Source organism: Passer montanus, unplaced genomic scaffold (genome assembly GCF_014805655.1).
Source record: "Passer montanus isolate IOZ18808 unplaced genomic scaffold, ASM1480565v1 scaffold11, whole genome shotgun sequence".
NCBI lineage: Eukaryota > Metazoa > Chordata > Aves > Passeriformes > Passeridae > Passer > Passer montanus.
In genome coordinates, this window is record NW_024357613.1 from 18,646,069 (window position 1) to 19,222,784 (window position 576,716).

Below are 576,716 nucleotides of genomic sequence, written 5' to 3' on the forward strand. Positions count from 1 at the left end.
AGTTGTAACTAGACCACCATTGAACAGGAGTTAGGTGATATAAAGCTTATACAAATAATTTCTGCATTACAGTTATTGAAATACCAAGGTGTCCAAGATTTGTATTATGTTTAGATCAGTCAAGAAGGATGCTAAGGCTTATATCTGGATTCAGGGGTCTAAGCTTCCTCATTTGGGCTCAAAAATTATACATTTTGTAAAACATGCTCTGAGACTTCTTACCATATGGAATGAGATCCTTAAAACATATGCAGTTTCTGCTGTATATAGTGAGAGGTTTTTGGTGCACTATCTGATCTGAAAAGTTAGAGCTGCATAGCCAGCCTTGCCATCTGCCTCCTTCTGCATCAGCCTCTTGAAAAACGGCCAGTTCTGTTTGACTGATGTATCACAGCGCAGAATGATAGAATCATAGAAACATTAAGGATGGAAAAGACCTCCAAGATCATCAAGTCCAACCTTGACTGAACACCACCTTGGTCAACTAAACCACAGCACTAAGGGAGATGTCTATCTGTTTCTTGAACACTCCAGAGATGGAGACTCCACTGGTCAGCTCAGTCCAATGCTTAACCATCCTTTCTGTGAAGAAATTCTTCTTGATGTCCAACCTAAACCTTCCTGATGAAAGGGAATCTACTTCCTCATCCTGTCACTGGTTGCCTGGGAGAAGACACTGACCCCCACCTGGCTACAGCTTCCTTTCAGGGAGTTGTAGAGAGGGATGAGATCTCCCTCAAGCTTCATTTTCTCCAGGCTAAACAACCCCAGCTCCCTCAGATGCTCCTCACAGGACTTACTCTCTATGCTCTTCACCAGCCTTGTTGCCCCTCTCTGGACATGATCCAGCATCTCAACGTCCTTCCTAAATTGAGGGGCACAGAACTAGACACTGCATTCAAGGTGTAGCCTCACCAGTGCTGGGAAGAATCACAGCCCTGGTCCTGCTGGCCCCTGTTGCTGACAAAGGCCAGGATGCCATTGGCCTTCCTGGGCACCTGTGCACACCCTGGCTCATGTTCAGCTGCTGCCACCAGCACCCTCAAGTCCCTTTCTGCTGGGCAGTTTTCCAGCCACTCTGCCCCCAGCCTGTAGCATTGCAGGGCATTGTTGTGACCCAAGTGCAGGACTTGGCACTTGGTCTTGCTGAACCTCACAGCGTTGGCCTCTGCCCATGGATCCAGCCTGTCTGCAGAGCCTTCCTGCCCTCCAGCAGATCAACACTCCCGCCCAACTTGGTGTTGTCTGCAAACTTAGTCAGGGTGACAGTACTACATCATCCAGGTGCCTTCAGACCAGTTACTGGACCTGGTACCAGGCTGCTGGCTAGTTATTTCTTACTTGTTTAAAGATTTAGACCCTGAGGCATTAGATTAGAGAAGTCTTCACTCAGCATGAGATGCTCACTCAAAGCAGGCAAAGTCAGGCTCCCTTTTGTGACTTAAATACCTTATGGCCTGGAGAAAAGATTGTCAAACTGAAAGAGTTTCTGAGGATTGGTCCTAAGGTTGATCCCAAGTACTTTTCTCTTAACAGATGGATGCTGATCTTCCTCTTCCAGTTCTCTGGGTTAAGCTCTCACTGACACGTCTCTATTCTTATCTTTTCTCTTCCTAAGCAGATTGATGGTCATGTTTTCTTCCTCTCTAAGATCTCTCCAGCTAGTAGGCTGCAGCATATTCACTTTTGTACAGCAGGAACCAAAATAGTTTTTGAAACTTTTTTTCTAGAATTATGACATCTGAAGATTTGAGATATCCTTCCATCTATGTCCCCCACAGCTATGCTGTAGATGAGATTTTTGAAGATCTGGTTTTGATTATATGCATGGAAAAGGATTATTCTTTTCAATACAAAGAATAATCATATTCTGCTTGTGATTTATGATGAAACTGACTCCGTTTTTATGGGTTTGGTTCATTGTTGTTTTTTTTTTTTAATCTAAAATACTTTGGAACTTTTTTATCTTGAGATAATTTTTTGTTATACAGCAAGAACACCAAGCACAAGATATAATGATTTGAAGTCAGCATTTCCTTTGGGTGCTGAGCATTGAAACTTAACTTATTTACCATTATTTCTCTTTCTACAACCAGACAAAAATTCTTGTAGAACAGAAGAATTGTAATAGTATTCTGACAAGTCCAATTTATATTGTACATTGTTGGGAAAAATCCCCTAAGAAAATGCAGAATTGCTAGAAGCCTGCTAATATGATTTAGAAACTTTTTGCAGAAGCTACATACAACATGCTATTAAAATTGCAAATGCATATTAAATATTTGTGTTTTGTAGAAAGTTGTATAAATATTCAAATTTAAGAGAAACAATATGGAACAAAATGCACTAGAAAACTTATATGTAGACAAAGGTTTATTTACACCATACAACATTTTAAATATTTTATACACAGCTGCAGCAGAGAAAGCTATTCTGAGCTTTCCAGAGAAAACTGCAATAATAAAGATGTGAAATATATTATTCATATAAAAGTGAGATTATTACTTTATTGCATTTAAAGCAATGAAGAATGTAGCTCAACAGACATTCATTTAATGACAAAAACTTTGCTTTTATATTATAAAGTAAAAAGTGTAGTAATGGCCAAACAGACTGTTATAAACTTTAAAAACTGCATAAATATATACATTGTGCTTCATGGTGAAGTTTTTTGAAAACTAAACCAAATGAAGCTGTTACAACATGAATCGTTGCTTGAGGTTTATCTATAAAGATTACCTTACAAATCCATTCCACGGGTACTTACAACACACGATGGTAAGAATTGTACACCTGGTTCTCCACTAGCCGCACTAGTGGGAATAAACTGTACGAAAAAAACCACTGACATTTGGCACAGGAAGAGCCTGACATAAAGGAGTTGCAATGTTCAGACAGGAGTGTCAGGATAGTCAGGATTCCCAAAGTCTTTTTATTGTCAGTGCAATGAATTATTTTTACTTTGTTTCTGTTTTGTTCAGTTCGTTTTTGTTAAACTTCTGTTTGAAAGTCACCTTCTTGCACATCTAAAGGCAAGTTCAGACACTTCTCCCATTCTGCTGGTCTGAGTTCTAAAGCATCTTTTGCCTCTGTGTCTAATACATTTATCGTTGTATAGTGTTGGTAGTCACCTGTGGTTTTGAAACTGTCCCATGGAGCCTTGCTCGGTCCTGAGTTCTCCTGAAGACCAAAGAAAGAAGAATTAAAATCAAGGATGAAATAATGCAGTTTCCATTTATAAGGCTGATTGCTGACGTGCTCTCATGAGACACAGAAGCTGGAGAGGGGAAGTGGCTTTGCAGGGAGCCAGGCTGGCGGGCGCTCGGCACCGCTGCGACTCTTTCTCTGTGAACAATCAACACTTTGGCAGGCTCCTCACCTGAGCTGCCAGCTAAGCCCTTTCTTTCACAAGAACCAATGTGTGAGGAATGGGCTGAGAGATCCAGTACCAATAGACATCTTTCTAAGAGTGGGAGAAAAGTGGGAGAAGAGAAAGGAAGGTAACAGAGAAGAGATTGTTGCTTGAAATATGGAGTGGTTTGAAACAGAGACTGCCAGCTGGATTTTAAATTGTGGCAGGTGTGTGGCAGAATGACAGAAACCTTGAAAATGCTGTGAGAGCCACCTTGCCTTGCAGGTGGATGAGCTCACATATATTAGAATTAACAGACTGAAAGGTGGTTATTTTCTACAGAATGATTTTTTATTTTTTAAGGCTATGTTTTATAAGATAAAAGACTTTATGGACCAATTTAATTAGTGATTTCTGCTGTAACATGATGTCTGGGATTTAGCTGCTAAAATCCAATATTTTTGCACCATCTAAGATGCCTTTGGACTTTCTGTTTAATCTCCAACTGTCTTTCACAAGAGGTGCAGATCTCCTTTAAGCCCTGTATCATCGCTGCCTGTACTGTGCTGTAAACCAAGACCTCTGTCTAAAATACCCTGAGATGCCTATATTTAGGTACCTGGATCACTCTCTGACTGTCTCACAAACAGACCATTCCTCTAGGCAGCTTTTATTAGCAGACCTTTCAAAAGCACAGCATCAATGTGAAGCAGAGTAAACACAACTCTTCCACTGAGATTCCCTTTGAGATTTTGAATTAATTCAAGCTTCATGTGAATAACAAATCTCAAGTAGGGAGACAAATGAAAATGTTACATGTCAGCTGATCTCAAAAGGGGGAGTGAGTGAGAACTTGATACAAAATAACACATATCACAGATAAAGGTTCATCAAAGAATCAGGGCTAAATTTCTGCTGGATTAAGATGATGTAAAAGATGTAAATCCATTGGCCTCACATCTGCTTAATACCTCTTCTTCATGTCTGAAAGCAGCTCTTCTGAAAAAGTTATAGAATACAATGATTCTAGCTCCGTTCCATTTAATATACAAGTTTCACATTATAAAATTATATAAAAATTATTACTAATCAAAATATTACTGATAAAAATATGTCAGATGAAATGAGCTGTTTTAATTAGGTAGAATCAACTATTTCCTTACTCTCATTACCAGATATAGTCAGAGTGCTATGCATGTGTATATGAGTGTGTGTGTATAAATTTGAATTATGATGATAGCAGCCTCAACTTAGGATGATTTAATTTTTGCTTTTCCCATGGTAAATATTTATAAATCTATTTTGGAAAAGACATGGCATTACAGACATCTTGTGTGCTTTCTGGACAATTGCACATACAGGTAAACCCATCTGGACTTGTTTGTAGCATCTAATTTATTATGTCCTTGCCTAGCTAGAGGAAAAGCCTTATTGGTCAAATGATATCAGTGAGCCGCTTTCTCTCTATAAAGGCCCTTAGACACAGCAGGCACATACAGATTTGAAATGCATTCCCTACAGTTCAATTACTTGTCATCTATAGTGATGTTAGTAAATTAGTTATGGTCTAATTGTAGAATGTAATGAGTCTTGTCATAGGTTGGATTACTGAAAATAGCTTTGGTTCTCATTTCTGAGGTTCCTAAATGTGAGGTCTTCTTGGGAAATGTACTGGAATCAAAAGGTTCTTGTTTCACTGTTGTTTAGGATCCACCATATTTTAAATATAATAGAAGGACACTTACCATACTGCCTGATTTTGGTACATCCCGAAATCTGTCCAGAGTCTGAAATTTCTGATTTAACTCTTGAAACAATTCCATATGCCTCTTTCTTGTATGCATGACCTTCTGCAAAATGGAATATACTTGCTTATATATATAATTGAATCTGGTTGTTTTGTTTTGGTTTTTATTTTTTTTTTTAGAGAAGCATTACTTTTTTCTATATAATAAAGTAAATTGAATTTGCAGGGCCAGCTTTTCCCTACGGATTTGATCAGTGGAAGTCAATGAAGTCAATTGCCCTAGACATTCTCTCTGGTGTGCTTAATGCTCCTCCTGTGTACAAGAGATTGTTTTAACCCTACATTTACTGAGTTGCTGAAATTAGGGGCCATTAATGTTAGCTTGGAAGTATGTTGAAAGTAATGGCAATTTCTCAGAAGAGTATTTCTCTTGCATATCAAGAATATTTTCTAGAACTTCTGTTTTCAGCATGGGTGCTTAAATTTTAATTTCTATAGGAAAGCAACAGCACTTTTTAATGGTCCCTGTTGGAATAATTTTTATGAGAATGCTGAACTCAGAAATCTTGGATCAAAATGGAAAACACCCAAATGTTATGTCTTTTTAATTAGACATTCTTGAATGTCTTTCAATCTTGTCATTCAAATCATCATAAAATGCAGTTGAAATTGCATTCATATGAAGAAAAGTAGGCACATTTTTTCAATTTTACTTGCTTTCTTATTTCATGGACAAAGAAATTGGAGACTGTCCTCCCTCTTGCCCATGGCGAGGGCACTCTCCCACAAAAACTCGTTATATGGCATTCCTGTGGGAGAGGGGTGACCCCAAAGAGCCCCCACAATGCACACCTCAGTGCACAGGCCTCAGCCATGTGCAGCTGGGCAGCTGCTTGGAAAGTGAAGCCTATTTTCAAGCCTAGATTGTAAACTGTGCTCATCAGAGCTATTTTCAAAGGATTTCATGCTCAGTTATGGATTCAGAGCAGCCTCTGGAGCCAAGCTGAAGGCTGCTTACTATTTGACCATTCTCACAGTTCTGTGGTCTGGATGGTCTGGGGATGGGAGGGTCTGAGGATGCTGCACCTCAGTCCAGCAGTGGGATGGGCTTGACTTTGCTTTTCTTAAGCTTTGTAACTGCTTGAAGGTGAATTACAGCCAGGGCAGCAGCCAGGAATGCTGACAGACGAGGTGTAGGACACAGGCCTTTGTGCAAGTCCTGATTTTGTGTCCAGCCTGATTTTCCCTGGAGTTGTGAGTGAAACCCTGAAAACTTATCGATGTGGTGCCTGGCTGTGACCCTTTACATCAAGTAACACCCCTGCCAAACCTAGGTTAGTACCTTTTAAAATGGAGTGGCAACAGCTGACTCAGTATTCCTTTATCAATGCCAACTTTATCTTTCATTTGCATCATGTCTTTAGAGATTTCTTGAAACGTGGCTGCTCTTTTGGCCAGGAATTTCTACTGCTATGCTCTAATACTTTTACTAACCTTTACTAATACAGCCACACAATAGCTTGAGAAGTTGTTAACTTCTGAGGAAAGGAGTTTGGCAATATGTCTCACAAAGAGACACGAGACATCAGCAATTAAAGACCTATTAGCTTGAGTTGTGGGGTGAATAAGGGAAAACCTTTTGCAGTACTCGGTAATAAACTCCTTGCAAAAGGTAATTTAACTAGACATAGCTATCTACTGAAGTGACTTCCTAGGGATTCTTTTCAGATATTGCTGCCATGGTAGACAGGATTATACAGCAATTTTCATATACATAAAATTTTTTAAAAAAAGGTTTTACCTCAAATATTATTATTGGTTTAAAGAAGGAGACATGGTCTTGGGAATAAAACCATTTTGGTGGGTTAAAACACTAGCTCTAAAAAGCAGGAAATAATACAAGGCTGTGAAACAAGTATCTCCATTTGGAAACTTTTTAGTAGAAAGCTGGGAATATAGAGAATGCTAATTTCTTATATCTTTTCCTTAATCATGGACCCAAGATGTCATTAAATAGCAAACATGAATAATGCAAATGTCTTACTCAGTTCATTACATTATTCCTGAGGAGAAGCAGGTGGGAGGAGAAATAAAATACTTGCACCGGGAAGTCTGCCAGAAAAAAAATCTTTACATTTTATTCTTAATAGCAGCATGACTGGTATGAACATGTACCCATGGATCTTTTGGTTACTTGGTGTTTTCCTGGCTTCCATTCCATAATTCCTACCCACTGACGCCCACTCCCTCCCTATTGCTTACAAAGAACAATCTGAACTGAAGGTACAGCAACTTAAATTTCCAACTTTAACTCTCAATTTCTAGACTTTTAAATTTTTTTTTTGTTAGAAAGCACCATCTTATCTTCTTAGAGAAAATATGCTTGGTTGAGTAACTTTCTCTTTTATGAGAAAACAGCCTGCAAAGTATTTGTAGGATGTTATTCTGTTTTCTCTATTAAATGGGCAATGTGGACAACACCCCTTCATTAATCTTAGAAATACTAAGTTTTAACAATACAAGATCTTGACCACTAATGCTAGGATGACTATAGTAGCATCAGGATCTGAAAAGGATGGAAAATGAACTTGTGCTGCCCTTTTTTCTTTAGGTGCAGCTGTGCAGTTGCCCATTGATGCTGCATCCCTGCCAGAAGCACCAGAGTCAGCCACCAGGCTGCAGATACACATCTTCTTGTGGTGTCTCCTGAAGGTTCCATAAGTCTTGTGCCCTAAAGGGAGTCAAGCTGAATTGACACCCCTTCCACATTTCTACCCCCACTCTTAAGTCAGATAGAGTGTGTGTTTTGAAGAGTCTATGCCTTACTCTGAAGATCACCTACTCACAGAAAAGGATTCAGAATGTGGATGGCTGTCAGCAAGATGGGGAGAACTTAGAACATAACTCTGTTACCAGCTCCCTTTTTTATTTATGATAGGGCTTTAGCTGAACTCTAACTGAAGACAAATATACTCATGAATATTTAATGACACCCCACCTGCAGTACTGTATGCAGCTTTGGGGTTCCCAGCATAAGGTCCATGTTGGAGTGAGTGCAGTGGAGGGTGACAAGGATGATCAGAGGGCTGGAGGACCTCTCCTGTGAATTCAGACTGAGAGAATTGGGGCTGTTTATCTCTAACAGAGATGAGAAGGCCTCGGGGAGATCATACAGGAACCTTGCAGGACCTAAGAGGGGCCTGCAAGAGCACTGGAGAGGGACTTTTTACAAGAACATACAGTGACAGGACAAGTGGTGATGGCTTTAAGCTGAAAGAGGGTAGGTTTAGATTAGATATAGAAAAAGACTTTTATGATGAAGGTGATGAGACACTGGAACCGGTAGCCAGGGAATTTGTAGATGCCCTATTACTGGAAGTGGTAAAGGCCGGGTTGGATGAGGCTCAGCCTGGTCTAGGGGAAGGTGTTTCTGTCAGTGGCTTGGGCTTGGCTCTAGATGACTTTTAAGGCCCCTTTCAACCTAAGCTACTCAGTGATTCTATGATCTGTGGTCAGTCTCACAAATAACAATATCATCATTATCATCATCACCACTAGCTGGTAATTTAATTTGCCTTGGAGATTTTCTACATTGTTGCAGTTAAAAATGTTCCCTCTCAAATCTTGTACATAGCAGCTAAGTTGAAAGAACAGATGGGGGAATGCCTTCCCAGCCCTCTAATGGAAACATGCTGCTGTTTCAAGATGTTATAGTTATGATCAGTTGCCAAACTTGGGAACAGGAAATAATTTTTACCTGCAGGCATATTTTTTTTACCTTAGCCTTAAAGATATGTCTTCAGGTTAGTAAGAGAATGATTTTAAACTTTTGTGAGTTATAGTAGTATTGCAATAAATAGCTATGGCAGATGAAATTCTGAAAGAATGCAGCTCCAGCAACCAGTGATCAATTTAGTATTATTGTTGGTGCAAGTCTACTGATCTGTGGAAAGGAAAGAAGACAGTCTAGTATTCACACTTGTTCTGTGTATCCTTGCTCTCCCTCAGAGCTAGAGATGACTGAGATCCTGGCGATCAGGGTAATAAGGCATTTTCTGAATTATTTGGCATAAATATTGTTAACAGAGCAGATTCAATGAATGGCTGATGGAAATGAGAGTGGGGTGACTGGCAAAATCCAAAAGTCAGAGTTTCTCATAGAATGTAAAGGTAATTGTGATCTTGAATCTTAAAATGCATGCCAATAGTACTGTTTAGCTCTCCTGTATGTTTTTGTAACTGCCAGCATTCACCTATTATAAAGTCCTCCTGGGAATTTCTACAGCATCTGTATTTCTGTTCAACATAATTAGAATGAATTTTATTTGATATGACAGCTAACTGTTAGTGCTGAGACTTAATGAAAAAGCTACCTGTCCAGCTGTAGAGAAAAAATGACAGGAGTTGGAGGGCACTTAGCTGGGGTTAGCACAGCTTGTGACAGCAAGGATCCAAAATGTCCAGACCAATAATTTTGCTCATGTTTTGGACACCAGACTGCATGAATAAGTCCAAACTTATCTTTATTAATAGCAAGAAAAGAGCTGTAAAATTGCTTTATGTTGACTGTTCATTTAGCAAACTTCAAAGTTCAACTAGATTAGTCACTGTTTTACAAAATCTAACTGTGGACAGTATATTATGTAGCAGAAATATTTCCTGCTGACAGACTAAACCCCGTTTGTTAGACTTTTTTTCTCCCTACATGAAAAGATAATTTAAGAATATAGCGGCAAGCTATTTAAAAAGGGAAAACAAGATGCAGGTGCCCAGTTTTGATGGCCCCCTCTCTAACCACCTTGAGATCTATGGTAAGTGCATGCCAGTTTTGATGCCATCCTTTTCTCTCTCCCTTTCTTTTGACCGAAACACATTTTCTATAACAGAACCCACACAGACATAGGACTTTCATTATTTATAACCCATTGCAAAGGCCCTTAAAACTACATTTGTATTTCTGCATGTACAACAGAGACAGAGGGTATTTTGTGATATTATATAGTCTTAGTCTAGTTGTATTTACATTGCATAGCAGATGGCTTTGTGCTTCTTCTGTGGTTCTTGGAGAAAAATGGCCTTTCTCATTCTTTTTTAATGTATTTTTATTATTTTTATTGTTTTCCTTTCAAATTATTTATATTAAGGTGAATGTTCCATTGGAAGCCACAAGTAAAATCTTTCTTCTTTTTTTTTTTTTTTTTTTTTAAGTATGAAATCATAAGTAAGTATATAGTAATACGTCAAAGGTCAAACATGTCCAAGACTATTCTCTGGCAACATCTAACATGGAATCATGGAATGGTCTCCATGAATAAATGCTAAACTCTGTTAAATTCTCTTAGTCTAAAAGCAAATTGTCTATTGTTTATGGTACCCAGATTGAAATGAGTTCTTTAATGATACTCAAGAACTTCTTGGAGAGACAAGGGTGGTCCAGATAAAAATAGTGAAGGTTTTTCTAAAAACCAATCTATTTAAAAGCTGTCATTTTTGGCACCAAGGAATATTCCCTCAAATGTGTAATTTATTAAGATAGACATAGCTGGAGTATTTGTCTTGAATGTATATGCAGACGTGTGAAAAGTTGAGGGTGTAAAGACTGCAGAGAGAGTGTTAAAAGGAAAAGGACAGAGGTAGGCAAACTTGTCCCACCCTTGTCCACACTGCATACTTAACATTTGTTATCTTCAGAACCACACCCATGTAATTTTATTATTTGGAACCCTCAGAAATATGGAAGGGCATTGTCTCAGAGAGTGCCAACTGGCACTGGTCACAGACAAAGCGAGAAAGTGTTAAACATTTAAGTAGTATGTTCAATCTCTTTGGCTTGATCTTACCTCCACACTGTATTCCATTTTGCAGTCAAGCTGCTTTGGGGTATCCAAAGAGCAGCATTTTGTCCACACATTATCTCAATAATTTTGGCTTTTTTATTTTATTTTACCTTAGACAGCCATGCTATGTGTAAGGATACAGAAAAGTCCACAGACTTAATCAGAAAAATAATAAAGTTGGGGGATGAGATGGGGTTAGTCTGCATCAATACTTCTAAAGCACAGTAGCAACCAGCACAGTATTGCTGATGCTCTCAGTTCCTCAATAGTCACTCCCAGTGGCCCCATCCTTTCCTTTTCACAAAAATGTATTTTCCTTCATTTTAATAGTAATTCTAAAAATACTAGGCCATGGAACATGAATATTGCAAGCAAGTTAAGAAAAAGGTGTAAATAAACAACACACAGATGGGAGGAGTGGCTGATACCCCAAAGGTCTGTGCAGCCCTTCAGAAGGCCCAGGACATGTTGGAGAGAGAGGTAGGCAGAGAACTGTCTGAAACTCAACAGAGGAAAGTGCAGGATCCTGCACCTGGAGAAGAATAATACCCTGCGCCAGGACAGGCTGGGCACTGACCTGCTCGAAAGCTCTGCAGAGAGGAACCTGGGTGTCCATGGACAACATAGAAGAAGAGCCATGGATAATAAGTTCTCCATGAGCCAGCAGTGCCCTTGTGGCCAAGAAGGCCAATGGTGTCCTGGGGTGCATTAGGAAGAGCATTGCCCGCAGGTTGAGGGATGTGATCCTGCCTCTCTACTCAGCCCTGGGAGGCCACATTTGATGTTCTGAGTCCAGTTCTGGGCTCCTCAGTAGAAGAGGGACATGGAGCTCCTGGAGCAGGTCCAGGGGAGGATGATTAACAAAGATGATTAAGGGATTGGAGCATCTAGCTTTTGAGGAAAGATTGAGGAAATTTGGCCTGATCAGCCTTGAAAACAGACAACTGAGAGTAGACCTCATTACTGTCCATCAGTATCTAAAAAGTAGTGTTGAGGAGGTTTCCAGGCTCTTCCCAGTGGTGCCAAGCAACAGGTCAAAAGGTAAAGGGCAGAAACTGATGTACAGGAAGTTCCACCTGAATATGAGAAAGAATTTCTTTGTTGTGCAGGTGACTCTGCACTGGCACAGACTGCCCAGAGAGGGTGTAGAGTGTCCCTCACTGGAGCTATCCAAGAATCATCTGGGCACAATCTTGTGCCGTGTGCTCTAGGATGACCCTGCTAGAGCAGTGAGGTTGGACCACATGACCCATTCTGTGGTCCCTTCCAACATGACTCATTCTGTGAGTCTGTGAAACCATGTGAGTCAAGACAAAATATGTAATGAGGAATCCTGTTTCTTGAGAGCAGAATGTGTACTGCATTGTTGGTGTTTATTTGGTGTTGGATTATGTTCCTGAGCGACAGGAAGAATCTGTTGCCACACAGAATGCTCTCATTGTAATATCTCTACATTTCAATGACAAAACTACTAAAGTTTAGAATTCTTTATATCACTACAGTTATAAAACTTCTGATTCAATTTAATTTTAGAGTTGCTTGCTCATCAGAATTTTGTTGTTGTTTCATGTATTTCTTCTTCCTTTCTATGCATTTAACCTAAAACCTATTTAGGGTAATTGCAAACGGGAGTTTTTGAGTTATGGTTGATATGTGCTGATCATAGGCTTTCAAATTTTAGCCCACAATCTGTAGGTTCTACACGAATATAATTGTTCCGTTTCTTTGGAGACACACAAAATGTATTATATCAAAATACTTCTATGCATGAATAGACCTATGTGAAAACTTCAAATTATGAACAGCCCCTTGAAAACTAACTGCTGTATTCCTTCTGGTAGAAATCAGAGAAAAAAACTTCAAACAAATCTCTAAGAGACTTAATCGTATTGACTGAGAACAAAATGGTCATTAATGAACACAACTAAACCTTCTCACTTGACAGGATCTAAGTCAGAAATTATGCATGTACAACCTAAAGAACCTTACATGAACTTTATTTTTTATATACCATGTGATCCATAAGCTTTGACACCTGCAGCACTACATCATTCAAAATTTGGCACATTCATAATCACTACTTAGATGTGAAAGTCATATTTCAGTAAAGTAGTATTGAAGAAAGATAAAAGAATTTATTGAAAATATCTTGAGCAAAGCAAACTTCTGCTGTGATTTAGCCTGTCCTATAAAAGTGTCACGCTTTTCCAGTAAGTAGCTAGCCAGCCAAAAAGAAAGGGGAAAAAAATCAAAAAAACAAAACCCAGATGAAAATGAAAAGGCAAAGAATTTAAAAACTGAAATCATGATGGTTAATATTGCAATATGACAGTCTGATCTCAGAATATTTTGCAAACAAGTTGCACCAAAGTAGTTTTAATGAATTGTTCATCATGTTCTGTACAGTATCAATTGAACAACCCTATTGCATTTACTATGCCAGAAGGTAAAATCTGCTAAAATGAACACTTCACATTTACTTTTAGGAAAATACTTTTAATATTCAGGAATAATTCAGTAAAACTTACTTCAAAGTCAAGGTCCGAATAACGTGATTTTCTTCTCTATTAAGCAGTAAAAAAAAAGAAAAAAGAGGTTTTATTAACAAGGGGACTATTCAAATCATATTAATGAGTCTAAATAACATTCTTTTTTTCCTATTAGGTATATATTTGGTATTTTGTAAGAAAGAGGTTTTTATCTTGATAATTTAAGAGTAATCTGTGTCTTTGCATAGTTCATTAGACCAGTATCATTATTTTTTCTCTGAAGTAAACAAGAATTCATTTCAGTGGGATGCATAATGTGCATGTTATTTGCATGCAATTGAACCTGTTGGTGTATAAAATATTTATATACTTTCTGTGGTATTTGAAAATTATCATCATATTTATACATTTTTACACAGGTACCTATATATATCTATGATTTAGATTTTTTACAGGTTTACAGAAATTGATTATTTCCTACATCAGGCTTACATTGGTACAACTCCATTGATTTTAATGGAATAAATGACAGCAAAATCAAGCCGAAGCCATAGCTTCAGCTTGTTTGTTTGCAATGGCAATCTGAATGGAGAAAGCGATGACTTTGTTTTAAACTTATGACAAATCTGATTCAAAGCATCTGATATAAAGCAAGAATGAATTACTAGTGAAGTAATCACTTGTATAAAATGCAACAGAATATGATTGCTTAGACATGTTACAAATAATTTAGCATAGAAGTTTTTAGATCCAAAAAGAAATCAATTATAAAGTAAAATTATGTCAAAAAGAAGCAGAAATATTATACAGAAGGGATAGAAATATATATTTTTTCTTTTAAAGTTGGAAATTAAATGGCTTGCAATAGATTAAAGAGATGTAGAAAGAACAAGCTAGGTTGTGAGAGCTGAAAAGAATGCAAAAAATTTGAGAATGAAAAAAAATATACATTCATCTTCAGGAAGGAGGGTTAAAGAAGAAAAAGTACTGCAAAGCCCAAAAAGGCTTCCTGCTGAAGCTTAACCCTAATGTTTATGATAGGGTATGATGGCTTTAAGTCATGGTGAAGGAATCTTTTCACACTGCATTTAATTTCTTCAGTGAAGAGGAATCCAACTCACTAAGTCAAGAGGAAGAATGTTTCTGATTTTGATTTTATTTGGTTTAACAAACCTGCAGGTTTTAGTAAGCTGCTTTGTTTTGCTGAAATTGAAAGGAATGATTTTACAAGTCTTCCAGCTGTAAAAAGAGGAAGATGTTTGGTATCTGAGCCCTTGATTATACCACTTTGTGACATGTTGTCTGGTTTTGTAGTAAAATTTTAATGCTCCAATCCACAATAATATAAGGAATATTACTGCAACACTGTCGACACTCTGATGCCTAAAGGGTTCTGAGGCTCTATAAAAGAACAGTCTAAGTTAAAACAACCAACAAAACAAGCTTTGGATAAGCTATCTTTAATCATCAAGGCCTGATTTAAAGAGAATCTATGCATTTGTGATAAGGAATGATCTACTTTTAAGGTACAATTAGACCACATCTACCACTGAAAAAGCTCAGTGGCTACAAAATAAGAAACATGTCCAACAGATAATGCAGTGAAATTTACAGTGAAGTAACTTTGAAAAATGTTTGAAAAAGCTATTTTTAAGTTAGAGTTCAGTAACAAACCTGATACCATTGAATCCTAAGTAAAAATATAGCAAATTTAGGAAAAAAAAGTTCAATTATCTAGGTTCTGTGATTTATAAAATTGAAACATTTGTATATTGCTTTGTGTGCTTGACTTCAGTGAAAATATTCCTGGCATAGCTGGATTATTAGGTTTTGTACCCAAACAACTCTATCACTCACATGGTGAAAATACATATCTAACAGACTGCAAAATATTCAGTTGTGCTACTGTCAGAGAGGCAAGTATTGCAATTCTGCTGTTAGTTCACACCAGTTATGACCAAACAGGTCATATACCTCAGGTTGTTCTCAGTGAGGATTTTTCTAGGGCTCAACAAGAACCTATCACAAAAACATTTATTTTAAGCCTATATAGTAAGGAACATCTGTTCTGTGCTTCTGCTTCACGTTTTTTTTTTTGCATGACTGCATACAATGAAATACAACACAAGTGCTGCCTGAGCATAAAACATAAAATGCGTGTAATTGCCACAGGAGCAGCAAAGTTCTGCAAGTTTTGAAAACCAAAGGATGCTGATTATGAATGTGATCCTGAACCATGGAAAGTTATTTGCAGTATTGTCACTAGGTAAAAGACCAGGTCCTCCTGGCTGCTATGTCAGTGTCCTGAAATGACAGTAGCATTATTTTTTGAGAGGGGGAACGTATTCAGAAGCATGAAGTCATTGGGAAACTTACAAGGATGAAGGAGTTTCCTTCAGTCTCAACTGGAAGTTGAAATTTTACCCAGTGGTTCTAGTTTCTGTATGATGTATAACAGCCATGAAAATATTACATTAATTGTGATGGCATATATTCTTCTTATATGAAGTTTGTTATGTTTCCTTTGGCTGAGGAAAAATGGAGTTTTCTACACATACCTAAATGCTTTCAGAAATCAACCATCTAGCTAATTCTACACAATAAACTGACAAAAGTCAACTGAATGGAGTAAGGGGGGGAAATATCCTTGTGTTAAATGAGCTGCTGAGCTGGTCACACCAAAATGTTTCCTTTCAAAAAACTGCTCCCATTATGCACCTGCAAAACTGATAATTATTTTAGCAACACAAAAATTACACTGGAAGTTGGTGGGTTTTTCCCAAGGATCAGTTGGAGATTCACTTGAGTACTAATGTTAAAAGAATACAAATAACAAAAAACCTATAAAAGATATTATCTATGGTTTGCCTCATTTAGTATTTTGTATTTGACCAGGTTCTGCTATGATGTTTCAGGAATGATATAGAGAAGGGCAAGTATAAAATCATATTTCTACCACAATACCTTCTGTAAGTCTTCAGTAATTTCAGAATCTCCTTGGGAGGAGCTTATTCTGAAATCTAAAATGTGCTGGGGTAGTGAATTCCACAATTTAAACACATAAAACATAACAAAGGAAATTATGCTGTTTATCCATTTGACATTTCATTTGAGGCTCCTCTTTTTGATATTATAGGAGATATGAATAATAGTTTCCTATTTGCTCCTCACTCATCTGTTCTCCAAGCTGAAGAGCCCGAGATACTGGAGAATACAAGGGTCAGTAATAAAGGGAGTGTGTAGCATCCCCAGGTATAAAAACCCTGAAGATCCATGCAATTAGTCAGTGGCTGGGAGTTAGCTGGTATAATTCTGAAAAAAATGAGGGGTATGGGTAGGCTTCAACCCATGTACAATTACCAATGCTACAAAATTGGGATCAATTTAAGCAGGCAAGGGTGTGATAGACCTCTTTGTCAGTGACAGGTCTGCATTGCTGCTCTACACTGTAAGAAGCGAAATAAAGCCCATAAACTGGAGAAATTTCAGAGAGTAGCAGCAAAAAGTTCTTTTCAGAGGAAGGGATAAAAGAGTGATGCAGATTTGTGTAACTTTGTCACTGAAAGAAGCTTGTACCGAAACTTTAGAAGGATATAAACACTGATAAACAAAACTGGTATGGGAAAAACCTGCAAAAAATCAGAATTGGTATTGGGAAAAATGTAAGTTTATGCAACTATGCAATAATTGCTGAGAAAGCCCTTCACTGTAGTCTTGAAAGTGAAGTTTGACTATGTTTTAGAGAAATATATTGTAGAGTGTCCTTGCATTGATAGAAAAGATGACCTGACAAGAATTTTTCCATCTCTGATTTCTATGGCTCTTTAATCTTAATTGATAAAACCCATTTTATGTAGGAAAAAACCCTTACCCTTCATGCCAGAACCAAAATAAAACTCTGTGAAAAGAGATTTGTGGTAGTAATTTATTTTAAATCAATTTTACTTTGTGCTAATCATGTATAGCTTCTCTGTGTAATTCCAGAACAACTTTAAACTCTGCTGAGGGACAAAAATAGAATTTTGAAGAATAATTTCCATACACCAGTACACACTAATCCGCTGGCACCAGGAAAGAGCTGCTCCTACTAAAAGACTAATAAAATCCCTCTCCATGTCTGTAAAATGACAAATGCCTGGTTTTCTCCTTATTCTACTCTGCATTACACCACTATCTGATTAATTACATCAGATACTCCTAAAGATATATTTCATTGTGCAAAGCATAATTGAAACCAGAGATACCATATTATAGAGAGGGCTATAACCATGCTGCCATTAATATAAAGTCTTATTATCAGCAGTTTATAATTTGCTCTGAGATGAGATTTGACACACAAGATCTTAGCCTGAGGAGGATTTTTTCCCAGAACAAATTTAAAGAAAAATCTTATTTGGCCCTCAGAGATATAAAGGTGGAACATGGAGAGATGTTTTTAATTTTAAATGCCTTTTGTGCATATATAACTGAAAAACACTCTAGTTTTTGAAAAGAAGATTGTTGGCTACTAGTTCATAACATGAGCTAGACATAAAGGCAGCAAATGTTCATGAAAAAAAGAATTTAACGTGGGAATTTTAAGTCTTTAAAACACGCTAGCAAATTTAGTACGCCAATACACAGCATAAACATAACTTCAAAGATCTCACTTTAAAAGTATTCTGACAAATTATTGTGGCCTGCTGCTCCCTATTTTTATAGGCCAGCCTGCATATTTATTTATTCCATCAACTAAGAACACTTGCTTTGTGTTTCTGAATGCTTTGAGGGAAAAGGTAGCACTTGTTAAATAGGCAATGATAATATAAAGTCTGCAATATATGCTGCATTTTACAAGACTGACTAAAACTTCAGTTTTTCACATTTTCAGTTACTACAATAAACTCTGTCTGATTCTACCCTCACTTCTGTAAGATACCCTGAAAATAAGCTGCATCAATTTCTGAAGTCAGAGGACTCTGGGACCTACTCACTCAAGTGAAAGAAAGAGAGGGTTGCTATAGGGCTAGACTTCATTTTACTGAGAGTTACAAAATTGGCAAGAGCCATCTCCACAGCTTATTGAAGAATGAAATGAGGAATGGGAGGGATAGAAATCTGAGATACAGAATGCCTGAAAATAAATGCAATGTGGAAACATGATAAAGAAGAAGTTCCTGTGGTGCTCATCTCTCTATTTTTGTTCTCTCTTTTTTTTTACTTCTCATGTCATAAATCAAAATGACTTCACAACATTTTGCTTTTTTTTTCTGCTTGATGCTCTGGTGCTTTATTGATGAGATTGACTACTTTAACTTTGTATTTTCCCCCATCTTTTCCTAGTTTGGGGATTTCATTATTATTATTTTAGACCTTGTTCCTTCCCTGCTGTTTTTATCTCATTCTTCCTAATACCTTCATTTTGTTTTTTCTCCATTTTGGCCATGTTTCCCACCTTTTTTTAAATGTCTTTTTCTGCTCTTTATCTAGCTTTAATTTTTCTTTGCTCACTATCTTAAACATATCCCTTTATTTTCTCATCTGTAACAGTATTTTCTTCAAGTCCCCTGTCAGTGATTTGGCCAAGGACCTACAGAATTGACTGTCTTTGAATGTATTAAGAACTCTCATAAATGAATACAGAAGGATTATTTTGGTCACACAATCAGCTTACTACACATAAAGATCTCACAGCAGAATCTGACAGAGAAAAATAAAGAAGATAAGAGTCTGGAAAGAGAATTCCAGTTCTTTACATGACAAATAATTTGTGAAGTCCTTCCTTCCTGTTCTTATAAAGCACGTGACATTTCCCCACCCTCCCCCGCTTAAAAAGTTTCTATTGCCTGTATTTGAATGCTCTTAATTTTATAATTTTTATAGTCTTTGTCTTCTTTCAGCTCTTTTCCATTTCTGCTCACATTACATCAACGATAGTTCCCTTCAAAGAACTATTCGTTCTTCTTCCACAAAGCTAAGTCTTCACAGGTATCTACTTCTCCATACATTTTTTTGCCCAATAAAAAGACATTAATTATTTTCCTGGAGATATGTTTCCCAGATCAGCTTCTTCCTCTACATTTAAACCTCCTAACTTTCCTCTGCATCTAAGTGTCTGGGAATGCAATATTTCACTTCAAAGTAATTTCATTTTAATGAGCACAACACTCAGTGTACATTTTCAAAACAAAAACCATTCCAAAAGACTGTATTGAGTGTTCTCTTCATTAAAATCAAAACACTTTGAACTGAAGGAGCATACTACAAACCACTTTGATGCCAAGGTAGCAAAGCCAGTTTTAATCCATGCATATAAGGAATGTTCAGGAGATTAACCAGATGTTTGATTAGTCCTCCTCAGAAACTCTGTGTTGTGCTAATATGCCTGCCTGTGCCTATAATCACATAAGTACTGTTGGGTGCATACCAAATAAAATAAAAATCACCAATTTGCACATTGCGAATCTGCACATTCTTAAATTTATACTTATCTGGGCAATACGTGTATGTAAATATTATGGCATTTTCAAACTATCTTTTGCAAACTAAAATTCTTCCAGACATAGTAAACCATTTAATTGTCCACATCTAAGCATTTCCTTCAGAAAAGAAAAATAGATATAAAAGTTTTAGAAGAAAGTTTGTGACAAACAGTAGGATGCGTGTGACAAAATTTAGGACACCAACATTTTTGATGCTTGTGTTTGATCTACTCATTCTGGCTTTCTCTATGGAATCTGAAAAGAGACACATGCACATAATTTACTTCATCCTGGAGCAGATGTCTGAAAACAGCCTAAAAATGGCTATTTGTCTCAACTGACTCTATAGGGGAACCAGATGGGAAGAGCTCTTTATCCGTTTCAGAAGGGGAATATCTACATTTAGATATTTAATGGTAGGGGTGGTGGATCCTCCCTTCAGAGTTAGAAGTCAGGGTATATGTTTTTTGTGCTGATATTGTAGATATGTTCCGACTACAAGCTGATAGGAGGGGGAAGCTTTCTGCTGCTCAGGATTTCCTCCTTTAGAGCTGGTCTAGTCATGCTCTGTCAGGAAAGAGGTGGACAGTGTGATCTTAAATGTCCTGCTGCAGGTTTTGCTGCTCCATAATGTCTGACAAAACCCTGTCTTTTGAAAAGTCTTGCAACCTTCCAAAAAACAAATCCCTTGCCCTCCCATTTTCACTTTGTTTAAGGCAGCCACAAAAGTTAATCCAGGTGGTCAGTTCCAGCCAATAACATTTTGCTTCTTACACAACTGAATAGTAAAAACAATCATGTTTTTCTGGCTGGATCTGCTTATCAGGATCTGCTTGAGACTCTGGTTTTCTTCTACATACAATTTTCTTTCATGTTCCTATCTTCAGTTCAGTGCAGCACATCCTTATCTTCAGTTCAGTGCAGGACATCCTCATGAAGTAATGTCAGGAATCACAAAGGTAGACACAAAAGCCAAAACGGTTTCCTTCATTTCTGACCTGCCCTAATATCTGTGCTTTTTCCCTAATACATGGGATTATGCTGGATTTCATGCGGTTTACAAACATAACTTGCTTTCTGGACCAAAATACAGCCTGCTAAACTTAGTATGCTTCCCAAGTTAGAAGAGACTACATATTTACTATCTTGTAATATTTTACTGCATTTTCTACTATATACTTATTAGTCCCTCCTGAACATAAAAATGATATACAGACTGGTGACTGAGATTCCATGTCTACATCGCATCTTAGAGGTAAAGTTAAAATATGATACACATACAGTTAGAAAAATAACTTCAAAGGAGCAGTACATTATACTGATCGATTTTCAGCCTATATCCCAGTGGTGTCAGGAACTATAATTTTGTGTACGATGAACTATTATCACAATTTTTACACAATTTTTACAACTTAACTAACATCTCCTTTTTGTAACTATTATCACAATTTTTACAACTTAACTAACATCTCCTTTTTCTTTTTTTTTTTTTTTTTAAGGTGTCCTACATGAACTTTGTTACCAATGGAAGAAATGAGGGATCACCAGCAGATTATTTATAGCGGAGGTTTGGTGGCATATATGTCCATCTCCTCAAAGAATTATGAATCTTCCTCACATATCCATATGTCTAATATTAACTAGACTGGATTTAAGCCTCTATATCTGACAAAAATGATCTGAAAGATGGCATTGTAGATAGGCAGGAAAGGATACTGCTGTAAGGTGACCTTAGCTATTCTGCTTCTGGGGTTGCATTAAATTTGAGAACTTCTGTGCACCACCTAAGATCTATTAACTAATATACCTGAACTGAGGGCAGTAATTTCTTTAACAATGCAGACTTGCTTTGAAAGAGCCTATCTATCTGAACACTGAAAGGGCAAGCACTTGAACTATCTTTTAGAAATAATTTTGAAAATTTGTTCATGATTATACATATTCACTTTAACAACAACCAAAATATGGATAATTTTTGATTCCTTGCAGATCCACACACTTAATTTTCTATTAATTTTTAAGTTAAATCAAGTCTTCTAAAAACTTATGGTAGTACACACACAATATAAACAGCACGAAAAATATTTTACTTTTAAAGCCTGTAAAGATATCTCTTAAAAAAATCTAAATTCTCATCTTCTGCCCAAACTCTTCATAAAACTTCATAAAACTTCAACTCCATTTTAAAAGAAGCATCCATAAGTATTCACCATTTATAAAGTATCAGCTACAGTTGCATCTAAAAATTGAAAGATAAGGCTGAGTCTCTTCTTCCCTACATAGGCGGGTCTAAACACTGTACAGTAACAGCTAATGGCTTCAAGTTTGCACATAAAGTAGAATTTTTCTCCATGTGTAACTTCTTTTAGAGAATGAGGGAGTACCATGTTTTTCTCATTTGTATTTCTCTGTCCCACAAAATGCCATGTTTCACAACATTTGACATGCTGGTGAAATGTATTCCCATTTCTTAAGGAGGTCCAAGTATGAAATTAACTCCAGCTCACTCCTGGCTTTCACAGATAAAAGCTTAATAAGAATGGCAGTATTTGATGCTTAGGTCTTAACCATTTATTTCAATAGTTTTCACTTTGAAAATGCTTAAATCCCAGAGACAGATTGTAGTAATAACTGAAAGCCTTTTAAAGGCTTTTCAGTTCACTTTTGCAATCTGACTGGAATCTGTGATACTCCACACGAAGCCCACCTGCACCTATTGCACACATCAGTTGTACCAATGCCTGCATGCACATGCAAAACAAAACTAAATCAGGAACTGGTGAACTATTGGATGGAAGAATCCAAGATTTACACCAATGAGAGCAGAATCAGACCTATCATATCTGAGACAGATATGATTGTCAGCAATAAAATGGCAAATATTTTCAACTGCATGTGCTTGCAGGTAGGGCCAATGATTAACACTTGTATCTTGCAGGAATAGTTTTTCTTCTCATAGCAACACAGAATTTTCCAGTGGACTTTACCTGGTAGGTCACGAAATCCTCGGCAGTCGTGTGGAATGTTAAATCTCCAGAACTATATTGTTTCATACAGACTGGCTCTGAAACTTTAGTCTTGTTTTCTAGGTATAAACACTTCTGATAATAAGAGAAATATGAACAGCAGTGTATGATCCCAAACAATAATTTATACTGAATTAAAACATTAGCTTCACCCCGTGGACACAAGACACAATTTATTGTCTTATCATAAAATTAGAACAACAGAGCATGCAATTTGTTTATGCACCACTGACCTCTAAAGAGCTCATTGATATTGTGGATCCAGTTTCACTTCTTGATAATCCTGCATTGTCATCCAGCTCTGAGGCAATGAAATTCTTCACTGCTGTGCGGGGCTCAAATGGCAAACTCTGCATATGTTCCTGGGTGGGAAGATGCTGGTCTAAATTGATATTAAATTGGTCCATTACAGAGGGATTCATATTGAACTCGGGATTAACTTTGTAGTGCAACAGCCTTTCATGAGGCAAGGTATCCATGCCTATATTCATTTTGCTTTCATCTTTCAGTGATGGCTGGGTATTCACTGAGCCCCGGGGCATGACTATATAGTCGCTCTCTATCATCCGTTCTTGAGGATGGACTATGTCCATATCTGCACCTCTCAAATTATCATCAGTGCATAAATACACAGTCCTCCGCAGCTCACTGTTGTCTTTTTTCAAGCACTGATTGGCCAGTTCACTCATACTCATAGGCATGTGGAGACCTGTTGGCTGCTGGATGATGACTTTGGAGATGATGTTTCCAGGCAAGGTTGAATAGCTCATTCCTTCTGGGTTTGGTCCCTTTTCCTCCTCTTCATCATTTAGTGAAATTCTAGAAAGTGTTCCTGTTATAGTGGCTGCTCTGCAAGGTCCAATGTCTTTATGCAGAACTGTGGGCCAGAGAACAGGATTCTTACAGCATGAAACCATATCAACCATATAACACTGCTTTTTCTTGTGGCTTTATCTAGCAGTGCTTCCTTTACCAGTGCATCTTCTAAATTATTTTCTTTCCACTTATTATTTCCAAGCTTTTCTAAGGTTTTGGGTTTTTTGTTCTCTTAATTTCCTGTGTATAACTGACAGTGATCTCTGACTAGCTCCAGTCATTTATATGAATTAAAACACTTCATTTGTTCCTACTGACTTCTACAGATTTGAGGTGACTTACAGCTTAAGCACAAGCCTGCCATGTGGAACTCATTAAAGGTTTTCCAAAAAAATACACTATGACATCCCTACTGCTGTTATTAACTCCATATAACCTTCTGGAAAATGTCAAACAGATTGTAAGGCAGAATCATTTTGTCAATCGATTGTAATGACCTACCATAAGATTATAACTACGAGCATGTGTTCCTAAACTCCTAAATGTTTCTTTTCACTGACTTTTAAAAACTCTTCTCTGTTAAATTATGTTTTAAATAAAAGTGACAAAAGAATCACCACATTGGGAAGAAATTCCATTGGTATCAGAAAGAATATTTTACTGCATCTGGAAAGGTTATAAAGAATATAAACATGTTTTATAGCAGAGTCATAATCCACTTCTGTTCTAGGCCTAGATCTTCCTGGTCAAACTTGTAGCAACATTCACCGATTTTTTTCAGGGTGAGGTTTACATGTAAAAGTTACTAATCCTGTTAAAAAAGTCAAAATTTTCAGAAGCATTGACGAATGGCTTCAAAAGCAAAGTATCTATTCAACCACAATTACTCATCTTACCAAAAAAAAAAAAAAAAAAAAAGTCTATAATCAAAAATCTATAATGAAAGAAGAAGGGTAGAAAACAATTAAAGTAGCCAATTACTGGGCTTATTCCAGCTGGCTGCAGGAATTTTCTGGTCCTGGTTGAAAATATTTTCATTCACACCAGTGCTATTTTATACAACAAAACCCAGCTCATGGGCTGAGACAGAAAGACAGCTTCAAGTATCTAGGTATTACATTTGCATCTCTTCTGGTTGCCCAAGGGCTCTGATGACCCAGATCCCCCAGTACCTGCCTGTCAGTTCACTGCCTTTTTCCACAGCAAGCAGCTCATAAGACATCTGACTCTCCTTCCTCACACTAAACTAACACATTTTTTTCCATTATGAAAAAATTAACTTGTCTTCTAATCAATTGTGCACAAATACCTGAACTCAGTGTCTGCTTCATTGTTTCCACTGACACTTGTTCAGCTATTTCAAACAGTGAGCTATCCTTAAATTTTTCATTATCAGAAAGTGAGTTCAAATGCTTATCAGGTAAAGCCTGATCATAACATCATTCAGAGTCAATCTCCTTTAGGACACCTCTGACAAGGCCCTCTGTACTGCAGAGCTATGTTATCACAGAAATGGGAACTACATGGATCGATGATGGATTTTTGTCTGCATTGGATGGTGGTGACACACAGGCATTTGTGTTACAGTGCCCTATCCTGATTCCTACAAAATACATGTGCATATTAAAAATGAGCAGTAGGGAAGAACTAAGTCTACATAGCAAGAAACTCAATTGGCAGTTTTTTAAAGGTGGGTGACTGGAAACTCAAACTTCACCTTAATGAGATCAGCTTTCTTGGCTCCACATTTAGCCAGTGAAGAGAGAGTGTCCTTCAGGTGGCTGATGCAGAACAGCTAAATCAGGCTTCTGCTCTGACTCACCCCATAGAGAGGACACACTCTCTCCTTCTCTTTCCTTTTATTGAAAACTGAGGGTGTTTAGGCAAGACTGTTTCCCTAGGAAAAACTGTCCTTTGGAAATATGTCCTAGATGAAAAAATTTCTGTAGCGTTTAAATAGTAATTTATTTTATAGCACACTATTTAAACAAGGTTGGTAAATAAATAGCTCAAAATGTGTTGTCTTTAACAATGTCTGAAACAAACACAGACAACTGATTAAAGATCACAATACTGAAATATCTTTAAAAACCCTGCAAATTTTCTTATTAAAGTGGAATAAAACTTAATTTTCTTAAATTATTGTTGATTTCATGTGGAGTCCTAAAAACATACTCTCTTTAACATGAATGCAAATTGATGCATCCTTCATATACACAGCAGTCAAGATACACTATTTTTTTTGTTGTTAAAGTAAAATGATGTTTTCACATTTGCTTGTGTACCAGAGAAGGAAAGCTTAATGCATTAAAAATTATCTTCTTGCCACAACTATTTGCTTTCTAATAGACAGCCAAACCTTTGACTACCTTCCAAATGTTTAATTCTAGTTAATGGCCTTAGTAACACAATTAAATAATGTATTCACAAAGTGACATAATTTTCACATTTTGTTTTGTTTAAATTAATAAACATTTCCTAAAAACTGCTAAACCCCAATATTTTTCTGATTTTCACTTCACAAGAAACTTGTACAAGACTAGTTTTTGTTGGCTAAACACCCTCTCAATGTTCTTACCTGACCGACAAGCAATGTCTACATCCTTCTCAAAATCAGTCTGTAACAAGAAACAGTGAATCAGAACAGCCATTAATAATTCCAAAATAAACCACAATACCTTTTTTCCAACTAGCACTTCCAAAATGTCCTATTTACAGGGCCATAGTCTGTTAAAAGTGGTTTCTTGTTGCTGAGAAGGTGAAGTGCATTGTTTTACAACAGCAGAGCTTTACAAAGTTTCCTAAAGTAAAACTGGGTGGTTTTCAAAGTATGCTGCCTGACCAGAAAAAAATAAAATAGAATAGGTGGAAGTAGAGTATATAATTTTAAAAAAAATGATACAGTGTATAGTTTTTAAGGTATATGGAAGAATAACTTCTACATCTCACCAAAGGATCTTCTTTAAAGAAGATTTTCATGGTAATATTATGAAAAGAGGTATGAAAAATAGCCTGAAATACAAATTACTATGAATAAGTATAATTCAAATAGTCCATCCTGTTTGAAACTTCATTAATGTGTGTAAATGTTGTGCTTATGTTATGAAAAATGCTGTAATTTCTTTCTATTATTGTAGTCATATTAAATTTTTGTACTGCCTGAAAACAACTATAATTTATTTCATTATGCAAAAATTAATTGTGAGAATAAGAAAGAATTTTAACAGTTGGAAATCAAAGCACACTTCTCCTAGTTAAACAAAATTATTTATTCTGTTAGAGAATTTATTTACTTTGTATTTTTATTTTCATAAGAAGTTTATTCCATGTTAAATGTTCAGTAAAACTGATCTCTTTCTTGCTTGTGAGGTCCAAACATTAAATTCTTTTTTCTGAGTCGTCATTTTGAAGGGCATCTGCTTGCTGTACCTTGCATTCTTGCTGAGCCTTGTATGTCTTTAGGACCTGATTCTGACCCCATTACCATCAATGACAAACTGTTCAAAGTGAAGAGACCACTATGTTGTCTTAATACATTATCTAATAATATTAGCAAAATTCACTATCTCTTAATTTAACACACTAAATAGATTCCCCCTCTAGAATGTCTAGCACTTTCTCCTTATCTTGTTTGAGAACATTTTTCAAGACCTCATGAAGGGAAATAGATCAGTACTCTTTACACCAACACTAGAAAAAGTCACAATAAAATTAAATTGTTTTTTATTCTCTTATATAAGATTCTTTTGTCCTAAAAAACACTGGTAGAAAATACTAACTCACTATGCTCCACTAAATAATCACATCAACAATTTTTAAAACTAGCTAAGATATTTAAGCAAACAGATGAAAACTTAAACAGTCTTCCACTTAGGTGTTAATGTTTCAGCTATGCAAACCTGTCACATATAATAAGTAAGTTTTTCTTTCTGTTAGAAACACTAAATTCATAGGCAAAGAAGAAAATAAAAGCTAACCATGATTTGAGCATGTCCATTAGGAAAAGAACTTGAAGAATCTGCATTGATTGGATCCTGGCAATTTCTTAGCCGACATCTGAAAGCATCTTGAACCTGTGAAAAAAATATCTTATACTGATTCTTGTGTAACATCATAGACTCCTAGCAGAGATTAAATGAAATCATATGGAATATGATGCATGACTTTTCTTTAGCCCACTTCATAAATCAGAAGCAATAAATATAAATGCCTATTTCTGTCATTTCATACATTTGTTATTCTTTGTGACTGCTATAAATTTGTCAGTTTATCACACCGAGACCACAGAATTAGTTTTATGTATGGCCAGAATTAGCTACTAGACAGTGATTATATAGTATTTAAGCCACATTTGTCTTGGTGATAGTATTTGGCTTTTTCTTATTCACTTTGGTAGACATCTGACAACAAGATTAATAGATATACTGCTAACCCTTGCAAGAAAAAGTGTATCTTCTTCTTGATAAATGTATGATTCTTGAAAGACAATTCTTTACAGTTATTGTAATCAGACAGTTATTGAAATCGGTTCTTAACAATTATTGTAATCTCCTAACAGTACTTTAAAGCATAAGTCTATTTGAAAGATATTACTGACTCCAATAATAATCTTTAGCTCCATGTACAGGGAATCTAATGCATCTCTTCTAGGAATAAAATCCTCCAGATTCTCTTCAATGAGAGCACAGAAAGAAAAGTGGACTTTTTGCACATACACAGATTTCCTGAAAGTACAAAATCAAGATGTGATTCAGGAAACAGGAACTTGGTTGGGCGATCCAAATTCTCGTTCAAATATAAAAGTACTATGAATGAAATGCCTCAAAAAACTACATTCCATTTATTATCCGTATTACTTGATGTCTTATTCAGAATAATTAAAAGGGATAAAACTGTCTTCTACTCATGGACATTTTGTGAACAGCAGAAGAGGATAATTCATAAATTGTTGCTGGTGAGAAGCTGTCCCCTTTAAATGTACCATATTCTAATGTGAGTTGTTTAGAAACTATCACAAAAGCAAAAATGAAATTAAAAACATTCTAAATAGAAAGCAATTTTTAAAGGCCTCAACCCTTAAATTAATAGAAGTGCTTTGCAGTCTTGATAAGTGACTGTTGCAGGTGGAAGGAGCCAAAAATAGGGCAGAAAGAAGAATGAAGCAAGGTGGGAAGGTTTGGATTGATTTCAAAACACCAAGACTTACCACATGTTGTAACTTAAAGTGTGCTGTATTGAAATTCAGATTGTGATTTTAGGTCACTACACTTACTTTGGTTTTCCATGTTTTTGATGTTAATTTAATTTGGCATCTCCCAGTTGCTGCAAATTTAATCCAAGTCTTTTCTCACTTTATCAATGCTGAAGTTAGGTCACACTTCAGAGTTTTATACTCTTGGATAAACATTGACACAGTGATTTGACAAAAAATATAATAAAAAAATGCTTCATTCAAAGCATCCCCAGCTGTGCTGAATCTCATCTCCAGGTACATGAACCCAAAGCATTGTTACTTCAGAACACACTGTTTGTCTCACTGCACTCTGTACAATGGGCCTCCTAAGTTTTGGGACTCTTTGTTCATGGAGGTTCTCTAGTTCTAATAGGTCTAGAGATCTCAAGAATCTCATTTCATACTTTCAGTGCCTTCTACATTAAAGCAGTGAATCTTGATTTTAGGATCCTCTTAAATGTGCATATTTCTTACAGTGCTTCTGAGGTGCAAGCAGCGTATGATCTGAACATGTTAACAGAATGTAAAATGTAGCATTATCCAGGATACTGACATATGTTTCAATTTCTAGATGTCCTCACTCAAGCCAGAATCAAAATGGTTGAACTTTCTAAATACCAGCTTACTCTTCTAGACTGTTTGTTCAAAATTGTTGTTTGAGTATGTAAAGACTGTGCTGTCTTTACATTTTACTTTGAAACATAATCTTGTTTCCCCCCCTGCCTTTTAACATCAAGTTACAAGATTTTCTTAGAGCTGGGCAGAGAAGGAGAGACAGATGTGATGAACGTGCGGATACCAGGGAAGTAGTTTCCTTAGCAACAGTAACCAGCTCCAAGCTTTTATAACTTACCCTTGCCCTACTCATGTACTTTTTATTTTTCTCCTGCAATTCTGAAATGTGGGCTCTAGACGCCAACGATGAATTTAATCCAAATGCTCTCTACTCTGCAGAGCACAGCTAAAGAAAAAATTACATGTGGGTTCCTCCCATCACCAGCATTAACATAAGTTACTAAGTGTGATTCAAATCAGCTTCAAAGCATCTTGTGTTCAAGCAGATCAGGAAAACTGTTTTGCTGAGATAGATAAGCTTCAACGCTGATCCCTTGTATCATTCTGTGACACATCCATCACCATCTTCCAATGTCCTATTAGGTGTTTAAACAGCAAGGTGAGGGGGAAAATAGAACAACTCTAGGCTCTCTGGGTTAAGAAGGCAAATAAAGCATTACTATCTAACTACTTTGCATTTTTCTTCCAAAATTTCCAAATAGCCTGTGATAGGTCTTATGTTTAAAAAGTATCATATTCTTTTTAGAAGTTAGGAAATAGAAGTATAGAAAGTTTTAATGTCTTTCCAGAAGACACTGAATTGATGATGGACAGAAATAGATGACACATCACTTAGTCCTTTTCAAGTTGTATATCTCAGCTGGTGAAAATCCCTGGCTTCCTAATGCAGCTCCTGTTACAAAAGGTCTTCAATACAGTGTGTTAGAGAAAGTAACAAATATTTCCATAATTTATCTTTATATCAATACAACTAAGAGATAAAAAAGGGGCTTTTATATATAATTGTAGAAGTCTGTCTCTTTTTGTGATGTAATGACAATAAAGGCATAGTAAAGCATGGCTGTCCTCTTTGTTTGAATTTTATGGAGATATATTCCTCCCCAAATTTTTTCCCCCCTGACAGTCAGAATTATTGTTTTGCCTGTGCTGGCATGCTATAAATATTAGATCAATCTTATAGGCTATAACTGAGATAGCTTTCTAGCTGTCATCAAGAGTGACAAATATTCTGGCAGGATTTCCTTGAGAGGCACTGGCAGAGCTAAATGCTTTTGCAGACAACCAAAAGTACCAGACTATTCTTTCAGCTGGGAGGCATCATGTGCAGTGCAACGATGGCATTGCCCACTCTCTTGGCCTGTACACACCTGAGGGTCTCTGGAACTGGAAATCCAGGCCAAGAGTCAGACTGAAACATAACTTACTGGACTTTCATCTCTTTCTGTGCAGTAGACACCTATGACTTTACTGCTACAAACTGAACCAAATAAGTTTGAAATCAAAATTAATTCAATTACATCAACTTTTACTTCTTTTTGCTTCTTAAGAAAATTTCTATGTATGTTCTTTTCCCATATGAAAAGTAGTGCCTTAATTAATTCCTCAAGTGTTTTGACCAGTTTACAATTGTGTTCTGTCAAATAGAGTTAAATCAGCAATATACCTAGGCTTCTTTGTCTTCACCAACACCACTATCATCATTTTGGTTAGAGATAATCTGCTAACTAGTGAATAAGCTGTCTCTGTACATTTACTTCTGCCTAAGTTGTCATGGCTGAAGAAGAAACATTCTCCTCCATTTTGATAAGGCAGCACCTTATCAAATCTTGATGTTTTCTGGGCCTCCCTGGGAAGTCTTCTCATGAGATAAATTTTTAAAAACACCAGGTAAATAGATTATTTTTCTGCTTTATAAAATGCCTTTCTTCTGGAATTTCCATGTTAGAACTGTGATGTGTAACTGCTCAGACTGACTTGCTGGAGCAACTTCTGTGAGTTGTTAAACAGAGTAATGATTCTTTGCAGTTATTTTATATATATATATGTGTGTGTGTGTGTGTGTGTGTGTGTTTTGCTAAACAAGCAGTGGACGAAATAAACTATAACTAGCTGATTTCTGACACATAAACCTAAAGAAAAGATTCCTCTAGAATCACACTTATAATCCAATATTTTTGCATATTGCTTACAGTGAGCTAAAAGTGGTTCCAGTCAAGGTATCCTACGAATTTGGAAACTGAGTTACATATAGAAAATACTAATTCCATCTCAATCATCACAGTCTAAGCTGTGAGTATGGTCAGACAAGAGCGTTTCTATGAAATGTTCAGCATTAGTGAAGCATTCCGTGGGAATGAAGAATTTGCAGCAAACAGCTGTCAATAGAATAGGAAATCCATCTTTAATTCAAGGCTTAGGGCATTGTTGGAAGATATCTGTTGATTTTAATCTTTCATCAACAGTCAAAATACATTTTTTTCCAAATAAGCTTCTGCATTGCTGCACTGATGCACGTTTAACTGCTGCTTTATTATTTTTTTAAATTTTATTTTATACTGTGCTTTGCTAAGTTATATTAAGAATTTCTCATAGATTTTGGTATTTTTTTGATGAAATCAATGACTGATAACCAGATGTATGTTTCAGCCTCTGTGGATCCTTACAGAAGACACAAGAAAATGGAACTACAAGAGAAGGAAATGGAATTAGAACATCAGGACAAGAAATGAATCAGGGAATTCAGACTGGACTTTAGAAAAAGGTTCTTTGCCCTGAGTGTGGTCAGTCACTGGAACATACTTGGTCATGGCTCCAAGCCATGGTCAGAGTTCAAGGAGTATCTGGACAACTCTAAGTCATATGGTTTAGTTTTAGGTAGTTTTGTGAGGAGCAGGGAGTTGGACTCAGTGATCCTTATGGGTCTCTTCCTACTGACAGTATTCTGTGACTCTGTGAAAGACAGTGTTCATACTGCTTTAGTTTTGAATGTTTCACATGCAACCTTGAGTAAAAGGTATATATTTTAAAATAAAAATGATTCCCTAGGACAGTAATTGGGAGGTTGTATGCCCTTTCTAGGCTAATTAATAAATCCCAGTGAATACAAAAATTTCACAGAGAGGAAAACCAGTATGAAACCACTATCCTACTGAAAATAGATGTAGTGTTTTACCATTATACTAAAAGAACACGTGAAATGAGTGCTTTCAGATTTACAGATGAGACTACCCTCTTTCCCAGATGTAAATAATATTTGGAAAGAAACTGCTAAAGAAAATAAGGGGATTGCAAGACAGTTCTACATAAAATAGATTTTTCTTGAGTATTGTCTCTTATTCTGCTCATATTTTTGTCCTGAACAAAAGGAAAAGTCAAAGGAAGAAAAAAGAAAAGGTATTAAATGAGGTAAGCCCCTTCCAGTATGAGAGTTGATAAACCAAGAAATACAAAAGTTCACTGCTCCTAACAGAGTGATTAAAGTGAGAAAGAATCAGCACAATGTAAGGTGCTAATTTTCGCAATACACTGATTTTTTCTTTTAAAATTGAAAAATTCATTATTTGGCAAGATAATCACATATGCATACTGTGAAGGACAGTGATATAAATCCATGCAAAGTGGCACAATGCTGAAAGAATTGAATAAATTATGTCACTCATAATTATTTTTCATTAATGTACTGAATTTCAGTGTTTAAAGGGTGTCAAGAGGTGAAATGCAAAATCCCTGTGTGAGATTCCTCACTCAGCATTGACAATAAACCTTTCTTGAAACATCTTCCTTGGTTATTTTTTAGTCCTGAGGTTTTGAAATAACTCTTGTCCATCCCAGGGAAATATGCTGGAAATTATAATCTGATTTACTGGTGTGGTAAACATCCTGAAGCTGATAAATGGCTAGGACATAGGTATGCCCATGGACCAGGAACTACTCTCCAGTCCAGAGAGCTGGACTGCTGGACTCCATCTGCTCATTTTTGATGGAGGGCCCTATTACCACAGACCTGCCAAGAAAGCTTTACGCTACTGCTCTCAAACCCATCTCAATAAAATGTGGGGTTAGTTAGCAGGTTAGGCAGGTTAGAGAAGTTGTCACCAGAGCCAGATTAAAGGGCACTTGTGTAGGAGCTTTGCCGTCAGATTTCAGTAGTGATGAATCCTGTGGCAGGTGGCACTGAGCTGTGAAGGGCAGGCCAGGGTACTGCTATCCTTGCTGTTCTCACAGCACTCATCTGTCTTCATCCTTGCTGTCTCCATAACTTTAGCATGTACCTGAGCTTGTAGATCTGAGATGGTAGATCTTCTCCAACATAACACATCACCTCCTTGTGCCCTCTTTCAGGGACAATATAAGCTGAAAAAGTGTTGCATTTGATCCTGTTTTACAGTGAAAAAAATCTATAGCTTTTGGTCTTCAGAAGGGCATTCATGTTTGTCTTTGCCTGTACTCGTTGGGAAACACTAACGCTTAGACATCAACTGTACTTGGGATTGATTAAAGACCACCTTGAATTAAGTTGGTAAAATTTTATACTGATATTTTGCACTTAGAAAATTAAATTATCTTCCCCCTCTTTCTCTTTTTCTCTTTTTCTCTTTCACTTGTTCCTATGCATCTCACCATAAATTATTTTTCTCTTTCCATGAAATATATTTCTGCAAAGCAAGCTGTATATAAAATCAAAGAGCAGTTGAGGGATTAACCAGAGCACAGCCCTTTGGAAAACTGGGAAGCCATTTCTCACCTCCCTTCGGAGAATACAATGGACCATGACAATAACAAAGCCTTGTAATGAATCAAATACTGCAAAAAGTATCTGAAATAATATTGATCTTTTGTCTGTCATGGCCAGAACTGCAGACATCCAAGTCAGTGCTAGAAGTGGCAACACCACACAGGAGCTCCAAAGGGATGCCCTATGGAAAAAAAGAGAAAAGCAGCATATTGAAAAAAATATTCAAAGCCCACCATTAAATAAAACATATTTAAGGATGTCACTTTATCAATTTAACTTGAAAATCATAGACAAGAATTTAACAGTTGTACTTTACTTTCTAAAGAATATCCTATATTCAGTTAATAAACACATTTCCAATTTTAAAAAAAAAGTATTTAAATGTGCTTAGCACTTTATACAGTGTTAGCAAACACAGTTGTCATCATCAAACTATTGTCTCACATGCACTGTATAAGATTTGTAACAAGAAGATGTAAATGATCAGGACTAACATGGCATTACTGGCGGTGGTGGCTGACAAAGCTGTTGTTGAAACTACTCCACACTTGGCACATTTGAGCGTCAAACCGCTATGAGGCTCACTCATCTGACTGCAAACAAACAGAACACCCACAAAAAGAACAAAATATTGAATTGTCACCAAAAAACGTTGCTACTGAAATTTAGCTTTTAAATATGACGTCATGCAGAAAAAGTAAGTAGACTTATTCAAGATGAATGCTCTATATTGTTGCAAAACTGTATTTTGTACTTTACATTACTGTTAGCTTTACATGTTAATGTTACGGGGCTTAATTTCATGCAAACTCTATTTCTTCCACTTAGTCTAAAAAAGGCCCCAAATGTGATCAAAAACTGCTCAGTACACTGAAGTAAACATAAGCACGTGCTAGGATAGACACACAAAGTGAAATCCCTCTATTCAGACCTGATAAAAGACCGTAGCATCCAAACGTGCTTGAGAAAGAAGACAGGTCACTTAAAAGAGAAGTGTGAAAGATGGACCATTGCAGAACATTAACAGGGAAAGAAACCTGCAAAATTTATTCAAGCCTCAAATCAGTACATCCATACTGCATAGACAGATTTTTACTAGTGACCTGCACGGCCCACTAATATCTGGAATGATTTTATTCATGTCATATGAAGGTCTGAATACAGGGTTTGAAACATATGGAATCTGATGAAATAAGTATCAGTTGGTACTAAAAAAGGTGACCTGTTTTTCCTTTTAATAAAACACAGTACACAAGCATTAAGCTCAAAGCATTTTGTATAGACAATTGTACCTCTGAACCTATCAGAAGAGTTAAAGGACAAAACCTGAAATTTAAGTTCTCCATAAAGCATGCAATCAGCTTCTCAAATCAACTAAATAAATATTTTTCCTATTCCTTCTCTTTCTGCTATCAGAAATGGGAGTAATCGTAGCTGAATAAGATGTGACATAGCTGACAGGAAGGATGTTTTACTTATTCCCAGCTGGAAAGTGGTCAACATGGTGAATATAAATAACATTTTGGGGTTTTTCCCAGATATTTCAACCAAATGAACTCTTTGCTACTGCCAAACACAGCACTCACAAGACTTTTAACATACTGTCCAAAACAACATTAAACTCCAGTGTTTTCCACTTTGAAAAACCAAATGAAGATTTTCCATTAAAAAGTGCAAAGTATTTTTCCCATAAAAAGGCAGTTTCTTCTGTAAGAAACCAGTGAGAACCAAGATCTTTTATAAGATGATTTTGGGGTGAGAAAATAACTCAGTGAATTTACATCAACTGGTACCAATTAAAAAAATAGATTAAAGAATGGACTAGAAAAATGCCTTGGGTAAGTCTAAACTAAGTTTGTAAAACTGCTTTATGTCTTTGCCTAGCAGTGCTTCAGCATTATTAGACTGAAGTATTCTCTTTACCTCTACAAAACTGCTCTGGATCTTGCAAATAATAATAGAACTTATTGTGTGTATAAACCAAATGTAAATTTTCAGCCTGGGCATTTGCATATGCTTCCTCTTTTACCAGTAAAAGGACTGAGGTTGTGACTGAGATCCATCAGCATATTTTTTCCCACTTGTTGATTCTCCATAGGCTTATTAAGGTGATAAAAAGCATTTTGAGTTAGTATGTTTTGCCCCATTCACTTGTTTTAAATCCTAGGACTGAACTTTTGACAAAGGTAAGTTTAATATTTGTCAGGAAGAATAAAGTTGTCTTCTTGAGAATGGCTGGCAAGATACTTGAGGAATGAGTGACAATCACCTTGCCAGAGGAGATCAAATGATGAACAAATTCCTATGCCCCAAGGATAGACTCAAGAGATGTCATCTGCCAAGTAGTATCAAAAAATGCTGCTGCTAAGCCACCATCTCATAATAACACACAAGTTGTTTCTCATTAAGGTATCTACATATTTTCCCAAAATAGTTGGGTTAACAGAACAATCTGTGATTCTTTATCCATTTATTTTAAAGATAGATTATTTTGAAATAAAATATTTATTTACTACTTAAGTTGTACAATTAGAAAACAAGTTATTTGTTTCATCAAGAAAATAAAGTATAAGCAAATAGATTTCTATAGCCTACAACAGAGTAGCTGAGGAAGAAAAAAAAGCAAACCAGTTAAATCTAAGTTTGAATATCCTTACAAAATTTACAAAGCCAAACCTGTGGCTGTCCCAGCTCCTTATATCACTGAAATTAGAGCATAGGTGAATTTGAATTGGTGATTACTAAGTCATTGCTAATTTTGAAATAATTTGGGTAGGTTTATAATATTCTAGATTTCACTAATTACACAGTTCAGAATGTTGATGGAGCAATGTAGACAAAAGTAAGGTTATGAAATGAATACTTTCTAATGAAAACAGAGGGAAACAGAAGAAATAAAAATACAGGGTTTGGTACATGTTTGTCAAAATGATGGTGGAAGAACTGAAAACTGAAACACTTGACTGCATTAATATGAAATGCAAATCACACCAGCTAAAGTATTTATTATAAATGTACACATCAAACTTATTAGGAATGCTACTGTTAGTTACAGGTAAAAATGTAATTTTAAAATAATTAAAAGTGAATCTGCAATAACTTTGCCCATAGCAGTAATACACAGAAAAATGAAAATACTATCATTTATCATTGTTAGAAACACAGATATTGGTGGAGTTAAACCACAACCTGGCCCAAAATACAATACTAGAAAATACAACTGTAAAAAAATCATTATTCAAAGTTTAAATGCACTTTCATAAGCATTGGGAAGTTGATGATGCAGTTGTGAAATATTTTTCGCCAATATGCAATGAATCTAGGTTTGCTGCTGCAGTCACCCACAGCAGAACAGTTTCTGATACCACCACTGTAATAATCTTTTCTTCTTTTGATAATAAACAGAATTTTTGCATAAATACAAGTAAATAATCAATGAGACACATTTTTTTTCTTTTTTAACAATTAAATTACGAGGATTGTTTTACTTTGATGTTCTTTTACACTAATTTAGAAAATACACCTATGTAGATGTTATGTGGATGCAAGAACAAAGGCAAATTCTTAATGTAGTCAAAATGGCAGAATAACATTGACCTAGGTAAGGGGTATATTGCTGTAAAATACATTTTATAACTATTAGCACAAATGAACAATACTTCTTGCCATAGTAATTAAATTTGAAAGCTAGACAAAAATAGTCAGTTCCTTCAGTACACACAGTTCACAAAACTGTTATCCTAACTGCAACAGCTTTACACAGGTAACCATCTTGTGAAACCTCTGCTCAGATTTGCAAATCCTCATTCTTATTAACTTAATACTGTTGTACATGTGCTTTGTTATATTTAGTTTTTTTCAGTTGCATTCCCTCAGGATAATGCAACAGCAGCTTTTGAGATTAATGGAATCTGTTAGAAACACTGTTACATTGATATAAAAGTTCACAGCACAATCAAAAGAATTTTTGTTGAATATCTGTAATTAAAAACTAGTGATAAAATTTTAATATGCTTTAAAATAACCCAGTTGTTGCTTACCCTGCTCTGTGTTTGAGTTTTTTATCTAGGATTCCATCTCTGGAAACAAGTTTATTAAATACCAAAATGCCAATCACCATGTTGACCTGTCAAACAGAAAACAAACAGTTGATCTTCCAGTGCCTAAAGTAAAATATTGTATCCTGGCTGTATTGTATTACAGGCCAGCAAAATGCCTCCTCTTACATTTTTGAGCATTCCTTCAAAACTGTGTAGCAACGTCCCTGAACAGATCAAAAGGCTGTGACAAAAAGGTGGCGCATACACACACACTCTGCAACAGGCTCGTTTTGGGAACTTGAATTATGCCTCGTATCAAGCTATATATGTGTACATGTTTGATGAAGCTTGAGTAATATAAATTGAATATTTTTGTCAGTTTTAATTGCACCAATATAGATCCTATTCCAGGAAAACTACTGCAATTTGAGTTTTCTGCACAGGCAAGAGCTAGTCAGAGCATAGTTCCTTTTTAAACATTTATGGCCCATGTGGGTGTTCCCACTTATGCAGAACCTGCCTGTGGTTTTCTGTATCTTTCTGCACCTAAATCACTGCCTATGTCATTCACCAAAATGTCAGTTTTGAGCCTCGTTTGGCTGCAATTTACTATTTTTGTGGACCAGATAAATTCCTGGGATGTCTGTTTAGCCCCACAAAGTAAATGGTGTTATGATCACATACATGGGTTGAAGATCTAAAAATTGGGAAAACCTAAAAAAAAATTCAAATGTTTTAGCTGTTGAACTTTGGCACTTAATGGACATATTAATGGCATTTAATGGACAACTTAATGACTGTTATTACCCATTTGTATTATTGAACTGAACTCTATTAACCTGTCTCTGCATGGCCCTACAAATAGGTAAAACCAACTTTTGATTCTATTAAAAGAATGTTCCTTTTTTTTATTTATTAAAGAAGGAAAATCCTTTTTTCTTTTCAAACTGGTTTTTCAAAACCTGTGCCAAAATATCTAATTGTTGCTAGTTTGCTCTGCCAATTCTTTTTCAACTTTATTTTCAGCATTAACATTTTTCAGCTGGTGTTATATAATTCTTTGGCTTCCAACACTTAGGCTCAAGTGGCTGCATGGAACAGCTCCTTTCCACAGCTACCAGCTAATGGCAGGGCAAACTGCGACTGTGAACTTCCAACATCTCCGAACAAAGACTTGCCAATTAAACAGAGAACATACAGTTACTTCCATGTGAAAATTATAACTGGCTTTTTGTAAACATCCTTGGCTCCTCTACCATGACAGGGACTGTGAGTTGTACAAAAGGATCCTGGCTTGACTCCAGGCAACGATGACACAAACTCTATGGGAGTAGTAAACATCCATTTCAGGAAAATTCACGTAGTTGAATAGCTTTATCTTTGATGACTAATAAGACTGATTCTCTTTTACAAGAGAAAACCAGAAATAACCAGTGCTGATAGAGTTATCACAGCACAAAATTTCTGGAGTGGGAAGAATAATTAGATTCAAAATCTGTAAGGGAAAAATGCTAAATAAATTGTTGTAAAAAAATCCATACAGACTGCAGAGCAGATGTCTGATAGCCGATGGCACAGGTAGGGATGTAATTCATCTTACCCTGAAGTAGACAGCTGAAATACTTCTGATAGTTTGATCTCTAAAAGTATGTATTTTTCTTCACTGACAATGAAATATGACTGGGATAACTGACTTAGATGCAGAAATCTACATTGCAGATAGCTACAATTAGGCAGAAATGATTCCTACACCTAAATGCATGTCCAGAGATGTGGAAGATCAATACACAAAGAGTAACATTTCCAAGCTATGACAATTTTTTCTTTGCCTTCAAAAACAGTAGCCATGGAGAACATGCTGGCAGGTTCCACTCCTTCTGTTGCTTTTGCTGGCACAGCAATCCACTGCCAAGCAGCACTCTATCAAGACTGTCACTGAGTTTCACAAGGCAGTGACAATTGCGTAGATGCTACTGATAATAACTCAGTGATGCCTGTAACAAGTTTTCTGTGCCACTAATCAGTACATTATTCTTTCACAGCTTACCGTGTAAACATGGAGAGATAATTGGTTTAAAGGACTGATATAATCAAATGAATCATGTATTCAAAATACTGAAGGCATGTTAAACAGCAATGATCCCAGTATTTACAGCAATATGCAATGTTGCTGTATATCTAAGCTTTTATAATGGACATAGCACTTTCTATCATTTCATACAAAAATAGTGGGAATTATATCAATGTTTACCAAGACAACAGCAGCTGCAGGTCCAACGAAAGCATAAAGTAGCCCTCCTTCCAGAGACAGCCAGCAGCTGGAAAGAACATTAGAGAAGAACTAACACAAATTAAAAATAAGTATAACATACTGTCAAGAGAGCATTAATAATTAATACAGCATATTTTTCTGATGTATGAGGTTCATATGCACACACAAAAAAGAACTGCTTTGTTGATATGAAGAAGTAGAGATAGTGAAAGATTGAAGTGAAAGATATTTCTATTACCAGTGGTTAACATTTCAAAATCTTTAACATTAGTTATACATAAACTGAAATGGCCAAAGTGTATAAAGACCACAACAGAAAGTAAATTTGCAAATATTTATTGAATCTCCTCTAATCATATAGGATGAGTTAACTGAACAGGCCTTGCCAAATAGACATCAAGAAACATTTCTAGCTTACCATATCTGATAGTTCTATAGTTAAAAATTATTAAAGAGTCAAGCACCCATAACATGGAACTTCAGAAAAAAAACAGGTTTCTGCATATCCTGTACTTAATAATTGCTATTAGAACTACATCTTAAAGACAATAACTCCATTAGAGAAAAATCATCTATGATATATGATCTGTTCAGTATTCCCTCTAATATTTTGCAAACAATTTAAATGTACATGTTAAAGTATCTGAAAACTGTGTTTTCTGGAGACCTCCTAATCTCAAAGAATTTGTCATTCTGCATCAGGGCTTTCACTGAAAACCATCAGATTTCCAAACACAGAGCACTTACAGAATAAAATTCTAAATATTTTATATACTATGATGTAAAGCTTTTCATATCTGCAGAAGAGGAGCTTCACACACTGAAGTAAATGCAGCTGTGCTATTTTCCCAGTGATTACACATTCAAAGAACAGCATGTTTATTTGAATGCATGATCACACCTACATATAAGGAAATTCCAGCATATACATTCAAATAATTTACTTGGATTTCATATCCAGAAACATTCACATCAGAATCACGCATATCTTCTTTATTTTCCAGTAACGCTTTTGTACTTTCCAAAACCAAGTAAAAGAAATGCAAGCACACCATAATATTAATGGTCTGTTAGGGCTGGTATTCTCACTGCCAGGAACAAAAGCGTTTTCCATTGCAATGAAGCCATGTGAAAACTGTCACATGAATGCAACAGCACCAGTGTGCTAAATTCTGGAATGATAAAAGGATGCAAATGGTTCCTATCTGCTTCACAGTTAAAAAGGTAGTACATGCCAAGCTATTTTACATCCTGCTTCAAAAACCACCTACAACACTAATGTTCAATTTATTTTTGCAATGTCAAAGAAAAATGTTTTCAAAATTTTCTGCAGTTTTTCCTACTATTTTTTCAAAAGATAGGTTATTATTGTCAGTCTGGGAACACAGACTTCTGAGAGAGGGAAATGTATTCATAGTGCACTTCCTTACCAGTATGAACTTTTAAACTTAGTGGAGATGACCACTTAGAGTATTTAGGACTTGTAATTAAAATTTTCATGTTTATGAGAGACAGAAACAGCAGTTCATAAAAATAGTTGATGTATTGTAGTTTGAAAATAACTTCAGTTATCTGTGCTGAAAAAAGAGTCAAGAACAGTTTTTCCTAAATAAAAAATATATGTTTCTACCACAAAACACTTTGAGACAAAGGAAAAATATTTCCTTCTCTTTTCCATGTTATGAAGTAAAATGGCTGTTCAAAAGCGATTTCCACTTAGAGTCAGAGCTGGGAAAAAATGTAGAGGTTGTCCTTTTTTTCACTTAACCTCATTTTTACACAAACTGAATTTTCAACAGTCTGGATTTTCACCAGTGTGTGATATCATTACTTCAATATATTCAACATTTCCTAGCTGATGACTGAAATGAAATTTTCCTCCATCTTCTGTTGAAGACTGACTGCAGATAGATTTTCAGGTGGCTTCATACACCATGAGACAATTCTTGTTGATTTTTTGCTAGTTTTTTCTTCTCCTTTTTCTTTGCTCTGATAGTTTTTTCCCCTTGTGTTTTATAGTTGTTTTTATTTTGCTCTCATGTTCTCTTCTTTCTCCCTGATGTGCACATAGCAGAAAGCCATATAAATTGATTAGTGTTAAGAGCAGCCACTGGTGGCTTTATGGGACCATGTTAAATGATAATAAAATTCTGCTGAGTGATGAAGCATCTGTACACTTGCTCCTGTGTCCTGTACATTTTGTGAGATGTTTGATACTCTCCAGGAGACTGGTTCCTTCTCTTAAGAGAGCATGGCAAGAGTATGTATATAACAGAATTTTAATATTTGCTGTTACAATAAATTCCTGGAATTTATCTGCACTGTATATTAACATGAGCAGTTCATGCAGGTTTATTAACTGTAAATTTTGATAGTGATGCTTTCCTAGCTCTGATTGTCTGAAAAGAGATAGCAACAATATTTAGTAGATAAATGGATGGAAAAAGCTATTAAGCTTTCAGACACATGAATCTTTTCCAGATAACCTGAAACTTGTCTCTGTGGGTTTTTAAATTATTTTTAGGAAATCCCTTCAGCCTCTATCCTTATATCTCCATCACTACAAGAGTCCAGGTGAAATATTTTTCTTCTGTAGTTTAAAAAATACAGAAATATAACTGTCTAATAATTAGGACTCAGATAAAAAGACGGAAATCAGAGACTGAGGATCACAGAAATGGCTCCATTGTGAACAATTCAAGCACTCTCATAATACATATACATGGAGAACTGAGAGGTGCTGCAAAGATTCTTGGACCTTCTCCTTTTCCATGAATCTCTTCATGTGTGGGACTGTGGAACTGGAATAAATTCCTTAATTTTCACTTTTAATGTTCTCAAAATGAGCATCTTCAAGAACATGAATAGTTTGCAACGGGGTGTGTTTCTGATAGCAGCATGTGTTGCTATCAATATAATTGACTGCAACCAATTAGGCAAAATATAGTGTAAACAATTAAAAAACTTACACAAGTGCTTTAGTTATGGTAGGAGGAGCAGGACAGGAGCTCTGCTTTTATACTGCCCAACAGCTGTCATGAGACACAGTTCTTTGCTGCCTTCTGGAGTGGGACAGCATATCAGCTGGTGACGGAGGAGGAATCTCCATTCCTTGTTTTCACTCTTTTCCTTATGTAATTCTGATGTCAATTGCCAAGAAAATATATTTGCAAATAAGATGAGAAAGCTGAATTGTGGATCTATTTGTCCCTTGTAAGCCTTCATTTGGTCTTTTCTCCCATAGTACAATGTCAGCTGGATTTGGATCCTGGGAGAAGAGCTGTTACATGTACAGGGACCTGCTCTTTTTTATTTTCCAGGTTGCTCTTAATGAATGATTTGTTGCTTTGTCTGAATATTTCAGAATATCCTCTTTTAAAAATGCATTCAGCCCAGGAAGGAAGCAGGAAGAAATGTTAACTAAAGCAAGTACTCACACATGAATGATTTCAGTAGAGCAAATGTAATGGGATTAATCCTGCAAGGGACAGAGCTACATCCCCAATAGGGGTCTGGACATCCTTGTTTAGTGATTTGTAATTCTCACAGCCTAAATGTTTTCCAGTTGTGGCTCAAGGACTAAATAATATAAAAAAAAATCCAGCAATATGAGTACACAGTTAAAAAAGAATTCACAGGAGTAGGTTCTCAATATAGCACTCAAAAGGGGACTAAGACCACTGTTGCCCTTGCCAGCTCGAAGTGTAATTAAGCATTTCAGTTACATAACACATTCCTCATTAAAAAACTCAAGATGCACGTTGTCACAGTTTATAACTATAGAGCTTTGTGGCTGAAGCCAGAACTCAGGAGGAGGTTTGGTTTTGTATTCTTACTCACCCAGATCTGGAGTGCCAAGATGGTGAGACATACAGGGAAGGGAGGGGGAATCCTGATCTCACTCAATGATGATGCTAAGCAGAACAATTAAATATTCATTGAAGTGAGGACTTGACCTAACTCATCCACATTGCTGATGAATGCCCTCATTACCAGTCTACACAGTCATATTTCCTCTTTCTGTCCAGATGTATACTCAATTTCTTAGGCAACGTGAGGAGAGCTCCAAACAGGCTGACCAAAGGAAGCACACTCTTGCATACATAATGGTGGTTCCATTAGGAGTTCCATAAAGGAGTGCTCCACTGGCTGGAGGAAGGCTCAGCTCTTTCTTCATCAGAAGATTGAAGGGCAGCCTCTCTGAGGAGTTAATTTTCCGAAGTGCTAAATACATACTGGAGCCAGCCAGATGGCTAAACTGGTACTGTACTAGTTGAATGTAAATGAAGCACACAAATTTCCTCTTTTCTGTCTCTCAAACACAGCACAGTCCAGGAGATGGGCTGGATCAGAGTGTCCAGGAGAGGGGGGGTGGATGGGAGAACTGTTTTGAGATGTTTGAAGGGCTTTGGCTCCAAGCTGCTCAGGGGCATAAAACTCAAGGTACCTGCTTGGTGTGCAGAAACCTGGGTGCCCAAAGACACTCTTTCCAGTCCAGTTTTGGATATGTTTAAAGGTTGGCAGAGGCTACCCAGCACATTTAAAATTCTCTTTTGTAAATCTATATAAATGTTAGGTGTCTATGTGGATCTAATGCTCAGTGTTTCTTACAAGCTTGCTATTTCAAAATCTCAAATGAAATCTAGGATTCCTGGTGCTTTGCTGAGCTCAGTCCAAGACTGGCATGCTGTTTTCTCTTTGTTCTTATGTGGATCCCTCTCAGGGCAATTCCAGGTGTGAATGGATACCTGTAGAACCTTAGAGTGTGCTATGCAGTTCCTGATGGGTATGACTATCTTGGTAACTAAAAACATAGTTTATCATTTCAGATTGACTTACTAGTGTGCTGTTCCATATCCTTTTGTCTTGGTAAAGCCTATTGATATTGCAACCACTAATGCTGGCAGTCCTGAAAAAAAAGCAAAACAAAACAAAACAATAATAATCAGCAGATGCTGAATAAAATATTGCTGTTCTGCCTTGACAAAAAATGACAGGGCAAGCTAATGCAAAACGGGCAATTTTACATGGAATTAATTATTTAATGAAGCACATTGCTGTTGTAGGATTTGTTTTTCTGAAGCACTGGCAGGGAGGAGGACACTGTTTTCTGCCCACGGTGTACTGCTTTGATGCAGCTAAATTACTGGTACATTTGACAGGTCTTAACTAGAAAGGGGTTTCATGAATATTCAGAGAATGTTTCTATCTTGTTTTATTTTGATTTCTTGATATTACACTACCTTGCTGAAAATCTTCTAAAATTTTGTTAAAACATATTTAGAAAAGAATGCTACAATATACATCAGCATACCTTGAGCTTGACATACAGTGGAGAGGCTTCTAACCCAGTTTTCTTTTAGTTACACACTGTCTACAATCTTTCAGTTTTACTGAAGAAAATTATTATATTCTTGACATTGCCACTACATTAAATGTTTCATTCCAATGATTCTTAGGAAATTAATTTTACTGACTTACCCCATCCAAGGCACAGGAAACGCTTCCTTATGAGTCGTGTCCTAATTTTTCCAGTAACAGCCATATATGACTGCCACGCTTCTGTCAAAACCCAACAGAATGAAGCTAAGAAGAAGAAGTGTAAAAATGCGGTGGTTGTGGTGCAGATGCCCTGCAGGGAGCAAAGAGAAGCTCATGCTGAATACTTAGGGACACTCATTTCTGTTTTCAATTCAAAGAGTTGTCATATTCTATCATCTTGACCTTTATTCTTAGCATCAACTCTCCCTTTTCTCCCTTTTTGATGTGTTGCCACAAAGAGCAAGAGAAAGAGACAGAAATGTTGATGGGGATTAGGCAGAAGAGGTTTTGATTTGTTTTCCTAAACACTGAGTGTTCTGAGCAGGGACAAAAACACAAAATAAATCATGCCAGCAGATTTTTCTCTACACATTTACTTTGACCAGGGACCATCATAAAGCCATTCCGGTAAGCCAGTTAGAAAATTACTGATTATAAAATCACATAGAGCTGAACAAAGAAAATGTGGGGGTATAAATGCTCCTAATTACCAGTTACATTTTATTTCCCTCCATGAAGAAAGACCCTGATTATAAAATTTAAAGTTGTTTTTTTTTATTTTTTAAATTCAAATTTTATAGAATGTTAACCTCTTGGAATATACTGCTTTAGATATTTTTTAGGCAGATTTAAGTATCATAACCTTAACAATTGCCCTGGATATTGTTTTTATGGGTATCAGTCATTTGTCATCTGAAAAGTATTTTGAGCACTTGCAATTGGCTTTCTTTTGTTACTGTAGCCCTTAATTAAACTTGACATTGTAGCTTGCGTAAATGAGCTTCTTGGCATAAATGATCTGTGCTCCACTGTGTTGCTTAAAATGCCAGCAGCAGGCTATAAAATGCAGTCTGAATTGTACCCCAGAACCAAGACCACACCAGAAATGCTGAGAATATCACTAGCACAATTTATCCTTAGCACAATTTAAAGAGCCAAAATTATGTTAAGATTAAAAGGAAAAACAGTTCACATCCCCAACATCAATGAGGTAAATTAATGAAAAAAGGAAACATGTAGACATTACTTTATGATTATTTCTTTATGCATCATACACATCTAATGCCTCCCTTACGCTTAGCCTTGTACTAAGGCTAGTCAAGAGCTTTTACTAAAATCCCAGTTGAGCAAATTCTTTAGGGAGAGAATATGCACATTCCTACTTATATATAGATGCTTGCATATATTGCTGATTCAAGGCTGACAGGAAGGATATGACATATATGACACACATGTATTACACCATCCATGCTTTTTAGTTCTTTTTACATTCTTAATTACTTTCCAATATTGGAAGTTTTGGGTTGAATTTTCTGTGATGTTAATTTTTCCAGATTCTTATCTGAAATCAGTTGTGATGGTTAACTCCAATAGCTGTCTTAAATAAATAGCTGATATCAGCTGACATTAGCATTAGCTGACATCAGCCTCTGAACTTTCAAAAAATTATGCACTTCAAGAGTAAAAATGTAATGCTTTCTTGCTTTGAATTTACAGATGTGACAAACACTTTGTCTTCAAACCCTGAGTCAAATTGCCTATTTAAATCTAGAGGAAAGGGGTTTTGTATAATTATATATAAGAAAACTGTTGTTAATTAAAAAAAAACAAACAACAAAACAAAACAAAACAACAACAACAACAAAAAAAAAAAAAAAAAAAAAAACAAAAAACCAAAAAAAAAAAAAATCTGGAAAAAAAAAAAAAACCAAAAAACCAACAAGTAATATAATCTGGAAAAAAACAACAGATCCTGAAAAGGCAGCAGGTATTCCATCCTAGGCTTTGGCATTAATTCTTATGTTTAGATGTCCCTATGGTATATGGATTCATAAAATCTATCCAGTTGAAGTCTGACTAATATCTGTATTTCCTGTAAATGAAAAAAATACCCCAAACGCCACTTATTTAAAATGAAAGTTCTGCAGTGAAACACACAATAAATACAGTAGAAAATTAATAAATGTCCTTTCTTTAAAGAGCTGGTTCATATGTTATGAATTCCTACTATGCAATTTTAATTTGCTTTCCTATCAATGTTTTTGCAAAAGCTAGAGAGTTCTCTTAGAGCAGGAATTTGACAACAAAATTACTTTTGAGGAAAAGTACAGAATCTTTTATGGAGGAACTGCCCAGGTAAAAGCACACCCTGAAAAAAAAAAAAGGTGAATATACTATTTCCCTTATAAATAACGCAAATACAAACAATCCTGATATTTTTGGTAAAAACACTGCTAACTTTTATGGTTGACTTGAGTGTCCACTGTGGGATTTAATTAATAATTTATCCTCTATTTTGAAAAAAAGAGAAGGTGATGATAATCTGAGACAAATGTGGACATCGCTACTGTAGAAGAAAGAACTGTGATGAAAATGTTAATGATAATGCTGAGCAGAAAATGAGAAGACAGAACCAAGTTTTATGAGAAGTGATCTGTGCTCTAGCTGGAATATATGAGTGCTGATTACATCTAACTCTTCTGAGCAGCAGACAGGTCTTTAATGAACAACAATGAACAAGTCTGTCCCACTGATATAACAGTGTATTTGCATCACATGCCATCAGAAATATGCAAATCAGCCTGCAAACATCACCAAACAACTGCTGTGGGATTGTGATGACAGGTTCATGTGCAGGCAGTGCTTGCAGTGAACTCAGCTTCCCTCCCTGCAAGAGGAGCAGTCCTGGCAAACAGAACTGCCCCCTCCCAGGCACAGCCACCGGCTCAGCACAGTTGTCCAATACTCCACTGGAAATCTGGCTTTTATGTACTTCCTTATTCTTCCCCTCTGATAAATAAATGAGGAAACAATGTGGTTCTGCCTGGGAAAGCAATGCATCTGGGAAGTCAATTTCCAAATAGAAACAAAAATTCATTTTCACCAAAGGTTGTTATTAAATGAGCCATTGAATATGTCTGATTTTAGAAAGTATACATTAGCATTTTTTCTTTCTCACCAAGTTATGGACTAGTGCCAATTTCTCTCCTCTTCTTCCTTGGCCAAGGACCACCACCTCCCCTCACCTTCCTGCACATGCAGCAGCAGCACTCAAACCTTGTGGCCCATCACTCACAAAGCTGCAGTGTGTCAGCCTGCCTGTACCAACAGATTGTGGTACACATCTTCCCCATTGCTTTAGGAGGAGATGTTTCTCATTTCCTTCTAATTCTAGTTTATTAAAACTCACTGAATTAATTACCTGTGCTGAGGATCTGTCAACCTGCAGCAAAATTAATTTGAATTTAATTTATTCATTATTTCTTCACGCTTCTGAAATTAAGTAAACTTTTACTCTAACCCTCCCATTCCTCCCATTGCTTTTGTTCTTGGCACCTCATATTTACTTATAAGAGAGGGGAAGGAGCTTTTCTGTCCTCAGAATACATAGTTTCATGGACTTTAATTGAGTCTCAGGTGTTAAGCTACATGGAATATCTAAGACCATTCATCCATTTTTAATAAACAATATACTATTGAAAGCAAGAACACACATCAGGCATACAATTATTTCCTTCTCTCATACTTGTAAGACACCTACTTCAAATGAGTGTACTGAAGCACAGATGAGAAAACCAAAAACCAATGGAAATTGAAAGCTACATTTTCTAATGATTAATATTTTTATATAATAATGAGTGAAATAGAGAATACATCAATTTTTATGACCTGAAAAAGTAGGTCATAAATGTACCTCAAAATAAGAATTTATCAACATTCTTTGAGCATATGGCTGTTGTGTTTTGGGTTTTTTTAAAAGAACAATGGTATTTTTAAATAGGAAAATATGTGGTTTTTTTTTTTTTTTTTTAATAGCAGTGTCTTCTGCTATAGACCTTTCACACAAAGGCAAAGAGGTTAAAGTAAGAACATCTGATTTGTTTTCTGGCCTTGAAACTGGCTTTTTTTCCCTCAACAAACTTGTTGACTCTCTCTGGATTCTGATAAACAGTATAAAAATCAAAGCTATTTGAAGATGAACATGAAAAATGAAATCGATATTGGTGGTAGCAAAATGAACATGGCTAAAATTCACTCAGATTATTTAAGAAGCAGAAACAAGAGGTAATAGAAAAGCATTTGAAAAATAAAATTTCTTTGAGATTGGAATCTTGCTTTTGACTTCTCTCTGCAGAGATAAGCCTAAGGAGATAAATTAAATGGGTGCTATTCTTATGATGTTCTGATCATGCACTGAGTTCACAAAAAGCACCTAAAGACCAGAATAATTAATAAATGAAACAAAGAGCAAACAAAACAAAGATAATGCAAGGGACACAGTAAAAATCAGAAAAGTAATTCTGTGACAAAATTTGTATATTTTATTTTCTTTTAGTCAGTCTTAAGCCATCTACTCTCAAACAGTGTATCTTTCCCTTTTTTACATCAAAAATGTAAATTCATGAAATAAGATACTGCTTATTATTCTGAATTTGATTTTTTTATTATCACCTATTTTTAGACTGATTTGGGCAATACAGTGTCTTTGTCTCAGGTGTAGCAGACTGCCAAAATAGAGGGACACACTGTATTGGTCCGATTATATTGAATGATAGATTAAATACCGATTTATAGAGTAAAGTGACGTTAAAATAGATGGACATTCAGAGACTGTGGGACAAAGAAGTAAGAACTTTCTTTTCAGGAGTGGTTTTCTGGAAGAGAGACATATTTGCAATGAGAAAAAATATGGCAAGAGAGGCTGTTTCTTCAGTTGCAAACATACTTGAAACTCTTAGGATCTTAAATGTCTGAGAAATCATAGCTGAAGTGTTTCAGGTTTCTCTTCCAGGATCATTAATGTTGCTGACACCATAAAGCTTTGAAGATTCCATTTAAAAATCCCATGTTCCTTTCTTTTGACAGACTGTGCTACTAGCACCACTTGTTCAAGCAAAGAACTCAGGAAATTTGATATACTGATATTGAAAATAGCAATATAGTAGAGATAATTGTTCAGAAATAATGTCATTTGTGTTTTCAACCAACATCTATGAAACTGTTTCTTTTAATTAACACAAAGGAAAACTTAGGGATCTTCTAAAAGTGTTTCCTGGTGTCATTAGCAGTTAAAGACTCAAGTGGTTTAACTTCACTACATTTTGTTCTGATATCTGACATGATAGCCCAGAATAATTATTACTTGGCTTGCATTTGTGTGATGAGATATGCACAGTTAATTATTATACAGAAGGATTCTATGTGCAGTACAAGACAACATGAATGGGAGCCTTTACTTGGATTTTTAAAGCAAGCTGTTTTTGCAGTGCAACAGCAGTAATCTTTAAGCAATTAGGTGATCTGCCTTACAAAGACAATGAGTGATAACTAAGGACACTCAATTTTTTTGTCCTTCTACTCAATCATTTTGTTTACCCACAACAAGAAAGATGCCTTTCTAGGTTCTGATAAATAGCATATAAGCTGGCTGCAAATGACCCAGCTCTTTCTGCAGTTCCTTTGATTTATTTTACAATTATGCTCCCATCTTTATCAACAGCATGGCAATCTCACAGCAAATGTTTTCAATATCAAATTTTATTTTTCTTTTCTTTTTGGTATCATATGCAAATTATCACAATAGTTGCTAAACTTTGGGACCATTTCATGTGCCCAGTCCTAGGGTGCAATATAATTTGTTCAGCTCCTTTGATTTAAGGTTTTTCTTCTCTTCTGGAATATGCCCTTTTATCTGACAATACAACCAGAGTATCTTGCTGCAACAGTATGAGTGTAACTGGAAGTAAACATACATGTCAAATTGTAATTTTTCTCTGCATTTGTGCTTTCCACATACACTTTTGATATCCTTTTTACTATTTTCTCCTAAATTTTATTCAGATTTTACTAAGAAATTCAGTTCCTGCTCCTCTTTTACCAAGATGTACCTTGAAAGTATTTCTAAAAATCACCCCTCTATGAGTAAAGAATTTACAATCACTTTTCACACTTACTTATGAAGACTAGTCAGAATGTCTGCTATTTTTCCCAAGTGCAGAGTTCAATAGAAGTGCTGTTTATATGTGATCCACTAGAAGTCTACGGAGCCTTCTTTTTAACTTCTGCCCTTTGGAGTTACTTTTCTTCAAAGTTCTCCCTTGATAGCTGTCACCTCTACCACTCGTATCAACACCCTCTGCATTTAAATTTTGCGCAGCATAGTTGTAGTGCAGCATGTTATGTCTATGGAGAACTGCTGGGTTTTATTCAAAATAATTCCTCTGCTAGCCATTATTCTTCTCCAGTTTTTATAATACAAATACTATAAAATAATTCTATCAACTGGATGTGAAGAGACAGTCTCCAGTCTTTTGGGGTGAAAAAGAATTTATTAAAGTTTCTAGCTGTATGTGTAAACCTTTCTCACTGCGTCATGTGGCAGAATGTTTACACTAGTAACTGCAAAGATATCCTTTATGCACAGGATGTGCATAAATTGTTAGTAAATTCCTTGGCATAGTTTTGACCTGGGCCAAAAATTGTTCTCCCAGCCCTGGCCCACACAGTGACTGAAAGAGAGCCTGGGCCAGGAACCCTTCCTGATGGTCAGCTTGGACTCAATGTCCCCCTGGCCTGGAGGGCTCAAGTGTAAGGGATGGAAGCTGTCTTGTGCTAATTTGCCAAGCTACAGAAATATTTGTGTCTCATTTTGGTGACTAGGAGGGACAGAGACAAGATGTCCTGCTGGATAATTCATATTATGCTGGGCTATGACTAATTTACAAGACAGTAAAATTCATTCCATGTTGTTTGCAGCATTCTCTAGAGATTGTCAGTACAAAGCTCAGGCTTGTATTGTGTAACTCAGAATTGCTTTCTTGGTGACATGCCTACAGTAAATTGAAAACCAGGTGGAAGACAATTCTCATACAATTTCCTTACATTCATACTCATTTTAGTCCTCTGCCTGGTTTGGATTGTTATTGCCAGGTTATATTTAAGCAAATGAGTTCTGCACAAGCAGTATCACAGAACAGGTTACTCAGAGGCAATTTAATTTCTTCGATTACAAAACCTGGCAACACAATCTCTTCCCCTTCTGCCTTTGTGCTGCGGAGATGTGTATTTTTCTGGGCAGGCAGGAAATTAAGGAATAGGATCCTCTACTTGTTTGCAGTCAGTGGAAAGACTCCCACTAATTTAAGTGGGCTTTATACTGGGTGTTACACCTATAGAATAAGGGATGAAATGTGCTTGAGCAGAGGCTTGTGAGCTCGCTTCTTATCTTAAGTGCTTTAAATGTTTACAAAGTATTGGATGAGCATTTTTTTTTGGTAAGTGAATATGGCCTACTTCACATCATGAATGCTTTGTGTTGGCTTTGATGTTAAACACAAAGTAAACGTCAGCTCTGCCAGGACAAAATACTCAATATTTTAACTGTGACCTCAAATAAGTGTGTTTTGAAGTTTGTGAAGCTCAGAACAAGAGGTTTACAGAAAGATAGAAAATAAGAAGCCCTTTAAAACTCTAAAGCATAAAATAAATTTATATTTTGTTTTCAATTCTTTCCTGTCTAATTAGTCGCAAATTGCTACCGCAGTCCTGTAACAATGATGCTTCCAGAGATGCCTAATAATGATGCTTCCTTTTCTAATTGTCTTTTTTTTTTTTTTATGGTGGTGTTTTTTTTTTTTGTTTGTTTGTTGTTTGTTTTTAAAGACTATTTTGAACTCAAAGTGATGATGCTGAGGTTGGGTAAAAAAAGTGGAAATCACTGGTGTGCTTTCTTGAAACAACTTCATTACTGAGCTATTGAGGAATGAGAATTAAAGAAATTAAATTGAAATTTATGGTATCTTAAAAAATTGCTCTATAAAAATAGCTTTGTGAGGTTTTGCATTACTAAGTCTGAAAGAATTATTATTCAAAGAAGGATAAAATGTAGATTTGTGGATAAAATATGGATTTGTTTTTTCAATTGATGGGCAAGAAAAATCAACCTGGTCTCTGAAAACCATTGAAAAATTAAGTACTTGTATATCATTGTGGGTAACAGCAATATAGAAGCAGAACTGAAGTTGCAGTGTGAATAGAAGGAACTGGATTCATACGGATTCATGCACAGTTTGGCCTGAAAAGTCTCTGCAACTAGGAAACTAGTGACTCAGAAGAGAAAAGAGAATGCATGCTGGCTGTCAGAATGCTTCTACTGGGCTGTCAGAAAGACTTCTACTTACTTGGGAACTATGCAAATTAATGTATAGGTTATGGATCAGTAATAAAAAAGCTTCATTGATGTTATCACACTTTTGTTTTCAGGACAGTTGTTTCTCAGGAACTGTTTTTAGGCTCTGAAAATTCCATATTTCTTTAATTTTAAAATATGGAATGTGTAGTGTGCTCTCTTAAATGAAGAGAAATGCTCTTGGCAGATTTGAAGAGATAATAATGAGACAACTACGTTAACAGTGAAGAAAAATCTGTTTCACTGTAACATACAATGTGCTATGTAATCATTTCAGCTTACTAGGTAAAGATATTCAGCTTTTTAAACCCCTCTTTGGGTTTTTGCAAGTTATATTAAGAAATAATAAATATTTGTTTGCTTTAGCTTTATGGCTATCCCTGTTTGGAGATTAGAGAATACAAGAGCCAGTAGTCAATTAGCGTGATGAGCAACCCATATTCCAAAGGTCCTGGGTCTTCCCAACTTTAATTTATTTAAAATATCATGATGGGGGCTGTGTGAGTAGCTAGAGGCAATGAGCCAGGATTGGTGATGAAGAGGTGGCTGAGCTAAGCACAAGGGTTATACATGAGTCAGCAATGTCAGCAAAGAAAAGAGTGGTTCAGAGCACAGTTGAGAGGGATCTCCCTACAGAGTTCTGAGAAAAAGAGGAGGAGGTGTCCAGGCAGACAAAGGCAAGAAATTTGAGGAGCTTCCTTGAAGAGATGGCATAACATAAGAGGGCAGTGGAATGGATACTGATATGTGAGACTTCAGATTCCTACAGGAGAATCCAAATGCAGCCAGTGCAAACTGATATCCTGGTGAAGCAAATTACCAAGAAAAGTCGCCATTAGGTAGGCAGAAAATACTGCCTTGTGTTGCCCCCCAGTGCAACACATTCTTGTAAAAGAAATGTTGTTATCACTTGCGTATCTCTACTTTTAAATCAGATCATCTGTTTGCTCTATTTTAGATTTTGATGTTATTTGCTAACAATAAAATTGCTGTAATTTTAGGGAGTTTCCTCGGCAATCAAAATGATGCCTAGAATGAGAAGTTCAACAACAAAGCCTGCAGTTGTCTTTCAGTTAGTCTGACTGTGATGATTATAATCCTGCCATATGAAAACAGTCCATCTTCCTGTCTGGGATACTGGTGTCAGCAAAGATTCCTTCTCTGCATATTTGTAAGAGTTTCATCCCTTTACATGATTGACTGAAACCAATTGGAGCAATAGCTTTGCAATGCTGTTACAACAGTGGCATTGGTCACCTACCTTCATTCTTTTTCTGTTTTTTTTCTTTTGGTTTTTTTTTTGTGTTCTTTTTGTTTGTTTGTTTTTGCCCCTAAGAACATTCATCCTCAATTTCAGGCATGCCCAGTTTTCTTCCAAGGACAATGTCTTTTAGGATGCTTGTATTCCACAGTAAGAAATAGTATTTTTGAAAGAAGCATTTAAAGTCCAAAAAAGAAAGAATTCAGGAAATGGAGACAGTATCTACACTATTATGGCAATCCAAAGTCTTCTTTGGATTACTTACTTGGATAAATTCTGTTTATTTTTCTAAAATAATAGATAAAGCAAAAATTTAAAAGATATGATATGGTTGCATCTATTTGTACTTGATAACAAAATGGGTAAGAAAGCATTCACTCGTTCTGCAGGCAGCTGGAATGGTACAGAAAATGTCTATGTTAGTAAATTTCTTTCTACTCCAAAATAAGGTGGCCATATCCAAGCTGCTCTCTTGCCAGTTCCAACTATCCCAAGCTTGGGGAATTGACTGGGATAATGCTAGATAGTGTGGGACAAAATCATGCCAGGAGGCATGCTAATTATTCCAAAGTATGGATGACTTCATGCCAGTGCTTGGGGTCATGCCCACCTACAGAGGCATGTAGAACAGTTTGACTTTGTCCTCTTACCCAGTAAAACATGCAGTGGGCTGGAGCAAATGTGGTGGGCTGACCTGGGCCAGCAGCTAAGCACCTACCCAGTCATTTGATCACTCCCCCAGCAACATGGGGAAGAGAATCAGAACAGCAAAAGTGAGAAAAACCTGTGGGTCGAGATAAAGATGGTTTAATAAGTGAAGGGGAAAAAAAGCCTGCACCAAGTGATGCAAAAGCAGTCACTCACCACCTCCCACCAGCAGACTGTTGCCCAGCCAGTCTCCAAGCAACAGCCACCTTTAGAAGACCAGTGCTGGTTGTATTGCTGAGCATGCTATGATACAGTAAGGCATAACCCTTGGTCCTGTGGGGTCAGATGTCCTGGTTCTGTTCCCTCCTTTCAAATTCTTGTCCACCTCAGCCAACTCACTGCCAGGGCAGCTGGGAAACAGGAAAGGTCTTGATGCTGTGTAACCACTGCTCAGCAACAGCTAAAACATCAGTGTGTTAGCAACACTCTTTTTATTCAGAAATCCAAACCACAATACCATACAGGATTCTGTGAGGAAATTCAGCTCCATCTCAGCCAAACCCAGTACAGAAACCTAAAAAAGAACCCAAATGCAGTGCGTATGTGCATGTGCCCCCACACACCCTTATGAGCAAAGGGCAACACATGCTTTTGAATGTGTTCATAGAATGTGTAGACATATACATACAAACAGGCACTTAAAAAAAAATAACACAAATGCTTCTGAAAGTTGTTAATAGGATACATATATGTATATATGTAGTTCAACAATTGCTATTGTTTCTTTTAATTGAAAACCCAATTTTAATAATTTTTTCAGAAACATATATTCTTTCCCTGTAGCTTTAAAATCACAGCACATTATCACACTAGAGAAACAAGTGGAGGTAGAGTGACCTTTGGATGGATAATGCATTGCAAAACAATATTTTCAGCGGACAGAAGACTGAGGAGACTGCTTTACAGCTCTGTATCAGATCCTGTCAACCTGTGTATGTGAGAGTGAATGCAGAGTGAGGGGAAAGAACAGAATCTCCATTTTGGGGAACTGGCAGTGTCAATACACACTTATTATACAATAGCAGCATGAATCATATTAATTCCTCTTATGGTAATGATATTAATTTCTAATGCCTTTAATGCATAGCTATGGGTTGTTTTGGAGACCATCCATTTTTTGTTCATGCAGAGATACATATAATGGCAATGAAGCTGCCACATCCTCAGGATTAAATTGCATCTGGAAGAAAGAAATTCCTAATAGAGGGTTTTATTTAATACAAAACATAGCTAAAAATAGGTTATAAATTTAGAGTCCCTCTAAATATAGAAGAGGGAAAACATTGAATAATCAAGTGTTTCTAATGATATTAATGAAATCAGGGATTTTCACATTGATGGAAAATTGTAGAGCTATGAATACCTATGCACACTGAGAAAATCAAAGGAGGCAGTTTCTTGTCATTTTTTACCATGGCTACTGGAATAAAATTAGATAATTAATAGAAGTTGAAAGATAAAAGCAATAGTATCCACAACCAGAGAGGAGAGACTGTGACCACACATGTATTTGGAACTTTGATAAAGAATGGGAAGGTGAAAAATAGGTTGAAAAGTCAGCTAATATTTTGACATTAGCTTCTATTCATTGCTTGCACAAGAAAGAAAAATGTCAAGAATCTTTTTTCTTATAAAAAGTGAAACCATTTATGCTGTTAATACCTTAGCATTGTCTTCCAGAAAGGAGGAAATTCTGTGTGGCATCACATTCATTCAATTCTCTTTATCTGCTATGTTAAACCAGTAGGATAAAAGATTTAATATTTATGAAAAAGCAGTGGGGAAACTTTCACAGTGATTCCTTTAGCATGATTTTAAAAATTTGTAACATTGTGATTATTAAAGAAGAACATTATGACAATCTGGTTGTTTTTAAGGAACAAAGAATTAAATGGTTTTGTAGAACACTTATGTGCAGCAGAAGTTGTAACTAATCAAAGCTCCTCTATCATATTACTTCAAGCCAGGTTTCTTGAATAAGGGAAATAGCAGTCTTTTTATTGGCTCTGGCTTTCATGCCTGTATTCCACTTCCCTCTGCTTCTTCTCACAGAGCCACAGAAAAGGCTTAGCTGGGTTAGTCTGTACCTATGATGTAAGGTAATATGTCAGCGCAATCTGGAGGAGGAATCTGGGCCATCATTACTTTCAGGATAGCACTGGCTCCTCATAGATACCAGCAGGAAGAAAGTTCTTTCTCCTATATGTTCTAAATACATTCTCCCTATAGAAGTCACTGTGAGGAGCCTTGTGAGGACCCAAAGCTCTCTGCAAGGACTCATATCTACTGGTTTCACTTTTGTTTAACTCCCAGGGAGTCTAAGAACATGAGCTTCCTGCTGGGAACAAAAGAGGTTTCCAAATGAGGAAGGAAAAATTTTGTGGAGAGAGTGCATAGAGATTTGAGCAAGATGATCTACAGAGAACTAGTGCCTAGCAACATGATAGCTTTCTTCAGGACAGGGCATTATCTGTGCTCTTAGATAATGCTTTCCAAGGAATTTGAAGAGCTTGCCATTAAAGATGCCTACTGCAATAAAAGACTGTCAGTGTCTCCATATTTCAGGAAGCAGGAGGAAACCAGTAAGTACAGGATCAATTTAATAAAAATTAAATCCAGTATAAATTTCTGAGCAGTGGACATCTAAGCAGTGACAATAGGAAGCAGGCAGTGTACAAATTCCCCATTATGAACATTTGTTTAAAAGGTATTTTGTTCTTGTATCACATGAAAGAAGATGGCCTGAGATTCCCACAGTTATTTGAGTTATTTAATCTCCTGCTCCATTCAGCAGAATAGTGGCCACTTACACACACAGAGAAGATATTAATGTTTTATAAGAAGGTGATTTGTAGTCTCTAATAATGTGTATAAGATCACTGTGTGAATGAACATATGTATTACCAGAGAGGATGGACTTACACAAGCCTACACTTTTATTTCTTTCACTTCAGTGTTGTGAACTGTATATGCTCTGTGCCCGAGTCAGGCTGCAGTCTCCTTGAGAGAGGAGGCCCTGGTGCTCTCCTTCTGTGTTGGTGCAGGACCCAGCACTCCAGGACACCTGATAAACATCATTGCCAATAACATAATCACTCAGGGCAATGCCTTGACAGAAGTTTAGTTCTAGTAGTGTCTTTACCTCAGGGTATTTAATTTACCTTTTGACATAAATGCATCAGTGAAAGTCAGGTAGGAAAAGAGCAAGTGCATTTCTTGAACTCCAGTTTTACATATTAGTCAAAGGGCAAACAGAATTGCTCAGTTCACAAAACTGCCAATTTGTCTCCACTCCACATATCTGAAGGACTGATTTTGCAGTGTTACTTACCCAAATCTATCACTGCTTAATAAATTACTCATGTGTGTCTGGCTGCCTCTTGTCATTGATTTTAGTTCTAGTCAGCTTTAAGTGTGCTGCTATTTCCTCATTCTTTCCTTCATTAATATTACCTTCTCAATTCATGCTAGCAATGTAGTTTCTAAAGATAAATTGTTTTCAGCCCTCAAAGGTGGCAATGCTGTGACGGCTTTATGGTAAGTGCTTGCTACTAATTACTTTAGAACTACTGTTGAATAAACTTCATCCAGATAAAGTGGCTATTTAGTGGCTTTTATTTTTTCCTCTCCGGTAAATAACTTTGCTAATTTTAGCAATTAAACTATTTTTTAAACGATTTTTTTACAATTTTATTCCACATTTAGTTGGCCAATTGTAAGACAGCTTGCTGTCTATATGTGGTACGAAAGGACTGATTGATATTATTGACATTCTCTTTTAAAAAAAACCCAACTTTTCTGGTAAGAACACCCATTTTAATTATTCAATTGATCTCAGTAAACTGCCACCAATACATTTCAAAACTTCCTGTTAGAGTTTCTTATTCTAAATAAAAAACTATCTAATATTAAATTTTCAATTAAATAAATTGCAGAGTTTATAGTATTTGTAAGAAAATTGCTGGTGCTTAAAAATATAAGCACATTCTGATGAAGCTGAAATGATGACACTTTGGCTTGTATCACAGCACTCTGGGTTTTGCATGAAGCATAACAGCCAACAGGATGCAGCCGATCATCTGCAATTTTGTCTGAGTGTTGGATACACATGAATCAGTCTCATCTGTGGTGCTTTTTAAAATTTACTTCCAGTTATTGTGAATGACTGTAAAGACAAACAACTCTACTCAGGATACAAATAATGTAATTTGCATTCAAATAAAATTTTAAGTGTTAGAACTAGGATGCTCAACCTATTATTTTATTTTTATGTCATTGATACACAACAAAAATTGAAATGTGGAATCGTTGCTTTAGGATTTGAAGGTAGCCAAAGTGATAAATGAGTTTAAAGTGGATTAGAGAATAGCCTGACTGATGGATGCTTTGGATGGAGTCCTGGCTCAGAAAATCTTTAAATTGCTGACTGCAAAAGTCATGAAGTGATATCAGAGATAGGATCATTCACGCTCAGTTTCTGTAGTCTTTCCTGTATGTCTGGTTAATGCAGACAGCACAGTGCATAAGGCAGATCACCGAGCTGAGCTGATACTGCTGTTCTTACATTCAAAAGCTGGCAGGTAGCAAAATTATACCAGACAATTTTAAAAACCAGGTCACTTCACGAGGCATAAGTATTCTTCCAGTGTGAAGAAAATCCCTTTCATCTCCACAGTGAAAATAAGCACTCCTCTGCTCTCTGTTTCACCAAGGTCCAGATCCTCAGTAAAATGCTTCTGCAGGTAGCCCAGACCAGCACCAGCCACTTTTACCCCAATACAGCACAGGACTATCATCCCACATCATTACAGCCAGCACTCTTCAGTTTAAGCTTTTTTTCCTCCAATAAAAAACATATGTTTCAGACCTACTATTCTTACATGAAACTTTCATTTATTACAGCTAAATAGGATTTTCAAAAACAAAGTTCCTGCACTTTGATAAAGATATCTTTTTCTCTGTGAATTTACCAGCCTTTTGAGGCAGTAATTTTAGCAGTTCTCGGGGTATAGTCCTATTTCCTGCTTGTTTGTGGGCATTTTTCATACAACAGCAGAAGGGACAGGCGAGAATATAGTGAGCCAGATATATAAACCTGCCAAATAAGGAGAGCTTAGGTATAAAGTGTAATATCAGAAAGCACTTGTTAATGTACTGAGAATGTGTAAATCTGCTACTACAGTAAGTGAAACTGCTAGCTGGTTGGATGACCTTGGAAAACTATTTTATTTTCCTGCCTGTATTTGTCTCCCTCAGCTAAAAAACAGTGATGATGACACACACACCACCCTCTTCAAACACAAACTCAAAAATTTTTATGTCTGTGCATGTTTGGAATAATTGGATTGCAAGTTGAATGTATCTTCCTTTTTTCCTAGTAATTTTTTCTCAAAGAACAGGAAATAAGTTTAGGGGATCTTTGAAATATCTGTTAAGCTAAAGGTCAAATACAAAGCAAACAAGTGTCTATTCTTCCAAACTCAGCAGGTGTTCGTTTGTATGTGGACATTGTGTTTATCTTTCTATCACTATTTGTCACTCAACAGAATAATGCAAGAAGGGGAAGAGAGACAGAGATTGAAAAAAAAAATCGAAATAGGTTAAAAAATGTTGCCATAGAGACCGATTCAGACACCATAAAAATAGCTTCATGTATTGTTTATATTGTCCTTTTGCCTTCTGCTATTCTGACTGAAGTAGATCACCTCAGGAAGATGCCCAGAGTCATAAAAAGGCAAAGTAAGAAGACAATGAAGGATCTCAGAGTTTATTTTGAATTTGTATGGCTATCTGAAAATTTGGGTTCAATTACTTGATTCAAAGCCTAGTAACAGAAGACAGGCCAAGAAATTTTGCTTTTTATAGCTATTTTGTTTTATAGGAGCTTCCTGAAAATTCTATAAATTCTCTTCTTTTAAAATGAAAAACTGTATGTGCTTATATTTTGGGGTTTGGTTTACTTTTTTGAGTTGAAAATATAAGGACCAAGTGAGCCTTGCACTTGTTTAGTTTATCCCAGCCATTGGACTGTTTCACCTTGTTGTAACCCCATTTTCTAGCTCCTGTTTTGAAATTGATATGACAGGCATATTTATACATCGCTTTCTCCAGAGGTGAAGGATCTGAGAAATGTGCTATGATGTGTTAACAAAGCCACTAGAATTAATGGAATTATATCTGCCAAAACATGGTCATAAATTTTGAAGAAGTAATCTTCCTAGGGCAACTGAAATTGAATGGGCCAGATCTTTGCTCTCTCTGTGCCTTTTTGTACTGGCAAAGGGATTGTTCACCATAGGAAATTCCAAAGCCATAATACTGGCAGATATTTCATCCCCTTTGCCTGTGGGGTTGGAGTCTGGTGATGGGAGGTTTTCAAGGCTCATCTGACCCTCACAGCTGGGCCTGGGTTAGAACTCCTGCCAGGTACAGATGGGTTTGAGTGCAAAGCTCCCCCTGATCCACAGCTGTTGTCCATACTGTCTGCCCAAGAGATTTGTTTTGACTGTTATTTCTGGTGTTGGAAAATTTCAGTTTGACCACTAGAAAGGAGTTGTGTCTTTATTTCTACACATTAAACAATGGGCTAGACAGTGATCTGTGCAATTTTTTAGAGGAGAGGACTTCAACATGCAGAAGGATGAAGACAGTAATCAGAAAGAATGTCCACATTTGAGAATTTTTCCAGCTGAAGCTCATATATTAGGCATCTTTGTTATATGTGGCCACCTACAGTGACACAAGAAGTGGAAAGAGCCCTGCTGTCCAAAGGAGGAATATTGAAAAAGAAACCTTGCAACACCAGTGTAAGGGTAAATTAAGGAAAAAGAGGAAACTTCTGAAAGAAACTCAACTCCATCTCCTTGCAGTAATGAAGCCAAGATTACAAATGTCTGAGTGATAAAGGCTACTGCAAGGGCCTTGCTTTGTCGAGAGACTTCAGCAGCATCAGGGGCTTGTAACATAATTGCCAATATCAGGCAAACATTCTGATCTATGACACAGGTGACATTGCTAAAGGCCCTGTATGTCCCTTCCCAGAGAGTCAATGTAGGAAAAGGACACAACAAAATACAAGGGACTTAAAAAAAAATGTAAAAAAACTGGATAATGCCAAATATATTGGAGGCTTCCAGGAGTAAGAGAGAGGAAAAAAAGAAAGAGGTTTTAGCTACTGCAGTTCAGTCTTGCTGAACCCTGCAAAAACAGAATGTTAAAAGCAGACACTAATAAAAGACAAGATAGCTGATAGCATCAGAGATGCTAGTTTGCCAGCACAGCTTTATTTAGAGCCAGATCTCACACCAGGAAAAGTGAGGTCTCACAAAGCCTTAAAAAATAGCAACACAGTTTACATGTTAGCAGCAAAAGAGGGATTTTATCAGGCAATATTGAGGAAAAGAGAAAGTCACAACTGTGAAGAATTAACCAAAGCCCATCAGGGAAGTTGTGCATTTATAAGGACACGCAGACAAAACCATTTGCTGTCTGTAACTCACTGGGCATTAAATTGAATGTCAGTGACCAGTGTTCTCACAGTCAGATGTTAGTGTAGGTTCCTGGTAAATCCACCCAGCTAAAGAATTGCTGTACACCTGCAGGAGAGCCCTTATCAGGAGGCTGTGTATCTAATGGGTGTTGGTCACAGACTTTCACCACCTGAGCACCTCTAGAACCATCATTCAGACTGTCCAATTGCAGTGCTTGTCCACTCTCTGTAAGCAGAACCAGTTGTGGCTCAGACACAGCTTCATCTATAGTTCTCAATATCCAAATATATGACCAGAATATGTGCATTTACAGCAGAGATGTTAAAAAATATGGTACATTAGTAAACACAATTTGAGATCCAAAAAATGGGTATGTCTCTGACTGGAAATATGAATTGGGAAATTCATAAACGTGACATAAATAAATAGGAAATTCAGATAATTTTAGAAAAACCTTTACTATCAAGTTTGTTTCTAATATAAGAAAGTACATGGTTATGATGTATAAAGGGAGAAACTTTTAAAAACTGTTTTTAATTTTTATATTTATAGAGTCACACACATGGCTTAAAAAAGTTACAGAAAAAGATTCAAAAAACCATTCTAAGACTATATGTTTTACAGAGTTTTTCTATAACAAGAGCAATGTTGTTTACAGCATCTTGTAATCAACATGCCATAGACAAAGTAGTTGGAAGAAGACCAATGAAGTCATTGCCATGTGAAAAGTCTTTACAGAAAAGGACTGATGGAAGTGGAAATGGAGATATTAGCAGTTTGGGTTTTTTCCTATCACATTATAATGAAAAAAAAATTTGAACGCTCAGTGGAATTCTCTGGTTTAATATCTTTGCATCACATTCTGCACCAGACTTCAAGATTTTCACTGATTTTTTTAGCATTGAATGCAAAGGCAAAAACATTTATGCAATGGTCTCTATCCACAGCTTACATTAAGCAGCTACCAACACAAGGAGAAAAGGCTTTAAAGAAAGATTTCAGGTCTGCATTGACCTTCTCTTGGAAACAATCCCAGTATCTGACAGCTAATTTCAGCAAATTAAGAGATGAATAACTAATGGACTAGACTTGCGAGAAACCTGCCAAATTCTGCCAAAGAGGGAAGTATTATTGAAGTCAGCATTTAACAAACTTACTATTGTTTTGGAAAGATTGAGTTGATTGCACACAACTGATGGCCAAATATTGAAGAGACAGCACTATCTAATCCATATTGTACTTCAGGAAGAGATCTCTTCCAAAATTTGAGAGACACCTGGATCAAGCAAAGTCAGCACACTAAGAACAGTATGGTAGCTTGTTCTGACAATTGGAGAATAAGGTGATGGAAATAAGCAAACAAAAAAACATACCTTGTCAGATTCTAGAAAATTGTCTGGCAAGGGGCATGGAGAAATTTAGTGCTGTTACTTTAGGCTCTACTTTTGGACTTTTTTTTGTTTGGGGTTTTGTTTGTTTTGGTGTGTTTTTCCTACAAAGAATATAGGAAAATTCCTGTAGCAGTGACTTTGCTAGATATACCAACTTAATTACAGTTTCAAGAACTTCATCACATGCACACAAATCAAGTCAATCAATATTTCCAAAATGCAGACCATGACTAGACTAACAAGCTAAGGAGGGATAGGCTATGGGTTCCAGTACCTGGCGCAGTATCCATACTGCTGGGATGCTGGTATGATCTTTGCCATGGTAATACCACTCTGTGTGATATTTATCACACTTCACTGGACAACACAGGCCAAAAGGCTCCATGGATACACCTTGCTTCTTCTGGAATGCAAGAGCTTTTATGGCAAGAACCAGAGAAGAGTTCCTGGCTCATTTTATTGATTGCAGATGTATAGACAAAGCCAAAGTCTCTGAAATCCTTGTTACAAAACATGGATCTTTTATCTTTCTGAAAATATTTGATTAATGCATCTCCTACTGCCTCAAGGCTTAATTTAGAAGCCAACATTTTCAGAAAGTTTTCTATCATTTCTTTTTGCTCAAACATGCCCTGGGTACTTATTATATGAAATATTACTGGTAGCCCCTCTCTCCCCCTACATTTGCGAAGTAAGAAAAATAATATTTCTTTCCAAAAGTACCGTAAGGACAGATGCAGAGATGAATGTGAAACTCCCAGACAATGAATTATGAGTACTACATAATTTTCTTTAAGTCAGAGGATTTTATGGAATTTTAAGACAAAACCTAAACTAATGCTTTTATTAATTCTCAGTAGTATCTTCATGAAAAATGTTATGAAAACAGACAGCTTGCTTTGTCCTCTTCCAGACAAATGTTGTCAGGAAATAATTTATATTTCACTTACATACTAGTTACAATAGATAGTTTTTGTAATAAAAGACTTACATTCTTTTCAGTTTTTCCAGATCCAACAATAGTAACATTTGTACTTCTTCCCTTACCTTGACTTTGTATTACCCACCTGTGGCTCAACTACTGCTGTAATCTTTTCAAAGTTTCTACTACTTGAGCTTCTCTGGTCATTGCATGTCTTTGCACTTATCCTTCCTCTTGATGAATAGGCACTAGATGCCTCTGTATTTATATACCTATATATATTTCTTAACTCTTGCTAATATGACTTAGAAGTGGGAATGCTATTCTCATTTTGTGGCACTTAGACCCCCTATGAACAGCAATAAATGGTTATGTGGAGTCTTTGGCAGTAAACAGTCAAGCCTTCTATTTAATTCTTCTAAATTACTTAAATTTTTCATAGTGTAGCACTTTTGGCTAAAATGTTTTGGATGTCCACAGTGCATGTGGCAGATCCTCATTTTTTAAACAAGACCTTCCTCTCATCCCTGCCCTATTGTGTGAGATTACTACAGAATTAAATAGGGATTTGGAATATAGCAAACTTCACAGTCCGGATTCTTTCCGTTTATTGCCCTTCTTAACTGCTGGTGCTATTCAAGATGTATTACTGTACTAGTGAAGAACAATTAAACTGGAATATTATGAAAAGCACTTTCACCTTTCCTATTAAAATATTAGGGATAAATTATTCTTTTTAGTCATTGCAGATGAAACAAAAAATTAAGGAAAGTAGGAAAAATTTAATTCATCTACTAGGAAAAAGCTTATAGTCATGTATTTGCAATTACATTCCACAGGCAACAGCAGAAGCATCAATATTAAAAGATAAATATTGTTTGTACAGGTGATGACTCAACACTAGTAAAGTAATTTTAAATGCAAAACGATGGATAATATGGTGTCAAACAAAAATCAGAACTGCTATTAAAGCCTTATGTAAAGTGTTGTGTGTAAAATGGTCTTAAATTCTGCAGTGTTCTCATTGTTTGAAAACTGTTCTCTGTATTTGAAATGGATGGCCAGTAACAGTAGCAGCTCACAACAAACAAGAGAGTAAGCAAGTCAAAGTAGAGATGAGAAGACCAAGTCTGCATCTATAGGCTGAACTTTTCATTGGTGCATCTCTAGATGCCTAAGCGCCTGCAATAATTTGGTCTTCCTTTGGAAAACCCCTCCTTTATTACACATGTAAATCCCCTTCTTTCTAGAGAGTGTGTGTGTAAGGGTGTGGGTGTTACTTTGTGTTTGCTACAAACTCATTTCTCATACTGGTGGATGGATGATGGTTGCATCAGATGGCTGTTACAGAAGAAAAACGGGAACACTGTTTCTTCCTCTTCTACATTAGTTTGTTTTGCTGGTCTAGCGACTTCACATTTCAAATTCTATTGTTCTCTGCTGATACAAAAGTTTACTGTACAGCAATGGAAAGCATCCTATTTATTACAAACAAAGGGCAAGATGGCTTACTCAACACTAAAATGTACACCAGTCAAAGTCACTGGCTGTTATTGTTATTGTTACTGGCTATTTATGCAAACATAGTTTCACTACTGCTTCACTTCATATTTGTATCTCTTATGTCTAGAATTTTATATTCTCTATTCTCCACTGCATAAAGAAAACTACAGGCTTACATTGAAGACAATAAAAATTGATGTCTGCCTTTGCACAATTTTGATACTTGTATATTCCCAAGGGTTTAACAACAATTTAAGTGCACAAGCACTAATATAATTCTATGTGCCTGTTACGTCAACATTAACTTTTTAATTGAGCTTATGGGGTTTTTTTTCTCTTTTTAAAATTATTTTTCCTTTAATCTTTCTAGGTTTTATTTAACCATTGTTGTTCTATTCTTTCCTTAATTTCTGTTACAGCTATCAATCTCCTCTGAATAGACTCTTCAGTACTGACATTCTCCTTTTCTCCTCTATTGTCCTTTTAGCCTCATTTGCTCTGGCATACTCCTCTGTCATAAAAAAACCCAAAAAAACCAACAAAACACCAGCCTTAGTATTCCTTATGGAAACCTCTGATTCTTAATCAGAGAAGGACACAGCAAAAAAAGGGGCAGAATTATCTAAAGCTCCATTCTGGAAAGATGGATTTGCAATTTAATGTCCAATACAAAAACCCCTTATATTTTACCACAGAGATGTGACCATAATCAATTCAGTCTTGTAATCATTAAAGAAGGACAATACCCTGTCATTCCAGAATTCTGACCCAAAAAGCCCGAGGTTTGCAAATTCTGCTGCTAGCTCCTACTCGTTCTATGTGTGTTACTGCATTTTCGCCACAAACCAGATTTCATGAATGGTGGATAACACATCATTGCACTGGGTGCTCTAGCAGCTAGTCAATGCGTTGGTACTCATTCTCTATTAATGGTGCACCCACTTTACATCATCTTCTCCACTTTCATTTGAAATGCTTGAGCGTCTCTCCTGCAGTCTCACTGAATAGATCTGTCCACTCCCTCAACAAATCAGAGGGCTAGGCAGTCAGCAGCCATATGAAATTCAACAAGGGAAAGTGCCAGATTCTGCACCTGGGCTGTGGCAACTCAGGATGTACAGACAGACTGGGGAATGAGATGCTGGAAAGCAGTGCCACAGAAAGAGGCCTGGCAGTCCCGGTCAGGGGCAAGTTGAACATGAGTCAGCAGTGCCCTGGCAGCCAGGAGGGCCAACCCTGTCCTGGGGGCATCAGGCACAGCATCACCAGCCAGGCAAGGGAGGGGATTGTCCTGCTCTGCTGTGCACTGGGGTGGCCTCACCTCAAATGCTCAGGGCAATTTTGGGTGGCACATCCTAAGAAAGACATTAAGCTGTTAAAGAGTGTCCAAAGGAGGTCAATGAAGATAGTGAAGGGCCTTGAGGAGGCTGTATGAGGAGTGGCTGAGGTCACTTGGTCTGTTCAGCCTGGAGAAGAGGAGACTGAGGGGAGATCTCATTGCAGTAACAACTTCCTTGTGAGGGGAAGAGGAGGGGCAGGCACTGATCTCTGCTCTTTGGTGACCAATGTCAAGATCCAATGGAATGGCCTCAAGTTTTATCAGGAGAGGTTTATGTTGGATTTTAGAGAAAGGTTCTTCACCCAGAGGGCAGCTGGATGCTGAACAGGCTCCCAAGGGAAGTGATCACAGCACCAGCCTGACAGAGTTCAAGATGCATTTTGACAACGGTCTCGGGCATGGCAAATTGAACATGAGTCAGCAGTGCCCTGGCAGCCAGGAGGGCCAACCCTGTTGGACATGGTGTGACTCCTGGGGGCTTCCCTGTGCGAGGCCAGAAGCTAGAGTCAATGATCCTTGTGTGTCCCTTACAACTCAGTGTATTCTGTGATTCTGTCGCCCTGGGATCGTGCCATATTAAACTTCTTTCAATTATTATGATAATCTTGCTGTTCGGGTAGGAATTTAGGACACTTCTGTTCATCTGGTTTTGGTTGTCTGGCTTGCCTTGTGGCTTAAATGCCAATATATGTCATGTGCTTACATTGATTAAAAACAGGAAGAAAGTATAATGGAGCCCTGACCTTGCTTCATAGTTAGACAACTTGCATAAGGTAGTAGAAAACTTTGCAGATATAAATGGACTTCTTTCAAATCAATTAATTAGACAGTTCTGAGGTTAAGTTGCTCCTTACTATATTTGTGCAGTTTAATTGATAAATCTATAGAAATATGAGAATCAGATTTTAATGGTTTTTCAAAAAGTTGTCCTTGTCGAACTCTTTCGTGATACAGAAATAAAATTAAATATTTAAAGTCCTTCCTGGTCTTAAAAATGTAATACAAGTATGGCTTATTTCTTTAAAATGTTCAAAAAAGTTTCCTTATTGATCAGTTGGGTTTTTTTTATACAACAGTCTGCACAACATTTTGTAATCAGGTCTTCAGGAAATGATGTAAATCATATTCTATATGATAAATAGGTAAATGAGAAGACAAAAAATTCAATGAATCATACCATACTCTCTGCACAGCAACTCAGCCAAGCATATGTGAACAGGCAGAAACCTCTTGCTTTACTTTCTATAAAGAAGGTGGTGGAAGAGTGTTTGGACTTGTACAAGAAGGATAAATAATATTTCACATGTCAAATTCTGGGTTTTGTGCTATAAGGTCCTTCATCTAGTCCTACCATTCAACTGATGACTCTAAGAAGTACCTAACATTACAGAACTTCAGGGGCAGCTATGATCAGGTCATTAAAACATTAACTGATTATGTCTTTTGCAAGTGTAAAGAACAAAATTTTGCTGCCTCCCTCACTCTGAAAAAGCTCACATTCACCCTTCAGATTTTAAAAATAGTGAGCTATGAAGCTTACTTTTCCCTCACCAGATAAAACCTGAGGTGGTAAGACCAGTCTGGCAGATTGTTTTACATCTTAACTTTCAAAAGTGTACAAGTTTTTACTTTTATGTTACTTATGTGAGTGATGCACATTTTGTAATGACAGAGATACAAAGGATATTACTTGCACAGCATGTGTGGGCAAAAAGAGAGAAAACTGCAAGTGTGATTCTTGAAATGGAAAAACTTGCACAATATTGTCAAGATAAGGACAAAGACAGTTATAAGCAGGGATCTGTAAGTATGAGAGAGAACACAATATTCCCAGTATTGGCAGATGTTTCTCTCTGAGTTGCTGTCATTAGTCTGTAAGTATGTGAAAATAAACTATCATCCTCTACTTTGGAAAGGATGAGTTTGGTATATGAAAAAAACCACAGCCAAGCTGATAGTGGGATCTCATAATTAAGCTATATAATATATAATAAATTAATTTTGAAGAAAAAAATAACCTTAAGGCTTTAAGAAATAGTCAGTGCCTGGTGTTTGTTCAAGAGATTTGCTACACAGTTTACTCTGCAAGCCTCAATATGCTTCTGTTGCAGTAAGTCTTCTTTGCCAGTTGATCAAGGAGAAAACTGAGAGAGAGAGAGTGGCTGTAAAAAATTTGCCAGCAGTTGATGGAGTGTAATTGAGTGTAGCTGATAGAGTACCAGTAGCTTGCTATGCATTCTTCTCTTAAAACAAGACACTGCTAACGATTCAGGCATAACAGGGAGGAGTTTCTAAACTTCATTTACCAGCAGACAGCCAGTAGCTTTAAAAAGCTAGTGTTCCTAGGTACTCTAGTGCTAGAATGGGGAATTTTATTGCATTTGGGTCTGAGGAGGTTCCCTATTCCCTGGAGGCTCTGTGGGGCAGGCTCTCTCAGACAAACTGCCCTTCCTCTGCCAGTATTGTGGCCTTATCCACAGTCTGCAGCTACGTGTCTTCAGGGAATATTTCATACCTGAGTCTTTTCTTAGTGGGGAAGACTGAAAATGAGTATTTTTGGAATGAAACTTGAAAAGCTACTTTATTGCAGCAGAGTAGCAGGATATATGCTAGCAATAAATCTGTAAATCACTAAATAGGCGTTTCCACAAGGCTTTGTATGGTGACTCTACTCATCAGGGCAAGTCACTAAATGAGTTTCCTGTTTGACTTGACAAAGGATGAAGGTGGGGAAAAAAGCTGAGTGAAAGAAACTAGTGATGTACTAAAGTCATGTTTGTTGCATCATGTTCCAATTGTGTTTGATAGGATAGAAAAGGAAGGTATCTCCTGCCATTGTAACGTAGACTTAGACAAACTGAGAAACCTTGCTGCCTATACAGAGGTGGATAATGACAACTGTCATTGCACAAGTGCATTCTGAAATATTATGATATCTGGCTGTGACCTTGTTATGTTCAGGCCTTCCATTTTTCTCAGTTAGTCAGGTAAAAATTAATAACTGCTCTCCATTATTGTGTTAGCCTATATGCTAGAAGGGATGCATGCAAATAAATGCAGAAGTGGAAGCTTAATCAATTGCTGGAGACTCGGTAAAGCTTTAAAGATATGTGGAAGATACTGGAGACTGTCCTGAAAGGAACATGTCGCCATCGATCTGATTTAGTCATAAACAGTTGTGAAGATTTGCAGTAAAGCAATATTCTTCTTACAATTTCAGTAGTTCATGCTCAGACTTGTCTTCAAGATATTTTAGAATAAACTTGACATTTATGGAAAATATTCTGGCAGTAACTGAATAATTTTGATTTTGAGAAACAGATCCTTTCAGAGTTTCCCCCTTTAAATGTCAGAATGCTTTAATCTTCATTATTTTTATACCTGGAAAGAATATTGGTAACCTCAAAGAACACCATGATTGATATTTTTACTGATCAACTGAGAGTGCAGGAAAACTTGAAATCGGTGTAGAAATATAAAACAGGAGATATAACACTGTGCAACCTACAAGATGGTTTTCTAGTTTTGCTTTTCTCCCACAAACTTTAATGACTTAAAACAAATTTTTAGTGAAACTTTTCTTGTTAATTGCTCTTGCAAGAGGATGACTGTTTCACTCTGTTGTGACTCCTGGGAGACTGTGATACTAACTGAGCCTTGATGGCTCACCTTGGCAGGGAACTTGTTAGTTCTCCCAAAGGAGGTAGGAAAAACAATTTTTCTCAGATATCTGAGAATGCAGCCAAAAAAAGGGAGATGGAATGAGCTGCAGTTCATTGTTCATTTCTGATTAATTTTGTGCTAATACAGATTTCCAGTAATGGATGAATTCTCATCCAGAAAAGCCCGTGTTGAGACCTTAAAGACCTTCTGTTCATAAATTATCGCCGCCTTTAATTTTTTAAATTTATTTTTTAAAGACTTTAAATTATATTTTCCAAATAGATTAGTTGCCTTCTCTAAGACTTTAACTCTGCACTTTACATCAATACTAAGAGACACCAAAAAGTCAATAATTACCATAAAGTGTACTATCATTTGTTCAAAATTCATCCTCAAAATAAGATACAAGAATGGTCCTACACATTAATGAATTGTGTGCTGTTTGTACCTGCATGCTTCCGCTGCTCTGTTTGTCACTATATTTTCAAAATATGACCAGTGGTTTAATCTTATGGCCAGCACAATACCCTGACAATGGATGCCCTCTACATCCTTATGTAATTACACACTTTGTAAATATTTCCCCACATTCTTTCACAAAAGGTGGAAAACCAGTGTGTGTTTTGTCTCTGTTTCAGGACCCTGTCTTGCTTTAAGCACCACAGACTGGTCTGGCCTCAGCCCATGTATCTGTTTTGAAGTCAGTTAAGTGAGCTTATTCCACATAAGTGGAAACTCTAGCACTGGTGACTAGATTCCACTGGTGACTAGACTTCTGTGAATATTTAGTATTTATTATTATTATTTATATTTATTTAGTAGCCTTTACTTTATTATGCATGTAATTAGTAAACCTCAGATGTTCCAGGATGGGTCTTCATGTGTGCTGACAGTGTAGAGAGCACAATTCAGGAACAGATGCAACAGGTGCACACAGACAGGAGTCTTTTCCCTGTAATGAGTTTGGTGCTGGTCTACACATGGGTGTTGTTGGAACATCCTGTGAAATGGTGTATCAGAAACAGGGCTGCTATGGTCCAACCTGGAGCCCTGGTCACTACAGGACAGGACAAAGGGAGGAAGGGAGAAAAATATAATCTCAGCTGGTCCAGCTGTTGGCCTTGAGATTGCTCTTATGCTACTGAAATTATACCACACTGGGCTGAGAAGATCATATTGAAATGATCCTACAAGGGGTGCTAGACATAGCCTTCTGGCCATTTCAGCTCTGCAGCTTGATGATAGAGAACTGTACTATTTCAGATAAAACGCCAAAAAAAACCAAACAAAAACCCCAGCATGAGCAGCCACATTTAGTTACTAATCTAAAATTGTTAAACCAGAAGCAAAATATGTAGACTGATGGGATGTTCCTTGTCAGATGAAATGATATAAGCCAAGTTTGACACTACAGAAATTAGCCCAATGCTGGCAAAGTAAATGGAATTTAGCCTGCTTATTCCAATAATCTACTTGGCTCAGTGCCTTGTGGTCTTGCCTCATGAGGCACTCACGGCACAAAAATGCTCCATTTTAAAGAACAACGATCAAACATACAAAAGTAGATGTGTATTGCTGAAAATATGTTGTCACCAAAAGGTGCAAAAAACAGAAAAAATTTACATTGGTTAGTAGTTGGTGAGATCAAACAGAAAGAGTCAAGGCAATGAAAAGATTTCAGTGGCTTAAAAAAACTGTTGTCATAGGATAACAGTTTTCCACTGGTAGATTCTGAGGAAATTTACCTTCAAAATACGAAATATTAAACAGCAGCAAAATACTTAAACTATCAAATAATCAATTAAAGTAATTAATCAATTAAAAGAGAAAGATAATAAATTATTGGTGGTGGATTGGTGGAGTTACCAATTAAATGAAAAATAAATGGTTAGGCTGAAAATCATGTTTTGCCTAATTAGAACTCAAGACTTGCACACAGTCGTGACAAGACAAGATGAGAGCCAGGGACAGAAATAAACCTGTGTGTCTTGCTCCCCCCACAAGGTGGGAGGACTGAGCTGAACTTGGAAAGGGCTCTCTGGGATTTTAGAGCAAGTAAAAGTGCTAAGCTCAGTGGTGACCTGCAAACCTCTCCTCAGTGCTTCCTCATTTTCCAGTTTAGAAATTGATGACTCAGCACACTGATATCTGTGCACACAGTTTTTCAGGACTCCCAACAATTTACACACTTTGAGCAGTGGAGTCTAGCCATCTTATGTAAGGGCACAGATGGCATTAGCTTCTATGGCTTTTCTGACTAAGAACTTCCATATTACTGAATTGACACCTAAATTCTTGCTGCAGATCTGGGCCTGAAATAACATAGCTGGCTCAAACCCTGCTTTGTAGTTACAAAAGATATGGGATTTTAGACAGTCATTAAATTAACTCAGTACAAATTAATGTGCATAACATGAGAAAACAGAATGCACGTGACATTTTATTTGTGTATGTCTGTTGCTCTAAAACATAGTTATTTTAAATTCTTATGCAAGACAGAACTATTAAGAAGTCATATTTTTTTAAGAGTAAAATAGTTAGAGTTCACTTATGTACAACTATATTTCTACTATATAAAGGGGATATTTATACATGGCAAACAATCTGGCAGAAATTTAAATAAAAATAATATTTTGGGTTTTTGATAACTGAGATAACTTGTTCTAACGTAATGTACACAAAACCAGCTTAAAATACACTTTTAAAAACTTTACAGAGATCTTTCCCCAATGTCTTCACACACTCAAGAACAAAACTGTGAGTAAGGTTCATAATAAAGTTCAGAGTCAGCAAAAACTTAGACTCTCTAGAGTCTATTCTCTGTGCTGCTACTGCATTAACAATGGTATGCTCATTTAGCATTTAACAGACGATTGTACTTGACATTATGTACGAAAAGCTCTAATCCTGAAAGCTTGAGTAATCTAAAACCCATCCCTGACAAGATTTCACTGCTGGAAGCCTAATTTCAAAATGTCAGCCAAGGCTGAGGAACCATATATTGCATGCTCATTAAATGTAATAAATCCATTACAAACTTTTCAAAATCTGCTATAATCTTGCCTGCAACCCTGGAATGGGTGTGAGACTGCACAAGAATGAAAAAATGTTGCCTTTCATGCTATGTAATATATGAAAATAAGGCTAAATAAGGCTAACAGATTTCATTTGCTTAATTGTATAGACTGAAGCCAAGATTTATCTTCTGCAAATTAAATGATACTTCTTAACTATTTATGTGACTGAAATCTATAAAAGCTCTGGCTTAAAGCAAAACTGTGAAAGTTCACATTTTAAACATATATTTCTTTATCTCAGAGTATATCATCACAAGAGAAAGACAGTAATGACAAAAATTTAGAAAGAATCTGAATGTCAACAGCTTTATCAGCTTGATTTCTTTTTCATTTAATGAAACTCGACACTGTGGTTAAGAATGTAAACAAAATCCATCATATATGTTAAATGTACCATTTCAACAGTCATATTTTGTTACCAAGTGTGTACAGAAACCAGTGTTAGGAAATAACTGGTGGGCACACAGACCAGCCGGCGTGAAGAGCGGGATACATACAGTTAGTTCCTCCATGTGCCAGGGAGCAGTGCTGTGCACCAATGCCAAGGCATCCCTGGATGCAGAACTCCATCACTGGGGCCAGTGGGGCTGTGTACCAACCTTGGACCAAGGACCAGCCTAACTGCTGCTGAAGGAGGGTAGCTGGTGTGTATTTAGGTAAGATTGAAAACTCTCTAAATATGATTAAATCCAATCAACGAACAGCACATTCCTGTTATGGAAAGATAATTAATATCAACACTTCCATGCATAAACGCTTGGTATGTTATAATCCTTGTTTAAGAAGGTGTTACTGACAGGCAGTTTGGTTTCACACAAGATCAGAAGAGAAAAACAGTTTTAAAAATTTAAATTATCTCAAGTTAGCATTTGAATTCCACAGATGCTGCTTTGTATAAATTAGCCCTGAGTTTTACCTTCCACTGGTTTCAGAAAAGCAGGAGACTCCTAACTATATTTTAACATGAATACCTGTAGTAAAAAACTTGACAGTGGGAAAATTTGAATTTATCCCTTTAGCAAGAGCATAGCTTCAAGGGAGAAAAAAAAAACAGTGGTGAGTTTCTTTTGTTGGGAGGTTTGGTCTGTCACTGTAGAATTCGTGTGTTCTCAGAACACAGAAAAGGATGAGCCCTTCAGAGCTGGTGCTTGGGGAAAAATCTGGTTTCTGTATCATACATGGGTTTGGAGGCAAGCAAAATGCTGAGCAGTTCAACTCCACAGAAGGGTACATTTTGAAACAAGTCTGACATTGTAACCTGAAAATCATGATATATAAAGAAAATATATTCTTAAAAAAAATTAATTAAAGTTTTCTGGACTTAATTTCCAAATACAGTGTAGTAAACTCAAGTGTTTCAGTCCTTCCAGAAAGGACAAAGTCATGGAGCTACTAGAGTTGGCACAGAATTTTCACTAACTTAATTTAGTTTATACTACTGAAGTTCAAATGATATTTCACACATATCACTGTGGATGTACCCCGTGGAATGTGCTTAATATTTAAAATACAAACAATTTTAAAGCCCCTTGTCTATGCATCTGTGGTATCTTTTGCTACTATAAGTTAAGCTGCCACAATGTAAGTGGATTTCAAGACTAGTGTGCTTGCCATGTTAGTATTTTTAAGAAAAGAGTAAGTTATGAATACTATCTTATTAAGAAAACCCAAGTTAAATGCTAAACACCATACCAAACTCTCTAGTTAGATTATAAATAAATACATTCTTTCTACCCTAAAGACAGATAAGGTACTGAAAACCAGGATAAAGTCCTCCATGTTACAAGAACTAGTGCTGATACATGGTAAGATCAGTAATAGAAAAGCTACAAACTGAAGTCAGTTCAATAGCAGATTGCAAATCTATACTAATGTTTCTCCTGTGAGATGGAGGAATCTAGAAGCATAAAGAAAGCGGCACAGTCACTTAAGAGAGGCCAACTTGTCATTTCTTTTGTGAAAGGATTGGAACACCCACTGTTCCCTGGGAGCCTTTAGGCAAATCAGCCCCACAGCTGCTTAAAAATGTGAATATGGCAGCCTTGTCAGTATTGTGATTGCTCACAGAAAAATTTAATAGAAAGAGTGATAAATTCATCTGGATATAATGTCATGACGACTTAACATAAGACATGACTTGATTCTCAGATCACTGAAAAGCAACTGCATCTCTGTGCCAAGCAAGATCAATAAAAGCTGCTTGCCCACAGATCTGCAACATGTTCACAGGTTCTTATAGCCACAAAAATTGCTGATACTTCTAACAAAAACTAAAATTCCATGAATGTGAGACAAATGATACAGGAAAACATACGATGTACAGAGCCAGGTGTCAAATATGTAGAAAAATATCAAGTGTGCTGTTAAGAGTAAAAACTTCACCTGCCACTGTCACCCTCTTTAAAAGTCTAAACTTTATTTTTAACTCTGAAATATTTCTGAACTAAGGAAGGCTTATTATAAATTGAATTTTTTTATTTGGTTGATACTAGCCTCATATGAGATTGAAGGAATATATAAATAATATTATGGATTCATATACATTAGAGTATTGTAATATTAAACATTTTTTTGCTTTGATTTCAAAAGAAAAGAGCCATTTTAATTATTTTCAAGCATATCTTCAAACAAAGGAAAAAAGCAAAATAAAGCACATTACTTTTTGATTCAATAGTAGGTTCCCCATATCCCTGTTTTCAGATATTTTTGTGAATTGGTTATATGTATCTGGCACACTGTCTTTGTTTACATCACTTGCTCATATTGGAAATGCATTTTGACTTCAGGGTTCCGTGCCCGCTTGATCTAGTCACTAATGAATTGCTGTCTACTCTCATAGACACTTGTACATCCCATCATAAACAAACAAAGTTGTGTATTTAAAAAAAATAAATATATGACAGATTCCTATTTTGAAAATCCTTCACATTATCAGTGTACACAGACACACGTGTATACACATAGACATGCACAAAGAAAATTCCATAGAATTTAATGGAGTTTTTGTTTTTTAGAATTGATTCCAAAGTGCTCTGGAATTCTGTATTTTCAAGAAATGCACTGAACAGTCTCTAAAAATCTAAAACAATTATACAATATTTTTTAAAAAAATAATAATGGAAATATGAAATATTTACCCTTTTGAAAGAAACGCACAAAATTTTCAAAAGGGTGTTAAGTACGTGGACTGTGAATTACTGCTCAGGAAAAATGACTGAAAAACGAATTGGTTCACATAGCTGTGTGGTAATGTTACTTTAGCTTTTTTTACCCTGCCACAATTGTTCCAACAAAAGACCTATCTTAAATGAAGTTTTTACACAAGTCCCAGAGCTTTGGTGGGACAAGTATTCGCTTCAGAATTATGGTTTGATTCAGTTGCAGGTGCTATTGACTATCACATTCTATTGATTCAATGTCCTGCTTACTACAGCTTTGTACAAATGGTTAGATCTTCTAATTTCAAATCCACTGTAGCTCAGGATACAGAAAACTGTCCCATTAGAAAAGATGGCTTAAAAAGAATTAAAAAACAATAGGGTTTGCTATATGCATTGCAAAGAAGAGCATCCCACAGGAAAAAAGTTAATACTATGCAAATATAAATTTTGCTTCTGTGTTGGATCTGCCACAATTAGGTTTTTCTGAAGGTTTTAATTTGTAAAAGTATAGCAAATATATTGTATGCTGTTATTTTGGCAGGCATAGTCAATGCAAAATAGTGTTCCTTGAATGGGTCCTATCTGGAACACCTCGATCCTGTCCCAGCAATATTTGTGATACTCCTGGGCCTTTTGCCACTCTTGCTCCAACATACTGCTAAATAAATAGCCATAATTTCTAAAGCACTGCAGGGTTTTTAAGTTAAATTTCAAACTCTGCAGGATTTCATGCTACACAGCCCCCATTATAATCTGGGGGCATTGTGCAATTTAGAAAGCACTATATGGAAAATCTGCCCCTAAATGAGAGCCATAAATCCCATATTTGGAATTAGAGAAACTAAGGAAACAGCACCTCTTGTATTACTCCTTGACAAGCAGCTAGAAGAAATGAAGAAGGATATATTTGCTAGAGTATTCAAGATACTTTGTGCTGAACTCTTGAAACAAAGCAATTTTAAACTAACTGCTTAACTAGCCAGCAGAGGCTTTATGTCCTGTTTGCATTTTAAAAGGAATGCAAAGTAGTTGAATAGGACTTCAGGGCTGATTTTCACCATTTTTTCACCTTACCTAGTGATTCATGTGAGCTGATGTGAGCTGATTGTGATGTTTTTCAAGTAGTTCTGCTGTTACACTGTTCCTGACATTTTGCAAGGCTTTACTGACTGCAGGATAAGTTAACATCCAGTCCTGTTCAATATTCTTCAACCAGCCCATAGTTTAACATTGATTTTAAAAGGTAGACAGAGAAACATGGAAGTGACATCATGTTCTGAGCATCAATCTAATGTTCTCAATCTCTGATAACACAGAGATAAAAAAAGGCCTAAGATCAGCCTGGAAAGTGGGTGTTTAATAAACAATTTCTTTCTTTATTTAGTGACTTAAGTTTTGTCTCTTTAAAAAGTTTCATTCTGTTAATAGGTTAAAACAACACCCCACAGTTTTGTAAAAGTAGATTTGATTTTTAGAAGGTAGTATTAGCCATAAATTAAGTGAAGAATACCTGGCCTACTTTAGAACATAACAGAGTACTTGAAGATATGAGTACAGCAAGGGAGACAGAGATGGTCAGCTTACTAAAGAAAAAAATGCTATACACTCTGATTTCCTATAATACCATAAAGCCACACAGGAACAGGACAGTTACACGCCAGAATGGATGGTTCCTGAAGGGACTTCAGAACAGGCTCTTACATCATTAGGTTATTTTGTACCTGTGCATGAAGCAGTTTCTCAGTCCTACTCTGTGCCACGGGGCTGCAAGAGTGTCAGTGATGCATTAGATTGCTGTCTGGCTTAGGACATAAACTCTAGCCAGGGCTACTTAATTTTGAGTGGAAGCCTCCTTAACTGATTCCACAATATGCAAAATCTACTATATATGACATTGCACACTACAATTCTATATTAAGTATAAATAGTAATATAATTTCTGCTCCCCACAGCTTTTAAACTATAGCTCAATAAGAGAAAGAAGAACAAAATATTTCTTGTGAGAAGCACTGCAATGGAGAACTCCTTTCACACAAGATGTGTCCCACTGGCACATCATAAGAGTCTTACTGAGATATCACATCTCACAAGCACACTTTGTCTCTCATTTTTCTATCTATGAGGCAGAGCTACTGTATTCAGTTTTTATAACCAAGCTTAAAATGCTCAACTTATCCTCACTGAGAAAGGGAATTTGATAATTTGAAGGCAACAACAGAAGAAGATAGCCATTACTCTAAAGAGATTATCTGTTGAGAAAATTGACAGTCAAGTGAAAAAATGGACAAGAAATTTAGAGGATAAAGTGAATAGAAAGATCTCTGCCTCTTAACTTAGAAAATTAAAGAGAGGCAGAAAAAGGGGGTGGAAAGAGAACAGAGAAGGAACTTTCCTTCTTCTAACATGTAAATCCTTAAGGAAGTTGTTTCTGTCAGTGTCCAGGTTGGAGCAGTCCTGGACTCCAACAGTCCAGGAATGTGATGAGCTCCTCTATAAGAAATGATCTGGAAACAAAACATGCCCAGTTGGACAGAGCCATTAAGACTTGAATACTGTAGCTGGATGCTGTTTCTCTTTCTTAGGAGTTTCAGTTCCTTACCACCATCAGAAAAATTTTCTCCAGTGAAATACCAATACTTAAGAAAACCTTTATGATCAGAAGGTAAAGCTGGTACGCTGTAAGTTGTCTTTCTATTTGAAAATGGAGAAGCCCTGTGCAGAACTTCATGAATTCCCAAATATTGGCTTTGATCCTAATGCTGGATGACAAAGAACTGGCATGAGCAACAGAATGGATGAGAAAAGTCAGACCAAAAGCATAAGATCACAAGTCATAAAAGCAAGGCAAGCAATTAATGAAGAAACAAGATAACAGAACTGAAGGGAAGAAAATAAAAAGAAACTACAACTGATGAAATCAGAGACTATGCAATGATATTTTTTCTTTCTTAGTTTTAATTTGAAAGCAGACTATTTTTTCCACATGCAGGCCTGAAATCTCCAGTTATTATGAACAGTCCTTGCAAGGAATCAATAAGAATGGAAATGCAGCCTTTAAAACTATGCTCCAGAGGAGGGGCAATGTAAAGTGGTGCTTGGCCCCTACCAAGACAGTCTGGCTGAAAAATTCTCTCTCCTTCTGTCAGTCAGTGAAAGACATTACACACTTACTCCTGCCCAAAAACCAAAAAAACATAAAATTGTTACAGTTTGACCTCTGAGATTATCAAGTCCAATTGTCAGTGTAGTACCACCACCATATTCATCAGTTACCTGCATTTTTCACACTAGGAAACAAACTAACTAGGAAATAAAATAATTTTACTGTGACTCCCTTCTCCCCAGAGTCAGAGGTACCACAGTTCTGTTTTCACAAGAAGGATTTTTCTGTGATGCTCAGGAGGAGAGGAATGGGTGGCTGTCTCATCTACTGAGCATGTTGGTCAGCTCTTCTCCACTCAAACCCTCTATGGCCTGGAAGGCACTGCATACAACTAAAGACACAGTAACTGTGTTGCTAGTAACACATTATCTTAGTTTCTAGTATTTTTCTTCCTAATTAGAAGTCATTAGCATATATAAATATTCTTTTTCTGAAATGCTTAGAGCTCTGTTCCAATTTAGATTCTGTAATTCTGAAAGGTAAATAACCATAAAAATATTAAGCAAAATGCAACATATCCCATAAAGCTCAAAGAAACATAGATGTTTACCATACAGCTTCAGATGGATAGCAAACACTTCTGTATTGTTTTGAGTGTGTGTGACTTCAAATTGTTCCTAAGTAGCAAAATTATCATTGACTGAGCCAAGGCATTTTATTATATACAAATTATGTCTTATTAAAGAATACATTAGTAGCCTTTTAAAGGAAATATAATATATTCATTTCTTTTAAGTCATTAACCGCATGGCTAACCACACGATTAACCCCTGGCTCTATGTCTCACTGAGTCTTGTATTAAAAATTTCATGTATATGGGATGCAAATAGTTCTCATCTAAAACAATATGTACTAACAGACTATCTGCAGAAAAAAAATAGTGCCTCAGCGGGAGGAGATGAATTTTTATCTGGCACAGACCTATCCATGTGGAATGCACTAAAATCAGAGAACATCTAAGAGCAGGGATTATCTTAGGGAAAGTAAGAAATGCACTTAACTCATTGTGGCCACACGTGGCCTTCTAACTTGTCATTCCTAACTTTCAACTTGTAAATCCCTAAAGAGGTATTTTCTGTCAGATTCCAGTCTGGAGCAACAGACAAACCCTACAATAGTCCATGAACATGGTGGGCTCCTCTGTGAGAAATGCCCAGCTGGCCAGAGCCATTACAGATTTGAGTACCATAGTTAGATGCTGCCTCTCTTTCTTATGAGTTCCTGTGCTTTACTGTCATCACAAAATTGTTCAATAGTGACATTGAAATGCTGAAAAATCTTACATGATCAGAAGGTAAAGATGGTGTCCTGTAAGCTTTATTTGAAAGTGGAAAAGGCCTGTGTAGAAACCCCTGAATTACAAAATGTTAGCTTTTATCACAATACTGTCATTTGCATGCATCAGTTTATAGAGTAGATGTTGTGACCTTTCCTCTCTGCTATGCGTTTCACTGGTATATCAGCTTTTGAGGCCTAAATATTTAACTACTATAATCTGCTCTACATGTGGAGTACTCAGTGGGTGACACTTCCAGACCAGTTGGAAGCCTCTGCTAATGCAAAAAAAAAAAAAAATTAATTCTTTGGTTCCACTCATGTGTGACTGTAATCAATAGGAGCAAAGTTTGTTCCCTTCACAGCACTAGTGCTTCTAGTACAGCTTTTCCCTGTAGGTGACCCTACCCTCCCTCCCTCCCTGCTGGGGGGAAACGGAGAATCTTTTTTGCTCCATTTTATCTGTCAGAGTTTCACATCCAGCCTTCTTCATAACATCCACTGTTTCTATGTACCCATCAACATTTCTGTGGTCAAAATCCTCATTAATGGAGAGAAAATAGTCTTAGTATAGCTGAATGGGTCCTCTGTTTCTAAAGGAAAGCTGGCAGATCTCAGTGTGCTGACATCAAGAAAGGAGTGCAAGGCTGATACATTTACTCAAGCTTTTTCCTGTGGGAGGAGCAAATACGAAAAAAGTTGAGGTTCTGACCAGAGGGAAAAATAAAATAAAAATGTTTATATCCATTAATAAATCAAATGGAAAATTTGTTGATGTTGGAAATACTCTCAGAGCCTTAATGATAGGTTTATTTTTATCAACAACAACAATAATTAATAATTAATGCTTTATGTCTCTTGGATCTATCTTGGCAACTAAAATTAGCAAGTATAAAATGTTACATTTTAGATTATATTCTTAGCAGGGATCTCTCCTACAAAATCTTGCAAACTATATCCACGTCTATCACACTCTGGATGATATGATATAGCCAAATTACCTCTGGAAAATTTATTTGTATTCTCTCTGGTCCTCTGCAGGGAGTTCCCTTACTGATGCTCTGTGACCTGCACAGATCAGATAACTCTGCCTGCAGAGCCAACAGCTAAAATCAGTGCCATCCTCTGAACATGAAGCAGCATCTCTAAGACAAGTGGTACATACATGTTTAGAGCAGTCTGGCTAATGTTTTATTATAGATCTATTGTCATATTTGAAAAGCTACATAAAACAAAGGCCTCTCACAGACCATGGTGAAAGAATCAGACTGCCACAGGGGAGCATTGTACATATGAGCCTAACAGGAAGTTTGGAGAAGAAGGAAACTAGGGACTGCACTGGAGGGCTACTTGTTTTGTGCATTCATAATCATCCACTCCTTATTCCCTAGTTTTCAACACCATTTAGACAAATTCCTTCCAGAAGTTTAAGCTTTTGTAGCGCACTAGCAGATTTCTGTCCATCAGTTTCTAAGGGAGACAACAGAATCCAAGTGCCCTAAACCAGCTCTTCTAGATGACACATGATGAGAGGTTTAAATATAGAGAACAGAAGGACAATGAGCCGAGATTAGAAAAGTCCATCTGAGTTATTATTATTTAACACTAGGAGAGTGTCACTGACAGATACCAAGGTCCAGTTGCACTGAGTGTAGCATACACATATTTTAAATGGCAATTCTGTAAAGTGCTCCTTTGACAAAAAAAAAATAAAAATCCTGATTTGTTTCTTTGGCTCTCTTTGCTCATCATATCTACCCACTGAAATATTGAAACTTCAATGAACTGAGATCTCCAGAGGCTCCAACACATAATGAAGTCATCATGGCATAACAAGTGTCTTATGAGCTGTATCAATAACTTGTGTGCATGCTCCTAGCCATGGCAACTGCAAGGCAACACAACTTGGCTTAGTTCTGATTCATTTCAGGCTTTGCATTTGCTGCTGGAAAAATGTGTGCACTGGGATTAATGCCATAACTCAAAGTTTTGAACACTTCCTACTTGCAATTAGCAGGAAATTTCCTATAGTTAAAAAGATACGTTTGATTGTTTAGTGCCAAATGTTTAACAAGGACAGATACATTCTTTAGGTATTAATGGATTATGATTGAGTCTTCTCATTAATGTTTAAAAAACTCCCTAGAATATGTTTTTATTAGTGTTTGTTAGGTATTATTGCTGAATCGTCTTTCCAAAAGGAAGAATCCTTTAGAAGTGAATGGAAGCAAACACTTAATGAGACATCTATGTATTTGTTTCTGCAGTGATTTTATCAGCTGCAGTTTCTGAATAACTACAAGAGACAAACTGAGTCTAACTGAGTTCTTGTCCATCATTAATGCTGTCTTGATACTGAGGTCTAACAATTACTCCTTGCAAAACAATTTTTCTTCCACTGCAATACAATTGCAATGCCTTGTCGGATCATTCAGTTCAGTAAAATGTTATTACTATTCTATATATACTTTAAAAGATAAGCAGTGTCAAAATTAAGGTTTTATAGCAATAATTTAATTGCTAACACTCAAGCATGAATTCTGATTGATTTGACATAAGAAGATATACAGTAAAAGACAGAGACTTAAAAGCCCTCTTAAATATAAGAAGTGTAATATCTAAATGCAAATAACAACAGCTTTACAATTAATCCCATCCTTTTAAATCCCAAGTTTCAACAGCTGTACATTCTGACACATGAGGTTTTGTTGTCCTCTATGGCTCAGCTAAGCTTGTTAAGGAAGCCATTCTCTTTCTAATCTTTCACCTAACTTTAACTGGTATTAAAAGAATAAAGCATCCATTTAGATTTCTAGCTTAAAGAAATTATTTAGCAAATATGTGTTAGGTTGCAAATGCAATTTTTCATGAAATGGAAAGCACAGAGCACAAATTATATGCCACACCACTAATTAGAGACAGATATGTAATCACTTACTAATGGAACAACATTTTGTGCCAACCTTATTCATACTTCCTTCCAACTGCTGGACTCCTTGTGCCAGATATATTTCCATTTTCTTCAGGAGAGAGAGATACTAACATGTTTTCCATCCTGTTTTTAAACCCAGAAGTCTACTGCATACTGAATTTTTTTGACATTACAGGAATTCTCTCAGTTTTAACAGCTTGAGGCCTTTTTATTACAAACATGTACACTTCCCTGCAGGGTTCTGGAAATCTCACAATTACATTCATTAAAAATGTCCACGATTATAGCCAAATGCATGTTTTGTAGATTTACCTTTACAATTTCCTTTCAACAATTATTCTGAGCATAACTTTCTATTAAATTCCACAAAATACCTACTTATTCATCCAAAATGTCAGTTTGATATGAATTTTGACAAAACCATTAGAAGAGAAAAATACCAGAGCACATTTACTGTCAAATTTGTCAGTACCAGGCTTAATGTCTATGGTATGACTCACTGAGATTCAACAAAATAAGCATGTACGTCCATGAAAACAAGTATAAAAAGGTCATGTTTTAGCAGCAATCTAAAATTAGAAGCATTACATGCCTTTTACATTAGCATCAAGAAGATCTCTAAATACATAATTTTGGGTCCCTGGTCATACTTAGGAGTGCCTTTATTTGACAAGCTGAGCATCCCTCCCATGACAAAATCCTACTGTAATTCAGAGAGTCTACCAGCACTGGTATTTCTCATGTCATAAATATGCTCAGATCACACTTGCTGACTTAATTGACTTGGGCACACAGTGACCACCATTTCTTTCTCAGAAAGAAAAAGCAGGAGATGTCAGAATTTGTGTGATCATCCTTGTCTTTCCATCTTATTGTTACCCTCAGTCTAGAACAGAGATTTGCATACTGCTTGTCCCACTTCCCATGAAATTTCACTTAACACCTTAAAGAAAAAATAGAAAGTGGAAATGAGAATGAAACTCTAATCAGACCAGTCAGAGAATAGAACAATCCAATAGTCATTTTCTGATCAAATTCTCTCACTGGTGTGCTTGCAAGATATAGGGCCTGAAAACTGTGACCTAGGAAAATAAAAGGGAAAAAATGCAAAACTGAACAAAGGAACTTCATAGTGCATGTCAAGGTTAAAGCATACCATATGTTCCTAAAAATATGCAGACCCAACAGGGAATTGTAACGATGTGTAAATAAAAATCAGTATAATAGGTGGACAATCTTTTGCAACTTTACACTATCATTTGTTAAATGATAGTCCTTTAAAAAGACTTTGTTTTCTATTGTTTCAATCTGTTATACAGAAGAAGTAATGATGTAATAATTACTGTTGTAGGGCCGAAGATTTATGTTGCATATATCTCAGAGCTGTGATTTTTGATGTATTATTTTACCAGGTATCTATTAAAAAAAACCAAAAACTTACTGTGTTTCTGTATTTGTTTATGTTTATGTGACAAAGGGTTTCTATGCCTAGATTCTTAGAAAGGGTAATTCACATATGAAAATCGATCAGAAGTTCAACTTTTGTATTACAATGAAAATAACCAAGTAACTTGGTTTTGATGTTGCTGTTGTTATCATACTTAATTAAACCCTTTATTCTTGTGATGTTAATTGCCATGGCAACTCCATTATAAAATAATTTTTACTATTGCTTAGAATTGTCTATTGTTTCCTCTTTCTTAAAAGTAAGATCATGTAAGTGAAAGACATGAACATTTAACTGTTTGTAGATTGTTCTCTTTCCCATTGACTACCTTTCTATTTCTACTGAAATTCAAAAAATAGGCAAAAGAGAGGTGTGAAAAAGGTGTGAAGCCCAAAAATAGTTGCTTGAGTCATCAACAGATTGTCTGAAATAGTTCAGAAATGTGTTTGTTAGAGAATGATCTATTTTCCTTAGAGCTGTGGGGGTGAATTCTAGAACAGAAAAAAACTACTCTAAACAGTTTGTGAAGATCAAGGAGGAAAAACCACACAATTCTGGGAAGAGTAGGATAGGAGAGAGTTACCTCAGGGAAGTCTGAGCTAGCAGCATCTCAGAGCAACCTATCAGTGCCTCTAGAAAGGTCATTGACAAGATGAAGCCAGTTCTTCACAGTGATGGGTAGTGGGATGACAATGGGCATAAAGGAACAGGAGGAGGTGCATCCCAGGTACATGGAAACACATTTTGACTGTGAGGACAGTCAAGCTGTGGATCAAGCTTCCCAAGGAAGATGTGATGTTACCATGACTGGAGGTTTTCAAGACTTTACTATTACATAAAGTCCTGAGCAACCGTTTTGACCTAACAGCTGACCCTGCCTTAAGAAATAAGTTGGATACATTTTCCAACCTTAGCAATTCTAAGAGATTTTTAAAAGCTTCTGGGGATAGGAGACAAAGAACACATGCTCCTAAAATCTAACCAATTTCTTCCCTGTAACCTGCTTACAATCAAAATGTCTGTTTTGTTTAGATATAGCAAAGTGAATGATAAAGTTGATGTATTTTGAGAAACAGTTTGACAGGCACTTTTGAGAAGAATGTTACCTTCTCCTCCGAGGCAGGTAACAGTAACATGAATGACAATGTTTAGTGATCTTGGGTAAGAAAGATCTGCTCCCAGAGGTTTTCTTGAGAATCTAAAAGCAGGTAGTTAATTCAGCTGATGTTAACAGGTTTTGTCAGAATTTGGCATGGTAAAACAGCATTGCTTAAACAGACCTACTACTGTAATAGTTATTCAGCTAAATTGGCTTTTCTCCCTTTGGTTGTTTCTGAGTTTTGAAACACACAGCAGACAGATGTGTGTGGTGCAGTGCACTCTGGCTCCTGACCTATTTACTGGTCTGTTTCTGGGATGGATGACCCATACCAGAGACACTCTGGGTCAGCTGTTCAAAAAGCTATTACATGCATAAAAAAAGATGACAATCAGCAGAGTAGGTGTTAATTTGGAAGTCAGATACTGATAAAAATGGAAGGATATATTTTCCCAGGCTTCAGCTTCTTAAATGGAGGGTATTCCCTTGAAGTTCTACAGAAAGACTTGAAATATGGAGTGCTACTGCTTGACATACTGAATTCCCTACTTTCTCATTGATTTTCTAAAACAACCTTAATGCTGTGTTAGCATCATTTCTCTGTTCATTCCATCTGCTCTGAGGTCTCCCCCGCTGTTTCCTAGGAGATATATTGCCACGATGCCTGCATCTGTAAGTCAGTGGCAGATACAGGGCAAGAGCCACGTGGTTAAAGGCAGCATTAGTATCACCTGAACATTTGCAGGTTTCTCAGGGGATCCCACCACCCACCGTCTCTCAAAACCTGAGGGAGCTCTAGGTCTGCAGTCAGCTACTTCAGAGTGCTATGAGAATGGGATGCTTGGCTTCTCAGCTTCTTTCCACTTCTACTTGTTTCTTTCAACATAACACCTCTATTAAAAAAATCCTAAAAGTGGGTTATTTTTGTCCAGTCAGTCTATTTAGTGAACATTCTAATCTTATTATCTACACATTTTCATGAGGTTTTGCTTGTTTACAATGTCAGGCTACTGACAATTTATGTTATGGTGATCTGGACAGGCCTTTTTCATACCCTCTAAAGTATGGTCTAAGAGATGAACTTCAAAATACAATAGTAAGCATAAAAAACTGGATATTGCAATTAAACATGAATGACACAGAATATCAGGGTTACTGAATCTTGCCTTAACATCTTCCCCATTCTTTCCATAGTACACACACAGAAATCTGACTATGGCTAAAAAAATGCACTGAGTCTTACAGCATTTTTAAAAGCATGTTTCAAAAATATTTTAAAATATTACACTTTTTCACAAGTGACCCAAACATCAACAATGAACCCTTATTTATAGCCAGTATCAGATTGCATAGAAAATAGTTAACTTTTTCTCATATGTATAAGGAATTCTATTGGTTTTTTTTTCAAAATGTATTTAGCTTTGTTTACTTCACAGGAAAAATAAATATACAGGAATTGTTTATACCAAAAAGCAAATGTGTTTTTGTTTAGGCAAAACTGTGAACAAACCAAGATATTTTCTGAATGTATACAAAAGAAAAGAGAATTTATGAAAAAATCCACATAATACTGATCAATAACTTATGAGGATAGAGAATCTATTCATTACATGAGATCAGAAGCCTAGTAAAAGTTTATAGCTTAAATGTTAAAGGCCCACATATAGAAGAAATACAGCCATTTTTCTAGATGGCAAGAAGAACATTAGGAAACATAAGATAGCAAGAGTTATGATACAGTGAAAGCTACAAATCACAGATAGGTATTTCCTAAAAATACCTGTCAGTCTCTTCAAAGTAAATATTTTTACTTTGAAGTAAGTGTAATCTATAAAGTAATGCTTCTGTAGATGTTAGGGACATCTCTCAGGTTTTGTGAAATAACAGATATTTGAGCAATTAGGTTATAAATGAGAAGTTTTACCCTTCCTTAATTAGGGAGACCTAATTTCAGAGTTAAAACTAAATTCAGTTGTTAAAGTGTAGCAACTGCATATTGTCAAGTTTAAATATGATTATGTGGCTAACAATTAACAGTGGAAAGAAAAGGAGACAGGAAAAAATACTAAAGTAAATTAATATGCTTCTCATGCACAGTATAACACCAACTATATTTAAACAAGATACATAATTAGTTTCATAATATTTTTGTAATTTCAGCCTTCAGTGACCTGTATTTCAAAACAGGGTCTGACAGAACAGAAATCTTTTACACAGTCTGAAACATTAAGAAAGCTTTAAAGTTCTGTGTTTTCAAAGGTTTAAGGAAACATAATGAAAAAACCAGAACATTTCTCAGCTGTATCCTTCAACAAAGTGCACAACATGTTTTGCTAAGAAGGAACAAAGGGGCAAAGCTTTTCTATTGACAAAAGGCGTTTTGCTATCCCAATCCAAAACTTACAAGGGAAACCCTACTCCCCTCCATGACGTCCCTCATGAACTACTCTAAAACAAGCTGAAATGACCCATGACCTAGACCTCTGCTCTCCTGTTGGTATCCTCAGGTTACTTAAACTGGACAGAAAAAACCCCACTTTTAAACAAGTAATATGTGAAATGGAAAATCTTTTGGAGTTTGAAAGAATATAAATCCATTCTACATGTCCTAAGTAAATATTTTGTCCATTTCTGACCATGGGAGGTGATCTTTTTTAGTGAAAAAAATGACAGAACTTAGTTGAACCAAAGAGAAAGCAATTTTCAAACTCATTTAGCTTTCATTAAAATAAGCTTTTGCAAAAACATCGATTAAATACTCAGCTTTCAAAAAGCAGAGTCACACCTAACCTTCTAGAATATCTATGATTTTTTAAAACCAGAAAGAAAACAACAAAAAAACCTGTGCTTATCTAGACCAAGACACTCAGTGTTTTTTTCTATGTCATAGATGTCAATGGGTGCAATTACAGCAAGGTACAGAAATTTCTTGGAGATTGAATAGCACTGAAGTTAATAAAAGTAGTTTGTGAAATGTTTAATACAGATAAAGGAAGGCACAAACTGCAAACAAATCAACAATATGCTGCTTGCTATAATACATCTTTGGTATGCTTAATTTACAAACTGTTCAACTTTAAACTGGAATTCAGCTTTGATGACATTTATGAGGACCTACTCAAAAAGGGAATATACACAAATATAGAACTCCAGACAATTTAAATTCAGAGCAAAACTAAAGCACAGAAAAAAGGGATATGCTTCAGCACTGTGAATATTAACATCATCATGTGGATGTTAACTAGCTGCTCCAATAATATAAGAATAGTGTAAACAGAAGAATGAGAATGGAACACAGTAAATAAACTCAAACTTGGCATATTATGTTTCTCAAATGTTCTCCAATACATTAAGAAAGAAAAGAAGAGCTCCTCTTCTTGCCATAAAATACTACTTCAGCATTTATTCATCAAACAATTTTGCTGACTCAGATATTATATTGTCTTAATAAAATATTCCCAAGATTTGTCCCAAAATTTTCAAACACTAAAACCTCATAAACAATAAAACCTTCAGTAAATAATAAAATCTCAGAAAAAGAAATCTAAGTTATTTTTAATTTTAAATCACAGGTCAGGACCTGAATCTCTTTCTAAAGTTTTCATATACAGATTTAATTTTCCAGCTCAGCAAAATGAAAACATAATTTTTCCTGCTGTTACCAGTACCGTAATCTAGATGTATGGACTAAAAATCAAACACTTATTGGGATCATATATGATCTTGAAAAACAAAAAATTTGAACTTGAATTCAAACACATCTGATGCCTATACACATCCCTACTTATAAACACAGTGAAGTCATTCCCAGATATGATTGCTTTTATTTAAATAAATCTTCACTAAACAGTGGTGTTAGCTGGCCATTTTTGTTGATGGTGCATTCACAGGCCAGCCCCTTGGAGCCACAATATATTCATGTATCAGTCGACACTGTGATAAAAATAGTTTTGGTTTGTAATAAGGGATGTCTTGCTGCACACAACAGATGTATTTTGCCTTTGATCCATTAGAGGTGCTCCCTGGCTAAAAATTCCTGGTTGGTAGATGAATCAAAAGCAAGATATGGACTCAAAAAAAAAAAAAAAAAAGACAATTGTGGAAAGGAGTGTTATTTTACAGTAATTTTTCAGACTGCATATTAAAAATATAAACCTTGCGATGTGTTTTTTTCTGTCAATTATTTCCTTTGATATCTGCATTTTTGGATCAGTTGGTCTCAGTGTATCACTGAGACTCAGTGTATCACTCAGAAATATCTCAGTGTATTTTGAGAAGTTCAGGAAGCAGAAGTGAGGGAGTTAAAAAGAGATTAATAGAAGGTAACTGGACTAAGGGGGTGTTTTAGTTCAGAGTTCCCTGAGTCATGTATCAGAGAAAGGCTGCCAGGATACCTAGGAAATGTTTTCTCCAACACAGTTGTTCTGATGCCCTCAAACTCTGATTCTACAGTGGTAATGTACACAGGAACTTGAAGCTACTGAACAATATCTATTCTTGAAATGCATAATAAAATAGTATATATGACTATGTATTAAATTCCAGGGAGGATTAATTCTGTACTCTGAAGTTGTTAGCACATTGCTTTTTCCCCCGTGAGAGTTACATGGGTTTCATCTGGAAATCCATGTTTTGTTTATTTGTACCTCTACATACTATCAAAACTTTAAAAGCATATTAATATCTTGACTTCAATAACTCTGTTACTGTAGGTGCTGGAAATGACTGTGCTTGGTTTGGACATGTTTTTCAAAGTACAGCTATGTGACTTGCATTGAATTTATGAGAATTCTGGCAGCTAAACTGCTAAGCAGTTATTTGAAAAGAAGTGATGATTAATTACAGGTGTGTTGTAGAAACATCAGTTCCTATAGCAGATGATGAACATTATTTCATTTGATATCAGAAAAATTAAGATGAGCAGTGCATTAAGCAATTTAACATGGTAGGAAAAAGAACTACTTTACAAGCACTTGCTCACTCCAAAACTTCACAGCATTCTATCACATATTGCCCAGTTAACCAACTACACACTCTGTTCTTCTATTCCAAGCAATCCTGTAGTTATGGTTGATTTCAAGCAACCACTTATTGACACTTGTGAAAGCTGCCTAGCATCACCCAGGCACTGGGTGACTCCTCAGAACACTGGCAAGCCTGCTGTTCTACAGGAAAGGCACAAATGACAATGATGTTCAGGGAACAGATTGTTAAATCAGCAATACATCACTAAGTAAGGTATGTAGGGTCATTACTTTCTCATAGCTACATCAGTCAGAGATCTAACTGTTCTATGGCTTATTATGATGTCTGTTTCTGCACATTTTCAAGAATCGTACTCCAACTTCTAAGCAATTTCTACTTGCCTTTTGAGTACCAGTGTGTTAATAAAAAGACAAAAACACTGTAGCGCAATCCTATTACAACTATTATAATGAACCAGAATTTGTGCTTTTGATGTTGAGCCTTTGAACTTTTTTGCTTTGAAATTTAGTTATAAAACACACAAGTCTACCACAGAGAACACAGCTTATCTAGAGGGAACAATACCAAAAGGGATTTTTGGAAGGGAAATAAAGACTATGCAAGACGGTAAATATTTTCCCTTGTCTCTTAATATTTTACCAAAACCACTAAGTCCTATGAGTATAAGACTAAATGGCTGTAATTATTTTAAGCTAAAAACAAATAAAACAATGATATTAATCTTTAAGGGAAAATGTAATACAATCCTTCTCATACCTTGTTGTGTGTCTGAGTTTGTCCAACCAAGATAAGGATATTTGATGAGATAATCGACAGGCAGAAATTGATTAGAATTATGGACCTCTCAGATCTGATGTACCTGTTAAAAAAAGAAAAAAAAAAAGAGAAGAGTACAAATTTTATAAAAGGAAAACAACTACTAAGTCACACAAAGCTTTGACTTATTTCTTGCATTAAATATTGGAGATACTCTGAAAGAGAGGTGTTCCCTTTCATGTGCTCAGAAAGAATATTAGAGAGCTATAACAATACAAACATGAAAACTACTATATTTTCATAGATATTGCACAATTTCCTTGTAGCATCTCGATGTATTCTACCAATGATTCTCTTGAAAACAGCTGGCAACATGGTTCTAACACCATACTGACAATAATGGGCTTACATGCATTCATGTCAGGAACTTCTTATGCTCTCTGCTTGTCCCTGGGAATATCCACAGCTGGCACAGACCACTCATAATTACTAACTTCAGCAAAAATATGGTGATTTATATAAACAGAAGATTTGATCCACGATGCATAAATAAGATGCAGGTTGGTGGATGACACTATGGCAGTGAATTTTGAAACACGTTATTGAGACAAGGATAACATTAATCTTGATGTTCCAATAGTACTGTAATACCCTCATAGGACTGAATGCCAAAAAATATCCAAATGTGTAAAGAAAGATTAAATTATAGCAGTGAACATCACAGTCACCCTTGCACACTTATCATATTCATTTTACAAATATGTTTAAGATGAAAAAGTCAAAAATCTTATCGCATATTTGATTTCAAAATGCAAGTGTTGTCATTTTTCTGTATACAGCCTTTTTATATGTTAGAGGACAAAAAGAGAGAAGTATCTTTCTGACCTGATTTTTAGAACTGTTAACAGTAAATGCTGACTACTAAAATAAATGAAAGTTAAGGGTGGTCAGTTCCTCTGAAGACCATGCCATATCTTTATATATTCTATGACCAATACTATATGCTTTTCACTAGAGTTCAGTTAATATTGCTGTCTCCTCCTGAGATGTACACCCACAGCTGACTCTGAGGAAGTAATAAAAAAGGCTGTTGAACGCACAAGAAATGCTGAGCTTTGGACATGAAATTAATTATAGTCCTTTTTACTTGCATATGTAGAGACATTTTACATATTACATTTTTTTAGTTAGACAGAGCAACCCTAATACCACAATACACATTCTTCCTTAAAATATAGCAACATTCTTAAGACTGGTTCTATGTATTTGCAAACAAATACAAGAAGTCCAGTGCCTTTGCTCACAGAGAGGGCACACTGCTACTTTCTAACTTGTTAACCATTGATTCACCTGGGCCAATTCCCAACACTGAGTGCCCATGGATTACAAAGGACCTCAGTGGTTGAGTAAATACAGTGCAACAGGAGCTCACAGCATTGACTTAAGCCATCACACATATTTTATCTCCACTTGCAATTCCACAGAATCAGAGATTCATAGAATTGCTTGGGTTGGAAGACAGCTTAAAACCATCTGTCATGGGCATGGACACATTCCACTGGAATAGGTTGCTCAAAACCCAATCCAAACTGGCTTTCAACACTTCCAGGGATGAGGCATCCACAACGTCTATGGACAACCTCACTACCCTCACAGTAAAGAATTTCTTCCTTGTATCTAATTTAAATAATGGAGTAGACCAGTTACACTGAGCATGACAGTATTTCTATCCAAGTGCTAAATATATTAGGAAGTACAAAAATAACACTATAATTCTTCAGATGGGAATTATATCCTGAAATACTCTCATTCTTAGTTTTGACAGACAAGAACTGATAATTTTTATAGTCTTTTATCATAACTTATATAACTGGATATTCTTAATAATTATATATATATTTCTAATCCTGAGTCTCTGTGGTACACAAGAGTGATAGAGATATGGGTGTAAAATTATCAAGCTGCTTCTAAAAGCAAAATTCTATTGGTTGATTTTATATCACTCTAGAATTTATATCACTCTATTGTTTCATCCCCTTGTTTCTTATTACTTTCATAAGAACCTATTTTACTTTAAGTATTGAAAAAAGTTAAATGAGAATCCATGTTCACTCTGTAAAAACATTTATTACTTTGCATGACTTTTCATCTTATTTTTCTGTTTCTTCTGCACTAAGACACTATGCTGTTCCTTATTACTTCTCAGATTAATTTACTCCCTAAGCATTTATTGCACTTTTAAGTCAATGTAGTATTTTAAAATTGTATTTTCAGGACGGAAAGAAAATCTATCACTGGGACGTAACACCACACTATTTAAGACTATTTAATTTTGTGGTATTTATTCAAACTTATAACTGATGTGAACAAACTCAAAATCAGCTGATTGAACCTCCCTAAATGTGCCACTTCTATATTATTTTGTTTGTAAGTTTTGTTTAAAAATGTAAATGAGAGAAAAGCAGCTAAAGGTGTAGGCCAGGAACCTCATATGAAATATATCATACATAAGAATTCTGCATCTAGCACTATGGATACCCCACCAAAAGAGGAACACCATTCCCACTGAAGTGGAGGAAGAGAAGAGTGGGCTATACCATCATCAGCAGGCCAAACCAGTAAAACTGATCAATCTCATCAACAAATCATCAAAGCATGCACTACATTTTCCTCTTTTTTCCCCTCACTTTCTAAACAATAAATGTGGGCTGTAATGCTCTCTTTAAACTGCAATTCAAATAAATATAACAGTGTATTTATATTTAGGTTTCTCAACCCTTCACATACCTCCATAATGCTGCATAGACAACTGCTAGAGTGATCAAGGCCAAGCAGGAAAGTCCACTGCCTACTATTAAGGTCACTGAGGGTGTACCAGATGATTCCATGATCTGTAAGTTACAACAGGCAACCATGAAGAAAAAACATCCTCAGCACATCAACCAACAAGTCAAATTAAAAAAAAAAGCTAAAAGAACAAAATTAAAAGCAGACAAACTATTGCATACTGTTTCAATAGTATTAGTTATGAAGAAGAAATCAACTTAATTCCAAAATGATCCCTACATAACTCTGAGATCTGCTTAATACATTCCTCAGAGGCCTCTGAGCTTTAAAATGCCTTGTGATACCTGCATGATACTTTGAAAAATAAACTAGTAATATTACAGTGCAACAGGAGACTATGATGTTAGCATAAGTTTAAATGACTCTCCAGTTAACATCAATAAAAAGATATACTTCTCTTCAGACGTAGCAATATTTATAATTGTGCATTAAACATACAGCTTGGTTTCTAATATATTGAAGACCATCCAGTAATTTGTCCCATAATTTGATTCATGCTTGTTGCAGAATGACCAAACTTTCTGACTTTTAATAACTTTGACTTCAATCCACTGTTCTCACATGCTTAATTTCCTTGGGCCTATGATTGCCTAGAAGGAATGGCAGAATATCTATGGCAACAGTATCATAAGGCTTCACGAAAAAAGCTACAAATTCAGAATTATTTCATTTTTACTCTGTGTGTTAATAAAAAAATGAAAATAAATTAGTGACCTTGAAAACAAACTAGCTTTCCCTGCTCTGAGAGAAAATATTATCCTCAGATATCAGGTCAGTTTTTTCCTCTGTATATATATGTGTGCTCATATTCTGAAATAGACATGGGTTTTTCTAATAAATATGGAAAAAAATTAGATATAAAAGTTTTAAAGGATATCATGTCTGGTTTACCTAAATGCTTTTTAAGCTTCAGGTATATATTTTTAAATTACATTTATTAAGATATCTCTTGTCACCCAAATAGATTATAAGACAGATGTACTTTTTAGGCCAGATCTCAGGCAGAAACTAGTATTTTATTTCTACCACTTTTTTTCCAAATGGATTTACTTTGCTATTAAAAGGAGTCTGTTCATATGTTTCCAAAACCAGGAAAATGAAATCATGCTTTAGCAAGATAACTTCACATATATTTGCTTTCCAGCTATTTTTACATTCAGTAATATTGGGAGTGTCTGCTCATACACTTAATGTCCCCTCTTTTCATGAAAACTTGATTATTTTTCTTACATCATATCAACAGACTACATAGAAAATCTGTGCTGAAAATGTCCAATGCAGATCTGCAATCTGTTTAGCTACAGTATCTCGGGTTTTCCTACCAAGAGCAATAATAGAGACCTGTACATTCCCTTAATCGTTCAATACAAAAGTTTTCTACACATTTGCACCACAATTACCAGGCTTTCTCTAAAAAATTTATAGAGTTCAAGAGCATGCAAATTTCACTAGGATTTAGTTGTATCACAGAATCTGGAATTCATTTATCTGAGACACTGAAGACACCAGGGGACTAACATTTGACTACCTGCAATATTAAACAATTCCTCAATGCAACGTCTGCAATATACCTGAGAGGAAAGCTGGACCAGCTCCCCCCTCCCCCCGCAGTCCCCCCCGCATTCCCTTTTACATTAAAACTGGATTTTTTTTTTTTCCCTCCCCTCTTTGTTACTTACTATTTCTCTAGGTTGCTGAGCCAAAATGGCGAAGGTAGAGAGACGATCACATAAGCATTTCGTATGGGATGCATCGGTAAGCACAGTTTTACATCCCTGGGTGGACCAGGTTCCCAAAGAGTCGTTCCTGCAAAGGAGAGAGAGAGGAGGGGGTGGGGGAAACGGGGGTAATTACGCCTGTCGGCCGGTTCCGTGAGGAGACAATGCCGCGGGACCGCGAGGAGCGCGCCGCGGAGTTGGCCGGCGGCGGGGACTTGTTGTGGGGCAGGGCGGGCGCGGAGCTGTCCGGGCGGCGGTGCTGAGCTGAGCGTCCGGGCGCTGCTGCGCGGAGCCCCGCCAGCCGCGGCAGCAGCCGCCCCCTGCGCTGCCAGCCACCTCCGAGCCTCACCAGAGCACTGCGAAAAACTCATCGGGGGAAGAGGGGGAGGCTTTGTTTCTCTCGCTCTCTTTTTTTTTTTTCCCCCTCTCTTTTTTTTTTTTTTTTTTTTTCTTTTTCTTTTCCTACCGGCTCTGTTTCTGGCCTTTTGTGAGAAATGTGATGTTCTGTAGTTGCGGTGTCTTTTTTGGTCCCTTTCTTTCTCCCCCCCCCCCCCCCCCCCCCCTTTCGTGTGTGTGGCTAGGTTAAAAGCATGTGGTTCTCAAACGTCTGCCTGGGTTATGCCAGTTGGACCGGGAGATGCCGGATCTTCTGTTCTGACTGCTATTTTTGCTGAGGATTTGGGATTTTTTTTCTTTTTGGTTGTTGTTTTTAGCAAGCAGCCTTAGAAATTTCACCCTGGAAACGGCAGCATCAGATGCCTCCAACTCTTGCCTTAGCTCCAGCAGAGGGGTGGATTTCAGTACAGCAGCACACATCACCAAAGAGACACACGAGTTCACCCTCCAGACATCACTCAGCCAACTCGCCTTTCCCCAGCTCCCTCCCCCTTCTCGAGTCTTTTTCTTGGGGTGGCAGCACCAAGCTAACCCCAAGCCAAAGCAATCGTTTGGTGGCACCTTTCACCAACCACCCCTAAACAAAACATGATGATTAACACAGCCCCCGAATTCAATTAGACATTCAGTATGCTAATGCGAGGTCTGAAACCCACCCCAGCAGAACAATAAAAATGGTATCAACCCACGTTTTCTTTGTGCAAGCAAGGAGAAGGAGAGGGAGAGACAAAAAATCATCTCTCCTGTTTCCTGAACTGCAGTGGGGAGGGCGAAATATTTTCTACAGGAAAAAGGGGTTGGTTTCAACTGAAACAAACATATTATCTTTACATGTGTTACATTTAGAGAGCAACTGGGTTTCTTTCATCTTTTTTCCCCTCCTTTCATGTCCAAGGAGCAACTGCAGTGACTCTGCTGCCAGCAGCAGCATGTGTGCTGTCAATTCCTGTCCATTTCACCTCAGGTCACTAAATAACTTAAAAAAAAAAAAAGAAAAATGAAGGTCGAAGAAAGCAGGAGGGGGAATAAAAATTTCCAGTCCCTGTGACCACCCTTGTTTCACCTCTTCTGCCTTGACAACACACCTCTGTAAGTCATTCTACATGCCAGGGCCCTCATGCAAAGGCAATTTGTTATCCCAAAGCCTGCTCTCAGAGTGCAGTTCACCCCAGGCCATCTCAGCATTTTGTGCCACTAGTTTTTGAACACACCAGATGTAACCCTTACACACTATTGTCTTCGAAATAGAATCCTGTAATAAACAAAACAAACAGTGACTGAGGGAAACAATTGAGAGAAAATCACCAATTCTTCAAGCCACTAAAGCAGTTTATTAGCTTTCCCTTGCAAATTGTGTTTTTCAGAGAGCCACAGCCTAAATCAACATCCACTTTGAAAAATAGAGTTACATATTTTAAACTCAAAAGCATTATCTTCTGGATAACTTAAACAATTTATTTTATTAGCTTTCTTGTCTCCTCTCTTATTGTGGCACACAGTTAAGGCCAAATGAAATGTGTTTATCTTTGCTGTTTGTATACTAAGGATTGATAGCTTAAGAGAAATTGACATATTCAAAAACAAAATGTTGGTATTGTTCATCCTGAGAATAAGATTTAATAAATTGAATTCGCCCTGTGCTGAAAAGCATTGGATGCACAATATATCCAGTTAGCACTAAATCCTTGCAGACAGTGTCCAATGCACAAGAGTTAAAGAAGTTCTAATTATAAAATCACAGACAGCAGTTTAGTTTAAAACAAAGAATCTGTTATAATTATAATTAGATTTAAACTACTATAAATCATGGGCAGGACAACAGATTTACACTGGTTCATTCAGTTCTTCAAGTCACTTGCACAACTAGAAATTTCCAGTCATAGAACAACTGAACCACAATTCAATACATACTTTGAAAAAATATTTCAATACTACTGAAAATTTTGTAGAATTTCCAAAAGCAGTCTGAAAGGAACAAAGCAGTCTAATTGGATTCCAAAATAAGGCATCATGACAGGAGCCAAACCAGTCTAATATGGACACTTTTTACATTTCATTGTTCATATTTTTCAGTGATGCACTTCAATTTCTTGCTTAACAGCATTATGTTTTATATGTTGCAGATCAAAATTCATTAAATAAGTTACTTTTCTCTCTTCTAATCAGTGCAGTTAGAAAGAAAAAAAAAGCCTCATTAATAAATATATTTGTAGTCTGTTGAAATTGCGGCTAACAGAAGCTGCACAGAATGTTACACTAAGTCCATGAAAGAGACTGAGCAATGAGAAGGACCAGAAGAAAAATATAACTGCAACTTATTGCATGAGGCTTATGCCAGCAGAACAGCAAAAGCATGATTACTAATTCCCTCAGAGATGCTGGTAATTTTGACTTGTTGACATAAAGTAACAAGTGGTTTTAGGTATAAATAAATAAAGAATGGAAATACGGAATAAAAATGGATATATTGCATTTAGTATATCTCAATGCAACACATTTTATGAAGTACTCCATCTATGATCTGTCCCTATTGTAATGCAACTCTTCTGGTCTAACCAGAATCTATCTCATACTTAGGAGCTCCACTCCTTTTCAGTATGATTTTCTCTGACTATGTGTCTAACATCTAGGGTTATCGTATGAATATGCAAAAGGGCACCTATTATTCCTGTGGATCTTTCTTGTTATGCAGAAAGTTATAAAGGAGTGACAGGTACTATTAACACATGTTCTATTTATATCAAGGGAAATTATTGAATTGAAAATATCTAGCAAATATAGATGTAGGTTCATGCCCATTATTGGCAATTTTTGTGCTCCTCTACTGAGTTACAGATGATTTAATCAACCTGGCAGAAGTCCCATGATAGAAGCAAAGGAATTCCCAAGAAGCACAGATTCACCATTGCAGATCTTGTGTCATCCTGCAGTTGAGGCAGGGAAAAAGGCAAAGGAATCGGAGAAAAAAAGGGGGGAAAAGTCTAAATAGGATGCAATTTGAGCCTAAGGATTTATGGCTAATATGTCATATGGACCAAGAACACCCTCAGCTCCAATACTTATGTGTAAGTGTGCCCTTCTCCAAGGAGTCTTGCAGCTAGTAGAATATGGGAGTGTCTTTTCAGTACCCTTTCAGAGTTTAAGCTGAACTTCCGAGTTCTATGCAACAGAAATGATGGCGAAATGATATACAGAAAATTATTTTAATAGTGTATTAGAGGAAAGGAAAAAAAAGTGAGTTTTACTCACATAATGAATTACACAATATTGCATAACTATGCTCAGCAGTGAAAAAATCCTATATTACTATCTCAGACGTCCAAATGGAAATGTCGTTTTACTTTACTTATCTGACAATGGCAATCAGGCCACATTTTATATTCTAGAAACTGTTTCTTGTATTTTGCAGTATTTGTCCTGGTCTCATGACACGGTTATTAACCACTTACTATTTTTTATATAATTAATAATAGACATCTTTTACTAATTGTATTGGTTTGTTTACTTTAACTTCCTGATATATGAAAAAATCAATTTTGACTTTGTTATCAGACACACTCACTTAATAAAGGACTTCACCTCATACCATACGCTGTCTACTTTATTAGTGTATTTTGAAGAAATATTTTTTAATTGAAATATTTTAACTTTTTAATGGAGATTCTGTGACACAAAGGAGCTAACAACACCTAAGCAAACACTTTTCCCCAGACTAGCAACTAGTGATCCGAGTAGTTGCCTGGATATTGACCATCATAAACAAAGAATTAACACCTTGCTATACATCTACGATAATAGCCTGCTCTAGTAATTTCTTTGCTAATTGGCAACTGGTTAAATTAGAATAAGAAAGCTTTTTGTTATATTACTTCGCAGCAAGAAGCTGTTATCTAAGTATTTAATTACAGCTTTGTAGAAAGTAAACTACAGAGAATTTAAGAAATTATAATATTATTTCTACTGAGATTATTTTAATTCTTCTTAATTCTTGTGTGCTTACATTTCTATAATTTTATTTTTCTGTTCAACTAGATGCTGTTTTTCCTTTGGGACAGAATTTGGTATCCCATCTCCATTCTCAGTAAAGAATGACATATAATGATAAGAAGCACATGGAAAATGCAAACATCAGAATTTTTTAGCTAGCAAAAGGCAAGAAAAAACTTGTGGCCTTTATGAATAGCAGGTCATAAATATCACTGTGCCTGTTCAGAAGTTCTAGCTGGCACATTAGTGAAGATGAAGTCCTTCCCACACCTGCTGGCTTCTTTACATCTGGACCTAAAATCCCAGGGAAGTCATAGAGAAGGCTAAATGGCAGGAGTCGCCTTTCATTTGTGCATGTCCATACATCTGAGATATGGCCTAACTCCAGCATGCACAATTTCTTCTGTGATCAGTCTTATTCCTATCAGCACTATATGGCAACACCTGGTTTATCACCACAGTCTTTCCTAAAGTAAAAAAATAATGTAATGGAAAAAGAGAAAAAAATAAGACAAAGAATATATGGATATGAACAGACTTTCCTTAATAAAAAAAGTATTGTTTACCCTGAAATTGTTAATATGATTAACATTGGGTCATTATGACTTAGGACTTTCTTTACCCTCACAGAACTTAAAAAAAAAAAAAAGGGCATGCAATTGTGAAAATGAAAAAAAAATAAAACAGAAAAAACCAATTGCCTTAAGACTACATGTCTAAAATACTGCAAAAGTCTCAAAAAGGACGTCTGCATTTGTATGGTATCAGAAGAAAACTCGGAGATTAATATCTTGCAATTGGATTTCCAACCAGAATACTATAGGGAGTTCATTTTCCTAAAGACTAAGGCCACTTTTCCAATTCAGACATTGAATTGTTTCATTTTCCTCAAAGACATACTTGTGACCATCTTTTTTGTCAAAGAAAACAGAAATCTTTGAAAATTTAATTTTCTCGCTGCTCTTTATATCAAAAGTAAATCCTATATAAATAATTGTTTTGTAAAACAAACATGCATCTGGGCTGAAAACCAAGTTTTATTTTAATATGATTTAAACTGGAGACATTAAACCATAAAAAGTAGGATTTGTAACAGAGACACTGTAGTTATAAGCATACATTGTTAGATTAACTTTCTAATAATGTATAACTTAAAGGAAATTCCATGGGAAGGATCAAAAATTGGCTTGGCTATCTGTTTGGCTGCAATAAATAAATGATTCATCAAAAGGAGAATTATGGAAGTGAGTATTAATGCTTGTGGTAATATTTTATTAATTTCTATATTTCCCTGTCCATACAGTTTAGGGCATGATCTAGCACACAGTATGTTTGAACTGTGCTGTAATCAATGCCCTTCTAATAGCACACTGCAAGTGTATCAATGTGTAAAATGAAAAGAAATTCTAAATAAATTAAATGACAAAACTAGGATGAAACAAATACTAGAAGTTTCCTGCCTCCTATTGCATAGTTCTTGATTAGTGGTACTGTGTACTACAGCTATTACACAGATTTATCATTATTTGAGTTACGGGATTCATGTTTTTGAACAACATTGGATAATCTACAATCCTTCAGCTCTATTTCTGTTCTTAACAAGCCTAGTGGATTGCATTTGAACAAGTCCATTCCTCTCACTTTGCCAAAATTATAGAGAAAATCTCCTAAGAAGACGAGTATTGGTGCATCAAGAACTTGGAGGAAAATCAATCACTTTCTGTAGCTTTATCTCTGTCTGACTCTGTCGATGGTCTCACAGAAAGTATGATTGAAGTACTGTGTCCACAATGCCAAAGGATGTTGGTGTCTATTTAGAATTTTTGAGAACTATGTTTTCTTTCCTCCTGGACCTCCAGAATGACTGGTGCAGACAAGAGGCCCTATACCTTCCCAGGTTATCTTGCTCCTTCCTATCTTGTCCAGGAAATCTTGTTGAGTTCTTAGAAACTGCGTGAAACAAAGTTCTTGTCAAACTAAAACAGATTTATTGTGTCAAGTTGACAAATCATACTATTTGTGGATCTGTGTTCATGAAAGTTCTTATTAAACTTCATGATCTGACTTAGTGTTTTACAGGTAAACCACATTATTTTTGAATCTGTGCTCATGGAAGTTCATATTGATCTGGACCAGATTTATAGAGTTGAACTCATAAACAACAAAACTGATGAATCTTCAATTGAGAGTGATACCCACAGTACTGGTGCATCTGAGATCTCATTGAATTCAATCAGACTTAGATTACTGAATTGGTTATAATCAGAAATAAAGCCGAGCTGAACTCAGCCCCTTTGATTTCTGAGGACTAGCTGCAAAGTAAAAGGGTTTATTTTTTTCCCAATTTCTACACTCTTAATGCAACACAGTCCTCACAAAATTAGTAAAAGCTTTCATGTTCTTTTGTTTAGAGTACAGATATGTATGTAGTTTATGGTGAACGATGGAGAAATTGTCATGAGGTGCTTTCCAACTGATCAACCTAAAAAATCTTTTGTACTGTACTATTATTCACATGGACTCCTAGCAAAAAGGAACCTTGTAAATTGTCTATGGCCAGAGTCTGGGAAAGGTTGGGGTCTCAAAAGTCTATCTTGGAAATTAAGAATGTCAAAGCTTAGTATCTATTTTTAATGTTTCTTCCAAAAGACAAGCAATAAAACACAGTATCATTAGTTCAAGTTTCAAGGCCAGCATGACCAGCAGTGAGAGGAACAGGTGTGAAACAACTGAGGGAAAGAGAATGGGCTTCCATCAGTGTTACTGTTACAACATGGGCAGAGAAAACTAAAACCATTACATGTCCAACCTCCTCAAAGCATGCTTTGGATCAGGCTTCAGAGATACTGGCCATAATGTTGGGAAAAAGTTAAGATACATAATAATAGTGGCAGAAGCAAATATGTTAAGTGGTCAGCCACTGAAATGATGCTCATTGCTGTGGTGATGGATGTGAGAGCTGAGCTTTTCTTTGGGGCTAGATGTTTACATACTACCTTTCAAAATCTTGAGTTAGGTTCACCTCAAAGACGGACAGTGGAGAGTCTCCCTTTTATCTCACAGCTCAATGGTTCTGAGAAGATGTGAGTTCAATTTCATGCTGTTTTTGAGGGGTGTTGAAAAGACAAGGATTTTCAGCAGATGACCTAATTACAGCATATTCTGGAGTAAGAGTACCCTCACGCCTTCTTGTTGAAGTAGAATTGTGCATTGGGCCAGAAAATAAAGCAAAGCATGGACTTTGTAGCCATAGTAGAAGGAGACAGGGTTTGGCATCTGTATTCCAGTTCCTGCCACATTCAGTGTTACTTACTCTGCAGATTACGCATTCAAATTTCAGTATTACATGTTCTCTGAAGATCCTCAAGTTTCATATTTGTTCCTTCATATCTTAGATGTATGACTAAGAACCCTCATTGCTGTCAGCATCTCCTCCCCTGTATCTTGTGATACCACCTGCTGCTCTTACACAATCCTACTGCATATCCTACAACTGTTATCCATGGGTTCTTTGAAGAACATGCTGTGGGCTATGGCAATTTGAGATAAATTATTGACCTAATGTACAATTTTAAAGAAAGAAGTGAAGACCTTTTTCTGTCTCCTTACACTTTGCAAACAAACTCAACTTAAGCCAAATTGAGATAAAACAAACAACCAATCAAAAAATAGGACACAGTTACAGATGTTTGTAAGCCAAAAAAAAAAAAAAGGAAACTGACATTTACTCTACTGACATGGAGATTATGTTTCCCCTTTTATCCAGCCGTTAGTCTGCAAGATTTCTTAAGAATTCACTTTACAAAGAGTTCTATTTTCTCAACATGTTAGGCCTCAGGTTATGTCCTTTTTCTTGTGTAAGACACTCGCTTTTTATAACCAATCCTTTTTGTAAGTCCTTCCCAGAAGCCTAAACAGATCTAATCTGTTTTTCTTCAAATGCATTGATTTCTTTCTTATTTTGGAGATTATCTGACCACCCCTTTTAATTAAAATAAGTATTCTTTTTCTTCCTTAGAGATGACTCTTTTTGAGATCAGATGTTATCTTTTGTACCTGACTGGCCAATTAACAACTGCTTCAATAACAGTAATCCTTATCTCCCTATTCTGTCTTTGGTGAGTCAGCATGCATCCTGGCTGAATCCACACCAAATCTTTTACTGGTTATCAGGCTGCACATTAAAACATATTTGATACAAATACCTCAGTAGGAAAAAGGCATATAGCTTGCTATTGGATCTTCACTGAGATTGGACACATAGTAATAAGCCAGTGATAAGGGGTTGTAAAGATTGATGCTTTACATCTTCTGTTATATATTTTCTCTTCTGCAAAAACCTTAACTACAGAATGTAAAACAGAGCAGTCTTTCCCTTTCAGTTTAGTTATAATAGGAAAGAATAAGATTACTGGTGAATAGAAGGAATTAGACTAACCTCCTTACTCCAAAATGCCCTACAGCCTAATGATTTCATTCTTACAGCATGGAGATTTCATTCTTACAGCACAGAGACTCATTCCTCTCAAAATGGTTCTGAATCTTGCAATGATGAGACACCTCCCCCCCACCCCCCCCACCCTTGCCACCCTTGAGTCTCTCCCATCTTGGGTGAGCTTTCTAAACACTGGACTACCAGACAAAAGGTATAGGGTTTCATACATGTGCTTTCCATGTTTTATGCATCAGCCAATTCACTATTAATAAAGGCCATGGTCAAGACTGAGAGAGATAACCTGCTTAAGTACCTGATGAGAGTTGATGCTAAGGCTCTTCTGAGCATGTTAGAAGAAAGACTTGATAGTCAAAACAGCTTAACATAAAACACAAGAGATCTCTAGATTTAAGTTTCTCCAGAGTTGTACAATGACTGGAGAGGAAGTCTGGAAAAGCCCATTAAGGATTGAGTAGTGGGTATCTCCCTATCTCATATAATAACTGAAACTTAATTAAAATGGGGCAATGAAACACGTCTGAGTGAGCAGTTGAGATGCGCTGACTTCGTATATGCCCAGCTGTGAGCAAATGCAATGCAATATAGCTAAACACAAAGCTTTTTCATAAATTTTATGATCTGGTTAAAAACTGAGACTAAATAATGCAGATGTTGCTAAGCTGGTAGATGTAAGATGTATATTGAAAACTCTCTAATTCACAGAGCTAATTTCTATATCTCTATAAAGCAATGTGTCTTTTTTTTGTCTTAACAATTTTCAGTTTTATTTTAAGATGTGGGAAAATCACTGTTGTTAGAGTCAAACGAAGTCAAGTACAGATTTAGGAAATGGAGGTTCTCTTGTTAATAGAAAAATAAAATGCAAGAGACACCTCCTTAGTGAATTTTTTTATCCTCTTCTAAGTTAGTCTTAGCACTGATGTTCTTGTCTTTTGGTCAGGTTTATTACCTTGGAACTTATTAATGTGTCTGCTCAGCTTCCAAATTCAAAATGGTTTGTATGTACCCTATTTGGACTCCACCCATGTGAGATAAAGCTCGTCTGAATCTTCCTGAGTGTGTGTATGTACCAACCAACAGCCCAGAAAGGTAAATTACAGCTAACCAATGTTTCTAATACCTCTTCACACTGGTGTAATGATAGAATTGCCAAAAAAAAACCAGCTGATGATGGTAATCTCTGGAGATAATACCCGAAGTGGTACACTGTGGTTTTGGCTAGGAGTGCATGGAAGAAGGATACGTGCATCACACTGCACAAAACATGAAAACCGATGCTCTGGAAAGAGTGATGGTCTGCACTGTGCCACGTCTGAACAGCAAGCTTTATGTACTAGGGATTGTGACCACTCAAGATTAAAAGGGCATGTGTTGCAGAAGAGGCCACTGTGGTCCTCAAGGCCCCCAAGTGGATTCTGTGGACACGCTTCAAATCTGCACATGTACAATATGTTTGATGCATTCACAATGCAACAGATAATTTGCATTTGTAATAACAATATATCTGGAAGTCTCATAATCATTTACTGCACTGAATAATACAGAATTTAAGTCCTCTTACTCCTCTGATAAATCCATTTCAGCTAGTCACATGCCAGCTAGAATGTTTAGACAAATGTGACTGCTGGCATTAAAAACTGAATAAATTGTTTAAGAGATTGGACAAGTCCTTTTTTTCCACAGTCTAAAAAAAGGGAATAGAGGAGGTGTTGAGGAGTATGTGCCTTAAGTAGGTGCCAAGAAAGTGCCTGAACAAATGAGTAAAGATTACTAGCCAATCCACTTTTATCTCCTGAGAAATTTTTTGTTTGTGTGTGTCTTCCTGATGGGAAGCAGCACCAATACTCTACAGGTACAAGATGTGTACCAATGGGGTTATCTTCTATCCACTGACAAAGCTGGTACAGTCTTCAGCCTTCAGATATGGTAGAAAAGGACTGAAAAAACTGACCCACAATAATCAGTGTTAGCACACTAATGGTTATGTAGCTTTCATCTGAAAGCCTTGAAACAGACAGTGTCATACTAAATCTCAATATAAGGCAGAGATCAGCACTAAGACTGCAGGCCAAAACCAAAATGTGAAGGTAAATTTCTTATACATTCAAAATAAATACAACCAAATACAGTGCTATACTTATTTTCTTCTATCTTCACACAGAGGTAGAGATGCTTGCAGCACTTTTGATGTTTATAAACTATATCATTTAGGATATTAAAAATATATGTATCTAAAACATATACAATAAAATTATTCAGTTAATGTTGCAGCTTTTTGCTCACATTGGTGGGAAAGGCATATCTCATCATGTCTGTCTCTCTGGGGTGTGCCACACAGAGGTGGCATGCTTTAGCTGAAAATTCCAAATCTGAAATGCTTTCCCTTCAGTCAGACATAATATTGTAAAGAGAAACTGCTAGAGAGCCTTTTAACATTTTGAAGTAATTTACATTCTGTTATGTTCTCAAACTACTTGATGTTTTAAAAGTGCAATAAAAAAGAATACAATTAATTTGGATTACACTACTTGATCTGAATTACACACAGACTACATAGTACATGAAACTTATTAGCTAGAATATATCTCCTAGAAATTACATAATGACAGCAGTTGCAATTATTGTCTGTGCATGTAGTATTCAGGAAATGTCATGAATCCACCTCATCTCTGTGCATGCTGTATATTGATTGGACCTGTCAACTTCAATGGAATATCCTCAGTATAACTCACATCAGAACCTGGCACTATATTTTGATCTCTCAGACAGCTAAATGATATCTAAAATTACATATAAGCAAACATCTTTCTATTGACTATGCATTGCAGAAAACTCATGCGTATATTTTAATTCAAAGATGCTGGAGCATGTCAAGTGCATGATGTGTTCTTCAGTTATATTAGTTTTCAGCAGGGGTTTGGAAATAGCAAAACAGAAAATACGACTACACCACTCTAAAAAAGTCTGCGGTATGCCCACATTTTGAATGCAGTACACAGTTCTGATCTCTTCCTCACTCTAACAGATCTAGTGGAACTAGAGGGATCTCTGGAGAACATGAGACAGCTTCTATAAGGTAAGCCCCTCCAAACTGGGTAGAAAGTGGTTGAGGGAGCTCTCATAATATTTGTAAGAGTGCCATGGTAAAAGTGAACCAGAAATGATTGTTATTCCTTGTAATATATGATCTAAAGGCATTAAATGAAGTTATTAGGTTGTATATTTAAAACAAACAATAGGAGGCCCTTGTTTTTTTTCTCACAGGGCATAGTTAAATGATGGAAGTTGTCACCACAGGAGGTTATAAATGACAGAAGATTATGTGGACTGAAAGAGCAATTAGATAAACTCACAGACAAAAAAAATCTTTTAAGGCTACAGCACACAAAGATAAAAAACCTGACTGTACATGCTAAATGTGTCAGAATTTAGGATGCATACCAGGGAATAGCTACTAAATAAGTACCTTGCTATTAAGTACTCTTCCAGGCATTTGTTAACAGGCTCTGTAGCAGGCAGGATGCTGGGGCTAGACTAATCTTTTTCTTGTTCAGCCCAGATTATACTCAAATTATTATTCCTGATTTAAAGGATTTGCTTTCAAATGAATCACATTTCAGTTTGCTGCTTGTTTCTCATTGCATGTATTCGTTGAGGTAAGCATATCCACTGCTGGTACAAATGGCACTGGAGCACAGTGGGGCTTCCCAAATCAGGGGAATATCAGAGGAGCTAAGAGAGCTGCCAGGAGCCCACAGCTTGTGTGGCGGTGGCTGACAAGACCTGGGTAGGGCCAGAAGCAACAGTGAGCAAGCTCCCCCCAAAAAAGAATCCCTCAGGGAGCACTACCACTCAGGGCATGGCATGGCAATTGATGCAGGGTATGCAGGAAGGGCACAGAAGCCCTGCAAGCTCAACCAGGAAACAGTGGCATCCACCTGGCAGAAAGCTACAGCCTCTCTAAGCTCTGCACCCAGCATGACTGATGCACCTGCCCACGGTGCTCCAGGAAACATGCTGATGCTCAGGAGTCAGCTTCAGGGTGTGCTCTGCAGAAGGGAAGAGTGAGCACACCCCTTGGGGAGGAGCACCCAGGTAGGGGAACTCCTTTGATTATTGACAGAGCATGAAAGACAGAGAGACACCACTGGAATTTCACCCTACTTTCCCTGTTACAGGCCTGACAGGCAGACAGGATGCACAATATGGAGGATTCCCTGTCCACTTTCGCCCTGGAGAACACAGTTACTTAATGTCTAGAACAGCAGGCACATTTTCTCTGACTTTTCAGGTGCCCTAGCCTAATAGTGTGAGGCTTTGCGAGTGGACCTGAACAACAGGAAGGACAATGATTCATCTAGCTTAGAAGTGTCACCAAAGTCCTGAAGGGAAAAGAAGCCCAGGAAGACCAGACATTCTTCAAGAAGGAAATCTTAAAGATGAAGGAGCAGGCCATTACCAGATGCTAAAAGACAAACTGGAGCAAAAGACTGCTCTGTTTGAACAGAGAGCTTTGGCTGGAACTCAGGGTAAAAAAAGAAGTGTATCACCTTTGAAAGAAGGGGCGGGTGACTCAGGAAGACTACAAGGATGCCGTAAGGTTATACAAAGAGAAAATTAAAATGGTCAAAACCCAAGTAGAACTTAATCTGGCTAATGTTGCAAAAGACAACTAAAAACACATCAGCAACAGATGGAATCTACTAAAGGGTACTGAGGGAGCTGGTGAAAGTGTTCACCAATATATTTATCACCAATTTATTTATCATCAGTTTATACCAATATTTTATCACTGATTATTTACCAGCACTCCTGACTAACCAGGGCGGTGTCAACTGACTGGAAGTTGGCAAATGTGGCTTCCAGCTACAAGGTGGACCAGTAGGAGGATACAGAGAACCACAGGCCTGTTAGTGTGGTCTTGATGCTGGGGAAGGTCATAGATCATGCTAAGGGCCATCACATAGCCGGTACAGGGCAAACAGGGGATGAGGTCCAGCCAACAGGGGTTTAGGAACGTCAGGTCCTGCCTAACCACCCTGTGACCTGCCTGGTGGATAAAGGAAAGGCTAGAGATGCAGTTTTCCTGGACATTAGTAAAGCCTTTGACAATGTCTCCCACAGGATTGTCTTCAAGAAATTAACTACTTACAGCTTGGATGGATGGACTGTTCACTACATAAAAACTGGATGGCTGGGCTCAAAGAGTGGAGGTCAATGGATCAAATCCTGTTTGCAGATGGTCACTAGTGGAGTTTCTCAGCTGTAAGTACTGGGGCTGGTTCTATTTAAAATCTTTAACAATGTTCTGGGTGAGGGAACTGAACTCAATTAGCTCACAGATGACACCAGTTTGGGTGGGAGTGTTGATCTGCTGGCGGGTGGGAAGACTGTACAGAGAGATCTTGACAGACTGAATCGATGGGCTGAGAATGACAGCATGAGGTTCAACAAGGCAAAGTCCCAAATCCTGCACTTCAGTTACAACAAAGCAGCGCTATAAGTTTGGGGTAGAGTGGCTGGAAAGCTGCTCAGCAGAAGAGGAGCTGGGGCTGCTGCTTGACAGCAGCTGAACATGAGCCAACAGAGTGCCTGGATGGTCAAGAAGGCCAAAGGCATCCTGGCCTGTATGAGCAATAGTGTGGCCAGCAGGATCAGAGAAGTGATTGTCCCTCTGTACTTGGCACTAGTGAGGCCAGACGTCAAATCTTGTGTCCAGTTCTGGGCCTCTCACTATCAGAAGGACATTGAGGTCATGGAGTGAGTCCACAGAAGGGCAACAAGGCTGGTGATGAGTCTGGAGCACAAGTCCTGTGAGGAGTGGCTGAGGAAGCTGTGGTTGTTTAGCCTGGAAAAAGGAGCTGGTCTTTACAACCCCCCGAAAGAAGGTGCAGTGAAGTGGGAGTCAGTTTCTTTTCTCCGGTAACAAGTGACAGGACAGGAGGAAATTGAGTGAAGTTGCATCAACGGAGGTTCAGAGGGTGCAGTGAAGAGGGAGTCAGTTTCTTTTCCCAGTAACAAGTGACAGGACAGGAGGAAATTGAGTGAAGTTGCATCAGGGGAGGTTCAGATTTGACATTAGGAAAGGTTAGGCTAGTCAAGCAATGCAACAGGATGCCAACAAACTGATGGACTCACTCCTCCTGGAGTTACTTAAGAGACTTGCAGACGTGGCATTTAGGGACATGGTATAGTGCTGGACTTGGCAGTGATGGCTTGATAATTGAATCTGATGATTTTAGAGGTCTTTTCCAACTTTACTAATTCTGTGATTCCATGATTCTATAGGCATATTAAACCCAAAACACAGTGCTGAGACAGCAGTATCTTAGCTGTATCTCAATATAAAGTGAGGTGCTACGACATCCTAAACTTAAAAATTTAATTTCTTGGCACCACATAAGTGGACATTGAACATAATTTAATCTTTATTGCTTTGAATTAATGTTTTTGCTCATATGAGAGAGAATATCTTATGTTCTTAAATTTATAGTGTAGACTTGGGATTTTACAAGTATATTCACAATCTGAAATGTATTACAGTATTCTATTGAGATATGTATTTGTGTGTGTTTATATATATATATATATATATATTTATAAGAATGTATTACAGTATTCTATTGAAATATGTATTTGTGTGTGTTTTTATATATATATATATATTTATAAGAAATACATAATAGATGCTGCTGTAGAGATATTTGTTATTGTATCTTGTCTGATTTCAATATATTTCCTAAAGTCTACTTTTTCTATTGATGGCTTCAAACTTTTTATTCTGTGCACAAGCTTAACTGTTAAGCACACATAATAGATACTGCTGTAGAGCAGCATCTTGTTATTGTATCTTGTCTGATTTCAATATATTTCCTAAAGTCTACTTTTTCTATTGATGGCTTCAAACTTTTTATTCTGTGCACAAGCTTAACTGTTAAGCACTTATAAAAATATTTGCTACTTTTCTTCACAGCATTGCCTTTTCCTCTATAAAATTTTACTTTCTGACCCTTAGAATGGTCAAGTTTTAATCCCAAGCCAGTAGCATCTACTCTGTATTTAAAAATGTCACTGCTTTTAAGTCCAATACCTACTAGTCCTTCAGGGCTAGAGGCAATAACTTGTAAAGGGAAAAATCCTCAGCTTTGCAATTGGACTCACAGACCTTGCTTCTAACCCTGAAGTCCTGTCAGCTATCAAACTTTGAAGTCATGACATTTTAAAGAAAATGTACAGAGGAGTTATTTTATAGGAACAGAAAACCACTTTTAATTTACCTCAAAAAATTTTTATTGCTCTTTCTTGCCCTATGCTTTCAATGAGTAAGAGATCTAGTTTTACAGGTGGGTGCATATGAAAATAGCACTAGTAAATGCTTTAAAGAGTAACTCATTCTAAAGGTTATATGCTAGAAACAAATATGCAAACATGTTAGCACTTTTGGAAAAATGGAGGAATAAAACACTCACTCAAGGTCAGAAACACAGAAACAATGACCCCAGCTTTAATTTTTCTTGTGTTTTAATATCTAATATCTTTTTGTCTTTCAGGCCATCTAACGTTAAAACTAATTAAAATTATTGCAACATTAGTTGAATTAAACCATCCTTCATTTTCAGTGGTATCTTAATTAATACTAATATGTAGTTCAATGCAAACTGTAATTTCCTGCAGATTTCTGTGGAAGAATTATAAGAATACTAGTACTAGTACTTCTTGCTGAGATTTAAAAAAAAAATCTGCTTCAGAAAAATATTAATTCAATCACTTTAAAATGTCAAATATTTGACAGCTCCAATTTTCTGTTTCACAAATTTCCAGTTTTTAACTCAGCTGACTATAAAAAAAATCAAAATGAATAGATTATAAACAGAATTAATTCCACTTCTACTGAACTTACTGTCTTCAAAGTCTGGTCTGTTTTTAATTTTGTCAGTTTTAACTCTGGAATAACTTTCTTTGAGTAAAATTCAAATTTTTAGTGTAGGAAATTAAATTCAAAATGCCATAATCCATTGTTTCTCTGAGATCATGGATCAGCATAATATTTAAATTTGTCTATAACTTCATATACCAGTGATTTCAGCAGATTTCCTCATATAGTCAAAGGTATTAATATGCTCAAGGTTCATGTGAAATCACAGCCATTTCCATTTAGAATCACAAGATATCAGTAAGTTAAAATTCAAAAGTAATGATCAGTGGTCACATATTCTAGATGGCAAAATACTATACTGCTGTACTTGATAATCAGAGCAGATAATTCTTGAATTTTAATCCTTATGGCCTTTAAAAATGTAAATTCAAATAAATGATCTTTATAGTAATACTATAATTTCTATTAATAATATACATTATTATTCATGATTAAACCCAGAGTGCAGCAAATACTGTAAACAGATTTATATTAATTCAATAGCTTTTGGAAACGATTTTCAGAATTAGCAATCAATTCCAACTTGATTGCAAATAATAATGAAAATTACAGAAACATGCCTCTCTATCAAAACATGTTTTAAAGACCCCTCTGTACATGTAATGTAATTCTTCTGCCTCATCAGCCCCTCCTATCCGATTTCTAAAAGAAAAATGACTGATAATACACTCCAACCTTGTCATTTCCATGATCTAGAATTATTTGTCTTGATGTTTCTCAAATGCTTCTGTTCCTAAGATAAGTCATTTGACGTCCAGAGTACCCATACAAGATTGTTAGTATGACTTGTGCTGAACATCCAGGAAAATACACCCCACCTTATTTATTTGTTGACAATATCAATAGGCAATTTAATATTTGATCATAGTTGCAAAAAATCTTTCTTTGTTAAGCAAAGTTCATGTTAACATTGTCTCACTTAATGGTCAGTCATTACTGTTCAATGTCATCAGGAAATGTACATTTACTGGGAGAGATGCTGGTACAAGTCCTGGCAGAAGTCAGTACATGGCAAGAGATATTATACTGCTCTACTTTCTACCTGGATACTGTAGTTCTTCCATGAGTGACATCATGTGAAACTCATGTAAATTTCCACTGCTGACATGAAACATGACATGATTTGAGTGGAGAGAGTGTCATGAAGTACCTATCAGAAAAATGCACACTTACATCTGATGAAAAAGTATTATTGATGCAGCGGCCCTTGTGCTGCTTATAGTGTTAAGTGAGAACTGTGGCATGAAAGGCAGGCCTTATTGACAGAGTACAGCTAGGGATAAATGGATGGCAGTGCAATTCAAGAAAGACCATGGCCTGGAGCAGCTCTGAGGAAAAGAAACACTGCACTACTTGTGATGGGTGTCAGGAAGAAGCAAAACTTATTGCATAATGCCTCTGTGCATATTCTGTCCAAGAAATTCTTTTATGTCTGTACATAGCAGATGGCACTTTAATTAAAAGTTCTGTAAACTTTCCTAAAACATCTTTGTAATTTCTGTGTTCAGCATGTTTATGTACCTCCCCCAGCAAATTAACAGGTTTTCAAATATCTTATCCTCATTTAACAGTGATGTATGTGAACCGTTTCACAATGAAGGACCAATCCAGCACTACCTGCATGATGTTAATATAAGTTTTGCACAAGCCTTTTACACCACCAAGTGTGGTGTATATGAAAGGTGATCGCAAAAGTGAAGAATGGGATAAGAACATGAGGGAAAATGGTCTTGGATATGAGGAATAAATATTTAAGAATTTTTGACAGATGAATAGCAATTAAATGATTGGTTAATGCCAATTTACTGTGGTAATAGCATTAGAAGTTAATTAGAAAAACACAGCAAAATTATATGAATGGATGATCTGTCGAATCATGAAAAACAGGTATGTTTGTAAGAACAGTGTTTTTCTCAAAACAATTTCTGATTTATAAGTCAATCAACTTTGTAAAAATTACTTTAGAGATAAACATAAAGACTAAAAAACAAGCTGCACCATTAGATTTCATGAATGCTTCAAAAATAGTCTGCCATTACATTTTTTTTTTCTCTTGAAATTAATTTGTTTACATAGTATTTTTGTTCCTTTGAAATGAGAAGGGAAACCTTGATATGCAGGAAACATCACCGTTCATATAACTGAGAATCTAAGCATTCACACCGTTGGCTATGCAATGTCTATGCAATCTGGTTCTAATGCTACCATGTATACAATGAAACGGTGTTTTTGAAATCTGAAATGCAAACAACAACAGCAACCTTATTGTTTGCTAATTCTGTGGATTGTTTCACAGAATTTTTATAAGAATTTAAGTGAGTATGTCCTAGTGTAGTTAGCACACAGTCTGCTTCTTTATCTGTACTCATGTTTAGAGATTTCCTGTGGAATTGCTGCCAGAACCTGCAAAGGTCACGCTAAGGTTTTGTGAAGGTCTTTCTGGGTATGTTGCTTCTGTGCCCGTGAGGCAACTTATCAAACATAGACAAAAATGCATGTAATGTAAACACTGCTTTCTGTGACAAGTCATCATATTAATGAAAGGAAGAGGCCTCCAGCTATGATGTGACTCCTGCATTTTTTGTTTTACCACCTTTGGGTCCTTTCACAAATGCACACCATACACTATATGCAGAGAACCAGAATAATTGTTTTAACTGTTCATTTTTTCTTTTGGGTAAATGAAAGGAGGTTGCTTCATGAAAGAAAAGACAGTATATAAAAATACCAAAGCTTTATTTTAGAAAAGCAAATTCTTCACTAACTCCCAAGGGAATTGTGTGGAAAGCTCATGCACACACAAACAGAATGTATATATATTTATGACTCTAGCTATGAAGTTACAGCAACACACTGTATTTCATTTTGTATTCACTATCAACCCAAATTGCTTCTCTTTCCAGCTAATCTTTCATCTCTGCAGTTCCTCTTTGGAACCTCATTAGATTAACAGGTCACTAAAACATTGTTTGATCATATTTCTCAACCACTTTTTTTCAGCTCATGACTCAACTCTGCAACATATGAAAGCCACATCATTTTTGCATTCATTTCCTGTAACATATTTTAAAAATTTAGAGCTAAGAAAAGATCTCTTTCTTCCCACCTTCTCTTCTGTGTCACAAGGTAGTAGGTATTTTAGTTCAAGACTAACATGAAAAATAGCTAATTACACAGATTTCAAATTCATCTGACTGAAAGATGTGCAAAATCCAACAGATAGGAATATGCAGAATATCTGGAGGATATGCAGAAGAAATTAACTCTTGAAAGACAAGCATGAACTGTATTACTGGAATCTTATGATGCTCAAATAGACCTATGTCAATAGCTGGCATTTGGCTATACATTATTGACAAACTTTGTGATCTGATGTTTGATCTTACTATTGTCTATTCTGCTTAGTGTCCCAAGAAATGTGAGACATTAAATACTTCTCTTCCTTTGCAAGTCAAATGAAAATAGAAACATATATGTGTATAGAGAATATTTTGATTGTTTAATCCTCTACTGAAACCAAGCATCAGGGCAATGTCCAATTTAACACACAATGCTTGATGAAAAGGCAAAACAAATGGAGAGAGCACAGAAGAGAGTAACAAAGAAGAAAAAAGACCCAGAAAACATGACCTATGAGAAAAACCTGTAACAACTGGCATATTCAATTGGGAAAAAAGAAAACCTGAGAGCAAACATGACAACAGTTTTCTCACGTACAAGAGTTTGCCAGGAAGAGAAAGTACTGTCCTGCTCTTTTCTGCCAGACAGGGAAAAGGCGCTTAGACTCAAGTAGGAGTTCCTAAGGAAAACTACCCAGCTGTAGACACAATGAAACCTTGATCATACTGCCTTGGGGAGCTGTGGAATTGCCATCATCTCAAGTTTTTAAGCCTACAAAGCATTCTGCTGGGAATGGGTCAGAGGTGAAGGTAAATGATTTCTCAAGTAACCTCCTTCAATGTGTGCTATGAGCCAGTGATTTCTTCTAAAGGGAGCTGCACTCCTGAAAGTGCTGAAGTGCCTTCCACTACCAATGACTGTAAGACTGTGCTGTAGCTGGTACATTTGAGCACAAACTTGGGAACTGGACAAGGTAAAACTTGGCATTCTATCCTCATGGCTTAGAAAGCTGTACAGATTTTTTTTTTTAATTGTTGTATGCTTGTCTCAGAATTTGCACAGATGTGACCTATTAGATTTCAGAACTGAGCTGAGCTGTTTTACAAATGCAAATGTAAGATCCAAAACCAGCTGAAGTAAGCAGAAGAGTTTCAGCTGGCTTTGATGGCTTTGGAGCAGGTTTGCAGTGCGTGTGTGTTCAAGGTCATATACGGGCTTCTGTGTTGTGTGTGCTGGGGAGAGGAGGAAGGAAACATTTGTACAGCCACTTGCCCTGACTTTGAAGTGTTGGCTTTGTGTAATTGACTCAGGGGTGTATTTAAACTGCCTCATTTAGGAATTGAAATTACTGTGGCATTCTGGCTCAGAACAGAAAAAGTGAAACAGCCTAATTTCTGGGGTGGACAGGTTCCCCATTTGCCAGTTAAGAGACTTAATCTCTACACTTATATGAAACACTTATTATAATCTGAATACATACTTTACAATCAAATTGAACATATTTTTAAGCATTGGGCTTATCTAAAGTGTCTGAACAGTTCTTCAACAGGAATATAATATGGAACATAAAACTGAGTATCATGACTCACAAAAAGGGAAGTTTAAACATTTAAAAGGTCATATTTCATTTTTAGATGACGCAGAAACTATTTTATACACTCGTAACAATCAATTGGAAACACCTGAAATTTTTTAGTAATTTGTGAAGCTAATTAGTTGACACACTGAGAAATCCAAGTTATAAAGCATACCGTAGTCAAATCAATGATAATAAGAAGTATTTTTTCAGTTTTTAATGTTCTATACAGGAACAAAATAATATTGCAGAAAATTGATTTTCTGTGGAGAATTTCCCTTGTTAAGCATTGTATTAATCATATTGAAAAACAATGAGATTTGTAAAATGGACTAATACCAAACAGTATTAGCAAAGTTCTTTCTGCCACAAAGATAAACTCAGTCTGTGAAACTGAATCATGAAGTAGGTCAATGACCAAAAGCCTAATTTTCTTACAATGACCTCCTGTAAGGAACAATGTTCTCTGTGCAGTTATTTAGAGTTGACAAGCCATATCACCTCTGGGAAGGTAGATAAGGCTCTATATTGCACATTTTATAATTCTGAAAAAACCTTTTTGGTTTTTTCTTCATTCACTGACCTCTGCAAGCAGCTCCTTTTGTGTTAAATAGAAACTTTGTGGACCAAAGAAGACATATGCTAATACTGTAGTATATTACATATAAACAGTTAAAAAATCAAAGCTAAAGTGACTGGCAATGGGAAAGGACACTTCTATAAAGTTGTATTTTCTTAACAAATGTCAGAGCCCTAATTTTGCCAACAGGCTTTGGTTATTCTGATGGATTTATAACTGTGTTTTTCTACAAACTTCCTCTGTGACCTTTTTCCTCCCAACACTTCCCAGAGGCTTGGCTTCCTGTGCTCAAGGTCACTTCTGTTCTGCCAGAGCTGTGTTTCTTTCTGACTGCTGCAAAAACACCTCTGCCATAAGACAGAAGGTGTGAAAAGCAGGACCTCCCAGGACACGCTTCCCCTGTGCTGAAGCCCAGGCCCCTGCCCTTGGTTCATGTCTATGCTATGCTGTTGTTATGATGTTGTTATGCTTGGCCTTGCACCATGCCAGTCCTGACCTCGCCTTGCTGACTTGACTTCCCAGCTTGATCTCAGACCTGTCACACCCCTGCAAGCTGTCTGGTGGTGAGTGGGTCATGGCTGAACCTGCACCTCTCATCAGTGGTTTTGCTGCCAGCCCCACCTTCCCTCATGGACCTACCCATGAGGTCAAGGTGCTGTGCCATAATCCAAGTACATGTAGACAAGAAACATGTATAATAAGAAATTGAATTTTTTCTGATTTTTTGTCTTAATCCATTGAGGGCAATAAAAAAGCTTCACCACCTTTCTGAAGAGACTGGGATCCTTATTAATCGGCTTTAGCAAAAACTGTATTATCCAGTACAATGACCAATGTTATGCAGATTAATACAATACATTGAACAAGGAAGAACCTTGAGATGTCTCTTCCTGTGGTATTGCAAGAATGGATTAAAAATGTCCATTATTTAATTATACTAATCACAGCTTTTTTTTTTTTCCCTTTTCTATACCACAGGAAACATTCAAGTTCTGTGTGATTTCTTCATACTTTCTTTGAAATCTTGGCCAGGCAGCAGGATAGGATGTTGTCACTCAAGGCTGTTTAAAAAAAAATCCTTACAGATTTGCATACTAACAGCACAATGATAATTTCCCAATGCATCCTATTCTGTAAGCTTACACCGGTGTAATTGAAAAAGTTTAATTTGTACTAGTAAGATTTATTTTTCTTCATTTAAGAAGAATTTTCTCTATCACTCATATTCACATCTATCCTGAACTCTGGTTTAAGGCAGGTCCATAAAACACAGGGCTCTATCATGATCCTATATACAATGAATCCCACAGACAGTTTCAGCATTAATAAAAAAATAACTACTTAATACAGGTGAGATGAACATCAGAAAATTTCTCTTTTCTCCCTTCTAAAACATGGTGGGGTGCAGTGTAGATACTAGGCATTCCTGGCTTAGCCTGTTGAGAATGATTTGAGAACACTCAGCAACCTCAGTTTGCTGTGGCAGACCTAAGGATTTTTGGTTGAGATGGGCCCTGGATGATCCAGGACTACTGAGTAGGCACTGTGTATTTATTTTGTGCTGATCTCCTTAGCACAGGAGGAAAATCAGGTACAGAAAGTCGTAAGTTTGGTGGGTGTAAAGGATGTGCCCTGATATACTTGCACGGGCATTAGTACAAGGGAAAAAAAAAGTTTTAAAACATCAATGTGTATTATGGAGGGGAGAGAAATTTCTCATCATTTTGCTCTGTGAGGAAACTGAGTTACTTGTATTTCACCCTCTAGGATGGTGAGACTTGCAGCACCAGGCTGCAAGTAGAGCCCCAGGCACATTTCAGGCTGAAATGAACGACAGACAGAACACAAGAATTATGGAACCAGTAAGTAAAGTAGATTATGTCTGTCTGTAGAAAAGCAGGTATGCCCCATTCTTGCAATGTAAAATAGTCTTGGACTGTGGCCTGCTTTCAGGGCTATGTCAGAAGCGCTGATGTAGAGGACACCCAGGATGCGAACATGATGCTAACGTGCCCAGAATCCAGAATTTTCCCCTCGTTCTGTTTTCTTGGTAATCAATTTGGCTACAGGAACAGAATTTATGTAATTTGATTCCTCTACTCCTACAAAAGCTAATTTTTTTTTTTTCAGAATGATTCAACTTCAACAAAAGTAAATGTGGTTGTGGTTGAAACTTTTCTTTGAGAAGGAAGCTCCAGGCATTCAGAAGGAAAATGAGGATAGAATTATAGCTTCAAAAGCAAATACTCTTGAAGGCCATCACAGAGTTCATCATATAAAAGGCCATCATAAAAAGCCATAATATAATAGATGTGTGCCTCATTGATCCTCCTTAATGAAAGCAACTTGACAATTGTCCATAAACATGTAATGTCATCTACAACTGTAAAGTATTGAATTAAGCTTCATTGAGATGTCTGATTCTCCATGTCTATTTCTACTCATGTACCCAATACTGAAAAGAAAAATATTCCAGGTACCCTTCTTCAGTATTCCATACTGTCTCATGTAGTCACCTCTCTGACCCCTGCATTGCCTATTATGAGGTGACAGTTTCCCCCGTTCTCTGTTGATTTGGGTTTGGTCCTTTTTTTTGTTTTGTTTTCTCCTGTTGTTTTTGGGTTTGGTGTAGGGGTTTTTGTGTGTGTGTGTGTTTTTGGTTTGTTTTTTTTTTTTTGATAAATGAATTTCAATGTTTCTAACTTTTGCCTAAATTCTCATGTATGAGGCACTTGTTCTGGTTTTGCTCAATTAGAACAAAACTGGTGAAGAATATTTCAAGTCTGCTTTGGAGTTCCTCCTAGCAGATAAAAAATGAAAAATGGTTTGCTGACAAACTGTGCCAAGGGTTTTTCTTTTCTTTCTTTCTCTGTAAGTTTACTGCAACATTTGATATTACACACCGTGAAATTTTGTTTTCTACTCCTGAAACATGTCTGGTAATTACTTGTATTATACTTGAATGCTTCTAATGGATTTAACACCCTACATATAACTTATAATCATCCATGTGGAGTCACACTTGAGGCATTCCCAGGGTTCAGTGATCAGCTCTTTGTTATCTATTATCAATGTGTAACCACCAGATATTTATTAGGCATTATACCAATTACATCATGGGAAAATGCTTTCACTTTTGGGCATACACTTATATGGATTGATTGATTCTTCTGCTGCTGTTGTAAATACTTGAAGGTAAGCTGGGAGGGCTTTCTAGTATGTGTGACAAATTGCTTTGATTTTCTTAGTAACAAAGTAACATGCTCTCAGATGCTCTCTATTTTTCTGGCTAGGATTTGGTGCTTTTTCTCTTCAAAATAGTAGGTGATCATGTCCTCATTACTCTTCATATTTTCCCTATACCTTGTACTCAAACTGATGGTTAAACTAAACAGTGTTTCAAACCCAAGGAAATATTCACTGTCAGGTCTTCTCAGAGAAACAGTTATCAATTTGATAGATCAGAAATCATGAGGCCAACAGGACTAGGGAATGATTGCTCTTATTGTTCTCCACAACTGCCTGAAAGGAGGCATCCCGTCTCTTTCGCCAAGTAACAAGTGACAGGGCCAGAGGAAATAGGCTCAATTGCATTAGGAGAAGTTTCCATTGGATACTAGGAAAAAATTCTTCACAGAAAGGATTGCCAGCCATAGGCATGGGCTACCAAGGGAAGTGGTTAAGTCAGTATCCCTGAGGTATTTAAAAGATGTGTAGATGTGGCACTTAGGGACATGGTTTAGTGTTACATTAATGATTGGACCCAATGATCTTAGAGGTCTTTTGCAATCTAAGTGATTCTATGATTCTATGTGATCTGTTAATATCCTTCCTAACTTTGTTTCAGGAAAACTTATTCACACTCATGTTAGTCACTGTAAAAAATTGTATAGGACCCTAAAATTAATGTTAAGTTTTATTTCTCTTATAATGAGATCATTTATTTGAGAATCTCATTTTTTTCCTACTAATTCTCTTGAACTGATAGTTGTTCTATTTGCCTTCTGATGGGCACTTGTTCTTTTAGGATCAGTTTAGTTTCAGATCACAATACATTACCAAGCTTTCATCATTACAGGCACCAGCGATTCCTTGAGAATCTAAGAAGAATTTTTTCTAGTTAGCCTCCAACCTGTAATAGCTGTCTTTGACATAACTAGATATCCAGTTCTTTTTAAGAGGTGCTTTGAAGTGTTATTTTTTTGGTTCTACTTAATTCTATACAAATGAGATTGTCTTACCTCCTGTGGCTTGATCAGTTCCACAAAAATTTCTCTGCAGGTGTCACACAGGTTTCTCTCCTCAAGGCCCTGATTTTTAATCTGTACCTCGTTCTCTTTAATAATCTGATCTGTCAGTGTTGGCCTAAATTTCATTTGTATGGTGATGACAGACAGATTGATGTTATAAAATTAGCCCTCAATATTCCTTCTCATCTGTGTTGCCTGCATGACAAGCTGATTACAAGGTTGGACATTTAGAAATTTTGTACAATTTAATGCCTCAGAAATATATGATAGCTAGGGGAAGTAGACATCATTTAAAATCCTAATTCTTGTCTAAATCTGTCATTGTGGGCTCACTATAAAGAATTGAGCAACAGTAAGGACCAAGAATCAGATCTTAGCACTAAAATCATGCGTCTTTTTATACATCACCAAGTGGTGGCAAGTGTGTAGCTCTAGAGCTCCAATCCAACATGATACTCACCCAATAACAATAATCAGAATAGCCACTGGCAGTTTTGAACTGAAGAAACTGAAATTAAATTCAAGAACTATTTTGGCACATTTTTCAGAGTATCTTTTAATTTTATATAATTAGAGATAGAGACTCTTTTGGGTCATGTGTTTTAGAACTTATTTGGAGAGATTCAGTGTTCTTAGAATGATTTTTACACAAGAATTAGATTAGTATTAGTAGATGGCATCAAACTCAGATGCAATTCCAGTGGACATACAATGAAGAGTGTCTCCAAAATATAGTTTCCAGCAGAGCTCTTTGAACAGGTTGCAGTAAAATCTGAAGCCAGGTTAATGTTTTCTGGTTTGGTGTTTTATCTGAATATGAAACACAAGGCAGAACTGTTGAGTTTTGCTTGCTCATAAAATAGTCACTTAGTTTTAAAAAAAAAGCAGTGCCTACTTTTTCAAATAATTCACAGTTAAAAGAATTGAACCAGCCAAAATCTGAGGAATTTTAGTCTAAAATTTGAAAATCAGTGTTTCTGTCAATAGGGTCTGAAATGTAAGGCAGATTGAAAGTTTGCATAAAATTACACAGTCTTCATTTTCAGCTTTCTATCTCTTTACATGTGAAATAAATTTCTAAAAGCCCCCAAACAAATCCATAAAAATAATCTCTTATCTCTAGATGAAAGGAGGTCAGCTGATTATAGGTTCTCATCTCACATGTCAGAATAAGAATAGTATGTTCAGATGGTCTGCTATGAATAAATGCAACATGTATTTTTCATGTAACAAGTTTTTGTCATTCTCACGTAAGGCTTACTGAATATGTAAGGTTCTCCCTGCGGATTTCTAGACAAGAAATTTTTAGGTATATTAAATGATTTCCTCTTTGTCAGCATGATACAGGAATTCTTTTCCTTTCTTTTCCTGAAGCATGGGTATTTAAGACCTAAAATTCCTGACTATTAACCAAAACTGGCCCAAAATTCTCTAGCTATGACATTATTGATTTTCCTTCAACTCTATAATTTTGCATAGAAAAATGAATTTAAACAATATTCCAAAATGAAAACTTCTGTCAACATGTCTTATGAGCAAGTATTTTTATTGTGAGTAGCTGTTTCTTCTGCTGTGCATTTGATTAATTTTGTTCCGGTTCCTAATGCTTCTCTTTGTAACTGGGAATAGGGAAAAATGTCTGGAAAACAAAGGGACAAAAAAATCCTAAAATACCTATACTGCTTGCATGTAATTTCTCACATCCCATTGCCCACTGCATTGATTTTCTCTGTGTTAAAAGCAGACTTTCCTGTTCAAACAGAGCTGATGGTGGCAGAGAGCCAACTTGCAGCTGGGCTGGGGACTCCCACAGGCAGGTCAGTGGAGTAGGAGAGTTTAAAACAAATACATCACTGCACTGCCCTTCTTTTCCTGGTGACAACAATGGCAATGGGATCTCATAAGGAAGATTCTCTGGGTCAAATCCACAGCTATAATGTGATCCTTAACTGTAAGACTTTGGATTAAAGCCAACAGACAAAGTGAATAATGTGGTTATTGACTGAAACTAGACTATTCAGAAAAGAGAAGAGGAACAAAGAAAGTTGGGAACTAATTAATTTTATCTGCTTACAGATGTCATGCAAAAAGAGAGCTATCTCCACTTCCAGGATAAACTGTGAGCATTTTGGAGGCACATTTGGTGTGAAGAAATGTCACTGGGCACTGAGTACATGCAAAAGTATTGGTTCTATGTAGCCAACCTAGACCATAAACTTATCATGAAAACTGTACAAACATTCATATGCATGGATATTCTTGGAATTTATTGATAACAGGATCCTGTACCATCTTTGGCATTACAACAAATATCTTTACACCAAGTTTTCTCATCCACAGTCTTAAATCAGTCTTAGGCAGTTCAGAGCTACATGGAATTTAGGTTTGAAAGGGAGGGCAGACAGCTGAGAAAGGGGTTTTACCCCATTCTCTAGATGAAAATATTTCACTACATTTGTGTCCCTTATTAAGACAAAAAGTCTGAACTTTTGCTGTTTATGTTAACATATTCTTTTAAAGGCAGTGGAGAGTGATTGAAGAATCACTCTTCCAACTATGTCTGGTTAAGAGAAGACACAGAAATCCATTTTTAGGCAGAGACAAATAAAACTCAATACCAGGATACCTGCATCTCCTCAATTTTGTTTCTAGTTGCTTAGCTGTTAAACCTAATGCCTTTTCAATATTATTCGTAATATACTGAGCCAGTTTCACTGGTGTGCTTTGCTTTGCTTGTTTGTACCTCTTCAGATATGCACAGCAGGCATGAACTGAGTTTATTCAGCTGATTAAGGTGATTGGCATCGATGGAGCACTGTGAGACAGAATGTACCAGTAAGTGTGCCCCTTCTTTAAAAAATCAATGTCAAGTGTTGAGATCCCTTCTACTGCTTTAGCAGACTAAGGAGGAATACATTGTTTTTTTATTTTAAATATAAAGAAGGTCACATACTTGTTCACATTTTTCTGTGACAATGGTAATATGCTTGTAGTTGAGTGAAATTTTGGTCAATTTGACACATTCACGGGGAATGTCATGTGCATATATGACAAACTCATATGCCAACACATCAATTCAACAAAGTGTGCATTCAGATTTCACTCCTGTTCCTTCACATTTCTGAGCATTCATATGGCATTATAGAAGTGCTATGCATAAATTTTTGTTTGCATGGAATGCTGCTCCACACTCTACTTTGCAAATGCCCAGAAAATTCTGGGTCAGTGGTTTTACACAAAAAAAAAAAGCATAAGAGGGCTGAGCATCCAGCAGATTGTATCTGAATAGTGGAGAAACTGTCTTCTTTGACTTTATATTTGTTTTATGTATATACACTGGTGCACTGTGTAGTAGTCGTTCATAACTCAGGATAGGTGGACAGCAAAAATCATGCATATACATGACTAAACCTTGCGTTGCAAAGCCTTAAAAGAAAAGCTTCAATATACATTCTTGCTGTTGTGCAAGATAAAAGGAAGAACTGGGGAAAGACCTAGCTCTCCAAATGCTGATCAGCTCCTGCCTCTGGCTTTCTCAGCCTACCACAAGAGACCATCACATGGTTCTGTCAATGGTAACTACAGATGAGTTTTGCTGGGCCATATATAGAAAAACTTAAAAACCTGCAGGTAGTCTGAGGTCTATACGTATTGTGTGATAGAAAATGAAGAAAGTGTCCCTTTCAAAAAGATATTAGAGAACTCAGCTTTTCTCAAAAATTCTTTGACATTCACAATAGTTAAACAGAATGGTTTTACCATGACTGTGAAAAATTCAAGAGCATCAGATACTGAACATGAGTTTATATTTATGCAGTTTGTTCAGATCAGGTTTCTTTTAAAATGAAGGATTTAAAATGAAACTAAATTTCAATTCTAGTCATGTATCTGTAATGTAATTCACAATTATTTCAGCAGTTTTAAAAGGTCTTCACTTTGGAAAGTTTAGAATTTGGATCTAGAGTACACAGCAATTTAAAGTTATTGGAGCGCTTCAGAAATTGGAACTGTAATTTGGAAGAATGAAGGTCTCCTAAAAACATGAAGCACACTAATAATTTTAAATTATTTTCTCATTTGCAAGCTGAGAATCCCTACCATTTAAAAGAAAGACATGTTTTACAAAAAGTGAACTGCTGCAATAATTTCAAATCAGTGAGTATGGTGTAGAGACATCCTGAGGCACTGAAGTGCTCCACTTTTTTTACAGAAGACTTTCAATCTTTTAAAAAAAAGCAAGTCTAAGATTTTCTTCTTGGCAAAACCAAAGACACGGTGAAGCTGTTTGAGATAAGCAACATCCATAATACAAAGGAAGGAGTAAACATTTCAGATGGACACAAAAACCATGTGGGCATCTGTGAATACAGCTGATAGCTCAGTTTTCCTTATAGGTGTGTTCATTTATCATCATTTGTATTATATATAAAACCAGCAGATCAGCCTACTTTTTTATCCTCCACTCAATGTTCTTCCCTCTGTGTTAAACTGTCACTATTTCCCTAGTTTTGGAAACCATACATATATGACCTCATAACCTCTAATCTCTTCTTATGCAAACCCAATTATCATCCTCCCTGTTCCCTGACTAGGTTTTACAACATAGATTCCTTGATGATTTTTAAACTTCACTTTCAGTCCTCACGCTGCTCGGAACATTTCTTTTACAGGTTCTTTATGATCTATCATGTGATTTTGATTATAGCTTTCTGAGGTTTTCTTTCCTTCCACTCTGTGATCTCAATATTATTGATCTTTCTTGAGGATCTCAAAAAGAAGGTCAATATCTACAGCTTTTTCATCTCTTTTGAGCCTCAGCACCTAACTGTTCTTTAGGCAGTTTCTTTGGAGTTCCTGTTTTCTTTGCCCCATCAATTATGAAAATTTTGAAAGCTCTCCTCTCTTCTGCCGTATCTGCATATGAGTAGCTCTGAACATCACATTCATTCAGGTCACACTGACTTTGCAACTTTTTCATCTAAGTTTCTTTTCCCTTCACTTGTTGTGAGAGAAATATTTGGAAAAAATAACAGGGACAAAGCAGGTAAAGTAGGCCAGAGAACAAAATCGACCTGAAGAAACTGATCACTGAGGGGAGCTAGTTTGTAACTAATTCAATACATTTCTGTTAAAATGAATGAACACATCACCAAAGTCACTAAAAATGAGGGAAAACTAGAGAGGTGTACAACTGTGTATCTGAAAATAATTTTGCAAGTGAGATCAACATTATTTTTATGTCAGAGGTGATAAAGCTTTGGTACAGAAAAGAGAAGTCATTTTCCCAGCATCATTGAGTACTACTGGGAATCTAAATTGTGTTCCCAGCCAACTGACCTCTTTGCTTGGCAACTCTGCTACCAGTGCAATCTATCCATATCACCTGCAAAAGTACAAGCTTCAGAGGAAGCAGAGACAAGAATAAAACACCATGAACAAGTATTTACTGCATTCAATAGTGAATTCCTGAGATACTGAAGAACACCAAAGAGAAAGACCAAAACTGGAATGGTAATGCTGGCTGCAGTTTTCATGTTGCTGGAGAAAACAGATTCAGAAAAGCACTGGAGTATATTAATGAAGAACCTGATAGGCACAATGAACTTTTCACTTTTGGAAAACTGTATAGCTCACTAACAAAGCTACCTTTAAGACAAAAACCACTAGATTTCCCTTATGTGTATGTTACACTTTCAAAATGGAAAAGGCTTAAGATTAGGCCAAAGTTTATAACTGTATTCTGTTTTTCTTCTTTTTCTAATTCCACTTGCTAACTGAATATCTCTAATTCCAGTTTTTACCAACAATGGCTAACTTGCACTCGTTTTCTCTCCCTCTGCCATTCATTTGATTAACACTTCTTTTCCAGGCCTGTCCTTTCTACATATTTCCTCTCTAAGAAGCTGCTGAAGCCTTCACTTCTACCCCACCAATCTGGAAATGTCTCTTCATGTACTTTGAGTCATCTTAATTTCAAAGCTTTTCTCCTGTCTGTGACCCTTTGTACAACCTATACAAAGAATAAAAGTACATACTTGGAACATCTCTTGAATATATTACCAAAGAAACTCTTGGTGCTTGAACAAGAAAAATAGTTCTTCCAAAATCTTACAGTGCAAGAGAGAAAAAAACCCACTATCAATGGTTCAATGTCTTAAAGTAATTCAATTGATACAGTTTTAACTTTGCTTACAACATGTTAATTTAGGTGTCTAGCCAGCAGAGTCTGTTTTCCACAGAAGTTCACACTTTGTTTGAATATTTTCTTTTCCTGAATACTTTCCAGTTAATTACAGTATAAGACACTTCTCCCACAGAGACAGGTTCTCAGCCTTGCCTCTAGCACACATTGCAGTGTATCTTGTCAGCATTATGTTTGTTGTTTTCCATGCTGTGCCTGGAGCCAGTCCAGCCTATTGTCTTTCTCTGAGTCTGCTTTCAGCCTCACCCACCCTCTCTGTTCCTTTTGTCCTGTCTGTCTGCCACTGTGAGTTGTGCTTTTATTTCTACTGACCTAAATACTGATGACTCACCTTTTCCCCCTGAGTTGTTTCCCCTTAGTTCCCATACAAAAACACCCTTGCTTTCTTTATAATGCATGCTATTTCTATGTGCTTAAGATGCCTAAGATCTTTCTAAGAAGCACAACATGTATTACAAATCCAGTACTAATTCAATAGAACAATAATAATACAATAGAAGTAGTTAAAGATGTAGATAGAGTTTTGTCAAAGTTACAGTATAATTTCAATAAATTTTAAAAGTACAGGGAGTTTGACTACGAAGACAAAACGCAGGCCTGACCTCTCTGAAGTCAGTGATAGTAACATCAATATACCACAATCAGATCTTTGACCACCAGATTAGCCCTACAACAAATTAGGTACTCAGGCCTTCTTTACAAAGTCCATTTCTGTTGGCTTTTGAGTGACCTGAAACTTGTACTTCACTGTGTTGGAGATGCTGATTACTACTTTTGTGTTTCTACCCATTTGTCTAGTATTTTCTAAACAAAATTCTGAAGGAATAAACTAAGAATAATTTAATTTTCCTCATTTTTAGTACATATCTACACTATGGATTTTCAAGAATTCTTTTGACTTAAACTTCTGAAATGCAAAACAAATTCTGCCTATCTCAAAGTTGTTGTACACTGAACTTACAAATGTATTGTAATACAAGGCAAGAAGAGCTGAACAAGACTGAACAGCAGTCAGCAGCAACTTTTCCATTTGTGTCTATAAACACCCATTTATACATGTTGGTATAATGAAAACGTGCTGAAGTATGAACAGTTTAGCACACATAAAAATAAGTTAATTTTTAAAATACATTCTTTTGATTATATACATATATATATATATATATTCCTTTTTTCATTAAGACTCCAGCTAGCTTTTGTTTAAAGATAACTCAACCTCATTTTAAGTATCAAACCTGGCTACAGAAGCACACAGGAGATCCTATTGAGCCACGGCCTAATCAAGGAGAATTCTATTTACATAAGTCATTTTCTGTATGCATTTTGCCACCATTTTGCTACTTAAGTGAATAAATGTATTTTAATTTTAAAAAAATGATTATTTAAAAAAATCTCCAAGAATTGCTTGTTGACTGAGAAAAGTGTTATTCTTCTAGACATTTTGTGTCAGAGAAGTAGGTAATGAATCTCTTTGATCTATCTTTGGACCACTCCAGATAACTGCAAGCAGGTTGAGTCAGATGTCAGACAGATCAATAGCTTAGAGGTGATGGAGTCATTGGCAAGCTCAGCACTAGCAGAAGGAAAGAAATGGTCACAGGGAATGTTTATGGTGAAATAGAAGCAATTTTAAAGTAACATAACAAAGGAAAATTAGAACTGCTCTTAAGGATAGATTCTATAGAACTATAATGTACAGTGTCTCTCCAATGTAAGCTATGTTCCCACTAAAGATGCACATTGATTTATATAAAACAGGGTTGTAAGTGAGGAACAGAAACAGGTGATCAAAGTAAAAATATAAAACTGAGAGTATTTCGAAAAAAAATGAGAAGTTCACATGCTGTTCACCATCTTTTATTACAAGTCCTTATATCTTTGTATTAACTATATTGAAGTTTCCTGAATCATCTCCAGCTAAAGTATACTTTCTTAATAGTGAGCTGATCAAAATTATACCTAATAAAGTAAAAGTCTTAGACCACCAAATGCTATGCAAACACCCAATTAACTTGAAGTAGACTTTTCTCATGTGGCCACTACTGTACTATCTGCAGTTTTGTGAAACAATTAGAGAGATAGGTTGATTAATGATGCTTGGAGATATGAACTTAGATTAATATGAACTTTTTTCCCTTTCTTTTTATGTTGTAGTGCCTGTGAAAATATCCTGAAACTATTTGCAAATGCAGGTTGAATTTGCTGGGCAGATGTGTCTGGAAGAAGTATTGCAGAGAAAACTCACAAAAATTGTAGTTGAAGAGATGTAGTTCTCTTTTTTCCTATCCCCTGGGTTAAAGCACTGCCATAAGGCACAGAAAGCCTTGGGTCCCCTTCCTCCGTATTTCTGGAGGAATCTGAATGCCCTACTTCTCAACGGAGTGTCATACTCTTCTGAAAGAGAATTTTGGTGCAAAACCTTAGTGCCTCAGGCTGAAGCAAAAGACATTAACAGTCAATGTAACAGAACAGGCATGTTTCACCAGCACTTTTACCTAGAAGTTAGCAGGCAGGTAATTTCCCATCTTAAAGGAAGGAGGTTTATAATCTATTCTCCTGTGAATCTCTAATTATAGGTATGAAACAGAGCTGTACCAATACTGACACTGAGATCATCTTCTCACTTTCATTAATTCAGCTCAGTAAGAGTTGTTTATAGTTTCAAACACATCCTTTTGCCCTTACCATTTACATAACTAGCTCTCTTCCCTTTCTCCATCCTCAAGACATATTCATGGTCCCAATTCAATTCCCCATTTTGTAATTGTGATGTAGAGCTTTTGGGAAGCAGATTGCTGGGTTAGATCACCCACAAAGTGTGGTTAACTTAAATCCAAAGGTACTTGTTACTTCCCAGCAGCATGCTTCCCTTCATGGTACTCCATTTCCAGACTTTTTTGTTGTTGTTTCAAACCATGGTGAGACTTGTGAGCTTTCTTCCTCCACTAGAAAGATAGTGTGAAACAGAGTGAAACAACATAACTAAATAATCATGGCCTGATAGCTTGACATTGCAGTTCAACACTTCTAAATAGACAAGCACTGATACACAACAATTTTGTGATACATCTACGGAACATTAAGATGCATTTATCAGTAAGTTGTAATTGGGTATCATTTCACCATGACTGGCTGCAATTTCATCCACTAAAAAAGAGGCTCTTTCACCTCTGTGAGTTTGCAGAATTCAAACTCAGTACAGCAGAATCCAACTTTCTGACAGTGATGTACACTCTACAGAGGACACAAAGGGTTCCTTCATATAAAAGCAAAAAGAGCAAACTATTTCAATTTTGTCAACAGGGAAACAGCACAGTTTAAAGATATCTATATCTAAAAATGCAAACTTGTACAGCTACACACAAGCAGTATTTTGGCCTTCTGTGATCTGTTTTGTAACAGGAAGAGAGCCTTTTATGAACATAACCTATCTTTAATTATAGACACTGCTACTGCACTTTATGTAAATTTTCTTGCATTCAGACTTTTTTCTTCTGTTCTCAGAATATGTTTACTGTATCCTTCTTACCTTTAAGACCACACTTAATCTACTAGTGATAAACACACTGTGACCCAAATTAAACATTTGATCTCTCTGATGTCCGTATGCAGGGCTACCTAAGAATCAATTAACAGAAATTTTCAGTCTGAAATAATTTTTCTGCTCCTATACAGCTGGAAGATCTTTGTCATCTCCTTCTACAAGAGCTACTGATTACTAACTTAGTTAGTAACCTACATGCGGTTTGAGGGAGAACACAACAATAGAAGTGTTGTAAGCATTCTGCCTGCTCCTTGTACTTTGAACAGCAAGGAAATGCTTTTTTGCTGAAAAGTACCATAAACAGTTCTGCAGCAACAAATGAATATATTTGTTAACCCCTCATTTTTTTCAATAATCTAGTTATTTAAAAAATTACATAAATGTTGTATCAATTTCTGCATTGATACTTTGACAAATTTTTACTAGGAGATGTATTGTAGAGATTGACAGAATTCAGCAGGATTTGTCTTGATTTTAGGTTATCCTTCAATAACTTTGGGACAATTTAAACTAGCATCATCTAAGTTTAACATGATTTCAGGGGAATTCACCATATTCTCCAGCAAAAACCCAACATTTACAATTGAGGCAATTCCAGAGATGTGTGCATTTAGTGGAACTGTGATGACAAATTTAACAGCAGAATGTCTTACCTGCCCATGTCATTGTGCCCAAGAGTTACTTTCCCCCTATAATAATTACACTCATAATCAGAGGAGCTAGTTAGGCATTTCTTAGGCTACTTCATACCATGCTGTCCATTGTGGGGGCAACTCCAAAATGTGTCACTTCCTGAAATGCATAGGTATGAATAGCAGGAGTCCAGTTGCTGTTACATGTTTTGGGGAGATAAAATTTAGAGCAATCTCTTCTTGAGGTCATTGGATACCCTTAAAAAACAGAGTGGTTTCCATGCATCCCTGAGCATAAGGCAAACAACTTTGCCTGGATGTGGCATGGAAATAAGTGTACTTCAGTACTGCAGTGGTTTGGAGCCAAACACAGTATCTACACTTGAAAAGCTGAAGTTGCTCTTCAGCATTTTAAAAATGCAAATGGTTGCTACTCAGGGCAAACCACATGAGATTCACTCCACCTGCTTTGCACAGATCTGACTGTACAATGCAGCTGGGCTTACAGATGTTCTTCATTGCTGAGACAATGCAGCACAGCCAGAGCATACCAGTGAACATAACTCTGAAGGTACAATTAGCATAAATAGTTCATTTGGGTTAAGAAAGTATTTTTTATGCTTGATAGTAATTTTTTTCTTATAAGAATGGACAATAATGGGGCACAACCCTTGCCTCACTCAGTTTTTTTAAGTCTGGAAAAACTATGAGGACTCCTAACAACAAAACCTGCTTCACTATCACCAAGAATGCAAGAGGCATTTGCTAAATTGGTTGTACAGATAGGGCTAAGTGGTTAAAATATTGCTGACTAGCTTCCTTCCTTCCAAATTAAAACTACCATTGCTCTCAACAATTAAATTATCAAAGAGTCAGCTTTTTAAAAGTAAGTGTCATTATTACCATAGTGGGAGCCCGCCATTAGAGTCTGTTTATTTGTTTGTTATTATCACAAAGTAATTTTGAAGTGAAAGAAAAATGACCAAATACTGTAGACAGGTATCACTTGAAATTAGTCTTTTACAACACTTGTAATAAAATGACTCTACACAGTAGAGTAGAAAAATGTCTAATTTAGCTCAGCATCCTTTCTGATGTGGAAGACAGAAACAAGGCAAGCCTATGGTGATATGTCTGTGGACATCCTTTGAGATGTCAGGGACTTGGGGACTTCATGACCTGGAGGTTCCTTTTGAATCCACTGAACTTAATAGCATTTATAGACCTGACATCAGTGAACATGCCTAGGAGGTTTTGCAATTAATTTAGATTTTTGGCTTCTAGAACATCCAGCACATTCAGCTTCACAATTTAATTACATACTAAGTGAAAAAGTGCTTTGTTTATTTTAAACCTCTTATCTGATAATTTCATTAAGTGCCTACTCATCTTCCATTATTGTGTTTTCTGCCTTTGCAGTATTTCTAGTTATTCACAGTGCTTCAGAGCCACTGCCACCATCTCATTTGGTTAATTGACAACATAACCTTAATGTCATATTCTTACCATTCAGGCATTAAAGCTCATTTCATAGAGACCCTATGGTACATTTTGAATCAAACTTAACCCACTCTATGTTATATTTTAAGGTAAGAGGGAACCCCACTATTACATTACAATTATTATTCACTCATAAAATTTCTTACATATTTATTATAAAGAAAGTTGCAATTAAATTCTTGCATCTTACTGCTTAGGCACCCAACATATTAAAAAAATTACTGATACCACTGGTGTTTTGCTACCTTTTTAATGTAATATTTGTCATTGGATTTTTTTTTGGGTAGTTCTTCACTGCTATTCTTTTTTCCCTAGGACAACTTTACCTTCACTTTTCAGGTATGTAACATTATTAAATATATGCTGTTCTATATCTAAAAAAAAATAATAAATTTTAAACTTTCCTATAATTTAATTTGCAGTTCAAGTAGCCTAACCTATTCAGATTTAAGAAAAAGTCCATGTCTTTTAGTTGGTTTTAATATAAATGTCTTCCCAGTCTCTGTATCTTCATACAGCAAATGTGTATGATTGTCTACATGTGCTACAGTTTCCTATGTCCTGTAAAGGAAACTCAGAATATTTTAAGTCTTTTTACAGAGGAAATCTCACCTCTTTACATTTAGATAGCATTTTACTTTTGGGTCTTATCTTTTACTCTTTTTTATTTCTAGTGTCCTACACATCACAGTTACTACAGTGAAGATAATGTCTAAATGCTTTGGATGCTCCAGATATTTTCATTTAGCACAGAAGTCAGTCATCAGTAAAAACTCAAACCTGTCTGTGTGCATTACACCAACTGCTATTTACCTAAAAATGTTCCACTCTTCTTATCAGTGAAAGCAAATCCATTCTGAAGGTGTTTGTGTGTTCCCCATCTCTTTCAAAATATTTTCAGAACAGTGGTCAGAAGCAAATGGGATATAATAATGTCTTCAAACAGTTTTGGGAAGAAAGGCATTAAATTTATCTTCAGCAGCACAAAAAATGCTTTATGACAAAGTAATTTTTTTTTTTTTTGGGAAGACTATCTCTTGAAACAGAAAAATTATTCTGTGATTTTCTTACACTGATATGGATTTAAAAGAAACAAATTAATTTTTTTTCTTTCTGTATGCAAGATTTTACTTTTTTATAAGAAATAAATCTACTTCTTTTAATCATATTGAGATGCTCAAAACGTCCAGTGCTCTGTTGGGAGGCTTCATTATTACACATTTGATAGGTGGAAGTGTTAAGCATGTAGAACAAGCAAGAAAAATAATTTTCCAAAACTTTAAAACATCCTCCTAGGAGACCACTCCTAAGAATGTTGTAAGGAAGAGGCAATATATGCATTCAATTTATGCTGAGTTTGTTTATTAAAGGATTGATTCAGATCCAATGGATTCTGACTGAGTAGAAACACAAAGGCTCTAAGTAAACTTCCCATGCAACTCAACCACTTATAGCCAGAAAGAGGGCTGCTAGACACAGTGTGACTGACTTTGAGGAAGAAAGTGTATATTAGGAAGAAATTAATATTCTTAGGGCTTCTTCTACTACAAGAAGATATTCAGATAATTGTCTTCTTTTCTCCTTGTACATTTGGTTGCAATTCCTCAATTTCAATAATTTTCACCAATGGGCTTCCTTCAATCATATAAAAGTGTCATGGAAAATATTTACTTCTGAAAGATAATTGGGCTTTTTTAGCTGAAAGTTAAAACTAGAGTATTTTTGTTTATTTAAAATTTACATGGAACCATATCTGTTTATAATCCTAAAGCCACAGACTTGAGAAAAGATGGCAATTGTCTCTTGTACTCATACATTAGGTTCCTAGCTATTGCCACTTGCAACTATACTACAATAATTACAAGAGAAATAAGAGATACAAGAAAGATTAATATGAACTCCAGTATTAATAAAAACCCCTCAGAAATAATATATGTTCTTGAATTACTGCTTTTGACCAATCTGTATCTAGCAGTTAAAGTAAGGCCAATATAATAAAATTTTAGAGATGCATGATGGACAAGAATGAGATGGTATATGTGGACATTTAGCTTCCTCTTTCATTTTTGCAGTTCACAATTTTTATTTTAAGAATCCAAATGTCCACTAGATAGTGCATGTGATTCAAAAAAAGCAGTGAAGAGTCATGTCCTGTGAAGCACCAGATCATAAATGATACTTAGGAGTGTCAGATGAGAAAACATGGTTGTTTTCAGAGTTCATGAAAGTTGTTTTCCTTTTAGATAGTACCATTAAACTGACTGAATAAGATGGATAGAAACATCTCTACACTTACAGGCCAGTAATGTGTCAATTTTTCTTTTACCTTTAGTGTTTTTTTTCTTTAATAAAGTGACAGCTTACTGGTCTTTATGATGTGGATTTTATAAAGCACTTTTATAAAGCATCCATTTTTTTTTATATTTATGAAGCAGATACATTTATGGAACTTAGTGACAGCATAATATCAGTTACCACATCTTTTACAAAGTTAAGAAAGCTCTCAAAAAAAAGTGCTGTCATTTAGTGTGTCAGGCAGAGCAAACAAGCAATATCAACCTGGTGACCTTAGCTGTGGTGTGTTAGACTGAAGTACGGAAGGCAAAGTTTTGTAGTGATGCTATTTTTTCAGTAAATATGCCATTATTATTTAAGGCCACAAGGTTTGTGTTAACCTGACAGTGTGAGGACCCAGGACAGGTCTCCCTGTACTGACTTCTTTCAGTTGTCAAAGAAGTTTTATAGCAACCTAAATTTGCTTTTACTTAGTTTACAGCAAATGCAAGTAATTATTTTGTGCGTGAACTGAACTTCCTGTGGAGACACAAGATAGTTCCAGAGTTCCCAACAAATACAAACTGCAGTTAATATAACCAGAAAACACAATCACAACAAACCACAGTCAATTAGTGCTCACTACATGCTAGTGGCTTTGAAATCAAGTAAATCCAGCAGTGGAGGTTGCAGAGGTAACTGATTGATTGGGAACCCAAGAAAAAAAGGGCATGTGAGCAGACTGTGTTAAGACACGTATAAAAATAACAGCAAGCATACTCAACATCAAGGAAGCAGCAGCTTCCTCCCTGCACATTGCACTTCTCCTGTTGATGCCCAGAATGCTGATATCTCACTGTAACCCTTCCCCCTGCTCTGCCTGAGGAATACAGACAGCATCAGCTTAGGACACAGGAATATTGTACAGGGAGTACAATACCAGAGGAAAGGTGCAGATAGTATGAATTTTTGTATAACAATTTTGTCTGTATTACTAATGAAGTTTTTCTGCATTAATTTGGTTTGTGATTGTTAGTAGCATTGTAGCTGAACTAATGACAGATTTTTTGTCTTTTGATAAGCCTGTAGAAATTTCAATTAGATTAACCCCTTTTACATATGTTTGTTCCCTTTTGTCTCCAACAAGATTTTGAGTGTTAAAATAGATACCAACATGAGAAAGGAAGATGTTTCAAAACTTTCTCCTAGTATTATCCACAGAGTAAATTTCAGATTATTAGTAGTACTTGCAGGGGAGAGAGATGATTCTAAGTAGCTGGCTGAATGTAATGCATACTTCTGAGTCAGTCACACAGTATAATCCTGCAGAAAATGCAGATGAGAGGAGGCTCATCATTTGGATGGATGAACCTTGATTAATTTTTTTTTTTTGCAGCTATATTATATTTCCTTCTGAGAATGGGGCAGAACAGCTGGAAGAAATGCCGCTGCTTGCTTTGTCTTAGCCATCAAAATGGCAAGAGAAGAAGGATCACTTATTGTCCAGCAGCATTTGAGCATACACAGCTATATCTTCTGATTTATCTGTGTATGCCCAAATGCCAAAAAGTGTGACAGAAAGTGTGAAAGTCAGACAACAGACTGCCTGGAACAAGATTTAAGGAATCTTTAAGGAATCTTTAAAATACAAGAGCACACACACAGACTCTGAGCTGACATTTTAGAAAGAACTTCTCTAGGGATCCAGCAGGAACTACAGTTTGCTGTAATGCAGCATTTGCCTTTTTAAAAATTTATTTATTTATTATTTCTTGCATTACTTAATATCAGACAGGTTATTCCTCTTTTACTTTACTCCTCTTGGTGATGGGAGATATTTAAATTTATTTAATCACAGTATTCATACTTGATTCATAGTTGCATCTGCCTTTTTGAGATCCCATGTTTTCTAAGAACAGTAAAACAGTCCCTACAATAATAAAACGTACCAGGCAATGTCCACTCAAGGGATGCTTTCATCACTGGAAAATATACAAAATGTGGTAAGTTTGTCCTAAGTTTGTTCTATCATCTTTTAGTTTGAAGACTCTTCAGTGAACCAGCTGAACTCTGATCTCTTTTAGATGCTGCTTGTACCTTACTCGTCTTAGCTTCCTTATTTACCCTTTCCTGCGCATGCATCTCATTTAACAATATGTCTTCCATTCTAGTTGCACCACCTGAATTGAAGCTTGTTTTCATGCACATTTGGAGAAACAATTGTTACCATCCCATAAAATCATAGTTATAGGTACCAATGGTAATATATTATGGAATTTTCTGAATTTACCTTCTTTTTTATAAATACCGATATCTTCCAACATATCAGCGTTTCAGAATCTTACCTCAAGGGGAACAGGCTTTCATATTTCTAAGATGAATAGTATTTTTCAGTTTTACTTAATTTGTAATTTCTCACATTCCTATTAATCTTTTTTCTTTAATTATCTGCACACTCCTTCAAATTTAATATCATCTTCAGATTTCATTAGTGTGCTCTTTTCTTTTTCTTTCAGACTACTAATGTAGACATTAAACAAATATAACTCTTGCTAACAAATGCCAACTTTTAGATTACTTTTCCTAATATGCTGCTGTTTAATATTTCTGGTTTATGTACTCATTTAGGCAGTTTACAGCCCGCATGGTTATGATCTTATTGAAGGCAGTACTGAATCAAATTTTAAAAGTGGAAATTCTGAAGATGCCATATCAAATGCCTCACTAGAATCCAAATGTGTATGATCTACTTCATTGCCCATTAATTTTGTAATTGCATCAAAATAAGAAATGATGTTTGACTGATGAATTCTAATTTCTCACTGCCTACTGTTTATGGCCCAGCTATTAATGATGGAATATTTATTTCATTGCTTTATGAGGCACTCAGATAATATTTATGGCATCATAGTTGTCAGTATCAATCTTTTCTTTTCAGGAAATATGAACATTTATTTTTCTCAATCTATTCCGTACGTTTTCCTTCATCTATAAGTTTTTAGAAATGAACATTTGCAGGCTTACTGAGGTTAGTAATTCTTTTGCTCTAAAAGAAAGCATGTCCTTGCTTGTGCTTGGAGTATATCATCAACATCTTCATGAACAGAGCTTTTAGAGGGCCTTCTTCCACAGATATGTGGGATGCCGGGTCAGCTGTGATACACTGAACATTATTCCATGGGTATTGGGTCCTGTTTACAGATATATCAACACTCTCTTGAGAATAAATATGCCAATTTTCACCCTTAATTGCCACATAATCTCTAAAATGTGACGTCTCTTCCAGAACATGAGTGTAAACAAGCATTGGACCGTGCTGCTGAGAAAGGCTGTGAAGTTTCCAGCCTTGTGACTATTCAGAACTTGACTGGACCTGAGCAACCCACTTTAAGTGAACCCGTTCAAGCAGGGGATTGAACTAGATGACCTACTGAGGTCTTCTTCAATTAACATGATTCTGTGATTTTATTAATTTAATCACATGAAGGCTTAATTTTCACTCTCAAATATTAATGAACTTCCTGCAGTCATTCATTCTCATGTCAGTGTTACTTGTGCACACAATGCTTTCCTCTTCTGGTGTTTAGTCCCCATTATAAATAAAAATATTGTATATATAGATTTCAGCATTAGCATAATGAATCACAGCATATATTTTCTGTGATAACAGGTTTTTAAAAAGGTGCTTTTTTTTTTTAAGGTATTATTAATTTTGACTTCTTTCTAATGCCTTTTTCCCCTCAATATTTTTCTTTTAAAAACACTCTGCTAATCACTTTCAGTCACTGTTATTTGACTCACCATCTAGTCTAAAATGAATACAATATAAATGTAAGTATACATCATTCAAATGTAAATTGAAACTTGATGATATTTTCTATTCTCATCTAATTTTGTGCATCATTATCCACTTAGCCATCTAGTGTGTGCATAAATAAGATTTGAATATGTCAATTGTTTCTAAAACATATATTGAACTATATTACACATTTTGGGAGCATGACTTTGAATCAACAGCTGGCTCAAATACATTTTTAGGGTGTAAGAACACCCACATTCTGGCATATTAGGTCAGTTCTCAAATGAATATCTATCTAATGATCAGGCATGATTTGATCCACAAATCAAAATGATGAGCTAGAAGAAAATTCTTTCAATACTGAACCCTGCCCTAAAGTGAAAGGCAGCTGGTCTTGTTTCCCAAGCTGATTATAACTGTAGACATTATACCTGTAAGGCAACAAACTCTCTTATTCAAGAGAAAAAAAGTAAGACTTCTTTTCACTGCAGCTTTTGTAATTAGATTTTATAATCTTAGTAAGTTCTACTGTCTTATGCTGTTGTTCCTAGCTAGATTGTACCACCAGATAGTGCAAAATTGTGCCAAATCTTTTAACTGGAACTGACATTGAACTAACTCCCTACTTAATACCTTGACCCCTTCCTTAATGACTGCTATTTCTTCCTATTAACAGCTCTCAAAATCTAGACTACATTGCAATTAGAAAACTTCTCAAATAGAAGAAATTGGTTATCTCTGCCCTTTTTAATTTGTAATTAGCAGGCTGACATCTCCTCACACTTCTTAACTGAAAATATATTGTGTAAATATAGGTCTCCATTCCTTTTCTTCTTTGTGTAAGTATAGAACGAAACAGTTGAAAACTGTTGGGCTTGAGATTTGTGTATTGCAAGCATGTCCAGTTGATTGGAGACACTTGCCCAAATTTAAATTGGAGAACAATGTAGCACTGTTAGCTCCATACCATGTACTCTGAAAGAAATCCAGGCTTGCTGAAGCATACATCAATTTATCTTTGAATTTTGATACCCTATTACTTGTTTCAAGAACAGCTACTTCCATCTTTCTATGTTTACCATATTTTCCAAATACGTCTGTAGTTGTTTCCTTCATTTTGTAACACATTTATGAGATGTTCAATGTTTAAAAGTAACTTTGCAATGTATGTTAGAAAATATTTATTGCTAATCTTTTACTACTGACATCCAATTTGTGCCTGCAAGCATTTTTGTGTCATGATTCTGCGCAACTCGTAAGCACAAACCATTAAATAAATACATATAATTGCTATAATTAACATAAAATTGCTCTAAATACTTTTCTAACCAGCCAGGTAGTTATATAGCTCAGGTAGAGATTTGCAGACTGTTTAAAACTCAGCCACATAACTATGGCTAAAAGAATATTTTAAAACAGCCCCAACTTTACCTATGTAGAGAATCTCTTTGTTTGATGTTCAGACATGCATCAAAGCTGTTTTGATTGGACATACAAACTAAAAGCTAGTCCTAAGAACTACCAAAATGTTTGCTAGAATATTTAAAGAATAAAATGTGCTTTGGTTACATACATTAGTGGCCAAATACTACTTGAAACAGAATTACAAGTCCATTACACTTCCATCATGATTCACTTGATTCAGGGGAATATCACTAGAATTAGTTATAAAAAGAAAAAGCATTAAAAGTATTGTAGTGACACAGAATCCCTGTAGCATGCCTTAAGGACTATGACAGCAGAACTATAGCTGAATATTTTCCCCAGTGCAATAATTAATTAACTGAATTCTACTGAGTCCTGTCTGTTTTTGGAATTTTCATATGCCTTTTACTTAACAAGAACATAAATACTTATGATACTATAATCTGCAGAAATTTTAAGATCATTAGAAATTTATTTCCAAATTAAAAGAAAATAACCACTTTCTCTATTAGAATATTCATCAGATGCTCTATTAGGGACAAGAAGTCACTGAACTTCCAGACTGAGCAAAGTTGTCATGCTAGAAACAGACCTGAAACTCTACATTATTCTACAAATTTCTTTTACTTCTTTTTCACTGCTGTGCATTTTACTATAGATGTAACTAACAGAAGTGCTTCTCAATATAGACATTGTCAATACCTGCCTGTGGAAAAAAAATATGCTCCTTCAAAAGCATAAGGAGGCTTTAAAGAATGAAGCAGAATTATGCCCGAAGATGGGCAGAATTGTTTATTATTAAAAAACAAACCTATTTTTTTTCAGGTAAACCTTCTATTACTCAACAATTCCCCTTCTTAATTTATAATTAAACATAATTTCATTAAATCTGGGCAAAAGTACCAGTGCCAAGAGTTTTTTTTTACTTCTGTGGTGAAAATTTCTGAAAAATATATATTGTGAGGTACATTTCAAGGCAATATTTCACATTGAAGTGTAATATTTCAAAGCAATTTCTGTATGAAGTACAAAATAAATTAGGAAAGCAAATTACTAAATGAATGTGCAAATAACAAAGTTCAGCTTAAAAGTAACTGATCTTTTTTAAATGAGACAAAACTAAGTTCAGAACTATGAACCGACATTGTAGCACATAACAATTAAAAAACATTCCCAACACTTCATCTCTGCTCTGCAGCTTTCAAAATACCTGAAGCGCCCAAGAAGTGCATTCTTACAGTGACTTAAGCCATATTTAGTACTCTCTGCAACAAAAATTAGCTACCTTAAGGCCCAGAAGTTAAAAAAGAAGTTCTGAGAGAGATTCTGGACATCCAACTTCTGAGAAAAATCCAGGTTGAGTCTCAGTGGTGAAGGTTGCACACATCTCACTTGGTTAAAGTACACAAGTTCCTGAATCAGCACCTGTGCTTGGTTGTGGAGGTGTCTCTGCATAATGTGGAGCCTGAGCACCTTGATGATCCAGACTGGGAATCTACTGCTTCCACCACAGATCATTGCTGGGATTCATGTGGTTTTCACAATGAGGAGCAAAGTTAGGTGATGTGCAAGTGGTGTGTGCAGGGCCATATCTGGCCTTGGGTGTGGGGCACAGGCTGGAAGCACGCTTGAGAAACACTCCTTTAAACAGCTGGGAACTTACAGGGGCTACTGCCTGCTGAAACATACCATGCCCCAAAAATGGTTTAGTAAATCCTGAGCAGAAGTCTGCTTAAATAAGCCTTGCTACTTTGCAGTTTCCTTGGATACAGAACAAAAACTATGCAGGGCCATACCATTGGAATAGCTTGTGATCCTCAGAACCTTTAGTTTTAACAGAGGTCGTGCTGTTAAAAAACCTTGTAAATAGATGCCTGCTCCCTGCCTCTCTCATACTACTTTCTCTGTGAATTTGAACTTGAATTTGAATTTTAGCTGAAACTAACTGCAGCATATACAAAGGTATAGCATTCCTGGCATATGCCTCTATTAGGAAATCAAACACAATTAGACGGCTTGACAACAAATAAATAAATAGGTTATTTAAAATGTATGTATGCTGATTACTAGGATTGTAATTTGTTTTGCATTCTTTATTTTCAGGTTATTTCAATTCCTCTTAAAGATGTGTATCAATAATATTAAGAAGTGATTAAATACAGAATGATAAATTAAAAAAAGATTTTCATTTGGCACATAGTTATACACAATAAAAACTTTTGTAAGCATCCAAGAGGAAATTCAGAAATAAGTCCAGAAGAAGGGTAAGGGACAGGGAAGAAAGGGGATCAGGGACAGCACAGGGCAGAGGCAAAAACCTTAAGCTTTGACCTTTGCAGGTGATACCACTATATTTTAAATTTAGGTGATAGGGTGGTATGGAAAGAAAAAAGCACTAACTCTACTAAGGCAAAACTCATCCAAATTAATAAACTGGAGGTTTGAAAAAGGAAAATTTAGTTTCTTCTATCAGCTTCTTCCTGCAAGGCTCCCACTCCCCATTTCTAATTTCTGAGATAATAGTCCTTCATACCCGGTTGACTCATTTCTTCTTAAATGTTTTGGGAAGGGCTGGTAGTCTGCTCCAGTCCTTTTAGTCTTCACAACCTGTTGACTCATTTCTTCTTAAATGTTTTGGGAAGGGCTGGTAGTCCTGCTCTTTTTTCTTCCCCTTCTATTTACTCTTGTTGAACAGTCTATCTTCTCTTTTCTATTCTCAGTTTCTCTTCCTTGCCTCTCTTTGAATATCCCTTTTCTTCTTTTCTCCTTTTCTGGATTGCACTATGCATATAATCACTCAGTGTTTGCTAGTGTATTTAGTGATCTCATCTGCTCCTTGTTTGTTGTAATCTGCTTCACTTAAGCCAGTGAACGCAGTAGAAAATCACAACTCTTGGTGGGTAATGTTTACCCAAATGCTTCAGGAAGGAGGAATGCCTGAGAACTTGCAACAAAAGATGTGTAAAAGAGAATGGGAGTGGAAAAAGAGAAAAGAAACCTGTGCAGAGCTGCAATTACTGGAAATCTTTCTACTGATGTTGTTTGATGATAAATGTCTGAATCAGAGAGCCTTCACAGTAACAGGTGTGTAAAGCCACCTACACAAAGTAACTCAGATTTTTTATGTCCTTCACAAATGCTCTCAAGCTGCACTGTGGTTTGAACAACACTTACATTTACCTTTTGAAAAATGGTGTGAAGAAGAAGTATTGCCACCACATTTACATTTTTATAGTACGGCTTGCTCTGAAACTGTTAGAGGAGATTGCCTGGCTTAAAGCCTGGCTCAATGATTCCTGGAGGATATTTTTTTCTGCAGTATCCAACTACCATATGGAGTGCCAAGAAGCATAAAAGAGATTTCAGAAGCAATTCCATGATTACAGTTACTATACATTAAAGGCACAGAAGAACTGTTGTAAATTATCTATATGGTTCTTGCATAATAAATTACTTTACTCACATCACAGGTGACAGGCTTACATTACAGATCATTTTGTTTAAATGCACGGCAATCTTTTTAAACAAATGACTTCTAGCTTCAGAAGTCCTGCGATTCTGACAGTATCTCATTCCAGACCTGCCATTAAATGTCTTCTGAGTGACCTTGAGCAAATTATTCTTCACCACACTGTCCTGGTTGTCTCACCTCCTGTGGTCTGCCTGTCTTAGGTATTCAGATAGTGACAATCTCTAGAGTAGAGAGATAATTTTATCACTTTTTCTATTCTTAATGCAATGGAGCCTATACTAGTCCGTAGGAACTTCTGCAATAAATACTTAATAATGATAATTAATCATACTAATAGGATGGCTTTTGGAACACGAGTGGCAAGAAAGAGTAGGAGTCAATTATTTCAAAGATTTGGACCAGAGGATGGGTTTCAATGAGCAATGGTTGAAGACCATACAAGGAGCACCACCTGTGAAGGCTCTGATTGAAATGACTCAGCACAGGGAGGACAGAGGGAGGATAAGAATCCTGTTTTCCATAGCAACATTCAACTCTCTTAGATATGAAGCTATTCTTTTCTCTGCTGAAATTGTGTGATATTTTCTATGATCACTTTTTTGTCCATTGAAAGTATTTCTGGCCACAACCATTACCCAGATCCCGGGAAACACTTAATGGTCCCCTTGGCAATCAGCAGACTATGTTCTATATCCTCCTCAGAGCCTCCTGGATTTCTTTGTTTTCTATTTATAGTCTTTTGAACCCTTTCATTAATTGGACTTCTAGCTCTGTAAGTTCATGAAGCCTATAAGGATTTCAGGCTTGTTTTCTAGTATAGCCCCAGTAAAAATGGACTCTCCAACTCCTGGAAAAGTGAAGTGATGCTCTAAACTTCTTGGCTAATTTGCAGAGGATGTGTACATCCTGAGAGAAGCAGGTGTCTTACAGCAAACAAGAAATGCAAGATTATATAATTTAAAATTGCACCAAAGCACAAAATGACTGAATTAAGATTACACAGCTTCAATACTCTCATTTTCTAACTGTCTAGAACTTAAGTGGTCACATGAATACTAGTTCTTTTACCCCAGGATTTTTTTGTTTTATGGAGGTTCTTAGGTTTAAAAGATAAACAAGCAAGACTTCTCAACCTCTCTGTTTATAATCCCCTTATATTTTACTGACAATCCACTGAAGTTTAGGAATTTTGGTGGGTTTTTTTTCTCCCCAAGTTCTGAGTGGACTCAATACCAGCAGTCAGAGCCTTTTCACTTTACAGTGTATTTTCAGTGCACTTGTTTTTCATTTCTTCTTGTCCCTACTTCTGTTGCAGTCTCCCTTCCTCAAACACCTTTCACTCCCTCCCCCTCTACTGTTTCAAATCTGCCCACTTTGTTTCTCTTGCCAGTATCTCTCTCTCTCCTACTCACCATGCCAGTATTCCTCCTTTACACACCCCCAAGTCTTCCTCTTCACTCTCAAGCTTTGAAACTAGGCTGTTTTTCCCCAGTGCATCAAGACACAGGAGTTTTCCTCTGTTGATTTTCTGCAGCCAAGTTTCACACCAATATTTTGGTGCTTTCAGAAATCATTTTAGAACACCAGTCATGCTTAGGACAGAGTTGATCTTCAATAAGTTTAGCAATCAAACACTGATAAAACTCAACATAATGTGCTCTGTTATTTTTCCCAAATTCTTATCTTGGCTTCATACAGTATATTGTTCTCAACTGAGGTGCCTACATGCATGTGTTTGACACAACATATCCTATGCCATAACATGTGAGACCTAAATCTTTTCAATGAGCTAAGTTTAGATACTAGGAAAAAACAAAAAGCCTCCTGTAAATTCTACACAAAGAAATGACTGTTAATTTAGCCTAAATTTTACCCCCTTTACATTTTAGGCAGAGTGCAATAACACATAATAACCAATCCATTCACACTTAGACAAAGTTGTAAACAAATGAAAACTTGGTATTATATCAGAAACTAGAAGCTAATTTTAAAATCAATCAATTTTAAAATTATGAGACTACCTGTGCTCCATAATGCTTAGATGTACACTCTAAGTGTTCATTCCTTCCCACATTGTGTTACTTTCTGTACTTATCTGTGCAACTCTTCCCTGCTGCCCCTGCACAAGCACCTGAGAACTTCTAGGGAGTTGGAGTTTGAATTGGAGGTCACCAGACCTTTTTCCTGAGTCCCTGCCAGATACTGCAGTTTGTGGAAACATGAATTCCCATCTCTGAAGGACTGACTTCTTGCTGAAAAGAAATCATATCTGAGGAGAAGATGTGGTAAGAACCAGGACCCCAAGGGCACTGCCAGGATCTCATGTCCCTGCCCTGCTACAGTTCTGGGGTTCCCCCCGCCCGGCCACATCACCTCCCTTGGGCCATCAGCCCCTGCTTCAGTGACACCACAGCAGGACTGGTGCCCAGCCTCTCCCACCAGCCCTGCACCCTGACCATGAGCAGAACCCTGCCTGTACTTTCACCTTGCTGATGAAAGTCTGAAACTTGAGGCAGCAGTGAGGGCAAACTTTAATGCTGCAGTTTCTCAGAAAGGTAAGCAAAGCAATAGAAAGAGACAAATTCTGCCTCATGATTTCATGTGCTGAGGAATGGTTTAGGTGATGCAGAAATAATGAGTTTACTAGGCTTCAGTGATGAAAGGGAAATATTAGAAACTTATAAGTTCAAGAAGTCACTGGAAAATTTCTTACAGATAATTATTATGATGTCCTTGGACATTATGCTTATTTTTCTGTTCCTGACATAAATAGAACATAATAAATAATAAGCAGAAGGTCAATGCCATGCATCATTTTTGTTGGTTTTAATATCTGGATTTAAAAAAGAAAATAGTTTTAAAGCAGCCTGAATATATGTGCATTTTATGGATCTTAGTCAAAAGGGTGAAATACACCCACATATTCACACATAACACAAACACACTTTTTTTTTCTAATTCCAGACTGACTTTTAAAGTACTTTCATTTTATTGCATGCAAACTGTTTGGGTATTTTTTTTTTTGTGATTTCTTTGGTATTCCTAAATTAATTTACCTGCCTTTCCTTCTAGCTACACAACAGAATCTTCTAAATGTTAACACAGAGTATTTATTGCTTTCTGGACAGGGAGGGTAGTCATGATCCTAGGGATCCTCAGGAGGGAAGCTGGCAGTCAGCTGATGAATACACAGTGAATTATTTCCTGAAAAGTCATGGGAACTTAAAAAATGTTAGTTTTCAAGACCTCAGGCTTAATATAAGAAACCCAAATAATCTGAGTCTTGTCTGAATATTGCAAAGAGTATGTATCTACTTTTTGTAGCAAGGAAGATATATTTTGTATTTTTCTGTCTACAGAATCTCACACAATTATTGTGGGAAAGAGAGAGAAACAGAAACTGAGAGAAAAAGAATAGCTATTTTTTCAGCTTTCTGTTTCTGTTGTGTTAGTGCTAAGTGGTCTGAGTAACTGGGATGAAGCTGTGAATTGCATTTATAAACACAGAGAATCTGGAACATCAGAACAGTGAGCATTTATAAGAGAAGGAGGACAAAATTAGAACTGCAGCTTGAAATATAATTTCCAAACAAGATTACAATTGCAGTCTTCAATATTCCCATGAGAGGAATTGAAGAGGCATGTACTGATCTTGTTACTCTTGCAACCAGTGACAGGACTTGAGGGCATGGCATGAAGCTGAGTCAGGGGAGGGTTAGGTTGGATATCAGGGAATGGTTCTTCACCCAAAGTGTGGCTGAGCACTGGAAGAGGCTCCCCAGGAAACTGGTCACAGCGCCAAGCCTGGCAGAGTTCATGAAGTATTTGGATGATGTTGTCAGGCACATGGTGTGATTCTTCAGGTGTCCTGTGCAGGGCCAGGAGTTGGACCCAGTGATCCTGGTGGGTCCTTCCCAGCTCAGCACGTGATGTGGTTCCATTGTAGGATTCAGTGAGAATTATGAGAATACGTCTGCCTTGCAGTGATGAAATAGTGGCCTATGCCAGCCATTATCTTACCCTAACTTACAAATATAACATGACTGCCAGTATGGTACAACTACTTAAGAATAACCCCAGGCAGTTAAAGTGCCTCAAACTGTGACCTGCCATCAGATCCAGGTTATTGCTCATTTATCCAGGGCCACAGGCAAGTGAGGTATTTGCTCCTGTCTCCCAGTGCAGGCTGTTTTTGCTATGAGTGGCCAATGTCACACTTTCAAGCTCCTGATTGCAGTGGAAAGATGCCCATAATAAAGTAACAGTGACAAGAGCAATAGAAATGCCACTTCCCCTTTGAAGAAAATGGGAGTAGAGAACAGGGTTTTAAACCTCAACAGGACTGATCATTACTGACTTTTCTGAGCTAATGAATAAGGAGAAAGAATTAAATCTATTGTAACTCAGATAGGTTTCACCTGACAACTGAGAACCTCTAGGACATGCAGAAAAACAGGCCACATATCTGTGAACTGAAGCAGTAAGGGCCTCATCTCAGCACACTGTAGTTAATAACACTCCTTCTGGTTTCAGGCAAAAAAAAAACCAACAAAGCCAACTTAGGGACTTTTTCCTTCTACTCCCACTCCTATTCTCCACCTCCCACTCCTGACATATTATAAGAAAAATCTCAGACACATGATGGAACAGTTGATTTTTTTTTCTATGACCCACTCAATCAGAAATAAAAGAAGTGCCACTGGTAAAGCACCACAGTGTATAAGCAGCAGAATAAGCCTGAGTGTCTTTACCACAGTTGAGGGAGACACTATAAATGAGCCTGTATAATCCTTGTCATATTGTAGATGCCGAACTAAATTCTGCACCAAGAATTTATTTTCTTGGATTTTGTGGGAAGTGGATAATAAGAGGATAGAAAAAGTGGCCAAGAAGTGAATTTCACTTCCATGAAAAATGTTGAATATAAATGTATCCTATCAAGTAGACAAAGTTAAGCCATCTGACTTTCTGTCACTTTCTCACAACAAATTATGCAATATAAAAAGAACATAAAGATCTCTCTTGGAGACAACTATGCAGAAATATTAAATAATTCACTAGATTGCTCCAGAAGACCAGCAGATGATGACAAAAGAGAAATACCTTTGCATTTTCTCAGTGTGAGTGGAAAGAAAAATATAATGCACTAAATCTGAATATAGCTGTGTTTATTTTTAAATAGGAAATGAGGAACAATAATAAGAATTACTTTAGTAGCTCTCAAATATTTTGAACATAGTTTATTACTTTGCTTATGTTAAAAAGTATCTACACCACTCGTGTTTCTCTAAATGAAATTTAAGTCTTCATTGAATGTGAAAAATGCTGAGAAAGATAAAATGTCTTGGTCGGTCCCAGTCCACATACTTTAGAATTAATTGCCATTCTCCTGCAGTTTATTTAAGAGTATAGCTCTAAATCATGGAAATTACGTAGGGAAAAACACTAAATCTATTTCATTTAATTATAAAAAAATTTGCATACATGCTGAGTATTTAATAGGACTTCAGTTCAAGAGAAGTAAGTTCTAGGAAGTGATACAAAACTGCCATAATTTTCAGGAGGAGTTGCCACTGATGACTACTGAAGAAATGAGTCAATGATTGCTTAATGAATTCTTGTTTTTATACTCAGGCCAAGCCTGAGTATAAAAAAAAACCAGTTTGATTTACTGGTTTGTTTCTCTTCCAACAATATAACTTTGCTGTAGGCAGAAACTCTCAAAGGGGGAGATCATCATGCTTGTGAAACATTGGATGTGTGTTTGTACAGGTCCTACAACAAATCTCAGTCCCTTCAGTTCCACCTAGAGGTACGAGTGCACAACAGCAGCAGGAATCACCCAGCAAGGACGGACGGACTTGTGCAGGGGCGGGGGAAAAATGAAACAACCAAACCACGAAAATATTATTTTTATGGATATGTGTCCTTTTGTCACATTTTCAGACCGAGCTGAAGTTTTCCCTGTGTTAAAAACATTTCCAAGTCTGTTTCTGTGTAGATCTTCTTGCGGTGGAAGCATCAGAGCTGACCTGCAGGTGCTCTGCCCTCATTACCCAGTCACTCAGTCACGCGAAGTGAACCAAGCAGCTCGGGATGGGACACATCCAGGCACATACTCGAGCAGAGAGGAAATCAGCACAACCATTTCCTGAGGTCATTTGGTCATCTGAAAGGTCCATTTGTCACAGGAAGTAAAGATGAGCATGTGAAAAGGTCTGTTAAAATACACCTTCGTATTGATTTGGTTGAGGGTGTCTTTTCTTCTATATCTACAGAGAACTCTGGAGTCCCTGATTACACTACTGGAAAGGAAAATTTTAAAATGATAAAGCATTTCTATGACTTTTATGCCTGTGAAAAATACTAATTTTATGACTCCTGGTTTTCCTGTATTAATATCCAGACATACCATGACCACTATAATACTCTTTTGAATGTTGTCTTAATGGTATACAATTAATGAGCTGCCAAAAGTACTCGAAAATCAATACTGAAACCACACAGTGCTGAAGTTCACACATATTTGATTACACTTCAGACATGCTCAGCAGAGAGTTTACAGGTCACACTTCTATCTGATACGGTCTGGTGTTACTTGGCAGATTTCAAGTTACACTTTATTACAGCAGATGAGAATACTCCTCCATACCTATTAGAACTCATTAAGCCAAGCATTAATACTGAAGACTAGTCAACAAATAAAAAAAAAAACAACCCAGCAATCTCTGCATAAACCCACGTCACTTAGATTTGTAGTATTTCCTATCTCTTCTATTAGATATTAGTCTTCTGTAGAGTTATTTCCTGTGGAAAACTGAAGGACAAGTGGTCTTTCAGTGTTTGTATCCTCAGCAGAAGTAAAACAGCTGTTCCAGAAGCTTCTCATGCAAGGTTTCTCCAGAGAAAATTTTTCTCTTAAATCTGCACAGGTGAATCATGTTTTGGATCTGTATCTTCAGTTTCAGCTGGAGAAACTTTAAGAATTAAATAGTGTCTCTATTTACTTTTGTTAAAAGTCAATTTATGATCACCAAATCCAAGGTTAGTTCATGTAGGTAGCTGTTTTGCAATCAGTGTGTTTATTGCTTGCCAAAATCAACTTTTGAAATGGCAATGTACAGTATTTAGTTCATGAATATAAAAATTTCTGTAATCTCTGAAGTGTTGAAATAATGAGGTCCCACCATTTGTGCAGTACAGTTCTAAGTCATATTTATCTCCCTGCTAACTTTAAAATAGCCTCATCGAAGGTCAAATCTGACATTTGTATTTAAGAAGCCCATCTAATTCTATTTCATTAGAAGATCCTTTACCAGCTTTTTCCAAATCAATTTTGACTCAGATAGATTACCACTTAATTCTTTGTCCTCCTCCACATCATTAAAGTGCAATATGGAATCCATGTGTCCTACTTTTGTCACTCATGCTCAAGAACATGTATCAGACTGAAAGTGCTGTGAAGAAAGGGTTACTCAATTTTGTCTGCCCTATCTGTTCAGAAAGAATTTGTTAAGTCTTGCAAAAGAAAGACTGAGAAATATTTGAGAACAGTAAGTATATTCACCAGAAGAATAATGATGGAAGAGAGTGGTTTAACCTGGATAACACCAGCACACAGACAAGTCACAGTCTAACAGGTTGTGATAGAGCTTTTATAACCAAATCTCACAATGTGATTGCCTGCCAAAGCTGCTTGCAGTGATCCAGGAAGCCCTGTCCAATCCTGGTAGACACACATTGAGAAAACACCATTACAGTGTTGCAATTAGACTCTCAGTGGTACTTTGAATTTCCACTCTCTCTTGCATTATTTTGTAAAGACAACTGTAGTACATGTTAATTATTTTCTGGGTTTAATTTCTTCAAATATGAAAAAATATTAATTAATGAACCATGTACAAAGGAAACTTGTTAACAAATTACTGCAATAAAACAAATGTTAGGTGGTTCAAAGATGTATCTGTATTTCTGAAGAACAGTTAACTGAAAGTAAACTGGATTATGCTATTGCATATGACCTTAAAATCCAAGTTAGTCCATCTTAAAGTTTCACCTTAATATGGGTAAGGTGAAAAGTTGTTTTATCCCCTGCAAACATTTAATGTAATAAATTAAGTTTTAAGTGTGGTGAAATTTCTTACATTTGAAATTAAATTTATGAAGAAATACTGCACAGTTTAAAAATAATTTATCATAGGGAAAGTCCACTATTAAAGAGACTCAGAACATCTGGATTCAAAATTATTCAAAACTCATTTCACTGTCACCCTTGCAACAGAAACATATATGTTATAATTTAATGTTAGGACTGTTCTAACACCTGAACTTGTGTGGCATGCATATTTGCATAAAAGCATATGAAGAAAATAAAAAGTGAAAGCTGAATATTTGTCCCAATGAAAAAAATTCTTTGGCTTCATTTTGGAACAGGTGTATATTTAATTAAAAGGTATGTACTTGTAAAATTAAAAGGGTAAGTGAAAAGAAAGTGGTACATGGAAGCGTAACACTGACTGAGTAATTCTGTTGCAGACTGTGCCAGAGGCAGTATTGTAAGTACCAGAACATTCACCAGAGGAGATAGCCACAGTAGTGGATGTTTTCACAAGAGCTAGAAGAGAAAAATTTTGAATTATTGCCTTTGGGTTATGAATTTTCAGTCATGTACTGCATGTGGATTTGTACACATGGAGAGGTTTTGGGGGAAGGAGGCAGTATAAACGTCTGCTGTTCAATTAAAAGTGTTACAGCACAGGATACAAGCAGACAAATCTGGATTCTGCATTTACTCGCCTGCTAGGTAGAGAAAAAATGCTTGTGTTTGGAAATTGGTTTAAATGCACTAGGTAGTAAGGGAGAAGGGATGGTCTACATGCAGATATTATTTGACCTTCCCAGCATGCACATGTAATGCACTGGTTTTCTACAATGTAGATGGAAGTCACCCAAGTCACAATTTGCTGATGTTCAAATGAGTATTTCGTTAGTCAAGTGCTTTTAGTACTCCTGTTAAACAGACTTAGAACTAAAATTAATAAGAAAAAGAAGAGGAGAAGAAAACTTTAGAGTAATCTAACTTTGCATTTTTCTGCTAACAATTTTCACTTTGATATTAACAGTCCAGATAACAGCCTATGAAGCATGGAGAGATAAAAATTTTTCAGAGTACCTCACATTAAAGGCTTCCATCCATTTCTTTCACCCTCATGTTATGTAATAGATTTACATCTCATCTCTACATCTGAGGGTTTAGCATTTGGGGAGTAAGGCTGAGTGGGAATAGAATAAAATATTAGGAGAAAAATGGCTACATAGATATCTGATTTAATAATTTCTACATTTATAAATGGCGAATATTCCTTCACTCAAAAATATGTACTGGGTACCTTAGATATTTCATCATTTACAGAACTAGTTATATTTATTTAATTCTACCCTTCTGAGCTGGGAATTATGCACTTTCTGCCTTTATGTTATAGGTCTACTCAACATCTTGTAAGTTACAGTGACATTTCTGCAGTTGGCTCTCTTCCTGCAATTCTCTCTCTCAATAACAAACTCCAAGCCTACCAGCATGATGAAGTATTTTGCCTGGTCATTTTCAATTTCTATACTAAGTTTCCATATGGCATAATAATAGGAAAAGAAAAGACATTTCATTATGATTGACAACCCCAAAAAGTCCTAGTTAGGTGAATATATTCAGCTATTGGAATCACTCAGAACTATATGAAACTTTTCAAATGTTTTTATTGGGGTGTCTTTTACCCACCATAACAAAAAGACACGATCCTATTGGAATCACTCAGAACAATATGAAACTTTTAGCCAAATGTTTTTATTGGGGTGTCTTTTACCCACCATAATAAAAAGACATGATGTAGCCTTGAAAAAGGAAACAGTGTATTTTTCTAGGTATTTATATATTTCAGAGGAAGTGACATTCAGATTAAATATATTGTTTATCAACATGAAAATGCGATGGATGAATAAAATATTTTTCTCAGATAATAAATGGACAGATTTTACTATAGGTTCTGGAACACTGCAAAATTCAAATAACTCTTTAATAATAGGAACCAGAGAATATTTGTTCTGAGCATCAGTGCACTGATGTTTAGCACTCTCTGGTTTACATTAACATGTGCTTAAACTAGATCAGAAACATAGTTCAACTATTTGAATTCTCACAGCATTATAAAAAAAAAAGACAAAGAATAAAAATAAGTATCCATATTCTGTGAGTGAATATAAGGAAGATGTAAGCTAAAAAATTGCTACAGAAAGGTTAAGAAAGTGAGAAATATGAACTTTCCACAGAAAAAGAAAATTACATGTAACTACTTGAATTACAATCTTTGCTTGGTTTTTTCTCATTCTTCCTAGAATGTACAAGCAAAGAGATAAGAATTATTATTTTCATAATCTATTAGACTATATGGTAGCACAACCATTGTATATTTCTAATGAATGAACCAGATTTAGTCTATTCATATACAATATAGGGGAAAGAAGTGGCCTATGGCAATGCTCATTTTATATATGTCTAGCTGTATTTTTTTATAGGCTATGAATTTCAAACTGTAAAATTAAATTATAAAAATTGCTGGAGTATTGCAGGATAAAATATACATCTAGAAAAATGAGCAGATCTGAGTGTATTTTATAGCAGAGAGATAACTTAATTTTCTTGAAATTATATGGGAAGATTTAGAAATGCAACATGAATTGAAATATCAGGGAAAAAATTGCTTAGAGGAACATTTGCTGATCAGAAGAAGCGAAAGTATATTTTGTAGTAGCAATGGACTTTAACAGATTACTTCTTACAGAACTGCTGACTCCAGAAGTTTTCTGTTTCCTGCCTGAAAGTCCCTCTCTATAAAATCTCATCTGTCCAATTCTACCTAAGGGTTACTCTAGGGTTCACATTGTGAACATAGAAATAAACTCCAATATTAAAGTAACTTTTTTTTTTAACTTCCAAATTTCTCTCTGAAGTCACTGTGAAAAGTCACTCTGGAAAATATTTGCTCAATACTTCCACTGATTTTATGTGGAAGAGAAAAATCTTATGGTATAATAAATTTTTAATTTTTGGGTCCTAATTCACATCAACTTTCTATAAACTGCTTCTATTTCTGCTGCTCTGGATCAAAGTCTAAAGGAAGGCAAGCAATCTCATTGTCTAAATGAAGCATCTGAAGTCAGATTCCTCCTCTTGCAAGTCTCACTCCTGCATTTAAACACTGACCAGGACTACTGACTTTCTGACTGGGAGACCTCACTCTGCAACAAAAGAAAAAGCCCAAGAAGACAGATACCAAATGTCCAATGTGAGTGCAAAGTGTGTGCACACAAAAGCAGACAGTAAGTTATTTGAGCAGGACTTTGCAAGGTAAAAGTTGCTACTCTTTCAGTGTTAACTACGGAATGAAATTAATTTCTCGAAATCTGTATTTAATATTATTCACCTTTCACAGTCTTGATCTTATGTCATAGGCATGTATAGTTAAGAATCTACTATGGCCCCAAAAAGTATTTATTTTTACTTTAGTCTAAGAAAGAGTGTTCCATTGCCATACTATAGCAGTGATTTTTCTCAGAAAATAGTGGCTACCGAAATAACTTTAGTTTGCAGAATCAGAGAAAACAATCCTGCCTGTGCTGAGCTGTTTCTATCACAACTAGGCAGCTATCAGTATCCAAACAATCAGCTGAAGGTAGTGTAGAATATATCAACTCCACACTGCAGTACACTGCAGTGACAAGGTGTAGAAAAAGTTTATAATTATTATTTTTCCCTTTGCATCTAGATGTCTTTGGAGATAGTTGGCATCTGTAGTGATACTCAAAATATTGTGATCGATGTTGCAGATCACTGGATGGGAAAATCAAGGAAACTAGAAATAGCAAAATGTGGGATGCTTCTTGGTAAGTGTTATTTTGCAGTTCATCACAAGTCCAACATTGAAATGTTGCCATTAGTCACATATACTTGTTGCTGTTTTTATGCACACAAGTAAGGCTAAAAACTGAAAAAACCCATCTTCCAAACTAAACAACACCACTATAATTGTCTTGGTTTTAGTATTTTCCCTTCTTAAAGGGAGGGGTTTCCTCCTTGCTTCCAAAACGACACAAAATAGGAAAACAACAGAATATATAAACCAAAAAATTTCCTCTGGAAGTTTGCATCTCTCTGTACACATATGGGAGAATCCAGAAGGTTTGAGGATATATGATGGAAGACTTAAATACTTCTAGTTTAATTTGTAACAAAGCATATCAAAATTTCTAATTCCATGTTGAAGACAGCTTCAATTGTGCAAGCTTAGAGACAATCTTAAACATTGCCTTCCTGTAGATTTCAGATAAGGATATGTCTTTAATCAGTCTCAATCTAATACTTTGGTGAGATGTGGGTCTCAAGAGAAACTGTGAAATGGGAAAGTCACATGAGAATTGTTTCTTACTGAACTAAAACATCAGAATCCCCGTGAGTTTAATCCAATTTTTAGAAGGCACCAAATGCCTCCTAGGAAAATGCTTGATTTACATCAGATTTGGACTGATTCTAGCCCAGGGGAACTGTTGCTGTGGGGTAGGTGTTAAAGAGCCATGTGTTTAAATAACATGGCACTGGAATAAAATTTACAAACCTGAGCATTAGGTGTTTATGTTTCTTTTAAGAGTGAATAGGGAGAGTTAGGTGCTTGAGGACAGAATTTTCAGCAGCTTTGAATAAAACACAGATAAATGAATCAATAAAAAAACTGCAAAGTGAAATGTTAAGAATTCTACTTAGTTAATACCTACAGGGGTTGACACCTGAAACCATTTTCCATTCACAGATAAACAGCTCATACAGATAATTGGCTCATTCCCTTCGAAAAAAGCTGCCAGAAAGATGTGAGCAGTGTTGTCCCAAACACCTTTTATTTCAAAGAGGGGAGACCTGGATATTAGGTCCTCATCAGACAGAAGGAGTTCAAAAGCATCTTATCTCTGGGTCTGGAAATTCTGGATTGAAGATCACTCTTTTTACCTGTTGCACTGTGCTGCATTTCTGCATATATATAATATATAAACATATCATTCATAGGGCCATAGACAGACTATACTAACCAAATGATGATGTCTCTTCTCTGGAAAGTTTGGGAATCCTGCTTCAGGGACTTCTTATCTATATTTGACACTACAGAACCCCTGAGAGTTCACACGGACTCAGAAATTGTGGGTTCAATATCTGCCTCTGAATTCTTACTGTTTCACCACTGTTGAAGTTAAACAAGCACACCTGGGCTTCAGATTTCTCATTTGTAAAGTGTCAATTATTTTGCTTTTTTAAATGGCACTGACAAGGGCTAGAATACCAGCAGCAGTACCTCTTTTACCAACAGAGATCTCTTACAGCTGGGGAGAGGGAACTAAAGAAAATGTGCAGCTTCAGTACATGAGGAATCATCTTATGGAGCGCAGTTTGGTGCATCTCTACCAGTTCTGTGAGTTTACACCAATGGGAAGAATTATTGATTGGCAGAAAGGACACCACTGGATTTCTAGCTCTCTGACTGAGGTTTTACAGTGAGAACTGGTTGTTTGTCTGTTTGTTTGTTTTTAGTCATAAACCCATCCAAAATTAAATGAAAGTCACAGAGAGAAAACATGGCACTTCACAATGCCATTCCGATGAAGACTTTTCAGAAAAGTGCTGTATTTCTTTTGCCCCTATTTGAACAAAGGGTTTCAGTGTATTAAATTCTCTCCTACATGTATTAATGAATTCAAATTTTGTTCAAGGGCTTCTAGATGTCTTGCCTGGAGTTTTATTGAGGAAGGAATTGTACAATTAAAAGAGAAGATGAAGACTTCAATGGTCAGATGGTCAGTAAGACTACTACAAATTATTTTTTCCTGTGTAAGTATATCTCAGTTATAATAAAATAAAACATTAATCTACCTCATTATAACCTGGTCTTCTTATGGGTCTACTCATGTGTACTTAAACTATCAAACTTTTGGATGGCATCACTGTTCTCTGTTCTTACCTGAGAAATGCTTTTTAAGACAGGAGTACATTTGGTATTAAACATATCTATTTTCTTTCTTTTAAAATTTAGCTACAGTTGTACTGTGGCCTTTAACAACCTATTGAAGTTTTCTTTCAGCAGATAAATTATAAAGAAACTTTCAGTTCAACAAAGCAGAAGCTTACATTTAGGTAGACAATCAGTGCCAATAATTTGACAGACTCATTTAATGTGCAGATATCAAATTAAACTCACATAGATTGAAGATAATGAACCTAACAATTACTAATTGGAATGTCTGCTATATAGCATTCTCCTATATTATGGTTTTGGTTTACATTTCTTCATTAAAAATTAGCAGTAGAGGCTAATCCATTCTTCTCACAGTTGATGGAAAAAAATTGCAAGTGTCATTGACATAGTATTTGTAAAAAATTCTAACATTTTCACTCAGTTGAAGAGCAAGTTGAAAACACAAGGAACATTATCTGCAGGACTAAAAAATTACTTTATATTTCACTATCCCAGAAGATGGAGGAGAAAAGCAGAGAGGCTAAAAAAAAAATAACTTCAGATAGATATTTCTAAGTTACCTGATTGTATGCACAAGAGCAAAAGAAGTAAATGTTGAATTATTTGTTAACCAGAACTTTTTTTCCCTCTGGAAAGAAATATGATCCTTATGTTATTCATTGCCTTTCACCACTCAAGTAACTGCTTGGGAGTTTCCACACGTTTCACTGATTACATTATTGTAAAGGGCAAAATATCCCTCAGACTAAAATTTCATTATTTTTATACATCCTTCTGGAAAGAATGCATAAAATGTAATAAAAATGTGATTTAATGATGATCAGAATTTATGTCCTGTATAACATACTGAAGAAGAGACTAAAATATGAGGTTTAAGTGAGAACTGAGAGCAAGCAAAACCCAAACATGATAGCAATTACTCAGTGCATGGTAGAGAAAACCAGTTTTGGAATATTTATAAGACACAATTCATGAAAGGCTTTTTATAATGCATCTGGTAATGCTTCATTGTTAATTAGTTTTCTTGCTATGAAGTCTTGTTTGCTAACATAGGCAATCCCTGCAACCAGCATGTTTGCACCAAAATGGGTTCTACTTGTAGGTGTGAGTACTAACTGTCTTATTAAATTAATTTTAACTCACATGACAAAATAACAGTGCCAGATCAGTTGGTAGGGGAAAGGGGAGTGTGATGCCAATCATTCAGCTACAGCTTTTATGTTTTAGAGTACACTTCAATTAAGAAAGGTTAACAAGGTTATGTCTCAGGTTTTGGCCTCTAGGAACTGATTTGAGAGGCAATCAAAATCATTGAGATACAACTGGTATTAAAAAATCATGTAAAGTTTGTATTTATTTGTGTCACTATGCAGAATCAGACTAGATTTTCTGCTTCACAAAAGTCAGACCATCTCATTATTTAAAAAATACAGCTGAGTAACCATATAGCCAGACAAGTTAGCCTGAGCCTACCTTTGCCTGTGTAAAGTCATAAATGGTGCAGTGTGACAGGAATTAAAATCTGAAAAAAAAAATCTGAAAAACTACCTAAAACCACACAAAATGTTGCGTTACAGTAAAAAAAAAACCAAAACAAACCACCAAACCCAAAAAACTAACAAACAACAACAAGAAAAAAAAACACAAACAGAAAAAAACCCCACAAAAGTGTTGTCACATATATGAAATTCTAGGCTTGTTCTCACTTCAGTAATACAGAATATAGGACCTACACTGCTTTTAAACACATACCAGACAATTTGTTCAACATCAATTGTGGCATTCAAAAAGTATGCAAGATTATGGTGAATATCAGACCATTTCATTTAACAGCTGTTATAATGAGAATGGATTGACTGTGTACCACTTATCCAACTTCATTGCAGTCTCTGCTTGTTAACTGTGATAACATGATGGAAGGCTGTTAATACATTAAAGTTCTTTCACTTCATACATAGGTTTTGAGGCAGAAAATGCCTCAAAAATGCTATTGGGAACATAATCAACATTGTAGGATCACAAATATACATTTTTTAGTATCTTACCCAAGTTTGGAGAGAAGGCAAAGCATTATTTTATTACATCCTGAATCTCACTACAAGCTGTGTTTTAGAACAAGACATTATGTTTCAGAACATATTTTATTCCCTATGAGGACTCATTTCTCCTTTCATTTTATTTAAAAATGCCTATCAAATTGATTTCATATTTCCAGTATTAACTTTACTGAATGCATTGCCTGTCTTCTGCCAAGATATGGCTATTTTGTATGTTGCTTTTGGAGGACATTTCCTTCATAAAGTTACTGTTTGTCACTATGTCCTCAACAATGAATTTACAAAGTTGGAAAATGTCTATCTCTAAAAACAAATGCCATAAAATGTTAATTTATTTCTGAACCTCTTTCTTCTATACCTAGTTTTTGAGTTCAATGTCAATAGCATATATTCCATATTTTAAATTATGCTTATTAGTTTTACATGGCTTTGTGAGAACAGTATTTGTAGTCTGATGGTCAGGGCTATCTCCTAAAAAGAAAAAGCTGTGAGAACCCCTAGTACTCCACAAAGACTGACCATGGGTTATTTTACAAAAGGTGATCCTTATCTCTTTATTAAATATGTGTTTACCCCAAGGACATAGTTTGATAATCTATATGCTGAGGTAGAAATTTATATACAGCAGTTTGGTATTGAAACTTCTAAATATAAGTATTCACAGGTATGTAAAATTTTTAAGTTTCTATTAGTCAAAGGTCATCTTGCCAGTACAGCCTATAGGGCCCAGAGGACAGTTTACCTGTGTATGGTACCCCATGACAGTGGCACTTGCAGCTATAAACACTGAGTGTTTTAATTTTCTCAATTATGTAGTTAATTCTGCTGTTAGCAATTGATTAAATTTCCTACATACAGTACTACTAAAGTCTTCTGATGCCTTCCCCTCTTTTCTCTTATCTTCTGTACATATATCCTGAAGTTGTTCATTAGGGTATCTAAATTGAGCCTTTAATATTAATCCTTTAATTTAAGGCCTATTCAAACACATTAACATATCAAAAATATACCTTCTCTTACACAAAACTAAACAGAAAAGAAATCCAGAAGAGAAATTATTAAAAACATCAGCTTTAAAGTTGACCACTGATGACCTATCCTTTAAAATAAAATACAAATAATACAAAAAAAATATTATTCACTTCCCCAGAACATTGACCTGGGTTTTCCTCGTTTTTGTGATGTTTATTTTCTCAGAAACAATTGGATTAATCAAAGTAAACTGAAAATGTAAAGGTTCAGTCAAACCAAAAGGAATATTGGTTGTATAGGTTATAAAATGACATTTGGATAATAGTTTGAGCTGGCAGTGACAGAGAGGTTGTAACAGAAGGGTATCTCTAAAATAGAATACCCAGTATCTATAGAAACTCAATACACAGCAGAATGTGTCAGCAAATGCCTTCTCACTTCACTCCCAGTTCCTCCTGGCTCTTCCCCACAATTGTCTAAACAAGCAACTTACACGTTTTCCAGAGATTAAGATGCTTTTGTCTGGGATTCATCTTGTATCATCATTCTTAGATAGCTCTGCATCTACACACTAGTGTTTCATGGTTCCTTAAAATGACACACCAGAGATGTTTCTATTTTTGCAGGAAGGTGAGAATCAAGCCAGGATCACATGGGTCCTTTCACATTCTAGACTAAAGAAAGATAGGTAATTCTAGTGGCTAGGTCACAGGGTTGTGGACCTAACAGCACCTCGTTCTCTAATTTTGGCTGAATCACTGACTCACTATGATATTTAGAAATCCATATATTTCCTTGACTGTGATGAAATTTTTTTATATCTACTAGAGAAGCCTCAGAGGAAAAGAATGTTCTGTCTAATCATGTTTTTCCTGTGTCAACCAGTTACAAAAATATGAGGGCAGAATAGTTTGCTTCATTTGAAAAAACAAAAATAAAACATATTCTGACAGTCAACTGCACAGGCAAAGTAAGTAAGGAAAGATAGACTGATGATAGGCACATGATAGACAAAGAGATAGACAACAAGAGAAAAACAGGTGGTTTTGTAGATTTAGCATAGCTATTCTCTTACATTTGCAACAAAGCAGAGGTAATATACAATCTAATTTAAGATCAATATATATTCTCCAATATAATTTACATTGAGAGCATGTAGAACCTGACATCAGATAAATATGCATTACAGTATACAGAGCATGCTTTGCTGTGTAACAAAATGAAGAAATGGATGTTTAATATTTTTAATTGTACTTCTTGAGGGGGTGGTGGTAAATATTTTTACATGCTTTATTCCTCAAAGATTTTAATCTCTGCATGTATGTACACAGAATGAAGAAGTATGTGTGTAAGCACACACACACAATTGTGTACCTAAAACATTAGATGTTTGGCTGTCCGCTTACAAGAAAAGGTGTGAGAGAGGGAAAGAATTGGCTGAAGGTGTGATGTGCATCGAAAGAGATACTAATCAACTTTCTCCTGTACATGCTATAACTTTTAGAGTATAAACTTCTTAAAAAGAGATTAGACTGCTTCCTGAATGCTGCTGACTCTTGCTCTCTTTTAAGAATTTCTCTACTAGCTGCAGGGCACTATATTGGCTAAATGCAATTGGAAGTTGTGCAAATGAAATTATTCTTTTTTGTTTTAAGCATTTTTGTTTGTGTTATTATCTCATACTTTATATATTTACCTTTTAATACCTATGTATTAAAATCATAGCTTATTTTTGTGAATAACCATTAAAACTGAGCAGGTATCAAAGAAGGTATCAAAGAAGTACACCCCTACATTTAAAAAAAAGACATTTATTAGCTCTATATTTCAGTCAAAATAGCAATTGTGACTAAGTATAAACCTAAAGGTTTTAAGTCTGGCCAAAATAATGCACTCTTTACAGGCTAAGCATACAAGTACATGAGAATCATTATAAGCTGTGATTTTATTTTTCTACATTGCTATTGCTCTACATGTCAGTGTATGCAATCCCTTAATCATTGACATTCATGTTGATGGAATGACTCCAGGTTTTGTGTCAATACCTGCAGTGTGATTCTAGTTCTATTTTCCAAATCCATTTTTAAGCCTTGGCTATCTAAGGATCTATTAGTAAACTTGACATCAAGATCATATTCATGTTAATTGGTGAACTGACAGTCACATGATGGCATTTTTCTGCATATTTTTGTTACATGCAGAGATATTTTGCTTTGCTTCCATAGTTATGGATAGATAGAACAGAAAAGAGAACCACTAGAAATCACATCATTAAGATAAAATGTTACATCAAGAATTATAACTATAGCCTGTGAAATTTGGAATTATATTATATACTCCATTACTTTGAATAATAGCATGATTGCAGAATGTTATCCCCAGCACATGCACTTGAATGTATATGTGTATTACATTTTGTTAACCAGCTATACAGGAAATTTCTCTTACTCAACATTATCAGAGAAGATGATGATAACATTAAAAAACCATCAGAACTACACCATGCTTTCAGCTAAAAATCTATTTAGCCATAATCTAGCAGCTATTTAACACAACAGTTTGGGTTTTTCTGTGAAATTGCTTTGCTTGGAGCACTTCATCTAGCATATTACCTTCCATTTAAACTCGCTTAAATCCTGATATACATTTGTATTATTCTCATTAAGGTCTGGCCACCCTGCATAGCTTAAGCTTAATAAAAGATCTATTCGAATGGATAAGTTGTACAAATATTGTTCCTGCAGTCTTTAAATAATTTAGAATTTAAACTGATAAACCCACAAACATTATTTTTATCCTTGTTTCTGGTCATTTCAGTTTTATGGCTAATTCAATTCATACCAGATATATTCCTTTAATCAAAGGCCACTTTATCAAGTGCAACATTGCCCTTGAATGTTTCTGTTTTAAAGGAATTAAATCAGCCTAGCTCATGGGAGAGAATGTAAGTAAAGCTGCATCCTCACTAAGTAAAACCCAGTTGAATTAGCTACAGTAAAAATATAGTATATGGTAAACCCCCTCCATATATAATCTGTCATAAATTGTAGAATAAATTTGAGTTGATATATACACACGTTATGCTTTCTCTGTGCTGAGACAGAGTGCATGATGAAGTAGTCCTATTTAATGACTTGATGTTCTTTTGATCTGTTTACCTGGTGTATACTGAAGAACTGTTTATACAGGATGAGATTTACCACAGGAAAAAAATGGAATGGAAGCTTGGATAACTAAGGGAGAATCAACAAAAATATATCAAGAAAACAGGATATTTCATCTTAAATTTTGTAACATGATGCAAGTGCATAGCTACAATAGTTCAATGTATTTTTCTGAATATTGGGACACTTCAAAGCCTGAAAGTCTTAAACCTGTATTTATCCACTCTGCACTGAATTTCTTCTCTAGATTCAAATTCTGAAAACATGACTCACAAAAAACAACTATATTTTAATGATAATGGCCTCTGGAAATAAAAAATACAGAAGTTTTTTTTATATATATATTTTTTAAACAGTTATTTTTTACCAAATAAGCCTTTTAAAAATTTTTAGATTGATTACTGACCAGATTTTGTCGGTGAGGACATACACATTGACGTCATGAACAGGCACGTGAAGGTCTTTGCTTCCCTCTAGTGACTGGTCCAGGAAGAGATTTAACTGAATCTGCTCATCTTGGTCAACTTTGGCTCAGAGATTCAGCCAAAGATTAATTATGTGCAAAGACACCTGAGATGCTGATACAACATTAGAACATGTGTATTTGTGATAGTGATTGATAATATATGGCAGAATTACACTGGACATGTGTTTGACAGGTTTTGATGTAGTTTTACAGTTTTATCAGGCAGAGATACAATTTCAATGTTGACAATTCAAGAACAACTGATAGAGTTGGAAGATGACCTCTAAGATGAATTTTAAAACATAATTTCAGATATTTATTTAAGGTAATTTTGCCAAAATCCACTTGTAGTAAGACAGACCAGATTTCAATGAATTACATGATGTTTGATTTACCAGAGGGAATACTTAGTAATTCAGGAGAATTAGACGTATACATTTGCAAGTAAAGACAAGCAAACCTACACCTGCAAGTGTTAAAGAAAACATTGTATTATATTGTATCATAGCCTCCTTATCATATTACTAAAACTAGCTATAGTTATACCAGTTGTAGTTCTGTTTCGTGTTTTTGTTTTTGTTTTTTTTTTTACTGACTGCAAATAAATTTAAAAGTAACAAATAATATGATTTACTTACATACAATTTTATGCACATGATCTGTACCCCTATTTTCAAAGGAATAGAGGAACAACTCTTCTCACATGGACAAGCAAATATTTCCCAGATTATTCAACTTCTTTGGTTGCACAAGCAGCACAAGCAGGTTTTATTTTTATTTAATGATGATATAATACAAGGACCTTTAGTGCTTCTGCATTACTTCTGTTGGATAAACAGAGCTAGATTCTCCAAAAGCAGACAACAGTCATGAGATCATCAGAATGAATGAGGGAGGAAAAAAAAAAAAAAAAAAAGAGATATCATTATGAAACTATTTAAACTTCAGAGATCTGCTTCATGGCAGGAGAGTGATATTGGCTTTGAGAACAGGTAGGGAACATTGTCACATAGGACTCAGGAATTTGGAATTCTAACTCTACCATGAGTGAACTTGGATGAACAGCTTTGCATTCATCATGCTCGTTTTCGCTAGATGTAAACCACTGTATTAAATTGTCAGGTATAAAAACCTTTAAAAGGTACGTGACATAAATGAGAAAGGTTGCCAAACTTTTGCAGTTGTAACTGTGCTATTTGGTACTTTTGGAAGCTGTGCTATTTGTTGTTTTCTGGTATGCTACATGTTATTTTCTCCAAGTCAGTCCAAGGCCAGCACCATGGTGGATCTCCAGATACTGTTTTTTGCATTTCTTGGTGAAGTTTTATTAGGAAAAAAAAAACCAATTGCATTTTATTTAACTTAGTAAGATATGTGAATTTTTCTGGAAACCTAGATACAAAACCAAATTATGACTGATTATTTTCTGTAGTGAAGTTTATTCAAACTGCTCAATTATCTTTTGTCCTCATTATACACTAAAATTCTGTCAAAAGTCCAACTATAATTTCTAAATTTGATTATGAAGATACAATCACTAGTTCTTTTTCGTTACAGTCCAGAATTGCCTGATATTATAAGAAACCACTATTTTTAGCTTGTGAAAAATCTACATTTACATAATCGCAATAAATAGCAATTGAATTCTCAACAAATGGAGTTGATTAATTGCCCAGTAAAAATTAAAAAGTGAACTTATTAGCAGGAATTAATTTGATTTCTTTTTTTTGTTGTAAGTCTCAGCACACCATGTAAGCTCTGTTCATGGCCGTGTAGGTGTTAGAGAAGAGCAGTGTTATAAAAAAAGTACTAAATTATAAATTCCTCCCATATATACTGATTCACTTTGTGTGACTTAGGCAAAGAAAATTTTGGCCTGACTCTTTTTCAACATAAAGGAACTCCATTTATATTGTACAACATTTTAGAATTAATTTTCTACATTACAGTATAATCTTAGCAGTTTGTAAATTTAAAAATGGCTTGCATGGCTTGCATGGTTCTCCACTTGATCTGATCTGACTCAAATCAGTCAAAACCTTTTTGTTGTCTGCAAAGGAGTTTGGATCAGGTTTTTTATCTCACACTGTTTTAATGAAAAGGAACATAATTCTTTATGCAGGACTATGAGGAATACAATGTGTAGTGTGCTGTTACACAGGTTCCAGTATGGAAAGTTCTTCATAAAAATAGGCATTCCAGGAGGCATTTATATTTCAATTAATGAATATAAGCATAGAAACTAACATAGAAGGAGAATTTTCTGCCTTAAAAAATGAGCTAGGAGTAAAGTCTGACTGTAAAGCTGGACCAACAAGACTAACTGCAGTCAGTGGAAGAAGCAAAGCTTTATCTGGCATGTACTGCTAAACTATACTTACTGTCATTCAACTTCCTCAATATCTTTCTGGGGACAAAGGCAATATGACTGTGAAGTAACATAAAGTAAGGAAAGATCACTACTAATATTTCCAGAAGAAAATTCTGACTTAGGATATTCTAATGATTTGATTATTAATTTGATATATTTTGAAAAAAATTATTAAGAGTTGTCTTGAATGTATTTTCAAAGGTTTGAAGGCTAGGACCAAAAAAAAAAAAAAAAAGCCTAAACCTTTAGTGGTCCATTGTGCTAGTTTTAAAATTCAAAGCGGAGAAGAGAGAGACATAGCAGATCGGTGTTCCCTGTAAATTTTACCACTGGGCAACAAAATGCATAAGTTGTTTGTTGGCGTGCACATAAGCTTGTATTGAAAATCTGAGTTGCAGAAAATTAGCTGTTAGACTCTCATTTACTGGTATTGAAGAATTCCTTTAATGGACTATTTCCCCAAACTTGTATCCAGGGACAATGGGAGAAAAAGAATTAAATGCTGAAGGGGATAATCTAAAAAAAAAAGTAATTGTAAACTTTTTTTAACCCTCTTTCATGGAGGATGTTAAAGTATGTCTAGAGTGTAATCAAAATTTATATAAATATATGCATTTTGTCATTTTGCATATATGGGTATCATACTTTCTTAAGGGTAGAAAATCTAAGCCCCTGCCCATGGAAACTTGCATAGCAATATGGAAAAAAAAATAGAGCAGATGTACCACTTGTCCTAATCTGAAAATGAACCAGGTCAAAATTCTTGCACTATTAAAAATTTCAGCTAATTGCATTGTACTTCTTCCAACTGTATAGTCAGCAGGCACAAACTATTATGAGCACACATATGGTCAAATAAAACGCTGTCATACTGCTATAACACCCTTCTGCAGCAACTGGCAGAGAGAGCTTCAGAATACTAAAGCCCTTTCCTTACCCAGTGCTGTGAGATGTTGTGATGCACTGCATACAGATGTGGAGCACATCAGCAACAACTGACTCTGTCCTGTGGAGCACACATGTGCCCACATTTTGTCCAACACATTTCTAAAAGAACAAACACCAGCTGTGCTATTTTGCTAATCAGTTGGTGACTTTAGAAACTGCCATGTGAGATATCCCGCCCTCACTGTAGCCCAACACATCTACCCCACCTTCCATGCCCTCACTGCAGTGGTGCTAGCTGAGGGTTGCATTTGAGGGAGGTACTTCCCACGTTAAGTGCTGTGGCACCTTTCCAGCCTCCTACTGTGTTTTGAATTCTGCACCTGGGTCAAGATTCCAGGGACTGGGTCCTCTAAGACAAATGACTGATTTTGTCAGGCCAAACTTTCATAGGTGCTAGAGATCCATTGTGCTCCTTTTGACTGGGATAGAATTAGTAGTCTTCACAGTGGCTACTGTGGAGTTATGTTTTCGATTTGTGCTGAACACAGGGTTGAGAATATAGAGATGTTTTTGTTACTGCTGAGCAGGGCTTACACAGAGCCAAGGCCTTTTCTGCTTTTCATGCTGCCATGCTGGTGAGGAGGCTGGGAGTGTTTGGGGGCTGGGAGGAGACACAGCCAGGACAGGTGGCCCAACTGTTGGTTGAGACTATTTTTGCTGTCTCCCTATCCTTTCTTGTTTTCCTTTCCAGAAAGCTAGGAAGGACTAAAGAAAAGCTTTCAAGTTTTATTTTATCTTAAAATCTTTAAAATCACTTCTGTAGGGTAGGAAAGTCAGTGCTAGTACCTGACCAACTCTTTTTTCTTCTTTTTCTGGACTCGTGAATGAATGTATCACAAACAGTTCCTGGCAGCAGGGATTGTTTGCTCATGCTAGATAATGCAAAGAGAAAAGCCACAACTGTTCCTGATTTTTTTGGTTGGTTGGTTGGTTTAAGGAACTGAATTGTTTCTCCTTAGAATGTTAAGTAAAAATATTCCAAGAATTTTCCTATGAATTAGATGGAGAAGCATTCAGGATCCTGAGACTTTACTGAAGACAACATCTGAATACATTTTCTGAAGTGAGTTATCACTCATTTCAGAGGGGGAAAAATCACCACTTACACACAACAGCTTTGTGTAGGGAAGCTGGAAGTATCAAAGGAAGCACCAGAAATCATAAAAAAGCCTGGTTTCAATCACCAGAGAGAGATGTGCTCTGTATTTTGGGATAATAAACTGAAATAAAATATTGCATTATTGAATTGAGTTTAATACATGACATATTATTTTGTGCTTTAGTTCCACTGTATTGTATATTGTACACACATTTGACTGGATGCCTACAGAAGGGGCACAAGGCTGCCAGCTTGATAGATGGGAAGCCTTATAAAATATAATAAGAGGGAAGAATCACCACATCTCATAGAAAGAATGGATTAAAACTGCTTTTACCAAGTTAGGATGACCAAATTGTCACAGATAGCAGTGGCAGTAGAATAAGTTTGATGATCTGGTGTGATTAAACACCTCAGATCCAGAACTTTCTTCAAGGATGGAAGTCAGAGAAGTGTAATCATTATTCAGTCTCCTGAAAAGCATGTCCAAAATCCAGGTAGATAAAGCTTTCCTTGCTGCCAGGGAAGTATTAAACTGACAAGATCGGTGGAGAGAGTATAATTTACCAAATGTGAATTTCCAATGCAGATAAAGGTGTGGGAAAAGTGGCTAAAAAGGTGGAAAAACCCATTAGAGGTTGCTGCTGGCTGGATACCAATGATAAAAGCAAACACAGCTTTCATCTAAAAACCACTTAATTTAAAACACCTGACTCATGACAGACTATTGATTAGTTAAGCACCCTCAACTAAAGCAGACTACTTTTTGCTGGGTTTATTCCAAAATGCTTGCCAAGTCCTGGTTATGCAAAAATTATCCCGTTTGGAAGGACATGAGTACATCACAGCTCTGTAGGATTTGCAATGTGAATTAGGCTATTAATCCATCAAATCCAGTTGCCTGCTGGTGAAGATAACTAATTCCTGAGATTTAGAAAAAGAAGAAAATAAAAGAAAATCAAGCCACCAAAAACCCAACATAATTATGAGCACCTAACCAATTGTATAGGCCTCTACATAATTATTTGTTTAGATTTACAAATTAGAGAAACTGACTCAGCATTCTAGAGCTTTCATATTTAAAACTCACAATGTCAAAGTACAAATTCTGAAATATTCCTGACCAAATACAAATAAAATGGTCCAATCAAAAAAGAAACAAAATAATATAAAATAAGGAAATAAATTTTGAATAAGCAACCGTAGAGATAATTCCAAAGAAATAGATGAAAATAGAAGTCTGCTCTTGTTATTGCACATTCTGATAAGAGATAATGTCACATTTTCAAAAAATATCACACATACATGTTCAAAAAAAGTGACAGTGGTGTCCATGCAGACCTTGCTGCACCACATCTTATTGGGAATATTTCAGAGCTCATATCACTTAAAAAATGGACAAATCTCCAAGAACGCCCCCAGTCTTCACATTTTCTAACATATTCAATAGCTACTGTTAAATAATATGCCTACAAAATATATCCTTCAGAACACAAAAGCACATGTTTCTCCCTCAAAACCTCAACTATTTAATGTGAGCTTTATGTAAATTTTAGACGTTTCACAGGTTTACTTTTCAATCTAGATTCCAAATCATATTGAAAGCAGCACCTATATGTAGCACTGCACTTCTCCATAAAAAATACTAAGAGAAATGCAAAACAAGTGGCAAACACAACATGCATTTGTTTGCAACTACTTCACACATTCCTCCCAAATACCTGAATAAAATATTTTAATCACATTGTTAAATAAGCAGCATGGTGTTGAGGGTTGTTTTAGCAGTCTAATTATGCTCAAATGTGCCTTTGTTATTCTGGACTGGAACAGCGAAATCAGAGCATGTGCTCTAAATACACAGCACTGAAAGTAACCCATATAAAATAAATTATAAAAAAAGCACTCTATCACTCCTGTATAAGCAAAGCACTGTGAAGAGAAAACAAAGAATGTGGTCCAAATCTTTTGCATTTTATGCACCCCTAATAATGCACAATATGAAGTGTGTAGTTAATTCCACAGATTTAATGGAAATTGAATACTATGATGTTACTGGCAAATAATGGTATTATGATTCTTTTGCAGAGGCACAGACCATGGTACTACTTGTATTTGGAAAGATTTCTAGTATCATGTCCAAAGTTTCACATTTCTGTACTATAATGTTGTTTCTCAGCTATCAGTGTGCTGATGTAAATCCGAGCTCAAGGATAAAAACACTCACAAAATCACAAAAATCATGCAATTCTGATACTGTAGATAAGTCTGTATTATAAGACATATATAATATACCTGGATAAGAAGTATAACATCATCTTTAAAAAACAATAACATGGCAGCCATATAGGGATTCTTCTTGAACCACTTAATCTGCATCAATGCAAAGTTCACCTTGACTTTAATGGGAAATTCACTGTGAAAGATTAATGCAGCAAATCACAACCGCACAAACTTGGGATCAATTTTAAACCAGAACTGGATTTTACCAGTTTGCTTTCTTAGAACAACATTTTTTTTTTTTTTGCTATAGAAGGGAAACACTAAAAAATGTAGAAGACTAATAGTAAGATTTCACTGCTTAGTATACAGCTATTACTTTAATAAACTTAAATGAAAATTGGAACCAACTAAAATGAAGATTGCTGTGGGGATCACACTTGAAAATTGTATTTCTCCCTGCAGTAACAGAAATGGGAGTCTTCCTTAGTTATTTGTCTCATCATTTACCCACTTGCCTGTTGCCCAGCAACTACCATGAAGGAACTACAGTCCTTAGCCATTCTAATTTTAACCTTGAAAAAGCAAATTAAAAGTACTATGTGAGTAGTCTCTTTCTGGTAAGATATTGTAATATTTCGGTTTCTATATTTCCAAGTGACTGGAGAATTCAGTACTTCCAGTCTGTCAAAGGTTCATTTTCTCTGTCCTTGTATCAACCCGTTTACTGACCAACTATTTAAATAGTGTTAGGTACTTTGCAATATTTGAGCTATAGCAATAGAAGCAAAAATCTGTCACTTACATTCTTGAATCATCCCACAGCACACAGTAGGGATTCAATGTGCCCTAAGAAGAAAACAAACAGACCTATTAGTTACCTGTATGCAAAAATATTTGTCATGCTTGACCTAAAAACTTTGTTTGGGTTTCCTCCTACAAAATCATCCTCATACTCTGATGAATTGATGCCACTGAAATGTCAAAAGCTTAAGGTTAATTCTTACAGGATATTTTGAAGGCATTTGAACCTCACAACAGAGTATATATGCATTCTCTGCTTAGATAAGGAAAGCATAAAGTTGTCTATTTGGTATATCCTAGTGGAAGTAAAATATGAGATAATAGTTAATCTGTTAGGAGCCTTGACTGAACATTTCTGGTGTTTTCAGAGGAAGAACTTTAGACCCCTTAGGAACTTGGATGTCAAAATCAGTAATGGCTTTAAAAACTTTAAGCATATGTTGGGCAAAATGTCTTGAGGTTGGGATTTCAGATTCCCAGAACCCACACTCAGTGTCCAAAGATTTTGTCAATTAGGTCCTCAATCAGCAGAGTTTTTGCTTAAAATATAGCTGTTTTTTTTATTTGTGGTTGAGCCTTACAATACCAGCTCCCATCCCTTCAAAGTCCATGGAAAATTTCTGGTTTGATTTAGAACAGAATGGGAATCTAGGTTTTTATTACAAATCACTGAACAACGGAGAACTTTTTGGGAAATTGAAAAATCTACATGAAAAATTATTCATGTTTATTTGGTTGCCTAGGAAGTGCAGACACAAAACTATAATTCCCTCAGATTTACTTAGATGTACTCAAAATGGCTGCACTTTATTTCTGTTCACCATAAGCATTAGATGTTCCCAGGAATCAGAACTACATGAAAATTATATAAAATATAGAATAGAAATACATTTTTAAAAAATCATGAGTGATTTGAAGAAACAGGTGGAGTTCACTATTTTTGTATGTCAATGCTAATGAACAGTGTAGATGCAGCAGATATAAACGTACTTTTGTACAAACAAAGCACACCTTAATATTTTATTCTCAAAAATGATTTATTTATAGAAAAACATAGCAACCTGTAAAGTAAAAATCTATTAAATATTTAAATTATTCCATCTACCTCTTTGTCAAAGATAAAAAAGGCCCTTCTGGAGGTGCTTGTGAGAGAGGCATTTAGGGAATTTTTGAACCTCTACTTCAGTATTTTGCTGACTGCATTGAATTTTATGAGTAGAATATAAATATTTAAAACCAACATATACTTATGGCACTTTATATTTACATAGCACTGTACAAATATAAATAAAGGATGCTCCATCTGAAGTATTTATAATGTAAAGAAGAGGAAGGGGAAGAGGGCACAGGATAAAGCAATGTCATAGGGCATTTGTGTAATAGGGCAATTGAGATTGAGAGACCAGGTCCTGCATCGCTTGCCAGGAACTTTCAGATACATTGATGGACTAAGAGATAGAAGGATAAGAATTAGGAAAAAAAGAATATCAAAGCAGAATTAAATTTTCTTTAAAATGTAATTTTATAAAGAGTCTTAATTTATATAGTAAGTCTAGGTAAAGAAGACTTTTACTTAAAATCTGATACAGCTATATGCATGTTAAAAACATGCTTCTATAGCTGCATCATAGTAAGGCTCTGCATCTCTCAGATGTAAGACTTGTCTTTCCCAGCAATGGACACAATACAGTTCATTTTTGCTATTCCCACAATGCAAATAGAATGAAGACAAAAACACTTTCAGCAAAAAATGTCCATTATAAAGAAATCTACAAAATAAGAGGGGAATAAAAACCTTTTCAGAAAACTGAAACATGAAAAAATTGCTGTCAGATCACACACTTTGCTCTCTTTGAAATGTATTCAAATGAAAGGAAGAGTTTGTTTGGCCATTGCAGTTGCTAATCACAGATTAGGCAGAAGCATGGGAAGCAGGATAAATATTACCCCTGCTCCACAAGAAAGTCTTGTGGGAGGGTTTGTTCCACCAGAAGTGGCAGCTTGCAAGGGCACACCACCTTTTCAGAACTTCTTCCTCTTTTGATACTTGATCAAATACTCTTCAAGCACTGCAGGGACCACAAAGATCTTTTTTATTTGCTTCTTTGCCTTTAATCTGTTTCTCCCTTTTTCACAGCCTTTCTGGGGTATCTCTTGGCACTGCTGTGCTGCTTTTAGAGCTGCCCCCAACTGCCATGGCTGCCTGTGAGGGCAGTGCTCTTACGAGCCAATTCCTCAGCTGCAGCTAAGGAAGCAGCTACTGTGTTCATTAGTGTTTACAACTGCTACAGCATTGATTTATACACTACAGTACATGACTTGGATATCTCAAAAATGGGCATATGTGTGTGAGTGTGTATGTGTATGTATCTCTGTCTGGCATATAAAACTGAACTTTTGAGATGTGATTGGCAACTTTCACAGCGATCCAGCACTGTGCCAACTGTGTTTTTTAGCCAGGGTTTTCAGCCACACTGAAAGCTTCCTGCCCTATGCTACATAGGGCAGTTTATTCTAGTGGCCCTGGAGTAAACTTCTGTGCTGTCAGAAGGTGAGAGTTCATATTATCTCTACAGCAAATAGGATTCTGTTTGAGTTATGTATTTTTTTAAAACATTTCTTTGGTGTCCCTTTAATCAATCTACTGGAAAAATGTGGCCACTATTCCTCTATATTTTCACAGTTTATAAGACCAAATATCACATTGTCTAAATCACAGATCAAAGAATATTCTGAATTGAAAGGGGCCCACAAAGATCATCATGCCCAACTCTTAAGTGAATGGCCATATCGGGGGGATTGAACCCTCAACCTTGGTGGTATTTTTTATTAGCACAATGCTCTAACCAACTGAGCAATGATGCATTGCAATCCCCATTCCACTCTGGTCATCTCTGTGTTATATATGTATTTATCTGCAAATCCAAATATCATGCCATATATTTCAAACAGCACATGCAGATGTGGTTTGCACTTCCTCCCAAATATAATCCTCCAGTTTTGTTAATAAATTGGATTAAAAATTAAGACATTATTATAAATTTTGAATAAATTGGTATTTTAAGACTGATTTTAATTAGCCATATTAACTCTTTTTAAATGATCCATTTGCTCATCTTTTTTCATATCTTATTTACGTAATTTAGTCAGTAGATAAGGAGCTGAAAGAACAAATGTGTGGATATACTCCTATGTACTAGTAGGCATGCTCTACAGAATGCTTAAAATATCATCATTAAATCAATTTGCAAACAAACTGTTCTGAATAAATGAACAGCATTTGTAAGACCAAAGGTTTGGAAAGAACAAAAATAACACTGAGACATTAAAAAAATCAGATGGAAGAGAACATTTTTCTTTAATAATTAATCTATTTAACTGACATAATGTTTAATCTGTTAGCCATTAATATATAATGTTCCAATATTAAAGATATTTTAACAATGGTTTTATCTTGGTGTATGTACATAAAGCTCATTCTATGGAAATATATTATAATAGAATAAATCCTTATTTTCAGCTGAGAAAATTACAGCAAAGAATTAGATTCTGTCTAAAGGAATACTAAAATGTACAAATTATTATTTGTGTGCATCTAAGCCTTATTTCTTTAAACCAAAGTTCCATTATGAAGGCTAAGTCTTGAACACAAGCGAAAAAAGTTTTTAAAGCTATTAAAATTATATAACAGATTTTGTATTCACAGATTTTCTGGAGCAATGTATTGTCATTGTATCTGCCAAACCAACTTGTATATTCACATGGATTGAGATCCTACATAAATATAGTGGGCATGAAAATTTGATCCAAGTACTTGATGCTTCTCTGAATTATATTATAGGACAAATACTGAACCAAAAAAAGAGAAATTATCTGATATGTATTTGAGCGGTTATTATAATTTTGTTCTTTCAAGACACAAGCTCATACAATATTAATTAATATTCTGTTACTAAAAGATTGCCAAAGCAAAGAGACAATCAATGTCTCTAATCTGATCTTTTGTAACAATGAAGTTTAATTTCCAAGTTTTTCAAACTTGGCAAAAATTTGCTCTGTAAATTAATCAAAGGGACTGATAAAAAAGAGATAAAAAAGAACATGCTTTCTAAGAATTTTGTAGAGTTTAATCTTCTTGGGTTAGCAGTTTAACCTTTTATTAGTCTATTCTTGCCTGTGTTATGATTGTGTTATTAGCTTGTGTTTGGTCTAGAATATTTTCAGTGCTGACACATTGCTTGCTGGTATTATTTTCTTATATAATTTTAAACCTTCTTTTCTTGCATGTGATCAAATTAATGAGAATTTTTTCTTACTTGTTACCGCACATGCCACTGTACCTGTTACTTTTGCAAGTAGTCATTTCAGTTTCAAAACATAAATGTCATATTCTGCAATTTGTGTAATAGCCTCTCAATCATTCTTAAAATAATTGATAATAAAATCTAGCATTGAAAATTACCATAACTTCTTTCGAATAATTATCTCAGTAAAATCAAAACAAGTAGTCTAAGGTGACTGATTTTTTTCCCCTGATGTGTAGGATTAATTTGTGTTTACTTCAGCAAAAATTTTGTAATATTTTTAGTAAAATATCTGACAGAAACAAAAGTTATGTCAAAGATTGAGATTTTGTTGTAATATAGACAATGTAATTTAGGTTTGAAATAAAACAGAAAATTATATCTACTTGTTCTAAACCATTTTATAAATAAATTGAAACAGAGAACTATAAAACCCCAAATCGAAACAATTCTTCATCAATACATTTTTACTGCTGTTGAAAGGTAATGAGTCAGCTCAGCTTATGTTCCTCTGTTCCTTTTTCTTTGCCAAACTGTCATCAAGATGTTCTTTGCATTGGTATTTTTCGGGGAACAGAATGGCAGGTCATAATGACCATTGCTATCAAAATAGTTTTTTCTAACCTTGAGTAAAATGTTAATGAAAGATCTAGAGTTCAGAAAGTTTTCTCCATATTTTTGACCAACCTCACCGCTTCAATTTTGCTACTGAATGAAATATTTGGAATTTCTCTAGGTGAATTTTATCTATATGAACACTTGACTAACTGGTTTTAATTTAAAAATCACAGCTTTAAAGATTCTTGCATAACAATACTATTTTCAAAAGCTTGAGTAACAACATAAACAGAGAGAGTTTATATATTGTGCCTTCACATACATTACCCCCATGCCTGCTCTTTAACATTATTTTCCCAGTATTGTATATGACAAAAAAATTCCACAAAAGATGTATTTTATTCTCCGTGTGAGTGCTGGGAGGCTGCTAAAAACAGAAAGAAAAAAATCTTTTTATCTTCATATATTTGGAAATAAAGTCATTTTTTCATATTTATAACCTTTTTAATGTGAGATTAAAGCCTGAAAAGTATAGAATTTAAATGATTGCACAAAAAATCTCAGGCATTTATAAGGACTTTAAGCTAAATATGAACCCAAGCATTTTTTCAGTCTGCTACAAAAGGTTAAGTAGAAACCAGCTTCTATAATGAAAGAAAGGAAGAAAAGGCCTGAAGAACTATTGTAGCTCTATGACCTATGCAGGGAGCAAAAAGTTAAGTAGTAAATACAATAATACATTTTCAATTATAACCATGAATGCATTTAATGGAAACTATTCACTAGCAATTGCTGTTTGACAAAAACCCTCAACATTCACAAAACAGCAATTAATTTTGTTTTGTTTATATGCATGCATGAAACAAGTACACATTCCTTTCAAAGATGGTTACACTGTTCCCGGGCTTAAATTTTAAAAGTCAAACTGCTTTTTGTTACCTGATTAAAACAATACCATTTATTTTCTCTTATGTGATCTGGCAAATATTCTTGTAAAAGCATATAAACTATCCTTGTACTTACATTAGACAGGTGGGCCAGTTCTATCTCCAGGAAAGAATCTGTAGTTTTAGGCTCAGGTCGTATAGTAACAACAATGATTTTTGAATTAACAACTGTAAAATTCCTGTAAGAAAATGCAACAATGGAAAATTTAAGTGTTCACAAGGTTAAATGAGACGTCTAATACTACATCTTAAGATTTCATCAGGTATTTTCTGTGACTTTATTTGATAGATATTAAAGGAGAATATAATTTGTTGAAAGTGGTGGAAACACTTATTTCCAACTGTACTCAACAGGCTGAAGACTGAAAAGCACCGATGGTTCAGAACTGCAATTCCTTAAATTACTATTTATTAATTAGAGGAATGCATTGATGATGTAAACATTCTATGCATGTTTAAGTGTCATCATCTACTTCTTTCAACATAGACCAACTAGATATGTTTTATAGAAGAGAGTAATTTTTTTCCCAAGTGCTGTGCTGTGTTTTTTTCTGACTGTTAATGGTAGGATTGTGAAGATGGATGAGTGCAATGGGAGACTGTACAGTTCTGTTGATTCTGTGCTCATGAAAAAAACATAGCTGCTTCCAATTCTAAAAAAATTGTATTTGGTATTTGAGTGGACAATTTCATCAGCTAAATACTGTTCAGAATTTAAACCACAATTGTGCCCTGACTGAAATCCTGCCAAAACAAATTAATTTCTTCTCATATGTGAGATTAGATTTGGTCTTACGTTATTGTGCCAGGTTGCGCAGAATAATAATTTTCTGTCAATTTTTCTAATATATCATCAATTTCTTTTTTCATGTAAAATGTGGATCACTATGTATCATAGCAACCTTCCCAGGACAGACCTAGTAATGCCAAGGTTATGCTAATACAGTCATAAAGACATGTTGACACGTTCATATCGGAGACCCTTGCTTCTTATGTTCCCATAAGGTCTAGGTATCAGCCTGACTGTTTCTGGTGATCATTATGGTATTTATTTTGTGTGTAATGCTGCTTTCCACACCTCACAGAAATTTTATCAAAGGATACAATCAATGGAAGTTATCAAAGAAGAAATGAAACAGTTTAGATGTAATAATAGTATAAATATTGTCTTGCTTCTGTTGTTTAATTGCTTATTTTCTCTAGGGGGTTTGTATTTAGGAGAGAATTCCATTCTGCTGGATCACTGAAACAAGAATTACCATGACTACAGTAATAGAAACTTAGCTCAGCAGGCATTTCATTCAGCACAAGGAATGAAATTGTGCTTCTGGGGCAAGGTATGAGTTCTAGCCCAATTTTACTCAGCCAAATTACATAATGTAAATATAATGGAACTGACTTGCTATTTTACTTAATTCCTATTTCTTCGCTTTGGTTAAACTTTAAAATCTCACACACTATTGACAAAAATGTATATATCAGGTTAAAAATTAAAGTTTAGCTAATTTTCAGTGCATTCTGTAGAATTACAGTGCATGAATATTCATAATTATTAAAGTAGAACCAACCCCACCCCAAACCGAGCAAAATTCAAAATACATAAAAAACTTCATTTCTCATGACAAGAGAAAATGGCACTTACTATCTATTCAGCGATTATGTCAATTTTGGAAATTCGTGCAAACTATTGTAAATAATGCTACTTCAGTACTCTTTTACAGTCAGTTTTTGTGATCGAAAACATTTTCCTTGGTCTATCTCATTTTGGTGTGGTTCTAACGGCTCTAGGGCAAGATCTGAAAAAACATCTAAGTACCTAGTGTGTAACATCAATACATTCATTTTACCTGAATTTCATTAAAACTGTACCAACCCCTTACATTCTCAAGAGCCCCTAGCAGAGTGTTTAATGAGAAAATAAATAGAACTGCCTATACCAAGTGAAATGAAAACTGAATCCCTCATCGCTGTCCTGTCTGGGCTGAATGCCTACTTGCATATTTCATATTTAACTGCTTGGGCAGTCCCTGGAAGAATACAATCTGCCAAGTATATTCTACAGTATATTCTAAACTCACATAGCATATTAAGATGCTTCTAAATTAAAGCACAAAGCTTTGTAATCAAAACTATTTCAGAAATTTGAAAAAAATCTCAAAACCACTGGTGCAGTGCCATTGCTGTCTCTGTTGAAAATATTTTTTTGTAAACAACAGCCTAGTTTTGAGAATACCTATCCGGGAATTTAAGTAATCAGATTTTCCAAAATGTCCTTGGACATTTTAGTTTCTGTCCCTCTGATGTTGTGAATGACATAGAATAGGAATGATCCATCACACACTTCTTGGGCAAGTGCATTATATTACAGCTTTTTTATACCGGAGAGTGACTTCACCCTTAGCTCCTTCCTCTTCATAAAAAATAATATAAAATTCAACTTTAATGAGAAATGAAGTTTTATGGGATGGTGCTCAGATGACTCTCCAGAAAGATGCTCATCAGGGTTAAGTTTTGAAATAAATTATTAAAAAAAAATCTATTAAATTTCTTGGAAACTATGGCTGAGTAAATCCTTGAAGATTCAAGATAGCAAAGTGATGGAGTAAAAGCTAAAGGAACGCTTTCAGAGCTGGTGTCCTAGATATTTTTTTCTGATATGAGTTAATAATGATATTTATAAAAGAGTTATTTGATTAAGCTATTTTCCTATCAGGGTATACATTTTGAGCATATTCTTTTGTATAAGGGAAATCATATTGATCCTATGTGGTATGAAATTCACGTCTTCTTCTCTTTTTAGAATGAATCTGTTACTTAAGAAAAATGAACTTATGAATAAGGCATGTTGTTATCCGAAGACAGCATGATCGAAGTTATAGATCAATGTATAAAAGTTCTATGCGTTACAGAAAAATTCTGGATGCTAAATCTGTAATGTGATGCAATAAAAGCCTGTCTGAGGTACATCCTTAGTCTAACAAAGCTGACCCAAATAAATTGAAGGGCCTTTTAGGTTGTACAGCCCCTGAAGTTCAGTGTTAGAAACAATGTTTCAAATGGGGGCAAAGAGCATTTCAGTGAAGAAAATTTTAGCAGGAAATTTATGGTTGCTGTTTTAGTGATGGAAAAAAACCGCTGGATACAGCAAAATTATTGATTCCTTATTTGTTCTTATTTCTTACAGGAAAAGTTAAAAACTATCTTATATTATGGCAATATGCAATGTATTCCTTCAGAGTGTTCAAGAGAGAAATTATAGATAATATCTTTTAGATGAGTATTGTACTGAGAATCAATTTTATGTGAACCTAACAATAACATAAATGTGCTCAGGGGTGCAAGAGCTATGGAAATAATACTCAGTCTAGAGTTCTGAAAATATTCGATATTTCAATATCTGCTATGAAAAAATCTGTAAGACATTACAAGAACAATGCAATGCAGCAAAATATGTTAGGAAATAGAATCAGATGAAGTTTATTTACTTGTGCATGAAAAAACCCATTCTTCTATCTTTATAAGGAAGAACCTTTTCTTGTTGTGTCCCTAAACTCTTGTTTAAATTCTCATGGCAAAATTCTCTGAAGGCAGATGTACCAGTAGGATTAAACAAGTCCAAAAACTTCTATATTAATGCAGTAGCAAGTTCCCATCTCACACTGTGTTTAGTTCTTTCCAGCAGACTCTACGCCAGTAAAACTAAGAAAAATCAAACACATATGGTAAAATGAAGCTAATTTTGGATTTTGTGAAATATATTGTATAGGCTGCTCTAGATAATGAAATTCTCATTTTACTCACAGAACACCTGTGATGTAGCAGATTGGGATTCTGTGGTTAGGTACTTTGGAAGACCTTTCCTAAAGATATACTGAAATTTTAAAAATTTGTTTGTTTGTTTATTTTTAAAATGCAGTTCCTTGTGATGATGCAGAAGTTTGCATACCTCCAAGAGATGAAATTAAGGAATGCATTGGAATGCATGTCATCTTTATTCTGCGGGAAACTACAACCAAATATTTTCTTTATTCCCACCCTAACTCCCATAAAGCCAGGAACTGAAATCACATGGGAACTGGAAAAGCTTCCTGGGTATCTAACTGCAGCTGGTAGAAATCACCCTTATTATTAGGTTATCAGGTGTAAATAATGTGGCCTGTGAACTCAATCGTGAGATCATTTCACTTATTATACCTTGGTTTAACTTTTTATCATCTTTATTCTTACACTTGCTATATATTTAATTGTCATTTTACTTAGAAAATCATCACATAAGATACTTATCCAGAATGTTTTTTTAATTCCTGTGTTGTGCACTTCCAGTGCACCATATAGAAAATAGATGATGTTACATTCCTTCACATCTTACAGTGATCGCTCTATAGACAACAGTAATGCAGTGAAACATTTCATTGTGTTCAGCACTAATATGGTTATTACAATAATAATATTGTAATCTTAAGCAAGATTAGTACAAAGAGTAGCTAATATAAACCTGTGTAAGATGATATTTTTTCATTACAAAATGTGAGCAAACTAGAATAAACCTTTTCCAAATGTAGTGGGTTATATAGAAACCCTCATTCCTGTACCCAAACAAGTGTAAAATAATAAAAACAGACCATAATAAAGATCACTCTAAAACCTGCATGTCAGTTTGAATTTTTGAATTTTCATGGAATATAAGAACTCAACAAATTCAGCACTAACCACAGCTGCAGCTTTTTTTTTTCCAATTTCAAGTTACAGAATCACAGAATCACCTAGGCTGGCAAAGACACCTAAGATCATCAAATCCAACCTTTGGTCACCACCTTGTCAACTAGACCACAGCACTAAATGCCACATCCAGTCATTTCTTGAATACATCCAGGGCTAGTGACTCCAATGCCTCCCAATGGAAGCCTATTCCAATGCTTAAGCACTCTTTCAGTGAAGAAATTCTTCCTGATGTCCAAGCTGAACCTCCCATGGTAGAGCTTGAGGCCCTTTCCTCTTGTCCTGTTGCTAACTGCCTGTGAGAAGAGCTCAACCCCCACCTGGCTACAAACTCCATTCAGGAAGTTGTAGAGAAAGAAAAGGGAACCCCTGAGCCTCCTTTTCTCCAGGCTAAACAAACCCAGCTCCCTCAGCCTCTCTTCACAGCAACTGTGCTTCAAACCCTTCTCCAGCTCTGTTGCCCTTCTCTGGACTCACTCCAGCACCTCAGTGTCCTTCTTGTAGTGATGGGCCCAGAACTGAACACAGGATTTGAGATGGGACCTCATCAGGGAGTAAGTCGGAGTACAAGCAGACAATCACTGCCCTGGTCCTGCTGGTCAGACTATTGCTGATAGAGGCCAGGATGTCACTGGATTTCTTGGCCACCTGGGCACACTGATGGCTCATGTTCAGCCTGTTATTGACCAACACTTCAATGTTCATTCCCACCAGGTAGGTTTCCAGACACTCTGTGCCCCAGCCTGTAGTGCTGCATGGGGTTGTTGTGACCCAAGTGCAGAACCCAGCACTTGGCCTTGTTGAACCACAAACATTTGGCCTCAGCCCATTGACCCAGCCTGTCCAGATCCCTCTGCAGAGCTTTCCTGTCCTCCAGCAGATCAAGATTCAACTTAGCATCATCTGTGAACTTACTGAGGATGCACTTGGTCCCCTCATCCAGATCATCAATGAAGGCATTAAACAGGGCCGGCCACAATACTGAGCCTTAGGGAGCCTCACTAGAGACTGCTGATCAACCTGATGTAGTACCAGTCACCACCAGTCCAGGCCTGGTCATCCAAGCTAGCTTATTAAAAGAATATCTGTCCAAGCCATGGGCTGCCAGCTCTCCAGGAGAATGCCATGGGAGACAGTATCAAAGGTTTTGCTGAAATTCTATCTGAATGAACATTAAAATATCTGAATGTGTTAAAATGCATTCGGTAGTATTGAGTATCTTCACTGACAAAAGGATTGAGGGCACCCTCAGGAAGTTTTCAGATGACACCACAATGTGGTCGACATTATGCTGGAGGGAAGTGATGTCATCAAGAGGGACCTTCACAGGCTTGAGGGCCAGGTCCATGCAAAACTCAGGAAGTTCAACAAAGCTGACTGAAAGGTCCTGCATGTGGGCTGAAGCAATCCCTGGTATCAATACAGTCTAGAGGGTAGAGGGAGTGAGAGCAGCCTGTCAAGACATACTGGAGGGTACTGTAGATGAAATATTGAAATTGAGCTGGCAATGTGGGCTGCATCAAAGGAAGCATGGCCAGCAAGGTGAGGGAGGTTATTCTCTGCCTGTCCTCTGCTCTTGTGAGACACCACTTGGAGTGCTGTGTCCATCTGTGAAAATCCCAGCACAAGAAAGGCAGGTCTAGGGTAGAGGCCATGAAAATGATCAGAGGGCTGGAATATCACTCCTATGAAGAAAGGTTCAGAGGGCTGAGGTTTTTCATCCTGGAGAAGGCAACATTGAACACCTTATTGCAGGCTTTCAATTCTTAAAGGGGGCATAAGATAAAGACTGAGACTTTTTACCAATATCTGCAGTGATAGGGCAAGGCACAAAGGTTTTAAACTGAAATAGGATAGATGTAGATGACACATAAGGAAGAAATTTTTTTTATGAGGGTGTTGAGACACTTGAACAGGTTGCTCAGAGAAGATGAGGATGTCCTGTCATTATAATTGTTCAGAGTCATGCTGGATGGGGCTGTGAGCAGCCTGGTCTAGTGGAAAGTGGCCCTGCCCAGGGGGGATCACCTAGAATTAGGTGATCTTTGAGGCCCCTTCCAACCCAAACCTTTCAATACTACAATTCTATGAAAGAAGTTTGAAATTGTGACTTTTTTGAGGTACTATTTTAAGGCCATGAGATCATATTTTGAACATGACTGCCATGGGCAAAGAAATCCAGCATGATACGCTTATGAGGTAAGAGATGTAAGCTTAAAAGTTTCAGTATAGCTTCACTATAAGAAGTGTATATCATTCAGGAAATGCAAAGTGCTATATTCCAAACAGAGAAGAGATGAGAAGTACCTGGGTGTGTGTTATATTTTTATATCACAGATTAGTAATTACTCTGATTCCTCGTTTACATACATAAGAGAAAGTAATACTGCTGGTTTCCTTTGCACAGGCATCTGAGAATTAGATTCAAATAATACTGAACAAATTCAGAGGCAAAGTAGAATGCCTTTGTTTTTGAATTTCTAAAGACTTCATTTATTAGTAGATATCAATAGATTATTAGACCATTTTGGTAAAGTAAGTCACAAAACCTATCTGTGAGTTGAACCACAGAGAAGTGGTTAAATTTGAAGTGTAAATCAGTAACCAGCTGAAAGCACAACAGACAAAAGCAAAAAATTTGGGAACCAAAAAGCACTCATAATCCACTGTGTTTACATTGCTGTACTTTATGTCCCAGTTCTTCCCTTATTCCCGCTACTTTGTATGGTATTGTTTCTAGGAAAAATCTAGTAAGGCATATCAACATCACTTTCATAATGGATGAAATAAGGGCCCTGAAAGACTTTTCATATAAGCAAATATTCAGAATTTAAAGTTTACACCTTTTTCCCTGTAAATTAAAACTACTGACATGTGAAAGCTGAAAAGGCATGATCAGAGACTGCAGTTTACAATGTAAAGATCTGGAAAGCACATGGCCATACTGACGCTTTCCCAGGACTGGTAGATTTTTCCTAAGGTCTACCAAAAAGAACTAACTCAAATAAACCAGTTGTCATGGTTCTTTGAGTATGGGGTTAAAAAAAAAACAAACCTTTTACAAACATCTCTTCCTTCCTGGCTAATTTCAGAAACTGGTACAACAAATGGGAAGTGCTTAGTGACATTTAAATTACACCTTTTTTTCTGTAAATTAAAACTACTGACATGTGAAAGCTGAAAAGGCATGATCAGAGACTGCAGTTTACAATGTAAAGATCTGGAAACCACATGGCCATACTGACGCTTTCCCAGGACTGGCAGATTTTTCCTAAGGTCTACCAAAAAGAACTAACTCAAATAAACCAGTTGTCATGGTTCTTTGAGTATGGGGTTAAAAAAAAAAAACCTTTTACAAACATCTCTTCCTTCCTGGCTAATTTCAGAAACTGGTACAACAAATGGGAAGTGCTTAGTGACATTTCAGAAGTGGATGAGCTGTCATTTATGTCACTTAAGTACAGATCGCCCTTGCCAGCACTTTCAGGTTTCGAGGTGTCCTGTCAGGACATCACTGTTCAAATTGTGCTCTACCTCAGAGACATTTTTGTCCCTAAGTTACAGCTCCTCATTGCAGAGCATGTTGAAATTTTGCTAGGAAGTATTTTTTTTAATTTTCTTAATAATTAGCCTTTTTTTTTGTTTTTGGATAGATTGTGGCAAAAACCTCTTGCTTTCCCATTCTTTGTTTCAAATCCTGAAGTTTTGGCTAAGTATAGTAGAGAAAAGTGATCTGGTGACTTTCTTATTACTATCTTTTCTAACTATTGTGAATTCACTAGCACCTATTGTGACACAATCTGCATGTGCTTCTTGTACTGTAAAAGGGCATTAAAAGACCAGGATCATATAAAATAATATTGTATAAATGGACCACAAAATTATCATAACTGGTAATTAGAAAAGAGTAGGTGAAATATTTATTCCAAACTGTCTTTTGGCAAGTGCAGAAAGGAAACAGTGAAACAAAAGGCCTTCCTATATCTTTTTGCATGTGTATGGTCCACAAAACTGATATACTCCAGCTGTTCAGCACATGCTTGTCTTGCTTCTAAAACAGATCTTCTCTATAGCACTGCAGACCATTCTGAATACAATTTGCACTGAAAAAATATTTGGAAAACTACTGCTAGAGACTTCTGTAGAAGTAGAGAAGATAAATTTAGTATATCAAGTTATGATTACGAGACCATTTATACTAACTTGACAAACAGTAGATTGAAGCACAAGTGGCCTGAGCATTAATGTACATCACTGAACATACTTCTGATCAAACATTTCTGTAATTAAGTTTAATACAGATTACACAAAATACAAATTAAGGAAATTTGATGAAAAGGCTACTTCTATCATACAAGTAACTAAGCATGAAAGAAATATTAATACATGCATAAACATTATAAATATAATGAAAAAAATATCCAGCAGTACTATATGCAAATAGCTTTGACTGTCTGCTTTTATTCTGACCTATAGTATATTTATTATCCTGAAATAGTTCAATTTGTACTGCATTTATGAAATTTCTTACCTCAAAGTGGGCAAAATGAGTTCTAAATTTTTGTATAGCACTGCTCCAAGTACAAATACAGTTGATTCATCTAGTTCTGAAAAAAGTAAGAAAAAACATTTTAATACCCTCTTTCCCAAGCTTTCATCAGCACAAAAACCTCTGAATATCATTTATCTCTGCAATAAAAGTTTTATTTTAAATAAACCATCATAATTTTGAGTTATCTCCTAGAAGTCTGTCATAAAAATGTAGCACTGTCAGAAGCATATCAAAAGATTTAAACCATTGAAAATCACATTTTCAAAAAATCCATCATTGTATGCTGACATGCATTCTAGTTAATTTACATTTACAATTAAACATTCTCAAGGAATGTCTGTAAATTCTCTAATGTCAGAGATCTGCACTGAAATTATATTTATAAATTGTACCTGAAGTTAAGCTAATTTGCTTCCTGAGCTTCCTTTGGTAAGAGCTATGTTGGAATGGACCCTCTTCTAGAACATAGCAGCTTCAGGGGATTCAGCAGAGCTGGACTTCAGCTCACCTCATATCAAACAGATTAAATCTCATGCACAATAACTAAGTAAAGCATTGTTTATTTGGTGTAGAAAATAATGTCTAGGATTTATGCAGCACTTTTTATTCAAGGTTGTCAAATTAAGTCCATTCATTTCTCTCTAGGATAAACTTATAAGTACTGTATTTCTTTTAAAGAGGAATAAAAGAACCACTCCCATGTTATACAGTGATTCTATGAGACAGTCACAGTTGCCTTGCTAAAGCTAACAGAAAATTCACATGCTGATATGCTTTTTTACCTGTTGACATAGGAGTGAAGATATTTTTTGGAATGACAACCCTGTCTTCTGAGTTTCGTGCCCAATCAACCATTCCTTTTCTTCCCTTCATGGGGAAATTGATGTCAGTTAAAACAGATGCAGCAGGAAGCTTCTGAATGCTAGCCACTAGTAAGAGAAATCATAAAATCATATAAATTTAAAACTGTGTTTCATATGTTAGTTAAAGCATCATAGAGTGACAACAGTACAGCAATAACAAAACTTTTAATGATACATTTCAAGTAAAGCAGGAATTCATAGAACATTAACTGACTCAGAAAGCATAATCTTCTGTTTATTATGCAGTTCTACTATGGATTAATTGTGTGGTATCGATCGTAGCATTTTTCAGTCAGATTCTGATTAAATTTCTTAACAGGGATTATTGAATGTACCAGTTTATACCCTGAAATTCACACATAAGGACGTTGTGTCTTCAGAGCAAATTCTAAAATGACCAAATGTGACAGTAAAAGTAAGAGGATACTTAAAATTGCTTTGGGAAACATAACTTCTAGATACAGGCTAATGAAGAAATAAAAGAACTTTTATCCTCTATACAGGCACCATTTCAGGATCGATCCATAAAGGAGATCAACATATTAAAAGACCTTGTTGTTTTCATACAAAGTAAGGTAAAGCAGTCTAGCACCTATTTTTTTTTCTTGGATGAATAATCTCCATTCTGAACTCTTATTCTATTTTTTCCACCTAAAATCCCCCAATACCTAAACTATATCAGTGTTATGTCAATAATAGATATATCAAGACAGAAGAAATAGGTGTCAAATCTAATAATAGTCAGTTTGGAATTTGATTTACTCATTCTGGTTTTTTCCCTGTTTTCTAACTCAACTATCACCTGGAAATCAGTTTCAGCTTTGCTGTGAAATCTAAGTACAACTCCATGGCAACACAGTCAGTGTCTAGTAAGACTCAAACTACTCTAAAGGAATTGACAGAGCTGCAAGCATTTATGTACAGTCAGTGAGATGACAAACAGCACATTTGGAGCCTAGCTCCATTCTTGATGTAGACCACATTGACAGCCATTTCCTGTGCAATGCCCTTTCTAATCAATTTATGCGGAGGCTAATTGTAGGTGGAAAAGTTTGGATATCAGGACTATACTTTGGTCTGCATAATGACTTCACTGCAAGGACTCTGCAAAGGGGTTAAACATAAATACAGTGGGGGGCAGCTGTAAAAACAAGCAGAACAGCAAAATTAAAGTAGAAAACCATTAGGTGTCTCATCAGAACTTTTTATTTGAAAGAAAACTATAATTCAAATCCAAGAGAAGACTAAAATTAGGAAGTTAACAATATTAACTCTACAAATATATTCCTTAATAACTGACTCTTATTTTCAAATTAGACTGGTTATGTTTACAGAATCACATTAATGAGGTGGTACTTCAGGTTTCAAATTTTCCATTATAAAACTATCAGGGCTTTATAATACCAGTTACAATTCTCTCCAGGTTGCAATTGCCAAATCCATTCCCAGAACTAAGGGGGTGCTTAGTCTTGTGAATTTTCAGGAGGTGTGTGGAGGGAATAGAGAGGTGTGTGGAGGGAATAGAGAATAGGTGTTTCAGAATTACTGGGGCATAAAATTGATTGTGTGCTTTCACATGCAATCAGTGGTTGTACAGAATAAATTAACATTGTAAAAATGGATTTTTTCCAATAGTTTTTAAAATTTAAAAATAATTTTATTTTCCCCATAAAACAGTTATTTAGTTCTCAAAATTAAATACAGCCTGCATAAGACAATATTGCCCTGTTTTTTTATTTGCACAGTATTTATCGGTACTTCTACCTATCTAGCTATCTATCTAATTAGATAGTAGAGCCTTAATATTTCATCCCCCTTTTGGATGACAGTTCCCTTTATTGAAATAGGAAATCAATGTTATTCAATGGCATTCACTCTGCAAAACAGAAAACCACTTTAGGACTGGATAAATGGTGAGGGTCTAGGATAGTGCTTTCTGTACTCTGTCTCTCTCTGTATTTTAAATAGGGTCATTTATCATGGCACTTAAACAATACTCAGAAACAAAAATTCCAAAATATTTGTTATTGTTTAGGTGATGAATAACAAAAGCAAAGCATAAAACCTAAAACTTTGACTTATAGCTTATATGGAAAAAATATAAATATCTGTGTTTATTGGGCAGTGTTGGACTCAATGATCTTGAAGCTCTTTTCCAACTTAAATGATTCTGTGATCCTATATATTCCTATTCTTGGTTCAGAAAAGTTTTTTTGCTTACAATCAAACAAAAGTCTTGCTTATCGAGCCTGATCTCCTTTTATGACAAAGTAACCTACCAGCTGATCAAGGGAAGCCAGTAGATGTGATCTTCTTGGATTTCAGTCCTGCTTTTCATTCTATCTTTTATAGAATCCTTCTGGACAGAACGTCCAGCATTCAGCTGGATAAACACATCACGTGATGGGTGAGCAAATGGCTCACAGGCCAGGCACAAAGGTTGATGGTGACCTGTTACTACAGGATTCCACAGGGCTCCATCCTGAGCTATATTCTCGACAACAACTTCAGAAATGACTTGGCAGCAGGACTGGAAGAGGTACTAAGCAAGTTCAGAGATGGTGGGAAACTGGTAGGAGCTGCTGAAGCTCCCTCAAAGGCAGGGAGACCTCCCCTGCAGAGAGACCCTAATAGAGGGCTGGGCAATCACCAACCATCTTAAGTTCATGGGAAAGTTCTGGATTCAACATGTGGGATGAGGCAAACCCTGGAATTCCATATGGACTGGGGAATGAGATGCTGGAAAGCAGTGCCATGGAAAGGTACCTAGGCATCCTGGGTTATGGAAAGTGTAATATGAGTCAGCAGTACATATTCCATGTCCTTCAGTCTGCCTCTTACAGATCCACACAGATTATAAGGTCTTTTTTTAGATATTTTGCCAAATGATTCCATGAGGATGTGCCTAATGTGGCTCTGATGCTCCAAGGTGTAAGATAATTTAATGGAATTTGTCTAGAGGCAACTAGTTCAGGTCTATCAACACGACCAAGTGGATACATAAAATAGTTCCCAGCACTTCAGTATGACTTTAAACTGTATTTAATATTTTAGGAAAGCTAATATTCTTATTAAATACTAGTCTATGACTCATTTCAATGAAACTTTGTCTCATTTCCATTGCGAAATGAGGCTCTCTACCTCAGTTTTAATCTGCAGCATAAAATAATTACTTATTGTGAACTAAAAGTCAACCAGTCTTTTAGAGGTGAATGAATATAATTCATGTGCTGGGTCATTTGCATGTCAAACTCAAATACAAGGTTCTTATACACAGATAGTAAGACATCATGCACTTTGCACATTATTGTATTCTTTTTATGTTAGGTTTGTGTTAGAAAACAATGCTTCAAATTCTGGAACCCAAATGATTCAGTTCTGGAACTGCCACACACAAGGACTACGTATTCTCATTTGAAAAAATCAAAGGTTTCTCACAAGTTTTGTTTTTTTTATTGTTATTATTTCAAATTACTATACTAAATCACCACATCCTGAGGTGGAATATTTGGCAAACAAGGATATCTTTAGGCACTGTGGTATGAGTATTTTTGCTTGTTTATACAAACACAAATTGTATACCACTGGCAAAATAGTCAAAGAGAATATTAATAAGAATAAAAAATGCAAAGTGGGGAAAAATATGAAAAAACAAACAAAAAAAGACATCTAAAATTGAAATTACCTTAGCAGAAGCTGAGGAAAATCTTTATGTGTCATGTTAAATTAAACTCTTCCAATATGGAAAATTCTCTTTTTTTATTTATTTGCATCACAGCAATTCCTACGAGTCATGCCTGCTGTTTTGGGCACCACAATATAGGAAAGACATGAAGCTATTAGAGAGTGTCCAAAGGAGGGTGAGGAGGATGGTGAAGAGTCAAGAGGGGTTGCTGTATGAGGAATGGTTGAGGTAACCCTGTCTGTTCAGCCTGGAGGAGACTGATGGGAGACCTCATTGCTGTTTTCAACATCCTCATGAGGGGAAGTGGAAGGGCAGGTACTGTTCTCTTTACTCTGGTGAGCAGTGACAGGATCCAAGGGAATGGCCTGAAGCTGTGTCAGGGGAGGTTTAGGTTGATTATCAGAAAAAGGTATTCACCCAGAGGATGTGGGCACTGGAACAGGCTCCCCAGGGAAGTGGTCACAGCCCCAAGCCTGACAGAGTTCAAGAAGCACTTGGACAAAGCTCTCAGGCTTATGGTATGATTTTTGGGGTTGTCCTGCACAGGGCCAGGAGCTGGACTCAATGATGGGTCTGTTCCAACTCAGCACATTCTACAATTGTGAAAAAAAAAATAAATTGTGATTTAGTACAGGTGTTCACTGTGCACATCTGCAGTGCAAGCTGCAGGTTGAGCTCTGGGTGGAGAAAGCCTGAGACAGGAGGTTTCTTTCCGTATTTTTTGATGCACTTTAGTATAAACTACAAGAAGTAATTCAATTACACATAAGAATACATACATACAGATTTGATGATTTCATAGTAATTATTGATTCAGAAGAATCCATGTAAATAGTCTAGTGTAATCAATTTAGTTTATTTAATTTTCATGTTGCAATTGCAGACAATCTGTTGGATACTGCTCTACTCAAAATTTCAGAATTGGTAACTACTAACTGATCATACTAAAGCAAACAAAAATATTGTTGCAACTGATTAATGTCAAGCTGATAGGAATAGACAATTTTCCATCACTATAAAAATGACCTGGTTACACACAATAATATGTGAATGATATTTAAGCAGATTATTTAGCACAGCATAAAAGTGGTTAATTAATGTGTAAAGAAAACTTGGAGAGAAAAAAAATAGTGTAGTTCCTGTATGAGCAGCTTTTGTAGACCATGGCCTAGAAAAGAAAAGCTGAAATGTATTGCCTTGATCCCCATAACCCTGAGTAAGTTATAAGGTGCCTAATGCAACTTCTAGTAGCTCTATGATTGATCTGGGTTACTAAACAACAGCACAAAACCCCCAACCAACTAAGTGTCATGAATAATTTTCCCCTTCTCTTTAGTATTCACCCATTAGCCTCCTGTATTTAACAACAACTAATAAAATTTCAGAATTAGGCCCTTGAATTATATTAATCAATTTGAACAGAAAATCAGATTCACCAAAAGGCCTAATAGAAAAACAACTGGGTGTTTTCTCATGCACTAAATTCAACTTCAGCTCCCACAATAGAGATTCAGGTTTTGAAATTGCAACACGCACAGGACATCTATGCCAAGAGTCACACCATGAGCCTGAGAGCATTGTTCAAATGCTTGTTGAACTCTGGTACGCTTGGTGCTGTGATGCCTTTTGCAGTGCCCAACCACACTCTGAGTGAAGAACCTTTTCCTAATATCCAACCTAAAGTCCACCAACACAGCTGTAGCCATTTCCTTGATTCCTGTCACTGGTCACCCGTGAGAAGAGTGCAGTGCCTGCCCCACCTCTTCCCCTCACAAGGGAAGCTATAGACCTCATCTACAGGTTGCTACAGATCTCTCCCCTTAGTTGCAATAGCAGATCTGATTCTGTTTTCTTATAAGTGATAATATTCTGGCTGTGTTGTGCTTTACCAGCACAGTAACCACGTTCAATAACATTTCAATAGCTCACAATATAGAATTGGATTGCATTTCAATTACAGACAACAGAGAATGAGTATAGTAGCAGTCTCATTTGCTATTTTTTTATCCTATTTTGACTTGGTCATTGATGGTATATTATGATATATATTATTCAGCATTTAGTAAACTTGAGTTCATCGCTTCACACATTTTGATTTTTGAAATAGACAATGTTTTACTGCCCTACTGGAACAGCTCCTGCTAAATCTATTTCTGGGTAAAATAGTATTGCTATTTCCACAGATGATTTTAACAAGAATATAAAGAACAAAGAACTTTAACAAAGAATATGAAAGGTTTTTGTGTTGAAATTCTGAACACTGAGCATTTCTGCAAAACATCTCTGTTAAGAAGATTCAGTTAGAACAATATATATTCTAGAATTATTCTTTTGACCTGAAATGTAAAACCTTTGGTTTTTTATAGAATAAAGAAGCACATTTAAGTCAGCCCACGTTGGATACATGGGGAACAAAGTCTTGCCTGCATGATTAACAGAGAGAGAGATGGACATATTGAAGAAGAGATACTTATAACAGACTATCCACTTAAAAGAAAATGTGCAACAAACAAAAATGGTGAAACCCCCATTTAAAGGAGAGTCATTTGTGGATTTCCAGATATGCTACAGAACTCTCCATGTGAGCAGGCTTGATTAAAATCCTTCTCTCAGTCCAAAGATAACTCACTTCTTACCACCTACAAGCTTATGTATAACAGAAGGACTGTGGTGAAATGGCATCCTCTTACATGAACATGAGAAAAACAACAAGGCAATTTTGCTTCTGTAAATAATATCCATGAAATCTCCTCACAATGAACCAACATCAAACTATGCTCAGGAAAAGGCTCCTAAGAAAATATAACTTTACAGATCTATTACTTCTCATGGCTATCCATACAGAAGTGATAAATTCTTAAATTAGAACCTACTGCTCCATAGGCAGAGAAGACAGGGATGTCCCTAGAAGCTTGCTGTGCACTTGCATTCCTGAAGCTCATCAGACCAAAACAGCTACTATCTCACTATTCAAGCTCTGGGTAGCAAGACACAGTACCAGTACAGGCAAAAAGAAAAATAGACACTTCATAGATATTTTTCACTGATGAAGGATGAACTTCATATGAATCCTTCCATTGCTGCCAAGCAAATTCTGCCTTAAATAGACTCAGTGTTTGAAGGTTAAGAATAATGGCTTGGTTAATTAAGAAGCTACCTTAACAATGATCTCTGAATATTTCCCTTCTATTTTCTATAGACAGTGCAGTGAGGAAAAGATTACCCATTACCATAATATGATCAGTACAATATATAAGACAACTTAGAAAGCAGCACAGTTTCAGGCAATGACCAGGATGCATTTAATAATAACTCAGATTTTTTTCCTGCTACTTACATAATTAAAAAAAAAAACAACATAGGTAGCAGGGAAGTGTTTTCTTTTGGTTGTGTGTACTTTTATTGCTCAGGACGAAATTTTGTACTTGAGGAAAAATTCAAGAATATACAAATTTTATAGAATAATGAAATATCACATATGCATATGCAGTCTCACAAGTGATTTCTGATTGCACATTCATTATGATAACTTTGTTCCAGGTTTTGAAATAAAATATAAGAATTAAAAGTTCAAACAATAATTAGACCATTTTCTTTTTCGTTATAGACAATAAATCTTAAAAATAATTATGTAAAATATTAAAGTTTATTCCCTGAGAAAGCTAGTTTATGGAAATAGCTACCACATCATAGAATTTTTATATGTTCCAGGTACTATTTCTGCATGTTCCCTAGGGCAAGGGGTGGGAGAAGTGGAAGTTCAGCATTTTTGTATATTTTAATATTTTTTTACTATTTACTAAATAGTAATGCACCCTGTAAGTTTAATATGTCTATTTGAAGCTAGCACATGTGGAATGTAAAGAGTAAAATCTCCTAACCTGAATAACAAGTATGAAGAAAATCCAGTTGAACTAATGAAAATGTAAACAATTTTTTATGAGCAGATAGAAGAAAATGTATTCTCATGATAAACTGAATACTTCCTGAAATATGTGATAATCTAGAAAAACGCTTTGAACATATGGTAGGAAGATGTACTTCTTTAATTAGAAGACAACTCCACCTTCTGGGCATTACTTTGAAGAAGATGAAGATATGTGCAGCCAAATAGACCCAGAGCCACATCAAAGGTACTGGGTTTCTGAAGGAGCTTTATTTTTTAATACTATTTATCTTAGTATTACTGTGCATTCATGCTACTAAAACTATGGTCTCAGGCAGCCTCTCTTGCCTGGCCATAAAATACTTCTTAAGGAAAAGAAAGACTTGACACAAAGCAAGACAGAAGATGGAGACTGATGCAGGAGATAGAATGAAGTGGCGTTTAAGTGCATGAGTTTTAATTTATAGACATAAAGTAGAAAACCATGGGCAATACTGAGGAGGCAAGGTTACCTACAACACAGTATTTGATTGACTGGGCAGGTAAGGTGCAGAAGCCAAACATTTTTCACTCACTAAGGTGACTGGATAAAGTGTCTGTGCTGATGATTCTAGCTGATAACAAAGAGAGTGAGACTGAAGGCAATGTTAAAGTATTGAGCTCAGAAGATGGAAATGATGATGAAGCAGAGAAAACAGAAAGAAGAAAAGCTAAGACTGAGAGATCATTTACATGTTTATTTATCAAGCTTACTCATGGTTAGATATCCAATAAAAACTATCAAAAAAGATGGGGAGGACTTGACAGGGCAAGAAATCAGTAAGGAGGCAAGCAGATACGAAAATCATTAGCAGAGAATTGATAAAAATATTCGATGAACATTACAGTGCTTGGGGTGATGTAGAGCACAGTAGAACGATTGCATCCCAAAAGCAGTAAACTGAAACAAAGAAGAGATGGCTATACCTCTAGGGAAATGATAACTAAACATATCATTCAGAAATCTATAAAGATGTGAACTAAGTTATTCAGTATATTGAAAGATGATGTAAGAAGTAAATTCACAGGCATGGAGATAGAAAATTTGATGTAGAAAAGCCAAACACAGAGGGGAAAAATAAGCAATGGGAATCAATATATGTTTCTAATCACAGCTTTTTGTAGGAAACTACAACCAATCTCTACTATATTTCATTGTTGAACAGCTTTTTTATAATCATACAGAATGGCATTGTAAAAAACTTTCAGACAACACTACAACAAAATTAAAACTGAGAGAATTGTAAATTACTCTGGCATAGAAATACAGAGATTACTAGTATGAAAACAGCTAGGGAATCCTGAACAGGAAAGATCGATAAAAAGCCATATCATGCAGAACAGTGGATATGGAAGAAATGCTTGTAGCTGGCTCCTGTTTTTACAGCAATCCACCAGGAATGTACACGTTTCTCCATTTTTCTTTCCAGAAGCAGAAGACAATGCCTTCTTTACACTTCAGCTCCATTAAGGTTGAGAAATTAGACAGATAAGATCCTCAAAAAGCTCAAGCCTTTAGGTATGTTTACTAACCAAATTAGTCCCCTCTTTATATGCATCTACAGTTGCTTTCTATTTTAAAACCTGGCCAAGTCAGAGAAAGATTTACTGGTCTAACATTGCTTCCTAGAATACTGAGTTTATGTTTTGAGCACTTGAAGCAGAAAGATCTGCATGCAATTAAGTCCCCCTCTGAACATGGGGTCCCCATCTGAAGGCATTACAAATCATACCTTTCTTACTTTGGATGAGAACGTCCATTAGGATTCAAGGCTATTACCACCAAAACTTATCCAGGAGAAAAGGAAGACCAACTCCTTATTTGAATATTCATTTGACCACTGGTATAATATATAAATCAAGGGTTCAGAAAGAAGGCAGGTTTGTTTAATTAATCCCAGATAACTGTGTGATGTCTCAAATTAGTGCTTTAGTAAATTCTTGACACTGGGGCACTGGTAATTTAAGACATAGAATTTAGTCACAAGCTTAGCATTTTCTGGTCAGCATCAGACTAATTCTCTAGTGGATATCTACCATTCTGAGTTTGGCATTCAAAATGATGCTTAAGCTGTCGGTACCAGTGCATCTCCATTACACCCACACCCACACCTCTACAGCTTAAGCTGCAAGTACTCAAAATCAGCTGTGAATGCATGGTATAGATCAGACTACAGTGAAAAGTCTGTGAGAAGTGGGATCCCATAGCCCCTTCACTCAGGAGCTGCACTTAAGCTGAATCTGCTGTGGCTGTGAACTGCTGTGTGTTTTGGTTTTCTGAACCTTGACCTGTAGATTCCATGTCAAGATTTATTGACTTTGGAGCTACCTGGGCTTTCCTGAGGACCACTGGACCAGATCCTGACCCTGATGCTCTGATTTGACTGCTTGGCTTAATGTCAGATCTGCCTCATCGTTATGGACTTGTCTGCTGATGTGGAATATTAGCTGGGTCTGGCTACCATCACAGACCTTCTCTGCTCTTCTTTCTTGGATGCTGCGGGGCCTTGCCTTTGCCACTGAGGCCAGCACGGACACCTTGCTGTCTCTTGTTTCCTCTCACAGAACAGCCTACTCTTGCTTCTCCCTGAACACAGTAGTTACTAAGCAAATGCTGGAACACTAAATACCTTCTAGACAGGCTTGAGCAGAGTCACACAGAAAATATGAAACAGAACTGTTAGAAACAGAGATCTCCTGTGTCTCAGTTTCATGTTGAGGCCATGATTTTAATCTACCTCACAGGAGTTCATAACTAGGTCTTTGTATTCTGGAGGCATGTCTAATTCATCTTGAATATTCTCCGTGGAGGACATAAACTGGATTAAGATTTGCTCAAGGGATTGTAAAAGGTTGTCCTGGGGCACTGTGAAATATAATTTTCAGGATAATGCACACATGCTTTATTTAGATTGTTTACATCATGCATGGCAGAACAAAACCCAGTACCTCACTGGGACATATAGATGCTATCCAATCTAAGTAGTAAGTAATACTAATTAGACTGAGCTTGATTTACTTGTTCACATTGTTGAATTCTAAATTAACTTTAATAACTCGGGAGAAATATCTCAGTGTTATTATGGTCATTTCAATAAAACAACTGCACAATGAGGAGATGCTTTAAAAAAGATCTAACTAGAAAATTTGGCCTATAAAGAATGACAGAGCTTGGTTATTATGAGCTGTTATAACGCAATCACATGAATCACTATGGCATGTGGACCTTGTGCTCAGCTCTTGTTATCTAATTCTGGTCAGCCCATCTCCAGTATCCCCCGCTTTTTCCCTCCCACTCCCCCCAAATGAGAGGCTTTTCTTGTTTATCAAAATTGTGGGAGGAGGAATCAAAAAAGATACAAGCATTTAAGAAAGAAATGGAAACAGTCAACTAGTCAGCTAAGTCAGATGTTACACCATTACTGTTTCCTTTGTCAGAGTTCAGGTGTCTTACATTTTCATTCACTTTGAGTGCAGTTGACAGAGAAAGATAGAGATGCCTAATCAGGGTTGCTTGTGTTGCCTTCTCAGGATTTTAAAAAATCATCTGAATTTTGATGCACAGTGAGCTTAAACTGCATATAGGAATACTGGATTAACCCTTACTTGTACTGATGAGTACATAAAATGCACATTATTACTGAGCTCAATGCCAAAATTAAACATAGAATATGGTCAAAACAATCAACTCAAGATACAACATAGCATTATACCTGCAGCAGAGAGACTTCTACATATTAAAAAAAGTCTCTTTGGATTCAGACCAAATTTTCAGATGCCCTTTGTGTGCTTTCAGTTTTGCTTTTACATGCAGTGGAGAATGACCACTTGGGACAGTTAACGTGTAGAAATTACTGGGATTAAGAAAACATCTCAGGTTTTCCTGAGGCTTGACAGATACAGTTATAAGGAGCCACCATTGTGCCTGGCTACACAACACTTGCATTCCTAACACAAGCACCTGATGGGACTCTGCTCTATCTTTGGCACTATATCTTACCTGCAACCTATTTTCTGTTACAGTTATTTCAATACAAATCTGGGGTTTATTGCTATTGTTCTTTCTTCAATTTCTTGTGCTGTTCTTTGCAGTATGTTTATGAAATACTTATTCAGAATAGGAGTGCTTCCCAACTGGAACTATACTGTTTCAGTGAACTATTCCTTATTTTCTGGAAATATTGCCTGTAGGTCGAAGCTCTGTAAAGGTAAAATGTGATTCTACATTGTGCAATATTCCAGAAAGCACTACTATACCTACGAGCTAAAGTGGAAAGGAAGAGTTTGTGCATGTTATTACATAAAAAAATAGTGATGAATTTTTTTAAAAAGCAATACCATGAACATGAAATACAGAAATAAGAAGCAAGGATGGATTTTTTTTTTTGTTTTCTATTGATCAACAGTTTTTGTGACCCACTAATACAACAAAATGTCTCCAACTAATTTCCTCTACCTGAAAGTCCTAAAACAGAATTACTGAATGTATATACCAGAGAGACTATAAATTTAGCGAAAATGTTCACAATTTATTTTTAAAAAATAATCTATACATTCAGTCTTGCAAAATTATTCAGTGTGAAGTATTCTACACTTGAGTCCAGTTCTGCTATTACTGCCATACCTTATTTGGGGTAACTGTAATTATCTCCGCAGCTAGATCTAGGAGATAGCCAGAAAAAAAAAAATTTCTTGCCTTCCAAAAGTATTTGTATTATATTCTGTACTCAAGATGGCATTCCTACTACAAATCATACCTTGGGGAACTGGACAATCAAAATGTGCAACTTATATATGATCCTTCTTCCCCACCATATCCTGATTATAGCATTGTTACCCAACAAACAGTATTTTACAGGATCCTGGAAAGAAAATTGCTTTTCTTCCCCCTTTAGTTATTTTCCTGTCTTTGTTCTATGTTGTTTTTTCAGTGCTTTTGTTTTTATGGAATATTTTTTATGTACTAAATGCATTTTCTGTCTCTAATCCCAAAACATCTAAATGGTGCTTTATTGGAAACTAAAATGACTGCACTCTGGTGGCAAACATTCATAATAAAATTTCCAAGCTGAACAAAAAATTAACTAAGTTAGGGGTCAGTGTAAGGATGTTCAGTTATTTGATAATATTTCAAAACAGTCCCTTTTTTCAGAAGCACAGATGTGGTCAGCATAATCTGGATCAGTCTTGATGTAAATTGTGGCGATTAATGGAATCTTTATGATTTAAAAATCTGTGTTCTACAGCTACATTAGGTTTATTGCAAAGGGATATTTGCATTGCAATGAACTATTTTCAAAAGGTGCTCAAAGTCATCATTCAGTGCATGTGCTGAGAAAACATACTGGCTCCAGTGCTTGGAGAAAGAAATGGACACAGAATAACTTTTTCCCAAAAATTAAAAAAAATTAGTCACATCTGCAAGAGGGTCACAAAGAGGATCCAGAGAACTATAGGCCTGTCACCTTGACCTCCACGTCAGGTAAGGTCTCAACTGAGCAGATCCTTTTCAGTGCCAACATGCGGTGTATGCTGGACAATGAGGGGATCAGGCTGAACCAGAATGGGTTGAAGAAAGACAGGTTCTGCTTGACTGATCTGGTTACCTTCTATGACCAGGTGACCTGCTTAGTGGATGAGGGAAAGGCTCTGGACATTGTCTATCTAGGCTTGAGTAAAGCCTTTGGCACAGTCACTGCCGGCACTCTCCTAGAGAAGCTGGCAGCCCATGGCTGGCACAGAGTCACTTTTCACTGGGTTAAGAAGTGTCTGGGTGGCCAGGCCCAGTGAGTGGTGGTGAACAAAGTCACATCCACGCAGCAGCCAGTCACTAGTGGAGTTTCCCAGGGCTCAGCACTGGGGTGAGTGCTGTTTAATGTCTTTATCCATGATCTGGGTGAGGGAATAGAATGCACCTTCAGCCAGTTGGCAGATCATACCGAGTTGGGTGTGGCTGCTGGAAGCTGGAGAGTAGAAAAGCTCTGCAGAGGGATCTGGACTGATGGGCAGATTAAAATGGAATAAGGTTCAATAAGACGAAGTGCAAAGTCCTGTACTTGGGTCACAACAATCCCCTGCAGTGCTACAGGCTGGGGGCACAGTGGCTGAAAACCTGATCGGTGGAAAATGACCTTGGGGTGCTGGACAACAGTGGCTGAACATGAGCCAGAGTGTGCCCAGGTGGCCAAGAAGGCCAATGGCATCCTGGCCTGTACCAGCAAGAGTGTGGCCAGCAGGACCAGGGCAGTGATTGTGTACTTGGCACTGGTGGGGCTGCACCTCGAGTACTGTGTCCAGTTCTGGGCCTCTCACTACAAGAAGGACTTTGAGGTGCTGGAGCAAGTCCAGAGAAGGGCAACAGAGCTGGTGAAGGGTCTGGAGGACACTACTTACGAGGAGTGGCTGAGGGAGCTGGGGGTGTTTAACCTGGAGAAAAGGAGGCTTGGTGGGGGGGGCCTTATCACTCTTTACAATTGCCTGAAAGGAGGCTGTAGCCAGGTGGGGGTCATTATCATCTCTTAAATAACAAAACCAAGAGGAGATGGCCTCAAGTTATGCCAGGAGAGGTTTAGGTTAGATATTAGGAAAAAAAATAAAAATGAAAGGGCTCTGAAGCACTGAAACATTCTGCCCAGGGAAGTGGTGGAGTCCCCATCCCTGGAGTTATTTAAAGATGTGCAGATGTAGCACTTAGAGACATAGTTTAGTAGTGAACATGGTAATGTTATGTTAATGGTTGGAGTCAATGATTTTACAGGTCTTTTCCAACACCAATCTTTCTATGGTTCTATACACATTCAAAACAGAGCTGATGAGAACTTAGTAGAAGTGACAAAAGACGTAAAATTAAAGAAGTGAAACAGCTCATTTAAATACATTAATAGGAATAAACAGGTTTTATTATTCAACAGAGGTATAAAATATTAGGAATTATACACAAGATAGGATAAGAGGGGAATGGAAACCTTTAAATGAAATTTGTAAGTATGTTTTAATAAGCAAATCCTTGGGCTTTTTAATAATGATACACTACATTTAGTTTATCTTTACGGAATTTTTATATTATGCCTTTTTTAACTTTTAGGTCTTTCTGCAACAGATCAATTCAACATGGGTGCAAACTGAAAACAAAGAAAACTCAAGTTACTTGAACAGTAACTTGACTTTGTTTTTCTCATATTCATGGGAAAATCCTAGCCACCAAGTACAAAATAATTTTCTCCTTTAGTCCCAATTTCAATATATTATAGAATGGATCTGAATGAAAGAAAATTCTCCCCATTTATATACTTCTACTAAGTGAAACTATTTCAACATAAAAGATTAAGACAACAATATGAATATTAAGTCTGAATGTTCTGTACCACCAAGATGTTCAAATACTGAGAAGAAACAAAACAGTATTTTGGTAATTTAACAATTTCTAGCTTTCAGCCTGTAATAATTGTCTAATACAACTGTGAGGTAATATAACTTTGCTTAAGATTTTTCAGTGGAAGGTCTAGCCATATTACCATGAAGCACTAAATAAAAGAAAAAAAAAGAAAAAAAAAAAGAACCAACCAACCAAAAAAAAAAAAAAAAAAAAAAGAGAAAAGGTTCAGGTTAAACAATTTCATTTCATGACCAGGTATAGCTAGGAAAGACTACAAACATTTCTAAAACCACTGACAGTGCAGCATAATGCTGAGTGACAGGTAAAAATAAAAACTGTATCTATAGGGAAAAAGCCATTGAAAATGTGCATGTAGCTTTCTAGACAGAGACTCTGTCAAACCATGTATTAAAAAGCTCATGAGTAAATATGCTGTTAGAGAATTTAAAGAATAACAAGAATAACAAAATTATGAACAGAAGAAAATATTCAAACAAATGCCTACAAGAAACAAGAATTACCAAATTCGTACACATTTACTTTCTTACACGTTTTCCTGTCCTTGAAAGAAAATTCTTAAATGTATTCTTTATGTACATTCAAAGAACTGACACATACAGTCTGCAAACTACGTCTAATATCTTGTCAAATGAAATTAAAACCAGTATATACATAAACACTTCAAAATCCTCTGAGCTTTGCTATTCAATGCCATTTGTAAGTAGAAGTTGTCCCATATTTGAATGTGTTGCCCTGTTGACATGCAGTCTCTATGACTTAGCTTTATGAGAGTTTTGGGTATGTATAATTTTAACTTCTGAAAATTATTTCTAAGTACAGCCACAAATGTAAAATAGATGATGCAGTATAAAATCACCAGCCATGTCTTCCAGTAGTGGAACTATTCATCCAAGAAACAGGTATAAGTTCAATTTGGCAATGCTAAATGACATTCATTTTGCAGAAATTAACTTTTCTTTGTGCATTGTTGACTGTGAATGGAGACCATTATTTTTCATTGCCTAGATAGTGATGCAATTTTCAAAGCTAAATGAGCATTAAAAACATTCATTCCATGCTTCTGCAATGAACAATCTAAGATACCTAATGGCAAAACGAGACATTCCCTTTAATCTTTATGAACATATTCTATTCCCTTGAGGTTAAAATGAGAAAGGAGAGGATAAGCTTGCTATATTTTTTGATAAATGTTTATCTCACAAACAGGAGAAGTTTTGTGTGTGCAGATGCAGCAGCCTGCCTGCTTGCCAGTCCCTGAAGATCCACTCATCCTGATGACTGTCCCGCAGTTCCTTTCCCTTGGGCAGGCCAGTCTCTTTCCATTCCTCTGCTTTATTGGAGGTGAGATTTTGGTGCCAATATAGGGGAAATATGTTTCACCAAGGGGCGCAATTCATACACATATGGAGGGGTCTCCAAGTACTTGCCTTTTATATCAGCTTACATTCTAGTTATGCTCCTCTAAAACAGGACCCCAGACAGGATTTTCTGGAGAAGTGGCTGTACCAATATACTATTTTCCCATAGGTGCTCTTGACATCTATCTCATTTCAAAATACTTGACTACTGAGTAACAGTAGACAGCACATGACCATAAAATTTTACTAGCAATGTGTTACAAAAAAATAGCATAGAGCTAACCCTGCTAATAATTAAAGTAACTGGTGACCTAAGTGGAACATCTTATATGTTAGGAAAAAAAAATCCACAAAATTATAGTCATTAAATAACAGCATGAGCGTTGAACCACAGATTATATGAAAAATCATTTAAGCAATCAGATCAAATATCTTTTCTAGAAGACCATTTCTCAACCTATATTAATAGAAGATTTACAGAATAAGGCTCCCTAGGGCTGATTACATGTCTTCATGATTGTAGAGAGTATTTGTTTACCCAAAAAAAGAAAAACAATCACAACAATATCAAGCTATTTGGTGCCACTGCAGGTGATTGAAGTATTTGTGCATGCATCTAGTGCCATTCAATCACTGCAGGCCACAGAGCTGTACCACATATTTTGAGTGAGGAAAAGTTCTTTCTCTGTCTCCTTCCCACTGTAATGGAGACTTAGAGCATGGGAAAAAAAGAAAAACGTAAAAGGTATATTCATCTGTAGTAGAACGAACCTCTGATTTTTATCACAAATCTTATCAAAGGTTCTTTACTTTTAGACAGAGCAAGAAATGAGGTCCTAAAACTTATACCAGAAGCCAAGGGAAAGAAAAACTTACACTGCAAAATGGATGAACTCACGGGTTTAGAACTCACAAGGCACAAAATATACGTTTTAAATTTCAGGCCCTGTTGGTGGTTTTGGCCCACCCAGTACATGAACTCTTTGGGATGCTTTGGACTGATCTTACTGACACTTAGCTCTGTTGGCATCACACAGTCTGACCATAACAGAATGACAGAGATATATGCAGTCTCTTAGGTCTATACACTGAAGTCCAACTCTCCATATTGAAAAAAGAAATAAAAAAATACACTTACAGAAACACAATTTTGCAGAATTATAGCTGCATATGTTTACATGGCTTTGAAGCGTGACCTCAAGATCTGACAGTCTCACTGTCAAAATAATTATTACCATAAAAATACTTTTCTCTGATATTATTATCCCACTAATACCCTCACGAAACTGACTCAAAAAATGAAATATTTCTCTCCAGCTCGTTACCTCTATTGTTATGCTACCTCCAGGCTACGCAGTTTGGAAAAGGCAGATCTTTACTACTATTTGGAATTAAAATCTACAGTCATCACCAAGGAAATAATGCTTTTTCAATACAGCAGGTTGATTTGTCTACTATTATGGATGGAAGTTTTCCCCTCCTTTTTCTGTTTTATTGCTTGGTTGGTTGATTTTTTGCTTGGTTTTTTTGGACTTTATAGATTTTTACTGTTGTTGCTGTTTCTGTTAGGGGGAGGTTAACTTTTTTTTTTTGTTGTTTGGTGGGCGGAGTGGGCTGTTGTAGTTTTATTCTTTGTTTGTTTAGGGTTTTGTGGTTTTTCTTGTTTTTTCTTTCCTCGCCCTTGAATGGCCAGAAAATGAAAAAGAGCTTTGGCAGTATGCCATATCATTAGCTTGGTATAAACCATGTTAACTCCATATTCACAATGGACCTTTTGGTAATAGACCTGTTTCTGACACAGTGCAAGTATTAGGCAGAGGTAATAGCTAGCTTTATTCCTATTTTAACTGAATTATAATTTTGGGGGGTTTACTTTAATTCTATTTAATTTTCCTTCTTTCATTTTCAGTAGTGAGTGAGTAACAAAATGCTGTAGAAATCATTAAAACTGGGGCTGAACTTTGCTATATGCAGTTCTTAGCCACACCATCTCTAGGGCATGTACTACCAGATGATGGCTGGACACTCCTGTGGTAACTCTTTCAGGGCCAAAAAATCCCAGAATGAGTCATCAATCCATGCAGAATTGCATGTTATGGGACTGTGCTAGTCCTGTTAAAGTAAGGACTGTAGTGTTTGGAATATCTTGACACTACACATCACTGAACATGATTGTTGCCTCTTGGCACTACCTTACTATGAAACAAACTCTCTGGAGTGTGCATTGACTCCATTACTGCATTAATGTAAAATTACCATCATGGATGCTTAATTTCTATCCCCTTATGCCTCATTCTACCCGAAAATTGTTAGAAGTCACCTAAAGGTCCACCTGTCTGAGGCAAAGGAGTGAATAAGGTCAGGTATTTAATTTCCCAGGTCAATAGCTAAATGCACTAGGTAAAAAATGGCCTGTCATACAAATTGATTTCTTCAGAAAACAACAGATTTTAATTGCTCATTTGAAGAAACAGAATGATTCAGAAAGGAGTTTACAGAGGCAGAAATTTAGAAATGATACAACAATATGAGATACATAAATATTGAAAAAAAATTTCCACAAATGGACTATAGATACTACTTTCTCAGTTGGAGACTTTTTTTTAATGAGACAAGAGCCTGTATGTCAGCATTTTTCATAGCTTCCATTTGTTTAGAATGTTTTACTCCACTTAATATAAGGTAGAGAAGGGAAACACTTTCAATTTTTCTAGTTTCCATAGCACCCATTTAAAAATACTGAATGGTTAATTTATTCAGGTTTATCTTTAAGGTTACTTAATAAATGGTATACGCAAAACTAACTACAGAATTATGACTATTATTAAGAGTATAGCTAGGGAATGAAGTTAGGTTTTTATCCAAATTTGTGAAGACTGATAAAGATTCGGATAGACATTCTCTTCATATTTGGAATTTTCAATCTTAAGTAACAGAGTTGTATTTTCTCAGGATCACTGAGTATGCAGGTTTAGAAAAGAGTGAAAAAGTCTACTCTTTTATGCACTGTTCACAGCAAGTTTTCAGGGAATGTGAATCATTTAATAAGCTTATTTTATACTGAGAAAGAAATACGAGCTCTTGAGCATTTACTGCAGGATTAAGTCAGATGCTGCAATGAGCTAGACCTTCAAAGTGGGCATGAAGTCCGTCCCCTTTAATCAGTGGAGAAAGCTTGAATCTTCTGAAAGCCTACATATTGATCTGATCAAGGAACTGCTGAGACTGCTGCAAAGGAAATTATATGAATATATATAGAGAAGAAGTATTAAGAGTATAAAAATTTGCAATTTGACCTTTCTCTGTAGTTTCCCTATTATTTTATTTATTTTTTCCCTTCTGGAAGCTTTTAGCTGTGGGTTATTACATATGGTTTGAGCAAGTAACAAATACAAAAACAGGAAAGTGATACTGGCAGCGTGTAAATCCTAGGACTTGAAGGATTTTTTTAAGAACTGAAAAGAAAACGTGATAGGTGTTACCTTTCACATAAGTAGAGCATCTGCTCAATCATCAGCATAGAGGTTTGAGGCAGGAAAGACTGATGTGCTACATCTGAGTGTGAAACAAAGAGGATGAGAACCAGAAGCCAAAGTCATGAATGAAAAGAATATGTGGCAGAAGATGGAACTTAGAGCTTCTCTGACCACCATGTTTGCAATCCAAGAACAAGAGTGTGACTAACTGTGCTCCACAAGACAAGGAGAAAAGCATCAATTATGCCTGTGAAGACTGTTTTCTCACCTGGCCTATTCCCTGGATAATTCCTTGACAATGTTTATGTATTTACATAGGAAGTAGCACACACTACAAGGAGTGATTCCTGTTTGCCTTCTTAAAGGAGCAAGAACAAATCACACAGTTGCATAAAGGTCAAATTTTCCTTTGTGAAAACATAGGGTACTCTGGAATAACTTGATGGAAACAGGAGAGAAATCTGAAGGGCTTTTTTTTGGGGCCACTCTACAGGATCTGAATTTTTATTTTTGTGATAGGTGCAACTTTCTATTAAGAAAAAATACTGAAATATTAGCAGCTGAACTTTTATTAACTATAAATACCCACTTTAAATCCACACTGTGCTTTAGCACTACACAGACTCAGAACAAGAAGTAATTTAATTACAAACGAATTCTGAGTATCTGTGTATACATTTATTGAAGTACTTGTTTCCTGGCTGAAATTTTAGACCTTTTCTTTATATATTTGTACAAGTTAATATCAAGGCTGTGCCTTTTTTTCTGTTTTCTTTAACATATTTGAAAAAAGAACCTTACCAAATTTTAAATAAATTTGGTCTCTTGGTATATTTTAGGCCAGCGTGACATTTGTGATATATGAGTCAGAGGATCTCGAGTGCTGCATTGAAGACACACATCACTAATTCTAAGACAAAAAAGATAAGCAGACTAAGGCAGACGCCATTCAGATAAGTAAACAAATCATATAATGTGAACAAGTATCTAGAAAGCAGAAACAGGATTTACAATTTACAAGATGTAAAAGTCTTAGCCTGGGATAAGGTGAATGAACCCACACTAACAGACAGCAATCCATCTTGCTTATTTTCCAGCATTCCCAAAGCTCAGCATGTATACCATTGCTCGTGTCTTATAGCTAGAGTAGGTGCATTTTCCGAAAGCTCCTTTGGTCACAAACATTTTTAAGTGTCTCTAGCTAGGACTGGAAAATTTTAAGATACACTCTATATGCTTGCAGGATTCTTTTGTGTTTTCCTAAAATTTCATGGACATGAACATGGAATGGGAGATTGAAGTTGTAACAATAAGGTATGCAGAGAAAGGAGACAATGGACACTTTCAAAACATCTTCTGCCATATGGCATCCTAGACTCTCTGTGAAGGCAGAAATCAGACTTTGTTTCCTGCCAATGCTTATAAAACTTATGCGAGCAGCTCAGTTTCAAGTTTTAAATGAAATGTTAATTACGATACTAAATCAGATTACTCATCCGAGTACCAGTGTCACAGCAGCCATTTTTAAGTTGAGAGATAACAGGTTGTTAAAAGTTGATTTATGCATGGAAATATGCTTTACACCTCTTCATTTTTTCATATAATATTATAGCTAGCTGCATGTAGACACACATCTACTTGTTTCTATTTTGTACCTTGTAGGACCTTGACTTCATGCTTATTCAGAATTAAATGTGCTACAACAATAGAGTTAGGAATCTTTGTTTCTTCCTGTAAGCAAGATTAAACAGAGATGTCAGCCTAGTTTCACTTTGTATTTACTCTTCAGTTGTGTACATGCAGTTCCTTTTAACAATCTGTTCTCAAATATCTGTTCTAACAAGTCCAACTCTCAGTCTGATTTTTAATTATTATACTTTATTTCTTTTGGGCTATTTTGTTCTGTTTTTTTGAACATTCAGCCCCGAACCTCTCTGTGTTCACAAGTTTTATTGACTCACAGCAAACCACTCTTCTTTGCTTTAGATGACATGAATCATTGAAATATGAGCTAGTCACTAGGCTGCCTTTAGAGCCAGTGGCAGAACTTCCACAAAGCAATCCATGCCCTTATTTTAGATGTCTGAGATGATATGAGTTGCTCTCCTGAGCAGTACTCTCCCTTGATTTTAAAGGAAGCTTAGGGTGACTTTGGCAAATTTTGTGATGCTTAAAGTAAGTAAAATGAATCCACGCCATATAATTTCAATTGAAAAGAGTGTTACAAGTCATAGCTACTGAAAACTGAAAAACATATTGTATTTTCTTTAGACTGCTAGTTTTGCCCACTAATGCTGTTATTTTCTCTGAATGGTTTGATCTATTCCTTCTTAAATGCTCTGTCAAAACTGAATTTAATCTTGCAGTGTATATTCTCTCCTTTTCATTTTGCTGTACCTCCTGGAAATCTTCAATCTCTTCCACCTTTGACTAGTCTAAGTAACTTTGTGATATCTGCACATTTTATAAAACTACTGATAATTGAAACATCCATATTCATAAAATGAACATTAACAGAGAGTGGCTTTTCACATGATGAAAATTCGCATTAGTTTTTTCCTTTCAGTTCTAAATAACACCCATGACAACATATTGCTCTTCAAGATTATTTAGGTTTTTATTAATATCATCTTAAAGCTGTAAGCTTGATTTTTGACAACAGAATGTCCTTTAACTGTCTTTTGTGGTTGTTGTTCTTAAGGAAATTTATTTGACAACACCAGGAAAATTTTCCCTTACAAAAGAATTTGAATCTGCCATAGAAATACATATCCCCTAATACTGCTCCCTATTTCCAGTTCCATATTCCACCTGTATCTTTAAAGACAGCTACGCCTGTGGCACTCCAATCTTCCGGTTAGAAATTTCCTTTTCAAGTCAAAGGTTAAATATTTCTTAATAGCAGTTCACCCACCTTTTATTACATGGCTTCAAAACTCTTAATGGTTCACTGTGATGAGAGCTCAAATCTGCCAAAGCACTGAGATGATCTGCTCAGGTCTTTAGTGCTCAGAAAAAAAATCAAAAGGCTATTAAAAGCCAAGGTTAATTCTTTAATCTAAAATCAGGAATTTATCTTTAAAACAGACAAAACTGAAAGCTATTGGTTAACGGAGAATGGTAACATGGTTTAAAAGCTTTCGTCCTACTGTATGTTGTATCCTTGCAGGTGGGTCTGTGAATTCAGGGACACTGAATGATAGCAAAAGCTTCTGTTTGTTCACACTATCATTTTTGTGTGCTTGCTCAGCTGGTCTGGAGGAGGAGGAGGTGGAGAAAGAAGAAGAAAAAGAGCAGGACGAGGAAGGAGGCTTCTACCTTCTATCAGAGTCTTTTATTTCACCTAATCATTTCTTAAAGAATATAATACAAAGTGCAATCATAAAACAAATACCATCTGTCCCCACCATGCATGAACAAGTAAATTGTTGCTTTTGCATTTGTTAAGTTTTTCATAGTATATTTTCTATCTTTGAGAGAAAAACTAATAGGAGATGGGCCTTGCTTTAATGGAAATGCATTTGAATTGACTGAGCTTCCTCAAAAGCCCAATAGAGTACCGATATTAGATTATCTGGATTTTAAACCAGTCTTTGATGTTTTATTCAGAAGAAATGAAAAATTTGTGTTAAAAACCATCTCAATGAAAAGTTTAACAGGGGCACAGAAACTGTCCTTTTCGTCTTTTTAGCTATTTTCAAATGTATTATAATGTTGCTTGTGACAGCCTACTGTATAGTTAATGTACCTTTCAACACTTTCCATTTGTCATGAATTGAGAATGTGCAATGGAAGGTCATTGCAGCATTGCTGTTTAGTAACTTTTTAAGCCACAACTACTTGTTTCTGTGTCTTGAAAGAAAGAGAAAATAAAATTCCCTCTGTGAAAGATCTCAGGGGATTAGCATATCTGTGAAACACAATTAGGTGCTCAAATTTTACATCAACTACTATTCAATTAGAAATGTCATTCAATTAACAATGAACTTATAAACTGAAATTAGTAGAAGGAAACCAAGAACTCACTGTGTTACTGTGAAATTTGCAACAAAATTGGATTTTTTTCTCTGACAAGAAGCAGCAGTCCATATGTAGCTCATATATAGTTCATATATAGTTCATATTTAGAGTAATTTTTTAAAGTGATTTGGAAATGAAAACACAGCAAAAAGCATTTAAAGCATGTGAAGATGCTGAGGGAATATTTTATGGTAAATAACTATTTATTTACCATAAACTATTGAATCAATTAACTATTGATTCAACAGGACCCCTGTCAGCCTCACATCTGTGCCTGGAAAGCTCACAGAAACTATTCTAAGGCAAATGGAAGACAGGGAGGTGATTAAAGACAGCAACACAGCTTCACCTTGGGCAAGCCTTGCCTAACCAACTTAGTGGTCTTCTGTGATGGAGTGACTGCATCAGTGGACAAGGCAAGAGCTATGGATGCCCTCTGGACTTCTGTAAAACTTTTGACATGGTCCCAACAACACCTTTCTCTCTAAATTGTAGAGGTAAGGATTTGATGGGGAGACTCTTTGATGGATTAGAATTTGGTTGGACACATCTACAGCGTAGCCACTTCATGGCTCAGTATCCTGATGGACACTTGACAAGTGGTGCCCCTCAGGAGTTTGTGCTGGGACAAGTACTGTTTAACACCTTCACCAATGACAAAGGTAGCAAATGTGTCCCCAAGTCTGTAGAAGGCACCGAGCTGAGTGGTGTGGTTGAATGATGGGATCTGGAAAAGCTCAAGAACTGGGCCCATGGGAACCTCAAGAGGTTCAACTAGTCCAAGTGCAAGGTGCTGCACTTGGGTTGCTGCTACCCAACCCCTGGCATCAGCACAGGCTGATAGAGAGCAACCCTGAAGAGAACTTGGGGATAGTGGATGACCAAAGGCTAGACCTGAGCTGGCAATGTGGGTTTGCAGTCCAGAAAACCAATTGTATCCTGAGCTGCATCAAAAGCAGCACAGCCAGCAGGGCGAGGGAGGTGATCCTGCCCCTCGACTCTGGTGAAACCCCACTTGCAGTGCTGCAGCCAGCTCTGGGGTTCCCAGCACAGGAAGGACATGAACCTGTTTGAGTGGGTCCAGATGAGGGTCAGAAAAATGATCAGGGGGCTGGAGCACTGTTGCTATGAAGACAGGTTGAGAGTGTTGGGGTTCTTCAGCCTGGACAAGAGAGGGCTCCAGGTAAAACATATTGCAGCCTTTCACTATCTAAAGGGGGTCTATAAGAAAGATGAACAAACTTTTTAGCGGGCTGTTGCAATAGGGTAAGGGGTGATGGTTTTAACTTAAACAGGATAAATTTAGACTAGATATAAGGAAAAGGTTTTTTACAATAAGGGTGGGTAAATACTGAAACAGGTTTCCCAGAGAGGTAGTAGAAGACACAGCATCACTGGAAACATTCATGGTCACATGCCATGGGTCTCAGAGCAACTAGTGAGTTGAAAATGTATTTTGTAACCCAACTGTTCTACGATTTTAATCTATGAACTATTGGATTTTTCTCATTAAATATGAATACAGGTAAAATTTGGGTGTCATTTATGCAAAATATCTGCTTCCTGCATTAAATGTGTTTGTCAACTTGAAAGAATATTGTTATAGATAAGACTTCACATATTTATAAACTCTTGTTGGTATAGAATAATTATTTCTGACCAGTCAAAAACTGCATAGTTTATTCTTTTCAGTTGAGATAACATAAATATTCCCTAAACCCCAAATACATAGGCAGTCAAGACAGTTTTGCCAATGCCCTGAGGACAGCTACACTAAAACTGAATTATTCCAGATACATTCCTTTCTTGTTAGTGAAAATAAGAAGTTACTCCTTGCTGATAACAGTCTTCTGTCTCCGTCTCAGCATGCCACCTGAGCACAAGTATTCTGATCAATGATTTGCACCACAGTGACCCTGTCCTTTTTTGATAGCTGACCGAGCATAGGGTGGATAAACTCATGCCAATACATCAAGGCACAGAGCTGGGAAGTCAGGTTTAACCTATAAATTCATTTCCAGTTTTCACCACTTGTTTCTCAGTTTTTTTCTATTCCTTTGATGGTTTTATAGTTAAGAACAGACCTCCTGAGTGCCTAAAAATATCTTATATGTAGGAAGAGGAAGACAATCAAAAGAAAGACTGTAAAGATTCTGCAGTTTTCTAAACCAGCAAGTGCACAGCAAAGTTTCTGATTCAATTGGAATGTTGTTGCTGTTACCCATGTGAAGCCATGAATATGTAGAGAGACAGATTATCTGAATGCCCCTTTTTAATCTGAATGCATTTTCCCATTTGATATTTTTTTCAGAGGACAAACAGATTAGAATGTACTACAATGTGCCAAGCAGCACAGACTGTGCTGCTCTTTAAATAAGTTCATCTTTTTATTTTGTCAGAAAAATGTCATAGAACAAACATTTCAGAAAAGATACTTTCCTTTACAAATTTGTGCAGGGTCTAGCATAATGAAGGACTGACAACTGGAAGAAGCTTTAAGTGGTATTACAGTGCAAACAGTAGTACCATAAAAATAATAATCACTGGTTAAAACCCTACTGAAATGTTTTAAACATTTTAAGACTGTCAGAGCTCTTTTTGGGGAGTTCTTTGAAATGTCTCCAGTACAAGATTGTGCCTTAAGGGACTTGTGTTTACAGTATTGTCACTTTGTAATATGAACTGGAGAACAATAATAAATATTTATTATTGTAGAGCAACAAGCTAAAAATTCAATAGGGACAATCCAACATTTTCCCTGCTTTATTCCACCAACTAATTTCAAAATGACCATATTTTCTTACTAGATCTAATGACTTGCTGAAAAACTGACTGACGTATATGTGCAGTAAGATGTTAACTTAAAATCTGAAAAAATGTATTGACACCAGAAGTTTTGCTATCGGACAAACACATATTTTGGATTTATTCCTTACATACAACTTCGTAATACTTTCCTGGCATTATAAAACAACAGCTACAGCAAGTTGATTGAATAAAATGATACTAAACAATGACAAAATGATTAGAGAATAGCTTTTCAAACTAATGTTTTAGTTCAATTTTCAAAAAAATGCTTTTATTCCAGCTCATTTATGACTACTAATAAATGTAATTGAGTTGCCAGGCATTTTTTTACTTGATGTTTGCTGTTATGTGACTATTACCTGGCAACTCTCCACTGGCAAAAAAAAAGTTTGAAAAATAAATCTGAATAAATTTTTGAAACTGTTACACATAGAAAAACTAACATAAGAAATTCTATGTTTTAATTACTGGGGCAACTAATGTATATTTTTTAAAATTATTGTTTATCTATACTGATTATTATCACACCTTAACATGTGCAAAGACTGTTCTTTGGGAGAATGGAATATTAAAAGACAATGTCAACAAAATAAACACTTCTCAAGCTATTAAGTATAGGAATTTTAACTCAATTAGCACAATTTCATTAACTAGCATTTGAAACATTATGTATCCTGGAAACACTCTAAAATCTACCTAAAGTTCATAGTGTTCTGGTGAGTATTTTCTTAATTTTGATTCTAAAACTTTGCATTTAGATCTTGAGATATAACTATGAAAAAATCCAACATGTAAGCCATTCTGCATGTGCTAAGCCAGAGAGGGGATAAACAAGCAACAGATAATATAGAGGAGGAGGACCAGCCCAATCTGGAATGTGACAGAAGCAGAAACTCTATAGTACATACTTGGAACTTCTGATTTTCAATAGGTCATAAATTTGATAGAAGAAATTTCTATTTCTTACCTACATTTCCAGTCATTAGGTATGAATTCTGAAAGTCCATCATTCCCATTCCAACAATGTGTATAAAATCTTCAATCACCTGCATTAACTCCACTGAACCTGGATAGATCTAACAAAGGAAGGTCAGACATGGCATTTACTGTAATATCAAAACGTCTACAGCTGCAAATTCAAATAAAATCTAAATGCCATCAAAAGCAAATTGAGAAGTAACAGTCAAACAGCTCTCCTGTTCTTCATTGCTAAATACTTTCTGTTACAGGAAAATAACCATGTTGCTATTAAATACTCATATAAACAGACACTACTTCCCATAAAGTTATGTGAAATCAACTGTGCACTGGAACTGTGGAAAATGTTTATGCTAAGTCACTGCACTTCTCAAAAACTTAGTGGCCATTAGTTTCATTAATGGTTAAAGCATTTCATATTACAGAACAACTCTAATTAAAATATTCTTCCTCTGAAGATATCTTTAGTAACTTCAGAACTACTGATACAAACAGTAATGTAAATCTTACTGTGGCCTTGCCAGTATGATAACCTTCATTGCATTAGTCAACATGTAAGTAAGTTAAATTTTTACTGGTAGTACTATTTTCATTGCTGATATGGAGTAGTAGAATCATAGAATACTGGAGGTTAGAAGGGACCAGTGGAAATCATCTGGCTCAAGCCTCAGTGGAAAGCAAGATCAGCTCTAGCAAGTTGCCCAGGAACACACACAGCTGCATTCTGAAATGTCTCCCAGGAAGATGACCCCAGAGCTTGTCTGCACACCATGTTCTAGCATTCAATCACTCCCACTCCCACTTTTTCTGATACATGAAAGGCACTTTCTGTATTTTAATTTTTGTGCCTTGTTTTTTATTCTGTCAATGCACACCATTGAGACTTGGCTCAGTCTTCTTTACTCCTTTTCCTTTCAGGAACTTTTAATATTGTCATGTTTCCAAGCAAAAGAATGTCAGCTCTTTCAGCCTATCCTTGTATATCTAATTCTATAATCCCGTAAACAACTTCATGGTATTTTTCTGGGCTCATTCCATTACTTTGTGTCTTGTACTGAGGACCCCAGAATTGGACAGAGTAAACTAAAATGAATTGCAGTAGCCTTGTCATTGCTAATGTATCCTCTCAATTTGGCTTTTAAAATTGCAAAAACACATTTCAGAAAAAAAATTTATTTGCAAAGCTGTAAGCCACTAAGAAGAAATTTTCTTTAATATTTAGCAATAATGATTCATCAACGAAACAGCATTAGAGACCATAACAGTTATGAATATAACTAAAAGTTCTGTTCATATCACATACATTAAAAAAAAATGGTTTTTATTGCCTGTTATGAACAAGACAATTTTCAGTAACAGGATGCCTTGCAATAGAAAAAATAACAGATAACCTACTCATGGCGTTTTTTCTTCATATCAGTGAAATGTCAAATTTCACTTTATAAGCAATATTCAACCCATTCTTTCCACTGCTGGGACTGCAGACTCTAAAAAAATCCTACAGAGACTATAAATTCCAGCTTGCTGCACTCCATCTTCATCTTGCTCTATCTGTCTAGATCCATAGTTGTCTGGTTGAGAATAGCAAATTTCACCTTTTGGCTTTGTTTTCTACATGGATTGTTTTATAAAAGGTAGGGCAGTAATACTCTTTTGAAGAAGAATTTGTTGTGACAATTATGATGCTAACAGGCTGCAAATGCTGCTTCAGACGACAGAGACTTAATGTCCATTCTCCTAAGGATGAACTACTGAGGTAGTAAGTGTGGTTTTTGCAACCATCTCATTCAAAGCCCACACACTCACAGATTATGTACTAAGGAAAATTTTCAGTGATATTTTTTAAACCCTCGTTCTTGCATATAAAATTGCGTAGTAATAAACTGTTGAGAACTCAGTTGAGCAGGTATTCTGGGTTTTTCTGAAGTAGGAAATACTGGTTAATCAATAGGATGGTGGCAGATCTTGATGAATAATTTGCAGAACAGCTCCCACGTTTTGAAAATCCAGTATAAACTTACACATTGTGGATTGAAATGGCTTCCTGTGTGCAGTGCTTTACATCAGCTCTTAAAAGAAGGCAAGTATTAAAGTGAGTGCTGCTTATCTGAATGGTATATAACCTGTAATTAATGGTTATCAACTGTTGGCATTTCAGCTAGAAAAACAGATGTGCTGAGGCATTACAGCTGTATACTTGATTGAAAGTCAGCAATTTGCTGACAGTGAGTAAAATTTTTTCTCCAGCAAAGAATCTAGAAAACAAGCTAAGAGATCTATGTTAACAGTAGCTGTGGAGTTTAAGAAAACTATGCAAGCTGGCAAAAAGGTTGGTCACACTGCACCTAGGTTTGCAATGTTTTCTCACAGAAAATTAAGCTGAGTGGCTGAACCAGAAACAAGATCACCTTTATTCATTAGTGTCTGGTCACTCCCCCAAGCTGTTATGAAGAGCTACTTGTTTCAAAAAAATTTTTGAGCCTGCTTACGTAACTGCACAAGAACAGTAATACGACTAGGGGCATTGGGGGGGTCATATCTCAGTGGTCTAAGATTTAGTGAATCCTCTAGCTTTGCAACCAGGAACCTATGGCCCCAACACTCCAGTGTTCAGCTCATCTTGGTGTTTTTGCGTTTCTGCTGTACCTAGGTCTGTGAGACAATGATCTAACAGGCAGAGAGAAGGAGCTATGAAAAAGTAGAAACAACTTGTTCCCTCTCTGTTTTTCAACACTGCTCCTTCTACAAGCAGTAGTGAAAAGAGGGAACTGGAGATTTACTGTTGCCTCTTTGTCTCCACATTCTCAGAATTTCCTCTTAAGTGCTGTCATCCCCAAATCTCTGGCGTCAGATGGCAGACGTGACATGGGTAAGTAGAAAAGATAGAGGTAGAAGACAAGGCTGATAACACAGGAGTGGCATCATGTCTGTTTATTACTAGGGCTAAAATCATTGCTTAATATTGGTTCCCTTATCTTGGTGTTGTTTATGGAAACTGCCCACATGTATGTGATTTTGCTGCTTGCATCTATCACCGCTAAAGAAAATGACACACTTTGTCTATTTTTGTATCTGGCTCTTCTAGAGAGAAACAGAAAAACAGGAAAAGATAAAATATGATTCCCAACTGAATTGTACTGGGTCAGCTGAAGTGTCATGTGCCTACTGCAAGGTTTGAATTAATAGTGAAAAGTCTTGATCTTCCCTTTCTCAGTGACATCATAAACATGAACTTACAGAACTGAGGGTAAATAGCTTCAAAGATCTTTAAGTACCTTGTGATTTATTAGGAATGACACGGAAAGTGAACAAAGTTCAAGTATCTATAGAACACAGTCACAATGACTGCACAAGAGCAGAGCAAAGATCTATGTAAGCTATTTTCTTGCCTTTGACAGTGGCAAAAAGCTGATGTCTAAGGAAGAGTATAAGGGAGCAGGAATATAGTGATACTTTCTTGGAAAGTCTTGCCCAACCTTTTTTGCCAAAATATTGTGTTATGCAAAACTATGGTTTTTCTTTCATAGATTTGCCTATTTACCTTTTTAACATTCTCCAAACCACTTCCGCTTTTAAAAGCTTCTATTGCAAATGAGTGCACTTGACTCTTTTTCATACTGAAATATCTTGCTTTGTTTAATCCTTCTTAATAAAGAAATGTTTCCCCGCCTTTGAGCACAAATCTTCCTCTTTACATAACTATGTTCATCCCCATTGTCAGTGTTAATTGTACCTGAACAAACCTGACAAAAACTTTTCAGTCCTGAGGATGACAACTGTTCTTCCAAATACATCCTTGTATGACTGGTCTACTGCTTACATTTCTGTAAGTTGGTTAGGGGTGTTGTATGAGGTCTTTGGATGAGGTCTGACATGTCATGTTTAACAAAAACAGCATTGCAGCTAGCCCTCAGTAGAATTTTTCAGCTTTTGCATGTACTTCATTACAATGTCCAAAGCAAAGACATAGTGAATAATACTTTGAAATGTTAATAAAAATCTGTTTTTATCAAGAGAAGCAACTTATATTCTAAATACAATTTCAATATAAGGAATTAGCTGGTGGGTCCTGAAATTGCTCCTTTTTGAAAAGGATAATTTTCTTCCCCAAATATTCTATCACTTAGGATTTCCTTTCAATAGTAGGGTACATCTTTAACCTGAATTCTGAAAACATACATGAAATTTTGTCAAATCTTACCTGTTGCGCATCTTCCCATTTCTCTTTGTTTTCTTCATCTAAGAGATTACTTATGATTTGAAAGAAGTTCTGAAAAATCAATTAAATGAAAGACTAAGTAAAATTATTTCAAAGATATGAACTACCACATCCTTATTCTGACATTAAGAAAGTTTTCCTTTCCCTATTACAGATGCAGTTCTGCAGCCTATTTTCTGTCAGTAGAAGAGATGATGTAGCAAAATAATACATTAAACTGATAAGAGAGCACAGATTTTATGGTAAATTTTTAATTCTTGTGTATATAATCAGGTTCCGTAGTACCACTTCATATGAAACAAGAACCATTTTAAACTTGCTAAACTTTTAAATGTGATGGTGTTCTATTCACAAATTGCTCGTATTCCAGAAACTAGACAATTACAGATTTTGCAAAAAAACTAAATACATTTAAGAAAGCACCAGTCTCGAGTCTTTAGTTTCTACTCAAAATGAGAAAATGATCCTTAATAACCATATATAGGGCATTCAATTACATTTTATTGGCCAATACAGTTTCAAATCAGATGCTTCTGTACTTTTATATGTTACACTTGCCTCTATCCTTTTAGTAATTTCAACTTAAAAGGAATAAGCAGTTTCTGTTTCTTTGATCTTAAGCTGTTAACTTCTTTTTCTGATTCCTCTATTCATTTAAGTATAAGGGGAAAAAATGCAGTAGAGTTAGATACAAATAATATATTTTAAAAATCACTTTTCTCCAAATGTTCATGGAGAAATCTCCTTTCTAAATTTGTCTACTCTCTCTAGCAATTTGGATTCCCAACTTCTTCATCCTTAAAAACTAAGAAGTTGTGCAGTCTGTTCTCATCTCTGTATCACATTTTGTGCAGAATATAAATTTTGTCTTCAGCCTGCCAATTATAATTTTTCTGTTCCTTCATAAAAGATACATGTAGTTTCCAGTAACCTTAGCTGAAGAGTGCAATTAAGATCCTCACAATTTCAAAAAACTTTAACTGTAATACCAACAATGTGACCTTGCCGGAACTCAGATTACTGGTCACTGCTTCACCTGCACTTACTTTTTAGCCATTTTGGGGTATAAACAGGACTTAAATGAGGTTTAAGTAAGAAGCAACTTTAACCCACTATTAATGAAAGTACAAAGGACTAAACTGCACAATACTGAAACTAGAAAGAAAAAACATACAACATTAGTCTGTGGTGTGTATGCTTGAAAAGACATTTTTTTCAAAATAGAGAGATCACCAACATTTTAGGTGTCTCACAACTATATAAGTAAAACATTTTAGGATGCAAAATTGAAGAAAACTTGTGAAACTATTTTTATAATAACATTTTACCAATCTAACCTGGTCCCAACACTAAGCACCTGACAAGCAAGAGGATCTATCTTTGCCTAACCATTAGGAAGTTAACTATGCTAACTGTAAAATTTTCTTTAACTTGACCAAATTGACTCTAGAGGTGACTGAATTTTTGCTGAACTTGGACAAAATAATCCTGTTCATTAACAAGGCTACAACTCTTCTCTCACTGAGGTCACTAGCAAAACATCCACAACCTTCAGTAACACAAAAAATTTCATGAAATGAAACAAAATTGCTCAGCAAGCTTCTATGAAAATTACTAGTAAGCATTTGGACAAGATGGGAATTAATGATAGGACATAAAAGAAAAATGTTTTCACGGTTTGATCCATTTTGAAACAATACTAAAGAACTTTCAGTTAAGTTAAAAATAAGAACAATAGATATAGTTACATACTGTTTATATACCTGGAATACATTTAATCACTTTCAGACATTCCATAGCAAAATAAAGCACAATGCAAGGATTTACATTTGGTATTTGTTAAAATGGATTTGCCAGTTTAACCAGGTTGGCAAATCACAATTCCGTAAATGCAACTTCAGCTATGAAAAATATACATTTTCATTGGTCTCCCAAGTAAAATAAACTATATTGGTCAAAGCATGCCAGTTTCATGGCACTATAATCACACTTACTGTAGGGCTTTGTAATTTGGTGAAAACTTCTACTAGGTAGAGTCGGCCTTATGAAGATTTTGCCTGAAGGAAAACACTTTTCCAGTCATGGTAGTTCTCAACTCTTCCAGTGCAATATTGTAGAAATGCAACGGATGGAAATTTTAACTTTAACTTATTAGGGCATCGGTAGCAGTCTAGCAGCAGCTGCATGGAACTCAATGTGGATAATTTATCATACTAGACAGTTGTTTTGAAGGTAGTTTCGCATTACACTGCAGACACTGATTCCCCTGCAGTCTAAGCCTTAATTGCAAAAGTATCCATGTCTGTGTAATGAGATCTATCTGAGAGTCGCCTAGATTGCTTGAAGAGCACTCAGGAGTTGAAAATGTTTCTTGCAGATGATATATTACATGGGTTTTCTAATAATATTGTATTAAATTTTATATTTATTTTAGTTACAGAAAGCATAAAACTACCAATAATTGACTAAAATATATGTGGAAAAGTTTATAAATAATGCTAGACTCAAGCACAAAAAAAAGATCAGCAACAAATTACCTAACATATATTTTTGCACTTGCCAAATAAGTATAAATTAGGTGTATGAACTTAGAAATATCAATATATTTATTCTTGGGATCTTTTTTTCTCTATTTCTAACCTTGGTTGGTGCCATATTTATGGTAGCACTGAAGGGTGAGATGTGTGCAGCTTTTTCAGTCCAAGTGATTTTTCAAAGCAATGCCAGTACTTTGTGAATTAAATGGAGATGAGCAAATGGATTTGCTGCTCCAATAATGAATACATATGAGATGCATTTAAAAAATGTGGCAGGGGAAGAAGGGTTAAAAAGTTTTTGTCCTACTTTAACTACTCTCTTGTTTATTGCATTAATAATGAAAGAAACAGCATTGTCCTTTAGTAAAATGATTGACAGGTGTGAAGGCTAAATTTTAGAAGCATTATGAATGTGATCTGAAGGAATTACTGTAGTAAACACTGAACCTCCCTGTAGAATCAAACTTCTTTCTTTCCTAGCTGGGCTTGCATATTACTGAACTGGTCACTATAGAAAATGTTGGGACAGCCAGAACCAAATTTTGAAGTCCTTTATTTTTGCCCAGGCTTTCTTGATGATCATGCCAGTTACAGCTGGGAATGGACAACTACATTTTCCTAATTTAATTTCCTTCCTTTCAATTTTTTCTTCCGTAATACAATGGCTGCAGTTCTCTGTTCCAGTCCAAATTCTTTGACCCTCTCTGCAGGCATAAAGCTGTCAGAAATCCTTTTATGCAGTTAGAGAAGAATTCCTCCCTAGGAGGAATTAAAGGATGGCCTTAAGTCACCTCCACTTTTGGACTTCAGCATAGTGAATGCATGTGTGGGAGGGGGAAGATGGAGGGAAAAAGGATTGGACAATCCTGTTAAACCCTGACTCACAGCAATAGTCCCTATGGCTATTAGAAGAGGGATTAGACTTCTCTAACTTCTTTGGGGAGAAACCTTTTTTCCTGTTGGTTGCTGCATTAGGGGATTGTACAACTCACTTTGCCATTCTGTCCTGAAATATAGTTACTTCCTGCCATCCTGTCCTTAGAAGGAAGTTCAAGCCCCTTTAGACCAGTTCCGGACAATACTCCAAAATGTTGCTTTCATTTTGCTTGTTTAAAATTTGTATTTTCTTCCTGGCAAAATCATTCTCACCTACGTGCAGTTTCCATCTCATAGCCTCAGTGTAGCTGCAGAGGGTATTTTAAAGAATTCCCATATTAAATGAAAAACCTTGCTTACAGAAGAATTGAATTACTTGTCTTGCAATAATTTCTGCTATTGTACTGATATTTTCAGTCACTGATGCAAGAAAACTTCTTGTTCAACTGCATCACAAATGGTTATTTTTGTCCCTGACATTGCATGTGCAAGTATACATAGATATTGTTGCAAAAAACAGTTAAAAGATGCAAATAAAAGGAGTCATGTAATATATAACTTGATACTAAATATGCGTATCTTAAAAACTTTATTTTGCTCTTGGAATTGTCTGCCTAAACATGAGGCATTTTCAATGCAGCACATCAGGTAGCAGCACCTTCATTTTGGAGAATTAGCTGGAAAATTTCAAATTTTATCTCACTTTTCTGTTCATTCATTTTGTTATGGAGTCTCTGGATCACAACTCTTGCACTATTCATGAATATTATACTGAATATAAACCAAATATTGTAGGCATTTGAAGGACCATCTAGGTGGATGGAGTTTATAAAAAACAAATATATTCAGACCTGTATACTTCTTCTTTCTCAGTTATAATTCAAGTGTTGTTTTTCTATGGATCTTAAAAAACCTGTTGTCCATAATTCATCATAATCTACTTTTCCAACATCAAACAATATAATCAATTATGGCTTTTAGGATTTTAAACCTCACTCATGCATTTCTGATAATTTCTTTAACCAAAATACATCAAATAAGAAACTCTACTCTTTATCTAGTTAAAAATATAGAATGGAATTAGAACACCACATAGAGCTTCTACATAAAGAAGAATTTTCATGCAATTTTAATTTTTACCTTTTTGTCACTGAATTTGATGATGAGCTAGGAACTATGAAAGTATGTCCTAATGAAAATAAAAAATAAATACAATACTCCAGAGTACGGTAGAATATGACACATGTTTACATATGGAAAAATCCATGTTTCTCAGAAATTGGTAGTAAATTTTAAACTTTTGTTACTGAGCCAGGATTTCACTTTATAGAATCAAAAGTCAGTAAAAGGAACCTTTCTTAATATATCCCCTGGGCCAAATAAATCCTTTAGTCTGATTTCACTTACTTTGCTGAATACTGTTCATTGTTGTTTTGGGTTTTTTTTTTTCATTTTACCTTAGCTTGATGTTTCTTCTCTTTTTCTTTTCTTTTTTAGTACTTTTATTTTTTCTGACTTGGAGTTTGTGTGTCTTTTTAAACTGGGATTCAAGAACTCTGTATTTAGGCATGCAAAAACTGAAATACAGTTATTTTTCTTTGGTTTGAGAAATCCGTCAGAATATGGCTTACCAATTTTTATATTTTTAATTTCTTGATTCCTACATTATTTATTAAAATTCATAAAACAATATTTAATAACATTGTCAAGTTCTGCCAGAATATTATTAGAATTTTGAAAACAGCTCTACACTGTAGAATGAAGCAAAACTTTTGGCACTATCATCAGTGGGAAAAGAATCAAATTCTCTCTAATGTATGTAAACTGCAAATGACCAGATCTACTAGGCCCATGGACCAAATTACTTGTAACAAGCAGTTTCTCAAGACTGGTTCTAGTAAAGACTTTGAAATGCCTGTGAATCTATTACTGAATAGATACTGAATCTCATTCAAGAAAAAAAGAAGGATTGTTCAGCAAACATACCTTTTGAAAAGCATTGTTTAAAAATAATATTTTCAGCTGGCTACAGGCCAACACAAGATATGTCAGTTTTACTGTGTAAGTTAATTGTTCTTTGCGCATAGCAAAACAAGAAAAGTGAAAATATAATAGCAAGTCTTGATAACTTAATTGTGAAAAAATATCTTTTCCAACATATCTCCCTTCATCTGTATGCATCTATTCCGAAGTGTATTTAAAATTTATGCTTACCTTTACATAAATACGTATACATGACCTGCATTAATAACTTCATTAGTAATTTATGAATGATCATTAAACTCTCTTTTTCGTAAATATTATGCACATCTGCCTTCTTAGTATGCTTTGTCACTAATCTACAATCTTTGAAAAGTGTATAAAATTTTCAGATATAAGATGAAACCAATATCTTTGTCTAGAAATCCTGAGTAAGATTTGTCCAGCCCATTACGTAGAAATAATTGTATTTGTTTTAGCTCTGACAGCATTTTATTTGTCCTCTCGTAAAAGAAGAGTTAATCTAACATGTAAAATAGAAAATTTATATAAAATGCACTATCCATCACTCCTGTGCACTTTTAATGAGCTTTATTTATCTGAAATGAAGAACCAATGCCAGAATTACATAACATTGTGGATGGATTTTGAACTGAAATTAACTAGTTCTGAACTGAAATGAACTGGAACAAAGAATGCTAGCAAAATGCTTAGTGCCAAAAAATACCAATCCTATCAATCAGACCAAACCTTGAAAGACAAAGTTACTGAAATGCTACAAAGAAAGCATTTTACATTTTTCACCTGCTGCATTGGTTTGGATATTTATCTTATTAAATGTAGCTGAGTCTTCTTCCTATTTTACACTTGGATCTTAGTTTTATGTGAAGAATGCTTATGTCTGTCATGTGGAAGACTTTTGTTTCCTCTGCAGGTAAACCAGTTGCCATGCAGTATAGTTCAATATACAGATATAAACTCCATCAACTGAAACATTACCTTTACAATGTTTCTCTTACCTGCACCCCATCAGAAGCAGGGATATAACTTGCTCTTTTAAATGTGTCTGTAACATTTCTGAGAATTTCCACAGAAATTAGAAGGTCCCCAGCATAAAAGTTTTTCCTCTGTGTTAAATCCAATAGTGTCTTGGTTACTTGGGACATGCCATCACCAGCCAACGTCCTCTGACCCTTGGCAAGATGCTCTTTTATCTGTACCAAAAGGAAAAAAAAAACTATTATCAGAACCTACTTTACTGAGAAAAATGCATGATAAAATCTAAACACAGCCAAAATATGACATGTTAAAATTAGTAAAAAAAAAAAAAAAAAAAAAAGATCAGCATGTTAATGCTCCTTTCTAGCACTTTCTTCCCAAAAGCCTTTAAGAAACCCAGTGCATGATAAAATCTAAACACAGCCAAAAAAAAAAAAAAAGGTCTCCTTAAAGATAAGACAAAATAGTAGTCTATGGTGATAGAAACATTATTTTTATCAGAGCATCATTGATTTTACACGGAAGGCTTCTGAATTTCTTGTGTTTCACACATTTGCTTCTTGAAACTCCATGGGCTGGACTACAGCAGCTTTAATTTGTTGTCATGATGTAGCAAGGAACTGCCCTTCCTCAGAGGAACATCTGCACAACCACAGCTGCCCCTCATTTAACAACTGAGACCTCTGAAAGGAATAAATGCTAAGGCAATATTTGTTATAATGTGATTTACTATAGGAGAGTAGACTTTTCACCTCTGCCAGCCCAGCTTGGCTAGTCAGTGCAAGAGAAGTGGTTTAGTTGGAAGCTGGTTATGGTGCTCTTTTCTGTAGCACCAGCACAAAGGTGTTAACTTGGAACAATCCTGTTTGCTTTTTCCAAGAAATGCAAATTAAATTATGAATAACTCCTGTGTATCTGCCAAAAGAGCATACTTTAGCAGTAGCTCTCTCAGCAGATGCATTCAGGGCTAGTGATCCAAAACAAATATGCTAGAAGTACCCTCCTGATAAAAACCTGAATCTGTGGATCTGGTTAACTCTCAAAGCTGACTCAGCATCCCAGGAAGGTGTATAAAGTAACACAAAGATAGGACAAGGCAATACAAGGCTAAAAGAAAGAGCACATGGGTTAAATAACCTATTTTTAAATATACATTATAATTTAAGCATAAAAGCACAAGTTCTTCTGAATTGAAAACTAGAATATCATAGAATCATAAGATATCCTGAGTTTGAAGGCTTTTAGATAAAGAGCATTAGCCAAGACAGACCTCATTCTAAGCAGGAGGGCTGAAAATACTATGCAACCAGCAACAAAAATGTTGTTTAAAAATGTATCTTCAATTGCTTTTTAACTTGCCTTATTACTGACATATAAAGGGAACAATTGCTAATGTAACATAAAGTTAACTAGATGATATTAAAAGTCTCTTCCAACCTTGATGATTCTGTGATGATAGGGTGGTGATGTAGAAGGAAGAGTGTAAAGATACTTTTTTGCCACTTCCAGATCTCCCCAGACACTTTGTGTCAATATGCAGGGGTTAATCATACAAAATAATGCATAAGGATACACTATATAACAAAACTGTTTAAAAGGATTCAAAATAACTCCCATGAAAGCAACTTAAAAAAATGCAATCATCCTCTGAAATACTAATTCTAAGCAGGGTGGGGTTTTTTTTCTGTTGGTTCATATTTTCATTACATTCTCAACCAGTTGTCAGGTAAACTAGATATATGTAACACAGCTGGAGCTGGACAAAGTGGCTGTTTCAGGCTTCCTCCATAGCCTTAAAACAACTATAAGAGCAGCTGGGGATTTTTATGGACCACCAGTGCCATGACAAAACCCTAGAAATACTTAAGACTTGGGAGAATACCTGTCTGCTGCATCATGGACAGGGAGTGAATCTATCCTATAACATGAGTACAGAGGTACAAGCATAATAGTATTATTCATATTTATAAAAGAAGCAGTCAGAACTAAGACCATTAATTTGTCTGGTTGGTTGCATTTTTTTACAAATATTTCATCAGTAATACCTCCCTCAGTCTTCAGAATACTGCTATACACAATCAGGCAAGAAGCTTGCAGAAATAATTTCAAGCAGTTGCTATTCCTTTTAGATGGAGACTTTGGACATAATTGTGTAGGAAGATAATACTGAAGAAAAAGGTGTGAGAATTTAGGAAGGAAATTAATTTCAGTAAATTCAGGAATTTGATATTGTACAAATAACATTATGAACTACTTTCTTGGGAACAAGGAAAAGCAAACATGAACTTGATTTGTGCAGTTTTGCTGAGAAAATTTTCTCAGCAAAAATATTGCCATTTGTCTCATCTGCTCACACATTGTGTCTTGGTAGCAAGTGAAAAGAGCATCAGCCAGCACAGTAACACTAAAGACTAGAACTTTTGCTGTAACTCATCTACCTGTTCCTTACACCAGAACATATTTCTAGATTTTGAGGATTAACAATATTGAGTGTACCTTTAGTCAAGCCCAAAAGACATAAAAGACCATCCATATTACTGAATTCCCAAATCTAACATGTGCCTCAGAATGTACTGTGGGAAAGGCATCACACAACTTGAAGGGAGGGTTTTAGAGACAAAAAAGATGTTCTTTTAATATCAGTAATAACAGCAATTGATCAGTCCTCACAAAAACTGCTGTGCTGTTACACCTGTATAAACACTGGTTGGAAGGCTGTTGAACTATTCAACAAGTTATTTTGTAATCCATTATTTTGTTTCCTTCTGCTTCATCTGTATGTTCACCTCCCATTTGTTTTTCCATTCTCCCGCAGAACTTTAAATTCAGATTTTAAAGATGGCAGGAGCTAAGTTGTTGATGGTTTTGGGACATACAAAGCCTGCAGAAGTCTTGGCCTCAACTGCTTTTGGAATGAAAATAAAAATTGAAATGATCCTACTTTTGACAGGTTTTAATACTTTCAAACAAGTAAGGTTCTGGGGTTTTTTCAGATCTCTAACAGCAGAAGCAGGATCTATAGTATGGCCTTTAGTGCTTTCAGGAAATCATTTTGGTTGCTCATTGGACCAATGATAAAAAAGTTCTAGCAAGTGCCCACAATGTCACGGGACTAAGTCATTACACTTCTTCAAAAGTAGCTAGGGTTGTGATGAAGATAGTTCAAAGTATATCAGAATTTACTGGCTCTTAAATACTACAGCTCAATTTGGAACTCTTTTTTTTTTTTTTTTGTTAAATAACATACCCAGAAAGCTTGATTTCCCAGCCCAAGGATCCTTTCTCCCTCATACACACCACTCATACACAGCTCCAAGAGCACCTTTTATTTCATCCTCTCAAGCTCTAAAATGGAAGTTCTTTTCCCCAATCCCTAGCTACCTCTCCAGACCCACACTGCCTCGAGTTAGACTAGCAGCATATCCTTACAAACAGCACAGCAAAACAGAAGGTTCCAATGTGTTTAGCTAACAAAAGTGGTGAAAATTAGAGTTAATTAAGAGAATTTTTTCTAAGACCAGCAAGCAATGTGTAGAAAAAAATTAACAGGCTCTTTTTTATCTGTTTATTACGTAATGTAGTTTCTTGTTGTAAGGCAGCTTACAACTCCGAAACACAACTTTAAAATCACAGGCCATTCAATCAGTTGATGTAAACTGACACAATAGCATTAAAGCCACTCTTCAGATTAGTATAAATTGAAGGCAGTGAATTACTGCACAGCTATCACAATAATCTTTCTGCATGAAAATACAGAATATTCTCATCAGTACTTAGTATAATGTCTTTCTCACCATACTGCTTATTTTCTGTGCTACGGCCACTGTAGCACAGATATTACGCGCTGCCCAAGAAATCTATTTTGGTCACCACTCTAGGCCCTGTGTGAAGGTCATTTTTTAGTAGTCCTACAGGCAGGCTCATTAAAAATAAACTTTATGAGCCGAGAGATAGTGAAATGAAGCAGCTGTTAAGCTGACACTTCAGTTGTCAGCCCAGCCCCTATCAGCCTGCACTCTCTGACTGCATACTTGAAAAATTACTGAAATGTTTAACTGGACTTTGACTCAGGGTCCAGCTCCCTTTGTGCCCCTATTTATCAGGAAGTATGATATAATAAAAATTCCTCTTTACAAAGTCAGATCTCCTAGGCTGTTGGCATTGGAATACAATTTATTACTGCATATTAATTACTGCAGACTTAACAGCTAGATGTAGTTTAAAAGGACAAAAAACAATGAACCCTCAAGAAACCTACAAAAGACTGAAAAGAACTATTAATTTGAAGAGTAACTACACCATCAACCATTTTTCATTATTTTTTAAGATGATGGATTCATGGCCAGGTATTACTAATGATGTCATTAATGCATTTTATGGTAGGGGGAACTATAAGAACCCAAATCAGTAAGCCCTACAAAGAAGTGAGGAAAGATCATTTGAAATAAAAATATATCCTGAAATTGCTCATAATCTTCAAATCACTTTGCTTTTCAGCTTCAGAGCCCAAGACTAATATTTTGTAAAATATAGTGCTCTTTAGATACAGAAATTGTAAGAATATTCACACCACACCTGTAATGTGATGTCATTGTAATAAAGTTGTTCATATTTGACAAAATCTTGTCAAAATCTGGTTTTTTTCTGATAATAAATAGACAGTTCTTTAACTGTTTTGGCACAGAAGTTTATTTTCCCTCAATATAATAAATTATTTACAATCTGTTTGTCTATTTTAAGACTGTTTCAGTGTTTGAGAATATAATTTCATCCATCTTTTAAAAGAAACAAAGTAAGGTCCAAAGATAGGGCTATGCATCTTCAGGTATGCATTCAAATATTTATAATCTAATGTCATGCAAGAGATATTATATATTCAGTATTTTATGAAGGAAGTGCCTCAAGCAATACAAAGTAATTTTCCACTTTTTCATCAGTGAAATTAGTTAGTACTCTCAGTTTCAATCATAGTAACACACTATTAAATAAACATTTTGTGAAAGAAGGCAATCATATATTCTCTTTGTGTACAACAGTAAAGGGAAAAAGTAATTTGTATACATTGTGTCAAGGAAGATTAAATATATAAATTAAGGAAAACTTTACAACTGCAAAGGAAATTATGTACAGTTTACCTGAACGCACTATGAAGTCTTCTATACTGGAGGCCTTGATAACAGCCAAGAAAAATAAAAAGCTGGAATAACACAAGCATATCTGATTCTGATAGGGCACAAGTTTGGGCTGGATGATCTCATGAATTTCCTTTCAGTTCTGTAATTCTGTAACACATCCCTGCAAATGTTCTGAAACTCCAACTAAAGCCTCCTATAATTTATCCCAACCAGAAAAGTCAAAGTTTAGGGAGCCCCCTGAAACTGAACTTCAGCCTTCCTGCATTTATACAAACACGGTGTGCAATCCTCTGAACCAAGTCTTTGCAGAAACTGTGCATTAATCTGTGCCTCTCTGCACTCAGCTGAAACCTAATGCTTTAGGGAACTTATTTGAAATGTATACAGATGGAAAAAAAAAAATTAGGATCACTTCATTTTATCAAAACAGTCATGCCACTGTCATATACTTCCAAATATTTTTAAGCAAAATGTTCCCTAAAATAAGGATTTGGTTTTAGAGAAAATAAGGTGGGTTACTTACACAGAATCCTTTGCTGTTTTAGACATTAATCTCAGGCAAACTGTATATCTGCACAGATGAAATTGCATGTGCTCTTCCATATGTGATCAGGTTTATAGAAGAATCTTTGAAAAAATAATCTAGTATGTGTGGAGGTCAAAAATGTTTTTAGAAGAATGTGAACAGCTCAGAGTAATGCTTCACTCTTTCTGTACCTTTTCTTCTCTGCCCTCTTTTACAAAAAGACTCCTACTATGTTCAAGAGAGTTTTTACCACTTTAGCCCATTACATAATTCCTTTTTTAAATCAACATCATCATCATCAATATTATCATTCTAATCCTTGAGATATAGCCACTAAATAGGTAACAGAGAGAAAGTAATTATACACTTTCAGTATTTTGATTTGTGCATGGATCCAAGAAGACATTTTAATGGGATATTTTGAATAAATAAGACTTCTCTCAGTAGAATAACAAATGAGTCTCAGCATTAGGAAAGAATAATCATTGAACAGATCACTTTTTTTTTCTTATACTCATTTCTATGTTTGTTGACCAAGGATTGTATTATTATTTTATTAAGCACTGCTCTTAAATGTTCCAATTATCTGTGATTAAATCCTGCTCACGTTGGCATGTTGTGTGAGGGATCTTGTTGTTGTTACTGTTGTTTCTGTTTTTAACCAGAGGGCATGTCTTCAAGATTTGTGTTATCTATGTATAATGCAACCTGACAAGAGCAAGAGTTGAAAGGAAAAAGAGAATGACGACTCTGATAGGGTTGTTTTCATTTTATGACAGACATAACATTGCTTGGGGTAAAGTCTCCTGGTTCTCCATAGTGACTGAATGGCTGAGGCTACAGGTCACAAAGAGATGTACTACAAATGAGCTGTCTTTCATTTTTATGCTACATGGTCATCCTTGCAAGTATATGTCCCTAAACCACAAAGCTCTGATAAATGTTTAAATTGAAGTGCTTATTTGATTTTAACCAATTTCTATACTTATTTCATTTTGCTTCTATACAGTCATTTCCATGACACTCACTTTTATTTGGAAGAATAACCAAGTTATTTTCAAGGAAATCATCATTATTTGGGAGCCCTAATTTCTGCATGGGTATGCTTAAAGGCATAAAGTAATAGACAAGAGAAAAATTCTTTGACCTTCACGTACTTAATAAACCATGGTGGGGGAATGCAGCAAATGAAGTAGTGGACAAAAAGTAAGGGAATAATTTCAAGATGCTGTGACCATTTCTTTGTCTCCTACTGCCAAGCCAAACTCTTGCAGTCATTTTGCAGCCTGTGCCACATTCAATTGGAGTGAAGGTTCCTGCAGTTCTGGTAAATTTTAAGACTCTTAAATGGTAAGCCTTTCTATTGTTGGTAAGATAAATGGCAAGGCTTTCTATTGTTTTACCTCTGGCCATATCTTAGTGAAGTTCATCTGTGCCTGCAGTGTTGGTTGGTTGGTTGGCTGGTTGGTTGGGAATATCAGTGTGAGGTGGGAACACTCAGTTGCTCATTACTGCAGAAGACACAGCAGCATCAGCAAACACAGGAGCATGTTTCATTTAACACACCTATTAATCTTTGGTAAATGTGTATGTTCCAGATATGGAAAAATTATTATGGACCCTGACATGATAGGGGGGACTTTTAATTTAACAAGTAGGATTGGCTGGCTATTAAAAATAGATATTCAAAAGCAGAAAGGAAGAAAAGGAACTTCCAGGGTTGAATTAAGTTGTGATGTGCTTGTGCAGAAAAGCAGACAAATGTTTTCTCCTACTGTATAGTCTCTCTAAGACTGAGGTGCATGTATATGTTGGCAAGATCACAGAATCATAGAGTTATTACTTAGAATCATTTAGGTTGGAAAGGACCTTTAATATAATTGAATCCAGCTGTTATCTCAGCACTGCCAAATCCACCACTAAATCATGTCCCCAAGTGCCACATCTAAATGTCTTTTAAATGCCTTCAGGGTTTGGGGCTTTTCCTAATATCTAGTCTAAAGCTTCCCTGGTGCAACTGGAGGTCATTTCCTTTTATCCTGTCACTTGTTGCCTGGGAGAAGAGACCTCCTTTCAGGTAGTTGTAGAGTGTGAGGTCATTTCCTTTTATCCTGTCACTTATTGCCTGGGAGAAGAGACCTCCTTTCAGGTAGTTGTAGAGTGCCCTCATCATCAAGTCAACAGTGATTAGCTTTTTTTTTCTTAAGTTTTATTCTTCTCCTGTGTAGAATGGGAAAATGTCAGTGAGGCAGGAGGAAACTGTTGCCTGCACAATCTCTTGATCAGTTCCTCTCTGATGAGATAAAAGTTTGTTATCCTCCAAACAAGATAACGCAAATGATAAAACAGAGCTGCAGATTCTGGCCTTACCAGGCAATCAAGGAAAGGAAAGTAGATCATTTATTGACACCCCTGCCTATCAAAATCTGTGAAGGTGAAGAGGAATAGCTGGCATATACCAATATAGGTATAGACTGAGAAAGAAGAAAAATGTTGTTTTTGAGGCATCTGCATTCAAATCTATAAAACCAAGCCTGGCTGCTTTGCTCCGTGGCTATATAAAAAGAAATGAAGCACTAAACTAGCAAAAAAAAGGAGTAGTAAATTTTTTAGTAGGAAGCCTTTCATTCCTCAGAGTACAGCAGTCATTTCACTGAGAAGTGCATGGACAGGCTGATACGCTGCCCTTGTAATATAATTTGGAAAAACAAAATCATCTCTAATGAGCAGCAGCTGAGCAAATCATTATTCACCTCAAAGCTCTTTTTATCAAATTATATTTTAGCCAAGCACTTGCAAAATTGTAAATAAGGCTGCTGTGGAAAAAGTTGAAACAAAATTATAGTATGAGCAGAAGCAGCAGAAATGCATTTTTATGGCTATATTATTAGTTTGGTATGTAAAGATTCACCTGCATAAGTTCCCATAGTTCTTTGTAAGTGCTAATATTTTGACATGAATGTGATAATTCACATGTAGATTTTTATTTCCTAACTCCCAAGAGTTAAGAGATATTTTACTTTTTCGATTTTCTGATAAAAAGCAGCCCATTTTACATGAAAGCATGTTACATTAGGTGTTATATCACTAAAAGTGGCACTGTGTTCTGGACCCCCAACATAAGAAGGGCATAGACCTTTTGGAGTAAGTCCAGAGAAGGGCTATGGAGATGATCAGAGAGATGGAGCACCAGTCCTATGAGGAATGGCTGAGAGAGTTGGGATTATTCAGCTGGGGAGAAGGCTCTAGAAAGATCTTACAGAAGCCTTCCAGTGCCTTTTTACAAGAACATGTATTGACAGGACAAGGGGGAATGGTTTCAAACTAAAGGAAGGCAGATTTAGATTAGATATTAGAGAGAAATTCTTTACTGTGAATATGGTGAGGCACTGGAACAAGTTGACTGGAGAAATTGTGGATTCCCTGGCCCTGGAGGTGTTCAAGGCCAGGTTGGATGGGGCTTTGAGGGACATGATCTTCTGAAATGCGCCCTGCCTATGGCAAGGGGGAATGAAACTAGATGTTTTTTAAGATCCTTTTCAACCCAAACCATTACATGATTCTATTAAAATACTGCCTTATTTTTATCACAGCAACTAAATTCAGAATTTCATCATCTAGGCTAGAAAACTGTGCTGCACAGGTTTATAAAATGGTCAGTATTAGTAGAGATTTTCTGATACTACTGGAGATGTCTTTCAGGAACAAAGTTTATTGATGACAGGCTTTAGTCTTCATCATTATTTATGTGTGTAGTTCAAATCTCTTACAAACTAGAGCATTCAAAAGACATGTAGAGGAAAAACTACTTTAGGCAAAAGGGCTATTTCAGTGTGTCGTACGACAATAATACATTACTAATACTTTTTTAAGCTGATCCCTAATAAAATTACCTTTTTTTTTTTTTTGGTAATTCAATAAATCCAGTTGCTTAGTTTGAGTGCATGACAGAGTAGAAAAAAGCAATATCATAACCTGTGAATTCAAATATTTCCACAATTTTCACAAAATCAATTTCTAAAGCTCCACAGTAAGATTTTATGTATTAATGGTTTTCATTAAAAAACAGTCGAAACAGCTTCAATGTTCAATTCCTAGAAAGCTGATAAAATGAGAATCTCATTACTCTTCCACACCTAACTATTTGAATCTCATTTATATTTTTTTTGTCAGTCCCCATTGAAGTCTTTTCTTTCCTGTTTTTCAGATTTCGGACAGTTGGTGATGAGGTGAGTGGTTTCTTGTTTCAGTTTGTTTAGTTTACTTTTGCTTATTTTTCTGTTTTGTTTTTTTTTTTCTAATTTAGGTGGCTATTATCCACACACTGTATTAAGAATACATGAAGAATTCTTTATGCTTCTTGGAAGCATGATAATGTAGTGTATTCCTAATTCTGAGGTCTTGCTTCTTAGTCTTATTCCTTATTCCATACCAAATTTGACAGGCTTCAAGAGCGTATGAAAGCAAAATGAACTCTTATTTGAGGCATTTCAAATGGATACCATCTGAAGTAGGCCTGTTGGGTCCTAATCACTGATTCTATTCTTCGTCCTGCAGTCACTCATAAACACAGTACAAATAAATTTCTTAGTCTCAGGAAAGGTTTTACCCTATTTATCCAAATAAAGTAAAAAAACCCTCAAACCACACCTCAGAAGACATTAGTCCAGACTAGCCAAGTCTTGGGTAAAGTACACAATTCTATGTGAAATAATTAGGCACATAATTTTCTGCTTCCAGATCAAAAGAAGATAATGAGCAATGAGGAACATACTTCGTAATATTATACAGACTAAGTTTGGGTCATTAGATCATCATCTAATTTGCCTTTCTACATATAACAGTCCATTAAGCTAGCAACAGATACACTTTAAAGAGATTAAAAATCTTAGTTAGACTGAAGTAGTTCAGTTTTCAGAAAATGAAACTATATGCCACGGGTAGAAAGAGAAAACAGGCTTCAGCAAGGTCCATAACTTCTGCTATAGAAGTAATTGATTTGGTAAAATGGTCTGAGAACACAAATTATGTCTATCCTACAGAAGGGAAAAATCCTCCAAATTCTGAGAGTTTACTATGGAATTAAAGAAAGGAAGGAATTCCTCACTATTAACAAAACTCTGGTGATCAGTATGTGATTAAGAACTTTCCAGAAGGAACTGAAGAAAGGATTTCCTCTGGCACTAGAGTTTATTAAAGTTTATGACTTTACTTCATTTCCATCCACAATAAAAAAGACACTTGGAAGAATTTCTTGTTATAATCCCCTCTTTCTCAAGAATACATTTTAAAAATTGCACATAATTGGGAAAAACATTCTTCTCAGCTACAATGACTGGTAACAGACTCAAGACACTGTGCTTGACTAAGAACATTTTCTTAATGCAAAGTTGCAGACACTGCAAACACATTAGGATAATGTAAGAAAACCAGAACAAAATATGGTATGTGATCTGTGATGTTTCTTTTTCTGCTCATCAAGTTAATTCTTGATCCTCTAGGTCCAGAAGGCAAAGTCTACCTATTTATCATTCTGAATTTTCCACTTATAGTGTTTTAGGTAGAACAATCCTAACTAGGTTCTTTAAATATTATTATTACAGCTAAGCAAATAATTTCCTAAAGGTTTATTTCATGGATTTGGGCATTTTTGTCCCTTAATATGTTCAGTGAACAAATTTTCTTATTAGTCAACCAGCTGTAAAAGCTGGTCAAACAGTATTTGTTGAATTAATTTGATGATTGATTTGTACCAAATGTAGGATAAATTGTTCATGACTAATTGGTTCTGTTATTCAAAGAGATCTAATTATCATCCCTAGCTTTAAAAGGAACCTGTACCATAGTGTACAAGGTAAAATAAACTAACAGAAGTACAGGCTGTACATTTGTAACACAGCTGACATTTATAATTCTCTTAAACTGCTTTCTCTCAAACTCCTATAGTGTAGGACACAGTGCCCTTGAAAGACATAAACTGAGTGTTGATCTCCACAAGTCAAACCATACACCTCTACTATTTCATCATGTTCAAGTGCATAGCCTCTTTAGAGGCTCTGTGTTTGTTAAAATTTTACTATGCCGGGGATTTTCTGAGTTGTCCCATGGAGATGTAGGAACATTAAGAAGGAAGAGTGGCTAGGTTCTAATTCAGAAGACTTGAGATAAATTTCCTGCTTAAGTGGTCTGAGTTCTCCATCAACAAAAAATGCAGATGTAGCACAGACTCATCTCAAAAATATATTGAGGAGATATATTAATTTAAGACTGGGAATTATTCTGAAACTGTTGCAATAGAATATTAACCATAATATTGATATACGTATCAAAAAGTGGTCCACGAGTCCAGACAATGTAACTCAACCCTGTTTTCCTCTGAGGTGCCATAACCTACATCTGAAGCGCCAGGGCACGCAGTAGAGGCAGTAATTCTGCCTGGCACATTCTGTAAGTGACTGGAAAAAGCCATATTATTCATGGCACTGGGGATTACAAGCAAAGTATATTATCTTTAGCATTATGGGTGTATTTTTAGCTTTAATGACTCTCCATCTTTACAAACAGACTTTCAAATGGATTTTAAGATTAAAATATGGTGCCATTCTAGCATGATTTACAGAGCTACCATGCTGGTCTCAGTAAAAGTCTTGAGTCAAGCTGAATAACACACAGCACTAGCTGGGTTTCAGCTTTTCTAATACTGCTTATTAAGGGTTGAAATTTGTCCCATGTCAATTCCAGGTGAGTAATAGAGAAAAGCTGTAAAAATAAAAGAAGCTTTGTGCATGAAGCAGTGAATCTACAGTAGTTACATAGAGTAAGGAAACAGTCTTCAGGGGTCAATCACCTGTGGTTATGTGGTAAAATTCTACACTATATTTAGCAAAAAATTGTGGTTTCCTCAACTTAAACTCTCTATCCTCCTCTGTCCCAGAAAATCACCTTTTTATTGCCTGGTGACAATGGCCTCTCTGCTATGCTATCCTCTAAAGGATGGTGGCATTGTTTGGGAGAGTGCCCACTGGTATGGTCTGAAATGGTCAGGGAGCATGATAACACATGCACAGTTAAACTGTGCAGATGACTACACGGACAGCTTTTAAGCTTGAGTTTATTTAATATTATAATTATAAGCTTCCAATTCAGCACCTGTGTAGCCAGGTTAGCAGGGTCTATGGCCAAGGAAATATTCTCCAGCTGCCATCATACCGAACACTTTTCTTTAGATAATATTTTCTTAGGTACAGCATCATGTGGATTCTACTATGTGATTTCTGGTTCATATGCAGCTTGATTAGAGGGCATAAAGACAGGGACTTGTCTGTATTCTATGCTTTAATGTATTAAATATTGTATTTATGTATATCAACTGCTTTATATCAGCTTCAGGAACACCATTTTTTTGAACACTGTGCATCTGATTTTCTTTTATATATTTCAGATAATAAATTAAAGAGATTCAGCTCAGATTTTATGGAAATATTCAGAGAACTGAGTGATATCCTGCTCTATTCCTGGTCTGCATTGGTAAAATAACTTTATTGGTAAGTTAAGCACACTGAGACAACTCATACATGCTTTCATAAGCACACATATTTATTATAGCAACACCGTCTGTCAGCAGCTTCCTTATAAAGCCCTATTTTCAGGGATTTACGGAACTGACATATGTATCGTAGGGGGACAAGCCTACATTTGCAGGGCAATGACCTTATAGGTCTTTACCTCTGTTTTCTCAGATTCTTTAAATATGCTGCGTTGTTCACTTTGAGAAGCAGAAAGATGTAAAACAGACCAATTTTCTTTGTGAACAGTTCCCAAGTGTTAAAGAAGTCCACTTTAATTTGTATGCACATGAGCTAGACTTAAATTTTGTGCAGCAAAAAGATATGTTTAGGTGCTTCTGTAATTTTAAAGAAGCATTACCAATTTTTAAATGTTCTTTGGCAGAAAGAATATTTCACAGTGTAATTTACTTATAATTAATATTTCAAAAAAGGAAATATAGAAAAAAGATAAATCTGCTCTAGGTTAGAAATGTCTTTTGTCCAACAAGTCAGACTTCCGGTTCTTGAAATATTACCAGTGCCTACCAAAGCACTGAATAGCATGAAACAGCATTTTGCATAGTTTGAGCTGCAAACTATGATAGACCTAACAAATGAAATTGTTGCAACAGAAAAAAATACAAAAATTATTAAATGCAAAAATATTACAGCCAACTTAATGTGTTTTTTGAGCATGAACTCTAAAGGGAGAGATAAACATGCAGGCAGCTGTGTAAAATAGGCTTCTGTGTAGTGGGGAAAATTCTTTTGACAATCTCTTCTGTCCTATCTTAAAAATAATTCTTGCTTTGCCCTATCCTGAAACTGAATCCCAGGCCTCAATAAATTTGGTCTAACAAAACAGAAATGCAGCTCAAAGGAATTAATCATAATCTCCTCTAAGTAGCAATCCAGATTTGAGGAACGGCAGCTAGGCTACTGCTTTTCAAGCCACCAAAAATTTTTAAACATGTTACAGAAGTGTTGCACTTGGTTGAGAAGTTGGGAAGTTATGAAGCACAGAGCTGTATTAGCGTCCCTCTGCTGAATGATAAAGGGAGCAGTGGCCTTCGGAAAAGGATTCAGAGTAATAAGAATGTCAGTAGAATATATCAAGCAGGGAAAACCCATTGTCCATGAGAATCTTTAAAGGCTCATTTCCCACTATAGTATTAACCTGGCTGAATGCTTCAGCTAGGGACATAGAGGGTAACTAATATACCTAACATATACCATGGTAACACATTTATAAAGCAATATATATTATGTATTACATCTATCCATACAAACATGATTAGGCAGTACATAATTGTATAATGCCTATGCTTCGCAAAGAAATTTTTTGTTAGGCTTTTTGAAAAAAAAAAACCTCACATAATATTCTTCATCTAGAGTTACTTTACCTTTTCCAAGACACTGTGATAGATTTACCCTATAATCATTTCCTATTGTTACATTCAAATGTGAAATTCTAAATTTGAGAGCAAAAAGAAACAATCCTGGCTTCCTACTCTGCAATTAAAGAATACACAGTATTACAGAATTCTCAGCAAGTTGCTCTTCCAGTAAAACTCATTTATTCACATCTCATTTTCTAATAAACTAAAATTTGTCTTGCCTCTGACCCCTATAAAAATTTCAGGCAGTGGACATGAAAGAAAGGAATCTGACTCATTTTTCCACTTCTACAGTAAGACAAGGCTTATTTCACAAACACCAGCATTATACAAGATCAAAATAATATCCATTAACATAAATTATTCTTTCTCAGATTTGTTTTCCTCTTGGTATTGCTTAACAGAAACCTGAGAGTAAATAAGTAAGTTTCTTTTTTAAGCCAGTGATTAGTAATGAATAAACAGAGCAAGTACTAAAGCTGACTTTGCACCTACTGAATGCTGCAAGTGTCTGTACTCGTTTGATATGCATCTAGCAAAGCTTGGCTGTTCCCAAAAGGCCACTCCATGAACACTGAGAGAGCAGCGTCTGCTAGTGGTGCCTGTAAGACACAAAGAAGACAGAAAATATTTATATAAGTGAGAGCAACTGGAAAGAATAAACCTTATTTAATCTATATTCCATGCTATTTTAAAGGCACACACAGAAACAATTTCATGTAATGACCATCGGTATGTAGAGAGTAGTACAAGATCCTGAAACACATTTCAATGTTTACTTGATTGCTTTTAGCAGTGTTTGCTTAATTAAAAAGATTTTTATGTTCTCCCTCATTTTCCTCACTTTGCCTGATAGATCCAGTCAAATTGATTTCTTGTCAGCTTTTTCTTTGTGGCTATAATGCTCATGTGTACCTATACATATACATCTGTATATATACATATGTATATATACAGATAAATGTATACACACCACAGACCCATGCATATATGTAAGCTGTAAGAGACATCATATGTACATGTGTATATTTGCAAGTATATGCCTAAGTCAGTATGTTTATACAGATATATTCACATATATGCATATTTATATGAGTCTAGTAATAATTTATCTAGGACACAAAGCAAATTTCTCCCGTTTTTTATCACCATAAGATTTCAAAGTAGTACTGTACCTGTGGCATTTAGAGGACATCGATTGAATGCCATGTCCCCAGCTGGGGTCCTTTTCCACACCATTGACATCAAATAGTCTTCAGGACATATTTCATAAGGCGCTGTCATTTAAAAATGAGAATTTAAATAGAAACATTAACATATTTTATATCAGAAAAATAAGTGTTCCATTTCATCCTGCTTTTTCCTGAGATGTGTATGTTAACATAACTTGGGTTAATTTTAAGTTTGAAGTAAAAAAATGAGAAGTGTGAAATTTTGCATATCTGTCTTTGTGATGGTATTTATTTCCTATAACATGTGGCTTTATTCTCTCCAGCAAGCAAGCACTTTTTAGGCTGTAGTTACAATGTTAAGAGGTTTTACTCTTTCTTTCCATGTTGCTCTATTTTGATCAATAACACTAAAAAACTATCACAAATTATGAGACTTAAACTGTGATAAGTTATAATGCTAATCTTAAACTAAAATTTGTAGAGATTTTTCTAAAATTGAATCTTTATGTGAAAGAATCAGTTCTTAAAAGACAGCTGAAACATCAAATGTGCTGAGGGTGCTAAATGAGAGTTGTGTATTCTGAAGGATATTATAAAACCAGGTTATTTCTTTGAAATGTGTTTCAGTACAAGCTGGTAATTAAGAAAGTATAGTCAATAATGTGGGACTGAATGTCTATAAAGCAAAATAACCTTTTATTGGTTATTGCAATGCCATTTAAAAGGAAAAATATTGTCACAATTTTGTACTAACAGAACTGCATGGGGAAATATAAACTTCAGCAAATGCTTTATGTTTTATTTTCACATGGTCACAACAGCAGATTCCTCTTGCTCTTTGTATGTTAGTGTATATCCCAGTTTATGATTTTTGAGTAAATTAGATTAGCACAGAAAATGTCTGGCTGAAGTAATCTCACAACTCACATCACTGACATGTTAGTTAATGAAATCCAATTCACTTCAAGTTCAGCAGAGAAAATCAGGAATTGTTTATTATTAAATGTATTTCCAAAAAAAAAAAAAAAAAAGTAATCCTGCTGTATTACAGCAAAGTGGTTACAAAACAAGAAAAAAGAAAAGAGAAAGGAAATTCATTCTAGCAGATGGTGTGATAAGGCAGAAAGCAATTCAATGATTCACTCATGGTTGCATGGGAAATCTCTAGCAGAGGCAGGAACAGACTACAGATTTTGCCCATCCCATTATCTAACCCATAAAATCGTCCATCTTCCCTGTTTTGTAGTTCTGCTGACGGAAGTGTGAGCAAGGGAACTAAGTAGACTTTTGCACAAAGCTGTACCCTCTCTCTGTAGAGGACAAAGAATACCTAGCAGATGGCTCAGTAATACTAATATGAATCACAGTTGGGCAGAAAAATTGCTTGCTAAATTTGCCTCACCATCAGCATTCCTGAATCGTAAATCAAGGCAGTTGGTGCTGCTCGAAACGCAAGAGATGCATTAATGGCAAAACCCAAAGAAAGTCAGTTAAATTCATAATCTAGAATACTAGCCCTGCTTCAGATATGCCCACAGAGTGAATGCACCAGGACAGTGATACACTGGGAAAAAACCACATTTGATAAACATAAGCCATCTGGTGACATAAGCAAAAGCAATTACCATTCTATTACGACCTTATAAACAAAAGAAATGTTCTGTTTTGAGGAGTGTAAATTAACATAATAAGGAGGTTATATTATAAATTACATAAATTCACTAGAGCTTAGAGCTCTTTGAGAACTGTATTTGTTATGCAGCTGTGGCCATTTCAGATGTGTTGTGTTCACTAATCAGCACTTTAGGTGCTGATTCTCAGAACTAACTCTTCTTCTCTCCACATACTGAATGTTACATGTGATTTTTTTTGCTTAAAAAATATATATACATGCACACTTCAATACACTGTATTTTCTTTTTTACATTAGCAAGCCTCAGGTAATATCAGAGATTTCCCATCTATTTGGAAGGGTACTAGTGTGCTTTTGAATTAAAGTTTTCAGAACTCAAGATTATATTGAAACTTTAACCTAGTGCCAGAGATAAACAGTGCACTTGTGTGTTATGTCCAAAAGTGAAAGGCACTCCCAAGATCTAGAGTCATCAGGAAAGAGATGTGGGAGCAGCTGGAACTTAGATGAAGTTTCATTTAGCCCAGGCAAAGACCTTTTCCTTGTCTCTGGCTGACTCTTGGCCTTTTAATGCCTTGTACAAGGATCAAGGAATGCTGCAGATAAAAACAAACTCCTTCTTCCCAAAGCTAAAACCTATCTGGCAGAGCTTACTCATCAGGCATTCGCCCACATAAAAGCATCTGTGAGGCTGCAACCCATGTCGTTCATGGAGGCATTGTAGGCACACTGGAGTGGTTCTGTATCTGAGTTAAAAAGCCTTGTTGATCCTCAGAACCAGTTCAAGTATTTCTGTAACTATGGCACAATTAATTCATAACACACCCACAGATAAATATGAGTTTGCTGTACAAAATCATAAAGAATTACTGAATTTAGAAGCAAATAGCAAATGCTGAGGTAAAATTTGCTACCACTGGCAAATAAAAGGCAGTCCTCTTTCACTCTTGATGTGAATCACCAGCATCTTCCCACACAGAGCATGCACTCAAATGTACCACGTTACACCCTGTAATGATAGGCCTGAATTCATCCCACCTAAGCACAAATATACAACAAAGTCAGTGGTCTAGAAGCAGAGTCTTCTTCTGACATTAGTGCATCTCCCAGAGGCAATCAACCCAACTGGGACCTGTGGAAGCTCAGTACAACACACAAAGCAAGAGACACAGGCAGCTTCACAGAGTCTACCATCTACACAGGCAGGTAACAAATACGGGAAAGAGTAACGAAAGGGTGAGACAAGTTAGCCTACAGCACACAGAAGCTCAAATGAAGGTAGAACTACAGCTCCTCTCTTGAATCCTAATTCAATGCCCCAGGCAAAATTATCATAAACAAAGGCAATAGGAAAAAAGCTTTGGGATGTCTTATAGATTAGTGTTGCAATCAGAGCCAAAAAAACTCCCCAAAGCTTTTATTTTTTTATTTAGCTGAGTATCATTTGAATTATTTGAGTCTTCTCCTTTCTCCTATTCTATCTTATCTATTTAATATTGCTGTGAAAAAAACTTCTATCATCAGTGGGAAATGATTAGCCAATCTTTAGTTGTTGTGCACTCTTGTCTTTCTGTCAACTAACAAGATAGTCTAGCATTGTTTTCAGTTATACTTTGGTCTAAAGTGCTCCCATATTGGGTTTTATACTACTGAAAATATGCTTATAAGAAAAATGATGAGAATCTTTTTTGAGTAAAATCCAGGTAAACCATTAATATTGAAAACATGTCTAGAGTTAATATAAATTTAACTATTAGGAAATGATGTACTTCTAGAAACCAATACTGTATTGTTGAAACACGGTATATTATTCTGCTTGTCATAAGAACATAGTCCTTTTTTTTATAAAATTTAATTTACAGAAGTCTTCTACCCTGTATAGTGCTGCATTTTGGTTTTGGTTCTCCCACCTCCATTTTTACTGACACATTTGGTGGAAATTGCCTTATTTCTCTTATACATTCTTCTACAAGTTTCTGATCATCTTGCCATGCAACTCTTTATCAGATGCATTTTCTTTTGTTATCTAGCTGTCTACATTATTCTTATGGGACAGACATAGTGCTCATTCATCTTGTGTAAGTTTTCTGCTGTGACTCCTGAGTGACTAGCTGTTTACCAAATATAGAAGCATTTTTTACTTTCTCTGATTTATTTCCAATTTTCTGAAGTTATCCTTCACAGAAAAATATTTTGAGTGCAGAGTAGTGCTGACCTACTAAGAGTGACGTTTAACTTAAGACATTTGGGATGCAACAAAGCAGCAATAACTGAAGCCAAAATATCTTCAGATCTTTGTTTTTCATTCCTAGATTATTACACAATGGAAGGAAAAAAACAACAGTTTTAAAATTTATAGCTGTGAATACAAACAAATCACAAAGATGCACAAAATTTGTTCAGAAACCAAGCTTTTTTGAGAAACAAATTTTCAGATAGTTGTTGCATACAGGTAAAACATTACAAAGTGAAGGCCTTGTAAAATCATGGCTCAGCTCTGCTACTTTGGTTAAGCAGAAAAGGACTATGGAAAAGTGACTCAGCTGAATTAGGGGTAGAAAAACAAGTTATGTAACCATCTTGTGTTCACATCATGGTGTATGGTGGTTGGTTGAATTATATTTGTTATGATTTTAATCTATGCAGCTGATAACTGGCTAATTGTTTAAAAAGGCCAGGTTTTTGCGATAAAGCAGTTCTCCTTTGCACCTGCCTGGGGACTCTGCGTCACTTTGCACCCTCACCTCACAGACAGCACTTCTCTTAATACTGATTAAAGTAATTCAGTTCATGCCCCAGCCACTTGAAGGGAAGCACTGAGAAACTATGAAGAAAAATTCGTATTATACTCAGATAATGCAGAGCTCAAACTACAGAATGTGCAGACACGATTTTCAGCTGTCCAGTAAGCACTCTGTTTGCAAAGCATCTCACTAACATCAGTCACTAGAACAGAAAAAGACTTTATTAGCCTTTTGCTTACACAGTTTAAAGCAGCTATAATTTAACTTTTTGTAAGTCTATAGACCTTAGGTTGATACAAGCAGGTGCAGCTTCACAACCTTAACAAAAATATTACATAGTTCTACACACCTAAGGATCTAGTTTTATGCAAAACAATGCTAATACAAGAAAAAGGACCAACACTTTAGTTTTCTAATTTTAGTTTTCTCATTTTTCAGTGGCTTACATAGAATAAGAAACCAGTGAGACAAAAATAGCTTCTTTGAGCTATTTCAGGGCTAGGAAGAAATGCATACAAATAATGAAAATTTCTTATACTTTGAACAATGCTGTATAGTATTTTCCAATTTTACTCTTTGTTTATAGAATGTAATTTGTAAATAATTTCATAAAATTTTGGTAAATTATCTCTACATTTAAATCTGAGACTTCAGAAATGTAAATCTAAAGACAAATAAATCTGTAATTCATGTCTAATAGTCTACACAAACATAGTTTGTTAAAAGGTGCTTTAGGTTAGAGTTTCTATAAGCCCTCTGAATCTAATCTGAAATTAATCAAGTAAATAAATAAATTCACCAAATGGCAAATAAAGTTCTGTGTGCATTTGACTTGTAAATACATCTGTAAAATATTTTATTAACAGCAGGTGGCAACCTTTGAAAATTGGACTGCAGCAGTATGGCTTTACTTTTAAATATACAAATGCAAATTATTTCAAGAAGGGTTTTATAAGCAGCATCTAGTTCATCTGACTGCTTATTGAGAAGATTCATATTAATCTTCTATTAGTGTTGTGCTTTATAGAGGAAGCCTGCATTACCTATGAAAATTAGTTTTCTTAGGAATCCAATGCAAATACTATTTTGTAATGCTTTTCAAATAATGAAATTTTTATTAAAATTAAAGGGATCATTTAAAACACAAGTTAGATTCAGTTAGCTTCTACAGTATAGTGATATAACTTTCTAACTACAAATAGTCTTTTTGTTGTTCATCCAATGCAATGAGACTAATTGTTCTACTGTACTGCAAATACCTTGAAAACTGTTCCTTGATGTCTGTCAAGGGATCAATATGCTGCCTATGAAAAATATGGGCTTGATAACATAAAATTCACATCTGATAAATTTCTCATTTCCTGACCCAAAGCATCCCTGCCATTTAAGTCCTTCTCTGACCACCAGAGAACACAGCCAGCAAAAATGTCCAGAAGTCAGATTGCTAGATTGATTTTTTGCTGCTTCCTGGCTTGCAGTTCAGATTACATAATTTCCCAAGTGGATGGCTAAAACATCCTACCCTACTAACTACCACTTATTTTTTTATCTTTCACCTGTCCAACAATACGTTATTTTACTTTAGGACAATGTGTGTTTATGATAAATACTATCTGATTCACAGATTCTTCTCTATTCATAATTTTTGAAGAAGCTCAAAAAGTACACTTTTATTAGCTTTTAGTGGGAAAGAATTAAATCTGTTGGGAAGGCAAAGTAAAGAGTGATACAAGTGTTATATTAAAAAAGTGATATTTAAGCATTACATTAATGCTTAATAATAGAAAGATGTGTCTTTCAATTACTTTCCTTTTTGTAAAATGTGGCTCACATATTCATTCATTCACTCTCTGCACTATGGTAAGGCTCACTTTATCTCTTATTTTTACTGCACTGGAATTTACCCCAAATGTATTAGACATGTCACTTGTACACTGGATAAAAGGAATTCCAGATTACAAAAACAGCCCTGATATTCTCAGATACAGTTCATTCTTTCTTGCTCCTGTTCCTGCTCCAAATACTATAGGTATTCCTAAGCAATCAAGTATGTTTTTATAACTCTTTTTGCTATGGTATTTTGCTTTACTCAAAACTTGATGCATTGCTCATATGTCTAATAGGGGTAATTTCCACTCAGCTGCATAAACAGAAATGCACTGAGAAAATCAGCAGTGACTTGTCTAAAGCAAGGCCAGATATGGCTCCTTATGTCTATTACTCTACAGACACTGATCTTGTCTTTCCTAAAGATGCCCATTAAAGTAAGCCCTATTGTAGTGTAAATAATAACAGCAATTGTATTTTCATCTTACCAGGACACCTCTGCTCACTGCACCGTCTAACTTCCTCTCCGGTTCCTTCACACTGCTGCCCAGTCACAGCAGCACCTTGGCAGATCCTTATCCGCCTCTCCCAGCCACCATCACAGGATTTGGAGCAGCCACTCCAGTGACCCCACTGGTTCCACTGGCCATTTGCTGTTTGGAGAAATATAATTACAGTGGTGATATGATGACAGTCATAATGGAGAATTACTATTTTTTTAAATTGATTTGTATAGTGCTGTTGTACAGTAACAATACACATTTACAATATGGCTAAGTACCCTTAAAAGAAACTAAGTAAAAACATTTTTTCATGTGATATTGTGAGATCTTGATTTCTACATGTTCTCACAGAGCAAATGAGGCTTAAAGCTAAGTCCATATAGAATCTACACACCGTGAAAGGCTGCTTTTGTACTGTTAGAGGATCATGAAGTAGTCTCAGCCCAAAAGGGAATCACTTCGTATCTATTTACTTTTTAGGTTCATGAAAAACTTATTTTCTTTAGGTTTCAAAAATATCTGCCTAAAATTGCTGAATGTCTTTCAAAGAGCAATAAAGCCAAAAAGTTGATGTGCAGCCTTCCTGCAACCTTTCAGGGCACAGTCTTCAGCTTTTTTCATCATCAAGTAAGTAAGAATGAGGCCCCAAGACTCACAGAATCACAGAACTGTTAGGGTTGGAAGTGACGTCTGGAAATCACCCAGTCCAAACCCCCTGCCAAGGCAGTCACCTGGAGCAAGTGACATGGGAACACCTCCAGGAGGGTTTTGGATGTCTCCAGAGAGGGACACGCCACAGCCTCCCTGGGCAGCCTGTTCAGTGCTCTGCCACCCTCAATGTAAAGTTCTTACTCTTACGTTGACATGAAACTTCTTGTGCTGTAGTCAGTGATTCTGCTCCAGCCTCGCCGTGGCTGCAGCTGCTGTGTCCCTCGCAGCCCGCCGAGGCCAGCCCGCCCTGCCCGCCCGTCCCGGCCCGGAGGCGCTGCCGGGGCAGGCCGCGGTGCCCGCCCGGCGCCGCCCGCTACTCACCCGTGCACTCGGGGTTGTGGCACTCCCGGCTCTCCGCCCAGGGCCCTCTGCACTCGGAGCCGCCGTGGGCCGCCGCCGTGCACTGCCTGCTTCGCTGCTGGGTGCCATTGGAGCACGTCACCGAGCACTGGCTCCACGAGCTCCACTCCTGCCACTGTCCGTCCACTGCCGCCGCGGCCACAAAAGAGATGGACACAGCAGAGTTACCAGCGGAGCCAGGCAGGTGACCACAGCCCCTCGGGCTGGGCCCAGCCTGGCTTCTTATGGCAATCAAATGCAGAAACCAGGGATATGAGCTGCTTTAAACTAATATTAAACTGTTTTCCTTTTTTCTTCAAGTAAAGAGCATCCCATCTCCTCTAATTGCACACTGATGTAAAAAAGGATAAGTAATTATTTTGGTTACATACTGTTTGAAGGGTCTTATTAAAAACAAGACCTTATAAAAAGACTGGTCTTTTCAGGCAAAAGTGAGAGTCGTTCTTGTATCATGTAAATAAACGCTGAGCCCTCTGAAGTGATTGATAAGAGCTGCAGGGATAGTTCACATAGGTCAGATTATAACACTACTGGTCCTGACGGTGAAACTAGGAGTCTTTAGTTGAACAGGAAAAGGAAAACGGGAGTACCTACTTTGCCTCATATACAGTCTCTCTTCTCCGTATTCACAATGCTGAATGTATTTTTATCATTCATCCTCCCTGTGAGGGAAATGATCCCACTTCTTCAACATTCTGTTGCAATAAAATGTAGCAGGACAGAAACTGCCTGCCTTCCTTGCTTCCTTATCAGATCTGCTGTTGTGTTTGCATATTCCATAATCTTCTTTCTGAATTTGACAAGTTAAATGTCTAAACAAAATGAAAATGGTGGAAATGGCTCTGTATTTAGCAATTTGTATTAGCCCATGCACTTGAGTTTGGATTAATATTCTCCTGAGTAAAGGTTAATGACTGTTATTAATAATTTTGTATATCAGAAAGCTTCTTGAGGTAAATGAAAATATTAAAACCCAAGGTAATGAAAAAACATAAAACAATTATGCTTCCATACAAGTTAAAAATTATATGGTCTATAATAATAGCACTAGGCAGTATGTTTAAAAACAGGCAAGCATTATGAAATGTGTTATGACTAATTGTGCTAATTCAGGATCCTGCATTCATAGAGATTGTGGCAATCATCAGTTCCTCATTGCCCCTGCAGTTAAATATAATCTCAAAATGTAGGTTCTAATATAATTTTGATTAATATTCGTCCTTGAAAACCTGGTTCTATAACTACTAGTGCTATATAAGCACCACAACTCCAAACAAGGAATTTCACTTGGTGCACTTGCCAAGCCCTGTTTTCAGGATTCTTCTAAAGGGGAGTTGGAATAACAGCTCCCTAAACTGATGGTGTTAATATCTAAAATAGAAAGAAGTATCTTAAAGTTAGTCATTAAACATGCTGTTCTGTATGGGTGCATCACTGTTCAGGGAATAATGGAAGCAAACTATTTTGCTAATGTCAGACATTAACAACAGAACATTTCAAAGATACTATTCATACCCTGGATCTCAGCACCAGCGAATTAAAGGAAGAGACTTTCTGAGGCTTTTCCCTGAAGTTCTGTATTAAATATTCCATGTAATGCCTGAATGTGAACCACTTCTCAATGCAGATGCCTCTGAAGCTATGAAGCTGAGCCCTGATAATTTATTCAGAAGAAAATGGAAATCTTTCCAAACATGGATGCTAGTTCCACTCATTAATCATAAAAGGTTTATGTGAAGAGGAAAACATTATGGAAATTACATTTCAATGCACCCTCGTCAGTTTTATTCGTTGCTATATAGTATTATTTAGGATAGGAAAGATCAAATCAATTATTATACTGTCTTTGGAGAAAACTCATTTTGTGACTTCTCATATATATTTCATACATCTCTCTTATTTATCTTTAGGAGAAAAGAGCATGTGAGTTTTCTATTTCAGAAATACCCTTTAAAAATAGAGAATTCTACATGAAGATTCCCTTAATAAATTGAAAATGCAAATTGCAGCAAATCTTAATATTAAGCAAAGACTTAAAGTGCTGCTTTTAAATGTAACAGTAGAGAAGTGCCTCTAAAAGTCATTTAGGTACAAATGATGGTTCAAAATCTAGAGTTCTCAAATAATTATTTTTGACATATTAGGCCAAAATATCTTTTGTGTTTCTTCACAGTATTGAAGCGAATTGGATTCATTATATGTATACATGTATTTTGAAAAAATTGGTCTAAATTAATCACAATCTAAAGACAAAAAGTTCAAAATCAATTTTGAAAGAACACTTTTTTAAAGTAATCTTTAATTTTAGTAGATAGATTAAAATGAAGCCCATACATTGTTTATTGGTTAGTGGCAATTTTTTGAAATTGGCTTTGCACATAACTACCAGAATTGAGGCCTCTAAATCTGTACTAGAAGAACTTAACGGGTATTCAAATAGTGTCCTAACTTGTGTGAGCCTTTCTGTCTGTACACATGTAAATAATATCCATTTTGGATAAATTAGAAATTTAAAGATTATGGTTTCACAAATATGTTTGTCATATGATGAATATTTGTCATATGACAAATATGAAATAATTACAGTGAACCTCTAAGCAAACTGTAATTTGGAAACTGTATTTTGTATTCTGTAATTTGTACAGATATGGGGGACACAAACTATGTGACCTCTGAATGTCTCTCTTTGAGCCACACTCAGGAAGATTTTTGCCTTTTGGTTCTCTGAGACCCATCCTGAATCAAGACTTCCTACACAACATACTGTGCCCTACAGACAGAGCACCTCAAAGAAACTAAATATTGCTTGCATCTGTCTTGAACAGTTACCATTCTGACTACATACGTTAACAATTACAGTCAGAATTATGAACAACATTACCCAAGCTAGTCACTTTGGATTATGGTTTGTTTTTTTTTCCTATGTGCAAAGGGCTATAAAGGAAATCACAAAGAACCGACATTAAATGCACTGTAAGAAAGCAGAGAGTTGCTGCATGAGCTCACCAGGGCAGAGTGCAATATTGCAAGGTTTGTGCTGTGTTTCAGGTCCATCACATGATCTTCCCCCATACTGGGGAGGTATACATGACCTTGTCCTAGTTCTTTGGCCTCGACCACATGTGAATGAACACAAACTCCAAGGTGACCATTCCTCCCAAACGCCATGTACTGCAACAAACCATACAGATTTTAACCAGAAACAGACACACAAGTAACAAAAGGATTTCAAATTAAACAATATCAACATTTTAAATAGGAGTTATTTTGCCACCTTCAAGGAAGTCAGTAAGGTAAGCTTTATCATAGGAAAACATACACTTTTTAAAACTTAGTTGATTTTAATTTAATTATAATTTCTCTAAAATATATTTTAAAATATACTTTGAAACACTTTCTCTAATCTTTAAACTAATCTCACTATCACAGTTTCTCTTCTTTGACTGTTTTACACAAGATGACTTTCCTTTCCAGAAGTTAGTTATGACACCTTTGGTCCCTGACTTGATATGTTTAACAGCCCTGATTTTCAGAAGGCTAGCTTTTGTGAAAATCGGGCATATACTTTCTGTATCAAAGCAACTCTAAAATCTAGAACCAATCAAAATTAAGCTTTCTTTTGAAATTATAGGAATAAATGCAGAAATTGCTTACTATGTCACTATTACAAATTGCGCCAGTAATCTCAAAGTTTTTTCAATTGTTTAAATACTGGTAGAAATACAGCAGCAGATGTGCTTGATTACCATCATCAAAAATTCCAAGACCACATAAGTAAAAGAGATATATACCATTTCCTTAAATGAACATATTCATTGATGTAACAGACCATAGCACATGCTTTACTCTTGGAAAAACATTCATTCAACCAACCGCAAATACCTTCAGAGTTCACATAAATTACAAACTTATACCACTATTTTTATATACAAATATTTGATAATATTAATATAAAGAATCATAGAAGATGAATTTTTCTCAACTTCAAGAATTTTCTACTATAGGAGAAACTGATATACAATATCCATGTGAGCTTACATACTATATGCAACCCCTTTACGGAAAAAATCAGTGAAATTGTCAGAAAATTCTCTACACATACATTCATGAAACAGTTCTATATAAACTGAATAATACTGCAAAGCAAGCTTTACCTATTTTTTTCTGCTTTAATAAGAGCAGTTGCACAAATTTAAATCAGGCAATGTCAGAACAGGAATGTAGTGATGAGAACTGCAGTCATGTTAAGCATTTAAGAGAAATCTAAAGACCTTGCATCCAGACTGAACATCTCACTCAGTACCATATACTTCTGTTTCTGAAGCCCTTTCTGTTTGCAGGGTGTCTGGAGGGGCAAATTGTGTATAACATCTGAGTTTATCAGCAGTAATGATTCACAACATTACAGAAGAAATAGATTTTCTGTTTTGTCCTCACTTTTTTTTCATCAGTGTGAAAGAACTTCTCATATATAGGTTTCCTTTGCCCTGAAGGCACATATCCCCTGTCCAGTTTCTACAAATACAACCCTTTTCTTGCAGGAATCAGAATAACATTTCCTGAGGTGAAATTCAATTGCAAGGCTGTGGAAGGACATTCAGCTCCCTGGCACATTATCACAAATTCATCAGTAAGATCAAGGGGAATTCAGCAAGTAGGTAAGTTCTATTGCCTTTCATTTAAAGTAAGAAAAATTGTCATTTCACACACTATGTTGAGATAAAAAGTTTGTTAGTTAACTTCTGAGAAATTGTACCTGACAGAAAATGTCAAACTTTATTCAGGGAAGATTTTAACCCACTGGACAACAGCTAAATCAATGAAAGGTTTTCATTTGGTCACGTAAAAGTGGTCAAAAAGACCACATTCTACATCCTTATTATCTTATTCCAAATATCATATCCATCTGCACTATTTAAAAAAAATAACCCTCAGGAACAGTCCAAATTAATGTTAAAATGACAGATTTTAGTCTAGTTAATTTGGAAACCTTGATTAATTTTGACATTTTTGTCAAAACCAGAAAGTCTTGCACTTCTAAAAATAGTAAATTTATGACTACACCTGCCCATAACTCTTTTAGTTTCACCTGTTCTCAACAGGTACTATAGTTCTACAGTTGTTTTTATTCAGCTATATAATTGAATTTTTTTCCTCATTGACAAGGTATTAGATTACAAATCCAGACACATCTCTAAGATTCCCAAATTTTTATCATATGAGCAAAATAAATGAGTAAACAGTTTGTCAGATCAGATTCCAAACACTAACCAGTAATAAAAATATGACATAATTTCATCTCCTGATACTACAATGGTTGATTAAAATGTTCAGATACAACAAGATTTTAATGAAGTATAAAACTTAGCTAAACAAAATTAATCCAAATTCTAAAAAGATTATTCTCCAGAAAAATAATAAATTGAAAAGGTCTTGACTCTATGTAGACATAGAGTGGAGTTTTTCTGGGCACATACAAGCTTAAGCCTATTGCTTAATTTGGAATTTTGATTCCATGCTGTCAAAATGTTCTAAGTTGTCTTTATTTGAGAACTAAAAAAATATGTGCTGAATTGTACTGTCTTTAACCAAGAGGATGTGTATTCCTTCAGGCAAGAGTTGACTGCATACTAGCAGCAACAGAGAACAATTCCTATGTGATTTTGGAACTAAACATAAGCCAAAACAAAATGTTTCATTTTGGGTGGACTGAAAGCAGCCTCTATCTGTTTGTGGTTTGAATTTAGCTGTGCCAAAAATCATCTTCCATGACAAATTTTATCTCATTAAGTAAAACTTCCACAGCACCTTCTTACATTTGCAGACTTTTATATCTGAAACTAGTAGTCCAATAATAAAATCAAGGATAGAATAGGCGTAACACTAAAACAACACTTTACAGAAGTGCCCAGTATTATCCAAATTATCTTTGAAAGAACATCTTAATTTAAAGTTTCTTACCCCTGATTTTTCTTTCTGGCATTTTATTTACATCTTCTTTCTTTAACACTATTTTCTAAATGCAAAAAAAAAATCCCCTATAGCATCTGATGAATTATAGCCAGATGAGCTATGCCAAATTACACCAGATGGAGAGCTGGCCCGCAGAGGAGTTACTGTTTTCTATAACACAATTTCAGATGCAAGATTCATTATTTGGGACAAAAATATTCAGATTATTGCCAGCTTCTCTGTCAAAAACATTGCTAGCACAACAAGTTTGGATTACTGCAAAGCATCTTTCCCATCTCTCTGCCACTCTGTGAACCTAATCATGTTGAAGTGAACACCCACAGTGTTCGCAACACACAACTGCTGTGAAGGGGAAGGAGGCGTTAGGCCATGCTGGCCTTCATCCTACAAACATATTTTGTGAGATTTTTATTGGGGTTTAAACGCTTTTTATTTGTTCAGCTTTAAACTGAACAGATATTGAAAAAAATATGGCTGTCATTGTGGTGCAGGAAGGTCTGGTACTGTCTGATATCTTCATCAATGACACAGACAAGCTGAGTGGTGTGACTGACAAACCTGAGGGAGAGGATGTCATCCAGAGGGATCTGGACAAGCTGTAGGAGCAGGCCCATGTGAATGCTATTAGGTTCAACAAGGTCCTGCACATGGCTTGGGGGCAACTTGGTTTCAACACAGGATGGGAGATAATGGGATTGAGAGCAGCCCTGCAAAGAAGGACTTCAGGCTGCTTATGAGTGAGATGTTGGACCTGAGCCAGCACTATGCTTTTGCAGCCCAGAAAACCAAACATCCCCAACTGCATCAAAAGCCTCATGGCCAGCAGGGTGAGGGAGAAGATTCTGCCCTGATACTCCACTCTGGTGGGGCCCCACTTGGAGTGTTGCATCCAGCTCTGGGATCCTCAGCATGCAAAGACATGAACCTGTTGGAGCTGGTTCAGAGCACTGCAACAGAGATGATCAGAGGGATGGAACATCTCTCCTATGAAGCCAGGATAGAAGAGTTTGGGCTATTCAGCCTGGAAAAGAGGTCTCCATGGAGACCTTAAGGCAGCCTTTCACTGCTTAAAGGGGTGTCTAAGAAAGATGCAGACAAGCTTTTTGTCAGGCCCTGTTTCAATAAAATCAGGGAGAGGAAAAAAGGGAGGTAAGTAAAACTACCTTAGCAAATAACACCAGCCAAAGTACAGCATTTGGGAATACAAATGTCTGAAATGGCTTAGTGTATTCCTGCTCCTGCCATGTCTTGCTTTACCCATAAGCCTGAAAATGCTAAGCTACAGCTAAATTTTATGGCAAAAGGTGTTCTACCACATAGAGAAGTAGGAACAGAAGCTGAGATGCTCTGCAGGCATGGAAATCCCATGCTCTTTCCCTTTAAGTTCTAGCTGTGTTAGAAATCATTCACTAAACTGAAATGAATCAGTAGCACTGCAGTAATGGATCTTGAGGTGTCTCCACTCACAAAAGGACCAGTGACAATAAAAATAATCTGAGCTATGTTTTGTTGTTTACTATGCTCCACTTCTCTAGAATAGTATTAGGTCTGAAATAAATATAAATAACCCAAAAATATGTAAAAAGTGGTTCCTTCATTATTTTGCTTGAACTATCAGTAATACTATTTTGAAATTTAAATATCTATTCCAATACATACATATATATGAAGCTGGCATATCCCATTTTCAAAATTTTCCAGGACACTGAGATCATAGAGAAATATGTTCTCTAACATTCCAGTGAGCATCTTGGACAGCATATAAAATATGTTAAAGTGTACATAAAGAATATCTAAAGGCAATAGAAAAAATAGTCTGAAAGGTTTGCATTAGTATTTGCAAGTTTAACAGGTTCCTTTGAAGCCTATCGATAGATGCATAAAGTACAGTAGGTCATTCTGCATATGTTTTTTATGTTGAAGGGGCAACTTTTTGATTAAGAAACATTCCAGCTCTCACAATGTTCTCCACCCTTTTGCTAATCATTTTGTCAAACATCTATTTTAAATAAATACACTAGTATACAGACCATATATTTTTTTATGGATGGACCAGGGACCAGAACTATGCAACTTTCTAAGTCAGGATACATAACAAAATGAGGACAGAGGATATTTGGGCTAGTAATTAAAGGGATGTTTGAAAAATTAATTGAGCAGTGCCTAGGAAAAGCATATTTCTAAATTGCTAATCTTGCACACTGCTACACAGTAGTGACCCTGTAGTCAGAGAAAAACATAAAGTGATAACATATTTTAACTACATGGAACAATATGCAAGATTAAGCCCAGAGGACTGATTATTTAGGAAAGGTAATTTAAGATACATAGAGATTATAAAAATCAGCTGTGGTGAGCTGAAAAAGAAAATATCTTGGCAGTGCAGACACTAAGAATTGGTAGCCTTTGTTTATACTGGGTACCTGGAAACTAAAAGCTGTATCCTGAAGTGTGACGATATACGGAAACAGCTCCTTTGTGACCCAAGAAATATGGAACAGTGTTTTAGGGTGAGCATTGTTAAAAGTTTGTTTGACTATAACATATCTAAAAATTAACTTCTTTCCAGTTTAAATTTGACAGCAAATTAATTACTGTAGTTTTTGCATTACATGGATTTTTTTGTTTTGTTTTGCTTTATTTTTGTATGAAAACGTATTATCCCTTTCTGGAGAGAATGAAGATAAAATTCTGAAAATTAGGTGATTTAATCCTCTTTCCTCTTTTTAGTTAATATTAATTAGCAAGAAATAAGGTAGAACTCATTGTGAGAGATGGACTGTGTTTTCATGTTCATTCTTCACATAGCCTCAAATGAATATTTAAATCTATCTTTGATTGTTTGCAATATTTTTTCATTTCTTTTACAGTTCTCCTCTTTCATTTTTTTTTGTACTTGAGAGTTCTTTTGCAGTTATTTCCCACCTCTGGCACAATCTAAGCTACTCTAAATATTTTAGAAATACCTGCCATTTTTTTATGGAAACACTTCCACATGTAAAGTTTTACCACTTCTAACGTATTAAAATTCAGCTCTAACTTGGCATTTCTACTCTGAAATATTAGAAAATTTAATGTGAATTGATTAACTTAAGCACAATAGAAAACATTAGGTGTTGAGAGCAATTCTTGTTACCATCATGCATTATCTAGAGACAATCTTGTAAGCGATTTTCCATTACAGAGGCTCCGTAAATGCTTATAATGCTGATACACAAACTCTGATGGGATCACATGCACTTCCCATTGGCTATTTTTCAACACACAGTAACAAAATGAGAGTTTGATTCTACATGTTACTGCTCATTGAGATAAAGTGCAAGAGTTCTCTGTGTATGACGATTTAATTAACTTAAAAATATACTGAACTTCCCCAGAAGCTGAAGATGGCTCACCACTCTCTTGGGATTAAATGTTACAGAGACGAGGAATTTCTACTGAATCTGTACTATATACCATCTGAAGGATGGTTTATAGTCTCTTTTTTTTTTTTTTTTTGCATTTCAGTCACAGCAGAGGAAGAATAATCTAGTCATGAGGCATATGCCTTTCCTCTTGCTTCCCATCATAGATCCACAGGTAGAGTCTAAAGAAAGATGTGCCCTTTCAGCAACTAACTTGAATATGCCTGTCTCTTCTCCTTAGTGTATAACTACTGCTGAACTCCAACGATGTCCAGATCTCTCAGACAAAAGGAGTAAGAAAACTGTGATGCAAGACACTGATGACCTTTACCGTGTGTCAGATGTAAGAGAGTTACTTTTGTCTGATCTTTTTTCCTTTGATAGGTAGCTGTTGCCCTTTCTTGCCAGAACAATGTACAGGGAAGTCCATGAAGACATAACTGTGCACAGAACATTGCCTGGCCCATTGCCTAAAGGGAAATTCTAAATGGGAAAACAATTGCAGTGTCAAATAATATATGTTAACCCACCCTTTTAATTAGTCTCTGCTCCTTAATGTATTCATTATCTGGATTTCTTCCCTAGTTTGTCTTTGTACTCATGCTACCTTTTATTTTCTGAGTGAAAATTAGACAATATAGACTTTTAGAAAAAAAATAGGAAACTGTCAGTAAAAAAGATGCTCTTGTTCCATATCTTGACTGTTCTGAAAATAAAAATAATAACATACATGAAAAAAATTCACAGGTGAATAGAACTACAATTCTCTGCTTTAATTGAAATGCCCCTATGAAATCCATGTTAATAATAATAATAAAAATATAGTTTAAAATTCTTATCATTATACAGTTCAAAAACATCCACAATTTTATTTATTGGCTGCTAACACTACCTGGACAGAGGGCAGTGTTATTGCAAACCCTTGATTCTCTTAAAGGGCCGCTGCAGTGTGTCCCGTAAGGTGATACACAAGTTCTGGTTCGCACCTGCGACCCTTGACCACAAGTAACTGAACACGTACTCCACTGGGCCCACTCTTCAACACCAGATTCACCTGTATTCAAGACAACAAACAAACATGAATATAGACATAAGTATTAATGACACAGGTTGTTTGGTTTTTGTTTTTGGTTTTTTTTTTGCTGAAGCTCATTATCGTCTGCTCTTATAAATCAAAGAAAAAGGTACCACACCAAAATAAATATTTAAAGGTTTATGGAGTAAAGCAGCTGTGAAGATGTGCAATGAATAGAAAACAAGGACACCTAAGATGCTGCAATCACATAACGCCTGTCAGAGGGGAACACTTTGATGTCTTAGCATCATTTACAACTCTATGAGAACTACTGCCCTTCAACACTTCAGAAACAACACTACCTCAGGATTCTGTAAGTACATAGATAACTCTTTTTACATAATAGCAAAGGATTTGTCTTTGATATTTATACTTATCCCTCTAGAATTAAGGCTCAGTAACAGTTTAAGGAGCCCTACCAGTAAGGGAATTCCAGGGAAGAAAACCCCAGACAAACCAGCCCCTAATGTCTTACATTTTCTTCAGCAGAGTTATATAGCATTTGAATGAAGTTCCCTGACAAAGCAAAACATTTTGTTTACTGAAATTTAACCTGAAATGTGGGATGGAAACTTTGATAATGTGCTGCATAAATTTACTTCTCGCTTTTGACCTACAGGTATGCTGAATTCTTGGGTGTGCCCAACCTCGTTACTGCACGTAACACATGCTATTATGTTCAAAATTGTCAGATGTGATTTATTAACACTGTACATTAGAAAAGGGGAATTTTTTAAAAAAATTTTTGAAAGCTATAATAATTTTTTTTTTTGAAAGCAAGTAACACATAAAGTTTTCTTGCATGAGTGCTCTGGAAAGAATGCTTGAATTTAATTCTCATGAACAGCTATACACAAAATTCTGGAATTCCTTTCCCAAAGGAATTTCTATTCAGAAAAATAGATCCCTTGAGTATTCTCAGAAAGCAAATGCAAAAATAATGTGAATATACTTCACTGAACAATTGGAGTAAATAATTTTTCATTGATGTTTATCTTATTCTGTTAAAATTCAGCATGTAAAATAAAATGGCAGCTGAAACTCATACTGCATGCTTGACTTTTAAGTGTAAGTCCTTTGTGAAACAATTAGTATATTCTGTTTTAAAATCAGTGGCATGATAAAATCTGCAGACTTGAAGAGCTTGCTTGGAATTTCGGTTATCTCAGTATACTTCTACTCTTCCAAAAGTTCTGATACTGATCACAGTCTAGGGACTGTCTGCAAAGCAGGAATATTCTGGTTCTATCTTCCAAGAAAGCAGTAAGTCACATGCTATTTCTTCAAACTGTGCTTTGTACCAAAAATCTGTGAATCTCTCCAAGCTGTCTTTTGGTTGTTTTTTTACCCCAGAGGTCAAGCATGAACCCTTTGCAAAATTATTGTTTCTGCTAGACTTCTAAGAGTCAATTCTGAGGCTATTCAATGCTTTAAAAAAAAAAAAGTTTCTTGTTCAGTAAAAAGACAGAATGCATTATAATTAGCACACAAATCCCTGTTCTTAATAAAATTATATGAAGTTCTAAAAATTTCTATGGAAAACCACAAAATTATGAGCTTTCTACACATAAAAATTCACCAGTGTTTTTGTAGTCCTTTTCTTTATTTGTTAGGTGAAAAAAAAATCACTGATTATTGTTTTAATAGTTCTTGTGACAAGAATTTAGCAGTTTGATTAGGCAGTTTGATAGCTTAGGTTCAGGTGAGATGACATAACATGCTAAATATATTTAATATGTATATAGACATTAACAATTTTAAAGCATGTACTATAAGCCCTATATGCATGGTAAAAAGACTTGTATTACTGTGGGTTTCTAGGCTAATAATTTTGTCTTTTCCTACATGTTTGAAGGTTCACTTTGTTAAAATTGTTTAGATAAAAGGTCAAGCAACAGAAAAAGTCTAAACTATGTTTCTTGAGATGTTTCTCATTATGTAAAAGAGTTATATATACTCAATGTAAACAATCCATTTTTGAACACAGACATGTTGACAGAAAACAATAAAATACAGAAAACAGAAGTTAAAGTTTTTTTATATATTAAAGTGACAAAAATGTTACTCTTAACCCTTGGAATATGATGGAAAATTACAGCAACATGATTATTAGGCTGATGTCAGACTGTTGTGTGAATGTATTGAGTGAATTTTGAAATTGGTATTAATTATTAGAAATTCTGAGAATTTATGTACTGTTCATTCACAAAAAGCATACTCTCTTAATATATGTCATCATATGTAAAGAAGGCTTAAACATTTGCTGGAGGAAGATCCTCCATATTAACATGCAATCCAATGCAAAAAAGAGCAAAATGAAGACAAAATAAAGAACACACTTATCTCACCAGCTGCTTTGTTTCCTTTTATACAAAGCATTATGATTTTTTGGTAATTTTTAGTTTTTCAGAGTATTTTATACTGCTTTCAGAATGATTATTACTTATTGTAAAAGATTTAAAAGAAGGAAAATATCTTTACATATATATAATTGTTAATTTGCCATTTTAATTTCAGCACATAAAGACTGCTATATTTTCAGGAATAAATCTAGTGTGACAACATAATTTACAAATATATATTCCATTGTTTGCTTTTCTCTTATCCATTCATTTTTATTTCTGAACTGAAAATTTTGAACAGGCTACTTTTTATTTACCTTCTTGTTTTCTGTTTTTTGAGAACTCTTAATTTTTTTATATTAATCATATTAAATATATAATCTCAAATTATTTCTTAGCAAGCTACCAAACTCTTACTCTCCCCTGATGTTTGACACGTAAGAGGAAACATAACTTACTGTATGGAAGGCCTCATTGATCTGAGTAAAACTTACCTGCATTATAATCTCTAAATCCCAAAACACCTAAGGGAAGGATCAGTCCAAACACAAAATGACAAATATAGAACAAGAAATTATTCACACAGTATTTTTTAATAAATGTTTTTACTGCTTCATAATACTCTCCAAAACCAGAAAAATGCATATTTTAATACCACATTTTAAAATTCTTCAATTTCCAGCAAAATCTGATGGATTAAATCCATGATTTGAACAGTATTAAACTTTTTTCATAAATCTTTTCCAGGACATTTCTTTATTCCTATCTCTCTGTCTCTTAAAAATATACAAACATTTTGTTGCATTTTATTATTACACAAAATAAAATATCAAGGCTTAAAATAGAAAACCCCATAAACTCAGTAACCAATTACTAATAATATTTCTTAGTGGATAAATTAATGAGATAGATATGTTAGGAAAAAATATTAATCAGTTTAGGAAGATATCACAATCATTTTATTGCAAGAAAAATGAATGCATTACAGGTGAAGAAAATATGCAATGATCACTACAAAGGAAAAACAAAATGAAGAGATGAAAATTAGTATGTTCAGAAAGAGCACAAGTATTACTTAAAATGTATTAACCTGCAGCATGGAAAATATATATTTCCCCAAACTCTGGCATCTAAATTTATATGCTCATACATCTCACATGCTTTCAGAACAGGACCTTGAAAACCAATCCAGTATAATTTTGAACGCTCATCTCCCACTCCACACACACAATGTATTGGAAGGTGATGTTATAAGGGCTGCACTTGTAATGCAGCTCTCTAACACCCAGAATAGATGCACTGCAATGCATGACTAAAAATTATCAAATACAAAATTTGCGTGATATTATTAAAGATTTAAGGATTTATATGGGAAAAAAACCCAGATAATTTTACTTATTTTTTGAGTAATTGTATGAATTCAAGAAGCAGCATAAAAGCAAAGGTGTTATTCTATGTAGTAAGCAACTAACATTATATGTCTGAGCTAGGTATGTAAGTGATAAGTTCTACTTTCCTAAACTAAAACTGCATGGAGACCTAGAGAATTCTAGGCTCCCTTCTTCTACTGCATTTGCTTACAGTAGTATCTGGGAGTTAGCCATAAAAGCAATCCTACAGATTAATGTGAGGGAAACACACTTTTTCCCATTCTAAATTTGTTATCAAACAGATCTACACTGATTGGCTATACTTAGATTGCTTAATATATCGATTTCTGCAAATCTGTTAAGTAAAGCACCCTATTACTAAGGAAGTCAACATGCAACATAACTAGAAGCAAGTATAGCTCTTTTACTGAAGTGCATAAAATCTGGAAGCATTATGTACAACTGATGCAGGCGTATATTCTAGGTTAGTCACTATGGGATACAGAGGAAGTTGTTTGAAATCCATACAACAATTATGGGGCACAAGATTGTCAACTCAGTAACTCACTGGAATAAAGCATGTAGGGTACCAATAAAGAGGTAGCTTTTACCAACAGATACATGGATCATTACTGAAGTCAAAATGGGCAGTAGTTTTGGTGTATGAGAGCTTAATTCAACTCACCACTAAAATTTTATCATTGACCTCAAAGACAGCTGTGGTAACTGTTGGTAAACGGGCTAATCAGGCTATTTTTTTTAATTACTTCAGTTCCAGGTTTCCAATATCATCTTGGTATCTTTAGATAAAGAAGATGAAGTTGCTCAAACAAAATTAGAAAATATGTTTTAGATGAAAAACTTAGATAATTTGCACATTCAATTAAAAACTACTTACGGCCAATTTCATTTAGCAATTATGAATCTGGAAACTAGAGAACAGAGCATCGTGCTGGGCCAAAGATAGCAAATGCTGAATGCATGCACATTAAAGTCACCCCAGTAATTAATTAATTTGATAAAAGCCTAAAGCTGGGATTAGACATCTATTTATAAAGAAATTCTGAAGCATGTTCTTAACATCTTTGAAAAAAAGTTAACATGCCACAGTGAGCTGTCTTATGTTTTGTACATGTGAGACTGCTTTTACTACTAAAGAAATTCATGCTTACACTAAATGATTCAGTATTCACATTCACAATGCATGTTTTTGCGTCATCTACCTAACTCTTAGCTACTTTATTTATGGACTTTAACTGGTGAAAAAAAAATAAATGATTCAAAAAAAGTATCAGCTTAGAAAACTGACAAATATGCAGCAAAAGATTATGGAAACATGCAGTGGTCTTGCTAAAATTAACAACAGTAAATAGAAAAAATGTAACTGATGTATTACCAGTTTGTGCCATAAATTTAGCAGCATCAGCTTGTTCCTGAGGGACCCTTTTCTCATGAACAGATCGAGGTCGCTGACTTTTAATTGTATGATCTCCCATCATTCCAAATTCTAAAGACAGAATAAAGGTTTATGAAAGCTTGTGTGTAGACATTTCTCAAAAGACACATACTGTCTCATGCAATATGTTCCTAAACATACCTGGAAGTTGCTGGCAAGAGTCAGGCAAGTGATCATGGCAGTTAACATCAACTTAACTTTGCTACACTCAGCTTTCAATACATATTTAAATTTATGTCTGCAGATTTTCCAATACGATTTTATTTTATGAACCAACATTTAATGTAGTGACACATTCTATAAATCAGCTGCATAACACGGGACAAAAACAGTTATTCAAATGTAGACATTCTATTCCTTTATTTTAAATCCGTGCAAACCACACCAGAAAATTACTGTGACAGTGTTAGACATTGCTGTTCTGTTTTGTGGCAGAGCCTGTTGCTCCTTCAGAGGACTTCTATTTCTGCACTCATCTTTCAGGCTGATGAAGCCTTCAACAGAGATAAAAAGTCATCTTTGGGAATGGTGGCAGTGGGAAATTATAATAATTTAGCCAATGAACTATTTAATTTTTAGGCTGAATACAGCAGAACAAGTGCTTGTGATCTCTTTCCATCCTGAAACCTCTCAGTTAAAAAGACTATAGATTGTATCTTATTCTTCATGTTGATTTTAATAGGGAAAAACCTATGAAAAATCAGTGACATCAAGCCCCAGAGTATGGGAGACAAGTGCTTTAGTTGTTTATCCTGTTATCACTGCTGTCATTTACCCTCTCTTGTCCTGTGCAACCTCCTAGACTTCTACCTAAGCTCTACTTTTCATTTCTGTAATGAAATGCAGAAAGTCTTTTGCACTTAGAGGGGGACTGCTGTGTCTTCAGCACAGTTCCCTATGATCCTCCCAGGCACACACAGCTGTCTGCAGCTCAGTGCTAAATATTCTGTAAAAAAACCCCCAAAACTGGGACTCTAATTCAGGAAGCGTGTGCTGGGAAATGTGGGTTAACATTGAAACTACTTCAACTACAATCACATAAAGTTTCTGATGAGGCAGAAGGTGTCTGAAACACAAGGAACACAAACATTAAAAAATACCTTTCTGCTGGAAGGTTACCTTGCAAATGCAAAATTCAAAATTCTCCCCAGTTTGTAAAGGCATGAAGATAATAAAACTTACCTTTCTGCCTCAAAAACCACAAAATATTATATGTAAATATCCCTAATAAATATTATTTGCAAACACATTGTCTTGATAAATAATTTAAAACATGAAAATTTCTATTTAAAGAAATAATAAAAGGTAAACTTATTTTTAAGGGGTCAGTCAGAAGAAAGAGGTTTTTTTTCTTTCTAGTGAAGTATTCATGTATTTCTCCAAATTAGCGTTTCTTTTTGTAAATATTCATTACTGGCACCACTTAAAATATAAATTTAATTATTCATTTGAGAACAGCAATGCAGTTCATATTCTAAAGAGAATATTTTAAAATATAATTAATAAAATATATTTTGAGGATTAAACATTCAACATTTTAATACATCCCAGAAATAAATATAAAATAATTAAATTATATATGTATATACACACATGCAAATATATTATATATATATCTATGTGTATATATCCATATGTGTGTTAAAAAATGTATGAATAAATTTTTACAAAATGCACCTCTTCGACAGCTCCTATGATTTAAGATAGCATTTTATACTGCGGAAAATCTCTTATTAGAATTAATATTCTAATGCAAATTGTGATTAGAATATTTTTACAATTTTTACGAGGTGCAGTACAGATGACACATTTAAACTGTAATTAATAGCATGGTAATGGCAGGAGACTTTACGTAGCTTTTCCCCCGAAGAGGCTGTCACAGCAAGGCATGTTTACTCTGAGTCTGCTGCCTGCATGATCTCTGCTTGTCAGGCAATTTAGAGGGTATGGCACCATTCTTGCAGAAAACTTAGTTCTACTTTTTAAGTTACAGAGTGCAATAATGGGAGACCTTTGCTAGAGGAAGGCTTTCCAGAGGCATACAGGGAGGTGGAGAATGTTCTGGTCCCAGTCCTGCAGCATCTTGTGCTGGGTGCGGGCACATGCAGTGTCCTGCAGGACAGGGACTGCTGGTGAAGAGGCAAAGGGATGTCTGGGAGATCAGTTCTCTGCATTGTGGATAATACCTGATGTAGCTCCAGTCATAATGATGGAGTTACAAATACCCCTCAGCAGGATTATAATGCTTCCGTTTTTTCATTTTTCCACTTAAGCAACAACATATTTTCAATTCACTTCAACTATTGCTGATGGTCTTTGAGATGCACTTTTCAGCTAATCTCCCTTTGATATACTAAGCATTTATACAGCAAGTATATATTAAAGATAAATTTTTCATTACCCAGATAAAAATATTTTTACAAGTTTTAGCAAAAAAAAAATGGAACCAGACTTAGGCAATGTTCTTATTTTCATATTCAGCTGAAGTATTTAACCAAATGCCACATGAGAACAAAAGCGGTACCAGGAAATGCAATGTACTGGCATGGGTGAGACCTCATTAAAATTCAAGCCTCATGAGAGAAGAAAAAAAAAGGGTCAAGTGCATTTTTGTAATGGGATCAGAAATGACCACTTTCTGTGTGTAAGTACAAACAATGTCAAAATTGTTTCATCTAAGAAGCTTAAGAATAATGCATTTTTATGAAACATTTTTAATATAATATATTACTTAAGTTTACAATAAATACTAAATAGAATGAAACTTTCCTTCATTTTCAGATCCTAGGTAATAAACACAGAAGGCAAACCCATTATGCAGGTTTTTTTTTCCCTCAATACTTCACAGAGAGGGAGTATCTAAATGCTTTCTGGGCTGGGAAAGCATTTTAACCCAAGTCAGCCTAGAGAATGGCTAAATGGCACAGAAATTTCAAGGATCTGTTTGTGTGGGAAAGGTAAGAACCATCCTAATGTAGGCACTATCTGGCAGAGAGGCATCCTGCAAGGTCAAGTCAGTATGATTCAAGACCTGATATCTGGATATAATATTGGATATTTGAATTGACATTCTGAGTAAATTAATTTTTATCATTCTCACTCTTACCTAGTTCTTGCTGCTGAAAATAAGTTTTCTAACCCAGAACAAGGTATTTTTGTAGATATTAGTTTTTGAAGAGAATTTTTTTTTTGTGATATCTGTCCTAAATTTTATTCGGGTGAAACAGGACAACTATTCTCTGCTTTTATCTCTAACATTGTTATTAATCATACTGTTTCATTAAATACAGGGTGAAAGCAAATCCCTTCAGCAACAAATAGGTGCATGGTCTAGTTCAGAAATGGACAGTGTGACTCTAAGTCAGGCCTGGAAACATGCAAGGTTTTTAAGCCTTTTTATTACATTGTTAATGCTATAATCTACACAGCATGAAGATAAAACCCATAACTATCTCAAAATGTAAATAAAAATAGCATTATGGGGAACCTTGAATCGTTTTAACCAGATCAAGACTTATAATAAATCATAACACAGTCCACAGTCTACCACTTTCCAGTGATAGAAAGCCTCAGGTTTAGTTATCTGATAAAAGAATTTATTCTGCTGTCAGTGGTCCTTTGGTGGCTATGGAAGTACAAGGGATCACTGCAACAGCATGCTTATTTTTTTGCTCCTTAGCTGCTCATAATGGATAATACTTAAAGCATTTTAGTGATGCATATATTTTAATATAGATGTCATGTATCATTTGGTTAAGCATTGGAACAGACTGCCCAGGGAGGTGGTGGAGCCACCATCTCTGGAAGTGTTAACAAATGATTGGACATGGCACTTAGTGCTATGGTTTAGTTGGCATGGTGTTGTTTGGTCAAAAGTGAATGATCCTTGGAGGGCTTTTCCAACCTAAATGATTATGTGATTCCATGATTTCATTTTACATATAAGCTGAGGCATGTAATATAGTTCCATGCCTTCTTGGACAGAATAAAAGATTGCAATTCCAAAGTTTACAGTTTGGTATTATTTACAGCTCTTATCACTAGTAGTTCCATTGACTTTACCTTTATTGTTAAGTATGTTATGTTATGTTATGTTATGTTATGTTATGTTATGTTATGTTATGTTATGGGAATTTTTATTCCTATTGAGTAACCTTTTTAGTTTTTAGAGGAGAAGCTAAAATCTTGCGGCCAGTGTAGGTGTGCGTTTTAGAAGAGGAAAGAGGTGCCATGTGCTCTCTGTAGGGATAAAGAAGAAAAAAATCTGTTAAAAATGTACAAATGCAAACTAGGACAACTGAGAAATACAAAAGAAAAAATACCAGCTTCGCAAGGTTCTACTCAAAAGTATTTGCTTTTTGACAAGTGGATATTCTTTAAAATTAAGGTAAATATCAAACATATTTTAAGGCTGTTTTATGATATTTGTAACATATATTTTTTTTTACATAAATATCCTAGTCATCAGATGACATTATAAACCATGTTGGTCTGGCTTTTATGTCTATTTTTTATGACATTTCATGGGAACTTCATGGGATAAATGTATTGTGGTGTACCATCTACTATGAATCGTGCTATTTATGGTATAGGACACACTGGTATTAATATAAAAAGCCTTTTCCATCATAGAAGTTGGTAATGACATCATAAATGATCTAAAAAAAACCAAACATAGTTCTGAGACCTCTAGAGTTACTCCCTTAGGACATGTACAATGTCAAGGAACTTCTGAGAGTTGCTAAGTGTCGTCAGCTTGTACAGAACCAAGTAGAGCAGTGTCCTGAAAGCTTTCAGAACCTTAAAAGCAAAACGAGGCAGTCAACTCCCCAAGGTGACTGTCATTTTCTTTCACCCACAGTGCTCCAGCAGTGTGATTCATACTGCCCTACCCACTCCTGAACTGTAACTAGCCAAACAAGTGTTTTCATTTACTCCTGACTACAGAATGAACAGAATGGGTCTTGCAGACAGAATGCACAATAATGCAAATGGTCTCACATGCACCAAGCATGGCATCCTCTCTGTGCTTGCACACAAATGTTTTTCCCAGAAATTATGCAAAATGCTGATGTAAGTCCCAGTTGAAGGGGGAGGAGGAGAGAGTGAAAGGAAGAAAGAAGACTACAGAAATATATAATGAATCAGTCTGTTTAAATCGAATTTTGGGCTGCAATATTAACTAATTTCAGTAGATCTCATGATTTTCTGACTTCCCAGAGAATGAAAAAGTTTTCTGCACATTTTTTTAGCCCATTTTAGAGGTTCTCCCACAAAGATACACAGCAGTAGAAGTACTTGGGGTTTCTCATCACATTGGCAAGTGGTCAGTACAATTTCTTCTGGTCACTAGATGGCAGAATGTGTGTTGACTTAGAAGCACAATTTTGCATTGACTTAAGAAGCTGTGACTTTCTGTTTCATTTTCACTATAAAATTATCTCTCCTATATACACATAATAAATGTCACTATATTCAAAGGACTGAGGGGTTTTTGTTTTCTTCTTTATTTTTGGTTATTCTTTTCTATGGCTGAAGATTACTAAAACCCCAACAAAACACCCAAAACTATTAAAACACGAACTGCAGGGCATTTTTTCCTTGTTGGTTTTTTTTTTTTGTCTGTTTTGTCTGGGTTTTTTTTCCCTTACAGTAAGACAGAAGAAAATCTGAGGAGCATTCTCACTGTAGCAGAGTACCCAGGCCCCACAAGGAAGCATTTGTTCTCTAATGCTGCGTTGGCAGGACACAGAGCTTCAGGGCATTAGTGAATACCATCACTCTGCAGTACAGATTTAAGCTATAGCTTTCTATGGGAACCCCTTAAAATGATATTTCCTCATGAGGCAGGCAAGTTGCCAAAAGGGTAACGTAACTATTAGCTGAATTAGATTTCCATGGGAACCTCTTCTTAGTGAATGTGGAAAACGTTCTTAAAACAGCCTTTGCTTACTTCCTACGTAGATCCTGGTCCCATAAAAAGTCCCCTTTTGGCTCTCCAAAACAGTATAGAAGAGCTTTGATCAGTTTCAAACTGAATGGAATAATTTCTTTCACAGAGTGAATTAAGATCTGAACAGAGCTGTATTCATGAACACAGTGAGAAAAATATGCTATTACTCATGAAAATGCAGAAAGGATTTTATGACAATGGAAATACGAAAAGCAAAAGAATTTCTACTAACACAGTATATTTTTTAAATTGTACTAAATTTTTGCATTTTATCAAATAAAAGACAAGTAAACATTTCTAAGAAATTAGATACAAGATTTCTTTTCTCTTGTAGACAGATATCCTAATACATATATGTATGCCTTCTTTCATCTCTCAAAAAATTAGGGAAAACAATTATGTATTCTAAACAGTCAACATATTGTACAAAGGTAATTAGTTTATATTCATCTCTAGGGAGACCCATTTACTGCTAGGACATAACTTTGAATTAATACTACTGCTGGTATTTTTAATGACATAAGAAATGAAATATTACTGAATTAAAATATAAATGATAGCACAAATCCCAAGGAGCAAGACTCTCATGGCAATGCAATCTGCTGTATCTCTGTGCATCTCTGCAGTGACTCTCTTGGCCAGCCATTATCTTTAGTGGGATCTGTTTATTTATGGTTACCGATTTGATCAGTGAAGAATATCATAAAGATGTAATATTTCTTCACTTTCGTTGTGCAGAGAATGTTGAAACCGTGCAAACGCTATTACTTGCCTTCCTGGCCCCAAATGCTCATCACCATACCTAGACAGGAGAAACTGAGCATAAAAATCTAGTGAAGTGACTCATACCTGTTCAAAATAAATGTAAAATATCACCATAGCAGGTAGTGTGCTTTCACATGGGCTTTGCAGAATTATAACTAAACGTTGAGGGAAAGGAGGGGTGGATGGAAACCCAAACTGTAGCTTCACCCCTTTTTTATATCTACCAAATCTGACATTTATAATTATGATGGCCAGGTAGGCAGAAGATGCTCTGTAGTTCATATTTTTCCCATTCAAAAACTTCCCTAGCAATCCATCCCAAAACGGTTGTGTTCAAATAAAATTAACAATCCTGATAAAAAGCACTTTATATTTCCAAGTTTAACATTTAAATCCTGTAAATTCAGTAGTATGTTATTCTCTCATATTCCATACTGTTCTCTCAAAAGATTCATGGATATAATAACACATTATTACATTCATAGATGTAATAACACATAAGAATGAAAGCACAGGGGCTTACCTTTATAAATTTTTGCTTTTTAAAATGAAACACTTTTAATGCATTCTCTTGTAGTATTCTCATCATTTGAATGTTTCTACTATAATAACTTATTCATGTGTAGCCTTTAAAAATTTAAATCATGGTATAATAATAATTCTTCAGTATCTTCATTTCTTCTTTATATTTCATACTATTTTATTTCTGCATTAAGTATTTTGGTTTTGCCATATATTTAATTAATTGAATTACTGATATGGTTAGCCAGTGGAGGAGTTATTTCAGAATGGCATCATTTTTATATAAACACTCTCTTTTCTGCAGCAAGCTACGTGGTTATTACACACAGGCTAGTATGTGCCTCTTTATTGTTCTGTACTATTAAAAGTCAAGAGATGATGACTTAGAATAAACTGTAATTTCCTAAGCTATTCTTGAATTCAATAATTCTTATTTTCTGTTCTAGAAAGACTGAAAAATAAGTAAACTGTAGAAAGCAAGACTCACAAGGACATCTAGACTATTTCCTTGCCCTGCAACTATTTAGCACAGACATTCTGCAGATGGTTTCCTAATCTTTTCTAAATGATAGAAGCACTCATTAAAATAGCAGATGAATTATCTATGAATTTTTGACAGGGAAGTTTACACTCTGTGAAAGATTCTAAAGCTGTATGAAGAGAAGGAACAAGAATCAATATTTTAAGTAACAGGTACTGCAAACTGTAATCACTAAGAACAGTTAAAATGAGTATGGATGTTTTTTTAGAATGGTAAAGCTTCTAGGTAAAGCTAAATGATATTGCATGCCTTTTTAAGAGCATTTTCTTGTCTTTGTTTAAGACTCCTAGATTGTTTTTGTGAGAAAATAATAAAAAATGGAAGAAGTGTTGCTGGATGTGAATTTTGCACATTACATTTTTATCATCTGTGATACCATAAAGCTGGCTGTTTTGTATACAGACATCATGGATGGCTGCTAAATTTTATTCAGAGAAGAGAAAAATAAAAGTAAAGGACAAGAACCGTGGCTGTTGTAAAATGGCCTAATTCCACCCAGGCAGACTAAAGTTTGTAAGCTGAGAAGGTGCGCTAGAAGGTGTTTACCAAAACAAGAGACCTACTACTCTGAGTTAAAAGGTTTATATAAGCAGTTCACAAGGGTATGTGCCCTCGCTAACTGTCACTTGCACGTTAATTAACACATGTGCAGTTTCAAACATATTATTCCACCCAGCTCATCATGGGAAATCTGTGTATGGCACACTGCCCTGATAGGAAGGGTGTTGCAGTGGTTTCCAAAACGGACCTGAAACCTCTTAAAAGGTATCTTATGGTGCCATAAATCCTCTCTGAACTCCTGTGGGACACCTGTGGTAGTAAATATGAGTCATAAATAACTCTTCTCTAGTCAACAGAATAACCTTAATGGGAAAAGACAACACAAATGAGAGGAAAACCAGTGATTCAAATTTAAACCTCAGATAAAATTTTCACAATCATAGAATCATAGAATTGTTAAGATCAGAAAAGACCTCTAAGATCACCTAATCCAACCATCATCCCAGCACCACTATGATGTTCACCTCTAAACCATGTCCTCAAGTGCCTATATCCACACATTTTTTCCAACACTTCCAGGGATGGTGATTTCATCACTTCCCTAGAGAGCCAGTTTCAATGCTAAATAACTAAAACTGAATCTTAAAATAAATCTAAATCCTTCCTTCAGAAATACATGCACAGGATTTTAAGTAGGAAAGCACACAAGAGATCTAACCAGCAACTATCAATGAAAATCTCTTGGACCTACATATTTCGGGATTTTTTGGAAATGTATTAGATGTTTTCACTGGCTTTAGTAAAAGGACTTTTCTATGTCTCTGAAATTCTGATTTCAGTGTGAAACATGAAATTAACGAAATTTAAAACACGAAATTTAATTTAATTTAAAATTTAAAACATTCATTTAATGTTTTTAAGGAGTCAAATATCTCACTGAGGCTAAAACCCAATGCTCTCCTTCACTCTTACTGCATAATCCACACTTGAAAAAAGTATCTCAGTGCATCTGCTGATATGTCCTTCCTGTTTCTATGGGCCAGTGTAAAATGGCTTATTTTACAGGTGTTCATGCAATGCTTCTATAAAAGCAAACTAACAGTTCAGCTGCAGATCTGAGCTAAACAAAGCACAGTTTGTCAAACACCTCTCACAGAAGTTCACCCTGAAGCCTGCATTAAAGAACAACTGAGGTGCAGGATTTCTCACCTACTTAACATGAGAAGAAATATCCTATGTCAAAATATAAAATAAAATTTTAAAAAAAATTAAGCAGAAAATTTGATCTAGGAGCAGATCTATTCCATAGGCATAATCCATCTGATCATGGTGTACTACTCAGCATAGGAACAGCACTTTACTGGATTGAGAGATGAATCCATTACAATTAGCAAGACAATGATGCTCTACATGTCTACCAAGCACATAGATTACCCTGAGACCCATCAATATAACGCTGGCTTTTGCAGCATACATATTTTATAAAAACTTTTTTAAATGCTGTTTTTCAGTCATGCCAGACATTTCTACTCTGTCATAGCAAAGTGCCTTCTGGCCCACATCACTGATTAAATTAGAGAGCAATAGAAAACACAGTCTAGTTGACACAACATTGATATGCATAGGGAAAATCATGGGGATGACACTACTCAGAGGTGGAAGAGCATACTTGTCTTTCATCAATAAGCATCAAATTAATTGATTTTAGTATTCTTATTATTCCTACATTCTGGCATGATATTACACACTTGAATCACTTAAGCTTCTCATGCATGTCCTACAAATATTACTGCAGCAATCTATACCTTTTGACCTCCACGATGATTAACTGAAGTGTACTCTGTAGACCTTCTCCTACACATCTCAATAATAAGGATCTTTTAGAAGTGTCTATTCCATGATGGCTGTATAGGATACATCTTACATAATTGATTTCATCTTGTCAGCATAACAAGCAATGTGGCTACCTAAAAGCTGTCTTAGCTCACCATGGACCATCACTTGCAGAAATTTTGCCAATAGTCAAGATATATGAATGCGAGGAGATTGCAAGCAGGGATTTTTTTCAGTGAAGATGTTTAGTTCTGGACTTAGGACTATAGAGTTTGCAATGCTCATTACTCTGGAATCTCTGACTGTAAGTTACATAAATGCATTCTCAGAATGACCTATTGCTTATGGACATAAAAAATCCTAATATAATTTGGAGAAGTCTGCAGCTCGTTATGTTTTACTTAGAGCAAACAGACTTTCCCTTAACAGCTAGAGACCTGTAACTGGCATATATATCATGGTCTCTAAGAGACTTGAATCTCATCCTACTGCTCCTAACTAGAAACCTTTTTTTGAATAATCTACAGTGCTGCTTACACATCTGCCCACAGACAGCCTACAAATCTCTCCAAATGCCTGTACTCTGCTGCCTAGAAAGGGCTGGAAAACAATGGGTTCACTACAGAGCTCAATAAAACAGATTTTATACACAGCTATTTTCAAACAAAAAATTGAATTTGTCTCAAATTAGGCCTTTGTCTCTTTTGTGTCGGTTCTCTGAAAATATCCTAATTATTTAGTTACCTGAAAGAAGTCCACTGTAGGCATGTAGAGTGGAATATTTACATTAAAAAATTCTGAATCAATAAATTAAATTATGCTCACTAGAGACTTATTTTGACTGTCCAACCAACAGCAGAAATATAGGTATGTACTTAGATGACAATGGTGCCAACACTACTACCATAATGATCAGATTAGATATATTTCATATTCACTGAAGTGATTAACAGGTAACTTCAAAAAAATAATAAGGCAGAGGAGATCATAAGTTCAGAAAAATCAGACAACACAGACAACAACCCACTATCCTGACCACAAAAGTTATACGGCATTCAGTTGAGAGCATGTCATCAAGAGCAGCTTAAGTAGGCTGAAAAGCCTCTGCTGAAGCTCATAAGGTAGCAGTTCTCAAAAGACCAGAAAAAAATCCTAGCTTTAGACCTAATACAGACTGCTCATTTTGTATTGATCTTGTGGAATATTTTTTTTTGTATTTTCCCAGATATATTTAAGTTTGATCTGTTTTTATTTAAAATGTTACTTCAACTTGATATTCATTTACATCTCAGATTAAATAAATTAGTTCTAAAGACTGAAGTCTAATGATTTTAGCAACAATTTTCAGCAAACGAAAATACATTTTTGGTTTTAAAATATCATTATTTCTTTAATATATAAGTAGCACACTCAACTAAAATCTGTTTAAGGAATCCTAGGCTATAAAAGTAACGTGCCATTAGTTTTAATGAAGGTTTGAAAGTAATGCAGCAATAGGTCTGCAAAGCCTGACTGAACTGGAGTGCTCTGTGCCAGAACTGACTGTGGACTCAAGGTACTTACATTGGCAGTCAGAGAAGTTTATTTCCCAGGATGACAGCAGAACCCATTGATGCAAGATGTGGTTATACAAATGCCCACATGCTAACATATGTAAGACATCTCCAAAGCATAGCCTGCGTGCACAAGGTCTACCTCTGGGAAAAGGGCTTGATGCCATATAACTGCACATGTATAGAATTTGGACCATAGAACAGATGTTTGCATTTTGTCCTTTCATGCAATTTATGCTTTTCAAAAATCATTACAGGTTCCCAAAAGACATGAAGAAGCAATTTTTTATGTAACAAATTTTTTCCAAAAAGAAGTCGTTACTGCTAATATACAGCCCCCTATACTGGTAATCTGAGTTAGCACATATATAATTTTGAACATTTTATGGTGCATTTCAGTGATTTCTCACTATCAAAAGAATAAACTTGTCTATTTTATTCTACCTCATGTTGTGGTTTTAATACATTAGAGTAACATTACCTACAAATTACAATACTTTGACCTCCACCAGTGTAAATCAAAAGTAATGAAATAACAGAATTAAATGTGCATATAACTGCTGTGTGAGCAGAACTGGCTCCAGACAGATTAATTTATCTGGTTTTGAGCAGAACACAGGACTGCCAGACCCATAATAATGATTTTCTAGCTTCTAACTCTATGTTCTGTTAGATCATGAGGATTTTTCTGCATATCCATACTATTTAATGCTTTAGATTGCAGGAACAATTGCAGCTAGTTAAAGAGTGATTTCACCAAATCCTTATTCATGATGAGGTCAGCTTGGATTTGCCTCTAAGTAGCAGTTTTAAAAAATGTAATCATAATAAATTATTCCCAGTACTAAAAATGAGACAATGCAATAATCCAGGAGAAAAAGTGCCAGTTGGGACAATGTTTTTCTTGTTGCCATTCTCTTACTATTCCAAAGCCCGTCACTGTTACTAACTTGAAGTGTTATGGTTGTATTCACGGGGTATGTACTAAACTGCAGTTAGGAATATCAGCCACTACATCTTTTAAACATTTCCATGACAGGGCCTGAGCAGCTTGCTAAAAGAGCAAGAATTTATTAAAAATAGTAAAACATTTGTGCAGAGTAAAATTATTACACGGGACCACTGGAGAATTGGTGCTCTTCTGAACAAATGCCTGTAGCAATAAAGAAGTACACAAATTTTAGTCTGAAGAGAAGATGCTATTCAAAGTACCTAAATAAAACTTTAAAAAAACCCACCTGACCCAAGAGACAACTCTTTTCTTGTGTGTGTAAGGAAGGATAAATCCCTTATCTGGTATTTGTAGTTGAAGCAAATTTTAAATCCCACACCAGTTTCAAAAACTAGCTGTAGACCCAGACTTGAGACTAACAGTTGGAGAGATACATTATTTCCATGGTTATTTAATTACCTAACCCTGGTAGTCAAAACATAGCTTAGGAATTCTGAGTTAAAAGACTTATAAATTGAGGGTCTGGGGAATATTTATGAGGTATTTGTAAAGTGTCCACATAAATACCACTCTTTCAAGATGGAAATTGTTGGCAGAGTTCCTTCTGGTTTCTCTCCTTATCTCTGCTCTTACAGGTCTTGGAAATCTTGAAAAAAGAAATTTACTTGTTGGACACAGAATTTGGTATAGCAGGAGACTTCTGCAGGCTTAAAAACATCAGGAAAAAGTAGCATTCCTATGACTAACTAAACAGCATCTAAAGAAGAAAATGAGCCAAGCAGAAAAATGGATGAAGGAAAAAAAAAAAAAAAAAAAAAAGAAAAGGAAAAAAAAAGAGGGAAAAAAAACCCCACCCAAGCCAAAAACTTAAAGGCATGTCTCTCCAGAAGCAAAGAACTCACATATGCTTACATGTCTGGTCAGGGCCAGTCTGGCTCTGCTCAGCCCAGGAAGATCACACAGTTGAGGAAGACAGAGTAACTTAATCATCAGGGCTTCTGTTTTCATTGGCTTTTCATGAACTTAATTCAGAGCATCCTCAAGGTATGTAAGATGAATTGTACTGGTTTTAACTGCTCTGCTTTTAACTAAAACTTAAGTATGTTATATATATACACTCAATTTTATTTACATCATTGTTTACTGTTATCTCTAAGCTAAATAACCTCTCTTAAAAATGTCACAAGAAAATTGCATGTGATTATACAGATTCATTTCAACATGATACAGTATAGGAACAGGTAAACATTAAATCTAATTCTAGAATGCCTGTATCAATAGGGAATTCCACTGGGCAGTGATATTTTTCATGTAAAGAACTTATTTCATAAGAAAAAGCTGTTTCAAGGCCAACATTATTGGTTAATCTAAACTAAGCTAAGCTTTTCATACAAAAGGAAAGGAAGGAGAAAACAAGAAGAAGAGCATTTTGAAAAAGTTGAAATAGCTTTATTTGTGTTATTTGAATTATAGCTACAATTCTAATTAAAAGCAAAGCCCCTTCTCAGCTACACATTTAAGTCAGCCCCAAATATATTTGTGTCATGAAGCAAAAAATCTGTTATTCCAGAAATTATTTCAGTGAATAAAAAAATACAAATTAGAAAAAAATTATTGCATCTATTCAAACACTAGGATTTAGAGTAAAAGTAAACTATTACACCCTACATTTCTTCATAATAAAAAATAATATCAACTTTACTTAGTGAAAAAAGAAATAAAAGAATTATGTGGGATGTAATCCAAGAATCATAATTACATTGAGCATGTAGAGGAATAAATTGTTAAAAGACAATAACCTAATGATAAGCAGCTTCAAACCTTCTCATCCCACCCCCTAATGTTGTTAAGAAATTAACAATTCTAAATTTATAACAAGTAGGAAATAGTAGCTCAGAATCTTTGAAACCTATGTATCTCTTCACAGTTCCTATTATATATAACCATGTACTGATGGAGAAGTCGTTGGTAATTTCTGCACGTGCTAAGGATGAATAAACGGAGCCACATGGAAAGCGAGTACCTAAAACCAGTCATCTTATGCAGCTTCAGACCTGGCATTCTGTTTCATGGCTGTGAATTCTTATCATATTCAAGCTATTGAGGCTGCTGCTTGTCAGCTGCAGTTCTCATTAGGAAAAGGAGTTTCAGCTGACTGTAAGGTTTGTAGGAGTTCATAAATATTCTGCTGCTGTTCAAAACTGATGCAATGAACTGCAAGCAGACATATACACACATTTTTGATCCCACAAGAAACCTCAACTATTAGCCTACAAAGCATGATCATTCAACGTGTTAATTAAAGAATAAAGCTTATCAAATCAAATATGGCATATTTCTTCTGACCTGCTGGATGGCAAAATAGTGATTCAGCTCTTCAAGTTTTTGCTTCTAATCACATGCTCTGCATCTTCATAACCCTTTCAATGGGATCTCTGCATGCTGTTTTTGGAATGGCCCTATAATGGAAGGTGTGAATAGTGCAGGTTTGTCTCCACAGCTCCTGCTTCCTTTGGTGACTTCAGTGCAGAGCTGGCCTGTGACCCTGCAGGGCCACGGGTCTTAGTGCAGGGCTCTGCATGCCGAGACTGAAGGCTGCATGCCAGGCTGCCCTCAAGAAGCTTGTTCTGAGGCCACTGTCAGCCTGGTAGGACATTTTCCTTCATCATCAGTATCATATTCCCTAAGCATCTTCTGCTTGTACATCCTTCTAAGGTCACTTTGATATAAATAACCAGTGACAGATGAGGCCTGTGGGGTGCTTGTTAGAGAGCCAGTGGTAGATATTTTATTCTAAGTCTGATCAATTGTGGCACAGCTAGGTTCTGGAGATCTGTGTGTGCCACTGTAGAACCATAATAAGACCTTTTCATCTTCAACTATTGAGTCCACAAACTGTGAATAAGGGTTTGTACTCCTGCTTACAGAGAGTTTGGTGAATCCAGTTGTCTTCACCTTGAAACAGAAAGATTACCCAAGCTTGGCAGGAGAGCTCTGTCTCACTTGTGAATAAAAGCAATCTCATTTGGACCAGGATGACCAAAGTTAGGGAGGCAGATCTGATCATGAAAATGGGAACAATGCCCTGTCTTCTCTCAAGGCAGTCAGAGTGGCTGTCAAAGCAGCCTGGATAGCTCCTGCACCAGGGTAACAGAGAGGCCCTCCTCCACTAATGCTCACATCTGCAGAAAGCTGCCACTGTAATGGCCCTTGGGTATTAGGAAGGACAAAACATAAAGCTGTTTAGTGCTGTTTTCTATAAGTCAACAAACACAAGGGAATATTAATTTAGAAATACAGCACATGGAAGAGAAGCTGGACCTCAGAAAAGGAAAGACAAATAGAGACCTTTTTAAAAAAAAATAGTGTTTCATTTAGGCTTTTTTCTTAAAAACAAGAGGTGGCCTGTTTTCTTCTACTTATGTCTTTTAATCCATTCTTTTAGAAGACAATCAGTAGTGTTTTAGATTTGTTCATGTCACTTAGAAATCTTTCCTTTAATAAATTTAACACATGTACTCATGTGATTGTTTCACTGGAAAATTGTTGCCCACCCAACTCAGGCAGTGTAGACTAAATTTTGGAAAATGGAAGACCCTATATCAACATTTGAATTCCTCAGTTTTACTTTCACTCCCATTGATATTTGTTTCATTCTTTACTGTTACAGTTTTCTGCAATTACTTAATTTCAGAGACTTTTCTCTGCATCCACTCCAGTTTTCAGTTTTCTATAATAAGTAAGAGCCTCTGAGTCATACACAATTTTATTTGTTACCAGTTATGGCCATGAAAATACTTCACATCCTCCAGCTCAGACTCTATCAGCCCCCTAACTTGCTGTTTGTCCTCCTAAAATCTCATCCTGCCCCTTCATCTACCAGCATTAGAGTGTGTTCACATTAATTAACCTAAATTGCTCTATTAACCTATTAATTTCTCTGAATTCTCAGGCACATCTACAAGCAAAGGGCTAGATTAGATTAGATTAATAAAGCAAAGTATGCCAAGATACTCAAGTCATCTAAAAAGACTGCTCCATTTTTAGAATTACTTGTTTTGGTCAGCTCTGGCTGTATACTTCTGAAATACTGAAAAGACTAGACGTGTTACTGAACACTGTGGAAACCCAAGGTTTAAGACCTGCTGGTGGCTCAAGTTGCATTTCATTTAATTTTAATATATCTATTAATCAACACATTTATTACATCTATTTATGAACAATTTTAATTTTAATATATCTATTTATCAAGAACGTAAAACAACTAAAGATTTGTAACTGCAAAAGTAAAAGTTTTGCATCTTATTTTCTGTTTCTTAAATGACAATTCTCTATTCTTGTAAAGAAAATAGTACTAAAAACACACTAAAACAGTTATTTCTACAATTTTTCTTGGGAAATATGTATTGTGTTTCAGGAACATGTACAGAGAGACACTTTGGGTTATTGAAACTTGGTTGGCAAACTATAGAAAATTTAAGAAAAAAGGAGCCACATAAAACTTTTTTTTTCTCCAGATTTTTAAAGACATTTCCTCTAATATCAGTGCCAGAATTGTACTACTTCATTATTTAAATATTCTGTATTCAGCCTTGAAACATTTTTTTTTAACTAAAGGTCTTTTAAACAAGTGCACTTGCTAAGATATGTCAGAATTAGAATAAAGTATTAGTGTGAAATTATGCATTATCCTGTAATTAAAAACTCATACAAAAACTACCAAAATTACTTCAGGTAGGAGTGGTTATGCAAAGTCTAAACATTTAATTTAGCACAGTGTGTTAAACAGCATAAACTATTTTTTTTCTGTTAGAAGACTGCCAAAATGCAAGAAATGAGCCAGTTGGAATGCACAGGCTATCTGAAAAGAATAGTTGTTTCTCATCTAGTAATCTATAAACAAGAATTAGAATACACCCCCATTAGACACTAAGGCAAAATTGGTTATTGGTCTGTCAGTTCCATTTCTATAAAGGCTTTCTGCAACTTCCTTCTAGGGAAAGGAACTGATGGTTACTTGCCCACCTAACTTCATTAGGCCTCAAAAAAGTAAAGAAAAGCTCCATGTTGGTGTTTAGTGCTCTTAGAAATGGGAAATTTTCTTGTAAAATTTCAAAAGCCATATATGCATACATTTTAAAGATTTCCATGAACATGAATAGATCTGTATCTATAGCACATGTTCAGGGGATTCTTTCTTTCTTGAAACCAGATTTATTTTATTTTATTTTATTTTATTTTATTTTATTTTATTTTATTTTTTTTTTTATGTCTATTAAACAGTCCTGCTTATTCAATTAAGATAAATCCTTCATATGCTAAAGAGTGACGGTGACACAGTAACATAGCCAAGAAAAAAAAAATAGCCAGAAATAGAAAAGCAGTCAGCAGAGAAAAGTTAGAGCTGTAACTTTCACTTGCCCATACTGAAGCATATACACATGGTCATAAGAAACCTATGAGGCAGAAACATACCTCAGATGGGAAGAATTGAATTGTTGGAATATTTCCTGTTCAATTGATATAGAGCAAAAAAAAGTGAGATGACAAAAGTGGAGAAGAGGGAATTCTTATGAAGCAGACAAGGAGGTATAAAAGGTGGTCAATGAGGATGATTTTGAAATGCTAAAAGAAATGCAAATCTTTTTATATTAAATTTGCAGTGATCTCACCCCATATAGGCCAGTCAAACTGAATAAATCAAGTTAGTTGGAATGAAACACTGATAGCTCTGTAACTCTTTATCTTCTCTTTTCTCTTGCCTTAGTCAAGATGATCATACCGAGATGACTAAAAGAAAAAGGAACAATGTAATGGGAGCAATACTGCGAGTTTACAAAGACAATATATATTTTTGAGTTTCCTTTAGGTTGTCTCTTTGTAAGACTCTATGTGCATTTGCTCAGTCATGTCTCACGCATGAATGAGCAAATATATATATTTGTGACCAGCATATTTATATTTGGAAAGCACTTCATATATAAGCAATTCATATTACTTCAAGGTACATGTATTTTGTTCCTGTTTTGTAAAAATAATGTAAATCTCTGAGAAATTTAATCTATTTTTTTTTCATTTTCACAACATGTTTCCTCCATGATCATAGTCTAATTTATTGTAGTATTACAGAGAAATATGCCTAAGATGACATTCAGAATAAATTAAACTCCTTTTTCCAAAGGTATAGAAGATCAGGACTTTGATTTTAAGAACATGATGTTACGGATCATTAAGCATATTAATTATTTAAGACTATTTGAAATATACTTGCCACAATGTGAGCCAGAGCTGATAGTCAAATTAACAAATACTACAGAATGGCAGCTGTGTAGGTGATGAGCACAGAACATTCCCTTGCCTTGAAAAAATGCAAGAGATTTTTCCTTCATGTACTGCAAATGTCTTTCATGCTACTGTATCTTCCACTGAAATCATGGTAGGAACATATTTAAGACTGCAATAGCTGAATCACGGTTTTATTTACATAACTATTGCTTCAGACCTAGCAGATGTTTGCCTATAAACACATAAATTTTCAGGACAAATTCCTTAAGCCTTTTGAATAATTCTGTGCTTTGCCCAAGTACATCCTAGGATACTTTATACAAAAATAATAAAAACTAAGATATAGTAATAAACATAATTATATTAACCCATTATGCATCGCTCTGTATTACACTTGTCAGCATGGTTACATTAATTCCAGTGATGTGAGACCTGAGTGTGTTATAAATGTATAGGTCACCAAGAGAAATGCAAATACTGCAACTACATTCTTTAGCAACATTTACTACTCAATAGGAGAGTTTCCAATCTTTACTTTATGTTACTGCATTTAAAATTGCCACAGAAGTTAAGACATTGTATATTCTACATGACAATGAAATCATCAATGTCAATCTCATTCTCTGAACAGGTATCATCTAAATTAAAGGGAAAACAACTAACATGCATATTAATGTACTTTTGTGTGCATCTCAGTGTGACCAAATGGGTAAAAAGGTTCCATGTCGTCATTCCAATATGTAGGCAGTTCTGATCTTCCTTGTCTCACTACTTCTTCACATAACTCCATCTGACTTATCCTGACTTACCATCCCCACTTTCTTAATATATAATTATGTGTTCTATTGTAGTAAAGATATATGCTGATACTGAGTAAGAAATTAGAGAGAAAGTGAAGTACTATATTCAATGGCATAAAATGTTGAGTCTTAAACCTGTACAAATTATTCATTTTTGAATAGCAAGTTTCTCAATGCATGTTAGACTTGGTTAATTAAGTGCACATCTGTGATACTATATATTAACCACTGGTGGGAAAAATATCATTGAGAAGAGATAACTTTTCACCTTCATTTAGATTGCTTTTTGTGGTTGCAAATGCAAATGAAAGGGACAAGTACACTCTGTCTCTTGCTGCCTAAAGCCACTGCCCATTAAACAGTCTAGTTGCTAGGCTTGGGTTAGCTCATGAATAACTACCAAAGCATTTCACTTAAATTGGTGGACTAAATTATTCATTCAGAATTAAAATGGCCCTAATTCATTTTAGCTTACTTGGTAAATTAAGCTAAAAAGAATTAAAGCCATTCTAACTCTGAATAAGACTTGTCCACAAAGTAGAATAAGTACTTTATTTCAGGGTCACACCTTCAGCTGATGCTGAATTTTTTATGGCATTCCTACAAAGACAAGTCTGGAATCTGCCTCCCTATCTCACTGCATGCAGTCTAGGTGGGTTTTTGTTTTTGTTTTTGGGGTTTTTTTTAATGTTTTATAATAGTACCTTTAGATGTGGACATCTAAATGACAGACTTCAATTTCTATGATTTGCAAAGCAGTAACAGGCAGACATCCAATAACTAGTGGGAAACCTGCCTATGTCTGATTTATTTTTCTTCAATGCAACCTCATGTTTTTTTGTAATCAAACTGCTACAGCATTTTGATATGGTTCTCAAAAGAATACAAAGCTGAATGCTTATCTTTAACATTCCTTTTGTTTCAGTAGCAGGTTCCCATGTAGAATGGGGAAGGAAAGAGAAAGAAAAAGGAAGCAAACTTTGAGTGTATTAGTCATTATTTTGTCATGGTCACAAAATTTATTTTCTGATCCTTTCAACATGACCCTGCATAACAAAGCCACCAAGACAGAAAATATTATTTAGGCAAAGGTTATGATGAAACTAAGTCTGTTTTTAGCCTTTCTCTTTTGAGTCAAAATATATCAACAGAACAGATTGAAACAATGCTATCTCAAAATTGCCAGGTGGACTTTTTTTTTTTTTTTTTTTTTTTTTTTTTTTTTTTTTTTTTTTTAACTGGTTGACCTGGCTCTCATCTTTTCCTGTCCTTATGTGGAATAGATATGTGGCTCTCACCAGAAAAGTTCCCCTATTTGGCCAGTAATGTTCAACACATTGTGAAGCAGATCCTCAAAAACTTATTAGGTTTTTTTCCCATTGTGTATGTAGTTCAGTCAGCAAATTCTAGCATAGAGGCATGTAGCTGTTTATTTTCTTAAAGCCTATATAGACTATATTACAGTTATATAGTCAGGTTTCTGACTTTCAGCATTGGAATAACTATTTGCAAATGTGATTTATTTGAATACTGCATGGTTATGTTGTGACCAAGATGCAATTTAATGGATTTAAGCTTAGAACAAGTTAGATTTAGGGTAGATATTAGGAAGAAGTATAAATACTGAAATAGAAGTAATAGAAAATAGTGTTGGGACACAAAATTTCTCTCTTACATTTATTAGAGATTATATCTGTTGAAGGAAATGTAGCAGTACTAATGTCCACTCTTCCTATACCACCATACCTGTCCACCACACATGAACATCACAATCTCCATAAAGCCAAGGATGTATCTTTTTGAGTACCTATTTCCATGACATATAATTCATATGAGAAATTATAAATAAATCTTGTAGATATAAGAAATACACTACCCAACACGAGATACATGTGGTTAATTTAGTGTTCAGTGAATTAAAATAGAGAAAAGTTTTGTGTATGTTTTAAACATATCCTTTTAATCACACCATATCCAGGAAAGCGTGACTTTAGCATCCTAAAGTGACTGAAAGATAACCAAAATGCAGGCTAAATTCAAGACCCTTTATTTCTCATTTCTTTGTTAGATCATAATTGCTTGGATGGAAGGAAGGAAGGAAGGAAGGAAGGAAGGAGATAAAGGATTTCATATTTAGTAAATCAGAAAAAAATTCCATTTTGATTCAAAGCATTTTCAAAAGCTATGTATATACGTGCATTGGTAGAAATACACTTCTGTATAAAAAATCTGTAAGTTAGAGCAGAAGTGTTAGGAACGAATTGATCATGTACAAGCATATTTTTTAACATTTTGAATGGTTCTGTCTAAGCTTTGCTGTGTCTTTGCTGCGAATTGCATATTGAGCAGAGCAACTACATGCCTGGTCCTATCTATTTATAATTCTTGCCCACGAATAGCATTCTAGATGGTGGCCAGCCCACAGCTACAACTGTTCTCAAATGCTGCCACCTCAAGGCTAAACCGAAGTACAGCTAGAAAGAAAACAACCCAAACCGGCCAAAACGAGCATTTGGGAAAAGGTTCCCGAATGTGCAACACGGAAATAGTCTGCAAACACAGCAGTTGCTGCCTGTATTACATGTACAAAATGCATTCGTGTTTATTCCTGTGTGCAGAATTACCTGAAAATAATCTGGGTATATAGTTATAGAAATATTAAGTATATAACTAGAAAACTAGGTTCTGTGTTTGGAGGAAACAAATGGATGAGAAGTCTGAAAGTGTGAAGTTCATGTACCATTGTATCCCTCCTGATTTTGGAATAAAAACAAAGCAAGTCATGCAGAAAGAGGCATTATTTCCTATTGCACCAACTAATGAAGTTAGAAAAAATAAACACAACTCCGAGGTTTCACACCGAAGAAACCTCCCTCGCCCCTTTTTTAAAACTGTTTTAATACAATCCCTACAAATCCCTGGTGCATCTACTGCTGAGAATACATTTTAGACCAGAGAATTGACAGTCGCAGTATTATTTTCCCCGGCCAAAGCAACCCCTATATGTCAGTGTCCTTCTATTTCACAGAAGGACACTTGACTATGTGCAAGGCAAATAAAATCTGATGGAATAAAAATAAGATATTTTGGTGCTTGGGTTTTTAAAAATTGTTACCAGCTATTATCTAGTTGCATTGTTATTAAAGACTTTGTCAAATATGCCCAATTTTATCACTTTCATTGACAGTTTTCTTATATGTAAAAAATGAGTTTAGGAATAAGAGTACCCAGATTTATTTAACTGTGGTCTAAAATGAAATTTGAATTTAATTTTGTATGAAGAAAGGCTGATATAAAATTTAACTGGTTATGCTTCATTATTTTCTTGTTGATTTTAAGAAGTTATTTCCAATAAATACTTTGAAATTGAAACAATAGTTAATTCCCCAAAAAAGATGTGTCATGCAGCCAACCAACGTAAAACAAAGAGTTTAATTAAAAGTTATGAAAAACCTTGTTCGTTAGGAGAAAATGTTAATATTTTGCTATATCTATACCTTTATTAAACGACTACAGTGATGACAGCCTCTACAGGACTGCCATTGTGTATGTGAATACCCCGGTGTCCTTCATGTACCAAGGAATTTGTGCTTTATTTTTATTTTAGTTCTATCTTCCTCTGTTAGGGCAGTAGCAAAGCTACTACTCCTCACCAAAAGAAATCAATAGGTTTCGATACTGTCCTTTCAGGTAGTTGATGGGACCAGTCCACGATGCTGTTGATATGACTGATGATAAGGTAGGCATGGCAGGATACCCAAGGACTGCTCCAGTCTCTGGCAGTTCCTGTCTGGAAAGTCTCTGTACTTCCTTACGGCCTGGGTGTCTGCTCCCCTCTCTGGAGGGGTTGGTTGTAGACACAGGACACGGGAAGTGGAATCTGCTTCTACGTTCCCATAGTTTGGACAGAATTACTCAATAAAGAAAAAGAGATTTTAGCAACCAGGGAGGGAAAAAGCAGTTTTCAAACAACATTATTCTGAGAAATTAATTTTCTAGAACAACAGATTTTTTAGCAATTGCTCTAGATAAGAAAAAAGTTTGCATTATATATGATGGTCATTATTATTATCAATGGCAATATCTCCTATTGTTTACATTTGTCCAGAATTTCTTTCAAGATGCTTAGTAACAATCAATTGATAATGCTGTGCAGGGCAGGAATTTCCACACTCAGCAGCAGTGTGCACCACACAAATCCTCAGTCTAACAGCAGCCCAGCTCAGTGAGCTGGCACATGACAGTATGATAGGGAGGGTCCAGGTTTAATTAAAGAAATTCTGCCTCTGGACAAGACTAAGTAGTTAGGGTGCTTTATGAATGCTGCTCTACTGATTCTGATATTGGGGGTGTTCAGGGAAAATTATCTGGACGCTTCTGCACGCATCACAGCCATTAGCATAGATCACAGAACACAGATTTCAGAGTGTGCACTGCATGTAGATGCATTTAATGGAAGGAATAAGAAGGCTTAATCTCTTCTTTGGGAAAGTACAATTGAAAAACTTCGGATTTGATCCTTCTCATGATAGCCACTGTGAGATTTGAGGTGTTTCAAGTTCCCACAGCTAATGAGAGGACTGAAGAAAACAACGCAAAACTAAAAAATTAAATGTCCTCTGCTACACTGGAGTTAGAGATATTATCCCAAAAGCTTTTTTTTCTGTAAAACCTGGACTGTTTTGATAGTATATTGTGATAGGCTGATAAGGAATCTTGTAGCCTTATTCTATAACCCTCCTTCTGGCTTAGAAGGGATGTCCTCTAGCTGCTTAGAAATAACCATGAGCTTCTCTCTGATTTCTGTGGATGTATTTCACACACTTCTTTCAAGTGTCATACGGTACCTTTCTAATTATGTTTTGTGGGGAACACATTTATACTGTCAATTAACTTTCTTCTTCTCATTAGCCATTTCCATCACAAAGAAGAAACAACAGAAAGCATAGTTAATTGCATAAGAGGCCAATTCAGGACAAATGCTATGTTTTCCCATCACATCCCATCACACAAGGTTGCCATTTCTCCACTTCTTAAATGTCTATCCCTTGCTGCTAACACACAAAATTGAACACTGCCTGTGGCATTTACTGTACCTTCATCTGCTGGATTTAATGTTGTCTCAGCTGCTCTACTCTGTCCCTCAGGGACCAAACCCGTTACCATTCAGAATACTCTCAGCAGCAGAAACAGAAGAACACCAATCTCTCATCCAAACTAACAGCATAAAGGTGATAGCTCACTACAGTACTAGCCTATTCACCTTGTGTCTCATTCTTTTTTATGTTTTCCTCCTAGTTCATAGCCTTTTTGGTATCAAGCAGGGACCTGAAAGATTAACCACTGTTCAAAATTCCTGACCACATTTTATTAGAAATGAGACAGAACCCAGATCTGCTGCTGGGCAGAGCTGTGTCAAGGATGGAAATTTTATTTCACATAGGATTAACAGACGTACAGCCTCAGAAGACAGGGCAATGGCTCAGTGATCCACGAAATGTTTCTGGTAAGATGAAACCTTTTCATCTTACAGTACTACTCTGGAGATTTCAAAGTCTGACTTGATTCAAAGTCATAATGGACAGCAACAAATTTCCAAGTTGTCCATGGAGAAAAAAAAAATGCTTTCAAGTGTTTTAGTTGAAACTGCTTCTTGTGCATTTTGAGGAAACAATCTTTTGGGGAATTGGCTTTGGACATCTTTCAGCTGCCTCACTGATTTCTACCCCACATAATTCTGAGAAAAGTGACTCGATTTCATTCCAGTTAAGGCAGAGGAGCTTACTCCAGTAGTACATAATGGTGCTCAAATTTCCAGAGAAGTTTTGCAAAGATGTAAGTGTAGAGAGAAGCTGTAGCACTTTAATAAACCAAATTAAACTCTGCAACCAGATACTGCAACCAGGTACTGGTGCTGGGAACAACACTGAAACTCTGTGACTTGAATTCCTCTTGAATTGTAAGAAGTCAAACTGGAACAAGCTACTGACAACATATTCAGCATCACTTTATTTCAGTTGAAAGTTTTTAAAGAGTAAGGTTTTTATGAAATCATGCAAACAAAGAAATTATTAGTAAAATCCTAAAATCTGTGTTTTTTTCCTTTAAGATGTTTCCTTTTTATTTAACGTTCTGGAAAAAAAAATTCATATATTTACCTAAAATTTCACATCTCACCATTAAATGTATCACAAAGACTGCCAGAGTCGGTCACATCATAGCAGGGCCTTGGACAAGTTCCAAAATAACAATATCTTTTAAAGAGTCTTTATAAGAATATGAAGATTTATTGGGTCTTCTAACCATGAAAGCAGATGTTTGCATTTTTGGAATATAAATTTTAATATAACTAAAATATAAATTTTAGTATTTGGTAGCAGATGGAAATTTAGCAAAGCATTAAGTATTGTGAAATGAGAGAGGGGAGAAAGGTTCTTTCTTCTTCATAGTCCCAGAATCTCATAATATCATAGGGTGTGGACATAGACCATGGTCCCTGGCAACTAAGTAGAGAATGACAGAGTAGGGAAGGCTAACATAACAGTAATTTCCTAATGTCAAAAATTTCTCTGCTTATTATATCTGCCATAGGCATTACCCAAATACCTTATTCAGGTAGTCATCTATTCCTGAATGATAGGCAATTCAAAAGAAAATACAAAGCAAGCAGAAAATTCTGCATATAATTTCAGTTTTAACTTGAAACTTCTGAACTTCATTAAAGTTCAATTAACTTTTAAAATTATCATCTGTCTTTTATCTTACTAATTCAACCATAACCTAAAGCAAGAAAAAGAAACCATGAGGGAAGCTATGCTGATCATGAAGAATACTGGAAACAATACAAAGGAGTCTGATCTCATTTAACTTCAATACTGTTTCAGAACCAAAAACCTTGGCATGAGCCTCATAAAAACCTGCAATATGCAAATAACAACGGAAATGAAGTCGCTGAAGCATGTGGACTAGCTTTTGCCTCTCCCCATTTGATTACCTACTGATTTGTATAATAGACATGAATCAAAACATTCTCAGAGGAGTTCAGACTTCACCTCCTTCACGGGGTAAATTTCTGGTTGATTTTGTATTTTTTTCCAAAGCTAATGCAGTTGAAAGCAAAAGTACATGTGGCACAACATTGCAAACAGTCACTCACATTTTTGGACTGGAATTCTATTATGAAGTTCTAGAGCCAGTGCACATTTGTGATGTCTGCTGTCTACCCTCATACTCATCTGCACTTGCAAGCACAGTGCTTGTTTACAAGTTCATCAAACCCTTCCCCGGGGATACAGGTGTCGAGGAATGAAAGGTGACTGCTTAGATGTCAGTGAATGATCTGTTTAAAGAGGAAACATTTCCAAAGTGGTGAACAAGAATTTAAGAGTTTCTCTTGTCTGCTATGTTTGTTTAAGTTAATAATTGTGACAGATCCTCAAAACATAACCAGTTTCAAAATCCATTACTGTTTTACATACAGATGATATTCAAACACTATTTAGGTATAATTGTCCAGAAGTTTTTTGTTGCTCTTTTACATTTTCTCCTCAACTTTGAATAGCTTTGTGCACTTGGTGATTATCTTCTACTTCTGATCACCTAATTTTGCTTTATCTTCTGAGGTTCTGTTGAATTCATTACACTATCACTAGAAAAAACCCTTCACCATTATCTGTTTCTCCTCTCTGTTCCTCCCTTAATTTTCTCTGTCCTTCTCAGTATTCTGTGGTTCTGAGCTTCCCTCTGACATTCCCATATTATTCCTTTCTTATTCTCCTTTCCCTTCTTCATTTAACATTTCCTTATGAAGTACAGTCACCCTTCCTTCTCATCCACCTTTTTTCCTCCTGCCAGCTGGAATGTGGCTTTTATTTTTCACTTGTTCTGTTATGAAACTGTTCCCAGCGTATTTCATGAAAATAACATCAGAGTCTTCCAGCAGTTTTCATCTTATTTTTCAGATTCTGGTTGAGTGGGAAGGGTAAGAGCAGAAAGAAGAAGTCTGATTTGAAAAAGAAACTACTGCTAACCATAAAATCTCTCACCCTCTTCAAAAATAGTCCTTTTAAGGACTTGTGCAAGCTTTTACCCATCATCACTGCATGCTCCCTGTCATGGATAATCACACCTGTTGATTGAGTACTTGCCAAAAAACAGCAATATAAGAAAGTGAAATCTGGATTTCATACAGAATTGAGAATGCCAATATAGCAGACTGATTTACAGCAGGTGCCTTAGTGACTCACGACGGCCACCTGACTCTGCCAAAAAACATATTGAACATGGTATCCTTTGTGGAAGCATCCCTCCTGCTGACAACAATACCAGCTGCTGACATGCACTGCAAAGGAGTAAATCAAGCAGATTTCAGTTTACAACTTTTTATTGTTGAAAAAAGTTCACTAGCAGAGGAGAAGCTGGCTGCTTAGAACTACAGCAAAATACCCAATTTCAGATGAATCACAACTTTGCACTTTAACAATTCTCAGGTAGGATGAAGCTGCATCTTCATGAACACCATCTCTCCCCCTTCCTACAGGGCTTCAGGAAACAAGTAGATGAAGCCAAACAAAACAGATTTAGAAGTTAAAATGTGTTGAACTTGTAAGGATGCATACAAGGGTAAAAAGTGGAACCAGCCTGAATGTGGTAAAAGCACAGCTGGTTTTAAAAGGGAAAATCCATCTGCAGCTTTCTTGAAGAACTGCACAATGCCTTACATAATGGGGCTTGAATCTCAGTTGTCCCTAAGCACCACCACAAACCATTTGATTAATAATTTATCATTAGCAATGTACATGTAAGATGCACTTTATAGCTGCCTGAGTAATTCTGATTTAGTGGAGCACACTGGATAGAGTAAATACTAGAGTACACACTAGCCTAAGGATGCCTGTGAAACTTAGACCAGTGACCAAGTGTAGCAGGTTATTGTCTGAGATTGTATCAGACTTGTTAGCTCAGAGGCAGCAGAAAGGCAAACCTGGTATTTTGTGTTTTATTTATCGTCAGCAATGGAGTTATTGTCAAATCTACCCTTGAGTGCCTGTTTTTAATGTGTTAATGTCACTATTGTTTCAAAGTGAACTCTTGACTCAGGCTGATTTTAAGAGTATAGAAGAAATTATTGATTTGGAATTATGACCTTGTACGCCAGAGGAGTTAGACTGGGGAATTCTAGACAGCTTCTGTATAATATCTTGAGTGTGTTTTGGATCAGCACCAAGTGTGACCTCTTGGAATGTTTATGTTATTTAGATTTATAGTTGTTCTACAATAATTCTTAATGTGCAAACTGCAAATCTCTGTAACTCTAAGCTGGGAATTTAAATTACTTCTGAAAAAGTCATACGGGGTCTTTCTTCTTACAGGTGTTGAATTAATAGTAACTTGAATGACCAAGAACTATCTCCTCTACTTCGGAGTTATCTTGCCTGCAATCAGCCAAAGCAATTGCTAGAACATAGCAATGTTTCCCTCTTTGGTCTTCACTTTAGATCTTTTAGGCAGATTTGGTACCAAAGCACTGGATTTTTAATCAAAATCTGCAGGAGGTCTGCTTGTACACAGGTGTAGAACACGCATTTGTCCTTAGCAACTTTTGGTACAAACAATTACTAAATGTGGATCTGCATTACAGTTCAATACCTAAGTTGTCTTTTCAAATAAAGCTCAGAAAATAATGTTTATATGAAATTATGGTATAAAATGGTCTTCATAGAACACTAGAGAAAAAAAATAAGTACTAAATTCTGAAGGAGATCTTGCTTTAAAAATGCTGTGAGCTTTCCCTCTTATTTGCAATATTTATAAATTAGTTGTCAAATGGTTTTTGCTATGTAAATATTGTTTACTCCTTGTCACTGTCACCCTTCAGTTCCTATCACCATGAGCTGAGCACTTAAAGCTTCTGAAGCTTCTGAACAAATGTTAAAAATGTTTTCCACCCTGGAAAATCCAAGGCTCCCCACTACTAATTAGTGCTGCTAATAAGTTTGTGGCTTTTTTCTTTTTCAAACAGTGATTGAAAAACATTTGGAAGTGCCTCATATATTTCACCAATCAAAATTATCATGTGTATTATCTTTTTGTATCTTTGATCAAAAGCAGCATTATATAAATAAAACCAGCACCCATCAAGTAAATTTAATTTAGAAACTAGCTGTAGCAGACACTATAGCAACAAGTAAAGATACAGTTAGAATTCACCAGAAAAATAAAAATAAAAGCAAAACCTCTGAGACAATTTTCATATTCCCCTTTTCCATTCTTATATAAATGTGCTAAAAACGGGAACTAGATAACTTATTCCTCTGACAAAAAGGATTCTGGACTAATAGAATTGCAAACTTGGTAAAACTGCTCTCTTCCTAATATGCTGCTTCTCCAGCACACTCATTTATCCACAACAAGCTCCACTGGCAGGTAGGTATACATCTTGTGGCTTCAATTGTTTCTATTTTATGGTCACAAAAAGACTACGTGCCACCTTGAAAAATGTGCAGGAATTGAGTTATAAAGTGGGAATACAATGCATAAAGATGCTCCTCAATGGACTCAGTAATGTTAGTGGTTTATGTTTGTAATCCAGGAGCAGTTCCTTGAAGCTCGTGGATCTGCACAGGACTGATCTTTCAACAGCTTAATACTTCCTAAACTATTTCCACCTGGACAAAGTGAGCATGGAAGGCATGCAAAGCATGAATTCTCTGTTCATTGCCAATTCATACTCGCCATGCTTATGAGAAAAGTATACAAGGAGCAGAACAGTGGAGAAACAGTCTGAGTGTACTTTTGCTTTCTCCTGGAACATGTACCAGCAAAAACCTGCTTAGAAAGAAAAATTTGTTCTGCCTAATAGGAGATAGCAAGGAACATATGGTATGACATGGATTATACACATTGAGCCATCAGTCAACATGGCAAGAAGCTGAAGCAACATCCACAAATTAGAACCTTAATTGCTAAAAATAATTAAACAGATAGGCAGATATTTTGAAAATCACACATAGGCATCCAGTAGCCATGGAAAGTGAGTAGGACTTGGTGATGTAAATAATAATGTCATTTATAGTTTTAAGTGTTTTACCTATTATTTGAAATATCTGTACTCAAGAATTTGAAAAACATTCAAGTCCTGTTATGCCCAAGGTTGACTGGGATAATCTTCACTACTGCACACAGTAATTTTAATTCCTCTCTATAACTGTACCTCTACATACTATAATCTGTTTGTAAATCAGTTGGATATTTATGTTGTTCCAAGTTTCCCAAAGTATTATGCATCATAGTTGTCTGTAAACATGCAAAGTATTGTAATTTTTAAAGGAAAGAAAAAGAAGATTTTTTTCCTGAAAGTAAGGGTAAAACCAAAAGTTATTTTCATTAACTGTCAGGAAATTAAAACCCCAAGTAAATCTTCTAAAGTGGTTTTTTTTTGTGTGGTTTTTTTTTTGTTTTTTTTTTTTTGTTTGTTTGTTTTGTTTTGTTTTGTTGGGGTTTTGTTGTTGTTGTTGTTGTTGTTTTCCCAACTATAGCCTGATGAAAGCTGATTTTTAAGAAAAAGGGAAAAAGTTCTGATCAAAATTTTTCCTCATATCTTTCATAGGAAGAGTAAACATGTTTAAAGAAGAAGGAATTATATGCAATTAAAAAAAAAGTTATTTGTTTAAATAACTGTCTTAGAGATTGAAGGCAGGTACATGCTTCCCTGAAAAGACATCATAGTGTTATACATATAACAGCTGAGTCCAGATAGAGAAACACAGATAATTTACTAAAAAAGGTAAAACCTAAGATTCAGCTTTCCAGTAAACTTTATCGTTGCTGAATTAAATGTGAACGTCATGATAAATGAATAAAATAGAGCTGCATGACAACAGCAAAATGAAATGCCTCCCTATTTCTTTTTGAAGAAACCCCGCCAAATTAGACTTGTCCATATTCATGACCTCTTTTTCCTCCAGCTCTTCATGAATATTCAGAAAACAACTTTTCTTCAATAGAATATTCATGGTTACAAAAAATCTTTGCAAACCAGTATATGTAGGAGTATTTGCACTAGTATGCTGGCATATTGAAGAGCTCTTTTATTATTTGCACAATAAACTCATTAACTGATTAAGAACATTCAGTTCAATTAAAAATAGAGGGGTCCTTCGCCTACTTGGAAAGCTTGGGTCATCCAACCAGGGAGTGCAACTGTGCCACATGGCTTAGAATTCAGTCGAAGAAATAATAAATAATGCAAACTAAATGATCGGGGTCAGCATGATGTAAAACACTTTTGTGGGATCCATCTACCGAGCCACTCAAAGCAATTTGATTAAAAAAACAACCAAGAAAACAAAACCAAAACAAAAAACAAACCCCAAACAAACCGCAACCTGCCCACGGAGGATTCGGGCACAGACAAGGCTTGGCTCCTTAGGAAGGAGCCGTCACCAGCTCTGCCGCAAACCTGGAGCCGCGACCGCGGGCGGAACCGCAGCGCTCCCGCACCGCTCCCATCCATGCCCATAGAGCTCCCATCCATCCCCGCTCCGCTACCACCCCCGCACCGCTCCCATCCATCCCCGCAGCACTGCCATCCACCCCCGCACCGCTCCCATCCAGCCCCGCAGCCCTGCCATCCAGCCCCGCAGCGCTCCCGTTCCCGCAGCGCAGCGCTCGCCCCGGCCCGGCCGCCGCTAGTCGGAGCCGGGAGATCGCGCACGGCCGCCGCCTGCCCAAGGGCACCGGCTGCGAGTGACCGCCTGCCCCGCCTGCCATGCCTCCCCGCCTGGGGGAAGGTGGCATCCCTCCCTCTCACTGCTTTTGGAGCGCTCGCGGCTGTAACTGTTGGACAGCAAAATCCTGTCTGCTGTTTCATAATTAGAGGGTTATGGACTGAAAAAAAAATCACAACTGGATGTTTTTAATACGAGCTAAGTCATCATGCTCTAGTGATTTCTAGATGTTTCTCTTGCTAGCCTCGCTTCAGTTTTAGAGCATCCCAGTGCTCCAGTGTCACAACTTCACAACTCCAGTGTCACAACTTCAGTCTGAGTGACAGCAGGCCTGGTAAGGATTGGTTTGATTTCTGTGTAGAGGCTCTGGTCCTCGCTGCAGAATCTGGCCCGCTGTTAATTTAACACTTCGTTAACTTTCAAAGTGTTAATAGGATGACAGCTGATGTTTACGAAGGATACTGAAAGGAAATTCAGAACTAAATGTAGTTCTTAGTATGTGCAAAAGGTTTTGTTAATTTATACTGTTCCTTGTTCCCAAAACTCTTACAAGATTTTATGGAGGTGTTGGAAAAAAACCCTGTAGCTTAAAAGCCCATATGACCACCAGACAGAGCTGTCTGAGCACAATTGCTCAATAACAATTTTAATACCATTTCTGAGATAAAATCTACAGCCATAAAAAAATGAAAGCTGGATTTCAGGTGCCTTTCTCTAATCAAGTATTTTAGAAATTTAATTTACTAACTGCAGCACTTTATGTTAGCATGTTTGTGAGAAATATTACCTTACACTCACATTTCAATTATTTACCTCATTATTATGGTTGCCGGCAATAAAAAATGGTTTAAAAGTAATAATGAAAGATACTTATTCCAAATTTTCACGTGCAAATGGCTGCTAAGGAAGAGTTTTATATTATTATAATTATTATAGATTCTTTTAAATGTTAAAGAATGAACAGAGCTGGGGATGAATTAAGGAATAACAGAGCTAGAAAGATGTCAGAAGACACAAATTCAGTACAAAGGATGTGTTGAAATGGAGCTGTTGAGTTTAGAAAAGAAAGCTGTCACAGTCTCTGATAATTTTTCCCTGAGAGAAAATCAGACACCTGTAGTGAGAATACTTTCACTGTTACCTTGTACTCCTCAAGCACAGTACTTCTATCACTAGTATGAGACCATAAGCTTTGTATTGAGTTTGCAAGGCCTTGGTTTTGCCATCTGAACTCTTCTTGACGTGCCTGAAGCTGAGATTTTTCCCCCAGAAATTTTTTTTGGTAGGAGGAGGATGGATCAGGAGCCTACAGCAAATGACAAGTTACTCCCTTTACACAGACATCCTGCTGAAGGTACTGGCTGTAAGATGCAGAAGATGAGCGGAAGAATGAACATAATGCCAGGAAAAGGGCTGAAACTGGCAACAGTGCATTTAACAATTTAAACTAGACTATTTTTCAGACTTTGTATAGAAGTTTTTTTTTTTTTTTTCTGTAATGGTGTTAGGGAGACATGAGCTGATTGTGTTACAAGAAGGATAAGTACAAAAAATAAAATCCAGTCAAGCAGGCAACATAGACATTTTTTGAGAAGTTTCAAAAACTGGGAAGTGGTGGGAAGAAAGGAGGCATACAGAATTAAAAGCAACATAGGAAGTTCTCAATTTAAAATAAGTCAGTAAAATATTAGCAGTAAAGAAAAAAAAAGAACTGTCCATATGGATGACTCAATAAATTATCTTGAAAATTACTAAAATATCACAGTGACTGAAATGTTTGCATTGTTATGGTTTTAGGATGTCTTAAACATTTCTTGCTTAACAGAAATGCCTACAGTAGATCTCCACTGAGCTGGAACTACTGCTTGTCCTGAAAAAGGACAAGGCGTTGGTGAAAATGGATCTCTTACTCATGTCCTCAAGGGTCAGGAGTGAAACAGACTTTTTCTTCTAGAGCTCCCTGTAGCTGTAGAAAATTCAGTCCACAGTTCTTCCTTTGCCTGTTGACAACTGGGAATTTGGATACCACACATAGCTGAATCTGCCATATTGGTCTAATACACGGCTGTGGTCTCACTTGTCACTTTTAAATATCTTTTTGGATGAAACTGCACCTAAAGCAACTAAGGCAAGGGACAAGCGGGATGAAAACAGTTACTTCACTACAGCAAATTTATTATAAAGGTACTACCAAGATACAAATGTGCTAGTTAATGCTACGCCGGGATTTGCAGCTGCCAGGATTTACTGGAGGCTATCCTAATCAAGCAGAAAGGGCCAAAGCAGGGGATCAAGTACTGTCCCGTAGCCCAGGCAGTGCCTGACATGTCTTTGACCAGAGTTCCATCGTGAAATCCCAGTCCCCTCCTGGGCAGGGCTGTAAGAATTACATGGGTGTCAAGGGGAAACCAGACACCAGCAGCAGAATTTTACTTCATGTTAATCAATTGCTAACCAACACAAATTGCTGATTACTCTTCTAACTGCTGGGAAAGAGGAGCACAGACAACTAAGCAAACACATAAACATCTCTCCTCCCCCACCAGCAACTCTGCTTGCTGTATTTTCTCCACCAGGTACATCCAGTTCTCCAAAATTTCACTGGAGAGGGGACAGACAGTGGGGAAGCTGAGCTGATATGCATACAGTTTACTGCTCTAATGCATGGAGATTACTGCTGCTCTAACTGGAATATTTTACTACTGCCCTTTGGCCTGTGGCTCCCTCTCACACACACCTGAGCAGGGCCACAAGCTCTTCAGTCTCAATGGTTATTTGATGCTTAATGGGATTTCCTTGTGCTTTTCCCATTGGTCTAGGTTTTGAAGGGAAGAGCACTTAGCCAATGGATGAAAACTCTCATGTCACCTTCCCTCAGGGTGAGAGCAGACCCTGATCTTCAGAGTTTACTAACACAGACACAGTCACAGTGACTGGCTACTGTATTCTAAATACTCTGACTGCAAACTCTAAAATCACTTGCTACTTAAATTTATGTTAGCTGTAAAGGCTTATGTAATGGGTTTAAAACATAAGTATTTTCCTCTTCCAGGCATGCCCGAGAAGTTAGGTCATTGCTATAAAAATAAATATTTCTATATACATATAAATATACATATTACATAAGAAGAATCAAGTGTCTTGGAAAGATTCATTAAGTGTTGAGACAGCTGGGCACTGATCAAGAAAACAACCATCCCAGGCAGCTGTCTGACAATCAGCCTCCTTTTGGGGCGTGACACAAGGATCCTTCCTCCTTGCTTCTGTTATTCAAAACACACATGAAATAGGCTGCTTTCATATACAGCTTAACCCTCATTCATAAACACTGCCTCATAGGTCTGAGTAAATTAAAGCTGAAATAGATCTTTGTTTGTATTTTAGTGTTTCCTTTATGACTCATTCAGATTTTTATTTCTGTACAAAGTGTTGTGAGACCAAATAAAACAGCATATAATCAAACTGTCAAAGGTTGTACCCCTAGGGTGATCTTCAGTTTCATAATGATGAGTTGTATTTATTTTTCCCAAGATTAAAATGAAAAAAACTAATTGTTTCAGACCTAACAAAATGCCCAGATATTTCAGTGAAGAGTTCAAGACTACAAATTATGAAATGTTATTCTTCTCGTACCCCCATTGCTGATGATACTTAAGAATGCATTGCTATGCATAATAGTACATTCACTCAGTCTGCTGAACTGTACAGTACTAGGTCTTGACCTTCATGTTGCAGACAATTTTTGTACTTTTGCTTTGTATTCCCCTAATATTTTTATTTTAATTTTTACTTCTCCAGGGACTACCATCCTGTTAAGATTTTTCCAAATATTTTTTAACAAGTGGTAAAAATTGTTCTTTCTCATTGTAAAGGTCCTTTTGAAGTTTTCAGTTATAATTCTATCATGTTTTATGACTTTGATGCCTTTTACTTAGCCTCTTAATTTTTCATTATTAGAAAATTGATTTTAACAAACATTCAATAAAAACTATTCTTTCAGATTTAATGAACTGCCAGTAATTAAGTTTATGTTTTTGGTATTCTAAGAACCCACTCTGCCTTCCCAGACTTCTGGTGCATACAGAATGACTCATTTGTGTATGGTTTCTCTCACCTTATTAACTATTCAACAGACCTGACAGTTATTGTGAGATTTCCATTTGTTATTTAATACTGTAAGTCAGAAATGTATGTGTTTGTTCCTGGTGTAAGAACTGTAGTAGTTTATTTTTTTCCTTGATGTGTATAGCCAAAGAATCTATCAAGTGAAAAATGGAAGTCACATATCTACTTAGAGAAAAATAGAACACAGTTATAAAAAGCAACTGAAAAAGTAATTTTTCTGTCTATCCTAGTGACCTAAATAATTCCTGACAGGTATTTGTCTAACCTTTTCTTAAAAGCATCAAGTAACAGAAATTCCACATCACTGCACTCCATTGGAAACCCGATCAGTCTTTCCTTTAGAATGGTTTTCCCAGTGTCCCATGCTGCCCTTGAAGCCTGTTATTTGAGAGTAATATATCTCTTTTCTCATCATACCATCTATTTACTTATTCAAAGACTACTATGATATCTACTCCCTTTTTTTTCCCCAAGACTTAACAACCTCAAATGCCTTCCTCAGCAGCCATAATTTACCAGACCTATGGCCAGTTTCATTGCTTTTCTCTGGACTCTGTAATTGCTTTACGTCTTTCCTGAAGCTTGATGGAGTACTTGAGCTGAAACCTTACTTCTGCATTAAGCAGGATAGAAGAATTACTCCTACAGGTTATATTCCTGTTGACAAATCCCAGTAGGATATTAGCCTTGTTTGCAGCAGCTTAATAACACTGAGTCACACAGAATTTGCCATCCACTCTGAATCCCAGATATTTTCCTGCAGAACTTCTACCTACATAGTTGTTTACTTTCTTGCACTAAATAGATGATGAGTCCTGCAAACATGCAGAACTTTACATTCCTCTTACCTGAACTGTATCTACTACATCTGTAAGATTTATTGACAAGATGTATATACTTCTGAATTCAGTGTTTACAGATACTCATTGAGGAGCAATAACAAAACATTATAATAAAATCCTATCATGGAAGTCCAGCTTTCAATTTCATTGCTTATGCTGATACCAATACAGCTTTCAGCTATTGGGAAAAAGAAAAAAAAGGAGAATCAGTTAATATATCTGGAAGGGAACACCATTAAGGTTAGAAGGCTCAGTGTCAAGATTTTTTTTCTTCTTTTTATTTCACAAAAAATTGCTGAAGTGACAGCTTTGGGCAGCTAAGTCTTCTTATTAATCTACAGAAAAATTCTGCCTGAACAGTGGGAACATACACTTCTCCACTAATGTGTTTTGAATCTTGACCCTGGAGAAACAACTCCTTGTAGTACGACATCAATTCATTTTCCATATGCACTCAGTTCCTGGTCAATCTCTTAGGACTGCCTACGGCAAGGATTTTGGAATATGGACAATGGTTCTGTGAGGACCATCTCTGTGCACATTTTTAGGGGTGATGTGCACAGAAACCTTGCACTATTTTAACTATACTGATGCAGTTGAACTGCTGTGACTTTTTAGTATGGACTCACTGTATTTTTACCATCAATCTAGCCACAATGCAATGCAGCATGGACACTCTCTTGATTTAATCCTACATTATTAGATTCCATATTTGCATGGACAACACAGTTTAGGGGTTTCAACTCCCCTCCCTCTGTGAATTCCCCAGCCCTGCTCTGCACCCCTTTTCACTTTGCCACCCTCCTTTACCACGATGGGACTGCATTGCAAAGTACATCAGTGCTAAAATTAGAGGAGTTAAAAGCACCAGGTTTTGGTGGGCTCCACTGGTCCTATTTGTATCACAGCCATGCAAGAGTTGCCAAGAAAAAACTGAAAGGGGGTAACTTGGAATGCCTGGTGACAAAACATGGGTAAAAGAGGCAAGTAGTGATAACCTTCTGAAACACATTCCCTGCTGCAAAACTTTTAATATCATGCTGCTGACTGACTCTCTAATCCACCTGTTAAACTGCACAGCTGGGGGGATGGAAATCAGGATCAAAGTTTTACTTCAATGAATAGTTAATTGTGCAAGAAGAAACAGCAACAAAAATGACAGGGACTGAAAAAAGATGACCTCCACAGAACTGAATAGTTTAGCTGCCTGGTGGCTGCAAACCTGTTTGAAATCACACCAGTGAACCATTTGAAAACTGCCATTTTTACCACTGGGTACAACAGGTAGGGACTATCTCTTTCCCAAGAAAGACGTGATCTGGCTTTCATGCATAATCCAAAAGCCCTGAGCAGAGTCACATGCCTTACTCTGACCTTCAAAGGGCAGAGTTTATCCCCACTTCCTTTCATGGTGTTTTCTATAGAGTGGTTCAATCAGCTCCTTACTCAGAAATACGCCGAGTTTCATCAGGCCCATTGTCAGTATCTGGCTTTACTGCAGAGGCTGACAGTGCTGTGTGAAGATATCAAAGTCCATTTTAAATGCTTCCTGCTGCAGGGAGCCTATATTCTCAAGGTACATTAGTCTGCACAACATGCTGTACAGTGGACTGTTTCAGTACCCAAGCTAGGTATTTCTACACTGGAAGTCTGAAGGACAAAACCATAACATAAACATACCTTTCCCCAGGTGCCTCTCCCCTGTGAGGCATTGAACAGGGACTCTGGATATCCAGTTCCATTGAAATGATCTGATTCTCTTAACCAGTGGGATATCTAAAAATGTAAAATTACACCAACTTTCTTGCACAATTACATTTTCTTTTTATGGAACAAAAATTAAGAATTTTTGAAATTTAAGACTTAAGAATTTAAGTCGTATGCTTTTCCATAAGACTTAGAATCCTAGAACTGTGATACTTAAAGATAGATGGCAAATTTTTACTGAACGAGTGAGAGACTAATGCTCTAACAGAGCTATACCTCTGAGATCTGGGTTTTATAGATGACATTGAAATAAGGGCATAAGCATCTAAAGTGGGACATAACCAGGATTTAGGAACTGAAATACAAAACACAGATGCCTGAAATATCTAATTTGCTGCTGCCTACTCATGTCTGAAATCTGCAGAGCTCTATGTTTTCCAAATCAAAGCTCTCATGGCACCTGAAGCTCTACTTTGGAATTTACTAAAAAGTGAAGGACTGATCTTAGACTAAGTCTTATCAGACTTCACAAAATAGATTATTCTCTACTATGTTTGCAGAAAGGCTTCATATACTCTACCAGAGCAGACCTATTGTACTCTGTTTTTCTAATAAAACTGATACGCAGAGTGTGATTTCAAGAGTTAAAGCAGTCAGTCACAATAGAGGTTACAGAAGCTTCCCTTCCCACACCTGTCAGAGGGAATTTTAACTCTTACCTTCTATAAAAGCATTTCACACAATAGCCGTACATTAATGGGTGGTTGGGGTGGGAGGTGAGGAGAGAAAGAAAAGGAATCATCCCATTACTGCTGAGGCTATTCCACTTTGCATATAGTAAGTTGTGAGTCCAGAACTCCTGAAGTATGACCATAACTCTTAAACAGTGGCTTAAAAAACAGATCTTGCCAAACAGTAAAATATCAAAATATTTATATGAGGGAAATGAAGTTCTCCTGTACCCCAAGCTAGCCTATACCCAGTAGCACACTCCATACACTAATGAAACCATCTACAGCTTTGTTTGTAAAATTTATTTTACAGTTACAGATTGTTTTTGATAAATAGTTCAATAATCTTTAAAAAAATATGAATGCTGTGAGTAGGGGCTCCATGGCTTCCTATAATAAAAGAGTCTGTTATCTGCTAAGACAAAAAGCATAGCTTTAAAGCAATCAAGACAATAATTAAAAATAGGTTAAAAGTTACAAAAATGTTCTCCTTCCTGCCCTTATTTTACTGATGTTTTCATCTCCAGTTGTGCTTCCATCCACAGTTCCCAGTGGAGTTAACAGAAGGACTGAGTGTGTTCTGCACAGAGGGTGAGGAATGAAAGGATCTGGTGAAAGGGCACCTTCCCCTTTTCAGTGATATCTGGTCAGTAGTAGGAAATCCTAATTTTATTACAGTGCTTAAGCACAGAATTACTTGTAAAAGAGGCTAGGATTGAAACATGCCTGAAACTAACTACATTAAGTATGTTTCAGAATAGGCTATATTGACCCCTGGCATTTGATAACCATGTCAGTAAAAAACAGTTTTAAACAGCAAATCTCCTTAGAGGTCTGATGTTTCTATTGGCAAAGTTAATTATTTTCTCTCACATGACAGTCTTTCAAGGGGAAGGCTGAAATACCATATTAGAGAAGTTAATCAACATTTTATTTGATTGGTCCTGTTGCAAGGACCAATACAAGTATTCCATTTCCAATGCTGTCTATATCACAGCTTGCCTTGATGCTAAATACACTTAAAATAAATCATGCGTTCATATATATTACAGAATTTTTTTTCTTCATTAACATGCAATGTGGTACGAATGAAAACTAACAATTACCACCCCCCTCTGCCCAATTTCCAAAAAAATCTCTTAGTCTGTCATTTTGAAGAGTTAAGAATAGTTTGTTTGGCTCATTAGCTCCAATTATAACACACTGCTGCAGCAAATACAATGACAAACCCTTAAGCATTTGTGCATTGTAAGGTGAAATTCAACTTTAATGAAGTAGACAGGTTTCTAAGAAATAGTGAGCTCTACTGGAGACAGAGCTGCATGCTTTGTCTTTTTTTATTTAATATTTTATTTAAATAAAAACATTAAAAAATTACAAGTTAGTTACTGCGCCTGAGGGTTCCCAGGAAACAAGAAGACACAGTGACAAACAACAAATCAAGAAAGTGATAGCAGCAAGCCATCCGAATCCCAAACTGTTTAAACTCATGGATTTGAACTCTTTTCTTAGTTGAGACTCTTCTTAATGTCTGAAGTAATTTACTGAGCAAACATCCCAGTGATGAAAAACTGTCTGATCAACCAATTGAGTATGCTGACACTTTCACCTATATATATACTAGCAGAATACATTACTTTTTCATTACTCTTGAAACAAAAGTAGGAGTCATCTGATTAAATGTGGATTACCTATACAAAGTCGATAGTTATAAATGAGCTACCCGACTAGACTAATTTTATAATCAGTGAAGAGAAACACTCACTTTAGGGTCTGATTCACCTTGTGATTCATTTTGTGTTGAGGAAAGCAAACCACATATCATCCATAAAGCCTGCTGGAGGCCTTAAGTGTGCTATGCTAAATTCTAGCACATAGACAACTGACATATGTTATAGATTGTTATGTTTACATAGATGTGTATGTCACTGTTTTACTGAAAGAATATTAGACAATAATAATATTTACAGTGTCACATAGCTTTTCTTACTCTGTTACTGTAATTCTGTAAAAACAAAGATGTGTTAAACCATTACCAAGGAAGGAGTAATTTTTCTAACCTGTAAGCTATATTGACTACAAAGAGAAATACCAACCTCATTTGTTTGGATATCTTTTTTTTCTGTTGGATATATTCTGTCAATCATCTGTAGTTTACAGATTACTATAAACAATATATTTTAAAAATAAACTATTAGGAAAAAAAAAACAACCAAACAAGACACCAGTTTAGTCTTACATAAATCAAATTAAATCTGCTGCAGATTAATTACTATTTTATCCAAAATTAATTTTATATACTTTGCAATTATACAGTGCTCTAAGGAACTTCAAAATAATCCCCATATGAAACTACATACTATTTTAGCATTTAAAAGTCCCTAGCAGTTTTCTTAAACTTTATGATGATACATGGATTATGCTACAGTTTTAATAACTGTATTAAGGTAATAAGTTAATAAAATTGCAATAATTTTACAGAGAAGCTTCCTGCCATTTTCTTATTTACATGCTAAGCTGGCTCCCCCAATTAAATCCAAAAGTCCTTCAGTGGTTCCTCTGGCACCCACCCTCACTGACTTTGCTGCCCCAATGTGCTGTGGATGAGCACAGCCCTTAGCAGCCAAAGTTGGAAGAACAGTGTTACATGCAGAGTAACACTCTGAAGGTTATTTACCTAGAACGAGTTACTCTTTACATACATAAAAACAGATGATGTTATAAATACAAATTTGCTGGTTTTCCTTTCTTTGTCTTTGCTACATGAAAGTCTCTGCTTTCAATTTTGCCATCTTCTGAAATACAATCATCTTTAACATTGCTAAGAAGTACCAGAAATATTGCCAATATTCATAAAAAAGGATGTGACAGTAAAATCTGGAGTAGCATTTGGTATTGAAAAATCCAGTCTGTGTAAAAATGAGATTTTAAGGGCTAAACTGAAAAATACATAGAACATTTTTGCAGATGAAAATGCTTAATAAATGATGATTTGAATGCACATTTCCATCATAAATATTATCTATCTAGCAGAGGCAACTGCAGCAGAGAAAACCTGTCCCATGCTCACTGCTGCTGCACTATTCACAGGACAACAGACAACAGAAAATAAACCAATTACAGATTAGTCTGGCTGCTACATGAGAGCTTACCAGTAGCTACTCACTCATGAATAAGAAGTGTCTTCATGCAAATTGGAGACCTACCACAAAATATTAGTGACAGTCTAGTGAGTACGTCCAAGGTTCTATGAAGCAACATGCAAACATTTATGGAAATACGGATTTCTTCATCATTACATTTTGTTAATGCACTACAAATTTTAATCCTGATGACTTTGTTCACTGTTTCCCACACAGGACTGAACAGTGAGAGCAAAACACCCCACCAGGGTTGTCACTTTATATTCCAGTCACACTTGGGGACATGGCTTCCCAGCCCTGGCATTTCAGCCTGTTGAGTCTAAAGAAGTAACTGTTGTTATTCTGCACTCAAAGCCAACATCTTCCACTTGAGACACAATTCCAAAAAAATTAGTGTCAGATGAGAAAAGCATTAATTCGTTTTCCAAGTAAATTGGTTATCTAATTTTAGACAGCTTGTATTGTTTCTGTGTGCAATGCTGCAGGCAAGGGAAGTCTTAAAAGGAAAAATAAAAAGGGGGAGGAGAGATATTCTGCTACTGAAATATGCTCAGAGAGCATTATGGGCAGAGCAGGCTACTTAAAAAAAATGTCACAGTTCCTTTTTTGGCAGTGTCCCTAGCACAAGTGGATTATATCTGCATTTCAGATTTTATTAAAAAAAAAAGAAATCAGTACCTCTCTGTTATGAGGAAGGCTTAAGTATATTTATTTAACTCAATTGAAAAGCAATTCTTGATAGTATTGTGTGATTCTTTTGTGAACCATATGACAAATTAATTTTTTCCTCTCATAATACATTATGCCAAACTAGAGCAAAACTTGAGATACATTGTATATAGAGACCAGATCTGAAATTAATTCTAGTTTCATTACTTCACTTAAGTGATTTTTTATGTACATATTTCCTTCCACCTAATCCAAATACCACTTGCAACGTTTTATTGAGTGCCTTTATAAAGTATTTTCAAGTTTTCTTTCATTAATTGTTTAGAGGAAGGACTACCATAATGAACCAAATTATTTATTTTGTCTCTCATATGAATATGACTATTGTGCATGTTGCACAAATAAGACATTATTAAAAAAACCCAAAACTACAAACCAACAAAACTGGCAATTAAGTGGTCTTCACTGCTGGTTTACAATTCTAGTAAATTCTAGTACAATTTTAGAAACTAGTAGATCCATTATAAAAGTACCAACTATAAAGTTAGCATTTAGCAATTCCTTCCTGACCTGGAAACATAAGGCTATCTGAAAAGTAAAATTATAGTTTTCTAGCTCTCACTAGAAGATATAGTTATGAAACCAGTGAATTTACCAGGTAATTCCCTTTAAATACACCCTCTTCCAAGACCCACCCAGCAAAAAAAAAACAAAACCAAAACCCCAAACCTCAACACGCCCCTCCAAAACCACAAAACAAAGAAACAAAAAAAGCTAAACCAAAATCCTTACAGTTATTATATTTTATACTATTGAATTTCAGTAAATTCAGTGAAAAAAATCAAGAAGACACAAGATGCAGCTGAAGATCTCTATCTGAAGTAGCCTATGTAATCTAAATAAATTTTTTATATAAATTGCTTTTATCTACATTTTCTCATTGTGTGTAATGAATAAAGCAGCTTTAGTGCTAGGATATGAAGAAAAAGAATGTGTTCATATTTTTTATCTGTGGATTCATATTTAAAAATACACCTAGATATCAGAATTGTATATCATATGTGAAATGTGTACGTGTTATGTGAAATGAAGCCAAGTTACGGGGAAACAAATGTCCTTTATTACAATTCCATATGCATTTTTCACAGGAATAGAAGTGTTATTCATGGAGTCTTGACTAAACTCTAATATGGGAACATCTGCAAATCTAAATTTGTCCTGCAACTTGAATAATGCTATTTTTATTTCTCTGAAGGAATTGTTAAATTGTTGGAGATGGGCACAGGAGAATCCATGCTTACATTTCATTTCGTTGGCTAATTAATCACATCCCTAAACATTCCCCTAAAGTGACTATTCCAGCCCTTAGATACGGAAACTGATATAATGGAGTAATTGACTTACTTGAAGAGATCAAATGTTTCAATAGCAATAAAGCACTAATATAATTAAAAACTGAGCTTCCAGTTTCTCAAATGGAAAGAAGCTGCTAGTCATAGCCCTTTACTAAAAGGACATTACTGGAATCATGTCAGAAGCAAAGTTCAATCTGACCTCTATGCTAGTGAGAGCCAATATTTCAGGTTTGCAGAAAGAAGAAAACAACCTTTGTTATTCCCTGAAATGCAGGAAACTACCTCCCATTATAGCAGCACTTACCAACCTGGCCAGCTCATGGGCAGCTCATTGACACACGCTGCAAGCAAAATCATAATTTACTCATCTATTTAATATCCTGTGAATCTGATAGTGTAGGAGGGTTTCATGGACAATATCTTTCATGTGAGTTGTGTGTCAGGTTTATTAGATGAGTAATACAGCATTTATTTTTTTCTAGTTTATGGCCACTGTAGTATATAATATACATAGCCTTCCAATTTTGGAGTACCTGGTCATGAAGACATTTTGCAAGCCCTAAACTGTGGCAAGTTGTTATTTCCAGCTGATCCAACATGAGAGACTATTGACTGCAGACAGACAAATTCCGTGCATATTTCCCACTTTTCATATCTCTACTGACTTCACTAGCCATGTTCCAGCTAAATGATGGGATGAGACATCAGTACACAGCAATGCTCCTGCTGTCCTAGGCTGTCTCATGAAGGGAGAAACAAACTTAGAAGAAAATGATAAGTATTGCCTGACATGAATAACCAAGAGCTCAGGACTACAGGGGCTGTAAAAAAAAGTCTTCCCCAATATGTGGATATATACAAAGATGCTATCAGGAAGATAAATATATTATTTAAAATAATTTTAATAACTTTGTTTTAATAACAGTGTAGAAAGAGCTGAAACTGTTTCTTTTCCAAGTGCTATGAAGCATAATAATACTTAGTAATGTAGGCCTTGCATCAAATAAGAAAAGTCCTACTGTTTAAAAAGAATATTTTAAAAAATCAGTTTTTGACATGATGTATACCTTTGGCAAGATTCCAAGGCAGACTTGTGTTCTCCAAAACTGAAATATATGTATAAGCTATATGTATAAGCTCTGTTCTTGAGGTAAATGAACCTTTCAAGATCTGCTGCATTCCAGAGCCTCTTCCCCAGCACAACATTCAAGTTAATTTCATATTTGATGACCAACAGATGATGTGAATGCCTGGGGGCAACAGTGGCCTATCCATGCTCCTCCAGCTGGCTCATAATGGATTTTCAGTCTAGTAAACACCATTGTTCAGTCTCAGTTCTGCAGAAGTTCGCTGAAAAAAAATACCATCCCGTATTTGTCTTGGAAAACACAAGAAATGAGAAAATTAAGACTGAAAATTACACTGTGCATCTGATTTCTCCCTTTCTAAGTAATGCAGTTCTAGTCCTGGGTTCCTCTGTTCCTGGGGATGGACATCTTATGCAGGTGCATGCTTTCCTTTTAAATCTGAAACTCTGAATTTTAGTTTATAGAGGATTAAAATAATGGATCAAAGCTCTTACAGTCTGATTTTAGAAGATCACAAGTAGCCTTAACACTTCGTTTATCTGTAGGTATTGGTACATTTATCTAGGGCAGTGATGAGCTATATGAATTAATTATAAAGAAAAGATGGCCACAGTTATTCACTGCAGTGAGACTATACATTATTAATGAGGCTGCTATGCAAATTAATCAGTCAGTAAAAAAAAATATATGAACTCTTTGCCAAAAACTTGATGCAAATCAACATCTGGTTCAGTCATGGAGGAGAGGCAGTCCCATCTGGCTGAAAGTAAACCATCAGATTTTAAAAAACTTGAAAATCAGAAAGGAGTCTTTAATTTCAATCTTTCCTATAAGGCAATCAGTCCTGAGGACCAAAAAATTATGATGTTAAGGCTTGAACTACTCAAACTGAAAGACGGTTATTAAAAAAGAAAAAAAGAAAAAAGAAACTAGTATAACATTGGGCCTGCGGGTGGAAATGTTTAAACTACTGAAGTTGAAAAACTCAGCTGTGCTTCCATGGATAGGTTCATTTTGATGAGCTTCTTGATCCCTGAGTTAAAAACCTTTACAGCTGATGCAAGATATGTGGACAGACAAAATGCAATTACAGGGCAAACCCCTACTAGAAAGGGTTAATTTTTAAAAGCATTCTGATTCCCAGTCCCTATTTCCTTTTCTCAAGAACCAGATATTTGCCCAATCTGCACCCCTCCGCAGCTCATGTTTTCACAACAGGATTCCTTTTCACCTCACTTCCAGTTAAACAGCTCACACAAATGTTTTGTCGCCTCCTGAGCTTGATTATGGCCCTGAGCAGACATTTAACTTTCATCAATAATGTTAGACAGAAATCCATAGTATTTTCTTCTCAGATTCCCCACAGGTTTCAATGATTCCCTTCTCATTTACTGGGGAGACAAATCAGAGACCTGGGCTTTGGTGCTCTCAATATTCTCCTATTGATGGGCTGGTGGATGTCTAGACAGTTGTTGTGCATCTGTACTGCATTATAACACAGACAAGATATATCTTGTATATGTAGATGGAAAGTGACTCATTTAGCTGAATCTTGACTCTTCTGAAAAGTGAATAATGAAGAAATTTCTCTATGTTAATGTATTTAACTCTAATGTGCTTCCTATATATGAAGTGCTTACTTTTAATTTCAAAAATGCAGCACTAAGGAAAAGTCATATATTGTAATAATTTTGCCAAAAAGCATATACTGATTATTTACCATAATTTTTATTGTACACTTTTATATTCAGTTGTAGTTTCAGAAAGGTTTTTATTTATGTTTTCAAAGATGCATACCCTTAATATGTTTCTATTTAAAAAATATCTTCTGTGAAAAAAAAGTATTAAAAAAAATCAAATTAGGAAGATAGGAAACAATATAGAATTATGTAGTAGTGTAGACTTATGAAATTTCTTTTGAAAAATCATTCTTCTAATAATTTCTGTCTCTAAATCACTCCTTTCAGATGAGGGACTGGCCTCATATGTCAAGATTGCAGATTGTGATGCAAAGGATGGTGTCAAACAGGGAGTGGCTTTTCCAACAAAACTACAATATTACTTTTAAATATTGTACAAATTATTTCAGATAAATTATTTATTTCATGTAACAAGGCTATAATTCTATCCTATATACAGATATAACTTTCATTTGCTAAGTCAGAATCAGTGTTCCTGCTCCTGGTGCTAGTACATCACATATGTTCCTGTGTTATATGGATTGTTAACCTTTAGTGTTGGAGGCCTACAGAAAGTAAAAATTCTCTCCCTAATAATACCCCTTAAGCAAAACTAAATGCCCAAGACCACTAAACACTGTACAAATATAAATGCTTCCAGATTTGCTGCAGACTTCATTATCACATTTTAATCATAGGTAATGAAAAGAAACTTAACCAATTAACTAACTTTCAGACAAAAGAAATTAATTTATATAATTTTCTATAGCACTGTCTTTAAAGCCTAATCACAAAGTGGTTATATGGTTAAACAAAGAATGTAACTCAATCCTATGACTGAATGGATTAGAAAGCATTGGTACATAGCTGTATCAAACCAACTACATTGATCCCACAGTTGTTGTATGATTTAAGTACCAAATTAGCATAATTAATTTATTTTTCTCCACTAGCCCTTCCAGAATAATATTATCAGCAAAACAGAAATAAGAAGGCCATGATGAAAAATAGATGACAAATTCCACTTCAAAATGGATAGAGGCAATTTCCTGCATAGGTAAATCCAGACCCAAACACTTCAGCTCTGCCTGATATTTCCAAAGAACATCTCATGTTGATTATCTCCTAGCAATTGTTTAAGAATTGAAAACAATCAGTTAAACTTCAAGTAATTTATGCAGGAAATATATTGAATGTGTGAACTGTGCAAATCTATCTGCTTCTGTAAAAGTCTGTAGTGAAGTTTTTTTCTTCTGCTACAGGGAATGTGCATTATGCTTTAGCTAAACATAAACATTTCCTATTCTGTAGTAGTGTCACTATAATATTTTCAACATCACACATGAAAGGTAGATTATTACCATACTTTACAATAAGTTCTCATAACAGGGAGTGATTTTTTGTATGGGAATATTTAACTCATTGTCTTATCTCCAAGACATTTACATTTCCTTTGCCCTGGACATATGAATGAATAATTTCTGATATGAAAAATTCATTTCAGTAAAGGAAAAAAGAGACAATCCAAAGTAGAAAGGCTTACCTTCTCAGACCCTTAATTTGACATGTAATCACAAGTTTAAAGACTTCTCAGACTGTAGCATCTTTCCATTTTAAAGAAGGAGAGAAAATCCTCATAAAATATTAGAGGATGATGGCAAAATGAATAAACTATATCAAGTGGATACATTACAAACACCTACTGTTTTCAGATGGACCTCTCTTTCTGTGCAGATTCCTTTTTTAGGATCACACAAATACACACAAATGGTTATATAACTTTATGACTTAGGAATTGACATTTTTCTCTGGTATTGTTTTCCCTTAATCCATCTGAAGTGTACAATCCTGTATTTTTTCAGATTAACTACTCACCTAGATGATGTCATCACCTCTTCTCTAGTTTTGCTAAAGGCTACTTATATTCAATATATCCTCCCTCTATGAATTTAATAATTCTCAGTAGAAATAAGTCTAATCAAAACATCACTTAAATTATTGGAATACTGGTATGTCCTTAGGATAACTACATTTACATTGAGTAAATATTTTTAACCTCTAAGTTTCACTGTCTTTTGACAACTACTGTGAAAAAAAAAAGGTTCAGCCACTTTCAGAACAGGATTTTAATTTTAACTGCTTTAAACTATAGGTAAAGATAGCAAAAAGACAGTAAGTATGTTGTTGTAGTTCTGGATTGAATCTACGGGATACTTATTTTGTACACATGCAACATGCACTATATTAAACTAGCTATACATATAGATATATCTTTATTGTTGTTGAAAGGTCATTGTTTTCAGTCAGCTTGAACTCCCAGTCAAGGCCAATTCACAGTCCTTCATCCTGTCACCATACCTCTGCTTGCACTCAAAGATGTGAGCAACCCCACTCAAGTGCCAAGTGTGCAGGCCCACAGGCCCATGTTTTGTGTTTTCCAAGTTGAGATGCCGTTGTAGTGGAAGATTGATTTCCCTCCTGTTATTCCAAGCATGTATATAATTTATTTTAAGAATACAGTGATACTACTTCTGTGAATCTAATTACTTTAAAATAAGTGAAACATTAATAAAACAAAGTTAATTATAGGACATATTTAACTCATTGTCTTGGTTCCCAAACATTTATATTTACTTTGCCCTGGACCCATGAAAGAGTAATTTCTGATATGAAAAATTACTTTCAGAAAAGAAGAAAAAAGACAATCCAAATAGAAAGGTTTACCTTCTTAATCCCCTTAATCTGACATGTAATTATAACAAGATTAAAGACATTTTAGAGCAGGACAGCTTTCCAATCTTTATATCCTAACATGAAGCAGAATCTGGCAATGGTGACTGTTCTGACATTCTTCTGTGTTTAGTCTTTCATGACACATCTGGAACAAGATATCTGCTTCTCCAATCTTCAGGTTGGGACGCCTAAAATTAATTTGATTGAGAATTTTTTATGTGATGGTCTGTATTACTGTCTGTTCCACCTCAGTGGAAAGACATTTAAGCTACTAGAACCAAAATTACAAATCTGAACACTTTGGAAACTGCAGGGTAGAAATTCAGGTACCACCCCCTGCCTGTAACAAGGCTTGATCCACAAGCCTGATGGAAATAAAGGGGAAACTCATGGCCGTGTTGTGCATTAGAGAACTTCCTTGGGAACCACTGTATTAGACACTTGTCAGGCTTGTGAACACCTTTAAGAACAAGAATATTTTTGCAACTGCAAAATCTCACAAAGGATTCCCAGGAAAGCAGAAGCATGGGAACCTCATTCTGGCACTGGAAAGCAAGAATATGGCAATATTTTGTAAGTGTCCAGGAAGGAACAGGCAGAAGTCAGTCAAAGGCAGATAACTCTGTTAGTAATGAAAATAGATAGAGCAAGAGTGACTTGTCTTCCTCTGCATCCTAAAGGCTACACAGTGAGGATTCTGCAATGAATAAAAATGCAAAAAAAATATGAAGCTTTTAATATCCTCTCCAAAAAAATATAAGGAACTCTCCATTTGCTCTCAGCCCTCAGATTTGTAGCAGTTCAGCATGAAGCACTTTCTTTAAAGTATCAGTGTAACCCTTTACACATTATTGCTATAAAAGGGACCTGCTGTTCTACTGTTTACCTTTCTATAGGAGTGCCTCCACATTGGCTCTGTACTTGAACACACTTCCTTCTTAAAGAGGATTTTATTTAAAAAGAAATAAATGTACTTCTTTATTATTCACCCAGACCATGTTCAAAAATTGAAAACTGGAATACAGTTAATGTATATAATAAGACCAAAGTTGATCACATGAGAGTCACCTATATATTTGTCCATGCAGCAACAGGAGACCTGCCTCAAATACTGTGTATCTATTATCTTGCACATAAACTGTGCACTCTGTTTACATGAACATTACTGCACAGCAAATCTAGGCCACATTTAAAACTACATATTTTTGAGATATATAAATTTACATATATATTTGTGTACATGTATACAAGGTTGTAAAGAAAGTGTGAGCCCAGATATAGCGCCTAAACCAATGAAAAATGCAACAAAATACTTGCTTCGGCAACTGCATCTGTTTTATGTCTCAACCTTGTAACCATTTTCTTACTGCTGATATTAAGTGGCTTGGTAAAACATTTGTTCTTGTTAGTAATTTTTAAAACAGAGGTTTTGTAGATCTAACCTTGACTACAGTCATGATTGTGCTAAGCTGAGTGCCAAAGACTAGAACAGGGATCAGAGTTTTCCTATTAGGAAGCCTTCAGCAGTCAGGATGCAGATTCCCAGGGTGCTGATGTAAAGTCATAGCAGTACAGCCAAACTCAGCATCTTAGAGTACTGTTTTTTACATGCTATCTGTTTCATTATATTTGTAGTAATTTTACTATGACTTCATTCAGTGTGCTAATGCTACATTAAATGGAAGAAAAGAGGACATTTTCCTAACTGGACAGCTGCTGGAGATGGTTCACATTTAGGGAAAGATTGTAAGTGACAGTAAAAGAAAACAGAATGGAACTACAGCCCTTAATTTTTGTTTGCTCCATTTTGTTTAATTTGTGCCTTTATTTGTTTTAATTTGTTCTTTAAAACATGGTATACATTATTTTACAGATATGCAAAAATAAATTGCTTTAATTATCTAATTTATTTATTTATTTTTTTAATTGTGGTTACTGTACTCTATGAGATGTCTGTAAACTCGAGCTGTGTCCCTGGTTCATAGGCAGGGGTATGCTGATGGAGCTTCATCTTATTCACTATAGGAATCATTGCTACAAATGTCCACCAGAGAAATCTGTTAGTTCAATCAGGTGGATTCTGGAGGAAGGCACCACATCAGTTTCCATTCCAAAACTGCATATTATCTATACAAACACCTTTTCATAATGTATTCATTTCATACTATCATCCTTAACATACAGGAAATGCAAAATTCATTTTACATAGAGAAGGTTATAGAGATCAAGAAGTGCAAAAAATGAGTACCCTGTCTGGAAATTATTTATTACTCGTCCTTTGTGACCAGATATTCAGATGATAATGAGATATGGCATCATCAGATTCCCAGTGTAAGGGAGTCCTGCACCAAGCAGAAGCCAGCTGGTTTTCAGGGAAGATGGGCATTTGGCAGATATTAGAACTGAGTTTGCCCAGAATGCACAATTTCCTATTCCTTAATGGTGAATCAGTATAATCATATTTAGGTATAAACAGATTGACCTGTCAATGAATAGAAACTATTATGTATGGCAGGTAGAATAGGGAAGAAAAAGTTGAAGAAGGAGGAATACGAGATTTTCTATGATAATGGTACAGTGGTCTGAAATCTGAACCCTTCTAAATCCTTTCAGATACAGTTTGGAAGGGGATGGTAAGAGTAATTCAATTTTACTTTTAAATTATTGTAATTTCTGTCAGTAATTATGTTCATCTGGCAAACCGAACAGCTAGAAACAGGGAGAACAATAAACAGAAATGACTAGCAGCATCTTTCTGAAAGAGAAGTTCTGAGAAACTGAAAAGAGAACGTATGTGGTTTCCTGGCTGTATTTATTTTCTGTGAGCTTGTGCTCTCTGTAATAGTCTGCTATCAGCAAGCCATTCAGAAGGTAGTTCAGATATTTTACTTTGAAAATGAATGATGATTTTATGCTACCTCTACAGTGCAAAATCCACCTAATGTGTCCATTAGACCAGCTGTTCCATGTCACTCCTTGTCAGTTTGTCTGACAGGGGTGGTCCCTTTTACACTATTTCAGTTCAAACCATTCTTATCTAGCAACAGAATTTAGAGGGATAAAATAATAAGAGGAAGAAATTTTTGTGTCTTTGTGCCAGAAAGGACAAGTAGTTCTGTCTTCAGACATTTAAAGTTTGATAGAAAGATTGGTCCCCTATCCATCAATTTGGTACCCAGCTCCCAGACAGTCTTGAACCCAGGCCAGCTCATTTTTCAAGATCAGAAAAGCTTCCATATTGAGGTGTCAGGGAATATGCCTGAAGCCCAAGAGCCATTTGGAGAAGTCTTAAATGTTTCAAGACTCTGAGAGCATGGCTTAAAGAGATATTGGACTTGGCAGTGAAGTTTGACAAACATTCATGTTTCATTCATATTCATGTTTCTGCATTACATCCTGCCCCAATCTTCTTTTTGTGCTCCAGTGATCAAAGTTTCCTCTTCCACATTTGTACAATTCCTTCTGGAGCCATGCCACAACCTGCATCACTAGAATGATACAGGCTACAATCAACTTATTTTGGGGAGATAAATCTATACAGTAGCTTTTGTCCAATTACACTTTTCTTTTTCCCTTTAGAAGTAGGCAAGAGATTAGGAAAGACATGACTGTCTCTGGGGTTAATTTGTAATTTATGCTGTCTGGAGAAGTCTGTGTATATTTGAGTGACGCTATATTCTACAGAGGCCTCACAATTCTTTTTGTGTAATGTCATCATGTGAAATATAAAGGAAATGAGAACTGAAGTTGCAATTTACCACTGTGAAGAGTCCTGCTCATTGTGTTCTTGTGAAAAAGTATGTACCATGAGAGAAGATGAAGACATACCTTTGCTTCCACAGTCTGTTAAGACACGTTGCAGGGATTTCTTAGCTAGAATTTAACAGATTCTGTATTTAATTTCCAATACAATTTTTCCCCCAAGTGAATATTTCTCCCTTTTCTTTCTCATTGAAAGTCCAGGGTGTTCTGAAAAAGTTCTACACAACTTAACAGATAAATAAATAGATTTGTACATCTATGGTGGGTATGAAATCTTTCTCCACAACATCTCTTCGATGCCACACCAGGAAACTAGTGGGATTTGGTCAGGAAAATGTAGTGTGTTTTCTCAGGTCAGAGAAAATTTTGTTAATTAACCTATGAATGTTGTCACATGTATTTTTGGTATTTTCTATCTCCTTAAGACAATTTTTTTCCTTTAGTATTCTCTTACTCTATCTAGCAAAATCACCTCTGACAACCCAACCTAGTAATTGTACCATATTAGCAAATGGAGTTGCAAGAACCAATATGGTACAAGATTCTGCTCACATTTATGGCTTTGGAAATAGAGAGGTAGCAGCAAGGAGATGAACAAGAAAGAATTTATGACATCTTTGTCATAAGTAAATGGTTATAACTTTGCAATACTCAGACTGTATCCATCTTTTGTAGTACAAATTACCCATATTAAGAGGATAGCCAAAGAGAGGCAGAGAAACATAGTTCTATTCAATTTATCAGCTGAGGTACTCAATTACAGCTTACATGAAAAAGAAAGGTACAGATCCGTCAGCTTTCATTACTGCCTTTTTTTCTGAGTGGGCAGAGCAACCTGAACTCTATCTTTGGTATTTCACTTTTTACATTTTAACACTGTCATCCAATTGGGGAAAAGTGTGACTGGACTATAAACTGGGAACTGGCAGACTTAAAAAGAGAGAGACACCTACCTTGACCTGTATAAAACCAAGGGAGGGTAGAAACTCTAAAGAACTAAGCATGTACTGTTTTAGAAATCAAAATGATCGGCTGCAGTTTGCATGTGGTACATTGTCACAGACCTGAACTGCAATGCAGAGAAAAATTGTATCCTAAAGCCCATTAGCTAAGTTTGAGTGACCCCAGGTTACAGAACTGTACAGACAGACGTGGTCTTTACGTGGAACGTTGGTGTGGATCCCTGTGGCTACCACACCAAATGATGAAAACTGTCACAACTTTACCCCAGGCAGCAACTGAGAACTACACAACTGTCCACCTACCTCCCCCATCCCAGTGGAATGGGGAAAAGAATCAAAAGTAAAACTTATAGGAGGGATAAGAACAGTGAAATAATTGAAACAAAATAAAACGAATAATAGTATATAAGAGTAATGATAATGAAAAGATGATCAAAATCAAGTGAAAAAAAAAGTGGTGCACAACACAATTATTCAACACCTGCTGACTGATGCCAGACCCTCCCTTCTCTGTTACTACCCCATTTTTTATCCTGGGCATGATGTTCTGTGGTGCAGAATACCTCTTTAGCCAGTTTGGGTCACCTGTCCTGGCTGTGCTCCCTGATGGCTTTTTTTTTCATCTCATCACTGGCAGAGCATGAGACAGAAAAAAAGTCCTTGACTTAGGATAAACACTACTTAGCAGCAACCAAAACATCAGTGTGTTATCAGCATTATGCTCATACTGAATCCAAAACACAGCACTGTACAAGCTACTGAAAAGAAATTAACTCTATCCCAGCCAAACATAGGACAGAACTGCAGCAGTTATCACACCAAATAATAAAAATCCCTCTGCTTTAAGAGGAAGTACATTCAAAGTTAATCCATTTGTTTATTAAATAACTTATCACACATACTTTTCCTTTGGTATTTTGTTCTTCCAAAGGCAGTGAAGGGCAAGGTCTTTTCTTTATGTGCTGAAACTAGGCTAAGTCTAGAAATGTCAAAAGTAATATTTGTCAGTGAAGGCTGCTAACTGATGCTGATTATGATAATGCATTGGATTCATAAAAAGATGAAGCCTTTTGTTTTAAATAAAAGCATCATCTGCCACTATTCTTTCTGAAGGTCAGCATTTTAGTGCTTTCAAACACAGCTATTTCTTCAGTATGCTTCTTGGCTCTTACTGTAGTCCTTATTTCTTGACCTTCTGTAAAGTAAATTTTTTGCCTGTGTTTTTTTTATACTTTGGACAAAGTAAAATAGAACTTTTGTGTTCCATTCTAATTAAAGACATGGAACAGTACTACTTCCAACACATTTTTGCCTCAGCTTTCACATATGGTCAATTTCGTAAGGATGTTCTGCCTTTTTTTTTAAAAATAAAATCAGTTTCATCAAGCCCTTATTACAATTGATCATACAAAAGAGATATGAAGGACAGCATGAATCCTTTTACAATAGATTCTTTCTGTAGTTCCAGACTAAAATTGTGCACGTTGCTTCCCACAGAAAGCAAAGAGGATCACAAATGGACTTGCAACTTTCTGCTCTAAGGAGGGGAAAAAAAAAAAACAACCCCCAAACCCCTTTTTGACATTCTGAACTTGCCTTCAGTAACAGTTCCAGCCTAAAATTGTGCATGTTACTTCCCACAGAAAGCAAAGAGGATCACAAATGGACTTGCAACTTTCTGCTCTAAGGAGGGGAAAAAAAACCCCAACCCCCAAAACCCTTTTTGACATTCTGAACTTGCCTTCAGTAACACTTACACATATATGAATATATATTTGTATATTAATATATTATTATATATATTGCAGATGCATATGCATATATGACACAAACCCATTAAAATAACATTGAATATTCTACAGAAATATCAAGTGCTAGAATGTATTCAACATGAAATAAACAATTGCTAACAATGCAATTTAGCCATGTTAGCAATGGAAGATGCTAACAATACAATGCATCTGGCACAGGAATTTTCATATAAAGTTTAAGTCAAGAAAAGAGATACTCAGTTACAATTTATGCCTTAATTTTACTAAAATTTTATTACAAGGGTAAATTGTTCCATGTAATTTCAATTGTATCTGAAAACTGAAGTAGACTAAAACTCTTCTCATAATTTTTCTTCAGCCTGTTTATATAGAAACTGCTAGCATAAGCCTTACTGCCTGAGCCTAGAAGGTAATGTGGAATGCTTTATAAAAAATATAGCTGTTTTTTCTGCATTATCACTATTCAATATTAACACCATATTAAGGAGGAAAAAAAAGAAGGTATTTTTTTTATACTTTCTCTTTAAAAAAAAACTTTAAAAAAGAGAAATTTAACATGATATTCTCTTTGACAGCAGTGCTCTTCTTTTTAATTACCTGTTTTATTCTAATAAAGATAAATATAAACAAATCATCATAGTTCATAGGCATGAATATTATTTCCTGTGTTTTAAGTGTATCACAATGAAAATTTCTTTCCCTATAAAAATTTTTATTTTTTCAGTTAAAAACAAAGTGTATCACAACCAATTTTTTTGATATCTGAGTACCTCATTCTCCTGTTTAGTCCATTAAAGGATATTTAGAGACAGAATTTGCCTCCCTTGGTGCACAAAAAAAGATCTATATTAGTATCTGAATAACTGTGAGTTATTCCAGGGTCTGACATACATCTGGAGAGCCTTAAAACAGATGGATCAGAGATGCTATGGAACATCAGTTCTTGAAGAGTGTGGAAAGTTGACAGGATAAGACCCTGAACAACCTGATGTAGCTTTGAAGCTGGCCTTGCTTGGAGGTAGCAATTGAATTTGACAGTCTCAAGGTTCCTTCCAACCCTTTGTTCACACAGTAATCATCCTCCCTTCAACAGATTAGCTGCTCTTTGGTTTTGTTCTCATTCATCCTGTATTTATGATTTAGGATTTCTGGGTGAACACACACTCTAAAAAGCAGAGGTTAAAGCAATTGGCTACAGCTGTATATGAGTTCTCACCCATCTAATGGTTTTGAAAAAGTGTACCAAGGTTCAGAAACAGCAAGGTAAGACATTTTCTGCCTAGATTATACATTCTGTTCAGAAAACAATTCTATTAAGCACTATTTTTGGTCCTCAGACATAAGGACAAAGACCTAAGAAATTTCTTTCTACCACAGAAAATCAATGTATTGAAAAAAATAAGCATATCACTGTACAAGTACTTCTCTGCAGCCAGTAGGAATTTTGATCATGACAATACTGCATACCAGCCAGACAAACAGTGCTCTGATTTCACATTTGCAATCCATACCTGAGAAACATGCACAAAAAGGTACTGGGAAAAGTTATCACTTAGGCTGTAATACAGCTTTGCACTGTCAGACCAATGATGGATACATTCATTTTTAAGAGAACCAGGATAGCCTTTCAGATGAAATGTATTAAGTCTTCTTATGGCATCCATAACATTAATTTATAATTAGGGTGTTCTGAAACAGGACTTAGACAACTAATACCATAAGAAATTGCTTTCATATAATTGCTGCACTGGTTTGGAAGGATAAAAAAGTACTGGGGGAAAAAAAAAAGGAACATAGTTACTTTCAGTTGTCTCTGCTAAGAGTTCTGTGTGCCATAGAATCCATGTCTACATCAATAACTTAACCAGGGCTCAAACTCTGTAATACAATAAAAGCTGTCCCTGCTTTTAGACCTCTAGCACAGATGTAGCTTGAGTCATCTAGAAGACTCTTCAGTCCAGAGTCCAGAGCAAGGCTTGAGAGTCATCCTGGGATAAGGTTCATTTCCAACAGGCAGTTTAGATGTGACCACTCCATTTGGGGAGGTAAAACCACCCGTAGAGATTTAAGCTGTGTTTTACCAGCCAGTCAGAGAATGGTCTCTTGTCCATCTCATTTAGTGGCACACACATAGTCAAGGAAATGAAAGTACTTAAACAACCGACTATTCTTAGAACAGTTATTTTCCTCAATAAAATAATAAACTAATAAAGAGAGCAAGGACAAAATACTTTCTGTTGTCCACTTAAAATGTATATTTGATTAGTTCTTTTCTTCAAATAGATCTTAAAATTTTCTGGAATTTCTTGCTGGATCAGAAAATGTGGGCTTTTTAGTTTGTTATATTTTGTTCTGTAATTACTGAGAAAATCTCAACAGAAATGAAAGTGTTGTTGTTATTTTAAGGTACAAATTAAGCAAAAAATCACAATGCCCCCAAAATAGCATTTTTTCCTAAGTTAAAGGTAAGTTGCTGCAATTTCATTAAGGAGCCTGAGGGTACTGCTACCATGTCAGCTCCAGGAGGACCATGAGAGAAAGGTTAAGGGAGTAGAAGAAACTTACAATTTGCTGGCAGATCAGGCTGAGATATATAAACAGCTATCAGTTTCAAAATTTAGAAAGTCACTTAATGAATCAAGCATTTGAAATAAAGGCTACATGAGAGGTTTGGAGAAATAGTTACATCCTTGGAGAGCAGGAATTCTAGTACAGATTAGCAATGGCATTTATAGATTAAAAACATATTAAATGAAATTTCTCAGAATTTGTCATTGACTTTGCTCAGTGGGCCTTCAATAAATCTGCCCAGGTTTAAAGTATATAATATACAATTTACTCCATCTGGTTACAGCCTTTACCCTTCTCTCCCTCCTCAGTCCCATCACTTTTTAAATTCCATAATCAGATAATTCATACTTCTGCACCTAAGAAATGGCAACACAGAGAACAAAGTGCTCAGAAACCTGAATGTTAAGAATTACCTTAGACCAGATAAGAGGTCCTTGTAAATGGATAGTTTGCAGCTGACAGTAGCCATTATCAGATAAGCTTTTAGAGACGTGTCTCCAACTTTTGTGAAGAAAAATATGTGCACTTACAGACTGCAGGGAACATCATACTTCCCTTTTCCTGTCAACCTCTGTTTTAACTTTCACATCTCCAGCAGCCACAAGCAAATGTCTGTGATTATATACTCTTCTCTAAAGCACCAACCCTTCTCTTAACACTGCAGAAAATAACTTAAAACTCTATTAGCCCTTTTCTTGACCCCATGTCCCTTGGCTTCACTTTTACCAGTATGACTTGAATCTTGGTTTAAAAAAAGGGATTTTGGAAGAAGTCGTTTCATTAAAAAAAGATTGAGCACAAGTGCTGCAGAGAACCTTAACAATGCAGACTGCTGTCTGCAAAGATGGGTTTCAGCAGTAACAGTGGAAGGCAAGAGGCAAGGGGAATAGAGGAAGAGGAGCCACAGAGGACCTAGCTGATAGTGTGGTGATATTTACTGAAAATAATGGGTAATTTAAAAAAAGTATGAAAGTGATAAAAACATACAGAATAGAGGGACTTAAAAAGAAAGAAAAACAGCAAAGGACTTCTGCCAGAGGCTTAAAGGCTGTTTTGGTTTTTTTTCCAGATTAGGGTAATTGTCAGAGAAAAAAATACATTTTTTTATTAATTGAAAAATTGGCTTATACATATTCCAAATATTTCGCTTACACTTTTTCTTCCATGTAACTACAGGGTGGTACGTTAGTGACATTTCACTCAGATCTGATCCTACTCTCCATGAATTATAGCTGTTTAATTTCAGCTACCACATCGTAATCTGGCTACTGTAAATGACAAAAAAAAAGGTCAAACATCACAGCTGATGCAATAATAAAAAGGTTTCTATAATTTTCTAAGCAATTTATTGGCTAAAACTTGAATTTAATTACAGATTTATTTCAAAGTTCTTACCGTATTTTTTTTTTATTTTGGTTCATTAAAATTACTAGGATAGTAAAAAAGTTTAGGTTTCTTTTCCTGTACCAGTGTATCAGCATAGGCCTCAGAGGAAACAACTGGACAAGAGAATTGAGTTCAGCACTTCAGTTATGCAACTGTGCAATAGCATTTTAAACTGGAAATAGGCCACAGCATCTATCCTGCAATTTGCTACTCATTGCAGGTCTTAAATCTCCTCCAAACATTTTTCAAACTATTTTTAGATTTGCAGGGTAAAATAATTCCAAGTAACACAACAGCTATCTTAGATAAGGTAAGCAAAAGAAGTAACAAACTTTGGCAAGGACAAAAGATGAAAGCAGTCCAGAAAAACAAAAGGGCATATCATACAGCATGCCAGCCAGAAAAAATTAATTAGTCGCCAAGCATACCCCATTGCCAGCACCACTAAAAGCAGTGCAAAATACACTATGTTTGATAACCTAAGTACCAAAAGAGTTCTTCCCAATTCAACACAATATCTGCTCCAAATTATTATGTTCTGAAGTGAGACTGCTTGCAGAACTAGAACTGGTCAAAATTACCTCAGATATTGTAACCCCTGGAGCTGGCACCACCACCACTGGGGTTCTGACACAGCAACTATATACAAACATTAACAAAATATCTACAAACATAAAAAATAAAAAACTATATAAAGGACAGACCTGTGACTGGTTGCACTCAACTCAAAAGATTTTACCTGAAGAATCAGGCTTCCATTTAACAATTACTCTGCTAAAATTTAGCTTTATTCCAGATGACAGAAATCACCTATGATTTATGTTGTTAAGGACCCCTGGAGGTCAGCCCAGTCCAACCTCACAGATATAACAGGTGCCCAGGACTATGTCCAGGTGGCCCACAAGGAGGGAGAATCCACAGCCTCTTTGGACAATCTGTGCCAGTGCCACTCTCCCACAGAAAAAGTGTTTCCTGATTTTCACAGGGAACCTCCTGTGTTTCAGTTTGCACCCACTGCCTCTGGTCCTGCCACCAGTCACCACCGAAAAATCCTGGCTCTTTGCACCCTCCCTTTAGACATATTTATAAATTGGTAAGGTGCTCCCTGAGCCTTCTTATCTTCAGACTGAGCAGCTCCAGATGTCTCAGCCTTCCCTCATAGGTGAGGTACTTCAGGCCCTAAGTTATCTTTGTGGCCTCTCCCTGCACTAGGCGCTCATCTCTAATCTAGGCCAAATGTGTTCTCTGCAGGTGATGCAGTTGTCAGCTACTGCAGACGGGCAGCACAGTGGGGAGTTCCTGGGCAAGAGAAGGGCTTTTTCTGTACCTCCTATGGTCACACCTTCTACCTTCATACATTGAGAGAACCTTCATCATGTGTATGCATTTCCACACAGAGATGTGTGTGTAATGTGCACAAATATATATCTGTGCACACTCCTAACCTCATTAATAGATCATGCAGTCACAAGCAGTGACTTTGCTAATAGAGGAATAAATGAGGATTCGATTGTGGAAAGCAATTATTCTTTTTAGGTGTTATATCTAGCATCTAAACACTTTAGCTCTGGGGAACATAAAAATCTATCACATTAGCTGGTACATGCTGTTGCAGCTTATGTAGTCAGCAAACTGTATTAGTAAACTGGGCAAAGCTGTACCCTGGGAGCTCCTGGCTGCAGGCTACTATGGCTAGTTCATACCCCAGCTAGTTCAGAACATCTGACATATGTGAATGGCAAATGCTACCACCTTTTTTTGAGGTATAATTTGAAATCTGTGGTGAAAGTTATGCTAAAAGTTGCCAAAAGTAAACAACTTTGCTACCTGCTACTACCATTCACTTTGAGAGAGTTTGTGTGATTTTCTAACTGGGGCATGATCAGCTTGGAAATGAAAGTACCCTTGAGAAGAAGGGAAATATGGTTGTACACTAGAAACAGTTTCTTAAAAGTACCAAGGATTAAGTTCTCCATAAGAAGAGCTGAAGCCAGCAGGATAGAAACATGTTCAAAAGCTCATGAAAGACAAGACACAATGATCACACTTTATCTGGTCTACTTCACTTTTTCTGGGCTTCCTTCTTCTTGCTGAGCAATCTGCATTAAAACTAGATTTAACAACTACCTCTTCTACAGAAGCAAGGGAGCCAAGCAGCCTGGGACTATGGAGATAGTAGGTTTAAATCTCAGGAGCTTTTAGAAAAAAATGGACAAAGCAGCCAAAATTAGCTTGAGGCAGCTGTATCTCAGTGCAAAGCTGTGGAGCCTGGAAACAACTCCTCTCTTTCCTATCAAAGAAAGCAGAGATGAAGAAAACATCTGATCTGTGCACCTCTCAAACACAGAAGTGTGAACAAAAAGTCTGCTGCCAAATAGCAAAGAAACATAGAAAGGATTCATGCTTAGATAGCAGAAGAGTTTTTCACATTTAAATACAAATGTAGTTTATTTGAGCGGGAAATCTTTCATGTGATGATTACACCTAACTCAGTACTTGAAGAACAACTTATTCCAGTGAGGACCTGTGAAGAATAGGCTTTTGTGCACTATAGTAATACAGATAAGTAATTTTTACAGGAAAGACTGTATTGAAATGACTTGAGTTAATGAACAGGTGTTAAAAGACATTTTACAAAATGAAGCGCGTGTAAATCCATCATGGGGCAAAGACCTTGGGATGTTCTACAGCTATTTTCTCTGTACAGCTGCAACTAAGCAACCCTAAAGTGAGAATTTATTTGTGGTCCTGGAAGACAACAAGGGCATCTGTGCACATCCCTTGAAATTCATGGGGCCTGAGAAAAATGATACAAGCTAATAAGGGACTTAAAAAACATAGCGGTGTCTTGAAGTGCCACTTAAATGTCTATCCTCTTCTGTGTGCTGTGATCTCTGCAGCTGCAGCTAAGGAGGTGAGACAACACCAATTAAGCCCTCCCTAATCCACAGGAACAGAGATCCTTCCCACTCCTTTCTTAATGTTCTTTCTTCAACTCTTATGGAAAACTTGGCAAACAGGTAGGGCTTTGCAGCATATCCTGAAGGTCAGCAGTGAAGAGGAAAAAAAAAAGTAAAACTTGGCATTAAAACAGCTAAATAAAGGACTGACATCTTGCCATTATTATCTATTTCCATGAGAGGTAAATGAGGTCATGCCTAACTGCATTTATATCAAGCTAAGTAGCCCAAAAGAACAGCTCAAAAAACCCTTTAGGTTTGCCAAGGTCCTAAATGGTCATTATCTTACATAGGACAAATTAAGGGACATTTATTGAGGGACTAGGAGAATCTTTAATTAAGGTGAAGAATAAATCCTTACTTGCAATCCTTATACTTGTTTGGTTCCAAATTAGAGCATAAGTAAAACAGGTAGGTTAGAAGAAGAAAATAATTTCTTACATAGAAACCTGCATGCCTGTGAAGCTCAAAAAGACATAAAACCAGTCAAACCTTCCAAAATAAGTACATTGATTTCTTAAACCAAACAAATAGAAAAGAAAAATGTCTTCTATTTAATGTTGTCCTAATTAATTCTGCAAGCATTATTCTTGTGCTCCTGTGGAGTTAATTACAAATCAGTTTAGTATAATTAGATATTAATATCCTCAGCGATATTTTCTAATAACTCTTAACAGTATCATTGCTCGATAGAGATGTTTTGCAAGTGTAGGCCGGGTCCTACAACCCTGCAATGACCATCTGATTGCTTGCTGAAGACATATTAGAATTGCAGAATCCAGCCTTAACATTTAAACTTTTAATATTAAACAGGATTCACTACATTGCTGTTTGGAAGCTGTCTGAAGATCCCAAGTGCACAGTATTCATGTAGAATAAAGCCAATCTTTTTTTTTTTTCCAAATTCAGAGCACAGTATGAATTTTCAACTCAGCACTTACAAATACTCAGAAAAGAATAAACTGTGGACTAATGTTATCTAAAACAAGATTATTGACCAGTTACTAGAGTTCGCTGGGATGTGTGATTGACAGGAAGAATTGTCCCAGCCCTTATGGCCTTCTCTGGAGGTATAGAGACACTTGAAGTAAAGTATGGCCACTACCACTTAAGTTTCCTCTCAAATGCAGCATGTAAGAGAGATTCTAACCAGAACTCTACAAGAATGGGAGGAACATTAGAGAAGGTAATCAACACATGAACAATGTATCTTGCAGTGTAGCGGGTGAATACAATGCCTTTTCTGTCTTTTGGCCACTACCATCCCCCAAAGTTCTTTGAAATTCCCAGCAGTACTTCCCATATGTTCAGTAACTATGAAGTTTCTTGCTCCACAATTACTCCTGTCTTCTGTTTCTTTTATGTAAGTCACTACTACAGGATCAATTTATCAAGAGCTACATCAGCTCTGTATACCATAGAAAGACACAACTCAAGGTTGAGAGAGCTCTGAGTATCTACTAGACAAACACCAGTCTTCGAAACATGTTTAGGAAAGCCATAGCCATAGTTGGAAATACAAAGAAATAACTAAATTATTTTCTCACTCTGTACATTTCATTACAGACTTCAGTCCATACATGGTCTATAGATGTTATATAGACATCAAGAATCACTTTACTTTGAGAATGTGAACCACATCTTAGCTGAAGGAGTTTGATTAAAAAAACCCAGGTATGTGTTGCTATTGGGACAACAAGTAAACCACTACCTTATTACACTTCAGGATAGAAATTATAACTACAAACTCATGACAGATGGATATATTGAACCTTGTAAATGGAAGAAAATCCACATTGCTCTAGTGGAGAATACCAATAGCTTAAGGTTGGTGGGAAAGCAGTGTGCAGGAAGACAAGGCAAAGAACATGACTTATTTAGCCCAGCAAATGTATGACTCTTGCTGAGGCTAATAGGCACCTTTCTGTAAAAGATTGATATTCTTCCTCAGTAAGATCCATCTATATATCTACATCTGTCCTGTGCTACAGAACAAGATTAATTTGGATAATGAAGTTGCCTGCATTAGAAGATGTGGGAAATCGAGCTGAGTCCCTTTACTCCTGATTGATTGTCAATGGCTCAGATAGAAAAAATCTTTCAGCTTCAGAGGACTGTCTGTGCCATTTGCTGAAATTCTGTGACCAGGGCCTTCCGACCCAGAGGTGTCAAAGGGAAATTAGAATTGTTTTCTTCATCACAAAGCCAGGATCACATCTGACAGGGGCTCTCAGCACTATTTCGTGTTTGAATGGCCACTAGGGTCTGAGAAAATCTCAGGTTATTTTCAAGTGCTATATTTTAGGGCTCTGCAGCTTTATCTTATGATTCTCTTATTTGAAGACAGGGTACACTGCAGAGGAGAAATCTGGACAAAAAAAAAAAAAAGGCTGTAGCAGTGGATAATAAAAAGAACAGAAGAACAGAAGAACAGAGGAAAAACAGAAGGAAAGAAGAATAGCAAAGGACTATGTGACAAGATTTTTTATGTGAAAAAGCAATTCTACCATTAAATATTTTTGGGTGTCCACAAGGACTGATCATGCAGAACTCTGCTTCAACCAAGTGTTTGATAGAATCTGTCGTTGCACTTTGTGTGCTTGGCTTAAATTGTTCAGGCTGCAAGCCTGAGGAAGTAAGGGATCTTCAACATCTGTCAGAGTTAAAATATAAAATTTTGCATTTGCATGACAAGGCAAATGAGCAGCCATTCTGTGAATGTGTATGTGAACTCCCATGACAGAAAAATAGCAGAATTTGTCACAGCTTTAAACTGAAAAAAAAATCTGGGAGGAAATATGGTAAAATATCAGTATCTCAAATTTTCATTCAAAATCATACAGAAAGTTGCCGGAATCCTTCATGGAGTGCAGTCAGTGTTATCCATAACCCAATACAATCATAAAAACATTTATCTAATTCACAAGGCAGGAAAGAATTAAGTCATACTCCAAAGCAAGCATACATTTTAGTTATGCCAGGAAGACAGAGATATCATTGATCTGAAACACAAGAAAAGGCCAAAGAATATATGGACACAGAAGGTAGAGGTACCCCAGTTAGATGACTTACTGTCTGGACAAACATTCATAAGAATGTAAGCAATGAATGTAATCATCATGGAAAAACACTGTACTACTGTACATCCTGTAAATCATGGAATGTATAAAACAATAAAATACTTGAGAGTTCATAAGTAAGTGTAATTCCAAGAAAATACTCAAATAAGTAATAGCCACCAAGCCTGCCACCCTCCAGCTTTTAACTTTATCTTAATATCAGACGAAACCACTCAGAATAAAAGAATTGAAATGGAAATCTCCTAGAGTCATTTAGACTCACCTTTTACACAACACATTTCTAGTTCATAAATTTTGCATCAGTGGGAAATACTCTACCACATAAGTAAATACTATCAAGCTCAGCATCTTGGTGGATAGTTTTAGAAATAAATTGTGTTATTGGTAAAGACTCCAAGTGATGAATTTACTACTTTATTCAATAAACCATTACAATGATTAATTACTCTCACTCTAAGAAGGTGTGATTTATTACTAATTTCTCTTCAACTAAACTCTATCATCAGACATTAGAACTCATGCTTCATTCATTTAGCTCCATCTACCATGACCAAATTTCTGCTCCTTCTTTGTAATTTTTCACAATGGTTTTCCATTTGCTGTACATGATTTTTAACGTGTTCAAAGATCCTCTAGGAGCTTTCCAAAGATAAAATAACCATCACTGTCTTCTTTCTCACAATATAATTAAAATATTTTACACTTCACATTGCATAGCATAGCTGTATATTCTTGAAAAATATTTTGCTTCACCATCCGCTTATCCTCAAAGTGAATAGAACCTTTCGCATGCAGGCAGCATATAAAGTATTCAGAGAAACACAAAAATAAGAGAAAATTTGAAACACTATTTTATTTTACATACTATATTTGAGAAACAAAGTAAGAGTAAAATTTCTGCAAAATCTAACCAAAATATTTAGCATCTAACTTAAAAAAGTTTTTCTGCATTTTCTTCACTCTTTTTAAACTAAATTATGTCTACTACTGTCCTGATTTACATCACACAGAGAGCTACAACACACTTCAGCATTTTTATCTTTGTAAAGGTTTGTACATAATTTACTCTTTTACATTTAATATCATTAAGCACAGACTCAAAGTACTGTCTGAGATCCTACCTTGAAGGTATTTTACTACATCAATGTTTAAGCAGGAAATTTGCTCAGGGCATTTTTTTCTACCTCTAAGTTCAATATAAATATTAATATCCTACTAGCTTTATTTTTAGATTTTAATTTTTAGCTTGCAGATATACACTCTTAAACTTTACTAATATAGTCAAATAAATCCACTGTGCTATTTATCATAACGTATTTTATGATGTTTTTGTCACAATTGCAGAAGCTTGAATTTCAGATATTTAAATACTCCATTATTTTTACTTCAGTCTTTACATTTCACAGATATATTGGCAGTCTTATATATGTTTATGAAATTACATTTAATCTGCTCCTACTTTAAAAAACATGCTCTAACATCCAAAAGGGAATTAAATTTAAAACAAAGACATCATCTTTGTAACTTTTTTTAAAAAAAGTCAAAAATTTAAGTATCATTTTTCAGTGAAGGGTAGAGATTTTTCACAGTCAATTATTTTTTCACATTATTATTTTTTCACCCAGTTTTTAATTATCTCTTTGCCCCAGAAGAAACAGAAATATTGTTCAGTTTGTCAAATATTTTGGGTTTATACAACGGGAGAGACACCTAAACTATAAAATGTCTATTTAGGGGGTTTTAAAATACAATTCTGTTGTAGCATATAGAAATGTGATTGTTTTTATTTCAGTGTGTCATTCCCGCTAGCAAAAATGCCAGTACTTCCACAGATAGTTACCTATGACTTTCCAAAACATAGTAAGGAGGCTGCTGAAGCCAAATTCATTTCGGTGTCAGGGGAAAATGCCAAGAAATTGATGCCTGGGAGACTCAGGCTGGACATCAGAAGGTAACACACAGCCCCAAAAACACACATTTACACAGAAACATGTGGAACAGACAGCCCAGAAAGGCTGAGGAGCCTTCACCTTCAGTGGTTTCCAAGCCTTAGGTAGATAAAGCTGTGCCCCATCCGCCCTAGTGCAGGGAAGCTCCTGTTTGGAGCAGGAACATGAGGTGATCCTTGGGGGTCCCTTCCAAACAGCTTTTCTATGACTGTGATTCTACACTTCCACACTGCCCTTCTAATATGCTGTATTGTCCCCTCAGTCTTTAAAGGTACACAAGCTAGGAAATGCACCCAGAAATGAGAAAGAGTGGGACATAATCAGAGACTTTGTCAAGAAGACAGCAGTAATTAATCTGATGCTTTAGATGCTGGCATGCAAATGCAGAATAATTAAGGTAATGATTTAATGAAACAACAGATGCTCATTTAAAAAAAAAAAAGTGTATATAGAATATGAATAAATGAATGTTTAATAGAAAAGAGACAAAAAATAAGGTAGCTGTATGGGTCAGACATAAAGCTGACAAGATGACCATATTCACTAATTATCAGTGGTCTTTTATGGATGTGGAAAGAATTATCACAGGCTTGCTGACATGCTCTGGTGTCAATTTAGGTCTACTTCTAAAAATATTATCATTAACAACATTTATGATGGGAAATTAAAAGTTCTTATAAAGACAGCAGATGAAAACCAGGTGCACAGGTATTTCAGATACACTGGAAGACAGGATTAGACTTCAAGAGTATACTGAAATTTTGAAGAATTTTTTAAAAGAGGGGAATGCATTCAAAAGAGAGAAATGCAAGATGATCTACATGGAAAAAATCAACTATGTCACCACAACACACAGTAAAAGAAATTGCTAAGTAGGTCTTCTCCTGGGTAAAAAATACCACACTTCCATGGAGAAAGCACACACCATACTGGTTTGGTTTGACAGGAATGCATCTTGCACACCACACAAATTAATCTTGCTGACACTCTCAAGATGGATAAGACCTGAAATGAAGGACCATTTTAGGCACTGCAATTTAAGAAAAAGATAGATACCAGTTAAAGGATGATAATAAGAATGATCAGAGAAAATGTCTTATCTGCTAACCAACTCTGAAACAACTGAATTTGCTCAGCTACAGAAAGAGGAAGATAGGATAGAAATGCTCAAGGATGTAAAAAATTCTTGACAAAAATAAGGGAATATTTTTTTTCTATGTCCAGAGGTGACAGAAGAAGGGACAGCCACAAAATAACTTGAGTGGCAGTAAGGATTCAAAAAAACCTGGTAAAACAAACTAGAGTTGTGTAGCATTGAAATACACTGCCCATGAACACTTAAGAAGGGATTGTGGTGGTGATGGTGTTGTCATAAAGGAAAAGTTCAGGAAACACCTGTCAAGAATAAGTGTTGTATCAAACTCTAGTCTGGAGTACAGAAGTTGACTAGATGACTTTGTATGGTCTGTTCCAGCCCTCATATTATGCATATGTGATGTTAATTTGTTAATTATTTTTGGTTTGGGAGGATTTTTCTTCTTTCTTATGTACAAAACATGGAAGAATTTAAGGATTTTTTTCCGCCAAAGCTTTATTTTTAAAGTTTGCAGGTAGGCTAAAATTGTCAATTGAATTCTCCAGATGTAACTAAAAATAACTTCCCAGATACAAGTATGCATAGAGTTTAGAGTTTCAAAACTTACTTTTGTAAGTTTGTAAGTTTTCTCTACTTATGTAGAGAAAATAAAAATGTAATTTTTAATTTCATGGGGTTTTTTTAAGAAAGAAAGAAGTTGGAATATGCAAGACTGTTTCCTGTTGGAAATAATAGAAAGAACAGACATTTTCTCTGCAATCCTTCAGTGATCCTTTACTTCATTCGTCTCCTCCTCTTTTTCTAGAACGACTTTCAGTGCTTTTACAACAGACTTTAAAATTTCTAAACAATTTAAAACCACTTTAAATTATAATTGCCAATACACTTGGTTGATATAAATTGCAAGAAAATATATGAATATTGACAGAGAGAATAAAGGAAGAAAAGTTGTGTTACTAAAAACCCCCATGTTGAATGGCAAAACTCCTGAAAATAATGTCTGGAAGGAAGTGAAATCTCTTATGGCATGTGTTAATGATGACCAGACAAAATGCCCACATTCGAATGCTTCAGGCACACTACTATAAAAGAACTGAACTTTTCACTAAATAATTTATGCTAAAATATGTATTTTCTGACATTAGTTTTCACTGCTAGGAAAAAAATTGACCTGATTTACATAATATTCTTATGCTGAGGAACTGACTTTTTTAAAGTCCTAGCTTAATAAAATGTTTTTTAACACAATTTTCCATTGCATATATGCAAGTTAAGTTTCATCCTAGAGTATTCTTTGTCAACCAGTAACTGTGGACATAAGTATTAAATGATCTAAGCCCAGACAAACATCAGAATTATGACAGTCATTTGAGACAATTAATACTAACATAGCAAAAAAAAAAAACAACAAAAAAAAACCAACAAAAACAAACAACCAAAAAAAAACCAAAAAAAAAACCACAACCTTTTTTTTTCAAATTAATTTGTCAACATTTCAAACAAGAGAATCAGAAGAACAGCTTGGATTTTTCTGTCAGATTTTCAGCAACTCAGCAGCAATTATTATTTGACTGAGATAGGAAAGACTAAGGTAAAAACTGCACTGAAGTGACCAAAACCACTTCTACATTTCAGAAGTCTACATTGCAGCACTTCACTCAAAACAATATTCTTAGGAAGTGCTTTCCCCCGTCTCATTTTCATGAGGTGAAACCATGCTTAATATCTAGCACTTCTACAGCAGATCCAATCCACAGACACTAAATTACTGTAGCAAATGTTTCCCAAAATTATTCTCATTTTTTAAAGATGGGAAGCTGAAATATTCAGTAGTCCAGATCTATATCTAAAGCACCCATGTGAATAAGAGATGAAGGCAGAAATAGAAATAGAACTTCCTAGATATTAACCCAGTACCTATGATGACATGTACTAAACACTGTTTGGAAGCCAAATAATCCACATACTATTAAAATGTATTCTTAAAGTATATAGAAAGGATCATGTGGTACCATAAAATCAAGGGCTTTATCTGACTCATTAATATGTAGGCACTGGACTGACAAGAGACAAGCTAGCAGCACATAAAATAGATTATGCTTCTGCTTGGTATCCACTGACAAGTTGATGGATGATAGTATCTGGCTGTTCTCTGGTTCACAATTTAATTATGCTTTTGATACATTAAGAATATCTGAAAACCTAAGAAAGAAATCTAAGGAATAAGAAACACTAATGTTTACTCATTCCATACAGACCCTAAAAAGAAAATCAGATCAACTTCAGATTTCAAAGTTGTACACAAATCTTGATAAACCTTTTATATTTATTCCCATTTTTGAAAAAAGAAAAAAAAAGTGTTGAGAAGAACAATTGGAATAAAACCACAGCAGTATAAAAACCTTAAGACCCTCTTAGTATTCTCTGAAGTGCCTTCCATTGTTGATCTTCAAAGAGAGTTTCTAACATCTTCCCCAGTTGCCTCTGTGTTTTGTCTGGGCTGAAAAGGTCTGATTGCCAAGGTGTCGAAGTACACAACTTTTTCAAGTATAAAAGTCAGAAATCAGTTCTGTTGAATGAAATCTTTGTCAATACAGATAAAAGGTCAGTGCAATTTTATCTACTATATAGGCTAAGGTTGACCCAGGAAGAAATGCTTTGTTGCTTTATTGGCTGCAAAACATAGTCTTTTGAAACATTAATTCCTTTCTCAGCCTTTTATCTGAAAAGACATTGGTGGATGTTATAAAAATAAAGTACTCAGTGTTATGTACCCCTTCTCTTAGGAAAGCTCAGTACCATCATTTATATTTTTATAGACTGGTTAACTTTCAGTTGGATGTTCTCCATTTCATAATCATCACTATTTCACACATCTATATTAAAATTGTAAGCTGTAAAATGGTAGGTCAGTATTATGAAATAGGAGTTACAATTTCAAATGCTTCTAATAATCCGTGGGATTCACTTAACAAGCAAAGTGCAGTTTTCAGGAATATTTAAGCATATAAATGGCCCTATGGAACACAGAAGGCTAAGCTCCACGTGTGATGTTTTTTGTAAAACAATTATTACTTTCCCCTGCATCTAAAGAAATACATGCAATGAAGACTGCACTTATCTAAGCAAGGCTGCTGTCAAATTGCCTACATACAAAAAATATTACTAGCTCTAGGTAGGCATGTCTGAAAACAGTTGCCTAAAGCAGTCTCATAAATAATAGGTGACTAAGTGAGACTGTATTAGATCTGTAAGTACTCCTTCCTCTTCCAAATGAGAGAAGTATTTTTCAAACATATAGCTGAAGGCAAGGGGATATAGATATGTATGTACACCTCTCTGTACACAGAGGTTTACAACTGCACTTCAAAGACGTTAGTCTTTGTGTCATGTGAAACATAATTTTAAATGAAAAAAAATTTTAGAAAAATTTTAGAAGAAAACAGATTAAAGCAAATTTATTTGTGCTTAAGATGTAAGAAAGGTAACCAAAGCCTTGGTACACAGGCACCTTCAAAATCAGTCTTTATGTTATATTTGCAGTAGCTAAAGCTATAACCTAATGCCAATCAAGGGAAAAAAATTCTAAATTACATACTCTATGCGTGAATTATTTTAAAAAATACAGCACTTAATAGGTGTAAAGGTTTTATAGGTTTGGAGAGCATTTTGTAATTAAAGAAGAGGAGGCTACACTAAACCCATGCCTTAGCACTAAAGGATGTACACTAATCAGAACTGTTAATGAGAAATTAGACACACAGCTTCTATTACTGTTAATGGAATTTTCGTCCTTCATTCTCTATGTGCCAAGCAAAAGATATAACCCTTAAAACATTGTTTAAAGAAGGTGCTGCCAAATCATATACTGCAGAACAAGATACACCTATTGAGAGGTTATGTGTGTTCTATCAACATCAGCAGCTTATCTCATGTGTTACTACTTTAATGAACTTGAAAGAAGTTGCATGTATTTCACACGTCTTTAAACTCCTTGTGCAGTCTTCAGTTATCTCTGCTTGTAATTTAGCATCTGGAAAGCACCGCTGCATTTAGAAGGACTTTGTGGACATTTTTTTCCAGATGATTTTTACTGTATGAATAGAGGAGAGAGTCTTTCTTTCTGGCAAGCTGAGATACTACAATGCCTACTTTAGGTATTGTAGTATCACTTACAGAGATCTCCCCTCTTCCTTTTCCAAATGCTCCTCAAAACCAAGATCCTAGTTAACTGTCAGCCTCTTAAAGTCACTGAGGGACCATTTGATCTGCCAATACAACCCCCAGTGCTCATCTGTCACTCCATTGTCACTCATTTGTCCACTGTGAAGACTGAGATCTTACTAAGAGCTACTCCAACTCCTTGCTAGCTGGCATGTGCTCTTTGGGCTTCTAACTTTCATCTCTATGAAATCTGTGCCAAGTTCAGGCCTTCAGCAATCACCTTTGCTGCATACTCTCAAATAGATTTGACATCTGTTGGTACTCCTGTGCTATAGCATTGACCTGCATTGGCATTCAGAAAAAAAATACCTTGGCAATTAATCCCAGTCTTCCTATAAGCTTTGGCTATAGAAGGAGAAAAGTAGAGGGTTTTTTCACCTGAGAGTCATGTTTTGGGAATTTTTTATCTACTTTTTTTTTTCATTTGTCTCAAACCATCATACTGTAACACTGATTATTTTCACAGCTATACCCATATTCTGGCCATAAATTCAGCTCTTCGTGGATTTTTGCACTAACCATATATTTCATTTATCCTAAATACAGAAAGCTCCTAATCTCTTTCTTGTGTTTTGAAGTGTATTGAGGCATGTGTGCAATGATACTTTAAAAAATATATATCATTTGTTCAGCATTTAAATATCAACTATTCAAATACAGTCAAATCTTTCAGTGAAACATTTTCACAGCTGGTAAACTAAGTGATTTAACTCCATAGCTTCTGTGCAATACACTGCCAAACCATGCATTTAAAAAAGACAGTGCACCTGGAAAAAACAGGCTTAGCACACTACAACTATGATCTCAGCAAAGAAAGGAGGTTTCCCTGACTTTATGCAAGATTTTTTCTCATACAAGCTGCTTATGTGGGTCACTATATCTTATTAGTTTACAGGCCCAAGAGCAATTTAAAATTTTGACTGAATTTTATCAGTGTATACAGTGCTTTAATCTTATTCCCACATATTTATGTTAGTCACAGAGGCAAGCTGACTAATTTCTTTGTGATTAAAAACTATTGAAATTCACGAGGAAATCAATGTACCTTTGGGAGCTCTGGCATTGAGTGAGGGTAACTCTTACAAATGGCAGATTCACTTTGTGGGAGAGCTCTCATTGCCTCATTGGATTGTGTTTTTCCATGGTTTTTTTCCTCCTTCATTCTTTCCAATTACTTCTGATAATTTAACCGCAGCCATTTAGTCAACAGAGTCATTACAGCAGCAAGTTAACTCCTTCTCAATCAATATGAGCTTTTCTGTACTTTTTTGTGACAGCAGGATCAGACCACAAAAACAAACACGACTAATAGACCCTCTGGCCAGCTGACACACCATTATAAATATGTAACTTTACAAAAACCTCTGTTTCCAGAAACTAAAGCTGCTAGGAACAATTCGCTTTTGTCTTTCTTCTACAGTGTGCAAAGAAATAAATACAGGATATATTTATATCTCCAGATTGGTGATGTGACCAACAAATGCTCCCATGCTCAAAAATAGGAGCAGGGCTCTGCGTAAAGAGTGCAGTTCTTGTCAGGAGAAGTTAAATCTTAATCCAATGGAAATTAGTTTTAAATTACACTAAAGAATTTTTGGATTAAATGAAAAGAGCAGTGGCATACATGTAATTAAAACTGCAGCTATTACCTGACATAAACATGTAACACCTGATGTGTTATAAAATTATTTTTTTACTTAAAAATAAAGTGAGACATCAGTATTGTAAGGGCAGACCAAACTTCTGAAACTCTAAGGTACCTGCAAACAGACTGCACTTCCTTGCATTAACATTGACAGAAGAGTTTTCTAACTCTAGGTAATATGCACACATAGATTTTTGTGTTTGAAGAATAAGACAGCAAAAGAAAGCCGTCAGACTCAGTCATTTAATGAATTAAAGAGCAATATGCATGAGGGAGAAAGAAGAGTGAGGCTGAATTTGAGCTACAGTGTTGTCTGAGAATCCATTTTCCCATGCATCTGAACTAGTGCAGAGGAAGAGCACAACTTTGGGGTTTCAATCATAATATTTTTAATAACTGAAAGAAGAGAGGGCACTTCTAATTTTTTTTAGGAACAAATATTTACTAAATGCACTCTTTTACACTGAGGTTCTACCATTAAAATGCCACTGCTGAAAGCTGTCAGCATTTACTTATCATCCTCAGAAAGCGTACTGATAAACAACAAAGACCAAAACAGAACTAGTCACGAAAATAATGTAAAGCTTCAAAACATAGGTATTTCTATTCAGAAATAAATAATAAAAACTATCTTATTCAAAACAAGAGGAGTAGCAGATAGAGAGAAAAACGAAAAGCATAAAAGTTTTACATAGCAACATATATTGTTTGAACTGAATAAAAAAAAGGAAACAAGAGAAAGATACAGTGTTTAGTGAAGGTGATAGTGAAATAATGAAATACATTAGAGATGACCACATCTCTAATGACCTACATTACTACTACATGGAGGTAGGTATTTCACTTTGTGCTTGGATATTTTTAAATTGCAAGATCACCCAGAAGAGCAAGCTAAGCCTTTGTTATAGCCTCCATTCAATCTTCAAAAAGTGATACTGGGATTTAGTTGTGAATTGCAACCTTTCTAAGAATTATTGAGCAAAATGTCCAAATACATTACATGGTAGGAATACACTTCAGACAGAATGCTAAATGCAAGTTCTATCTTCTTTCACCCTTCAGGAACTAAATGATAATGTGCAAACTTAAAGGTGTCAAGTACATCTCAAGAAATTTGTACGTGTTACCTGTTATCCTTTTTCACTGTGCCTCAATGTGGAACTGGCATTAAATGGCATATAATCCCAAGCAGGTGTCAAGGGCTTACATTAAAAGTAACATAGATCGATTCCAAAATCTCTAGCACCAAACAGCAAAAGAAATAAATTTATATGAAAATTGAACAGAACTTCTGACTGAAAGCCTAAGGTTCCTACCTCTTCTATTGACTGTGAAACAAACCTGTGGGTTTATGTAATAGCACTGATTCTCTTGGGATGGAATTCATCAGGATAAATTTAGATATCTCTAGTGGTTTGCGATTGAGAATATCTCCATAAGATTCAAATACAGCAGTATTATGAAGTTCCTCTCACTGATTGAAAAGTCCAATCATTGTGAATAGAATCCCTAATTGCTCAGATACACAAATGTTGCACACTCCTAGGGAGTATATTAGAAATTGGCAGTTTATGGAGGCACTCTTGATTCTAATCAATCTACCCAAGAAACTGTTTCAAAATAAATACTTCTAGAAGTTCAGAAAGAGGCCAGTTAGGTTGCATAATTGAAGCTTGATGCAGATGCTATTCCATTTATGTGACATATATCTCTAATTTAGGATTTTCTCCAGTTGTAGACAAAATTCCTGCAATCAGAAACCAACTTGTTTCTCATACCACTGAATATTTCAATCAGTTCAAAATTCAAGAACCTAATGAGAACAATCTTCCAATTTTACAAGAACCTAAGAGCTTGATTTCCAGCCTTCTGTCTAGATTTAAGCAATTTGTGTGTTCCCATTTTCACATTTTTAAAGTCTTGTATGAAGCAAGAGCTATTGTGCTGCTATTGAAGAATAAAACATTACTAATTTCTTATATGCTAGGTTTTGAAACAAATTGAAAATAATTTTATCTATAGGTTTTAGTGATAGAAAACATCTGGACTTCTGGAAGGAAAAAGGATGAATGAAAACTACAAAATTAATGATCTCCCATGCATTTGACATGAATAAAACAGTTCAGAAAGTCATGTTGCCTGACTCTTAGTCAGTTAACAATTTGCAGCACTCTTTTGGTCTAGATCTAAAGAGATTTTTGACTTCTGGAGAATGAATATTCAGGATAACTCATAAATACGCTGTTAAAATATAGAAAACGTGTGTACATATTTGCACTAGAATCTTCTTCTTTCGATCTTCTGCTAATAATTCTTCCTTTTGTATTCTTTTATAATCAAGTCTCATGGTTTAACTCCAGCTGGCAACTACGTCTCATGCAGCTGCTTGCTCACCCCCTGCCCCCATCAGTGGGGTGGGGATAAAAATTGGAAAAAAACCCTGAGACACATGGTTTGACATAAGAACAGTTTGATAATTGAAATAAGCTATAATAATAATGATGATGATGAGAATGATAATAATAATAATGTATAGTAACAATGAAAAGGGAAGCAACAAAGAGAAAGAAAGAAGCAAAACCCAAGAAGGACAAATGATGCACAAAACAGCTCATTGCCCTTTGACTGATGCCCAGCCCATTCCCAGGCAGTGGCCAGTGCCTCCTGGCCAGCTCCCCCCAGGTTATACACTGGGCATGGCATCCCAAGCTATGCAATATCCCTTTGGCTGGTTTGTTGGATGCCCAGTCTCCACCCCCAGCCTCTCAAGCACTCCTTGCTGGCAGAGCACGGGAGATGTAAGGTCCTTGACTTGGAGCTAGCAAGACTTAGCAACAACTGCAATATCAGTGTGTTATCAACATTATTGTCACTGAACCCAGACCATGGCCTTGTACCAGCTACTGGGCAGGATATTAACACTGTCCCAGCCAAAACTGGGGGAAAAAGGGGGAAATCTGGGGGAAAAAGGGGGGGGAAAGCTGCCATTTCTAGAGTCATATATCATACATTTTTATTTTGTCTATTTTAAAAGAAATAATGGGTAAAAATCAAGGATTGATGGCAGGATAGATAAAGAGGAGCACAGCACCCAAGGATGCCATCCTCGCACAGATGTAATCATAAGAGGTCTGTGAATAGGCTTGTGAAGACACTTAAAAATGTGTCATGTGCCATGTTTCCTATATTTGACAGATCTCCTATCTGCAACACTTTCATGCTAAAAGGCAGCATTTTTTTTTCTGCATGGCTACCTGTACACACTGTATTTGCCTTATATCATCAGAAGAAAAACCTTACCTTTGCCTGCTATGATTTTGAATGAAAATATCTACAGTGTCTCTTTCTTTTCCTTCTGTGATGTCTTACATGTGGTAGAGCAAGGAGGAAGAAATGCAAAATATCCAAGGCACTACACAAGCAGACAAAATACTTTTAAGTAACAGCTGTTTTCCCCCTGACACTGCACCGCTGACATTTTAGCTTTCCCTTTTTTTGCTAGGGGTATGGCTTAGTGTTTTACCTCTGGCTTCTTCCCAGTTGTAACACAGAACTGAAGCTTGGGAAAAAAGCACTCTCTGTTTTTGAAGTGACCTCCCTCACTATAAGATGGATATTTGATAACTGCAGGTGCCAATTTTTTTTTTAATTTTTTATTTTCAATTTTATCTCGCTGAGGAATTGTCTCAGTAATCATTCATACAGATTCATGATTTACAGGACTTGATCTCTTTTTTTGTGGTATGCAATACAGAAATAAGTATTCTTAAAAAAAAAAATCAAATATTTTACCCAAGATTGTCACTTTCTGTATTTTCCTTAATCAGAAGTTACAGCTTGTTATCTCAGATGGCTGATGAAAGAGACAGCAAGTGGATATGCTCAACAATTCTATTTTCTATAGTCCCACAAAACAGAGCTGGAGGGAGTTATTCTGCTTTAATTTTGCTATTTAATGCTTAATCTATATATCTCTTCAAAGCATGTTTTTTTAAGCCTGAATACTTCTTCAATCATCTTCTAGAGATTTTCTATAGCACTTCACTATAGCATAGTGACCTAATTTTCAGATAAGGAAAATGTATAGGTAGGTAAATAAAGGTACCAGTTCATTCTTAAAACTGCCATATTAATTAAAAAAAAAAGAAAAAAGAAAAAAAGAAAAAGAGACATGAAGTAACAGAAATAAATGACAAATACAATATAATTGCCTAACAACATAGGATTCTGATAATGTCTTCCAAACCCTTCCTTCCTCATCTAAAGTTGTGTAATCATACAAAATCCTTGTGGGAGGCTTTACAGCTACATGTTGTAATTTTTTCACATGTTACATCTATTCTTTAGAAAAACTTGAATTATAGCTTTAGAAACATGTAAACAATTGTGGAAACAAGTCAAAACTGCAATGTTATTGTCAAAATTAATGGCACTGAGTCACTAAATTCAAGAACAGTTTTTGTTTCACATATTTTTGTCATGCTTCATTGTGTTTGTAGCTATATCAATATGATGACAAATTAAATACAAATACAGGGTATAAGAAATAAGTAATAACTTTGTCAGGATATCTTATTTGACTATACTCCAACACAGAGTGCAAAAGACTATAGTAATGCCAAACATTTAAAACTTTTTCCTATAAAACAGACATACTAGAAATCAAAGTTCCATTTTGACCAAAATAATAAAGAGAAAAAAAGACATACCAATATTATTTCTATCATGCAGCCTTTCAGTACTTAAAGGAGGTCTATGAGACAGATGGGAATAGCAGGGCCTGTTGCAGTAGGAAAAGGGGTAATGGCTTTAAACCAGAAGGAAGTAGATTTAGATTAGATATACGAAGAAATGTTTCACAATTAGGATGATGAAACATGGGAACAGGTTGCCCAGAGAGGTGGTTTATGCCTCAACCCCAGAAATATTCAAGGTCAGGCTTGACAGGGCTCTGAGCAACTGACTGAATTGAAGACATCCCTGCTTGTGGCATGGGGATTAGACTAGCTGACTTTTAAAGGCCCCTTCCATCCCAAACTAGTCTATGCTTCTACAATATGTTGCTTTCCTTATTTATTTTTCAGTTGAATATTTTTTGTGTTGCTAAGAAAAAATGGCCTTATCTCTGTGGAGTGATTTATTAATCACATTATTCATAAATCTGAAGATCCAGTGATACCTATGGGAATACAGTGCACATAGGCATTTTCACAAGAACTGTTTATATGTGCATAAAAATTACTGAGAAGGGAGAAGAAAAAGCCTGAAGGTCTCTCCCTTGTTAAAGACAAACAAGTGAGTCTGCTAAAACTGAAGCTGCATTTTTCAGCTTCCTTTTTGTCCTTGTTTTATACAATGAACACCATTTGGATGATGATCCAAATTCACCATCTCTCCCTTTCTCCCTCTCATCCCATCTCTCAATTTTTGCACCATCCTACATGTCTGAGGTTTAGCTGTTCAGCTGTCTGCAAACAAGAGTGCGCAAGTTTGTCTTAACAAGAAAATCACTTGCTGAGAAAGTGGCTAACTGGCGGAGGGAAGAATTCAGCTTACTCTTCTGCCCTTCCCTAAGAACAATACAAAAGTTAAAGAAAGGACAGAGATCTACAGTTGGTGGTGTATACAGACATTTTCTTTATTATCTGTTCATAGACATCTAGTACTTTGGCAGTCTTCCAAATGTGCATATATAATACTGGGAACCACTTTTCTTGTAAAAAAGAAGCATTTGCTGGCACAAGTTTCAGACTTAGTCGAAAAATTCAGCAACTAAAGCTCAGCCCTGTCCTCACAATCATGGATAAAGTGGCCTTTGTTCAACTGGCAGAGCTGAAAGGAAGAATTGAAACTTGCTCTCTCCTCCCCCTTGGCTTTGCTTACATCAGAACTCCCTTGTTAGACTTTGTTTTCATTCTTCATGTGTGCTTTTCTGAATTATAAACTTTTTCACTTCAGTGATATTATATATTTTATTATACATGTTTTCCTAATTCTGTGAAAAAAAAAACAAAACAAAACTAATGCTTCACTCAGATTTCCCAGATTTGACTGGACTGATGGTTTTGTGAGTAATGATCAGAAGTTACTGCTTACTAGAAGGCAGTTCAGTTGTGAACTCCGACTGTGGTCTCAGGCCCCAGGAAGCAGGTTTTCACAAATCACATGCAAATCCTTTGTAAGTGGTACGTGTTAGCTTCTTTCAGTTGAGAGGGTGAATGGATATGGAGATGATCAGACTGAGGCAACACAGTCCTGTGCAAAATTCATACATTTATAAATATCCAAGCTAAACGAAACACAATGTCTGTAGATCCATGAGTCACATGGATTATTAGTGATTTTTTTAATCAGGTTTTCTGTTGCTTATTTGCATCAGTTATTCTTAATTCAAATTACTCCTTAATCTAATATAAATAACATTTTATATCCCTGCAATACTCCAAATATAATAATTGTCTTTGAGAAAAGTACCTCAGGCAAAGAATGGTTCCAGGTACCAAGGGTGACAAATGTAGAGGTCAGACACATAAACACATACCTGCTGGTATATAAAGTATATATAAGTTTAATTGAGGCTTGCTTTTAAAACAAGAACTGGCACCAAAACTAGATGGTACAATCGCATTAGTTCCACCTACTGCTACCTTGGCCATGGTGAAGAGCAGCCTGCAGAGAGCACCCTGTTGCAAACAGCACTTTCTGCCTGGAGGGGTAAATCAGTCCTTCCTCAGGTCGCCTGCTCTCCAGTTTGGACTGAAATTAATACACAGCCTCCTGGAGGGCTAACAAAGGGGAGGTCCTGACTCGGGTGTGAGGCCACTGCAATGTCACCGGCTGGGATAATGAGGGAGCTCAGCCAGGAGAGCTGGCAGAGGAGCGCAGGGGTTGCCTGGTAACCGGCGCCTGTCAGGTGCCCGTTATCATTTGATGAAAGCTGATCGGGGAGTCGTGCTGAAGGAGATTGGATCATTATAAGAGAACAGTAATTTGCCCTTATGCCTCAAGTTGAGGGATCTGATGCAGCAAGTGTCTACAGAGATAAGAGGTAACTCTTTTTTTCTTTTTTTTTTTTTTTCTCTCAGTGTAGAGGGAGAAATTATCTTTTTATCTCAGCTTGCAGGGAAAAGACTGAGCTAGGGCACTCTGGAGGGTTGTGCTGATCCTCCAAAGGGCTGTCTAGGTGCCTCCTGGGCAGCTCTAGGCACTACACTGAGGCACACAGTTTTCTGCTACTCTGTGTCCTCTTCTGCTTTTTTCTCAAGCAAAAGCAATCATGATTTCAGAAGCTCTACACCATACACAAATTAATAATAAAGCATTTCTAAAAAGGCTCTGAACTTCACTGCAGTTCTAAGGAAAGGGTTTAAAAGTGTGGGAGATGCTAGCCTGAGCTATATACATCTAAAACTGTATGTCCCTGTACCCAGAGATCCAACTGAGTATTTTAGAATTAAAGGCAATCTTGCTCACATTGAGCAACTCCCAGGTGATCAGTGACTAGGTACACCAGCAGCTATTTAACAGACAGGGTGCAGGAACTGCTCAGTCAGTTGCTAACACAGAATCCCATGTTCTAGGCTAGGGGATGCCTTCTAAACATCAGGAACTGCTCTCTCATCTTGCAATGGCCTCCGCAGGATTTCCATTTTGTTATACTATAATTCAGGGAAGCTATAAATAGAGCAAAAGGCAAGACCCAAATAGTGAGTGCAGTGAAATTTAAATTTAGGCAGAATGCTTAAGAAAATTATTTAGCAAAACAAAACAAAAAAGTACTGCAACCTGGAAATCCATGCGTTCCCTAAAACGTATCAAGGTTGTGCAAATGGGTATTCTTGTGTCTGGTTAAAAACTTGACTTGCCCAACTAAATGAAGACCACAGCTGCTCTATCCTCTTCTTTGGCTTTATTTCAAGGGAAAAATAAAACTGATACGGCAACTAAGCCCTGGGCAGGTTTTGACAAAAAAAAGTGGATGCAGGCCTGACAGGGAAACTCCAGCTGTGAAAGACAGCACTGTGTGTCTCTGACTCACTGTGGCTGTTCCCAGCACACACCAGCTTGTCTCCCTGTTCCTCCTCCTCTGCTCCTGGCCATGCTGCCAGACCTCCTCCCTCACACCAGCCTTGGTTTCCACTCAAGTCCATGTTTGCTACTTCAATTCACTGAATTCAAGCAATGCTGTCATTCTTTTCTTGCTGGTTTAGTTTTTCTTCCAGAATAGTGAACAAAATTAATTCCAGAGGAGCCTGAAGAGCTACAGAGCAGATGGAAAGTGCATGTCAGGAGTACAGAAAAGACCAGGAAAAAAGAGAAGTTTCTCTTTTGCCAGAAATGCAAGGTTTTGACTGCCTTACTTAATGTCAGGTAATTTTATTTGAAATATTTTGCCTAACAGGTCAACTCCTCAACCTGAGTTTATCCAACTTCTACTTTAAGTCCTCCTTAATCAGTACTGCTTCCTAGTCAAAAGACAGATGACTAACTTCTAAGCATATCACTCCTTGCATGGAAAATCCTTTACTACAGCTTACAATGAATACCAGAAAGCCCCCAATAAAAATTTCTAGAGATCTAGAGATATTCACTCATGGAATTCTGCAGTGTAGTTCAAATTTTGAGCAAATGAATTTTAGTTACAGAGATGTCAAAGAAATCACATTAGACTTGGAACTTGAGTTGTTGCACTGGATGGTGATATATTTCATATAAGACAGAAAGCAACTTGATGACAGGGTTACCAAAAGTCCTTCATGCAGAGGCACTTAAATGAGACAGTCAAGGCTCTGCCAACACCCTCTGCAGTAAGAACCACTCCCCCCCACACAATACTTTGTGTGAATGTCATGACAGAAAATTAATTTCAATGTCTTCATCTAGCCAATAACTCTTGTGGCAGCTTAGTTTTTCCTGAGAATGTGACTTTGGAAAAGACTTCTACAATAAAAACGGAAGATTTTAAGTTGTGTGTTTTTTGCCTGAAAGTATATTTATTCCATCTTATTATGCTCTTCAAAGAATTTCAAAGACCCAGCATGTCATTCTACCTAATTTGAGGCATATATCTTACTTAAATTTGAGAAAAGTATTGATTTGTCTGCCTTCTGTGAGCCAAGGGAGAGATTAAATTTTATTTGAAATATTCTTCTTGTATTATTTTCTCTCTAAAAATCTTTCATTTCAGTGACTGGAATGTGTCTAGTGGGTACTTAGTAAAGTCTGGAGCAGAAATCTTGCTAAATTTCTATTTTATTAACACAATAGCTTTACTTATTCTGGAATTGGTTTTCAAAGTTATTGAGGCATTTGAAAATGAAGATCAACCACAATAGGATTGAAAAATGTCCTTGAACATTCTGAATTCCTACACTGCTGCTGGGAAATGTCTGACAAACATGTTTATCTGAATCCTTAAGCCTCTGATGCAGAGAAAGAGCTGAACTCAGTGATCCTGATGGGTCCCTTCCAACACAGCATGTGATTCTGTGGCTTCTTTATATTTCTGTAAACTAGCCCTCTATTTTGGACTTGAAGCACATTTTAAATGTATTTTGCTTCATGTGTTTCTTAGGTAGCTGGGCAGTGGTGTGCTCAGTGGATATACCACAGTACATTTCACAAGTCAGCTTGTAAATGGCACAAAAAACAGAAACAAAGGAGCTTATGTTGACTATAGCTCCTGTAGGCAGTTGTGTTCTCTTCTTGTCCAGTTTCTGTACTTTTTTTAGTAGAAATTAATGAAAATAATAAAATCAACCAATAGTTGGTGGTTTTTCACTTGGATATTCCACCAAAAAAAAAAGGAGTTTAAACAAAGTATGGATAAGATTTATGTGGATAAACTATTCCTTTAGAATACAATAAAAATGCAAACTTTTTTTTTTGTGCTCAAAGCTACATGTTTAGGATCACCTCTTCCTATAAATTTTTTGATATTAAGTGGATACTGATGATGAACTGTTCAGTGTGATTGGCTGTTTTAACTATTTGTTGCTTCTTGAAGAAAAATATAATTGGAAGGATGTTTTCTGTACTGAGGTCTGACTTTACATACCCAACAGACAACCCTACCATATCCCAGGAATACAAACCTAATAGGTTTCAAGAGGCTTCTTAAAGTGCTCTGTTCTGCAGCCATTCCTCAAGACAAGTCTATACAAGTAGCTGAGGAAAAGGTGCATATACTCTCTTTTTGTCATGAGAGCTCTGTCATACACTGAAAAACTGTCAGCCAAGTTCTGCAGGAGAACCTAAAGGTTTAGGCAGGTTGTTAATCAAGAGTCTCCCTCTTGAGATTTGCTCCTTGCCTTTGTTTGTAGTATACAAAAGATGAGCAAAACAACTACTGCCAACAGAACTTTGTGCATATGTTTTATGTGCTTATCTGTCTGTGTAAAATGTGTCACTTTGCATGAAACTGAAGCTGGAAGAGCTAAAGGAATAAACAGAGAGAAGAGACTACTGCATGCATAGTTAGTAAACTCATCTGGTATACTCTATGCTACTCTGAGGTTTGATCTGCTGAAAAATATCGAAAGATCAGTAAGGGTTTAGAGAAATGTCACAAAATGACTTCAGGTGAAAATATTGAGGAATGCCACCTAAAAGATTACTCAATCATGCCCTACAAAAGGATAAAGTAGAGGTCTCTGTGGCCTTTGAAGGTCATGAGAAACAAACTTTTTCTAGAAATTAGGAGAACACCTGCAATAGGGGTTGTAGTTTATCACTTCACCATGTGATGAAGAGGGTTTTTTATATCCTAAGGGATTACTAAAATAGTAAATGAAGATATATTTCTTTAGGTTTTTTGTATGCTTTATTTTGGTTTTTTTCCCCTCCAAAGCATACTTGTTACACAGCTAATTATTAGATTCTGTGGAGGAGCAACAAGTAAATACTATAGCCCTTTACTCTGAAAAAGTTATACAAAATGAACATGCAGATCCTTTCTGAATTTCTATTAAACACTGAGAAAACTTCAGTTCAATATCAGACAAGTAGCAGGGTATGATGAATATATTATTACCAATATAAAGAATATTGTATATTGCTATCTTTGCAATAACAGAGAGACAAATTCTGTAATAATTTGTCAACATACTTTTGAAAAAGAAATCCTTATGTCCACTTTGAATTCACTGAATCAATTTTTTTTCTATTCAGTGGCAAAAGAATTCCTGTTTCTTGAGTATTTTATAACTTTTTCGTGTTAGAATGGCTATAACTATGTAAATTTTAACCAATAATGTTGGAATTTTGATTTCCATACTTTTTAGTCTCAGACAACCAATTTTTTCTATTTTTCACACAGCTTATTTCAATATACTGAAATATATACAAGTAAAGTTAAGCAATGTTCATAAAAAAAAAACCAAACAAACCTAAAACAATGTTAAAATGCTTTACAGTACAAAGAAAAGGAATTGGAACAGGAGAAATCCCCCCAAGAAACCTCATCTGTCTCACGTGCTAGTAAAATAGCTATACAACTTTCTCAAGGATCTTTAGATGTGTAAGAATTTTCAGAGAGCTCAGAACTGGCTATGGCTGAAGCTCTAGTCCAAAAAGTTCAGAGAATTTCATGTATGTTCTCTGGAACAAAGAGCATACCTCCACAGGCAGCTGTGACTTCATGAAATACAGTTTTGAATTACCCTCCCAAGGCATGCCAAATGATTGGCCCAGCCATCATTTCTGGTGTCCAAACAAATGCCTTGAACTTCATTATTTAGGAGGTGGAATCAAAAGCAGACATGTGAGAGATGTTCTCTGAGCAGACAGGAGAGCTGAAATAATTCCGAGCCCCAGCATCCTCCCCTGCCTGTTTAGCAATACTGCCTCACAAGGCTGTGTGCTGTACAGCCAGTCCCATTTTCTACCAAGAGAGGTGGCTGCGTTTCAGCAATGCATGAAGTAATTCATCCACATAGCTTATAAAGCACTTAGAGCTCCTTTGGGATAAAAAGCACTTAAAAATGTTAGGTATTAGTATTTCTTATGTGTTTAAGTTGTCAAACCTTCTTACTTTTTTATCACTCAAATCAGCTTTAAAATTCACTTTTGTAGCGAAACGTACAAATGCTAATTCACTTCAATTAAAAATCTATTGCCTGCACTTCATTTTTAATGGAGGCAGGTGCCTGGGAAAAATACCCCCTCAAATCTTACTCATGCTACAGTCTATAGAAGGCCAGCTTTCCCTGGAAATTCTATACACATGCAGAAGCAAGCAGTTCTTTTGACTGTCAATAATCTAAAAATCCTTTTGCTGGGGTCAAAAAAATCATTGGGATTTGTCTACTTTCCTTTTTTGGGATTTGCTACTGGAACAATAAGGAACATATGCAAGGGTTTGCTACACACGTACTTACTTTCTCCTGTTCCTCTTCACTCTCCTCCCACTCTACAAGGTTTCACAAGGTATAGGATGCCACAAATGCCAATTTCTAATCCTTCACCCAAATGTCATCTCAGTAATTCTTACATTGCTGAAGAAAGCTTGTACAAGTTTTTCTAGTTAAGTGCTTTAGTGGATGGGACTGTGCCTGACATTTACATCAGCACTGACTGTGATTTAAAAGGGGGCAGAAGTGGGGGGACAGCAGCATACGTGCCTTCACTGCAGCTGCAGGGATGAACTGGAATGGGTCTGGATAGGAGTAGAGGCTGAGGCACCACAATGAAGATTATTTGATATACACAATATTTTATGATTCTGTGAAATATTGTTCACTTTAAATTATTCTCTGAAGTCAGATTGAAAGAAGCTTTTTTAAAAAAGCACCAAAACAAATTAATTTTTTTTTTTAATTTAGAAATGTAAGACATTCAAAACACTGTGCTTTAGAAAACAAGTAGTACAGACTAATAGCTCTTTTGACTGCAAAAACTGCAAGTCACTCTGCCTTGGAAATCAGCTGTAACAGCACGATCTGAAGAAATATTTCTCCGATCTAGCCACTAATTTGCATGTAAAGCATCCTGAGAATGTGAAACCATTTGGTCAATAATCTATATTATTTAAGATTTATTTCTTTTTTAATTAATACTGAAGCTTCAATGGTAGAAAAGGAATGCCTAATGATGTACTCCGAGTCTTCTTAATGGAAGACCATCATGGGCATTACCCCAGCATAAAAAAGTGAGCTGGCATCAAAGATTCAGCTTTCACTCTGAATTTCCTGGGTTTTTCAAGCTCAAACAAGACCCTTAATGTTGCTTTAATGTAGTTTTTGGTGGTATAATTCTTCTTAATTCTGTCCATTGCAGTCCTTTGATACTTTATGAATTACTTATCTCACATTAATAAGGCTTAACATGGAGTATTAACCTCCTATACATTCCTAATTAGTTTTTAATGAATTTTAGTTTCCTTGTTAGAAAAAGAGCTAGCTAGCTAACTACCACAAATTTAATCTCCATTACTGGAGCATAAGACAACCACCCCTGGGGATGCATGTCCTTGAGATTTTCACGTTAAACAAGAAGCTTTATAAAAGAGTCAAAGAAGCTTAATATGTGTGTCTTGGCTTACTCCTCAGCTTTGATGGTGTAACAAGTCTTGGACTATTTATAACTAGTGACACAATACACTATATAAGCTTTCAGAGATTTCTATAATATGTTATGATACTACAAAAAATTTAACAGGCCTAATTGCTGGTCACCTGACAGCTGGAGTAGGAGGAGAAGAGAAGGTGAATTTGTGTATTTTCTTTTTATTTAGTTCAACAATAACAACAGCCATGATATGTAATGGAAAACAGAATTTCATTTTTGACATGACAAGCACAGGTCTTTGTGGATGAATTTTACAAAATGCATGTATGACCTGTAATTATTTTTTGTATGTAGTACAAAGAAATATGTTTTAAGTAATTATTCTGTAAGAAAGACATTGGAGTACAAATTACAAAATATTTTTTCTGTTTGTGCGGTGCTTTAAATAAGTATAATTGTGGATAAAATTTATTAACTAATCCATTGGGATTAGTACAACAAAAAGAACAGCATCTTGTTATGAACTGCAGCAGCAGGTCAGGAATGAATCACAGAAGTTTTCACTGGCAGTGCTCAGGACGTTGCTGAAGGAGCACTCAGTGCTGGCATCAAGTCAGAGAAGCACAAACCTTCTATGCCCTTTGGCTCTGCTGGGATGGTGCTACAAGGAGGATGTTCTTCATCCCATTTCCTCCATCAGGGGCTTTGATTTCCTTGGTGATTTACCAGAGCCCTACAATTTTTCATTCAGAATATACTGCAGGAGCTTTGTGTCAGTGCCCCATGCATGACCTGGGGGAAAGGAAGAAGGTGTGGCTCTCTGGAGTTAGGGTAGGTGGTCTGCAGGGGAGAGTTCAGTTTCTTATACACTTGCCTGCTCTGACATTGTTCTATCAAGTACACAGGCAATCTTGTATGTATGATATTTTGGAATAGGAAGACAGCTGAAGAGATATAATTGAGTGAACATCTATGTTAAAGTAGGCTGCATTTGCATATGTTGGACAAGTAGAAATTTCCTTTCACTAACACAAATTATATTTGATTAATTTTCTTTTGTCAGCAGTCTGAAGCAAAAAAGCTATGACAGTGTCCCAGACAGCAAAAACATACACATGTAAAAATACACATCATTATTAAAACATTTTAAATGTAAAAATCTAGTATGACATGTAGGAATCCAGTATGAAATGCAACTCAAATGAAAACAGTATTTTTCTGAATCCTGGAGTTCTTTCCCTATTTTCAATTGGAGAAATTTTATAAATATGTAATGCTCATCATTCACTATGGGAGATAATCACCATGCTAGGAAAAAACAGATAGCCAAGTGTTTTAACAGCTGAATTTCCAGACCAAAAGCATAGATGCTTGAAACTCTGCATAAGCCATAGATCTTACTGGGACTGAGGCCTGGCACTGTACTTCTGCATCACTACTGAATTTCACTCATTAATCTTTTACTTAAAAATAACAGTAATAAATACATGGTTATCATGCATTCATTAATTAGACAGCACATTGTAAGTTTCATGTTGAGACCTATCACTGTGTAGCAGCTGATGGGAAACAGAACAGCTGAAAATGAAAGGCTCTCCAAATCTATGAAATGCTAGAGGCAGCTTAATCACTAAGCCTGACACACAAAGTACAGGCACCATATCCAGATGTGGTTTAGCTGAGTTCACAACCTTATTAACTTAATTCTAGGGGTTAGCAAGCAATAACTTGTGCAGAGCAAATCATCAATCCTCTCCATTAAAGACTGTCATCAGCCCACGACCCATCCACAACTGGCCTCAAATAGCATAAGCCTTTCTTGCTCTCACTTTGTGTGGTGATTCAGGGGAAAGGGAGTATTCTCTTCATTACACACAAAAAACACAGCAGCTATTGTAAATGCTCCTTTTGCCTGAGTCCAGCATCAGGTGACCAGAGTGTAAGAAGCAAGCCAGTACACTAGACAGCTGCTGTTGGACAGAACTATTCATTCACTTACCTGCCTTCATCAACCCTGCAGTTTTCCAGAGAGTTAAACCCACCATATCTATCTACTTCCCAGTTTGAAGGAAACATCACTTTTTCCTCACACAATTATGAAGATTAATGTAGAACTTGGACTATCAGAAGGGCTTACATGCCATTCCTTCTGTTCTGCAGAAGGTTGTTCTTGCTCCCTCTCTTGTTCCTGCTCCCTCTCTCCTCTTTTCTCCCACAGACTGTATTCCTCTTCACTTGCAGAAACCATTGCTGACATTAAAAAATATTTTCACTCCAGCCAGTAATACTGCCTCCAGTATTTTTTAAGTACTCATACTCAGTGTCCTGCCTCAGAATACTAATGTCTTCTGTTAAAGACAGAAGATATAGACCTGCCTAGGATAAAGGTGGAAGCTAATGAACTTTTTCAAACTCTCCTTTGTGAAGCCTTTTGCTCATCTCAGGTCTGTGCTGGTAGGCACAGACAATAGTTTCAATGACTAACAATATATGGGGCAAAATCTTCATAGACACTATTTTCTCTAAAAGAAATATATACACCAAGGCTAGCTTTAAATACCTACAAATACAATGGACTGAGTAGCATACAGGGTTTTTTTTTTTGGTTTGGTTTTTTTTGGGTTTTTTTTGACAGGAATAATGGGAACTGCAAAAATTCTTTTCTGCAGCTACACAGGTAGATGTCTATCCCTCATGCCTGCTGCTGATCCCTTTCAGGGAATTCCTCCTGGAGCTGACCACTAGCTTGATCAGTGGATGAACATCTTGGGTTTTCAGTCATTATGAATTTTGTATATGTATATTAACTTTTGATCTGCAAGCACATCATTCTACTGAGAAAAACCAGGCTGATCCAGCATTCAGTTTAATATAACACTGTTGTGTTTACTGCTCATGACTCTCCTGTATATGCTTTATTACATTTCAAATAGTTCTTGGCAGGAATTTTGACTAGTCATAAACACACTATTTCTGTAAAGCACACAGAAGCTTCTACAAAAGACTATGTTACCTTCTTGCAATGATTACTACAGTGAATTCTGATACTTTTGTAATACTACTTCTTTCCTTGACTGTCACATCTGAATTGGCTAAAGGCACATTCTTTCAAGCTATATCACATGCTCATTCTAAAAGACTAACCCAACACTACAGCTCTTCATAAATTTGGGTACAACAGCACCAATAAAAAAGTGAAAATGAAAAATGCAATTTTGAAAAAAACCCAGTAGCAATAGCCTTATTATAATTGATACTGCAGCTTTTTGCAAGTCTTTCAGCAAATATTGATCTTTTAAGATTTCACAAGCTTTGAAATATGTGGCAAAATCTCTCATTTAGACTAATCAAACTTTCTTCTATTGAATGTTTCTTACTGAACAACTTGAAAAAATTGTCTAGTAACTCTTATATGAAATTATAAGAATCAAAAGAAATATAGGTGCACATTGCCACACAGATACTCAGCTTTTAAACATAATAACACAATTTCCTATGAGATATCAAGGTTCAGGGCACTGCTATAGTCACTAGGTGTGGACTATCCAAAGATCATTTTTGAAGACAGACTTAATTAGAAATTGGCGTATTGGAGCAGGGGTGTGTGTAATGGACAACCTTTACAGGTGCTTTTTGACCAAAATAATTCCATGTTTCTGAAAGACTTCAAAGAGGAAGATGAAAGGAAAAAGGAAGAAAAGAAGAAAAAGTAGAATATCTAATGAGGTGTTGGTTTGGGATAACAAGCTTCTCCATCAGAATGAATAGGTAGCTGGTAGGTGATAAGCATATTCAAGGCGAAAAAGAATAAAAAGAAAATAGCTTGACATAAATAATTTCCAAGGTGTGCATAGCAGTTCCTTTAGTGTCTGCTTCTGTTAGTGGAGCCTCAGCTTCAACCTTGGTTCCCACCCTAAATTTCTTTCTTCTTTGAGCTCTAAGTGTCTTTAGGGAATTTTTCTCTCATTGAGATGATTGCTGTTGTTTGCAGATTCTTCTCCCCACAGTTTTATAATGACAGGAACTATATAATGTTTTGAATGTTATTCAAGGGAGTTCTTGACATGACACCGAGTCCCCCAGAGATTACTGAGGTGAAGGTTAGTGATTCAATGCTAAAATCAGCAACACTGATTATATCCTCCACACTATCTGAAGAGATGGTTTTACCTTTTCAAAAGTCTGTGGTTTTCTTTTTTTTTTTCTTCTCTGCAGTTAATACCAAATGGAGAAAGCAAAGGCATTTTTTCATCCTGATCCATACAATCCTGTGCTGAGTTTAGTTGCATATTTGTGATTATGGGCAGACTTGTGTTCTTTAGTAAATCTGAATTACTCAAAGGTGCCATGCCCATTTTTGTTTTGTTCTGTCACAATCACAAAAATATAAAACTTCTGAACCATAAGTAAGAAAGGTTGTTGATTTATGAGAAAGGTCATGGCATATCCAAGATACATAAATGCTGATGTTGATCCCAGGGGTGGAAGAGATAGGTGCATACTTCCAATAGTGCTTAATTTACTTCCCTGTTTGCAGTCTTCACAGTACTATCACAACATTATTATTTAACAGATTGGAGACAGACTTCACACTGCTGAATATTCCAGTGATCTGTTTCCAAAAGTGATGAATGGAATGGGATGGTTGGGAAGGCATCTGTGCACAATCCCAGTGTGTACACTGCTCAGATTTTTGCCAATTTTGCCAGTAGGCTCCTAAACTTTCACATCTAAAATGTTTAAGCAATACCTCCATTCATGTTTATTCATGTGCCATTTTCAAATGGTTTTGGATAGCATGGTCTGAAATCATAGACTCAAATCTGCATGCAGAAGTTTAGAACTTCTGGACTTGGGTTTGGATTTTTTTACTTAATACAGATTTTTAAAAAAAACAACACTATAAATGCAAAATCAGAACATTTGCCTAAAGAAAACAGCTGTACACCTGTTACTAAAGCTGAATAGTTCAGTGATTGAAACCTTATAAAGACACTTTGCTATTGAAGAACATTCCTAAAATGAGTTCCCACTCATTTCAGAATTAAAGTGGAGGCCAACAATATTATTAAAAAGGAGAAAGAGGAAGAAAGTGGGGCCAGTACTTAATTTTCAGGGAAACCACTGAAAATTAATCAATAAAAATGCATTTTAAAATCCCTACAAAATCAAAACACAAAAACAACAGCAACAGAGCAAACTGGAAAAAAAACCAAAACAAACAAAAACACAAAAAAACCAGGAAAGGGTTTGCCTTTTTACTTAGCATATCCAGCTTCCTGGAAAATTATTTATACAATTATCTGCATTTTAAATACAGAAAACAGTGAAATCTCTTCCTATATTGCTATAAAGATTTCCTAAATAGAGAGGCAGTTTTCTTCCTCCCCACCCTGACCAAACAAAGTAGCACACTCATTGTTGATGGAAACATCTTTTTTTTACTGGAAAACTACTGGACAATATACAGTTGTTGCTGAAGCTTACAAACAGTTATTTGGTTACTGAGATATTTAATATTCTAATTTATTTGAAATCTTGTCATATGAGAAAAGGCTCTGACAATTTTTAGTGCCGAGCAATTTATGAATAAACTGATAGTGCCAGTAATATCTGGGAATCTGATCCATATGTAGTAAATCATAGGACAAGCTGGCATGTTCATACAGCTTTTTTATTCTGCAAACAAGAAGGGTAACAGATATGTAAAATACAAATATTTTTGTTTTGGCTCGTAATAACACAAATAACACAGCACACTAAATTCTTATTTAAGTCTGTGGGTTGCTCTGTCTATATTTTAAACAATCCTCTTAAATATGTATCCCTTGCCTATTTGAAGTTACTACCTGTAGTATTTCTTTTCAGAGAGACCAGGACTCTAAGTCAGAGAAAAGGAATGCTCCACTTGACTCACTGTTTGATGAATTTTTTTTTCAGCTAGTGGTCTCAACTTACTGAGATACACTCAAATTAGCCTAAAAAGCTTTTTCTCTTAAAAAAAAAAGTTTAAATTTTTATAAACCATTGCCATTATACCACAACTTGTACTGATTTTCCTCCTGTTCAGCTGTATGACAGAGGTATAACAGACAAAGTTGGAGGTCCAATCCATCCCCATATTTATGGGATTTTCATATCTTTGGTGAAAAGCTAGTTTCAGATCAAGTTGACCTATTGAGTCAAACTGTCAGTATGATTTTTCAAAGGAAGAGAAAAGAAAGAATAGCTCAAAGCAAATGATTTCTATTCCATGAGATCTCATTAACTCAGCTTTTTCTACCAAGGGTGTCAGGGAGTACTGTAGCACAGACCACTGCAGCTATTAAAACTTTCCTTAACTGCTGAATTGCAGGGTAATTTAAAGGTAAACCAATATGGGCTGAATGGAATTGTAACCTAGACACTCCCTTTAAAATTACTACTTGAACAAATGCTCAGTCTGGCAACAACTGTTTTTCTCTCAATTTTAAAGTCAGGAGAGACTGAATTACTTAATTTCACATGAAAGTATAATAATTTTATTTTTTTTAAATCCAAACATTTGCCTGTCTTAATACAGTAAGGTCAACCTTATGGACCAAATCTTACAGTCTTCTTTTGAAATATTCCCTGAAAAAAATAGGCAGTATCTAATTTAGCTGGCATTTCAGCTACATATTATATTATTTGACTTGGAGTTACAAAACGAGGTATTCAGTTTACCTCATTCAGTGGTCCAAATCTAGGGAACCTGAGAACAAGTCCAAAACGTTACAACTGTAGATTTTATTTAGGTGCTATTTGTCAATCACCACAGGTAAACCCACCCCACTGAAGTGAGCAGCAAGATTACTCAAGCATAAAAATAACCAACATGAGGTTTTCCAGCCTTCTGAAGCCAAATCTGTCTGATCCAAGCCCGACTTACGGATCTAGATGCCCTGGGGTCTGTCTATAATTGCAGATTAAGCAGACATCCTCAATTTTTCTTAAGCACCTAACACAAACCCATGGTAAAACACAAGCTGGCTGCATCTTAATCTAGAGGTAGGAGTTATCACCAAGGGAGCACAGAGTGTTTGTGTCTTTGGTTCTTGGGAAGGTTACACATTTTGCAACATCAAATACAGAACAAAAACAGGCCTGGGAGAAGCTTTTTTTTTTTTTTTCCATTGAATGGATGTATCAATCAAATCTAGGGATCCATACAACTCATAGCCCTGACAAGGGGCAAGATAGGTTGATATCTTGGATACTGAAGGTGTCAGCAGTTTTTCAGTAGATTGCAAGTCAGTTAATGCCAATACAAGCTGCAGGACAAGACTGTAATTCAAGATCATAAATTCACATTATTATCACAGTTTGTTTTTTAATACCAAAACACATATTCTATCTTCTGCGTTACAGACAGTGAAAAAACTACATGCTGTGCAAAGGGAACCTGTTGAAGAATTGAGATAAGGATAACAGAAAGGATTAGAGAGCAATATCATATCTTTAGTTGATTAGAAAGTGAAAAGAACAGAGGGGAAGTGTTTAAATTTCAGGTCATGGAGAAGGAGATTAGTAAAGGGAGTAATTGCTGACCTTCATTCATAAGTAATATCCCTTTTTTGAGGAAGAAAACTCCATACAAGCATCAGTACTTGTCACCATAAAAAGGATACTAATGTTGTTTTTTTCTGCACCTGATGGTCAGCATGTACCAATAAAGCATGAAAGACTGAGTAAGACTATTAACTGAGTATCTAATTTAATACCTGTATGGTAGTGAACAGCTGAGTTTTAGATCCATGCCCCAAGCAGAATAAAATTCAGAAAAGCATAACAAAGAACTTAGCCTATCACTGCAAGTAGGCTTAATTTTTATTAGTTATAAACTTTTTTGTACGAGAAAAATTTAAATCTTACAGTGTAAGAAAATTGTATTAAGGGCAACTATGTAAACCAGTAATTTTGTATTTGAACTAATTAAAAACATAGCATAGAGTCAACCCACAATTACAAATCTGGTTAATGATGCACTGTAAGAGCACGACTTTTTCCATGTGATTTAAGAAGCTGCTCATCTAGCTGACATGATATAGCTTACACTGACATGAATCCATATTCATTACTTCCATTATTCAGGATAAGACCATGGCAACAAAAATAAGTATTGAGCCTGACTGTCTAATTCACTAGGAGGAAGAAAATCTGTGCTTTGAACTTCATACTCGGGTTTAATGCTGTCAGTAGCATTGATTTCTCTTAATTTGAAAGAGGCTAAGCACAACAAAAAAACGTGCCACAAGTCAGCAGAGGAGTGGCCACTGCTATGTAAAGAACCGGGGCTACTTTGGACTCCTAGAGATAATCTGAAATAATGAACTAAATAGAACCATCAGAAAAAGGTACCATCTGGAAAACCACATCTCCATGATTATCCATATTGTCAGCATCATCTATGCTGTCCTACTAACAGCAGCAAGACTGGTTCAAGCCAAAGAACAGTCTCTCTTGAGTGAACAAGCATTCTCATTGCACAGTGTTGATGCATCTGATCTGTTTTGCAGAGGAAGAGATTTACATGAACATGGGCAGTGCCCTACCAGTCAGCCTTGGTGTCAGAGAATGGTACAGAAACAGCCCTAGGAAGGAACTGTCCCTCAAAGTTTGTGAAACAAGAGCTCCACAAGTGTTACAAATGTGAACAAAGAGGCAGCATCATGCATGATTAGTGAAGTGTCCTCTGCATCTACTGACCTTGGTAACTTTTGTCTTCAGATACAGCAAAGCCCAATACACCATCTCATGCTCCAGTAGTTATCTTTAAGTTGCACAAAGTGCCAAATTCATATATATGCAATATAAAGGAAAAGGCACTTGGCTCCATCCATCGTGCTACAAAAATAGCACAAGAACCTCAGATAGCCACAGAAGTCTAATGAAAAATTGTAACTCCTCTAGACTGTGTTTTGCAGGATAATTTTGTGCAGTCATGATGTGTTCACTGTCTGTGATCACATCACAGTTGAGTCAAACACACTGTGGTAGAATAGCAGCTTTACTTTTTCCATTAGACACTAAGCATCCATGTAAATTTAAATCAGTATCAAGAAAAAAAATTTAAGAGAGAAAACAACATGAAAATAAAAACAATAAAGAAATAATAACAATCTTCCCTTTTTCCATCTTTTTATGCCTCCAGTCCTTCTAGTTTTCTTTAAACACTGTAAATTGTTAAACAAATTTTTAAAAAATAACTTTAATTTACATACTTATTGTCTCAGCATACTGCATAGTCAAGACAGCCATGATACACAGAATACAACCATACAATTTCAGACAGTTTTAAACATTTGCCCGTAGAGAGTCACACCCTACCTCATGAGAAGGCTTCAGGTGTCTGCCCACATTAGAAGGCTGTAAGTGTCTGCCCTTCTCTTTCTTTAGCCCAACCTTTCATACCCCTCATGTTGATGCATTGCACCTGTGTGCCCTCTGCTCCCTTTGGTGGTTGGTCAGTGCCCCTGGGCACTCCATGGCTCATTGCTGTCAATGCTGCTCACCTGCTGCTCACAGCTGCAGCCCATTGAGGATGAGGCTTGGCTGCAGCCCCACTCCCAGTTACCACAAGCTGTGTGCCTACAACTTACCTTCTATTTTTAGCTCTCAACTTATTTTAAATTTGGTGTAGATTTACAAAAGTACTGTTATAAGCAATCCAATATATGAAAATATTACTATTTATGTGTACTTGTCAAAGTATAAACAGTCACATAGCATTTTTAATTTGGCGTATTTGCAGTTAAGCTAAAACCCTGAGCAGTTTTTGCTCGGAAGCTGTTTCTGTAAATCGATCTCATAACTTAATCTGAGGAAAAATCCAATGAAGCAACAAATTTTTAACATCAGAGGCTCAGATGGATTTATTTCCTTACTGTTTAAGCATTTTCAAGAGTAAACATCTGAACTTATGCTCCGGACTAATTATCTTTTCTAGCCTCTTGATTCGATTTGGAGTGACAGTAATTTGAAAAACATTCCTTATTCCCCTATCTTTTATATTGGACATTTATTTTTCTCTTTAATTGGTTTCAAAAAAAGGTTCTGTGAGATAGTTCAGATATTATTATCAATGTCTTAAACTGTTCTTTATTTATGACTTTTGTTTCCACTAAATTTACTCCATTCTTTAAACATCCTAACAGAGAGTATTATCTGTAACACCATCCTTTACATCTCTGTTGGTCCACCTGACGGGAACCATCAGTAATGTACTTGTGACACACCAAATTAACCAAGTCACACCTGAAGAACTCTGACTGAGATAGCAACCTGCTTTATACTTATTATGATGTCACTTGGTCTGTTAGTCATACTTTAATCATTATAATTATCTGCTCTTGAATAAGAAAAGTTATATCTTCTTTTTAATATGTATTTTTTCAATACCAACAATGTATTGAGCATTTTAATAGGCTAAAAGTATTCTCCCTAAATAATACATTGAGAGAATTTTGTCGATTCTAGCTGAAACAAATTTTGCAATCCAAAAGGAAGTATATAAAATGGAAGGCCTATTTCAGAAAACAGGAATGTGGGAACAGGTAGAAGAAGAAACTATTTTTTGTAGCTAACAAAAAGAATATTCATAGAACAATGACTCCACACAGTCACAATATAAATTTGAGTATTTCTATTCACCCAAACCACATGAGTAAGTGGTTTTCATCTCAACTCTCCAACCTGGACCTTCTTTACAACCAAAGAAGAGAATCAGGCTGTTCTAAAGTGCAATTCATCTTTACTACAGAAATAATGGTACTTTAGAATTAAAGGTTTGACCAGATGATCTTTTGATGTCCTTTCCAACCTGGGTTGTTCTATGGTTCCATAAATTTACTTTTCTTCTGTAAGACATTGACAATAAACAGGGTTCAGAAGATCAAGTCAGATCTTTGAACTGAAGAGATGAATCTCATTCTCCATCCCTAAATTCCATATTATAGAAAAATGCTTTCACTTGCTTTCTTTCATACATTCTTTCCAATACTTAAAAGTAGCCATGCTATAGAAAGCCCACATTAATATGTCCAAACATCCATCATAATTTCTGGAAATTGTGATGACAAATAGTTGCTATGCTCTGATGAAAATTACTATTTATGAAAAATCTAGTCCCTTTATCATTCAGTGCTTTCTGAGGAGGGAGGCTGTGGGATTTTGTTTGGAACATTTTGTTTATTTTGTGATTTGGGTTTGGATTTTTAGGGTTTTTTTAAACAATTTAGAAGTCTCTTCACATCTTTGGTACATTTCTGTATTTTCTGTTTACATGAAGATAGATACAACATGCAGCCTAAAATTAAACACACATCTGCTTTTTCACTCCCCCTCAACCCCACTGCAGAGGGATGGGAGAGAAATCAGAAGAACCAACACTGAGAAGATTCAATGGTCAAGGCAGTTAAATAGGTAAAGAATTATAAAGGAAGAAAAACTGAAAGAAAACAAAGGATGTGTTGCAAAGGTAAGTACTCACTATCACCCTCAAATAGACTGATTACCAGACACTCTCTGAGCAATGGCTATCTTCCTTAAAAAACCATCCCTTCACCTTTTTTTTGATGAATGTAAGATGGAATATCCCATTGGCCAGCTCAGGTCATTCCTCCTGCCTGTGTCCCCGCCAAACTTTCTGTGCACCCCCAGCCAACTCGCTGGGCATGCAGAGTGGGAAAGGAAAAATCCTTGATGCTGGGTAAGCACTACTCAGCAATAGCCAAAACACTGGTCTGCTACCAATGCTGTTTTAGTCATAAATCCAAATTACAGCAATATGGGCCTGCTATGAGGAAAATTAACTCTGTCCTAGCCAGACCCAGTAAAATCTACAAAGCTATAATCATTACCAATGAGATGATTACTTACCTACCTACTCATGCCTGTAATTTATTCCCAGCAAACACATGTATTTGCATGAAATTAAGTTCAAAGGTGTCAGTAATTTAGAAGGAAAGAAATATTATGTTGTAATCCCAATACCAACCATTATAAAAGAGAATAATGATTACTCTTACAGAAATCTAAACATATCAATATACAGAAATGCATCTGAAAGACTAAAATAATTTAAATCCTGAGTCATAGTATTGTGCAGAAAATAGAAGACAGTATCTGAGAAAATTCTGTATTTGCATCCAGATTAAACCGTATGTATTTAAAAAAATGCCTTTCATAATCCTTGTTTTTTTGTGATTGAAAAAATCTTTAATTTATTTGAATGACACCAGGAATACTGTGGATATAACTATATTAAATACTGATTAACACAATTATGAAGTATTTTTCTTCTTTGCAAGTATGGGGAAAGAAAAAGAAATGTTTTGGGGAAAGGGACAGTTTAAAGACTTTACAGTTCATACCTAGCTGACCTTTTACTGAAGGATTATACAGAGGAAAAAAACCAATGATGTTACGTAAATACTCAGAGCTCTTAGTGGTGGGTTACATCTTCATGATTTTTTTGGGAATGAGTCCCAGAGCCAACAACTTAACATGACCATGGTAAGCAACAACAACAACAACAACAACAACAAAAACCAAACAAACAAACAAAAAAAAAATCAACAAAACTGTGTCTATATGATGAAACTTCTTCCCCCTAGAATTCCCTAAGTTGTTTTATTTCCACTGAAAAGATTCTTAACAACAAAGATAACATAGAATTATAGAACCATGGAATAGTTTGGGATGGAAGAGATCTTCAAAGGTCAACTGTCCAACCCCCACTCCAGACAAGGACATCTTCAACTAGATCAGGCTCCAGAGCCCCATCTAAGATAACCTTGAATGTTTCCCAGGAACATGTTTGGTGAAATATAAATAATGCAGTTTCAAATTTATATGCATCACAGTTCAATATTATATATATATATTATACTATATATTTGCACTGTCATTATTGTTGTTTATTCTCATAATCCATATTCTTGAGAATTCAAATCAAACATCATTTATTCTAAACACTACCAAGTTAGATATTTTCTTTTGATAGCCACAACTAGCCATGTCACACTTATTTTTGAGGCATCCCTGATGCCTTTACTGCAGCTCTTGTATTCTTGAAACCCATGTGCTTGTCAGCGTGGACTGACACTGCTGTCAAACTGCTACAAATGACACAAAAAAGCTAAATCAAATAAACCTAACTCTGTCTATTCAGGTGTGCCTCTCAACCAGACAAAAGCAATCTTATCCATTAAATTGTATTGATAAAACACAGTAGGACATTTGTTTTTTCTTGTTACTTCAAATGACTGTATTTGACAATTACTTGAGCTGTGGTAAAAGACCCAGACTGGCTCATAACAAGGCCAGAGGATTCAAGTGCCTTTCAAAATCAGATGAACCTTTTCTGTGCCTCCAAGTCACAAAGAGGTGGAAAGCTATCTGGCATTGAGCTGGTTCTGGACCAATGTACAGCCTTTCATACAGAATTCCATTCAATTTCTTTGCCCTACTCTGAGATGATACAACAATTTTTTCATGCTTAAAATTTCTTCTAGCTCAAGGTTAGGGCGTCATAGTTGAGTGGCAATAGATCAGGGGTAGCTGAATTAGTCTACCTTGAAAATGCCTCAAATGATGAAGAACAGATTTTGTCATAACCAGCTGACTTTTCTAATCTTCATTTTAAGAAAATAAAAATGTAAATAACCAAATTTTTCCTTCCTCGTTTAAGCTATTAAGACTCTAATTCCTTCTTCAAAAATATTTCCTGTGTTCATCCATGCCATGTGTAATAAATTAAAACTGTATGTAGTGAAATGAATTACTAGGCATCTAGAAAAAGACGTTTGCTAGAAAGTTAGATAGAGAATGCTGTCAGCCTGGACAAGAGGAAGACGAAATAGAATGTGCCTCCTATCATCCATAACAGGAGCAGCCTGTAAGTAAAATGAAAGAAAATCCTTCCATGCATCATTTGTTTAACTGAGATTAATGTAGAAACATGAGTGAAATTAGACAATTAATGACAGATCTTTATTCTGAGGCATATGTCTTCACAGTGTATTTATACTCCAACAAACAAACAACAAAAGGTACAGTGCAGCTGTTGACAGTGAGGCAAAAGAAAAATAAGGCCAGTAAAAGCAAGCCCTTATTTTTCCATACTGAAATGTTTGCTCAAAGTAAAGCCAGACTTTTTCCTTTTTAAGTAGCAAAGTATGGCCACTTCACTGTGCACATCTTAAATTTAATTTCATTTTAGTCTTGAAAGGGGTCTCCTAGAATGTCACAGGAGGAGAAGCCCCACTTAATTCTTGCTTTTTCCAACTTGGCCTGGAGTGTAATGGACTATGCATTTAGGAAGATGCTGTTTTTATACTAACACAAGCATTAGCATTTTTCATTCCTGTTCCAGCAGCCATATATAAGGTAAAAGGCTTAGATCAATATAAAAAGGCTTTCCAAATTTCAGGACTTTGGCCCACAGACAACTCGGATGGTGCAGCACTGAACACTAACCTCTGAATGGCACATTGCAAACTGTGAGTAAAGGGTGCACAACACAAGGAAAGGAAAAGTACCCCAGTGGTAAATCTGTGACCATGTGGTGGTACCGATAACCTGGTAGGTAGGCAGCCTTCAGTAATTGTATCATGTAAATCTTTCTGAGATTGTTGAACAGGTTTTACACCACTACAGCTTTTCCAGCAGGACACAAAAATAACATTAAGGCATATAATACAGCCTCTCTGATTCCTGCATTCCTGTACTTTATTTTACTGTTCTCTAATTTTAATTAGAAAACTACATTTCTGAGAATTGAGAAGTATTAATTATTAAAGATTAGGGCACAGAAAGCAGGGATAGTGGCATCACACTTATCTAGCCAGACATGGAGCATCTTTTCTAGCATAATTAAGAAAGCTTTGTTTTCAAATGAAGCTTTTCACTGAAACTAATAGTTCTAAACTCATTAATACATATTCCACAAAACTCCATTGCTACAGCACTGCTTCCATACACCCTCCCAGAAAAAAACCTACTATTTTATATTAATCAAAATGTTACTGTATTTCTTCACATAGAGGCCACAGTCTCACAGGCCAGCCAGGGAGCTGGTATAATCTGATGCATTCAAATAATGCAAGCAGCTGTGGCCATCAAGATTTCAGTATTGCCATATTATGAGGTTCTGGAGCAATCTGTTGAGAGATGGCAATGGCTTCAAATCACATTAATACAGAGGTAGCAATAAGAACTGGTACTGTCATAATTTGCTAATGAGTAGTGAAGTACAAATAACTGGAAATATGATGAAGAAAGGAAAGAAATCTAGGCTAGTGGAAAGAAGAAGATTACACTTTAAAGCACTGCAATGAGTTTATCATTACTGACTTCAACCTCAGATCATTTTATTCTGAATGTTGTTTATTATGTCTCTGTTACTAGGGAGCTTACCCAATTTGAACTTCTGACATTCTCATCTCTGGAAACTGCCGGAAAATTTTTGCATTCATTAACCTTAATATGCTTTTATTGGTCTCAGAACTAAAAACAAACAAACAAAAAAGCAGCCATATCCTGAACAGTAAGAGGTTCAGCTGCAAAAACCAGTCTGCAACAAGAACAAAAGGTGACAGTAAAAACCGGTTGATGAACTAGCCAGTGAAAGACTACTTAAGGAGAAAGGACTGAGACTGGAATAAAGTAATCAATCAATTACCAATGGCCAATGGGCATTTGATATATGAAAAGAAGAGAGATTTTCTTTTTCAGCTGTTGGGGTTTTCCCCCATATATTCAGAACATACTTCCTTATATGAATTACTGTTTTCATTTTAGGGAGGAAAAGACTATTACAAAACAAGCAAGCAAACAAACAAAAAGACTCCATGAAAAACATTATGGACAGCTGTTTCATACTAGATAGTTTTCAAAAGGTAAAGATACTTAACAGGAAAAATTAAATACTTCAAACTTGTAAGGAAAAATTTGGTTATTTCTTGCCTCCTGGTGTATCCTGAGACATTAAGTTCTGAGTAACATTTTTGCCACGTTTTTTGCAGCCATGAAGCTTCATTTAGAACCCAAAGTAAAACAATTCTGTTAATTTAAGAATCACAACAGGCAAATGGTTACTAATTTCCAAAATTTTAAAAAATATTTAAAATGCAAGTTGATTTTGTTTCTGTTAATTTAAAAATCACAACAGGCAAAAATATTTAAAATGCAAGTTGATTTTGTGAATACTCAGCAGACTTATAAAATGCTTACTGAGCCTCAGAAGGTCTATGAAATGACTCAGTAAGTCCCTGTTAGGTGTCTCCATACTGTGAAGTTAGTCTTTACACTTCTGCAGTGGGGATTTAATGTTGCTGTCACTCACACTACATAGATCCTTACTTGTTTGCACATTCTGATCTGGAACAATTATTTTCTGTGGGAAAGTCTGGGTGACAGCATTCATGCCACTACATGGATACAACTGAGGATATCAAACTCAGTCCAAGCATCCTCCCTGTCATGGATAACAAGTGCATTTCAGTCCCAATGTAACTTACTTTGAAATTTCATTTTATTGGAGCATATCTCTGCCTGCTGAGTAAAATAAGGATGCCAGAAGTAAGACAAGGAGAAAGGAGAAGCAGGAAAGGCTGGTTTACAATCGAGAGGCCCTTCTGGTTACTTTCTGAGAGTATCAGGCATATGATAACAGATGTAAACCCTATAAAGTAATAATTATTTATACTTGATTTTTCACTGAGGGAGCTCTCTGTTATTCTAATTTATGAGCTGTTTTAGACATAAATTTTGGAATGGCACAGATGAGGCAACTGAGAGTTAAAGAAATAACATAAATAGATACAAGAATTATCAAAATTTTCATGATGTGTAGCACACGAAAATAAAAGCAAGATGCCTCATTGTCATAACCATTTCTCACTAAAAGACCAATTATCACACCCAGAACTCCTTTAGGAACTCAGTTCTGATCTTCAGCATGCTAGACTGAAATTATGAGAAGTATACTATAAAAATAATATTTTGTGTGCTTTGACCTTTTAATATTTCATTACCAGTTTTGCAGTTCAGGAAAGTGTGCTTTTATTCCTTTATGGTTTTTACCTAGCCTATAAGGTTGGGACATAGAAACAGCTCTAAGAAATAACCTCAGAAGATGTAATTTTTCAAATGCTTTACTTTAGGCAGAATTAAAATTATAAAACAATTTAAACATTCATATTTTATTTTAATTATAAATTATGTTGATAAAAAAATTGATTTTTCACTGCAAACACATTGACTACAGTCTGTATTCAAAAAAGTGTCAGGCCTCCAAGTTCGATGTCTTGAGATTTTTAAGGTCCAACAAGAAGCAGTTTCAAAGATTTCTGAAGCGAAAGAAAACCTGTAGAGGTTTTCTGCCACCCCTTTCCAATCAATGCAAGTTATTTGTATACTGCAAATAAAGGAATACAGGCTTTCTGGGAGAGTCCTATGATTTTACCTGTGCCCTAAAATCTGAAATTTCAATACTCACACTGCATCATGGGATAAAATAATGACACTTGACTTCAGAGAGCTCTTTCAGTCTGTTTATGTATTTCGTCATTTAAGGATTATCCAATTAAGCTCTCCAGTTAGTGAAAGAAATCGTTATGCTGACCCTGTCTCTAAAAACACAGTTAAATCTAATGAAAGGTTCCTGCATGTTTGAAATTGCGAAATCGCTCAGACACTGAAACTGTGAAGTGTGTTTGAGCTTCCAGAGCTACCTGCTGAGCATCTCCACAAGTGGTAAGGGAGAGCTAACAGCTTCACAAGGGTTTTTTGAGAAAAAACCACTGTGGAGAAGACTCTCCTGCACCAGCCAGTAAAAGTGCTGACTGCAGGTGTTTGATCTCCTGCTTGTATTCCTCCTTGTTTGTGTGTCTGACCTAGTGCTGAGAAAAGGTGTCTCTGTCTACTCAGGAGTAAATCCATTGCACTTTCCACCGAGAGATTCTAAGGTTTTAGGCATACAAGAGCCTACATTTGTTCTCCTTTTTTTTGTTTTGTTTTGTTTGAATTTTTTGTCTGTTTGTTTAGGGGTTTTGTTTTGTTGGATATTTTTTGTTAAACCTGTAACAACATGGTGAAGGAATATGAGATTTGTGGCAGTAAAAAGGGAGACAAGCAAACAAAGTCTGTAGCCTTGCACAGTATCATGATAATCTCATAGATATGCCACTAGTCCTGAAGAAATCAGAAGACGCTCTGTAAAATTCCTACAAAGAATAAAACAAATGCCATCTAAGCACATATTCCCATGTAACTGGCACATGTCACTGCCTGCACTTGGCTTTGATTAGAACAATTACAATTACCCACTTGTAAACAAATAAAAGTGGAATTTCCTGAACAAATACTTGCAGATATCAAAAGCAGCAGAAGACAGAATGGTCTGTGGATATTTTCAAACACATCCTGAATCACCAGACCCACAGTCTTGTGCCTTCTCCTGTCCTCCTCCTTTCAGTAATGCTGGAGTCACTCTGGAAAGCAGCCTTGCTCTCCAGGATGGGAGGAAATCACAGCACGAGCAGCTCCTTGCTGCCATGATCAAATTTCTTCTGGGATGTTTCTTCAATCACTGTACGATTTATCCTTTTGCTTTAGCACAGGGATAGTTAACTCCCCTTTCCCTCTGAATCTACTTGCAACATGAAAACAGTTGCACGTGAATTTTAAAAAGGGTCCCATCATGTTGGGAGGCCAAAGAGAGCAGCTGTCCTCTGCCCATCCATCCCCTGGAGCTGGAGAACTGGGGTGGGAGGAGAATGTGTGGCTGTGCCTGGCACCGCTGCTTGTTTCACCAGGAGCAGAGCACTGCTGCAGACCAACTGCAGGGCACTTTTATCACCAAGCAGAAAGGCACAAAATTACTTCTAAGCACTACCCAGGTTAGGCACTGCTGAGCAGGGGGTGTTTGGATTGCCTGGATACAGCCTAAACCTAGAATAACTGGCTTCTAACGTGAGAGCTAATTCTCTGTGATGTCTCAATGTGCCATTTATGCTGTGCCACCAGGGAACTCAGACATGCTGCACTTGCCTACCTGATATGAATTCTCCTTTGATGGTTACCAGATTGCCTATTAGTTAAAGCAGTACAAATGTAATACATGTGGTTTCTATACCACCTGCATATTCACAGTTCTGCCATGAATTGAGATTCATAAAATCGAATAAAACTTTTACAAACATTGATTTTATGGCAAACTGCCTCTGGGGAAAATGACATCTTTTGTTAAGGCAACAGCCTTGTGCTAAATGGCAATCATGTTGCTGAAATCCCCTTCTGCACTGTCCATTTAATCTCTCCTTGCAATTTCTGCTGGGTTTTTTTGCAGGTTTTGTTTGTGTGTTTGTTTGTTTAACTTTTTATGAAATAATAATGCTCTCAGCATCAGAAGATAATGCAGAAAAACATCCAGCAATGGGGTATATACAAAACAAGAAATATTAAATACTATTGGGGTTTTTTTTTCTATTTTACGTGTCTGCTTTATATATGTTACAATTAAAAAAACTGGTCTCAAAGATAAGGTTAGGATTATCTTTTGCAAACCACTGCAGAGCTTAGTATTACAGCTTGTAGGATTTTCATTTACAAATACTACTTTTATAAGGATATGTGTGAAATAAGATGGCAAAATTAGATAGTATCTTTATTAATGCTAATCATTAGCATTAAAATTACAATCAAGAACTAATGTACATAACTTACCTGTCCATAAATTTTAATTTAACTGAATGCTGTATAAGAAAAAGGATAAAAAAGAGTGGCTGCAGTTTTTCCTAAAACTAAATTCTCTTCCTCAAGTTCAACTGCAAAATATCTTCTGTTGCTTCCACTCCTGAAACCAGGAACTGTACACAGACAGACTATAGACAAAATGAACTGACAAATTTATGGTTTATGAGATGAAGTTATTGTAGAATTTTTAGATTACTGTCCTTCCATGGAGACAGTCCTGGCTCTGAACCCCACATTGCTGTCTAAAAGCTGGGGGGAAAAAAGGCAGTAAAAACTTCTTCCTCAGCTAGACATGATTGGTATGTTCAGTCTTGAGACAGTACAGTGGGAACATTCTATAGTAAGTGACTTTCTCCTTGACTTTTTCTACAGTCTCAGCTACTCAAGTCAAAAAGCCATCACCATGATTACAGAAATTAAAGAGGTTGAACTTTACAGCATCCTTCTTATTCCTCTTCTATGCAGAAAGGGAGTATACAACTGAAAAGCTACATAGGAAAATAAGTAATGTATTGTAAATGGTGAACGAAGTATGCAGTCATCAATAAACTCTCAGCCTGCAAGAGCACTTTTAAACTTTCAGGTATTACATTGCTATTGGTATGCAATATCGTAATTCAGTGTGACCAATGGAAACAGTATTCAGTTCTAAAGAGCCAGCAAAGCAGCAGGTCCAAACTATCTGCATCTCATTTCAGATTTAATTATTGCAATAACATCTCATTTGCTTCAAGGTATTATAATTATCTTCTCATTTGAAATGGAGTGGTATTTTAATATGAATGTAGTTAATGAGGCAATAGGTGGAAAATGTCCATAACATTGGGCTTTAAAGTAGAACAAACTGTTTTAAAAATTGGTCACTGAAAGTTAAGTGCATTTTCATTCTGCCAAATGCAGAGTATACACTCAAGTGATTTATAATAATTTTTACAAATTGCAGTAGGTTTTAGTTAAAAATTGCTAATAAATGCAGGCATTAATTAAGAGTGCTTCTGCTGCATTTGCCCATTTAGACTGCATCAGGCCATGATTTAAAATGTAAATGCTCATTTAATTTGAGGACAAAGAAAGAAGAAAAGTCTGTCACAGCAAGCTTTCAGTTCTCTTGAACATTAATAAAATATTCTGGTACAGTTGTAATTTATCTAGATGGCAAAAAACATTTCTTCAATAATGCTGTGTACAAACATTAGCATTTTATGTCTTAATTGATATCTATTAGATTATGTAGTTCAACATACATTATTTTTTAAAATTAATACTTTTTAAATTATCTGTAATTGATTTTGAATTATAATTTGTTCTCTGGAAACTTAAAAATAACACTTTTTAAATTATCTGTAATTGATTTCCAGAGAACAAATTATAATTTGTTCTCTGGAAACTTAAAAATAAATTATTAGGATGATGATGATGATTTGAGGTTTAAAAATCCCCCAAAGCCTGAGGAGATGTTTCTGCATAATTATATTGTAGTCCTGAAACACCCATATTCATAACTCAGGATAAGATGCTCCCTAAGAAAGTAAATTCTTTATTTTGTGTGATTGACCACATTTTGTCATTATTAAGTAACCCATGACAAACAGCTCAGCACACACTAATTATTTCCCTACAGATTACTTTAAGACGTTGAAACTGATCGCTACCATTTGCTAAACCCTTTCTGCTGCCTGTTAAACTCTGAAATGCTTGGTAGTTTGCAAGCTGGCAATTCCTATTTGGCCATTAGAGATTTAAACATTTAAAATTTCAAAATTTTTTGTTGTTTTGGAGGTTTTTTTAACCACATGTAAGATGATCACATATTCAACACAAGAGTTCAAGATGACTCAGGATTACAGCAAAAGTGCTTTGTTCCTTGAGCTTCAGGAAACAGTCACAGATGAACAATCCTAAGACTTCCACCCCCCACCCCCAAATATGGCAAAGTTGTCATTAAAATATTAGACTATTTTTGTTTCTGCTCTACTTATACTTTGACTTTCACAAAACACTTCTTCTAAATACTTTCCCTTCAGAAACCTGAGGGTTTTTTCATCTGACATCCTTACTAGCCTCCACTCCCCATGCTCTATTTTCAATCCAATAATGAAAAATACAAGCCAAATAATGTTTATGATTTTTTTTACTTCAGTTCACTTTTATGTGAATTTCTGCTGTACTATTTCTGACTGCATGCAACATTACTATTTGATAACATTTCATTCTCTTCCAGACATGCAGAATTTACATCAAAACTAATCTGTGAGGAGAGAAGCAATATGGTGATGGACTAGTAGTGACTATTTTGTCTACACCTCATATGCCAATACCACCTCTGACCTTAAAAAATCCAAATCTTGGTAGATTGCTTGCAATCACCTCTGTGTTTCTATTGGTTATTGCCTAAATCTGGTGTGTAGTTTCCGAAAACATTTAGCTGTAGAAGATCTGTTTGAATCTCTAATATATTTTCCCTTTCCTGGTTTTCCCTTCTCCAACTTGACTGCCATAAAGCTTTCTTCTTCCTCTTTTTTTTTTTTTTTAAATCTATGAAAAACTGTTGCACACATTCATCCTAACCTTCTTGAATCTATTAGCAGAAACTGCAAATCCCAATGGGACGTAACTGCTTTTGCAGTAGCTCCCGATTAGGATGTCCCAGAGGTACAGCTCTGTGTTCCAAAAATATAATAAGTTTTTTGTATATTCTGCTCTACATGACTTATGCCTGCTGTGCTAATCAGTCATGTCACTCAACAGCTATTTTGAGTTATTGCTTATTTTTTAAAACTGAAAAATTGATTACATCAGGATGATGCACAGTAACTGTTTTAGCAGTTGACCATTGTCCAAGATTGTTCAAGCTGTGGAACCATCATAAAGACACAGGTTATCATGAAATTCTATGGTTCTTTGATTCTAAGCCTCCTAGCACTGAGATATAGCAACATACTATGTCAACAGTTTGGAGGCTTTGTCCATAGTTCTCACTAATGAACATTTGTAATTTGAGAGTTCAATTTTAACAGCAGGATAACCACTGCTAAGCTGGTAGTACCACTTCATCCCAAACGATTAAGCCAAAAGCTCTTTCTATATTTGGTTACAGCCACAGAAGAATTGAGTCCCGCTAAAAAGTACACTCCCACAAACATCTGGCTCTTCTTTTAACTTTCCTGCCATCAGTTGAAAGTTAAAAATTTTCACCTGTCCAGGAGCTCAGAGCAGGAATATAACAGGATCACCCACATATCTCACAGTTCCAAATGCTCCATGCTGTACTACTGGGGTCTGTTATTTTATATTCTTACCCAGATACTGATTTACATTCTCCTGCCCACAAATGAGGCCAAAATTTAGGCAAGTGTCATAATATCTCTACACTGTTGCTCTCCACTTCCACTTCTGAGGCAGGCATTATTTTATCTGCCCTAACCCACTAGAATCAGACTTCACTTTCTTCATTCTGATAAACAGGATAGCAAATCCTCGTATCTTAAGAAGAAAGGCTCTCTAATTTTAGTTCTTTGTTCTTCCCTCTTTATAAGTATTACCATCCTTAGCTGTTTTCTGCCTCACTGTCACAGCTTATGACATGAACACGAAGGAATATAGTTAAAATGTTTTCATGCCACTGAACCTCTCCTGGATGGATGTTGATATCCTCATAAAGATACCAGAGTTTTTCTTTCCCTCTGTGCTTGTGCAGAGCCATCTGTAGTGACAAAATAGCATTGCAAAGACATCAGTGTACTGAACATTTCATCCAGCTCTATGTGCAAAAACTAAATGTCAGGTGCCAGATTTATGACTCCACAGGATATAAATATTCCCTCTCTGGAAAGGTCACACAAGATTATCATCAATATATAAAGCAGACACTGACAGCCATGTCCGTTTCAGTACCTTCAGTTGTTTCTAGATCTATAATTTGCTGTGCAGTTGTTTTACAACGACCATAATGATTAGTCAATATGGGGTAACATTATTTTCTGATTCTACAGTAATGGTCTTTCATGGAGGTCAAATCGCAGCTTTGCCAGGACAGAGCAATTTACTCTGAAAATGGCTTCTTAGTTCTGGTTTTATAGAACTGATCTCTTGTACTTTACATATGGAAGTTCTTAAGTTGCCTTCAATCTCTGCTCTTTAGGATCACTCCCCATTAGAGTTCTCTAGAATTTGTTAATCACTTCTTGGCTGTTACCCACTTAAGAAAACTTTTATTGCTTGTTTGTTTGATTGTTTGTTTCCTGCTTTTTTAATTTAATTGATAAGAGTTTTTAAACATTGTGCTTGATTCTAATTCATCCTTGAGGATTCACATTGGATTGCCTTGTTGATCTGATGGAGTCTTCTTACTTCTGCTTTGACTTTGATGTCATATCTAGATGTTTTCCTGTCTAGAGTGTTTAATCTTTTTTATGTTCCTGTACTAAGGACATTCTCTGATCCCACATCTTTTCCAGATAAAATTTTGGCAAAATCTTTCCCTGACTTGTTTCAGTTGCACCTGGTGCTACCAGAGCTCTCTGCAACAAGGCATTTTCCATACTTCCACGCCATCTGTCTCAGCAAACATAACTTCTCCCAGCATGGACTCCTGTCATTTGTACATAGTGGGAGGGAAGCTAATGCCTGGCTAGTCTTGGTTAGTCATCCTTCCAGGATTTTCATTCTTGCCTTTCTACGTATTTGTATGTTAATTTAAGATTAGATTCCTCTGTCAGATTGGTTTTTCAAATGATGTCCCCTATGCCAGTTTCCTTAGAATACCCACATTATGTGACAAGAACTATACACATTAAGTACTTACTCCCTCATACTTGCTTTGGATACTTCAAGGATCTTTAAAATATTTTAATATTTCTAATTAATATTTCCAATCACCTATAATGAAGCAAAGGCAAGCTTTAGAGAAATGCACACTTTCTCTTACAGTCCCCCTTTTCTTTGCACAGTGAGATCTATGACCTCAGAATCCCATGTCCACTGAATTTTCATTCTGTTTCTGTCTCTGCTGCAAAATTCAGACATCTCAATACTTCAGATATGCCAGTACTTCAGGGCTGCAATGAAAAGTGCTGCAGTAAGCACAACTGCAAGAAACAGAGCTTTTATGTGCATACAGCAGTCTCAGACTCAGCTGTTTCCAACTACATCAAAAACAACTTCAATTATGCCCTTAGTCCACACTAATATATGTCCTTCATGAAAACTGTTCTTTTTTCAGTTCTGCTATAACCTTCGTTATCTTTCCCTGAGAAAAAAAACCAACTCTGTTACAGCTGCAAATGCATATCAAAAACTTAAGATAAAGCACATGATAGAAAAGCTATAATTGTTTCAATATCCCCAAAAGTCAATGTGAAGGTTAAACTGTAAAGAAATTAAAGTATGTTAAAGAAGAAACACACAGCATAATACCCATGCAATCTAAATTCTTGTACTGTAGTAGCACCACAAAGAAACCATTTGGTTTCTGTTAAGATTTTCAGAGCCTGTGATTCCAAATCTTGTGAAACTGATTTTTTTTGAACATATTGTCTTCTTTTTTTCTTGCTAGTTTCACACTAGTGAAAGATAATTCACACATTTCTGTACCTTGGCATGTCTCAGAACAGAGTTAAGAATGCCAGTGTTTTAGTGAAAGTACATATTTAACCCCTCCACAACTGGAGTATTTCTAAGAATGCCTTTTAAGCAATCAAAAAAGTATTTCTTAGAAACAGCAGTATTTCTAAGAATGCCTTTTAAGCAATCAAAATTGCAAGACAAAGTTTATAGGCAGTTGATGATGATTATGATTATTATTATACAAACTATTTTCTCTCTAAATTTAGGAGATTTGAAGGCATGTAAACTGTGTCTGGAAGCAGAATCTTCAAGCCTAAAACTAAAATAGATGGTGGGAACAAGCTACTTAAATGTAATTTTGTATCTGTCTCGCAAAGAAGTTTAGTAGAAGCTGATCTATTGAACAAAATAATTGGTGCAATGGAGTCAGTGTCTACACTATATGCATTTTTTTTTAATGCAAAGATTACTTTGGATTCGTTTTTCTGTGGTCCAGAAAATGGAAGATTCTAAGTTCCTACAGTTCATCTTCTGGTTTGTTTTAGTCTGCAAGACTACATGGTATGAGTTCTGAGCTCATTCCTTGCCATGGATTAAGTTTTGTAAGTGGAGATTATTTAGGGATCCTATTCAAAATTGTCCACCCAATCTACAATAAAATGATCACATAAGTGAACACCAACTTGCCTCACTGATCGATCTAATTAGGTTGATCTTATAGGACCAGTCTTCACTTGCACGGCTCTGTATGCCTGAAAGCTCATCTCCATCTTTCCCCCACTCTTTGTTCCCTCAGCTTGTACAGTAAGACAAAACTTCTTCCTACAAATCATCCCGCATTTTTTTACCCTCACAGCTCCAGCACTGCTATTTGCTAAATGTGTGCGTGTTTATGCAGCCATGCAGCTAAGGAAGATGGGGACCAGTTACCCGCACTCACTGTTCTCTCTCTAGCTAATTTACTGGTTCCTACTAATAAAAATATGGACAGAAACTAAGAGGGTTCTTATCTGAAAGCATTAATTGGCACTCTTACAATAATCAGCCCATAGGTTTGGAAATGCATGGCCATTTTGTTGCAGAAACTGTTGATTGTCGCTAGCTATATGAGCGATTTTTAAATTTTTTTTGTTCCTAAAAGCTTCAAATTAGAGGGCAGAAATGAATTACATCATTTACTTCCCACATATCCAACTTCTTTTTTTTTGACTTATTCTTCTTTCTGAATGGGTAGAAAGATTGTATTTTGCCTTGTAGAGTATGGGCAGTTTTCCCTCACAAAGGAAACTCAGTGAAACAGCGAAGAAAACTCCTGCAGGACTCATTTAGTACCCTAGGCAACATGGGAATAGCTGAAAAGCACTACTAGGTAACTCTGTCACAAATGTACTAATGCATGAATAGAGTATCCTCAGAGCAGGAATGTATGGATGTTTACAGACTGGGAAAAAGGTACTGTCCATTGTTTCCACTGGATTTGGTACGCTGCTTAATATTTAACATAAAGCATTTCAGTCGTATTTGATTTTTCTATCATACTGTACTAAGATACTTGTCCTTTGCACTACCATTCTTCCTCCTGGCCATAGCTGTCCCATCTCTCCCAATGCAAGGAGCACAATGGGTGCAGCAGACTGAGTGTGGGAAGCACGTATTTGACAGAGTTTTCTTCCGGACTGCTCCAGCACTCCCCCTCACTGTACTGCTCTGGCTTTGTGGCTTGGGGTTTTTTTTTTTGGTTTTTTTTTTTTTTTTTTTTTTTTTTGGTTTTTTATGCCTTTCATGGTAAGCCAAATACTCTGTGTAGAAAGGCTGTGGGTGTATTGTGCTTGATCCGCCAGTATGAGTATAGAATAAAAACAACCTAAAAGGTTTTTGTACCTCTATAAGAAAGACTAATTAAATTTTGTGAATCAGTGATGATGCACACATAGGTTTGGGGAGGTTGCTAAATTACAAGGTGTGCTGAAGTAGCAGTACAAATGATGTACTTGTCTACAAAGCAGGTACATCTTACCCACTCTATAAGAAAGCCTCAAAATTAAAAAGATAAAATTTATGGCCTAAAAGTACAAAATTGTCATTTAAACAAAAAAAGTGATGTTAAATTTGTTCTAAACAGACTGTCTGTATTAGCTTTTTCTTAGAACTACATTAGTGAAGAACAAGTATTGTTGCTGGACTTTTTTAGCCTGACATGGCCTACCAGGCCAGAGCAATTAAGTATCTCTTCATCTTGCACTAGTGGACTATGTATTGTCATCCTTCTCTAAAAACTGAAAAACAACGAGATTAATGTGAAGGCTGTGCACACCTCACTGCATATGACTCTCTTAAGCTGAAGCATGATTTCAAACAGTGAAATAATTTATTGTTTTAACAGCGTCTTCTGCACTACTTATGCAGACTAGCAGTAATGCAATTCAAACAGTGAAATAATTTATTGTTTTTAAAAAAGACAGCGTCTTCTGCACTACTTATGCAGACTAGCAGTAATGCAGTGAATACCAGCTATTTGGACTTAGTTTGTTGCATTTGTAGGACTGGAGACCTGGATGAACTCTGGCTCTACTTGATCAACTAAACACACTCAACAAGACAGGAAGATCAATAAAACAAAAAGAAAAAAAAAAGCACTTCAAAACAAACAAACACTTTTTGTCAATTTGCAGTATTTTGGCATCAATCAACAATAACAAATGTAAGCTTCAGCAGATTTAAGTACTGTCTGTAAGAATTTAAAATGTTGTGTATGACACCATTTGACAAAAAAAACCTATATCAATCACAATAATTAAATTCTTAGTAGCTCAATATTATTCCCAAGATTGGATTAATTTAGTATCAGCAAGTTAAGCTGAAACTGGAATTTACAAAGAGTAAAAGCTGCCATTCTGTAAGAAATCCTGGCAATCTGATATTTTGTTTAATCTAAAACTTCTTTCTATTTTTTAATGACAGAATGAGTATTGCAAAGTATCCCACTTTGATATTTTGAATTATTTTTTTCCAAATTCCAAACTGCATTTTAACTAGTGTAGACTCAAAACTCTCAAACCCTTTAGAACTCTTTCACGCCATTAATGGTCTTCAGACTTCCTCCAACAAACAGTAAGAACCAGCAAGTTACTAACAATGATGCAGAAGCAGTCTGAGAACCATTTATTCCTCTCAGCACATTTGGAAAAGAAGTGCAGTTGTTGTGATGCATCACAGACATAGCCTGCCATAAATGCACAGATGTGATTCAACCAGCTCAAAAACTATAGTGGATTTTGACATATAAACTCCTGGGATGGAAGGCACCCCTGCTCTAGTTTTCATGAGATACTTGTTCAAACACAATTAAATAATGGACCACCTGATCTAAACTAAAACATTTCAGGTATATCAGGTCAAAAGATTTAACTTGTGTTCCTTCATGACATGAAGAAATTTTTAAATTACTTTTTTAAATTTAATAAAATTAAATCAATGTTATTGTCTGAGAAACCTAGTTTTGCCTAATCAATACTTTCTGCTTTTAATAACTAATTTAGAGTTTGACAATGCCTGAGGTTAAAAAGGCCACAGAAATACAGCCAAAAGAAAAAAGAATACTCTTCCAGTCTCATTATTAGCTACAGTTTGTATTACAAGCAGACAGAAATCAAGTTAATTTTTGGCAAAATGTGAGGAGAGGAGGCTCCCTGAAACTTTGAGTTTCAAGAGGGGAAGCAGGCAGGGAACCAGTCACCTGTTTCCAGGCTTTAGGGCTGCCTGCTTGCTTGGCAAAGGCAAAAGAGCTTGTTTCCAAAACACTGACAAAAAAATCCAGAATCTGTGCTCAGATTGTGAAGTTATGCTGGCATTTTCTTGACTATGTTTGTAAGTAGTGATCACTTTACACAAAGATATGCCAAGAATCACTGGAAATTACTTGGGCAAAGTACCACAGGAACAGCTTATCATATTTTCAAAAATGTCTTTGCATCAGCTACCAGAAGCTCATTGTAGGAAAAGAACTCTGAAGGAAACTGGGCTTCGAGTAAGGCTTTTATCATGGTCTCAAATGAGAAACTGAAGGGGACTTCATCTTATGATGCCCTGAGATACTAAGTCTAGATGGATGAGCTGCAGAGTAAGCTCTAAGCAGACATCCCAAAACAAATTAATCCTCTTCTCTTACAAGAGACTTAAGGTTGTCTAAACTTCAACTCCATCCAAGACTTTGTTTTCGTAACTGTTTGTTTCTGGTTTTGGCCATTCTTTGGTACGTTCATTCATACAGTTTATTTTCTAGCTTTTCAAGAAGGGGAAAAAGCAAGTATGACCAGAAGTGATTTTTGCTTTGGAAGTATGATTTTGCTTTTTAGCTGTATGATTCAGCCAAAAATAAAAGCATGTTCTCCTCTAAAAAAGCATAGAGTGCCCTGAAGTTTACCATGCCCTCTCTGAAAGGTAGGATTTGTTTAATGTGTTGACAACCAGCCCCCAAACTTCCATGAAATGACACAAAAGGCTGAGCTCGGCTGCCTGACAACTCTATTGTGAAATGCAACTCTCACTATGCTTTCTGCCATGTGTAAAGCTATAGAGGGACATGATGAAACGAATACACAAACAGGTAGAAGAGTAAAGAGTGTATATCAAGCAGATAGCCCCAGCACTCAGACCTATATTCTTTTTTCTTTGTCCTCGCTCTTGTTTAAGTTTTTTTGCCATAACATTGAGCTATTTCCTTTGAATTCATCAGTGCCCTGAGCAATTACAAAGAGATAAGCCCCTGAGCACTGCTCACCCCAAAGAGGCACATCTGTTTCAGTCACCAAGCAGCCACAAATGAGCAACAACACAATTATAACACAGCTCATAACAAGTGAAATTCAAAATGCTGCTTACATTGCTGCTTGCAGTGATAACAAAATCATGAGAGCAACAACAAACACTGAAACTGTTCAAGCAAAAAAAGTAGAATTCATGTTAGGTTTTTGTGGCAGCCACATCCCAGTGCTTTCTCCAGGCTTTCTTCCTCCCTTGATGTAATTTTTCCTTTTGACTACATCTCACTTTACATCAAAAAAAAAGTCATTCTTTCTTGTAAAATGTGCAAATTGGATGTATGGTATAAGATGAAGAAGGGTAGAGGTAACAAGAATCCTAAACTGACAAATAAAAGAAGGACTGGAAAAGAAAGTTAACCCAAATAATCTACTTGCACGTATTCAGAACTCTTTGAAGAGCTATGTGCATATTGCAAGTTGCAGCAGGCCTGCAGGCAGCTTTAATTTGCATGAATGGCTGTAGCACAGAAGCGAAGGACTGGATGACTGGACGACCTTGGCAGCATTCTGAGGGTCACTGAAATGCAGTTTTTCTTCAGTCAGGCTCAGAGGGGTTTCTTTGATAGGCTATATACCAGTGTTTTCTTCCAACAGATTTTTCTTTTCTTTGACAAACATAATTACAAATGTAGTAAAGCTGTAGTATTATCAGTTTAATTTTGCGTATTTAAAAAAAAAAAATATTTCTCTCTCTTGATGTTATTTCACTGTATTCTACTAACAGAATGTATCTTGAGATTTGAACAGTGTTTTGGGATACTTAGCAGGCCATTGCTACTCATCATGTTAGTCAACATAAGCTGTGTTTCTTGCTAGATTTTGATTAACTATCGTAAAACCAGCATGCCCTTTTTCCTCCCACTTCTGAGCTACAGCAGCAGAAAATGTGCAGGTAGTGTGCTTCAGGCAGCAAACATGGCAGCATCAACAGTTAGATACCTATTTTCTAATTAATTCAAACAGTTGATGCTTGATACCACCTGATTAAGTCTGTTGCAATTTGGCTGAATACCATCAAACTGAACATAGTTCTCACCATGCTTTTCCTATAGATAAAGAAACCAAGCCATACATGAAAAGATCCTCGTAACAGAAAATAAGTAAAGATTTTAAAATACTAACGGGACAATGCATATCCCTAAAATTTACACACAAACTCAGTAAGCTTCCATGAAGAAAACACCTGAATTCCTATGTTAACAATGTGGAGTTATCTCTTTTCTTGGTGATAGTTCAAGTTTGCATTTAGATCAGTGTATCTCATGGATGGGTTGGATAAGTATGGAGTCAATAAAGATGATGAAATACCACAAGCTGAAATGCAAAACATATGTAGGGCTATTCCACTGTTACAACATATTTCATCTTCTTAAAATACCAAAGCACAGCAAAGATGAGACGACAAGATGACATGATGCAGAGCAAAAGGCTCTTGTTATACTGAATTTTGCCTAGTTTTCCTGATCCAGCAGTAATATTTCACAGGCTGATACACTCCTTCTTGGTTTGTAGATTACTGCATCTCATACTCAGAAATGGAGACCAGTTTCTTCAAAAGATTCCATTTAGTACAAAACAGTAGAGTTTAACTGCACTACATTGTGCTTGGCAAAATGGATTGTCACAGACATGCTACTTTTGCAGTCTCTTTGTGCTAGCTCCTCCTGAATTCAGAGTCCTGTTCAGGGTCTGTGTCCTGCTATTCATAGCCCTAGGAAATAATTCTTTTGTGTAAGGGGCCATTCTGTTTGAGTAATTTTAGACAGCTGAAAACTGAAAAAGTAGACTTGACAAAAAACTAATAAAAGTAAGAGGAAAACCTTGATCCATATTCATTGCTAAAAGATCTCTAAAAATTGGAATAGGAAAAAAATCCCTTCCTCATATCCATCAGAAGGCATTTTTTTCCTCTAGAAGTGACTGCAAAATATGCCTGATCTAAGTCTACCACAAAGAACAGCAAGGCTGCATCCCACACTGGAACAGTGAATGTGCTGTAAAATTTAAAAAAGAAAAAAATGAATTAGAATTTATCAGCACTTTGTATAGGACTCAGCTTCAAATTACAATATGTAAATATAAGTGTCTAGTTTTGAGTAATGCATCTAAACTCAGATTATAGAAGCTGGTACAGCCAGCGGAGCCTGGAGAGAGAGTCCAATGCTATCCCGTTGATCATCATTTTGAAAAATCCACATGAGTAAATCTGTAACATATTCTCTTTAGCTCAGAAAATCCCCTAACAAATATAAAAGTGCTATTAATTTTGATAGATCCTCCCATCACAAATCAGAATTAGGGTCTTCATTAATCCTGCTATTTCTCAAAGTCTTTCAGTTTTATAGCATATCTCACATAATATTTTTTCCTTAAAACTCCAGGTTTTGTATTTTCTTAAAGCTATCAGTATCTTATAATTCTCTGAAAAAAACCCCACCCTAATTTACATATCAAAACCAACATGAAAGCATGAACAATACACAAAATAGAAGTGATAGAAAACACAGTCATTATGCAAAGGCATGTCATCAGCTTTAGTAAAGCTTTCAAATATCAATATTTGCAACTACCAGCACTGGTCCTCCTTGTTCCAGTTATTCAACCTGTTATGACCATGAAAGTCCCCTGTACTTCTGATATATTTAGTTAACCTTCCAAGTCCACTTGGCACAGATACCTTATCAGTATTGTCTGGTTTGAGAGCACAGCTGATCAATAATATTTTTTATAATTATTTGTATAAATACTGATGATAGACCATTCCCTGGGTGATGTGGGAGAAACTGGAATATTTGTTCTGAACGTAAGTTACAGATTTTATCTAGCTCAGGTTTCACATTTGGCAAAAACTGGCAGCTTCTTTTCATCTACACCTTTAAGACTGACATTCTATATTTGATTATGAAGCACTTCAGCATACACAAGCTTTGACATCTTCTGGAATGATTACTTCTTAAAGTTTTTTATCATCTCATGCCCTCCTCTATATTTTTTGCTTTATATTAATGATATTTTCCATTGTGGGTCGATAAAGAAGAAACTTTTAATTTTTTTTCCATGTCTTTAAAATATTTCTTTACCTGTGTTTGCTTCATAAGGCAGACAGATTACCCTCTTTAATAAGTAATTCTCTGCATAATAATCATGATTTGCAATGTCACTGCAATTTTTTCCAGAAAGAGAGAGACAATCTAAAAATTCTGAAATATTCTTTTGAAGTGTTTTTTTAAACCAAACTTTTCAATTTTATTTTAATCACCTTCTGCCCATATTTTTAACCAAGGTCAAAGTACCACTGGATATTTTAAATTGTCAGGAGATATTTTCAGTATTTTTCTCACAGAAGATGTGGTTTTTTTCTCTGATTTCAAACAGACTTTAAAGTCAAGAGAATCTTAGAATCATAGAATAGTAGAATATTAAGGGTTGGAGTGAGACCTTAAAAATTATCTAGTCCCAACTCCCCCTGCAATGGGCAGGGACAGCTCCCACCACACCAGGTTGCTCAAGGCCTTATACAAGCTGGCCTTGAACTTCATGGTATCTAAGTTGCACACTCCAAAAAGCTCTGTTTTGAGGTCTGTCCAAAATATTCCTTGGCTCATACATCTTTTGTAAGAGGCTCTGTAATGGAAAAAAATCTCTAGGTAAGTAAAAATCTCCCTACTTTTATATGCTGTTCAAATGATCCCTTGCTAAAACTGCAAACTAAATGAAATAGTTTTGTTTGCTGTTGTATTTGGTGGCAGTTATCCCATCATGTGTGAACCACCTAATTATATAAACAGCCATGATATTTCTGGGTCAGTTGACAATTGCATTTGGAGGCACAGGAGTCCCAAGGAGTATCTGAAAGCCATAACTGGCAAGAGCTACATCTGCAGTAGTTCTCTATTTAACTTAAGGGGCAATGATTCAGTCATTCAACATTTGTCCACCAAAGGCCAAGTCATTACTTCAAGCCTCTGGACTTAATATGCAGATGTGATTTTGTTCCTTCACAAAGCAGCACTTTTTTCTGACTATTCTCAGCATTTATTACGCAACAGAAGGGCTTTCTAGAAGGAAGATAAAATCAGAAATTCACAAATATATTAAAAAACCTTGCCATTATAAAATATGAGAGTTGAACAAGCCAGAATAAGTACACAGTGCAATGAGGGTAAGCTAACATAGTGCAATGAGGGTAAGCTTTTAATGTATACTTATTATTAAGTTGAACAGCTAAAATTTTTCCCTGTTCTCACAGAAATTTCTAGTTCCTTCTTCAGAATTATTTCTTATTTGCCACTGTTTAAATGAGAAGAGAATTAGAGGGTTTTTTTTTAAATTTGAGCACAATGTTCTTGATTAAAAGGATCTACTGCCGAGATAGACTAACAATTCACCTTTTTTTTTTTTCAGAGGGGGATTGCTGTCTACAGAATTTTTATTAGTATGGAAAGGGCCAGCTTTCACTCTAGTGTGAGCAATGCAGGATATCTGTCAACAAAAACAGCTAAGGAGAGTCTGTGATCTGCTGAATCTCAAGCTGGCCTTTGTCATGCTGCTCTTTCTGCAGCAATATTCTACTGCTACAGCCTAATCCTGTCCTCAATTTCTCCCTCTTAAGTAATGCTGACAGGAATTTATGGCATTATAAGATATGAAAAGCATAAGGATGGAAGATGAAATATTTTATGCAATTTTGCATTTGCAGCACTAGGTACTAATGCCACAAACATGAAAAATCCATTAATTTCGATGCAAATAATGCAGTATTTACTGATCAATCTCACTTAAAATTTGTTTGATTATTAGGACTAAATTTAGTCCTTACACTTCAAAACAAATAGAGAACCCCCTCCCCGCTTTCTGCCCATCACTAAAAGCTTTCAGTTGTAGCACTTGGAGTAAAAGGAACATAAAGCCCATAAATGAGTCAGACCAAACTGCCACTTTAATCAAACTTGTAGCACTTGGCTGTAAAGCACTACGAAAAAAGTAAGAAAAACTGAAATGCCCTTAAGGATAATTGCACAAGCCAGGACTGCCATCATATAGAGAATAAATATTGGAAAAACAATAATCCAGAAAGGCTGATGCCGAACGAATTAAATTAAATACCCATGGAAGTTAATTACTGGGTGGAAAAAAAAGTGTATTGCAAGGAGCAAAAGTGAAGATAGATAAAGAAACCTGCTACCTACTAAACTTGATTCCAACTATTCCTTCTTCTATTCCCCACATATACTGTAAATTACGTGGGTACTCTGACAGCAGCAGATTACTGCAAGTACTGTAAGAAGAATAAAAACTTAGCCCACACTTTGTCTACTTTATTGAATTTCACCTGTGTCTGTTTATTGGAATTCTTGGTAAGCACCTCAGTGTTGCAGATTAGAAAATGACAGAACTTTTCCAATTCTTTTTTTTTTCTCATTTCAACATTATTCTTTGGAGAACCCATCCAACCCACTGACGCTCCTCTTTATAGGCAGTAAAGTGACAAAAAGCAGTTGGGACATTCATTTGGGTACTCATTCCTTCTCCATACAGGCAAAAAACACCCTATTCTGGATTATGGGTATTTATTTGGCACTTCACATAAAGACAGGACAAATCTAAGATGACATGAGATCATTATCTAAGGAGAGGGATGAAGAGTATAAATTGTCTGTACTTCAGACTGCAACCGATGCTTCTCCTACTTTTAGAAGGACACCGATTTCACAGCAGTAGCTGGAAGGTGCCCAAAGAACATGAACTGGAGTTTGGGAGATATAGTGAGGCTACCCAGAAGGCTATCATATACTGAGGATTTAGAGATCCATGTTACAGTGCTGTCCAGTGCTACACTGCATGGACAGCAGTGCCTGGGGCCTGTGTTGTGCTACTTCTCCTTGGCTGCAGAACAAGCTCAGAGGAGTGATTGTAACAGAGGCGGCTGCAGGCAGCTCACACTTGGTACTGGTGATTACTTGTGTGACCTTGTCTTTGCCTTAAAGTGAACCTGCAAATTCTTATTCAAAAGTCCATTTCTTTCATGATAGAAGCTGTGAACAGAAGAGTTTTCATCTAAGAAAAGGCCAGAAGACCAATAGGGACTACAATGCTGGTAAACTTCTGTGTGTTTTTCCCTGAGCAGCAATGCATCCTGTGACACTCTACACCTTGGAGTCCTCACACGAGAAGGACCATGAAGTTATCTATTGTCTTTACTTCATTAGCTCCAATAAGTGTGATTCTCAGAAATACCTTATAGAGCCTGAGTCTGTTTCTTACTGGGATCGTGATTAACACTGACACTAATGGGGTCTAACACAAAAGCCATATAGACATGGAGTTAAACTGCTCTGAACACTAAAACTCTTGCTACAGTTCTGGTAATATGATAGAACTCAGTGCAGTAGGAACATATTTTGTTCCTAAAAATTCATATTTTGCTTTAAAAATTCAGTTGTAAAATTGACACACATCTCACAAATTTACAAACTTTCATTATAATTCCAATGCTCACTTGTTCTCAGAAGCATCTGAATTAAATATCAAAAGGTTATTTCACTGAAGTCCCATTTTAAAAGAATTAAATTTAAAAAATATGTTTTGGATTTTGGAGAGCTATAAAGATTTACACAGAAAAACTTCAATTGCCTTTCACCAAAGTATTCCACTGTAGCCCTATGCCTTCATAGCAATAGTCTATCATGCCACTGAACACAGACTGTATCATGTGATCCATGATACATGGATGGGAGTAGAGTGCATGTCCAATGACTTAATATTAACAAGGCACCCTTTGACACTGTCTCCTATAATATCACTACAGCCAAATACTCAAATGTGGACTAGATAAGGGGGTAAAAGAAACTGGCTGGAACATTGAGTTCATAGGGTTGCAATTATAAGCACCAAGTTCAGCTGGATGCATCTCTGGGATTGACAGTAAACACCCATTGGGCAAACACCCATTTCGGTGAGTCAGAGTTCCCTCTTAAAATGTTTATGGGAAACACCAAACACAGACTTAGAGGTGGACAGCAGTATGAGAGACAACAGACACCATTTGCAACACAGAGTTATAGATTTCTAGAATGGTTTGGGTTGGCAGGGAGCTTCAAAGATCATCTACTTCAGTCCCCTACCACGGTCGAGGACATCTTTCATTAGATCAGGTTATTCAAAAGTCCCATCCAACCTGGCCTTGAACACTTCCATGGATTTGGCATCCACAACTTCCCTAGACAACCTGTCCCAAAGAAATCTGTCATTTCTCTGGGGAATTTCCATGGAAAACCAGCATCTCACCCCTCTCATCATCAAAATTTTTTTCATTTTATCCAATCTAAATCTATCCTCTTTCAGTTTAAAACCATTGTTCTTTGCCCTGCCTCTACAGGCCTTGGTAACAAGATTGTCTATCTTTCTTACAAGAAACTTTTATATGTTGAAAGGCTACAGTAACGTCTCCCCCGAGCCTTCTCTACTCCAAGCTGAACAACTTTCAACTCTCTCAGGTCTACTTCACAGGAAACACAGACGATTCTAACTTTATGTACAAATTCACCATGAGTGTGGGCAAACACTGTATCCAGATGTGTGGCAGAGATATACCTCTGGAGATAAAAACTCAGATGTAAAAGTCCCTGAGCAACTTGATATAATCTGTCTCCCTGGGTGGAAAAACAATAAATATTTAACATGTCTAAAACCGGAATCTTCCACATGTTACAGTGCAACTGGAAAATGCATTCTCTTGTCATCTTGTGAATGGTTCAAATATCTCAAATATATTTCCTGTCTTTTAACAGAATGTAAAAGAGAAAACATTTTAAATTTTCAGAAAACATTTTTTTAAATTTGGTCTAGGTCATTTGGTTATGACCTTTAAAACAATTGTTTCACTAGGATTAGCTTATTTTTCAAAATGTCACTTGTTGGTGAAAAAAAGTGAGGTCTTTCATTTTGAAAAGGTCAAAAAGCTTTGACCTTTTCAAAACTCTTATAAGAAAAAAAACTGTCAAAAAAGTTTGTTTTGTGAATAGCTGAAAGTAGTTGTTGCAACAAAACAAGTACAGACTCACTGCTTATGTTAAAAACTTTGTAGCATGGTTTTCAGTAAAGACGCATGGTCTGACTAAAAAATGTTGACTCACCTTTCTTCTGCCTGCTTAAAGCAAAACCTCATTTACCTTCATGAGTAGCAGTAATCTACCAGGACCCTACAACTACATCTCAGCAATTACATAGTTTTGCTTCCAACCATAATTGGAAATAACAGGTAGGAACAAAAATGCATGTAACTGCAAATATTTAAATACTTTTAATATTAGATATAAAGAAAAGAAACAAATAAGTTTCTTTCTCCACAACAGTGAGCATTCCTGTGTGACTTACAACGTTTTTCTCAGCCTGTCAGAATTGCAGCACCTCTGGGCATGACATTTCTCTTGGATGAATGTCTCCTCCACAGTTTGTTAGACACTGCATACTGATGCATTGTTTCCCCAAGGTGACATCATTACAAGAGGTGTTATCTTTTTCATGTTGTCAGAAACAGTGTCCAGCTTTTATTTTTAGGAATCTTCTTCTCTTATCTTTCATTTTATTTTTCCCCTTCATTTCACAGAGCATTTCTTTTAAGAATATTTTGAACATTTATTGGCCTCTTCTGCTACTTAAACAAAATTTCATCTATCTTCTGATTCTGAAACCACAGGAACAAATTCCTCAAATTTTAAGTAAGTAATCTTTTTTAAGGTCATTTTGCTGTTTCTCCAAAAATAGGCTACAGCAACTTACTAGCTCATGTGTCACACTAGTAAGTTACTTTCATTGTGGTGGACTCCAAACTACTGAAATATTCTAAACACCTATATTCTGCCCCAGGCTGCTAATTCTATTTCTGAGTTACAGGTTAATAAAGAAATAAAAGTAACCAGTATTTAAGTAATTTAATTACAGTTTGTAAACTGCATCTATGAAGATGAATTTTTATTCATTTGTACGCTTTCCTATTCATTCTAAAGTCACTGAAGTATGCATAGGCCTGTAACACTCTTTTGGACTGCAATATCAGGATTTAAAATTGTAAAGAATTGTCATGTAAGAAATGAATTCTTGAAAACTTCTTTGAAAAAAACTGATAAGGTTTTAGCAACATTACGTCAAAAACTATGAAACTACATGAATCACTCATAAGAGAACAGAAAGGGGCATTTGCTTGGCTCACTGCAGGCTGTACTAAGAGAAATTAGGAATTTTAATTCCCTGCACTGTCATCTAGCAAGAAAGAAGTGCCTGTAGGACAGCAATTCAGAATACCTAAAGAGCATATGATGTGAATACTGTTTATTTGCTTCACAAGCAAAGGCAAATCTGATCCATTGATCAGACAGACTTAAATTGTCCAGAGTAATAGAATCAGAATGGGATGAATCTGGCAAAAATCTCAAACCATGACAATGTCAAATTTCAAAACTGCAAAGGGTTGTCACACTCATTTCTCTACTTTGCTGCCAATATCCCATGGTTTTGATTTGCAGCTGTCCATCAGTATCCCTCACCTGAGCAAAAGCTGTCAATTGTACCACACTACCATATATAATTACGGTGGTATAGTGACTGCCTGACAGGCAACAGACCTTTGTGTCTGCAGGCTCTGACAGGGAAACATAAGAAGAGCTACAGGTGGATGTAGGGCTGGAATGTAAGGGTCTTCAGAGCTCCTCCTGGGAAAGATCTAGCTCCCTAAGGCACCCTAGCCTCTCCCTCCAGCAGCACTGGTGTTCCTGACCTTGTTGCCCAGAAGGACCATCACAGCAACTCAGAAAAAGGGTAGTTATTCACAAGTCTAATTGTATAATAATTTTGAGAGTATTATTCTAGTAGAGTTGTACTGTTACTTGGGTACTGAACCCACTTGATTATAGTTGGGGAAAAATCCCAGTTTGGTATTTAAATTTGGGTATTTAAATGTGAATATTCTCTTTCCAGTTAGGCTAACAATAAGTTCTTGTCTCCACATACATGTGATGCCCAAGGAAAGATTTTGAGCTTATAAATAATTAATTAGTTGATGAACATTTTTCAATTTTTTTCTTTTTTTGTTTTCTCTTAGCATACACTAGTTCTGAAAGATGTAGCTATGCAGCATGCAAAGCACCAAATCACCTCTTTTTTCTGAGGAAAACAAGCAAAACCATCAAATGTACTGAGTGGGAATTCTGCAGATGTATTACAGTCTTTCTCAAGTCTCTCCCTTTGTATGAGATTTTTTAACAATATTAGCTGTAATATTAACTGCCATGGAAACTGCGACTGTTGCTGCAGTGACATCAGCAGTGGTCAAAACGGTGCTTCAGACAGAGAAATGCAAATGCAAGCAGAATTCTGCTGCTTGAGAATTTGGTCTGTTTTGTTTTTCTTGCAGAAATATACCACATGGCTCTGAGATGTTTCAGACTGGCAGAAACCAGCCACCAGCCACCAGCTGTCAGGGAGTTGGCACTCCGTTATCATTGCTACTGCAAAAACCATTTGCAGATCCATCAGCGGGGGACAGCACCAGCATGCACTGATCAAAACTTAGCACAGTACCTCCTTTTTTATTATGGTATCCCAGTGTCCTGACCCCACCTGGAGTGCTACATCTAGGTCCTCAGCACAAGAAAGATGCTGGAGCAGGTCCAAAGGAGGGTCACAAAGAATATTCAGAGTAGAACAAAGGCAGGCTGAGAAAGCTGAGGTTGTTCAATGTGGAGTAGAGAAAGCTTTGGGGAGCCATTATGGCTTTCCTGTACCTTAAGAGGGCTTATAAAAAGGAGGGAGAACAACTTATTATATGGGCAGATAGTGACAGGAAAAGGGGCAAGGGTTCTAAATTGAAGAGGGCAGGTTTAAATTAGATATTAGGAAGAAATTGCTTGCTTGGAGGGTGGTGAGACTTTGGAACAGGTACCTTATTATGGCTTTCCTGTACCTTAAGAGGGCTTATAAAAAGGAGGGAGAACAACTTATTATATGGGCAGATAGTGACAGGAAAAGGGGCAAGGGTTCTAAATTGAAGAGGGCAGGTTTAAATTAGATATTAGGAAGAAATTGCTTGCTTGGAGGGTGGTGAGACTTTGGAACAGGTTCCCAGAGAAGTTGTGGATGCTCCATTCTTGGACGTGTTCAAGGCCAGGATGGATAGGGCTTTGAGCAGCTCAATCTAGTGAGAGGCATCCCTGCCCATAGCAGGGATCTTTGATCGTCACATTCCCATTCTCTGAAAAATCCCTTACCCAGGATTTTCCTCCTGGGAAGCTGAGAAGCCTCAGAGAAAAAGGAAAACAATTCTTATTTCATTTTCTTCTCCTGTGTTGCGCTCACATGTGGAATGTGTTTGGAGATTGTTTACCTACAGGTGATTGTTTCATTGGGTTGTGGTGTGAGTTGTTTTGTCTCAATGGCCAATCAGTGTCAAGCTGTGTCGGGACTCTGGAAAGAATCACAAGTTTTCATTATTATCTTTTTAGCATTCATTAAGTATCCTTTCTGTATTCTTTAGTACAGTGTAGCATTCTTTAATATAATATAGTATCATAAAGTAATAAATTAGCCTTCTGAGAACATGGAGTCAGATTCATCATTCCTCCCTGCCACAAGGGTCCTTGCAAATACAATAGATAATTTTTAATGTCACTTCCAACCCTAACCATTCTATGATTCTAGGATTTTATGAATTTTCATTGTATTTGCACTCAGTGTTGCTTTCTCTTCCACCCTCCCTGCATTCCAAGGAATAACTTGGAATACTTTGCCACCCTGCTCCCACCAGGCCTGAAAAGCCAGCTCTCATTTACAAGCTGGCCACACCTGTTTATTGCTCTCATACTATAAGTGACAGTGGCAAAAGGAAAAAGATCATTACACAGATCACTTCAACTACATAAGCAGAAATTAATATCAATAATCTGATTGCAGCTCCTCTGTTTAAGGTAAATAATCAACCTTTGCCTTCATCTAGAGAAGATCTGGCAACAGGAACTAAGAGTTGTAAGGAGGTAAAGAGAATTTCTACCCTTTTTTTTTTTGGGTATGTATGTGTGTATGTGTTTTATACCATAATTTCAACAGGCAATTAGGACTAAAAAACTCTGTTTAAAAAAAAAAAAAAGAGAGATCTATCACAAATTTCAACCTGCTTATTGTGACTGAGACCAAGAATAACATTTGCCCTCTTTTTTTCCAAAAAAATAACTTGAGTGCAGCTTCCAGCTGGGGTTTTAATGCTATGCAGGAGGCCTGATTTGCAACAGCTGCTCTCTCCTCCCAGTCCTCACGGCAGGAATGGTCATTCTCTAACCAGTGAGCCATAACTCCACAAATCATGCATGAAGGCTGCTCTTGCCATAGTGCTGGCAGGACGCAGGATGCCGCAGAAGCTGGTTAACATTTCTCAGGAACATTCTTAACCTGGTGCTACCTCAGAGTCCCTGTCTGCACCAGTAGAGGAAGGAAAGACATGAGAGGTTTTCAAACCCAGTGAATGGCTAAGCATTAAACAGAGAGCTTAATATGAGGTCTAGGATTTATTGCTGCTGGAGTTTCAGTAAAGGCAAATGTAAGTAGGGATCTCATTGGATACTCATTTATGGCCCCAATGCAGCCCATAGAAGCTATAGTGTGGTTTCTGAAAAAACAACCTAACTGAATTATCAGTATTGCATTTCTCTCAAGAAAGGGCAGCTTAAATAAAAGTAACATCTGACTTTTCCTGGTAAGCGATGGGGGAACAATCCAATTTACAAATATATAGGAATAAAATTTACTTCTGGGATGAGCAAAATTGCATTGAAATATGTTCCAAATGTTACTTCTGTCACTAATTCCATCTGTTCTACAAATTAAATCCTGAGCTGGGAATACCATAAAAACTGAACAAGGTGCAAGCTGTCAGAAGTTAATTAAAATAAGTAATTTTTAAGCACATCTTTTAAAAAGATGTGCTTAAAACTTTTATAAAGTTGCTATAAACCAAAACAATGAACATGAGATGTTCATGACATGGAATCAATCCTCAGCTAGTTTATGAATCAGCAAAACAAAAATAAATGGAAGTCGCATATCAAACAAATTAATATCATCTAAGACATATTGTTTTCTTTCTGTTAATTTAGTTGAATAAAATTAATTTTATTATTTTCATTGATTTGCCACAGTCTGCTCTTATATAAAGATTCAGTAGCTGGTTTAGTGTAGCTGTTTTTGGGAGTACAATATATCCTAATGATTGACAGGAAGACAGTAAGAGGTTTGACCTGACCACCACTTTCATAATGAGGTTTCTCTCTACACACAGAAAAATGTAATTGAAGAGTTGTATTACTTCTTTTGAAAGGAATCTTCCATACTTTGAAACAGTGACCCCAGTAGACATTTTTTTCCCAAGACTACACACCAACAAGGACACAAAGGAAAGAAGCTATTTGAAAGAAATTATTTTCATGTTGTAGGATGACTTGTTTTGTCAGAACACTGATCCAGGGATGTTTCATGAAGCTAAAGAAATAGGATTAACTTTTCAAAGTAAAAACACTCTCTATACTAAAAAGACAAAAGAAAACATTTCTTCCTTTGAGAGGACTATAAACATTACCTTGTTTGCTGGCTGAATTTTGATTATTACTGTAATATATACTAAAACATATTTTATAAGCATCATTATATCTTTACAAAGATATAATGCTGTTCCAAAATTCATTATAATTTGTAGCTAAATTCTTAATAATAGAATTATAATTAGTTGCAGTTAATGGCTGCTTCTTAAACTATAAAACTGATGAAAAACTGATGATTACTTTTAATACATATGTCTTATAGCTTAAATTATACAAATACATTACAATTACATTACAATACATTTTTGGTATATGGAAGTAATTAATCATTGTGCATAATTAAAATCAATGCAAAAAAACTATTAGATACAATCTGCTTAAAATATGTTGAACCAAATTGTGTTGGGAAAATGTGTTCGAAGTTACCAATTGCTATATTTTCCTCCAGCATTTCTTTAATTTCCCTTACTGAGATTAGATCTACCTAGCTCAAGGATCATCTTTCTAATATCTTAAGACTGGAGCTATTACATTGCTCAAATATCATGGAAGGAGTAAACCACACAAAGAAAAAGTATGTTATTGCATGAGTAACACATTGAGTAACAGTAAGAATATTTTCTCTTTAAAAATCACATTCTACATGGCTATAACAGATACCATATTTAAAAAAAAAAATCTTAAAATGAAACAGTACAGGTAATTGCTGAAAATCCTCAAAATTGCTGAATGTCCTCAAAAAGAAACAAAAATGGTTTTGCAAAATTATATTTCTGAAAATCCTTGTTGTGATTTTGTTCTATGAGTAGTGATCTAAGGTCAATCAAATGGTTTTGGCTTTAAGGTCATCTCCTAAAAGATTCACTCACTTCCTACATAGAAACACTTCCACTAAATTTAATGGCATTTTGCCTGGGTAAGGACCCTTAAGATTTCTGCATTAGTGTACTATGCCCCATTTGATAAGTGAGAAAGTAATGACACAGAAAATGGTAATAATTTTGTTTGGTCTACTCACTCCTAAATGGCTGAAAATATCTTCCATTTTAAATTATATTTGTCAGAAAACCTGTATCTTTAGAACTATATTTTTACGAACATTAAAAAGGAAATTAAACTAAACAAGGTGACAACTTCATTTTGGTTTTAGGCTTGCTTATATGATGTCTTCAGCTATAATGAGAAAATCATGGGTCCTCCAGATAAAATTGCCATAGCAAAGTAACAGCTCTAAGGTCTCCTTGTTTAAGCAAGCATTAGGAAAATACCAGTTCAACCAAAACACAAAACATCAACAGCCTTGACACAGCCATGACCACCAGCCAGGTGGCAGAATGATGCAGCACAGCTCTCATGTAAAAAAAAACTATGCTGTTTATTATCCAGGTTTATTACTGAGGCAAAACACGGCTGAACTCTTCTTCCAGAATAATCTTCATAATGTTAATGTTCCAAATTTTTGTATTTCTAAACTCTGGAAGAAGGACCTCCATAATGGAATATGGAATGTGTAGTAGGAGGCATGTAAGAAAGAGTCTTTCATATAAAGAAGGTTTCTTTCTTTCTTCCTTTCTTTCTTTCTTTCTTTCTCTTTCTCTCTTTCCTTTCTCTCTCTTTCCTTTCTCTCTTTCTTTTCTTTTCTTTTCTTTTCTTTTCTTTTCTTTTCTTTTCTTTTCTTTTCTTTTCTTTTCTTTTCGTCTTTCGTTTTCTTTTCTTTTCTTTTCTTTTCTTTCTTTTCTTTCTCTCTTTCTCGCTTTCTTTCTCTCTTTCTCGCTTTCTTTCTCTCTTTCTCGCTTTCTTTCTCTCTTTCTCGCTTTCTTTCTCTCTTTCTCGCTTTCTTTCTCTCTTTCTCGCTTTCTTTCTCTCTTTCTCGCTTTCTTTCTCTCTTTCTTTTCTTTTCTTTTCCTTTCCTTTCCTTTCTTTTCCTTTCTTTTCATCTGCAGAAGTTGCCTAGATATTGTGACCTCCTGAGAAGACAGCAGCTCCTTAATTTTCTAAGCATTTATTGTTGCAGATTTTCAGCAAGCATCCAATTTAGCGGTCAGGATGAAAAAGGGAAAAGAGTATTCAATATATCTTTACATAGGATTTCTGTGACAGATCTATTAACTCTCATTCTACCCCCTTCAGCAGAAAACAGCTTTCCTGGGGTCATTTTGTAAACTTCTTTCTGTGAGTAAATCAAAGTGGTGCTAAGAAAATGACAGAAGAAGTTTTAATTACCTACTGCTGATGCATAATACATTAAAAAAGAGGATGTTCAGAACAATTCTACACACTTGGGATGCAAGAGATGAGGGGGTTTAGTCCAAAGTCTGTAGTAAAAAGATTTGTATTGTACTGATTAAAATAGAGAAAATGGAATACAAAATGGGTTTAGAAACATTATAGGATACTTTTTCTTCTCTAGGTAATTTACAGATTTTATTACATAAAGAGGAAAAGCAGGTATTGAAAAATACTGGCATTTACACTACTACTTATAAAATACAGTAATTTCATCATAGATATTTAAACCTAAACTAATGAAATTCTGGTTCATTCAGGTGACTGAAAAGTCTCCTCAGATTGAAAATCTTCTGTAACACTACTGAAGTTTTTTTCTTGAACCAACAGATCTTTAATTCCTTTATGTAAAATGCAACAGCTTCATCAGAAGGGGTACTAAACAAGCAATTCAGCCATACCCCAGACACACCTATACCTGATCATTAGGCCATTCTCCTCAAATATAGGAACATTTTTTGTAATTCATTTGACACTGGAACAAGCTAAACATTACACTGTTGAAGAAAAATGGGAAGTCATGATGTAAGCTCCCAGACAGAAAGTATTAAGACCATTTATTTATGTATTTGTGTATTTAATATATTGAAGAAACACTTAGGTCAGGAAACGACTCAGGACTGAAATCCCCAGAGCATGGTAATGCTTCCCAGTAGTGCTGAGTAAGGTGCTTAAATCTCAAAGAGATATCTAATTTAAGATGTATTTCTGTGTTCAGCATTTCCTACTGGCTACCTCAGTCTCTCTGCTCAGCGTGATGATTTTCTAAACCCTTTTCTGAGACTCCAAACTCTGATCCATTCTACAGGAATTCTTTGTATTACAGTAGCACAGATTTAGGTATCAGCAGGTTACAAGTTAGCTGCTACAGTGCTACACAGCTGTGTCTCATCCCTTTGTGACTCCACTATCTTACAAAACTCCTTAAATTTTGACCTTCCATCTTATATAAACTTGTTCTATTATATCAAGAGAACTATATTAATTTAGATGAGTGAAAGGCTAGTCCCAATCATGTATTAAAAGTATGAGCTTGTTGCAGTCATAATGAGCACTCAATCACAATCCATAAGTGAAAGAGAAGCTGAAGTGATTATTGCCTGAAAACTGATATAAGAACCCTAATCTCTATTCAGACAACCTTAAATAGTGGGGAAGATGAACACCAAGTTGATGATATGGCTGTTTTCTAGATCACCATTTGTATACTGGGCATAACCAAGACCTGACGAGTGATTTGTACAGCTCAGCCCTTAGTCCAAAGGGAAGAGGCCATCTGTGAGGACAGCTCAGCTGGTCGTTGTCCTGTTACAGAATGACAAGTGATCTGATTGTGATACACAGTGTAAGTGCTTTGTTCTCATTAAAAATGAACATGCTGTGGGAGACTTTTACCACTTACTCTACAGGTACCCACAGTGAAAAGCTAAGATATAATGAATATGTAATTTGGATATTATATTTTCATAATATGGATATTATGAAATAATCCAAAGAATAAAAACCCCAAAAAACGAACTTGGGAAGAGTGATATAACGAATATGTAATTTGGATATGCCTTTTTATGAAAAAATCCAAAGAATAAAAAAACCCCAAAAAACGAACTTGGGAAGAGCCCCTAGAGTTAGATATAATTTTGTCTGTTCTCCCTACAGTTTTAAATGAGGTGATTTTACCATGTCATACCGTGGTATGGGGTCCTATAATAAGATAAACAAAGTATCTGTTACATGTTATAGCTGGAATCCTATTTCTGCTACAAGAAAATTACAAAATCTATACACACATCATATAATCATATAATAACATCAAAAATGTTCCATTTCTCTGGAACTTTTTTTTTTTAATCCTTGTCTATTTTATCTGAAGTCTGTTTGTAGGGGTGATGCCTGATATTCTAATCATCTGGGCAGATCCTACAAATACACTATTTTAGGAAAAACAGCAGCACAGATTTACTTTTTTTTTTCCCCAGCCTGAAATACTAACACTCAAATGCACAACTAAAATAAATTCAAAAATGCCACCACACTTTAACTAAAATGCAAAAAATAGGCAACATTTATTGCTTATAAAATGAAAGGTTTGAAATCTTGTAATCATGGAATATCCTAGGTTCAGCATTAGTTCTAAAATAGTTACTTACAGTATTAAAAGTGGTCATCAATTCAACTTTTAGTCTGTGAAATACAGTGTTATAAACATTACACAACTTCACAATGATTTTTATGTGTCCATCTGAGATACCCGCACTCGTATGTTTGAAAACTAAGGCATCTGAATCATTACAGAGTAACAATGGAAGTAATAATTTGTGGAGTTTTTTTTTAAACAATCCTATTTTTGTAAGTATCATACATAGAACATATAGAATGTGAAAAGTGCCAGAGTTGTCAGAAGTCTCTGAGTTACATATGGCTTCCTTGGTCGTTAGCTCTGTAGCCACTTCCATTCAATTATACACACCCATCAAACCTGCTTATCTGACAAAATGCACACAGTTGTCTACAACCTTGCATCAAATCTGAACACAACAGAAGGCTTGAGCATATTTAGAGCAAGAGACAACATGCCATAATGCTATCACATTTTTCCAGGATCAACAACATTAATTTTCACTTCTCAAAAGGTCAGAAAAATAATTCTTCTTTTATTTTCAATCACTGAACAATGTATTTAGGCAGTGCTGAAATAGAGTCAATTAAAATATTTTGATACTCTCTGCTACAGTTGAAATTAAACAATTTTAAAAGAAAGTAAAAGCTATTAAAGCAGCCAGATTGTCTCCTTCATGGAGCATAAAGCAAAAGTCAAAAGCAGAGCAAATCAGAGACAGAACTAATCAGACACACTAAGAAAAAATTAGTTTTGTTCTACGTCCAGTGGATATATCTTTATTTGGAAAGTTAATAGACTCTATCATGAACAGTTCACTGCATTTAATTGTTTTTAAACACACCAAAATTACCTACACTCAACAAAGCAGAAAGGTACTGGAAACCCATGGATTTGAGCACAGGAGCCCCTGAAGAAGTTCCTTTTAGGACATATTTCCTAATCTGTCCAGATTTCCTTTATTGGTATGTTCTATTTCCTTATAAACCAAAACATACAGAATGCAGTTCTAAAAACTCTGCAGCAAGTTCTAGCTCATAAAAAGAGGCTTACCAGTAGTGTGGAACTGGCAGGTGTCCTACCCTACCTGTTTTTTATTATGCAGTGGGGTAGTGCTTTTGAGCTGGAGTCAGACATTACTTTTTTCAGGTCTAATAGTCCCAATCCTACTTTGCCCTCATCTTAAATGATCACTCAGCTAAAGAAAATATGTACTTTAAATCTGAGTAAAATTACATAGCATTTATGTTGTACTGCAGTAAAGATGACTTGAAGCATTATACCAAACCACAAACATGTATGAAGTGTTACATGGTGTCTGGTCAACTTCATTAGTTAAACAATAACCACAACTAATTTTGTGTATCTGGAACCCAGTCAACACTCAAGGAACCTCAAGTAGGAAGGGAATAAAGGAGTTTCCCCTTTTTCTAAGGCCTCTGCAAATGCAATGCAGAATTGCAGCAGTCCTAGCCAGCACATAACGGAGTGTATGGATTGCTGCCAAGTTCTCTATTCAAGAGCAAAATACAAACCAGGAAAGATAAAGAAATTTGGAACAATAGCCTGCCATGCCCTTGCACTGATAGCCACTGGCCTGCAGTGCTAGAGATCACTGCTACATGCCCCCCCACTTTCAAGGGAAGTTACACTGCTACCATGCAAAATGTCTTCTTGTGTCACAATACAGCAGCGCTGTAAATTTAGCTCATGATGATTTATGGGAGTCCTTCCAAAAGAAAATAATGTTTCTACAGCTGGGAAGAACTTTCAATAGCTCATAAGTGCAAACCTCAAAAGCATAGTACTCAGTGAGGTGCCTCTGTGCCACTGAAAGACATGTGAACCTAGCTAATTAGAAGTGTAGGTGGCATGGATATCTTTAATCTATCTCCATCTAGTCATATTTTAAAGGGAACAGTAGGATTTTTCCTTCAAATGAAAAACTGATGCCAACAAGGTTTATAGAATTAGTTAAAAGTCCATAGGTAACTAAAATGCTGCTTATAAATTACTAAGTGAAGAGAAACCCAGTATCCTCTCATACTTATCTTTGTGGTTAAAATACATATGCATTACACAAACATTCAAATGCATGAAGTAAAACAGAAGTATTACTAGTTTGAATAAGGATGAGAAAATGGCACATTTGACATTCGTGATCCTTGCATAGGATCAACAGTGTCACTAGGCACTATGTGAGTATAAACTCCATCAGTAACTTCATTTTTTAAAAATAATTTATCCAGTTATCAAGAGTTTAGGTCCAGTGTTCCCCATTAAGGAACTGTTACAAATACATGATTTTGATATTGCCTCCTGTAAAACTGTGTTTTTTATATTCACAGGATTTATTTCATATCCTAAGACACCATTAATATGAATTGTATAAAAATTCTATTTATTATTGTAGATTTAATATGCTCAGCTACTTTTCATGAGATGTACAGTATTAGAATTCAGAGGTCAGAAAACTTTTACTAAGATGAATAAAAGAAAAAAGGTTTTACAGGATATTATTTTATCTCAGTATATAATTGGCAAGTGTTTAAGATCTCATCATGCATATAAGTGCAGTTATTTTAATCATGAAGATCAAGGATTAATCTCTGATATTCTTTCATCACATAAGCTTTTATCATATGTTAATAATATAACTTTATGTAATGTTAGATGTTGCAACTCATCAAACAGTAGAAAGATAAAAGCAAGAAAATGAAACATATGTAGGCCACACTGAAAAAATATAGACGGAAATAATTAGAAACTAGGAAAGTAAACAGACACAAAATGCTAAGAAGAAATGAATGCCATCAAAAGAAATTTAAACATAAACATGAAAATCTGTCACACACAAAATTAGAATAACCCTAGAGAGCATACATTCTTAATGACTTCATAACAAAACAATAATTTTAATTATTAGTTGAGGAGGTCCTTTACATTGGTTTGCCAAAGTAAAAAATTATCCTTTTAAAAAACTCCAACCTGTTATAAGCAGGGTTTATTAAAAAGTGCAACACAACAATATGTTCCTTAGGGGAAGAGGCTTTGTAAATTCCTAAACTGGTGAAGATAATGGAAGCTTTTGAATGAAGAAAAAAAATGAGAATACAGTATAAATGTGATGATTAAATATCAGATGTGATGTGAAAACTGAAATGGGTTTGAAGTACCACCTAATCATACCCTTGCCTAGAAGCTAATCAGTTTAACAAAACTTACCTAATTTTATTACAGAAATAAATTCAGGTGTAACCATTTCACCTATATTTGTTATTGAAACACTAAATATAAGGACAAGAGTACATCTAATGAGATTATTGTGAATTTTAGTGCACCTCAGTGAATGCAAACTGTGTTTGAGTCTATGAAACCAATTTCTATTCCATAAGGAGAAGGTTTCTGTCCCTGCATGTCAGCAAGCAGCAACTGCCAAAAAGAGAGAGCCCTTATCTTTTTTTTCCTGATGATGGCAATCAAAAGAGAAAATGTAACCTCCTATTGTGAATTACAAGCACGCTGCCTTGTATTCCCACAACTTCCCTGCTGTCTGGAGACTGCCATGGCACTGCAACATCTCCTAATGTTTGATACTCTATTTAACTGTCAGCTACTTAAAGAATTTGAGAGGAACAAATACAGAAGGAACAAACACCCTCTCTGCAGCCTCACACCATCACAGTCTGTCACATCAGGAGCGTGAAATCATAGTTTCATAGGAAGGGGTGAGATTCTGCAAAGGACCCAAAAGAGGAACATGGGGCTGTACAAGTTGGGAGCTTGCATGCATTTGACACATTCAGCTGCTTAAAACACATCACACTGCTCACCTCTGGAGCACTGACAAAGAGAGGATGATAATAATGTGGCAGTTAAGATCCTTCTGTCTACTTACCTTTGTGAAGGGACAGTGGCATGCTCTGCCTTAGTAAAACTGTTCTCAGAATCTAAAGGAATCAAGGGAAAACCAGCAAAAGCATGACCATGACTTTGAAAGTAATGCCAGATGATTTGACCATAAACAGGTCACTGTATGTCTAACAGCTTGGCGTTTCCTTGGAATAAAGTATCACAGAGTAAGAGAAAGTTTCTGTGGCATGTGTAAGTATCCCTTTAGTCCAACATTCAGAATGAAAACTTCAGAATCTTGTAATATTCACATCTTCCTGTTCCCCTTCACACAGCTGTTAGCCAAAGTAGAAAAGCATAAAGGCTTATATCTCACTTTCTTATAACTCTCAAAAACTTTTTTTAGTTTTTTGTTTTGTTTTGTTTTGTTTTTTGGGTTTTTCTGTGGTGGTAATTCTTACTATAAACTTCAGGTGTGGTGGGGATTTTTTCTGTTCCAAGCAGATACAGATCAGAATTAGAATGCAGCAAAGTAAACCAGAATTCCATAGAATTGTAGCAGCACACAATCATAGCATTATTTGAGTTAGAAATTCCTCTAAGGTCATTGAGTTTAACCATTAAGCCAGCACTGCAAAGTCCATCATTAAAACATGTCCCTAAATGCAACATCTACATGTCTTCTAAATGCCTTCACGGATGGTGACCGAACCACTCCCGTGTAGCCTGTTCCAGAGCTTTAAAAGCTTTTCCATTAATGAGTATTTTCTAGTAACTAATTTATACCTTCCCTGATTCAGCTTGAAACCATTTCCTCTTGCCCTATCGCTTGTAATCTGAGACAAGAGACTGACCTCATCTTGCTACAATCTCCTTCCAGGTATTTGTAGAGAGCAATAAGGTGTCTCCTGCGCCCACTTTTCAGATTACTCCTCCCAAACTGCATAGTCGTGTCTCTACTAACTGTCCAAGTATTTATTCAGCTAGTTTGGTTCCCTCTTCCTGACTAAGCCAAGTTATTGAATCACCTGTGCCCAGAACGGAACCGCACGTTTGACATAATGGCTTCATTTGAATGGCTGAGAAAAACGTATTATATATGTAATACCTGGACTAGCAGAGTTCAAGCCTCTGATCACAAACCATTCCTCAAGCTGGTAGACAGAGATTTGTAACCAAATCTTGTATTACAGAGGATATGTCTACATTTTGAACTATAAGACACACTCTTAAATTCCAAAGAATTATTGCATGTTTGCTTCCCAAAGCCATTAATTCCCCATTTTCTCCTTGGTAAATTAAAAAAAGAAAATAGAATCTATAGCACAGATTTACCATCACTCTCACATCATCATTATGTTTTTCCTCATTCAACAGCAATTATTTCAAAACTTTCCCACTGACCTTTCACTAAACCCTTTTGTAACCAACCTCCCAGTCTTGCTTTATCTTCCCCTGAGCTCTGGCAGAAGGACAAAATTCCTACACTCACAGGGTTTGCAGTTCATAAACAATTAGTTGCTGTGGCCATATATGCAGTCAAAGGAAATTTACAGTAACAGCATTACAGAACTTAAAATATCCTAAATGGTGTCTATTAGTATACTCTGATTTTCTGATGCTGGGACACACAGGGACCCCGTGCCACTAAATAACAATAATTAGTATAGGTGGTCTCTCTCTCCTGCCTAGAGGTAGCTCTTAATTCATCATTCTTGTTCTATACTGACAAGTTCTACCATAAATGAGTCTTATCTTTATTCTTCATTCAGTGATTCAACAACTGATGAGTTGAGATTTACAAGGTAAGTTGGAGACAAGAAGAAACTTTCATTTTTGATAATGCACCTCCAGTCTGTTTTACATTATCTGTAAGTTTCCCATGCTCACTGAGGAATACAATGGGGAGTCTCCCAGTGATAGCCCATCACATTAGGTTTCCTAATCTGTAGCAAATAGGCTGATGATCTCAAAGCATTGTACAGCCCTGCTTACTCATTCTTCTTTACCCTTCCTTTTCTATGCACCTATTTTTTCATAGATTTGCCTTGCATTGGTCTTTGCCACTCACCTCACAACAGGAAGGTTAAAATCCTACAGTTCTTATATAACACATAAAGACCAGAAAAGTAAGTTCAGTAACAGTTAAAGGAGAACATATTTTTAATGTTTCTTTGATTTTATTTTACAGTCCAGGTAGCAGTCACATCAACACAGCCAACCTCCACAATGCCAAGATGGTAATCACGTTTAAGTGGACTCAGTGGCTACCTTAATGGAATCATCTTTTGTTTGCTCCTGTGTAGAGAGAGATACCTCTCCTCTCAGCTCTTAGGAAAAGCCCTAAAAATTCATCTATTTTAAAAGGTTACTTATGGTAAAGATAGCAGATAATTATGATTAGAGACATCAATAGCAATTGCTAACATCATAATACCAAGAATCTTTTCGTTATTTAATAATGGTATAGGTACATACTGTACTTTCAGATTATATTTACTGTATATCCCGATTTGCTCTAGGCACAGTAATTACCTTGTAGATCACCCTTAACACAAATTGATTTTCTCAGTTTTCTAAGAATGTGCTCAATCTCATTCCTAAATAAAACACTGTACTTAATCAGAAAGTAGAATTCAGAGGGAAAGCAAGTAAATGATAAATTAGCCAATGCTTTTGGAGAGATAGGAGAATGTGCAACTGCCACCAAAGGTAATGGAAGCATTTCACTCCCCTTAGGATTTTGGATGTTAGGTATGAAAGCATTTTAGCTGGGATCTCTTTCAGTGAAAATATGTAAATCTGATTATGAACAATGTCTCTTATAAGGAAATGGTAGCCTCAATTAATGGAGGCATTGCCAGTAAGCTCTTGATGCTAAGTTACCATTTCTGGTTTGCTTTTTCTTTCCTGCTCTCATGCTTCTTCTGCCTATTTACTTCTTTGATAGAAGCTTCTGTTGTGATAAAATCTAAAAGTATATAAATCACCCAGCTACTGTCTGTTCCTCTTTAGCTCTTTCAAACCCAGCAGCCACACACTAGGAAGAATTGCCAGGAATATCACAAAAGCCACTCAACTTCTGGCATGGATTCAAGTCTTTTTCATACATCCATTTATACTTCTATAAAAATTCAGAAGACTATCTACAACTCAACCTTTACAGAAATACTAATATTAATATACCACTTTCTGATACTCTGTCACTGTTAATAGGAATAAAAGTTCTCCAATTAAACACAGCTTTCTAATTAAGTCCACAGTATTATAAACTGCTACACTGCTTTTCCACAAGAGAAAATAGAGGATTAAAAATTATCCTGGAACAGCCTATGGGTAGTCTAAAGCTGATAAAGGGAGGAAAACAACAGTACAAAAAAAAAAGGTTAAAGTTTTCAAATAACTGCATTTTATTCTGTAAAGAGAACACTATTAAAAACCCAGTGTCTACTAACAATTACTGCAGTTCAGTATCTGATATATTACTGCCATTCCTTACTTCTTTAGTCATATTAAAAAAAAAAAAAAAAAAAAGCAAAATTTTTACAGAACCTGAGGAGTCACACTTAGTTTAAAGCTTAGACTGTGTGAGACTGGCCTGTCTTTTCAATGAATGGAAATTACTGACACCACCTAAAGTAATCTTAGAACAGACTGGATAGTCAGAACAATGTATTTGATCACTGACCATTTTCTTTGTATGATTGTACCTTACCAAATTGGGTCACATAACTAACATTCTTACCCATTCCCAAATCTTCCATTAGTTTTGCATAGTTCCTCTACAATCTTGTCTCCTGAAAGGATTTTCAAATAAAATTTACTGACAGAGCAATTTTTCTATTGACTCTTGTGCTTTTAAAGAAAATTAAACTGTACCAAAACCTCCCAACTCCAGATGCTTTACTATGAGTACAGGGCAATTTATAAAAATTATTACATGTAGTAAATAAAATAATTCACAGTTCTGGAAAATCTGCTTACATTTTGTTATTTTCTCATAATTTATAGATTTATCAATGAGGTTTCTAAATGCACATTAAAGTCTGGCATTAGTTTAACTTCTGATTTCCATTTTGTACGTCTTAAAAGCTTCTTAAGAGGTAAAATGGCTCTTGTGAAAGTCACCCCATTAGTCTCTATTGCTCTGATGAACAAGCAAGGCAGAAATACACATTTGTTCTCTAAAATACCTTTCTCTAGTCCAGAAGGACTGTTTTCTCTGATGACCAGGACTGAGGACTGTGTGGCAATCAGGGACAGCTTAGCTCAGTGACCAGTGACCAGTGAGGTTTCACCTCGCACTTTCATGGGGTCTCGGTGCTGTTCATCAGTCACATCCTGAACCTCTGGCTTACAGGAGTGGCACAGCATAAAATGCCATGATGGAAGCTGTGACACTTCATCAGCTGACTGACAGGCAGTCCAGTATCTGCGCAGTGCAGGTGGCAAAAAGAGATGGAAGCAATAATGTCAACATCCATTAAGCTGCTCCCAGTTGTCATCCAGATCCTTAAGCAACCACTCAGCTGTCTGGATCATCCTGCACAGTACAGTCAGCATAAACTTGCAAATTTTAATATTTATCCCAGGAAAACATAAAAGAACTTTAATGCAGTCCCTCATCTAAAGTGCTTCTAGTTTCTCAGAAATTAAATTCAGGAGTGGGGAGCATGAACAATCTGCTGAAGAATCAGGGGGCCATGATGGTGACAGAAGTGACAGTGACACAAGGTCAAAAGCTCCACTAAGACACAGCTCTGGTCACCAAGCTATTGAAGAATAGCTCTGCTGAATACATTAAGAGGCTTCATTTTTACACACAAGGCTAGGTGTATTTCATGACAGGGTTTTTGATACTTCTAGTAATATAAAGAATTTACTGAAAATGTCCTTTAATATACAAACAAGAGAAAGAACGTGGATTTAGGTATTAAGAAGATGTTTGTTATTAGCCAGTAAAGAGACAAAACAAAAACAAATTGGAAGAAGCAATGAAATAGAGTCATCTTTCTTTTATTTTGCAGACCAGGTTGGAAAAGGTGGCAAATATGTTAATGCCTGTTTCCTAACAACTGAACATAAGGTAAATTGCACCAAAACAATATTTCAGTTAAAATGGAATTTTTTTTAACTTGTAAAGCAGTGCCAATAAACTTAAATGTCATTTTATCCATCAGTTGCTGTCTTGTTATGACCTTATCCCCACCCAGTTGTGCCATGGATATTTTTGGTGAGTTGCTGACATGTCAGATCATCTGATGAGGAGACAGACTCTCCTGATGAAGCACAAGCCGCCAAAGCTGGTTTTGACTTCTTCCACTAATTTTATAATTTTTTGCATAGTTTTTTTTTTTTTCTGTATATGAGTTCTTGAAAGCATGTCAGGGTTCTTTTCTTGCTGGTGGTGGTTTTATTTTTATTTAATATAAAAAATGAAACTGAATTTATGAAAATTTGAAAATCTGAGCTTTATTTTTGAGTTTTTCTTGTTTAATAAATTAATAATTCACTTTCCATAAAACCTTCAACATCATGAAGGTTTACTAAAGGTTACTAAAAAGTAACAAGAACAAACAGTTTAACTATTGCATTATTTTCATCAAGTAGGCTGAAAATATTTCAGTTACTGAAAGAGGGAAGTTTTCAGTCCTTTTTATAACTTCATGAAATGGTCCTCAAATTCCACAAATAAGGCTGCAAAAATTATTTTTTAGAATTAGAAATTAATAAAGAAAAGAGAAGATATCAGCAACTTTAATAACTAGTCATGTAAAAATCATAGGTACGGCCTAAGGAAAAAGTATTTGTTACCTCATTTATACATGGTAGTGGATGAAAGCCATCATATTCCCTTTATTTTGTTGACTAAATTTTTTAGGGCTTTTTTTCCTGGGATTGTATCATAGTCCCCGTTTGTTTGGATTGTCTTGGCCAGACATCTTTAACCATGACAAGGAGGATAGATATAGATGGAAAGTCTAAAGTAGCTACTTATTGCCTAATAGATACCAAAGATAGATTAGCAAGCTAAGCATTAATATGCTCCCCACATCCAATAAAAAATCTCAAGAGTCCTTGCTGGCATGGTGGGCACCAGAAGAAAAGCTGGTCTCAGCTTGTCTCAAGAAACAAATCTTCAATATTGTTACATTGCATCATCCATCCCATCCAGTCCCCACCAATGACATTGACTGGCCATCAGAATGACAACACAATTTCCTGGTTTTTTACTCACTGCCATGGGCAGGGACATCTTCCCCTAGACCAGGTTGCTCAGGGCTCCATTCCAACCTGGCCTTGAACACTTTCACTTTCAGGGATGAGGCATCCATACATTTTCTAGGAAACCTGTGCCAATGTCTCATCACCCTCACGGTAAAGAATTTCTTCCTGAGATCTCATCTAAACCTACCTTCTTTCAGTTTAAAGCCCTTACCCCTTGTCCTATCATCACACATCCTTCTGAAAAGTCCCTCTCCATCTCTCTTGCAGGCTTCTTTTAGGTACTGGGAGGCTGCTCTAAGATCTCCCTGAAGTCTTCTCTTCTCCAGGCTGAACAGTCCCAACTCTCCCAGCCTTTCCTCATAGGAGAGGTGTTCCAGCCCTCTGATCATTGTCAGGGTCCTCATCTGGAATTGTTCCAACAGGTCCTTGCCCTTACGTTGGAGGTCTCAGAGTTGAAGACAATACTCTATTCTAGAATAAAAGGGCGAAACAAATACCAAAGTGCCTTCAAATGACTGAGTTCTGTAAGGTGCTAAATACAGTAGTTCAAAACTATTTGTTCAAAACTTTAGTTTGAAACTATTTGGTATTTGCAGTCACAGCTCAATGTCCAAGTGGAGATCAATAGGTATTTCAGTTGTCAGCATTGTTAACCATCCTTACTAGAACAAGGTACAGCGATGATCAAAACTGTAAGTTAGAGAAATTGCTTCATATTTGGTATCACAAGTAGGAGCACTTAAAAATACCAATATTTCCCCCTTCTTCCACTCCTCTAGCTCATATGTATAAAGAAATCAATCCCAAACAGCTTACTTGAATAAAAAAGCACAGTCAAACCCTCATCATAACCATGCCCAGGAATATCAGTGGAGCAAAACATCATGTTTGATTATATTCTGAATATCTATGTAGCCTGCTAAAAAAAGATATTCTGACAAACATAAGCAAAAATGTATTTTTTGAGTGAAAATGGAAAAAGCATCACACTGTGGTCAAGTTTTGCTTTTGTTCATAGGCATCAATTAACATCTTTGTGCTCATTACAGTCCAGGAAATTATTTGCTCTGATCCCAATTAAGTATTTGATGTACATGGTTCGTTACCTAAGGTCTTGTTTGTATAGATGGATGCAGACAGAACTCCATTCATACTGTACCCAGTCAGCCATGAGCCCATTTTGGTCCAGAAGTAATTCAGTTGCATGAGAAAAATGGCACATTCCAACAAAAGGACTTTACAAAAGAGCAAAGAAATCCACTCATATGGGTGCACTGATTTTGGATCAGAACTGGCTCATATCCAGAGAGTTCCGAGTATAACTAGAGGGGCTCAGGTTCCCTCTCATCCTTGCATGTGGATGTGCCTGAAATCATATTGCAACCCTTCTGCTCTCTGACAGTACAACTGTATTTTTCTCCCATGGGAGAGCAACTGGGTTACTATAAAACTCTGGTGCAGAGGGTCAACAAACATCCTATACACTAACAGCTTCTAAATTATGGTATAATTTACTTCACCAAAAATGGGAATTAACTTCAAAAGCTTCAGTAAAACATAAATTGCACTATATTCAGGACTGTAAAACTGTTAATAAATAAATCACCTCTTAATTATTACCTATCAACAGGATACTATGACAAATAGATATCCATTACATGAAAACAGACAACTAATAAGGATATTGCTCCTCTTTTAAAGTTCAAATTACATTACTAAATTGCATACTGTTAATCTCAAAAAAAAAAAAAATGCTGCTCTGCATACTGTTTGTTTGATAACATTAACAATAAGAATGAGGAATTTAGACATCTTTCCAAGTGTTTGACTACAATTAGGAATGGCCAAACAAAGCCAAGCAAACATGTAGGAAGTGACAGGACAAGGTGCAATGGCTGTAAAAGGAGTAGGTTTAGATTAGCTATTATGAAGAAATTCTTTACTGTGAGGGTGGTGGGGTACTGGAAAAGGTTACCCAGAGAATTTGTGGATGCTCCATTCCTGCAAGTGATCAAGGCCAGGTTGCACAGGACCCTAAGCAAGCTGTTGTAATGGGAGCTGTCCCTGCCCATGGAGGGAGTTTGGAACTAGATTATCTTTAAGGTCCCTTCCAGTCCAAACCAGTCTATGATTCTACATATTAACAAAGTTGTCTTCAACATCACATTAACAAAGAAAAACAAAACAACAACAACAACCAAAAAAAAACCAACCAAAAACCAAAACCAAAAACAAACAAACAAAAAAAAGAAACCACAACCAAAAAATCGAACAGTGATCTTTATTCCAGGTAAGAAAAAACACCCTGGAGTTTAAAACTATTTGGTATTTTCAGTTGTAGCTCAATGTCCAAATGGAGATCAACAACAATTGGTGTCTTCCCATGGTCTATAAAGGAACATGGTATGGTATCTTTATTAATGGCATAGACTGGAGACATAGACTGGAGGCAATACCCAATGTCATTACAGACTGGGGGATGACTGGACCGAGAACAGCCTGCACAGGACGACTTGGTGATACTGTTGGATGAAAAATCAGATGTGAAACAGCAGTGGGCACCTGCAACCTAGGAAACCAACTATATACCCTAGGGTGCATAAACTCATGCATGGCCAGCAGGCTGAGGGAGGCTATTTCTCCCTCTGCTCTCATAATACCCCACCCAGAGTACTGTGTCCAGCTGTGGAGCCCCCAGTACAGGAGACATGGATCTGTTAAAGCACATTTAGAGGAACACTACAAAGATGATCAGAGTGCTGGGACACCTCTCCTGTGAAGGAAGGCTGTGAGAGGTGAGGTTGTTCAGCCTAAAGAAGATAAGGCTCTGGGGAGATCTTATTATGGCCTTTCAATCCTCAGAGGCAGAGGCTTATAAGAAAGACTGAGAGATTTTTCACCAGTGCCTGTAGTGACAGGACAAGAGGCAACCACTTTAAGTTGAAAGAGTGTAGATTCAGATTGTACTTAACAAAGAAATTTTTTATTACAAGGCTGTGAGACACTGGAACAGGTTTCCCAGAGAGGCTGTGGATGTCACATCCCTGCAACTGTTCAAGGCCAGGCTGGTTGGGGCTTTGAGCAAACTGGTCTCTTTGAAGGTGTCTCTGCCCAAGGGTTGGAACTACATGACAGTTAATGGTTCCTTCCAAACAAAACCATTCTACAATTCTGTAAGTTAGCAGAAGAAAGAAAAGGATCCAGATAAAACTAACATGATAAAACAAATGTGATAAAACAGATGCCAAACATAATGGAAAAGGTACTTAGAAGTAGTGGTATCACTTATGACTTCCAGAGCAGAAAGCTTTATTAAGCAGAATGCTGCAGTGTTATGCTCGGGCTCTGGTTCTTTCAATACTTTAATAATATGGATAACACTAAATATTTCATGCAAAAACTCTCAGATGGTAGGAAACAATGAGAATTCCCAAATTTATTGGGACAAATAAGAGCAACAACAGTGTTCTTTATTTAAGACCTACAAAGACTATGGAGGAATGACTTATGAGGCAGCAGTTCTTAGGAGAAATTCTGGAGGTCTTTGGAATTTTGACTAAACCAGACCCAGCAATATGCAGTAGTTCTTAATGTGATACTTGTCATCTGTGTCCTCTGAAAGACATGAGGAGTAATCTGTTTGAACTAGCAGGTGGTTAGAGCTCTGCATCTTGCTTTGAGAATTGCTCTTGCAGAAAGTGGTTTCTTTGGAGGCAATCCAGAAGAGAAAAACAGGAATTATAAAGCTGTAGCGAGTGATCTGCATGGAAATGCCAAAGAGATTGGAGATAATTAGCCTAGAAAATGGAAGAGTTATGGATGGAAGGATTTATTTAAACACATTTTTTCAAGGATCTATCTAGGGTGTTTACAGTCTTCAGTTACATAAAAGAAACCTACAAAGAAAAAGGAAGTATTTTTTTCTTTCTATTCACAATGATTATTAGAAAAACTGGTTAATAACAAAAATCTTCTAAAAAACAAAACCAAACCAAACCTTTTTTTAAGACCAGCTAGTAAAACAGGTATGTGGTAGCTGACAAGTCTTAGCTACTGGTCGTATCTAAAAAATGGGTTAGATGGACATCTCTGAGGAACATTTTAGATCAGGTTCAGAATTTTTTTGGAGAGAAAAAGGAAAGATACAGTGACTTCCCAAGGTCCTCCCAACTTCTTTTGTACAATTCAGTTTAAACAAACTTACTAAGGTAGTGAAAGCACATCAGGTTATACAACACAAATTACTAAATTTCTGACATAGAAGATACACTATCTTATGTAAAAACATAAACACTTCAGACACACTTCTTCTAGTACATAGTCCCTTCAAAGCTAGCCTAAAGTATAAAGTGTATTGCTCTATAGAGCAGTGAGACCTCATCCATGTATAACAATAGCTGGTACATCACAACTGCAACCATGACTACTTAAAGGAAATAAGTACAGATTGTTCTGATAGGCCATAAACATCTCTCTCCTCCAACCCCTATGAAATGTAAGTATTAAGGAGGATAGAGGGATAAAATATTTCACGTCATAACATGCCTGGATATTCTTTTTGGAAACCAACCAACCAATAAAAAAACACAGGAATTTAGAACATAAACATTGTAATACACTTCTTATTTTCTATCCTTACTCTGAAGTCTACATACAGCATCTAAGATATCTTGGACAATCAAGATCTCTTATACTGAACATAGATTGACTGTGTCAGTTTGAACTGATTACTTCAACTTTCTGAGAAATGTCACTTAATATAATGCAATCAATCTGAATTCAGAGCATTGTGTAGACAAGGAAACAACTCAAAGGTAAAACTATTTTTTTTCCCAACTTGTACACGAGTCTAGGACAGACTTAAACATCCACAGATTTTCCACAAAAGACAAACAATACAGAATTTGCTATGTTTGACTGTAGCACTCCCAGGTAATATGGAAGATCATATTCACATCCCTAAATTGCTAATGTTTTTTACTATAAGGAAGTTTCACAGTTATTGGACTGGAGAGTTACTGTCTTTTCCCCTTCATATAAACTCTGCTTATAAAAGAAAAGAGTTTTAACAGCAAAAATGGAAACAAACTTAATAGAAGTCTAGAGCCTTTGAGGGATAGCCAAGCATTACTCTGTATAGAATGACTAGGGGAGTTTCATCGGAGCAAGAGTAGAGACAGCATTGTTGCTTTTAGTGGCACTCTAAGTTTAAAGATTCGAGATGTCAAAGAAATAAGGCATAATGCAATTTACTTCTACCAGATTCAAGAGTAACCTGAAGACTTTTTTCTACCACTGGTTATTTAAAAGACAGAGTCAGAGAGATAGAATGACAGCTGTGAAAACTCATGTCTCAGGATTTTCAAAGACAAGTTGTACAAACACAAAAATGAAGATCTGGATTGTGAAATGAAAATACGCTTCTACACATATACTGCGATTCACACGTTCTCGCATATGGGTTTTAAAAGATTTGATTAAATGATTTGATTTTTTGAACAGTTTTTAAATTCTTTCAAGTAAGGAACAGAAGAAATTACATGTTAGTTATGTAAGCAATCATTGACTGGCAAATGGATCAAATCAAAGATTAAAGATAACAGAAATAATAATACAGTATTTAGAAAATAATACACTTAATAAAATCCTGATTGGGTCAAAAGCTTGCCTTGAGAAGGAGGGTGAAACTTACATATATATATATATATATATATATCTTGCTCATTAAAAAGCATTCCCTGAGTTGTGATAATAAATAGTATTTGTAAGAAGTTAAATTATTTTAATGGTACATTAGTGCATCAAATCCCACTATCATTGTCTTCACAGGGAAGAAAAAGAGTAACAAGCAGATTGGGATTTATTAAAAAAAAGAGTTATATAATATTTCTGGAGGTTGCAAAACCTTTCAGGAAAAAAACCATTCATAAGTTGCTGAGAATCTACCATAAATTGTTTATGAATCAATTCAATCATGGCACAGGATATTTATTTAACAACAGATTTGATAAAAACTATAGTCAAAAATAAAATACGACAGCAGACAGTATTATGTAAGCTTACAGTTTTTGTGCAATCTGATGATTAATTTTATTTACTGTGTTTTTAATATATGTTCTTCAATAAAAAGGCAACGAAGCCTATCTATATTCTCTTGTATAAAACCTTATGTCAGATTTCAGCTCTGTTTCAAAGCCTGCTTCTCTTGAATTGAGTATCATGAAGAGTAATATAGACTAAAATCAGAGCTTTTACAGGAGGTCTATATTCTAGATGCTGAAATAACTGTTAAAAATTAATAACTCTACTAATGTTTCCAGATTGAGCTATATATATGTATAACATTTGACCTTAAGCCTTGAGCCTGTTAAAGTATGAAAGTCTGTTACTCTGTTGGTTTTACGAATCTGATGGAATCTAAAGTGAAAGGCAGGATTTTACTGCAGATAAATCATTGAAGAAATGTAACTGATACTTTTACCTCAAGAACCCAAGGCAGGATTATATTTGAGAATAAATCAACAATGTAAAAGTGGAATTCTACTTATGAACAACCACCACGATAAACAGGAAAAAAAATAAACTCTTACTTAATGATATCTAAGTCTGGTAAAGAAAAACTTTATTCCTTTTTCTCAAATATAATGCTGGATTTTTTTTTTTTCTATACAAATGCATCCATATTCTGTATTAAAGTCCATGGATTTTTGTTTTCAAATTTCCCTTGTTTTCAAAGAATAAACAAAGAGCAACCACTGCAATGTAATTTGTCTTGTGAAAACCAAAAATATACAGAAAATGCTGTTAAAGTATTTCTCTGCTAGTCTAATGCGTTACCAATGTAAATTAAGTACTCAATATAAAGTATACTTTGGAAAGGGTTTTTCAATGACATCTGCTAAAAAGATGAGACCTGGCATTTTTCCATTGCAAACATTTTAGAAATATGTATTTTCTCTTAAATTAAGAACTTTTTTTATGGTTCTACTGTAGAGAACACAGCATCTTGGGGGAAAAAAAAAAAAAAACAAAAAAAAGAAATTTTCTTGACATTTTTAAAAGTCTAACACATTCCTTCAGGCATAAAGTTTATTTTTATGTCTCCCAAGTAAACTACTGTGCAAAAGACTCCAATTTTGTTTTGTTGTTTCTGTTTTGTTTCAGTTTTCTTTTTTAAAAAAGAAAACTAGTAGTATTTGTTTATTTCTTGTGTATAAGAACTAAAAAATATGCAGGTCTTTTGAATGACTGTAAGAATAACAGAAAAGTTAAGATTTCCCAGAGACAGTGGCTCTCTGTGCTCTTAAAATATCAGTGTTTCCAGGACTTGTACTTCCATCTTTTATATCCCTTTAATTTCAGAGGCAGTTGTGTCCTTATAAAGGGCATTTCACATTCCCTGGTGGGAAAAAGTAAGTATACTTTTTAAGGCAGATTTTTGTGAACAAATACATTACTGTAATGTATTGTAATGCTTTTTCTAATAAAGATTTCTTCTGTCTTCAAACACAGCCTCACTATAAATCTGTTCATATGGGCCTAGGAAACACCATGTTGGATGTATGTGGATATACCATGAAAAGGGTATACCTAATTTAGTATTCTCCAACAAGAAGTGTCTTGCCAAGGAATTAAATGTGTGAGAGATGTGATCTTTCTATATACTAAGAAAGCAAGACTTCTAGATTTCAATACAACTCAGCTGACATATGTCAGAATCCTAAGTTTTCTTTAGCATTGAGTTTTGGAATATATAGGAATACACCTGCTAAAAAACACTTTAAATCTAAGACAAGTCTTATGATGGTTAAAGAAATCCAAAGTAGACAAGTCTTTTCCAAACATCTAAAAAGTAATTTATTCTGTGCCGTAAGAAATGAATTAAACTTCCCTCTTGTATAACTGGGGATGTTCTCTTTTATTCCTATATCTGTCTAATCCTTTTTACCAATATCTTGGTCTCAGTGAATTAATTCTTTGCTTTAGTGTGACATGCTTGGTGTATTTAGCCCTAAGACAATCTAGGGGTGACATAGGAAATCATTGCAGCCTTTCCCCAGAGTATATTCTTCTCTAGTCTTCAAGGAATCAATCTTGCAATGAGAAATTGAGAAGAAAAACAAGAAAAAGTGCTGGAGGCTGACTGAAAGACTGCCTTTACCTTAATAGCAGAGCAGAAAATCCTGCAAAAATACCCTGGATTTCAGAGTATCGTGTGACCCCTTAAGAATCCCTGCAGGTTGACGTAAGCTGCTTTTTAAATGAGAAAACAGTGATCCCTGGAAAGGCTAGGTTTGTTTTGCAGACCCAGAATGCTTTCTGGAGGTATTCAGGATAGAGTTCACCTTACAAAAGAGACTCTGGAAAAACATTTATGCACAAGATAAGCTCCATTTCAGTCTTGCTGCAAGCACTGAAATATACAGTTCTTCAGCTGATTTTCTATTTTGAAATAAATGCCAATTTAATACTCATATAACTCAATGAACAGAAAGGCTCACCCTGGGGCAATGGTGATGCTTGGTCCAATTTGCCATCCCATGAGTAATTAAGTCTTCCCACCCACACTGAGGTTTTTGTCATTCATGCCCACTGGTCCTTCCATCATTCACGGATCATCCATATCTGTCATTAAGGTGTCATTATCTCCATCCTGAGCTGCATCAAACGAGGAGGGACCAGCAGGTTGAGAGAAGTGAATCTGCCCCTCTACTCCACTCTCATGAGACCTCACAGGCAGTGCTGTGTCCATCTCTGAGGTTCTCAGCACAGGATGGACATGGAGCAAGTCCAGAGCAGGGCCACAAAGATGATCGGAAGAATGGAGCACTTCTCTGACTAAACAGGTGGAGAAAGCTCAAGTTGTTCAGCCTTGGTAAGAGAAGGCTCCACAAAGACTCCATGAATCGTGGCCTTCCAGTACTTAAAGGGAAGAGCAACTTTTTACACCAGCAGATAGTAATAGGACAAGCGGGAATGGCTTTGAACTAGAAGGAGAGAGATTTAGAATTTATGTTAGGAAGAAATCATTTCCTCAGAGGGTATTCAAGCACTGGAACAGGCTCTATAGAGAATTTGTGGATGCTGGGCAGTGTTCAGGGGCCCTAAACAAGCTGGTCTAGTATAAGGTGTCCCTGCCCATGGTGGGAGGGATGGAACCAGATGATCTTTAAGGTCTTTTTCAACCCAAGCCATTCTATGATTCTATAATGAAAAATACCAGATAAATTTAGCAATTAAATTAGCCTACTGTGCCTACAGTATATTTTAATTTCTTCATGTTCAGAGGACAGAAATTTCTTTCATTAAGATATTTATTTATGAAATCATGTAATTCTTTACTAGCTGATCATAGAGGTTTGAATGGAATGTATAAAATAGAAAATATGTATTATAGCCTCAGGATATATTCAGACATTGATATATATCTATATTTATAGTGAGATAAATTGGTAAATTTATTTATTGAATAAAAATATGCAGCAATGCCTAGGATTAGAAAAAACAGAGACGTTTGAATGAAACTTTGCTATATTGTATTATTCTGTGATTCTACAAAAATTAAAGACTTTTAAATGTATATCCAGATCAAAAACAACAATAAATTTATTAAACAATAAATTTTCACTCTTTGCTTACATAGGGACCTTTTGTTATGAGTTCCAAATCACTCTTGACATCTCTTCCTCTCTGTAATTACCTCCAAGTATCATTCACTACTAGTGCTTTCAGGATTTTCCCTTAACATTTTATTTCAATTTATTTCTAAGACAGAGAATTACAATATTTTACAGTATTGTAAATTACATTATCATATGTCCTCCCCATGTAAATTATATGTATCATATGTCCTCTCCCCTTCTTTTCTCACAGTTCCCAACACTATTTGCATTTCCTGCTAATATATTGCTAAACTCCAAGTTTCATCAATTACATTATTTTCTTTGTTAAATCACTACAGAAGATATAGGTTCAAATATTAATTTATGCATATTTCAGTACACCATTGATATAATTTTATAGTTTTCATACAGACCCCTGTCCATTTTTAAATTTGTTAAAACGTAAACCAACATGAATTAGGTTTTATAGAAATATGAGTAATATCCATAACTTCTCATATAATACTTTAGTTTACCCATTTTACAACTCCCCCCCCCAAAAAAAAAAAAAAGCTGTGTAATGTTTATAGTATTAGAATTAAGTAAAAAGAGAATGCCATTATAATGAATAACATTTTGTTACTTTTACACAGTGGTATCCTTTCAGGGTTTTTTAATAGTTTTACTGATCTAGAAATAGGATTCTTAGAACACTGAAGTTAACCAATTTTTTGTTAAATATTAAAAGATGATTATGCTATTCTGTGTTATTTATTTACTTCAGTAGTCTATAATACACATTCCCTGGAACACTGTATTCCTACATATTCAGATTTCTCACATATGACCCTATTTCTGGTTTGTCAATTCCTCCTTACTTTTAAATTGTTCTAGGATCTTAATCCTTAATTTCTCATTCCTAAAAAGAAGCTTTTTAACTAGATATTTTAAATAAGATTATTATCATCCCTTTCAGTCTTTTCGGCATTTGTTTTTTCCCTATGATGTTGTTAGAAAATCCTTATTATCTTAACCCCTTTGGCTAGCATTAATCCATTTCTCTTTTTATACTGCCTTATCTTTGCCCTACAAGCTTTAACTTCAAATATTTTTGTCTGGCTGCCTCTTCTCTTTCTCCTTTCCAGAACACTATTCAATAGTGATCGCTTATCTTGTCTTTCAGTGCCAGAAGCTACCAACAGCACAGTACAGCTGTGACATATCACAAGAAAAAGGGAAGGCACACAAACATGCCTCACTTTGTGAGAATGATGTAAAATACTGTAGAGAAACTATTAATATATATATTTTTAATGCAACCTCTTGGCATCACTGAACCTGACTTCCTAAATACCAAATGGTTTCAAAAATCTATACATTAAGGATAGCCATAATTATTTTTGGAAAACTGTCTCTAGAATTTTTTTATTAGCTGTTATTCAGATGAACTATTTTGGTCATTCTGCCCATTGTCGTTGTGGTTTAAGCCATTTTTCTAGTAGTTAGAATACTACAACCTGAAGCCTGATAAAGAATAACTGAAAAAACCTATGGTCCTTTACAGTGACTGACAAAAATAACAAAATTCATTGACAACATACATACTAGATTTGATTATGGGTCTGGTTATTTGCTGAATCCTGACATACGTACAAACTATTTAGGAACCAAAACAACCCACCATGAACTAAAGAGAAGACTGAAATGAAATATACAACTCAATTAGCTTCACCCTGAGCAACGGATTCAACTACATGGCTATCAGAACCCTTCAAACCTAAATTTACATATGAGTCTATCTCAGGCAATTTCAAAAGCATTTTTTAAATCTATTCACAAAATAGTTCAACGAGTAAAAATTTAGCCCTAATGTACCAACCTTAAGATTTCTTCAGTTTATTATCTCATCTGTTAATACAAATACAGTGACCTACTCTCAAACATGAAAGAGTCTCAAAATCTTAACATGCATTCGTGTATTAAAATATCTCAGCCATAAGCTGGAAAATTTGAACAATTTTCTTATGTGAGTGCACATTACCTGAATCCTGCACACAACATCACAACAGGGGAATGCTAAAATACAACAAAATCATGAATACAGACTCTTAAGGAATTTTCCAGGGATTGCCATCAGTTCTACATACTCACTTGCAATAAAAAATGTCCAGCTAACTGTTCTCAGCCAGCTGATGCTGTAAATGATTCAAATTTCCAACCTGACTTATCAATGTTTTCCAGAGGTTACTTAATTTTTACTTTACTTTATATCCATTCAGCTGTGAGTGCTCACTACCTGAATCCTGCACACAACATCACAAGGGGAATGCTAAAATACAACAAAATCATGAATACAGACTCTTAAGGAATTTTCCAGGGATTTCCATCAGTTCTACATACTCACTTGCAATAAAAAATGTCCAGCTAACTGTTCTCACCCAGCTGATGCTGTAAATGATTCAAATTTCCAACCTGACTTATCAATGTTTTCCAGAGGTTACTTAATTTTTACTTTACTTTATATCCATTCAGAGCAGAATCTAAAAAACACCAACCAAACAAAACAAACAAAAAACCCCAAAAACTTCCCCCAAAAACCCCAAAACAAATACCCCCCCAGAACCACCCAAAAAAAAACAACCTCCCAACCAAATGAAACAAAACAGGAAAGGAAAAGGAAAAGGAAGAAAAAGAAAAAGAAAAAGAAAAAGAAAAAGAAAAAGAAAAAGAAAAAGAAAAAGAAAAAGAAAAAGAAAAAGAAAAAGAAAAAGAAAAAGAAAAAGGCAAAAACCTCCCCAAAAGTAAAGCTCCTGTGTTTTCCTAAATGGAGAAACAGAACTACTGCAAAGAACATCAGCATTGTTAATTTGTGTTATAAGCTGAAATGGTTGAGGGCAGCCTCAGATACCATGATCATCTTGTTCTCATAAACTTCTCAGACTGACTAGTGGAGGCATAAATTACCTTTTGATTGCTATATATCAACAATTTAGGCAAAAATATAGGAAATAGTCTAATTCACATATAAAGGAGTAAGACTGACAACAAAGTCAGGGAAAAGTAAATTTAGTTTAATGATACTGGAAAATATGTTTAAACATTTTAAATGCATATTTTTCAGTGAGTTGGCATTGATTTTTTTACATGTTACCGTGGATTTTTATATTAATGGAACACATAATTGTTAGAACTATACAACTGAGTTCTGTGTGGCTGTGCTTATCATATGACTGGTCAGTGTATGACAGAGAAATGAAATTTCCTGGGAAACAGATATGTGCACTCAAAGGTTGTAGGAGATACCTGTGTGGACAAAGACATTTATGTATGATATCTGGCCAGAGTTCAAAATTCATGCTACTAAATATTCAGCTGGGAGATCTAAGATTACTTTATGAGTGGCAATGTGTCAGAGACAGAGTGACTAAAAAAAGGGAGGGGTAATTTAGAGTATTTTCTTGAATAAAAAACAAGCCACTGTCCAGTAATAAAAATTAAGATTAACTGAATAAATACAGCTCCAAGCACAAGAGGGCTCCTAGCACCACTGCCAGTCAAAAGCACATAGATGTAACATTGCCCTGGAAAGGTCATCTGTCCATCTGTTTCTTTGGCAGAGGTGACAACCAGCCCGCATGGATTACTCTCTCCTAACAGTATTTAACATTCCATAATCCTGAAACCAAACAGAGTCAATCCTATAAAAATTCAGGGGACAATCTAGAGAATTTCCATTGTGGTTATTGCCCACAATGGGCTTGAAGGATCACAGACACTATTCTATGCTAAAAAAGCACTGTTCTTAATGGTCATTCATCACCTAGGTCTTCCAAATGAAATTGTAAATTATGTCTCTATGTAGACAATTATATCCATTTCTCTGAACTTACAGTGAGTTTTATTATGAATAATTTAAAATAGAAAATGTACAACATACACTGAACTATTTGTTTTAATTTGTTTTTATTTGTTTTATCATTCGTCGCCTAGAAATGAAAGTATTTCCATGTTTATAATTCATATGATTACAGAGACTTATGTCCTTTAGATTAAGGTATTGTCAGATTTGAGTATACTCCACTGCATTTACCCATGAGAGATTTATTAAAAATGTAGTGATTACTTGTGATAGTGAAACAACTGCAGTAACAAAAATAAAACCTTGATTAAATAACACCTGCACCTTTGACTTACACTAATGACTAACTAGCTTGTAACTGTGATTCTATATCAACACAGAAATTAACGATTGCTATAAAACTAGAAATTTCATGGTGAATTTCAATTTTAAGAGAGTTGCCGCAACAGAGAGTGTGTGGCTTGTCCTAGTAGTTCTTGTGCTTTACCTGATAAGCACCCAAAGCCAAAGAACAGGAAAGACTTTATGACTAACCTTCTTCCCTTCAATTCTACTGACATCAGAAGACATTAAATACTAACACAAGCAAGGCTTGACAAGCAACATCATTAAAATCTCCAAGGTTACTGCAAATGGATTAACTAACAATATTTGCACATGGTCTAGATACCTACTAAAAGAGAGCTGAGCAGAACTGAAAGCTGCATTTCAAGCAAGTGGTGCAGATGATCTGAAATTAGGCCCTGAAGAGCCTATGTGGGAACAGTCCTGTTCCCAGTGGCCTAAATAAAGGCTTCCAGGACTGCACACTCAACTTTGTTCCCTCTGTGAGCTTGGTCAGGGACCTAGGTGAACATGAGTCTGCAGCGTGACAGAAAAAGGTACGTGACCTGCTGTTGACCAAACCTCCACATGCTCTTGGGCAATGCTATATATCTGAGAGAATACTGAGCTGATCCCAAAGACTTTTTGCTTTCTTAGAAAAATACACAGCCAGAAAAAAGATGGAATACACTCTTCACATATAAACTCTTAGGGAGGAAGAGTTGCATGTTTGTGGTTGTACTTAGCCTGAGGAAACTTAAGCCCTTGGTTTTTCTGGGATACTGCTCTCACTAGTAGGCAAAGGGCTCATGTTCATTGTCAGTAGCTTCTCGAAATCCTATGAAACTACAGCACTGCAAGAAATAATAAAGCAAGATTTATAGGGTCAGCAGAAGCAACTCAAAGGAAACACACTATGTACTGGAGGTTAAAGTGATTCCTGACCAAGGGAGCACTAGGCTGTGGGAGACATACACATTTAATTCACATCCCTGCTTAGCCCACTGCAATTTGGTTGCCTGACTACACTTTACCATTAGAGCAGTAATAAGCCTTGAAGAAATGAATGAGGCATGGGCTGGAAGGCATAACCTGCCTTTTGTGACTCAAACCTTTTATGTGCATAAAACCAATGGAGAAAACCAGTGGAAGCAGATAGCACAGGGCAATGCAAAAAAAGAAACAGATTTTCCAAGAACACAGAGGAATGATCAACAAACTAGGGCTGGGAATATTGGACTCTTCAGTGACTTCAACTGGTTGTGTGACTGGAGTGATGAGGAAAAAGCAGGGGATTGAGTACAGGGATTCTATTACCTTGTTCAAGCCTGTGCACTTCTCTCGCTAGCTGAAATAAGACAGGTTTTTGTTTTGTTTTCAGGGTTTATTCATTTGTAATTCCTATGAAGCTTCTGTGTTTGTTTACTTCACCTGTTTTACACCCCAGATGTGATAAACTGTAAGCTTAGAGCACTAATAAGACTGGAGCTCTGTGAAGGTGCAAGCTTCTGGGAAATCTGAGGGTTTAGCTGAAAGAGTAATGTAAAGAGCTAACAACCTAGACACAAGACAAAGCATAGGGTGACCAAAGGGGAAAAAAAATCAAAAACCATGCTTAGAGCCAGTATAATTTCAAGGGAAGCTTAAGTATGTATAAACCTTATGTTTTAGGAGCTGCAAACCAAGAAACATGCTCACTATTTAGGTCCATCGGGGCAAATGTGACAATTTCTAACAGAGAACTACAAGTTACAAATACCAAATATGCTGAAATGGACTTTGTGGCCTGAGGGTCTGTCTTATGAGAGGAACAGTGTGTGATCATCCTTCAAGTTAGCATGCACATAATGTATTCTCTGATCAACACAGCACTTTGTGTCTTCGCCAGCACATCACTGCTACCATGAGCAGTGTGTGTCTGCCAAAGGAACAAAGAAGAATACCAGGAGTCTTTTTAACTGCATGCCAAAAGGATCCCTGTCCTGAAATGGCAGAATTCCCGACTGTATCACAATACCAGCCACAATCTTGGTGTCATATCGCAATAGAGTCTTTCAATAGCAGAGATTTCTCATCTCCAGTATTTTTTCCTAAAGAAATCTCCAGTCTACCCTCTGTGTATTCACCATTGTTTAAATTATTTATGCAGTCTGAATTAATCCACATAAAACAAAAAGTAACTTCTAAATTTTTATCTTTTCAGTTAATTTTACCTCTGATTTTCTTCATAGACTGCATATCTGTAAATATCTGCATAGACTTCACAATACAACAGTGATTCTCTCTAATTTGCCAAAAAAATATCACTTTTCATTATTTGCCTTTAAAATGCACAAAGACTGTAAGCAGTCATGACACATAAGCTCAGGACTTGTAATGATAACTGAGCTGTGATGAAAGACTGGACAAGACTTCTAAATCTATGGTTGGTCTCAGACATGTAACAAAGACCTATGTTAACAGAGCTATGCAATTCACAACATTCTATTCTGCTAGCAAAATAACTTCCATTTTTTGACATCAGTCCTACCCAGAATAATAGCAACCAGATATTTGAAAATATCCACATTTCTTTTATTGTAAAGTTATTTTCTATGATTTTCTATACCCATCTCTTCTAAGTGAAATACTGGGGTTAAAGTATATACGCAATAGAAAACAAAACTTAGATATGTAAAAAATCATTTCAAATTATGCCACAGCATTACTGCAAGACACTCAGTTAGGATTTTTTAAACTGGCAGTTAGTAATCTCTGAAACCTAATAATTTTATACAATGTTTCTGCAGATAACCAAAACATCCTGGCATGCTTGTTTTGGAGTTCTCACTTCATGACATCTGAGTAAATTACAAATTCCCTTGTTAAGATGATCTTTGTGTTGTATTTTTTTATTAATTCTACTATGTATCTTAACATCCTTTACCAGCATATATTCTCCCACAGTTCATATTGTAATAAATATAATCTTCCAATACTTCATAATTTAATGCCCTCTTCTTAGGATGAACTCCCTGACAGTGGTTGTCATCTCAAATGACTGTCAACTTTGTGTTCAGACATGTATTCCAGAGATAAATACAACCCCAAATTTACATAAAAACATGAAGTAAAAAGCATCTATTTCTACAGCAGTTGTAAGTCATAGTAAAACATCAGCCAATTGCTCCTAAATAAACTCTTGTTTTTATCCAGAGGTGTCTAGTGTGATACCATTTGTCAAACACAAATCAATAATGTGACACTACTTCCTCCTTTTCATCTAGCAAAAAAATGATGCAAGTTTAAGAATGTTAAAATTTTGCAACAAATTCCATGGCAGTTTCTGGATACATTCAACAGGAAGGGAAAAAAATTACAACGATGATAACCACTGCCATTCTTCATTATTCTAAATCTATTTTAGTTTAACTCTGTACAGCAATACATGCAGCACTGCAATTGCCATTAAAAGGCCTCAGGATATGTCAAGTATTGTCTGAACTTGTTTTGTTCTTCTTGGAGCTTTGTTCAGCTTGTTTAATGACCAGACAGCTATTGCCTGATTTGTTTAACTTTTGCCTATCTTAGTGGAGCCATATTCTTTTTACAGAGGGTACCAACAAACAGTTGTTCTGTATTTTACCCCAGAGTAACAGTGTGGTGAGGAGGAGCACAGTGCTGGCTTTGAGAGCAGAAGTGTTCAAGCAGGAGACAGAGGGTGCAGTGCAGGTTTGGAAGGGCCAGTGAAATGCAAAAGATGGCTTTGGGGATCCCAGAGCTAATGAATAAATACACTGATGATCATCTAAAGCTGTGCAAATCTGGGAACTAGACAAAACTATGTTCCAGGGTAACAGAAGCAAAGAATATTTATTGAGCTAATGTAAGGCATAAATAATAAATTAATTGTTATTATTGATATTTATTAATATTGATTTGTTTGACTGCAATTTATTATTGTTGATTGGATTAATTTCTAGTAATATTTAGAGAAAATATTTTAAATAATAATATAATGGCTTCCTGTTCTAATATTGATTAGATGTATTTCAGGAACCCACAACTCCAATTGAGAGCATTTACCAGCAAACCTGCTTTTAATTAAATGCCATTTACATGAATAATGATGTTGATTCAATGAGTTTATTTATACACAAGCAAACAGAAAAGCAGGAATTTAGTAATGTCTGAAAAATATTTAGATGCTACATCCTGGCATGCTCGGATACCCTGTCATGTCTTATTTATTCCAGAAATTCAGTTATTGTAAAGTTTCTGTACATATAATATTACCAGACTAAAACCTATGTTTTGCAACAATTCAGATTTCACATGGACAAAAATCCATTACCCAAAAGCTTAAAAACATGCAATAGTAGATAAATGTCAAAGCCCTTCATTCCCTTCATCTGTTTCATCTGACAAGCAACCAATAAACTCACACATTCATTTCAACCACCAGAAAGTACTCAGGGAAAACATGGATTTGATTTTCACCAGAACTATGAGGGGGGAAAAAAGACTTTAAGGTTTAGCAGTAATGGCATAATCTATATACACTAAGCAAGAGTGTGACACGGATTGCCAAGCAAAACTTTGGTGTGCTTATGCTCACAATATTACCAGAAGGCAGTACTATTATAACACCACGGGAAAGGAACGTCTAAAAGCATTTACAAAAGAAATCAAGTAAGTTTACAAGCCTCATCATCACTTTGAAGACCCATATGGAAACTGAGGACCTACAAAATGTTCATCCCAGGGCAGGCCACGCCCGCTGGTGTTTAAGAGCCTCGAGGCAACCTGAGCAAGGCGCACACAAGGGTCTGGGCGTTGCCTCACAGTGACAAGTAGCAAACTCCTGACTGGAGTGATTCCAAAAGGTGGTCTTGGATCATACCAGCCTCACCAACCTTTTCACAAGACACAACCAGAGATGGCATCCTACTTTTATAGGGGCACCTTCCTTTTATAATCTGCGTATGAACTGTCAACCCAGACCTGAATATCCTGTAAACAAGTGCAGCACTTGGAGCAATCTGGCTCTGCTTCTCAGAAGGCTCTGTCTGGTCAAAGGATAGGAATATTGTTGATTTTTCCCAACTATGAAGCTGCTCCAACTTTCATGAAAATATTAAAAATTCAGTGAATACATAATTGAAAATTCATTTACAAGACAGGAAAACACTGCTTCCAGAGCAGGCTCCAATTATTTTTAGGTACATTTGACTTTCCCAGGACAATAATCACCAAACTTTTCTGAGTATAATTTTGCTTCAAGAGGTATACCCAGTATCTATTGCATTTATAAACCTAAATAACAGCATAATCCAGTGAAGCCCTATGGCCCCATACATAACTCTCACAATCTTATCAGCTGCTGGGATTGGCTAATATCCCAGCCTTGGCACATCCCTCCCTACCAAGGAGAGTGAAACTTCATTATAAGCTCTGTATTATTAGTGGATTTCTACACATTTGATGCAGACAGACCATTTGGACAAGGCTGTGTACTCACATTACACCTGCAGTGCTGAACATTTTCCCTCTTCTCCTTTGTCAGTGTGAAGCACATCTATCAACCTTCAAACACACCAGCACGGAGCATCTGTATGTTTGCCAGTTACTGCAGATATTGGCCAATGCCGCAGAACAAACAAAACACTCCCAAGGATAAAAACACAACTTGTTACAGTTCAAGCTAAAGTGCCCAGCTTTGCAGACAATTAAAATCTTCCATGTGTACAGTACAGAAGGGAATGAAAAGAACAGGATAGAGAAGCAAACAGTATTAAATAAAAAAGTGAATCATTTAGGATTCAAAGAAGTAGTTCACATTAAATGCTCAGACTTCAGATTTTCCAAAAGCCTTTCTGGAAAAAGCAGTCTTGCACGAAGCAATATTGTTTCTCATAATCAATGAACAGCATGAATTAGATTCTCTGATTTTCTAACCTGTAATTTAAACCCTTTCTAACTGCACTACTGGAATGAGCTGCAAAGGTTTTGCTGACTTATCCCCAAGCACCCCGTGCACACTTTCACAGCGATCTGCACCATTCTTTAATCGTCAGTGGGAAGCCCTGGATAAACATGTATCTTGGACTCTGTTTTGAAGGATCTGCCAGTAATACTGTAATCAAACATGGTGCAACTGCCTAGAAACACAGTATTATGTAATTGGCTGCCAACCTGTGCAAAAGAGCAGGCAAGAGTAGCATGTATTGACCACTTTTTGATAGACTTTTTTACCTAAGAAAATTTAAACTGTGCTGAACCAGCACCGCTGATTCTCCCCATCTCTTTCTTGTGCCACTTTTTGGTTCCAGTGGAAGCTTAGCTGGGCCATTATAGCACACTTGCCCAACATCAAGATCACACATCTGAAAAACGTAAGGTGAACAGTTTTCTACTTGGCTGGTGTACTGACAAAACTCAGCAAAGGGAAAGCAGTGAAGCCACAATGGGGCCTCAGATTCTCACAAGCAACATTTTACAGCATACCTCAGAGGGTTAACAAATTCCTGTTTAACATAAGGAATGTATGTGTATCCCTACATCATAATTATAATAATAATTAGGTAGGTGTATCCCTATATAACTTACGAATGAGCTAGCAGTACATGAAGAACAACAGGTACCAGTCAGCTCCCAAAATGTTTCACATCTCCCAAAGAATTAAGAGAGCAAATTAGCAAAAAATGGCCAAAAGTGGGTGACATGGTCACCCTATTGTCACCAATTTTCTACTGAGCTGCCAGAGAATGGATGCTGTTCAAATTTTATATTTTTGTTGTGGTTTCTGCCATTTCTAGGAGATATAAATAAAATTTGAACTTAATTACTGAAAATAGCTTGCTTCCAAATTTCAGCTGCATGCATTTTCAACACCATCAAAGAAATACTAATTTGAGTGCATCATATGTCTTTTTTCCCCTCCAGATAATGAAAAAGAAATTTAAATAAACCACACAGAAACAGACTAATCAGCTAAAATTGAAATAAATGCAAGAAGTTACATAAGTGAGTTTTCTTGAATGAACATCTGCTTTGCTCCACCAAATGTCAAGGATGGTTTCAAAAGTAAAACTACAGGGAAGAAAAAAAAGAGTTTATAAATAAAAAATTATGAAATAATTTTCTTTTGGGAGTACAAACACGTTATTACTGTTTCAGATCTTTTTCATCAGGTCTAATCTAATCTGTGCTTAGACCAAATTATGTTGATGGAATGGTGAATTTGTCTTGAGTAAGGACAATAACTTGGCCTCTGCAGAGCAAAGTAACAACATGGATCTCGTATCGTGTTATTATTGATTGTTCTTATTAATTCTGATGGTGGCTAGTCCATCAGAAAACTGTGTCAGTAATTTGACAAAAACTTTATTTATACCTTCTCTAAAAGATTAACAAAACTGAGAATGACTTTGAAAAATTTGACTGTCTTCCTCTTGAGATTAACATCAGAAAGGCTGAAACTCTGAAATATTCATAAATCAGTGATGCATAATTTGTAAATTTGTATTTTATATAATGTACAACTTTCTCTGTTCTAAAGAGCATTTTATATTTCTTGTTAACAGTGAATGCAAATAATGCTCAATAGAATTCTGCAGTGACCTTTGTTTTATTACAATTACTGCATATTTATAAATGAACAACTAAACTCCAATTTGAGAACTACAACAACTTTGAGTTGGAATCCTTTGATAAAACACAACTGAATAAACTTCATAAATTTAATTCCCTAAGAAGACAAAAAGAAAGTCTCCTCTGAAAATTCCTCTGTGTATACCCACACACAAAGCATATTTTCCCATGCTTTTGCAAGCAGAAAACTAAACAAAACAGCAATATGGACAGATTTGAACAGAAGAGGATAAATTGCTTTAAAAAGAGCACAGGAGACCAGATTGAATGTCAAACATCATATAATCACTGTATTATATAAACACATAAAATAGAAATATGCAGGTGTAAACCACCGCATAATAATAAAAAATGCAGTACCTGTGTTATGTCATCATGTAATTCCATGTAATGTCACTAAGTCTTAACAACTGAAATCCCACTACGTAAGCAGAATCTACATCAACTTCTGCTAATGGCTGTTCAATACTAGAACACTTCCACATTTGTCAAAACCACATGAAAATCAGAGGTCGGGGTCCAAAATACAGTACACATATTGTGGACTTCTCCCACCCAGAAAAAGGGTAATTGGAAGCATTTGAAGACAAAAGGAACAGCTCACTGGTAGGAGAAAGGCCAACAAAGAAGGCATGACTGGTGTGAAATGCCTCATGGTACAGAACTCAGTATTATCAAGCACTTGTTCTGGAGGCAGCAGCAAGACAGTATGAATTCTGTTCCTAATCTGGATACTTGCTTTGACTTCATTCTGAACACTTAATTTGTTCCTATACCTTGCCCATTCTTTATCACTGGTTTCTATTCATGTCCTGCGTTTCTTAGAGTGGAAGTTTGTAGCAGCATTTATACTCAGTTGAGAGCAGGTCTTCCAATGTTTGAGTGAAAACAGAGGTTTAATTCAAGCAAAAAATGACAGGTTGAGAAACTAAAATCCTGGTATCCTGGTTTGGGTCATAACATACTATACTAAACATGAATGTTTAAACAAGCAGTGGGTTTATGAAAAAGTGCTGTTTAAATCCTATACAAGACTGAGGTGGCTGATTTTTCCCAAAAAATAATGTGCCATCTCATTAGTGTGCGAGAAATGCTGAACAAAACACTGATAGAATCTGTGATACCAAAGAAATTACCACCTAGAGAGAGAGAAGTACATTTACTAATAAAGTATGCAAATAACTGGTAGCAGAGCCATTTATATAGGCTTTTTTTGTATCATAAAGGACATGGTCTGGGTATTTTCCTTTTTCAAAACATCAGAAAATTTACTTATGCATTGATCCAAATCCCACTGAATTCCATACACATACATGAAGTGCTGATTACTCTTGCACACAAACTTTTAACCTTTATGCCAAAACACGAATGTTCATAGTTTACTGAAGTAAATCAGGTGGAAATAAACAATACAGCACAAACTAAAATACAATCATTAGTGATAATCACATATGATAATTTAAAACAATGCTAAGGCTCATTGAAGGAGGTGCTGATCATAACTGCTTTTTCTACAGTGCACTTCTTCAAAAAACGAATTTGAAATAAAACTGTGAAGAAGCACCGTATTATGAGGGGTTCAGAATGGCTCAAATATGTACTAAAAGTATAAAGTTTTAGGGTGATCATTTTCTTCTATCAAAGTAAGTCAAAATAGGGCATATTATGTAGCACATGGGAATCCATAGGAGATTTAAAATTATTTCCTTTTATGGGGAACCAGAATCACAAACATGATCTCTTTAACCAACTCTATTAATGTTTCTATGACATTTTTGGCCATGAGCATTTTAGCAGGGTATTTATATTAAAAAAATTACTTAAAGTGAAATTACTTTTCTTTATAGTCTACATTTTCACTGAGATCAAACTGCTCACTACAGTGTAATAACAAAACTGTTTAAAATTGCTCATAACCTGCATGGGAACCGCATATTTCAGTATATCAGTTTAAAGTTTTTAAAAAATGCTTTGTAAAACATGAAAAATACTCTTCACACAAAATTCAAAAGTGTGTTTTCCCTTAGTGCTCATCCTCCTTTGTCCCCTTGAACTCATGAATAAAAGGGCCACAGCAAGCAGGAGGATTTAAAAATTATTAAGCCTCTTTCAAGTTACTGTACTCATTCAATATTTTGGACAACTGTTCTATTTATTTTTGATTTTCTAAATTTTACTTTAGTCTCAAATAGCTGTTGCATACTAAATATTAAATATTCCTGTCAAAGTATATGGTTGTTAGACTCCATTTTGTAATTTTTGATCTTACTAGACAAATCCTTCACTGATTTAACAGTTTTAATCTTGTGATGGAGCCATGATATGACATGTTATTACTGACTATGACTTCCTGACTAGGGATGTCCAGCCTACTCATCGAGCTAGTAACCTCTGGGTATATGATGAATATTATGAATTCATCTCAAATGTGTGCAATAGGAAGTAGGCATTCATGGAATGGCATATAAATAAATGCATACATGTCATGAAGGTTCTGCAAAACTGTCTGCATCCTACATCTTACTATTACTCAATAGTGTGACATAAACTGTTATTTTAAAGACACATCTATTATACTAAATCCTCTCTTAAGATGTCTGTGTTGTCAGATTTGAAATCGGGGAAAAAATCAAATTGAGATACTGGTACACAGTGAGCTCTCAGAATTTCTGACAAAGTAGACGTATGCTGCATTTTTTGCATAATAAAATATCCCTACTAAACTTATTTTAGACCATCTGAACACGAAATACAAGATTAAGCCTGGAGCTCCAAATGATGAAATTCAATAAATATGAACATCCCTTATCTTTTCCTCTTGGATGTAAGTAACAGGTCAAAGAATGATTTCCATTCTTTTAGAAGGAACCCTGTAAAATTTGGCAGTAAACACAGCAGAAAATCTCTACAGAGTTACTTAGACAGAAACTCTGCATAGTTTCCAAGTAACTATTACAAAAGCCCACAATAATATTATGACCATAATAAGAAAAAAGATATTTGGATTCCCTCTTGGATTGACTATATAAAAAGTCTTTACGTCTCTACTAGACTTGGAACTGAGCCCTGTCTTATTGACAGAAACTTCATTACATACTTCAGTCACAGCAGTGAAGATCAAGAGGACAAATTCCCCACAGCCCTTAAATTTAGGACCCTGCCAAAGTATTCATTGAGTTCTATTTGCCAGTGCTTTGATCCAGGGTAAGCATCTCAAATATAAGGCCACAGAAAAGGATCTAGACACAAAGAAACTGGGTCTAAGCAAAATGGTAGCGATTTTCAATATTGCTTTAATCAACGACACCAAAGATGATCTTCCTACAGAAGAAATGCTGAATAAACCACATATTTCCAAACCATTTTATTAAAAAGCAATACCTACAGCTTCTACTTTTTTGACCTAGATCCTTTCATTGTTCAACACTTCAGCACATTTAGAAACACAATGATCTATTGTACACTTGTCACATCTTTTGTAAAATGCAACACTTCTTAAAAAGGAAAAATATCCACTTTAATCCATTTTCCTAAGCAGTTATCATATTCAAAATTGTAAAAATCTTCAGAGGTTCAAAATAGAAACAGTTGGCTTTTATCTAAATGCTCTCTATTTACATAAGGGTTCTAAAATGTGACTGAAAATAGTTTTGGGAAAAGATTTTGCACTTCATACACTCAAACTTGATGAAAGCAAATCTGATGGATGGGAAGGTTTGCATAATACTTAGAAAGCTGTCAGGTCTTTGCAATTTTTTTCCAAAAGTCATTTCTAGGCAATGTCAGTACCAAACCTCAAAATAATGCACAAATTCACAGTCTTACCAAATCTAGAGCACTCTCTCAATAGTAAACTCCATTTCCCTTAAAACTCAACTTACACTAGCAAAACTGCACTTTCAGTTGCCACTATGAACTCTAACAACCATTTCTTAGTTACTGGTCTACTTTATTTATGCTACCTGTGCCAATCGAACTTGAACTAGATTGCCTGTGAAAACAAAATTTGTATTTCTTGTCTTAATGTTTGCTGACAGAAGTGATGAACAGCATGCCGTTTGTAGCAAGAACATTCTACGTTTTGATCCCTCAATAAGGACTTGGGCTGAACCACAAACCAGCTTTTTACCAACAGATACACCTGACTGATGTGCTTAATGAATGCAACTGTATCTACAGAAAACGATGACTAAACACACCTCCCTTGCAGATTTCTAGCCTTCTGAGGAAAGGGGAAAAATACTTTAGACACTGAGTGAAAAACAAAAAGCTTACTGCTAACTGAGAAGTACTGTGAGGCTGAATTTGCAAACTGATTATAACTTTGAGTAAAAAGCTGATGAAAAATTTCAAAGTGCATTAACTGAAGTAATTCTAATAGTGTAAAAATTTTTGTCAATACAAAACTGGTCCCACTAAATAGAGTGAAAAACAAGCAAATCAAACCTTCCACCTTTTCAAAGTGCAGTGCATTAACTGAAGTAATTCTAATAGTGTAAAAATTTTTGTCAATACAAAACTGGTCCCACTAAATAGAGTGAAAAACAAGCAAATCAAACCTTCCACCTACCAAATGAAACTTCCACCCTAACACTGCCATTTCTCAAGCTAATATGCAGGAAAACCCAAGAGTAGGGTTAAGAATTAAATATACCTGAAATTGGAAGTAAAATATACTGAAAACATGTTTCAAAATTTAAGGGAAGAAGAAAAAAAAGAAATGCTTGCCCTAAGCTTCCTCCGTCCTTTCAACTAAGTACGTTTCTGAAACAGATGCTTTAGCCTGGATACACTTATCCCCTTGGAATGTAGTGTATTTTGGGGAAAGATGCGAGGGCCCCCGGCGGCCGCGCACGCAATGCGATAACGCTGCCTCGCCCCCAGCCCCACGAGGAGCGGTGCCGGAGGACGGGAATCAGGGGCAGGCAGGAAGGACGGACGCGCCTCTCCGCCCGCTGGCCGGGGATGTGCGCGGTGCGCGCCCGCCCCTCCGCAGCGCCCCGCGCTTCCTGCGCGCCCCCGGCCCGCGGTGCCTGTGTTCTCCGCCTGGGGCCGCGGCTCCCCCGCGCTTCCCATGACTCACACGGCGGAGGCTGGAGGGGCGGGAGCGGCGCTTCCCAGCCAGCGCTGCGGCCGCGGGGTGCGAGCGCCCGCACCCGCGCAGCGCCCGGGCTGCCCCCGGCTCCGCCTGCTGCGGCCGCGGCTGCCTCCGCCCCCTGGGCACTACTCGGCTCTAAAGGATGCTAACCACCATCCCTGCCACTGAAGGAGCTTCTCTAGGGGGTTTTTGCGGCAGCCGGGCCTCCCCCGTGCCTTAGAAGCGCTCTGATCCCGGGCTGCTGGCTGGCGGAACAGCGCGGAGCCGCAGGACGCTCAAAGTGTCCCACTCGCCAGCCTTCCCCTCCCCCGGCCCTGCCCTTGGCCGCTGGCACCGCAGCAGCTGGAGCAAGTTCAGCTTTTCTTCTCCCACAGCACTGGGGCTTGGCTGCCCTTAAAGAAAATCCTCTCCTAACAACGTGTCAATGTTACATTCCTCCACAAAGCAACTTCTATTAGGGGGCTGGGAGCTTGGCACTGCCTCGCCACAGACTGAGAGCTTTGTGGCTATGCAAAAAACAAGGAGAGAGGGAACATTTCCTGCATTAAAATGCAATACCCCAGGCTCGATGATTTATCCTCACCCTCCCCCCATTCCCGCATGGCAGTTCTGAAGGACCCTCTCACCAAGAGACCCCATCTATGTTCAACCCACGCTTTCCATGCCTCACAGCCCCTCAAAGTCCATCTAAAAATCACTCTCCCGCCCCAAAATATCAGGCTAAAACAGGAGGTATATAGCAGAGGGACTAGGTGGGAGACTGTTGTGTTAACTGCTAGACCCCTGACTTCCCACCCTTCCACAACAGCCCCCTCCCCTTTTTCCAGCAGGGACATGAAGCAGCTGCTGGGACTGGAGCAGCTGCTGGGAATGACACATCAACCCTCTCCTCGCTAATACTGCAATGAGACTCCGAGCCTCCATCTCTGGGAGCTGGGACTGCCTGGGGAATGGGTGCAGGAGTAGCCACTGGCCCCTTCCCAGAGCCACTGGCCCCTTCCTAGAGCTCCCAGGAGGTTAAACCAGCATGTCCTGCCTGCACAGTGCCTCGCCTCTCCAGGCATCTCAGGCAGAGGCTTCACCCTTAGGAATTGCATTTGCTCTTGGTTTATTTGTAGGTTGCTGAGGTCTGGCCCAGGGACCAGGTGTCCTGAACATGGTAAATCTCTTGGTCTTTTGGTTAGGTTGCCTGCATGCCTTTGGAAATGTTTTCCTTGCAAAGTTGAGGGATCATATCAAGAAGGCCAAGGTTTTGCAGTTGGGTGGTTGCTGTAAAGAGATGGTGAGGAGGAGAGTGATTTCTGGCTCACCACCTGTGGGCATTACTGTAAGTGAGGCCTTAAAAGAGATGGATCCTACTTGTGGGGAGTTTCAACGGTGCTCAGCAGAACTATATGCTGTACTTTAGAACTATATGCTGGCCAGTTTAGAAATGAAAATTCAGCCTTCCCTGCCTTTAAGGGAACGTGCATCTTCTCCAGCCCTTTTGCCTCATCTAGAGGAGAGCCAGAGTGGAGAGCAACTGAAACGAATGTGAGTATTAAGGAGAGCTGGCAGCAGGACTTACACACTGGCATGGCATTCGGCCCCCCCTCCAAGAAGCACCTACCTTCTTTTGGCGGCCGCTTGGCTTCTCTGGTGAGATTGCAGACCTGGGTGGTTTGCAGCTCCTGGGTCAGGCAGCCTTCCGTCTGCTCATTGAGGGGCAGCACCACGTTATTGAGCAACACCAGGGACTGGTCGTCTATTCCCCATTCTCCCAAATGCTGAGGGCAGGTGCATTTTGTATACATGATCCCACAGGACTCGGTTCTCCCATTTTCAGATTTCAGGCAGCTCTCCAACCAAGTGCATAACACATGGCACCCAAACTGGCTCGGGCTCACCTTATTCAACACCAAAAATTCAAAGAAGGATTTGTGGTCTTCTTCTTTTTTGTGTAATCCTGGGAAGTTGATAGGATAGACACGACGTATCTGAATAAAATTCTTATCATACTGCAGAAATACAAAAGCATTCTTGGAGTTGCAGAGCTGCATTATAGAATGGTTATTTTTTAAAAGATCCTTTATTTTTTCATGAGAAAAATGATCAAACTGATAAGCCAAGAGGGAAAAGTTGGAGCAGCTGAAGTCCTTTTTGGAAAATTTCAGGTAAATACTATATTTGGTTGGATCTGGATTTTCCAGCGTCCAAGTGCAGTTTGTGAAGTTTTTAGGAAACATTTCACTTACAGAATACGATCCATAAATGACCCCCTTCACCAACGTGGAACACCAGAAGTCTTGGGCAGCATTAAATCCAAACATAACCAGTAGATAGGTGGAAAATATATAAATCAGCAAATTACGAACAGCCTTCATCCTATGTCATTTGGCCTGCAGGAGATGAAATGAAATAAAAATGCAAGTAGAATTCTTCACGCATAGAAAACCAAACTCCTTCCAATATTCGAGCCAGCTGTTTTCAAGCTTGCAGTTAGAGCCCCTTTCAGAAAGAAGGGCAGGTAATTTTTATTTTATAACGCAAGGGCCGGGGTTGCCGCTGTGTGCACAGCGCCATCACGTGGCCATCGCCACAGACACGTCTTCCACAGACAAATTAAAACTCAACATCTATTAGATTATTAATAGGAATGTCCTCTCCCCTCTAGGATTTAGTCATCATGGCGTGGACTAGAACTGCTCAACTTAAGTAAAAACCTAGATGCCGTACCTGGCAGACCAAGAGAGGAGAAAATTTATTTATTTATTTATTCAAAAAGTAAATAATCTGCTATAGTTACGTACATGCATATACGATATCCACATGCAGAATTTCACCAGAATAGAACAAGAAAGCCGGTAGAATTTGTTATATATTATTTTTTTTCTTAAGTCTGAGAAATAACTGAATTATTACAGCTATAATTTAAAAATGCTCAAATTACTATTTGTTACAGATAGAACATTATCTCCCATATGCCTACATGTCTTCCCCCTGGCTGCCTGGTATACAGAGGTCTCTAAAAAGGCAGCAAGTACTGAGATTAATGTATTAATAAAATTTTGACAGTATTGAAGAAAGAAACAAAGACAGATGGATGTAACTACTGCTGGTCTGACACGATCACTAAATGCCAGCTTTTTAAGATAATAATTTCAATGTGCTTCAGCCTCTAAGGATATATAAAATGGATCACAGTATTAGTATTACAATCAGTTACTGCTCTATGTAACTGGCCATGCTACAGCAGGATCTCTGCACCTATTGGACTGCACTTGCCCTCTGATTACGAATTACTTACACTGTCTGATTAGCTCCTGTGTTTTGCAGCCCTGCACTTGAACAATGAAAGAAAATATTACATTTTCTCTGCTAGTATCTCCAAATAAAGCTGTTTTACTGCACCTGCCAACCCTCAGAGTCTCCACATGCTCGGTTTCTTTTAACAGTGGCCTAGGTTCATACAGTGAACCTGAGTTACATTTATCTCTGTAGTGATATCCAAAAATTTCAGGTTGAAGGTTTTCAGCATTAACCTTTGAAAAGTTGCTTATCTCTTAAAAATGAGTAGTTTTTCACTCTCTGCTCTTAAATGCAAGCAGAAAGAAGTGATACCAACCTAATTTCAAAACTCTCTAGATTGCAGTCTCTTCCACTGTTGCTCTGTAAGCAGAGGCACACGTACACATAGGCACTGATACTGAGTTTTGATGTGTGTCTTTGCCTAGCTTTTCATCTCCTCACCAAACAGCAAGGCATCTTCTGTTTCCCATTGCGTAACACACAGCAAGTCACCGGATTAAGCTCCCTTGAAGAGATTTTTGTATCTCCTAGATTATAATGCAAACTCTGAATCCTGAAATGGGCAAAAAGCAGTAGCAACTCTAACCCTCTTTATAGCAAAGGTTTAAAAAAAAAAAAAAAGAAAAGCAGGGCTGCTGCTGGGTCTATCCACATGGTCAGATTTTCTCCTTTCTGAGCATCCGTCTCAATGAATAACATGGTTCTCCTTCTCCAAACAGGGCTGGTACAGCATTTAAGGTTTTAAAAAAGAGAAACTTATTGGGAATTCTGGAAACAATTTCCCCTTTGCTGAAGCACTTTGCAGGCAATGCAGTTCTGCGCAGTGTTATTCAGGATGGTGTAGGCGTTGAAAGCCAATGTGACAATAAGTGTCTAAATTAAGAATTCCACCCATGAAAAAGGATTAATTTTATAATCTGGAAAGTAGAAAGGGAGCTTATTTGCTTTTCTCTTTGAAAAGGAAAAAAGCCCCTGACTTTTTCCATCCTATGTAATATCTGCACTAGAAAAATAAAGCCCTCTGCAGTGCTAGGCTGTTTTCTATGAAGAAATGTAAAGCCCTGATTTTAGTTGAGCATTTTTTCATGCACGGCTACTGAAACAGAGCACTGTCTTAATCCCTCTCTGCCTGCGTGCATTACACACGCACACATGCACACACACACGAGCTGAGTGTGCCGGCAGCGTTCAGTTAGTTTGCAGCACTGCTAGATGCAGAATGAACCTGCTCGCTGGAAGGATTAAGACACTCAGATTAAAAAGATCTTTCTTTTCCATGGAGGAGGGAGTTAAAGAATGGCCACAGAGGCTTAAGGTTGCCTATTTGGGAAGGGGGAGAATTCTCTTCTGCTGAAAAGAAACGGGCATTCAGTTTGGATATTCCCCGAACTGATTTTCTAGGTGACACTGTAGTTTAGCCGAACATAGACGGCGCCATCACTCCATTTATTTTTTTTCCCCCAACAGAAGACCCACTGACTTCTCTTATTTTAACTTCCTATTAACCTAACAATTCCCCCCACCCCCCCATACAAATTACCCCAATCGTGCACAAACCTCAGGTTTTCTCGGTCTCGCTGGAAATTACTCTCAGGGAAGCAGACCTGTCGCAAAACGGACTTCTCTAACTTTTAAACTGCAGCGCTGAAGTAAATGCGGAGATCATTTCGTATGTGCTGTCTCTCTCTCTATCCTTCAGCAACAGCCTGTCCCCCTCCTCCGCCGCCTCCTCCCCGGAATCCCAAGCTAAAAGCTCTCCAGTCGTAATCCCTGGAAATGGGAAATGGAAATGCCCCGGGCACCCTTACCTTCCACTCCGAAAGCTGTCAGGCTATTTCTCTAAAACACTAGCACCATAGGCACACGTCCCAACAACAGTGATGGAGAGATTCCCCTTCTGACGGAAGCACCGTTTCCCATTTTTCCCGGCTCAGGTTCAAAACCAAGATTTAAAAAAGCAGCAGAAGATAAAAAACGCAGCGAGAAAATCCCCGCACGCCACACGCACACCCCACCGAGGAAAAAAAAATCAGCTTTGGCTCCGGATCCACCAAATCCAACCACATGAAGGGAAAGAAAACAGGAAAAAAAAAATAAAACCAAAAAAAACAACCACCTCAAACCAGCGAGACTGCAGGGGAAAAAATGGAAGTGGCTGAGCAAGCGAAGGTTTTTTTGTTTGGTTTTTTTGTTGGTTTTTTTTTGTTTTTTTTTACTTGAAACAAAGTCTCAGCACAGCAGCCCGATGCACGGCGATGCCAGGCAGTCGACGGTCTGAGAGAAGGACTAAGGCGCTAGTGCGGATTTGTTGGTGGGTTTTGTTGTTGTTGTTGTTATTACTAATAGACTTATTCCTCCTTCCCTCCTCCTCCTCCTCCTCCTCCCCCCCAGGCACTAATGGCCGGACAGCGGCGGGGGGTCCTCGGCTGCCGATGTCGGGGAGCGGTGTGAGCGCCGGGCGCGCAGGGAGCACGGCGGCGGCGGCGGCGGCGGCGGGAGCGCGGCTCTGCCGCTGCGGGGCGGTGCGCGCGTCACGGAGCCCCGCGCGTCCCGGGAACGCCGCTCCCTGCGCTCCGCAGGTTCTCCTGGCCGCCAGCGCTGGGGCCGGCTGCGCCCCGGCGTCAGAAAAACCCGCGGGCGGGGAGCGAGGGAAACGGGGACGCCGGGGCGGGGAGCTCGCACTTGATCTCCTTCCTCTTGTTTTTTCTTCCAAAGCACAACCTCCCCCTCGCCGCAGCCCCGGGAGCTGTCGGCTCGGCCCCGCGATGCAGATTAACTGATAGAGGGCTCCCGGGATAAACCCTCTCAAACTGCCGCCCGCCTCTGACTAGAAACAATGGCAATTTCCTCAGTGCGGCTGCAATTAACGCCGCGTTTGTTCCCCGCCAGAGATAAGGCTGTGCCCTATGGCAGCCGCATCCCTTCCCTCGGCTGCCGCCGGCCGCCCTCCTCGCAGGGCAGGGATGGAGAGCCGGGGCTCGCCCGCGCGGTGCCAGTGCGGGAGCCGCGCTGCCCCGGCTGAGAGCGGAGTTTGCCAGGCGACAGCGGCTGAAGTGGCACCGTCGGCGGCGGGTGCGGTCAGACGGGGGAGGTTCATGAAAAAAGCTTTGCCACAAGCGAGGCGCTCCCTTTTTTCTTTTTGTTTTAAATTCTGCTACGTCTGGGTATGGTTGGTATGCTTTTTTTGCGCTCCCCTCCCGCTGTGTCCCTTCTGCTCCTCAGGTCGGGTTGGGTTGTCCTCTGGTTCTTCCCGCTGGCGTGAGATATTGGGGCAGTCTGCACGACAACAGATATCCAGCGTGAAAATTAGGAGATGACATTTTAATAAATGCTGCTGTCAGTCAGCAGCTCTCAGCCTGGCTGTCGTGTGCTCCCACTGCTGCCATTCTGCAGAGAGCACAAGGCCCTGCTGAGTTCGTGGTGCAATACAGCCCCTCCATGCCTTCAAAGTTCATATGCATCATGCCTGTGTGGTTTTGGACACGACCTCCCACCCCGTTGAAATGAAAGTTTAAAGTTCTGGACAACATCCAAACCAATCAGTCCTTAAAGCAAGCGATTTTCTCCCCTATGGTCCTGTTCTAGCCCCTGCAAGGTTTGAATTCCTGTAATACAGAGCTTTTATGATTACAATTACATGCTGCACAAATTCTGATCAGAGAGGTATTGCTGGTCACAAACCACTTTCAACCAAAGTAATCCAAAGCACGGTTATAGCTTTTTACTGTATTTTCCATAGGTATAAGCTGTAAACCACCTCCCTGCTAGCTTTTGCACTCATAAATATGTTATATCCCTGTTGTCAAAATAAAACAAACAATATCTACCCAAAGCAAGGAAAATATGAGAGATGTTCAGGTTCTGTGCCCAGCAAATGCAATGCAATGAAAGCTGAACTGTTATTGGCTTAGAGACAATCAAATTCTCTCACATTTGGTGACATTCCATACTATCTGTGGGTGATCATCATGTCACCTAAAGTACTTAAAGGAAACTTCTGTTCATTGACAGAGTGATATGAGCAGAATAAATCAAAGGTGTACATACAATGCAATATTTGAATAAGTTTTTCATCTCCTTTATATTAAATGAAGAACTGTAAGGTAAGTCACAAAAGACAACTTGGATGAGTTCTCTTACCTGTTCTCTATGGCACTGGCAAGTTGTAGCTCCTTTAACTGTGAGTGGAAATTAAAAAAATAATGAATATACAATGTATGGTAAGCCATTGTCTTTAGACATCTCCTAGGTATTCCAGCTCAGCGATTAACTTGAACTTTTCAATTTTGTGAAGACATGGCAGTGCTGGAGAGGAGTCTGGGATGGAAGACTCCTTAACCTCTTGTCCACAAAATGAAGGGAACGGTGGAAGCTGCACAAGTCATGCTTAGGTTAACTATGGCAGCTGAGGGGCAGAGGGGTGGGAGGTGGTGGGACAGAGTGGTATGGGATGGCAGCACAGAGCATTCTCAAAATTTGTTTACAAGATTTGTGCAGTTTGACTTGAACAATTCATGTTTTGATGACTGGAACTAAAATAAGCTGTACCATTTTTCTGAGTACACAAATATCTGCAATCCACTTGCAGGTGTTTTTCTACTGGAATTGAGGCCAATTTGAGAAAAAAAAATTGTTTGCCAGGTGTCATGCAGCATTTGAGGTAAAAGAAAAAATGTTATTTTTTATGTATATATAGGTTATTTTGATAGTCTGTAAGTGAGAGTCAGGATATATTTAAGTCTGCAAAATATAAGTAGGTAGAAATGTGACAATGCGTTTGTTTAAATTGGGCATGTGGATCACTTGTGTTTGGAATGGTCCTATTTTGTGTGTGCATTTATTCCTAAGCTACAGCCTGAAGGGCAGATGCAAAGTGAACCTATGCACATAATTTGGAAATATTGAGTAGATCAATCTTGTTTGAGTACCTCTGTTAAAACCTAGGAATAATGCATTAATGCAATCCCACACTGTTTCATGGGAGGGCTGTCAGCCCTGCATGGTGCACGTGGTGCCATCTGTACTACAAAGAAAGTATCAAGGCACTGAAAGAAGTGTTATGTTGCTCAGTAGTAGTGTTGTAGGGATAGGCACAACATAGTGAATGCTAAATTTATAGTGCCGCTTTCTAGACTCAATGCAATTGTTTCAGCAAAGCTGGGCTTGATCCCAACTAGGAAAGAGGGAGGAAAGTAATGTTTTTAAGTAATGTCTGTATTAATGAGAAAAATGAGGCTTACCCAATTTAATATATTGGATGGAATAAATTAAAGGGCTCGTTTAGTTAGGTTTTTTTCCCCCAGACCTGCAGAAGCACTCTGAGATCTTTGGTATCTTGGTGACAGCAGCTAGATGATTTCAGTCTAGATTTTGGTGAACATGGCACAGAATTCAACACAATTGGAATTGGAATTACCACTGACCATTCTGGTGCAAATTTGAAAAGGAAGACCACAGTTTAAAGAAAGTGGCTTTGGAGAATGGATTGTTCTCTTCCTCAATCACCAGTCACTCTTAGGGGGACTGTTTTCAAGTGAAGGTCACTGTTGCAGCCTTCAGTGTCACTCCTTTGAGCAAATAAGACAGTCTATCTGCAGTACTTCAGGCATACATTTAAAAAAAATCTTAAAAATGTTTTTAAGAAGGACTTTATTAATTACTATTATTATTATCATCATCATCATCATCATCATCATCATCATCATCATCATCATCATCATGATGTTTAACTGACTCCAGAGTTATGTATGTTCTTCTGTGTACACAAGATAGGAAACTGTTGTTATAGACTCAATTTACAGGTAAGAGTTGAGGGATGGTTACCCTGAGCCTCTTGGCTTATGTAGAAGTGCCACTGGTCTGTTTCCCACATCCCACTTTTCACAGATATGCAAGGCCCTTCAAAATCCCCTTTGGCAAGAATAGACTTTCTACTCTGCATTACATATTCTTCTGCAGAACACCAAGCTGTGTTTCCCAGCACCAAGTCAGGAAAAATGTTAAATTCAAAGCTGGTGTGACCACTTGAAGAGAAATGTTATGTAATTTGGTGTGAAAAAAGAAATAAAATGGAAGATGCTGGCCATATTACAGGTATTATAAAATTCATAAGAAGAGAAGAAAAATACTTTGTTGTTCCATCAGATAGAGAACAAATGCAAATTGGAAAAAAAATTCATCGACTTGCACTTTTTTTCTGGTCCAGGATGTTACAAACCATTAAGACTTTAATGCATTTCTCTATTAATTTCAGATTTTAAGTGAATTTCACCAGTGTTAGTTTTCTCTCTGTTATTAAGAGGAAAGATTAATTTAATAAATAATAGGCTATGTGCTGCCTTCTCAATTTTAAATACACTTGGAAAGTTTATATGATTCTAATTAATTTTATTAGATAAATGGTTCCTATATTCATAAATAGCTAATTAATAATGCAGCACCAGTAGATGGTGCTCAAGAATATATAGCATAACTGGAGGCATGGGTGAATAAAATGTTCTGGTTTGAAATAGAAAAATTTTGGCAAAAATACTAATTTACTTTTGGGAAGTTGATTTTTCATCAATAATGTCACCTTCCAAATTCTATCAAACCTTTGGTTGGTTGAAAGTTTTCAAGTTGAAGAAGTTAGTGATTTACTTGCTTGTTTGTTTTCATTCTTTGTATGTCTTTTTCAGCAAAGGTTTTCACAAGTAATTCTAAATTGTGCTACTAGCTTTAAGTATTTTGATATTGTCATTCAATCCAATAAATTCAATAATAAAAATATAACTGGGCTAGAAGAAGTGAAACTTATGCAATAGGTGATGGGCATAGCATGGGCAGATCTGAATCACATGTAAGGCCTGTGCAGCATCCTACCACAGATGGTGGCTCTTGAAGGCTCCTGAGGAAGGTGCAGAAAACCCAGAACATGACTGTTTTTCACAATCTGACTTCAGAAAAATCTCACCTAGTCTGCAGTATGCAGAGCTCTTTTTAAATGTCCAAAGAAGTTTTAAGTTCCCCTGCAATAGTAATTTAGCTAGTTTTAACTCCATGCATTCTTCTTTTCTACATAAGCACCTAATTGTTTTCAATCTTAATTTTTTTTTCTATCTCAGCATTATCAAATTATGAGTCCCACAGCATAAATTCTAAGTGAAAACTGATGTTCTGTTAGATTTGCTAGCTTTTTATTTAATTCAACATATTCATATGTCACCATATTCTTGTATTAATGCAGGAAGAAGTGAGAATCTGACTTACTTCTGGCAGTTATATCATATTTTTGCCATGCCTCTATTTAATATCCTTTTAAGATATTCCACTCTGTTTCCACAAAACCCTGCTTCTGTAATTCTTGTCCCTTTCCTCTTAAACAATTTCTAGTTTTCTGATATCTTTCTAAGATGTAGAAATCAGCAATGCACACAGCAGTTCAGATCAGGCTGCAGCTCTGATTTTTATGACATTGTTTTTCTTTATCATCTCCTCTTGATTAATTTAATATCTTGCTTCTTCTGAGAGCTGCTATGCTGAACAGAGGTCTTCAGTTTGCTGTCCATGTCTCTTCTTTTTATCAGTCTCCCTTCAGAAACTTTGTCAAGCAAGTTTAAATAAATGATGTCTATTGGTTCTCCTTTGACCACTTCAGTAGTTTACTGATGCGTTGAAAACATTCCAGCAGATGAGTGAGGTATCATCTTCCTTTGCACAGATCTGTCATCTCATGGTTTTGTGAGTATTTTATTTTGTTGGTTTTAATTTGTTAGGTACAGAATGTAAGACTTATGAATCTTTGATTCCCTGAATCGTTCTAAACTCCTTTTATCATGTATGTGAAACATTTGCTATTCTCTAACCTTCCAGTAAAGGAGTTGTTTTTCAATTAGAGATTGCATAGCTCAACTACTTGTTCAGGATTTTCAGTCTTGGTGGCTTCCTGCTTTTCAAATGATTGATTTGTTCCAGCACCTCTTCATCTGATAGTACCTAATTTTTATTACCCAAGAGTAGATATCTCCCTAACATCCTCTATTGTGAAGACTGATGCAAATAAATCTTCTGTGCTCCTAGCAATGTCCTTCTCCTTAATTGCTGTCTTTATTCTCTGAAGTTCCCAGAAGACATAGTTACTCTTAAAAGTTTCTTGCTTTTGCTATATTTAAGGAGGCTCTTTTAATTTGTTTTTGTATTTTTAACTTTATGCTTTTTATAAAAGCATATATGTTACCTTTGCTATCCACTTTTTCCCTTTTTACCTCTTTGCTATTACAGTCCATGATAATTTCCCTCATTTCCTGAAAGCTGCATTTTCAGATTATGACAATTCCCAGCTTGGCTCAAGTAGCATCTCAAATCCTTTCATTTCACTCCACTGGTTTGCAACTTACCTTCCTTGTTTATCTCCTCCCCTCCCCCGTATGTGCATTTATCAGTGGAAATATTCTTGGTTTTGGAAGTAACATAAATGCCACATTTTGGCTAGCATGCATTCTATTGAAGGCCTTTGTCCAAAGGTTAGTGGTGTGACTTTTTTTTAATATCTTACATCTTGTTAGATGTGTTTAACCTCATTATTTTAAGACCACTTTACATATTAGTTTGGATGGTCTTAATCCTTGACTTCTTTCTGCTTATTGAAATTTAACTCTAAAAATATGTCTCAACCCTGTTTTAATAATGGTGTCCAGTTTATCAAACTGAGCTCATTGATTTAAGGCTGTCTTATATCTTGCAAGGTGACACGCATTTCTCAAAATAGTTTTCTTTCAATTATGTGGTGTTTCAAGAACCAATTTCCTATAGTTCTGAGAAACTGTATTTTTAATCTTTGTTTCTAATTGGATTGTATAAAATTTATTACTATCCTGTTTTGTTACATATTCTTGCTTTTTTTCTTTTTCTGTGCTGCACCCTTGGTATCTTAGTTTTGACTTGTATTTTTCAACATATGTCTTTTCGTGCCCTGGGCTTCCATTCTCAAGTACAGCCCTTTTCCCTTAGAGGATTTTTTCACACTGGAATTTATAGAATCTTTTATGTACAAAGCAAAATTCCTCACAGAACTGATTCATTCAGTTATTCTGGGGCAGTTTACAAGGCATTGTAGGTTTTTAAAAAAATTATACCATAAAGCCTTCTTCTATTGGAAAGCCTTCTAGTTCACTTATTTTGCTTTTAATTTTTAATTTTGCATAAATATTTCAAGTTCTTTATTTTTTACCAGATGTCATTCTATGGCACATTTCCTGGATTTGTGCTTCTTTGGTTGCATTTTGAATGGATACTCAGAAGTATTTGTATTACTAGTAACACTTGTAGGTTACTTGGTGTTCTTTGCCTCTGTTTATTAGGTGTTTGGGGAAAAAAACAACTTCTAGCCTTTCAATCTATGGAATCAACATTTTCAATACATTACGTCTTGCATATATAATTGCTGTCATTTGATAAGAAGCTTGCTGCTATTTCATGCATGCACATAGTCTGCTAGTAAAATTCTAACTGGCTGTACTGGTAAAGTTATGAGAAAATCATTGCAGTTCCTACATGTGGGCTAGATAATAAACTTTAAAAATTAATTGGAGAATATTTATGCAAAGATCAAAATAAAAATAAGGCCACAGTTTTCATGTTAATTATCTAAATGCACTGAAATCCTCTTTATACTGGGAGGAGTACAAATATTTTAAAAATGCACTTTCATCTCTGATGTTATTAATGTACTCTAAAATATTGCCTAGTCATTAATCAAATTGAACTGTGATAAATAGAGAAAAACACACAAACCCCATGTCCTTTTAGCTTGTTCTACTAAAAGGAACGAAATTGAGAGTTAATGCTGAATCTGTCTTTAATGCTCTTCATCCTGCTTATGTAGGCTAGAGAAGAGTAATTTTATGTACTTTGTGTGTCATTAACACCACTAATCACAAAGGGCAGTGGTAAAAGATGATGTCTTGTGTTGAGTTTTTCCTTGCATTAATGAAAATGAAGGACAGATAAACCTGTCTAGAGTTAAAGTTTCTTCTTTCTGTAAGAGTTTAATGTTTAAAATGGTGGTGGTTTAACACCTGCAGCTAAGCCCCACATAACCACTCGCTCACTCCTGCCTCAGTCATGTTGGGGAAAGATTCAGAAGAGTAGAAGTGAGAAAGCTCATGGGTTAAGATAACAATAGATAAAGCAAAGTCTGTACACGCAAGGAAAGCAAACCCTGGAATTCATTCACTACTTGCCGTAGGCCTGCAGTTGTTCAGCTGTCCCCAGCAAAGCAGGGCTCCATCCGGTGTAATGGTTGACAGATGCCATCACTTTGTATGTTTCCCCCTTTATTCTACTTCCCCCAGCTTCATTTACTGAGCATGACTCCATATGGTATGGAATGTCCTTTTGGTCTGTTGGGCTCAGCTGTCGTAGCAGTGTCCCCTCAGCTCCTTGAGCATCCCCAGCCTCCTCTCTGATGGAGTGGGGTGAGGACAGAGAGGGCCTTGGCTGTGTACAAGTGCTGTCCATCAATAATGAAAGCATCCCTGTACTATCAATACTGTTTAAAGCACAATTCCAAAACCCAACTGAACACTTTACTACTACTATGAAATAAAATTACCTCTATCCCAATCCGAACTAGCATAGAAATGGACAAATTTATGCTGCTTGTCCCCTACAAAGTTCAGTTGTGATCTGTTTTAACATATTGATCAAGATACCTGTACAGAATCTTATTTAAATAAGTTCTTAGTGGAAGTCTTGGATTCCAGTTCATTTTTTGAGGGTTTGAAACCTGAGGTTTTTCCTTGTTATAACTTTCTAAGCCAGAGAAAAGGACAGCAGCATTTGTTTGAGGCTAACAACAGCTTTTGTTATTCCTCCTAGGCCTCCTTCAGGGATGCCCAGTCCACAATGTCTATTCAGCATGAAACACAGAAAGAATTTTCTAAACTAAGATCAGAATCCAAGTGGCTCTTTGTTCTTCTATGGCTTTGGTTCTAGTGAGGGGAAGTGCAAATGGTATGGTGGCACCATTCCTGCTTTACTGCTGCTGACAAAGTATGGCCTGCCTTTCTCTTTAAAATAAAGTTTCTCTGAGCTTGATTTGAAGGGAGGATTCAGAACAGTGTATCCTGAGCATCCAGAAGCGATACTTTGATAATGAATTTTTGGGAGGATCAAGTATATCCTTTGTAACAGTATCCCCAGTTATCTGGGGCTTTAAGTTTCCCCTCACTAAGAATTATGTCTTTCTGAGGCACATAGTTCTTCCCAAGAAACTTAGTGTAACAAAAAGCTGCATCCTAGCTCAGGCTTCCAAATTCCATGCTAAAGAACAGGAACTGAGATCTCAGCACAGTCCTCCCCTGCATGCTTGTTTGATCCAAATGCATACATTTTTCAAAAAGAATAAATTAATATGATGAGTTTTTACAGGTTGTATTTTCTCAAATACCCAGTATTTCCATGGAAAGACCATTCAAGGATTAGCTAAGTCAATCAGGAAGCTTCACCCTGGAAAAGAAAAAGGGACATGTTATGAGATTATGGTACTAGAGAATCAGGACTGGCAAGGAAATATGAGCTGGGGATTGATAATTTGCTGTCCAGCAAAATAATAGCAGGCATCATAAAAAGCTAAAAGGAGTCAAGCTCAAAGCAGAAGAGTTGCTCATGAGGCAAGTAACTCACCTTGAAACTCCCTGCCAAAGGATGTTGTAGATAATAAAAAAATAAATAAAAACCAAATTTTCGGGGACTCAGGCAAACTGGACAAGCGTATGAAAGAGAAATCCAGTGGTGGTGGGGGTTGTCAATGAGTGTGCAAAATCAGATCTACTTCAGCAATTCCCCAGTGCTGAAAATAATTAGAAGTTGGGAATGTATTAGGGGAAAATCTTAAGCCTCCTTTAGCATTTCTAATGACTTCTGAAATGGAATGTGGAGCCCAATAAAAATTTAGGGCAGTACAACCATTTTAATCTTCACTCTTTTTGGATATTTTAATAGCGACTGGAGAGGTAGATTTTCAGGGGTGAAAATCTGAGATTTTTTTTCCAGAGATCCTGCAATGGTTGAAATTTGGAAGCAAGCATTGAACATTATTGTTCAGAATGTCAGGACATCTATTTCAGTTTTAAAACATTGGCTGAGTGCCCATAATTGCCTTAAGTGAATGCTCACATTTAAAAATTTGAGGATATAGTCCAGATTCAGATCAAGTTGAGATCCAGGGATGAAATTCTCAAGGTCTTTTATCTCTGTCTAAACACCGTTAGTTTTGTAAACACATTATCTGCAATTCCCCACATCTTAAAGGAGGAAGAGGCTATGTCCTATTCTAAAATTGTACAGTATCTAAAATTTGATTGAACAGGCAAGGCTTATCTTAAGGTAAACAAATGTTTTAGAATTGGGAATAAAAGACATACTTTATAATTTTGGAAGAGAATACTTGGGAGAAGAAAAAAATATGCTCTCTTAACCAAATAATTTACTTGGCTGCATGGTGGGTGTCCAGAGTGAATTGTTTCATAGAAGCAGTCTGCTTAAAAGTGTATGTATATGTCAGACACACTTTTTTGTACTGAAACACTCAGTATTTCTTTTTTGAGATTGTATTGAAAAAAATATTAAAATATCTGAAAAAGAGGAAGCATCAGACAGTAACACAGTAACAGCCAAAGTCAAGAATGACTAATGCTGCTTACTGACATGGCGAGGATGCCACTAACTCCATGGTCAACAATTTGTTCATCCATATGACTGTCAATAAGCAGTTCATGGTCCACAGGTCTGCGAGGAGGTGCTGTGGAGCTCAACTGCTTGGGGAAAACAGATGTGAATGTATCATTCAAATTTTAAGAAATGCAGATTTTTGGATGTGTTTAAATATGTATTTCAGGTCATTTTATTAGTCTTCTGGCATGGAATTTTAAAGGAATGGCTAAGTTTACTGAGTTACAGAGTTGTATGTTGGCAGTAGTTCAGCTTATATCAATGGCCTTGTATCAGTGTAAAACATATGTGAGAATAGAATCATGCTCTTGATATGTGCTCTAGGCTCAAACTGAAGTGTGAGAGGAGAGAAACACATTTATATTACTGAAGGGCAAAATATTCTGTCAAAATAGGGGGTATTACTGTTAGGAGCTACAGTGGCTGTCATCATTCTGAAGAGACACATTTTGACAACACTATACAAAATATGAGAGGTTGCAAGAAAAGTAGTTCCCAAATTGTCAGGCACAAGGAAGGACTATTTGGAGGGTGGGTTTTTATTGTTGTTTTTAAAGATGAATGACTATGGGTGAGTGAGTGAAAGGAAATGACAGAGATGTACTAATTTATATAGCTATCTACCACTGAATCCAAAAAACCCAAAAAATAAAAGGAATTAACCAAAACACAGTATAGAGCATCTACTCCAAATGTATTAGACCTCCTGCTAAAAGCCGCAGGTTTTTGTCTTTCATAAATTCTGGCAATGTTCTCGGTCCTCTCCTGCCAACAGTGTCTGATTGCACTGAAATATTTTCCCCCTCTATTTCTCCCTTTCTTTCTGTCTTTTGCCTTTCTCTCTTCCTTCCTGAATGCACACTTGAATCTGTTATTTCACTGTTGTTAATCAGTGAATCCTAGACCTTTTATTGAAGTGATATAACTGAAAATTTCTGGTGAATGATTTATTGTCCTGTTCTTGCTGAACATTGCTGACTGTTATCACAGTAAATGTAAGTAGTGCCACTGAAGTCAGCAGATCCATGCTGAATTAATCAGTATGGATTCTGGTCCTGAGAGTCATAATTGATAAAGTCATTTGTGTGCTTGAAAAAAGTCGTGAATGGATGTCTCAGTATAGGTTCCTTAAAACTGGCTTAACTGTACATTTAATTAATTTTAGAAGGTGTCACCTTCACACAGAACAACTCAGCTTCAAAATGTTTGGTCTTGGTAAATGTCTTTATAATGTGATTATTCATAAACTTTATTTTTGTTTATTAGTGTTAGGTTTTCATCTGTGCTTTATATTCTGTGTATTAACAACCAGGCTTTTAAAAATAAGTTGGTTACCTTGCAGAAGGGAAGCCAACAGATGGCTGTAGTTTCAAACACTACAATGTGCTGTATATTCAAAAGTGGCACAGGGTTAAAAAAACCCAATAGTTTGTTTTCAGTGAAATGCTTAGATATGAACATATTTCTATTTCATACCCATCTTAAGTGAGAGAAAGATACTGAGAAATAGTTAATGATGAAACTGCTAAAACATGATATTCAAATATACTGACAAGAAGCTGCTCTAATCTCTTTTCTTCCTGTCTTTTATATGCCTTCTCTGGCTTCTTGTCTCTTTGTATATTTAATACGATACTTTCATCCCATTTACACAGCCTTGCCTAATCTTTTTTCTTATATAGCTCTTGCACTCATTTTTCTCTCTCAGCCATGTATTTCTATGTCTTTTTTCTCTTCTGTGTATTCAGTATTTCTTCTCATGCTTCTCTTATGCCTGTGCTACTGGCTTCCTATAAGCATCTTTATTGTTAGACTGTTTTCCATATTCTAATTTTATCATCTATTATTGCTCTTTGAATTCAATTCCCAAAGTATTGTTTCAGCTACTGGAAATACAGTTAAAAGTTCAAGGATATTGCTTATTTAAACAGTAACTTTCTTAAGTTACCAAGAACATCTGACAGTGAAGAACAAGATTCCTTCCTTGACTGTTCGTACAAGATGGAAATATTTCTCAGTCCCTTTCTGCCCACCATTCCTCAGAATACTGTCCAATTAATGGGATATGTATTGGAATCCATCTACCCGATTTTGGACTGACTGCTAAAATGCAAATAGATGGATGACATCTTAAGTGCAGATGTCTATATCTGGGCTGCTTATTCCCCAGTATGGTCAACAAATAGAAACAGGTGATTCTAATAATGCTTTTAATTTAATCTTGCTGTGGATCTTAGAAGTAAGTTAGCTGATTCCCATGAGGAGAGTTTTTCTTTTCCCTGTTCTGAAGTAAATTTCTGGGGCTGTGTGAGATAAACCTTACTTCTGCTAACTCCTATAGTAGGCTGGTAAAGTTAATTCTCTGTTTGACTTCCCAGTTTCTTTGGGTATCCCCTTCCCTAAATCTGTTTCTGTGTCTAATTTGAATGAAAATCAGACCTTTTATAAAATTTCTCTGCTAGAGACTTGCTGACAAGACATTGTTGTAGAAGGACTTGCAGGTGTTAATGTCTTTTTTTTTTTTTTTACTGCTGGTCTGTTAAAAACAGAGATGATATTCTGAGTTCTCCTTTTCTCTCTGCTTGTCTTCATTAATGCAGTGCTCTTCTGCCTGTGTCTCCTTTCCTGAGTTATTGTCTTCCAACATGTCTTAACAAGTTTCATTAAAACTGTGAACCCTTTGGGGCCAGGGACATATCTTGTTAAAACTTAAGAAGTGATGTAGAAGTGATTTTTAACATGCTAGAATGAAATTTAAATATAGATATGAGATATAATAAAACTCTGTACTCACATACGTGGCCACAGTTGGAAATGTACACTTGAGAGCAGAACAAGGGGCACAGTCTGCAAAGGTCGGGCTCGCTAGCTATGTATTCAATAATTAGTAATAATATTCACACTTTTAAATGTAACTGATAGAACTTCACCATAAATTTTTTGTTGTTGTTGTTGTTTAAAAGGTTTGGTTTGTGATACATTAATGAGTATTTGTCTAAATTGCTTATTGATTAATTAACTTTATGGATCTGAATATGCACATTTTCTTCAATCTGATCTTTATTATGGAAAATGCCATTGAGCAGTTAACTTTAATATAGTAACTGCTACTGAGTACTTAGAAATAAGGATGTAGGTGGCATGTCTTGTGAGTTACCAACTGGCATTAATTATGAAGTTGAACTTTTGCACTGAAGTCCTACTACCTCTGTGGTTTTAATATAGAAACTATATCTCTTATGAAAACATATTTTTAAAGTGTTCATGTGGATTTTTCTCCCTGTTGTATTTTTGGACAGAGGATATTAGAAAAGTTTAAAATTGTAGATGGTGCAAAGAAAGAGGAATAGAGGCAAATTTGATATATAAGAAATCTGAACTGTTTCTATAGGCTCAATATGAAAAAAATTTGTAAAGCTCAGTTATTAATCACATGCATTGTTAACAATAAATTTGCTAATTCTTGTCCCATTAGGGGAACCTTCCACCAGACCAGGTTACTCGAGCCCCATTTAGCCTGGCCTTTAACACTTCCAGGGATGGGGAGTCCACAACTTATCTAGTAAACCAGTTCCAGTGCCTCACCACCCTCTGAGTAAAGAATTTCTTCCTAACATTTAATTTAAGCCTGCCCTCTTACAGTTTAGAACCATTGCCCCTTGTCATGTCACTATCTGCCATATAAAAAGTCACTCTCCCTCTTTCTGAAGCCCCCTCAAGGTACTGGAAAGTTGTAATAAGATCTCCCCAAAGCCTTTTCTTCTCCATGATAATCAACCCTAACTCTCTCAGCCTTTCCTTACAGGAATGATGTTCCAGTCCTATCATAAACTTAGTGTCTCTCCTATGGAGTCATTCCAACAGGTCAACAACTTTCTTTTTCATTTTAAGGAAAGCATTTTCCCCATTTTTATCTTAATTTACTGTGTTTTAAGTTTAAACACTTGCTCACTTGCTTTTTATCCCAGCTGGTTGGTAATAAGGTGAACATAAATGTGAAATCTGAGAGTTTGGAGCAAGAAGATGACTATGAAACATACACAGTTTTTGTTTCCTGACAAATCAGATGGAGAAATAAGTGAAGACGGAAATGGGCACGATTGTCTGAAATGAGAAGAGTAATGAAGTAATTCAGAAATATTTCATCTAAGTAGGCGTGTCACAATTACTTTCCTTACAGCAGAATTTTGCCATTGAGAACATTCCACATTCAGCCCATGACACAAAATTGTAATTATTTTCCTTCACTGTTTGACTTGACAGTTTCTACTTGACTAAGCTATAGCAATGGATAAACAAATTGTTGACCATGGAGTTAGTGGAGTGAAGACATACAAGGCTAAACAGCACAGGTGTCTTTAGTCAGAAATAAAAGAAAAGGAAATTGTTGTAGTGTATTTTATAGTAACAGTTTATAATGCACTGATGAACACACAAACATTTTTAAAGAATTTTGTACACTTATGTACAATTCAATTATCTGGAAAGCACTGGATTAGCAGTCTTGGCAACTACTAGATATTTACCCAACTCTGATCACAGCAATGTTTGACTTCTTAAGTATTCCCTGCAGGTGCAGATGCCCTGTCTTATTACAGTGTTCCTCTCTTTAGCATTTTCGAATGCAGTGCCAAAGACACCTGTGTAGCATCTATGTACAGGAAAAAGAGGATCTTTCAGAAAACCAGGATTTTGTTTATTTGCCTCCCTTTCCCTTCCCACTCAGCAAATCAACCGGGCCATCCTCCAGGACAATGGCCAGGTTCTTGTTCCAGACTTTTCCACCCTGAATGTTTTCATTATTTATGTTTCAACAGCATGGAGGAAAAAAATTGAAATATTCTTGACTTTCAGCTTTGTGTGTCTTCCATGTGAGATGACTCTAAGGAACGGGAATTACCAAGAATTTTCTTTGGACTGAACAGTATCAACTAGCCTTCAACAGTATCACAGTTAGTCTTCAACACCCTGTATTGATTAGTCAGTAGGCGGGTGTGTATTGCATTCTGCCTCAGGCATGCATCCCCGATTTGCACTTTTACAGATTTGTCTTGGACCAATGTCAAAGTGACTTTTGGGAAGTCCAGCCCTATAATGCGTGAAGAGCCAAGCTACAGGACACACTGTGAGGTAAATAACACAAATGCAGGGAAAGAACTTTAAGCACAGGGGAAGGACTTTTATTGTTTGCTTGTGGTTTTTCCTTAAGGAAAATTTAAGGCAGCCCTTTGAAGATTTCTTTTTGTGTAAAAAACGTGAATGGACAAATCCTGTCTTGGTTTGCAGCATTACCATGAGGAGAAGATTAACTATGACATCCTTTGCTTGATTTTCTATAAATTTAGGGTGATATACCAGTTCTAGTCAATTAATTCAAGGGATTTCTAGCGAGAAACCTGTCTCTTGGTTATGTTAACGTTCTTCCAATCTTTATCTTCTCTGCTGACCTAGCAGTCAGTGCTCTCTCCAGACCTGAAGCTGGATGAGTTGGCGGAGCCCTCTGCATGATGCCTTGAGCAGCTGCTGTGAAGAACCACAGGGCATTGAGAAGCTGAACACTACATCCCAGTAGCCCTTTGTCAGTTCTTTGGCCATGAGTTCCATGAGTCACAGTGAAGGTATTTTACTCTACTATATTTCAATTCCCTTGAAAAACAAAAAAAATTACACAATACTGTCTCCTAAACTGATGCTATGAAGGAATGCCTTAATTTAAGTCTTTTGCATCCTACATATCTAAGACCATATATAGAGATGCACTTCATCCACATGACCAGTCCAGAAAATGACTTTATGCCTCATCACTATCTCCTCTGCATGACCTGTGATGTGTCTCTGGGTGTTGGTAAATTGAGCAGCTTTCTAGTCTTTATTAAAAAGAGACAGTGATGAGGGTAACCACAGGGCATTTTGGTGTGTCTTAGCCAGGTGGAAGAGTGGAGGGTGAGTTAGTGTTCAAGAGCTCAGGTGAGACATCAGACATCACCACCAACAGGCCTTTAGAAGACAGTGGGAAGGAAGAGGCAAAACTCACCAGCCCAAGTTTCTTCCTCTGTTTCCAAATGTTGTCAAAGATGCTGGTAGAAAATTAAACAGCATCTCCCATGCAGTGATACAGGGTAGATCTCTCAGATGTATCCCAGAGCAGGTTTTTACAGGTGTGCTGTGAGAACTTATGGAAGAGGTATAATGTGTGAAGACTCCTTGTTTTCTGAGCTCTGGATGTGCTTGGGATATGCTGGTATGATCGTGGAGGCCTGAATAGAACACACCTTATGGGGTTGATTTTTGGAAGTGCTTGAAGCATACCATCACATAGACACAGACAACCCAGATAATGTACTGTTCTCTATAAAACCCCCTAATCAGTGATTATACAGGAAAAGGGATGAAGCACAATGGACAAGGTTACTTGAGTAATTAATATATGCATCCTCTTTCTCTGAGAGGGCTGACATTCAGTTTGAATTAAATGTTCTTTTTCCTTATTTTTCCAGTATTTGGCACATCTCTACCACTGCCAATGTATGTGTCACTTTGTTCTCTGTTTTATTTTGTGGTATGATTATCTCTTCCATAGGAATGAGGGATGGGGAGTGAAAGCAAATCACTGAAGTTCAATTTCATGAGGGAGAAAACGTCCAGACACTGTGAATGTAGCAAAATGAAGCAAACTTGCATTATTTTTCCCCACCACTCCCTTTTCATTGGATCTGTTTCTTTTTAAATAGTTTTTCTTTTTTTCCATTTTACTCTACTCTCATGTAATGTATTTATGATACTGCATTGAATAAGCATAATTTTTCAACTGTAGGTTTGAAGTGTTTCAAAAGATGTTCCAGTAACTATATTCCGTAGACACAAAGATGTTAAATTACTTTGCCAAGTTAACTAAGGAAAGAACAATAATAAAAATGAGAACAGAGGACCTTTTTCTTACTCTATTCTTCAATGACAACCTGTGATGCTTTTAGTACAGAACCATGACAATGGATGCAGAAAAGCTAGGATGTGTTCATAGATGACATTCAAGAAAATTAAAATTATTTCTAATAGAAAGGGAATGAATACCCTGACCTCTTTATACCTTTATGTACATTAAATTTTATTCATAGGAGTAATTTTTCACAACTCAATAAAGTTATTCATTTGGTACATTAAATTAAGCATAGATTTAAGTGCCTTCAGGATGAAAGCATTGTGAATAATATTAACATTATCAGAGTTGTTTTCTGTTTTCTTTCTGAACTCATACTCTTGACCTTTTGTTGTAATTTTTTGCTTTGGGTTTTTTTTTTTTAAATTTTGTTTTGTTTTGTTACTGCCTGCCCTTCATAAGGAACTGTTATAAGGGAACAGCTAGTCCTTGTCTTCTGTACTAGGTGACTGCAATTTGATCTCAAACAGATGAAAACAGTGAATGAGTTGAAAAATAAAATGCACTATGAAAATCCATGAATATGGGAAAGTTACACCATGCAGTTAAAACAAATAAAAACCAAAGCCTTTGCTGCCTTCTACATAAAGTATAAGTTTAAGTACATAAGCACTCAGCTTTTTTACAGAGCTCTCACTGATGTGTTTTTTGCTAATTTGTCTGTTTGTACTACTTTAATATATTTTGCAAGCCATTTTCAAGGTAAAATTTGATATAACTAAATTTACCTTTGAAAAGATTAAATGTAAGTGGTTTAAAATGGGTAGTTTTAAGGGAACACCATCTGGTACATGGTTATTAAAAAAGTCCATGAAAATATTGCATGACAAAATTAATACACAGCTAAATTACCATAAAAACCTAAATTAACAAGCCAGTTCAAAATGCTGATTATGATTAATTTTGTATATAAGTTTGCATAATTTTGAATCTCTGTTATGACCCCTGGTGAGATGTAGAAGAGATTTTTGTAGGACACAAAATATAGCAATATTTGAGGGGATTAGTAGTACTTGAGGGGATAAGAACCAGTAGAAGTCACTCAGCATTTTTTCTATCAGGTTACCCTATTAATAAACATCTATAATAATGAAAGAATTGCAAAATTGGATTTTTGAGGAGGTTAAGTGGGATTTTTATAAGCTCACTTTTTATGAGAGACTTAGAAGTCCACTGAAAGTTATGACAGATATGAAGTTACTATGCATTACTGTTTAATCTAAAATACTGATCAAAATTTCTTGGACATTGCATTTTTGTTGACATTTCATATTATTCTTTCCTTGGTCACTGAAATCCCATTGCTCCATATCTATGGTGAATTATGAACAGTCCCTGTAGTATTAGGCTGATTAACATAATAGGAAGCTATGTGCAAAATAAGCAAAAATAAATAAATAAGTAAACAAAGTGCACAATCCATCCCTGTCAGCATTCCCAAGACATTAAGTGAAGGACAGTATTGCAATTTCTTAGTGTCAGCAGTTCTGGTTTTGACAAGGTGCAAACTTTGGTTTGACAGAGATAGTCTTCAAAGCGATACAACAGTTAGCAAACACCCTTATATGTTTTGATTTCTAGGAAATTGAAGGTCAGTTGTTACAAACTGCTTAGGGAGACAAGCTGACAGGAAGATAAAGGGAGAACGCTCTGGGAGCCGAAAGATGGAGGCCTTCATCCATTCTGAGAGCAGCGCATTCTGGTAGAGGGGCTGAAGGTGTGTGCAATGAGACAGGGAGCTGCAAAGGCAGGCTTCATGAAACTAATACAATTTTTTCTTCTTGCATGACAGCTTAACCCACTGTTGTAGCACAGGCCTTGTTCAGTGGTTCAGCCTTTGGGAATGTCCTGCAAAAGTAAAAATGTGGTGCTGTGCAGGTAAAAGCCTGATAAATGCCTGATAATAGCTTTCAAGGCAAATTTTAATAAACTGGTAAATATTCAATGTGTTCAAAAAACATGACAGTGAAGCCTAGATAATAAATGATGCTAGCAATATAGAGGGTGGGAGCCACCCTGGAGTCCAGGCAAAATTGGTTGTCTGGTGTCACCTACCCACATTGCTTTTTTCATCTTCTCTCCCCTACATACAAGTTCTAGAACAGGATGTCTCCCTTCCTTGGGCTCCTCTTTTTTTTGTTTTTTTTTGGCCATTACCGTAGGGGCAGCCTGTGCACTACTTTGAGTCTATGTTTTAGATGGCTGAAATGAGGTGAGATAAACCATGTGTAAAGTTCATCAATTATCTTTCCAAAGTCTCCTCTCCTCTCCTCTCCTCTCCTCTCCTCTCCTCTCCTCTCCTTATTTCTTTTCTCTCTCTTGTATCTGAAACATACATGTCACAGGTGTGTGTGTTTATGAACACATAAACAAGCAGATTTGTCAGATTTGTTAAGAACGTGATTCAGCCTTCAAAAAACAACCCTTATTTATATGCGCTATATCTCTGCGTGTATGCAAATTTGAAAAGAGTCACCCCTGTCCTTCCCACAAAATTTAAAAATTTGGTCAGAAAACATTTTAACAGTTCCCTAATCAGCAGCCTGCTCTCTGTTGGATCAATAGTTAACTGCTCCTCAACTGCTGTAATAAAAATTTGTAGCCTCTCCCCAAACTGTCACAAGTGTTGTGATCAACACACGAAGAGTTTGCTGGATCTCTAATTAGCTGGCACTAGTTTAAATCCTGTCTTTCCCCCACAGCCTGTTGGAACCTAGGACATTTCGCTGGCTGCCCTGGCTGATCCGAGACCCTGGCAAGGGGCTCAGAGACCTTGGCACAGAGTCAAAACCACCTGTGCCTTTGATTTTAGCCCATGGAAAAAATTAACAACTTTGTGTGAAGATGTGCAAGTCACAAGAGTTTGAGTAGAATAATAGTTAGTTTTTCACAGGGTGAAAAAGTAGAATTTTGGGGTTTTAGAAGGGGTGTTCAAGAGGCAAGATGGAGGAATTTGGGCATGTCTTGCCCCTTCTCCTTCTTCTTGTCCTCCATCTTCTGCTGTGATGGTGACACTTCTTGATTAGTTTAGAGTAGAGACAGACTATCTAACATAGGTATTGGAAAATTATTGTAAATAAAGTACATGTAGTTTTTAGTATAAAATTAATACCACCCCAAGGGCAGTCACTGTGCTGCAACCTGACCTGCTAGACAGATCTCAGCTGGTCAGGGAAATAATGTTATAAATAAGGAAAAATAAACATCCTTGAAAAGCAGAACCAACGAATCTCGACTTCTTTGGTTGCAGGGCTGGAAGAAAAAAGGCTTTCTACTAGCTCGGGGTCATCTCAACCTCAGAACCCTGACAACAGCCCAGCTCACAAATAAAAATATATAGCTTTTAAATTAAATATACAGGCAAAATACATTAGTAAGAAAATATTTACAGCTCACAGGTAAAAATAAAATTCTTTCCCTTTTCCCTTGCTGTTGTTTTATTTTCTTTACAATGGAGACAGGACTAGGGTTGCCTAACCATTTTTGAGGAGCTGAGCACTATTTTAGGATGTCCTGATGGCTGTGTTGTCATTGCGATTGCACAAAGGTTTAAGAGCAGGAGTGAGGCCCCCTACTTACCACCTGGATGACATTGTTTACACAGTTAAGATAAACAACAGGTTATCTAAGACTGCATAGCCCTCATAGACTCATAGATTAAGGAAGGAATAGTGTCATGGTATTTTTACTTTGTAAAAAGGAAAAAAAAAGAGCTCTGATCCATCATTTGTTTGGGGGAAATTTTATAGTAATTTTGGCCTTGTTTAATCAAATTGTGAATCATCTTCTGGGCTTGAAGTTAAAAATAAAAAAGGCAGGTGTGACTCCAAACTCAGCAGGAATTGGCTACCAATGCAGTCAGAAGGAGCTGAGAGCCAAGACATCTGCTTTCACATCAGTAAAATCCTGTCTAAGAGGGAGGCATGAGGCTTATAAGTGCTGAAGTAATTGGTAGCTGGAGGCAATGAATTTCTTACTCTTCCAGAAACTACACGCTCGTGTAAGAGGCAGAGCTTCTGGATCCAGGCACCTGTTGAGTTCTGAACTCCACACAAATTTACAGAAGCAATGTGGTTTTCAGTTCTGTAGTTTTGATTATTCTTTCCTACTGGTAGCGGCACGATGTATATTCCTGAACACAGTATTGTTCCAGGTGAAGAAACAAAGCAGTATGATAAAATGCCTGTGATATTAATATAAGGATTCATAAATAGCATATTTTCATATTTCAGGTTTCATAAATTGACCCTGAATTCACAAAACATCCTAGTTTTTGAAATGTGTTTTCTGGAAAAATCTAGTTCAGTTAATCCTTCCCACCCCATCACCTCCCCATCCCCATTTCTACAGTGGCTAGGATTTCTCTGTGTCTGTTTTGTTAGAGCTCTGATTTTAGCTGGGCTCTGACAGTCCTTCCTCTTAGCAGCTCACCTCTGAGGAGGTTACTCATGGTCTCCTCCAGTTTCTTGGGCATGGTCACAGAGCTTAGTCTGCTCACCTGATACTGCTCAGTGTTCACTGCCCACAGCCAGTCAATAATTTGACTTTTACGTAGAAGTGAAGAAGGTTAAAACAAACAAGATAATTGTATTTTCAGTAGGCTAAAGAGTTGCTTAAAGAAACTAGGTCTCATATTTTAGTTACCAGGGACAACAATTTTAAGTCTTTGAGGTAATTTCAGTCTCTTGTGTTTTTAAAATAGGATACATTGGATACAATACAATGTATTACGTGTTAACTTCTAACATAAGCCCTTGAAAACATCTTTCTTAGTGCAAACCTGATACATGGACTGCTAACTTTGACAAAATATGCAAGTGTATTTGGTATGCTTTACAAAATTATGTCTGGTTTCTCATTTATTGCATGATGTACTTTTGACCTGCTAAGACCTGATGGCTGCCCAAGGGAGGTGATGTTGGATTCACCGACAAGTTGAAAAGAGCTATATTTTTTCAACAAATTAGTGATTCAGATAATTATTTAGCAAGATTTACTTATTTGCAGCATCTGAGGGCTGATCTTACATACTTTTTTGTTGTTATTTTGGTTCTAAATGTCTCATTTTCTTTTGATTCCTTGCCTTGCCTTGCCTCTTATATTTGTTCAAATCAGTGAATACAAATCCTCACAATTAAAGTCTATTTTAAAACATTCATAATTTTTTTCAAAATATGTGTAGTGCTAGATTAAATTGGTTTTTTTTACCAAGATATGATTATAATTATAATCAGTGATAAACAATAGCAAATGTGGACTACAGGGCTGAAAAAGGTCCATCAGTGTATTTTTTACCAGAAATTTTAACACACAAAGCTTTTGCCTTTATATTTCATCTGAGATTTTGGATTATTACAATTAGGAAATGCATATTAATTCAGCAGTACAGTTTACCTGTTCTGCCTGTTGCAGTCCTATTCATATACACACAACTCGTGCTACCTTACTCTATTCTGGAAAACATAGTGAATATTAATAAATTTTAGTGAATAACTTAAATTCTGTTAGAATTATTTGTTGTTCTGGGATTTTGAAACATTTGTTTGGCAAATATCCATGTTTTTTCTGTTACAGATGAACAAACTGCATTCATGGTTCAGTGTGATCCATTCATTGGTTCATGGAGCCCAAAGTCCTTCAGGAAGTGTGACAAATCCACATAATTTCCCTGAATGCTAGGTTGTGCATGTTTTGTATCTGATTAAATTGAAAGATGTGTTAAAGAAATGTAGAAAAATCCTCATGTATAAAAATCCTCAGACAGCTCCCAATAGCTATATATCTCAGAAATCTCTGGAGCATTTTGTTATTCAAAGCAAAATTGGCAGTAATTTACACTCAATAAATTGGTTCCAGATCTGCCTCTTTCAGATGATATCACAAGGACATGATTTTATGTGAGATTCCCTTACCTTTTGTCAAAGTGTGTTCTTTTAAAGAAATTTGCCATGGCAAATGCAGATGATAAAGAGACTCCCTTGCCTTGCAGAGCATGAAAGAATGTAATGGATCAATAGTTCATGTACAAGCTATGTTATGATCAAATAAAATTATCATTTTTTCCCCAAGTTTTTGGAAAAGAAGGTTCTGGATTCATGGAAAAATCATTACATATATCATTCATAATGCATTGATAAAGCATCCATTTGCTACAAACCACACAGTCTTTGCAGACAGGTACAGTACGTTTTGACTTGTACCCAAAGAAAAGTGAAAATTAAGCCTTTTAGCAGTCATGCCTTGACTCGGAAGGAGTAATCTTTTCTATAGTTTTAACTTCATTGCTATTTAACAGCTTTACCAAATAATAGTTTATTACAAAACTGACTAATTCGGTTCAGGATTTTTTTTAAGGCAGCTGTGAAGAAATACAGCTTATCTGTCTGCAAGTTGTAAATGCATAGAAAAAAATATTTAAAAAAATAACAACAGAAATTATAAATAAAAATGAAAGTGGGAAATTAAGAAAATTAAAATTTAGACTGAAAGAGAAATACTTTTCTCATGGTAACATCACTTAGACTTGAAACTTTAAAACAAATATTTGAAACATTGAAACAAAAAAAGAAAAAATCACTGTCTAGCACTGGGAAAAGGATCGCTTAAATAATGTAATATTTCTTTTATATTTTGAACTTACTAGCTTTGTGATTATGAATGGTTGTAATTTTAGGAGAAAGGAAGGAAAATATGCTTTGTTCAGATGATAGTGGTACTTTGTTGGTTGCCTGCATGTGTCTGGGAGAATAATGCTGTTGTGAAGTTGCTCATATCTCTATACATTCTATTATTTGAAGGAAAAAATACTTTCAGTGGAAATGCATTAAATAGGTCCATAGACACACATTTCTTGACTCCAGTTTAAGTTGCAGTTGCAGGATGAGGTCAACAACATCTTGTACCTCTGGTACAAGCATACTTTGTGACTTGAAATCAATGAAGTATTGGAAGCAGCAAGCATCTCTCCTGTTCTTATCTCTTTCTATAAAGGAAAGCATAAGATGGCTGATAAAGGTAGTGTTTTTATTATTTCTGTTGGCTTTGTGCCAGTTGAGGAAATTCTGGTTTTCCTATTGCAGTGTAAGTTTCACTGACTGTAATACCTCCACCTTTGACCTTTATTACTTGTTTTTTTGTTTTGGCTTTTTTTTTTTTTTAATTTCAGGAGAGCTTGAGAATATGCAATATTCCACTATACTCCTGTATCTCAGTATTTATGTACTCTATTTCCTTAATCTAGGGAAAAATAAATGAATTTTGCACTTTGTTCCTAGTTGCTGGCAAAGATATATTTGTAGAAGCTTTTTCTCCTTTCCTATCACAACATGTTGATAAGTGTTATTGCTAGAGTATAATAGTCTTGCCCCTTTTTCACTTGAAAAATATTTATTTGCATTTATTTTTCTTTCTGTTCTTATTACAGTGCTGCAGCTAGACCTTTAATTGTTGACACGCTGCTTTATGGAGCTGCTCAGAAGTACATAAATTCTGTTAGACAGATGATTGTGTAAGACCTCTTCATCTGGAACAAAACTGATCCTGCTACTTTTTTATTATTCTTTCTTTACATAGGCTATCTACAGCTGTCTGAAGATATCAGGTATCAGGAGTAACAGTCCAAATGTAAGGCATTCTCCATTCCATGTTTGTGCAAAATATAAGAATAATGCCTATTTACCTGGTACTACTTTAATTTTCATTTGAGATGTTTTGTGAAAATTATAAATTAACTTTTCCCTGGTCAAAAAGGCATTTATATGCAAGTGTTTATTGTTTTTATTGCTTTAAATAAATAAATAAATAACATGAAAACCCAAGTTCTAAATCAAAACATTAAAAGAGTAGTGAAGCATTTGTTCTCTGAAAGAAAACCTAGTAGATTTGTGTCCTTGTTGTTCTGAAGTGCCAAATATTTTATATAGACTTATAAGGAAATAAATCCAAATACTAGAATTTTTGAATACTGGAAAAGAAACAGCTTAAAAATAGCACATATGGTCAGTTGATGAAACTTTTGGTTCACCATGCCTGATTATTCTGTTATACAACTAATTTTAGAAATTCTTCTGCATGCAGTGAAAAGAACTACTGTTTCCTAATTTTGCATGTTGATATTATTATTTCCCTATATAAAAAGTCCTTTTTATATAGGGAAATAACAATATCAGGCTTTCTTTAAACAATGTAGTGGGTTGGCAAGGCTCTGGTAGTGGGAAGATACAGGAGTGGCTCCTGTGAGAACTTGCTAGACGTTTTCTGCATGTCAGATAGATCCAATGCCAGCCAGATCCAATATGAACCCATCCCTGTTCAAGGCCAAGCCCATCACCAAAGGTTGTAGCACTTCTGGGGTAATGTGTTTAAGACAGGGAAAAAAGTTATTGCGTAGGAGCAATTGCAGCCAGAGAGAAGAATGAGAACATATGGGAGGAACAGCTCTGCAGACTCTAAAGTCAGTGCAGAATGAGGAGCAGGAACTACTCCAGGTTCCAGAGCTGAGATTCCCCTGCATCCCATGGTGCAGCCCATGGTGAGGCAGTTGTGCCCCTGCAGCCCATGGAGGGCCATGGGGATGCAGAGATCCACCTGTGGCCTGTGGAGGATCCCCATGCCTGAGCAGATGGATGCCTGACAGAGGCTGTGACCCCATGGAAAACCCTGCTGGAGCAGGCTTCTGGCAGGACCTGTGGAAAGAGGAGCACATGCTGGAGAAAGTTTGCTGGGCAGGATTTGCTGCAGTGGACCTATGCTTGAGCAGGTTGTGCCTGAAGGACTGCACTCAGTGGAAGGGACACAGACTGGAGCAGTTTGTGAATAACTGCAGCCCAGAGAAAGGACTCATATTGAAGAAGTTCGTAGACTGTCTTCCACAGAAGAAACATCACACTGCAGGAAGTGAAGAGTGTGAGGAATTCTTCCTCAGAGGAGAAAGGAGAGATAAAGACAATGTGCAATGAACTGACCTCAATCCTGATTCCCTGAGAAGTCAGGCATAAAGTTGAGCTTGCGAAGAAGGGATGGGTGGGGAGGATGTGTTTTAAGATTTGGTTTTATTCCTCATTACCTTGCTCTGATATGATTGGTAATAAATTAGTTTCCCCAAGTCAAATCTGGTTTTGCCCATGACAGTAACAGCTGAGTGATCTCTTCCTATGCTTGTATCAAACTGTGAGGCTCTTTTAATTTTCTTCTCCCTTGTTCAGTTGAGGAAGGGTAATGATAAGAGTGACTTGGGTGGGCACATGGCATCCAGCCAGGGTCTACCCACCACAGACACTCATTTATGGGATCTTGTGGTTGTGGCCTTGCAGTCAGTAGCAAAGTAGCAGGTTAAATATTGCTGCATTTCCATTAGTAGCAGCTGATTACACCTTCTTATCTCTTGCATCTTGAGACCTTTTAGGTGATAATGTTAACTTCTTGCTACAAATGTCTCATGAGATGTTGTAGTAGGGAATCATGGGTTTATTTTAAATTCATGCTCATATGCACATTCTCATAATTAGTAGAGAATGTGTTTGTCTAAATAGTCTGTCCCACATTCAAGGATTAACAGGCATGTACTGAGGTGGTCTGGCCAGGACTTCCTGTGATGCCACGGAGTGTAGTGAGCATCCTGAGTCATTACCATGGCTCTCAGCTTTTTCCTATGTTGGCAGCTATGATAGTTTTTGATACCCTTTTTATATCCCTTAGGAGCTGACCTCAAGTAGGTTTTTTTATTCTGTTAATAGTTTTATTCTCTCTGAGCCCTCTCAACCTTTATACATCATTTTGATTAGCTTTCTTTTCTCTCTGAATCTTTGTGTACCTTTTGTCTTTCTTTGTACCTTTGCCCATCCTGTTCAGGGTGTGAGCTGTCCTTTATTTTCTTCTCAGTTTTCTTCTCCTTAGTACACTGCATGTACCAGCACAGAGTTCTTAAATTTCTTCTCAAGGTGCCATAAATGCTGGGTTTTGTACATCCCTCTTTTGCAGTTTCAGTATCTAGACTTTCAATATCCTTCGATTCTCCAGTATCATTTCTGTTGCAATTCTGACTGGGGGGACATGACAGCATGAGGACCTGCGATTCATCAAGGCCAAGTGACAGGTCCTGCACTTTGGCTACAACAATGCCATGCAGCACTACAGCTTGGGACAGGAGTGACTGGAAAGAAGCCTGGTGTAAAAGGACCTGAGGGTGCTGGTTGAGAGCTGCTGAACATGAGCTATCATGTGCCCAGTGGCCAGGAAGACCAATGGCATCCTGGACTGTATCAGCAACAGTGTGCTGGGATTGTCCCTCTGTATTTGGCACCGGTGACACCACAAATCCTGTGTCCGGTTCCAGGCCCCTCACTGCAAAAAAGACATTGAGGGGTCGGAGCGAGTCTAAAGAAGGGCAACAGAGCTGGTGAATTGGCTAGAGGGCAAGTCCTGTGAGGAGTGACTGAAGGATCTGGGGTTGTTTATGCAGGATGAAAGGAGGCTTGGGGGGACCTTACTGTTCTCTACAACTACATAAAAGGAGGGTGTATCTGGACCGGGATTTAGTCTTGTTTCCAAAGTAATAAGTGACAGCACATAGCCTCAAGCTGAGCCAGGGAAGGTCCAGGCTGGACAAATCTCTTCAATGAAAGGGTTGTTAAACAATGGAATAGGCTGCTCAGGGAGGTGGTGGAGTCACCATTCCTGGAGGTGTTCAGGAAAAAAACTAATGTGGCATTAAGTGCTATGTACCAGTTGGCAAGTTGGTGATCAGCCATAGGATGGATATGATCATCTCAGAGGTCTCTTCAACCTAAATGATTTTGTGATTCTGTGCCATTTCAGGACCAACTTTCAAGTTGCACTGTATAGTTCAGCTGAGGTTTTAAAATTACTGCAGTCAATAAAGTCCACCACTGTCTGAAGCCAAAGTCTTGTTCCTTTCATTAGAGAATGACCAGCAGAAGAAGGTGACCATTTAAGCAGTTTTAGTCCAATATTAGACAAAGCAGGAAAACTAAACACAGAAAAATATCCAGGACGATTGCTGATTTTTTAAAAGAAACAGGATTTGCAGGTTCATTGGTTCCTTGAAAAGAATTTTGATGATTGGCAGTCTAGGCTAAATGGACACAAAAAGGACCCTTTTCTCTGACCCATTGATTTTTTCATGTTTTTACATGTCATGGAAATCAGGAGATTTATGAAAAGGACCTCGCTTTTGTTAACCTTTTGTTACAGATATCCATTTATCATAGCATCCAGCAGATTTTACTAAGTTGTTGAAAAATATATGATCCATTCTAAAAAGAGCTGAAACTGAAAAATAATTTCTGAAGTGAGTTGAACTAGTGTAATGTGTGAATACGTATAATATGATCTCTTGTGACATACACCTTTGACCAAACAGTATTAGTAATGGTATGCAGGATAATATGGCATTAGTAGTAATAATCGGAAAATCACCTCTTCATTGGAAGATGAAAACAAACAAAAAACCTAAATACCTATCTACACAATGTTGTCTAATTTTTCTTCAATCAGGTCTTTAATGAATTTAAGATGTGAGTGTAGTCACAGCAGTTCCAACCCCCACAGTGAAAGAGAGCATATGTAAAGAATACAATTTAACAATCCTTTAATGCTATTTTGAACAAGCTGCAAATGCAATTGTAGAACTATTCAATTTTTCAAATGACCTGGTAGGAACTGCGGTTTGTATAACTCATTTTGTGATGGTATTATGTTTGTGTTGTCCTCTTTTATCATTAATGTGCAGAGTTATAATTAGAAGTTTGGCTTGATTAAGAAAAAACATAATGTTAAACATTAACTCAAATAAAAACCAAGCCCTTGAGGTTTTCTTTTTAAAAAAAAATCTTAATAATTCTTTATTATTTTAAAGGGTAGACAAATGGCATAAAAATGTATTTATAAAACATTTCATATAAACAATAGTTATACATAGATGTTTATATCTAATCTTTCATAATTCTGCCAACTTATTTTAATGTGTATAGTGATATGTCATAGAGAGATTAATTAGCAATTGCTACTTGACTGAGAAACACTTTGCATATTTTTCATACCATAGAAACCACCTACTAAAAACTACCTATAAACATTAATAAGGGTTGTAAATGAAAAAAAAACAAACCACCAACATGTATTTTTAGCACATTTCCACCCAGATGCAGTTGGAATTATAATAACAGGTTGAAAATGTTGTGGAGTTATTGTCATGGATAAGTTCATTGCCATGACTAATAACATCACTGGGAAAAAAAATGCAAGACCTACTCAGATTATGTACATATGCAAAAGAGTAAAATGAGGAGAAAGTTGGAGAGAGTAAGTGTTAAATTGTAATGCTAAGGATGAGCAGCATCAGACTTGCCCTGGAGTTGTTGGAAAACATGTTGAAAAAGATGCCTTGCTGTTTCTCATTTACCAAATTGTTTTCTAAAATGTGCATAAATTAAAATATTTCATAGAACTCTCTTTTTTATTACTCTTCATTATCGTATAAGAATGGAAAGGAATTATAGTTAACAATTTAAAAATATTGTGCCATTCAGAATGAAAGCTTGCATCTACATGTAAAAAGAAAGATGCTTGTACATTATACTTTCTTTTGGGCATTTTTTTTCTGTACAGAATACATGTAGGCAAAATATTTACAGCTTCTTAGCATGCTGCAAATTCCTTTTCAAAATTAACCATATTCCTTAAGCTAAATGGTTAAGCCAGATAAATAACCACAAACATGGAGGAAGTTATGTGCATATTGCAACCCCTACTATTTACTGAGTAATATTTAGAATTATAAAATTATCTTTAGAATTATAAAATTATCTTTAAAATTGACAATTAATAATGGAAAACAAAAATTCTATGCTGGACATCTACTAGAGGTTTTCATTTATAGTAAAGTGTTTTATTGTGTGACATGGGAAACATAGGGATTGTGATTAATGGGAGAGCAGAATTATGCAGCATCTTTCAAGCAAGGCACAATCTCACACTATCTCTGATGAGGATTAGGTGTTTATTACAGGTCTACTGGGGTCTTTACCAAAGACAAGGAAAGGTCTTGTTCCCCTAAGTCATTCCTGTATTGACTTAGAACTGAACCTTGAAGTGAACTGAACTGTATTGAATTGAACTGAACTGAACTTAGAATTACATATGAAACAGAAAGAGTCTGGAGAGTAGTGGAATGGGTTTAAAACTTTTGAACTCCAAAACATTTTTGAATAAGCACCTCTTACAGTCATTAAGTTTTAATACAAGAACAAAATATTATATAATTCTGTGCTACTTGATTGTGTAGTTTTAACAGCTATGTATATCCACATGTGTAGAAGTATAGGATACCAATAAATCAAAGGTATCTTAATATGTTGAATTTTAAGACACTTTTTACTTTCCATATATTTCTTTAAATTTGTTGATTTGGGGAAGGAAATCATATTGCTTTTACTTTAAATCTGAAAAATATGCAGATACTTCGAGCTGATAATTGCTGTGGAATCAATGTGAAAAATCCTTCTGTTCTGTTTACATAGAATGTAAACAAATGAACAAACCAACCCACATTCCCTCTTTTGTTGTCTTCTGTGCTTTCATTATCTGGCCTTTGACGTACTGAAGTAGATTTCCATAGTATTTTATTACTTCAGAGGCAAATTTTACTCTTCATTTCCACCTGCAAACACTGGCCAAACTAAAATTCAAGTGTTATTAAGTCTTTATGGCTCATCTCCTTGCCCCTTCCAGATCAACTTCACAATTTCTCAGAAAATTCCTTCACAACAGGTCTTTGAAGGAGAGTTAGAGGCAGAATTGACTTGTTAATGCTTTCCTCAAGCAGTTGCTAGTGCTATTGCAGTCTTTGAATTTCAGTAGCATTTACACTGCAGGTCAGACCATGAAAAATTTTTTGTGCTAAACTTAGATATGCATGGACTTCACCTCATCTAATATTACTTTTTTATTTATTTTTTCAGAAATTCTTGCAGTCTAGCAAGCTCTTATAACAAAGTAATTTTGGATGTTCTTTTGTATGAAGAATCTTGTTCCTTAACTATTTTTATGTTTCCAAGAAACTAAGTACAGAAGCCAGTGGTGACTATATGTTTTATGTTGTCACAGAAGACAAAAAGAAGCCTGGAACATTGTGTGAGGAATCTCTGACAGGATATATTCACATCAGGATTTTAGTTAAGATCCTAAAAGTATTTTTGAGATCAGTCTTGCAGTTAGCTCCCAATCTGTGATACTGTTGGTGTCATAGAGGCACGTGTTGGTGTCACAGAGCAGGTCCTGTGCAAAATTAAGCTGACTGTGTTAGGTTAGGCTCCTGGCATGCCTATCTCAGGCTCTCTGGCTGCTTAGAAGTATCTGATTCATGGGACCATAGCAGTTTTTAGAGTAATCATCTCTGAAATATGTATTTCATCAATATCAGGTCCACAGCCCCAGCTGTTTAGCTCTACCAACCTACTCCTACTGTGTACCACTGCTTGCTGGTTGTAAAAGCAGTGGACTGTCATTCAACGGTGGCCATTGTAACAACAGAGAAATGTGCAAGTCTGAAGAAGCTGCCAGCCATGTTGCTGTGCAAAAGGAGGAAGCAAATTTTTGGTTAAGTGCAGACATAGCCCCATTACTTGGATTGCCTGAACGATAGGTCTGTGTTTCTCAGTTTTACTATAAAAGTTTAATGATCATGATCACTGATTAAAGTGTAACAGATCTATAAGTGTTTGAATGCTGTTATTAGTAAAAAACATAAGAAAAAAAAAACTGCACTGAAATAATGTAGATTAGATCTGGATCTTTAATTTGTAAATACAGCCCTTGAAATACTGTGAAAAACATTTCTTAAGCAAAAAAAAAAAAAAAAGAAAATGAATATTTGCACGTCTGAGAGGCGTTTACTAAATATAATAGGTAAAGTACATGTATTTGTTACAGCCCTTTAGTTATGTACAGTTATCAGATGACTGCCACACAAATTAGAAGATCAGAACATCTATGGGGTCATTAAGGTGATGCTTTTCTCAGGGTATAATTCTTTCTACAAAGTGCTATCCAGGTATTTATATAGTCCAGTTTAAAATGACTTAAAGTCTTCCAGATTTCACACCAGGACATTGCTTTGTAATTGAATGCATATCACTCTGAGATTGCTTTACAAGTGATTGGCACTCTTCAGAATATATTTATAACACAGCTCTGGTAGAACAAACAAGTGTACTCAGATTAGATCCTGAGGAAGCTAATTTTCTTTCCCAGGCACTGCAGTACATCAGTAATTCTCCTCGCTATTGACACAGTGTTGTTATGCTCAGGCATATCTCTTAAAACCTTATAATTCACCTGTAACCTGTGTTTTATACTTTTCTTCCTCCTAACTGCCTCCATGTAAAATCTTTATGTCCAATGTGTGTGTGCTTCGACTCCAGACTCAACTGCATGAGGTATCGACAGAATATCACAACTGGTGAAGATATGGAAAGAGGCATGATTTTGTGTTAAGGAAGACTTTTTTTCTGTCCAACTTATAGTGAAAATTCAGCACCATTTGTGTTGCTGAGATGAACCAAAAAACTATTAGATGTTGTCTTGCCACACAGAAGAATGCAGCAAAATTTTGTTTACATTTGCAAGTTCTTACAAGGAGCAAGGATCAGGAAGAGGCATTTGAAATGTTTGGGCATTAAAATATCTTGAGGAATTTTATAGAGGTGAGTATCAAATAAATGCCTCTCTAGGACGGATGACCACATGTGGTGGTTATGACAATGGGATCCTGCTCCTTGGTTCAGCTTTCATGTTTCAAGTGTTCCATTTTGCATATGGGAACTAATGACATGTTCTTGCTGTAAGCATGAATGAATTCTTCTTAATTATCTAGAAGCAGAAAATATTCTGTCTTTGTCAGAATTTTTTTACATCCTGCTAACATAGCTATTAAACCATACATAGCAAGAGAGTGTGTCAGTTCTGCTGTTCCTGCAGCTTGATGTGTGCTGGACCCAAAGACAGCGGCATGCGGAGCTCAGAATGTCACAGGTGAACAGGCTAATAGTAGTGCTGTAGGAAACCTTAGGAAAAACATTTTTGAATGTTGAGAATTTTGTCAAAATTTCTCATAAAGTGACTGGATAATTAAAATAACAGAATTCCAAAGCAGCTTTACAGTCTTTGCTGGTGCATTGGTTGTAGGTTGACCTTGATGGGTTGCACTGGATTTGTGTGGACATGTTTTCAAAGTGTGGGGACTGCAGAGGTGTCTTGTGTGAGAAGCTGCCAAAAGGTTCCCTTCATGTCTGGAAGAGCCAATTTCAGCCAGGTCCTGGATAGATCCTGCTCTGGCCAAGGCTGAGCCAGTCAGGATGATATTAATGTTGCTTTGATAATATATTTAAGAAGGAAAAGAAAGTTATTGCAAAGATTTAATTGCGGCCAGAAAAAAAAGCAGGATGAGACTGTGTGGGAGGAACATCTTGGCAGACAGAAGAGTCAGTGCAGAAGAAAAGGCAGGAGATGCTCCAGGTGCCAGAGCTGAGATTCTCCTGCATCCCATGGTGCAGCCCATGGTGAGGCAGCTGTACCCCTGCAGCTCATGGAGTTTCACAGGGGATGCAGAGATCCACCTGCAACCCACAGGGGAGACTCATGCTGGAGGAGATGAATGATTGAGAGGAGGCTGTGACCCCATGGAAAACACATGCTGGAGTAGGCTCCTGGCAGGGACAGCACACCTATGGACAGGGAAGCCCATGCTGGAGCAGGTTTCTTGGTAGAACTTGTGACTCTGTCATGGACCCATTTGTCATCAGGCTGTGCATAAAGGACTTCATCCCATGGAAGAGTGACCCACGTTACAGCAGTTCTTAGAGAATAGTTGCCTGTGGGATAGACTCATGATTGAGGAGTTTGTGCAGGACTGTCTCCTGTGGGAGGGACCCCACAGTGCAGCTGGGGAAGTATTCCTCTCCCAGAACCATATGAGAAATAATGTGTGATGAACTGACTGTAACCCCCCTTCCCTCTCTACCTGCACCATTGGGAAGGAGAAGGCAGAGCTGGGAATGAAAGAAGAATGGGGGGAAAGTGATTTTAAGATTTGCTTTTACTTATTATTGCTCTGCTCTGATTTTGTTAACAATAAATTCAATTAATATTCATGAACTGAGTCTGTTTTGCCTGTGACAGTATTCGGTATGTGATCTCTCCTGGTCCTTATCTCAACTCATTAATCTTTCATTATATTTTCTTTCCCTGGTCCAGTTGTAAAGGGGAGTGATAGAGAGGCTTTGATGGGTGCCTGGCATAAACCCACTGCACAGCTGCCCAGGAAACCACTCTCACCCTGCCTTCTCAGCTCGACAGGAGAGAGAAAATAACATGGAAAACAGCTCATAGGTTGGGACAAGGCAATTTTCTAAAGTGAAAGTGAAAGATTGAGCATGCACATGGAGAGATAAAAAATCCCAAACTTATATTCTCTGCTTCCTAACAGCAAGCCATGTTTACCACTTCCTGGGAAGCAGGGCTTCAGCATGTGCAGCAGTTACTCCACAAGGCCAACATCATAAATAATGAATGCCTCCCCTTTCTCCTCCTTCTCTTAGCTTTTATTTCTAAGCCAATGTCTTATGATATGGACTATTCCTTTAGTCAGTTTGGGTCAGTTCTCTTAATTGTATCGCTTCCCAACATCCTGCCAGTCCCCAGCTCACTGATGAAGGGGAGGAATGTTGGACAGTGCTAATGCTGAAGGAGCACTTCTCAGCAGTGGCCAAAACACTGGTGTGTTAACAACACCCTTCTAGCTACCAATGCAAGGCACAGCAGGGTGAGAGCTGCTGTGGAGAAAATGAACTCCTCTTCAGCCAGACCCATCCAACATCTGTCTTGTGCTGCAGAAACCTCTGGTGAGGAGTGTGTGACCAATACCTGAGTGTAAATGCTGAGTGTAAAAGCAAAGCCTGTTGTCAGACAGAGAAGGGCTGGGAAGCCCTTGCTCTCCATTAGGACCTCAGAAATCCTAGAGCAAAATCTAGGTACATTTCAGCTGGGCTTGATTTTGGAGCTGTAGAGGGTATAGGTGTTCTGGTGCTGGCAGTGGGGTGTCTTTGAAGAGATGGCATGTCTCCCCTGTGATGGACATAGCTTGTTCCAGCCAGCTCTGCACTGCTGAGCTGAGCACACTGCTGAGGTGGAGGCACCTTGGGGAAAGGTGTTTAGGAGAGATGAATACTTTATGGAGGGGAGAGGAAGGAACAGAAAAAGTAAGAAACAGCAGAGCAAATGCCAAAGTGAGAGAATAAGGAGAAGGAGGTGAGGGTGAGGGAAAGATGGTTTTGTTTTTGTCTTTGTTTCTTGCTATCCTACCCTTTTGTAATGGTAAGAAATTAAATTCGTTTTCCCCAAGCTGAGTCTGTTTTGCCTCTGATGGCAATTGGTGAGTGATCTCCCTGTCCTTATTTCAACCCATGAGCTTTCCACCTGACTTCCTCCCCACTCTCCTGCTGAGGAGGGGAGTGATTGGCAGAGAAGATGGTGGAGGTCTGCAGCCATCCAAGGTCAGACCACAGCCCCCCACCCTCTGTAGGTATCCACATGTGATCTTGGCAACTCTTGGCTCGTGTATCCAGGAGTTCAGGTCCAAGAATATACCTGGGTGTGAGTGAGTGTGAAGTGTTTCAGGAAGAATAAATTTGTTTCCTTGGAAACCATACAAGCTAAATGCTGTATGCAGTCAAGGTCACAGAGGAAGTGGAGTCTAGATGGGTGGAAGGGCAAAGGTTTACTGTAACATTATGTGTGTACATGTTATGGCACTTCAGGATTCTTTTTTAATTCATTTAAACATAAAAACTAAATCCTTTGAAGGCAAAGAAATAGAAATTTTTCAGTGAAATGAAATCTCATGCTACCTGCTGTTATAGACTAATTGCTCACAATCAATGAACTCTTATCTTTTTCATTTCAAAATTATTAACACTACTTTGGTTATTAGTGTAATTTGGTGTTATCCTTTTTTCTTTCAAAATTAAAATGCACCATGTTATGCTCTAAAATTAATAAGAAGTTTAATTATTTTTCCAAGGGAAAACATTCAATTTAAGTTTATATTCAATACTTCTGTGTAATACATCAGTATTATCATAAAAAGGCAATTTTGGTGTGTGAGTAAAATAATTGAAAAGTGTGTGGGGTGTGTATGGTTAAAATGCTCAGCTGACAGTAAATTGGTACAAAAATTCATCAGTATCTCATAGTCTATATTCTTTCTTTTAATGAACATTCCCTGTAACTCAGCTTTCCTTTTGCTAAAACATTCCTTCTTCTGTCTTATCCTTCAAACACTTACTTAGACATCTGATCTCTGAATCTTATTTAGTGTATCATTGGTTCCCTTTTGAATAACAGACAAGGATCCCATACTTAATAGCCTGGCCTCTGCCTACTTTTACTTTTTTACTTTGGCTTGTCACAAGAATCACAGATATCTAGTCATCTATCAGCTTCCTTCAAATTTCTTCTGAATAAACAATTTTAACCTTCATAATTTTTTTGGCTGATGTTAGCCAACTACTAAACTAGCCTTTTCATGCAACTTTATTGAATCATTAGAAATAATACCATTCCTTATCTTCATATGAGTTTGGGATAATCTTGTGGGCTATTTTGAATGTGACTGTTTAATTTTCATAAAATACAAGTCATATGGTTTTGCTGAGTAAATATTCAGAATGCTTGATTTGGTTAGAATGCTCAAAATTAAAGCTAATCTTACCTGTATGTTTATTTTTAAAAGATGACAAGACTTAATTTCCAACTTCATTTTTTCATTACTACTACTGCTTATTATTTTTTTCTAATTTAACGGTGATTTTCAGATTTTCTAATCTACACTACCCCACAGTGCTTCCTATAGTAAAACGTCTTTGTTCATTTTAGTCTTGGCTGGTTTATGACAGAGAACAACCAATCTGTATGGAAGTCAAACATCATTACACTCAATTCTAATTAGTCTCTTCTTCCATTTTCACAGGAAGGTACCTCATTCATTTTCATTGTTTGACTGCATCTCACTTTTCTGTTTTGTCTTTCAGGGTAGAGTCTTTCTGGGTATGAGTTTAAAGGGGTTTTCTTGACCTCTGTGTTACTTCCAGATCAACTTTCTGATGTTTAAATCTGAACTTTCTTCATTTTGGTTATATCCATTTTGCCACTTCTGGATCCTTGTCAACACATTGAACTTCCTATAACAGTAATTGCAACTCCCTCTATTTACCATTTTTTCGACATTTGCATTCTATAAAATCTAAGCCAGTGAAGCACTTAAGAGCCAAGGGGTAAAATATCTCACCACCACTGTGATGCTGTACAAAATCTTATGGTTATGCAGTTTCAATTATGCATTTGGACAGTTCACTGAATTTTTCCTTCAGTACTGCCTGCAGCTATAAATTGTCTCAAAGGAGCTGGAAGGGAATCAGAAAAACTTTATTCCATAGAATTAATGGCCATGTTTGTTCAAAAATCCCTAAGTTGGAAACATCATGAACCTGAAAGTGTCTCTGCCTCCTGTCTGGGCCAGCATCAATATTTCAATATGCATCTCACGATTCTGTTCCTTACCCCTTGAATCATTGCTCTCTGACAACAGTATCGAGGTGAGAGTAATGATGTGAAGAAAACAGGTTATTTAAATTGCCTTGTATATATAAGCTTCAACTTCCTTGTATTGAAATGTCCTTATTTCTATAAATTAAATAATTTTTATCAGAATGGAACAAAACAGGACTGTTTTTCCAATATGATATTTCTTTGACCAGATAAGAATTTTTTTGCAAGTGAAAAAGACAGAAGATGTTTAGGAAATGATGAAAAAAAAAAAAGATATAGCTCGATATGTGTAAAGTATAGGTAAGGTTAAAAATTGTACTGACTAGGTCATTAACCATAACGAGTGTGTATAGAAATCTAGAGTTTACATTATCTGCATTCCAGCTGTTTCACAGTGAGGATGAAGGAAAATGAAACTTCATCAGGGAAATTTTGTTTCTTTTTTCCTGTGATAGGTTTAAAGCACATCTGTTACAAAGTTTAAAAGGATATTATGTCAGAATTGCCAGGAGAAAGATCTGATTGTTCTTTTAATTTTACAGTGACTGCAGGTAAAGTTAGATTTTTTAGCCTAGCTGTAAATGTGTTTCGAGAGAGAATTGTGTTCTGTTTCATTTGTTCGGAAGTTCTTCAGAGACTTATTGTTACAAAAGCAACCTAGAATCACAAGTGCAGTGAGAGATAGGCAAGACATCATACTACTCATGACTACTATAAAAAAGATCCATAATCTGAGATCTTGCTGTCCTAAGGCTAGTCTGAAAGATTATCATCAACCACAGGATATACTTGCCTATGTAACAGGAGCTGGAATTAGATATGGAAAATGGAAGTATGGTTGGAATACCAGGGAGGGATATAAAATGATGCTCTGAACATGCTGAAATGGAACTGAAAGATAAAAATTCAGATGGAATTACAAATGGAAATAGGAAGGAAAATAAGTTATGAAGGAGAATATGAAAGGCTCTTAAAGCTACATCAGAAACAAAAGGAGAACCAAAGAACAATTTTGGCACATTGGAAAGGGTGTTTTTTCACCAATGAAGAACACAGAAGAGTTTCTGAAGTCTTTGCTACCTTCTTTTACCCTCAGTCTCGGGACATTATTAAGAAAATTCCGGAGAAGCCAGTTCAAGACACATAAAGATCAAGAAGGTGGTCTGAAACAATTAACATTGGTCAAGTAAGGGCACACTCCTGAACCAATGATTGTGCCCTCTCTGAGAAAATAGCTGGCACTAGGGAGATCAGTGAAAGACGTTTGCTTTAGTAGTATCTAGACTTTGGCAATGTTGTCCATAGCGTCATGGCATCCAAGTGGGGGAGAGGTGTGCTAGACGGGCAAATTATAAATATTACAAATTTGCTGTACCATTACGGATAATGGTTTGAAACCTAACTGGCAACTAATTGTGAATGATGTTTCTTCAATAATGAAGTTCATGCTACTTAAGATCTTAATCCAATCTGCTTAGGAGACAGAATATTTCATCACGAGGCTGATATGAGACCTCAGAATGGGAGGACTGCTTGATACACTGGATGGCAGGGTTTCCTTTCACAGAAACCTGGACATGCTAGAGACGGAGTCCAACAGAAAGTCAGTATTTCAGGAAGACAAAAAGTCCTGCTATCTGAGATGGAATAAACTCATGGAACACTACAGCCTGCCAGCCAGGAAGATGCACTGTAGAAAAGGATTGCACAGCCCTGGTGGACAAAACACCTGCAGCAATGAAAGCTTACTGCATACTGTGTTAGTAGCAGTGGAGTCAGTGAGTCAATTTTTCCTTTCTCTTTGACACTTTAGGGCATATATATGATACTCTGCCCAGTCTAGTTTCTTCCTATACAAAATAGAGATTGACAAGCTTCAGAAAGTCCAATGTTTGGTTAAGAAGATAATTAGGAAATAGAGCATATGATGCAGGAGGTGAAGAAAACTGAATAGGAGTTTTTCAGGTTAGAGAAGAAAAGATCAAGGAAATCTAATTGCAGTCTACTAAAAGTTAAAGGCGTTTATAGAAAAGACATAACCAGACTTCTGACAACCATTCACAGTGAAAGAATAAGAGGCAACAGACACAAATTGCAGAAAAAGACCTTCCAGCCGGATATGTAAAGAAAAAAAGTCAAAAATCATAGTGAGGGTGATTAAGCATTACAGCAGTTTTCACAGAGCGGCTGTGAGAACTCCATCCTTGGAGATATTCAAAGCTTGACTCGACAGGGCCCTGAACTGCCTGACCTAACTTTGTTCATGATCCTTCTTTAAGAAGCATGTAGACAAAATTACTTAGAGAGATCTCTTGCAACCCAAACCATTTTATGTTTCAGAAGCATTTCAGGATCATTGTCTACCATTATTTGTGGTGTAGTCAAGCTGCTTGGGTTTTTTTCCTGGACTTGAATTCATTCAGCTTCCCATCTGCCCACACTCTGAGATACTACAAATCCTATTTCCTCCCACTTGATCCACTATTGTTGCTTGACTGATGACTTCCACAGTAGTTCTTTTGATAGCTGGTTCTTGTGGTAGCTGGTAAGCCTGAATTTTGGATCCTTAGATGTCAATTATACCCTTCCACCCCGAGAAATAAGTGGTCTGAATATTAGCCTTTGAGTAACTTGTATCTTCCCATAAATTTTCATCATGTCAGATATCTATATACCTCTGTATAGGCTTCTATACTTACAGATTGAATCATGGTCTGGACTGAGGCTTTGAATCAGGTTACTGCACTGTATCACCCTCACTGCACAACTGGATGAACTGGACAAAAATATGGAATTCTGCTAACTTCTTCTAGCTTGTGCTAACTTGTCCAGCTCTTTGCTTTTCTTCTTGCTTTCTGAAATGCTTCTCTTGCTCACCCCCTCTAGGCCAAGCATCCTAAGAGGATACCTTCTTCTGCCTGAGGTTTTATTCTGTATGTCTTTAGAAAACTTTTTATTTCTGAATAGGAAGAGGCAACTTGCATCCCCTGCACACTTCAAAATAAGTACTGATACTGATACTTACTTACTGATAAGTAAGTAATGATTTTAAGCATTAAGAATAATGCTATGAATTACTACACTTTTATACAACAGTGTATACAAATGCAACCTTAGATCACCTTGAAGTTTGCAACATCAGTTCAGAATTAAATAGAAGTAGAAAGTATAATCACTCTGTATTTATGTGAGTATAAAATAATATAAAATATTTTATTAATTATTCTGTTAATATATGTTAAAGCAGGAACACTAAGATTTAACTATCAGACAGACAATAAATTCCTGTAATTCCTGTATGGAAGAACAGCTCCTTGAGTTAATAAAATTAGTGCTTCAGTGACATCAGTCATATGATATATAATTTGCATGTGTGTTTGTGCTAGTTACTAACTTCTAAATTGATGATGAATTCTAGGTACAACCCTAAACTGAGGTTCACTTTTCACAGAATCATAGAATCATAAAATTGTAAAATAGTTTGGTTTGAAAAGAAGTTTTAAAGGCCATCCAGTCAAACGATCTTGCAATTAGCAGAGACATCTTCAACTACACCAGGTTACTCAGATCCTCACCCAAACCTAACTTTGGATATTCTGCTGATGGGGCACGTACCACCTCTCTGATCAACCTGTTCCAGTGTTGCACCACCCTCATCATATGAAAATTCTTCCTTCTGTCTAAACTGAATTTACTCTGTTTTGGTTTAGAGCCATTGTCCTTTGTCTTATTGCAACACTCCCTGACAAAAGCCTGTCTCCCTGAGCCCTGCAGCATGTCTGGAGATCATAGAATCATAAAATATCCTGGTTTGGAAGGGACGCACAAGGGTCATCCAGTCCAACTCCTGGGCCTGCACAGGATAGCCCCAAGAATCACGCCATGTGACTAAGCATTGTCCAAATGTTTCTTGAACACAGGCAGATTTGATGCCATGACTGTTTCTCTGGGGACCCTGTTCCAGTGCCCAACCTCTGGGTATGGAATCTTTTCCAGAAATTTAACTTAAGACGTCCATGACAAAACTTCAGGCCATTCCCTCAACTAGGACCTCTTCCGATTCCCAAAACTGTTCAAAAATCATTGAGAGAGGTCTTGTGATGACATAAGCCAGAGATTTGAGTCTTCTGAGATGAATCCCATTGGGTACCATAGATTCATAGAGATGCACCCAGGGTAGTGGTTCCTGAAAACGTTCAGGATTGACTGTGATTTTATCATTCTCACAGCCATGGTTCCCCAGCTTGTGTCTCTGGGACCCCCATAGCCCATCACTGGTTATGGAGTGAAAGGAAGAAAGCATTAAACACCTCTGCCTTGTCTGGTCCCTATTTGTAAGGTGACCATCCTCATCAAATAACAGGTCAATCACATAGTGCAACCACTCCACTTACAGCCAGGGTCAGCTAGAACAAGATTGTTCTTTTAGTATTCAGTTGTTTTGAATATCTTGAAGGATGAAGACCCCAAAACCTCTCTGGGAAACCTATTCTAGAATTCAGTCAACTTCTAAAAAAAATTAAAATTAAGATTAATTTATTGTATTTCAGTTTGTGCCCAGTGCCCCTTGTTCTGTCACTGGGTACTGTGGAAAAGATACTGGTTGTCTAATCTTCATTTCTTCCTAATCAGGTGTTTATTTGATGAGATTCCCCTTAAATCTTCTCTTCTGAAGGCTGAACAGTTCCAGCTCCTTGAGTATCCAATCATACATCAGGTGTCCCAATCCTTAATCATCTCCATGATCCTTCACTAGATTTGCTTTATTGTGTACGTATCTCTGTTGTACTGGGAGGTCCAGAACTGGACCCGTTACTCCAGATGTGAGTGAGGTGCTGAGCAGAGGTAAAGGACTGCTGGCAATGTTCTTTCTAATGCAACTGAGGGTACTGTTGACCTTTCTTCCTTCAGAGCACATTACTAGCTCATTAATTTGATTTTACACTGGGATGCTTAGTTAAGAATTTAATTTATTTAAATATGTTGTCTTACTGTTTGGTGATAAAACTCATGAACAACTTCAATTTTTCTTCCAAATTGAAATGAGGGCTCTGAGATGTGTGCAATACTGTTTACAATAAGCTGTATTTTATGTCAGGTTTTTTGGGTGTTTTTAAGCTTTGAAAGGATGTCGGCATCAGGGGAATTATATAACATGTATGATCTTACTGAACCATGCATGGCCCACAGGTTTCACCTTTAATGTTTAATATGATGATCGGGCAACGTTTTTATTATTCTGTGTGGCTTTTTTTTGACATGTTCCTGGATAGGTTCCTGCTGTAACTGTGAGGGTGGTCACATTGCTTGTAATGCCATGTCTTTGCTGAATGAAAGCACATTGCAGACACATTTCAGAGGAGATGTTTTGGATTGAACAGAATGATATATATTTCAAACTGATATCTTTGTTCCTGTCACATAACACATCTTTCTTACATTACAACATTTATTTATCCTTCACATATCACTCTTTTTCCATCACTTGGGAATTCCTTACTAACCCATTGAAGACTGAAAACTGAAGTTACTCAGCTACTTGTACTAGGAAAATGCATTAAAAAGACAAACTAATGTGCCATTATCTTTCCTCCCTACATATAACCAACATGGAATGTTTTCTATGTTTCATGAAATCTATATTTATGGATCAGAGATTTATTTTATTTTGCTTTTTTTTTTTTTTAACAGGGTACAAAAAAGGAAACTCTGAGCCCAGTGTTGTCAGTATTTTACTGACAGCATGAAATTGTCTTGTTGTCCCAGAGGTTAATAAGAAAAAAATCTCTTATCAAACATCAAAGAAAATGCAAAATTATCACAACAGAAAGCAATATTCTTTCATTCTTTAATAATAAACAGTGCATGTTGCTACAGGAAACAAATGTACCCAACTGAATAGATAAATCCATAAATAAGAGCTGACTTTTTGCTTTAGCCAAGAAACAAATTGAAAAGTATTCCGCATATGGCTGAAGCCAAACTGTGTTAGCAATTGTGAGATTTACTGGAAAACACATTGCTTTTAAAGGTCCTTTAGCCCTATCCACTAACACATTGTGGAAACTTAAAATAGAAAGCAAACCTCTGGTTGAAGAGTTCTTCATTTTAAGACAAGAGCAACACTAAACACTGACAGACAGTATTTTCTGATTAACTTCATAGCTACAAAGAAATCAGAAATTATTAGGATCCAATAAAAGGGTTCACACCCTTTCAGCAGGCCTTAGAGAAAATGTATTGCCTAGATCCAAAATGGTGTTGCTGAGAAACCACTCAGCTGCTACTTAGCTCTGGAATTTCGTAGTTTGCAAGCCTCTACTTCTTGGTAGTGGGAAATGAGAGGTTTCTTCTGGATGTATTTTGAAAGAAATGTGTAAGCCCTGATAGTGCTCAAGGATCAAGGGTATAGTTCATATTTTCAGGGAAGGCTTCAATAATATGAATGCTGAGTACATCATGTGTCTTCATAAATTCATCTGGGTAGAGAGGCAATATGCTGCATGCACTCTGTTCTCAGTGTTTTCTTAGAGACCAGACTGTTTCATATTGCATTTGGAGGGCAGCAAAATGCCTTCCCAGAGCCTGTTCAAATTTGCCAAACTGCTGTTTAGAACTTTCAGTGCTTATCTTTGGGCAGATGTCTAAGTGCCCATTGTTGGGGAATCCCAAGCAGCTTGGACAAAAGGTAACTCAAAAAGAAACAACTGAATATCTATCATCTGAACCCTAACTCTTTCCTCTATCTTGAATCATCTGAATTTGCAATGCATACAGGTCTTAATAGGATCTGACATGTTTTTCTACCATGAAAAGTCTAATAGATCTTCTTTTTGATTCAAAGATTTTATTTAATTTTAGATTGCTCACTTTGATAAGGCACTATTACTTTAATTTGACTTTAGTTTGCTGGCATTTTTCTTCTCAGTTCCATTTAACGTCAAAGAAAACACTAAACAAGCTATCAGGAATCATTCTGCGCTTTCAATAATAATTGCAAAAAATGTCTTGTAATGGCACAAAAAAGCTAAGACTTCACTTTACTAGTGCTAATACTTTTATACCTTTAATACAAATAAAGCATCTGAGCTTTTTCATCTAGAATTGTGATATTTAACATTGTTATCACCCAAGAAATAAACAATTGTTTAAGGAAATGGGTGAGAGTGGTTCTCAGTGCTACAGTGCTGAGTCAGTCATGCAGAACTAATTTCCTGGCTGTCTCTGAATGCACATAAAGCTGCTCTGTAGATGCTGCTGACAATGAACTAGTGACTGGAAAAAGGAATCTTAAACACAGTCACATCTCTTGACTGTTAAAATCCTTTACACAAAGCATGCTGATCTAATGTACTGTAGTAAGCAGTACCCTTTTTTTTCCTGCTTGTTAGTAAAAGAAATTTTAATACCTGAAGCTGTTGCTAAGTAACTAACTGCTTCCAAAATACATCTTTCTTGATAATAAAGCTGGTTTATTTTTCTGCTAATTAATATAGCTACATTGGAATTTCAACACTGCCATTGAGTAATGGGAAAAATACCCTAACAATAGCAGATTGTCATGCATAACTGAGGATGTCTCATTCATGTGGGGGCCATATTACAAGTCACTTAATCAGCAAATCTGTATTTGAATACAACTGCCAGCAGTTTAGAATCAAAATGCAAATAGAAGTAAGATGCCTGTGTGAAAGGGGTCTCCCCCATTTCTTTAACTACATCATATGGTGCAGATAAAAAGAACTGATGTCAGTCCATAATATATGATATTCTTCCTGTACATAGATTAACTAAGACTGCAAGGAAACAGAAGATGCCCACAAGTAACAATAGTGCTTCTAGCTTAATGTCGATCCAGTGTTATTCTTCAAATAAACTTTAATGGCTGCAAGAAGAAGAAGGTGGGAGGAAAATGCACTCAGATCCAAGTTTGCAGTATAACAGCCCACACAGGGATGTAAATGAAGATTTGGACACAGGATTTGCTCAGCGAAGCAGAAGGTTTTACTGCCCTCTAGTAAAATGCAGTTACGAAACTGTCTTTTAAAATGTATGCATGCTGAGTAAACCATTTCAGTTATTGTTACTGAAAATGTGATTAGTCGTGGATTGTCATCTCATTGTTTCCATAGTCAAAGAATAAAACATTTATGTTCAATCTAGAACGAATTATTTTTGAATTAAAGAAAATAGCAATAATGAAGCACAAAAGCAAGGTCTCTGTGGCTGCATCTGCATGAACAAATCTCATGCCAAATTATCAGCACTGTTATTAGGAAAAGACTATGTGGTAGCACAGTGCTAAAATTCCTGAGTCCTAACTACAGGGGAACTTACCCTGTCGTTAGGATTGTATCAGCACTGAATTAGCAGCTCAAGAGTGAGCATGATTCCTGTCCTTTAATTTCTGCCAGCAGCAACTCTGAGAATTAAATGGCAGCAGAACTCTTTACCTAGTGCTGCAGAGAACTGGAAGGTAAGTTGCAGGGAAGCTGTAGATATTTAAGGGCCTTTTTTTTCCACACAGGAAAAAAATAAATGAAATCGTGGTGTTGTTGTCATGCACATAGCAGTTCCATGCAGTGCTGTACCACCGGATTATTCCTAACAAGGATGGCACGAATGGATGCGTGAGGCTGTCACCGTAAAATGCCTGACACTGATGGTGTTTGTTGTAACAGTGACTTGTTACCCAGTGCAGGCTCTGCCTCTCAAAAAGCAGCAGGAGAAGTGCTTAGGAAAGGGCAAGTGCTAACTGCTGTCTCACAAAGTACCTAGTGCATTTTCCCCTGCATCTTACTTTTCTCTCTTTCTTTCTATTTTACTTTCTTGCTCTTCTGCCCCACCCCGTCCCCCCCNNNNCAGGTTTTTCAGGAGCCACATAGACCTTCTTGGAAAATTATATTTTCAATTTTCAACATCAGTCACAAAAAGTACAAATATTCTGTAAATCCTACCATTGTGTTTTTATACAGGAATATTCAATCTCCATATATTCTTATTTATATAGCTTCATAAATATTCAAATACCTGGGGAAAATGAGGCTAGAAACGGGAACATCGTTCTAAAGTAAATATAAATTAAAATAAACATTAAGAAATAGAAAGAGTTTATACTCATTCATAGGAAAGATCCAAGTAGTGAGTAATAGCTTACTTCTCTTGCCTCTTGCCTCCCTCTGCAGGGACAGAGAATTCCAGGGGCAATATCTTGTGCAAGGACCACCACAGAGGAGAGACTTTCCACCCTGTGATGCTACCTTTGCATACTCTCTCAAGGCCAACACATAACTGGAATCTAGAAACTCAGTCCTATCTTGTACATTGATGGTGGTCTGGGATCAGAGAACTGCAACTGCTTTCCTGACCTTTTCTCTTGAGATCTGCTAAGATGTGGGTGAGAAATCAAGCTCTCAAGTGCTCCAATACTTTCTCTATGCAGGAAGAGGTGCAGAAAAAACACAGTTTTCAGCATTGTTTATGAAGGCTCTCACGTAATTTTCCAATCCAAATCCATGCATCCCTACTAAAAGAGGTCTGGAAGGGACTGTGGGAGACAAACTAATGCAAGCTTTGTAAAAAGGAGAATAATTTGTACCTCAGTCATTGTTGACAAATGCTGACACTACCTAGCCTGTCCTTGAAAACCTCAAATAGCAGCTACTCCAGGTACTCCAAGGTCTTTTCTGTCTTCATTAGGTAACATCCCTGATGAATCTTTACTTTTAACTGCTCTCCTGTTCACAAGCTACTTGCCTCTTTATCTCATTGACAGAGTCCTACTCCCTTAAAGGCTGTTTTACATTTAACTCTCCTAATGATTTATGCTCTAAAAGAATATAGGGGAAAAATATATTGTTTGAGCTTCCGGGAAATACTAAGCTTACTTTTTAAACATCCTAGATTAATTTAAGATATATTTTTGCCCTTTCACTGAACTTTTTAAATAAGAGAACATAGTCTATTGGATTTCATTTTAAAATTATTAATTTAGTATGCATATTTACACTGCATTTTGCATGTGGCAGATATTGCATTATGATAATTTCACCTTCCATTGTACATTAGTAGCATTATTTATTAACCTTTTGTTGGTTTCTTGTTCTGGTACTGTGAGTATATTTGGGGGTTTGAGCTATGTGAGGGCATGGTCGGATTTATTTCTCTTGAGCTTTGTACAATTACTAGACCATGTTAGTGCTGTTTCATGTGTATGTATTACTATTGTATTAAGCACTTAGATAAAAATACCTTCCATGATTTTAGACAGCTTTATAGTCTTATATTTCACCTGAATTTTGAAAACACCAAATATGCAATGGTGAAAAATATAGACTTCAGAGAGCCCCCTAGATAGGTAATAATAAATAAAAGCCACAGTTGTATTGTCGCTTTTCAGATTGGTGTTAATAGCAGCAAAATATTTTCTTCATAGCTCCATTCCAAAATATGGCCCATATGTCTATGTGTAAAGCATACAGTAAAGAAAGTGGCATGCTTTTAGCTGAAAGGATGATAGGTATAAGCATCTTAAGTGAAAATATCTCAATTTGTTTTAATTTAAAGTCAAGACCTGACCTGAATAATGTGCTGATAATTTATACTGTTGAGTCTTGGATGTCTTTATTTAGTTGCATTATTTTCAGAAATCACCATCACTTTTGCATGATCTTCCTAACCTAATCTGTATTTCTGTCCCTTTTCCCCAAATTCTGTAAGTAGAATAAATAAACTTTTTTTAAAAATGGAGGAGAGTTTTAAGAAATTCCAGAAATATTTTAAATTACATTGTGAACACAATGTGGCCCACGTATTTTTTGTCCCTGGAGATCTCAGAGTTTCTAAGTTCTCAACAAATCAAATTGTGTGACAAGGTCGTAACTAGATCTGCATGATTTACATTCTATCAATGTGTTAAAATTTTCCTATCATGAATCATATGAAATTACAGCCTTTGGAATTTTTTCAGGAAAATAAAAGTGTAAGGAGCTTGCCTCCTCTTTGATGCATAAACCACGGGTTCCTCCCTGCCCATTCAGCATTTGATTCACAATCTTGGCCTCATAAGCCATCTCCTGAGTGAACATTTGATGAGGAAGGCCCGGAGTGTAAATGGAGAAGTGCATATTCACATCTCTGCAATGCCTGATTTAGACCAGAACAGGGATTTTCAGCCTTTGCTCTGTAGACCCCTGTGGATTTCAGCAAAAAAACCCCAGCAAATAAAAAGCCAACTTCCCATATGCTGCAGAAATCTACAGACATGTGACATTTCTGAAAGGATCCACATCTCCTTTGGGAAATTTATGCAGGTAAACAAACTGAAAATGACTGAAAAACTCTAGACTAGAAATTTGGGTTAGTCACTCTGAATGGTTACTTAGTTCTCATGCTGTTTGGAAGCTCATGTGTTGTGTTGGCTGAAATGTTTCGCTTCCTCTGAGGGGGTATGTATTCACTGAATGGGTGAGGCAAAAGATGTCTTTGAAGTCTCTGCAAAATATAGGTATGGAGCTATTTAGACAAAGTTGAACAGCTTGAGCAGATGCTTATCTAGAGCTTAGAGGCTGTTGTATTCTTTTTATTTCTTTTGCTTTTCTTTTTTTTTTTTGAATCAATGATATTTTTTGAAACAACAATAATAAAAAAAATCTTCTGCAAGACAAGAGAATGATGAAAATTAAATCACTTCCAAGAAAATGGTGAGATTAGGCTTTCTGTATATTTATGAATCCTGAAAAAATGCTTGGATGAAATCAGCATCACCAATTCACTCCTGTTGTTCTCCCTCATACTGCGAGTCTTTCCAAATCAGCAGCAAAAATAGGAATGATTGAATCAGTGAAGCTGTGAACATTACAAGATGCACACTCCAACAAACATAAAATGCGTGAGTGCCTGGTGAGCATTAGGAAATCTGTCACTATGAACAACTGAAGATGACAAGTTTAAATAGACCGAGGAATTCCAGTGTTAACTTACTTTCAAACAAAATATTTTCAAAATTGTCATGATCACTTTTTTTTTAACTGAAGATTATCTGCATGAAAATAAGTGAATTTAAATTCCTTTTACATAAATGAAAAAAAAAATTCTGGGAAAACATTAAAAATAGACACAAGAGCATTTGTGCACTGATCAATTTCCTTTTTTTTGCTAGAAATTTCAAGAACACCTTTCCATACTCTTCGTCTGGATGACTAACCCAATATTACAGCCTCTGATGGGGTACTGACAGTACCTTGGCTAAAAAGTCCTCAGTTTTCTGTTGTTTTCTTGAAAATAAGAGAATGCTCTATGTTTGAAACCTCTACTGTTTTCACAAATAACTTGTGAGAGTCTTATGTAAGACTGATTCTATACTGAAAGAGTTTGAGCCCTGCAGAGACACCCCATCAGGCAGCTTCAGGAGCACCTACCACGCTGGCTTTCACAGCAAAGTGGCAAGCACAGGGAGCAACCATTAAAAGCATTACAAGCAGTTTGCCTCCAGAGTATTTTGTTCTGTGAGTTGTTTTAGCTGGTTAAATTCTACAGAGAAGAAGATGGGAAATGATAATGAGGGCTAAGGAGAATGGGACTGTCTTGAGATACTTAATACCCCTCTCAGTAGGCTGATAGATTATCTGAAAGGAGGGACAAAAATTGCATTTTTTGAAAGCAACTCTAAGCTTCAGGGAACCAGGGAAATTGTTTTCTGCTGTATTTGTAGGCATAGTCTCATCTGCAAGATATTTAAATATGAGTACCCCTTTAGCACATAACTTCTGCTCATTTAGCTATCTAAATAGTTTTGTTGATTTTATTCTTTAAACTTTAACCTAAATGGTAAAAACAGAATACCAAGGAAATCTTTGTAGTGTCTGTGGATGTAATAAGGGTAAAGTGTCAGAAAGTAGGTTTCTGTCTTTTGTACAGTTAGTATACTCTAGTATTAACACTTTGTAAATAACCTGTGCACTTTCATATTTCAACTTTCTTACTTATACTGCATGTTAGATGGAAGTGCTAACTTTAAAATTAGTCATCCTAATGTGCAAAGCACTGCAAAAAGATGGATGTTTTGAACATAACAGGCTTTACATTAAACTCCAGCACAGATTAGATGAATTGTGGAATTATGTCTAATACTCTTAAGGGGTTTTAGTGATCAAACACACAGTAGATCCATGCTGACATTAGGTCTAGCACATCTAAAAAATATATAATAGACATCCAGCATCCTACAGACCTGCAGTCCTACTGGTTTATGTTTAAACATTTACAGTGTAAAAATGTTGACTGAAAAAGCCCATTTTTTTATAGTCAACAATAACTCCAGTGATGTTTCTGGGCAGTCCTGTCCCTGTATATTTCACATACTGTATGCTGTATGAATCTACTGCAATACTGTGTAGCCCTCTTACACTGTAAGTAGACTGATACTTGCAAATTACACCTATGTGCTAAAAATATTTTTGTTTTCACCATAGGACATTGACATGAAGTCTGTTGTGATAATGTATGAAAGTCTATACATTTGTAATCTATTTTTTGGAAGATTTAAATTAATTTCTTTTAAGGACCACTGATTTGCTAGCATTCACTTACCACTGAGGAATGCTTTCCTCCACCCATAGTATGGATTTAATCTCAGAAATTTTATTCTCCTAGACTATTTCATAAGATAAGGAGACGTATCTAAAACCATGGCATCTAAGACAGATAAACCCGTGCCTGAAATCTCCTATCTCTGTCCAGAACCAGACTAGTCAGCTGAAGTTTAGTGAGATCAATCTTGTCTACAGTATGGAGGGCAGCTACAGCAGAGCTTTAGATCCCTCAAGATGGGAAGTTTTCCTCATGCTTGCATAGGAATCTGAGAACTTTGGTTGCTGTCAGAAGTCACTGTGAATAGTTCAGTATGGTTAAGTACAGTGAATAATGAGAAAGCTGGAAAGTTTGAGATGCAAACAGTTCAATTTTAAGTGATGAACTAGGTGTGTGTTTTCACAGCAAAGAATGAAATTAAATAACCATTTGTACTAGTAGGCTGCATAAAAAAATACCACTGTCTGGTATTGCTATCAATGAATACGTGCATTTTAGACATTTCTAAAGTTTTGTGGTTTTTTATTTAATTTTTATTTTTACATTCTACAGCCTTATTATGTAAGGCGAAACAAACTGAAAAACTAAATCAGATCTATGTGACGAAGCTTTGGTAGCTGTGGGTTGTGTGAGCAGCCTTTGTGAGGAGACATAAGGAGCTGCCCTTACGTCAGAGAGAGACGCAGCTGGCTCCAAGACAGACCCACCACTAAGTAAAGCTGAGCCTATCAGAAACAGCAGGAGCACCTTTGTGGCAGCATATTTGAGGAAGAGAAAAATGTATCCATCAGAAGCTGGGATAGAGGAGTGAGAATATGTAAGAGAAAAAACTCTGTAGACCCCAAGGTCAGTGCAGAAAGAGGGGGAGGAGGTAGTCCAGGCATAGAACCAGAGATTCTCCTACAGCCAGCAGAGAGAGTGTAGTGACAGGCTTTTCCTTGTATCCCATGGATATCCACTGTGGAACAAACTGCCACCTGCTGCCTGTAGACAGCCCCACATCAGCACAGGTGAACAGCCCTTAAAAGCATCTGTGAGCCATGAAGGGCTATGCTTGACCTCCCGATAGGAAGTGCAGCCCAAGGAGAGGACACCACACAGGAGGATGTTTGCTGTCAACCCTGTGACCGAGGACAGCGCTCCACAGCAGGACCCATGCCGGACCAGTCAGCCTGGGGGCTGACTAATGTTGGAGAAGTTCATGAAGGACTGTCTCCAATGGGCAAGCCCTTATGAGGGAGCAAGGGAAGAGTGTGAGGAGGAAGGAACAGCATAATGGAATGAACCACCTGCAACTGACCCTTCTCCCCATCCCACTGCACCTCTTGAGGTGCAGGAGTTAAAAGAGTTGGGAGTGAACTTGAGCCTGGGAAGAAAGGAAAGGTGGAGAGAATATGTTGTTTTTTTAAATTTTTTTTCTTGTTTCTTATTATTTTATTCTGCTTGGTATAATTTTCCCAAGTCCAGTCTGTTTTCCCCACGACAATTGGTAAGTGGTCTCCCTTATCTCCATCTATGTGTTATTCATTGTCCCTCTGTCCTGTTAAGGAGCAAGAGTGATAGAGTAGCTTGGTGGGTGTCTGGCCAAGGTCAACCCACCACAAAATAATAAAGATTTTTTTTTTTCTGAACCTGAGACTATTTTCTGAACCTGGAAAATAGATGTCAGGAAGGAGACAGAAGAGTAACTTGTGAGGGATGACAACAAAGTCTCCAAAATACTGAGGCTTCATCCATGCACTAGGTTATGCAATGTAATTAGATTCATGGTTAATCATGGCTCAGTTACCAATCTGAATCTGTCCTGGTGAAACAAGATTTAAACTTGCATAAAAATGTCTGTTCATGCGATAGGATAGTTTAACTAAGATGAAAAGATAAGAGAGTCCAGTAGAACTTGATGGCACAGATGAATTTCAGACTAATGTAAAAGCAGCCCTTAAATACTGGAAGATATGGAAGTCTTTTTTTAAATATAAATTTCATAATAAATTGTTTAGTCAAAATTACTGCACTTGTTTCTATTTTTTTTTCATTTTTAAGCTTCTCATATTGTATTACTTCTGTATTCACCTGCGTGACTCCTGAATCACTCAGTTTATGTGAGCCATGGTAGACATGACTGTAGCATTTGAATATTGAAATTGAAACATCAGAATTAAACTTCCCCTTGCAGAAACACTTGTCAGTTACTGAAGTGATCTGTTTCCCCTGTGAACTGATGCATAAGGGATTTTAAACATGTGCCACTGGAGTGCATTTTAAAGGCTTTTTTTAAAAAAACCTTTTGTACAACCCTGAAATGTATTTAACTCTCTCTTAACACTGCTTTGTTGGGCACTTGCCAAAATAAATTTATAATGCAACATGTATTATCTAGTTTACTAGTTGGAATTTTGTCTATGTCTGCATCCTCAGTATTGATAAAACTGAGAATTTTCTTGGAAAAATGTTAAATTCTAGAGGCAATTTCATGGCTTTGATCTTTGAGCACCAATCCCAGTAACAGAGAGAAGAGCCACAAAGAGAAATGAGTGTATGCTCCAACAACAACTTCATACTTTGAAACAAAATGAGAAAAAGGATTTTTAGGAAATGAAGTAAAATAGGTTGATCCCCAGAATATACAATGAATGCAATACCTTACGTTACAGGTAATATATCACCTGAGCTTATTTTTGCCTGTGCCAGGAATTGCTCACTTGCAGACCACACTGATCTGCATCACCCATAACAGGAAGCATATGATTTCCCTTGGAGACAGGCAGGGGAGCTCTTCACACTGACATAATGGAAGTAGATGCTTTAGGAATACTTCAGAAAAACTGATGAGATGGATTGTATAATTCCTCAGAAAATGCTCAGATCTTTTCTGAGTAGCTTTTCTAATATGCATGTCAGAAAAGAGAAGGGCTATTTCTGATCTCCATAAAAGAAATGTATGAGTTAAATTTGGCAGTTATTACTATTTCTAGACTGAATTTTGATCTTAGTACCATATTGCTCTGGCTGTTTTGTAATTAGGTGCCATTAAAAGAGGATGTCTGTCAAACTGTTAACAAGGATGGTGGTCAATCTCTGTCAGATTTATTGAAAGCAAATACATTTACAAGTTCCATCATAAATCTTGGTCAAGTAATGAGATTCTGAACTTATTTTCCATAAAGCGGTTATTGCATTATGCAGGCAAAATGTCATGGTACACAACAGTTCAATTTCATCAGCTCTTCACATGGCAACGAAATAATAAACCAGTACTGCTGAAATTTTGATTTATTTCAATGTCATATATTAGCCTAGAATACATGCATGGAATGTATGGAATATTTTTGCAGAATATATGTTTAAAAACTCCAAGAATTCTCTTATTTCTGTTGGAATTCTAACAATAAAATGCCAAACTCTTATTTAAGAACAAAATTAAGTATGAATATTTTTCATGTTTTGTTTTGGAATGATGAAATCAGTGTTTTAAATTATTACTAGATTTGGCACTAACACTGAAATTGATACATACAAATAATGTTCAGAACCAAATTATGCAGAACTACTTCTTTAGTCTCTTAACTTTTAGTGAGCAGTTCCAAACAAGAACTTGCTTCCTTTGCATATCTGAAATAATTAACTATTAATGCAACTAGGAGCTCAAGGTGAATTTTCAAAGTTCTGGGCTATAGGTTATTATTTACTATATGTCTCAAAAATGTTTAGGTATTTTTCAAAGATCAATTTTTACTTCAAAGCCTGAAGAAGCCATATAATGGTAAATAGTTTTCTTGTGAGCACACTTAATGAAGAGGTAGGAACTTGTGGTTCATCTTTCTGCACTGATCAATGACTGAGCAAACAGTTGATATTTAGGGAATTCATATAACTAGTATGAGCTGTGGTTTCGGATTCCCTCAGTTGGAAAATTATTTGCTACTATTCAATGTATGCACTTCTCACAGAATAAATAAAGAACATAATGTTAGAGCATTCAGCATTCAGTCCTCCAGAATGTTATAACTTATTATTTCTTCCACCTAAAATTATGCAGGAAATTTGGGTTAAATTGACAAGTAATCTGGGGGGAAAATAGTAGGTTGTTGAAATGAATATGCTACAGAAGAAGAAATTCTTCTCCAATACAAGACTATACTTATCTGTGTGGGTTTATTGACATCTCTATTGAATGTTAGGTTTAATCATAAATTTATGTTTAAGCCTCTAACTGATGATCTTGGGTACAAAAACCTACCTTAGTCTAGTCTCGAACAGATGGCTGTACCCCAAATACAGCAGAATGTGGAATGTCCAAATGCAACACAGTGGTGTCTGTTGGCCCCTACTGCTGTGTATGAAATTCATCCATATACTGAAAGTCATAGCTGCAGAAAATACAGCAATGGTGATTATGCAATTTCTTGGTCCATCATTTCTAACCTTCTACAAACTTTTATTTCTTTATCCTTTACTTGTGATTAGAGCAAGTGGGGACAGAGAAAAAAGGCTCAGTCTTAAAAGGACTTTGAAAAGCAGATTGTGGATCTCTTTAGGGTGGGTCCAAAGTAATGGATGCAAAAACGTGGGTTTTGTGTCTTGAGTCAGGTGCAGATGACCTTCAGATTAGACCCCAGGGATAGATGTATGCTATATTACTCAATGGATATTGTTCCTGAAAGGTGTTACTGACTGCTTTGTTCTGCTTAGATGAGCAAAACAGTCAGATCAGGATTGATGTTTATGCACTATGCATTCATTTGTGGCATAAATTCAGTTTAATGTTCCCATTGTATATGTTTTTTCTGCTCTTTTTGCATTCTGTAAAAAGACTGCACAGAGACAATATTGTGAAATGGAGGAAGAATAGTAAATCAGTTGATTGATTTTGATATAGTTTCTGTCCAGAAAATTTTTAGACTTGAATTAAGCATCTGAATAGAAGTTGTATTTTTCCTATGTAGTTGTATGTTTGAAATGCTGGAAGTGAGCCACAATTTTCTGGATTCACAGTGAACCACTTCAGATCAATATTAACCTGTCTGAATATATGTTATATCTTGGCTGACTCCACAACACAGTTTGGAAGTTATCCTACAACTAGATTCAAGCACAGATCCCCATTTATCATGTAGGTAAATATATCATTGGAGTTTAAATGATTTTTTTTTCTTTTCCCTACCCAGGAAAGAGGAATTTGATGACTTGCTAAAGGTTTCAGAAAGCTCCAGAGAAATGACTGCTGCACTTCATGATCATTTTGGACACACAGGATTTATGTACTGTGATAAATATGATCTGGCTATCTAGAAACATTGCTGTTTGCAGTTTTAATGGTTAAAGGGCAGAAGAAACTACAGGGTTCACAAAGTATATGATGGCATATTCTGAAGCATTTGGTGGGTTTTTTTTGAGTGTTCCTCTTAAATTTTGCTGTGAAGAAGATTAAAGGAGAAGAAAACATATTTCTTTGGCTAAAATTCTGCTCACTCATAGGGGAAAGGGTCCAGAATGATATCCTTTCCCTACTGAAAGAGTATTGTAACTCTACAGCGAGAAACTTGTGCCCAACATTGTTTCTATGAATAGTAGATTGCAAATTGGTACTGGACAGCCAACACACAACAGCTGGTGGCAACTCTGGATGGTAGGTGTTACAAAACTAAAGAGTAATTGAAGGAAGCTAGCAGTCGTAGTTGTTCTTCCAGAATTCCATACTGGGGGAGAAAAACAGGAGCTAGAGTCAGAAGGATCAGTGAAGTAATCAGGAATGAAGTGTGAGAGGAATAAAATAGTGACCAAGAAAGAGTCACATATGATGCCATGGCATGCAGTTGCCCTCTCTCTGTAGCCCCCCACTGCTGGGGTTTTAGCTGCTCGAGCAGGGAGTCCAGCTTTGATACACTCCAGCTGTGTAACCTTGCCTCAGACTGCTGAGCTGGAGCTGTGAGACCGTCTGTACCGGGATAAGAAAAGTAAAAAATTACAGAGAGCGGCAGGACTGCTGATCTGCGGTAGCTAGGAGAACAAGGACTCAGCAGAGAAAGCATCAACATGAAATGCTAACACCTTAAGGAAAATAAATGAAGGTAGCTGGAGGCTGATCTAGTCAGGGACAGTCTGGAACTGCCAGGTTGGGGTTGATCCATCAGTGTTGATGGACTGAGAGGGAGGAGCAGCTCTGCACCCATGGTGGCTCTTGGGAGCCATGGCCACCAACCCCTCACTCCTCACAGCACCTGCCTGCCTGGTGAAGGCTTTCCAGCAGCTGCACTGGACTGTGAGCACACCTGTGCTTAACCCCGCAGTTCACTAAATACCAGTTGTGTTTTGTGTGAACTGGCCAATAAAGTATTGCTTTATACCTGTGAGTTATCCATATTTTGCTTGCAGAGTATTTTTGTGCCAGGCTAATGATGCCCAAACAAACTGACTATAAAAATATTTTGTAGAGGCTAAGAGGTGATTTTATTATTATGCTGGGAAGCCAACATGAATATTTGAGAAAGTAGTAGCTTAATAGGAAAAGAACATCATCTTGGAAGTGATTTACATTTCTAGAATTAAAAAAAAATAAAAGTCATCTAGCAGAAGGTACACTGTTCCTGGGATGGATGAAGAATCCTTTGCTGCAGCCATACATCTAGAAAAGCTCTGATACTCAGAGCTACCTGACATTAAATCATGTCAAGCAGAAGCAAACAGCAATGGAAAAAAATCATTGATGTTTTTAATTAGGTTGTCTTGAATGCTCATCTGCATTCTAAAAGCAAAGGGCTTATTTCAGTGAAAATCATGGCCAGCTCCTGTAGTAAGGAAACTGGCTGTACTCAAGCTGAATTGGGCCCTAAATTTGTTGCTTGGCAAGAGCAGGGAAATGTTTTGCTCTGGTGTCTGACTCCATTGGCAGTGGTGCTTGTTAATCACACAACCCATTACAATGCACTGTACAAGGAGGAATCTCAAAAACATCTTATTGCTGAGCTAAAGGCTATAAAGTGCAGTCTTTTCTGCTAACCAGATTTGTGCTCTGTTGTGTTTAGTGGTAGTTGTGCCAGTCTGTGATTACTCACAAGCAGTGACTAGAGACTGTGGCTGAAAACCCTGTGTGTGAGTGCAAGGAGGGGAGGACCTCAGAGCTCATGCTTTGAAGCAATATTTAGGCTAGCTTAACAATGAGCAATAAAATGAAGACAATAACATGGAAAAGGAAGGCTAAAAATGTTTAATTACTTTACCCTGATCACTCTTCTACTCTCCAAGTTGGCAAGCAGGAACTGGAACTTGCCAAACATGTTTTATTTTTAAATCTTTTATCCATTGGCAAATCTGCATATTGCATCAGACCTCATAAAGGTGTTTTACAGTTTTGAACAGTTTCCCAGCCTGTACAAACCCATGTGTTCATGCACACACACTTAGAGAACTGCTGCATAGAGGGGCAACCCTGACTGTGGGGTGTGTGGGGTGTCCATCCTCCGCTGAATTTTGTAACTAGGCAAAATCTCTCTGAGTCATGCTTCCCCTTTTTCTCAGTGCAGCGGCAGCAGCCTTAGCACGGCTAGCCCCACGATGAGCTCTGCAGCCCACTGGAGGCAGTACTGTGCACCCATGCATTCCTTTGAGGGAAGGAATCCCCCTGTCCCAGCACCTTCCAAGCCTCCAGCTGGAAAACTCAGGAATTAACCACATATGGAGTGGTTCTTTGTATGCTGGATACTTCCTCTAAACAGCGCTGTAGGATCTTGTTTAATGTATAGTAGAGCGTGTATGTATCAGCAATGTTGGAATACTGAGAGTAATGAGTAAATGGAGAAGAGGTTTAATCTCATAAAAAATGGATATCTGTTACTGGAATCCTAGTCCTGGCATCGCACTGCCTGATTTCTTTTCATCTGGGAGATGGGAATCACTGCAGCTGTGTACACTTTCATTTACATTGCTCAATTCCTGTCCTCCTTTCTAGTGCATAAACAGCCCAACTAGCAAATAACTAATTTTTTTTGTATATCAGCATTCTGGTGAGTGTGACATTTAAATTGGGGTGTTGGTTAGTAAGCACTGTCTGGCATTACCTGATGGCTGGTAGCTCAATAGAGTGTGATCTTGTTCACACTGTCAAATTACTTTCAGTTAATTTTCCATTGTTTTATTAAATGAGAAATAAACAGGGACTGTAGCTGTTTTTCTGGGAATAAGGTATTTGGATCCCTTTATTTAGGTGCCACAATGAATGTCACTTTATCACTGAAGAGTTAGAGCTAACTTCTTAGAAGGATTTGTGTGCAGTGGGTCTGTTTCATGCATCTCTGAATGTGCTCATCCACGCAATGTAGCATGGTCCAGAGTTGCCAGCAATGTTTTGTGTTACTGTTGTGACTGAAATGTGCTTTCATTATTACTGTGCTCTGGCTGATCTGCAGTGTCACAGGGTGAAAAAAGACCATAACTTATAAGTAAAAACAATGCACTTAGGAAGGTATGTTTATGTAGTTTGTATATTTTTAATTTTCACAAAAGTTAATTATTTATTACCACTGTCTGGCTCAAAATTAATCTTACAAAATTAATTGTTTCCAATTTTAAAAATGTGACAATTACAAGTCAAGATTAAAAAATGGAACTTAATGATAAAAAAAAACAACAAAAACTTCATTACCTTTAAAAGATCCATTCCAACTCAAACTATTCCTTGATTCTGTGAATATAGAATCTATCTCTAATTTTGACACTATTTTTATTTTTATCTTAGGTTTTAATACAGTTCCTCTGCATATTCCAACAAATGACCAATGTATATTACAATCATGTCAGTTCTGCATCCAATTTATTTTTCAAATAGTCAGTGTGCTGAATCACAGTTATCTTAAAGACCACATTTCTCTTCATTACCTGTCAACAGACAGTGCTCCATAGCAGCAGCGTGGCCAACAGAGTGCAGGAAGGATGCACTGCTGTGCATTCCATTGCATATTAACAGCTTTGAGTCCATGTCTTCTTAGCTAATAATAACCCATGTATTTCAGCCAGGTTCTAGGCCTCTTAATTTTCTGTTAATTTTTCTTCAGTGATGAAGAAGTTGAAGTTTCGGATAGTGATATTTATCATTAAAAAATTAAATTAAATACTGGAATGAGTGACCCAGAATACAGAATAAAACTCTGACATACATATAAATCATTATTTTTTACCCTGTATAAAATAAGATTTTCTAGATATAAAGGAAAGTGGATTGATATATCCAGATTAGCAACATATTTTGCCTTTTAAGAATTTTGAAAGTGATTAATTTTCATGTAAGGAAACACAAAACCTTGTTATGATTTTCAGTGTGTAACATAGGGAACACTTGTAATCTATCAAAGCTGAGATCTCAATAAATCCTTATTCTAAAATATGTAGGTTAAAAAGGGAAATTTGAAACTACAAAAGGTATCTAAGAAGAAATCATTCTTTCCCAAATCTACAGTTCTTCCAGGCTTACATCTTATTGAAACAAGTGAAACAAATTTAATATTTTAATAATTGCAAAATAATAAACACACCATTATCATTTCTCCTTCTACTAATATTTATATATTTTTTTATGTGGTAGTTTAGATACTCCATCATCTGAAGTGGATTACGATGGTTCAGAATTATGTTTAAGACTTCTTTCCAAGAGATTTCTTTTGAGATTTTCAGCTACTGGCCCAAAATTTGAGTTGGTCTTTTGTAGGGCCTGTGCATACCTGACAGTCTGATACAAATATCTTGGAGACCCTAGGATATTGCAATAACAACAGGCTTTAGAAGCTGTGGTTAAGCAACTGTATTGGGGTTTTTTAGATAGATTTTTATAACACTTAACTTCAGCCATCAGAAGTACAGAGGAAGGATTCAATTCAATATTGATACCTAAATTAGGTCCTTATCCTGTCATGTGGCATATATATCATCTGTGTGCAGATAGACAATTGAGGAAACCTCAAATGGCACTAAGTGTAGTTTTGGCAATTGAATTTGTCAATGCAGCTGCCAATATTCTTACTGAAGCCTAGTTAAAAAGAGACTTAAGTGCAATCCAGTGCTTATTTACCTACTGGGTTTGTCCTGCCCCATTTGAGTATCTTCTTTAGGCAGATTTTTTTATTAAATCTTTCTGGGAGTTACCGATTTATGGAGAAAAACCTATAAAATTAAGACCTTCCATACCTTAAAAGTTTAAGATAAAATTAAGTGTTTAAAGCAGAATACCTAGAGTTTGTATAGTTTAAGACAGAAAAGATAAAAAGATAAAATATCACCAGTGCTAAAGTGTTCAGTCTCTTGTCACATATTAAAATAAGAATGATCAAAAATCAAGATAAAGAACTACTTTTATTCTTAGTAATTCATTCCTCATTATACAAAAGTCAACTGTCGACCTTAGCTACACACAGAAAATTATAATTTCTGAGAGCTCTGACATGTTTTGCCATTTCCCACTGCTGCAGCGTATGAGGTTATTGCCCTAGCTCTCTGTCCTAAGCAGGCAGTATATCTGTTTCTTACTGCTTCAGTTAATAACCTGGTATGTGAGCTCAAACTGTTGCTAATTGCAATTACTATCCTGGTCTGAGAACTGCAATGCTATGTAATAGATATGTTGCCTACTCCATGCCCCTGCAGCAGAGTAACAAACAGTTGACTACTGTAACCTCTTCATAAATTGCAGCATAAAGATAACAGGTCAACCCACTGGCAGACATCTCACTTATGGAAAGGGAAAACAAATTAAAAATCTAAGCCATGAAAGTAAAAGCAATGAAGGGCATGCGTTTGTTTTTCGTCAGAAGGATCACATAAAATAAGTTCATACTGCTGAAGAACAAAGCAGATGGTAATAAATGCCAGATTGTCTTTAGATATGTGGTGAGAAAGGCCATTCCCTACTTCAAAACATTTAAATCTGTAACTCATACAGCTTCTTCATACATCTTAATAACTTTATGAAATAAGGAATTTATATTTCATTAAGACAGAAGGGACACCTCATTGCAGTTACAACTTCCTCGTGAAGGAAAGACCGGGGCAGGCACTGACCTGTGGTGATCACTCTGTGGTGACCAGTGACAGGATCCAAGGGAATGGCCTGAAGTTGTGTCAGGGGAGGTTTAGGTTGGATATTAGGAAAAGGGTCTTCACCCAGAGGGTGGCTGTGCACTCGAACAGGCTCCACAGGGATATAGTCATGACATCACATCTGCCTGAGTTCAAGATGTGTTTGGACAATGCACTCAGGCCCATGGTGTGACTCTTGGGAATGGTGCTGTCCAGGGCCAGGTGTTGGACTTGATCCTTGTGGGTCTGTTGCAACTCAGCTTATGCTGTGATTCTGTGATTAATATCTTGGTAAATTCACAGGGACTGGGTTTGCTTTTGTCAAAAGATAATGCTTTTAAAATTTTGATTTGCAGAATATTTGACAACTTGAACTGTTCAATCCCATTCAGACAAAATGAAATTTCATGAAGATTTGAATTTTCTGTGAAAGAAAAAATGTAATTTTAGATTGACTTGTTGAAACCTACACTTAAAATATGATTTACCATATTCTCACCATTGCACTAAAAATCAAGATCTGTTTTCAGTTATTACCATTGTGGAAGTCACATAGTTTTTAAAATAAAATTCTGTGCCCACAGGTCTTCCAGTCTATCCATACCAAAGCTAGCAATCTATCTACAATAGCATCCTTTTCAGAAATTATATAACTTAATTAAAGTTGATCTGTCTTGCAATGTTCTTTGAGTTTTATGCAATAACATTTTATTCATTAAAGACAAATTGAATAAAGACATAACCTTATGAAAGACAGACATCAGAACACATACATAGGAAGCACAGAAAGATGATGAGGACTTAATAAAAATGAAATCTCTATTCTCTATTTAATTATAAAATTTTTCTATATTAAAATAACTACAGTTGAGCAAAAGGACAAAACTACATTACTTACCCTTCTGTTTTAGAAGGGTCTGTTATGCTGGTTATTAATATTGGTTAGTATAATAAACATGCCTGAAAGTAGCACCTCAAATAAATGATCAGACACATGGAAAAGAAAACTGACCTGTTTAAATGTCAAGAAATTGCACATTTAATTAGTGAGCTTGTTATTTCTCACAAGGAAAATTATCAGATGACAGCATTCATATTTTAATTAGGAGAGAATACCTTTGCACTCTTCCTGAGGCAGAGTACAAAAATTGTCATGCGAGCTGATTTTCTTTGTGAACTGTTCTGCTCTGACGGCAGGCCTGGACTCTCAGAGGTAAAACTGCACTGAAATAGATAGCATGCATACCTGAACAGCCTGGAGAGCCTTGGATAATTTCTTTGACATGAAAATGTATTGAAGACTATCTAATGGCCTCTTCTAGTTGAGGACATGTTTTGCTGTCTTAACAGAGTCCTAATTTTGCCCACAAACCTAATTTGACTTCAGATCTGTATAGTTACCATATATACCTTTGATCCTCTGTTTTGATCATTTCAGCTAACTAGCCATTCCCAATCAGAAAACTAATTCAGCACCCATTTGTGGTAATTTTTGCTCCTTATGGTTTTAGTTGCCTTTGATTCCGGCAGAATGAAATGTCTACACACTTTCCCTCACCTCAGCAGCAACATCTGTTCAGTCTTTTTCTTTAGTCTCTCTGGCTTCTGTTCTCGGCTCGCTTCTGAGCCATGTGTCTGTGTTCTTGTATTCAAGCAGCTAACAAGCATTGTGGCTGTTTCTTGAGCATTCTTTAATGGGCTTTACTTTGAAGACTAACTCCATTTTGTCTTTTCAGCATGAAATTGAATATTCTATTCAATCTTTAATATACCAGGTAGGTTTGAAAATGTTGCTTATAGTCTATGCTGCTCATTGGTCAAGATCTCTCATTAGGAAAAAAAAACCAAAACACATATATATATATGCCACCACATTATGCTGATGACAGTAACCATAGTATCCTAGCAACAGCCTCCTTTTAAGATGAGTTTTTCAAAGGGCTACTGTCCAGAATGCTTCAAATAGGCTTAATTCTCCATGCAGGTTCTCTAACTTCAAAATTTATTCTTTTATGCAAAATCTTCTTGATAAGGCTGTTATCACCAATAAAATGTTATAAACCTTAGATTTTTTAGGGTTTGTTTGATTTTTTTTTTATAGTCTGCATTTTTTATAATAGTGTCATAACAAGGAAAAATGGAAGTTTTTCTCTTATGAGTAAATGGATACAGTAAACTGATGAAGACTTTTCTACAGAAATTATTTTCATGGGATGTGTGCTTTCTCTGCATTTGTCTTCATAAAATGGATTGATTTTGCTTTTGAAAACTGTGGAAAACTTTTGCTGCTCCTCAGGGAGAGTAGAATGCCCCTACTGTGCATTCTGTCTTTGCTCCAGGGACCTTCCATTCTGCCCAGGGCACAGCTTCCAACAGGACATCCATCAGATAAGTCTTGGTGCCTAGTACTTGGGTTCAGACACCATTCCAACATGGGTGGTATACTGGCACCTAATTGGCAGATGACTGAATCAGAAATTAGATCTAACCCTCTGACTCTGAGAGAATCAGGGCATCAGGGTGCAAGAATACCACTGCCAATGAAAAAATGGGGAAGTGGAACAGATAGGTGGAAGGCTATCAGGAAAAATACCTGGTTTTATTATTCCCCAGAGAAAAATTATATTAATGCTATATCAGGATACTTATTTTAATTTTACAATCATTGTATCATGCATATTCTCTTCTACCGTCTGGTTCTGTAAAATGTCCAAAATATGTACCTCTGTCAAGTCTTGAAATAACTGTTCTGGTTATCATGAGATGGAACTTCAATATTTAGTTACCTAGGAGTTTAACATCTTTAGTCAGTACATTTTAGTCTCACAGAATGTCGGAAATATAATCAGTTTAGACTTTGAGCCTTATTTGAATGTTTCATAGATAAAAGGAATAATGATATAAGATATAATAGCAATTCTACAATAAATCTTTGCCTTTTTTTTCTGTGGTGTTAATTTTTTGAAATCAGTTGGAACTTGAAAATTTTTAAGTTGATTAGCACCATTCTTCCTGCAATTCTGGTTTTGCCAGCATTATTTGGAAACACGTTATTTGCCTTGTGGAATATGTCAGCAAATGTAGAGATAACTTTAGAGAAGAACAATGAGAGAAAGCCATTATATTTATCATTGAGGAAGTGGGTAGGCAGAGATCTTCCAGTGATGTCCTAATGACTCCCTGTGGCAGATTATAGAAATATAGCTTTTCAACAAAGTAAAAAATAGAAATGACAGGAGTGCTAGTGCAGTGGAATCTTTTAAATACTTTATACTTTTTAACTCATTTTCATACTCTTCATATGGTTTCTAATATTTTCCTCTGATTTTTCCTTCTTTGATCATTAGAGTATGATATTTCTCTGGGAGATCATAACATTATTGCATTCCCTATGCTGTGGAGATATGCTAGGAAAATGAAGAAGAGAGCTGCTCTGGGAAATGTTAAGGAAGAGTTCAAAGTCTTATAATTCTCATGTTCAAAAAGGCCTAGTGTGATTGGTTACTCTGACCACACCATAAAATAATCCTGGAAGCTTTAAGCCTGTTTGTCATCTGATTTAAAACCCTTATGGGAGGACACTGCAACCACCAGTAATCAGTGGCAACTATCCCTGGGTTAAGAGAATCTGACATATCTTGGTGAGATTTAGCAAGAAGATGTAGGCATGGCTAAAGATGATCTCTTCTGGCTGTTTTGCAGAAAATACACTGTTTATATTCCAGCTACCTCTATTCACTTTAACTCATTAAAGTGCATAAATATCTAAAGGCAGGGTGTCATAAGAACATTTCCAGGCTCTCTTGTGGTGTCAAACAATAGAACCAAAGGCGATGGGCAGAAGCTGATGCACAGGGAGTTCAGCCTGAATATGAGGAAGAGCTTCTTTACTGTCGGAGTGATGGAGCACTGAAACAGATTTCCCAGAGAGGTTGTGGGGTTTCCTTCCTCATCTGGACACAATCCTGTGCCATGTACTCTAGGATGACCCTTCTTGAGCAAGGAGGTTGGTCCACATGGTCCATTGAGGTTCCTTCCACCCCGATCGATTCTGTGATTTCCTTCAGGTTTTATTCCTTTGGTTTCAGAGGTTTAAATTTCAACTTTCTCCACACCAGTAAAGAAAGTAGAAAATGTGAGATTATTTAATCTATACAGACATACATGTTTGTTCTACACTTGCATAAAGATATCTTACTCAAAGCATTTCATATTTTATTTCTGACTGGATGCATAGGATTTTACAGAAATAAAGGACAAAATAAAGGACAAAATACAGAAATAAAGGACAAAAGCAAAACTACAGAGTCTCCCTTAACTATGTTAGGATGAGAATATAAAGAGAATTGAAGGTTTACCAATCTTGCAAAATTTCTGTGAATTTCTTTCTATAGGGCTTAAGGGATAATAGCCCTGTTTCTGTGGCCCACATCTTGCAATCCCTCATCCAGGCGTTTTATATGCTGACCTTACACACATAAGGAATAATCAGTGGCTAACTTAAATTATGCACCACTCAGTGTAAATTTTTCAGATTCCCTTTGGTGAAATTCTTCTGTAGCTGGCAACATTAATAAAACAGAGAAGGCATCTGCTGGCATACATGATTGTTAACACCTGCTTTCTCAGGATTTGTCCCTAAATTGTTAACACTTACTTCCTCAGGATTTGTCCCTAAATATCTCCATGACCATGATGCTTGTCTGAAAGGCAGAAAGATAACAGCACTTTATCCACATAGCTGTAGGACCAATGCAAATGTAACAGGTTTCACCTGCCAAGTCAGAGTTAATCCTAGGTCATATTTAAAAATAAAAAGAAAAAAAATTCTTCTTGAGTTCTACTGATGAGGAATGCAAAATCTTTGCAGCAAGATACTTTAGCTGTGAAATGGGTAGTAAATTAAAAGTTTAAAGACCATGGTTTCCTATATACAGCAACCATGCTCACCAGCATGTTTTCTGTGATAAAAGTATCTTGGAATTAAGAAAGAACAATAGTCTCCTGAGGTCATGAGTGATAAGTCACGAATGCCTGGAAAGAAAGGAGTAGATGATAGAATGAGGCAAACAATTAAAATGACTGGAGGTATAAGACTTGTGCTTCTGGTTTATGGTAAAAAAAAAACTAGTTAGCATTTACATGAAATTCTCAGTAAAGGCAAGTTAAATAAAGTATTATTTCTGCATAAAACGGCTTTTGTTTTGCAGAACCTTCTTATTCCCTTTCACCCATGTGGGAATAGAGTAAATGGAAACTAAATGAAAAGCAATATAATGAAAAACTAAAAAAGAAAAACCCAACTTTCCACGTGTATTAGTCTAGTTTACAGTGTATTGTTTTATAGCCAGCAAATTCTTAAGATTTTTAAAGTGAAAAGAGTCACAAATTTAATTTATTACCATGCCACAGCTGTTGTGAGAAGTTAGAAACTACATGGAACTGAGCCACTCATTCTCTGATTTGAAAATCACCAAAAAAGTGTGATTTAGTTACTTGCATAATCTCCACTACTTTTCTGAGCAGCAAATTCCTCCTGCTTTAGTTGATGTTGAACCAAGCCATTTCTAGTGGTGAGACACTGTAGAGGATGGATCACTGCTAACTCAGACATGCACTTTGTGAACCAGCCAGTTTGTATGTTAGCTACTTAACAAAGGAAAGAAGGTAGTCTCAGAAAATCTTGTTGAAACTATTCCTAAGCTTCAACTCAGTAGAAAAATGGTGATACTGTCGTTCTACCTATTTAGGTATGTCAGTAAACTTGGATTTTGCTAACGTTCTCCAAGAGGTTGTCCCTGGTGATTTTGATCAAAAATCTTGGCTCAAGCATCAATAATGACTGGTAAGAATAAGCCTGCTATTTTATTGTTGGAAGACAAAGAACATAATTTTCAATGTCTAGGAAGCAAATAAATGCCTCCAAAATAATAATTATCTGAATGTGCACAGTGATATGCTATTACTACTGAGACAATTGTGGAATGATTCTTCCCACAGCAAACAATAGAAGCATTAAATATGGGAGTATCTTTGTGGTGAGCAAATGGCCCTCAGAAACTAAGCTATGTCTGTGACCAATTTATTTGCTTTAAAAGATTGAACACACTGTTGTTCTCATGCTTAATAGAACATGTTTCACAACAGGACTCTACTGGCAACAAATTTTATGTAACATTAGTGTTCTGCAAAAGTAGCCTATTAGGACATAAATGCATTGCTAATAAACAGAAAGGTAGGAAATGTTTTGTATGCACACAGAAAGAACAAAGTTATGCATAAAGAAGAAGATAAATCTACCATGAGTGTTTTCAAACTTAATCAGGTCAACAGTCTTAGTGTGTTTGAGTTTGGGTGCATCAAAATGAAAGAGTGAGTTTAGTGGCTGGAATACAAAATTGAGAATCAATATTCCTAGGTTTTATTCTCTGATACTAACTTGTTGTGTGACTTTGGGCAAATCATTTGAGAGTTTTGTGCCTAAGGTTGTTCATTTTTCAAATGAGATATTTGCATGATTTATGAGGATGTTGTAAGGCTCAAATCCCAGAATATTTGCAAGGAAAGGTACAGTCTGAGAGGTACTAGAAATGTTAGATGTAATGACAATAATACATTGCCATGGCCAGCTGTAAACGTTTCTTTCTCTTAATGATGGAACCAAATTGTGACTGTTGAATATGTCTTCATGCTTCCAAAAGTGGAAAACCATCTCTTGGGTATTGACTAGTATAAAACTGGCTGCATATGATGAAGTATAAAGCAGGATTTCTTTGTAATCTGTAGTGCCCTGTGGGACTGCACGTTACCTTTTTGCTGTACTGTTTTCAGAACTCCTGGATGAAGGAGCACCCAGCAGGAATACAAAGGAATGGAACTGAAATTAAAACAAAAACCACAAATCTATGTTGCAAGTCATTATAGCAAAAATCCATCTGCTTTAAATAACAAAAAGAAGAAAACAAGTGCCTACATAGTGCTGATTTATGGTGAAGCTATAAGTTGAGTAAATGAGAGAAGATGGATTATTTTGCTAAGAGGAAATGGCTATGCCCCCATTGGGAACAATCTGACATTTTTGGTTGGTAGGTTAAAGAGGAACTGGCTGGAGAAGTTCAGGTGAGCCACTAGATCACTGTGTACTTGGCATGGAGATACAGATATGTCCTGCCAAGAGCATCTTTATAGAACAAATTCATTGTTAGGACCTGGTGAGGTATTTGAGAAAGAAGAGTGTGTGCTGCTTTAACTTACCAAGTGACAGATGTCCAGTGAATTAGATTTTTTCCTGTGAAAAGCATTTACAAAGAGTTATTTGAAAAGCCACCAGGTATTCTACCAACTGTCATGATCCAAGCTTGTGTCCAGGCTTGGATCTCTGAGGTGTGAGACAGTAGTCTTATCTAAATATGTAGAATGAGTGAGAAAGGCATTATCACAGGATTACAAATTGGTTGTGGTTGGAAGTACCTTTGGCAGTCATCTAGTCCAACTGCCCAGATTGATCTGGTGGGGCCAGAGCTAGCTGCCCGGAGCCATGTCTTTTGAGTATCCAAGGGTGGATACTCCACAGACTCCCTGGGCAATCTGTTCTATTTCTCTGCTACCTTCATGTAGATAAAGTATTCTCTGATGTCCAGACATCAGTTCCTGTATTCTATTTTGTACCTATTGCCTCTTGTCCTGTCACTGGGCACCGCTGAAAAGAGTCTGGCTCCATCCCCTTTGTGCCAGTCATGTACATTGATAAGATCCCTCTGACCCTTCTCTCCCTAGTCTGAACAGTGCCACATCTCAGTCTTTTGTCACAGGTGAGAGGCTCCTATACCTTAGTAATCTTTGTGGCCCCTTGTTTGATTTTGTACTGGAGAGCCTGGACCAGGTCACAGCACTCCAAGAGAGGCCTCGCCAATTAACAGAGGGTAAGAATCACCTCCCCATACCTGCCAATACTTTGCCGGATGCAGACTAGGATAACCTTCTTTGCTGCAAGGGCACAATGCTGGCTCACATTCAAATTGGTGTCTGACAGGATATTTTCCAGAAATTCCAACTGGGTAGCAGGAAATTTCTCAACCCTGGGTGCAGGATTTTGTGCTTTTTCTTGTCAAAATCAATGAGGTTCCCATCAGCTTATTTCTCTGACCTGTTGAGATACCTCTGGATGGCAGCAGAACTCTCTGGCATATCATCCAGTCCTCCCATTTTTGTGTCATCCTCAGAATTGTTGAGGGTACACTCTGCTCCTTCATCCAGATAATTAAGATTTTGAAAAAAAATTGAGCCAGTATTGACCCCAGAGGTACACTGCTATTAACTGGACTCCAATGACACTTTCTGTCACTGACCACCATGCTCTGAGCTTGGCCATTCAAGCAGTTAATAACTCACTTCTCTGTGCTTATCCAGTCCATACAGCAACATCTTCTATGTAAGGATCTTATGGGAGATTGTGTCAAAGGTCTTTAACTCATCACATGTGTTCCCCATAATTGCATACATTAGTGTACAAGCACACCAGTATGTGGAGTTCTTGGACAGGGAACTACTTCTGGGATAGTCAGAAGGAGAGTTTTGATAGTCCTCCCAAAACATCCAGGATCCTGGGCCTTGGTGGGCAGAACACCTGTCTAGGTTGCTGTTTTGGTTGACAGTTTCATGTCTCTTTCCCCTGCAGCAGAGTTCACCTGTAACAATGACTCACCATTATTTTCTGTAATGGTCTTGCATGATTTAGTTAGGTGAACCAGATTCTTTACTTGCAGGCACATCTGACATCTCTTAGCTTTGAGGAGTGTGAACCCAATTTGCATCTGTAAACCCATAGATGGGACAGGAGCCTTTTTTTTGCTACCAGAAGCTGCCAGATTCCATCTTCTTCTCCGGAAGTTGCATTTACCATGACAGTGAGTGTTCTTCAATCCGTTGAGTCTCAGACAGAATGCTCTCTATCACTCTCTCACCTTCTTTGATGATGACACTTGCCACAGGAATTTCATAAGCTTCATAAGAAAGTAAAAGTCCTGCCAAAGCCCTAAAGATCTAGATGCTGCCAGTTATAGTACTAATTACTGCATTTTTATTTTGCCACTTTCAGTTCCCTACTATAGCACAAAGTGACAGAAATGAGGTAAGGTAGGCTGACTTTACAAATTCTCCTGAAGTTCTGAAAAGCAGTCAGCATCTGAATGCAGAGGGACCACCACAGAAGGGAGCGGAGATCCTGCACACACCATAGAAATTGCTCTCAGAGCATATTTTGAAAACTTGCTTCTGACACAGGGGAACTTTCGGAATTTCAGGCAACCAAATTGTTAAATGCCTCTATGGAATGAATACTAAGCAAGGTATATGTGATACCCCTGTGTAGAAAAATTGCATTAAAAAAGACAAGACAGCAGTACAGAAGGAAGATAATTCTGAGTTGTGTAGAAAATTATTTTTAAAAATCCATGTTAAAAGAATAATTTTAAAAGTTGTGGTGAAGGAATAAAAAAAGGGTGACATTCTGATGCAATGGTGCAAAAATGAAGCCTACATTACACCATTTGCATAATATTTTCAAATCATGTTCTTTCCACATGTTACGTCATTTGTGCAACATGTAGGAAGGAATGTGATTTGAAAATATGTGTCAGAAGCTAAAAGGGCTAGTGCAAGTCCAGTGAGGCCTTAGCCTCCTAGTTTAATAAGAACTTCCTTTTACAGACAACTTTTCCTTCAGAATACATATGCCCTGTTGCCTCTCCTTATTCTTGTCCCTGACTTTTCATTGAATGTGCCACACTATGTTGTTAATACTGTTGATCAATGGCAATTTTAAAGTAAAAATAAAATATAAGATTTCCACACAAGTCACATACATAATAAGCCAGTAAGTGCTGTAAAATCTTTATGGCTAAGGCCCTTTTCATTAAAATAGTTGAGAATATTTTCTGCAAAATGAAGGTCTATGAAATTGTGTTTAAAGTTTCAGTGATCCTGATAGAAAAATCTCCAGGAAAAACAATTATTTCCTTTCCATGTTCTACAATCATCGTACTAACAGATCCCTAAATGTCAGCTAAAATATTTTCATAAATAATATATACAACCACATATTTGCCTTAGTTATTGCCTTTTAAAATTCTGGTAGTTATTCATTACTTACTGGAGAAAATAATATCTCTTTGAGTAGATGTTTGAAGATGGTAAGCAAGGGTTTTCTCTGGTTTCAGCTAAATGTGTAGTCAAGGTATGCTTTCATATATATGCTTTTTCACAGTTTCTGTATATGTTACCACAGAATACTTTTAAAGCTTAAGCATGAGAGACATTTTTTCCCTCATTATCATATATTACATTGTATTGTTCTGTTGACTTGGAGAAAATAATAGAACAATCTCATACTGTTTTTGCCATTCTCTAATTCTTCTATATTCCTGAAGGTATATAACTCCATTTAAAATATTATATACTACTCATAGAAGTAAAATAAATCCTTTTCAAAATTTAGACCCACTTTCACATATGAATCTTACTTAAAAATAGAACACACTAATTTGTCAAGCTTTCAAAAGAAATGTTGATTAAATATTTTTAACAGTTTTAATAAGCAAAAGCTATTGTTAGATATAAAATGTGGGTTTTTACACTGGCTATTCATCTTAGCCCAGTAAATGGCAGTACCTCTTTCATATGATGTCTTTTCTTTTTTCTTAATTTTATTACATATGCATTTAAAATCTCAAGACTTCTTTTACACTGTGAAATGAAATACAGTGGAAGCCAATAAATGTGACTTATAATTGCCACTGGTTAAGATCAAGAATGTGGTCAGCTGTATCAGACAGTTGTTAAGCCATGGAAATACAGACATACAGTCATGTGATCATACCCATATTTGCAAGGAACATACAGCAAAACTTCTACAGTAAGTAGAGAAAACCTTCCCTGAGGAAACCCTACATTTGTAGGGTTATTTAACTCAAAAATTTAAAAATCACTGTTGAATAATTATTAACAGATTTTAAAAAAATACATTTTGTCCTTTTGACATGTGGAAAATTCATATAAGCTTGCTTATTACGCCTTCACCATCACAGAGAGGCATTTGAATTTTGCTTTAATAAAATGGAGCTGTTTCCTTACCACTTAGAGCTTGCTACAGATGCATGTGCTTTCCTTAAAAGTCTGTGTGATCAAATCTGCTTTAGTCTGTTTCTCTGGTTCTCCATCTTTTTGTGTGAAAGTTGATGACAGATGAGTAGCTAACAGTGAAAAGCAGTCATAGTACACATTTTAAACAAGCTTGCCATTCCGAGTGAAAAATTCTTGTTACAATGTTAGTGAAGATCCTCGTGTTCACTTACACATGTGACATAAATTTGCTACACTGGCTGTGTAGCCCAGGGGGGCTATAGCATAAATAAACATAGCCTACAGCTTGCAAGAGTGCACTTTTTGTTAAGGGAAGAACAAAAAATGTTGAGCTCTTGAATGAAAGATCTTTCCTAGGAACATTCTTCTATCTAAAGCTGTCACTGATAGGTACCTGAAAAAAAGAAGAAACTAGTAAAATATTTCCTGGCCTTATTGCCCGCCGGGGTTAATGGGAAGGACTTCAAAGCAAGTTGCTAAGTGATAGCTGTATGGAAAAGCTTCTGCATTTCAGAAATCACATGGCAACAAAGTGCACCTTGGCACCAGCTGTTCCAGATGATTAAGTTGGACATATCTGACTTCAATAGGTACAAATCTATTGAAGAATGACAGGTACAGTGTGTATAGACTAAATTGCAACATTCTTGTAGTTCCAGACTTCATGAAAAGGGTATTTACAGACAAAATGTACTATTGAAATTATGCCTACAGACACATTCCCCCCCCCACCACCACCCTCACCACCCCCCCTGCAGGTATGTTCCATTGAGGTGGCAGGTGCCGCATGGCTGATTTTGATAGAGGCAGATCTAGACATAGATCTAGAGATAAATGGTAGATGTCTATAGTGACAATTACATTCACCAGGCAGCAAACTCAGGCACTGAACACTTGTCTGTCCATCCTGCTTAATTGTCAGCTTGTTCCCAGCTGTTCTACAGATCATTACAATTAGCTTTCTGACAGACAAGAACTAATGATGTTTCTGCATTTGGTCTTAAAAAAAAAAGAAAAGAAAATAAAGAGATAAAAGGGGAAAAAATAAAAAGAAAAGCTAGCCTGAGCTATCTGGTTTCATTGTTCCTTCCTTTGATAGTGCTGCTATACTACTCCTGTAACGCTGCAGCACCCAGCATGTGCATTTTATTGTGCTATAAAAACATAGCCCTGGTGGCCTATAACACAATTTTCATGCTGTCTCAAGCAATTTGAAAAGGCATAGGAACAAAAATTACCATAAGCAGAGTGCCCAAGTGACCAAGAGGGCCAATGGCATCCTGGCCTGTATCAGCAATAGTGTGGCCAGCAGGACCAGGGCAGTGATTGTCTCTCTGTGCTTGGCACTGGTGAGCCAGTTCTGGGCCCCTCACTGCCAGAAAGACATTGAGGTGCTGGAACAAGTCCAGAGAAGAGTAATGAAGCTGAGAAAGGGTTCAGAGCACAAGTCTTGTGGGGTGTGGCTGAGGGAACTGAGATTTAGCCTGGAGAAAAGGAGGGTCAGAGGGGCTCTTATTGCTCTCTACAACTACCTGGAGGGATATTGTTGGCAGCTGGGGGTCTCTTCTTCCAATTAAAAAGTGATAGGAGAAGGAGTGTCCTCAAGTTGCACAATGGGAGGTTTAGATTTGATTTTAGAAAAGATGTCTCCACAGATTTCTCTTGTGAAGCAGTGGAAGAGGCTGCCCAAGGAAGTACCTTGGTCATCACCTAGTGTTGAGTATAAGCCATTTGGTCTGTGGTCCAGGAACCGGTCCTTGAAGCCTTGTATTCAACAGTCTGGAAATTACCGTGATAACTTTATGAGACCATTCATACTGCTTTTACAAAACTTTTTAGAGGAAAATCGTGTTGTATTTCTGTGAGAGGGGCAATGAAAATTAACTGTAATTTAATTTTTTCTTCAGAAATTTTTTGGACTGTTCTGAGACATTAAGAAAAGGAGGGTTACTTTTCCCTTCCAGAAAGGAGCAGACTTCTGCATTTCTCCCTTCCTTTAAGGTGTTTTTTCCCCCACCCACTGCCACTTGGACATATAAAAGTAAATCCATCACAGTGGTGTTCTGAAAAGGTTTATTTCCCACTATTCTCACTCTCTGTAAAATTCTAGTAAAAAGCCGTTGACAGATAAATAAAAAATTCTGGCACTGCTTGAACCCCCCTCCATCTTTTTAAAATCATATTGTGGGTTAACTTTGGAAGACAACTAAGCCCTACATGGCTACTTGCTCACTCCCACACAGTGTGATGGGGGAGGGAATCAGAGCAGTAAAAGTGAAGAAAACTCATGAATCAAGATGAAGAAAATTTTAGAAGGAAAGCAAAAACTGTGCACTCAAGCATAACAAAAAAAGAAATTACATTGAGACTTGTCATTGGCAGTCGGGAGTTCAGCCATTTTTCAGGAAAGCAGGATTTTATTATACATGCACAATCCCTTGCCATCACTCTGAATGTGCCGCTCTTCCTTTTCTTCCTCCACCTTTATAAGCTGAGCATAACCCCCAGCCTCCACTGGTGGTTGTGTAGTGAGAAGGAGAAAAGGCCTTGATGCTTTGAGAGCTCGACTCAACTTGGTTTCCAGCACATATCCAGAATGCAGAACCTTGCAGTCTGATATAGAGAAAATGAGCTCCATCCCAGCCAAAACCAGCACAGATCATGATTTTTTTTTGTTTGTTTGTTTGGTGTTTTTGTTTTTTGGGTTTTTTTTTGTCTTTAGAGCTGTATCTTCTATTCTTCATATACAATTTGTGGTTCAGAAAAAAAAGCACAAACTCCATATAATTTTTATAGCTGTAGAAAGACAGCATATTGGATAAGATAAAGGTGGCCAGTAAAGACATTTTATTAGACAATATATATAGAGTTACTGGTGTAGAATTATGGAAAAAAAAAAAGTAGTTAGAGTACATGAAAAATGAAGCATGGTTCTGTATAATTTAGATAAATGCCACGTGGTGCTTACGTTATCTGTGTGAGAATATATTTTAATGCCTAAAGAGGCCACCTGGAACAGAGGCTGGACAGAGTTAAAAAAATTAAGTAGGTACTTATTGAAAGGCCTTCAAAGGATACGCCTTGGGCAGCACAAGAGCCCAGCCAGGGCTCTGCCCAGGATGGGCCCAAGTTGGACACAAGATGCACGACTGGTCACAAGTTTTCACACTTTTATAAGTTTTGGTCCATTTACATATTTGGGTTAATTGTCCAATTACAGCTTCAGGTTATGAAGTCCCAACCTCCCAGATTGCCCTCCTCCATTTGCTGTTGTTTGCACTTTTTGGACCTGAAGCTGCAATGGTGTCCTTGGTTCTTAGGCTGGAAAAGGATTGTTTTGTGTAACTAAACTGTGAAGAGAACTTGCTAACACTTTATATGAAGTTCAGAGTTACGTACAAATGCAGTACAGAAAGTATGAAAGCTAAAACTTAAGGTGTCAGAACATTTTGAATTAAATGAAATTGCACTTTATTGAGAGACAGCAGAAGAAAACAAAATAAGAGAAAGAAGAGCTGTGCTGCAGCATTCCAAAAGTCTTTTGAGGCAAAAAAGGCAAAATCACCAAAAGTATCCCAGCTGACCTGGTTATGTACACTGTTATCTAACTAAAATCTGAGGTCAAAGAGAATATTATAACCTGCATGCCTGAAGGAAAAAGTTGAAGTAGATTTCACCAGAATGAGGCTGTGACACAGAAACACATAACAATGTGAAAATATGCTTACACCTGGAAGTAAAAGTTCTCCCTAAAAAGTGCAGAAATTAATGTGGCAAACATTAATTTCTATATATTCCAGAGTTTTTTGTCTCCTTCAGCTGTTATGAAAGGTGTTTTCAATTGCTTATAGTCTTTTCAATCCATTCCAGTCTAGGACTGATGACAGGATAAAATTTATTCTGAAATGGTAAAATGTAAAAATATAGGAAAAGAAAACAACCACATAAATTGTAAAACCAGGCTAAATTGCAGAAGTTCTACATTAGCTGATAATCCAGGAGTCATCATCTGAAGTGTTTAAATAGGAACAAGCGAAATACTAGAGAAAACATAGAGGTGTTTAAGCACTAACTTTATCCTGCCTGACCCCCAGCTGCCACCCCATAGAGCACTGATCTTCCTGCAGAACTTGATTTACACCCTCTACCCTCTTTGGGAACTAAACACCTGGAATGTTTCAGATGCCTCAGTGCCTGCTAAGCGCTTGTTGCTAGGTATTTACACAGCTAAGTCTCTGCCTGAGAGACGTAATTTAGAGAGTAAGACTGTATTGCCAGTAAAATAAGCAGATTTAAGTGACTTTCTCACTTTTGATTCATGGATCTGATGTTTCATTTAACCTTTTATTTTTAAAAAAAGTAATCACCTGCTGGTCTATACCCATATAAGTTAAAACTCCATCCCTTACCATATAGAAAATCTTACTTGCTTGAAGTATTTTTGTATCTTTGGTATCATATTCTCTATTGTTTTCCACCAATTTAGGCTTTACTGACTTCCATTAATTATGAGAGAGAGAATAATAGTTGTTTATTGATCATTCTCATTCTCAGTAATTTTTCAGGATTTAGTATCTGAAAAGTCTAATTAAGTTGTCTAACTCAAGTGTTCTGTGCCACTAAACACAGTATAGAATATCTCACTTAGACTTTAGTTGCAAAAGGTAGCATTCATTTTGTCATTCTGGATTAATATTTCTAGTATCGCAGGTCATATTTTCATTATGGTTACTAGCTCTGAGGTTTTTGGGAGAAGACAGCCAATAAATTTTCCAGTTTAATACATCTGAAGAAAAGATGTCTTATCTCCATGTTAATTTTAAAAAAACCCTCCCAGTTACATGTCTGTTTATAGTTATGTTGGGACAAGTGGATGTACATTCATTTCACAATCTTTATAGCCAAGTGAACACTGCTGATGTTATAGAAGAAATAATGCAGATACCATGTTTCAATGACAGGCTTGTGTTTTACTTGTCCAGCAGTTTTATAGCCAAAAAAGCTTTCAAAATTAGGCTTAATGATAAGTTCTTACAGGAACATTATGGTGTTTTGTTTCCAAAACTGAATTTTTTGTTACTGATCAACTTTCCTCACCCGTGCCTGACAGCTGGTAGGTAACCCCAGTGAGGGTTGTTCTTTGCAAGCCAAATAGGTGTATATTTTTCAAGCAGTATTTTAAATAAAGAGAATAAAAAAATTGATTGTTTTCACTAAAAATGGAACTGCAGATTGTCCTTGAATGCAAATTGCTCTCAAGAATTAAATTAGCAATTCACAAAACCCAAGAAATATAATTTCTGACCTCATTACAATAACAAAGCTATCTAATTCTTCTACAAGTCTATGTGCCAGAATCTAATTTGGCTGTCTTTAATCTTCAAAGATAAAAAGGTTTAATATTTTAGTAAACAGCTTACAAATTTTATCAGACAAAGAATCTGCATGGAATTTTACAATAGTCTCTGTCGATTTCCATGCTTTCTCTCTCAAGATAAATCACTTACAGTGCTTATCACAATGTTTTTTCACTTCAGAAAATTATATTTACCTGCATTTTGCTCTGCCAGGTTTGTAAAATTTTGGAACAAAACATGCAATTTCTTTTGAATAGGATTACCCTTTCAATTCCTTCCTTCCTTCCTTCCTTCCTTCCTTCCTTCCTTCCTTCCTTCCTTCCCTCTCTTTCTTTTCTAGTTATTATTAAAATAATGAAATAATGTGTTAGGTCAGAAATAACAGATTTTCTGACTATATTAATTGTACACAATATTTTTGTGATCACATTAGATAGACAATCAGGAGATATCTACCTCAAAGATAACTTTCTGCCTTTTAAAACTATAATTTCTTGAAATACACCAGAATATTTTTGGAATGTATTTGGAAAACTCTTTTATATAGTGCTTCATATTTCTTTAATGTTTGTCTTTAATAGATATTTTAGAAATAAAATAATGATATCCAGATATCTGCCTGAGTGACTATGTGAACAGTATCACAAAAGGCATTTAAAAGCTCAGGGGCATAGGTACGTACAAGTTACATTGCAAGAACCACTCCTTTAAAATTGTGTACTATTTTTTTGTTTGCTCTGTAATTATTTATTATTTATATTGTGGTAAGATTTGTGTTCTTCAGTTAAGCTTTGAGTTAGACACTCACTGAATAAAATTTATGTCCAGTAAAAAAATTGTTTACAATAAAATATAAAAATACAGCAACAGTGATACAATTAAAGCAGAATGGGGATCACAAGAAAGCAATTATGTATTATTGGTTTGCTTGCTCATAATATCTAAGACATAATGATGCACTTTCAAGAAAACTATTAACTTGGAAAAAGCATTGCAGTTATACACTGACAAGTCCTGGTAGTTTACACAAACATCTCTCTGTCAAGACCTGTTTCTAACACATCTGAAAAAAAATGCATCTACAGTGCTGCAAAGCTTCTAATCTTTGAGTAAGTACCAAGAAAGGACAAACCAGATGATCAGCTGAAATACAGCCCAATATTTTAGATAATAGTTTAAAACAACAAATCCAAATATATTGGGATTTGGGTTGTGCTAAATTGAGTCAATAGGGCTTTGAAGGAAATAAATTTGGTTAAGCAGACTTGATGAAATTTTAAAAATCACCAGATACTAGCAATAAGTTTAGAAATTCTGTTAATGATAAACAAGGCAATCACATGTGTGTTTTTGTTTCTCTGTTTGCTCATGAAAAGGTTCATTTTAGAGTATTTCATATATTCGTGGTAGGCATTCTTGTTGCTTACCCAATACAAAGTTCATTGCAATGATCAGTATCTTCACAAAGATACAAGTAGATGTAGGTGCAAAAGGACCATTTTTTTTCCGTTAAGAAAGACATAAAACAAACTAGGAATGCTCACTAAAACAAAACAATACAAAGAATGTTGGTATTTTTCTAACAAAGACTAAAAGTAAGGAGAACTTCTCAAAGTGGTGGGCTGCCTCTCTACCAAAATGGAATTATTCAAGACATATACTTTAGCTAAACATTAGATTTTCAAGAGAAAAGCTGGAACAATTGGATAACCTATCATACTCATGAGCTAATAATAGTTTCTGGGGTATTAAACATCAGACCATGAGGAGTAATGGTATCCACTCTATAATTCAGTATCTTGAAGAAATTGACACATTTTTAAGTTAAGCATTTCAGTACAGTTAAATTAACAGTAGAATTCCTACTAAATGCATCCTTAAAAGTGCTGCCAAACAAATAAATAAATTAATTCCTTCCTTTATTTAAATATTTTAATTTATTTCAATATTTAAAACCTTACTGAAATTTACAAAGGAAACACTCAAAGCAGTAGACTATTTTCTTTGACTAATACATTAGCAACTGAATAAGGAGTATATGATCATTTCTGCATCTAATACAAGTATTTTAATTTTAGGTTTTAAAATATTTTTTTTCTGAAGTAGCTGATTTACAGATGAACTTGTCATATGTATTTTTGTTCAGACACAAAGGCCCAAAGTGCAATCCAACACTCACTGAAGCCTATTACAAACCTTCCATTAGAACAATAGACACTGTATCAAACATAGAAATTAAATAAAGTGACAAATAATAGGGTAGGAGGAAGCAGTGGAGGAGAAAATTCAGAACAGATATACAATGGATTATGCCAGCACAATAGTACAGTACAATTACTAAGGGTGTGGAAGTTTCAATGTTACACAGAAAGGGCAGTTTTTGAACATTGATTGTGAATAAGACATGCATTTTAAACTTCTTTTAATACATCTCTAGAATTAGTTACTAAGGTTGCATAGACTTTTACATAAGAATTACATGTAACATGGCATTACAGGTGTCAGAAAGGTGTCTGAACATGCAATTCCAGCAATTTTGTAATGCATGAGAAATAATTATTAAAAGTAGCTATGAAACAAATCACAACAATTATTGAGTGAATCATAGTTGGTCGATGCAAATATTTAGGATTAAAATATGAGATGTGTCAATATTAACAGCAAGTACATGAATACCTGACAAACATTCATTCTTTCCATCAGGAAAAACTTAATCCCAATTGCTATAGGAATCATTAAATAGCAAATGTGGAGCTATGAATTTTCTATTACAAATACAGATAGATTTAGCATAATCCCTTTAACTTAATTTGAACAAAAACTCTCTCTTCCACTTTTCATACTCATTCCTCCTCTTTTTTTGCAGTGACTAAGAAATAAAGTAGAAAATAGCTGTGTAAATGGATTCTGTTCATTTCCTGCTTGGAGAGAGAAAAAGAACATTTTACTGTTCATTTTTTTTCTCTTTTTTTTCTTTCATATTATTCTCTAAAACAAGAAGGAGGAAAAGTAGGGCAGTCTTTTGTAAAATGCTTATGCCAAATTAAACAGGCTCTAGGCCACTTTGATGACAATTTCCATTATTGGGCTGAATAAATGGATGAGAACAGAACACCAAAATCTGCTGTCTAATTTTCTGGAAGTCCACTGACCTTCAGTATCTTAGTTCTGTTGCTATTTCCACTTCTTGTAATTAGGAATAGATCTATCAACCTCAGCCAAACACACCCTGCCCCACCTTCTCTACAGTGCCTCCATCCAGCAGCTGGGTTCACAGCTGGAACTGGAAATGTTCAACAGATAAAAATGAAATCACCTTTCTTCAACCTATCCCTGCAAGGACAGAGGATACTGTGAGATCAAGTTGTAGGAAAGTAAGGGGATGAGGTAAACATAAAAAACCACCCCCACCAATTTCTTCAGGAGAAACTCTCCTATTGTGTGGGCATTCTTGGGCTGTGCTTTTGCTTCTGCCAAAGACAGCCTGGATTATTGCAGGTAATGAACATGCACATCAGTGGACATATATACACCTATGAATGTGATGCTTGCAATTCTAGACCTACACTGGATGGCAGCAATAAAGTCAACATTTAGTAAGAAAGTAATAGGAAAATACTACAAATGAAGCATGACCAGGTCAACAGAAGAATAAGCCTGATTACATTATAAAGAGCAAAATTCAAATGCCTGGTGCAGGGGAAATAATAACAACCCCCACTGTCCAACAAGTTACATCCAGCAGAGGTAGCAATTTCTCTAATTCATCCAGACTAACAAGCATCATTCTCTGCAACATATTCCTTTGCACACTGAAGTGCTATTCAAGTGTTGCTCAGTTATAACTTATTTTCCTAGCAGATTAAAATGTTGAGTATTAAAACTGGCACTGGTTCAACCATCAGTGTTCATTAAATTACTCAGGAGATGTGGACTGTGATAGTAAGGCCCATGAGGTAAAATGAAATGTTTTATTTATCAAGTCATACCCTGCTGTGCTATTCATTTGGTAATAAAAACTTTATTTTCTCCACTTGTGTCCTCTCTCATTAATGAGATAAAAAGCATAGTCATTTTATTGGTTTGTACAAATACCTAAACAATCAATCAAAAGCCAAAAACCCTATATAAAGCTTAGCTGGAACAAAAAATAAGAGTTTATTTTCTGAGAAATAATTATGTTCCTTTTTACAGTTGCATGGGCTTTTTGGACTAATCAATCACTACATATATCAAAGTGATAAATATCTATTATCTGGCAAAGATCGTTCTAACGATACAATGACAAAAGTTTCAGTTGTGTAGCTCTGATATATTTGTTTTGACCCTTTTCACATTAATTCGGTAGTGAGGAGGCAACAGGGGTGGCTCTGTGAGAAGCTGCTAGAAGCTTTCCCCATATCCAACAGAGCCAATGCCACCCAGCTCCAAGATGGACCTGCTGCTGGCCAAGGCTAAGCGCATCAGCGATGGTGACACAATTTCCAGGATAACATAGTCAAGAAGGGGAAAACCCCCCTGCTGCAACACCAGCAAAAGTCAAAGGAGAGGAGCAACAATATGCAAAAGCAACAACTCTGCAAACCCCAAGGTCAGTGAAGGACGAGGGGGAAAAGGTGCTCCAGGTGCCAGAGCTGAGATTTCCCTGCAGGCAGTAGTGCCCCTGCAGCCCATGGAGGACCATGGTGGGGCAGAGATCAGCCTGGAGGGCTGCAGGCCAGAGCAGGTGGATATCTAAAGGAGGTTGTGACCCCAGGAGAAGCCCATGCTAGAGAAGGTTTGCTGGCAGGATTTGTGACCCCACTAGGGACTCATGCTGGAGCAGCCTGCTCCTGAAGTACAGCATCCCATGCTGGAGCAATCTGTGAAGAGCTGCAGCCTGTGGGAAGGAGCTGTGTTGTAGGAGTTGTAGAACACTCTCTCCTGTAGGAGGGAACTCATACTGGAGCAGGAGAAAAGTGTGACGAGTTGTCCTCCAGCAAAGGAAGAAGCAGGAGAGGTTTGGGGTGAACCCACCACAGACCCTGTTCTCCATCTCCCTGCACTGCTGGGGGACAGAAGGTAGAGAGATTGTGAGTAAAGTTAAACCACATCATTAGTCCTGACTTTGAGAACCTCAGGACTGAAGCCTTTGAGGCTCACTCTGAACTTGTCTTGACCTGTCTGGAGGTTTTTTTTTTACTTTGTTTTGCTGTAGCAGCAACTTTTCTTGTGATCAGGAGTCTATGTCTAAGTGGTGTTACTTTTGCTTTTCTCTGTGTGATACACCATAGTTTTATACAGATAACAGTAATAAGCAGTTATTCTTTATAAATTTAAAAATTTATGACTGTCACTTGATAATGCAGTGTGAAGAAATATATGCCTCTTATAAGAGCAGAGGCCCAGAGAAGTGGAAAAATAGGGTACAGCATAAGGGAGTACAGACACCAGACATTGACACATGGTTCATAGGCTTGGTACTGATCATGACCATAACCTTATAAACAATTGACCAGTCAGTTAGAGAAGTTCAGATCTGGAACTAGACAAAAACAGTTTGAGGAGTAGTAAGGAGAAAAAATAGGATGTAGTTGCACCCTATCTAGCAGACTTGAGTCTAATGTGAACTTGCTGACCAGTCAAGAAAGACCAAGGTGTAAAAACAGATTAGCAAACATTAAATGAACTAGAGCCTGGAAAGGGAAAAAATACCCACAAGCATCATAGTCATCTTTGGTGAAGGGCAAGGGACACTGATGACTCATTGTTCCCTACCCCAACAGACAGAAGGCATAAATACTACCACCCCAGAGAGAAGTGGAGAGGAATTTTTAAAATCCCAAACAACAGAAGTGATAAACTCTAGGAAATGTGTGTAAAAAAGTTAAATATGTTGATGTTAATACTTGGAACTTTTCTGTAAAAGATAATTTGATTTTTTAAATTTTGTTGTTTTCTTGTGGTGAGTTGACTTTGGCTGAGTGTCAGGTCCACCACTCTTACTTTCCATTCTCAACAGGGCAGAAGTAAGTAAGAAAAAAATAGGATGCAGTATATTGTGACTTCAGATAAAGAGAGAACATCACAGACTCAGTTTGAGAAAATTGATCTAATTTATTGTCAATTAAAATAGACTTGGATGGTAAGAAAAGTAGTCTAAACTACTCTCTTCTCAGCCCACCTTTTCCCTGGCTCAACTTCACTATTTCATTGATGACTCTTCCACTTCTTTCCACCCAAAGCAGTGCAGATGAAAGAGGCACAGAGGTTGTGGACAGTCCACAAGAGGCCATCTCCAATACTGCTAGTTTTCATGCCTTTCCCCCTCTCCAACACGGGCTCTACATGGGCCACATTTCTTTCAGCAGTTACCCACACAGACAATTTCCAGCTCCAGCCCATCCACTGCAGGGCATTGCTTAGTCTGGCCACCAAGGTGGTGGTGCCCTGGGGAAAATGTATTGAGAAACATCACAGAGGAAGGAGGAGAGAACAAAAGGAAACTGGGTACACTGAGGGGAGCACAGAAGGAGGGGAGGAGGTGCTCCAGGTGAGGGAGAAGAGACTCCCCTGCAGCCCATTGAGAGCATGGTTAGCAGATATGCACTCTGCAGCTTGTGGGTGACCATACACTACAGCATGTGTGTATCTGCTGAAAGAACTGTGGCCTGTGCAACCTCACACAGCAGAATGGGAAAAGCATAAACAAACAAAAAAAAAAAGCATTGGAGAGCTGCATTAATGGATTGACCACAACTCCCCTCCAACTGCACTCCTCATTCTTCCCTGAGTGGTACTTAGGTAATGCTGAAGCAATATTTGTTCTAGAGATTTCATACATTTGTAGGAAATATAGAAAGTACTGTTATAGGCACTGAGGAAGAAAAGCATTTTCTATAATTAGAGATAATTATAGCTATGAATAACTACTCCATCATTTTCTATATAAAGAGCAGTGACAGAAAAATCAGTGAATAACTTGTTGGAAATCACACAACTATTACAGTAAAAAATTAAATCAAGCATTTCAGACATCTGAAATGGCCAGTAGCATAAACAGAACATATTCTGCCAGTTTCAGTGTACCGGTACAGTATCTGTTATAGATGCGTTGCCTCCCTGGGACTATATACTACTACTCACTGGTTAAGGAAAAAAGAAAAAAAAGAAAAAAAAAGATTATTCATCTTTCAGTAGGAACTAGGTTATTAGCCTGGAGCTTAAGCACTGTTGGTCCGACACTGAATCATGTTATCCAGAATTACCCTATGTTTTCATGTACTGAGCTGCTCTAGGTCCAGGTAGACTCTGAATGATTTTGAGAATGGAAACTTCCCTGTATTTTCAAGCAATCTCAGGCATTTTGTAACACTATGGACAATATAGCTATATATACTTTAAATGTAGCAAGTTGGAATGTCAAGAGATACTGGTTCTATAAATGGCAAATTTAAGCTTCCATTTCTTTGCTTAACATTGCTAATTGTTTTGCCACCTACTTATCTTTTCTACATAATGTGTTTCATCTACTTATAATGTTCTGTCTGGCAGCAAAATGAATAATAATAAGTTAAAACCTCTTCTAAGCTTTACTTACTACTGACAATGTGAGCAATTGCCCAGTGGGATTGGAAGAGGAGTGTGGACTCACAGAGGATATTCAGAGGGAAGTAGATAAGAATTTAGGTCTGCCTGGCCAAGATTAGTTGATGCCTAGGTAGAAACATATTGGAAAGCAAGATATTTCATTGCTTAAATATAGACTTTTAGGAGCAGTTTCTTCAATGTAAAATTCCCTCTAGCCTTCCATTTTTCATAAGATGTCTCCTGCAGGTCACACTTCATATGCAAAAATCCCTTGCAGATACCCCAGACTTCATCAGTTTATGCATGGGTCCTAGAGACTGAAGCTTATATTTTGGGACCTGAATTGTACCTCAGCTGCTTTCAGTTTGCATCCAGTTTTTTTCACCTTGACTGTGTGCTGCAGTAACGTATCAGGACTACTCAGAGAGCAGGGATTAGTGTTTGCCCTGAAGTGTTTCTGGAGAGAATCTGAAAGGTAAACTCTACAAAGTAGAGAGAATGATGTTTCTTGCTGGTGGAAGTGTAGGCAGGAGATAAAAGAGAGAATCGTAGTTGTCAGTATTTTGGTATGTGAGACAGCAGGTGATGATGGAGAAAGGCTCTCAGGTGAGGGAGGGATGAGGAGAGGTCGCTGAAGCCTTGTCTTAACAGAGAACAACTGGAAGATACAATCTTTTGGGTTTAAGATTACAAATCTATTTTTCTCTTTGTCAGGAAAACAATCGTTTTCCCAAATGCTCATTTTTGAGTCTTGGCTCCATCAACCAGTCAAACAGATCTATTTATAAGAATTAAATTATTTCTAAATATATTGTTTTAAAATATCCATCATCACTATCAAATGTCCTTGATTATTGCAGGGCTGGCACTGAAACTCAAAATAAGTATTCATGAGATATATTTGGGAGGCATTTTTGCTATGAAGATGCATTTTAAATCTTCCAAATTAATTTAAGAATGGGGGAGTTGCAAATTTAGCCAGCGACTAAATTAGACTACATTCATATGGATTCCTATTATTAATAGGAATAGTTAGCAAGTAAAGTGGGTCATTTCAGTAAGACCCACTGGTTTACAGATTTCCAGACCTATTCATCAAAATGTCAGTATTTTCTCATTGTCACATAATTTCAGATTAGACATGTCTCTTATAGAAATGGATGGATAGACCATTCCTGCAATAGATGATGAAACAACAAAAATTATAAAAGAAAAAGTCAGTGAATGTGCTTCATGTCTAAGTGTAGAATTGGCGGAAGATACTCAGGAAAAAAACAACACAAGCAGTGAAGGGTTAACACAGTACTGAAGCATAAAATTGGAAGAACAAATATCAGGAAGGATATGTAGCACATGACTTGCTGAAGGATACTTAAAATGTGTATCATCTTATATTATGCAAACCGTCATGAGCATGAAACCTCAAAAGGCAAAAATGACATACTAGCTGAAAAGCCAACAGAGATTTTTCAGTGTCAAGAATGAGAAATAAAAGTGTTTGGATTTTATGAGCAACCAGACAACAAACTTTGCAAAAGAACTAATGACTTCTTAGAGTTTCCTGGCTAATTACTAAATATAAATAGGTACACAGAGCCAGAAAAATAAATGCTCATTCTTCCCAATGCATCGAAAAGATATTTTGTTGTATGTGGGGGCATAATTGCAACTCTGCTAAAATGCATTCTATTGTCCAGTACTGAAATTATTTGTGTTCAGATAAAATTACTTGATGCATTTCTATGAACTGCCAAATAACAGAATGTCTTAAAATGTAATCCCAAAAGACTTGTAATTCATTGAGTGTAGAAATGCATTTAGTTCAGCTTGACCACTTCCCACTGAAAGACGCTTTCTTGATGGGAAACTATAGGGTGCTGTGTTATTTAGTAGTTCACTTTAACAGAAGATAATAGGAAAATATTGTATATGAAAAAGGGCTATATTCAACAAATCAGTGTCGCAAGAGAGCTGAGAGGTGTTGAAAAGCAGTAGAGTTCAAAACAAAAGAGAAAACTTGTGGCTTCCAAGTCAAAATTATATCAAGTCTAAGGTATTCTAAAAGTGATGTAGAAAGAGTAAACTTAGAGTTTTTCTCTTGAACTTGAAACTGGTTTATATTTTGCAGAAAAATGGGAATAAGTTGTCTTGTGGAAAAATTGTAATGCTCATTTTTGACATCAAATTGCATTTATTTAATATACTTGCTTGAGCTATTCTTTATCCAACAGCCAGTAGGGCCTCAGTTCACTTAGCTAAATCACTTATTGTCACTTGAGATGACCAAAAGGATCCCAGTATCTGTGTTTGTTGGCAGTTTAGAAAAAAATGCCTGTGAAGGGTTATCATCAAAAGATTTTACTGTCATGACACATGAATACCAGGCAGCATAGCCCACCACATCTCTAATTACAGAAGAGACCTGCCTTTAGAGAATAAATTAAGCCCTATATCTCAGTTGGCTATAGTAAAAGCTGGGAGACAGTGTGTATGTAGATGTCAACATAACTGGGGTGTTTATGTATATTAACCTCATATTGAACCCCAGATTAACTTCCTAAAAGAGGAAGATATGACTGGAAAGAGTCATGTAGAGATAATTCATTTAATTGTGGAATTTAGGCAAATAAAGTAGTCTTGGAGCCAGTTAGAGTTTGTTATCTGCCTGGTCCCCTTAGGCACTTTTAAAATGTTTTGGTAACAACTGTTGATCAGTGTGACTCAGTTTAATAACCCTCAGTGTCTGTCTTTTCACTGAGACAGATGAAGCTCTCTTGCAGTTGCCATGGGATAAATCACACAATACAATACAATATTTATTTTCCTGTGTACTGAAGTAGTTCTGGCTTTCAGTCATTGGAGGGTATTACTTGTTAGAAGAGTTTGTATTAAGTGTCTTAACCCATTAAGCCTACATAGTGAACATTGCTTCCCTTTGCCCAGGAAAGCAGCAGTCACCATCCCTGGAATGTTCAAAAAAGCATGTAGATATAGTACTTGAAGACATGGCTTGATGGTGAACGTGGTGGTGGTGTCAGGTTGATGGTTGGACTTGATGATCTTAGAGGTATTTTCCAACCTTAACAATTGTGTTATTCTATGATTCTGTTATTCTATAATTCTATGCATGTACAAAGGCCTTTTCTTTCTCAGACTTCATGAACAGAATATGGGAGTATTGCTTTCCAGAGAGACAATTCTGGGACACTATTTCAATTTTCACTCTATTACAGACAAGATCTGCACCATTGCATGAATGAGGTAAATGAGGAGTATTCAAAGTAATATATGAAACTGTTAACATTGCTTCAAATTAGTTGTAACTGATTAGTTTGACCTAATTTAAAGAAAAAAAAAGATATTTAAAAAAGTCACATTTTACAAATCTGTAAAAGAAACCATTAAATATAATTGTCTTCATAAATAAGTTCTTAAGGATAAAAAGTTAAGGAGCAAAAATATGTATGCACAAATACTAACTATCTCAAAATGGAAGAAGGCAAGGAAGCACAGGTAGGAGAGCGATGTGACTAAGTCTTGAGATCTTCATTAATCTCAAACCTAAGCAGAAATCTTACAGAAAGTAGAAACAAGTTGCAAGTATCTATTAGGTTTATAGAAAAGTAGCACAAGCATGAAGAGATTTGGGTTGGAAAGGCTAAGACAGAAAACAAGTTCCAAATAGTATGTCATCAAAAATTTTACTTAACTTTATAGGGAGATTCATATGAAATTGTTGGTCTTCTGTTCACTGGGGAGGGTGGCTTGTAAACAGATGACACCAACGAGGATGAAATGTTTAATGCATCTTTTTTTCTTCTGTTTTACCCAAAATATTAGCTTGAGCTAGTGACTAGAGTAGTCAATGCCAGTAAAGGCAGAATAAGAGAACATGTTCCATTACTGAAATATAGAATGTAATGGTTTTTGGTGAACTTTAGGATATCTGCAGTATCTTCACAGAGCTAGCAGTTATGACACAAATCCTCCTAGAGAAACAACTGGAGGTAAGTCAGCACACCTAGAAGTATCTTAGAGGCAGTCGATTATTAGTCTGAGCAAAGACTATACATTTCAACTGAATCTAGGCATCAGTAGAAAATTTATACTAGTAACGATTTACATAACTCAGCAATTCTGAAAACATCTCAGGACAATTCATCTCAAAAAGGATCAATTGTGATCTCAAGAAGGATCTATGACTGCATATCAGTTTGAAATTAGAACTCTTAAATCTACATTTGTTATGTAGGTGCTTAAAGGTATGCCAGATACTGGATTAAAATACCCACACCAAAAGTCCTTTTGAAACATGGAACTTGAATCAGGTAAGAATATCCTGCAACCTCTCAAATAGCAACAGATATTGCTAATCCTAAATTCCCACTGTGGACAGTGGAATGCAAAATGCATTTTGGTTGCTCAAATTTAAGCCTCTAGTACCACTTGTAGTCTTCAGGCTAGCTAACGAGGACATGGGGCTCACACTGATCTGGTATTATATCCCCAGTGGCTCTCTTGGAGACATTGCATGACCTCAAATGATACTAGACATTTGTATGTGTAATTTAATCTAACTGAGGGGAGGGAGAGGGGGGAAGTATATTTTCTCTGTATTAAGAGCTTAGACTCGTGGAAGCTTCTATGTAGATGAAAAGTTATGCTATTATACTCTTATAAACTTAGTAATATATATCTATTCAACATATATTCTGCCCTGAAGTACAAGGAAAGGCAGTGCAGTAGTGGTCATAGAGCTTGTGGGAAAGAAAGGCGTATAGGAGAGGGACAGAGATTGATACTGACCAAAAACAAAACAAAACAAAACAAAACAAAAAAAACCCCAAAAAACAAACAAACAAAAAAAAGACCACCAAACAAGAATTAATAAAGTACATCAATTTTCTGAAAGATAATGGAGAGATTAATTAATCTGATCTTGAAAAAAAAATATTCCAACTCAACCAATTTTTTTACATCACAAGATCAGAGGTCCAAAGAAATTAAGAATTTAGTATGCTTTTATCTGTAATAACTTATTTTCTTTCTTTCTTTCTTTCTTTCTCTCTTTTAATATATATAATCCAGGTAAAGAAGTAGATTTTTGCTGTCTCTTCTACAGAAGTCTTAAACAATGTTTGGAGAACTGTGCCCAGAGAATTATTTGTGGTTCACTGCCAGAATGAAAAGATGTACATAGTGGAGATTAATTCGGTTTTTTTCATTAACAACAGGGATGATGGAATCAAGAGCATATGATTAAATTTTCAGACAACACGTAGCTGGGAAGGACTGTAGGCATACTGGAGGATGGGATGAGAATCAAAAATGATCTTGACAAATTGAAGAAATGGTCTGGAAAAAAAAACAGATGCAGTTCAACAGAGACGAGTGCATTGAACTACATTTAGACAGATATAATTAACAGCATAAGTGGGAAGAAAAAGAAATGGTTGTGAAGAAATTAATTTCCTGCCTTTCCAGGGATTATAGTGGATCATAAACTGAACTTGAATCTGTGAAATCATCCTGTCATGAAAGAAAACAAACATCATATTCAAAATGTAATCAGGAATGTAAGTGTGCCAGATGTGTTAAAACTATTTATTCATTAGTGGGGCAACAGGTAGAGTCACCTTCAGGGTACTCTGTTGTGGGTAGGTCTCCTTCAAAATGTATGTCAGCTAAAGAGAGGAATTTTAAATTACAGCAATCTCAGATGCAGATTGGAGATCTAGAAAACAAGATTTAGCAGGAAGCATTGAATAAAGAACAGTGAATAGGACACCATGGAGAATACACCAAAAAATTCTCTTTTTAAAAAAGGTTATTGTTACAGAAAAATACATCATGCTGGATCCAACAGACCAAGAAGCTTCTAAGGCTGCTACAGCTTCATGTCATAGGCACAACCAGCAGCAAACTGAGCTTGTGGCCCCAGTAGGCACACACACACACACACACAGACAGAGCACATACAGTTTTCCGCACAGACCACAGACACACAGAGCACTCGCACAAACACAGACAGCAGAAACAGCCTTATACTTCCCCCATCATTAGCTGAGGAGGGTGGAGGTTTGCTAGTGAAAATATATTTATGTACATGAATATAAATATGTATCTACATATGGTTAACATGGACCTTCCTCAGAAGCTGGGCTCTGACACTCAATTTGTCCAGTAGCTCTGCCTGGATCCCAATCTCCCTGGTTTCTAGCACCTGGGCATACAAGCCCCTGACACTACAGCCCCTCTCCAGTTGCGGGTGCAGATCATCTCTCTCAATACACACATGATCACACCTGAACACCCAGAGCTGGCTGGGACACCCCTGGTACCCTGCAGCCAAGTCCTCCAGATTCTCACCCTTACAGACACACGCACCACCAGGTCTTGCCCCTAGAGACTCCATCCTATAGTCTCTCTAGGAACTGCTGGCACTCCTCTGCTTTTCCAGTCTGGGAAAGTCCCATTTCCTCCTGGGGTCTCTCTCGTGGAGATACCTCTTCCCTCCAGATCTCTGAAGTCACCTGCTCGCTGGCTGGTCTGACTGAATTTTTGCTGGTGATCACACACATTCCTGCAGCAAGGGTAACTCCAGGTGCTGCACTGTGGACACATGGGCCCCTGACTCAAGTACTACACCAGGACTGGCACTTGGGTTTGACTCAGTTTGGTCTCTTCGGTCCAGTTGCTGGCACCCAGGCCACTGCACCCTCTGACCTGTGGTCCCACACCTATTGCTGGCATTCAGACCCCATCCCACAGATAGGTACGGAGAAGAGGAAGACTTTCCCACAGAAAAAAAATGCTACAAATTGTGCTGAGCATGGTCAGACAAATTATTTTGGGCAGGAAGCTATTTACATGTGGCTAGCCTTTTTTATTTCTATGTTCTTATGTTTTTCCAGTCTTGCTCCTACAGATCATCTGGATTCTCTTTAACACTTTTGGATCTCCCTTAAACATCCCCTGATGAGTCTTGAGCAATCTGCAAATGCTCTTCCCCTGCATCCCATAAAGTGTTCTATATACCTAGGCTGTCACTCCACTCAGTCCAAAAGGTGCTCCAGCATTGATTCATTGTGATGAGTCCACATGTGACACCCATCACAGTGAATCAATGCTGGAGCATAGGACATATTATGGGATGCAGAAAAGTATTAAAAAGAGTGCCTGTGGGAAGGGGTCTGAGTGCCAGCAACAGGTGTGGGACCCAAGGCTGGTGGGTGCAGGTGCCTGGCTGCCAGCAGCTGGACTGGAGAGACCAGATTGCCTTCTTGTTCTTTTTTTTTTGAATTTGGGACGTGGTTGTACCATTTATAACAGTCTTAGGACATGTCTCCCATTGGTGAACACTTTGCCTGAAGGGTAAAGAAGTCACAGGAGATGCTCACAGGAAATCTGTTTGAAAGCAAAGCCTAGAATATTTGATGGAGATACTAACTAAATTACAGAGTGAAATGCTTGGGTTTCTTCCTGAATATGAACAACTGACCAGCAATGAGATGAAAGAAGAAAAAAAATGCTAGTGGGACTCCTTTATGTGTTCAATAATTTTGCATAGCTAGAGATGAAACAGATTTCAGCAGTATTAGTCCCTAAATCTTCAAGATTCTTTCAGGTCACATATTATGAGCGAAACTTTCCAAAGCAAGTTCCTGCAGTTACTAATGTCAGCACATAACTTTTCTTCAGTAGCTTAATTCTTCTTTTCAGCTCGTTGAACAGACAGTTGTAAAATTTCTGTTTATGTAAACAATACTTACCCAGTTAACAGTCTGCTCATAGTAATAATGATTTGCCCAAATTCTACATTTTGCAACTCCATGGAAAGAAATCTAGGGCAATAATTCTGATTAGGTCATTCAGTCTTTTGCTAGTACATGCAAAGTATGCATTAAGTAGTCAACATTAAGAGAAGCCATCAGGACAACCCCTGAAAATGCTTAGGAGAAAACATTATTGGTGGTAGCCAGTCATGAAATTACATTGTTTTTGGTTTTTTTTTCCCTAATTAAAATGGAAAAAAATAATATAGTCTAGTTAAGTTTGGTTTGTTTGTTTGTTTGGTTGGTTGGTTTTTTGTGTGGGGGGTTTTTTTGTGTTTTTTTTTTTTTTTTAAATTGCACTTTTACATAATTAGCATTATACATAGCTATAAGAACAGAATAATCTTTCCTGTAACTTGTCATTACTTTGGTTAGGTGTAATACTTGTTTAGAATGTTAATTTTTCTGCATATGAAACAGAAATATTTATAGTTTGAGGATGACCTAACAGAGATGGAATCCTCTGACATCAATGATTTCATTTATGAATTCTGCAGATGAATCACATTAGAGCATTTTCTTCAGATTCCCTTCATGTGATGAAAATTTATCAGTATTTACAAATACTAATGGTGTGCAGCAAAATTATTTAATTTTTATGTAATACTTTGAGATAGTGTCATGGTGTGCGCTGTTTTAATAAGTGCTTTAGTTTTTACAAGAGCAAAAATTACTTTTTATTGTCTTTCTGAAATCTGGTCCAACAGTTTGAGATTTGTACTGGTCCACTTAAAAGAACACAAGTACTGACATAGCTGTAGATGTTTATGTACATGTATTTGAAAATGATTATGAATTTCATAAAGGTTACTTTAGTCAGCAACAGATGTTTCACCTGTGCTAGTGTTCTTAACAGAGACTTTCATTTAATGTTCTCTAGAAACAGCAGACTGCAGAGAACTGATGAATAATGTCAGTTCCTACACATTATAATTTAATATTTTGTTGTATCGATTGTTGTATTACTATAAATAATTTTAAAATTCAGAGTATGTAATAAAGTGACTGTTCACTCTTATTTTCACCCCTTTCTCCAGGAAAACTATTCAGCATAAGGAGGATGAACAGGATGTGGAATAAATAGTAAATCAGATAATGAAAGTTCAGGACATATTAATTTATTTAAGATATAATGCTTGATTAATCACTGAGTTTAAAAACACTTAAGTAATCTTAAATAAATTGCTATTCTATGTATGAAAATACTGCTGTTTTTTTGTACAAAGGACAGTCTAAAATCTAGGTATTCAAAAGGAATCACACCAGACACTAATGCACCTAAGTACTTGAAAAAATATGCCAAGATATAATGCTTTGTTTCCCATAATAAACCAATATATATGAAATTAAAAAAAAAGAGACAAGGAGATAAAGAAATTAATTAAAATTTAATTAAAAATTAATTTATATTTACTGTATGAGTTCATTATAATATTGCCTATTATTAACAGAAAAAAATTAAGCTTGAAAATAATTCTAAGCAACAGGAAAGAACATTTTACCTACATCAGGACTATTTCATTATTTATGTAAATTAAGCATCTTGCTAAAGAAGTTCACGGAACATGAAAGGGTTGATGCAAGACACTGAGGAAAAATGACCTGTCTTTTTTTTTTTCAACAAGAGAATAATTTTAATAATTGCAAAATATCATTAACAAAAAGTTGTTTGGTGCTGGCTCCTTTTTTGATTGTTCTGCCAAAATATTGAAAGGTAATAAATTCTTTCTGTCTACCAGGGAAAAAAAAAGACAGAAAGCTGTAAGCTAAAATGTCAGCTGATCCTGACTTGGGGCAGAACAGTTTGACTGAATAACCCTATGAGTTTCTTCTCAGTCATTTTTCATATGAGTACATAATTAGAAATTGGCAAATGTTTTGAAAAATGCTTAGCTGAAGTAAACAGAGCAGTCACGTATCTTCCATTGTGTGTCCCTGGAGCTGTTTGCATTTATGATAGTTCTGTGACACTGAACAGTCTTGCACCTGCCCAGATTTTTTTCTCTTGCTGATGTCAAAGTGCATTATAAAGAGAGCCAAATATATTGTCCTGATTTCTCAGACTGTGTGACAGAGTCAATTAAAGGTTAATAGAGTTCTCGTTGATCTGGCAGGAAGCTGGTGGCATAGGAATATAACCAAAATTTGATGATTCCCAGTTTAAACACAAGCATGCCACAACTAGAGGTGCTCACAGTACTTTGAAAAGCTACATGTACCTCATGTATATAGTTAGTCACTGGAAAAAATGTAACTGACATGTTAGGATGGCATACTGGAATATTTTAGTTGGCCCAATAACAGAATGGTATAGGTGGGACCTTAAATGTCACCTATTTCCAGATTTATCCATTTTTCCAATGTTTTTGGAGCTATGCTGAATCAAAAAAAAAATCTCAAACGGGAATAATGATCACACCAGTTTCCTCCAATATTGTTTTTTTCCACTCTATTATACCACAGAAAGAAAGATGGAGAGTTCCCCATACTTAACCACCATATGTGTGTCTTTGCGTGTGTTGTGATTTTTTATTATGATGTTATTTCCATGCAGAATAACTAGCCCCATCTTTTTCTTTTAGTGTGATTTCTTTAGTTAAGTGGTACAATCTGTAGGGAAAACTTTCCCTGCAGCTGTTCCCCTCCATAAAGCAACATTCACATCTTAAAACTTTTCTTCTGCAGATTAAATAGGAAGAGCTTGTGAAGCATTTCTCATATCATTGTTATATATTTATAGATTCATTTTGATGGTATGTTTATGCCACAGTTTATACCATAGCATACTGGAATATTTTAGTTTGCCCAATAACAGAATGGTATAGGTGGGAGCTTAAATGTCCCCTATTTCCAGATTTATTCATTTTTCCAATGTTTTTGGAGCTATGTTGAATCAAAAAAAAAAAAATCTCAAAAGGGTATAATGATCACACCAGTTTCCTCCAATATTGTTTTTTTTCCACTCTATTATTCCACAGAAAGAAAGATGGAGAGTTCCCCATACTTAACCACCATATGTGTGTCTTTGCGTGTGTTGTGATTTTTTATTATGATGTTATTTCCATGCAGAATAACTAGCCCCATCTTTTTCTTTTAGTGTGATTTCTTTAGTTAAGTGGTACAATCTGTAGGGAAAACTTTCCCTGCAGCTGTTCCCCTCCATAAAGCAACATTCACATCTTAAAACTTTTCTTCTGCAGATTAAATAGGAAGAGCTTGTGAAGCATTTCTCATATCATTGTTATATATTTATAGATTCATTTTGATGGTATGTTTATGCCACAGTTTATACCTACATATTTAAAGAGCATGCTTAAAAAAAAGAAGAAAAACAAACACAATTCAAGATTTTTAGAAGTATTAACATACTGTCATGACTAGAAATTCCAGTGATTTTAGTGTCATAAAAATTATGATGTGCTTTACATCTTTGGACATTCATAATTTCAAAGCCTGTGCAAAGCCTGAATACATTCAAAGTCACTTTTGGCAGGCTGCACACCCTGCTGGTGTAGGTGTAGCCTCTGTGAACCAAAGCCCCTGATTCTATTTCCTGCCTCACAATGAATATCTCTAAAAGTATGTCTGAGACATGTTGGAGATTACTTTAATTCTAGCTCCTAGTTCTTCTGGTGAAATGAAAAAAAATGGAACTCTTAAGTAATATTAAATTTACATTATTTTGGAGGCATGATAAAGCCTAAGCATCTGGTTGTATGTTTATCCATGCAAGTAAGCATTTGGGAAACCATGAAAATTACAAGACCAGCAGGAGTTTCCTAAGAATTACAGCTTTTGAAATTTGAACCTTAGGATGACAGTCGAGAGTCCTTACCAACATCCTTGCTTGGTATGTGGTGGCGGAGATAAATTTTATTTGAATTTCTAATAAAAAATGTTTCACAGACCATTTTGCTTTGTACAGGAAAGTGCAAATGTAAACAAGAAAACACAAGTAGGAGATGGACTACAAACCTTTCATTTCAGACAAGGAAAAAATGCCAATAAGGTAGGTAGACTTCAGAGAACAACAACAACAACAAAACTGTAGTAAACAAGCTGTGGGATCTGACAGATGGTGCAAAACATTTTGTATGCTCTAGCATGAAATACATTTTTCCTTCTTGAATTAATTGTAATGTTTTTATTTCTGTGGGGTAAACCTATCATAACAAAAAATATCCAATTCCTGGAATAATATTTTTGGATAAGAAAGGTTCAAATTCATGTTCCTTGGCTTAATTAAACCAAAAATGGATTTAGCTGTTTTGTTCCCCCGTACTTCATCAGACTACTGCTGACTCCTCAGCAGTAGGATACTGGCTATTTTAACCTTCCCAATCTGGTTTTGTTCAGAAATTCTTTTTGCAACTCTACAACATAACTTTCCCTAATTCTATTTCTGTTGAAATCAATACATTGTGTTTCAATAATATAATCACAGTTCTCTGAAGAAATGTTTGTGATTGACTCAGGTTATAAATTTACCTCAAAATACTTATTTTATTATATTTATTTCTTGTTCATTTTTTTTTTGTCATACATCCTGATTTTTAGTAATACAAAAAGGAATTAACAAATATTACAAGCAGTACAGATTAATGAATAGCATTAAAGTAGAGGTAAGACTCTTTTGTGTTGAAAACAAAAGTAGTTAATGGCTTGGAGCACTCATGAAACAGTGTCAAAAAATCTTCAAAAATTTAACAGGATAATCAAGCAATTATAATACCCTGTGTTAAGAGGAGTTTTGACAATGGCTGTTATGATACAAAGAATATCACAAAATTACATGTCATCTGTATGTGTTTGCTTTTATATGTGTGCTTGTGTGTATATTATGAGAAAATAATATTACTTTGTAGACAAGAGTGGCTAAAATAAGGAACTATTGAATTAAACAGTGGCCAATCCTTCAATTTACTTTTAAAGAGAAATTGTGCCAAGTGACAAACAACACAGTTTGAAGGTCATAACTGTAGTGACATGTCTGTGAAAAAAAACATGTTGCATTTACTTCTCCCTTCTAATAGTGTTTCTAACAGCCAATGTTGTTGCAAAATAATATTTATGGTGGCAAACTCTGTCTCTTCTACTCGTTCATTCATTATTGCCACTCACTGTCATTACTTTCTTTTTTCCTACAGCAACACTAACCTTGTCTTTGTCTGTAAAACCACAGACTACTTTAGCTTGTAGACAGTAATGAGTAGTTTCAGTGCACCCTTGGAGTTTAGATCATTATCTAGCACATATTTCCCCTTCCTCTGTTTTAATTTTTAAGGTATTTGAGTACATTTTTCTCTAACATTTTACTTACAGTGCAATAGTATCCCCCACTATAGACCTCCTTCCTGAATATATCAATGTAACTTTTTCTGAAAAACACTTTTTAAGAAATATCAGCAAATCTAGGCTGCCAGTTCCAGGTGATTGATCACTTAAAGCCTGAAACTACATCAGTGTTGTTTTCTGACCATTTTTTCAGGTTTCTTATAATTTCTAACATTTCAAGAAAGAGTATATAATTTCTTTCCAGAATCACAATCAATTTTTCTGATCTCACATTATAAACTTTGTCCCATAACCACTTACCTTGTTGATGCACTCCTGGTATCTTACTCATTGATATCACCTTTTCAATTCCACTGTTTTACTTCTCTGAACTTCTTCCTTTTCTGACACATGACATTGAATAATTTTCTACTTTTTAAACATTATCTTCAACCTTACCTCCTCTGAGATTTTGTTGCGCTTTATCTGTAGAACTTTCATTAAATTTGTCTTATTTTTTTGCTTTTCCCTTATTTTCTTTTTCATTGTGACTGAAAGCATCTAACACAACTGGCTAAAAGTGTGCTGTCTACCACTGTGAAGTTTTTCACATAGCTATATATGCATATAGCTAAAATGGAGACTAAATCTTCCTCCATTTCTTCAGTGTTCAATTTTGAGACACATTCTTTTCTGTCACAACAAATTTGTGCATTTCTTCATGATGATCCTTCAAGATACCTGGATGTATTTTCCTCAGTGTCAACTATTCACTTGTCAGTACGAATATTTTTCATCAGGTGTGTACATTTCACTTTGAAAAGCATGTCAAAGCTTGTGAAATTTATTTTTGGATCATGAGCTTTGTCTTTTTCTGTGGCTAAAGTTTATTTAGTGATGCCAACAGAAAATCAAACAAATGAAATGAGAAAAATATTCAGTCATGTTCAAATCACTGTAAGTGATAATTAGTTCTCACCATGTTCATTTTTCCTTTGAACTTAATTTCTGTGGATGGTTACAGCTAAGAATTATGACTTAAATTTGATCTGTTCGATGTTCAACATCAAGACACAGATTGTACATATAAATTTGTCAAATTTAAAATAATGAATAAACACCGATTGAAAACACCTGTCAATCTTGGGTCATTTAAAGGCTAATAGTTGCCAGGAGCCAATGCTACAGCTAGATGTCAGAACAGTTGTAGTATAATGTCACCCTCTATTCTGGATAGCCACCAGTACAAACATGTAAAATGTTATGCTAATTGAAGATTTCATGTGTTTGTTTCCTTCTTAGTGTTATACTTACATAGGGTTATGTTACACAGGTAAGCCAATTTACCTCTTACTGTACGCAGAGATCAGCTCTTACTTGCTACCAGTCTTTTCTTCAATTTTATTTTTTTTACTAAAAATCTATGCATTTCCTTATAAATATTGACTCAATATAACTACAGTTTATAAAGTTTGCTTTTGTGATTTTTATTTTTTCTCTCCCACAGGTTACTCTTTTTTTTTCCTAAAGAAAAAAATCAACCTTTAGAAAAATCTTTGTTCTTTGGTATCTTCACACTCCCTGAAATTTACTTCCTCAGTGCTATCCAATTTAAAAGTAGATACTTTTCTTCTGAGCTTATGATGTGCCTACTGAGATAAAAATAATCCCACTCTAGTTCTATGAATAAACATTTAGCCGATTTCTTCTACTTATCTTTTGCAATCTGTCAGAAAGATTGGGAAAAAAGCCTAAATGACAGGTCTATAAAGAAAATCATCATAAAAAATTAGTCTCCTCAAAGATTTATCCAAATGTTTTGTTTGCAGGGTGCGATACTCAGTTGAAACCTCACACAGATGAGGTGAGCAAAGCACCAGTGTCTTCAGCTGTGAAACAAAGCCCCAGAGCATTGCTTTGCTTAGTTAGGATTCATTAAAGTGGTGCTAGCAGAGATTGATTCAGTGTGGCTGAAAACATATCTGGAGGCTGAAACTTTGCAGATTTTTTTCTGTACACTAGTTTTAGAAATCTTAAAATTCTAGGTTTTGAGAAACACAATGTCCCCCTGTTCAGACCCCTCAATTTCTTGGCCAGACAGATGAATTTTCCTTTTTGCGTCTTTGAATGATTCTCTAGGATCCACATGGGACAAACAAGGGACACAAACATGGTTTGGTGTGTTCTGTAGCTTGCAGTATGAAAGATTCCTCAAAAATTGGAGCAGTCAAGAGTATTTAATAATGTGTTTGTAGCATTTAAATTCTCCCATTCATCTGTTAAAAGGAATCCTATATAACCTCTCATTCTCTGTGTAAGAAATGTGCTATGAGTTACATGCTGTTTCAGTTGCACACTCTGCTTTGTTTCATTATAGCGCAGCATATAAGAAGAGTTTTTAATCACAGTTATGAACAATTTTATTTCTCCCAAATCCCATCTTTCAGATGCATAAGAGAGGAAAGCATATTCCAATTCCAAAAGGAATGGGGAGGAATATTCTTTCTCCACGTCTTCCAAGCCTAATAGTTCAAATGTCTTTCCTGCAGGATTCAGGTATCTAATACATTTTTTTTTTTTCTAGTGGTCTGTAGTGCTACCTCCACTTTGTTTTAAGTTTCTCCAATACTGTGTATAAGGAATTTAGTATTTGAGGTTTTAAACTGTAGTGGGTTGGCTCTGCTTGGATGCCAGGCACCCACCAAAGCTGCATCACTCTGAAAGTAGGCAGAGGAGAGAAAACACAACAAAAGTTTCCTGTGTTGACAGAGAAATCGCTCACTGAATATTGTCAGGGCAAAACAGACTCAACCACAACAGTCCACCCCATGGGCAACTGTTCTCCACAAACTGCTCCAGTCTGGGTCACTCTTCCATGGGGTGCAGCCCTTCAAGCACAGCCTGCTCCAGTGTGAGCTCCCCACAGGGTAACAGGTCCTGCCAGCAAAACTGCTCCTGCATGGGCTCCTCTCTCCATGGGCCCACAAGTCCCAACCAGGAGCCTGCTCCAGCACAGGCCTCCCATGGGGTCACAGCCTCCTCTCAGGCATCCTCCTGCTCCAGTGTGGGGCCCCTCCAAGGGCTGCAGGTGGATCTCTGCCTCCCCGTGGCCCTCCATGGGCTGCAGGGGCACAGCTGCCTCACCATGGGCTGCACCAGGGGCTGCAGGGGAATCTCAGCTCTGGCACCTGGAGCTCCTCTTGCCCCTTCTTCTGCACTGACCTTGGTGTCTGCAGAGCTGTTCCTCTGACATATTTTCATCCCACTTTTCTTTGGCTGTAATTAAATCTGTACAATACCTTTTTTCCTTCTCAAGCATCTTATTATGGAGGTGTTAACATAATTTCTAATTGGCCCAGCCTTGGCAGCAGCATGTCTGTCCTGGAGCTGGCTGGCATTACCTCTGCTGGACATGGAGGAAGCTTCTTGCAGCTTTTTACAGAAGTCACCCCTATAGTTCCCCCTATTACCTAATTCGTGCAAACCCAATACATAAACCTATTTTCCTATATATCAATGCCCACACATAATTTTTTCAGAAAGTAATTTCCATGTGATTTTTTTTCTTTTTTGTTCATTGAGATTTTTGTATTGTTTTTCATTCTTTTCTCTCTCTTGCACCCTTAGTAATTTCATGTTACTTTTTCTTAATATTAAGTGGGATCTTATTTCAGGAAAGCTTATATATAATTATCTCTGTTTTATGTGTAAGGAAGGTATTAATTAAAAAGTGGAAAAATAAATCTGCTTAGTGAATCATTATGTGTATACTGTGAAGTGGATGTGGTTTGTACTCCACAAGTGTAATGCTTTTATTGCCCACCCTTGGGGACCTACCAGAAGCCTCTCTCTTCTTAGGATTATTCAAAGGAAAAACAAAGGTGCATCGCTAGGACTGACATAGCCCAATATGTAGTACGGCTAACTTATGTATGTGGTTTTGAGACAAAAATAAAAGGTTTGGATGTGGAATCATGTGCTGTTTGAGTTTTCCATGCACCATGCACAAAGGAATTTCAGAAACAGGAGGCGAGTAGAATTTTCTGGTGCTCACTTGAATCACAACATCTGATATCCAGTTCCTTTTGCCAGCTTTTCCCCAGTGGAAGCTGTTCCTTTATTAGGCAATAGTTTATGAGTTTTATACCAGTAAATTGTTATGTTGTTTGTTAACTGTTTCAACAGCCTCCTTAAAAGGATGTGTAATGCTTTCCAGGCATAGGTCAGCTTCTCATGTTATCACTGTAATGACTCATCCAGTTTTCTAATATAAAACCAATTCTGGCTTGCAACAGATCTCTACTGGATGAGGGGAAATTTAGGAGCTTGCAACTAAATGAAAGTACTATTTCAAAGTGAGTATTCATGCTGCCTGACCTTGTGCCACTTAATGATACTTTATTGTTCTATGTGTCCTGCTTCCAAACTATATTGCATCAGGAAGACATCATAGGTGACTTTTTAATTGCCTGTTTTCTGGTATTTACTCTGTAGAATAGATCTGTTTAGTCTGTGGCCATTTTTTGTTTTTCCTAATATTGCTCTGGTTAGACAACAAAGCGCCACACAGCTGCTTCATCACTCCCTCTCAGTGAAGTGTAGAAAGCAAGGAGAACTAATACAAACATTCAATAACAAAAAGTTTCACACTTGAAGGCAGACATTTCCCTCTATTCTTTCTCTCTTTCATCCTGAGATCTTAGTGATTCCCATTCTTGATTAAATACATATTTAAATTAAATGAGGTCTCACCTTCTCTTATAATTCCCCAAGTCAGCTCAAGACAAGACTGTTTTGTAAATGTTCTTAGAGGAATCAATAATAAATATTTTCTTCTTTTTTCTTTTAAATTTCAATTTTCAGAAAAATTCAATTGAATTTTTCAAAAGCTAGTCGCACCTGTCAGTTCAAAACTTTTAGTATGTGATGAATCAAAGAGAGGAACACCTGTTACTGTAACTGAAGCCAACTGGAGAAAGGTTAAGATACCTAAAATTAGTGAATAATTCTGTAATCATGGGTAAAAAATAATTTTCTGTTCTCACAGAATTTCATTTACAAGTTCTTTTCTTCCTTGCCTCAGGTCCTCTCCAGATATAATAAAGCTTAAGGATCCTAAGCCCTTAATGGGCTGTTTGTGTTTTATTCAGCATAACATGGGTCTGTGAGGGAATAAGGATTTCCACTAAGCCTTCCAAATCAGGGGCTCCTGCCCTCTAGACCTTTTTTCACTTAAAAATTGACAGAAAAAGCAAGAGGCCAGATTTACTGCAACTTTATTCAGAGCAGATGGAAGCAGATGAAACTATAAACGGCAAAGTAGCTGAGCATGGAAGTTAACTAAAACACTAAGTGAAGATGTTAAATCTGACACAGGGACTAAAGATACACTTCAGAAAACATTGTTGCTGAATTAAGCACTGACAGAAAGCAGGAGCTGATTTCATACAATAACGAAAACCAAAAAAGTTTGTTAAAAAAGTTAGAAAAAGATATTAAGAAATAATTGGTGTTAATTTAGAAAAGCATCAGATTAGTTGGTCTAATGAGCCTTAGAAACTGCCAGTATAATGTGTTCTTGATTTTCATCATAAAAGAAAATGTGTAAATTTTGCCCTTGGTGAGTAAACTACTTTTGAACATGAAGAAATTGTTTCCTTTTAGGGCCCATAAACCTACCTCCAATTTTATCTGCATAAAACTATAAATCATAAAAAGACCAGCTATGAGGGGAGGAGATATTTTTGGAAGTATTTTCAATAATCACAGAATTACAAAATCATAGCATAGCTTGAGCTGGAAGTGACCTGAAAGTCCCAAACCCTTTGCCATGGACAGGGACACCTTCCACTAGACCAGGTTACTCAAAGCCCCATCCAACCTGGCCTTAAATACCTCTGAGGTAGAACAGTCACAGCTTCTCTCAACAACCTGTGCCAGTGTCTCACCATGCTCTGAGTAAATAATTTTTCCCTAATATCTGATCTAAACCAACTCTCTTTCAGTTTAAAACCATTCTGCCTTGTCCTGTCACAAACTGCCCTCATGAAAAGTCTCTCTTCTTCTTTCCTGTAGTCATCCTTTGGGTTCTGCTGCACTAATGTCTTCCTGGAGCCCACTCTTTTCCAGGCTGAATAACCTTGTCTCTCTCTAAAGGTGCTTCAGCCCTCTGATCGTCTTTGTGGCCCACCTCCAGACTCACTCCAGGTCCATACTCACAAGAGCAGGGTAGAGGAGCAGAATCGCCTCCCTAACCCTGTTGGCTATGCTGCTTTTGACTAATCTCTTTCAAACTCCTTCCCTTTGACTAATAGAATTTATGCAAAAAACCCTCCTATGCTCCAGAGATCCTTACTGCCTGTCTAAGGACTCTCTAATCCTTCTTGATCCTCTACAGGCTGTTCCTGTCTATCACTGGTGCCCACATGGAGCAACAGGAGCAGGGAACAGTGAACTGTACAAGGCTTGATGTTCCCTCAGTGACATCCCTGATACGAGCACACAGCAAGCAGCACACCCCTCTAGAGAGTGTGTCAGGCTCACAGACCTGTGCCCTCATACCTCTCAGAAGGGAATGCCTCTGCCACTACCCATCATCTGTTGTGTGAGCTACCTGGGAGGTCTCTGCACTTTCCTGGGGCTTTCTGATTTCAGGACGGTGTGCTGAAATGCCCCACTTCTCTGTGGAATGCTCCTGAAGACAAACTTATCACCTTGACAAGCAAATTCATCACGAAGATGCCTTTTCTTTCAAGAAGTGTAAGCACTTACTAGTTGCTGTGGTAGTCACAACTGGCAGCAGTCTCTACCTTAAGTGCATTATAGCACAAAACATGGCTCAGGGACAGTTGGTTTTGCTACTGGCATGCTTACTAAAATGGTGCAAAGTTGGCTGCTTATTTACACATCTCTCACTCTGTCTCTCTCTATTTCTGATAGCCAGGCTGAGTCCTGCCTGAATCAAGACTGGAGTAGGTAAAAGCTTCTATAATCTGTCATTAACCTATGAATGCCTTGAATTAGTAATGATTCCTTTAACAGCAGAAAGACAGTGGTGTCCAATTTCTTTCAATTATTTCCCATTTCGGGCATAGTATGCAGAAAAATTGTCATTTCTGTTGCTGTTGCACATATTTCCTAGTGTTTTCTATGATTTTAAAGTGAAGGTACACATATTTCTGACATAATTAATATTTGATTGTAATCTGTTAACAGTTGAGTGACTCTGTAATTCCTTAAAGTGATCATACGTATTGGGTTTATGTAGCAAGGTTCAGGTAATGAGGGGGGCTATAGGTGTGGCTGCTGTAAGAATCTGCTACAAGCTTCCCCTATGTGTCACAGAGCCAATGCCAGCTGGCTCCAAGACCCACTGCTGGCCAATATTACATCCATCAGTGATAGTGGTAGCACTTCTGGAACAAGATAATCAAGAAGGAGAGAAAAACCCAATTGGGCAGCTGCAGGCAAAGTGAGATTACAAGAGAACACAGCTCTGCAGACCCCAAGGTCGGTGAAGGAAGAGCTGGAAGTGTTTCAGGTGCAGAAGAGATTCCCTTGCAGGCTGTGGCAAAGACCATGGTGGGGCAGGTGTGTCCCTGCAGCCCCTGGAGATCCATGGCGGAGCTATCTCTCTACTGCCCCTGGAGGATTCCACACCAGAGCACGGATCTGTGAAGGACACTTTGACCCCATGTGAAGCTCATACTGGAGCAGGTTCCTGGCAGAATCTGTGGTCCTGTGGAGAGAGCAGCTCCCGCTGGTGAGAAGTTTTGACCCAGTGGGAGTCACATGCTGGAGCACTCTGTTCCTGAAGGAATGCAGCACATGGGAGGGACCCATGCTGGAGCACCTAATGAAGAACTGTAGCTTGTGGAGGGACTCATGTTGGGGAATTATATGCAGGACTGTCTCCTGTGGCAGGGGAAGAGTGTGAGGCATCCTCCCCCTGCAGAGGAAAGAGCAACAGAGACAACAACGTGTGATAAATTGACCAGATCCCCCATTCCCTCTACTGCTGAGCTGCTGGCAGAAGAGGATTCAGGAGTGAGGTTGAGCCTGGGAAGAAGGGAGTAGGGGAAGGTTTTTTAAGATTTTTTAAATTATTATTTTTCATTACCCTACTCTGAGTGGATTAGCAATGAATTAAACTATTTTCCTCAAGCTGAGTGTGTTGTCCATAATGGTAGCTGGTGAGTGGTTTCTTTCTGTCCTTGTCTTGAATCACCAGTCTTCTCTTATACGATTCTCTTCCCCATCCAGCTGAGGAGGGAAGTGTCCACTTCGGTGGACACCTGGCATCTACCCAGGGTCAATGCAACACATCATATAATTTTGATAAAAATAAAACCCAGGAAGAGGATAAATAGATGTAAATTTTATGAGGACAAGAAGGGCATTCTAAATTTCAATCATTCTCTTTGAAATACTCTAAATATATTTATACAAAGATGAGGTAATTTAGAAATAAAGCTTCTTGGCTTTGGAATAGGCATACAAATGAGGAAGAAGTTAATTTGATGTGTCCCTACAGTTTCTGTTAAGAAAAAATGAGTGTGATGGGGTGACAGTAATTAACATCATCATGTGAAGAAATGACACCATCCATGTTCTCTTTTAGGAAATATAAAATGGATTGTTGATTGTAAAGCTAAGAGGCAGATCAGAGTATGGAGGGAATGGCACTTCTGGTAGAGAAATTTTAAATCCCAGAGATCTCAAAAATAAAAGCCAGCAGAATAGAAACTGCAGATTGTTTAGTCACAGGAACATATGGCATCATGCAAAATACTGAAACTGAATGATTAAACAGACAGACTGAACATTTATATGCACAGTACAGAGCTTGTAGTCTATTTAAAGTCAAAGATAAGTACTAATTCTAAAAGCTAATGAAATCAGAAAATCATTTCTGGAAGCAATAGGCACAGTTTTATGATGTTGAGTACCTTGATTACCTCAATTAGTTGCATAACATGGATTTACCAGAATTTGCTTGCAAAAGTCCTTTTTGGCTAGCAGAATGTGCCAAGGTAGTTGAGTGTGTGTGTCTATATGCATGTGTCTTTAACATTATGCCTAGCAGTATACTTTTAAATACATATATTTATATGTGTGTGTGTATATATATATATATATAGAGAGAGAGAGAGAGAGAGAGAGATTTGTCTAAATTCCTTTTGTTTATCCTTGAAGACTGGTGTCTGCTGGTGTTACAAATGAAAAGTGCCTGATTCCATCAGAGCTACTATGAACACTATATAGGAATTGGAATTTATTTATCTCCATGGTATCTGAATAAATCATACAAGGACCAATATTTTCTACAATAAATAAACTGAAATACACTGTATGGGACAAAATACACTCTACTATTTAGCACAGACTTGTCAGAAAACTATGAGTGCTTTCTAGTCTTTAACATAGTCATAATCTCTGCTGGGATTATTTTTTCTTTTGTTTCCTCTAAATTCATTCTGTCACTAGGCATGTGAAGTCAAGAAAAATAATGAATCTGTCTGCTTCAGTATGTGTGAAATGTGTGAAAATTATTATTAATAAAAGTAGATCTAATTTATTTGCTCTTAAATGAAGATCTGACTCTCCTGAAGCCAAAGAAAATGGATTTCATCCTGTTGGTTTTTTGTTCAGTTGATATGTTTACTTAAGAATTTTAAAATAATTTTATTACTTGTACTGCCTTTTGGATAGTTATAAACTATAGGTGTATAGATTTAGATATAGGCTGTTTGTTACAGTGACTGCTTGCATATATACCATATGTTTTTATGACACACAGTCCTATAATTTTATAGGGTTTTGTTCATGTTTTCTTTTTGATTTGCTATATTTTATTTAGTTTGATTACACTTACAGTTTGTATAGCCATGACTGTTACAGAATAGTTTTGCATCACCAAAGATAACAAGCAAGATAACTTCTTGGGAGACTGCTAGATAAGTGCCAAGAAAAAAATAAAATGGAATTTAATATCTATTTGCTATAATCAACATTTTGATGCCTCATGTTCACTTTTTAGCATTAACTGTAGTATGAACTCCTACTGAGCTATTTATCCAACTGTAGTTTTTATCTAACTGTGCTTTTCATTTTTCAAGCCTAAATTCTCATAATTTTTTCAATTAAAAACATGCACAGAGGAATATTTATGGTGCATGAAGTGGCAGGTACACATTAACCTCTAGTTAATTTCATACTTTTGCCACTGCCTGTTTATATTCCTAATTGTTGTTTTCAAACAGTAGTTACCTTAGATCCAGATGTTCCAGTAAACATTTTGTGTAAACCTTTGAGGAAATCTATCAATGAACATAGTTTTCAAGAAAGAGTTGAAAATATTAAGGAGAAAACAAAGACCATTTGTTAATGAGACAAGTCCTATCTATACATGTAAAAGTGCTGAAAAATAACAGCAGTAGAAATAAGTGGCCTGTTTGCATTTCTTTATTCCAGTGCCACTCATTTTTCCTTAAGGGTGGATGGGATGAATGTATTGTTCCTCTAACCATAGGGACATGATCTAACAGACGTAGATCATGTCCCTATGGTTAGATCATACTTGAAGGGAAGAATGTTTCTCTACCAGCTGGAAATCTGTTTGACCTTCATACATTAAAGCTGGGCAGATGAGAAGGAATACAGCAATGGGTTGGTTTAGTCCTGCTGACCTGTTTTGCACTGTCTTCTATTGATCTTCTTGTTCCCAACCTCTCTGCTGTAATTGTGCTGAAATAGTTGTGCTGGAAAGTGAGGATTATGCAAGTGTTAATTTAGCAGCTGAAAAGATGACATGGTGAGCTCCTTTAATTTTGATCACTGTTTTCCTTGAGTATTGCTCCAAGTGGAATGTACACAAATAGTCATTCATGATGTATCTGTCCAGTAGATCACAATGATCAGATAATAACAAATTTTTGTCCTGAACTGTTGAGTTGCTTTTTGAGAAAGTTAGTCTTCTTTCACAGAAACACAATGTGCTGACCAGAACAACATATCTCATTTCACTCCTTCTGCAATGTTGGGTCAAAATATTAGATGGAAAGATGTAACAATTTCTATACTATTGATTCTTTTCCTCAAGTCTAAACCCTTCTGATTCAGATTGAAATATCAAATCAAAACATAGTATAAGCAATCTCAACCTCTGGTCAAATACTTCTATAATTGTGCATTGTGATCACTAATTTCTGTGAAAAGTAAAATTTTCCTGGTGCTACTCTCAATGCCAACTTTTAGTGGTAGCTAAATGAATTGCACTAGAAATGCAATTCATATGGCTAATAATCGTAAATCCTTTTACTGCTTCTATACTACTCCCAAACACTTTTTCTGTTAGCAACTAACCTATTCTATAAAACATGAATGACAAAAGAGAAATTAATATTCTTTGTTCAAAATGTATGATTCAATCTTCTAAGTACCTATGTAGAGCCATGTGAAATTCAGCAGGGAATTGTTACTTCAAGTGATGAATAATATCCCACTCTGAATGGATTTTTTTCTGCTATTTTGATCCTTGAATGTGTAGCAATCTACTTGAAACACTGGGAAATTTATGCCTATTTTCCATCCCAATTTCCTACCTAGTGAAGTTCACAAAAAAAAATTGTCACTGAATCCAGTGGTAACTGGATGGAGTCTGTGATACCAGGGACTACAACTATAGTAAGAAGAACTGGGAATTTATAAGTAAACAGTTATTTTCCATGTTTTTACTTGCTTATTCAACTGTCAATCCTTATGGATAAATTTATGTCAACTAACAGTTAAATTAAGCAGCAGTTACGTTTTCCCAATAATTTACAAAGGTGGATTCCTCCAAGAAGCATTTCACTGGTTATCTTAGCAGGGGTGAGTTAGTCTTTAGAGACGTTGGTCTTCACTTGGAATTGAAGTTCTTTAACACATGGATATTAAAAGGTAAGACACAAGCTTGAGACCAAGAGAATTTTCGAAGTAGATTAAAGTTATTCAAGCTGCAAATAAGCAAAGTTATTAAAACTTTGTATAACTTCCAGTAAGACCAAAGTGTATCCAGGGGCAGAGACAGGATGGCTAATGGCAGTGTCAGAATAGAAATGGAAATTACCACATCTGAGGAGGAAAGAGAACTCAGAGTTTAATGTGCTCTGATCAAGACATTTATTGATTGTCACTGCAGAATAATGAAATACAGGCACACTTTTAAATTTTGATGAGCAACTGATTTATTAAACTTGGAATATAAGTATACCTGTAAAATAATAAACATTGTACTTTAATTAATAGAAAGAAAAACATAATCCTGAGAAAGAAAAACTAATATTTTAAATTCAAAAGCATAGAAACCTTTGGAATAAATTAGAAAGCATTAATTCTAGAAATAGAAATTAATGAATAATCAAAACCATCTTTTAAAAGATAGATAAAACCAAGAAAACTTGGTATCTTTATTTGATAGAATAATTGATTCCCTGGATATGAGAGAAGTACAAAATATAACTTCTCTTTTTATGAAGTGCTGGAAGGGTTTAACTATAGAACAATATAATGTGTTGAAGATATAGAATTAATAAAAAAAATTATGTTGATTAAAAACTAAATAAGGGAAACATCTTAAGTCTGCTATCATTTATACATTTATAATTTGTGACTCTGCTAAATTCCTTGCTTGCAAAAATAAACTCATTTCTGACCTGAAGGTCTTCAGCATAAATTGTTTCAGGATAGTATTACGAGAATCAGGAAGAACTGCTTAGGTATGGCTAGTTAGAAATGATAATCATAAAACAGGCAAAATACATTAGAAAGTGCAGTGCAAAAGTTAAGCACTTTGATTCCGTCAAACCATTTATGTTACAGGCATAACTGCTCCTTACCAAATTCTTGGTCCAGGTGTATTCCTATAATCATTGGGCCCTATTTATAACCGTTGTAAACAGGAATAGCTACTCTGAAATCAGTGAAAATGCACAGGTTTGCAGTAGCTGAAGTCTGTCAATAACGATTCTGTTCCCTCATGGACAGATACGGTTCACATGCACAGTACCCCTCAAATATTAATAAACTCCTGGCTTCTTAGAAGGAACTCATTTAGAAATACTTTGAAATTAAAATAGTCTTATTCTGCAGAAGAGTTGCACAACTGATTTCACGACTGATCTAAATGTTGTTGAAATCAAAGATAACCATGAGAATTACAATAATTTTTCTTTCATATACACCAAAATAGAGTTTTTCTTAGAGCTCGCTCACTTGCTATCATGTAGAAACTTTCCTTCATTACCATGGAAAAGCTCTCATTAATTTCTCTATCAATGCATCTTATTTTAGGGATGAAACTATTTGTTGTGCATGGTTGTATGTACATGTATGTGCACATATATACATGTACACTAAAAAGAAATTAAGTGCTAGGAATCAGATTTCACTGTAATGGATATGTTTAAAAAACATTATAAATAATGACTGTAATGGTAAAATAAAGCTCATTAGACCAGTACTAATTAACAACACATTTCATGCAAATCTTTTGTTCTCATTATTAACCATTGTCATTACGTACTCAAAGCCATCATTACCCAGGAAGCACATTCAACATTAGCTGTGAGTACTCAACTGCACAGAGGTGTCCTGTGTAATTAGCAGTGATGGCAAAAAAACTTCCTCCTTGGTCACCACAGTGCAGATGACCAGGCCAAGAGATCTTTAATAAAAAGAGATGAAGTAAACACCTCTGCGCTCTTAGTCGTTCAGAAGTTCAAGTTCTTGTTCTTTTACAAGGTGGTTGATTTTCAAGTCAATTCCCATTCCTTGGCTCCCACACTGAGTTACACACTGCCTGAACTTGGGAAGAAATTGTTTTCCAGTCTGCAGCACATGCCTCATCCTGTTGTTTGGCTGCTGCTCCCTTGCCTAAAGGAGAAGCAGTCTTCAGAGGTGCTTTTTCCTATGATGAGTAATGGCCCATCAGGGTATTGCTAGTAAAGCTCTTGGGTGCACAAAAGCTTTTACAGGTATGTTGACATGCTCTTTCATACAGGTTCATGCTATTTTTCTTTCTTTCTTTCTTTCTTTCTTCTTTCTTTCTTTCTTTCTTTCTCGTCTGTCAAAATAACAAGCAAAATTATAAAGTGTCTTAAAAAACAATTTTATAACATAATAAGGATGAAAGCCTTTTTTTACATAAAATGATGTGAAATCTGGATATTTTTATTTTTATCAGCACCTTCCTAAAGTAGTGATTTTGTAACTTTCAAAACAGCTGTCGTATAGCACTCCCTGGTACAGTGGGGATGGAATTTGTTTATCCAGTTCTAAATTATATATGGTAAAATTATTTTCTTGAACAGGAAATTGACTCTGAATCTGCCTTTACACAAAATATTTTTATTTTCCATTTTCATTATCATGCCCAATGTTTTATGAATCCTGCTTGTGACACAAATATATGAAGGAATAGGCTACTTTTCTCTTCTGTCAAAATAACAAGCAAAATTATAAAGTGTCTTAAAAAACAGTTTTATAACATAATAAGGATGAAAGCCTTTTTTTACATAAAATGATGTGAGATCTGGATATTTTTATTTTTATCAGCACCTTCCTAAAGTAGTGATTTTGTAACTTTCAAAACAGCTGTCGTATAGCACTCCCTGGTACAGTGGGGATGGAATTTGTTTATCCAGTTCTAAATTATATATGGTAAAATTGTTTTCTGGAACAGGAAATTGACTCTGAATCTGCCTTTACACAAAATATTTTTATTTTCCATTTTCATTATCATGGCCCATGTTTTATGAATGCTGCTTTGTGACACAAATATATGAAGGAATAGGCTACTTGATCTATTGAAAGAATGCTTCTGTAAAATGTATATTTCTTAATTCTGGCCTTTGGATAAATAAAAGCTGTCAAATTACTAGGCTCTTTTCCCTCTACCCACAAAGGAATTGAGTAGTGATTAAGTCTTTGTCTTCTTTCATTTTATTCATTGCTTCTAGTTATGTAGCTATTTCACTCAACCCTGATAGACTTCAAACACTTTACTGCTGATTTAGCCATAGACATATCTAATTGTATCAAAAAGGTTGTGAAGTCCCAGTTGTTTTCTCACTGAAATGTGTGACTGTAATATTGTGGAGAAATGTCTATTTTTCATTAGTTAATACATTTTATGGATGAATAACAGATTGTCATTCAAATTGATTGTTTCACTTAAAATGTTTAACTGCTGAGGTGCATTGCTTCTGTGCACCATTACTCAAAGCACAGAATATACTTTTTAGAAAGGTTTTAAAATGGAGTAATTAAATTATATTGAAGTATGGCCACTGCCTTACTAAAAAGAAGGTCACAGCCTGCTGACCATATTTTAAAGTTATTCCATTTATTTTATGAATATTCATAGAATCATTGTTGTATGAATGTCTTCCTTGCCACAAGGTACATCAGGTATATCAGACCATGGGGTTCTGAAGGATTTTATTTGTATTTTAAATATTATTTTAAATATTATTATTATTATTACTACTACTCCTACTACTCCTACTCCTCCTCCTACTACTACTACTACTACTACGACTACTACTACTACTACTACTACTACTACTATTATTTGTGAGTTTTATATAAAGGAAAAGATTGCGTGACCAAAAGCTTATATAAAACCAGAATATTTTTAAATAGATAACAGGTATATTAATAGATAATATCCATTACAGGAAGCTCTTGCAAAATAAAAATTATATTTGATTTAGCTTTTCTCTGCCCAGAACTTGTCCCTCAGAGGGAAGTGAGGCATTCTGTTGCTCCATATCCTTGGAACTGAAGAAAAAAGCAAACAGAGAGAGGAGCAATGATGTCAAAATAGCAATAATGGTAGTGATTTTTATTGAGAATTGAGAATTGAAATACAAGTACAGAGAAATCCATGACCAAGACCAACAATAAGACAGAATCTGATGAGCTGCTGATGATGGAGTTAGACCATTGAAACTCATTTCCTCTCCATACATTTCCCTTTTTTTTATTTTTCTGAAAATCATATATTTAGCAGTTTGTTTACATGAAAATAGTTTTATGTATGTTTGAACCCTGGGACTTAGTAGATGAATGGAAACCCTAGACAATAAAATATTGCAATAAACAACATCATAACTGTATAGGTAAAAGCTTTTATATTCAGTATAAATTGTATGCATTTTGAAATGTAGAATTTTCACCTGAAGCAAATACTACAATGTCTAATGAATGGATTGCTGTCTTGGCATCCTGATTCATGGCACCTTAGCTATACAGACAAAATCCCCATCCAGACAGTGAAAAAAATGGGTCCCTCTGAAAAACAATTTTAGAGTCTCAGTGATAGGTATATCCATGGAATGATATAATACTTGCATAGACTGCGCAGGGACTTTTATAGACCCACCAAATAACAAAGCACTAGATATTGAGTATATTAGCATTAGCATATATGAGTATGGATTAAAATATTCCTCCATCAGAATTTACTGATGACCTTGCTTTGCGGAACAGATGCCCAGTAGTTTGCAATGATTTTCTATGGGCCATTACATCAGCATAGAAAATCCAGAGCCTTGACTATACATCTTTTACTCCCATGTCAAGGAAGAATGGAGGAGAGTTAGCGCTACTACTTAATTGATGAATACAGATAAAACAAGGACAGAACAAATCAACTTCTACTCTAGTGGCAGAACTATATGACTTTTTCTAGGAAGGAAACTAGGGCAACATACTTGAAGAAACCGGATGAAAACACTTTTTTGACAGAATGAAGTAGTAAGAACTAGCATTTGGCTTGATAATATCTTTATTTGGATTCTGTGCAGTCATCTGTAGTGACTGCAGCAAGACCAATATATTTCCATGCCTTCTGAAAATTGACCTAAGAAAAATTCTCCAAACAGCGCTAAAACCTTTCTGTTTCAGAAGACAGATACCATGTACTGAGTTACCAATTCCTTCATACAATGATCAATGGTTTCCTTGGCTTCTTTGATATAGAAGGAAAGAGAGGAAGAAGGAAAAAAGGAAAGAAACCCCACCAGTGTATTTTGACTGTCTCTTTGACTCACATAGCAGAGGGGCAGGGAGCTAGAGCAGAACCGTTATGCTGATTTGTCTTGGCTAGAAAATCCTCTAGGGAGGGTGCAGATCAGACAGGTGTAAAAGCTGCAAGATCGGGATGTGAACCACATTTAACACTGGCAGCACACAGTGACAAGATGCTAAAAAAGTGTTTTTATCTATGGTGTATTCAGGTTCTTAACAATGAAATAATATTCAGAGGTCATTCAGTGTCACTGTTTCATGCAGGGATAATTCTCAGCTTTCTGAATGTGCACCTTTAAATTTATTTTGAAGACACTGATTCTACCTATTTATTTACCTACTTTTAGGCATTTCTCAGCAATTTGCTCTGTAGCATCTGCCACGTAGAAGGGCATCGTGATTTATCTACAGCTCTGAATATATTACTTGTTAACCTTTACGAACACCTAGTGTGACTCATTCCATCTTATCACAGCAGACATCAGTGGGAGTAAGCATCACTCAACAGGACAACCAGTTTGTACAGGATATAGGCGCGTGTACAAAATGTACCCAGATAAAAGAGTCAGTTAATTTTTAAACTGTTAAAAAGGAGTATGAATACAACAGTGCAGTCTGCCCTGGGATATGAGCCATGTGCATTGGTAGTCATAATAAAGGGATCAAGAACCTGACAATAGCCTAAATAACAAAAGAAATTCATTGTAATTGGCACCTCTATGTTTCTCTAATTAAAGAAAAAAAAAAAAAAAGGAAAAAGAAAAGTAGCTTTAGCCCCTTATGTGTCTTTCCCTTTTCCCGGGAACTCCAGTGCTGTTACACCAGACACTGCAGATCTCCTGAACAGTACCTTGTTTGCTTATTTGTCTGTCTAATTCCACAGACTTGGGAAGCACTGCACTTACACAGTTTAGCTTTCAATGGTTTGTTCATGCTGCAATTTCTAAACTTTTTGTGCTCATAGATTCAAAGTTTTCTAAGATATATACTTATGTATCTACTGTCCTTTGGATTGATTTATATTGTTAGATTCACACAAATCTTCCCACAACCAGTAATGCTCTCACAAAAACCAAATTTCTGGCAAAATAACAAGAGTATGTAATCCACGTAATCTGTTGAACCAATTTAAACACATGCAAGCAAACAATCCAAGTTAGGAAGACTCTTGTTTCTCTCAAGTCAACATATTTCTATGAGGACAATTTTCTTCAAATTTCACTTCCAAAAAGAGACCTTGTGAAGGTTTTCCAGGAGTTTTCTTTCTGAAATGCATGGAATTTTAAGAATGGTAGAAAGCAAGCTGATAAACATCAGGATCAGATATGGTTGTGGGATCACCATAGAATCTGAATGATTTGGCTTGTTAGGGATTTTAAAGATCATCTAGTTCCAACCCTCTGCCATGGGCAAGGACACCTTCCACTAGACCAGGCTGCTCAAAGACCCATCCAAACTGGCCTTGAACTCTTCCAGGGATGGGTCTTCCACCACTTCTCTGAACCACCTGTTCCAGGGCCTCGCCATCTTCACACAAGAAAAAGTTATTTCAAACACCTAATCTAAGCCTGCTCTTTTTCAGTTTGAAGCTTGGTGTCATCTGCTGTTTGCCAGGGGTGCAATTTGATCCTTTCATCTACGTCTAATAATATTATTAAGTGTTCCAATACTAGTGAAAATATTAAATAACACCAGTTCCAATATGGATTCCTTGAGGGACACCACATGTCACCAATACTCACTGGGACTCTGAACCATGAACAGCTATCCTTTGGATGTATCCAACCAATTCCTCATCCACCTAACAGTCTCCCCATCAAATCCTTCTGTCTCCAATTTGGAGAGAAGGATGTGATGTGGACCCACATCAAAGGCTTTACAGAAGTCCAGATAAAGTCCATCTGCAGCCCATCCCTGGTCCACCAGTGCAGTCACTCCTTCATAGGAGGCCACTGGGTTGGTCAGGCAGGACTTGTCCTTGGTGAAACTGTGGTGGCTGTCCCAAATCCCCTCCCTGACCTCCATGTGCCTTAGCACAGCTTCTAGGAGAAACTTCTCCATGATCTTCCCCAGGCACAGGTTTTTGAGGTTTTTTTAAAGTATATAGATTTTGACCTAGATGCATTAACTGCAAATATTAAATTTGCAAGGTACTCAGCAACCACTGTCTCAACATAGGCTCTTCAAAGCCATACAGAAAGGCATTTTGTTGGAATTATGACAAACGCCATGTATTTGAATAAGATTGTTCCAATATCCTACAGTATTTCACCTTAGTAAAGTCTAGTAAATTTGCTATTAGAAAGACTGCCTCCACAACCAACAACTACAAGAGACTAGGAAGGGCATAAACATCTACCTAGGTGGCTGAATTAGACATCTAAGCAAGACAGTAGGTTACTAAGATTTTAGATTTCTAGACAAAGTTTGGATGCCTTAGAGACTCTTTAAACAGGTTGTAGGTACCTAAAACAGCAGCCAAAGTTAAATGTCCCAAACAAGGCTGGGTGAATCTTTTCTTGGCTTATTAATGCTAGACTGTGCACAATTGTTCAGCTTTAGGAAAAAAAAAATCTATCTTTCCCACTATTGTATTGTTGATCTTGAGAATTTTCCATGTATGACAAATTTATGGTATCTCAATGTTACATCTTGCTAATTTTTTGTAGCTAGTTTGTTTGTGAAAACATGCATCCATACAAGGGTAGCCGTGGACATGGCATGTAAATCACTTACAATATTGTCCTCATGAAGCAGAGGTTTTCAGATTAGAAGAGACCTTTGCAGGCCATAGCTAACATGGCTTTTCAGCACCAAAAATTTTAGATAATGAAGTTGTCATAGATTGGATTACCTTGGTAATGATGTATCTGCTTCTGACACAGAATGTCAGGTTGCAGCATTTGCTTAAACTTACTTTGTGCTTTGTACTCTGACATGGTATGACTCACATAGCTTCCCTTGATATCTCTTAAAATGACAACTTGCCATAGATATGCAAATGATCCCTTTTCTGAAAAGAGCAATTAATATACTCTTGATAAACCAAGAATTCTAAAGAAAAATACTGATGTTTTTCCACATTGCCAGGATATAAATGGTATGATACAGGATTTGCTACCACACTTTACCATTTCTTTAAATGTACTGAAGTACTTCTGAATCAACAATTAACTGATACTGTTCTGAAAACTGTGTTTTGTATAAGACTGGAAACATGCTGGTGAACACTAATGCTAATTGATCATACACTTTACACCTATTTTTGTAGTTATAACACATAAAAATATAAAAGTAAATCTATAATAAATTAATCATATTGTATTTACTTTCCAATATCCATTTTTCTCTTCTTCGGTTGGTTTCTGTTATACATACAGGAATGTTATTGTTTATTTTTATCAAGACCAAACCCATATTATTAAATGCTTTCTATAACTTGTTAACATAATTTATTGACTTATTTTATTTCTATGGTTGTCCAAAGTCCTAATTTTAAAAATTCTTTGAACTTAGTGTCCTTGTTTGCAATTTTATAAAGATTTAAGTTTCCCTTAGTGAATGTTGCAGATGAAAAATATGAAAGCTGGAGGTAAACATTGTCAGTCAAAGGGATTTGGAGGAAGAAAATATTTCCACTGGAAAGGTTTTTGCATAATTTACGCTGTAGTTTAAAATGTGTTTGTGGTTTATTCCTAGCAGGATGAAGCTGATAGTCCTATTTAAGTTTATAAATTGCTAATGTTGTGTTTCTTACTATGGATGTAGGAAACCAACTGTTATATGTTGTTAAGCCAAACTTATACTTGGCTGGTCCTTCTTGGAATCATCAAAATGGGATCAAAAATATATGTCTCCCCACCAAAGAAAGTCTCTTAAGGCTCATTTGCTCACATTTTCACTTTTGAGTGAAAGTGAGTAAATGCCGTCTGAGGTACCTAAGGGCACCTTAAGCATTCAGGTGTCGTTGGCAGACAGGACACCTGTGTCAGATCTGTCACCTTGTGGAGCAGCAGCTGGGGACCAGGTGGTTGCTGCTAGGGAAGGTGGGCTGCCTGAGGCTGGCAGGGTCACAGCCTGGTGAGCCAGTACATGTCTATGTATGAGTTCAGTCCTTAAATCAGGGTACACATGCAACTGTCAGTGACTATCCAGGAAGAAAAGAAGAGAAGTTAAATTTAAGGGAAGTATTTTAAAATAAGCTTTGCCTATAAGCTCTGTCAAGTGCAGCACAGGGACAGTATCCAGGCTCACATATGCTTGTGTTTACTAGGCCTTGATTATTTGATTTTTGATTTTGTCTTGCATTGTCTTCTTCTATTTTTGTATTTCTTTTATTATTCAAAGAGAGCATGAGTCTGTATAGGAATGATTGTGAGTTTAATTTCAATGACTGAGGGAGAGGTAGGGCAGGTGACTTAGATGATCCAATAGGTGTTTGGGATTCATCCTTAGTACTCTTAAGGAGCCCCAGTCCTGTAGTTTATAACACAGCTCTTTTTATATCACAGAAATCCCAGTACTCCCAGGTCAGCTCTGCATGGCCAAAGAGTCATGGTATTAATTCATATTCTAGTTTTGCAACTGTATTGCTGTTTTTTTATTTTCTCCAGTACAACTACTGAAGAAGAGATCCAGTGCTACTTGAAAAGTGTTTCAAGTGCCTATGTGCTCTGACAGTTTCATTCCACCATATCACTGCTGCTTAGTTTACACCTGAGATACATTTTTCTTCTTCATGCAAGATTCTATTGCGTGTAAAATGAAGAATCTTTAATTCACTCTCATAATAGGTGTGTCACATACTCATCACACAGCACTATTGTCAATGGGCAAAGTATTCTTAACTGGGCAAATATTTTAAACCATCTGTTTCACATACATTGATAAATTTGGTTTACTAGTACAGTGCTATTGCATTTTTTATTAATAGAAAAATTTCTGCATGAATATGTATTTTTATATTATGATCTGCTTGCTAAAACCTTTACTCAGAAGTTGGTAGACAAACATTTATCTTACTGAAGAGCAACAAATATATATTTCATTATGAAAGTACCCTTTCTTAACTACTTTCTTAAGCATATAATATGGAATAAACTCCATTTATTCCAACTGAATATGAAGCTATATCAATATACCACAAGAAATGCAAACACATCTTGTCAGAGAACAGAAAGAACAGAAGAGAAAAATCTGTAGACTACTGGTTAGGTCATACCAGTTGTGGACAGGAAGGACAATGTTAATGGATATTTGAAGGTCATTTTCTGTTGTTGGATAGTTCTGTACTCCAAGAAATACTTTGGGACTGAGAAAGAAATAGCAGTGTTGAAGCTGACCTTGGTTGAGTGAGAGTTCCTATGTCTTGTGCTCTCACTTACTTAAAGGAAAATTTTGCTGTGTGAATGAAAATACCTCTCAGACTAAAGATTTATGTTGTCAATTAAATAATATAACTTCTAAGTGAGAGGGGACAGCTGTTCCAATGTAGAAACAGGAAGCATGGAGTCATCCTGTCACTGAAAAATGCTCTTGCAAAGGTAAAAGCAGGTAAGTCTACTGAAATTCACTTGTGCATGACAGGTGGTCATGCTCTCTTTGCACGTGGTATTTAGGTAAAATGCAGGCATTACTATCTGAGTTGTTCAGTGGAAGAAAACCCAGTTGGGGTGTTTTATGGATGATTTGTGTTACATTTTCAGTGGGTTTTGTTTTGGTGTATTTTTTTATGAAATATGGCAATATGATTTTGTGGCAATTCAATAGGTGACTGGAATTTATTTTGTGTAACTAAGTAAGGTAAAAGAGTAGAGTACTCAAAAAACCCATTATCTGGAAAAAGGATTAGGTCTCTGGGTTTGGGCAATGTGAGCTCTCTAAAGTAAGAGAGAAAACTGTGACTGAATATTTGTAGTGGATTTTATCAATATCTTAATTTTCTTTCCTCTTTTAAAGAATAAGCCTCAATAGAAAAATCTCAGCTCCATGGATCATTTTAACTTTAGTGGGTCAGAGTTAAAATCTTAACTCTTTTTGTGTTACTTCTCTCTGTGACTATGTTTATGAATCTCTGTTTCTTGGCAGGACAAAATATATTTTTATGTTGATTCTCATAATCCATTATGTCATGAAAAAGTAAAACTTTTGAATTTTCTTCACTTCAATATTTATTAATGACAAAAATGGTGACTCAAAATTAAGATATTTTGTTTATAAAAAGTCTATTTTACTTTATGTAAAACCTTTCAGAATTTTTTTAAATTATGCGAATTTGAAGCTGCAAAGTAGAGAATAATTGTACTTTTACTAAGGTTAATACAATTTTGCATTAAATACAGACAGATCATGCTAATATTAAAAATTCTTTGAAAACTAAATCATTATTCTGATTGCACTGGCATCATTCTGAATTTACAGCTGTGTTACAGTGTTTACACATCACTGGAGAAGGATTGTATGTGTTACTGGAAGGATTGTGTAAGAAGCACTCCTTGAGTGGAGGATGTGTGCAAGAGATGCTGGAGTGTCTTGGTGCTCCCAGCACAGCCCCTGCTGTTGACTCTGCTTTGAGTTACAGCTCCTCTGATGGTGGGGATCCTCTCCTTTTGCAGAGGAAGAAATGAGGGCAGTTAGCCTTTATTTTCATCTCTGCTCTAAGTGCCCCAGGCAGCTCAGGCATCGAAGCAGGTAGGAAGAAAAACAATCTCTGCCAGATAAATGCCCAGCTCCCATTATTCTCCAACCTGGAACAAGGCAAAATTAAGGTTTACCTTGTTATTCCTTGAATTGATGTTCAATTCATTTTCAGGTAAAATTCAGACAACAGATATTCCCTAACCCTTTACAGAGCCAATTTATTAATTTGAAGTCTTTCAGAGAGTGCAATAGTTCAGAATATTCAGCAGCGAATGTTTGCATCATTTAGGGCTCCTAACCTGCTGTTTCCCAGATTTTGAAGAAAATAGCTAAGAGCAGCAAAGTGATGGACAGTAATAAATATTCCACAGGTTCAAAAGCTGCCTTCAGAAACTGGAACCAAATAAACAAACAAATAAATAAAATGAGGGAAGTACAAAAAACACTTTAATAAAAACAGAAGGGCAAGATAGACAATAAAGGAAAAATGGACTGAGGCCATACTTGCATATGGAATTATTTTATAATTTTTCAAATATGAAACGAGTGTTTGATCTTAATCTAGTGAAGAGTGATGCTTCTGCTGGCCTCAGTAAAATAATATCAGCTAATAGAAAAACAGATAATCATAACAGATGAAATTCACTCTCAATTAAAGTGTCAGGGCACTGAGGTATGTTGAGTTAGCATAATGACAGTTTTGTAGTATGAGAAGTTTCTTAAAAAATTGAATTTGAAAAGACACTAGATAGTGAATGGCTTGATCAATCGAGCTTTCTGTATACTGAAATTTTAAAAAAGAAAAAAAAGTAAAATAGAGTTTTCTGTGGTAAATATATGATAAAATACATATAATATATAAATACATGTAATAGAAACCCTTGATATGCTACATGTCCCCGTCTTTGTATAATAAGATGAAGACTGAAAATTCCTATGCTTTTTGGTCTAGTTTATCAATTAAAAATAAAAATGCATATATTATAATATAGATACATATATTACAATACATATATTAGAAGATAACTTAAAAAAAAATTGAAAATTAAGTCACCAGAAACCAGGTAGTTTTATAACTAAATTAGATATTTACTTTTAAAACAATGAAAAAGAAGCATCCAAAAACCTTTCATCTGCTGAGAGTGAGACTAAAAAAAGTTTTAAAAATCTTCAAAAAGAGTGTATTTCTCCAAAATATGCTCCAAGATGTACTTATTTATATGAAATATGTTCATATAAATATCTTTAGACTTAGTATATTCATATCCATGTAGCTGCTATTTTGAATGGAACAGCAGAATAATCACAGCTCAACAAGACGGCAAGCTGCACTTCCATTCTCTGGAAAATTATGTGCAATATTTATAATAAATAATGTATAAATTAACTATTTAGCAGTACTTTTATTTTAAGTTATCATATGTACATTACTTGAACTATGTGTTATCTAATATAAAGTTAATTTTAATACAGCAAATATAGTAATTGGTACTTACTTGAAAGCATCTCTGGAAAAATAATTTTATTAATGAAAAATCTCAATTTTAAAAATAAGAAACTCTAACTGAAGTTTCAAGTAGGAGAAAGTGTTCCTAGACTAGGAAAAATCCATAACAGATTGAACATTTTAAAAAAAGATTGCAAATGCACAACACTAATTATCTTTCAGATATAAGAAACTCTTAAGATTAAAATAAATATCAAAATACATTGGTTGCTACAAAATTAAAGCTAAATTATTCCAAAAGAAAAAAAAATAGACATCTCAATTTTGAGCCATTCAAAAGAATTTGGAAATATATTTTCTCCAAGTGCATTTACAGCTGAGCCCAAAGTTTAAGAGTGCTGCTAGACCAAAACCACTAAAGCTTAAAGTTGCAGACATGGATGCTTTAAGTATCTGCAATGCAAAACAATATCTGCACCCAAGAACTGCACACAGCTTTGAATAGATTTAAGGTTTGGTAAAACATCCACAGTAACTGTCAGAATGACTAGTGTTCTTTAACATGAAGACACCATGCCTCACATTGCAGGAGCAACATGACTGTGTGGAGCTGTGGGGGGGTTTTTTCTCCACTGGAGTTGAAAATAGAAGTAAATTTATGCTTGGGATCACTCATGTTTTATTGAGAAAAGTAACTTCCAAATAACAATCAATAAATTGATTATGACTATCTCTAGTAGGACACAAAGCAGTCTATTTCTAATCCGGTAAATAATAAACAGATATTGTAATTTTGATGAAGTTTGCAATGTCTTGTCTGTTCCTGGAAAGCTTGCCAGACCCACTGAGTTTTTAACTTGGTACTGATACAGAAATATCAAAAGACATTCTAACAGGGACCGGATGAGTGAAAGTGAATGCAAGACATCACAGAAGGGCTCTTTTGTAAATACTAGATTCAATGAGAATCCTCTAGCCTTTGAATAACTAAAGTCAAATAAAACCTTTGACTGTGTACAGAAGGAATCTCTGAAAATAGTTCCATGAAGTTTCACTGATCATTTGAAAACTACCAAAAATATTTACTGGGATCTTGTGGCCATAGTAAAATCGCAGCAGAATCCACCTCCATTCAGACTTCTGCGAAAATATATCCTTTCCCATCATTTATGTTAGAATAACTGGAAATACAACTGTAGAATAAAAAGGATATAAGGGGATATTAATAGCTTAAATAGGATACAATACAAACAGTAAAGACTCAATATTGTTTCTTTCATGGAAGAGAGCATGATGGTTGCATAGTCAAGGTTCCATCTGAATCTTCATTTAAAGCTTGCTTTTCCTTCTTTCTTTTGAATTTCCTCCTAAATCCTCAAAATGCTTCTGGATACAAAACTCTCCTGGAGCTGATATTCTAAAATGTTTACAATTTCTCCTTCTTTAAATGTTTTTTCACTTTAGGCTCCAAAGTACAGAATCTGCTTCTTACAGATTTTTGTAAGGAAAGTAATACAGCCCAAAAGGAATGGAATTGAGCACAAATTAGTCTACTATGTTTATGTGCTGTACACATGAATCAGAAGGCATATTGCAAACTAAACTCCCTTTATTGTCTGTAGAAGACAACCCAAGGACATATGCTGGCTTCCTAAAATTTGACGATATGAATAATAAAAGGTTATCCAATGAGTTCTTCCACTATACATGAGATCACTGTGCTTCAGAGAATAGAATAATTAGCTGAAATGAAAAGCAGACCAGATTAGACTATTTGACGATAGTTTACCTGGAAGTGATCTAGAAGAAATGCATCAGCAAATACTATAGATTAATAAAATAAAAATATTTCAGAAAGTTAAAAACTTACAAAAGTGTGTTGACATGGAAGAAGGGTGATGAGAAACTAAATGGTACATTAGGACCTCTTAATGATCCATAAATAAGGAGGAAGCAAGGATTAGCCTGAAAGAGTAACACAAAATACAACTGGGGGTGAGAGGGGATGACTAAAAAGACTTACAAAAGCCAAAGACATTAAAAGCAATGAAAGGGAAAAATGTACAATACAATGGTAAAATAAAAAGGGAGGCCTAACTAGGCAGATGGTCTTAAGGCAGAAAAGAACTGTGTGTTTCAATGGACTGCAAACTTACTGTAAATTAGCAGCATTATTTATGATTTGCACAAATAAATGAGGAATAATTCCTTTATAGAGGAAAATGCTGCAGTGCATTACAAAAGTGCATAATGACATTATTGCA

The 576,716-nt window shown here is 36.3% G+C and overlaps 1 protein-coding gene and 1 long non-coding RNA gene across 9 annotated transcripts; one reads left to right on the forward strand and one right to left on the reverse strand.

The window, feature by feature from the left end:
- Nucleotides 1–2,355: 2,355 nt before the first annotated feature.
- On the reverse strand, nt 2,356–449,352 carry ADGRB3 (adhesion G protein-coupled receptor B3). Of its 8 annotated transcripts, none has more exons than XM_039727349.1 (33): nt 448,753–448,938; nt 445,517–446,285; nt 269,683–269,793; nt 267,411–267,440; nt 264,392–264,553; nt 257,129–257,293; nt 254,084–254,248; nt 253,037–253,201; nt 246,348–246,449; nt 245,668–245,774; nt 230,588–230,782; nt 224,158–224,226; nt 219,946–220,054; nt 192,230–192,376; nt 191,427–191,502; nt 182,253–182,355; nt 176,369–176,412; nt 99,013–99,139; nt 97,274–97,377; nt 94,487–94,589; nt 46,066–46,216; nt 45,424–45,493; nt 40,564–40,630; nt 38,313–38,398; nt 34,767–34,865; nt 34,282–34,453; nt 27,706–27,801; nt 26,307–26,346; nt 23,146–23,789; nt 22,874–22,987; nt 13,465–13,500; nt 5,098–5,202; nt 2,356–3,180 (listed from the first exon to the last, which is right to left on the reverse strand). In XM_039727349.1, exons 2-33 carry the CDS (start codon nt 446,268–446,270, stop codon nt 2,992–2,994), a joined length of 4,707 nt encoding a protein of 1,568 aa, XP_039583283.1. In that variant the 5' UTR covers nt 446,271–446,285; nt 448,753–448,938; the 3' UTR covers nt 2,356–2,991. The 8 variants fall into 8 exon arrangements, with proteins under 8 accessions (XP_039583283.1, XP_039583292.1, XP_039583300.1 ...); XM_039727358.1 differs by lacking the exon at nt 448,753–448,938 and adding an exon at nt 449,004–449,352 and having other exon boundaries at nt 2,464–3,180; XM_039727366.1 differs by lacking the exon at nt 448,753–448,938 and adding an exon at nt 447,512–447,756 and having other exon boundaries at nt 2,464–3,180.
- Nucleotides 449,353–449,382: 30 nt separating this feature from the next.
- LOC120510951 lies at nt 449,383–476,149 on the forward strand. Its single transcript, XR_005629637.1, has 3 exons — nt 449,383–449,506; nt 465,361–465,524; nt 474,267–476,149. It is a non-coding gene; the product is annotated as an uncharacterized LOC120510951 (long non-coding RNA).
- The last annotated feature ends 100,567 nt before the right edge of the window (nt 476,150–576,716 follow it).

Coding starts and splice junctions, on each gene's coding strand:
- ADGRB3 (XM_039727349.1), bottom strand. CDS start 446,270: ATGAAGGCTGTTCGTAATTTGCTGATTTATATATTTTCCACCTATCTA. Junction 220,055..224,157: donor AATGGGAAGATGCGCAACAG/GTAAGATTTGAC, acceptor TTCCTTTGTTAG/ATCTATCCAGGTTCAGTGGA. Junction 97,378..99,012: donor CTCAGCAACCTAGAGAAATA/GTAAGTAACAAA, acceptor TGTAACTTACAG/ATCATGGAATCATCTGGTAC.